This window comes from Emys orbicularis, chromosome 5 (assembly GCF_028017835.1).
Source record: "Emys orbicularis isolate rEmyOrb1 chromosome 5, rEmyOrb1.hap1, whole genome shotgun sequence".
NCBI lineage: Eukaryota > Metazoa > Chordata > Testudines > Emydidae > Emys > Emys orbicularis.
This window is the reverse complement of record NC_088687.1, coordinates 106879629-107456344: the sequence shown is the minus strand read 5'-3', so window position 1 is coordinate 107456344 and position 576716 is coordinate 106879629. Positions and strand designations below refer to the sequence as shown.

General features: G+C 40.8%; 1 protein-coding gene across 3 annotated transcripts; it reads left to right on the top strand.

The window, feature by feature from the left end:
* The first annotated feature begins 165106 nt into the window (after positions 1-165106).
* On the top strand, positions 165107-550155 carry PCDH7 (protocadherin 7). Of its 3 annotated transcripts, none has more exons than XM_065405318.1 (4): positions 165107-168271; positions 229737-229796; positions 340864-341080; positions 549776-550155. In XM_065405318.1, exons 1-4 carry the CDS (start codon positions 165107-165109, stop codon positions 550153-550155), a joined length of 3822 nt encoding a protein of 1273 aa, XP_065261390.1. The 3 variants fall into 3 exon arrangements, with proteins under 3 accessions (XP_065261390.1, XP_065261392.1, XP_065261391.1); XM_065405320.1 differs by lacking the exon at positions 549776-550155 and adding an exon at positions 470358-470479; XM_065405319.1 differs by lacking the exon at positions 229737-229796.
* Positions 550156-576716: the final 26561 nt, after the last annotated feature.

Below are 576716 nucleotides of genomic sequence, written 5' to 3'. Positions count from 1 at the left end.
ATTTCAATAAAACCCTGATAACCTTAAAAAGTCAACACAACAGCTTTCCATAGACTGACCACTGTTTCCATATTTAAAAGAAGAAAATAAACATTTAATAAATCATTGGGAAAAGAAAAATTGAAATAATCATCACAAAAACCAACTGGCAATGGCATTTTTCTTTATAAAGTGCATAATTATGACTGCACTTAGTTGGGACAAAGTGCATTATGCAGGATTCCAGCAGTTCTGTTATATGTACTTGTCCAAGTTCCATTCTCAGATCACAGTAGGTAAAATATTAGGGGGAAATGTTTAAACATTTAACACTTAAACTGTAGGGAAAGATTTTGTTTGGGGGAGGAGGCATATTCTTTATAAACTGTAGACATCCTCCTTGGTGATGAAGAATATTTTTCTAGCAAATAAAATATGCAATGGCTCTCATCAGAAAAAACAAATATATCATTTGAATTTGTTTGTATTGCACCAATATTAGGACAAGAAGCAATGGGCTTAAATTGCAGCAAGGGAGGTTTACGTTGGACATTAGGAAAACTTCCTAACTGTCAGGGTGGTTAAGCACTGGAATAAATTGCCTAGGGAAGTTGTGGAAACTCCATCATTGGAGATTTTTAAAAGCAAATTAGACAAAAACCTGTCAGGGATGGTCTAGATAATATTTAGTCCTGCCATAAGTGCAGGGGACTGGACTAGATGACCTGTTGAGGTCCCTTCCAGTCCTATGATTCTATATTGCAAAGGTTTAGAACTTAAATGACCTGATTGTTATGAGGCTTGATCTAGATAGACAATATATATGCACATATGTGCATGCATACATATGTGCATCCATCTGAAAATGCTGGCACTTATTTGTAACAACCTGCATAATTCATTAATGACTTTGCCATGTCTGAGTAATGCAGCTGTACCAAGCTCACGTTGATAAAAGCCTTCTACTACATCATAATATACTCTGCATATGCCACATAGATATCAGGAAACACATTTTAAGAATAATATAAAGAATTGTAACCATTCTTAAAGGTTTTGCATCCCTCCTCCTGTAAATCCAGACACCTTGATTACCATGAGTCTAAATGTAGCTTACATAGCTTTTCTATACTTAAAAATGTCATGATTTTAAAGTTCAAAATCTTACACCCTTTCTGGGTCAGAAGTGAGTGCTGGAATCCATTGAGAAGCTGGCAATTTTCCATTTCCAGTCCTCTGATGACACAAGATAACTGACTTTAAAATCATGATAATTTTATGTATAGAAAAGATGTCTTTGATACAGGATATTCTAGGCCTAGGGCACATGCAATTTTCATACAATTATAGAATCGTAGGACAGGAAGGGACCTCAAGAGATCATCTAGTCCAGTCCCCTGCACTCATGGCAGGACTAAGTATTATCTAGACCAGGGATTGGCAACCTTTGGCACGCGGCCCACCAGAGTAAGCCCCCTGGCGGGCCAGGCCAGTTTGTTTACCTGCCGCTTCCGCAGGTTCGGCCGATTGCAGCTCCCTCTTGTCCCGGTTCGCCGCTCCAGGCCAATGGGGGCTGCGGGAAGCGGCACGGGCCGAGGGATGTGCTGGCTGCTGCTTTCCGCAGCCCCCATTGGCCTGGAGCAGCGAACCGCGGACAGTGGGAGCCGCGATTGGTCAAACCTTCAGATGCGGCAGGCAAACAAACTGGCCCAGCCCACCAGGGGGCTTACCCTGGTGGGCTGCGTGCCAAAGGTTTCTGATCCCTGATCTAGACCATCCCTGACAGGTGTTTGTTTAACCTGATCTTAAAAATCTCCAACAATGTAGATTTTACAACCTCCCTAGGCAATTTATTCCAGTGCTTAAACCACCCTGACAGTCAGGAAGCTTTTCCTAATGTCCAGTCTAAACCACCCTTGCTGCAGTTTAAGCCCATTGCTTCTTGTCCTGTCCTCAGAGGTTAAGGAGAACAATTTTTCTCTCTTCTCCTTGTAACAATCTTTTATGTACCTGAAAACTTATCATGTCCCCTCTCAGTCTTCTCTTCTCCAGACTAAACAAACCCAATTTTTTCAATCTTCCCTCACAGGTCATGTTTTCTTGACCTCTAATCAGTTTTGTTGTTCTTCTCTGGACTTTCTCAAATTTGTCCACATCTTTCCTAATATGTGTCATCCAGAACTGGACAAAATACTCCAGTTGAAGCATAATCAGTGCAGAGAACAGCTAGGGTGACCAGACAGCAAATGTGAAAAATCGGGGGTGGAGGGTAATAGGAGCCTATATACGGAAAAGACCCAAAAATCAGAGCTGTCACTATAAAATTGGGACATCTGGTCACCCTAAGTACAGTGGAAGAATTACTTCTCATGTTTTGCTTACAACACTCCTGTTAATTAATATATCCCAGAATGATGTGTGCCTTTTTTGAAACAGTGTTACACTGTTGACTCATATTTAGCTTGTGATCCACTATGACCCCCAGATCCCTTTCCACAGTACTCCTTCCTATGCATTTTGGGGGAAGGAGGAGGAAACATTTCTCTTGCCGGCTTATTTAACAAAATGGTCTGTGCCATTTGATCAGGGATTCTGAGCCAGCAGCACAGGGGGTGTCAATGTCACTGTGCCAAGGTATTGGTACTTTCATGGCTCCCCCAGCACTGCTTCCTCAGCTCGTCTGTTCCCCCAGACAATCTGGGAATATTCCTTACACTATATTTTCTATTGTTCTTTTCCAGTCCAGTTTTAAATGTTCCACCACCTCTTCCTCGGAATATTATTCAAAAATCTACAGATCTGACCATTTGGGATTTTTTTATTTGTAATTAACCTAAATTTTCCAGCTTTAAACTTAATCCAAGTCATTTCTTTCCTAGTTTTAAATTTGTACCAGGGGCTAAGGAGAAGGGAGGATAAGAAATTCCTCTTCATCCTTGGTGCACACAGCCTCCTCTGGGTAAACTGAATCTTTTCCCACACTCTACAATTAAGCATGTTAATTACCTCCTTTACTGATATAAAAATTGTGTTCTGAATGTTTTGGGTTAATGGGTCAGTGGAGTGTTGGGGAGGTGGGGAGAAAAGAAGGGGAAGCACAGAGGACATAGAAAGCCTCTTCCTGTCATGTAAGCATCCAGGCAGCATATCTTCCTGGTTTACAAAAATATCCTCAGTGGAATGCAAAACGAATGTGCTAGAGTGTATAGTTCACACCCAGGGGCATGGGGAAAGTGAAAAAAAGTTGAATCCAGCCCCAAAGCCTGCATAAGAAGTATCACCAATAAGTGCTGATGACAACAAGCTAGTATGATCAGAGGAGCTGCAAAGGGAGGCCTGTTCTGCATCCTTGCAGTGACTTGCTGCACAGAATCCTGCTGGGCACCAGCGTTTCTTTGACAGAGGATGCACCTGGCAGTGGCTTTGCTCATCTCTGCTGCACTGGCAAGATCTGACCCATAATCCTGTAATGTTATTCATTGAAGGAACATATTCAGTACATGATGCTTTTTAAGCTGCTTTAATTATATTGATTTTTTAAAGAATGTTTCTCTTCTAAACATTTACAATTATATGATGCCCTTTATGATCCATAGAGAATTTGTTTGCTAAGCAGATAATTTTGTATTGTTATCATGTATTTCATATACGAACTCCATGTATAAATACCACAGGAGACAGCTATTATCAGTTAGAAGAGATCCTACTCAGGATGGCATTTCTGATCAAAGCTACAGTATTAGCAGTGCTCTGCTGGCACAAGGGAACCCCTCATATTGAATATCAGCGTGGCTATAATCACAACACATATTCAGAAGGCTGGAAGTTAACATCAAATGCTGGCTATGTATTTGATTGGGGATGTCACTGAGTCTCATGAGTTTCTAAGAGGTGCACCAGTGCATTAAATCTTAGTCACTTCAACGGCGCTGGCACATGCAGAACAAACTCCTGCTAGCACTGAACAGGGTGCTAGCTTGCATAAACCCTTGAGGTATGAATGTAAGAATCTGATACGAAAAACATATTCCCTATCATTCTCTTTCTGTAATTTTCTTCCTTACACAGAGAAACTGCCCTTACTGAGGCCCAGAACAGATAAGGAAGAGAACCTAGTGAAAAGGAAAAAAGTCCAAAGAAGCAATTAATTCCTGGAAGAAGCTTTCTTATTTTTCAGCAGGGGAGGAAGCATTTTCTGTGCCTAAAGCATAAGAAAACTGAATTCTTTTCCTCACTCATCTATAGACTCCCTATGTGACCTTGAGAGAGTTACTCAAGGATTCTGTGCCTCAATTTCCCCATCTATAAAAGCAGTGATAATATATGCCTACATCTTAGGAGTGTTGCAAGGCTTAATTAATTACTATTGGTATCGTGTTTTGAAACATTCAGATGGGAAATATTATAGAAGTGCAATTTACTATTTCAAAATTATCATCTCAGATGCTATGTTATGATTAAAAAACAAAAGCAAAAAAACAGAAGGTATTTAATGGTAACCCCTCCATTTTCCACATAGCAGAAGAAATGCAGAAAATGGACAAAATGCTTATTTAAGACTTTCAATCTAGTTTCAATATTCTGCTCTCCCTGCATGTGTGAACATCTCCTATGCTGCCCTGCATGGATAGTTTGTCCTTAATTTGGAAGGCCAGGTTGTATGTAATGGAGAAACCGTCACCTAGATGCAAGACTTCAGGGTAATTATGTACAGGCTAACAAAATTCCTGACAAATCTTAAGTAATGTTCATCAACATACATAAAGGTATGAGATCCTTCTCATATGGGGTAACATTTGGAGTTTTTTGAAAAATTCAAAGGGCAAAAATATAATGAAATGCTTAAACATGCGGTGGCTCATACATTACTCTCACCAACCCCTCCAAGGCCTGATCCTGCTAGCAATAAGCGGTCTGATTCATCATTGCTCTGCGGAATGGTAGTATTTGAAACCCACTTTGCACTGTTGTAAATGTCTATACAAGGTGCAGGACAATGATAAATCAGGCCCAGAGTGAGTAGGAGTTATTTACTCCAATGGCAGCAAGACTGTGGTCATCATGACAACATTATTAGAAATGCACAGGGAATCAAACGCTCCTATGGGAGTTATAGGACAGAGAGCCAATGGGATTACACAGATGTACCTCCGAGTTTTAGGCTAACATCCAAATAAGGCTATGTCTATGCAGGTGTACAGACCTGAGTACTAGAACATGCACAGCTTCCCATTCCTGCACTGAGTGTCCACATTATGCTGTGCTGGACACAGGTATAATGCTGGGTACAGGTGTGCACCCACATCCACATTGCTGCTGTTGTTATAAGATGTTAGTGCTTCAGGGTGGTATCCCAGGGTTTTCTACGGACAGGGAGACAGCCTAGGAATGACTTGGCTGCATGTTGTTGGTACTGTCCCCCATACATTTGCTGATGGCAGTTCCTGATCATGTTGACCCTCACTGCTATTCCCTGCAAAAGTGGATGGAACACATGGAGTGATGGGATGATGAACTGGTTCTGCTCCTGCTCTTTATTGCAGGACAAATGTTTATTCAGTTGAGTAGGTGATCAGTGAGATGCTGGATGGAATTTGGGCAGAACTTTGACACATCAAAGATATCTGACCTTGAGAGTCAATAACAATTCATTCAGCTCACATGGTACAGAGATGGTGAATGTCAGTATTGACATGGTATGTCCCTGGGTGGACTATTGCTTCTGGTACAGGAGAACCAGCATGGTTTGCTGGGATCACAATGTTTTGGAAACCTGGAATGACCACCCATGGCTTCAGAACTTTCAAATGAGGCAACCAACCTTCATGGAGTTGCATGAGGAGTTTGTACCAAACCTCTAGTGCCAGAACATTCAATTCAGGGAAGCCCGACCAGTTCAGAAGTGGATGGCTATTGCTCTATGGAAGCTAGCTACACCAGACAGCTATCGGTGCATTGCACACCACTGTGAGGTTAGAAAGGCTACTGTCAGCATCATGGTCGTGCAGGTTTGTGAGGCAATTAACACTGATCTACCCATAGGAAAAGTTCCAGAAATAATAGCTAGATTTGAGAGGATGCAGTTGCCAAACTGAGTGGGCCATCACTGGTTCTTAAATACCAATATTTTGCCCACCAAAAGGGGCAAGTGAGTATGTGAACCAAAAATGTTACTAAACCTTTGTTCTGAAAGGCTTGGTGGACGACAGAGGTAGATTCATGAATACAAATGTGGGAAACACTGGAAAGGTTCATGATGGTAGTGTGCCGAGGAGATCAAGATTGTACTTGAAGGCAACAGAAAATGATATTGTTCTGTATAGTGGTCTGTAACAACTGGTATTTTGGGGGACCCCACCTAGCTGCTCCTAGTTTGACTCATGAAACTGTACCCAGACAACACTGACCCTCAAAAAAGGGAATTAAATTACAAGCTCTGTAACTGCAGAATGGTCGTGGAGTGGGCATTTGGCAATCTCATTGTTGCTACCTACACACTCATCTGGATGTCAGTGTGCCAAACACTGTTTGTACAGTTGTCGCCTGCTGTGCACTTCATAGCATTTCTGAGTGTAATGGGGAGCGCTTCCATCCCAAATGGGCTCAGGACAAGTCTGTTTTACAAACTTTGAACTGGCAATCAGATCCAACCCATGTGCACCTGGTCCTGGTTCCCAGAGGGCAAGGGAAATAAGGGAAGCCATATCTGCATACATCTTGGCACTGTAGGGATGCAGCAGATGACACCTGCCTGTACAGCTGCTGGAAATGCACATGAAGACACATCAGCCCCACAAGTATGTGCCACATAGCTTTGTGAGGGTTTTGTTAAACTGTTCATTGTCACCCATGCTAACCCCACTTCACAGTTGTTATACAGCCCTAATCCCTACTATGGTTGAAAATGATTATGGTTCAGTAAGCCTCTCCATTAGGGAATGCTCCTGATCACTATGATGTGCCTGCTGCTCCAGGAACCGGATCAATATCTCTTTCTGATGAAGAGACCACTGCTCCCGTGTCCTGAGAAATTCAAACTGCTCTGAGTTTCTCCTGTCCATCCCTGTGAGCAGCTAGTCCTGGGTCCTTCTCCATCTGCCTCTGGTGTGTTGCTGCACCCCTCCTGGCAGAATGGTTTCCCTCTTGGGAGCTGAAGGTCCTGCCAGTTCAAAGGGAAGAGTAGCATTATATATTTTTTCCTGTGGAAGAAACATAACTTCGCTGAAGATGGCCACAATTTTGATACTTGTCAGCATTCCAGGAATGGGACTGTTTATCTTTGGTTCTCAGACAACTTTTGCAGCCCATGAAGAAGGAGCAGGGGCTACTAATAGTAAGATACATTAATTGATATTTTTAAAAATTCAAAATGCAGTTTTCAAGGTACAAAAATGGAAAAGAAAAGTGGCTTTCCAGTCCTGTGTAGGAGATCTAGCAGAAACATCTCTCTGGCATAGATTGCTGATGCTCACCCTTCCACATACTGCTGAACGGAGGGTTTTGATCAGTTATGAAGGTGGACAAAACAGCTTTGCACTGCCACTCAACCTCAAGTCCCAGTGGGAGTTTCTACTACACCTGAAATTTGCTGAAATATGCTTACAGGACTGGGAAGCAATTTGACTGGAAATTGACTACACTGTCAGCTAGTATACAGAGCTTCTGTGAAAAGGGATACATGAATCATGAACACCGCCCACCCAACCTGACCCCTGGTATTACCAGAAAATCTTGCTCTGTGCCTGCTTAATACCAGTGAAATAGACAGAAAAAGAAAGACGCTGCAGCTTTATTTTGTTCCCTGAAGTTTCAGATTGGCACCACAAGCCCCCATCTGTCCATTGTAAAGGGACACTGCACTGTGTTTATTGAACCACCAGACTGGATCTTCCCCAGGCCCATTCCCCCCAGAATATGCAGCATGGCTCAGTACAGGGAATGGCCAGATACCAGGGTCAGAAATAATTTTGTAATCTTCCAAGGGAGAAAGGACTGCTGTGATTAACTTTTTCTCACACAACCAAAATGGTCTACAACTCTGTTGTGTTCCCTTCCCCATTCCACACTTATTCACCCCACTCCACCTGCAACATTCATCCCCATTCCGTGCAGCTCCTGTTTGTAAGAGGACAGGAAGATTTGGAATAGGGAGTGTGAGAAGCACTGAAACCGTGAAATCTTCCATGGGACAACAGACAGCTGTTACTAAGGGTATGTCTACACTACGAAATTAGGTCGAATTAATAGAAGCCGGTTTTATAGAAATCGGTTGTATACAGCCGATTGTGTGTGTCCCCACATAAAATGCTCTAAGTGCTCTAGTCAGCGGACCGTGTCCACAGTACCGAGGCTAGCGTCAACTTCCGGAGCATTGCACTATGGGTAGCTATCCCACAGTTCCCGCAGTCTCCGCCGCCCATTGGAATTCTGGGTTGAGATCCCAATGCCCAAATGATGCAAAACAGTGTCGCGGGGGGTTCTGGGTACATGTCGTCAGGCCCCTCCCCCTCCGTCAGAGCAACGGCAGACAATAGATTCGCGCCTTTTTACCTGGGTTACCTGTGCAGACAACATACCACAGCAAGCATGGAGCCCGCTCAGCTCAGCTCACCGTCACCATATGTCATCTGGGTGCCGGCAGACGTGGGACTGCATTGCTACACAGCAGCAGCAGCTAACTGCCTTTTGGCGGTAGACGGTGCAGCATGACTGGTAGCCTTCATCGGCGATCTGGGTGCTGGCAGCTGTGGGGCTGGCAGCCGTAGGGCTGCATTGCACCAGCCCTTGCCTTTTGCCTTTTGGCAGTAAATGGTTTATTACGACTGGTAACCGTCCTCGTCGTACAGCAGTGGCTGGAACTCCGTATGTCCCCCATCCCCCCAGTCATATTCTGCTGCCTTCACAATGACGATGATGGCTATCAGTCGTAGTATGACATTTTCTGCCAAGCGCCCTGTTGGAACATTGCACATTAGCAGAGTCTTCCCTGAGCAGCAGAACGTGCAATAGGCCTGAAGGCCATCGTCATCATAACTGCCAAGCGCCCAGTATTAGCTGCCAAGCACCCAGAAGATGCCGAGGGCTATCAGTCATGCTGCACCGTCGTCTTAAGATGTAAAAAATAGATTTGTTCTGTATTCATTTGCTTCCCCCCTCCCTCCGTCAAATCAACGGCCTGCTAAACCCAGGCTTTTGAGTTCAATCTTTGGGGGGGGCCATTCTGTGTGACATTTGTTTGTGTTTCTCCCTGATGCACAGCCACCTTTCTTGATTTTAATTCCCTGTACCTGTACGCCATGTCGTCACTCACCCCTCCCTCCCTCCCTTCTTCCCCTGGTCCGTCAGATACTAGTTTCACGCCTTTTTTCAGACCAGACGCCATAGCTAGCACTGGGATCATGGAGCCCGCTCAGATCACCGCGGCAATTATGAGCACTATGAACACCACGCGTATTGTCCTGGAGTATATGCAGAGCCAGGACATGCCAAAGCAAAACCAGGACCAGCCGAGGAGGCAATTGCAGCGCGGCCACGAGAGTGATGAGGAAATGGACATGGACATAGACCTCTCACAAGGCACAGGCCCCAGCAATTTGGAAATCATGGTGTTCCTGGGGCAGGTTGATGCCGTGGAACACCGATTCTGGGCCCGGGAAACAAGCACAGACTGGTGGGACCGCATCGTGCTGCAGGTGTGGGACGATTCCCAGTGGCTGCGAAACTTTCGCATGCGTAAGGGCACTTTCATGGAACTTTGTGACTTGCTTTCCCCTGCCCTGAAGCGCCAGAATACCAGGATGGGAGCAGCCCTCACAGTTGAGAAGCGAGTGGCGATAGCCCTGTGGAAGCTTGCAACGCCAGACAGCTACCGGTCAGTCGGGAATCAATTTGGAGTGGGCAAATCTACTGTGGGAGCTGCTGTGATCCAAGTTGCCAGGGCAATGAGAGACCTGGTGATATCAAGGGTAGTGACTCTGGGAAACGTGCAGGCCATAGTGGATGGCTTTGCTGCAATGGGATTCCCAGACTGTGGTGGGGCCATAGACGGAACCCATATCCCTATCTTGGCACCGGAGCACCAAGCCACCGAGTACATAAACCGCAAGGGGTACTTTTCAATGCTGCTGCAAGCCCTGGTGGATCACAAGGGACGTTTCACCAACATCAACGTGGGCTGGCCGGGAAGGGTACATGATGCTTGCGTCTTCAGGCACTCTGCTCTGTTTCGAAAGCTGGAGGAAGGGACTTTCTTCCCGGACCAGAAAATAACCGTTGGGGATGTTGAAATGCCTATCGTGATCCTAGGGGACCCAGCCTACCCCTTAATGCCACGGCTCATGAAGCCGTACACAGGCAGCCTGGACAGTAGTCAGGACCTGTTCAACTACAGGCTGAGCAAGTGCCGAATGGTGGTGAAATGTGCATTTGGGCGTTTAAAAGCGCGCTGGCGCAGCTTACTGACTCGCTCAGACCTTAGCGAAAAGAATATCCCCATTGTTATTGCTGCTTGCTGTGCGCTCCACAATATCTGTGAGAGTAAGGGGGAGACATTTATGGCGGGGTGGGAGGTTGAGGCAAATCGCCTGGCCGCTGATTACGCGCAGCCAGACACCAGGGCGGTTAGAGGAGCACAGCATGGCGCGGTGCGCATCAGAGAAGCTTTGAAAACGAGTTTTGTGACTGGCCAGGCTATGGTGTGAAACTTCTGTTTGTTTCTCCTTGAAGAACCCTCCGCCCCTCCCCCCCCCCGGTTAACTCTACTTCCCTGTAAACCAACCACCTCTCCCTCCCCTACCCTCCCCCCTTCGAGCACCACTTGCAGAGGCAATAAAGTCATTGTTACTTCACATTCATGCATTCTTTATTAATTCATCACACAACTAGGGGGATAATTGCAAAGGTAGCCCGGGATGGGTGGGGGAGGAGGGAAGGAAAAGGACACACTGCAGTTTAAAACTTTAACTCTTATTGAAGGCAAGCCTTCTGATGCTAGGGCAATCATCTGGGGTGGAGTGACTGGGTGGCCGGAGGCCCCCCCACCGTGTTCTTGGGCGTCTGGGTGAGGAGGCTATGGAACTTGGGGAGGAGGGCTGTTGGTTACACAGGGGCTGTAGTGGCGGTCTCTGCTCCTGCTGCCTTTCCTGCAGCTCAACCATACGCTGGAGCATATCAGTTTGATGCTCCAGCAGCCGGAGCATCGACTCTTGTCTTCTGTCTGCAAGCTGACGCCACCTATCATCTTCAGCCCGCAACTTGCTCTGTTCATCCCGCAATTCAGCACGCCACCTCTCCTCTCGTTCATATTGGGCTTTTCTATAATCAGTCATTAACTGCCTCCACGCATTCTGCTGTGCTCTGTCAGCGTGGGAGGACATCTGTAGTTCTGTAAACATGTCATCATGTGTCCTTCACTTTCTCTTTCTAATCTTCACTAGCCTCTGTGAAGGAGAAACATTTGCAGCTGGTGGAGGAGAAGGGAGAGGTGGTTAAAAAAGACACATTTTAGAGAATAGGTACACTCTTTCATGTTAAATTTTGCTGTTCACATTACACAGCACATGTGCTTTCATTACAAGGTCGCATTTTTCCTGTTATATTGAGGGCCTGCCCGTTTGGTGTGAGAGATCACTCACGCAGTGCCAGGCCACAGATTTCAGCTTGCAGGCAGCCATGGTAAGACACAGTCTTTTGGCTTTTTTAACCTTCTTAACATGTGGGAATGGTTTCAAACAGTAGTGCTCTCATTTCCCATACCAAGCACCCGTTGGGTTGGCCATTTAAAATGGGTTTGCAATGTAAAAGGAGGGGCTGTGGTTTCAGGGTTAACATGCAGCACAAACCCAACTAATTCCCCTCCTCCACACCCAATTCTCTGGGATGATCACTTCACCCCTCCCCCCACCGCGTGGCTAACAGCGGGGAATATTTCTGTTCAGCAGAGCAGGAACGGGCACCTCTGAATGTCCCCTTAATAAAATTGCCCCATTTCAACCAGGTGAACGTGAATGATATCAGTCTCTTGAGGATAACAAAGAGCGATCAGGAATGGATGTTGTCTGCATGCCAGCAAACACCGGGACCATACGCTGCCATGCTTTGTTATGCAATGATTCCAGACTACGTGCTACTGGCCTGGCGTGGTAAAGTGTCCTACCATGGCGGATGGGATAAGGCAGCCCTCCCCAGAAACCTTTTGCAAAGACTTTGGGAGTACATGAAGGAGAGCTTTCTGGAGATGTCCCTGGAGGATTTCCGCTCCATCCCCATACACATTAACAGACTTTTCCAGTAGCTGTACTGGCCGCGATTGCCAGGGCAAATTAATCATTAATCATTAAACACGCTTGCTTTTAAACCATGTGTAATATTTACAAAGGTACACTCACCAGAGGTCCCCTGTGTGCCCTCAGGGTCTTCGGTGAGTTCGGGGGTTACTGGTTCCAGGTCCAGGGTGACAAACATATCCTGGCTGTTGGGGAAACCGGTTTCTCCGCTTCCTTGCGGCTGTGAGCTATCTACATTTCCTCCATCCTCCTCTTCCGAACCCTCTTCCCTGTGTGTTTCTCCAGTGAGGGAGTCATAGCACACGGTTGGGGTAGTGGTAGCTGCACCTCCTAGAATGGCATGCAGCTCCGCGTAGAAGCGGCATGTTTGCGGCTCAGCCCCGGACCTTCCGTTTGCTTCTCTGGCTTTGTGGTAGGCTTGCCTTAGCTCCTTAATTTTCACGCGGCACTGCTGTGCGTCCCTGTTATGGCCTCTTTCCTTCATGGCCTTGGAGACCTTTTCTAATATATTGCCATTTCGTTTACTGCTTCGGAGTTCGGCCAGCACTGATTCATCTCCCCATATGGCGAGCAGATCCCGTACCTCCCGTTCTGTCCATGCTGGAGCTCTTTTGCGATCCTGGGACTCCATCAGGGTTACCTGTGCTGATGAGCTCTGCGTGGTCACCTGTTCTCTCTACGCTGAGCAAACAGGAAATGAAATTCAAACGTTCGCGGGGCTTTTCCTGTCTACCTGGCCAGTGCATCTGAGTTGAGAGTGCTGTCCAGAGCGGTCACAATGAAGCACTGTGGGATAGCTCCCGGAGGCCAATAACGTCGAATTCCGTCCACACTACCCGAATTCCGACCCCCTAAGGCCGATTTTATCGCTAATCCCCTCATCGGAGGTGGAGTACAGAAACCGGTTTAAAGGGCCCTTTAAGTCGAAAGAAAGGGCTTCATCGTGTGAACGTGTCCAGGCTTAATTCGATTTAACGCGGCTAAAGTCGACCTAAACTCGTAGTGTAGACCAGGCCTAAGATTAGACAACCAACTATAAGTTTTTTACAACCGTCCCAACCCAACAGGAAACTTTCTAACCCTCCCCATCCCTAAATCTATGTGGTGCTGGGAGCATCGCTTTTCTTGACTGCTGGCCAAGAAATGCACAGACGCTGGGGCATAATGGTTTTTCATAAATTATTTGTTTCAAAGACATAGCTTTAGCCTTATGCACAACAGTGATTCATCAGAAATCAAATAGTTGATTTATAACTTTGTCTTGCTTAGGAACCATTTCAGGGTGAAGCGGAGTCGGAGCTGGATGGAAGTAGGAAAGTTGGATGGGTTTGGCAAGGGGATGATACATGAAAATGCCGTGACTTCAGCACTGCAGTTCAAACTCCCAGAGACATTGCAATGCATGGAATGTTATCCAGGGAGGAAAAGTCAGTGCACAGTACTCCAATCAATCTTAAAATCAGGAATTTAGCATGAGAGCAAGATGGGATTCTGGTGGGGAGTCCACTGTAACTTACTAGCCTCAGGTTCTGGTTGGTGCCGCAGCATAGCTTCCTCCTTGGGTTTGTTGGCGGAGCTTCCTCACCTGGTTTCTCCACACAGAGGTACAGAATCACATGCTCTTTGTCCAGGATCGGCTCAAGGTTTTTTGCCGCCCCAAGCCAAAAAAAATTTGGCCGCCCCCCCCCCCTTTTTTTTTGGCTTTTACACATGTTTGCACAGCACCTGATTTGCATTGTTTTCCACTCCGCTCAGCAATGGCTGATGATGGCTCTTTAACCTCCCCAAGGGCATCTCTTAGATTCAAAAGAAAGATAGGGCTTGTATTCGTTACTTGGTTTATTGGGAGCAACTTGTCTTATTAAAGGAGAATCTCTTTTGCATTTGCTCTTCTTTCAGCGCATGCCCCTCCAACTTCACTTTCCACCCAGACTTGAAGAGAGATCAGAGAGTTTCACTCCTTAAAGTCTAAAAACCATGAGTGTTTCTTTCCCCCACTTCTCCCTCCTTTTGGTAAAAGGCTCCTGGTGTCTTTCCCTTTCACCTTAATTGGAAGGAATGTCCCCTGACCCCCCAGTTCCCACTTTCCCATCATCACCATCCTTCTAGTGACCTGCTCCTGTAGCAAATGCCTCACATGTCTAGGGTTGGAAAATATCCTACAAATCAAAAGGGAAGGGGGGGGGGTTAGGACAACGGGGTCTGGGGGTGCCACTCAGTCTGTCCCAGAGCCATGAAAAAACCTCACCTGGACAGTTCAGCTCCTAAATCTCTCTCTCTCCTCTTCCCCAACACTAGCAGGGTTTGCATCCAAGCAGCTGTGAATTACACTTAATGCTGGGGATGTTTTTTTGTTTATTGTTTTACTGCAGCTAGACAATAATCCGCACGAGTTACTGGATGCTCTTTTGCTAGCAGGGCTGCACTTTAAGGCGCTTGGGTTTGGGTATCCCCTCCCCCTTTTGCAGCTCTGATCGCTCTGCAAAAAGATCAAAGGAAAGCAGCGGCCGATCCTCAGCCGGTGTGGATTGACATTGACTTCAGCTCTGACCATTCCCACCGTCTGAGGAGCTGCCCCCAAAGGTGTTTCTCAGCTACACCTAGCAAGAGTGACACGGGTCCGGGACTCTCTCCGCCACCCGAGGCCCCAATCCTGCTCTCATGAGAGAGAAGTCAGCACAGATCCTTGTCGATCCCTGCATGACACTATCTGATTGGGCTCCTGAGCATTGGCTGGGGGAGTCCCAACAGGTATAAACAGCAGCCAGCCCCACACCGAGACTGAGTTTTCTCTCCTTTGACATCCAATGAGCTCTTCCACATGGTGACATCCCCGCTGGGTGAGCTGCGGTTGCTTCGCATACCGCTTCCATAGCCGTTAACAGGGCGATTGTTTGCAGGACCAAGTGACCCGCTCTTAAAACCCCCATAGACCACATCCAACTACACAACCTGCCTTCCCTAGACTCTGCCCTGCTAGATGGACAGGGGAGGACAAAACCCTGCATTAGTGGGGTCCTTTTCCTCTCTCTCCTGATCTAGCACCCGCAATGAAGATGTGACTACAAAGTGCAACAGCCCAGTGGACGCTGATGCGCTGAGCGGAACCACAGGCCCATTCCTGAGCTTGGATCCCCTCCATGACCAGAAAGGTGCCAGCTCTGGAGGAACATTGTCAGCAAGGACCCTGTCCTGGTATTGAACTGATCCGGATCCAGATCCCTGCCAATCCGCCGTAGATTCCTTCCCCAGGAGTTTATAAGAATGTCTGGACAGGATCTATACATCTGTTGTGGCCCCCCACTGTCAGCTACACCCTGCCACGGGGGAGCTCTCCCAGGGCTCATGTTGTGCGGGGTCTCACCGCCCGTTGTGAGCTCGGGGAAGAGCAAGGCTGGAAATAGGATGGTGGAGTCCTCACTCTCCAACCCTTCCTGGGGCAAAACTCCCATTGACTGCGGGGGGGGAGGTGTAGGCTCCAGCCCTGTGCCTTTCCATGCAGCCCTGCAAAGCAAGTGCCCCTGGCAGATCTTGTATTCGTGTGGATGTGTCTGCACAGGAGAGGGAGAGAAAGCCAATTGTCAGGCAACCCAACGCCTCGCGTCTTTCCTGTGACACGGGCAGCACCTGCCTGTCTCTCTGGACCGCTGCTTGGCAGAGGGGCTGTGTTCAGGTGGGAGCACGTGTGGGTCCGTGATTGCAAACCAGTGCCATGGGCAGCAGCTCAGGAAAGCGCTTGGTTCTCAGACAAGCAAAGAACATGCAGGGGGAGTTAGCCTGGCCTTGACTCGCCTCGTCGTTTCCAGAGTAGCGCGGAATTAGCCCGGGATGGCGGCCTGGTGTCGCCTTTTTTAGGAGTGTGTTTGAGTCTGACAGTTACGTTCATGTGAGTCTTTGCTTCCCCCAAAGCCACCCGGGTGGAAGCATCAGGGTGCTGAAGAAATACAGAGACACAGGGAGAGAGGAAATTGCTTCTCCTGGAAAAGTGTCCTTATGCCCTGTCCCTCTGGCCAGTCATTGTTTCTTTAGAGTCATGTCTTCTTTTGACACTGCTCTGTCAGATCAGGTGCCTTTGGCTAGGGCAGCCTGCTGCAGCCATACAGAGCAATTGGGGGAATTGGGCTCCAGCAGTGATGGTGGGGCAGAAATGGGGCTGGCTGCATCAGGCTGACCCTCTGTGTACGCTGCCTATTTGTACGGACAGGTCCCCCTAGGTTTCCCTAGGAGCGCCCGGTCTGGAATCTCTCTCTCCAACCAGACACACGAGTGTGAAATATCCTGAACTCTGTGTTAGCCTTGCCAAGTTCCAGGCCATGTTTGCTTAGAGGACAGGGTCGATGCATGTGGGATCTAGCTGTCACGCTGAACTTCACTCTGGAGATCCATAAACAAGCTATTTGATCTCTCCCCTCAGGTGCCTTACTGCGTTCTTACATTATAAACCATTGCGGTTACAAGGTATCCCAGTGAAGGGACCCTGCATTGGCTGACATGTCTGTGCCAGCCCCTATGTGCTCTTCTCTTTCCAGATGTGCTGGCCCCTTGCACACCTCCAAAATTCAGGACTGAGGGCTTCTGAGTTTGATGCAAACTAGTTAGCTTGGAAACGGTACCAATTTCTGTTTAAACCCTACATGGATTCGAGCCCAGAGAGGCAAACCTGATTGGAAACAGTGAGGTCTGCGCTCGGAGATGTTCTTGATTTCAGCTCTATTGGGATTTTGAGAGTGGCCCTGCAAACCCTTCCTAGCCTGAATAATCCTTATCCCACAAATTGTTCCACTGGAGCCAGTGGGGTCAGTCCCATTAGTAATGATGGCAAGATATTAAAGAGAACTAGATCCTGCAGACGTTTGTCTGGTCCAGCCCCAGGCTCCGTTCCCAGCACCTGAGCTCCTTCTAGCTTTCCATGTGCCCAGCTTCTCTTTTCTAGTGGGCAATTACACAGTAAACCCCATGAATCTCGAGTAAGCACACGGGCCGGTGCTCTTTTCCTTACAACACCCGAAAGCCTCAACTCCTTGGAAGCGGATGGCCGGAATGCCACCCCTGGAAACATGCCGCCCCAAGCACGTGCTTGCTTTGCTGGTGCCTAGAGCCGGTCCTGTCTTTGTCCTCTGGGAATCCCCTACCATCACTTTTGCCTCCTTGCCCTGGACCTCATCAGCATCCCATTGGAAAACAAAGCTGGTAGGGTTAAGGAGGGGCTTCTGAGCCAGTTCAAGGCTCTGTGCTGGGAGTCCTTGACAGCAACTGGTCAAGCTCCTTGTAGAAAGGACAGTTACAAAAAGCTCTCTCAGAGCAACTCTTGGAGCATTTTGTCCTCCTGTATTGTGTGTTCCTGGCACTGGGCTGATGTCCACTCAATCCTAGCCTGCTCCAGCATCCAGGAAATTTTCTGATACAGGTGAAAATTCCTGCTATTCCAGGTGAAGTTCTGGAGGACAGTATACCTTGATCAGCACCCTGGTGTGATCAAGCGGGCCAGATAGCTGCTTTGGAGCAGGATTCAGGTTCACCTGTATTGATGCATAAAGAGTGCAGTAGAAAGTTGTTCTGATGTGGGCAGCACAGGTCACTATTACCAATGTAAATGAGGGGAAAGAAACATTTATAGATCAGGTATGTCCACACTTCAAATTGGCACAGGCATGGGGCCATGCCATAACCTAAGACGTATTTATCCAGATCCCTCTGGTGTGCTAGCTTACTCACCTCTACTCATCTTCAGACACATGCTTCTGGGGTTTAGGTGTGAAAAATAGAAGCCTTATGGCACAAGAATGTGCATAGACACATGTTTAGTCGCTAGTGTAGACGTATCCTAAGGAAAGTGTTAGAAGCTGGCACTCCTATATTATTTGCTTGTTACTGATTGTTAACTAAAGTGGACCATCCTCATTGGTGTTTAAAATAATGAAGGGCCAGATTGCAGCAATACTGATATGTATGCCACTCCAGCCATTTTTGCAGTATCTCTGTCTAAAAACAAGGGTGATTTTCTGGACCAAGGGATGTCAATGACAAAGCTCCCCTTGACTTTAAAGGGACCAAGATTTTACCAGTGATTTGTTTGGTTGGATTTTTAAAAAATTAAAATAAGTATTTTCCTCCCCACCAACTCCAACTCAAAAACAGTTTAAGGAACTTTGCCAAAACATTCTTTTAAAAAAAATCTTCAAAAAATAATAAGTATGGAAAAAATTCAGACTCCAAAATCAATGTTTGAGAACGTTATGAGCATATGAAAATTGGAGTTCCTATTGAAAATATTTTGCAGACTTAACTACTGAGAATGCTACCATGAACCTTCTATAGTCTTAGCCATTTTATGCTTGTTGTTAGTAGGTCTGTTTCAAATCAGAGCTTATTTACCATTGCAAGCAACTCTGGTGGTGTGAAACAACCCTCACCTCATAATAGAATACCAGAAAAGAACATTGAATTCTTTTGGGAAATGTACGAAACATATATTTAAAGAAAAAAGATATAGACATGTGTGTGTGTGTGTGTGTGTGTGTGTATGCTTCTCTACCCAATAGATTGCAACTTTGCCTCAGGTTTAAAAAAAAAAAAAGGACATGTATTACCTTCCATATAAGAATGGTTTTCTAGCTTCTGTCAGTTTCTTGTGACTTTTACTAAAGGCAAGAAATTCAAGATGATCACTGCACAGATTCGTCTTTTTTTCCTTTCCAGCAGTGTGAGTGTTAAGAATGGATTTTCACTTTTAAGGCTTTTGTCAGTTTGTGTCACAGCTTCTAACCATAGTTTGTTTTTTCTTTTATTTAATTATTTGGAGGAAGGCAGTAACTCAGAAATTGTAGCTTCTCCTTGAAAGCATCACTCTTTCAATTCCTAGCAAGCAATCACAGGGTAGCCATTTATTTTCTGAGTGCTACAGGTCAATTCTTAAGCCCCCAGAGTACTAAAGAAAAAATAAAAAGCACAGTTGGTTCTTGTACAGCAAAAATTGAACATTTTCTTTTTTGACAGCAAGGTTTTTAAATGGATCTAAAGTTTTTGGTGTTTCAGTATTAAACTGTTTGGGCCTGATTCTCAGGCTATGTCTACACTTAAAATGCTACAGCTGCAAGGCCACAGAGCTTCAGTGTATACACTCACTACAGTGAATGGATGGTTCTCTCATTGCTGTAGTTAATTCACCTCCCCTAGAGGTGGTAACTAGGTCAACATAAGAAGTCTTCCATTCACCTAGTGCTGTCCAGGCCGGAGGTGGGTCAGTATAACTACGTCTCTCAGATGGGTGGATTTTTCACAACCCTGAGAGATGCAGCTATTTTGATGTAAATGTGCAGGGTGGATCAACCCTGACCCCTTGTCTACACTAGGGTGGGGGATCGATCTAAGTTACGCAACTTCAGCTACGTGAATAACGTACTGACGTACTTAGATCGACTCAGATCGACTTACTGTGGTGTCTTCACCATAGTGAGTCGAATGCTGCCACTCCCCCATCAACTCTGCCTGCGCCTCTTGCGGCACTGGAGTACAGGAGTCGACGAGAGAGGGCTCGGGGGTGGACTAGATAAATCGATCCCCGCTGGATCAATTGCTGCCCGCTGATCTGGCAGGCAGTGTAGACATACCCTAAGTTACACTAAGGTCCCTATGCTCTGCAGGCAAGCCTACACACTATAAAGAGGTGGGGGAGCTTTAAAATGGGAAGAAATGGCTCCCTTAGAATAATCCCTGCCAGCTGGTGTGAAATATCCTGCATCAGCCTTACTCCTATCCCCCAAAGACAGCTCAAGGATGCAGCCAGAATGCACTACACTACAGCTATTCTGTGTTTCCCATGTCCCTATGGCCCTATGAAACAGAGCACAGGTTAGGGGAACACTGAGGCTGCTCTTACTTACATGAGGTGCTGGGTAGTCCCAAAGTTCCACAGTCCTAGAAGATAGAGAGCAAACCCGTGATTTAAAGCCACATTTGCTTTCTCCACACCCATGCCCCACACACAGGAATGGAGTAACTGAGAATCAGATCCTTGATATCTCATCTGGGGGCGGGGGGGTAGTATTAGGACCTCTTCTTCACTCTTTCCTGTGCCCGGGGGGGTGGAGGGGTAGGGGGATGAATGCAGAGAGGAGCCAACTAGAAACTCCAGCTAGTAGGAAAAGGAGCAGCCAGCTCAGGGATTTTTTCACCTTTAGATTTTCCAGTCAAAACTGCAAAAAGTTCTCTGACTTTCTCTGCTCCTTACTGATTGTGAGGGAGAGGTTGGAGCAGTCAATTACTTCACCTTAGCTTCACTCCACACCTGCCCCTCCTTACTCTGTTCTCCCCTGCCCTGACTCTCTCACCCCCCTTACTATGGAGGAGATAAGGGAAAAGAACACACCCACACACAAATAAAACCCAAAACAAACCATGGAACTATCATGCTATTTGCAGTCATCACATTGTTCACTCTGCTTGTATGTTCTCCCTCTTCTCCTCCGCTGTGAGTGTTTTGTCTGTTTAGATAGCTCTTTGGGGAAGGGACCTTCGACTACTCTGTGTTTGCACAGTACCTAGCACAATGGGGGTCCATTCTTGGTTGGCCCTTAAGCACCACCATTAATCAACATGATTAATAATTTAATTCTCCATTGTCTTGCATCTGGCTTAGTCATTTACCACTGTGCAAAGGGGAATTAAAATGCTACCATTCTGATTTGGTATTCTTTGATGCCCACTTGGCACAGGTGTAAATGCCTAAATCAGGTGCAAGGTAGTGGTGACTCAGGCCAAGAGCCTCAAATGCCGTAGCTTTGCCATGTAGGATGAAGAGGAAGCTGAATTCTAGATTCATTTTAAAAAGTAGATAGCAAAGAGGATACCCCAAAAGGTTGCAGAAGTTTTTTAAATGATTATTTTCTTCAAGAACAAGACCCAGAATTCAAAGATCCAGCCCTAACTAACTCATTCATCCCCCTATTCTCTTTTTGTCTGCTCTGTTTGAAAAAAAGTTGGTATCACTGACCACTTACACTATAAGGTCTGCAGGAGACCAGTTTTTAACCAGAGGTGGAGAAGAATGCTCCTGAAGCCACCCTGCAAACCCAGAACATCCTTCTACCCCCCCCCTTTCTTCAAGCTTAATTTGGACTATCCTGTCTTCCAGTTTCTCCGTTCCCCTCTCCTCCTCAGAGGATTGTAGTAAAATATATGAAAATAAAAAAAATACTTTAAAGGTGCACGTTCTTATTCTTTTTCTCCTTCCAGTTCTCTATTCATATATTTTATTCTCTGCTAAGGTAGTATTTTCCCTTTATTTCACTCCTTCCATCTCTTACTTTTATTTTCCTATCACGCTCTCTCTCTCTCTCTCTCTCTCTCTCATTGTTCTGCTTCCCCATGTTATTCTTCCTCTGCCCCTCTTCTGTCTAGTTATTTCAAACATGTCTATTAACATGGTTTCTGAGGCCTGGTCTACACTAGGAGTTTATGTCGAATTTAGCACCGTTACATCGGATTAACTCTGCACCCGTCCACACCACGAAGCTATTTAGTTCGACATAGAGGTCTCTTAAATTCGACTTCTGTACTCCTCCCCAACGAGGGGAGTAGCATTAAATTCGACATGGCCATGTCGAATTAGGCTAGGTGTGGATGGAAATCAACGGTAATAGCTCCGGGAGCTATCCCACAGTGCACCACTCTGTTGACGCTCTGGACAGCAGTCCAAGCTCGGATGCTCTGACCTGCCACACAGGAAAAGCCCCGGGAAAATTTGAATTCCTTTTCCTGTCTGGGCAGTTTGAATCTCATTTCCTGTTTGGACATCGTGGCGAGCTCAGCAGCACTGGCAACGATGCAGAGCTCTCCAGCAGAGATGGCCGTGCAATCTCAGAATAGAAAGAGGGCCCCAGCATGGACTGATCGGGAAGTCTTGGATCTGATCGCTGTGTGGGGCGATGAGTCCGTGCTTTCCGAGCTGCGATCGAAAAGACGGAATGCAAAGATCTATGAGAGGATCTCTAAAGCCATGGCAGAGAGAGGATACAGCCGGGATGCAACGCAGTGCCGCGTGAAAATCAAGGAGCTGAGACAAGACTACCAGAAGACCAAAGAGGCAAACGGACGCTCCGGATCCCAGCCCCAGACATGCCGTTTCTACGAGGCACTGCATTCCATTCTAGGTGCGGCCGCCACCGCTACCCCACCACTGACCGTGGACTCTGAGGATGGGATATTGTCGACGGCCGGTTCCTCGGACATGTTAGCGGACGGGGAAGATGAGGAAGGAGATAAGGAGGACGAGGCAGTCGACAGCGCTTACAACGCTGATTTCCCCGACAGCCAGGATCTCTTCATCACCCTTACAGAGCTCCCCTACCAACCGTCCCCAGGCGTTAACCCGGACACAGAATCAGGGGAAGGATCAGTCGGTAAGTGTTTTAAACATGTAAACATTTATTTTTAACAGAACAGGAATATTAACAATATTAACAATGGGTTTTGCATGATTACTTTGCCCTAGGCGCTTAACGTTTCAGTCCTTGGCAGTGCAACTACTGAAAAAAAATCTAACAATGTCTGGATTAGCATGATTGTTTTGCCCTAGGCGCTCTACTGTGTAGTCCCTGCCAGTGCAGCTACAGTAAAATCCGGTCTATATGTCCGGGGATAGAGCAGAAATCCTCCTGGGACATCTCCACGAAGCTCTCCTGGAGGTAATTGGAAAGCCTTTGCATCAGGTTCCTGGGGAGAGCGGCCTTATTGGGTCCTCCGTGGTAGGAAACGTTTCCGCGCCAGGAGACAATCAAGTACTCGGGTACCATGGCGGCATATGGCCCTGGTCTTTGCAGGGTTTCCCGAAGCATCCGTTCTTTCTCCGTCTCTGAAATCCTCATCAGAGTGATGTCGCTCATGGTAACCTGCTTTGAATTAGGTAGGGTAATGTTAGTATTGGGACTGCTTGCCTGTTCCTTTACAGAACTGTAACCGGCGGTTTAGAGCCACGCGGTGGAGGCGGGAGAGGAGCAGCATACAGGGATCTTTCCCTGGGACAGCCGCAAGGGGGTGGGACAGGGGCAGAGTTCATGCTTGCCGGATTGCTGGCAGCAGGGACTGGCATTGCTTTGAACGTGAAAGGAGGCCAGTGCTATTATTAAAGTTTTAAGCAGCCAAAAGTCTACGGCTTACCATGTCAGCCTGTTACCCAAATTCCGCTGTCCTGTCCCGCTTGTCTGATCTGCACTGCAAGACCCCAGGCACTGAATGTGAAGGCCGAAAATTCGACCTTGTCCTGAGTGCGCATGTGATAGGTGCTGTGCATGGTCTTGTTCACAGAGAAAGACTATGTTCTTTGTTCACCCAAAAATTTATCTTTCTGAGGAATTCACTCCCTTTTTCCCATCCCACAGCTGCGACTGTCTCCCGAACTACCCTGGCATCACACTCCCAGAGGCTAGCGCAGATTAGGCGTAGGAAGAAGAGGACACGGGACGACATGTTCTCGGAACTTATGGGCTGCTCCCGAGCCCAGGCAGACCAGCAGACCCAGTGGAGGGAGAACTTGTCCCAAATGCACCGATCACACATGGAACGGGAGGAGAGGTGGCGGCAGGAAGACCAGCAGGCGACTCAAACGCTGCTTGGAGTAATGAGGGAGCAAACGGACAAGCTCTGGCGCCTTGTGGATGTTCCGCAGGACCGGAGGCAGGAGGACAGAGCCCCGCTGCAGTCTATCTCTAACCGCCCTCCCCCGCCACAAAGTCCCATACCCCCCTCACCCAAAGTCCCAAGAAGGAGGGGCGGCAGAGTCCGTGAAAACTCTCACTCCACTCCTGCAGACTGCTCAAGTACCAGAAGGCTCTCATTCCCCAAAATTTGATAAGTCCTTTCCTTCCCGCCTCACCCAAGCCCCCGTCCCAGTTTCATCCCCCAGTTTCATGTGTAGTTGCTAATAAAAAATACGTTTCTGTTAATTACTGTTTCCATTATGTTCTTTTAGAGGAGAGTCTGTTTGAAGGGGGGGAAGGGGGTTGGTAATTGGACAGGACAGTCACCTTTACCAGGGTACAGACGCGGGGGCAGGTTCAGCAGCAGGGCACACACACATTGCATTCACTAGTTACCCTGGTCAGTCTGGGAGGTGGTTTTCATGTTCTGTGTGTGTGTGTGGGGGGGGCTATGTGCCTTTGTGGCGGGGGAGGGCGGTTAGAGATCTTATGCAGCGGTCCTTATCCTGGATCACAGAGCCACGCAGCAGGGGATCTGTAACCGTCCTCCCCCTGCCACAAAGTCACATAGCCCCCACACACAGAGTCCCGAACAGGAGGGGTGGCAGGCTCCGTTGAAACAACCAGTCCACCAGTGCGGAGCCTGTCATTCCTGGAGTTTAGAAGCATCCTTTGCATCACTACACTACACCCGCTCCCCACCACAGTCTGCGTCCCAGGTTCAACACTTTCCCGCGAAAACAGTAATAAAGAAAACGGTGTTCATTAACAAATTTCAAGTGATTTTATTTTTAAACGTGTGTTGGAAGGGGGGAACGGGGTGAACAGGGTATGTAACTGGAGAGGATTTTGAACATTTACTGGGTAAAGAAACGGGGGCAGGTTCAGCTTCTCTGTAAACAAACTTAATAGTCACAGGTTACCCTGCTCACTCAGGAACCTAGCTTTCAAAGCCTCCCGGATGCACAGCGCGTCCCGCTGGGCTCTTCTAATCGCCCAGCTGTCTGGCTGGGCGTAATCAGCAGCCAGGCTATTTGCCTCAACCTCCCACCCCACCATAAAGGTCTCCCCCTTGCTCTCACACAGATTGTGGAGCACACAGCAAGCTGCAATAACAATGGGGATATTGGTTTTGCTGAGATCAGAGTGAGTCAGTAAGGTTCTCCATCTCCCCTTGAGACGTCCAAAAGCACACTCCACCACCATTCTGCACTTGCTCAGCCGGTAGTTGAAGAGTTCTTTGTCAGTGTTCAGGGCGCCTGTATAGGGCTTCATGAGCCAGGGCATTAGCGGGTAGGCTGGGTCCCCGAGGATGACTATAGGCATCTCCACATCCCCAAGAGTTATTTTGTGGTCCGGGAAGTAAATAACTTCCTGCAGCCGTCTAAACAGACCAGAGTTCCTGAAAACACGAGCGTCATGAACCTTGCCCGGCCACCCGACGTTGATGTTTGTAAAACGTCCCCTATGGTCCACCAGTGCTTGCAGCACCATTGAAAAGTAGCCCTTTCGGTTAATGTACTGGCTGGCCTGGTGGTCCGGTCCCAGGATAGGGATGTGAGTTCCATCTATAGCCCCACCGCAGTTTGGGAATCCCATCGCGGCGAAGCCATCTATGATGACCTGCGCGTTTCCCAGGGTCACTACCTTTGAGAGCAGTAGCTCAACGATTGCGTTGGCTACTTGCATCACAACAACCCCCACGGTAGATTTGCCCACGCCAAAGTGGTTCGCGACTGACCGGTAGCTGTCTGGCGTTGCAAGCTTCCAGAGGGCTATGGCCACTCGCTTCTGGACACTCAAGGCTGCTCGCATCCGGGTGTCCTTGCGCTTCAGGGCAGGGGACAGCAACTCACAAAGTTCCATGAAAGTCCCCTTCCGCATGCGAAAGTTTCTCAGCCACTGTGATTCATCCCAGACCTGAAGCACTATGCGGTCCCACCAGTCCGTGCTTGTTTCCCGGGCCCAGAATCGCCGTTCCACAACATCAACATGACCCATTGCCACCATGATGTCCTCGGCGCAGGGTCCTGTGCTTTGTGACAGGTCTGTGCCACTCTCAGACTTCAGGTCCTCACCGCGCTGCCGTAGCCTCCTCGCCCGATTTCTCAGCATCTGTCTCTGGGAAAGGTGGATGATAAGGTGCGAGGTGTTGATAACGGCCATAACTGCAGCGATGGTCGCTGCGGGCTCCATGCTCGCAGTGCTGTGGCGTCCGCGCTGTCACTGACCAGAAAAGTGCGCGAACTGATTTCCCGCCAGCGCTTTCAGGGAGGGAGGGCGGGAGTGACGGACGGATGACGACAATTACCCAAAAGCACCCTCGACCCTTTTTTTTTACCCAGAAGGCATTGGCGGCTCGACCCAGAATTCCAATGGGCAGCGGGGACTGCGGGAACTGTGGGATAGCTGCCCACAGTGCACCGCTTCCAATGTCGACGCTTGCCCCGTTAGTGTGGACTCACAAAGTCGAATTACTGTCCTTAGTGTGGACATATACGTTCGACTTTGTAATATCGATTCCACATATTCGATTTAAGTAAAATCGAACTACTCGTAGTGTAGACATACCCTGAGTTACAAAAATCTCAATCTTTCTCCTCCTCTCTCCCCTTCAGTAGCTTTATTTCCCCAATCATCTCTCTTTTTTCAGCCATGTGTGTGTATGTTTTCCCCTCCTTTTCTGCCTTCTCCCACACCTTTTTCAGGTTGCGTACATTCCTCTTTTCTTTTCCCCAGCCCCTGTGTACATGTGCTTTTCCTTTCTTGTCACTCACCATTCATGTGATTCTCTCTCTGCTCTCCCACCTCTCTTTGTCAGTCTGACCAGCACCTTTCACAAGACACCTTTTTTTAAAAAAATGCACTTAAGCATCACAACTCCCACCAGTTGCCATGGTTGCTGCCTGCAGCCTTAATAAACTTTTTAAAGTGTTTTGAAAAGTGCACTAAAAAGCTGTCCGGGGCAAGTTGCCAGCTGGAAGGATATTGTAAGATACTGCACTTGCTCACCAGGTGTTTCCCATAATATCTATCCAGCTGGCTGCTTGCCCTGCTAGACAGGGGCCTCTAGAAGGGCACAGCAGTACCTGTTTCTGACAAATTTAACAGCACCCTAGGGGCATGCGAACCCCAGGGGAAGTATTTTACACAATTTCTTCAAGCCTGGAACGCCAAAGTTTGGCAGAAAAACTACACACTAGCCAAACACAAGGATGTTGTGAGTGCAGAATCTTGCCATTTTTCTACAAAAATCTTGCAAAGTGAGTCACGATTTTCTCACATCCCTAGTACCACAGCAGAACATTATCCCATCTGCAGGTGCAGCACACCAGACACTTAAATATAAACCTGATGTTGCTTGCCTGAGTTAGGAACATTGGACCTCAACAATGGTCCTTAACAGACCCCAGCCAGCCTACAAAGTTCTAACTGGGATGCATGTCCATGGAGTAAGGCAAATATTTGGCTTAAAGTGTTCTGTGTTTAAACACAAAAGGAAGAGATTTTCAAAATTGTCCAAGTTACATAGGAGCACAAGTCCTGTTGAAAATAAGTGGGACTTACGCTTGTAAGTCACTTAGCAACTTTTCAAAATCTCACTCCAAAACTAAAAGGAGGATTGACATTGGCTGGCTTCTCTGTGCATTCTCACAGCTCTTGATTATCTTCAGAGTAGAATTCATGACACAAGAGATAGCTTCTTAGGGTAAGACTTTTCATAGGTTCCAATTCAGGACTGGTCCTATTCTATAAGTAGAACATATGACTGGGGGCTTGTCTACACTACAAAATTAGGTCGGATTTATAGAAGCCGGTTTTATAGAAACCGGTTTTATGCAGCCGACTGTGTGTGTCCCCACATAAAATGCTCTAAGTGCATGAAGTCGGCGGACCGCGTCCACAGTACCGAGGCTAGCGTCGACTTCCGGCGCATAGCACTATGGGTGCCTATGGGTACCTATCCCACAGTTCCCGGAGTCTCCGGCGCCCATTGGAATTATGGGTTGAGATCGCAATGCCCGAATGATGCAAAGCAGTGCCGCGGGGGGTTCTGGGTACATTGCGTCACGCACCTCCCCCGCCGTCACAGCAACGGCAGACAATAGATTCGCGCCTTTTTACCTGGGTTACCTGTGCAGACAACATACCACGCCAAGCATGGAGCCCGCTCAGCTCAGCTCACCGTCACCATATGTCTTCCGGGTGCCGGCAAACGTGGGACTGCATTGCTAAACAGCAGCAGCAGATTACTGCCTTTTGGCGGTAGACGGTGCAGCATGAGTAGTAGCCTTCATCGGCGCTCGGGATGCTGGTAGCTGTGGGGCTGGCAGCCATAGGGCTGCATTGCACCAGCCCCTTGCCTTTTGGCAGTAGATGGTTTATTACGACTGGTAACCGTCCTGTCAGTATTGTCTGCTGAGCATCCAGAAGAGGCCGAGGGCAATCTGGGTGCTCAGCTGATCTGAAAGAAGAGCTTTCCTCAGGTCTGAAAGCAAGTAAATTTAGAGGTTGCCTGAAATGCTCATAGATTATTGTAGCCTGAGCGCCTTTACCGATCCTTCTGGCTACTGTACAGCAGCAACCCCTTGCCTTTAACCGTCCTCGTTGGACAATGATGGTTACCAGTCGTAGTATACTATTTGCTGCCAAGTATTGTCTGCTAAGCACCCAGAAAAGGCCGAGGGCGATCTGGGTGCTGGCAGACATGTGGCTGGCACACGTGGGGCTACATTGCTACACAGCAGCAACCCCTTCCCTTTAACCGTCCTCGTTGGACAATGATGGTTACCAGTCGTAGTATACTATTTGCTGCCAAGTATTGGCTGCCAAGCACCCAGAAAATGCCGAGGGCTATCAGTCATGCTGCACTGTCGTCTTAAGATGTAAAAAATAGATTTGTGTTTTATTCATTTCCTTCCCCCCTCCCTCCGTCAAATCAACGGCCCGCTAAACCCAGGCTTAGGAGTTCAATCTCTGGGGGGGGGGGGGGCATTCTGTGTGACAGTTGTTTGTATTTCTCCCTGATGCACAGCCACCTTTCTTGATTTTAATTCCCTGTACCTGTACGCCATGTCGTCACTCGCCCGCCCCTCCCTCCCTCCCTCCCTCCCTTCTTCCCCTGGTCTTTAGATACTAGTTTCGCGCCTTTTTTCAGACCAGACGCCATAGCTAGCACTGGGATCATGGAGCCCGCTCAGATCACCGCGGCAATTATGAGCACTATGAACACCACGCGCATTGTCCTGGAGTATATGCAGAGCCTGGACATGCCAAAGCAAAACCAGGAGGACCAGCTGAGGAGGAGGAGGCGATTGCAGCGCGGCGACGATAGTGATGAGGAAATTGACATGGACCTCTCACAAGGCACAGGCCCCAGCAATGTGGAAATCATGGTGTTACTGGGGCAGGTTCATGCCATGGAACGCTGATTCTGGGCCCGGGAAACAAGCACAGACTGGTGGGACCGCATCGTGTTGCAGGTCTGGGACGATTCCCAGTGGCTGCGAAACTTTCGCATGCGTAAGGGCACTTTCATGGAACTTTGTGACTTGCTTTCCCCTGCCCTGAAGCGCCAGAATACCAAGATGAGAGCAGCCCTCACAGTTGAGAAGCGAGTGGCAATAGCCCTGTGGAAGCTTGCAACGCCAGACAGCTACCGGTCAGTCGGGAATCAATTTGGAGTGGGCAAATCTACTGTGGGGGCTGCTGTGATCCAAGTTGCCAGGGCAATGAGAGGCCTGGTGATATCAAGGGTAGTGACTCTGGGAAACGTGCAGGACATAGTGGATGGCTTTGCTGCAATGGGATTCCCAAACTGTGGTGGGGCGATAGACGGAACCCATATCCCTATCTTGGCACCGGCGCACCAAGCCACCGAGTACATAAACCGCAAGGGGTACTTTTCAATGCTGCTGCAAGCCCTGGTGGATCACAAGGGACGTTTCACCGACATCAACGTGGGCTGGCCGGGAAGGGTACATGATGCTCGCGTCTTCAGGCACTCTCTTCTGTTTCGAAAGCTGGAGGAAGGGACTTTCTTCCCGGACCAGAAAATAACCATTGGGGATGTTGAAATGCCTATCGTGATCCTTGGGGACCCAGCCTACCCCTTAATGCCATGGCTCATGAAGCCATACACAGGCAGCCTGGACAGGAGTCAGGACCTGTTCAACTACAGGCTGAGCAAGTGCCGAATGGTGGTGGAATGTGCATGTGGGCGTTTAAAAGCGCGCTGGCGCAGCTTACTGACTCGCTGTGACCTCAGCGAAAAGAATATCCCCATTGTTATTGCTACTTGCTGTGCGCTCCACAATATCTGTGAGAGTAAGGGGGAGACATTTATGGCAGGGTGGGAGGTAGAGGCAAATCGCCTGGCCGCTGATTACGCGCAGCCAGACACCAGGTCGGTTAGAGCAGCACAGCAGGGCGCGGTGCGCATCAGAGAGGCTTTGAAAACTAGTTTTGTGACTGGGCAGGATTTGGTGTGAAACTTCTGTTTGTTTCTCCTTGATGAAATCGCAGCCCCCCCCCCCCCCCACGCACCCGGTTAACTCTACTACCCTGTAAACCAAGCACCCCAACCTCCCCTACCCTCCCCTCTTCAAGCACCACTTGCAGAGGCAATAAAGTCATTGTTACTTCACATTCATGCATTCTTTATTAATTGAGCACACAACTAGGGGGATAATTGCAAAGGTAGCCCGGGATGGGTGGGGGAGGAGGGAAGGAAAAGGACACACTGCACTTTAAAACTTTAAAACTTATTGCTGTGGAAATCATCTAGGGTGGAGTGATTGGGTGGCCGGAGGCCCCCCCACCGTGTTCTTGGGCGTCTGGGTGAGGAGGCAATGGGACTTGGGGAGGAGGGCTGGTGGTTACAGAGGGGCTGTAGCGGCGGTCTCTGCTCCTGCTGTTGGTTACAGAGGGGCTGTAGCGGCGGTCTCTGCTCCTGCTGTTGGTTACAGAGGGGCTGTAGCGGCGGTCTCTGCTCCTGCTGCCTTTCCTGCAGCTCAACCATACGCAGGAGCATATCACTTTGATGCTCCAGCAGCCGGAGCATCGACTCTTGCTTTCTGAGTACAAGCTGACGCCACTTCTCCTCTTCAGCCCGCGTTTCAGCACGCAACTTCTCCTCTTCAGCCCGCGATTCAGCACGCCACCTCTCCTCTCACTCATATTGGGCTTTTTTAAAATCAGTCATTGACTGCCTCCACGCATTCTGCTGTGCTCTGTCAGCGTGGGAGGCAGTCTGTAGTTCAGTGAACATTTCGTCACGTGTCCTTCGCTTCCTTCTTCGAATATTCACTAGCCTCTGTGAAGGTGAAACATTTGCAGCTGGTGGAGGAGAAGGGAGAGTTGTTTAAAAAAGATACATTTTTGAGAACAATGGGTACACTCTTTCACGTTAGATTTTGCTGTTCACATCACACAGCACATGTGCTTTCGTTACAAGGTCGCATTTTTCCTCTTATATTGAGGGACTGCCGGTTTGGTGTGAGAGATCACTCACGCAGTGCCAGGCCACAGATTTCAGCTTGCAGGCAGCCATGGTAAGACACAGTCTTTGGGCTTTTTTAACCTTGTTAACAAGTGGGGATGGTTTAAAACAGTACTGCTCTCATTAACCATACCAAGCACCCGTTGGGTTGGCCATTTAAAATGGGTTTGCAATGTAAAAGGAGGGGCTGAGGTTTAAGGTTTAACATGCAGCACAAACCCAACTAACTCCCCTCCCCCACACACCCAATTCTCTGGGTTGGTCACTTCACCCCTCCCCCCCACCGCGTGGTTAACAGCGGGGAATATTTCTGTTCAGCAGAGCAGGAAGGGGCACCTCTGAATGTCCCCTTAATAAAATCGCCCCATTTCAACCAGGTGACCGTGAATGATATCACTCTCCTGAGGATAACAAAGAGCGATAAGGAATGGATGTTGTCTGCATGCCAGCAAACACCGGGACCATACGCTGCCATGCTTTGTTATGCAATGATTCCAGACTACGTGCTACTGGCCTGGCGTGGTAAAGTGTCCTACCATGGCGGACGGGATAAGGCAGCCCTCCCCAGAAACCTTTTGCAAAGGCTTTGGGAGTACATGAAGGAGAGCTTTCTGGAGATGTCCCTGGAGGATTTCCGCTCCATCCCCATACACGTTAACAGACTTTTCCAGTAGCTGTACTGGCCGCGATTGCCAGGGCAAATTAATCATTAATCATTAAACACGCTTGTTTTTAAACCATGTGTAATATTTACAAAGGTACACTCACCAGAGGTCCCCTGTGTGCCCACAGGGTCTTGGGTGAGTTCGGGGGTTACTGGTTCCAGGTCCAGGGTGACAAACATATCCTGGCTGTTGGGGAAACTGGTTTCTCCGCTTCCTTGCTGCTGTGAGCTATCTATGATGTTCTCTCCATCCTCATCTTCCTCGTCCGCCGAACCCGCTTCCCTGTCTCCAGAGAGGGACTGATAGCACACGCTTGGGCTACTGGTGGCTGCACCCCCTAGAATGGCATGCAGCTCCTCGTAGTAGCGGCATGTTTGCGGCTCAGCCCCGGACCTTCCGTTTGCGTCTCTGGCTTTGTGGTAGGCTTGCCTTAGCTCCTTAATTTTCACGCGGCACTGCTGTGCGTCCCTGTTATGGCCTCTGTCCTTCATGGCCTTGGAGATCTTTTCTAATGTTTTGCCATTTCTTTTACTGTTTCGGAGTTCGGCCAGCACTGCTTCATCTCCCCAGATGGCGATCAGATCCCGTACCTCCCGTTCGGTCCAGGCTGGAGCTCTTTTGCGATCCTGAGACTGGGACTGGGACTCCATCACGGTTACCTGTGCTGATGAGCTCTGCATGGTCACCTGTGCTCTCCACGCTGAGCAAACAGGAAATGAAATTCAAACGTTCGCGGGGCTTTTCCTGTCTACCTGGCCAGTGCATCTGAGATGAGAGTGCTGTCCAGAGCGGTCACAATGAAGCACTGTGGGATAGCTCCCGGAGGCCACTAATGTCGAATTCCGTCCTCACTACCCAATTCCGACCCCCATAAGGCCGATTTTATCGCTAATCCCCTCGTCGAGGTGGTGTAAAGAAACCGGTTTAAAGGGCCCTTTAAGTCGAAAGAAAGGGCTTCGTCGTGTAAACGTGTCCAGGCTTAAGTCGACTTAACGCAGCTAAAGTCGACCTAAACTCGTAGTGTAGACCAGGCCTGGCTGGAGCAGTAGAAGGCAATCGGCCTCCTACTGAGTGCCTCCCTCCTACAGGCTGGTGGAGGCAGAAGTCTTGGTCCTGACTGGTTGTGAAGCTGGCTGGTCTAGGAGTAAGGAGCTCATGGATGGGCCAACCCACCAAAACCTGAAGTGTAAATTATTGAATGCTTACAACAAAGTGCTTGTATATGGTATTTATAGTGTAAAACAATTCACTGACTAGTTCTGAATAGCTAATAAACTCAACAAAGTTACCAATTCAACTAGATTTAGGACTCAAAACCTTCAATAAATTAATATCCTCCCCCTTTACATTTGCTCCTCATAATGATTCCATTCTGAATTAGATGTACAGCCAGAAAACTTTTTTGCTTTTTTTAATGCTTATTTCCATCACTGATTCTTTACGTCAGAGCCAGTCTTAGCTCCCCCTCCCCCAAGTATAAACAATTTCTGTCCACCATGCACTGGTCTAAGGTTTCTAAGGAGAGGTAGAGAGAGATTATTTGTGAGGAGGATATACTCTGAATTTAACACCATTATTTATATGTACATGTAGGTTCTCTGTGGCCTTGATCATGCAATGCATTGCACATAGGCAAAACCTTGCACCTGCCAGAATCCAGAAAAAATCACGTGGGGTTCGGTTCATGTGACTGGGAGGTTCACCTGTGCAAAACACCTTGCAAACTTGGTGCCTAAGTGTTCCCAAGGCACTGACTGCAGAAAGTGCAGTACATCTATTTGCTCTTTTCTACCTTAACATCTTCAAGGGTATGTTCTCAAGGGAAAGGGAACTAGAAACTTACATCAGAAAGGAGGGGGAAAACAATCAAAAGCTGAGAATTTATATACATTCAGGGCCAGATCCTGCAACTGGACTAGTGCAGGTATAGCAGGGTCACCTGATTAGATCTAGTTGCAGGATCAGGTTCCCCAAATCAGGATGCCTGTAGCTGCCAGCCCAAAGGTGCCCAAAGCCTGCCTCTGTGTGATGTATTATGACATCTTAATTTTATTTCAAAAAAGCTTTTTTCCTGCTTGTTACTATTGGACGGTCACATACTTTGTAGCTTCTGTAGAGCAAGGGCAAGCAGGGAGCCTGCCTTAGCCCCACTGCACCACAGATCAGACTTTTAACGGCCTGGTCAGCAGTGCTGACCAGAGCTACCAGAGTCCCTTTTCAACCGGGCGTTCTGGTTGAAAACCAGATGCCTGGCAACCCTGACCCGGATAGCTCTCCCTTCAGTGTCTGTTGAATGAAGATTGGGTGTTACTTTTATTCTGGCTGGTAACCTGCCCACTTTTCAGTGAGAATGCATGCTAAACCATCCAAGTACTGGTAGTCCTCCAGTGCCTTCCCACAATTTCCCTCTTTGTGCCCAGAAAACAGACAGATTCTCCCACAATTCACTGTGAAAGAATCACAGAGCAGCTCAGCTTGCTGCAGCACAAAGAACCAAGGGATCTGCCCACAGAAGTCCTAATGACGCACACATGTGAGTGCAGCACCAGTAAGCACACAGTACCCAGGGTATAACTATGCAGTATGGCTGCTCACAAACCTGGGCTAAGCTAACCTGGCTGTCAGTCACCTATGTTAACCCTGCAGCAAAGACATACCCATACTTATTTATTTATAAATATGAAACAATGTCTTAGAAACATCAGGACATGTACACTGTTAGTCTATGTGACCACCTATCCTTACCACTGTTACCCTTGTCCTCCCTCCAGCATTCTCCCTCCTGTTTGTTGCACTCATCTTGTTTTATATTAGATTTTAAACTCTGTGGAGCAGGGACTGTGCCCTGATCCTGACTGGAGCCTCTGGGCACCACTGAAGCCCACTAGTCAGTGCATGTTACTCATGCCCCTCTGTGCCCAGTCCACAGAGGATATACATTATAGCTCTGAGCTTCAGCTAAAGACCTGGGCTTGAAAGTCTGGCTCTTCAGCTCAGGATTCAGAAGGCTTTTAACTCAGGAGGTTCCCCGGTTCAATCCTTGGCATATTAACCAAAATGATGGTCATCACACTACCACAATACAAATAGTAATAAGTGCTATGGGGAGGTTTCAGATATCTGGTGATTCTCTTTCAAGGTGCAGGTAGATGCCTCTCACATTATGGGATTTCTCTCTCTCTCTCTCCCTGCTGTATGGATACTGTATGGATCCACTGAGTGGATTGTGTATGGGGAAGAGAGGAGGAGGGAAAATGCATGTGAATAGGATGTTAACAGACTGTCACATTTCCAAGGAGTGACCCAATTAGTCAGCCTCTCTAAGAACTTATTTTGTACCAAACTGTGAGAAAGGACACCACTGGTGCAAGTCTTCTCCTAGTCCTGAGTACTGCAGGGTGAGGTAGAAAGATCATAGGCCAACAAGAGTCCTCCTCCTTACCTGACTGTTTTGTGTCACAGCATTACCCTGGGGACAGGGGACAGGGTTGCCAAACATGGGGACAGGCATTGCATCTGTGTGCAGAATCCGAAAAAAGCAATCTTTAATATGTATCAAACTCCTGAGTCAATTCTCTGATGAGCTCTGTGTTTATAATTCTTAAATATAAAATAAAAGAAGAAAGGACTCTTTCCTAAAACCAACAGAGCCAGAAATGCTTTACTAGCAGAATGTGCTACAAAGAATAATGATTGTATATATCAGCTTCCTTTAAAAACACATCTGAAGCTGTTAGAGTCTAAAATGATGAACAAATCAAAGAATAATGTTATAAATCATGCAGACTAAGCAACAAATTATGTCTAATAACCAATACCAAAATAATTCTCTCACTCATATCATCAGGCAGAAGGGAGAACATGTCTGTCAGTGTCAGAATATAGATTCTGTATCAATAGAGCTTATTGAGGCGATCTGTATGGGTACTTTTCATCTTCACTATGTTGCATAGTTTTACACTAATTAGAGGCAGATTAACTTAAAACAAGTCAGTTAAGGTTTAATAAATTATTAATGATGGTTCTTTCAGGCAGTCTCTTTTGATTATCATCTTATATCCACATTTCTATTTATTCAACCATTAAAATGATATATTTAATTTACTTTAATCTCTTTGCTTATTAATCTGCATGTCCTCACACCTAAACATTCATTTAATGTTGACTCTATTTTATTCATTTCAGAAGAATTTTTGAGTAGATATTTTCAGAGAGTTGATAATATTGCTACAGTACATCTATTATAGATATAAATCTATATAATTATATTTTTCTTACATAGCAAATACTGTAAAATTGAGAAGGGGTTTCATACTAATTCCCCTTTTTCAGTTGTTTATAACTTACTCAAAACATTTTTTTTTGTTTAAATATTTCCATGCTTGTTTTTAACTTTAAGATTCGTGAGGGAGTTAATGGGAAAGGAGGGAAGAGGGTGAGCTAAATCTGTGTAGCTATTTTGGAGTTATGGGAGGGTGATCTAAAAAAAAGTCTCACTTTTTGTTTTAACTTCTTATAACTGAAAAATGGCAGATGCCAGTTATCAACATCAAACTAGGCATAGTTATAGGAAGGAAAGATGGATTTAGTATTTTTAAAGTAATGATGATTTTAAAAATGTTTGCTGTGCACTGAATGAGATATGGGTCCTGTGTGGGAAAAACACTACAAGTCATATGATCATGTAATTAAAGACTATGATTAGTGCATATGCACAGGCATTAAGGCTGGCATTTTCTAACTTTTGATTTTTGAACCTGTATGTTAAAAGAATGTTAAGGTTGCAAAGTCAAGCACTCAATAGTTAAGAAATAGTTCAACCTAAATTCTGCACTGTTGTGTGCATACATTATAGTATGGCACCTGTCTGTCTCAAAAGGTGATTGTGTAAGTGCCAAAACAGTTCAGTTACCACATGTCCTGCTGCAGCATCACAAGTGGCTAAAAGTCCAATTCTCAAGCAACAGTCCTTGCCATGGTTAACGCAGGTGAAAAGCACAGGGACAGAAGATGAAGCTGCATACTATTAGCACTCGAGACCTGCTGCTCCTCTTTCCTCTTTGCTCTCTTCACTTTCCTGTCTCTCACCCACATCTCTTCAGCCTCTTTGAATCCCTGGTCCAGTGAAGCTCTCCAGTTTGTCTGATGCTAGCTGCATCATCCCAGTTTGTGGTGTTGATGTTGCAAGTTTTCAAGTCCCTCTTCCAAACATCCTTGAAGGTTGGTCCAGTAACCTCAGAGCATCCACAAGTTCTCCATACAGGAGATCTTTTGGAACATGTCCATAGTCCATCCAGTGCAGGTGACCAAGCCAACAAAGACATCTGTGTTTGAGAAATAGTGATTAGATTTGGTAATTTCGTTTTCTCAAGTACTTTGATGTCAAGGACTTTGGTTTCTCACTTGGGTTTTAGATTACAGTGAAGATAGTAGATGTGGAAGGTGTTTAGCTTTATATCATGACTGCTATAGGCAGTCTCGGTCTTGCCATCATACACCAGTGTGCTCAAAACACACGTCTGATAAACCTGTATACTGGTGTTCAGTGTCAGTTTCCTGTTATCCCACACACACTTGGTCAGTTAGCCAAATGCGGTGGCTGCCTTTCCAATGCAAGAATTATCATCCAGAGATATGTTATCCAATGCAGTTGGTCCTAGATAGCAGAACTTGCACACAACTTCTAGTGTGGTGATAGCTATTAAAACTTCTGGTGCAATGTACACACCATGTTTTATAATCATTACCTTCTTTAAACTGATGGTTAGTCCAAATTCAGTAATACTGATCATAATATAATGAAATTTGACATCCTTGTAGCTGGAGAAATGCCAACAAAACTCACCACCATAGCATTTCACTTCAAAAAGGGGAACTGCACAAAAATGAGGAAGCTAATAAAATGGAAATTAAAAGGAACAGTCGGGGGGGGGGGGTGAAATGCCTGCAAGCTGCATGGAAACTATTAAAAAAAAACCATACTAGAGACTCAAACCCTATTTACCCCAAATTAAAAAAACAGCTGAAAGAATAACAATAATAGTAACCATAAAAATGACACCATAGCTGAACAATAAAAGAGTAAAAGAGGCAGTTAGAGGCAAAAAGGCATTCTTTAAATCTGAAAGTCAAATCCTAATGAGGAAAATAGAAGGAGCATAAATGCTGGCAAGTCTAATGTAAAAGTATAATAAGGAAGACTAAGAAATAATTGAAGAGCAACTAAATAAAGACACAAAAACTAACAGCAAAAAAATTAAATCCATCAGAAGCAGGAAAACTGCCAGTCAGTGGGGCCACTGGACAACTGATGAGCTAAAGGAGCACCAAGGGATGTTGCAAAGACCAAAAGTATAACTGGGTTCAAAAAAGAATTAGATGAGTTTATGGAGGATAGATCCATCAATGGCTATAAGCCAAGATGGTCAGGGATGCAACCCCATATTCCACATATCCCTAAACCTCCAACTGTCTGAAGCTGGTTCTGGACAACAGGAGATGGATCACAGAAAATTGCCCTGTGCTGTTCGTTCCCTCTGAAGCATCTGGCACTGGCCACTATTGGAAAGACAGTATACAGGGCCAGATGTACCATTGGTCTGAGCCAGCATGGCCATTCTTATGCCCAGATAAATGAACTGATCTAATTTATTGATGTTTTTTCCGTCTAAGATGATGTCACTCCTCCTCACTTTTGGTTTAATTATTTATTTAGGTGTAATTGATTTTCAGCCCTGTTTGGCCTGCTGTTTTTGCAAATCACGCAGTTGTGCAATATTATCAGCAAAGTGTAGGTATTCTAGGCATTTGCCATCCAGCCATGCTATCTTGCTAATGCGCCTCTTCATTATCTAGTCTATTGCAATGCCAAACAACAGCAGAGAGAGATTTCAGCCCTATTTCACACTAGTGTCCACACTGAATCACTCTGTTACCTGGTTGTTCACTCTTACAGTGCACTTTGCATCACTGTACACAACCTTGATGATGTTCATAACTTCAGCTGTAATTCCATAATGCTGAAAACTTTTTAACAATGTATGCCTATGCAGTCTATCAAATGCATTTTGGAAAATCAACAAAATTGATAAAGGGAGGCTGCCATTCTATACATTCTTCTATGATGGTCCTTAGTATGAATGTTTTATCTACATAGGATCTCTTGGCCTTGAATTCAGCCTGTTCTTTCCTAAGCTTTGCATCTACTGCCTCTTTAATCCCATGCAGTATCACACTGTGACAGGACCCCTGGGTATAACCTGGAACTGGGATACCACTGTGCCCCCTTAACTCTCCAGCCTGGGCTGTCTCTCATGATGCTTTGCTAGTGTCAAGCAGCACTCCAGATGCTATCACTCAGCCACCAGCATACAGAGACACACCCAGCTAAATTGCTTGAATGCTCTCTAAGCCACTCATGAACTACACAGAGGGAGACACCAGATAATTCCCCCAGCCCCTACCATTGCGCCCCAGAAATGTATCATCTTACACTGATCAAGATCTTCTTTTGAACATTGCAAGCTCATTAATTAGTTCACCACTACACCAAAGGATAGTGGATATGTACCAGCCTTTGTAATCTGAGCAGGTTCCCCAAGCACTTTATAGACAAACTCGCTGGTAAGGATAAACCATTAAAATAAGTTTATTAACTACAGAAAGATAGATTTAAGTGATTATAAGTGGTGGGCATAAAGGTCAGAGATAGTTACCTAAGAAATAAAAAATAAACACAGATTCTAAATCCTAAATTTTATCAGACACAGTAAGATTTGAATCAAACAGCTTTTCTCACTCCACTGGATGATGTAGGTAGGTTACAGTTCTTAATACATAGGCTGAATTCCCTTCTCAGCCTGGAACCAATCTCCTCAGTTCAAAGTCTTTGTCTTCCCGGTGTTCTTGTTGCCTTTGTAGTAGGTGAGAGAGGAGATAGGTGGCCTCATCATGCCACTGTCCCTTATTTTATACTCTCAATTAATGTGCCAGGAAAGATACTGGCCCAGACATGTCCTGGTGGGCCTTGCTGAGTCATAGAGTTGAACAATCCCCTTTGTGTGGTGGATGTGCAACTGAGTCATAGAGTTGAAGTGTGTCTTGCATTTTCCTGTACTGGTACTGATGGAGGCTGAACATTGCACTAAATGAACCACTGCGCTGATACAATACAACATTTTCTATGTTCTTATATGGGACAGCGGTTAAAGTGTCAGTTGCTGTTATCCTATTCCAAGACCAATAGATTGCAGCACAGAGAAATTTTGAAGTCAGGTAGTACAGTTTTCATGCAGGAGAAAAAGGGACTTCTTTGTCTCCACTGTTTAGTCTTTCCCTGTGGAACTGATCAATGTAATAGTTATCTGTGGTTAATTGGAATTATCAGGCTGTGGTCAATTGGAATTATTAGTGAACTTTCACTTTTAGTCGCTAGATTTGAATGTCCAGGGACAGGGCTGTTTCATTGGAGGGACTTAAACTCTGGAATTTACTTCCCCTTTTGGTCCAACAGTGCCTGAATTTACTGATCACAGGGTCATGATGTGCACTTTCTCTGTTGACTTGAGGCTGCACGGTATAAAGTGTTGATGGTGTGTTATATTTATGTCTACAGCTGGAGATTTGGATCTGAGTTCATTAATATTTGACATTTGCAAACTATTTTTGTATATTCGTCAAAGAAATTGTGCACTTATTTCAAGAGGTGGTGATTTTTTAAAAAAATAAAAAAGAAATGCTAAACTAACATGAGTTTTTGCATTTAATACACTGTAAATCCACATTCTGCATTTACTAGCAATCTCAGCAGAGAGGCTAAGGCCTTGGCTACACTTGCAGCTGTACAGCTCTGTGAGTTAAACCTGTCTTCGTACAGCTGAGTAGGGAAAGCGCTGCAGTCTGTCCACATTGCCAGCTGCCAGCGCACTGTCGTGGCCACATTTGAGGCAATTGCAGCGCCATGGGGAGCGGTGCATTATGGGCAGCTATCCCACAGACCACCTCTTCCTATTCTGGCGCCATGGGTTGTGGGAAGGGAGCATGGGTGTGGGGGATTCTGGGTCCTGTCCCAACGCCCCATGATGCATAGCTTCACATCCCAGAAATCCCTTTGTTTCCATCCACCTTTGGCGCCGTCTTTCAACGGTTTCTGTGCAGTGTGATCTGTCTGCAGGAAATGGAGTCCGAACTGCTGAGGCGTATGCTGACGAGTCTCACCAGCATGTCACGTTTGGCTGTCGAACAATTCCTTAAGATCCAAAGTGACAGTGAGAGTGAGGAGTCCGACGATGATATCGAGCCGCGTAACACGTACGACGCGAAATTGCTTGTGGCATTCACGGACATGCTCAGCACCATGGAACGCTGCTTTTGGGCTCGGGAAACAAGCACTGAGTGGTGGGATCACATCGTCATGGAAGTCTGGGATGATGAGCAGTGGCTGCAGAACTTTCGGATGAGAAAAGCCACTTTCATGGGACTGTGTGAGGAGCTCGCCCCCACCCTGCGGCGCAAGCACACGAGATTGAGAGCTGCCCAGCCAGTGGAGAAGTGGGTGGCTATTGCAATCTGGAAGCTGGCAACTCCAAACAGCTACCGGTCGGTCACAAACCAGTTTGGAGTGGGAAAGTCGACCGTTGGAATCGTGTTGATGCATGTTTGCAAGGCCATTAATCGCATCCTACTCAGAAGAACCGTGACTCTGGGTAACGTGCAGAACATAGTGGATGGCTTTGCACAAATGGGTTTCCCTAACTGTCGAGGGGCGAGAGATGGGACGCACATTCCTATTCTGGCACCACCCCACCTAGCATCCGAGTACGTTAATCGGAAGGGGTATTTCTCTATGGTTCTCCAGGCGCTTGTGGATCACCATGGGCGTTTCATTGACATTAACACAGGCTGGCCAGGAAAGGTGCATGACGCACGCATCATTTCATTGACATTAACACTTGGCTGTTCAGGAAGCTGCAGGCCGGGACTTTTTTCCCAGAGCGGAAGATCACAGTAGGGGAAGTTGAAATGCCCATTGTGATCCTTGGAGACCCCGCTTACCCGTTAATGGCGTGGCTCATGAAACCCTACACAGGGAGCCTTGACAGCAGCAAGGAACGGTTCAACTACAGGCTGAGCCAGTGCCGAATGACTGTGGAGTGTGCCTTTGGCCATTTAAAGGGCCGCTAGCGATCTCTGTATGTGAAGCTGGACTTGGCTGAACACAGCATCCCCGCGGTTATATCCGCGTGCTGTGCCCTCCATAATATTTGTGAAGGGAAGGGTGAAAGCTTCACTCAGGCATGGACCTCCGAGGTTGAACACCTGGAGGCTGAATTTGCACAGCCAGAGAGCAGGGCTATGACAGGGGCCCAGCGCGGGGCTGCAAGGATTAGGGATGCCTTGAGGGAGCAATTTGAGGCTGAAAACCAGCAGTGATATTTGGTGCCCTGCACAGGAGTGAAGTGCAGTAGTTCCAATCTTTAGGAATCAGTGTTTGCTAAGCAGACTTGCAGTGCCTGTTTATTTCCTGGGCTAAGGAATCTTTTACTTTATGCATTAATAAAGAATGTTTTCAAAGCCAAAAAATCCATTTATTGAAAAGAAAATTTATTTATTGAAAAGAAACACAACTGCTTGGGAATCAGAAAGGGCAAGGGGGTGGAGTGGGGAATGGTACAATCACAGATTCGGGTATTTCCTGTCTGGTGTGCTGTGCAGTGAGTGCTGCACTTCAGGATAGCTCTACTGCATGGTGATGGGGGTTGAGTGCAGAGGGTAAGGGTCGTGGTTTTCAGGGCTGGATGGTGAAGATACTGGTGTTGGAGGCAGCTGGTGACGTGAAGAACCTGGAAGTTGGGGAAAGTGGGTAGGAGGTAACAGTGGGGCACAAGGGAAAGAGTTTTGGGACAAGGGCTGGGGGGGGCGCGTTTGCGGTACTGCTCCTTCTGCATGGCTACGAGCTCCTGGATAGCGTCTGCTTGGCGCTCCAGGATGCTTATGAGCCGATCCGTGCTTTGCTGCCGGTGCTCCGTGCTTTGCCGCCGGTGCACTGCGTTTTCCTGGCGGATCCTGCTTTCTCTCTCTTTAATAGATTGCCGCATCACTTCTTGCAGCATGTCTTCTTTGTTTTTTCGCGGTCTCTTCCTGAGTCCTTGCAGTCTCTGAGCAGGCGATAAGAGGGACGGCTGAGGTCTCAAGGTTGTTGCAGCTGTATAGGCAAAATGCAACATTTAACAGAGGCAGCATTGTTTATAGCAGACAGAGTAATGATTTCCCCCGCACTTAAGGAGGGCACACACAGGGTCTACACAATAGCATAATTTTCCCGTCCCAAACAGTGCACACATAACCCACGGGAGCCTCAAAATGGTGAGTAAGGGGGACTGATTGTTTCAGGGCTGTACTGTCCTCTGGGTTTCTGTGCCTTGGGGAGAGCCAACAGCTGCAGGGGGCACCTACACTGAACACTGTCCCAACATTTTCCACAGGAGTTCGTCCTGGATGATATCTCGCTGCTGAGGGTGACCTGGGAAGCAAGGGAGGGTCTTCTACTGCAATGCGGCTTCCGCCCTGGCCCATATGCAGCTTGCCTGTGTGCAGCAATGGTCCCCCCGCCCCTCGCGGCACAGTGGCGTGGACACGTTAGCCTGGCTGGGACAAGGACCACGGTGGCTCTACCAATAAACCTGCACAAGCATTGCACACGTTCTGGATGAGACATTCGAAGAGATTACCGAGGCCGATTACCGCGATGTGATAAACCACATCAATGCACTATTCCGCATCTAGGCATGCATGCCTAACCCTCCTCTCCCAAAGAGCCCGCACCAAAAAAATTCCTTCCCGAAAAAAGTGTCCATGGTGGTGCTCGGAGTGGAGGTGGGGTTAACCCCAAGTATCGCATCCAGCTCTTTGTAGAATCGGCAGGTCGCGGAGGGAGCACCCGAGCGGCCGTTTGCATCGCGGGCTTTGCGGTAGGCACTCTGCAGCTCCTTCACTTTAATCCTGCACTGTCATGGCCCCTTTCCATCATGTCCTTTGATACCTTCCAGAAGGTATCGTAATTCCTATGGTTGGAGCGCAGCTGGGACTGGACAGCTTCCTCCCCCCAAACACTGATGAGGTCCAGCAACTCGCCATTGCTCCATGCTGGGGCTCGCTTGGCACGTGGAGGCATGGTCACCTGGAAAGATTCGCTGATAGCACTCCACGCCACGCGTGGCTGAGCAGACAGGAAGGGGATTTTTAAAATTCCCGGGGAATTTTAAGGGAGGGTCACATGGTTGGTTACCTGTGGCCAGGGCAGTAGAGTTTGAACTGATGACCAGAGTGGCTAGAACAGGCATTGTGGGATACTGCCGAATACTTCTGGAGGCCAGTCACAGCGCATTGGGCGGCCACACTGGCGCGGCAGCGCAATACACGCTATTCCTCTCGGGGAGGTGGAGTACATGCAGCGCTGCAGCCACGGAGATACAGCGCTGCAAATGCCTTGCCAGTGTGGACAGGGAGTGAATTACAGTGCTGGAGGCGGCTTTACAGCACTGTAACTCGCAAGTGTAGCCAAGGCCTAAGAACTTTAGGGCACTGAAACTAAACTCATTCAACCACGGAAACAGAAGTGATGTCACATTGGGAGGAAGACTAAGGAATCTTGCACTGCCTCAATGCATATTGTACCTGTTTTGTTGGGAAAACAAAAGTCCTCACTCTTTAGGGCCAGCAGTTCAAGACTCTTTGGGCAGCACAGCCATCACATAAATAGTTCAAAGTGCATTCATAAAGTAATTTTGGTGTCAAATGAAACATTGTTGCTTACATAAAAATCATGAATCCTTTTTCACCTCAGGCACTTTCAGTACTTTTATAACTAGCTCAAACAAATAAAATAAGAAGCTGGAAAACCATAAAATGGGTATCTTGTGAGATAAAATGGATGAACCTGGTAATTAATGTGCACAAATCTGGAGGATGTTGGGAAATCTGTTGCAATGTGGACCTAATCCAAAGCCTACTGAAGTCTACGGGAAGATTTAATTGATTTCAGTGGGCTTTGGAGCACGCATCAAATGATCAAACTATATCTAAATTTAAAAAAAAAAACCTATTTCCCTATTCTACAGTCATAGATGCTTTCCATTTATTTTTTTATTATAGTATATAATGTATTTATGTGATTTATTGATATGGTACTTTTGGTGTACATAGTGTTGTGTAACAGGAGGAATGTGCCAAACAAATAACAGGTCACTGCCCCAATAAGCTTATAGGCTAAACATGCACAAGGAAAACACAAACCAACAAACAGTTGACATTTGCTAACTATTAACACCTTATCACCATGGATATCTCCCCTTCTAAGGAAAGGGAAAACTGTATTAACTGTTGGTTTGAGTCTTCACATTTTTAATGGCAGCCACTTTACAGTACAAACCATCGGCATTGGAAGGAACAAAAAAGTGTATGTATGTGGGGTGAGTGCCAAACAATCAAATCTGAGTGGCGTTGTGACCCCATGCATCAGCTCACAATGCCACTCACACAAATTTGGCCTATCCAACCATCTATTATGCCAGCAGGGAAAATGCTCTACCGTTACACACACACACACACACACACACACACACACACACACACACACACACACATCCTGCTCTGTCCTTACACCCCTTGTCTCTGAGCTTTCAATAGTCCTTACTCCTTAAATAGATGGTTTCATGCCACCTTCCATGGTGGTCAGTAGGAGAACCCAGGCCCTCCCTCTACTCAGGGTTCCAATCCAGAGACCCTGTAGAGAACTACAGTCTGCTTCCTCAGAGTCTTGTTGGCTGTTTCTCCTCATAACATTTCATACCTTAGCCTGTTTCTAGGCTTTCTTCTGAAGCCTTTCCAACTCTGGCAGAAAGCAATGTCTCCAAGGAGCAGGGCTGGATTAACTATTCTGTGGGCCTGGGGCTATTAGATTTTGTGGGGACCCTGTATACAAGTCTTTTTCCTAATTTAAACAAAATGATCACAATTATAGCATCAAGGCTATTGATGCTATACTAAACTTGCCTTTTAATTAACATAAATCCATTCTGTGGTTACATTTGAGTCTTAAAACATGTAGAATATAGTTAAGAATTCAAAATAGCCTACTTCTTACCTTAGAACAGCTGTTATATTAGTTTCTGTGAGGGAGTTTGGGTGCAGGAGGGGGCTGCAAGCTGGGGCAGAGTGTTAGGGTGCAGGAGAGGGTGAGGGGTGCGGGCTCTGGGAGGGATTTTGGTGCAGGAGGGGATTCTGACCTGGGGTAGGGGGTTGGGGTGCAGGAGGGGGTCCGAGGTGCAGGCTCCGGCCAGGAGGAACTTACCACAGATGGCTCCTGGCCGGGGCACAGCAGGACTCAGGCAGACTGCCTGCATGCCGCCATAGCCACATGCCACTCCCGGAAGTGGCCGGCTGCTGGCATGTCTCTGTGTGCCCTGCAGGGAGGGGGACAGTGTGCCCGCGCCCACAAGCGCTGCCCCCTCAGCTCCCATTGGCCGGTTCCTGGCCAATGGGAGCTATGGGGATGATGCTGGGGTTGGGGGCAGTGTGCGGAGCCTCCTCTCCAGCCCCCTGACAGGGACTGAAGAGACATGCTAGCAGCCGGCCACTTCCGGGAGCAGCATGGGGTCATGGCATGCAGGCAGCCTGCCTGAGTCCTGCTGTGCCGCTGGACTCTTAGCGGCCCAGAGATCGCAATCAACTGGCAGAGGCTCCAGGATCGACCAGTCAATCGCGATCAACGGGTTGGTGACCACTGATTGTATATAATTATGGATTTATTTTTGTGGGGGCCCCCTTAGCCTGAGGCCCTGGGCTGCAGCCCCTAAAGCCCCTGCATTAATCCAGCCCTGCCAAGGAGGTCCAGTCCCTGCCCTTTAATCAAGACTCATCATAGGATATCATTCCCCCTGTGTGCCTTCTCAGGGTCTTGCCTGGCCTTTTGCCAGTGTGCCTCTCTTGGGAGATGATCCCAAGACCTACTCTTCCTCTCCCCACTCTCAAGGCTTCCAACCCTCCATCTGTCCTGAAGCCCAGATCCTCCCAGGCTGGGTCTCATCCATTAGCCTTATACACACACACACTACAGTTGCCACCACGTGTCCTAATTGAGCTCTCCAGCTCCCTTTAGCCCTATCAGTGTCAGTGTGAGGTATTTAAACTCCATCACAGCATTTTATTTACTTTAAATTAGTGTTATACCACTGTTGTATTGGATAACTGCTCTAATAGTTGACATTCTTTTAAAGTCCCTCAATGACATCATAGGTGTGAAAAATGTGACTATAGTATTTCACTGGCTGGCAAAGGGATTGGTTTTAGTAATGTGAATATAAATATATATATAACATATGTTTCAGACACAATACCTGTGAGATATAACTTTATAGATAGTCACACAAACAATTCTTGCTTTATCTAGAGTTTGATTTAGTTGCTAGAAAAAGTGTGTCTTTCCAGCAATAAAATCAGTTCTAATGTGGCACAATAGCACAATATAAAAAATAAAATTGGAGTAAAGTGTGTCTCAGGGCACCATATTCATTCAAATTTAGTTAAGATACATTCCTAGCCTGTGGTAACATAGGGCTTGTTTGCAAGGAATGTAACTCATAAACAGCTGTATCAAAACTATCACATACAATGCATTTCAGTAATATACAGTGAGTTTGTTTTAAACAGTTTCAGAATATGTTAGAGGAATATTTCTTTATATTTATATATATTTGATGGAATATCTCTTTTAGTGCTGTATCAATAGAAAGCGCTTCTGGTAATACTCTAAATGATTCACAGTACAGCGTATTTATTGGTTGTAAAAGTATGTTCAAGGGATTAACTTTACGACCTTAATGGAACAATAATTTAGAGGCTGCTCAAACCTAGGAAATAATTCATAGCTTGAGCCAGATTAAAGCAACAATTGATATGGAGAACCCCTGGCAAAATCCCAGAACAGTTACTGATTGTAGATATCTGGAAGAGAACATGCCAATGTTTGTGGGAACAAACATAAAACAATGGTTGTTTTCTTTTCTACATCTACTAAAATGTACAAATGTTTGAGTCCACAAAACCCTGTAGTGATTTTAACTTTATCAAGTGTATAGTGAATATATAAACCTATATAACTGAGTTAGAAATAACACTCAGTTTGTCATAGATACAGACGGCAAGATCCTTATCTGGTGTAAATATTTGTAGTACAATAGATTTCATTGGAGTTATACTAATTTATGCTAGCTGGGGACCTGGCCCATTCAATATCTAATATTTATATTGTTTCTAACCTGTGGCTATTCCAAAGTGTTTTCACTTAATATTGGTTTATTTTTACTGATGTGTTAGGATTTCTTTAGGGATAGATCTGATGTTCACCATCATCCATGACTATTTGCTCTTGCATTTTAGCCTTCTGTAGTCAATATTGAAAAGATATGCAGACACTTTCTAATCTTTCCTTTTTCTGTATTTTCAAATGAAAATGCATGAAATATTAACATCTGATGAAAAGAACTGGGGAAGAGTTATTCAGTATTTAGGGATACATGTATATTCTAATCTCAGACATAAGGATTTAGATGGAAATAGTGTTACCACTCAGAACTTCATGGTATAGAAAATGCACATTGAAAAAGTGTAACAAAACAGCAGAGTGTATTCGAATATAATGCGCGTCTTTTAGATTAATCCACTGATCCAAGGAGTCCCACCTTCTCCCCTCCACATGCCTATAGGAAGAGGAGGGAAAATGGAGAGGCAATCATTACAGGGACCTGAGGATTTTCTTTCTCCTGCTGGCCCAGAAAAAGCCTCTCTACTCTGAGTCTAGGATGGGGTGGGCATTAAATTAAAAATGCTGGAAAATTTGGGGTCTTTGCAACTGCAGAGAACTAGACATTCCTATAATGATAAAATAATTCACACACAACCCCCCCCCCCCCCCCCCCCGTCATGAGGCTATTATAATACTAAGAAGTTTCATATATAGAACCTTTCATACAATCTTTGAAGTCAGAGGTGGAAAGGATCAGTTAGATCATCAAACCCATCCTCTGCCCATGAAGAATTGTTCCTTGTATTCTTAAACTGTATTTAAAAGGTGGGGAATCCCTAAAAAGATAGACAAATTAGACTGACCTATCTATTCTATTCTCTATCAAGGTACTTACACCATTCTCATCACCACTGCATCTGACAGATTCACCATTTATTAATGAACGTATCCTCTAAACGCCTCTCTGTGTTAGAGAGCTGCTATTATCTCTGTTTTACAGATGGAAAATTGAGGCATGGAGAGATTAAGGTCCTGATCCTGCAAATGGATCCCTGCAGGCACATTCCCCTTCATTGAAGTCACACAGCATGTTGGCACAAAGGGCTGCCCTCCAGGAGGCAGGTGTAGACTTAGGCCCTAACAATGGGATTTTCAAAAGCACATAGGCACCTAACACCCACTGAAAGGTCATACAAGAAGTGTGTGGCAGAGCAGGGAACCAAACCCAGATCTCTGGGTGTGTCTACACAAGGGCTCGACGGTTAATGTCCAGATCAAGCAGATATACTCCTCACACTTGTTCTGATCAAGCCAGTGCACTAAAAATAGCAGTGGAGCAGCAGCACAAGTAGTGGGATGGGCTAGCAACCTCGAGTACATGGCTAGGATCTCAGACAGGATCATACTCAGGGTCAGCCAGCCCACCTGCCGCTTGTGCTGCCACAGCTACACGTCAATTTTTAGAACATTAGCTTGATCAGCGCTAGCACAGGTATGTTTCCTCAAACAGGTAATTACAATGTCCAGCTCCAGTGTAGACATACCCTAAGTCTTACTCCAGTGCCTTAAACACAAGATATTTCACTGCCAAGAAGGATTTACTGATATTCAGCTTATATTTTCTTTTTCTTAATTTCATTCCATTACTCTTTCTTCTACCTCAGTGTACTACAGTAAATCATTCCTTTCCTTGATATTTACATCTTTCAAATATTTGTAGCCTGTTACCTTATCCTGCCCTGAATCGATCTGAGCCAAGCTATATATATTTAGCTCTTTTAATCTTTCAACTCCTTGATCATTTGAACTCTTTCCAGTTTGTAAATATATTTCCAGTTTGTTAATATAACACCACACAGTGGTGTCCAACACTGAATGCAATATTTCAGGTACAGTCATACCAGGGCATAACAAAAAAGGACACTTACCTCCCTGATTATTAACATGAGAACAAATTCTTTGGTGTCTTCCTGCCCCTTTGCACGGGCAATGTCACATATATGAAAGCTGTAAGGACCCTCCAGGGGAATTCCTCTCATTGTAGAGGGCCCTCCAGACAAGTGTATAGCTGGCTACAGGCCATCCCCATCCTACTAGGAGTCTATACAGGTCCCTGTACATGGAGTGCACGTTAGGGGAGACCTCAGAACTACTTTCATCTGCACCAGAGAATGAAACAGATAGCAACACCACCATAGCTCATTGTCTGCCCTCTCAGTCCCTTTGTCAATCTCAGCTCCAGAGCAAGGATGAATCAGGACCATGATGCCTTTGCACATACAGGCCAAAATTCCATGGGCTTTTTGCAGCTCTTTCACGCTGCAAATACTTTCTCCTCAAAGCACTTTATAAACACTAACTAATTCGTCTTAACGGCATTCCTGTGAGATAGGCAAATTATCTCCATGTAACAGACAAACTGAGGCAGAGAGGAATGCCACAAAGGAAGTCAGTAGAAGAGTTTGGATTGACACTCCAGAGTTCCTGGCTCCATGTTCTGCATGTAGACTTCCGAAGCACATCTCTCTCTGATTTATTATGTAAAAAAAATTCAATAAAAATTGAATTACGATAAATACATAAATAACATGCTTTTATTTTCTGACACTAATTCACCACCTGTTGTAAAACAGAAAGAAAACCTTGATGCAATTGAGTAAGTGCTGGGAAGCACTGATTTATTCAGTGATATTAACAAGGTAATTCAAAAGTTAACCTATGTTATCGCTTTTAGCAGTAATACAAAGTATTAATCATGGTAAAGGCTCCTCCTGTTGCGTGAGCTGCCCAAGGACACTAGGAAATGAACTCTTATTTGTCTGCTAAGTAGACTTAGAATATTCTGCATGCTTCTGCCTCGGTGGGGTAGGCACTCTGCCTCAGCCCCCAATCAGGATAGGGAGTGTGATGGAGGTAGCAATTCCCTGCCTGAATTTCTACATCTCTGAGACTGATGTAAAGAGAAAATCTCCCTCTCTGAATTGTCTATCAAACATCCATGTGCATGGAGATGCCAGACACACCTGGACAGCCCAGGGCCATTAGGGGTTTGTGGAACTCAGTTGGAGCCCCAATAGAGGAGCACCCACATACAGCTGGTCAGAACTTTTTATTTTTTTCTTTTGAAAAATGCTTAATTAAAATGCTGGTTTTTTACTAGCTGATAAAGTGGTTAAGATATTTTGAAATTTAAAAATGTGCCCAAAAATTTTTCATGAAAAAAGTTTGAAAATGTTCCATGAACATTTTTTGACTAGCTCTAGCACATCTCAGCCTGTCTCTCTAATGTCCTCTCCTGGATGCCTTGTTTCCCACTTAAACTTGAAATGACCAAAAATCAAAATCATAGTTTTTCCTCCTATCCCTTCTCCACATTTCTCATGCTGCCACTTTTGAACCATCCCCATATTCTTTGTTACCTGGTGACTACCTTTCACTGCTTTCTTTCTTTTGTCCTACATATCTAGACTGTGTTCAAAACTTGCTGCTTCCTAGACATTTCTATGACCTTTTCTATGTCCGTGCAGTCTGGATCCACCCCATGAGGTAGGAGGTTGAAATTTCTGTATCAGTGTGTCAAGATAAAGAGCAACCCCATATTCTGAATTATTTGTTGGATGTATATGCCATTCCTAGTCTAGATATGTGGATCTGTGGAGTTTAATCTCAATTATGAATTTACAGTAAACATAGATGGACGTTTGGAGATGAACTACATCTATTTCAGAGAGATGACTGTTGCATTTATTGTTGTTGCTTTTAATAGTTGCTGACTTTGCTGTAATGTATCTCCTGCAACTAGAAATAGGTTACAAAGATAGATAAGCTTTGGAACAATGGGATATATGCTTTAAATATACATCACTACTACGTTATTTCACATTACATTCTGTTGAGGAAAATAAAAACATTAAAAATAGAGCCACTTCCTTCTCTCTCTGTACTTAGTCTGCTTCCAATTTGGATTTGTGTGTGTTTAATGATAGTATGACAGAAAAGAATTTGCTGTGGACTCAGTGGAAATGCCTTACCCTTAGCTTGTATTACTTCTTTGCTACTACTTTACTAAAGCCCCGTGTTTCTTTATTTCCCACCTGGAATCAGCCTCAGTATGTGCATATACATCAAATACAACGACAAAGAGGTATTCCTCTTGGGCTAAACAAACACTACGAATTTAAATTTGTCCTTGCTCTCAGATACATTTGTTTCCAACAAAACTTAAGTACAGTAGAAACCCAGAGTTATGAACATCTTGGGAATGGAGGTTATTCGTAATTCTGAAATGTTCATAACTCTGAAAAAAATGTTATGGTTGTTCTTTCAAAAGTTTACAACTTAATATTGACTTAATACAGCTTTAACACTTTACTATGCAGAAGAAAAATGCTGCTTTTAACTATCTTAATTTAAATGAAACAAGTACAGAAACAATTTCCTTACCTGGTCAAATATTTTTTTTAAACTTTCCCTTTATGTTTAAGTAGTTTACACTTAACACAGTAGTATACTGTATTTTTTTTTGTCTCTCCTGCTGCCTGATTACGTATTTCCTGTTCCAAATGAGGTGTGTGGTTGACCAGTCTGTGCGTAACTCTGGTATTCATAAGTCTGAGGTTCTACTGCAATATTAGGATAGTAGGAATCTGTCACAGTATCCTTTTGTACTAAAACAGAAACACAAATGTACTAAAAAAACCTGTTTACAATTGCAAGGAATATGTAACAAAGAGAAATAGCAGAGAACATTAGCTACAGACCAATAGGGCTGCAGGACAGCAAGAATAAAAACATACCTGGATCAGCTTTACAAACCATACACCCATGTGGGATTTTAATTAGGAAGATAATTACTGGTTAACAACTACAGACAAATCTGATAAAATAGGATTTTTGCATGCTACATGAAAGTCAACATTTTGCTTTATGATTTAGACAAAAGATTCTTAAGCCAGAATAGAAGCCATCCTTGATCTATGGAAGAACTCTTTGACAATATTCATGAATCTTGGAATCACTGACCACAAATAACTTAATTTGATTCACAGAACACAGTAGCACAAGTGTACAGGTTTAACAGGGAGGAGGAGAGAAGAGACTCTAGAGATAGGAGATGATTTCCAGTAATAATAGAGAAGGTGGTAATAGAGAAGGGCCTTGCTAACTTGTCTGAATAAGGTTATTTGAATAGGAGAGACTATGCAAATTTGGTTATATAATGTTATTAAGGGAGTAATTTGCATATTAGTATGACAATGCTTGTGTTAAGTCTCTGAGCATACTCAGTGTGAACTAGATATTTTCAGACACTGACCAGACGTAGACTGAGCGATGTTCTCATGCTGCTAATAAAAAGCTGATTTTTCTTTTCTGCCAAACCCCAGACTTCTGAGGCATTACAAGTACCTTTCTCCTCTTCACCCTCTTAATCGTGTGGAAATAAAATTGATAACCTCAGCAAAGGAGGTTTGCCTACACCAGCAAAAAGCTCTACAAATTGACCATGGGCTTTGCATTTTCTCTTCCGGAAATATACCATATGCAGCTGATGCTAAAAGGAATTGGAAGTGCTACAAGCAGTTTCTTGAGTGTTCCAGACTCTTGTGATGGCACAAGGGTGGCACTCAGATGCCCTGGTAATATGTGTGTTGTGAGCACCTGAAGAGTACATGCTAATTTTCCAGACTGTTCCACCACTCTTTTTTTGCTTAATAATTCCACTTTCATTCTCTCCATGTGTACACATGAGAAAAATCTCAATACTGGAATCAAAGGGGTTAAAAATTGAGCTTCTTTTTGTCCTAATCTAGAAGTAATCCTACTCAGGTGTTCTAAAAGAACAACTCCTGCCAAGGCATACATACTGATAGGTATAATGAAAGCAACATTACATTGAAGCAGGCTAGGGTATGGAGCATAGGCTGTTGAAATAATAGTGCAGGGAGCATGATAATCAGCTGAAGATAAAGTAGCTTAAACGGAAAGCACTGCATTAAGACTCCTGCAACTATGAAGCAAGGGGATGCGGTCAGAATATATTGCCTTTTTAAAAAGTCATTTGGAGAGAAAGCTGCTTCTATAGTTTCACTTTAAGATACTTAAATGGAAGCAAACAGGTAAAGGTTAAAGTGCTACAAAAATTGGAAAAGGGGAAAAGAAAATGGTGTGGCATCTTTTTCTCCTTCCCTCCCTTTCCTGATGTAAATTGTCGAATTGTTTTGTAAGGCTTTCAGGTCAAGGACCTATGTCTGTAAAGCAGCAATCACACTTTCAGGAATCCTATGCAAATCTCCCACAAAATGACTTTGTTAAGGTTGCTAGACTGTATATCCCAAACTGTAAAGATGAAATCTGGCCCCACTGAAGTTAATGGTAAAGGTCTGATTTCAATGAGACCAGGATTTCACTTCAACTATATAAGCCTTATTTAAATAAGGGATTCATTACATATTTTCCCTGCAGATGTTAGTAAGTAATTTTTCCATAAAAGTTCATTTGTCCTCTGAAGAGTTTTGCATAATTTGGAGACTAAATTCAAATATGCTTTAAGTGCAACCTTAACTATTGACACTCATAATGATAATAAATGCAAACCTTTGTATCATTAGTTTCAGCCTATCACTGATCGAGTGTGCAAAGGTCAGAAAGCTACTTTGCCTCAGCATTTCCATCTATAAAATGGGGCTGATAAGTTATGTAGCATGTAGTAGTGTTGTGAAAATTAATGTTTGCCCTGTACTTTGAACATACAAGTTGTTGATAAAGGGTTATTGCTCATTTCGCTCCTGCTGCTTAAGAACCATAACTATGTTTATTTCAGATTTGAGGTTGGTTCTTAATCTCTATAGCTGAGCTATCCTACAATTTAGCTATCCCCAATGTCTCTATTTTCAGTTTCTCAGTCTTCCCAGGCAGGCCTTCCTGCAATCAACTGGAATGAAAAGTTCAACTAGCCTGATCCTGCAAACTGCTGAGTGCTCTTAACTCCCATTAATTAGAATGATCTTTAGAAGAAGCACGAGTTACAAGGCTGCTACTCTTCCCAGCCACAAAATCTTAGGAGGAATATAAGAAGGGCCATACTTTGTCAGACCAATGGTCCATCTTGCCCAATATCCTGTCTTCCAGCAGTGACAGGTGTCAGATGCTTCATAGGGAATAAACAAAACAGGGCAATTATGGAGTGATTCATCCTCTGTTGTCCAGTCCCAGCTTTGGCCAGTTAGAGGTTTAGGGACACCCAAGCATAGGGTTGCATCTCTGACCATCTAATCTAATAGTCATTGATGGACCTATCCTCTATGAACTTATCTAATTCTTTTTTGAACCCAGTTATGTTTTTGGCCTTTACAACAACCCCCACCAATGAGTACCACAGGCTGATTGTGTACAGTGTGAAGAAGTAGTTCCTTATGTTTGTTTTAAATTTGCTGTCCATTAATTGCATCAGGTGACCCCTGGTTCTTGTGGTATGTGAGGGGTAAATAACACTTCCTTATTCACTTTCTCAACACAATGCATGATTTTATAGACGTCTATTATACCCTCCAAAAAACAACGCGGTTTATTTGGGTATAAGCTTTCGTGGGTTAAAAAAACCCCACTTCTTCAGATGCATCCCTCCCTTACTTTTCTCTTTTCTAAGGTGAACAGTGTTTTTAATATCTCCTCATATGAATTCTGTACTATAGCCCTAATCACTATGGTGCCCTTTCCTGTACTTTTTCCAATTCTAGTATATCTCTTTTGAGATGAAGTGACCAGAACTGCATGCAGGTGTGGGCATACTGTGGATTTATATAGTGGCATTATGATATTTTCTGTCTTATTATCTATCCCTTTCTTAATGATCCCTAGCATTTTGTTAGCTTTTTTCACTGCTTCTGCACATTGAGTGGATGTTTTCAGAGAACTGTCCACGATGATTCCAAGATCTCTATCTTCAGTGGCAACCACCATTTTAGGTGCATCATTTCATATGTATGGTTGGGATTATGTTTTCCAATGTGCATTACTTTGCTTTTATCAACACTGAATTCCATCTGCTATTTTGTTGCCAGTCACCCAGTTTTGTGAGATACCTTTGGGAACTCTTCACAGTCAGCTTTGGACTAACTATTTTGTGTAATTTTGTATCATCTGAAAATGTTGCCACCTCACTGTTTTGCCATTATCCAGGTCATTTATGAATATGTTGAACAACACTGGTCCCAGTACAGATCCTTGAGGGACCCTGTTATTCACCTCTTTGCACTGTGAAAACTGACTGTTTATTCCTAATCTTTGTTTCCAACCTGTTAACCAGTTACTGATCCGTGAGAGGACTGTCCCTCTTATCCCATGTTTGCTTAGTTTGCTGAAGAGCCTTTGGTGGGATCTTGTCAAGGGCTCTCTGAAAATCCAGGTACACTATATTGACTGGATCATCCTTGTCCACATGCTAGTTGACTCCCTCAGAGAATTCGAATAGGTTGTTGAGACATGATTTCCTTTTACAAAAGTTGTGTTGACTCTTTCCCAAAATATAGTATTCATCTCTGTATCTGATAGTTCTGTTCTTTGCTATAGTTTCAACCAATGGGCCTGGTACTGAAGTTAAGCTTACTGACCCGTAACTGCCAGTATTGCCTCTGGAGTTTTTTTAAAAAATTGGCATTACTTTAGCTACCCTCCAGCCATCTGGTATGGAGGCTGATTTAAGCAATAGGTTACATACCACAGTTAGTATTTCCGCAATTTCATATTTGATTTCTGTCAGAACTCTTGGGTGAATACCATCTAGTCCTGGTGACCTACTAGTCTTTAATTTATCAGTTTGTTCCAAAACCTCTTCTATTGACACCTCAATATGGGACAGTTCTTCAGATTTGTCACCTAAAAAGATAGGCTCAGATGTGGGGATCTTCCTCACATCCTCTGCAGTGAAGACCAATGCAAATAAGTAATTTAGCTTCTCCGCAATAACCTTGTCTTCTTTGAGAGCTCCTTGAGCATCTCAATCATCCCATACCCGCACTGATTGTTTGGAAGACTTCCTGCTTCTGATGTACTTTAAAAAATGCTCTTAGTTTTTGTGTCTTTTGCTAGTTACTCTTCTAATTCTTTTTTGGCTTGCCTAATTATAATTTTACACTCAACTTTCCAGAGATTATGCTCCTATTTTCCTCACTAGGATTTGACTTCCAATTTTAAAGGACATCCTTTTGCCCCTAAGTATCTCTTTTATTCTTTTGGTTAGGTAATGTGGTAATGTAATAAATTTTATTACATTATGGTCACTGTTACTGAGTGGTTCAACTACATTCACCTCATAGACCACATCCAGTGCTTCATTTAGGACTAAATCAAGAATTGCCTCCTCCCATTTGGATTCCAGGAATAGCTGCTCCAAGAAGCAATCATTAATAGTGCCTAGAAATTTTCTCTCTTCATACCATCCTCAGGTGACATGTACCCAGTAAATATGGGAAGAGTTGAAATTCCCCATTATTACTGGGTTTTCTGTTTTTGTAGTCTCTCTAATCTCCCTGAACATTTCACAGTCACCATCACCATCCTGGTCAGGTGGTCGATAGTATATTCCTACTGCTATACTCTTATTATTCAAGCATGGAATTTGAATAGGAGTAGGAGAGTTGAAGAGAAGACTGTTTGACTGCCATTCCACACCCAACTGACTAAACTAGGGCTCCTGTCCAAAAATTAGATGTGGCAAGAGACAATAGGAGATAGGTGCACAGGAACCTTGTACAGGGATGACCAAAGTTTGGGCCTAGGAGCCTGGATTAATCTTAATCCATCACTGATCTCCTGGACAGCCTTTTCTGGCATTACAACTATATAGACCTAGTAGAAGTTTAAAGCTGCTCCCCCTGACAGAAGTTGGAAGGAAGGAAGGAAGGAAGGCAGGCTATGGTTCCCCTATCTTCCTTCTCTGAGGTGAATCTCCTCTCTGGCACATGTACCATCAGGTATAAGTAGTGTGATATACAACCCTTGTGACTGTAGGCCAATACATGCTTTGATGTGTACATACATTATACTTTCCAAAGAGAAAACTACCAGACATTGAACAGGCCAACTTCATTATATTTCACTAGATCTGAGATTCTCAAGCCTGGGTCTGGACCCTTCTTTGTGGTCCATAGTATGAAATATTTTTATACCCATGCAATGGTGAAGGCTGGGTATTGAGAAGGGAAGGGGAATCACAAGAAGACCTTTCTCTTATGAACTAGTCCACATAGTGAAAAGACTGCAGAGTTCCTGTAGTCAATCATTTTTCCACTGAGACTTGGAAATAACCATGGCCATTTGCAGTATGGTGTTTGATGACAGAACATTATCTTTTTCTGAGGCAGCTTGAAAACTTCAAATCCTAATACTTTATTTTCATCTCTTCATATCTGAATGCACCCTTTTTCAGCTTCACTGCGCCAAACTCACAAGCTTCATTAGGATATAACAACCTTCATAAAAAACTTTTCCTCCTCACAGCCTTCTGTCAATTAAATTGCAAGCAAGGCAAAGGAGAATTAGATTGAATATGTGTTCGGCAATCAAATGCTGTCTCACAGATATATAAAGAATGAATGAAATCACTGAGATCTCATGACATGATAGCCCCTGTGCCAAGTGGGAGCAGATTTGTGGGCTTTGCAAGTGGGTTGATTTCTGGGTGGAAGAGAAATGGTGAATTGTGACAAAGCTCAAGGTTATTCCTAGTGTAATTTATTCACTTACAAGTTGTACAGAAGTACTGTTTATCTTCAGTAAGTGTTCAAAAGTGCATACAGACAATTCCACTTCTAGAAACACCATCTAAAATACCACTTGGTCAAGTCCTATTATATAGAAAAAAATGTCTTTTTCCATTTCCCTTGCTTTTAATCTCTTTACTTTTAGCACACTGTCTGTTTCTTTTTCCTATTTTTGCCTGGTGCTTCTCACTTTGACCACATAGAGCATGTGTTCCATAAATTAAGCATGAACTAATTCAGGCAGGCCTGATCATTAAGTCTCCTTTTGTGCAAGTGCTGTGCAATGCAAAAGATCCTCAGACAGGTTAGACTACACTCAGCGTCTACTACAGTTAATTCTTCTTTAAATCCCCATCCAGACAAATGAGACACACACCCCACCTCCCCAGAATTTCCTTAATAACTATCTGGATTCATAGATTCCAAGACCAGAAGGGACCATTTTGATAATCTAGTCTGATGTCTTGGATAAGCACAGGCTATAGAATTTCCCCAAAATAATTGCTAGAGCATATTTTTAGAAAAAACATCCAATCTTAATTTAAAAAATTGTCAGTGATGGAGAATACACCATGACTGCTGGTAAAATGTCCAAGTGGTTAATTACCCTCACTGTCAAATATTTATAATTTATTTGCAGTCTGAATTTATGTAGTTTCAGCTTCCTGCCACTAGATTATGTTACACCTTTCTCTTCTAGATTGAAAACCCATTCTTAAATATTTGTTGCACATGTACCCCTTAACCTGCTCTTTGTTAAACTAAATAGATAAACTTAAAGGATCTCAAACATTATAAGGCAGGTTTACTAATCATTTGATCATTCTTGTGGCTCTTCTCAAAATCCTGTCCAATTTAATAACATTCTTCTTGAATTGTGGACACCAGAACTGGACACAGCATTTCAGCAGCAGTTATGCCAGTGCCATAGAGGTAAAATAATCTTTCTACTGCTACTCAAGAATCCCCTATTTATGCATCCAAGGATCTCATTAGCCCTTTTGGCTACAGCATTACATTGGGTGCTCATGTTCAGCTTATTATCCACCATCTCCACCAAATCTTTTTCAGCATCACTGCTTCCCAAGATAGAGGTCCCCATCGTGTCATGCCTACATTCTTTGTTCCTAAATGCGAACATTTACATTTAGCTGTATTAAAATGCATATTGTTTGCTTGTGCCCAATTTACCAAATGATCCAGATTGCTCTGAATCAATTACCTGTCCTTTTCATTATTTACTCCCCCCAATTTTTGTGTAATCTGCAAACTTTGTCAGTGACGATTTTATGTTTTCTTCCAAGTCACTGATAAAAGAAAAGTTATATAGCATAGTGCCAATCCCTGCAGGACCAAACACACCTGCTCGATGATTCCCCATTTACAGTTATGTTTTGAGATGTGTCAGTTAGATAGTTTTTAATCCATTTAATAATGTGCCGTATTAACTTTGTACTGTTCTAGTTTTCTTTTTTAATCAAAATGTCAGGCAATACCAAATCAAATACATTACAGTTGTCTAAGTATATTACATCAATATTATTACCTCTATGAAACTTCTTGTAATGGAGCACTGTGACTGGGTGTATCTACCCCACACTGACCCAGCGGGGGTTAACTGTACATTGTGCAAGAGACTACGCCCTCTCAGCCCTGCTGGGCATGCTCAACCTGGAGACAGGATATAAAAGGGAGTGGCCCAACTCATATTGGGCTGGTGGAGGAGAGCAGATGCAACTTGCAGGCTCCTGTCAAGGAGTTTCTGGTGTCACAGACCATAGAGGCCAAGCCAGTGGGATCAACAATGGAACTCCCACTGACCCTGGAGGATGAGAGTGAGCTGGAAGGCTGAAACACCAGGAGAACTGACAGAACAGGAACCAAGGGTACGAAGCGACCCAGGGAACATAACTGTTAAAAAGGAAACCAAGCCAAACCACAGACTATCAGTTTCATAGGCCCTGGATCGGGACCCGGCAGAAAAGAGTGTGGGCCTGGGTCCCCCTACCCTGCCCCACACCCACTGCAGGGTGTGGACACTGCTCAAGGACTCTGGCCATTAAGCCATACTGCCCTGAGAGCCAGGGCAACCCCAGGGACTCTGGCAGCTAAGCCAAACTGTCCTGAGAAGAAGGACAGTTCCAAGAACTCTGGCTGCTAGGCCAGGCTTCTCTGCTTTATAAGCTAGGAAAGCCACATCTACTCTAGCTGCTTAAACTGTACCCCCTTATTTGTCACATGTAACATGACACCCCATAATGAGATGCATCTACCCTGTGACAGGTACTCACCTCATGCTAACCATGGAAGGGTGAATAGAAGCAAGGGAGGCCAGTTAGCCATAAGCTGCACCTGGAGGGGAGCTAGTATAAAATGAGCTTTAACTGAAGATCAAGCTCACCTGGGCAGAAACAACCAGAGCTTCTATAAAGCCAGGGAGTTGGCAATGGAGAGACAGCTGCAGTGAGGAAGCTGTAGTCTCGCTCCCTGATACAAGCTGGGTGTGGGGGGAGTAGGAGCCTGTAACAGAAGTGTAGGAAGCAGTCCAGGGAAGGAGCAGAAAGGGCTGAGAGAACACATATGAACTGCTAGTTCAATAGCCCTTGAATTGGAACCCAGTGGGGAGGGCATTAAACGTTAAGCATTAGTGCCCAGTTGTCATTATCCTTTTCTAAGTGGACATTAAACTCACCTCCAGGTTCGGTATGTTTGCATCATGATGGTGATTTTACTGAAGCTGACCACTACAATTGTCCTTGTAGCTGAAACAGCCATGAGTTTCTCAGCCACTAAGGTGAAACCAACCGATAAAACCTTGTAACAGGGCCATTCCACTATTCTGGTGGCAAATGTAAAATTCATTTCTGGAACATTTAAATAGTGTCCGCAAAAGCTAAAGCCATCCTCCTCATTAGGCAGTTGAAAAGACTGAACATTGATTTCTGTGCTTTATTTGAAGTGTGCTAGCCAAGAAATGGTGAAATAGTTGGGGATCATATATTTTTATTCTCAGGCCAGCCCAAAGGGTTGCTCCAGCAAGGAGTGGCCATTGTACTTTCACCTAGTGCCCAACAGGCATTGCATAGTTGGCTGGTGATTAATGAATGACTTATCACTGTCCGATTCTGTACTGGCTATGGACATCTTATCACTGTTGGCCTTACACTATGGTGGGGCCATGCACTATGTGGCTGAAGATAGAAAGACTGCAGTTGCTGGTAAAAATTGTAATGAAACTCTAAAAAGACAAGTCGTCATGATCTACTATTTACCCTGCACATTAAAGAAAACTTGTATGAAAATATGGCTGAAAGAATATTGAGTAGACCTTGAGTAAGTCTTGTATTCTGAAATAGGTGAGTCAACAACTCATGGAATCATAGGCTTCACAGGCAAATCCTCAGCTGGTGTAAACTGGCATAAATCCCACTCTTACACTGGAGCTATGCAGATTTGCTGAGGATCTGACCCACATGTGTTTGGGTTTTTTACATCTATTCTAGATATTTCTAGGACACCCCTCCCCATTGCATGGGAGTGTTATGTGTAGTAATTAAGATTTACATAGTGTCTGTAATGGACTCTGTGGTGGATTTCATGACACCAACGTTAATCAGTTTTTGCTTACTGTGGGCCTAATTCTGCCACCCAACCCTTGGGCACAAGGAGCAGTACCCAATTATGTAAGTAGTCCCACAGTGTGAATAATGGTTGCAAAATTGAAATCTGTGTCTATGTTGCTGTTGTAATTCCCTCTCATCAGCTATTCCAATGTCTTTTGCAAAAGTCTTGCAGCATTCACTGAAAATAGTCTCAGGTAGAATAGCTGCACATTTTCTACAAAGCAGAATTGTCCCCATTTGTACAATTGATAGCATTTTATCTAGTCCAGTTGGGAAATATATTGAATTGGGAATATTCCCAGGATGTTTGACTTACCATTCAGCCAGTTTCCCCTTTTTAATATCCTTAATTCTAATTATAATCCATTTTATTATGCTAAATAATTCCTCTCCCTCCTTGGTGTTTGTCTTAAAATATTTGTAGAATGTTATCATATATATCCCCTTCGCTGTTGTTTAGCTAAGCTATGCATATGTAACTCAATTAATCTTTACACACAAGTCAACCCCTCCAGCTACCTAACCATTTCTGCTGCTCTTCTCTGAATTCCTTTCAAATTGTTGCTCTCTTTATAGAAAAGAGGGGCCCAGAATGAAACATTATTCCCAAGTGCAGTTGCAGCAGATCTCTATATATTGGACTATAACCTCTAACCTCCTTGTCCTGTGATGCTCTTTGCATAGCTTTTTTTGCTACCATATCACACTGAAAACTGGAAAGGTGCCCTGGGTATAGGAAAGACCCAAGCATAGCCAATGGGGGACGGGATCACCTGAGCCATGGCCCAACCACGTTTTGGCCAGGCCAAACCTGAGTGATGCTGTGACCCTGCACACCATATTTGGCCCAGATGCCCTGCAGCCATGATGGAGAGGTGGCTACGAAAGATTTGAGTGAGTGACATTGCAACCAGATGCATGGGGTGCACCACCATTCAGGATTGCGTTGACCATGCCATTCACTGAAATTTGGACGGGGTGGGGGTCAGGCAGGAGGTGGGTATAGCCCATATTTGGCTAGGTGAAATATAGGTATAAGTCAATAATGCAATGATTCTACAAGCCTCAAGGACTGAAAGAGAATAGCTTAGCCAAACTAATTAAGGCATAAGGCCCAAAAAGCCTTAAGCATAAGTAGCTAACCTAGTGTAACCCTAAGTCATAAGCTATCACAAGATAGAATGCTGTAATAAAGCAACTGTGAACAAGTAACCATGAGATGCTAGTTTATAGAAGCTTGGTATATTTTTAGTTAGAGACATCAGCAGATGTCTGACCACAAGGATGCCATGGTAACTAATTGACGTATATGCTAATAAACTTGAGGTAAACAATTAACTATTTATGGGAGAAAGGCACCCCATGGGTGAGGAACTACAAATAAGGAAGAGGGGCTGAAACCTCTACTGAATATGCATTTGCATAGTGACATCAGCATAACACATTATAAAAGTTGTACCCAGCCTGCGTGCTTTGAGAGGGAGAGATATAACTCTTGGGAGAGGCCAGGATGATGACCAATGGTGATGGGAATGATGAGGAAGATAACTAAAACTTCAGGTTGTTTTGGAAGGGATGGGGTAAGTATATGGATATTCTGCTCATTCTGTATTATCCTTGCCTGCCTTGCTGCGTTGGAGTGTTTATGAATTTGCTAACTGTATTAATGAAATAATTATAAATAGATTTCCTAAGTGTCAGTGTTGCAACCGTGCTCACTGGGGCTCCAAACTGAACAGTAATTCTGATAATACTGGGCCTGATCTTGGGATAAAAACCTACCACACTTCAGAATGCTAAATTGGGGAAATTAAATCAGTATACAATCAAGAGATCAGGCATCATGGGCAAATCTATGCTTCCCTTAAAATGATTCTCCTGAGCCCCAGGACCCAAGACTAATATGAGAATGTAGTCACATTCAATACATGGCAAATCCCCGGGGATGTGGAAGTTTCAAATAACCATGATCAGTGCAGTTTCTATCTATTTTACATACTTCATGGCCCTCCATTACCCTAGTATCTGAGTACCTCACATACTATTGTACTTATCCTCACAACATCCTTGTGAGGTAGAAATACTATTTTCTCCATTTTGCACATGGGGAACTGAGGGACAAAAGGCTAACGCCCAGATCTTTTCCTCAAAAATATTTAGGCACCTAACCCCATTGTTTTCAATAGGAATTAAGCACCTTAATACCATTCAGGAGTCAGGCCAAGTTCACATACTAAGACTATATTAGAACAGGGACTTGAATATGGATCTCACAAGCCCTAAACGAGTGTTTTAACCACAGGGCAATCCTTCCTCTATGTAAATCCACAGAAGGAAGGAGGAGTCAATATACAGAGGCTGTGTGTGTGTGGGGGGGTGTTGATGGTTATGGGAACATGGCAGGTGCATGGCCCATGGCTCTGTGACAGAGTTTTTAAATTTTATAAGAGTTATAAAACAACTAGTTGAGCATGATATGATGGGGCGGAGACCCACAAACAGCTTGGGTCAAGGAAGCTGATGCTTTCTCCATTCTATTGGGATTCTGTGAGAGACAATAAAATAGTAAATAAAGAAAATTTGTAGTTATAATTCATTTGAGAAAACCTGTTATAGTGGATCTCACCAGATAATGTTTGGGGGTGGGGGGAAGAGGTGTAGTTCCCTTATTGATGAGAAACTCATTATGAGATGTAAAACAAAGAATAGGTATACCCAGTCAACTTTGAGCATGGAAAGAGGTTAATATTGGGTGGCACAAGGATACAGACTAGGGTCAGTATGTTAATAAGTTAACACAGGGCTCAACCATGACATTTTGGCAGAGCTCTGCACTGGGGGCAGTGTGGAGCTGCAATATCCCAGAGGAAATCACAATGCCTCCCTGTACTCTGTGACATGCAGGCCTAGGTGCACCATAGCGAGTATTGCCTGGGTGTTAACAGGTCATGAACTGCACCCAGATAACAGCTAGGAAAGTGGTGAGTTGTGTTTACAGATCCTGATGTGAAATTTCCTTAAATTTTTGTATCTGTATTGCCTGCCCCACACTCTGCCCCACTTTCTCTCTCTCTCTCTCTCTCTCATATTTTAGACCTGTAAAATATTTGGGGCAGCAACTGTTGTTTTTCTATGTTTGTACAGGGCCTGGCACAAGGGGGTCCCAATCTGGTTGACCTCTAGGTGTTATTGCAATTTGAATGCTAAATAATAATAAAGACAATAATACACCTTTGTATAAACTCCAGCCTGCTCTATCCTGAATGAAGTAGAGGGGCATCTACCAATTTTTTCTCTGGCTCCCTGGGGGTGTGCTGTGTACACTTAGGGGAGAAGATAGTGAACACCCATGTAAAGACCAGACACATCATTAGGCCAGACTGTGCCCTCTCCCTTGCCATTGTACATGCAACCTGAGGAATGCTGTGGGTCACAGAAACATGGTCCTTCTTCCTGTTCTCCTATGTAAAACATTAAATCACTTGATACTTAAGTACTTCATCCATGATTCCTGTATATATTAAATTTATGTTCAAGTGCAATAGCATTTGTTACTGTTTCAATAAACGTAAAGTGATTTTAGGAACATTACACATCTCCAGTTGAGCACCCACCAGCAACACATCCTTGGAATGCAAATTTCAGTGTGAAAGAGCAGATGAGGTATTTTTGAAATCATAATTTTTAAAATTATTCATCACAATACTACAGACTAACCGAGTTGCAAAGAGTGCTCAGAGCAGCGTGTAGAACTGAGTCGGTCAGCCTATATCATTACATTACTGTTTTGCATGATGCTTCTTTGGCCACAGCTCTCATTGAAAAGCAGAGCACAGAGAAGAGACTTTAAACTAGCAGTGGGAGAAATTGAAAGAGTTCAAGTTAGGATTTTGGTTTCTGTTCTTCACCATAAAATTCAGCAAAACTGAGGGAAGAGGAACCCACACTTGAGGGAGGCTAGAAATGAAGGTTTTAAGATATAACATTACAAGCAAGGTTAAATGTGAGGGGACAGTGGTGGGAAAAGCCACTCTTCAACTGTGATTTTTCAAAAAAGCTTTGTACTCAACTTCCTTTGAATTACATTAGAAGTTGGATGCCTAGCCAGAAACTCCAGCTGGTAGGAACTGGAGCAGCCAAGAGCAGGGATTGCTGCACTGGGGGGGGGGAGCAGGTAAAACGGAGCCCCGCTGGGCCCACCACTTTCCCCAGCACCCTTCTGGACCAGAACTGTGCAGAGAATACCCCACACACACTTGGAGCACTAGGACCCAGATGGTCTCTCCCATCCCCACTATGTGGTCTTGGAGGAAGAAGTGCAGAGGATCTACCCAGAGACTCCAGAAGGCAGGAGTAAATGCATCCAAAGCAGAGTTGTCCAGATATTCCAGTAGAAATTCTGACTTTCTCTGCCCTGTGCCAACTGGCTGTTTGTTCCAACCCTCTCTCTTCACCTCAGCCTCACTCCACATTTTACTCTCTTCTCTCCCGGCCCTGTCCTACTCCCCCCAGTCCTTTCCATTTAGTTGATCTCCTAACTAATCCCTCCCCAAACAAATGATTGTTGAACTAACATGTGGTTTGCCACCATCACATTGTTCACTCTGCTTGTGTGTTAGACACCTTTTCTGATTCTGTCTGTTACGTCTATTTAGACAATATTGTCTTATTGTTTCCTTGTACTCCCCCATCTGTCTGTATCCATCTGTTATCTTGTGTTTTATACTTGGATTAAGTTGTTTGGGACAAGGGTTGTCTGTTTATTCTGTGTTTGTATAGCATCTAACACAGGGGTCCTTGTCCATGACTGGGACTTCTAGGCACTATGGTAATATAAATAAATAATATGTCCCTGTGGCTCCTTTGCAAAGCCAAGCCTCCATACATATCACTGTACAGAAGATGTATAGTTCCACCAAACTTATTTCTATTTTTCAGTGCTACTACCCAGAAACATCTGTCATGTACTTCCAATATAAATACATTACATAAAAGCTACAGGGGTGTCCTGTGCTATGAAATGAGTATCTCCTGCTCACAGATGGTGGGTTTGTTGTTGTGGTGGGTTTAGTGAACTCTGAAGACTGTCACACACCATCTACAATCCTACAAAGCTGGCTACTAGGGCTGTCAAGTGATTAAAAAAAATAATTAATTGTGATTAGTCACATGATAAATCACACCGTTAAATAATAATAGAATATCATTTATTTAAATATTTTTGGATGTTTTCTACATTTTCAAATACAGAGATCAATTACAACACAGAATATAAAGTGTATTCTTGTATTTTTCAATTCACCTAATACAAGTACTGTAGTGCTATCTCTTTATCATGAAAGTTGAACTTACAAATGTAGAATTATATAAAAAAAACTGCATTCAAAAACAAAACAATGTAAAACTGTAGAGCCTACAAGTCCACTCAGTCCTACTTCTTGTTCAGCCAATCGCTAAGACAAACAAGTTTGTTTACATTTGCGGGAGATAATGCTGCCCACTTCTTTTTTACAATCTCACCGGAAAGTGAGAACAGGCATTTGCATGGCACTGTTGTATCTGGCATCGCAAGATATTTATGTGCCATATGCACTAAAGATTTATATGTCACTTCATGCTTCAACCACTATTCCAGATGACATATGTCCATGCTGATGACGGGTTCAAAGCAAAGTGGACTGATGCATGTTCATTTTCATAATCTGAGTCAGATCACACCAGCAGAAGGTTGATTTTCTTTTTTGGTGGTTCAGGTTCTGTAGTTTTCGCATCGGAGTGTTGCTCTTCTAAGACTTGAAAGCATGCTTCACACCTCATCCCTCTCAGATTTTGGAAGGCACTTCAAATTCTTAAACCTTGGGTCAAGTGCTGTAGTTATCTTTAGAAATCTCACATTGGTACCTTCTTTGCATTTTGCCAAATCTGCAGTGCAAGTATTCTTAAAACGAACAATATGTGCTGGGTTATCATCCGAGACTGCTATAACATGAAATATATGGCAGAATGCAGATAAAACAGAGAAGGAGACATACAATTCTCCCCCAAGGAGTTCAGTCACAAGTTATTTAACACATTTTTTTAACGAGCATCATCAGTGTGGAAGTATGACCTCTGGAATGGTGGCCGAAGCATGAAGGGGCATACGAATGTTTAGCATATCTGACATGTAAATACCCTACAATTCTGGCTACAAAAGTGCCATGTGAATGCCTGTTCTCAGTTTCAGGTCACATTGTAAAAGTAGGGGTAGCATATCTCCCATAAATTTAAACAAACTTGTTTCTCTTAGTGATTGGCTGAACAAGAAGTAGGACTGAATGGACTTTTCACTCTAAAGTTTTAGATTGTTTTAGTTTTGAGTGCAATAAGGAACAAACAAAAAAAAACACCTACATTTGTAAGTTGCACTTTCACAAAAAAGATTGCACTACAGTACTTGTATGGGGTGAATTGAAAAATACTATTTCTTTTGGTTATCATTTTTACAGTGCAAATATTTATAATAAAAATAGAAAGTGAGCACTTTACACTTTGTATTCTATGTTGTAACTGAAATCAATATATTTGAAAATGTTGAAAACAGCCAAAAATATTTAATAAAATTCAATTGGTATTCTATTGTGTAACAGTGTGATTAAAACTTCAATTAATTGCAATTAATTTTTTTAATCACAATCCATTTGAGTTAATCATGTGAGTTAACTACAATTAATCAACAGCCCTACTGTCTACATAGGTATGAACTGGCCTACAATAGGTAACTATGCACTTGGGATGGGATTCCATAAGGCTCTTATCTTTCCACTTCCCCCATGGCCAATCTTCTGTTTCTGCCGGCACTTAAGAGATAGCATACCAGTTTTATCAAAGTGAATACTTTTGAATGCATGTTACTTGCCTTATTGAGGGGGTCACTTACCACTTGATCACTGAGAGGCTTTTGTAATTGGGAGATGGTCAGGATGGGGTGGGTTGCTGTCAATGAAGGACAGTAGAAAGGTTCTCGAGGATGGGCAGCTTGTCAGTGGGGAAGACTAGCAAATAGACAGCTGGGACTATCATAGCTCTTGTCCATGAGGAGATGATTTGGCAACTGGGAAACACAGTCTAGGCCATTTGTCATAAGTGAAAGACTCTAAGCCAGCTATTATTTTGTGTTTGTCCTTCTCCCGAAGCCCACATTAGAGTTTCTGTCAAAAACATGACGATCATTTAGATAAGTGCAACCAATTGTAGTGACCCCTCCACCAATTCCTTCCTATTCTGCTTGTCCTTTTAATTGTAGAGGTAGGACTAATACATTCTCAATCATAGCCAGCATTCCAACATATTAAAGTAGTTGCACCAGTATATAGGTAGATTGTTCCACAACTAGCTCAGTCATCCTTTCATCTATTTACAGGATGTGGTCCCAGTGCAGGGCTCTTTGCCTTCAGCTTCTTCAGGTGGTCAACCTTCTTTCATAGATTCATAGATGCTAGGACTGGAAGGGACCTCGAGAGGTCATCGAGTCCAGTCCCCTGCCCTCATGGCAGGACCAAATATGGTCTAGACCATCCCTGATAGACATTTATCTAACCTACTCTTAAATATCTCCAGAGATGAAGATTCCACAACCTCCCTAGGCAATTTATTCCAGTGTTTAACCACCCTGACAGTTAGGAACTTTTTCCTAATGTCCAACCTAAAAAAAATTAAAGGTCATTGAGTCCACCCGCCTGCCTTCACTAGCAGGACCAAGTACTGATTTTTGCCCCAGATCCCTAAGTGGCCCCCTCGAGGAGTGAACTCACAACCCTGGTTTTAGCAGGCTAATGCTCAAACCACTGAGCTATCCCTCCTTTCTCTTCTGCATATCTTTTATCAGTGTGACATTGCCATTTTTCATGCACAAACATGTACCCTCTTTACTCACACAAGCCTCAAACTTGAATTAAATAGTATGTTTGCCATAAGTGAGTAGTGTCTGATATGCTCACAACATCATGCCTATCAGAGATTAAAATTAATATGAGCATTAAGGCTCATGCAAAGGTTCTTATTTTCTTGGAGGAGAAAAAAAAAGAAGCAGCACTTAAATAAAGGACTATTTGAAAAGGGCATGATTTGTATAATAATGTAAGTATTCTCAAGTGGCTGATTTGACTGGAAGAAAGATTATAGAATAGTTCATTTGTTATAATACAAACCTCTTCCTTATCGTATAGTCTAGTTTAAAAAAAAAAAAATCTAGTTTCTGATCAGCAATATCCTGGCTTTCATGTTTAAAATAAATTGCAATTGTGCTAGTTCCTAAGGGTTCAGATTCCATCATGCTTAATAGTTTTGTGGGTTTTTTTCTAAATCTAGCTAACCAAAATCCTGAAGAACTGTTTTCAGAAAAGTTTGTGGTAGCTTTAGTCAAACAACTAAAGCTTGTTTATAGTCCAGCCTCCTGATAGCATTATTCTCAAAGGATATTCAGTATGAATCAATATAGTATGGCAGAGGTTCTCAGCTTATGGGTATGACCCTGAAGTTTTTGTGGGCTTGTGAGGGTGCTCCCTATTACCTGATGTCACCTTTCAGGATGCTACTAAACTGCATTCTTAGACCTCTGTATGCTATTAGACTGTGTAAGTGGAAAGCCAATTGCAGGAGGTAATCACAGTACAAACTACCACAGGCTGGCCCAGCACCTTCATGGTACTGCAGAACTGTCCCCAACATAATAACACATTACACACATAAGAAACAGACACATGGAGTTCCACCACCATCATAGCAGCGAGGAAGTGCTAGAAAGTGGAACAAACCTGTCCAATTTAGACAGAAAGAAGAAAGATGGAGGACAGAGAATAAACCTCTCCCTGCTAGCAGCCAAAAAGGAAGGACAGAAAGAGTGTGTGTGTGTGCGTGCGTGAATAGAGCTCCACTCCAAACAGGAGTCCTTTAAAGTCATTGCAACTAACACAGAAAGTCTTGGGACATGGTGTCAGAAGTAGAAAGAAAAGTGACTAAATCTTGGGTCAAGGGGGGGGAAAGTGTTAAGACATGATGTAAAGAGTTGCAGAAGAAGCCAGTTGTAGGCACAAGTTAGTACACAAGTTAGTAGTCCTTCAGAACCCAGGAACTATGCTACACATTCCTAGGCAACATCTTCTGGCATCTTATCTATTAGCTAATTACATACAAAGACAAAAGATTTGAGAAAAACTGCAATACGTAACTGTCATGGGGTCCCACCCCAGAGTGACACCCCCACATCAACAGAAGCAACTCACCAGCCAGCACACAGTTGTGGCTGGGTGTGGGGTTGCTGGACCTTCCCCTTCGTCACCTCCTCCTTTTGGCTGCCTCCATCTGGGTCTTCTGAGGCCTAGCCCTACAAACAGGTTATTTAAAAGTCCAGTCCCAATCTGGGGTGTTCAAGTCCAGCTGTAATTTGTCAGGCCCCAGGTTGGCTTCCCTTACTGGCCTCTTCCAAGTCCCTTTAGCCAACTTCCTACACACCAGCAGCAAAGTCCTTCTAAATCAAACAGAATCACACACTCATTTTGCAGCGCTGCAGGTCTCAGAGTCCTTCAGTAGATTCCAAAATTACAAACAACCTTAACCACTACTAAAACTTCTTTCTCCCCTCTCTGATTTTGAGTTTCTCAGCCTCTTGGGCTCGGTCAGCTTTCTTCCCAGTTCAGGCGACTCTCCCAGCCCCCTTCCTGGAGCTAGGCTTGCACTTCAAATAGTTTCATCTTTAACAGGAATAACCAGCTCTCCTCCCTCAGAGGTGAATTGTGAATTATCCAGCTGCAGGATCTTAGCCAGATTCTCCCTCAGCTAGCCCCTCTTCCCAGTTAATCCTCTGGCTCACTGCTCTCAGCTGACCAGCATTATACTGCTGATGTCTGCCTTGCTATGAGGGAAAAGGCAATATTTATGCTAGTCCCCCTTTCCCAGCTCATCCCCAATTGGTTGAGTGAGAGGGGATCCTTGCCCCAACCCTCTCTGAAAGGCTCCTGGCTCCAGAGCCTTAGAGCTACAGTGATTGGATTTTTCTCCCTAGCACCACTTATTCCCATAACCACTTTCTGTCTATCAGTATCCCCTATATCAGGGGTCGGCAACCTCTGGCACGCAGCTCGCCAGTGTAAGCGTCCTGGTGGGCCGGGCCAGATTGTTTACCTGCCGCGTCAGCAGGTTCAGCCGATCGCGGCTCCCACTGGCCGCGGTTCGCCGGTCCAGGCCAATGGGGGTGGCGGGAAGCCATGGCCAGCACATCCCTTGCTCACGCCGCTTCCCGCAGCCCCCATTGGCCTGGGACAGCGAACCGCAGCCAGTGGGAGCTGCGATCGGCCGAACCTGCCGATGCGGCAGGTAAACAAACTGGCCCAGCCCACCAGGGTGCTTACCCTGGCGAGCAGTGTGCCAGAGGTTGCCGACCCCTGCCCTATATTATTGAAAGGGTGTATATAATCTTATATGACCTTTCAAAACATTAAAGGGCCATGCTGATCAAGGAGTTGGCTGATCACTAGGCACCAAGTATCCTTAAGGGGATGATCCTTAAGACTACTGGAGTTGGGGGATGATTTTGCTATGCTTTAACATTACATTTTAAACAAAAGTTTGATTTTGTTACTTGGTAGACATAGTTAGTGTGAGGCAGGTCGATTATTAACATGCTCAGTAGAAACAAGTGGCCAGTTTCTGAACTCCATTATCCTGGGTTAAGTTCAAATTAACCTCACTAACACCTATAGCATTACTCTGGTGCGACTTCATCTGGTGTAAATCAATGTATCCAGTTTATACCATCTGAGGATCTGGTCTAGAATATGGTCCAAAGGATCAGATTTAAATGAGACCACAATAGTTGCAGCAAGAGTGTATATTCAGTCTATGGAGATACGTATTCAGTGTATTAGGCCTCTATGTTCTTTGCTGTCATACTCATAGATTCATAGATTTCAAGGCCAGAAGGGATCACTGTGATCGAGTCTGACCTCCTTTATAACACAGGCAATAGAACTTCCCCACAATAATTCCTAGAGCAGATCTTTTTAGAAAAACATCCAACCTTGATTTAAAAATTGTCAATGGTGCCAAATTCACCATGACCCTTGGAAAATTTATCTTTGGTAAATTATTCCACTGTTAAACATTTTCATCATATTACCATTCTGAATTTGTCTAGCTTATACTTCAAGCCATTGGATAGTATTAACTTTCTCTGCTAAATTGAAAATTCCATTCTTAAATATTTGTTCCCCATGTAGGTACTAAGAGACTGAAATCAAGTCACCCCTTGACCTGCACTTTAAAATAAATAGATTAAGCTCCTTGAATCTATCCCTATAAGGCAGGTTTTCTAATCCTTTAATCATTCTCATGATCTTCTCTGAACCCTCTCCAGTTTGTCCACATCCTTCTTGAATTGTGGACACCAGCAGTCTAACAGGGGTCACATTAGTGCCAAATACAGAGGAAAAATAACCTCTCTACTCCTACTTGAGATTCTCCTATTTATGTATCCCGGGATTGCATTAGGTCTTTTGGACACAGCATCACACTAGGAGCTCATGGTCAGCTGATTCTCCACCATGACCTCCAAATGTTTTTCAGTCACTGCTTAAAAGGATTGAGATCCCCGACCTTGTAAGTATGGCCTGCATTCTTTGTTCCTAGATATATAGTTTTTCATTTACACATAATTTTTACTTGCACCAATCTTACCAAGTGACTCAGCTTGCTCAGTATTAGTGACCCTATCCTCTTCATCATTTATCATTACCCCAGTTTTAGGATCATCTGCAAACATTATCAGTGATGTTTTTGTGTTTTCTTCCAGGTCATTGATAAAATTATTAAATTGCATAGGTTTAAGAACAGAGACCTGTGGGATCCCACTAGAAACACACTCACTCAGTGATGATTTCCCATTTACAATTACATTTTGAGACCTATCAGTTAGCCAGCTTTTAATCCATTTAATATGTGCCATGTTAATTTTATATTGGTTTAGGCTTTTTTTAATCAAAATGTTGTATGGTTCCAAATCAAACTCTTCACAGAAGTCTCAGTATATTACATAAACACTATCACTTTTATCAACCAATCTTGTAATTTCAGCAAAAAGAGTCATCAAGTTAAATTATATTAAATTACAGCAGGTTGTTCAACTGCTTTTTCAAATGGTTATAACACATCCAGTGCCAGAAGTAAAGGGGGAAGGAACAGAATGAAAACAAAATATTCACAGGTATTTTAAAATGATCTTATGAAAAGCAAAATAAATTGTGGTTCATGCACTAAGTGATTCACTAGTAACTTGAGTACAGCGGTTTTTCATTCACTAGACTGCAAATCAGTGTCTGCAATTAAAAATATGTGATCTGTGCTGAATAATTCCCTTTCATCCCCTTGTTCTTCAAACAATGTTCTTCATGTTCATTGTTATACAAATTAAACAATATCCCTGCTGGCAAATTCTTTTATTTTCTAATCGTCTCTCTTGTTCTAACTTTTTTCTTTTAAATAACCAGGCATTTCTCAGTAATGTAAGTGGGGAAAAGCTTCATCTTTGACTTTGGGTATTGAAAGGGCTTCTGCTCAGTACAGGAAAGTGAGAAACAGATACTCAGCAAGGTGTCAGTCTTCTGCTGATCGGCACAAGGAATGAGATTCTGTTACCCTCCCTTTTACGCCAAAACTTTTACTCCAAACATTGATGCAATGAAACCACACATAAAGTAAGGGACAACTTAGCATGAGTAAGGGTGGAAGAATTGAGCTTTTAGTAAAGAGCCATCTCTTCCTAATGGTGAAATTTGCTCCAGAACAAAGCCTGAGTAACTGGATTTTGTGGGGCTTCTCTGGGTTTTGATGAGACCATGAAACCAACATGCGTCAAGCTGTGGTCAAGGAGCAGGGCTGTATACTGGGCTGGAATAGCAACCACAATCCCTCTGTGACCCTATCCAGGAGTTTAGGGCCATTGGATCTGCACAAGTGATGATGCAGTAGTCCCTTCCCTAATGGCCTCCTTTGATCCAGCCTCTTTAGGTCTAATTAACAGGACCCCTCTTTGGTATGGAAGTTATACACAGGCTTCTCTCCAGTTCTGTTCTGGTTATTCTGCTGCCTGCATGGAGAATTGATGATTAGTTTAATGATGCAGAGAGCTTTGCAAGGGTTCAGAGAATCCTTCTAGTATGACCTCCAGCATAACACAGGACACTGGATTGCAGTCAGTAATTCCTACTCAAACAGAAGTTGTGCACTTGAGGCAACAACATACATTTTAGAAACACAGCCATCTTGATTAAAGACTTCATGTGATGGAGAACACTATGTCTCTTGGTAAGTTGTTCCAATGGTCAATTACAGCCACTGCAAAATATTTGCACCTTACTTCTATTTTGAATTTGTCTAACTGCAGCTTCCAACTATTGGATTTTGTTGTGCCTCTGTCCGCTAGATTAGCAAACCCTATCTTCTCCCAGTTCTTCTTCTTCATATGGCTGATGTAGATGTACAGCAGTGGTCACCAACCGGTTGATCACGATCTCCGGGGGCGCAGTGTGGCTGTTGCTAAGACAGGCTCCCTGCCTAACTCGGCTCCACACACCACTCCCGGAAGTGGCCAGTGCGACCCAGCAGCCACGGGGGTAGGGGGTCTCCTTACGCACATTGCTCCTTCCTGCACGCACCACCCCTGCAGCTCCCATTGGCCAGGAATGGGGACCTGTGGCCAATGGGAGCTGCAGGGGTGGTGCTTGCAGAGAGGGGCAGCACGTGGAGCCGCATGCCTGCTGCTCCCCACTAGGGACCGCAGGGGTGCGTTGGCCCCTTCTGGGAACAGCGTAGGGCCGGGGTAGACAGGGAGCCTGCATTAGCGGCAGCCACACTCCATCACCATCCAGGAGCTGCCAGAGGTAAGTGCTGCCTGGTGGGAGGCCGCACCCCAGCCCTGAGCCCCCTCCCGGAGCCAGCACCCCATACCCCCTCCTGCACCCTGAACCTCCTCCTACACCCCAAGCCCCAGCCCTGACTCCCCTCCCACAGCCAGCATCCTGTACCCCCTCCTACACCCCAAAACTCTGCCCCAGCCCAAAACCCTGTCCTGGACCCAAAATCCCTCCCAGAGACCACACCCCGTCCTGACCCAAACTCCCTCACAGAGCTTGCACCCCTCACCCCTCCTGCACACCAACTCCCTGCCCCAGGCCCAGCCCAGAGCCCGCACCCCAGCATTCCTGTTATCAGGATGGAATGCAGTGACTGTTTTGTGGGGGTTTGTCTTGAGCCTCCATTTCCTTAAATTTCCTTCATGGTGTTTAGGTTCCCATTCAAGGTGGACTCGATGTTGTTGAAGGTGGCTGCTTGTGTTGCCAGGGCAAAGTCATCTGCATATGCAAATTTGCACAACTTCATTGGTGGCATATCGCTCACGTAGACTTTGAAAACTGTTGGTGCGAGTACTTAGCCTTGTGACAATCAGTTGTTGAGGAGTCAGGATGAGCTGACTTTGTCACCCAAATGGACACATAGCCAACTATTGCTTAGCATCATCCATAGCAGGCGTAGTGTTTTGAGGAAAAGGATGATTATTTCAAGCTTCATCATCAGGCCTTTAATCCAGACTGTGTCATAGGCCAATGACAGATCTACAAAGGCTGTGCTGGTCTTGGATTTCCTCTTGAATCCAGCCTCAATGTGCACTGCAAGGGCCAAAATGTTGTCACAGCAACTGTGTTTAGGCCAAAATCCCACTTGTTGTTAGGCACTCAATGAGAGAGCTGATTCTCCAGAGGATGACACATTCCAAGAGTTGGTAGGTTGTACACAGGAGTCATATCGGCCTATAGCTTCCCAGGTTGTCAGTCGGTTTGCCCAGTTTGAGTATGGCAATGACAATCACCTCCTGCCATGCTTTTGGAATGCATCTGGATTCCATAGTTTTGGTGTACAGTTTCACCAGCCACTGGAGTCCCTTAGGGCCTAGCTGATGAAGAAATTCCGGGGGGATTCCATCTCCACCAGCAACCTTCCCTTTCTTCATTATGGCTAAATCCTCCTTTACTTCATCAGTGCTGATGGCAGTGGGGTCTTGTGGGGGGACTGAGGTCATTGTCCAGTGTAATTGATGATGGGTCTCTTGCTTGGTGTTTTTATCAAGCGGTCCTTTTGTGCTCTCCACCAATTAGATTAGAATACGCTACTGAAAGAGGAAGAGATGAAACGTGTACTTAAATTACACAAGGCAAAATTCAATTCTTTTTGTGAAATACCTTCTGTTTTTTGGCTTAGGCTCATAGCAGAAGAAGTCTTTTCTTTGTTGCAGCAGGGAAGGAAAGGGAGTCTCAGTCCAATCTCTAATCAAACTCCACTTACCACATATTTATATGAAAAAAACCTCGTCTCACTGACATAACAGAGATTTACCAGAGGGTGAATGTTCAGTGAATCTGTCAATGTGGTTAAAGAAATTTGACTAGGGAGGCTAGAATATCAAAAGGTCCCTAATATTAATATCAATAGTTTGACAGGTCTTGTTTTTATATAAGAACTGTGAAAGACAAAAGTGCACAAAAAATATTTGAAACTCTTGCTGGATTTTTTACCAGGGAAGCAAACAGTAGAAATGCCAAATACACTTCTGCTCTTCGTTACTCATGCAATAAATGTACTGAACAAGAATTTGTCCGCTTTATATAGTGTTTCTCTTTTTGCTCACAGATCTGCAAAGCACTGAGGATACTGATAAGTGGTAATGATATGTAGGGTAATGAAATGTAGGGCCAAATGCCGATGTACATATGTGACTGTATAAACCATCAATGAACTATGGGACTGTCTCTTGTTGAAGCCATTTCACCTTAATTACATAATTGAATAATTGGGCCAAAGAAAGAGTGAGAATAACTTTATACTCCAGTAGTTAGGGCACTTTCCTGAGAGGTGGGAAATCCCTGTTCAAATCCCTTTTTCTCATGAATCAGTGTCTCCCACATCCTAGGTGAGTACCTTTTCAGTGTTATAACGGAAGCTTCCTCCTGCTTAGGATGACCAGATGTCCCGATTTTATAGGGACAGTCCCGATTTTGGGGTCTATTTCTTATATAGGCTCCTATTACCCTCCACCCCCCTTTCCCAATTTTTCACATTTACTGTCTGGTCACCCTACTTCGGCTGCTGTTTTGTGTGGAATTAGGTGCCTGCTGCCCTCCTTCCCACAAAAAACAACTTAGGTGCCTAAGATATCTCATTCCAGGAGAGGGGTTCCTGGCTGTGTATCACAAGCAGAAATAGGCACCCCCTGCAGCCTGACTTAGGCACTGAACTCTATGGTAGGAGCAAGGCTTAGGACATAGCCTGTTTGTCAGCATCCGCCACAGGCTAGCTTAGGCAACTGCCCACCTAAGATATGTCTACACAGCAATTAAACACCCATAGCTGGCCCAGGTCAGCTGACTCAGTCTCACGGGTCTCAGACTGCAGGTCTGTGAAATTCCTGGGTAAACATGGGACCCACTGAGGGGGAAGGGTCCGAGAGCTTGTACTCCACCCCGGCCCAAACATTTACACAGCAATTTTTAGCCCTGCAGCCCAAGCCACGTGAGCCTGAATCAGCTGAATTGGGCCAGCCATGGCCATGCTGCAGGTCTTTTATTCCAGCATAGAAGTACACCTAGAGTGCTGACTTTTGTGGATCCTATTCACAGGCACCTATATCTCCCCATTCATTGCACAGGGAGTCTAAGTGTCTAACTCAGACTCCATGGATCCCATTATTGTTCAAGTGATTTTTTATGTGCCTAAAAGTTAGGCATTGCAATGTCTAAGTCCCTTCATAGGTCTCCACCTCTGATCTTAACACACTAATTAGCTCCCTGCATGTCCTTGTCTACATTTAGGAGTCAGGACTATAGAAATTACAATGATTGTCAGCCACTAACTGCTGATTTGGGGAAATCTTCAAATGCATACAAGGCCTGGGACTACTGCATTGACCTTAATGGAGTCATTACAGATTTACACCAGTGTAACTGAAATCAGAATTGTCTCTTTCTTTGGAATTTGTACTAAATTAAAGAATTACAGAATTAAAGTGTATATAATAGAAATAATTTTTATTTACTGGATTCTATTCAAGTATGTGTGCATTATCATTATTTATTAAAAGGAGAAAGTATCCAAAATTCTAGGCACCCAGGCAATAATTTCAAAAACAAAAATTAAATTACTCACAACAGAAATGGACCCAGTACTTCCCCATTGTTTTTTGTCAACCAGGAATGACATTGATCCAAATTTCCCACAGGTAGTGGGACAAAGCACACTCAATATTTGTAGAACCTCTGTCAATGTCACTGGACTAAAATGAACAAGGGAAGACCTAGCATTTGTCCTCTCAAGATTTCTTTCCACAACTAGGGGGATCTTATATTATGCTTATTATATAAGGCATTTTCATTTTCATATAATCTGGAATCTGTGAATCAGATTTTATTTATGTGCTTAATAATCTATAATAATAATAATATAGAGATTATATTATACAAGTTGGAAAGACCAGCCAACTTGTATATGATGCATAACAATTTAAGAGGCATTACAATTGTATCAAGACAATTCACTTGTATGTGAACTTCAGAGATGTACTAGACCAGCAATCATTAAACCATTCATTTGTAGTGATAGAAATCAAGGATTGATAGTAAGTATATTTGTCTGTGTTTACATATATTCTGTTAGAAGTTTATCAATTTAACCAAATTAGCTTTTAGATGCTAAATGTTTTTCATGTCTTAATTGGCCCTGTTTGCCTAGATGGGATCTAAGGGCTGGAATGCCTAAAGGGGACTGTGTTTGGCTTCTGGGTTAACCAGAGTGGTATTACAGAATCTCTTTTGTTACTAGCATGGTGAATCTAATTATAGAATCAACCACCAGTTTGGGGGATTGTCTGCCCTCTTACAGTCTGCCCTGAATGTGGCATTTTCAGTGTGGCCCATCCAGGCAGCCAGTCACAATCTATATGGTACATTGCCAGGAAGTAGATGCCATATACTTCATCTAAACATTAAATTCCTTTTACTCAGAGTTTTGAGTATTGCTAACTTATTAAAAAATAATATCCAGTTCTTCAGTAGTCAGATAAGTAACAGAAACAATTTTCCCCCATCCAATATTAATGAATAGTAAAATAATGCAAACTGCTACAGTTTGGTTGAAAAGTATTTTTTTTAAATCCATGCCAAGGCAAACCACTAGAAGCAATTATTTTCTAGGTCTTATAAGTATCTGATTGCTTGCAGCCTCATATCTCCAGATGCCTGTAATTATCCATAATAATTTGTTAGTTCATTTGATTAATTCAGAAAGAGCTTCTGCTTCTCCTCGTATGAAATATATAATGGTATGGACCTCTATTACCTACCACATTGTACTAATTGCTAAATTTCATTTTATTTAACAGTGTAAAGACATTTGAAGGTTCAGTAAAGAGATTAACTCTCACAGTCCAAAGACAGAATAATTAGTCTTGCAAATTAACTCCCCCCCCTCCCATGAGCAAAGAATCCTTATAATTTATGGTCAGTTTATATACAAAAGTTGACAGACTCTTCCATCCCAACCTGAGGATGTTTGCAGCAGCTAATACCATTTATCTGAATTTTAAATACAAAATGATTTCACGGAGACCACAGAACCTATTAAACATTCCATTCAAAAAATAACTATGATTTATGGGAGGTCCTGTTAGGAGTATAATTCATAGTGAGAAATATATACACACAATATAGCACATGGTGAAATTATATACATGATATAATTAAATACATATCCATCATACTGAAATATTTATGGCTACAAACACATCAGTAGAAGGTGTTTTAGATGCTGATGCCAGGGTTATAAGCAACCTGATGGACTCTGTAATAAGGGACTCTGTATACATTATTTATAAATGGTATCTTAATATCAAGAAATTGTTGTAGACTTGTGGGAATCACAAATAGAGCTGGGTGGGTAAATTCTGATGAAGCATTTTTTCCTCGGAATCTGACAATTTGTAAAAATCTATACATATGTCAGAAATTGTTTGATTTTGAAAACTTCTGACAGAACCCTGCCTACCAGGTTCCTGACTCCCCTTGAGCCTGCCAGGCAGGCAGTCTAGGATCCAGTGCTTCCCAGCTTCCAGCCTCCCTGTGTCCCTGTCAGCCATTAGGCTGGCCGCCATGGAGGTGGTGACCCTGGAGGCTGCACAGAGAAATGGCATGATTGTTGTCAATTTCACTGTTGCCCACCACTGAATAGCAGTGATTAAACTGGACAGACTCTTGTTAACTTGACAACTCCATTAGGTCCCTTGGTAAACCCCAGCATTAATTATCTGTTAAATGTTGGCCCAGCTTTGCAGGGAGCTTCCCCACTTAGCTAGCTGTCTCCTAAATATCTCAACTGAGGATGCATTGGATGGGGAAAAAAGTCATCCAGCCACAAGCTGATACCAGCAGAAAAAAGAGAGAACATTTGCCAAGGTTTGGATAGAAAAGAGAGACGGTGCCCCAGGAATTCATATAAAAATTTCAAAGTGGTTTGCAAATGTAGATAAATATTATCCTAATTTTACAGATGGGGGAATGGAGGCACAGAGAGTAAGGCCATAATTCAGCAATGCACTTAAGTATGTGGTCAAACTTTACTGCTGTGCTAAAGCAGGGCCTAAATAACTTGCCCAAGACCAAAAAAAGAAATCATGAATAAATCTCAACAATTCTGATTCCAAGTTCTCTGCACTAGCCACTAAACTCCTTGTCTTCCAAGTATCAAAGGGGTAGCCGTGTTAGTCTGGATCTGTAAAAGCAGCAAAGAGTCCTGTGGCACCTTATAGACTAACAGACGTATAGGAGCATGAGCTTTTGTGGGTGAATACCCACTTCTTCGGATGCATGCGACATTCATGGTATGCATGCGACATCATGGTACTACGAAAGCTCATGCTCCTATACGCCTGTTAGTCTATAAGGTGCCACAGGACTCTTTGCTGCTCTTGCCTTCCAAGGTTTCTCCAAGCTTATAGTATTAGCTCTATTCTTGTCTTTAAAGGATATGCATTTCTTTTCTGAAGAAATCACATCTGATTGCACTTTGTTCATTCATTACACAATTTATACTGTTTCTGAAAGCAAGTCTTAGCCAGTGACGCTTTCAGTTCTTACCTTTGTAAACAACACTCTGGTTGTAATGCATGTCAGAAGGTTCAAACCACTTCAGTACTCAAACTACTTCGGATAAAATGATCTAATAATTGAATGTCATCCAGGGCTATGATTTCTAAAGTGATTTGTAAAAATGATTTTTGATGAGTTAGGGGGTATTTAGAGAAACCATATTCAGAAGGAAGTTTTTCAGGTGAGATGTTAACAACTTAGATTTTGACCTGGCTTTTTCTGATCTCATGAATTCCATGTGTGAGTAATAAGCACATTTGTGTTATTTGGGGGGAGAGGGGCAATGGTTTTGAATGCTTGATGCTTAACACTTTCTAAAGACAGTGAAAATTATCATTTTTTAAATTTATTTATTTTTGAATTAAAAGAAGATGATTTTATTTGCTAGGCTAAGAACTCTTTCTAAGCCTAAATGCTGATAGTTCTTGCAAACATAAAACAGATTTTATATGCCACCACATCTAGATTAACATGGTAGCAAACATGTTTCTAAACTAATCCTTCTTTACAGCAGGCAGTATAGTCCAATAGATAGGGCAGTGGCTTTATCACTGGCTTACTGGATGAGGTTGGGCAAATCACTTCACCTCTGTGTGCATTGGTTCCTCCATCTGGAAAATGGGGGAGCAATTCAAGTGATTTTCCAAAAGTAAATGTCCTGTTAAATTAAAACAAAGAAAAAAAATTGAAAGAGGTCCAGCAGCTATGCATTACTTTCTTCAAACAGATTTAATAATGTAGCAGTGAGCTTTGCTATGGAAAAATCTGCCTAGGTATGTAAATATGGCTGTCTTTTTGTAAAGCATGCTGCTTATTTTATGCATGACTTACAACCCTTATTTTATAATAATTGTTCCTCCTCTGAATCCTTTGCATCACTTTCTTTCTACAATGATGAAAACTACTACAAATACTAGTGATGAAATGCAATGCTTCTAATCATATACAATTTTTCCCATGTGATGACAATGACGTGTAAACACGTAAACATAGAAATAGCTCACTAGGAACTAAATTGCCAATGTATACGTATAGCATATTCAAGTCAAGCAAAGTGGGTCTGTGATAGTTTTCCTTTACTGGAGATGATTATTAGCTAAACAAAGAGTTACCCAACACTCTGTTTAATTTCCAAGAGAGCCTTCTTTCAGAACCATTTGTGTTTCAAAGCCAAATTTCTGGCTGGCCCAGCAATCTAAAGGCAATATAATATACTGGAAGGAAAGAAAGCTGCTATCTTGTTTGCTATCAGATTTGGAGGCCGAGTTTAAGCTCTCTCTTGTTGGCAAACTGGTGCTGAGAAAACTACTGTATAAAGTCACATCCTGGTGGAGAAGAGTGACGATTCTTGCTCTCCAGAAAACAGTCTGATGGATGAAAGGACAGAAATTGAAATGTTCTGAAAGCAACCAGATCCAGCCCTCCTCCTTTGTAGAGAGGATCCCAGCAATATGGTGCCTTTAGGAAGGGTAAAGCAAACAGAGGGGGTGGAGGGTGTTGTCCATCACTCTCTGAGAGGTGCCAAGAGAAATATCAGCTGAGTGGAGGTGGCACAATATCCCTAGCCTAATCACCCAGACTAACTACTGTACTTTAGGTGACAGCAATAAGCTATGATGGGGTATACATTAGGATGTTATTGGCATACACCGTTGTTGCACTGGGAGTACCAAGGTGAAACACCAATAGCTGACAATGCACTTCTCATGGCTTATTGTCATTGAGTAATAGTGCCTTAAAAAATTAGAATTTTCATTTCAATTATAAAAAAATTCAATTTTTTTTTTTAGAGATTAGTTTTGTGGGGCCTGTGACATATCCTTCCACTATGAAAAGTAATCCCTGAGTCAGGATCTTGACTGATATGCAAGAAGAACCAAACACTAGCCCAGAAGAGATGGTATATGACTAGGACTCCCCAGACATGTGTCCTGGGCCTGGACAAACACACAGTAAATCAGAGAATAGGTATTTATAAAATGTTCCTCTTATGTTTTGAATATATTCCTCTGCTTACTTTTTTTCTGGCCTTTCCTCTCTTGTTTTAAGGTTTCATTTACTATACAGACCCTGTCCCATTGCTTCTCTAAATCGCAGCAGCCTGATTCCCCTTGTGACCCAGCAGGCAATTTCTCTTATAAATATCAAATTTGGAATATTGAATGAATTCCTTGATTTTATAGATAGACAGAGATATAAAAATTAAAATTTGGTACTATAATGGAAGATTGTATCTCTCCTTTAAGAAGGTACCAGGGATGAACCTGGGCATAAGACCAATGAGCTTTACTTTATTCCTAGATAAAAGGCGTTGAAACCATCATTAAAAATTAAATTATAAACCACCTACATTAACTTGATCTGAAAGGGACAAACCCACATGGCTTCTGTAAAGTCATTCACCAGAGGCTTTTAAGGAAATTAAGTGGTCATGGCGTGAGAACTAAAGTACTGTAATGGATTAGAAACTTGCTAAAAGATAGAAAACAAAGAGTAGGAATAAATGATCAATTTTCAGCATGAGAAAAAGTTAACAGGGTGCCCCAAGGTTCTGCACTAGGACTGTGTTTGTTTAATATATTCACTAATGATCTTGAAAAGAAGGTAAAGAGCTAGGTAGCAACATTTGTCAATGGCACCAAATTATTTAGGTTAGTTAAGTCTAGAGAAAGTTGTGAGAAACTTCAGAGAAAACTAATAAAGGTTGGTGGCTAGTATGATGACATGAAATTCAGCATTGACAAATGCTGGGTTCTAATTTCATCAAGAGAAAAAGATGTAGCTATCACTATGGACTCTTCAATGAAAATTTCCGCTCAATGTGCAACAGTGGTTAAACAAACAAAATGATAGTAGGATGTATAAAGATGGAGTAACCAGAAGTATTTCAGGTGAGGACATGCCAGATAGATAGATATGGCATGTCCTCACCTGAAATACTTCCGGTTACTCCATCTCAAAAAAAGATATCACAGAAAAAAAGGGGTTCAATTTTCTGACTAAGATTTGGGTGAGTCTCTGTGAGAAACAGAGTTTAGAAATCAGGAAGCTGGATTAGGCAGGGTTGGGAAATGGAAGTTGATGATGGGTATTGACAAATCCACTGGCTTTTCATAGCATATGACAGACAAGGGTACATGTATGTTTTCTGTTCAACTATAAGACTTTCAAAGTTGCCTGTGTCCAGTCTATGATGATGTGTTTAGTTTTGAATTTGCGGTACCTGTAGTTGTTTACCTAAGGGCAGGGAAATAAAAATGAGAGTTGCAGGGTCAAGTTCAAAAAGTGCATGATTTTTAATTATTTTATCTGGAAAAATTAGTAGCTATGAAAACAAAAACAAAAAATGTCAAAAAATACTGAAGAGTGATTGTGTAAAATTTGGAGATTAAATTCAGCATAGTGTGAAATAGAGGGATATTAATCTTGCTGTAAATAAAATGCTGGACACACCTTAACTTTGCTGCAGTTGCTACTGATGTTCCCTTTTTAATATAAATACATATAACATAATGTATATATAAGTGTGCAGTTATGAGTTTTGTAGCATGATATTCTCCTGCACTTTATCCTCTGAAGGTATTAGCCTACAGGTGTCTGTTTATCTGCTCCAATTAATTGGTTATTACATAAGTGTGAGTGAAGTGAATTATTAATCGTATTGATTGCTGATTGGCTTTTTGATCTGGCTATTGTTCTTAAGTGGAAGCAATTAAACTACAGTCAGCTATAACCTTTCATGTTTTAAAGCTTCTGCTATCGCTAGCCATTGCTAGAGTCTATTGGTATAGTTCATCCAATGGGAGATATGCATTGTGCATTATTAGGTTATCCTAAACAACACTGTGGAAAATTGCATTAATGAGAAGCATGTATGAATGATAAAGAACATCACTATAGACTTCAAATAGGACAGGTTAAAAAAGTCTTTTATTAGTAAATAAAGGAACATTGCACATGTTTTGCTCAGATCAAGAGTCTGAAAGTTCACATGAGGAAAAGTGTTTCTCAGCATGAATAAATTGCAAAATTTATATTTTTTGAAATTTTTAATTACCAGTGGTATCGGTGAGCTTGTTGATCATTTGTCAAACTCCCCTATTTCTGGAAGAATACTCCACATTTGGGCCACTATCTCCTAGATCACTTCTCAATCATGAATCACACAGTATTCATCATCTATGTCCTCTGCTCACTGCATTGACTCCCCATAGAATATAGGGTCAAGATCATGGTCTAATTGACCATGGTCTATTTTCAATGTTTCTAATAACCTCCTTTCACTCCTCTGGAATAGAATAGTCTCTAGCTAGTGTGAAATCCATTTGCATAGGAGAGAGAATATTTTCTGGTCCAAGATTGTGGAACTCATATACACAGAAACTAAGAACTACCTCAAATTTCACTACTTTCTCTTCCTAGTGCAAAGCTCAATACTTTAATTCATCCTTCACAAAGCTCATAAAACATCATTTAAACTCCCTCTATATTTTCCCATGGAGGAAAGGAATGGAGAAGAAACCACATATGAGAGATGCTAGTCACACTGCTTTATGCATCCCTGGAAAGAATTCAGATAACATGATGTGACAGTGCCCACTCACCTCTTGTGAGTGCCGCCTGTCGGGTGGGTGTGAACCTGCACTCTCTTTCTTTCTTCACAGTGCCCCCTGTTGGCTGTTGCCCTCATCAGGTGAATCTTCAGTGACTCAGCTCTCTGGCTAAGTCAAACAAAATCTAAAATGGATGAACCCCTTCTGGGGTAACACAGTCCAACAAATGGTTGGCCATTTCCAGGGTCTTCAGCCCCATCTCTGGGCCTATTTAAATTCTAGCCCCTTTCTTGAACTTTTAGTGCTGAGTTTTATCCCCTTCTTGGGGCTTAGGCCACTTCTCCAGTGGCCAGTGGAGGGGCCTGGGCCTGCCCACTACTCCAAGTCTCAACCCAGGGACCCTATAGAGAGCAGTCACATATTACTTCCTCTACTTGGTTGTTGCTGCTATTCCATGGGCCCCTTCCCACTCAGACCTATCACCTTCACCCTGACCTCAGGCCTGAAGTTCTCAAATTTTCTCCCTCCTTGATGCATGCAAGGTACCTCCAGAATCTTCCTTCTGGTTCTCTTCTTGAGCACCTGTGACCAGCCACAAGCACTGATCCTTGCTCCTCTGGTCCCAGCCAGAAACTGCCCAGCTTGCTCCCTACAGATCCTTTTATCTGAGCCGACTGTGCTGTGATTAGCTGCTTCCCTACAGTCTTTCTAGGCAAGGCTGGAGAACCAACCCTCACTGCTCCTTTTCTGGGGCAGGGTGTGATAGGACCGCGAGGCCTCCAGCAGGGGGCCTCAAAAGGCCTGGTACATCCCATCCCACATAGTGAAGGGTGTGGTATAAGAATCTGAATAGAACATTATTCACTAGAATGCTAGCCAGTTTCCCTTTGTGGCCTGCTGCATGTGTAAAGAACCTGATGTAGACAGAAACCTGTCAGTGAGTGTAATGTCTGTAGAATAAATATTTGTTCCAAACACATAAATAAATAGCTGGCAACTTGGCTGGAAAGCAGGGCACTTTCTGTAACTGGGCTATACCTATGTCTTATTTTCATAAATTCATAGTTTCCAAGGCCAGAAGAGATCATTGTAATAATCTAATCTGACGTCCTGTACAACATGGGCATAGAACTTCCCAAAAATAATTCCTAGAACACATTTTTTAGAAAAACATCCAATCTTGATTTAAAATTTGCCAGTGATGGAGAATCCACCATGACTCCTAGTAATTTTTTCCAATGGTTAATTACCCTCAGTGTTAAACATTTTCCATATTAAAGAAAACCCTTTCCTTATGGCTTAGAATTATGCTACTACTTCTCACCTTCCTGGTCGGTTCTTTTCAATTTTTTGTGGAATGTGAATGAGCCAGTCTTGCCAATTATTTCTTTTTTTTTTTTTTCAAAAATTTAATTTACTAACATGTATCCAATTAGAAAGTGCTACCCTTCCCTTGCTGTTAATGTTATCTTTATACTGGGTTCATTCTTTTTTTTTTCATTAAAAGGTATTGACGTCCACTGCGTGACAGCACCTGACTTAAGCATGCAGTGTTGGTAATGATTTCCTTAGAGACCATGTTAGATAGGTAGAGAGGGGAAAACCAAACCAGCTATCAGATTCTAATGAACACAGGTTAGTGTAACATCTACCTTGTCTATTTTTTACTTGTTTCTGTATTCATGCATAACATTCCTCTGGCCCCAAAGTTGCTCAAGCATACAAGTACAGTTCCAATAAGCTGAATCTTCTTTCTGCAGCTGATGTTGTGGCAAATTGTTCTCCTGTTGCTGCAGCCACTTACACAGGACTTTTCTTAGTTTTCTTAGAGTGACTAAAGTAGCCAGAGATTGTGTGCACCATTTCTAGCATTACAATCCTCAGGTTAAGGTGCAGGATGTCAGTGATAATAAGCAAGTTTATGCCATTTGCGGAGCATGATACCTCTGGCCTACTATCAAAAATGATATTATCTAACAGATCTTTCAATTTGTACAGCAGGTTCTTTGCTCTTGTTTCACTTTTACTTTGCTGTTGGCACTGAATTTTTAAGATACCTTTTTTTTAATCCTCTTTTATAATAGGCATCAACTAGAATTCAACTTGTACATGTACTAAACCCTATTCCCATAGGAGAACTTTTGAGAGACTTCAGGAACGCCAGACTCCACAAAAGCACCTGTCTATGTACCTGCAGGCTGCAGCAATATCAGTTCATATTTCACCTTCAGTACTACAGAGACTGGTAGAAGTTTTGAGCAAAGTGGAAGCAAAATTGGAAATTATGTTGCTACAGTGAATGATATTTGATATCTAGTCACACTAACAGCTTTTTATTATTCACATTGCATTTGTTTAGTTTTGTATTTTTCATTTGTTTTAATGATCTGCACAAGGAAATAGGCAGAGTTAGAGTTAAAGGATAGGCAGAGAAGTAATTTAGGTATGTCAGAGAAGAAGTCAGTACTAAGAGCCAGTAACAGACACAGAGCAACACTAAGCACACTTGTGAAATATGTATTGGTATGACAAGAATTGGTTGGATGAGATGCTTAGTACGTAGCCAGAAAGGGTTTTTGGTCTGTGGTTCAAATCCAGCTCAGGTTGGTGATCAAACTCATTATTATCTGATGGTTTATATGAAAGGAGTCGGTTGTTTCAGTCTTCTTCTTACTAGGCAGGTATCCACACTACTAAAACCATCACCACAGTGTGGCACTAATAGACACTATTGGCACTCTGATCAATGAAGCCAAGGACTGAATGAGCTTGGAGACTGAATTACCTAAGGTTGACCATTTCAAGTTAGGGATAAACCATATAAGTGGGGGAAAGTTAAGAAACTTAGAAAAGTATTATATGATTCTGAACCATCTAGCTATGCATATTCCTACCCTGTTCTTATTACTATAACTCTCATCCTCTCTCCTCCTTCTTCATTATATGCACTTTTTTGTCTTATCTTGAATGAAATGATAAGCTATTCAGAGCCAGGACCTTCTCCGATGTCCCGATTGGGGCTTCTAGGTATTATTGCTATACAAATGTTAACTAATAGTTATTTCTACATACAATTTACAAATTATCTAACTAATCATAATAAATACTAAGAATAATGCTATTGCACTGCTTTGTAGACATTGTCCATCAGTTTCATATTGGCACCTCCCAAAAGTATCTTAAAAATCCTAACATGATCAGACAACAGCCTCATAGATAGAAAATAACCAAACGTGATGTAAAAAGGTAATAAGGTTCAATGTATATAGTGACTACAACAAGGAAATGAGGAGAAATATTTACTTTGTTTCAGGATACTTTGATGGTAACAGCTTGGTGGTGCATCTGACACAGTTTTGGACTCTGACGTCAAAGGCAAATACCAAAACAAAACCATAGTTGGCAAGACTTTGACACTTGATAATAATGGTCTCTTGTTGGAGAGGCAGAAAGGACAGTAACAAAATAGGCTTGGAAAGTGAATTGACCTCATCCCTATGGGTGGTTGCTTCCAGGGTGAGCTGAGGCACATTGCCTCCATTAATGTATCTGCTGCTTAAGAAATAAAGACAAAACTATTTCCCCCCAGTAAAAAAAAATATTTTTTCTATCTCTGTTTCCTTTCCATGCTTCTCTGCAACACTAGATAAACAGAATATGTATAAATCAGTGGTATGCCTTTACCTGGAATACTTGCTGGCATTCTGGTCATCCTGTGTAAAAGAAGGATATAGAAGAAACAGAAAGGGTTCATAAATGTGTGATAAGAATGGAGAGATATTGAAAGAATTGGGATTATGTACCCCAGAGAGGCAATAAATAATAGAGGACATAATAAGAGTATACAAAATAATTTATGGCATAGAAAAGGTTGGTCAGGAATTTCTGTTCACTATCTATAATAATACAATATTAAAAGGACATTCAATACAATGGAAAGGTGGCAAATTTAATAATTAACCTGTGGAACTCATTGCCACAAGATATAGTTGAGGTCAAAGATTTAACGCATTTTAAAAAAAATGGACTTTTATATGGATAACAAGACAACACAGAATTATAATAGCAAGAGTGCAATAAACAAGAGTGTTAGAAGGGAAATGAACCCTCATGCTTCAGGGCATAAACCAGCCTCTAATTAATAGAAATTAAGAAAATACTGTGACACGTTGGACCCCCCCCCCCCCCTTCCAGGGTGCCACTGGATGTGCTGGGGTCCCACTGAGCTCACCTGCCTAACCAGCCTGGGCTCCCCCTACTCCATGCTGGTGGGAAAAGCTCTCAAGCCCCTTTCCAGCACACACACAAGTAGGGACACACCGTCCTGTAGAATTACACAGAGTCTGCTATCAGTTCTGTGTGGGAGGAATCAGCTATGGTATTGCCCAGCACTCCTGTCACACACCCTCTGGAGTGTAAACTCAAATTATATTGTCTTTGGCCATGTAGAGATCTACATAGTGTAAGCTCATGAAAATTGCTCCCTCCCTCAATGTGGAGGAAGATATGCACAACTTTTTACCCCCCTGCCCCATTTATGAATTGCATAAACTGCATTTTGGAATAAACAAAGAACAAGTTTATTAACTACAAAAGGTAAATTTTAAGTGACTATAAGAGATAGCAAACAGAACAAAGCAGATTACTGAGCAAATAAAACAAAATACACAAACTAAGCTTAATACACTAAGGGATACTGGCTACAAATAATAATTTCTCACTCTAAATGTTGTTTCAAGGAGGTTGCAGAGTTTCTTGAAGGTAAACTGCACTGCTTACAGCTTGGACCTCCAGAGATTCCTTTAACAGGCTGATCTGTCTCACCTGGTCTCAGCCCCCTGCCTCCTTCCCCATCTTAGTTTCTTTGTTTCTTCAGGTGTTTTCAGCAGTCTTCCTTCTTGGGCAGGGAGGCAGTGGAGAAGAGGCTCAATTAATTCACTCCCCAGCCTTAAATAGGATTTACATATGGCAGGAACCTTTTGTTTCCCAGTCTGACCCCCCACTCCCTCTTTTAATGGAAAAACACTGGAAGCCCAAGCTGGGGGTCTAGTACCAGGTGACACAATCATACGATTATGCAGTGTCAAAGCAGCAACCTAGGAAACTTATCAGGAAGGCGGAGATAAGTATCTTCAAGCTCTTATTGTTCTTCCTAATGGCCCATTCAGGCTGATTGCCTACTGTCTGGAGGGCATTTCCCAGATGCAAATACTTTTGTAATTGTTACATAGTCATTATTCCTAACTTCAGATACAGAAATGATACATGCATACAACTTGGATAATTACATTCAGTAAATCATAAGCTTTCCACTGGCACCCCACACGACCCATCTTCCTTAAAATATATCATAGTTATGCCATATTCATATCATAACAACATTTCTATAAAGAATATGGGGTGCAGCATCACAGATAATTCCTTTGTAGGCAGATTATTCAATAGCTGCCTTCTGCAAGGTTTTTTGTGCCTTCCTCTCAAGCAGCTGGGAACAGGCCCTGTCAGTGACAGGATACTGGGCTAAATGGGCCACTGGGCTGATCCAGTTTGGTAATTCCTATGTTCCTAAAGCCAACATTCATTATCACTTGGGCTTGGAGTGCTTTTTGGTCCTTTCCCATTCCCTAATTACTGTATTCCATCAGTTCATCTATGAAATTCTTTTGAAGCCAACAATTAAAGAAAATTCCTAGAAGACAATCTTAGTTTTATGATTATGAAAATTGCCAAATAAAATTTGAAATCTTCTGTATCTTAAATAAGCTATGAACCCTGGAGTATTTCTTTTCTGAGATCTCCTGTTCTGTCTCTTAAGTGAGGGAGGACAATCAGATGGAAATGTGTCAGCATGTGGTGCGCCAAAAGAGTTTTCGGCTCTTTGTGAAGGAACCTATTTTTTTTCTTCAAGAGGGTCACTGTGTTTCAGCAAACAGCTAAACAATCCAACTCCACTGGATGTGAAGAACCTGTTAGTTTGGACTGATGCTGGAGTACTAAAGACTGGGAGTCATTGATTCATAAAGGGCAAGATTGTGCCTGGCCCTTTTTTGTGATGTGCAGGGAATGAGGAGAATGCAAGAATACTCTCCCATCTCCTTACAAGAGTTAGGCAATCCCTGTGCTCCCTACAGTGTAGAAATTGCTCCCTCCCAGCTCCAAGGAAGCACAAACCACCATGAAGGAGGTACATGGGGGAAGGGTAGAACTGTCAGAGAGCAGAGGGGGAGAAGGCATGTGACTTCCCCTTCCATGCCCGGGAGCTGCAGCAGGGAGTATCTCCTTTCTTAGTCAGTGTAGCTAAGTAACATCCCATAGCAGGTAGAAACTGGTCAGGAACTTGTTCTGAGGTAAAGTTCATAGGGGCCTGAAGAAGAGATTGGATGAGGCCTTTGAAATCCCTTTTTGACAGTGGGATATGTAGAAATGGAGGGGATGAGGAAAGAATGTTGTCATGGAGGAAAGAAGGCACTATTTATTTCTTTACTTATTCTTTACTGGCCTCCATAATGGCTGTGGCCGAAAGTTATCTCTTTTCAGGTAAAAAAAAAAAAAAAAGTTATCTTCTCAAATCATTAAATGACTACTTCTTGAAAGGTCTGCTCCTGACAGACTAGCCAGGCCAACAGCGTGAAAAAGAATACTAAAAACCACAAATACTACCCGATGTGAAAACCAATGCTCTATACCACTTCTGGAAACTGAATGGAGACTTCGGAGCCAAGAAATTTGACATATTGATTTTTGTGATGTTATTGAAATAAACTGTGACCGTATAGATCAGTGTTTCCCAAACTCGGGACGCCGCTTGTGTAGGGAAAGCCCCTGGCAGGCCGGGCCAGTTTGTTTACCTGCCGCGTCCACAGGTCCGGGCGATCGCGGGTCCCACTGGCCGCAGTTCGCTGCTCCAAGCCAATGGGAGCTGCTGGAACCGATGCAAGCTGAGGAACATACTGGCCACTGCTTCCAGCAGCTCCCATTGGCCTGGAGCAGTGAACCGTGGCCAGTGGGACCCGCGATTGGCCGGACCTGTGGACGCAGCAGGTAAACAAACCGGCCTGGCCCGCCAGGAGCTTTCCCTACACAAGCGGCGTCCCAAGTTTGGGAAACACTGGTATAGATCATTGTTGCAACCAGGGTCCTATGGTTGCACCAGGTCTTGTACAGAAGAGGTCAAATGGGGTGTCTATGGAAAGGGTGTAGTTTGCTGGTTATGATTGTGCTGTCTATATGTGTGTATCAGTTTTGTATTTGAAGTTATGAATATTGGCTATGTACTTGTATCTCAATGTGTTTGATTCTAAGTAGCCTCAGTGAAGCATTTGGTCATCTTCTTGAGAAAGGACTATTCTGAGTAAGTGCCCAATCAAGAAACACTTAAATGACAATGGACTTTGGGAGACGCCAATCCACATCTGAGCTTTCCTGGGAACATTCACTTGCAAAAAGCTGAATCATTCATGGACATGTGACTTGCCTGGTGGCTACAAACTCCATCTTGTTGCTGTGACTTTTCACAGAAGAACAAAGGGGTTTCTGCCCACAAGAGAGAGAATATAAAAGGCCCTGGAAGCCTCTCCATTTTGTCTTCAGCTGGCTTAAGAGATGGCCTTTCCACCCCAAAGAGATACCTGAAAGGAAGTGGAACAAAGGACAATAACTACAGGGGTATGAGTGATTGCTGGACCCAGACTAGGAAGGAGTCCAGTCTGTGAAAGAAGTTTATTGAAATGTCTCTGGGGGTGAGATGTCATCTGTAATCAGTTTCTTAATGTATTAGGCTTGCATGTTTTGTTTTGTTTTGCTTGGTAACTTACTTTGTTCTGTCTGTTATTACTTGGAACCACTTAAATACTACTTTTTATGTTTAATAAAATCACTTTTTGCTTATTAATTAACCCAGTGTAAGTAATCAATACCTTAAAGAGCAAACAGCTGTGCATCTCTCTCTATCAGTGTTATAGAGGGCGGACAATTTATGAGTTTACCCTGTATAAGCTTTATACAGAGTAAAATGGATTTATTTGGGGTTTGGCTCCCATTGGGAACTGAGTATCTGGGTGCTGGAGACAGGAACACCTGCTAAGTGGTTTTCAGTTAAAGCCTGCAGCTTTGGGGGACATGGTTCAGACCTGGGTCTGTGTTTGCAGCAGGCTAGCATGTCTGGCTTAGCAAGACAGGGTTCTGAAATCCCAAGCTGTCAGGGAAAACAGGCTTAGAGGTAGTCTCAGCACATCAGATGTAAGTCCCAAGGGGGTCTCTGTGACCCAACCCATCACAATTTTATTTCTCCTCTGCTAGTTAAGTCCCCCAGTAAGCAGGTTGGTGCAGGGAATGCTAAAGATCACAGCTGGATAGAAAGCTAAATTATATTACTTTTTTACAACAAATTAATGAATGATTACATGGGGTTACATAGTAACAAGTTATATACATATTTGTTGTTTTATCATAGATGGGCCTTCCTCTATTCCTGTGAAAATCTGCCCATATTTACCTAAGTTATAAACCTTTGAAAAATTATTGTTTGCACATGCTCAGTACAGATTTTCTAGAAATTAGTTGCTAAAAACTTCATAGACTGAACAGGACTTTCCCTCTAATTGTACCTGTGGCTTCTGTTGGGCGGGCTGGAGCCTCACACTGTAACTGAGGACAGGTAGCATGTCTATCCTGTGCTCTCAATGCTCCCTTACTTAGCGTGAAAGGGGAAACTACCTGATTCAACTGCAGAGGGGACAAGAGCTGGACCTAAGGGAGATGGGGAATAGATTGGGAAAGAAGCGTGGGGATAGGAGCAGGAGACTGGGACTGGAGGCAATAGAGGCCTGAAGAGATTAAACAGGAAACATAAGGAAGGGAGAGATTGGGACAGGGGAGGGAATCCAGAAAATAAGACTAGGATTGGCCAGGGAGACTGGGACTGGGATGAGAAGCTTGAGGAGTCAAGACTGGACTGGCAAGGGAGAAGAATGGGAGTGAGCCGAGTAGGGTGACCAGACAGCAAGTGTGAAAAATTGGGACGGGGGTGGGGATAATAGGCTTCTATATAAGAAAAAGCCTCAAATTTTGGGACTGTCCCTATAAAATCAGGACATCTGGTCACCCTAGAGCCAAGAAGCCAGGGGAGGGGAAGAGACAAGACTGAGACAGGGACAGGTTAGAGGGATTGGGGCAGAGAGGTCAAGCTTGAGGGGGAAAAAGGAAGAAGAGTCTGTACTCATAAGAACACACGAACATAAGAACGGCCGTACCGGGTCAGACCAAAGGTCCATCTAGCCCAGTATCCTGTCTACCGACAGTGGCCAATGCCAGGTGCCCCAGAGGGAGTGGACCTAACGGGCAATGATCAAGTGATCTCTCTCCTGCCATCCATCTCCATCCTCTGACAAACAGAGGCTAGGGACACCATTCCTTACCCATCCTGGCTAATAGCCATTAATGGACTTAACCACCATGAATTTATCCAGTTCTCTTTTAAACGCTGTTATAGTCCTAGCCTTCACAACCTCCTCAGGTAAGGAGTTCCACAAGTTGACTGTGCGCTGTGTGAAGAAGAACTTCCTTGTATTTGTTTTAAACCTGCTGCCTATTAATTTCATTTGGTGACCCCTAGTTCTTGTATTATGGGAATAAGTAAATAACTTATCCACTTTCTCCACATCACTCATGATTTTATATACCTCTATCATATCCCCCCTTAGTCTCCTCTTTTCCAAGCTGAAGAGTCCTAGCCTCTTTAATCTCTCCTCATATGGGACCCGTTCCAAACCCCTAATCATTTTAGTTGCCTCACTAGACTAGAGCACACATGCCTACAGAGTCTGGAATGGAACCCAAGATTCCTGAGCATCACCATTCCTCTGCTTTCAGAAGCCTACTGGTAAAGTACTTCATCCCTCCCTAGTGCTGGCCCACAAAGAGAATGATAACTTACTACTGCTATCAGTTACTCCATTAGCTCAAGTGATGGAGGTCTGTGTGGTGGATCTAAAGGTTCCAAACATGCTGATGACCCATGTGAGTGTCAATATAATGACACATGATGGAATTTCTGTTTTTTTTTTTTCAATATGCTTTTTTTAAAAAATCAGGAAATTACACACACATAACTACACTGAAAGATCATTCTCAAGGTTGCAAAGTCAAGCATAATAGTATGTGATCAAGCAAAATAGTTTGATTACGGGGGAGGGATAGCTCAGTGGTTTGCGCATTGGCCTGCTAAACCCAGCATTGTGAGTTCAATCCTTGAGGGGGCCATTTAGGGAACTGGGGTAAAAATCTGTCTGGGGATTGGTCCTGCTTTGAGCAGGGGGTCGGACTAGATGACCTCCTGAGGTCCCTTCCAACCCTGATATTCTATGATTATCTCATAATACATACACACAAGGGAGTGGAATTAGGGTTGCTCAGGCAACTTTTCTGGCATTTCTTGACTTCTGAGTGCTTGATTTTGCAACCTTAGTAATGTTCTTTTAACATAGTTGTTTGTTTTATTTGTGTAACTGAAAAAGAAGCTTAGTGTAAAGGAGAAAATTTCTATACAGTTATAGAGTGCCTTCAGTATTTAAAAATACTGTAGCAATAAAGAGAGCTAAAGAAAACTGCATATATAAAAAGTTGCTTTACATTTAAATATTATCTTTTTCAAAGTTTGCCTGAGTGGAAAAGTTCCTTTTTTAGCATGAAAGCCATTAATATAATTAGCATTAACCTCTTAAAGGTATTTTCAAGTTGTTTACAAATGTCAGAACTAATGCCACATTCTTACTTATTTAATGTCACTTTCCTGAAGTATCACTCTGGTTTAATTCTTTTCACTTTGGAGTTTTCTTCTTTCCAGAAGGTTATTAGAATTGTTCTTGCTACATTAAGCCCAGATCATCGACATTATTTAGGCACCTATCTGCCTCTTTAGACACCTAAGACCACCATTTAGATGCCACTGACATTTTCCAAGCTTCCACACAGCTGTCACCTAACCCTGTAGATCCTAAGTCCTCCAGATGCCCAAGTTTCCACTGGTCAGCATTTGCAAAGCTGCCTAATACACTGATGCCACCCCACAGCTAACAGGTCACTCAGAGCCCTCACTCAAGTGGAAGCCCTGGATGCTCTGAAGTGAGATTCTCAAACTAAGCAGGGAAATGCCTATCTCATTAGTGATGCCTGATCCCTCAGCATGCTCTGACCACACCTAACACCTAATACCTACCACACCCCCTAGCAGGCCACTGATAAGTGGGGTAAGAGCACAGCACCTGCACAAAATACAGCTGGGAGCACAGGAAAATATAGAGCAAGAGAGAGGTACTGAGCAGGAGAGATGGGTTTGACTGATCTGGCTTAGCTGTCTAACTCCAGAAGAGGATTCATGGCTAAGGATCCTGAGTGGAGGGATGTTCCTATCTCTGGTCCATCAGACAGGTGCACCTGGGCAGCCAGGTAGGTACCTGGGGCCCTCTCCTCCCCTCTCTCTGCTCTTGTCCTTAGCATTTCACCCCTGGCTAGCTTAACTGGATATCCTCGGTTTGCTGGTTTCTGAGGATCACTTTCTTCAGGAGTTTCTTTCCCTAACTCTCCCTATGTGTTGGATGGGGAGCCTGGGCACATAGTTCAGGGCTGAGGACACCACTAGGTGGCAGGCCACGTCAGGGCTAGACATTGCAACACTGAGCAGAACAACACCTAAGTACCTTTGAGGACCTGGGCCCTAGTATCTCTCAATTAAATTCCTTAATTAAAATTAAATTAAATTTGATAACAAAATTCACTGCAATTTTGCAGACCTCAGTGCTTGTTGTGAGATAGAGGGGTTTGGAGAAGCAAGGAGTTATTCACCCTGGGGGCTAGAGAAGATAGGGCTAAGTGCTCAGCTTAAAAACCTATTGGCTTAGAAGGGCTATCGCCATCATAATATTGGATTTATTTCCACACACCAGCTGATAAACATTATATTATCAACAACCTTGCATTTTAGCTCTGCTCAGCTTTTGTTCCTTCCCTTGCTTCTGCCCAAGTGTTTCTGAGCATAGTACAGAGTTATTTATTAACAGTGCTCTCAGACACTGTGGCAAGGCAGCTCACAATAATATGTTAAAATCTGGTAAGCACCAACATACTATTGTGTAAGAAGCAATGGACACATTTCATTTGGACTAAGGGTGATTAATTTACAAGACAAAAATGTCAACATCTTTGCAGATATATGCTCTCCCTTCTTTTTGTAGCAATGGGAAGAGTGAGTGAGAGAGCTAAAGAGGCAATATCTGGCACTGTGGGTCAAATTCACAGCCAATACCTATGCCTCAATATACTAAAGGACAGATTCCTCCCTACCCACCCACCCGCCCCCGCTGCAAGAAGGTGAAAATTGCATGTCCCTGAACTAGTGCAGGCTGTTGCACCCAGGGGGAGTCACTTTCAAGGTAAGATGCATTTCATTTAGGGGCGCGCGGCATTAATCTTCACCAGAGGTTCCACAGGAGCAGCCCAACTTGAGGCTGCAGCGGTGATGCACTGATTCAGCATCTTTCTTGGCCATGTCCTTTTCCCCAGCTTGTACTCACCCTGGTAGAGGGAAGATCACAGGTCTTTGGAGGCATTTTCTCCTTCTTCTGCTGCGTGGGTCATGGGTCACTGGATACATCTCACCAAATCAGTTCCCTCCCACTGCAAGGGCCTAGGTGCACCTCAGTCCTTCCTGTTCTCTGCCTGTGGCACCAATAGTTTAGCCTCCAAAGGGCTGTAATACTTTGGTCTAATTCTAGTTGTTGGCCTTGCAGGGGTGGCTGGGTGGGGCTAGGTGGCATGTAATGTACAGGAGGTCAGACTAGATGATCTGCTGGTACCTTTTGGGCTTAAACTCTTTGTTGTAACCTTGTACCTGCTGTTAACAGGGGCCCGCTCTCCCTGCGCAGGCATGGAATGAATCTCGTCCTAAGTCTTTATGTGAAATGTTACCCATTATTGAATTTCTATCTTTGCTCATAATTATTTGTGTTCAATAATGTTAACAGAAGAGATATTTCTACATGCATTAAGAAAATCCTGGCTTATTCTTGGCTGTAAACAGCAGGCCCGCTGACAGGGAGGGGCAAAAGGGGCAATTGCCCAGGGGGCCAGGCAATTTAAAATGGCCCAGGGCCCCCAGCTGCCACTGCTGCCACAGTAGCAGCAGGGGTGGCCGGGAGCCCTGGGCCCTTTTAAATCGCCCAGGCAGGCTACAGGGCTCCTGGGCATAAGCACTAAGTGGGTGGTGCTGAGCACCCACCAGCAGGCCCCTCCTCCCCCACAGTGCCTCCTGCCAGCGTTGGGCCCCACCAGTCAGCTCGTCCCCATCCCCCCCAGTGCCTCCCACCCGCCACTATCAGCTGTTTGGCAGTGTGCCGGAGGCGCTGGGGAGAGGGGGAGGAGTGGGGAGTGGGAAGAGGTGGGGCGGGGGCAGGCCTGGGCGATGCATGGCCCAGATGCCAGAAGTGGAAGGGGCAGGACCAGTCTCTTCCAGCCACTGAGACCCTGCTGTGCAGCCCTGCCCAGCACCTGCCTGAGAGATCCTGGCTGGGGAAGTGACTTCCGCTCCCTGCCCCAGCTTGGGTACCAGGGTCTCTGGCAGCCAAGCTGGGTGGAGAGCACAAGCCGCCTCCTCCCCAGCCAGTCTCTCTCAGGCAGCTGCTGGGCAGGGCTGCAGAGCAGCGACCGGGAGAGGCCAGCGTTAAAAGCGGCTCCCTCCTACTCCCCACTAGGACTCCTGCCCGCCAGAGAGAGCGGCAGCACATGCCGGGGTGGGGGGGCAGGTGCAGTGGGAGGACAAAGTGCCCCACCCCGCCGCAGGTAACATAGGGCGGGGAGAGCGTGGTGGCCCTGGGCTGGGCACGGGTGTGGGGGACACCTGACCTGCCTTTTAGATCATGCCTCCCCACACTATGGGGAGGCACCAGTTGTATATGGGGCACCCTTGGGGGAGGGGGCAGAACAGGGGTGGGAAGAGGTGGGGTGGGAGTGGGGAATTGGGGGAAAGGGCCTAGGAGAGAGCGGGTGATTGAGCACCCCCCGGGAAATCTGGAAGTCGGCACCTATGCTCCTAGGCAGTTGCGAGGTGGTACTGGCGGCAGCAAAGGCAGCCGGGCGGGCATGTGGCAGCCCTGACCATGCCAGAAGAGCGCGCCCTGCAATGCAGCCGGCAGCTCTCTGGGTACCAGCAGGGTCCTGTTGACTATTTTGCCCTGGATCCCGGAATTGCTGTTGGCGAGCCTGGTAAACAGTGATGCAGTGAGTCAGTATGTTTCCATTATTTATCTGCTCGTAGGTGAACAGTACCAAGGTCTGAAACATTTTTATCTGATTTAGGCTGCAGTTGAAAATAAGGGTGTCATGGCTGACTGTAGATGAATTCAGCAACACTTACCCCCTCAGGTTAAAAAATCTTGTCATTCAACTCAAGAGACATCAATATTTGCTTATTATAACCTTCTTAACTTTAAAGTATTTAAATCTGAACTGGAGTTGATGGGTGCTTTACGACAACATATATCAGAAAACAACCAAAACAAAAGAAAAAAGGTAAAAATAAAATAATTTTCTTGGCTGTAGGGCGGGTAATGGAAGTCATACGATGTATGGACTGTATTTCATTAGAGTTCATGTCTGTGCAGGAGATCTGTGTGGTTAAGACACTGGACTTTAAATCAGAAATTTTGGGATCTAGTCCTGGCTCTGCCACAGACTTCCTTTGTGACTTTGGGAACCTCATAAAACCTTTTATGGGTCTGGATCAGTTTCACTACTATAGAAGGTGAGGATAAAGTAATGTAATGTTGGTGAGACTCTGATATTATAATAGGAAGACCAATAAATAAATATAAATACAAATCTGAGATGGCCCAAACCAAGTCTCAAGACTTTAGGAAAGTTCCCATCTGAATCCAGAACCAGGGCCAAAATCACTTTCTTAACTGCTAACATTGCTCTTAGAAACCATTAGTAGTTGTTGCCCTTCATTTGGGAGGCATAATCTAGTATGGCACACCCCAGTCTATTTGTATATACTATAGAGCAACATCCACTTTACAAGGTGCTGCCCAGAAAGGATGTACCTTAGGACATTGTAATAGTAAAGGCATAAGCAGTTTTCTTGTGCATTTCCCAAATTCATCCAAAGATGAGAGATTCCGTATTTTTTTTTTTGTCTTGACACATTCAGTTTAATATCTTCAGGTGTGGAAGTGTCTGGTGCCTTATTATTTAGTATTATAATCATTGTTGTTTATTATTGTATTACAATAGTATCCACAGACCCCAATCAAGATTATTGCCCCTTGAACTGGCACTGTACAAACACACCCGTAAGCAGTCTAAGGCCCAGATACCGCTAGCTTCTCAGAGTGAACAAACCCTTGCCCTTGTGCTCAGCCCTTTGACAGATTACATAGAAGTCCACCTGTACAGAGCAGCTTTAGACTGGATTCTACATCAAGACAAGATGCAACAAGTAGGTGTATCAGACAATTGGAGACCATGCACAGTGGGAAGAACAAAGATACAAGAGATAGGAACCCATGGCTACGTTAGTTTGTGATAGCAGGTTTTATGACAAAATAATATTTTGTCAAATATGAATAAACCAGAAATATTCATGACATCAGTAATCCCTACTGGCCTCTTGCCTAACCTCTATCAGCTGGCAATTTGACGTGGCAATCACAATTAAATTGTCTTAATATTTTCATTAAGAACCCAGACTTCAGATGGATTTTTTTTACCTTTCTGTCATGTTTCTAGCCTATTTTCAAGCCTGTATTAGAAACATTTTACTTATTTGGGATATTAGCTAATTTAGATGAAGTATGTTGGATTTTTGCAGTGCTTTCTTAGTCTAATTTCTGCCTGATTTCCCCTAAACAGCTCCTTATTTGTCAGTATTTATCAAATTTATGGCAATCTATGTTATAATTGCAGTTTTTGGAAAGTTTGTGTTGCTCTATTTGCTAACATGACTCATACCCTTAAGTCTCAACTAGTTGTAGCATATGAAGAGAACCTGTACTGCCCACAACCTGCAAAGATCCAAAAACGGTCAAAAGAAAAAAGAAAGGTGGGTTTGGAATATTTTTGTAGCCAAACTTCATATGTTAGAATCATAGAATCATAGAATATTAGGATTGGAAGAGACCTCAGAAGGTCATCTAGTCTAATCTCCTGCTCAAAGCAGGACAAACACCAACTAAATCATCCCACCCAGGGCTTTGTCAAGCCAAGCCTTAAAAACCTCTAAGGTTATCACCTCCCTAGGTAACCCATTCCAGTGCTTCACCACCCTCCTAGTGAAATAGTGTTTCCTAACATCCAACCTAGACCTCCCCCACTGCAACTTGAGATCATTGCTCCTTGTTCTGTCATCTGCCACCACTGAGAACAGCCGAGCTCTATCCTCTTTTGAACCCCCCTTCAGGTAGTTGAAAGCTACTATCAAATCCCCCCTCACTCTTCTCTTCTGCAGACTAAATAAACCCAGTTCCCTCAGCCTCTCCTAAGTCATGTGCCCCAGCCCTCTAATCATTTTTATTGCCCTCTGCTGGACTCTTTCCAATTTGTCCACATCCCTTCTTTAGTGGGGGGACCAAAACTGGACACAATACTCCAGGTGTGGCCTCACCAGTGCTGAATAGAGGGGAATAATCACTTCCCTCAATCTGCTGAGAATGCTCCTACTAATACAGCCCAATATGCCATGGGCCTTCTTTGGCAACAAGGGCACACTGCTAACTCATATCCAGCTTCTCGTCCACTGTAATCCCCAGGTCCTTTTCTGTAGAACTGCTGCTTAGTCAGTCGGTCCCCAGCCTGTAGCAGTGCATGGGGTTCTTCCTTCCTAAGTGCAGGACTCTGCACTTGTCCTTGTTGAACCTCATCAGATTTCTTTTGGCCCAATCCTCCAATTTGTCTAGGTCACTCTGGACCCTAACCCTACCCTCCAGCTTATCTACCTCTCCCCACAGTTTAGTGTCATCTGCAAACTTGCTGAGGGTGCAATTCATCCCATCATCTTGCTGAGGGTGCAATTCATCCCATTAGGCCCTGATCTTGCAGATAAATATGTTCTTAACTTTACGCATGTGAGTAATCCTGTTGACTTCAGTGAAACTACTCAAATGAGTAAAGGTTAGCATATGTGGTATGATATGTAGTATTGGGACCTTACTGTTCACCCTAGTGGAATTAAAATCATCCCTCTTTGTGGGTAGAGCAATCATGACAACTTTCTGGGCTTTAGGAGATATGCATCTTGCTTCTTCTTCTGATCATTCTGCTTTTCTTCAGTCATTTATGAATTGTCATATCATTGTTTGACACAGGAAGCATAGGCATAGAGTTTAGGAAGATCCATATCTTCCTATTTAAAAGGAACTTGACTTTCCGAGAAATCCTAGGTTACTCACTGTCTGTATAAAGTTTAGTTCATTTGAAGATAAAATCAGGATCATCTAGTGGGTTCATGGGTGTTGATGCTATTTTCATTCAGTCTGTTCACCTTTCAACACAGTGTAAGAATTCTGTATGTTTCCATCAATCTATAGGCTTCCATGAAGTTTCTAAATAAGCAAATTATTCTTATGTGATTCAGATGTTAAAATTAGTAACAAACTTTCATGCAGATATACTTCCTAATAACATTAATTTGCTATCATAAGTGTATAATGAGATACATCAGCATGGTCATAACAATCGTAACTTTCCAAGCATGGAAAACAATTTGTAAGAAGATGTATCATTAACTAATTCATTTTACAGTTGGTAATGTGAATGTTATGGAAGACTTTTAGTTGTACAGTATCAGAAAAATATTTTATAAGGGATAAAAGAATATATAAGCAAAGTTTTTCAGGCCTTAGTAGTGAAAGTAACTGATTACTAAGAATGATTACTTAAATATAAATGTGTATTTTTTTTAGTTTACCAGTTTGCCTTGATAAATATTAAACCACATAAATGAAGTTCTTGAGGTTGACCTAAGCCCACAAAAACAATAAAATTCAGAGCTGAGACATTTGGGTGCGTAATGCATATAAACACAATATTTTAAAGGACTGTTTAAAAGTTCCAAAGGTGCCACTTTTAAAATGCACCTTTAAAAATGTTCCTAAGCAAAGCATATAAAATAAAATAACATTTTTAAAGGTGCATTTTAAAAGTGGCACCTTTGGAACTTTTAAACAGACCTTTTCTACAATGAAGCTATTACAGTATTAATGAGAATAGGTATGTACAAATGTTGTTTTGGAAGTTACTTTAAAAAAAATAGACATTTTTAAAAAGTAATAATTCAGCCATTTTTTAATACTAAAAGGGCCTACAACCAGAGATATTTAGGTGCTTCTCTCCATAGCGCATAAATATCTTTGAGGAGCAGGAATCTAGTCTGCAACATGGGATAGGACCAGTGAATATTCATTAAAGAAAATATTTGGCTTTCAGTTATGGGACTCTGCAACTATATTGAATATAACTAATCAACTGTTGAAATAGCCAGATTTTTATTTGTTTTTAAAATTATTTTACTTTTTTTTTTTGAGTTCATACTTTGGAATATGTTACCAAGTTTAAATCAGGAGTGAAATTTGTAGTTTCCTGACATTAAAGAGTCTCTAAAGGAATGGCTAGCACAGCCATAACTATAATGGTACTAACATGCTCCACTGTCAAGTGTTAATTATTTTTATTCACACCTGGTTCATAACTGATTTAAAAAAAACCCTATTAAGGCCTGCCTTTGAAGACCTTATTATTGACATGTTTGCAGCTGTTGTTGGTTTTTTTATTTTTTTTTTATTTTTTTTCAAATTAGCACATTTTGTGTGAAAACCAAAAGGAAAAAAGAAAAACAGCTGCCATGTCTTTGCCTTGTGTTCCTCAAAACACCATCTAACTTTATTACCGAATGAAAGCAGAATGAAATTCAGCATTAACTCAGCACTACTTGGCTAGCTTGGTCATCTGTCAGTAGCAAGATGCACTGCTAGATTGGAGAATCTCAAATTCAGTGTTCAAACTCAGCCTTTTCATGCTGGGTCAGCACATACCATGGGCAAACATCACATCACTTGATAGTGACTCCCCAGCCTGGTTCAGGAATAGTGTTTAGAGATTTCACGGGGACCTGACTTCAGTCTGCTTGCCTGGATGGATAGTCATCTCTACATTAGGTCCTTAAGTGTGGGAGTTGAGAATAGAATGAAAATAGGAGGCTCCCTAAGGCTTGGCATGGGGTGTCTGGAAAAAAACAACACTATTGTATATCCCTCATATTGGTATACTAGCTTAATAGCTGATATGTACTGTTGCCCCATTTCTACCTGAACAGCTATTCAAATTTTGGGACTCTGGGGATGCTACAGCTAGAAACAGAAGTTGATGAAGTCAGATATATTCTTTGGTGCAATCTTGTTTATTTGCAAGAAATGTACAAAGTCCTGCTTCTTTGAATGCAGGAGGAACCAAGAACAAAAGGAGCAATTTCTTAGCTTACAGCCCCAGGCCTTTTTAGCCAACACCAGCTGGCTAAAAGAGCTTTCTCTCTTGCTTTTCCCAGGGTTACGCTGCACTCACAGACTATTGCTTGACTTTCTTGCTTTCTGCCTCTCAGTCTCTCCCTGTTCTTTTCTGTTCTCAGTTTCTCTGTGCTCTCCCACATACCCCACTCACAGTTTGTCACAATACCCAGTGGAACCCTCCACCCACATGGTGCTAGTTTCTGGATAGGATCTAGTAGGCTTTGTTTTAGGCTATGTCTACACTACACACTTTTTAGCGACACAGGTGTGCCACTAGAGCCGTGCCACTAAAAAGACGCACAGTGTAGCCACTGTTTGTCGGCAGGAGAGAGCTCCGACAGACAAAAAATTTCCATCCCCAGTGAGCTCTCCTGCCGACAAAGCGCTGTTCACACCAGCACTTTTCATCGGCAAAACTTTTGTCATTCAGGGTATCTTTTTTTCACACCTCTGAATGACAAAAGTTTTGTCGTCCAGTGTAGACAAAACCTTAGGTGTGGCCCCTTAACTGTCTCTTACAACTATCTTAAATGAAGGTTGCATTCAGACATCAGTTTGAATGAGGTTTTAATTCTACCCACAACAGGGTTTAATAAAAATATTATATGATATAGTACTAGCAGACTTTGCAATACAGAATATTAATTAGGTGGTCACTGCAACCCTGTGACCATAATTTGTGACCATTTGACCAATATTATGAACATCACTGTTGCTAGATAAAGTTAATATGCCAGCTTGACACAAAGTTAGCATAAAGTTTATGTGTAACCTTCTGTGATGACTGTCATGTACCAATAAGAGCATGGTAGATCATAGTGCTTGATCAATGGTCATTCATATGTGTCCCATGCTGTCACCATCAGGTCTATCTCTGGTAATACTAGCTGTATTGTGGTTTAATCAGGAGCAAATTCAGGGAGGGAGGTATATATGGTTACAATCGAGATAATTGCTTTATAAGTAATAACTAGGGCTCTCGATTAATCGCAGTTAACTCACACGATTAACTCAAAAAATTAATTGTGATTAAAAAATTAATTATGATTAATCGCAGTTTTAATTGCACTGTTAAATAATAGAATACCAATTGAAATTTATTAAATATTTTGGATGTTTTTCAACATTTTCAAATATATTGATTTCAATTACAACACAGAATACAAAGTGTACAGTGTTCACTTTATATTATTTTTATTACAAATATTTGCACTGTAAAAATGATAAACAAAAGAAATAGTATTTTTCAGTTCACCTCATACAAGTACCTTAATGCAATCTCTTTATCATGAAAGTGCAACTTACAAATGTAGATTTTTTTGTCACATAACTGCACTCAGAAACAAAACAATGTAAAATTTTAGAGCCTACAAGTCCACTCAGTCCTACTTCTTGTTCAGCTAATCGCTAAGACAAACAAGTTTGTTGACATTTATGGGAGATAATGATGCTGGCTTTTCATTTACATGAAAGTGAGAACAGGCGTTTACATGGCACTTTTGTAGCTGGCATTGCAAGGTATTTACGTGCCAGATATGCTAAACAATCGTATGCCCCTCCATGCTTCTGTCACCATTCCAGAGGTCATGCTTCTATGCTAATGACACTCATTAAAAAAATAATGTGTTAATTACATTTTTGACTAAACTCCTTGGGGGAGAATAGTATGTCTCCTGCTCTGTTTTTTTTCACATTCTGCCATATATTTCATGTTATAGCAGTCTCGGATGATGACCCAGTACATGTTCATTTTAAGAAAATTTTCACTGTAGATTTGACAAAACACAAAGAAGGTACCAATGTGAGATTTCTAAGGATAGCTACAGCACTGGACCCAAGGTTTAAGAATCTGAAATGCCTTCCAAATTATGAGAGGGACGAGGTGTGGAGCATGCTTTCAGAAGTCTTAAAAGAGCAACACTCCGATGTGGAAACTACAGAAACCGAACCACCAAAATAGAAAATCAACCTTCTGCTGGTAGCATCTGACTCAGATTATGAAAATGAACATGTTGTTCCGCACTGCTTTGGATCGTTATCAAGCAGAACCCATCATCACCATGGACGTATGTCCTCTGGAATGGTGGTTGAAGCATGAAGGGACATCTGAATCTTTAGTGCATCTGGCATGTAAATATCTTGCAACGCTGGCTCCAACAGTGCCATGCAAATGTCTGTTCTCACTTCCAGGTGACATTGTAAACAAGAAGTGGGCAGCATTATCTCCTGGAAATGTAAAGAAACTTGTTTGTCTGAGCAACTGGCTGAACAAGAAGTAGGACTGAGTGGACTTGTAGGCTCTACAGTTTTACATTGTTTTATTTTTGAATGCAGTTAATTTTTGTACATAATTCTACATTTGAAAGTTCAACTTTCATGATAAAGAGATTGCATTACAGTACTTGTATGAGGTGAGTTGAAAAATACTATTTCTTTTGTTTTTTACAGCACAAATATTTGTAATAAAAATAAAGTGAAAACCGTACACTTTGTGTACTGTGTTGTAATTGAAATAAATATATTTGAAAATATAGAAAACACCCAAAAATATTTAAATAAATGGTATTCTATTATTGTTTAACAGTGCGATTAATCACACGATTAATTGCGATTAACTTTTTTAAATCACACGATTAATCGCGATTAATTTTTTTAATCACTTGACTTCCCTAATAATAACCTGGAATGTGGCGAGATATATGGGTCTAACTCCTTAATTACTTTCCAGAACACCTCGCTTCCTCAAATACAGAAATACCCTTCCTGGATTAGACCAGGTTCTAATATGTATTATATTGAAAAGCAAAATATGGCCAAGCTGTAACCTTTAAGTAAAAGCAGAGCCCTGTACAGGAATTTAAATTTAACCCCTTTTGTAGGGGCACATTCTGTGCACTCGCCGTGGCCCCAGGGCTGGAGAAGCTCACTTTTCCCCATCCCCACCATTGTCCCAGAGTTAGGAGGAGCTCGCTTTCTTCACCCCCACCCTCCCCACCATTGGCCCAGGAAGAATTTGCTCTCCCTCCCCCTGCCACTAATGATTATTGGTGAGGTGTGCCTGTGCTTGCCCCCTTTGGCCCTGAGTGAATAAAATGGTAGATTATTTCTGAAGAGATATGTTGGTAGTAGATTATAATTTAGACTCTCTCTCATAAGGGACAGTATTATGAACATAGGAATTTGGAGATATGCACTGAATGTGGTGGTTGGGAACACCGCACTGCTGTGTGCAGCAGTTCACCAGAAATGCTCCCCAGTTTGTTTTATTGAAGTTTTATTTCTTTCTCATTCACTGGTTAGTTATTTCATGAACCCCAAGATTGTTACATGGTGTCAGAAGTGCTGAATAAGAAAGAAAGTGCAGTCATTTTGAAGTTAACTCCTCTGTATGCAACTGAAAGCAGAGACAAAGGGAGGCACCCCAGAGAAGCACATGGAATACCAGGCACAAAGGCTTTTCAGTGTATCTGGTGAGCACAATAGTAGCTTGACTAGCATAAAAAGGGGGAGGAGGAGCAAAAAAATTGATGTGTTGCAACCTCCTTCCAGTCTGCAATTGTCAGGCAATGTTGCAGAGAACTGGAAAACATTCAGACAGGGATTTGAATTGTATTTAGCAGCCATAGGGGCAGAGGAAAAAAATGATAAAATGAAATCCTCAATCTTTTTGCATGTTGTTGGGGAGGAAGCATTGGATATTTAATAGAGAGACTGCTCCGTGAAGGAGACTTAACTTTAGAAAAAAACTCTCCAAATATGCTGGGCAGAAGAAACTGTGAAAGCACAAGCCAACCAAAAAGCTGAATTCACCAGAAGGGTTTATCCATGTACTAAGTACAAAAGAATATCGCCAGAATAGGTCAAATCAAAGAGTGGAATCACTTGCATTGAAAACCACTGCTAGGGGGAAGACTGGGTACAGACAATCATGTGGAAGGTGTGGATCACAGCATGGTCACAAACAGTGGGTTGCCTTTGGGAAACTCTGTCGTCAATGTGGGGGAAATAATCATTTTGCAAAATGCTTCAGATCCCAAATACAGAAAATCCAAGTGTTGGAAATCATTAAGAAAGGATAGATAATAAGACAGAAAATATCATATTGCCTCTATATAAATCCATGGTACGCCCACATCTTGAATACTGTGTGCAGATGTGGTCACCCCATCTCAAAAAAAATATATTAGAATTGGAAAGTGTTCAGAAAAGGGCAACAAAAAATGATTAGGGGTATGGAATGGCTTCCGTATGAGGCGAGATTAATAAGACTGGGACTTTTCAGCTTGGAAAAGAGATGACTAAGGGGGGATATGATTGCAGTCTATTAAATCATGACTGGTGTAGAGAAAATAAATAAGGAAATGCTATTTACTCATTCTCATAACACAAGAACTAGGGGTCACCAAATGAAATTAATAGGCAGCAGGTTTAAAACAAACAAAAGAAAGTATTTCTTCACCCAACACACAGTCAACCTGTGGAACTCTTTGCCAGAGTATGTTGTAAAGGCCAAGACCATAACAGGGTTCAAAAAAGAACTAGATAAATTCATGGACGATAGGTCCATCAATGGCTATTAGCTAGGATGGGCAGGGATGGTGTCCCTAGCCTCTGTTTGCCAGAAGTTGGGAATGAGAGACAGGGAATGGATTCTGTTCATTCCCTCTGGGGCACCTGGCATTGGCCACTGTCGGAATACAGGATACTGGGCTTGATGGACCTTTGATCTGACCTAGTATGGCTGTTCTTATGTTCTTATGTCCTTATTCAGTTAAAGACAATCTGGTTGAGGAGTTTTTCATAGATGTGGACATACTAGGATCTAGCAACCCTGATGAGAGGGACTGTTTACTGCCTATGACAGTGAATGGAACAATTATTCCACTGAAACTGGACATAGGAGATCAGGTTAATATTTTGTATGAATAAGATTATGAGAGACTAAAAACAAGACCAAAACTGGGACCAACAAAAGTAAAAGTTACTGGTTATTCTGGAACAAATGTACCAGTGAAGGGGAGGTGCATTGCTAGCATTAGCACTAAAAACACTATGTACAGGCTCCTGTTCCTGTAGTGCCAAAAGAGGTGACACAATTCTAGGCTTGGCTGAATATGAGAAACTCAGTCTGGTAAAACGGGTGCTCTCACTACAAGATCCTACTCAACCTGGATATGAGGCACCCCTTTGGGAATATCATGACCTGTTTCACAGGTTGGGTTTCTTGCAGGGTGAACATAGAATCCAGATAACTAGCAGGTTCCTCCAATTATCCATCCATGTAGAAAGGTGCTATTTGCACTCCATGATAAACTCAAGGCTGAGTTGCAAGGATGGAAGTAATGCGAGTAATACAAAAAATCGAGGAGCCAACAGAATGGGTGAGCTCTCTCTAGTTATCAGAAAAGTAGCGGCCAGCTATGCATATGCTTAGATCCCAGAGACCTCAACAAGGCTATAAAAATAGAACATTTCAAACTACCAATCAGAAAAGAGATTATGGCTCAGATTGCAAATGCTCAATATTTCATTAATTTGGATGCATCCTCCATTTTTTGGCAGCTAAAATTAACTGTAGAAAGCTCAAAGCTATGTACATTTAATACCCCCATTTGGAAGATATAGGTTCTTACACTTACCCTTCAGCATAGCTTCAGCCCCAGAAGTGTACCACAAAACCATACATATGATCTATAAATATATCAATGGTGTTGACACCTCAATGGATGACACCATCATCTGGGACTCAATGAAAGTGGAGCATGATCATAGATATCAGGAAGTCCTGGATGCAACTAGAGCTGCAAACGTCAAACTAAATAGGGAGAACTGTGTTTTAGGGGTTATAGAACTGACTTTTGTTGGGGACATTATTTCCAACAAAGGTGTAAAAACTGATAAGAGGAAGATTTCAGCCACTGAAATGATGCAATCAAAGAAAGATGTTCAACCATTCCTGGGAATGGTTAATTATCTTGGAAAATTCATACCTAATTTATCTGGCAAAGCAGCAGCTTTGAGAAAACTCCTAGAGAATAAAAATGAATGGTATTGGGGTGCAGAACTGGAGAAATCATGGTAAGGTTTAAAACAACAACTGATACAAGAACCAATGTTGAAGTTCTATGCACTAGGAAGACTTATTAAAATCTCAGCAGATGTTTCACAGTCTGGGTTAGGTGCAGTGATTTTTACATAAGCATGAAGATTGTTGGCAACCAGTGGCATTTGCATCCAAATCACTGATGCACAGAAACCAGATGTGCACAGATCGAAAAGGAGCTTTTAGGAATGTTGTTTGCCCATGAGAGATTCAATCAGTATATTTATGGACAGACAGTGGAAGTTCAAACAGACCACAAGCCCTTCATAGCATTATTTAGCAAACCGCTAAATGACTGTACCTTAAAGATTCAAAAAATGATGCTAAAGATGCAAAAGTATGATTTGTTTGTGACTTACACGCCCAGTAAATTCATGTGCACTGCAGATGCACTTTCCAGAGCAGTGGCTCCCACGAAACCAGAGAAGACTTTAGAAACAGAGATACAAGCCTATGTAGATCTGATTGTGAAGTCAATTCCCATAGCTAACAGGAAACTGCAACAAATAAGAGAGGAAATGGACAACGATGAATCGTTGGGAATCCTTAAAGAACTGATAATTAAAGAGTGGCCTAAAGAAATAAGACGTTTCTGTCCAAGTATAAGAGACAATTGGAACTGCAAACATGAACTTACTGTGATAGATGGGGTGATTTTCAAGGACAGTAAGGTTGTAATTCCAATGAACCTCCGAAAAGAAATGCTACAGAAGATCTACGAGGGTCATTTAGGAATTGAGAAGTGCAAACAACGAGCACAAGAGCTGCTGTATTGGCTGCAGATCTATCACAACATTACTAATGTGGTACGAAACTGCTTTTCATGCTTGAAATACAAACCATGCCAACAGACAGAGCCACTGAGATCTCATCCAGTTCCACAAAAGCCTTATGAGAAAGTAGGCACTGTCTTATTTACCTGGCAATCAAAAGATTAGTTAATAGTCACAGATTATTCTCTGCATCCAAAAATTTGCACACTGCACAGTACTAATAGCAAGTCAATGATACATCAAGATACATCATAAGACTGATGCATCACAAAACTTCAAGTCCAGATTACTCCCAATCAAATGGACTTGTGGAAAGGTCTGTACAGACAGTAAAGAACCTCATGAAAAAGACTTTTTACAGTGGGGGTAATTTGTAAAAACATTATTGGTTTACCGAAGTACAGCCCCAGAGAATGGCTTTTCTCCAGCTCAGCCGTTAATGGGTTGAGAATTTAATGCATGTGTTATTAGATAGGTGTTAGCTGTTTTATGTATGTGTATATGAGTTAATTTGTTTTTCTTTTAAGAGGGAATTTGTAGAGATTAACATTTAGAGATGCTCCCTCATGAGGGACATTATTATGAACATAGGAATTTGGAGATGTGCCCTGAATGCAGGGATTGGGAACACTACATGGCTGCACACATGTTTTATTGAATTTTTATTCCTTTCTCATTCACTGATTTGTTATTTAATGAGCCCCAATATCATTACAATCTCTACCTCTGCGTCTGACTCATATTCTTCAACTGACATTGTATTAATGTACTTTGCTGCTTTCATTTCTTGGACTTTAGGCCTGGCCTTTTCTACCTTTTTCTTTTTGACTCTCTCTTTACTTGGCTTTCCATGTTCTCTAGCCCTAGGTTCTTTTACATGTCTATCTGCTTTGAAGATCTGCATTATGTCCCATTTTCTGACATTTCTGACCATTAGTTTCTCAGACTATGCAGAGAGGCCTTTGTTATGCTTTAATGATAATATTCTGGAAGTAACACAGCAAAGTCAGTGCTGCTTCTGGTCAGCAGTACCTACAATATTATCTCTGAAAGCATAGTATCAATGGTCATATGCTCAGATGCCTGTACATGTATATACTGTACCATAAGGTGGAAAAAGGAAATATGACAAACTCAAACCTCCAAGGGAATATCCTGCCCTTTCATTCTCAGGCCTTGTCTATACTACAGAGTTTTGTTGATAAAAATCAGCTTTTGTCAACTAAACAGTGGAGGTGTACACACTACAATTCTCCTCCAGCTGACAAAACTCCCCTGTTTTGCTGACAAAATAAAACCATCTCAAAGAGAGGCATAGAGTTTTTGTAGTAAAGTTAGATCAACACAGTGTCCATGTGACACTGTGCTTGGTTATGTCACCATAAATAACTTCCAAGAGGTGTCCAACAATGTCCATTGTGACTCTGGTCAGCAGTTCGAACACTGCTACACAGACATCTGCCCCTTCCTCCTTAAAGGACCAGAAATTTTTGAAATTCCACTTCCTGTTTGCTCAGTGTGGAGCGCTCACATCTCATCTTCCTAGTGACCAGGGTAGCTCCATGCAGCAAACACTCTCCCACTTTGAGTACACCAGAGTTATTGGATTCATGGGGTCTGTGGGGAGAGGAAGCTGTGCAGTCCCAGCTCTACTCCAGCTGTAGGAACTTCAATACATACAGTGAGATTTCTCATGGCATGTTGGATAAGGGCTACGAACAGGACATGTGTCAGTGCTTTGAGAAGATAAAGGAGCTGAAACAGGTGTACCAGAAGGTAAGGGAGTCATACCATCGCTCTGGTGCTGTACTGAAGACCTGCCACTTCTATAAGAAGTTGGATGCCATCCTCCGCAGCAACGCCACCTCCACCGACAAGAGACCCGTGGATACTTTGGGGGGCTGAAGACAGTGGTCAGTGGACTCAACCCCGAGGATGAAGTGGTGAGCGAGGAAGTGGAGTTGGAGGATGAGATGGGAAAGGCAATGAGGTCATCTGGTACCATGAGCCAGGACCTCTTCTCGACTCTTGAGGGTTCAAGCCAACACGCCATCTCTGGCATGCATGATGCAGGACAGGGGAGCTCTGGTAAGTGCTCATTTTGAGTTTGTGCTGCTTGGTTACATGAGGCAGAACTCTCCTTTGCTTTGTTATATGCTAGAAGTGGGTTAAGGGATAGAAATGTACAAGACTAACTCTGCTTCATATTCCCCTGTGCAGCTATGCAGTGGGGGCCCTGCAGAACAGAGTGTTAATGCACACTGAGATTTCACGGGAATCCTCCAGAGAGATCTCTAGGAAACTTTCCTGGAGGTACTTGCCAATCCTCTGCCAAAGGTTGCTTGGCAGAGCTGCTTTGTTCCTTCCCCCATTGTAGAAAACTTTCCTATGCTAGTCGGTAATCATTTGTGCAGGGACCAAGCGGCACACAGGTGAGCAGCATAGGGACCCTGTCCCACCCCTTCCACCCTCCACCCCCTGGCCGAATTCACCACGTTTAAGGCATTCGTCAATCTGTGTGCTTGCCACGAGACAGTGAGAAAGAGGTGTATTTTACTATTATGATTTGATGCTGTGAGTGCACTAACAATCATGCTACTATTTATTGTTTATTGTGCTTCTGCAGATGTGGCCTTCAGGGGAACCCCCTTCACACCAGCAGAGCACCTCCACCAGATAAGGAAGTGACTGAAGAGGAGCAAGGAGGACCTGTTAGTCTCTAAGGTGCCACAAGTACTCCTGTTCTTTATGTTTCCAGAGGTGTTCCAATCCTCTGATGCTGCAGAACAAGAACACAGAGCATGCAGAGAGACAGTTAACAAAAATTTTAAAATAACTAGGCAGGAGAGGAAACAGGGTCAAGAGCAAATTTTAGTGGGCCAGGAGCAGATGATAAAAGTGATGGAGGAGCAACCAGATATGCTGAAGTCCGTAATCATGTTGCAGGCAGAATACATGCATGCTCACCTCCCCCACCCCCTGCAGCCCATACAGAACTGTTTGCCATGCCCCCTCAAACTCCTCCCATGCCCCTCTAATAGCCCTGCTATCTCGCTGCTCAAATTCAGCCACCAGGTGATCCGCCTCCACATGCCACCCTCTGGGGAAACTTTTCACCCTTAAACTCACAAATACTGTGCAGTGCACAGCAGGCTGCTATGACCATGGGAATATTTTCCTCATTTAGGTCTAACCTACCATAAAGGAGCACCAGCGAGCTTTTAATCTGCCAAATGCACATGCAATGGTCATTTTTCACCTGCTCAGCCTGTTGAAGTGCTCTTTGCTGCTGTCAGGTTTCATGTGTAAGGCTTTAGCCATGGGAGTAAGGGGTACGCTGGGACTCCCAGAATCACTATGGGCATTTCAACATCCCCCACTGGAATCTTCTAGTCTGGAAAGAAAGTCCCTGCTTGTGGCTTTCTGTACAGGCCAGTGTTCCTGAAGATGCGTGTGTCATGCATCTTCCCGGACCACCCCAAGTTGATATCAGTGAAACGACCTTGGTGACCTGCAATACCATAGAGAAGTACCCCTTTTCTATTGATTTATTCCATCGCAAGTCTTAACTCTGTAGTGTAGACACAGCTTCAGTCACAGATACAGACACATACCAGAAACACACACACGCAGCAGTGAAACCTTCTCTCTCCCATTGCATTCCTCTGCATTAAGTCATAGGAGCTGCTAATGCTTTGTGACAATGATACAGAATCACAGAAAGTCACATTCTTCCAATACTGAACAAGAAGTCTTATTAGAATAAGGAAAAAAAAATACTGTCTCTAATGCTACTCTGTCTCTCTGCTTCAATGCAGAGATTCTGCACAGAATGTTCCCCAGCTCCTCCTGCCTCATTTCCTGCTACAGCTTTAAAGAAACTTACCTTACAGGTAGCAACACAGAAGGGTAATTCTGGTAGCTAGCTCACCCTCCGGTGTTGTCTTTATGCTCTTCTTCTCCCCACTTTTCCACCTAAATGAGTTGTTTGTACATGTATTCTCCAAAGAAGACTTTCTAAGCACACTGTCACACTCAAAGGAGATCGGAGGTCTCTCTACCCCCTTGACCTCTAGAATTTTTTTCTTTTGCATTCCCAGTCTCTCCTAAGGATCAAGAATATGGAGGATGGGCGCATAGCTCCTTTTTTTCTAACTATACATATTAGAACTTAATGTCACAGGGTACCTAGAAGATCACCTGAAGTTCTGTGATGAGGACCCTGGTGGACAACTCCACTTCTCTAGTCCAATGAAACTTTTTACAACAAGAAAGTGTGTTTGTGTGGGAAAGCTTTCTATGGGACCAGACTAAAACTGGAACAAACTTCTGTACAGTCTAAGAACCATCACAAACATCACCAGTTTCCATTACAAGCACAAGGCATACTTCTTCAAATAAACACAAACAAATGAAATCCATATGCAATCTCATCCCAGGGGACAGGAAGATAGAAAGAAGGAACCACAAATGGCAGATGCTAATCACATAACATAATGCACTACTGGAAGGCACTCTGATACCAATGAGTCTGAATGCAGCCACTCATGTGTTTAAAGTTATACATGTGCTTAATTACCTTGCTGAACCAAGACCATAATAAATCACTGTCTTTCACATTGACCTTTACAAAAATACTTTCAAAAGATGAACTACCAAATTAGAATTTCCTGCACTGAAAGCACATACTGCTGCTTAACAATCAAAGCTATTTCCTCCTTTTTGTTTTGCATTCAATGGTTATATGATTTCTAAAAGAAAGCTCATTTTTAAACGTCATGGCTTTTAACACAAGAATGATATTTGAAATCACCAAAGATTGAACTGGAAGCTAGAATGTCTGCATTACAGTAAACATCTTTGTTTATTATTAAATAAAATGGAAAATATAGCTTTTCTAATGCTGAAAACTTTATTCATGATATTAGACTACAAAATAAACCCAACCAAATCCTGTGTTTCTGTTCTTCAGTCTAGATTAGGTTTCAGGCAAGAACAAAGAAATATAGTCCAATTTCTAGGTATCATCAGGCCATGAGCACCATGAGATTAAGCATTTTTTGTGGTTCAAAATTGTACTGAGGTAGTGGGTTTTCTGTAAATGATTTTTTTTTTTGCTGTCTATAGCCAAATGCCAGTAGCCTTGCACAGCCTTAGAGCCAAGAAATGATGCACAGCTTGCATAATACTGTAAGTGCTATCTCTACTTCAGGATGTCCCTCCTGTGATATTTAAGTGCCAAAAAAAGATGATCTGCAAAGTGAAGACAAGTACATAAGAGTTCCTGAGTATCTGAGACTGCCAAGAAGACAAATTGTTTTGTAGTAGGTGCCTAGGAAACCCATTAATACCACTTCCACTTGGAAATCAAAATGAATGCAACATGAGAATGCAGTCTGCTTGTAAGGCAAGCCTATGGCAGACAATGGCATTGTTGGCAACTGAAGCACAAAGGAGTAAATTGTGTAAAGCCCTCCTGGTTGTGAAGATAACTGATTCAGTGTTATTAAAGAGAGCTGCATCCATAGCTGGATTAAGTTTTACAAATACATAGACACACACACAAGTACTTCAAAGTGCACAGCAATAGTCCAATCCTTATAACACAGCACTTTTACCCACATTTTTAAAAGCAGGCATCTCAGTTATTGGCATTCACAATAGAAGGCAGAAGTAGATGTCTCCATTATTGGCATTCAGGACAGTAACTGAAAATCAAATCTGTTACTTACATATTCAGAACTTGTAGCTTTTTTCTTGCGCAACATCCTTTCAAATAAATGGAATGTCAGGATGCAACAAGTACATCCTGCTCGAATGGATAACTGCCTCAGCTTGATGTGTCTGATACAAGGGTCAGCTGTGAAATGGTTAATGTGGAATGTAAAAACTTCATATTCCTCTTAGAATTTTATGTCATTTATGATTTTTTACTGATTTTGTTAAATGTTAATCACAACATTCGTGCCTATTTAATAGTGATTAAGATCCAAACCCTGCAGTCTTTACTCAAACGTCTTTGGGAGTTTTGCCTGAATGAGGCCTGCACAAATCATCCCCTTTCTCTCTTATTTGTTTTGTTGTAAGGAGCCCAGATTACTTTATATAAATTGCATTAGCATTGCTGTGGTTTCAACTGGTCTGGCTGCAACTGGGAAAGGATTCTATACAGCCACTGTTTACATTCAGAAGTTATCTTCACAACCAGGAGGGCTAGAAATTTCAAGTTTGATCCTGTAGATTTTCCTAATGCCAAACTCCCTATTCAAGGATCAGATCATTTGTTTTTTATTTTAAATTGCAAGCTTATCCTCAGCTGTGGTTGTTCACCGTCGCTGAAAATCAGGCTGTTTATTTAGACGCCCAAGTTTGAAATTTTTGGCCTTGCATTTGGGAAGTAGGGGACCAATAAAATCTATAAAAAGACCCTGACCCCACAAAATTTGCAAATTTTTGACATACAGGGTTGCTTTTGTCCCTACTTATAATTTCTTCAGTTGCTTCCATTTCTATTCCCAAAAATAGCAATAATAATAATATTCTCTTCTTCAGTGCCTAGGATCTCAAAGCACTTGAGAAACTTTAATTAGCTAAATCTGTATACATGCCTGGGAGGAGGGTATGTGTGTGACATCCTGTAACCCATCTGTACCCCATGTTCACCACTTTTGTATAGTTATGATATATTTTGTATAAATATGCCTTGTGGCGTATCAACTGAAAACACGAGATCTACTGAACATTGTTGTCCTGTTAATATGTGTGTATCATCATTGAATAGGGAGTTATGAGATTTTGCTATATGTTTGTCACTGAAACATGTTGTGAGTCTGGGGAACACCCACAGACTAGGTATTTAGAAATAACAAAATGTCTGTAAAACAAAGGCTTTGCATGTCATCCCCGAAGACGCTTCAAATATCACGTACACAGAAGGTGTGAGAAAGAAATTTACAGTTGACCTGAAAGATGCTTTGAATCTCCCGTATACCATAGATTGATTGTCTGCACACCGGCGAGAGGAAGGGGGTATTCCTCAAGGAGAGGAGGAGGGTATAAAATAAGAGACAATGGTTTTCTCATGACCTCTCCTCCCCCCGATTTCTACATATGTCTGGAAGAGCATTTGGAAGACAAAAGGAACCATCATTGAACAGTGGGAGGGGTGGTCCTAGGCTGAAAGGAGACAGCCTGTGAAATGTATTGCAGATTATGGTGAGACAACGTATTTTGCTTTTAGAATTATTAGCCATGGTAAAGTTTAGGAATTGGATTGTGATTTTATCATTTTATTTCTTTTTGTAACTAATTCTGATTTCTATTCTTTTATCACTTATAAACACTTAAAATCTATCTTTCTCTAGTTAATAAACTTGTTTTAATATTTTATCTAAACCAGTGTGTTTTGACTGAAGTGTCTTGGAGAATCTCTACTCAGGTTAACAAAGGCTGTAGCATGATCATTTCCTTTGATGAAATGATGAACTAATTGATCTGTTTACTCCGATCAAGGGGGTCTTGAGCAATGTAAAACACACATTTCTGGGATGCAGGGCTGGGCTGAAGGATTTGCAGGTGTTACCCTGCATACAGTTCCTGAGTAGCTGGGAGAGCATTCATGTAACTTTGCTGGGTGTTTCTTTACATGCTAATGGTTGTGTGAGCAAAACCTGAAAAGGCTGCTTTTCACTAGCAGAGCAGTGTAAGAGACACACTGGGCTGGGAATTAAGGGGATACCTCTGTTCAAAAGTCCAGCAAGTACCCTGAGGGATGTCACAACGTGTATTTTCTCCATTTCACAGATGATAACATTTAAGCAGAGGCAATAACTGACTTGCCCAAAGTCATAGAGCAAATTTGCAGTACAGTAAGATAGAACCCAGCCCTCTGATTTTCAGTCCTGTATTTTAACAACTAGCATTACATAGTAAACCTTGGTGTGGCATAAATGATACAACAAATACACAAAAATAGTGCGCTGTTGCTTTATACAGATTAGAATGTGCCTTTCCTGAGTGGTTTTCTGAGCCTTGAAGCGAAACACCATTTTCTCTTTGTTTCTAATGGGTAAATGTCTGAGAAGCCAGAGAGGAGGCTGTTGTAGTAGTTGAGAGAAGAAATAATCAAGGCTAAGACAAAGATCTTCATACTGGGGATGGACAACATAGCTTGTGCTAAGAAGGAAAGAGAGAAACTGGGTTTAAATTAAAATTACAGGACACATCTTTGTCATCAACTATCCCACTACATCCCTGCTGAAATAAATAGAGTTAAATATCTGTAAATTAGATTAGAATATGTGGTCCTTAAAATCACATCTTAGTGTTTGATCTCCAGACAGGCTTGGTAAAATCATCGGCCAGGATTTCACTGTTTTTCTATTATATTTTCTTGAATTTCCAGTAAGTTCAGCAGAAGTAGTGTTACAGTAGAGGCGGAGGGAGGAACGTGAGAGAACCAGACACTCACGTCACCTTCAGGAAAAAAACCCTGTACATCCTCCTCCTTGAAAGAAAGTCCAGCTGTAACTTCATATTGCTGCATACTCAGTAGCTAGAATTACACAGTCAACACAATGCTATGTTTTAATTTCAAGTACATGACTGCATGGCCTCCCACAGTAGCTCAGTTCTTGGGGGGAAAATGTCAGAAATAAGAGATATGGATGAGTCAATATTAGAAGAGTGGATGGAGGAGGCCTTAGCAGCAACTTCATCAGTGACACCATAACTTCCAACATTTAAGAGTAAAAAAAAAATTAATTATGCTAAGAGGTGAGTATAGCAAATGTGTGATTCCAAGGGTGCTAAGTTAGCAACCAATCTCCTCTTTTAAAATGAGAGACAAAGCCCTCACTGGAAAACATATTAAAAATTCAACTCAACATATGCAATTTCCTAGAATACAAGATTTAAATTTAGAGAGTTATTGGAATCTGTGGCATTGTCTAAACTAGGATTTAAAGGTATGTAGTTAGAATGTGTTACCTAACCAGTTCTAACTAACATACCAGTAAACTCTGACTCTCTCTTAATATACCTTTCTATTCTTAGAAGCAATAGCCTCATTCGTACATGCTCAGTATTAACCATTACTTCAGAATTATCATTGACAGTTCTGACCTTTAGAACAAGTTGTGACCGGTATGAGTGGGCTATAACCAGCTAGATGGTCAGTTAACTGGCCTCTCTGTCACCCCTTACTGCACATGCTCAGTAGCCACCGATCTTGCACATGCTCACTGCTGTCATTTACCTCAGAGCTGTGATTTTGCCGATCCACACACACATATACTTGGCTCTTTGCCAGGGTACCATTTTTAGAAATCCTGGGTTTTCACTGAGCATTCTCAGGGTCTGGAATGTTCATCTCAAGGTGGACTGACTTTTGCTTATTCAGAATAAAGATTAGAAAAGCAAAATGGAGACTGGAGAATTTCTCTAGTAATAGTAATTGCCCACTTGTGAATTACGTCATTCTGATAAGCCTTAGAAATAATGTGTTTATGTCATGTATCATGGTGCCCGGGTAAACTGCTCCTTCTGAGACCCTGTTCCAGTTCTCCACGTGCACCCCTTTCAAGTGTCAGGCCTATGTCTTCACTTATCATTGGGTGAGACCCTGCTATTTAACCGCTCTCTGACTGGGTCTCCAGGTTATACCCCTGCCTGTCTGCCAAATGTGATACCTAGCAGCATGGGCGGTGGTTATATTAGGCCAGAGTAGGCTAAGCCTGCCCTGGCACAGCTGTGGCCGCAGGACGCTGGTTGCAGGTTTGGTGGGGGAAGTTTTTGGTTATTATTATGCCCCATGCAGGTTCTGGAGTGGCTGAGGAGGCAGTATCTGCTATTCAACTTCCTGGGTTCATCAGTAATCTCCCTGGACTCCAGGTTCTCAGCCTTGGCAAAACAGCTATGTAACTATGGGTGGGACCAAGGCATTGCCTCTTCACAGCTATTAACTTGGCCATTGTGTTTGTTAGGATGCTCCTTATATAGGCTATTATGTTAGGATGCTCCTTATCTAGGCTATTTCCCCTGCTTGGTTCCCTTAACAGCCCCATTTTCATCTAACTCCATAAAAAGCAACCCATCATAAACACACAAAGGCAAGCACAATATTTATAAAAATAAATCAGTTATTTCCCAGTTCTTCACATCCTGGAAATGGGGAAATGTTCTAGGTATAATAAAGCATTTACTAATGTTAATAATAACTTCTTTAATTTATGCCAGTGATAATTACAATTAACTGAAAACAAATAACCATCCAAAGGTAAAATATTACATAATTTATTCTATCACATTAAAAAGATTTTCTCAAGAAAAAAGACTCATACAAACAATTATTAGTGCAATGAATAGGTCTCCGTTTTAATTAAACAGTGATGATCCAGTATAACTGGAAGATAATTACATATCTTGATTAATATAGCACAATTAAATATAGTTAAGCTCATATGGCAGGGAAATATTTTATTGTGCATACCTCTAAGCATAAAACATTGTGCTTACTCACAGGATAACATATGTATTTTGTACCTGGACTGTAGTCCATGTAAAAGAAGGCAAACTATCTTTAGAAGTTTTAGTAATGTTTTAAAAAAAAACTATTAAAAAATTTAAATCATCAACAGCATGTACATCCATATTTCCAGGGTAGAAGTAAATATTATAATACTAACAACTACAGATAATGTTATTCTGTTAAGCTCTGAATTCAGGAATCTTTGTTTCCTGGTAATGACTGGTATCAGTTAAATAAAAGCCAGGCAAGGGATGACAAAAGAAAACTTTCTTGTTCAGTTTTCTGTTTTTCAAAGATATGCAAAGCAATTGTCATGTGCTGTTTTAAAACTGGACATAACTAGACACAATACATTTTGGGCCAAACTCTGCCACCTTTGCTTATGTTGAGTAGGACTTTACTCCACAAGTAGGCCCATTGACTTCAGCTAAACTACACATGGAAAAAGGTACTAATGAATGTAAGAATGGCAGAAACGATCTATCGATGTCATACTCACCACCTAATATCTGAATGCCTTTTCCCATTCCAAGTACTTCACTGTACAGATTCCACATCCAATTTCTCCTGAATTTTCTATTTAGGGATCGATATAGATCCCTGGTGAGGACCTACAGAATAGATTTTTAAAGGCTCTTCCTATGAGCTCTTTTTTCCTTTTAACTACCATTAATAAAAGGAAATTAGTATAGAAAAAATACATTAATGTTGTTTTAATGGTTTGACTTTAACCCAAGAAAGTAAGAAAATTCAGTGATAAGGCTTCCAATTAATCTTTAACTCATAACATAAAAGCATTGATCTCTAGCCTTTGCAACTCTGCAATTACTGAGGCACAGGGGAATGTGCTGTGGACAGAACTAAAGTCTTAATCCTAAATGTGTTTGGCTTTGTTGAGTTTATCAGAGCCTTACAATTTAACATAATTTCTGTATGTGTTATAAACATATGTGTTCTTGACCCACTTTGGAAAACAACCATCAATGAAATACTGGTTGCATAAATCATTCAAGAGCTCTGTAAAAATTGCTTCTCACGAGAACTGTTTTCTATTGAAGTTCACACCATTTGGTTTAGTTTCTCCATTACTTTTTACGTGCATTGCATTACAGATACTTGTTTGTCTGAGCATTAACTTTAGAACTGTTCCCATTATTTCATACTGAAAGTGTGTATTGTAATCCTGAAAAGCAAAATATATTTGTATTTATATATACACTTTTAATCACACTTACTATATGAAAATACCATAAGAACTGACTCTTTATACTGTGTACAAATAGTAAAGTAAATCAAATAACAACTGAACACAGGTAATCCCCCTACAGAGTCGACAGAATTTTATCTGGGAACAAAAGTCCACACTAGTGGCTCTCCTTGAAGGATCAGAGCCTAATATAGTTTTATATGTGTACAGCTTAATTAGATTTTCTTTATGAACGTGTATTAGAAAAATGCAAAGACTTGTTGATACTGAAGCCTCATTTTACTACACTCTGTAAAAAACATAGTGAGAGACAGTCCTTGCCTCTAAGGCCTGCTCTACACTGGTGGTGTCTGTGGTGGGGTATCGATCTAAGTTACACAACTTCAGCTATGTGAATAATGTAGCTGAAGTTGATGTACTTAGATCTACTTACCGTGGTGTCTTCACTGCGGTAGGTTGACAACTGATGCTCCCCCGTCAACTCCGCCTACGCTTCTCGCTACAGTAGAGTACCAGAATTGACGGGAAAGCGCTCGGCAGTCGATTTATCACTTCTTCACTAGACGCGATAAATCGACCCCCTCTGGATTGATCACTCCAGAGGTAAGTGTAGACATGCCCTAAGAGTTTACAATCTAAATAGACATGACAAAGGGTCGGAGTTGAAAAAAGGAACAAAAAGGTTAAGTAAGTTGTCTGAGGTTGCACAACAGGTTAGGGGCTAAGCAGGGAATCAAGCCTATGTCTTTTGGCACACTTGCCTGTGCCCTAGACCACACTGCCTTTTATGGCCATATGCTATTATAGAAGTTTATTTGATATATGTGAAATATTACACACACACGCACGCAGGCACGCAGAGCGAGCTTTGGCTACTTGACGGCTAGTCTAGTATTTGTATACAGCATAAAGATTTTCTTTGTATGTAATCTGCGTCCAGTAGTTAAGGTGGAAAAGAGAACTCCACTCTGGAGTAAAAGTCCATGCTTGAGAAACCTTTTCAAGACTGGGGCCTGAAAATAGACTGTCTCATTTACCTTTTCTTTTATGTGGATAGAAAAATAATTTTTAGGAATTCACCTACTCCTTGTTTATAGCCTTTGGAGATCCATGTAAAAAGAATGTGTTCTCCACTCTATGTCTGTCTATGTGGATTAGGCTATGTCTAAGCCATAGTGATAGTACCTCAGGGCCTTAGGACTCATGAGCTAAAGGAGTGTCATTTAGTATAACTTTGTAATGTTTCTATTTTATTTTGTAGGAATGCTACCTTCACTGCTATACAGATTTGTTTATTATGCCTTCAACTTGATATATAGATCTGATGCTCAATCTTCCAGGGCATCAATGTTTGATTAATTAGAGCTCCTTAGTTCAGCACTGCTTTCTAGAAGGTTCTAAAGCATACCCCAAAAGTACGAATACGCAGAGACAATACATTTGAACTAAGTTACTAGGGTATAACCTTCATTTGTCACAAACTATAATTCACAAATACACACACATACATACACACACATCAATATAAATATAATTGTTCTAATTTTTCTAAAATATCACATCTTGAGATTTTCTTTAGAAAAGCACTTACCACTCAATGCCTGATTTATGTCACATGCCTTGCAAATAAATATACATGGGGAAAAATGTAATAATTGCTAATTATATGATACATAATATTTGTTCATAAAAGCCAGCTGTGCTTTTATGTCAGACAAATGCTATGTCTTTAAAATTCGACTCAAACTTTTAGGATTACATGTATTCTGGGGTAATAAACATTAAACCCAAGCTGGTTAACTGATTTTTCCTCTACAGAGATACAGCAATGCAAACAGAGTGTACTGAAGTCATAAGGTAGCTAGGTGCGATTTTCAAAAGTACTCAGTGTTGGCCAAACTCTTCTCCCATTGAATCAATACTATTAAAGTCAATAACATTGACTTCAATGTTAGAATTAGACCAATGCTGAGCATTTTTGAAATCCACTCTCTGTGTTTTGCTGCCTATTTGTGCAACAAAGGGTATAATCAGGCTGACACCTCGACATTTGTGTTAGATAAGAACATGATGCTTGATCTTTGGAACTAAATATTAGAAGTTCATGCTGTTCACTTAATAGAAAATCAGGTAAATAAGCCAGAAAGGGTAGATGGTGCAGAAAAATTTAAATTAAATATAAGAAGTTAAAATTGTCAGGCATAAGACTTTGCTATTAACCTTGATTTAATGAAGCTGTGCCTTGAGAAGGGCCTCTAACATGCATCAATTATTTCTATATTAGTTGAGTATGTTTCATAGAAGAAGTTGCCCTTTTTTAGAGGGTTTTTTTTCAGTGCTCAGTAGAATCCAAAATGTATTTGCTACCCAAGCTATGGAAAATTACTACTGATGGGGCTCAATACTTCCCATTATACAACCCTGTTTTCAATTGTTTATAACTTTTCCAAACTCTAACCATTTGCGATGAAATTTCCCGTGCTAGGTATCAGCCTTAGGCTGAATTTTGTCAGAAAATTTCAGAAACATTGGTTCAGTTGTTTCCAGGAATAAGGTGAGGGAAAAGGCATGTTAAAAAAAAATCTTTAGACCTTTTCTTTTAAATGCTTTTGGTCCCCATCCTTTGGAACAGGGACCTAAAATTTGGCAGGGGTTGGCCTTTGTGTCAGGGAGGTGTCTTTTGCTGTCCCTGTGAAAATCTGCCCTAATTTGGCCAAATCAGGCAGGGATCCCACAGATAATAGGCTCCTTTATTAAACAACCCTAATTCATCTCCAGAGCAGATCCATCCTGTGCACTGAAAGAAGAAGGGGGCCTGTGGAAGAAACAGTATGTGATCATGCAATGAAGGACTGTATCATAATGCATACACACAAGTTGTCTAATTAAGGTTTCATTGGCAATCTCAATTCTGGCATTTCCTAATTATAGAGTGCTTGACTTCGCAACCTTAATAATGTTCTTACACCATATTTGTGTGTGCAATTTAAATATGGAGAGAGGCCATATTAAGATACATTATGATCAAGTATTAACAATAAAAAACATTTTGTTCTATTTTTGACATGCTCTATTATAAAGCAAATTTTGTAGTGAAATCATGCAGCTTTGTTATAAATTATGACATACGAGACATCCAATGTAAACCATTATAAACTAATTGGCTCAAATTCATCTCCAGCGTAACTCCCTGGGTTTCAGTGGACATAAGAACATAAGAACGGCCATACTGGGTCAGACCAAAGGTTCAGTTAGCCCAGTATCCAGTCTTCCAACAGTGACCAATCCAGGTGCCCCAGAGGGAATGAACAGAGCAGGTAATCATCAAGTGACCCATCCCCTGTCGCTCATTCCCAGCTTCTAGAAAACGGGGTAGGGCATGGACGGGCAAACTTTTTGGCCTGAGAGCTGCATCGGGTTTCGGAAATTGTATGGAGGGCTGGTTAGGGGAGGCTGTGCCTCCCCAAACAGCCAGGCATGGCCCGGCACCCTCCCCCCTATTCTCGCCCCCTAATGCCCCCCCCCGGGACTCCTGCCTCAGCCAACCCCCCTGTTCCCTGATGGTCCCCCCGGGATCCCTGCCCCATCCACCCCCCCCCTGCTCCCTGTCCCCTGACCACCCCCGGATGCCCCACCCCTGACTGACCCCCGACGCTCCATCCAACCCCTCCTCTCATTCCTGACTGCCCCCCCGGGACCCCTGCCCCATTCAACCTTTCTGTCCCCTGACTGCCTCCAGAACCCCTACCCCTGACTGCCCCCTGCCACCCCCCTCCAACCCTCCTCTCCTTCCTGACTGGCCCCATTCAACCCCCCTGTTCCCCGTCCTCTGACCGCCCCTTCTGCCCTCTATCCAACCTCCCCTGCTCCCTGCCCCCTTACCGCACTGCCTGGAGCACCAGTGGCTGGTGGTGCTACAGCTGCGCCACCCAGAGCACCAGGACAGGCAGCCGCGCCGCCCAGCTGGAGCCAGCCATGCCACCGTGCAGCACGGAGCACCGGGTAAGGCCAAGGCTCTGCAGCTGCGCTGCCCGGCAAGAGTGCGCAGCCCCGCCGCCCACAGCATTGCGCCAGCGGCGGAGCGAGCGAGCTGAGGCTGCAGGGGAACAGCAGGGGAGGGTCCGGTAGCTAGCCTCCCAGGCCAGGAGCTCAGGGGCTGGGCAGGAGGGTCCCGTGGGCCAGATGTGGCCCACGGGCTGTAGTTTGCCCCCCTCTAGGCTAGGGACACCCATCCCTGCCTGTCCTGGCTAACAGCCATTGATCAGCCTATCCTCCATGAATTTATCTAGTTCTTTTTTGAACCCTGTTATAGTCTTGGCCTTGACAACATCCTCTGGCAAAGAGTTCCACAGGTTGACTATGTGTTATGTGAAGAAATACTTCCTTTTGTTTGTTTGTTTGTTTTAAACCAGCTGCCTATTAATTTCATTTGGTGACCCCTAGTTCTTGTGTTATGAGAAGGAGTAAATAACACTTCCTTACTTACTTTCTCCACACCAGTCATGGTTTTATAGACCTCTGTCATATCCCCCCTTAATCATCTCTTTTCCAAGCTGAAAAGTCCCAGTCTTATAAATCTCTCTTCAGACGGAAGCTGTTCCATACCCTAATCATTTTTGTTACTCTTTTCTGAACCTTTTCCAACTCCAATATATCTTTTTTGAGATGGGGCGACCACATCTGCATACAGTATTCAAGATGTGGGTGTACCATGGATTTATAAAGAGGCAATATGATATTTGATATGCTATGATATTTTCAGGAGAATAACTAGGAATGGTATCTGACCTTACATGTTTAAATGAAAACTGCATAACTAACTCATTTAGGCCAAAAGTTGCTCTTGTACCCCCATGACATGAATTGAGGTGAAGCAGAGTGTTAGAAGTTAAGTGATGGGGTCCTGAGCCATGCTGCTTGTGCAGGGTAACATGGCTCAGGAGTTTAGGGGAGCTCACTCTACAATGTCCCATATTGCTGCTTGATAAAATGTGCAGAGTGCACCGCCCCAACATTTGTTGAACGGTGGCAGCATGTGTGCAGGAGGGTCAGTGGTCTTGTCAAGAGGTATATGTCCCCTCAGCATTGCAAAGTACCTTAGTCAGGCATAGAGCCTCGTACTCAAGGGGTAGCACTAAATCATGCCTAGTCCTGTTCTCTTAGAGGTGAATTGAAAGGAAGACGTTCTCTGCACCATCTTCTCCAGACAGGGCCGAATTTTGCTATTATTTGCTAATTCTGTCATCAGTGAGTGCCAACACTTTTGCCCTAGAGTTATATTCATCTTAAAGAAAAAATAGTGGCCATTGTGAATGCCATTTTAGTCCTGGTTTTGAGCTTCATGCCATTAAAAAGAGAGAGGTCTTGAGTAACAAGAATTAGCAGTGCTGGCACCAGAATTCACTTCACCTGATGTCATCCCTCAGTACCTAAGTGAGCAGAGTTAGTAGCACTTTTACTTTAAACTGCAGTGATAAAACAGAAAAGGCTCTTGCCCAAGATAATGACCCCCCAAAAAAGATAACCTCACAATAAAACCAGCAACATTTGTTTGCCTACTCTGCCAGTTGTAATCAAATATGCCATTAGTACCTGATTTTAGATTATGAAGAATACTGTTTAGGTAATATTTACTTTTTTTGGAAAGCTTCTTAGGTACATAATGAGACAAACAAGATGCTTGTCTTTTGTGACTGCTGCAAACTTCCTGCATGCAACAAATTCCTTTTTGTCTTTTTCAAAGTCAAATACTAAGGAAAATACTACTTTCTGACTCCATTAGAGTGTGAGCATATGAGTCAACTTCCAAAGCTGAAGCCATAAATCCAGGGTTCATTTAGTATTAAGAAAAGAAAGAAAGAAAGAAAGAAAGAAAGAAAGAAAGAAAGAAAGAAAGAAAGAAAGAAAGAAAGAAAGAAAGAAATTGCATAGGGTTACCAACTCTAAAGCAGTGAAAAATAGGACAAATGTAAGGTGTACACGTCATAATATATACCAGCACAATTACTGGAGGATATAGAACACAGAAGGAAAATTATGTTGCCTCCCTCCAAGCAAAACCCTGATTTTTCATAACACATAAGAAAAAGAATTGAATCGGTGATCCCTTCCTTTCTCTGCTTCTCAGAGAACTGGTCATCAGAAATGTTGCAGCAATTTTCTATTTGCAAGCTATATATTAGTGCCATGTGAAATATTCACTGCTAAAGGGAAAAGATTCAAATGTTCCTCCTTTTTAATTTCATGGAGCTTCCAACATTAGAGTTAGTCAAAGATTTCTTTTGTCCACTGAAATGCACAGAAGAAGAATATATTTCTTATACACACTGAGAATTTTCTTTTGACCTTAGAGAAGTTTTGAACATAGACCTAGATTCCTTTCAGAAAACTACCTTTTCCCTCTCCCAGATAAGAATTGATTTTGACTTTCAGGAAGGAAGACAGATTGCTGAACTAACTGGACAGAACACAGATGTTATTTTTCAAAATCAGAAAACCCTCTGGGGAACCCTGGGATGAATTTTGCATTAAATTCAGGGGTTTTTTTTAAAGAAAACTAAGAAAAGAAACATGATATTAGCATTAAAGGCCTGATCCAAAGCCTGTTGAAGTCAATGAGATCAAGCCCTAATCACTTTGAAAAGGAAATAAAAGAAGAACAGAAGAAAATGAAAGAAAACAAAAAAATAAAGTTTAACAGTTGGTTGTAAAGATATTTGGGACCAAAAAACTAGCTCATTGGTGGAGAGGGGTTTGTCTCTATAAAACAAGGACAGTCAAATAATCCATTAACGTGAAAGAAGGAGGATAGGGGTAACAGAGAGAGTGAGGATGAAAGACAGAATGAAGGATTCTAGAATAGACTTGGGGAAAAACAGGCGAATTTCAATGCATATTGTAATAGCTTCTGGCCATCTACTTGCTCACCTGCCTATGACTCCCCTCTGTGCATACATATTTCCATGCTTTCACTTTGATGCAGTATCTGGTCCTCTGTTTGATAAGGAAATACATTAGAGATCCAATTAAAAAGGGAGGCATATTCCTCTGTCATTCCTATACCATTGAGTCAGCAAAGAAAATGAATGAATGACAAAAGTGTCAGCAGTAAACCATATTTTATTTAATATTTCTCCTTGATGGTAATTTAAATATGCACCTTTTAAAATAAAAATGAAACCTGCAGAGTTCTAATTTATCATGCAGTTAGTTCCAAACTTAATAGATAAATAAAAGTTGTGTACCTGAGTTATATATAAATTTAAATTAAATATTATATATATATGTATTAGTGCTCCAAAGTGACCTAAATGCTTTTGAAAATCTCACCTACTATTTTATTGTTGTTGTTAACAACAAATGTGAGGTTGAAAGTGTGTTTCACTGGAGTACAGCCAACTCTGATAATAGATATTACACTTTCTTTGAAAAAAATCTACTCCTGTTAAAAAAAAATGCCAAATGTTAGCATGTCTGACAATGAAGAGCTACAGGATACAGCCAGTTCCCTGCTGCCATATAAACCTTCATCACCTTCCATCACATGCCTGACTTATGCCCCTAAAAAGTGTAAAAATGTACACAAAAGTCACAATAACAACTTACTAGGAGATTGATTGCTTGAAATGTAAGGTGAGAATGGGAAATGGCTTTTTATTATCCCGCAGGGCTAGATATTAACCTTAAAATCAAGCCTGAGGAGGGGACAATACTTCCCCAAGAGCAGGGCAGGAATCAGACTGACTCTGCCTGTAAGGCTACACTTCAGTTAAACACCTGTGGATGGCCCATATCAGCTGATTCAGGCTCGAGCTGGGGGGCTGTAAAATTGTAGTGACTGTACATGTTTGGGCTTTGGGCCGGAGCCCAGGCTCTATGACCCCACGAGAAGGGAGGGTACCGGAGCCCGAATGTTTACACTGCAATGTTACTGCCCCACAGCCCAGGCTCCGCAAGCCTGAGTTAGCAGGTGTTTAACTGAAGTATAGACATACCCTCAGGGTATCACAATCAGCTTCCTGCTTCCCTATTGCTCCCTTTTGCTAGTTCAGTTTACTTTACCCTATGCTCTGGTGAACATGTTGGGTGGGAGGCAGAGCCAAGGCCCCTGCCTTCCCCCTTCCTCCTTAAGGCTCTGGTGTTGTGGGCAGCCTGTTCCGAGGAGTAGGGGGATCCCTATATTCCCTTACCCATTGTATGGGCACAAAGACAGGCTCACAACTGAGCAGGAACTAATTTATTATTTTGACATTTGGGTATGTGACCCTGTCTTCCATATGCACAGCAGTAGCCGTTACTACAAGATGACACAAATGTGTATCAAATATTTTTTTTGGGGGGAGGGAGGAGATATTATACTGGATTACCTGAGAATACCTGTAATTGATCACTAACAGCCAGACTGTAGCTGAGGCTGTGTACCTGTACAGGGGGATAATGTCCTCTCATGGCCTCCACTGACCTTAGGTTTGGGTCTGTAGTGATAAGCTGGTGGTGCATGCCCATTACTGTCCTCCCTTTCCCAAAACAGTGGATAAGAGGGGTGGGGATGATAATGTTGGCTAGCAGCAAATTATTATGCTTCTGTGGTAAGTGGCGTGGCACACAATATGATGTCCCATACCCAGGGCTTATGGTAAAACCACAATTTAGCCCTAAATCATACTAGATACACAAAGGAGGGCAGAGTTAACATTTTGCAATCCTAACTTCTGAGTGCAATCGTAACATTCTTTTAATGTTATATTATGTATGAAATTTCCTGTTATTGTTTTAAAGAAAATTAAACCACAAATTCCATCAGGTACAACTGTTTGTAATCAATGGAGCAGAACCCCTGTTTCTTTCCCTATTTACTTTTGCTCTTTCAATAAAAAGAGACAGGACTTGAAGTCCTGTCTCCTGCCCAGTGCATATTTACTTATGGTATGAACTACTTCTCTACATATGTTCAGCCTTCCCTACACATCTTCACATTTTGTATAGAAATTGGAAACACGCCCTATAAACACTCTCTATAAACTTCCCTAACATGTCCATGAATGTGCATTGTCTGTGGAACATTGACAAACAGATACTTTATCATAGTTAAAAAGACAATGTGCATATATAAAATATGTGTTTGGAACCTTTTTTTTTTTTTAACTTTCACAGATCACAATTAGTTCTTACGAAACCCCAGAAAAGCACATTACCACCTAGAGACTACATACCTGCAGTGCTTCAGGATTCACAGAGACAAATGCTGAGACACTATTTTGTTCAAAATACGTATATTCGGGAGAAATGCATTTTCTCTCTCTCTCTCTTCATTTTTTAAAATGGCTGAACTAATTTTGCTCAAACTTTTATTTAAAAAAAATCTCCTGGACTGAAAACAAATGTGCTCAGTTTCAACATTGAAAAGTAAACAGTTGAGAAAGCTTCAGAGTTGGCAATACTTTCTTTCTTTCTGTTAGAACAGAAACACCCATGAAAACTTAACTCCTTAACTATAGGTGCCACAATGTGCCATGAAATTATTTTACTCTTTTACTGGCTCTATTTTTTCTCTATTTTTTTTTTAAATATTTAGCTTTTTTCTTACTGAGTCAATAGCCTCATATCTAATGGGAACTTTATACTTTTTCTAGCCACAGTGCTAGTTACTAATCAAGATGATATTTGACTAACAATAGAATTTTGATTAGTGGTTAGTAAGAGTTACTCTACCAAAGTTCTGTTTTCACTTTCCAAAATACTGTTTTTCATGTACTTTTATGTTTGCTTGTATGCATGTAAGTAGCATACTGTACTTTGCAATCAAGAGAACAAAAGAAAATCAAAGAAATGCCCACCTTACTCAGTGTGGCTTTTTCAATTTTTATGTTACACATATCTCCCACTATGGTTCTGATTGATAGATTTTGAACCTAAGATTGACAGCATGTAGGATGTAATCAGTAGGAAGAAGAGTGGAGTGTTCAGCTTACAGAAGAGTAGCCTGCCTGCACAATAGCACTAGGAGTTGTCACAGTTGCCTGCCTGTTAGTGCACTTGAAGGAGAAAATGATAAACAATGGCTGTGAAACAGACCCAAAAAAGTGATGTAAGTGCTGCCTTTTTAAAATTATGATTTGCAATGTGGGTTCCTGCCTTCAGGAGCTTGATTTATTAGCTTTAATGTTGCATTAAATGCTAGTTTCTTACATGAGATGGGTGGGCAGATAGGGATGGAGAGACAACATTGTTATGGCTTCTGAGCAGGCAGGAAGTTTAGGCCCCAAGAATGGATTTTTTCCTTGCTGGGAGAGAAACAAGTTAGGGCTAAATTGTTCTTGCTCAATTCCTAAGCAAGGGACAACATATACTTAAGCTGCTCTCAGAATACACCAACAGCTTGCCTACACACACAGTGGCACTGAAAGACGTACATATGTAAACCAATTGTATTTAAATTGAAATAGAACACTCTGATTCCCGGGTAAGGAGTGTCCATGCACAGATTTGCACCAAAATAACTAAAGATGTGCATTGCAACCAGTTTAGTTATTTTAATTCCTCTGTGTATAGACAAGCCCCAGAAAACAGATTGTGATTCAAGCCACATTTTGCTCCCCAGTACTCTCCCTTGCTCCATGTGAGGAAGTATTCTGTACCAGCTCTGTACCTAAAGCCAATTATTTCTCCTGTTGCACCTGTTCAGCTGGAGAGAAAGCAAAAACTCCATCCATTCCCTGCTCCTGCCTGTCTACCCTCCACCCACCTGTGCCGGAGTGGGAGTGACAGTCCCAAGAAGCTGTTCTCTTTCCATTCTACTCATTGCAATACAAGTACAAGAAATAAAGGTGCAACCCCTGACTTCCTGGAGTGGGTGCACAGCCAGGATCACAATCTGTCCCTGAATGAAGTGCCACATTGTAATATAATGTAGTTTATGTATAGACATATGTACAGGTTTGAACAGGGATATCATAGAATAAAACCAGAAGGCATCTACCCTAATCCACAAATGAGGCGTGCCACTTTCAGAACTCCAGCAACCTGTACTACATACAGTATCTGTAAGACCCCAGTGCCAAAGCCACACCTCCTATTCACATGGGTTTTGCTGCTTTCAAACACAAAAGGAAGTGCACCTGAATTCAGATTATTAGTTATCATTTTTATTATTATATTTTATTTTTATCTTTACAGCTCCCCAAAATGTCCCTAGGCACTTTACAGAATAAATAGTCTAGATCCCTGTCCCAAAGAATTTACAATCTGATTTTAGATATGATATGGCAAGTCCAAATTAAAAAAAAACAAAAACAATAAAAAAAACAATAAATAAGGGTGTGATACCAGGCTGCCAAAATAAGATTAAGGTTAGGCATGTGCATGGATATCAGGAATTCAGGGGTAAACCTCTGCACTTAAAACAAGGCTCCAGTGTCTGCTTTGATAGCATATCAAGTTTGAAGGCACCATTTGTTGTCTATGGATAAGTGAATTTATTACGGAGAGATCATTCAGTCCAGTCTCCTGCACCCATGGCACAACTAAGGGTACGTCTATACTTACCTCCGGGTCCGGCGGTAAGCAATCGATCTTCTGGGATTGATTTATCGCGTCTTGTCTAGACACGATAAATCAATCCCGGATCGATCCCGGAAGTGCTCGCCGTCGACGCCGGTACTCCTGCTCCGCGAGAGGAGTACGCGGAGTCGACGGGGGAGCCTGCCTGCCGCGTGTGGACCCGCGGTAAGTTCGAACTAAGATCGTTTGTCTTCAGCTACGTGAATAACGGTAGCTGAAGTTGCGTATCTTAGTTCGAAGTGGGGGGTTAGTGTGGACCAGCCCTAAGTATTATCTAGAGTAGACCATCCTTGACAGGTGTGTTTGTTTAACCTACTCTTACAAATCTGCAATGATGGAGATTCCACAACCTCCTTAGGCAATTTATTTCAGTGCTTAACTACCCTCGCAGTCAGAAAGTTTTCCCTAATGTCCAACCTAAACCTCTCTTTCTGCTCATTTATGCCTATTGCTTCTTGTCCAATTGTCAGAGGTTCACAAGTACAATTTTTCTCCGTCCTCCTCATAACAACCTTTTATGTGCTTGAAAACTGTTATCATGTCCCCTCTCAGTCTTCTCTTCTCTAGACTAAACAAACCCAATGTTTTCAATCTTCCCTCAAAGTCATGTTTTCTAGATCTTTAATTATTTGTGTTGCTCTTCTCTGGACTTTCTCCAATTTGTCCAAGTCTTTCCTGAAATGTAGCACTCAGAAATGGACACAATACTCCAGTTGAGGCCTAATCAGTGTGGAGTAGATTGGAAGAATTACTTCTTGTTTCTTGCTTACAGCACTCCTGCTAATACATCCCAGAATGATGTTTGCTTTTTTTTTTGCAACAGTATTACACTGTTCACTCATATTTAGCTTGTGATCCACTATGACCCCCAGATCCCTTTCCACAGTACTCCTTCTTAAGCAGTCATTTCCCATTTTGTATGTGTGCAACTAATTGTTCCTTCCTAAGTGGAATACTTTGCATTTGTCCTTAATTAATTTCATCCTATAATGAGGATAAGGCTCTTCCTCATCTTATGGAGCATACTCCAGTGCATTGCCATTACTATTGAAAGGCCTAACTTTCATCAGGCTTCTTCTGTTGATACCTGGGTTGTATTACAGAGACAATGCACTGCATGATCTTAGTTGTCATGGTGGTTCTCTGGAGGAGAGGTGGACCTTGAAATAGTAGTTCCCCTCTTAATAGGTTATTAGGCATTTAATGAGCTGAAGCAGATTCTTAGCAGTTGTTAAAATTCTTCCCTCAAAATGAGAGGAGGGCAGGAGAGTTGATAAGGTTGGAGAATCTCATGGAGTTCATGCTCATCCTTCTTCTCTCTTTCAGCACATAGGGTCAATCAGGGGTTGATGGGGTCACATTTTATATTCATCACACTGTCTTCTTAAGGATGTTATGATTATATTTTGTCCATCTGCAGTGTGGAGATGCTTATCTCTGACATGAAATTCTATGTTAGTCAGTAGTATGAATCTGATATGATAGCAATATTGATATCACTTTTTAAAAGTATAGTTGATTTTAAACATTGACAGTTGAGCCATTCCATTATTATTACTAATATTTTATAAGTGGCCATGGCAGGTTACTTCACATTATGAACTAAGGGCAAATTTCTTCTCTCTGATTTGCAAGATGGATTTCAACTCTGTTATTGACCACTGACAGAAGATCCATGTATGAAGTTTGTGTGGGAACTCCTTGTTAAAATATTTGCAGTGCATCATTACTGCCAATAACCTCATGTAGTCTCAACAAGTTTGTCTACTGTCAATAAATCTTGAGCAATCTGGAGCACTTAGAAAAATCCCAGAAGGCACTGTGTTCTTCTGATTCTAGAAAACCTTTGATTGCATGAAATTTAAAGTCTACCAGACCTGCTAAACTGTTTTGCCCCATATGCACTAAGAACTGACCTCAGTGAATTGTTGCTTGACTCTTGTTGGAACCAGTTTAGCTGCCAGTGTACACAGGACAATTCAACAAATTTATTGAAAATGTGAATTATACCGCAAAACCAATCACCCTTGCTATAATGGTGTCAAAAAACATTTTCTGCTGTCTTCTCTAGCAGCTAAACCCTGATTCAGGAGGACTAGTTGCTGACAGTTGTTGTCAGTAACAGGACAATTTCCAAGCAAAGATAGGATTTCAGATGGATTTTGTGGGATATTAGAGAAGATAAGTACTGATGTGATGATTTATTTTTTCCACATTGCTTTGCCCATTCAATTTGAAACAGCTGAGTTCCAAATGTCTGATAAATGTTGATTGTAATGAAAATATGTACAGACTTGTAAAGTTGAACTATAGTGTGACTGTTGGATGCTGCTATATTATCAATGTTACTCAGCACTACAGGCAACATTGGTAAATTCTCAGCTACAAGCGAAATAGGTTCTGTGTTTCAAAAAACTCCTTATCTGGTATAGCAGCTCACATCTCTAAAACTTCCTTCTTCAGGAAGTTCTTTCCAATGGTTTCAAAAGCACTGACTTTGTTCAATGGGGTGTTATCAGTTCCCTTCCAATCCTGTCACAGAGGGTGCCTAGAGAATAGACTAATTTCCTACTTATCTGACTACTGTTTTTCGCAAAGACTCTGAACTGTAATCTATTTTGTGGCTAATCCTTTAGTTTAATTCTCTATTTATGGGCATAGCCAATGAGGGAGACGTAGCAAAATAGCAATCTAACCTCCTCGCACCATAGAGGGACAGAGGAAGAGACATGCCCAGAGCATGCAGATTTCATCTACATTCTCTTTGATACTTAGATTCTTCTGACACTGTTGTTAGGAGTTTGTCAGCATTTTCATCAGAAACTTTGATTTTCAAGACTTTTTTATTGCATAGGCTGGTGACAAAGCTTTTGACTTCAATGGGAAGTTGATCCCTATTCCCTGCTCCAGTCTGGCAGATTTAAAAAATCTCTTGCCTCTGCCTTTGTGCTACCTATCTTCACTGTTATGAAATGCCATGAGTCAAAACACAGCTCATGTCTGTCAATGCGAATTCGGTATGAAAGTGCGCTAGCAGCCCCATCAGCTGCTGCAATGTGCAATATGGGAGAGATGGGTTAAACAAGACTTCTAAGCAACAGCCCAGAGGAGAACACCTTTTGGGTTTTGAAGCACTGCTTCAACATTTGCTTGCCTTGGCTTTATTCATACTTTCCAGCCTTGATAAAGCACTTGGAGATCTTTGGAATAAATGCACTTCATAAGGGTTAGAGTGAGACTTGGGTGACATGCATGGGCAGGAGAGAAAGGGTGAGTAGGAACCAAACTACCAACACCACACATTGATAAAACAGTGAGCAGGAGTAAGTAAATGCTACACACCATCTGACTCTCTCACCAAAGCCGATGGGTGGGGAGGAGTAGAGATGGATAGGGTCTTGGTTACATCCCCGTTCACTGTCCAGCATGGCTGAGCCAGTGCAAGAGTGGGATGGAGGGTTGCAATCTGCTGCTGGCATAGTCCAGTAGGAAATTTCTATCTCCTTTTAAGCAAAGGGCAAACAGAGTATTGACTGAGGCTTCCTAGAGCCACAATTCCTTCCCTGGGATGCCCCTGGTGGGGAGGAGATACTCACCTTCCTTTTCTAGGGGTGTGTCCAAGAGAGACAATGTACAGTAGAACCTCAAAGTTATGAACACCAGAGTTACGAACTGAAGGGTTAACTACGGACCTCATTTGGAACCAGAAGTATGCAATCAGGCAGCAGAGACCAAAAAAGAAGAAGAAGAAGAAGAAGAAGAACAAATATAGTACAGTATTGTGTTAAACATAAACTACTAAGCAAATAAAGGGAAAGTTTTAAAAAAAAGATCTGACAAGGTAAGGAAACTGTTTCTGTGCTTGTTTCATTTGAATTAAGATGGTTAAAAGCAGCATTTTCCTTCTGCACAGTAAAGTTGCAAAGCTATATTAAGTCAATGTTCAGTTCTAAACTTTTGAAAGAATAACCATAATGTTTTGTTAAGAGTTACGAACATTTCAGAGTTAGGAACAAACTCCATCCTTGAGGTGTTCGTAATTCTGAAGTTCTACTGTAGCCCTAAATGAGCAGTTATTTATGTTTTTGAAATGACACTGTTTCTCTAGAGGAGGAATTACTAAAATGTATATAGAATGAATAGAAATGCTTCAGAGTATTTTTTGAATCAATAAAAAGTATTTTTTAATTATTAAAACATTTCCCTGCAAAGCTGAATTGCCAGATGCAAGCAAAATTGAACATGAACAAAAGGGGTAATTTACCAGACTTGTTTCACTGTCTGAATGAAAAGATGCAAAAAGTAAACAGTGTGTGTGCATATAAATATATATATATTGTGACAGACCCAGACCAGTGGGGTACAGGAGTCTGGTAGAGGGCAAATATACTGGTCACTGGATGAGTAGTTTTTTGTTCCCTGAGTGACCAGAGCAGGGGCTGCACTAGAGTAATCAGGAACCTGCTAGAACCAGTTAAGGCAGGCAGGCTAATTAGGATACCTGGAGCCAATTAAGAAGAAGTGTCTAGAATCAATTAAGGCAGGCTAATCAGGGCACCTGGGTTTTAAAAAGGAGCTCACTTCAGTTTGTGGTGGGAGTGTGAGGAGCTGGGAGCAAGAGGTGCAAGGAGCTGAGAGAGAGAGGGTGTGCTGCTGGAGGACTGAGGAGCACAAGCGTTATCAGACACCAGGAGGAAGGTCCTGTGGTGAGAATAAGGAAGGTGTTTGGAGGAGGCCATGGGGAAGTAGCCCAGGGAGTTGTAGCTGTCATGCAGCTGTTACAGGAGGCACTATAGACAGCTGCAGTCCACAGGGCCCTGGGCTGGAACCCGGAGTAGAGGGCGGGCCTGGGTTCCCCCCAAACCTCCCAATTGACCTGGACTGTGGGTTCTCCCAGAGGGGAAGGTCTCTGGGCTGTTCCCCAACCCACATGGCAAATCTTTGAGGCAAGAAAATCTGCCAATAAGCGCAGGACCCACCAAGATAGATGAGGAACTTTGTCACGATATATATATATATATATGTCTTAATCTAAAGAATCCTTAGTAACACAGGTAAGGATTATCTTTAAATGTGATTTTTATCTTTAGTGCTCCTTTTTATTTGCATCTTTATAATGTGCTTCCACTTTGCAGTAATACATAAAACAGCTGTTTAAAGGTGTAATTTATTTCATATATCTTAATTCTAGGGATGTTTTGTTTCTACAATTTGTATGTATATTTTATAGTCCAAATTGTCAAATCTGGGTCTCTAAAGTTAGGCTACTACATTTATATGTAGGCACCTAAACAAAAATGGCCTGATTTTCAGAAGGTCTGAGCACTGTAGAGTTAAGAGGAGAGGCAATGGTAAAGACATTTTTAAATCGTAATAATCGATTAGAAAACATGTAGTTGGACACTGATCAAATCATGCAAGCAACAAGATGGATTTAGCAATTCTTTAAAATTTCATATTTATAGCATAAGCCTTCAGTGCAAACAACTTAAAATCCTTGCCAAATCATTCTTTTAGCAGCTGAATAGACTATGAGAAAGGTGTCTCATTAATGCAGAACGTATGATTCTCAACATTTATTGTTCACTATGACAAAAGTACCAAAGTAAAAGAAGATCCCCAAGTAATACATGGTAGTCTGTGATACAAAAATAGGCAAAGTGGTGAAATAGGTACGTGCCAGATGGCTATGTTTGTCAAGTACCGATGAGAGTATGTCATAATTCCATTCTTCATTTCACTCTTTATTACATGACAGAGAGGCACCAAAACAGAATGCATGGGAACTTGGTACCTTACTGAAGAAATCTGAAGGTTCATATGATATTAACAAGCAAGGCTGCTCCAATAATACTATGAAGAATATAGTATAAAAAGATAAACAGAGAAGCCCTTCTAGAATATTTAATATTTCAAATCAAGTTCTTCAAAGACAAGAGCCAATGATCCTTCTGTTATACTCAGAAAATGCTTTCTTCTGTATAAGAAAAAGAGAGAGAGAATTCATAATGGCATGTTCACCAATTCCTACTACAAGACTTGCTTTTTTCCCAGTAGCACTAGTTAATTTCTACAAAGCTAATATCTCAAATGCTGTTTCTTACAAGGTAGTTATGATTCAGACCACAGAAGATGAATAGCCATGCCAATCAGCTGCTATTTTCTGTTATTTTTGATGGAGATAAACTTTCTGAGGAGAATTTTTGGAAGAGGTGGTGATGACTGGACAAAACAAGAAACAAGCTAGAGGTTTTGGCAAAAGTATGGGAAAAGACAACGTCAAAAACGTATGTTGGAAATTATCAGATGTGTAATCACAAAGCCAACACTGAGGTTCTTACTGTATCAGAGGGCATACAAATCGGAGGCTTTGAAAACAATACCCACCTCTTTGAAGAACAAGCTTCAGTAGAAGAGGGTCTCCTGGTGTTATATTTGATTTTCTCTGTAGTAACAGAGAAACATTTCAAAATGGAAAAGTCAGAACTATTCTGAACCTAAAGGGCTGAACAAATATTTGAGAAGTGATAGATTTTTGCCACTCAGATTGTCTTCAACAAAACACAAGGTATATGACAGGGTTGGACTAGGGGGGAGAGGCTGTGTGTGAGAGAGTTCAGGGGTGGCAGTGGAGATTTTGTGCATCCACATGAAGTGGTAGAAATTTGAAGTTTGGCAGGGACATAGTTCCTGGATCACAGATGTGCTTTTTGATGGTCCTGTGAAAAATGGCTCTGAACAAGTTATAAAAGGTTCAGAACTGACGATTGTGCATATACATGGCTTTTTTTCACATAACACACTAATGATTTGCTAGTGTTCCATTGGCAATGCAAATGCTACCTATGTAAGAGGAGTAAAAATTCCCTTTTAAGCTGTCACCATTCTATTGCAGTTGCACTGCACTCCTAAGCAAGTGGAATGGAATTTAATTTTTAATTTGTAGGTGCATGTGAAATATGATCTGATGTGTGTGGAATGAAGGGGCTGCAAAGGAACTCTGCTTTCTTTCATATAATATACAAAGGTTCTTATGGAATGAGACAAAGTAGTAGAGGGAATGAAGCTATAGCGCTCCTGCTTTATTCATTCCAGAAGTTGAACTATGTGTAATAAACAAAGCACATGTTCACAGGAGCCTTCTCATTTCATCTAGGGTTTATGTACTGCACAGTGTACAAAGCATAAGGTCACAAACTTAGCAGTAAGGATAAATATATTGAACAGCTGTCTCATTCACTCACTGAGCACTGTCTCTCAAAGTTAAGAATGTGCATTGAATTAGCAGGCATCCTGTGGAAGAAATAGTATGTAATCATTTAATTAAAGACTGTATCAAAAGGCAAACACACAAGGGGCTGAATTAAAATCGTGGGGCATTTCTTGACCTATGAGTGCTTCACTTGGAAACCTTGATGTTTTCATGTTGTGGGATTTTTGAATTGTTTGGTTTTTTTAAATGGATACATTAGACTTTCTGCCAATAGAAATGAAAATCCTGATACCTATCTGAACTGGGGACTCTTATTTTTATAATAAGTATTGTATACAGTATTCATAAGGATAAGGTGGCATTACAGAAAACAACATTATTTATGTCTAAGGTCCAAGAATTAGTTTTCCTTTCATTTTACCAAAATCCCTCACATAAAAAGGAGAACTTGAAACTCGTTAGATGTTTAAAGAGCTGCCAACATTTACCTCAAAGGAACCAAAAATCAACAGCAATATTCATCTCTCTTCATCCATGCTGTAGGGAAAGAAAGCCTATACGATCTAGAGAGCAAAGCAGATCAGGAGACACATATAAATCAAGAGAAGTTGCTCCACCTCATGGGAATAAAACCTTTTCTACTAGGGTAACAGCATCTTTATGCTGTGCTTGACATGAAGGGCATGTGAGTTGGATATAGAAAAATATCAGGCAATATGTTTGACAACCGCTATAAACTGGACATATTGCCTTCTTTGGGTAGAAATATTCTCTGAACTCTCTTAGAAGGCTGAAAGCTAGCTCCCCTCCAAAAATTGTGTTTTAATAGTATTTAAAGAAATAGTTTTATTTCCTCCATGGAATTACTGTAATTCTCACTGCTAGTATTAGCCCTCTAGTGATGATTTGCAGACATGTTTTGGAAAGAGAAAATTTATCTGTGCTTGTTAATTTATTTTCTTGGAGAAAGCATTGTCCACTAATTTACCCCACCTGGAGAATTAGTTTGGGGTCATTGGATGTTTCATATAAAAAATTCCCAATTATATTCAGGTTAGACCTTCTGTCATAACTATAAAGGGAAGGGTGACAGCTCTCCTGTGTACAGTGCTATGGAATCCCTCCTAGCCAGAGACTCCAAATCCTTTTACCTGTAAAGGGTTAAGAAGCTCGGGTAACCTGGCTGACACCTGACCCCAAGGACCAATAAGGGGACAAGATACTTTCAAATCTTGGGGGGGGAAAGGCTTTTGTGTGTGTCCTTTGTTTAAGGGGTTGTTCGCTCTTGGGACTGAGAGGGACCAGACATCAATCCAGGTTCTCCCCATCTTTCTAAACAAGTCTCTCTTATTTCAAAATTGTAAGTAAAAGCCAGGCAAGGCGTCTTAGATTTACTTTGTTTTCTCAACTTGTAAATGTACCTTTTACTCGAGTGGTTATCTTTGTTTGCTACACTCTGAACCTAAGACAGAGGGGAGTCCTCTGAGCTCTTTAAGTTTGTAACCCTGTAAAGTTATTTTCCATACTGATTTTACAAAGATGATTTTTACCTTTTTCTTTAATTAAAAGCCTTCTTTTTAAGAACCTGATTGATTTCTCCTTGTTTTAAGATCCAAAGGGGGTTTGGATCTGTATTCACCAGGAGTTGGTGAAAGGAAGGAGGGGGGAAGGGTCAATTTCTCCTTATTTAAGATCCAAGGAGTTTGGATCTGTATTCACCAGGGAATTGGTGAAGGTCTCTCAAGGCTACCCAGGAAAGGGAATTAGCTTTGGGATGGTGGCAGCGGACCAGAACTAAGCTGGTAGTTAAGCTTAGAAGTCTTCATGCAGGCCCCTACATTTGTACCCTAAAGTTCAAAGTAGGGATACAGCCTTGACACCTTCTGATTCAGTTTACCAATACATACTAACCTACAGTAGTAATGAATTACATCTCAGAGAAAAGTGAAAGTTCTGGGGAAAGTTATCAATTTCTAAAAATACAAATGCAGGTAAATTGAGAACTGGACATTTCAAAACCTTGACATAAAAATGGTTTGTTTCCAGGTGCTATTTAAGTGTATTAAATAGTGACAGTGTGTTTGCATTAAGATGTACTCATGAAGCACAGCTAATAGTGATGTAGGTTTTGAAAGGGTTAATGTACTAACGCTGTATGCCAAAACATTTTCACTTGTTTCAATTATTCTATGTTGTTCACTGTCATTATGATTTCCAAGTATGGTTTGTCTATAGTGTGTGTATTTTCAGATAAATGACTTTTCTTGATTTTGTCTGAAATACATGGAGTAATATTAATGAATGCTATATATGTATCTAAGTGGTAGAAAAAAGTATGATATATGGTATTTGAGAAATGGTATGTGATTGATTATGTAATTAAAGAATGGGTCCAAATGCATCCACATGAGGGTCAGAGTTAAGGCTGTGCATAAATTTTGGTGTTTGTGGCATTTTAGTGTATTTAGCCTTGCAGCTTTAACATTGCATGAATGTAGATCTTTTGCATTTCATATTCTAGGGTTTTCTTAATGAAAAAAGAGGGATGAGAGTGGGAAGGGACATAAACCTCCAAAGAAGTCCTCATGGCTTTGAATTTCTATTGGTTTGTACTCAGGATGCTGCATAACGGTGTGAGGAAGGGAATTTTTATACGACACCAGCGCAAGCCTCTGCTCTTCAGAAGTGCCTCAGGGCTTTGTGACAATGGCTAGGCACAATTTTTCAACCAAAATTTTTTCAGCCAAAAATGCAGATTTGGGTTGACCAAAATATTTTGTGAATTTGGGTTGAATTTGCTGAATTGTTTTGGTCAGAAACCAAACCAAAACAAAAAATTCTGAAAAAAAAATTAAAACATTTCATTTGAACAATTTTGAAATGAAATATTTTGACTTTTTATTCAAAATGATTTTGCTCTTTGAACTTCATTTCAATTTTATTTTTTTTAAAGGTTAAAAATATTCAAACAAAACAAACATTTTGTTTCAGGTTGAACTAAATGTTTTATGTGACCAAAAATTAATTAATTAATTTATGTATTTATTTATTTATTTCACTTTTTCAGTTTACTGAATCATTTCCATTCCAGATCAACCCCAAACTATTTTTGTTAATGTTTTGGTTCAGCCACTGAACCAAAAAAATCAGTTATTCACATAGCTCTATTTGTGATGTCTTCACACAGCCAATGCAGCTTCAGTTTTTGAGGTCTGATCTGAAAAATCCACACATAAAACTACAGTGATATCCGTGCTTCCATCTTGTTGAAGCTATGAGCCAACTCTGCCTTGATTTAAATCACTGACTCAGGGAAAGTAAACATTTCCACTATGTTTAGATTAGTAAACCACTCCCTCCAGCAGAGCCTGAAAGCTCCATTCCTGCTGTGGGTACCTTCTTTTTCAATTTCCTTTGAAATCAGCTTCTCCCTCTATAGAAAATATGCAGCCAAATATTCCTCCCCGCTAAATAAGAATGGTAAAGTGCAAATAATTATTAAGATCAGTTAGTGGAAGAAATGGGAATAGAATTTAGAGACTCTAGACTTCAAGCCTAATTCACATTCCCTGAGGCTAAGGGAGAATTATGGAAAACAAGGTTTCTTCTTCCAGGCACCCACTATAATAATTACACAAGAAGGGTTCCTTTCAGGAATATTTATGATAATACTATTTCTTTGTTTGGCAATGCCAAGATCGAAGCATCTATATTTTTAAAATGGAAGAAATAAGAAACTAGTTTATATTTTATGCATCTTAAGGTCTAGATCCATATAAAAAATTCACCACATTTACTGTACCATCTGGTTGATTTGAAGGGGGAAGGGGAATTACTGAAACTAAGAAATCCAGTGAGACAACCTGTCTCAAAAACTAGCACAACTACTTTCTGAATTACTTGTGTTGTCACTCTAATGATGAGATTTGAAAGAAGCTCTATTGTGATCAGAAATCTGATTTTTTTTATCTCAATCAGTGGGGAGTGTAAGAGGTTTGCTATATTCTGTATTCAATACAATCTTTCCCAACAAAAATTGTTACAACTTTAGTGCATCAGGAATAAAAAGAAAAAGAAAGTGACAGAGGAAACTCTCGCCAAAGCAGCAGCTGCTTCTGATCATTCATACTTAGCACACAAAGCTACTCATCTTCAAGAGGTTTTGGCACAACCTAGAAAACATTATAAAGCATTAGATACAGAAGCAGTTTAATGACTGTGTCATATTTTAGATTTTCTTCCTTTTTCATTATCAGAGATATTTGTATTAATATGTAAACTATGTGGCCTGAAGCTATAAAGGGTAAGCAGCTCACCATCTGTTGGTGAACAGGGGAAGGAATGGATCAGAACTCTAGAGGGAAAAGATCTTTCTGCCACCAACTACTGGTGAACACGAATAAGAATGGCCAAGAGCTTGCTAAGCTGATTACCTACAATGCCAGATAAATGGAAGCTCAATAGGAAAGGAACTCTCTAGCACCACCTACTGGAGAACAGCGGGAAATATGACTACAGAGCGTGTTCGTGTGCATGAGTTTTCCACTCAAAGACTCCAAGTGACACTTTTGGGACTCAACAGAACTGTACATGATCTCCAAATTGGTGAGGTAATGGAACTGAACTAATAGAGAAGAGAGAGAAAAAGAACTGTTACCCTGTGCCAAAGACTCTGCTTGAGAGTTCTGTATATTACTGATTCTTCTTTACTGAAGACTTTGTGAAGGGATTATGCAGAAGAGATGACAGAGGGGCAGCTTTCTGGTGAGAGGGCAGCAGCTGTGTTAGGTGGTGGAACCTCAGGACCAGGCCAAGCAACCCTTTCCCTATGGGCTGGTGGCAAGTCTGCTTGAGCACACTTCAAGACTCTGGGACTACGCTGTCCACTGACACCACACTCTGAGCGGTGTTAGTGGAAGGGATGGGGAATAATGTAAAAGGAACATTTGCTTGTGAGACAGTCACACAGCTGATGGGGAACTAAGTTTAAGGACTTTTGCCAAAAACACTTTAGTGTACGGGGTTACTTATTATTTATATAAACATATTCCTGATTTCTTGTGGTGATGTTTATCCCATATTGATGCTGTGTTCCTTTGCCCCTAATGAAGATTTCCCTCCATGTTATACACAGACTCATTGCTTATGAATGGGTAAATATTGTCTGTTTAGGGCACCCAGGGAAGGTATTTACTTTTTCCCAGGTTATTTGGTCAGGGCTCAAGCTGGTGGCATTTGTTGGTTTTAAGAGCCTTTGCTGCTACCACCAACACCAAGCAAAAGGGTTATAAATACAAACTCTTGGTACCCAAAATAAACTCACATACAAAATCCCCATTAAAATTAAGCTATTCACTTTCCTTCAGCTCTTTTTCCGATGGGTCTTTCTCTCCCCATGCCCTTTTCATTTCAGGTCTATCAAGCTCAATGTTATCAGAGCTACTTATTCTTGCACTGGTTCAGGGTGGCAACACTAAATAGCTTGGGTTTGTTAGAGTGGTGCAGTGAGTCCATACACATCACTCCTTCTGATTTTTAATGAAGTCTAGTTGTTTTGTATTTCCCAGATGGCAGAACCATCATTCTCACAGGGTCCATCTGAAAGTTCTCTTCTGTTAAAATATATTTTAAAATTACTGTATTGTATTCAATGTGCTCTGCCTATTTTAAGAGCATTGTTGAAACTGAACTGAGAGTTAGCTTAGGTGGTGTTAGACGTACTTTCTTTGGGGAAGGGAAATGAAAGGTGCTGCAGGGGGTGAACGCAGCATTGTGGGATGGAGTTGGGAGGACCAGGTGCAATTCTGCAGCTGTAATGCCTGTTGTTCCTATATTGCATGAGTGTGCAGTGAACCAGTACAGGCTCCAGGAAGATGATCTCACAGTGGTACTGCCAATGCCTGTGGAGTGTCAACAGCATTTTTGTGTGTGGACATGTGTGTCAGTCCTCAGCTGCAGTCAAAATACACTTAGCTTAACTGGGTGGAAAGGCTCAAAGGAGGATTCATCTCACCTTTGCATATCAGTGATCCTGGGGCTGGCAGGGTACCATCCTGACCACCATCATAATTTAGGACACCCTCAAGGATGCTGCAAATTATATCCAACAGCCAGGGATGTTCCAACAGCCAGGGATAGCTGGAGCACAGTGGTATTCTGGATGTAGCTCCTTTCTCTCACCTATACTCCTGCGCCGGGGGCTCTGAGGGCAGTTCTGGGCTACCTAGCTACCTCTGGGGAGTTCTAGGGGATCTAGATCCACTAGGTTACTAGCTTCCTTGTGCTACCATGCAGCATAAAGCAGATGGAATGGTGCCAAGGACCTGGTACAAAGATTCACTGCAGGTGTTGAAACCTGCAATGACTTTTATTTCTAGTGTAAATAGTCTACTGGTGTATTCCTCTTCTCCTACTCCAATACCCACCCTCTGTCGTATTCCTCTTCTCCTACTCCAATACCCACCCTCTGCCAGCCTCTTTCAATGTGCTGTACCTTTTGCCTCCTCCTCTTTGTTTCAGTCTCTTTCATTTTTTTGTTTGAGCCCCCCACCCTTCTTTTTGTGTATGTGTGTGTGTGGGGGGCTGTCTTTGAGGATCCTCATTTAGTTCCTCCCCCACTTCTACATCCCACAACACTGTAAGCCTCCCACTGACAGAGAATGGCTAGATCTGGCTCCTTTCATAGATTGTCAATTACTAGTAGTTCAGTTGGCCAGAAGGGGTGTCTAGAGAACAATACTTCCCCTTACTGGGTAAGTGTACCCCACAGAGTTCCTAGCCCCTGCTCATTCAGGGAATGAGGGACTGAAACAAGTTGTGCAGTTTCACCTCCTTTTGTCACTCTTCTTTTTCCCCTGCTCTTTTGCTTCCTCCTACTCCCCCAGGATTGCATCTGTGCTGCTATTTCTGAGCATAGCCCTTCCCAGATCCTAGTAGGAGTAGCTACAGATTGAAACTGATGCAATTCTTGTCGATCTCAGTATAATCCTTTGCTGGGAAAGTGCTAGGTGGTATAGGCCAGACACATGTGATGCTTTGCCAGCTACAGTGTGCGGTGAGAATTTAAAAACCACCACAGTACTCTCCCATCAGCAGTGGGGGATTGTACTGTGTATTTCCCCAGGAACATCAGCAGAGTGAAATTGCTGAACCATCAGTTGCTTTCTGCTCTTACTGATTCTGGCTAAGCACTAAGAGCGGGAGCTGAGGTGTAATTCTCCAAGAGAAGTATTAATAAGACAATATGAGGGTAGGTAATGAGGAAAATATGAGATGTAAACCCCTTTATAAACTGCACTGTCTTTAAATAGAATATTCTTCAAGTCTACTGCAAGGCACCAGAGGGTTTTAAAGTCTTGCAACCATATTCATTAACCACATTAAAGTGCAAGAAGGTCTCATGATTTTATAAGACATTTTTAACATTTATAACCAGTTGGCTCTAGAATGCCTTTAAAATAGTATTTGGGAGTTTTTCAAAAGACTGGAGGGCTCTACTTAGAGACAGAAGAGAGGGAACAAGGCCTTCTCAAGAGGGAGCAGGATATCATAATCCAGCGGGCTTCTTGCCTTACTATAAATGTACAGCAAATCTGACAGGTTGGTATCTCCCACATCCTTATTTAAAATGGAAATGTGTCCTGTTTTAGGCATCTATGCTTTTTCAATGTACAGACGTCTCAATTCTTGGTAAACCAACTGTGAGAGCAGGGTGTTTTTAGAAACTGTAGTTTTCAGTCAGCAACTGGAATCTGAACATTTTACAGGGGGGTCAAGAGTAGCAATTGAAAAGCTTTTTTTCCTCAGAAAGAAGAAAGGATTGTTTTAAAGCAGTGTTTTCTGACTGGTTAGTCCCAGGTCTAATCTAGAAGTCAGAGTTTTTCTAGTCAGCGACTTAGGTCTCACAGAGAACCCGAGTTATGATTTTAATGGGACTACTTGCATGGTCAATAAGCACTACTCACATGAGAAAAGGTTTGCAGGTTCAGAACTTTAACTTTCAACTTGCCCGAAGAAAACTAAAGATGCTGGCACCCTTGAGTGGGCTCAAAATGGAGGGTAGAAGCAGATTACCCCTACTTACTAGTTAAAAACAAAGTTGTTTATAATGAGTTACTGAGCATATATTAAAAGTATATATTCTAGTCAGATTCCAGTTGCTGAATGACTACAAACTGGAGAGCTCTAAAAGAAGATAATGAAGGAAGGCAAATGTATAGTCTAGACCCAGCTACCCAGTCCCCACATTTGTAGTACCCAGGCCTCATCCCTCACCCTACTAAACAATCCTTAAAACCTGCAGCAAACTCTAGTACCCTACTATTTAATCTCCCATACAGCACTCCCTCAACCTTCCACCCAGCATCTCTCCACCTTCAGCATTGCTCACCCCTCAGCATGGAGTACATTCCCAACAGCATCACCTAGGTCCCCATGACTTAGTATAGTATACCAAATCCAGCAGTTGCTACCCACCACCCTCCATCCATCAGCACCACAGTGTTGTTTCTTGCTGTTACCACATCCAGCAAAGGATTGTTGGGTGCAGCCACAAAGAACAGTGACAGTGGAGTCATGGCCAAAACAATAGCTCATTTTGGGAGAAGATTGAACATCCCTGGGCCAGAGTGAAAAGTGCAATAGCTCTTCCATTCCAGTGTTCTCAGTGTTCCTCTCCCACTCTTGTCTTTGTGCCTTTCTCTATACAGTACCCTTTGCTTGAAATTCACTTCATGCTCTGGTCTTCATCTTCACACTCCCTCCTCCAAATCACACTTCTTCTGTGAAGCCTATAAACCGTAGGCATTCCCCTTAAGAAACTGTATCGTACATTTAGTTAAAAGTGTATAAAACACCAAAATCCTTGGAAACCTCTACCACCTGTACGTCACCTATTAAAGCTCATTGGATTTCCTCTATTTACCCCTCCTCCAGTCCTTGTATCCACAATTGCATCTCAGTTTAGATTTTATACCCTTTAGGGCAGGGATCCTGTCTTTCATCTGTCTATTAAGCACTATGGACTGTAAGCTACATAAATAATTACAAACACAAAAATACATTAAAAGATGCCCAGTCATCCTTAATTCTGGTATATCTTTTGAGTGATTGACTTTGCAATAATAATGTTCTTTTAACATAGTTTTATGTGGAAGCGCCTAGGTTATTTTTAAAAACATACTGAAAAAAACAAATTCTATCATATGTCATCATACTGATATCCATGTTTATCATCAACAGTGCTGGAAACTTTAGATCCACCACACAGATCTCTGCTATTTGAACTAATGGTGTACCTGACAGCAATAGTGGGTCATCATCCAAATGGAGAGTAGCACTTTTCCAGTGGGTTTCACAAATGTTTGCTGACAGACAAGAAATGGTAAAATTAAGGAATTGTTAGTTTCATTCCAGACTGTGGAGGTCAGTGAGCTCTAGTGGGCAGAGTCTTCTGTCCATTCCTCCCACCATAACCTCTTCTGCCCCCTCCCTCCCAAACTGTCCTTGTCCCAGTCTCTCTTCCCCTGATGTCTGGTCCCAGAACTATTCTTGAACCCTACCTGGTCCCAGTCACCACCTCACAGGTTTCTCATCCCAGTTTCTCATGCCCAGTAAGTCCTAGTCTCTCATCACATTCCCATTTCCTATTTCCATGCCCAGCCATCCCCAATTTTCCCCCTCCTGGCTTCAATATATCTCTTTCCCCCTCCGTGGCCTCCAGACATCTCCCCTCACCTGTTTCCCTCCCTCCACTGGCTTTCAGTCCCAACCTTCCTCACTGGGCTCCTTGTTTTCCCCTTCCCCAGCTACTTCACCCTTTATCCAATCACTCCCAGTTCTTTCCCTGCACACTGGCTCCTCAAGTTCTTCCCCTGCCCCCTAGTTCTTATTCAGTCTCCTCACCCAGACAGTCTCAATCTCCCCCCAGGCTCCACGTCCAACCTGTCTCCCCCCACATGTGACTTCCAATCCCCCCTATTCCCAGTTCCCAGTCTTAGTGTCCTTGTCCAACCAGTCTCAGTCTCCTCACCCACAACTCCCAGCTCCAGTTTCCCTATCCCCCACAGCCAGCCTCTGTCCTAGTCTCATCCCCCAGACTCCTTGTCCCAACCTACTCTTCCCATTTCCTCCTCCTCATCTTTTGTCCCCTCTTCATTCAGATCAGGAAATTAGGCAGCTTCCTCCTCTGTGCTGCCTGAGCCCAGCTGAGGGAGGGAATGGGGGGGTGTCATTGAGTGTACAGGAGAGACAGACTCTCTTCTCACAGTTTAGGTCCCTGAACCCAACCCCGCCTGCAACATGTCAGAACTACAATTGCAGAGAAAGTCCTTATCAGCTCCAGAATGGGCTGACCCACTGTGGATAGAATCTTTGGGGAATATAGCTACTAAAATCTAAGACTTCTCTACAGAGCATGTGTAAACTGAGATTTTTTCAAAGACTTATAAATTTGTCACATTTGGATGGATTTTCAAGACACACCCTTTTATGCTAAATAATTGAGAATGGAACCTCCTTCTTTCACTCACACAATCATGTCTTGGACTAATTTCCATCTTGGTTCTTCTCTTGCCTTAGCATGAAAACCTGTGCATCTTCTCTGTGCATTCAGCCTCATCCTTTCTGCTAGTGACCCCTCCCTCCTTGTTTTAGTTGATCTTTGCCATTTTGGATAATTCTGTCCTCCTGAAATGCCACAGCTATGCATCTTTCTCTCCTCCCTTCCCTTCTATTTCAACCTACCTAATCATTGACATTCTCTAGAGGTATTACTTCCCTTTTGCCAAGACCCCTCTTCTTTTGATCCTGAAGTTGCCCTCTGTCTACCTACCATCTCTCTCACACTCCTTCTCTGCTTGTGAAGCACTTAGTTGTGAAAGTAATGGATACTGCATACAGTAGGTAGATACTCTCAGCGAATGCACATCTTGGGTCTTAGTCAATGGACAATGATGCTACCAGGGCAATGGGCTGGCTTTATAAAGGCATGCTTTAAGCAAATAAATGCCATCCCTATGGAAAAATCATAAAGTAATGTTTATACGCCAAATGATTTAATTTTATTTATTTTATTAAAATTAACTTCATTTATTGTTTTCAGGCTTGTGATTGTGATCGTCCTGCAAGCTTTGTCTATCGTTCACTCACTGTGGGCCTGGTGCAAAGCCCTTTGAAGTCAATGGAAAGACTCCCACTGACTTGCATAGGCTTTGAATCAGACCCCAAATCCTTATATATCAACTAGCTGCTGCGATCTTCCTATTTTATTACATTGCATTTCTCCTTTCTTCATGATCTTACAAGGCAAAGAGAGGTGTACACCTTTGGTTGCTCTGTGTGTTCTTGAAAGCACATAGATTGCAGTTATGTCCTGCCTGGTCCTGGTCGATTTTTAATTTGTTGAAGAGCAGCTCACACAATGAACACACAGGAAGATATGTCAGCCTTCTATCACAAAAAGAAAAATGTGTAAACTTATCAGTAAGTATCTCTCTTCCTCGAGATATATTGTAGGTCATAAACATTATGTATAGTATTTATTACTGTTAAAGTGCACTATAAATGTAACTGCGGGATGAGTCCCAGAAAATTTGGAAATAAGTTAACAGAGAGTTAAACCAGACGTTTTAAAGTGGGTGCACCTGTGCAGGGGAAAGAGGGAAGGAGGAATGGAGATAGTAGGGGACTCATTCAAGGATTTTTTTGTACATTTACAATCCATCCAGCATAGGGGCAATGTATAACTCCCCCATGGGCCCACCCTTTTGGCTTTGACCCATAATGATCCCATAATTGGAGTTTTGGTAGCAGGGGGAACACCTCCCAGAGCTGCAGGGGCAGCAGCCTTCGGCCTCCTTCTTTCCCAAGAGCAGCAGCAGTGACCCTCTCACACTCATGGAGAGGCAAAAGTGGCAGTTGGGGGGCCCAGTACTTACCTCTGTAGCCAGAGTGTATCTATTTGGGTGAGTGAGATGGGCCTGCTGCACTTTTTTCTTGACATACACAGAATCCTATTTCAGGGTGCTATTAGCAGGGCCCTTCACTACTTCTGGGTGTAGTTTATACCCCACTGAGATAAATGGGGAAGTTCACCCCTCAGAGCTATTGTATCTATTGTCTGCAGACTTGGGCAGATGTCACTACATCATTTACACTGAGATCATTTTTTCAAACTTTTCTTCTTAACCACAATGGCTAGAAATTTACTTCATTTCAAATTAAAGCTGAGGTTCTGATCAAATCACTTGACTCCAGGAACTTTGGGTCCCAGGCATAGGTCTATAGTGCTTTATGCTTTAATCAGGCCTTGAATAGGGGCAGAACCAGGGTCCCTCCCACTCCCTGCCTCCCTCTCTCTCTCTCTCTCCTGTCCTTGCATACCTGTTAATAGCCAGTGCCATCAGGTGAGTTGCCCTTGCTCTCCCTATTGTATGCAGTCACATTCTGATTAGGGCCAAACACAGGAGTAAGGTCAGGACCTTACTCTCCCTTATTCCACTGCATGGCTAAACAAGGGCTGTGACAATCTAGTCCTTAATGGTTCTAATATTGGAGTTCCCATATGAACAGGGAAGCAGAATATAGGGTTGTAAGACACATAGTAAAGTAGTTTTGATCACTGAAGACTGCAGCCAAGCTGTCTAAGAAGCAATTAACAATTTGGCCTTACTTTAACTTTTTTCTCTTGTTGTCATATTTGCTTTCTTAATTTACAGCAAGAAAAGTGTTTATATTTCCCTTATTTCAGCAGGAGAGCAATAATTACTTTTGACAGGCGAACTACAATATTTTTGTAAAGAGAAAGCGAAGGGAGACCCCTAAAGTTCCCAAATAAGTAAGGGAAAATATGTGTAGGCCTAAAAATAACTTATTAAGAGCACAGACAATAATACATATTGAAGAGACCATTCACGGGAGAGTGGAGCTCCAGCAAACATAGTATATAAACTGGTTGTCTGTAACAGCATTAGAATTTTAAAATCAAAGCCCCCCTCCCCTCCACCCAACCTCCCCCACTCCTGCAGAGATGCTATATTTTTTTGGATATTTTTTCTTCTATCCAACAGGCAACAGACACAGTGGATTCAGGCAGACATGCCAAATCTTTTGCTGCCATCCTGAATTATATTGATCATAAATATCATGGGATGCAACAGGACATCAGACAAGAAGTTTTATGATATGCTAGTCTAATTGGAAACAAACAAAACAAAAACTTTAACTCACAGCAAAACTATTTGCAGCCTCTCAAGAAGACAATAAAATTATGGAATACAAAACTGAAAGCTTTGGACATACATTAGGCTGAAAAGCCCTGCAGCGGGAGTGGAGAAGTAAGGATCACATCCTTACTCCTGCACTACTGCTGGCGGTGGCTCTGCCTTCACAGCTGGACTCTAGGCCAGCAGCCGCCACTCTCTAGCTGCCCAGCTGCCCAGCCAGCAGCAGCACAGACGTAAGGGTACCAGTACCTCAACCCCCCCCGCCCCAATAACTTTGTGACCCCCACACAACTCCTTTTTGGGTCAGGACCCCTACAATTACAACACCATGACATTTCAGATTTAAATAGCTGAAATCATGAAATTTACTATTTTTTAAAATCCTATAAAATCCACGTTAAATTGACCAAAATGGACCGTGAATTTGGTAAGGCCCTATTAATGGGACTACATATGTGGGTCAGTCAAGCAATATTTTGCCCATAATATACCTTTTGTATTTGGCATCATTTGTTAGGGAAACATGGAATCCTAAACTCAAGCCTCAATGAGCAAGTGGAAGAAGTGAATTGATTTTTAAACATTTGAAAATGCATTTGTAATTGATATGTTTGCACCTGTAGTATGTTTACAATTTGTGATCTTACACAATTATTTATTTTGTCATTTACAAAAGCTTTGTTAGATAATCCTGGATTCTGAAACAGCAGGGGAAAATCATCAGAGTGTATCTGACTTAAATTCACGGAGTGCTCAGCTGTTGTTTTACTCAAATATGTTTAGGATAGTGATGCACATTTCTGTCACCTACTTAAAAAAATATTCCAAATGTTGAATAGTGCTAGTAAATTGAATGGTTATTAGTTCTTGTGAAAATCCACATTCTAAAAAAATTGACAATGTAAAGCATAATATATCTACTTACAAATAAGGAAACTCCTTTGACTATAAATGCCATGCAAATCATTACATGATCAAGTAATTTTGAAACTTTAATATTCATTTCTGACTGATAAGATCACTATCATAGCAACATAGGACAGATTATATCATCAAAGGACCTACATTATCTAAGTTCTTTCCAAAAATGACAGCAACACTATGAAGTATTCCTATGGAAGTGGTATTAGCATATATGCAAACTGTTCCCATTTATTATTTTTATGAAAAAATTACCTTTTTTCATTCTGTTTCTCCAAAACTATATTTTAGTCTCCGGTATTTTATTTAAATCCTACCCTCTTTATCTCCTTGATATGTCCTTATGATCTATTTCATATGTAGAGTACTAATAATTCTGAAATCTCTTCCAGTTTTGACATGGAGATACTTATAGGTTTGCATCTCTCTAATTTGTCCTCTTCAATGCCCTTTTCCTATAACTTATTTTGGATTTCCAGGAATGGAAATGTAGTTTAATTAAAAATAAGAATATAAAATTATGGGCCAAATTCAGCCCTTGCAACTCCAGTGAAGTCAGTGGGTTGCATATGAAGTGTAAATCAAGGCAAAATCTGGTCCACTATGTAAACCCATTTACAGTAAAAAAAAAAAAAAAAAAAAAAAGCTTTTATGAATGGCCTTGAGATTTTAAAGAAAATCTACCTATATTTCTTGCAGCCTAGCTAAACAAATTAGACTTCCTTTTTTTTTTCAAATAATAGGCAAATTTCACTGTCTCTCTATGGATGGCATTTTAAAACCAATACTATATGGAAAGATTTTTATTTAGAAAAATTATCTTCAGGCTAAATCACTGTGATTTGTAAAGAATAATATGAACTGTCAAAATCTTGCTAAACACAAATAGACTGGGAAACCACTTTTTGCTAAATGTTATTCTAAATCTCAAAGCAACCTCTATAAATCTGAAATTCAGAAAGGGCAATGGGATCATCCCTGGATGAAAACCATTTTTTATTCCTTTTAATGAGACGAGTTCAAATTTTGTCCTAGGGATGTAAAGTTTTAATTAAACACTTACACAGTTTAACTACAGCTACCCATTCCCTGTTGCAAACAGCCAACTATTATTGTTCTATCTAGTAATATTTTTTTTAGCCCTAGTCTTCCAGAGTATTAGAAACAACGGTAGAGAATTGTCTGATTTAAACAAGCTGCTTTATGTTTGGCTAGTGCCCAATTAAATAACCAAGAAAGCAAGCAATTATAAACTGTTTAAAAGGAAATCGCTGGTTTCCTTATTTAAATTCTTAAGTTTTTACTGTCCATCACAAAGGCTATTATTGCAATGAATAATTTAATCACTTCGGTCTATTACATGTCATTATACTGAAAACATGGTTTCAAGGCTGTGAAAGACACTGGCAAGTGTCAGCACTTGTCCCAGCCCAGCCCAACTATGCTCCTAGTATATTCACTTTAACAAACTAAGGAAGCTTTGGAAGGGGGAGAGGGTTTTGCAGGAAGGGAGGTGGGAGATCAGGACAAAAAGGAAAAAAAAATCAGCAAGACACTTTTAAAAGTCGAAAGGTCAACACAGATTTGGTGCTGTTGTGGTGTCATTTCATCTGTTTGTCCCTTGGTGGAGTTCTTGAGTCAGTTTCTCCTTTCCCGTCAAACTGCTTTAACTGCTTTATATTTTTTCCCTAGAATTGGCTATCATGTTTACTGTATTTAACCTTTTCCTTATATTATTGTGAATATGCCACCTCCTTTCAGTGAAAACCCATCTGAGATTCTGCCTTCAGGACCTACTTTATTTTCCGGGTACTGCTCCCCCTCCCCCCACCTTTTTTTTTTTTTGGTCACTCTTTTCTTCGAGACTGGACTCCATTGCTGATCCTAAACGCTATTTTGCAGTGTGACATCAACATTCCCGAACTGCAAAAAATAAATTGTGCTGGGGCGGGGGAGGAGGAGAATAGCCAACTCCAGCGGAGAGTTGGTAGGCACAAAAGATGAAATCGGGGTCCGCCGAGAAATTGAAATAAGCTAAAGATTCATTATATTTGCATATTTACCAAAGGACTTTAACTATTCTAATCAACAGATACAATTACACAGTCTGTAAGCTACCGAACAGGGAATCCTGGAGCTGCAGGGGAGAGGAGAGAAAAACCCAGTGATGGCTTTAAAAGGATTTCCCGTGCATAATAAAGGCTAGAAATGTCAGATGGACGTTAGTCCCCACACAAGCTGCCATCTCGCCAGTATGATAAGATGTTCCCTTTAAAGACAAGCTCTCATTTGCTTCTTTTAGTGCTGGTCCCCAGCAGCTTGGGCTATTTTATTAATTGCCGCCCATGACACGTGCGATCCCACTTCCCTAGACTCAACCTCCAAATGTGTCGCGGCGGGGGGCTCCCTCGCTCATCAGTCTTGGCCAAAGGGGCAAATCTCCACCGCCTGAACTAACCGAGCTTGGTCCTGCTGAGAGTGAAGCAGTGGCCAGAGGTGGTGGGGACCTAACGCTACCGAGCTGGGGGTACGAGGCGGGGAGCGGAAGCAAGGGGCTCCGATTTCCCTCTCCCCCCAGACAAACGGGCAGCACACACAACGTGGACCCGACTTCCTTCTCCTCCCCCCGTAGCCAGGGCACGAGGCCCAAAGGCAGCGCTGCCCATCCACCATGCAGAGCACGTCAGATCCATTTCCCACGCCGGCCGCCCGCCTAGGGGAGAGGGGGGGGGGGGCTGTTACCTCTGCTCCGAAAGAGGAACCAATCCGCTGTGAAGGACGCTGCGCTCCCGAGCAGGCAGGCATTGCACACTCAGAGACATTGCACATGAAGAGGGAGGAGAGAGCAGGGGGGGGGGGGGGGGATAATACACTCTGTGTGTGTGCGCGCGCGCGCCCGCGCGCTCATGGGGCAGGTTGCACAGGGCAAGAGAAAGAACCCGCTTATTCGTTTGAAACAGGCTCCCCAGCAAACCAGACCGCGGGAGCAGTGTGCCCATGAGACAGGGGAGCTCTGAAAAAGACACGATGCGGGGGGAGGGAGGGGCTGTGCTGTGCAAATGTTTCCACACACAGGAAGCCGAGTAAAGTTTATGGCGGGGAGGTTAAAAGCTTTTTCGCCTCACCCCTCCCACAAGGGAACGCATTAAGTTTTCCGGGTGCGTTGAAAAGCAGGGAGGGAGGCAGCGGCGGGAGCGAGGGATGGAAATGTGTAGCATGTGCAGGGACCAGTGCAATGCAGCAGCATGCCGCCGGTATTCCTATTGGCATGGCGGGATTAGTGCGGACAAGATTCCTCCTCCCGGACAGCGAGGGGGAATTTCGAGACAGTCAAATTGTTTGGCAAATATAATGGGGATTTCGTATTAATCCCACTTAACCCTATGCGAAGATGCCGAGCTCCTGGAGCCCCCCTCCTGCAGCCCGGACTGCGGCGGTGAGCACTGAGCCTGCGCCAAGCTGGGCTTTCTAGCTGATGCTGCAGATATAAAGCTGAGCGGCTCCGGGCATCAGCACAGCAGGAGGAGGAGTCCCAGAGCTGGGCCAGCCAGTGAGCGACGCAGGATCTGTAGCATCCACCTACACAGGAGAAAGAGTCCTCTCCAGCCCTGGCACGGCAGGGAGTGGGGAACACTCAGGCACTCATTCCCCAGCTCACACTCCGCAGATACACATACTGCCTCTGTGGGTGCCTACAGTTCGCACAGACAAGAGGTGGAAACCTCACTTTCTCCTCCCCACATGAAATAGACAGCAAGCTAGACTCATTGTGACCATTGCTCTGAATCATCTGAGCACATCCGGCTGCTTTAGCACAAATGTGTCATCAGTATAAAGAAAGACGTTTGGGCATATTTGTCTTCATGTTTTTATTTAAAAATAAATACCTCTGGAGTTTGTTCTCCTGAACGTGTGTGCAGGTGAGTGACTGGGAAAGCGGGATTCCCCACTGCCTGCCCCATGCATGCCCTGGTCCGTCCTCTCCCACCAGCCTGAGTCTCCCTCGCTGCTCTGTTGAATGCGAATGGAAGGGACAGGTCTGAGAGCCAGATACCAACCAAAAGAGCAGAGGCATGCAAATGCCATGGGCAATTAAGTGGCACAAAGTCAAAAGAAGGAGAAAGTGAACTAGGGACGCAAGAAAAAGCAAAGTTGTGTCGAGGTCTTTCACATTAAAGTTGATTTCGTACTTACCCAGGTAGGTGACACTACGTTTTAGCAATCACTGAAGCAGCAAGTCCCTATTCAGAAATAAATCTATTACTTCTACTTACATGTGTTTATTCTCCTGACCCTCCCCCACCCTTCCCACACACATTCTCTCTTTCTCTGGGGGTCCATTTTCCCAAGAAACACACAGATGCCGTTGAAGATGTGCATTCAAATCATTGAAAGAGGCACAATAAAGACAAAACCCCCAGCACTGGGGAACAGACCAGCGAAAGCCTGAGATCTCTAACGCACTCCCCATTCCTCCCTGGAGTTTGATCCTGTTACAGTCACTGCAGCTCATCATCTGTCTAGAAAAGCACCAGCGGACAGAAAAGGTGCGAATCTATGCAAAATGAGCTGTTTGACCAACATGATGCCACAAAATGCCGTCACCAGCGCACTGAGGGGCTCTAAAATAAGAGGAAGAACAACAATTTGCTTAACAATAATTGATCACTGAAGAGTCAGAAGGTGGTGGTGGTGGCTTGAGGGGGAGGAAATCACGGGAGACCATGGGTTAGAGAGAGCAACAGCAGGAGCACTGTGGTGTGTACCAAGGATGGGTTTGAAGACTGGGCTGGTGTTTTGCGATCAGCAGCTATCCCACTTGCAGCAGCAGAGGGTAAGGCTGGGCTTTCTGGAGTGCAGCGCTTGGCTCGTCCTCCCTCCCTCCCTCTCTCGGCGTGTGTAGCGCAGGCGGCTCTGCTGCTGCAGCGTCAGGGAAGAGCCGCCGAGAGAGGCTCCAGCAGCTCCCACCACTTTGGGCAAACTTGCTGGTTTACTGCTTTTTTCCGAGTGGGAAGCGGCGCCTCAGTTGCCATTCAACATTTTAAAGCACAAGCCGTTTTGCTGTGAAAGCGCCTGAACCACACTTCTCTGAAAGGCACAAGAGGGGAGGCACAACTGCAGATTTCACCCGCCGAGGCGGTGGGGTTCAGAGGAAACAATTGACTGGTATTATTTTCTTTGCAAAGAGGACTGCATTTTTATAAATCGCATCGCGGTTCTTCCCCCCTCCCCTTTGCCATTCCGCTTATATGGATGTAATTCAGAATCTGTTAATTCACGTGGGGGATCCAGTTACATCTCGTTCCGCTTCGGGGATATTAACAAGAGAGCAAAGCAATAATCGCCTTTGGACACATAGCCTTGTTGCTAACCTTTGAACTGAAAGGATCAAGTTCAGATCTGGTTACCTGCATTGGGACGGAAAGGAAGAGAGAGAGAGAGAGACTGCAATCTCATTTGTGAATCGCTCTCACAGTGCTGCAGATCTAGATTGCTATAACACATGCAGTGCAAATGCAGGTAAGGCACACACACAAACTGCGGATGCAAAAACAAACTTGGGACTGTTTTTTGTGTGTGTATGTGCATTGCTCCAGCTTTGGAAATTCTGGGCAAACGGCTTCTGCAGTTTTTGTATCGTTGCTTTGTGACTAATGACCTTGCGCAGAGTTATTAAAAAAAAATCCTCTACGGAGAAAGAACTGAACATTTTAGGAGATCTGTGAAGATGGATTTGGGTGCTTTTCTGCTAACCGAAGCGGATTTTCTGTGGACTGCTCTGTGATATAAGGGGTTCTCGCCTACCCACTGTACAGCTACCGATATTATTGGGGATTTTTTTGGTATTTTTCTTTATTTTTTATTTTATTTTTAATCAGTTATTTAATTGTATTTTTTGCCCATTGCTAAGAGGATTGGGAGTTTTCCGGACACAACCCCTTTGAATGAGGCGATTCACATTTTTTTTCCGTGTGCGTGCAGAGTGGGGAAAGAAAAGAGCTAATGCCCTAGTCGTAAACGGCTGAGAGAGACAGAGGGAGAAGAGTGTGAATTGTACTTAACTCTAGGAGCAAAGAAGACGACCTGGGAAGAGGGGGGGGGGGCTTCGAATAGCACCGTGCTGCTCCTGCTTTTATTACAAACCTTGCAAAGTGATTACAGTAAAACCAGAGGAGGAGGAGGAGGAAAATCCCGTCCTATCTGTTGAGATGAATCTTTAAAAAGCAAAATACACTGTCCCATGAACTGTAAGCATATTGCAACTGGAAGGAAGGGAGGAGAGAGCCAACACCAGGGTTTTGATCACCGATTGCACCAGTTATGAGACAATAAGTTTCCCGGAAGAGAAGGATTTTATAATTGATCATCCGCACGCTGAGCATTTCTGTTGGCTTGTCAGGGGAGTTGGTGGGAGAGAGGAGGGGGTTTTTGGTGCGAAGAAGATGAGGAAGATGCGGACTCTCTTTGGCTTTGTGCATTGCTGCTGCTGCTGCTTCTTGCTCCTGCTGCCTCCTCCACTCTGGGTCAGCCTGGCCGCGGCCAAGCAGCTGCTGAGGTACCGGCTGGCCGAGGAAGGACCTGCCGACATCCGCATAGGCAACGTGGCTTCAGACCTGGGCATCGTAACGGGCTCTGGAGAGGTGACATTCAGCCTGGAGTCGGGCTCCGACTACCTGAAGATCGATAACATGACCGGGGAGCTGAGCACCACTGAGCGGCGCATAGACCGCGAGAAGCTGCCGCAGTGCCAGATGATCTTCGATGAGAACGAGTGCTTCCTGGACTTCGAGGTCTCGGTAATCGGCCCTTCGCAGAGCTGGGTGGACCTCTTCGAGGGCCGGGTCATCATCCTGGACATCAACGACAACACCCCCACTTTCCCCTCGCCTGTCCTCACCCTTACCGTGGAGGAGAACCGGCCCGTAGGGACCCTCTATCTGCTCCCCACTGCCACCGACAGAGACTTCGGTCGCAACGGCATCGAGCGCTACGAGCTGCTGCAGGAGCCCGGCGGCGACGGGGGCAGACGCGGAGGAGGGGGGTCGGCTTCTGCAGCTGAGAGCGCCCTCTACCCCGGCGGCAGTAAGAGGAGGCAGGAGCCGGACGGGGCGGCCCGCAGCAGCGTGTTCGAGCTACAGGTGGCCGACACCCCTGATGGGGAGAAGCAGCCGCAGCTGATTGTCAAAGGGGCGCTGGACCGAGAGCAGAGGGACTCCTATGAACTGAGCCTGAGGGTGCGGGACGGCGGCGACCCGGCCCGCTCCTCCCAGGCCATCCTGAGGGTACTGATCACCGACGTGAACGACAACAGCCCCCGCTTTGAGAAGAGCGTCTACGAGGCGGACCTGGCGGAGAACAGCAGCCCCGGGACCCCCATCCTGCAGCTGCGGGCCGCCGACCTGGACGTGGGGGTGAACGGGCAGATCGAGTACGTCTTCGGGGCGGCCACCGAGTCGGTGCGGCGCCTGCTGCGGCTGGACGAGACCTCGGGCTGGCTCAGCGTCTTGCACCGCATCGACCGGGAGGAGGTGAACCAGCTCCGCTTCACCGTCATGGCCCGGGACCGGGGCCAGCCGCCCAAGACCGACAAGGCCACGGTGGTGCTGAACATCCGCGACGAGAACGACAACGTGCCCACCATCGACATCCGCAAGATCGGCCGCATCCCGCTGAGGGACGGGGTGGCCAGCGTGGCCGAGGACGTGCTGGTGGACACCCCCATCGCCCTGGTGCAGGTGTCCGACCGCGACCAGGGCGAGAACGGCGTGGTGACCTGCACGGTGGTAGGGGACGTGCCCTTCCAGCTCAAGCCGGCCAGCGAGGGCGAGGGGGAGCCTCAGAACAAGCGCAAGTACTTCCTGCACACCTCGGCCCCGCTCGACTACGAAGCCGTCCGTGACTACAACGTGGTGATCGTGGCCGTGGACTCGGGCAGCCCCAGCCTGTCCAGCAACAACTCGCTGCTGGTGCGGGTGGCGGACACCAACGACAACCCGCCGCTGTTCGGCCAGGCCGTGCTGGAGGTCTCCTTCCCGGAGAACAACTCGCCTGGGGAGAGGGTGGCCACGGTGGCGGCCACGGACGCGGACAGCGGCAAGAACGCCGAGATCTTCTACTCGCTGGAGCCCTCTCCCCTCTCCTCGGAGGCGCCCGGCGGCATCTTCAGCATCGACCCGGACTCCGGGGACGTGCTGGTGCAGGCGGTGCTGGACCGCGAGCAGTGCGACACCTACGAGTTCCAGGTGACGGCCCGGGACAAGGGGGTGCCGGCCCTGCAGGGCTCCACCACAGTGGTGGTGCGGGTGGCCGACCGCAACGACAACGAGCCGCGCTTCATGCAGGACGTGTTCACCTTCTACGTGAAGGAGAACCTGCAGCCCAACAGCCCCGTGGGCATGGTGACCGTGATGGACGCCGACCGGGGCCGCAACGCCGAGCTCAGCCTCTCCATCCAGCCCGGGGAGCAGGACCAGGCCGCCGGCATCTTCTCCATCGAGAACGACACCGGCACCATCTACTCCACTGTCTCCTTCGACCGGGAGCAGCAGACCAGTTACACCTTCAAGGTCAAGGCGGTGGACGGAGGGGAGCCGCCCCGCTCGGCCACCGCCACAGTCTCCCTCTTTGTGATGGACGAGAACGACAACCCGCCCGCCGTCACTTTCCCCAGCAACAGCTCCTACACCGTGCTGCCCCCCTCCAGCAACCTGCGCACTGTGGTGGCCACCGTGCTGGCCACCGACGCGGACACGGGCCTCAACGCCGACCTCAACTTCAGCATCGTCGGGGGCAACCCCTTCAAGCTTTTCGAGATCGACCCGGCCAGCGGCGTGGTGTCGCTGGTGGGCAAGCTGGCCCCCAAGCACTATGGCCTGCACCGCCTGGTGGTGCAGGTGAACGACAGCGGCCAGCCGCCCCAGTCCACCACCGCCTTGCTCCACGTCTTCGTCAACGAGAGCCTCTCCAACGCCACCGTGGTGGAGAGCCAGGTGGCCCGCAGCCTGCACACGCCCCTGGCCCAGGACATCGCCGGCGACCCCAGCTACGAGCTGAGCAAGCAGCGGCTCAGCATCGTCATCGGGGTGGTGGCCGGAATCATGACGGTGATCCTGCTCATCCTGGTGGTGGTCATGGCCCGGTACTGCCGCTCCAAGAGCAAGCACGGCTACGAGGCGGGCAAGAAAGACCACGAGGACTTCTTCACCCCGCAGCAGCACGATAAGGCCAAGAAGCCCAAGAAGGACAAGAAAGGCAAGAAGGGCAAGCAGCCCCTCTACAGCAGCATCGTCACCGTGGAGGCCTCCAAGCCCAACGGGCAGCGCTACGACAGCGTCAACGAGAAGCTCTCCGACAGCCCCAGCATGGGCCGATACCGCTCGGTCAACGGCGGCCCGGGCAGCCCGGACCTGGCCAGGCATTACAAATCCAGCTCGCCGCTGCCCACTGTCCAGCTTCACCCGCAGTCCCCCACCGCCGGGAAAAAGCACCAGGCCGTGCAGGAACTGCCCCCGGCCAATACTTTTGTGGGGGCAGGAGACAACATCTCCATTGGATCGGACCACTGCTCCGAGTACAGCTGTCAGGCCAGCAGCAAGTACAGCAAGCAGGTAAGGGTGCTGGGCTCACCCCCTAACTACTTCCAACCGCACTTCCATACAGCTAGCCCTCCCATCCCCAGCAAGTAGGTGTGGAAGCTGGGGACCCTCCCTGTTACACACAGACAGAGGCAGCCCTCTAGCCAGCACCAAGTATTGTAAGCGAGGGAGAGAGTCAGGGGATCCCCTTTGTACTCTTCCCTACTCCTCCCTGCAGGCAGCCAGTGTAGCCAGCCGCAAGTACAGCTGGCAAGTAAGGAAACCAAAGACACCCCATCTCCTTCCTCACGCCACACAGCCTGCCAGCTAACTGGCAGTAAGTAATGAGCAGATAGAGGAGTCGGGGACTCTCCACTAAAATTATTCCTCCTCCCATGCCTCACAAACACAGGAGGCAGCCTGTAGCAAATACTGTATAGGTTATGAGAGTGAGGGCAGAGGGCTCCCTCCCTCCAAGCCAGCAATCGAGTAAACCCCTAGAAGGGAATCCGAGACTTCCTTATCAGCCCCCAGCACATACATGCAGCCAGCAACCAGCACAACGTGGGAGCTGCAGACATCCTCCCCCTCACCACACAGTCTTCAAGCCACAGATAACCAGCCAGTAGTAAGCACAACAAGCAGGTAAGGGAAACAGACATCCCCATTACCCACTGCCACCACCACCCACATATACCCAGCCAGCCACCAGAGTCCCTTTGAAACAGGCAGCCATCAGTAAAAAGAACAGGAGTACTTGTGGCACCTTAGAGACTAACAAATTTATTAGAGCATAAGCTTTCGTGGGCTACAGCCCACTTCTTCGGATGCATATGCACAAAAGCTTATGCTCTAATAAATTTGTTAGTCTCTAAGGTGCCACAAGTACTCCTGTTCTTTTTGCGGATACAGACTAACACGGCTGCTACTCTGAAAGCAGCCATCAGTGTCTTTCTTTCAGAGGGAGGTGCATCCACTAGACAACAAGGTTCCATTGAGAGAGAGAATTCTTTCCTGCCACCCAGGCAGCAGGGTCCTACTGAGAGAGGGAGCTGTCCTCTGCCTTCATTCACACGCTCTATGGCTTTGTGTATACATGTGTGTGAATTTGCAGCCACGATGTTAAAAGGTTGGGGGATCTAATTATGGGTAATTCATTAAGATTCAGATCTCTCTATAATATATGTGCCTGATTGTGATTCCACTTATATCTTTTTCTTTATACCACTAATACCATTGATTTCAGAAGACTGACTCTTGATAAGTGCAAGTGAGCTCAGAATTGGCCCCTACTTCTGTAGTAGTTTAACTGGTTTGGAGGATATTATGTTAAATTCATAAGGCCCCAATTGTGCCACCCTCAATCACACTGAGTAGTATCAGAATGTCAGTAGTGGTGGTACTGACTTCTGTGGTATCACCAACTCAGTAAAATATTTCTGAACTTACAAGTGATACAAGTGACTGATTCTGATCTTACTTACATTGATGTAAGTCAGTCATTGAAGTCAATGGAGTTCTGCCAGTATAAAAGGAAGATGCCAGTGTAATACCTGGCACCAATTTGGTGTAACAGAGTGGAGAATCAGTCCATTATTATAATTCAAACCTATATTTTTATTTTATAAAGCTGAATTTTGAGCTGAGATCATTTTCCTTGACTTACTTTGTTGGGAGGTTATATGCTGAGAAAAATGTTTTGCAGTTGGTACTGTCATGGGGGGGGGGGGAAGGGGAGAGGAGGATCTGCATAAGATGAACGTTCTGAAAGTTTTCTCAACTACTATGCACATTATGCAAGATACTATAGATAAATGAATGTAGATTCATGCAAATATGGTGCCAAGTCTGGAACATGGAAAATCTGACAAATTTGACAAAAATGCTTTCTTTCCCACTTATTAACATGCAGATATGGTACACAACTGCATGTTTATACTTTGAGATGTCTGTTTGTGTACTAAAATTGACTTTTATAATATGCAACCAGTATTTGCATTCTGCATGGTGGAATAATATATTGTAAGTAGAAGTGAATTTCATGAGCCATTCATTCTTTCAGCTGAGCTACAAAACTGGTATGATTGATGTAATATTTGCTAATATTTTTTGTGTATGTTGTTTTACTAGTCATACTAATGTTTTACAGAACATTTGACATAGTAGTTTTTTGGCAAAACATTTCATTAACTTTCTCCCAGGGAGACCATTATAAATTTACTTTTGAAAATATTGCTTATATAAAATGTAAAATAGTAGAAAAGTTCACAAGCTTCCATCCACTAAGGTTTATTAAACACATAGTAGATGATGCCTTTTTAGTGATCATTATACCAACACATGAGGTATAATCCATGCTAATCAGATACTAAATCTTTCTTGCTGCCAGAATTCATCTCAAAATATGAATTAAAGACTGTCAAAAGTATAATTTGTTTTTGGTGAAAAAATGGCTTGTGTGTTAAATGTAGGAATTGGTAAGAGATTAGACTATACAAATGACTACTTGTGCTGATACGTGCTTTCTTTGAGGTTTTTGTGCAAAAATATATTGATTGTATCTTGTTTATTAAATTATTTAGAATATTTTCCCAGGAAATATTTTTGATGTACAATACATTATGAGATGTCCTGGGAGAAGAAAATAGCTTACTACACTTTTACATACAACAATCAAAGTGGAAGGAACACATCAAGAAAAACTCTTAATTTATCTAGTTTAAAACAGCTCCCTTCCCCCCATACCTGTGTCTCAGTTAATGTCTGACAGCTTTTTGTGAAAGTAGTTTGGTTATAAAGATCAATATAATTGAGTAATTTATGGCTGATATTTTAATGTCTTAACACAGGAGTTATTTTAAAATATACTAAAAAGTTGACATTACTCAACATTTTGGTTTAATATCTTTATAAGTATTGTAACTGAAGTTTTCTTTGGATAAAATAAATAGCTTCTCAGAATGGTCAGCATACACACACACACAAACATGCATATAAATTAAAGACAGGACAGTGGGTATTGACTCAGAGGACAGCAAGAATAATGTTAAATAAAAGCTTACAGGATAGATTTTTTTTGGCAGACTGTTTCTGTTACAGCTATCCTATGGGCACTTGCTAACTTACTGCTGAGTGACACTTATGTGCTCTTGTGCTTTAATTTTTTTTTAAATTTTATTTTAACATAATAATGAGTGTATCAGGTGGAGGTTTATATAAATAACCTGAACTTTTCATATCTCAAACATTACCATTTGAGCATTGACTGACTCACCAGAGTAGGTATTCATATTCTTGAACACTTAAACCAGATGCTCAGTATCTTGTTTAGAAGGAAAGGTGACGCATTTAGAAATCAGCTACTATCAAATAGTATTAATTTTATCATAGTTTAATTGTACATACAAGGTAAAACAACTGGAACATTCACATGCATATTACAGCAAGAGATTAGCTGAAACTTGCATGTCTTTCCTCATTTACTCATTGACAGTTGCCTTTATTCCATGGAGAGATTAGAAAGTGCATGCAGTTTTAAAGACAAGTAAATAGACAAACCAGGAAGTGCCCATCCTGAAGTAGATGAGGGTGATATCCATTATCCATTAATGTAATTAAATACCATGTATCAATGGTAATTGATACATCTTCATACCCACAATATTGTTGCCAGGGGAAAGGTCTCCATTTACAGGACCAAATGGTGTGCTCAAGTGAGTACACAGGTAATGTCTTTCCATTCTGATTTTGTGTTGTGCTGTACTTTTTTTCTTCAAGGCAACATATATTTAGTTTTAGAGTTTAGTACCTCATACTTAGTTCTTCAGGGTATTTTTTGTGGTGCAGTACCATATGAAACACTATAAACCACAAAAATCAACAACAACAAAAACACCTCTTGGCATAAGTATTAAAAATAATAGATTTTAAAACTAAATTTTGTATTGGATACACTACTTACTTTTAATAAAGTTTAGTTAGATAGTATAGCATTATGACACATCATATTTAACTTTCACTTTACAACAAATTTCTATTCCCACCCCCCCCCCCCCAAATTACCTTAAAGGAGCCTCTTTCAAGGCTGTTCTTGTCTTATTAATATGAAGTTTCTGTCCGAAATAGTATATTATTTTAGACCCTGATTTAGCAGTCCATCCCTATTCAGCAAAACACTTAACCATATGCTTAACTTTAAGCAAATGCTTAAATCCCATTATCTTCAGTGGGATTTAAACATTTGCCTAAAATTAAGCATATGCATAAGTGCTTTGCTGAACAGGCATGGATTTAGGCAAGTGCTTTGCTCAATCGGGACCTGATGACCTGATCTTCGAGGTGCTAAACACTGCCTGTGAGATGATGAACACGCTTAACTTCCAGTAAAGACAATACAAGTTAAGGAAGTTCAGCACATCACAGAAGCAATCAGCAGCTTGGAGGATTGGCTCCCTAATCATAATTGTAAACTAGAAGTAATAATTTTCTATTATGCAGTATTGCTTGTCAATTAATCTTTGTATGTTATATTCCACTTTGCTTTATAATGCTAAATAATAGGAAACACATGAAAAGATATTAGGGCAGATTTCATCCACTGAAACTTTTAGGCATGCATGTGAGATTTTTATGTTAACCTCTGCTAGAGGCCCCTTAGAGGGTTTTTTTTTTCTTTCTTTTTTTTTGTCTGTTGATGTCCACTGGTTTCTCTTTTATTTGCTATGCAAAGATGATGTCTGAAGAATGGGATCTTTAAAATATTCTGGATGCTTTTTCAAAGAAATATATGTCACCTTCAGTGTGATTAGAAAGAGCTATGTAAGAATCTGTGAATGTCATTATCTCTTTGCTTGAGGTACAGTGTTGCTTATCCAATTCTATAATTCTTTATGAATTACCCTCATGCTTTTGCTATTTGGAAAATGTGCTGCTTAGTGAAGAAAACTGTTATCACACCTAAGTGTGGTGACAAGCCTACCCAGTTGCATCTCTATAACAATACAATTTGTAGAAATTAATTTTAAAAAAATCTTCTTAGTATGCTATTCAGTTAATCGGTTTACACAGGTATTGTACATTAACAGTCTCTTGGATTGTGGAAACATTGTATATGGCTGGTTATCATATATGTGAGTTGTAACTATAAATTAAAGTATCCATTCTCCCATCAGTATGCACATGTAACTCCTGTTGAAGTTAATGAGAGGTTATGCCTGGTGCATCAAGGAGCAGTCAATCTTAAATGTACAGTTTAACCAGCCAAGCAAACATCCTCTTTCTTCATGATAATGTATGTAAAACTGTTTATAAAAATTACAGACTAATCCCCGAGAGTAAAGTTGGTCATGACTTGTGCCTTGACTAATTTTCTTGAGCCTAATCAATGTTTTTTAAAAAATCTTACTTTAGCACTAGCTCAATGTAGAAAAGAAGTGTGGAGCTTTGGGATGAGGTGTAACATTTTAACATTTAACATGGATACAGTTTGGAGAGAAGTTTCTAAAAGCATAGCTAGATGTTCTATCTTCAGTTTGCAAAACAGTAAATATTCTACAGTTGGTTTTAGAAATGGCCCATATTTGTCACTTAGTAACAGATCACTTTGGAAACAGGGACTAATTAAACATGGTGATACATCTTTTGAAGTTTTATTAGCTCTACTTAACACACTGTCTTCAATTAACAAGTAAAGGCTTTATTTTCCTGTTCAGTGAAACCCTCATGTCCTGCGTGCAAAAAGCTAACTTGCTATGACAATCATCCCTCACTCCAAAGGGATGGAATCTGAGTAGAGGAGGAGTGTCAAGCTTTGAAGGACTAAAGAATGCCTATTGTTGAGGTCAGATGGGAAAGCAGGCATCTTCAAAGGGATAGAGTGTGATTTACTATCTTTGATAGCTCCCTGACTGTATGTATGGATATTTTCCAACCTGAGCATATTAAAATACTCCAAAAATTAAATATCTGAATTAAAGAAATATATATTTAAAAACAAACTAAGTGTGGAATGATTGGGTTGGAGAATATTGGTCCTTATACACCTGTGATACTGAAGCATATATTTATATAAATGCTTCTTCATTTCTGCCTGCTTAAATACCTTGTTCCCCAATATTTATTGCAAGTTTGACTGACTAGTATTTTTGCAGACTAACTTCTGCCCTGAAATGACAGGCAAATTGCCTTGTAAATTTGATCCATGGAAGTTTTTGAATGTTTGTGCAGTTAACTTTTCAGAGCATTACCCTTAAATAGAAAACTTGGCCATGATTAGGTTTTGCAGTAAAACATAATAATAAATCATCAGACTTCAGAGTTCAAATCTTGTTGGTATTTTTCTTGTAGCTAATTACCTAAGTCCTTTAGAAGCACTCTAAATTCTATACTATAATTAGTTTAAACATGTCATGTTATTTTCTTTTACTTATGGAAATACTTAAAGTACATCTTTGTTACACATATTTGAGAAATACAGTTCAGCATCTTACAGCCAGGCTTCTAAAGCATGTTTTCAGCATTTCTGTTTATAGTAAATGTTAAGGAACTGTTAAAGCTACAAAATGAATTCCCGGTATTCATTCTTAGAATGGGTAAAATATATTGCATATAAATTACAACATAACCTTCTCCATATCTTTTTACTGTTTCATACTCTAACAAAGGAGTTTGTATGTCATATGTCTGGGAGATGTGCTCAGTATCCTTCTTATTTGGCTTGATTTCTCTTATCTAAATGAGAGATTCGGTTGTCCCTAGTTATATCATGTTTTGGACATTTGTAGTGTTACTCTAAATGTTGCATTCTGCAAATATTTTGAAATGACATTATTAAACTTATTATTATTAATTATCACCCACATTAATGAATTAATATCTAAACGGAAACAAAGATTTACATTGCATAATATCTCTTTTGAACCAAAAGATAGTAAGAGAACAATTCCAACTTTTACACAGAATATAAGTGACACCTTAATATTTATTGACCATGCCACGCCAGGTGACTTGCAAAAGTAAATTACCGAATTCATATAACTTTACCAATATGTGCTGAATGCCCCCAATAACCAGCATAAGAAGGGCATTCAGAGTATTATTATGCAAAAATATCTTTATATTTCCTCTTTCAGATTGATCCCACAATGCCCATTCCTATGTTGCTTTGTTAACTTCCACTCTGACCTGATACCTTAACATGTACTATGTTGGTATGTCACATATATCAGAGAACCAGTCTTGGGGTTTGTTACTGTCAAGGCTCCTTCCCCACTCTGAACTTTAGGGTACAGATGTGGGGGCCTGCATAAAAACTTCTAAGCTTAACTACCAGCTTAGATCTGGTCCGCTGCCACCACTCCCAATGGGCTAACTTCCTTCCCTGGGTAGCCTTGAGAGACTCTTCCACCAACTCCCTGGTGAACACAGATCCAACCCCTTGGATCTCAAAACAAGGAGAAATTAACCATCCCCCCTCCTTTCTCCCACCAACTCCTGGTGGATCCAGACCCAATCCCCTTGGATCTAAAAACAAGGAAAAATCAATCAGGTTATTAAAAAAGGCTTTTAATTAAAGAAAAAGGTCAACATCATCTCTGTAAAATCAGGATGGAAAATAACTTTACAGGGTAATCAAACTTAAAGAGCCCAGAGGACCCCCCCTAGCCTTAGGTTCAAAGTTACAGCAAACAGAGGTAAACACTCTAGCAAAAGGTACATTTACAAGTTGAGAAAACAAAGATAAAATTAACACACCTTGCCTGGCTGTACTTACAAGTTTGAAATATGAGAGCCTTGTTCAGAAAGATTTGGAGAGCATGGATTGATGTCTGGTCCCTCTTAGTCCCAAGAGCGAACTCCCACCAAAACAAAGAGCACAAACAAAAGCCTTCCCCCCACCAAGATTTGAAAGTATCTTGTCCCCTTATTGGTCCTTTGGGTCAGGTGTCAGCCAGGTTACCTGAGCTTCTTAACCCTTTACAGGTAAAAGGATTTTGGAGTCTCTGGCCAGGAGGGATTTTATAGTAGTGTACACAGGAGGGCTGTTACCCTTCCCTTTATAGTTATGACAGTTACTATTTTGTATGATTTTTGAAATTTGCAAAATTATTTAAAACCAAATTCCATAATATGTAAATATACAGTCTGTGTCATGCTGGAGGTCAGATAAAATTATCAAAATGAGCCCTTCTGACCTTAACAATCTGAATAGAAAAGAAATTTGGAAAAACACTCTACATATGAAAAAAAATCACAATACTTACTTACACATCCCTACTGTGATGGGGCAGCTGCAGGAACCAGTGTGTTTCCGAGGTCGCTATTGTATCAGTGTGATGGCATATCAGACTGGAGGGGAGCCAACTGAGAGTGGTGGGGATGGATATAATGAGAATTGCATGAATGAAAGAAGATAAAGTAAGCTTTAAGGTATTTTGTGTTCTTGGTTCCTCTCTCAGCTTGGGGGAAATTCAGCAAATACTGATAACGGAATTTTGTACTTTACTTTTTTAGGCCACTTACAAGTATCAAAAATTCAAAACCACATTCAATACCAAAGCGCCAGTTCAGCAGGCTACTTAAACATGTCCCTAACTTTAAGTATGTGAGTAGTCCCAAGTACTTTACTGAATCAGGGACCAAATTCTTTCTTGTGTTACACCAGTGCTAGTTCAGTGAAGCTGACTGATTGCATAGTTGTATTTGAGAGTAGAGTTTGTCCCACACTTTTCAGAAAACAGGAGACATAATTTAATACAAAATGTGAACACTGAATAACCAGAGTTCCTTAAAAAGTCAGTATTTTTCCCCTAAGGGGGAAAAAACCAACCAACCAACCAACCAACCAACCAACCAACCAACGAACCAACCAACCAACCAAACACTTGAAACCAGTAAAATCTTATGGATTCTTGACATAGGCTATGCAATCTTGTTTGAAAGAACTGTGCTTTTCAGTCAGATTCAGAACAGAGAGGTTTAGAAAATTATCTGATTTCTTTTTCATTGTTTACATCCTTTAAACCGGTCATTTCCCCACTCAGAAACTTGTTCTACTGCCATCCCTACATTAGCTTGTACAGATATTGTTGTAGCATGACTTCCAATGCATACTTTTCTTATTCTCACAAAGGATCACAAATAATACACTAATTATTATCTTATAAATGACAATTAGGAGCTCAAAAAAAGTATTTTATACTTATTTTTTTCTAAAACTTAGCTTGGTCTATCCTGACAGTGGCAAGCATAATCTATTATGTAGTAAGATTTTATTTTATTGGCACTTATTCAACAACTCAAAAAGAAATACCTCAAAACCTCACCTTTTACATTATTAATGGTTTAGAACCTTGACTGTGTTGTTCAATATTACTTGCCTGAGTATAGTGAGCAGGATTTGGCCCTATATCAAATGCAAAATGCAGAACCATTGTTGTAACAATATTCCCAGAGTTATGTTTCTTGGATATAAGGTTCAAGAGAGTATAACTCCATTCTTAAGTATGTTCTTGATCATACTAATGGGCAGTGCTTGGCTAAATATGCACAGACATCTTTGTTAAATCTACTGGGCAGTCCATTGTGCGTATTTGATCATGCAATTGTGTGCTGTCCCCTAGTGTGCATACAATTGAGACAGATTTGACCTAAAATGCTTGCCTACTTTTGAAATTAAAACTTTGCCACCCAGTTGAGGTCATGCACGTTGATTGACCAAATCTGGCCTGGGCAAATCTATGTAATTTACTAAGTTTAAAACTCTAATTCTGTATGCTAAGTTTAACCCACAACAAATGTTCTCATTGAAATCTATGTCTCCTAAAATCAAGATTAAAAACAAAAATGGAAACATGACTAATGAAGCAATAGCAGGTGCAAATATAATAGACATTGAATTAAATTGTTCTTTTTTCAGTGATTTCATTACAACAGTGTCAGTTAATATTTTATTATTTTTACCTCCCCCAACTTTATTTTTTGCTGCTTTTAACATGCATTTGGCTTGATTCTCTAGACGGTTACTCCAGTTTTATGCTAGTGCAGTTTCATTACTTTCAGTGGCATTACATGGACATAAAATTTGAATAATACAGTGGTGAATAAAGCTCCTGATCTCCCTCCATGTGCACTAAATAGGTTGTAGTGACATTATGTCTGTGTACTTCATTATATCAGAAAGGGAGATTTTAGTTGATGTGAAAACAAAATCATTCATACTTTATGAATATATAATTATGTTACAGTTGCCTTATGAGTTTACCAAAAGGCAATAATTGATTCCTTTGAAATAAAAGTTATTTTTTCTCCAAGTAATTTTGTGAATCCTTGTTCAGTGGGAATAATTGTACTGGAAATTGCAAGACCTCTATTTAATTACAGGTCACTACATGCTCAACCAGTGACCTTCCATTCTGATCTTGGGATATAACTGTTTTACAGATTTAGAAAACTCATTCATAAGACTAATTTAAATATGTACTTGCAATTTCATTCTGCTGCCTGCCATCTAAGGGACTGAATCTGCCACCTTTACTCACTTTGAGTAATGTTTTACTTCACAAGTAGTTCTATTGAAATAAACTAGATTATTCATAGAACAGGTAATGCTTAGCGTATATAAGGATGACAAAACTGGGTCCGAAATTAAGCAGCATCCATTTTCCTTGTGGCTTTGAACCATCAGCAATTTTTTCCAGCAATTATAAAACATACTTTGCATCTTGTAACTTAACAATTAATACACATTTACAAAATGGAATTTTCAACTAGAATAGCTAAAGAAATATACAGATAAGAGTGCTAAATAAGTGCTAAATAACATATTATATATTTTAGCAGAATATGTGTTGATTTACTGTATGAATTCTTTCAAAAGAGACAAAGGGGATGATTCTGATCTCACATACATCAATAACTCACTTGAACAGGTGTAAAACAAGGAGAAGTGAGATCAGAACCATTCCTATTTATTCTTCTTTATACTTCTTGGCCTTTTATGAGAGCTATGAGTTGGGGATCCTACTCACATTTCAGTTAATAACAAAACTCTCAATGACTGATGAGAGCAGGATCAGATACCCCTGGTTTATTTCACTGCTATGAAACACCAAAATATACTCTTGTTACTCTTTGACTTATGGGGAGTTATTAGCATATAAAGCTGTGGTATATCAGGTCCCAAATTTATAATTTGTTTGCATTTTTGTAAACAGAAAAGAGTATATTATTTGAATGGTTATATGATATGTTTGTCCTTTACTATATTGAATTTAGAAAAAGATGACTTGGAGGAACTCATATTTAGTCTACTAATAAGGAAAACAAATAAGATTAACTGTGTTTGCAAAACTATGATCATTCTAAATATATATTTATTAAATATGATTTAAAAGTATGCTTTTTCTAGCATTATTTTTTCTTTTGTGTGGAGGAAAAGATAAAGAGCAATATGAAATTCTCTACATGTAAAACAGATTGAACAGATTTACTTAGCCTGCTTATTCAGAGTATTGCAAAATAGATTTTGACTTGTGTGGTATTCAACAGGGAATGGGTTTTGCTATATTCCCTTGGCTGTGCAGATTTTGCTGAATGTACTGATAATTCATCTTGAACATTCTAACACTGAAATTCAGGGTACTTCCATAGAAATCTAGTGTGCTGAATTTAGAGTGTATGTTTTTACTTGTTCTTCATTAAGTATAGAAAGTGACTGGAATCTTCAAGTTAAATGGTAACCTTCCTGGAGAATTAATGTTACATAAATATAAAAGGGCTAGTTAAAGCTCCCCGCTACCAAATGTTTCTAAAAAGCTTTATGTATTTATAAGACTTCATGATCTACTATTGATGCAAATTACTAAGGATAGAAGAAAATCCATCTGTTATCAAAGAAAAAAAATAAATGAAATAAGTCCAAGGATTTGAAAGACTTAGCATTAAGAACTAGGAATTCATACTTTGTGATGGGTTTATAGTAATTGACAGAAGAAAAGACTTCTTTTTAGCATTCACAAAGGTTTTTTTTTTTTTCAACTAAGGGAAAATGACTTTGCTATAAAAGCTTCTCTTGTAACATATCCTGTTTCATTTTATAATTTTGTATGCTCTACTAAAAATCTCAATTAAAATATGACCTAACACCATTTCGTGTAGCGTTGGGAATTATTAGTTTTATTATTACTACCCTTACATCTAATCAAATTGTCCGTAGCTAAATAAATAGCATTTCATCAAGAGACACTGGTTTCCAATCTACTAGGATTCAGATTACTAGCATGAGAATGTATCTAAAGCTAGTGTCTTCAATCTGCAACTAATTGTGCACTGATATGGTATTGCCCACAGGCAGTTCTCTTTTGCTGTCTTGATAAATGATAGATTTTTCTATGAGTTAATGTTAAAATCAGATGGAGACATATTATAGTGTAGTTACTACTCTTAACCTTTCTTCTTTGCTAATTTGAAATATGCACCATTTGGAGAGAACTATGCATTTAATTTCCTTAAGAATAATCTCAGGAAAAATAATAATAATTTAAAAAAGAATCCTACTCACCCTAAAATAGAGCTAGTTTTATGGAAAACTTGTATTGTTAAAAAATCTGACATGTATGCAGAGTCCCCTGCCAAGATTTCTGGGAACTGAAGTGGGTAGCCAACAGATGAGCTCAAATTGAACCATAAAGCTTTGCATGCTGTTAGCCTATAGTAACACATATTTGTTACTGATTCCCTCTTTCTTCCTTCCTTTTCTCTCCTATTAATTGTCAGTCACTTGTTGAGTTTTGACTGTATTATAAACTGTACAGGGCAGGGACTATATATAACATTTTTACTCATGAATCTCAAAGCACTTTACAAAAGAGGGTTTGTGTAAGTCCTAGCACAAAGGTAATATTAATAGTAATCTGCAAAATGAGGACAATTTTCATGTTTTAAAAATTATTAGTATATTTGTATTATCGTACCACCTTGGATCCCTAGTAATGGACCAGGACCCCATTGGGCTAGGTGCTGTACAAACATAGAACATGTTAAATATGAATGTTAGATATGAGAGAAGCTTTTAAAGAAGGGAATGAATAAAGGTTAAAAAGACTAGTGGGGCAACCACTGTTTTGGGCATTGAAAGAAGGCTTTGTTATGATCCATGTAATTTTGTTCCTGCAAAATGATTCCAACAGTTTGAAATCTGTTCTTCACCTTACTGGTTACATGTGAACAGCTCTTCGCTTTTGCACTAAAGCAAGTGGGAATTGTTCGCTGTCACAAATAATAAATAACAAGAGTACCCAATCTGCACAGCATGGAAGTGATAAAAACACATGCTTATGAGTGCTTGAGATTTCACAGCTATTAATTTTGAACTTTTTGATTGCAGTTCTGTTTTACAAGAATAGATGCTGTTAGGGCTGCAGTACACCGTGACAGTGAGAAATTATGACAACATGCATTTATCATTATGAACCTGATCTATTCTGTCTAAGAGGTGATAAGATAGTGTCCCTAGAGCCAAACTCATAAAATGTTTCTCACCTTTATTGCATGTTTAACTCTTTTTAATACTAATAGTTGTTAAAATATTTCATAGCACTGGCTAATATTAAGTACTAATGTATTCTAAGGAGGATTACTTTGTACATGATGAACACGTGTAACTCATCAATGTTAATGGGAGCTGTATGTACACATTGAGGGCCCCCAAGTATAAGTGTCCTGTATGCTACTGCATATACAACTTGTTCGCTCATTCACATATACATAGAAGACACTCTGTCTCCTGGTTAAAACCCCTCATAATGCATTTTTGGGAAGAAAAAATAATGGACCTAAAAGGACTGTGTTCAAGCAGAAAAAAGTGTTACATTGTAACTTTGGTAAAAGACACCTTAAAATTTTAAACAGTACAATACATGATGTCTCTAAAAAGTGTAATTTCCAAATACAGAGGTATTATTAAAGTGTTGTAGCTAATTTTATTTTCCAGTCTATGAATGCAGTATTTACTTCGCAATATAGAGCATGAATTTAGCAATCCAATTTTTATTTTATGGACCCATTGTGGACAATGCTATTAAATATGAGTAAGGCTATGTTTCTTTCATGGAGGTCATGGAAATCATGGATTCCGTGACCTCTGTGACTTCCACAGTGGCTGTGTGGCTGACTTCAGGGCCACCCAATCAGCTGGCCCCGAGCAGTGGTCCTGGGGGCGTCTCTGGGGAGTGCCCGAGCAGCGGTCCTGGGGGCCGCCCCGGAGCCAGCTGTACCGGCCTCTGCTCTGGCGGCCCCGGGCAGCTGGCTCCAAGGACCGCGCAAGCAGCGGCCAGTGTGGCTGGTCCCAGGGACGGCCCAAACAGCAGTCCTGGGGGGGCAGACCCTCTGAGCAGCAGCCCGGAGTCACCCGCACCAGCCACTGCTCAGGCGGCCCCAGGCAGCTGGCTCCAGGGACCACTGGAACAGTGGCTGATGTGGTTGGCTCCAAGGAGCGCCAGAGCAGGGGTCCTGGGGGTACCCTGGGGACTGCCGGAGCCGTGGCGGTCCGAGTGCAGCTGGAGCAGCAGTCATGGGGCAGTTGGAGTAGTGGTCCCAGGGCGGTTGGAGCCACGGTCCCGGGATGCCTGGAGGCGGTCCGGAGAGTGGTCCTGGGAGCAGCAGCGGGGGGGCACTCAACCCTCACTACTGGAGCAGTGGCCCCCAGCGGGGCCCCAGAAGTAGAGATTTTGGATGAAAGTCATGGGCAGGTCACCAGCCATGAATTTTTATTTATTGCACGTGACCTGCCCATGACTTTTACAAAAAATACCTGTGACTAAATCTTAGCCTTAAATATGAGTAATTCCTGAAGCTTTCCCTGTACTGTGAAACATCAGGAATCTGAATTCTGATCATATATGGTATTTTCATACAGGGTATGATAGCACAGTCTTTACACAGACAAAACTGCCAGTGACTTCAATAAGAAATTATCCAAAGTAAATATAATTGGCTTGGGCCACTAGAAAATGTCAGCGGTAAGTTGAGGGAATAATGAAATGGATAAGAGAACAGCAGCCATTTCTTTTCAACTTATTACAATACAAAAAAAGTTAATTATTTTACCTAAAATAATTTTATTGTTTATTTTCAATTTAAATACCAAAAAATAAAATAATACCTGTGAATCTTAGTTACATTACAACAATTACAGTTGGAATCACAATAGATCCCTAACAGCATTAAAATAATCATTCAGATAGGTACTCAGTCAGCTAGCCACCTACACGAAGCTCCTTTCCTCCCTTTCATTGTTCCAGGAAGCATACCCTCTGCCTCCTCCAAAACCCCTATCAAGCTGTGGTATCTTTTTCAGCATGCCCAGAATGTCATCAAATTCAGATTCCTCTGGACTAAGAGTAACAAATTCAAGAGTCCTTGAGCCCTCACAGACAACAATCTCCCAGCAGTTCCCTCTCTTTTATAATGAGGGGGATTCACCTGGAGCTCCTCTGCTCCTGTGGCAGCGTGGTACTCGGGGAGAGAGGTAATCCCTCAAATAGGCCATCCTCAAGCCATTTAGGGCCTTAAATGGCCAACACCTTAAATCCTACCAGAGACCAATAGAAACACAGTGCAGATCCTGGAGCGGTGGTTTCACATACTCTCAGTGAGATGTCCTGCTCAACATGTGAGCTGCTGTGCTCTGCATCAGTTTCAGTTTCTGAATGGTTTTAAGGTGTAGCCTCTTGTAGAACATATTGCGATAATCTGATCTTGAGGTTAAAAAGGAACAATGTCATAGAAAAAGAGAAGTCCAAGTTATATTAGTCACATTTTTGTTCCTAATAGATTTTTCTATGGTAGAAAATTGAAGATATTTATTTTCTCTTCCAGAGGAAAAATCTAGCATTTTAGCAAGAATTTTCTTAGAGATAAAAAGGAGAGCAGTTAGAGAGAGTTCAGGTTCCCCCCCCCAATAATTTTGCTACAAACTCCAAAGGAAAGGTGGGGTTTGCTTTTTAAAAAAAAGATAATTCTAGCATTGTAATTTTTGGCCAGGTCTTTTATTAAAAATTTGGGGAAAATATTTTTAGGGAGGTGGGGTGACTTAGGAGAAAATGATTTTTCTTTACCTTCCTTTTCTTCAAAAGAAATACATACAAAACACGCCGGGGGATATAGATAGGAAATTTGCATCTTTTGGTGCTTTCATGATTGCCTGAATTTTTGTAAGCTTATATTTGGAAAGATTTTGAAAGAATTCTTATACAAGGCATAGACTAGCAACTAGTATGAAGAAATGAAGACAATATAACATAAAGAAAACCTAAGATGGAAACAATTGTATCCAAAGATTTTTCTCATTCTCAGTTTCTTTATTTAAACACAAAGATTCTGATGAAATAAATCCATCTGGTGAGCCTTAAAAGAATCACTGTATGTTGTTTTTATGGAAAGCTGTTTCAAGAACCAGATAAATTGAACATTGCTATAAGGTTTGTGTTTGGAGGGAGATATTTTTCTAGTGATGCAGTATATCAGAGATCCAAAGCAGAGTACTCATATATAGGGGAATCTTGACCTCTTGTGGCATTTCCAATGTACCCTTGGATTCTTCAGTATTTATGTATGTCAGTCCCAGGTCTTCATGGCCTGAATTTGTGGTCTTTCTTTCCCCAGTGACATCCTGAAGGTTTTTACACTTTAACTCCAGACTTCATTCTTCCCACCAAACAGGTTTACTTAGTTTTCGCACTGTCTCACTGGGATGCAGATGTCAGTGAGCACCAAGCAACCAAGCGATAAGAAAATTTTGAACACTGAACGTTTTTCAAACTTCATTCTCTCTGCTGGATTATGGAAAATGTTGGAAGCTCAGCAGTACTGGACTCATTTTTTTTTTAACCCGAGGCTTCTTTGAAACACTAGGTATTTGAAGCTTCATGAGCAAAAGATAAGACAGGGAGAGCAGAAAAATGCTTCAGTTGCAGAGTTTCCCTAATATGTAACACTGCAATGTCCTTATGTCTTTATGCCCTTTTGGACCTTGATTTCCTATAGAGGAATCCATCCTTTGTCATAATAATGGCAGAAAGATTCTCAAATTCAAGCTGATTCTGTGACTGTGGATCCACATCAGGAGTTAAAATGAGAATCAATCTAGCACGCACCTGTGTCTGACCTAACTTGTAGAAAGTAAACAATGGAAATGTCAGTATTATGACTAATCCTCTGGTTTTCATAAACCTTTTTCTTCCAAAAAAGACTTAAGCATTTCAGACCTAAATGAAATAGTACCCCTCTTCTGTACCCAGCCATAATGCAAGTGCAAGGAGTCCTTTTTTATGAGAGGCTTAGACAGAGAGTTTCTGTATAACTGGCAGTGAAGGGGGAAAATGAGGCAAAGAAGACCTCTGCATGCTCTTTCTAAGGAAAGCAAAATATCTCTTTATGCATTAATGACCCCCAGCTATATTTAGACTCAGGTTTCTGGCATAATTTTAAAGAGGGGAGGGGAAAGTAGAAGATATTTAGGATATAGTAGGAGCTCAAGTTGAAATATTTAGAAAGTTAATTGCTTGGGAAGTCCTGTATAAATATCTGGCATATCTCGGCTTCAATAGGAGTTGTAGATGCACATCATATTACAAGATTTGTATGACAGAGTTAAATTTTGTAGTATAGAATTACTTGATGCCAAGTTGAAGGTATAAGGAGGATTTTGAGGATAAGGAATATATGGAGGAAGGAAAGAAAGCAGAGTAGGATCATCAGCCTTAAGAGTTTAATGGGAAATAAAAGAAGTACTAGCTAATATATTGAACACAGCTGGTCAAACAACTGAGAGAGCCTGTGTCTTTCCCATATTTCAATTCCAGCTGCTGTGATGTAATACTATTGTGCCTGTCCCTGCATTCTATATACCTTTTGAAAGATCATTTGAACCAATTCCCAAAATATGGTTGCTTTAACATGGTGTTGGAAAGGAATTAATTAACATTATTGTTGAAACCACATTAAACTGTTGTTAAAATATATTGTGATTTGTGTTGAGCATGAACAAACCACATGGGAAAGGAAGCATGGTCCAGTGATTAGGGCACTAGCCTAGGATCTAGAGGATTTACATTCAAGTCCCTTCTCCAGCAATCCCCAGTTTGACCTTGGGAAAATTACTTAGCCTCTCTGTAAAACAAGGATCTGTAAAAACTTCCGTACCTCATCGGGGTGTTGTGATGTTCTCTAGTACTACAGTGATGTAATACTCTGTGAGTACCTAAGATAGGCAGATATTCCTTTGTCGTCATTATCTTTTAAGGAAAGTTAAATAGCTTTAAGTAGTCTAATTTGGAAGCAAACTGAAAATAAATTGGAGTTAATGGAAGTCTGCCTTTCCCAAGTCTGTTTCCTAAGAACACTGAAGAGAAAAGTGATATTAAAATCTTAGAGCTCCATAATGGTGCCTTGTATGTTGTAGATCACCCAGCCAGAACAACAAGCATCTCTGTGTGGTCCAAAACAAATATTTTTAATATGCAGCATAATCTACATTTCATAACCAAAAGCTATCTACTTCTTTTACATTTTTCTTGTCTACTGAAGTAAGTAGTAACTGATGAGTCTTAGAATAGGAGTTTTCTTTATAGTATTTCTGTTTATTATAGTGGGTTGATAGTGCCACGATAGTTAAGTTTGTACTTCCATTTTAACATGGGTGGAAAATGCCTATACAAAATCCTGTGGCTTCTGTCCCAGGGGACCAGCTGGGCTCTGCTCTTTGCTGCAGGCATTGGGATATCTGGGGTTGCAGAACTGCTCCAGTTTGGCCTGGCCCCCCGATGAGGGGACTGGACAGGCCAAATTCATGTGAGTGGCGTTGTGACCTGCTGCAGGGGGGTTGCAGTACCACTCACTCAAATTTGGTCTGGCCAGCCCCCTGTCACCATGATGAAATGGTGGCTGGGCCAAACCTGAGTGGTGTGGCAACCCTGTGCACCGTGTCTCAACTCCCAGAGCAGGGAGCTGAGCCCAGCTACCTCATGGGACTGGAACCGCAGAAGCTGCCATTGCTGGGTGAGTGGAGGAGAGGCTCTGCAACCCCCCCCCATAAAACTTCCTACCACCCCTAAGTGCAGGATCCAATCTCCTTCTGTCCCTTATGGGGGAGTGTCTCCAAATCACAATCTTTCATAAACACATCTCTACATCTTGCCTCTTAAAGAAAAATGAATTACTCTTAAATACATATATATAAACTGTTAATAAGTGTTTAGTAACACATACATTAAATTTGCAACCCATCTAGTACATTTCCATAAACCCAGTGTGTCACTACCTAGAGAGGAGAGGTTTCTAGAGCATCACTCTCAATGGAGCCTTTACCACTGACTTTCCTCAAATATCCCTTCTCCAGGTAGGTTAGCAAGTCTCTATGAGTCTTTCAGGACATTTAATCTCCCACTTTGATCTTCTCAGTATTAGCCTTTCACTAGAGTCTGAGTTGTTCTCTTGTTCCTTGACAGTTTCTCCTTTGTGCATTGATGATAAAGAATCAGCCAGATGTGAAATGCTATAGTCCACCTCAGCTGTCAATGTTTTGGAACTTTCTGGGATTATTTGTAGATCCCCTCGATCATGTTGAAATGTGTTCCCCTGGTTTGTCTGGACTACATAAGACCTTGGATACAGCTGTTCTTTAATGGTACCCCTTTGGTCCCAAGTATTAGAAGTGAGATTCATCAGGCACACTCTATAATCTGGGTTAAGAGATGGGAGATCACAGGTCTTTTGTCAAAATAATATTTCTGTTTCTGATTTTCTTTCATCTTCCATATGATTGCATTATTATAAGTTTGCAGTAGGTTACCAGTAATTGGTAAATTAGATCTGATCCTTCTTCCCATTAACAGTTGAAAAGCCATTCTCCATGGGTGTACTTCGGTAAACCAATAAAGGTTTATACAAATCACCCCCACTATCAAAAGTTTTTTTTCATAAAGGTTATTTACTGTCTGTATAGACCTTTCCACAATTACATTTGATTGGGGGTAATTTGGACTTTGTTTTGTGATGAAAATCCCAATCTATGGCTAATTGCCTGAAATCTGCATTGGAAAAATCCAGCCCATTATCGCTAAAGACTTCATCTGGAATTCCATGTCTGGAGAAGATTCCCTTCATGCCGGCTATCAGTGACTTACTGTTAGTACTGTGCAGTGTGCAAATTTCTGGATACAGAATATAATAATCTGTGACTATTAAATAATCCTTTGATTGCCAGGTAAATAAATCAGTACCTACCTTCTCATAAGGCCTTTGTGGAACTGGATTAGGTCTCAGTGGCTCTGCCTGTTGGCATGGCTTGTATTGCAAGTATGAAAACCTGTTTCCTACCACATTAGTGATGTCTTGATTGATCCGCGGCAAATACAGCACCTCTCGTGCTCGTTGTTTGCACTTCTCAATTCCTAAATGACCCTCATGGATCTTCTGTAGCATTTCTTTTTGGAGGCTCATTGGAATTGCAACCTTACTGCACTTGAAAATTGCCCCATCAATCACAGTAAGTTCATGTCTGCAGTTCCAATTGTCTTATACTTGGACAGCAACTGCTTATTTCTTCAGGCCACCTTTTAATTATCAGTTCCTTAAGGATTCCCAACAATTCATCTTTCTCCATTTCCTCTCTTATTTGTTGCAGTTTCCTGTTAGCTATGGGAATTGACTTTACAATCAGATGTCCATAGACTTGCATCTCTGTCTTTAAAGTCTTCTCTGGTTCCATAGGAGCCACTGCTCTGAAAAGTGCATCTGCAGTGAACATGAATTTTCTGGGTGTGTAGGTCACAACCAAATCATACTTGTACAGCTTTTAGCATCATTCTTTGAAACCTGAAGGTGCAGTCATTTAGCGGTTTGCTACATAACATTATCCGGGGTTTGTGGTCCATTTCAGCTTCCACTGTCTGTCCATAAATATAATGATTGAATCTCACACAGGCAAACAATATTCCTAAAAGCTCCTTCTCGATCTGTGCATATCTGGTTTCTACCTCAGTCAGTAATTTGGATGCATATGCCACTGGTTTCCAACAATCCTCATGCTTCTGTAAAATCACTGCACCTAACCCAGACTGTGAAGCATTTGCTGAAATTTTAATAGGCTTTCCTGGTGCATAAAACTTCAACACTGGCTCTTGTATCAATTGTTGTTTTAAACCTTCCCATGATTCCTCCTGTTCTGCACCTCACTACTTAAGGCTAAAATTTTGTCACAGTTATTTTTTAGTAAAAGTCACGGACAAGTCATGGATAATAAACAAAAATGCACGGAAGCCCCTATCCCTGACTTTTACTAAAAATAACTGTGACAAAATGGTTTTTGGGGGGGATCCAGCACCCACTGCTACTGCGGCTCTGAGGTGCCCCAGGCGCCTGTGGTGGCTCAGAGATCCAGGGTCCTCCCACTGACCGTGGCGTCTGAGTGTGCTGGGGTTCCCACCACCACCTGTGGCATCTGGGAGCTGCAGGGTCTCCCTGCTGTCTGTGGTGTCTGGGAACTGCAGGTTCCCCTTGCTGTCTGTGGTGTCTCAGAGCTGTGTGAGGCCCCCACTGCAGATTGGAGCTCTGGGGCTGGCGGCTGAGACCTGTAGGGGGCCCACACCGTTCATGGCTGCTGAGAGCTCCATGGTCCCCCTGCCACCCTCAGTAGCTGGGAGCTCTGGGGCTGGCAGCTGGGAGCTCCTAGGACCCCACTGCCTGTGGCAGCTGAGAGCTCCGGGCCCCACTGGCTGACAGCTCCAGCCCCGCCACCCCTGGGCTGAAGTTGAAAACGTCACTGAGGTCTCTGGAAGTCATGGCACTTTTCTACATGGATGGATAACTTGAGGGACCTGCTTGTTTATACAGATTATATGTTTACCTTGCAAGCAACCTAACCCTGGAAAAAGGTCATGTTATTCCCAAAAGAGTGCCTTATAGCGAGGTTCAGTATGATATTGTAGTGAGAGCACCAGTTTTAGTTTCTCACATGCAGCTAGGCCTAGAGTTGGGATTACCTCCTTTGGCTCTAAAATGGACAGGAGCCTGTACATGGTGTTTTTATGGTTGATGCTAGCAATGCGTCTCCCCTTCACTGGTATATTTGTTCCAGAATAACTCGTAACCTTTATTTTTGTTGGTCCTAGTTTTGGTTTTATTTTCAGTCTCTCGTAATCTTGTTCAGGCAGAATATTAGCCTGAGCTCCTGTGTCCAGTTTCAGTGGAGTAATTGTTCCTTTCACTGTCATAGGCAGTATCCAGTCCTTCTCATCCGGCTTGGTAGATCCCAATAAATCTGTGAAAAACTCAACCATGTTATTTTTAACTGAATGTACTTGAATTTTCTGTATTTGTGATCTGCAGCATTTTGCAAAATGATTATTTCGCCCATATTTATGATAGAGTTTCCCAAAGGCCACACATTGTTTGGGGCCATGCTGTGCTGCACACCTACCACGTGACCGTCTGTACCCAGTCTTCCCCCAGCAGTGGTTTTTATAGCGAGTGTTTCCACTTTTCGATGTGGCCTATTCTGGGGGGGAAAAAATAATAATAAAAAACTTGTACTTAGTACATGAATAACCCCTTCTGGTTAATTCAGCAATTTGCCGGCTTCTGTTTTTACAGTTTCTGTTCCCCTGCATATTTGGAGAGCTTTTTTTAAAGTTAAATCTCCTTCACAAAGAACTCTCTCACTTAACACATTGTCTTTAATGCCACAAATGATTCTCTGCCAGCTCACCAAAGTCACAGGTTTTACTGAGTTTCCTTAATTCTGTGACATATTGCTCTATAGTTTCATTAGTTTTTTGCATGCATGTAAAAAAAAAATGTCTCTCAAAGATCTCATTCATTTTTGGCATGCAATGTTACTCAAATTTAGTTAGTATTTTATTTAACTTCATGCTTTCACCTTCTTCAAACTTAAAGTAGTTATAAATATCCAATGCTTCCTCCCCAACAATATGCAAAAAAGATTGATGATTTCACTTTATCATTTATCTCCTCTGCCCCTATGGCTGCTAAATACAATTCAAATCTGTCTGAATATTTTCCAGTTCTCTGCAACATTGCCTGATAAATGCAGACTGGAAGGAGGTTGCAACACATTCATTTTTGGCATCACTCCCCTCTTCCCCCCTTAAGCTAGTCAAGCTACTATTGTGCTCACCAAACATGCAAAAGCCTCTGTGACTGGTGCTCCATGTGCTTCGCTGGTGCCTCTCTTTGTCTCCGCTTTCAGTTGCAAACAGAGGAGTTAACTTCAAAATCACTGCAATTTCCTTCTCATTCAGCCCTTCTCACACTATGTAATAATCTTGGGGTTCATTAAATAACAAACCAGTGAATGAGAAAGGAATAAAACTTTAATAAAACAAATTGGAAAGCTTCTATGGTGACCGTGACCGGCTGCACACGTCCATGTGGTGTTCCCAACCCAGGCCTCCAGGGCACATCTCCAAATTCCCACACTCACAATGTTGTCCCTTATGAGGGAGCATCTCCAAATCACAATCTTTCATAAACATATCTCTACAATATCCATGCTGTTAAATTCAGTGAGTGGAATTGCTTAGATACCATACAGATGTCAAAAGAAACCTATAAAAGGTCTTTACCCTATTTCTGTGGTAAGTAATACGAAGTGAAAAGTTGTCTGTGTGTAACTGACTCTGTTGTGTGGTAGCACAATATAACCTTTGTTATGATTCCAGCAGATCTCTATATATTCTGTGACTTTTTTAAGGACTGTGTTGAAGTTTCACCATCTTTTAAAATAAGTTAATTTGTTTGAGAAAATATTAAGTTAACTGAAACCACAAATCTAGTTAATCACAATATTCAAAGCTTTCATTTGGGAAATGGAACATATAAAATAATACTGTTTTTTACATCAAAATTTTATTCCTTTGGAAAGCTTGTATCTGTTAAAATCAGAATCAGGTCAGTCTCCTAATTGGTGAATAACCACCAAATCTTTTTGGGGTGGCAGAAATCAAGGGGTGAATCAGAGGAAATGAGCAGCACAAATAAGTGGATTTTTCATCAGAGTGGAAATACATTGGGCATATTTGCAGTGTGCATGAATACGCTGGGCTGCCTCAATGGGGACAAAGAGGCATGTCAGGAGTTTTAACGGAAGGGGTGCAGGAACCTTTTTATAAAGCCTCATTGGAGCCTTTAGATCTAATGCGAGTGCTGATGGGTTTCGATAAAGGGAGCGTGGGAGTTGTTAGGTGGTTAGGGCAGGGTGGGAGAGCACTGAGTACAGCTGCATAAAAATGAGATTCCATATCAGGAGGGTCCCTACAGGGCAATGTAGTAGCATATGGAGTTTCTACAGTTCCAACAGTCCTTACAAGGGTGCTAGACAGATCTTCTTCTTCAACGCTTATCCAGACAGTCAGCCATCGTGATTGTTCGCCATTTGGTCCATTCCTGGGCAACCACAAAGGCTTGACGGCCTGAGAGTCCAACATCCGAACAGACTTGATGAACCCATGTAAAAGGGGGTAAGCCTCTGGGCCGCCTCCACCCCTTGGTTGGTGGAATTTTATCCCGTATGTTACAAGCCACCCAGAGAACGGCATTCGCTGGAACGTCTTGTAGCATCCTTGCGACATGTCAGAAAACTGTAAGGCGCCACCTACAGACAATGGCCCCGGTATTCTGTAGACCCGAACGACCATAAACATCCGCATTACAGATGAAGTCATCGCACAGAGGCACAAAGCATCTGTAAGAGGAATGGCTGAATTGCATAGAGCCAGTTAGTAACTCTACACCTTCTTAGCCTGTGGGTTGGCTTAACTGATGAGGCCAGGGAAAAAGTGGTTCAACTGGACTAGTTCCCAGAGAAAGTTAGAGTAGCCTCATACTGCTCTAATCTACACCTGGCTGCCTGTTACCGTAAGGTTCATTTTGGTTGTTGTGGGTCACTGAAGCATAGCTGTTGCTGTAACAAACGGGGGCCTGGACACATGCAGCCACAAAATCAGAAGAATTTAAAGGTGGTTAAAAGCCACTTTGCCCCCCCCACTGGTCCTGTTGTGTGCTCATTTTGGACAGGGTAGAAAATCTCGGTCTGAATATTTTTATCTCCCTTTTAGCAAAATATTTAAAACAAATGAACTGAGTTCATCTGTAAACTAGTTGATATAGAGTCTTTAGTCTACTACAAATAAAAGGCATGAACATAGTACACCTCTACCTCGATATAACGCTGTCCTCAGGAGCCAAAAAATCTTACCGCGTTATAGGTGAAACTGCGTTATATCGAACTTGCTTTGGTCTGCAGGAGTGCGCAGCCCCCTCCCCCCCTGGAGCACTGCTTTACTGCGTTATAGTTGAATTCGTGTTATATCAGGTCGTATTATATCGGGGTAGAGGTGTAAGTGTTTGCAGGATTGAGCTCTAATACCGTTTATAAAGACCAAGTATCGCACGATATATTATAAAACTGTGAAAGTTGGCTTTTTCAGTGCTTGAAAAACTGCTTTTCCAGTGACTGACAGTTGTTTCCCATGCTAAGGTGATTTCCGTGTACAATCACTAATTTATTTTGAGTCTTTTTAATTTTCTTTTTAAATGTATGGTAATTTTGTAAAACTGTATTACAATAAGTTTTATATTTAATTCGTTTAAAGGTAAAAAAAAACAACAACAGGGCTTTGGAGCAGAGCCCGGAGCTGGAGCGCGGAACAGCTCCGGAGCAGTGGAGCTGAAGGTTTTTGCCTGGAGCTGGAGCGGAGACGGAGCACAGCTCCAAAGCCCTGAAAAAAAAGATGCCAGGTATTTGTCTGTGAGAGCATAATATCACATAACAAGAGAATATATTATTGTGAGATTTAGTAACCTCTCATTCAAATAAAGTACATTTGCATATGTTATTATCCACTTAGAGCAGTAAGAAAAATAGCTGTCATGGGATAAGCTACTCACTGATGTTGTGCCTCCTTATGGCCATGTCTGGAGATTAGCTCTCAACCAGTCTGACACATCCTCCTTTGATTACTCATCCCTTCTCATCCTCTCCCCTCCCCCGGTCTCTCTCTCTGGACTTGAGTGTTCTGTTTTTGTGACTCAAGGTACTCGCTCTTTGTGGCTTGGTCTTCTGGCCACGTCACTATAGCTTTCCCAAGGTTACAAAGTCCTTCTGGACAAACTGTCTAAGTCAGTCTTCTGCTCCACTGCCCAGACTGTGCCACTTCCCCAGTAGCTGGTAGGGAAAACTAGTCTTGCCCACTACTTCAGGTTCCATCCCAGAGACCCTATTTCTTGCAAACATGGTCTGCTTGCCTGTCACTATCTCCCTGGACTTCTTCCTACCTTTCTTCATTATCTTCTGGCCCAATCCTGGGTGGAACCTCCTTTGTTCCCTGTGCCTACTTCACCCTGTCTTGGGTTCTTGCCAGAGTCTGTGTATATTCTGCAACAGTGTATTATTTTCACTCACATGTTTTCATATTTTGCAAAGCTTATATTTTTCATGAGGGACTACGACATGTCAAATGTGAAAGCTTTGAAGAAAACAGTCTTTAAGCTTCCTTTAAATAAAAAAAAAAATCCAAACAAAAACAAAATAAGAACAAAACCCAAAACTTTGTAAATTGAGAACAAGCATGAGAAATTTAAACCCAAGAAGTATTTTAGAGGGAAAAGTGTGTAGCTGAAAAGTGGTTCAAGTACCGTATCAACTATAGCTCTTAGTATCACTATCATTGGTGCAATAGTATATTACATAGCATATTCAGAAACTGTTTAATAATACAGCTGTGAAAGTGAAACTTGCCTGGTTTCATAATTCCAGAGAAAGGATATGACATACAATTTTTTCCTGTAATTTTGTAAAGAAACTTGGGAAGGCTGGGTGTGTGTGCACACATATGTGCACACAGGCATGCTTTTTAAAACTAGAGGGCCCATAAACTCATGTTCCCCACATATATATTTTGGTTGACCCAAGGTATGTTTGTGGCCAATGGAAATTTTTCCAGATGTGTAATCTGCCAGGGGACTACAAATTCTGTAATTCGGTGCATATAACGTTCATCGTGACAACTGCATAGTGATTTTTTCCATTGGTTACTAGTAGCGTAATCTTAATACAATACATTAAAATAATTCATTACATTACTCGCAGCTATTGAGAGATGACATTCTTTGATGTTACTTCCTTGATTTAAATTTTTGGAGAGCAGAACTCTTGCTGACCTACATAAAGAGAGTTTTCAGTGTAAGCTAGATAGCTATATTAGCCATTTCATTCACCTATTGTGAAAAGATCGGAGGAATTTCATAGCTACATTATTTAAGTATCACTCTGTTGGCTATCAAAAGTGATCAGTATTCATGTGATATACTCAGGAGTATCCCATTCTTCTCCAGGAATCTCAGCAGACAGAGCCCAGTAGCAGAGAATAGCAAATACAGTATCTGTGATAAGGCATTACAAATGTCAGCAGAGTCTCCTTGTAAGTTATCTCATCCCCAGAGGAAGTGAGACAAGTTAGTATATTACTTGTTGCATCTCCAGCATTTATCATCTGATGAGACCTACTTGAGGATAATCTTCTTTATACATTCTGTGTGGTGTTCTATAATACAATGTCTATTTAGAATTTTATTCTGATACTATCTAGGTAGAAGAGAACTATACATTTTCTTAATGTTTATTTCAAGTATCCTTGTGACAGTGTACCCCATAAGGCTTTATGGGGAGGGGGTGCTTATAAATGTATGTATGACATAACTGGAATATGTTTTGTGCTGCCTGTGCCAGGTAACATATCTCCGTAAAGGTTATGGTCTACTATATCTATTCATCCTATTTTTACATATATATATCATTTTCTACTTGAGGTTAAGAATATGGGCTGTATGCTTGCTTGGTTTCTAAGTAAGCTTTGGGAGGCATTTGGTCAGCTTCTTTAGGAAGGAATTCGCCAGGTTAAGTACCTGATCAGGAAACACTTGGGGAACAATGCATCTTGGAATGCTCCAATCCACATAAGAAGTCTTCCTGGAGACATGCAAGATACCATGTGGACAATGGCTTCAGCCTGTAAAGACTGAGTCATGCAGGGACATGTGACTTGCCCAGGTGACTCCAGAACTCCATCTTGGAGCTGGACTTTGCATAGGAGGGAGGAGGGGGGGTCTCCACCCACAAGAGAGAGTCTATTTAAACCTGGGGGAGACCCCTCCATTTTGTCTTCAGCTGGCTAAAGAAGGAACCTCTCCACCCCCCGAGGATACTTGAAGGAGTCTAAAACAAAGGACAGTAACTACAGGGGGTGTGAGTGATTACTGGACCCAGGCTAAAAGGAGATTAGCCTGTAAAAGGGAGTGCTCTGGAACTGGTGAGGAAATCATCTGTATTTAGTTTGATTAGACATAGATTTGCGCATTTTATTTTATTTTGCTTGTGACTTACTTTGTTCTGTCTGTTACTACTTGGAACCACTTAAATCCTACTGTCTGTATTTAATAAAATCACTTTTTATTTAGCAATTTACTCAGAGTATGTATTAATACCTGGGGGAGCAAACAGCTGTGCATATCTCTCTATCAGTGTTATAGAGGGCGAACAATTTATGAGTTTGCCCAGCATAAGCTTTATGCAGGGTAAAACAGATTTATCTGGGTTTAGACCCCATAGGGAGTTGGGCATCTGAGTGCTAAAGACAAGCACACTTCTATGAGCTGTTTTCAGGTAAACTTGCAGCTTTGGGATAAGTGATTCAGACCCTGGGTCTGTGTTGAAGTGGACTGGAGTGTCTAATTCAGCAAGACAGGGTGCTGGAGTCCTGAGCTGGCAGGGAAAACAGAAGCAGGAGTAGTCTTGGTACATTGGGTGGCAGCTCCCAAGGGGGTTTCTGTGATCCAACCCGTCACAATCCTAAATCAGTGAGATCTGAAACTGTTTCCATTTCATCTGAAATTTCTGTTCCTATAGATTAGAGCCATGTCCTTAATCTATTTATAGGATTATGAAAAACTATGTTTGTTTTAATAAAAATAAGAGAATATGCATATATTTGATACAAAAACATATGTAAATGTATGTGAAATATATGTAAATGAGGAGTATTCACTGTGTATGCAAATTAGGTGTGGTCCTTAGGCTACTGGCAAGTATGTAGCAAATGCAGCCTTTATTGCTGCAAAGTTTGGCATCCATTTCTTTTATTGGAGGAAAGGAAATAAATTATTTTTCATTTTGTGTTTGCTTGTAATGTTCTTTTTTTCAAAGGAGATTTATACTTCTTTTTTGAGGCAAAAAGACAGTTTGGTAGATATTTAAATTAATTTATTCACCTAACATAAGAAGGTCCATACTGAGTCAGACCAATGGTCTGTCTAGCTCAGTTTCCTGTCTTTCTATAGTCACCAGTACCAGATGTTTCAGAGGGAATGAACAGAACAGGGTAATTAGTGAGGGATCCATCCCGTTGTCCAGTCCCAGCTTCTGGCAGAGGGAAGTATAGGTACACCCAGAGCATGCGATTGTGTTCCTGGCCAGCTTGGCTAATAGCCATTGATGGACCTGTCCTCCATGAATTTATCAATTTTTTTTTCTGAACCCAGTTATACATTTCGCCTTCACAACCTCCCATGGAACGGGGACATAAGTTGACTGTGCACTGTGTGAAGAAGTACTTCCTTTTGTTTCCTTTAAACGTGCTGCCCATTAATTTCATACTAACTTTGGATATACATACATGAGCTTATTAAGCATACATTTAACCTGAAGCCCATTGACTACAGGACTAATCACATGCTTAAAATTAGGGATATGCTAAGTATCTTACTGATTTGTGACCTAAATTTCATAATATATAATTAAAAAAATAGTGACTGAAATGTGTAAAAAAAAAAAAAAAGTTTCTAAAAATAAGCCCCACAAACCCTTATCTATAGTTTTAAGTCTGTTGGAGTCCATTCTGAATGTTGTTAATGTATTAAAGAACCTCTCTTTTAAAAAGGAGGAAGATTTAAGGCTGCATGCAAAAATGTGCATGTACACACATACCTTATTTCTATATAGAATTAATGCAATTGCACATGCACATCAGGTATCTGCATGTTCAGTTGGTTGTTTGCATGCACAAATATCTGATTTGTGCACACATTTGTGGTAATAATGTTTGCAAATTAGGCATGCGGTTGTGTGCATACTATTACATGTGGCCCTAGGCTTCTGCTCATTTTAATTTCAGACCTCACATATTTAAAAAAACCCACCACGCCAACTTGGTATACTGTAGGAACAGTTATTTTTATCTGAAGTGAGGTTGACTTTCTGATACTCTAAGAACTAAAAAAATCTGGTTGTATTTAAAATCTTTCTAATACAAGTTTCTTCATGCTGTTTGCTATACTTCTCTGATAACCATGTTATACACCATCAAGGATTTCCCCCTATTACTGCTACACAAATATTAAACAAAATCTCATGGGAAGAATAATTCCCAGAGCATTTCCGCTAAACATTTGAAAGCACTTTTGTGGGGATAGTATAAATAGAATTATGGGCTCAAACTCTACTCTCAGTTACATATATGTAAACTTCATTTCAGCATGTTACCCTAGGTTTATGCCTTTGTAAACTGAAGCAGTAGTTGCACCATTATGTCTTCACCATATATCGCTTCGGATTGGTAACTCAAACATTTTTTGATTTAACTGTGAAACTTAAACTCCTTACAATAGTTGTTGGAACTACCCTGGCTCAGAATGATCATGGGTTCCACAATTACCTAAAACCACCCCTCAATAAAGTATTGATATCTAGCTATCAGCAGGCACAGACTATGTTCGGTGAACCCCAGAAAATTCTGGCATTGTACAATTCTGAAAGACCATTGTTCACTTCTTGAGGCAAGGATTGCAATTTCCCATTGCAATAAGCTACTAAAAATGTATTAGGGCTAACAGTGGGAACTCTGGAAAGGTTTTTGTTAACCTCCTGGTGCTAGGGATCCTCATTAAAATGTGCTAATGCAGATACAGAAACTCTGGAGTGGTCAGTATCAAGGGATAAAATACCACGACTGTGAACATCACAGTTTGGTGCATGCTTAAATGATGGAGAGGAAAGTACTGCACATTTTCTTAAGTGCAAAAAAGCACCTAAACACCATTCTCACATGCATGGATAACTCCCAGATGGTTGAAGGAATATTATTGCAATTTTCTAAATAAAATAATCTTAAGGGACAAGTTCAAGTATGAGAAGTTTTAGCACCAAAAATAAATTATTTTAGAATTTAATAAGAAGTAGATATTTAGAAAGGAAGTGCCATTTCAACCTTAACTATAACTTACTAAACTCGTATATATATACACACATATATGAATGATGTGGATTATTCCATCTATAAAAAATGGCACAGTGAAACTACTGTAGCATGTTATTCCCAGGCCTATGTTACTGAAATTCAAATTCTTCTGGTATCAATCAGTCCTTATTATCAATTTAAATGATTAGGATTGATCAAAACATCTTGTAATGCTTGAAAAAATGCATCAGGTGTGAGTTGCTATTAGCTTTTAATATGGTTAATTAGAATAAGTCCTGAAATGAGTTTAGCTTCCTACAAGACGTGGTGCTGAACAGATAAGTCATCTATCAAATGGCTTGGAAGATGGTTGCCATATTGCAACTGTAGTACTGATGTGAGCAGAAATGCATCACTTCATTCTTTTTTCTAAGTGGAAAATATGATGTATTGATTAATTTCAAATTGTTTGGGATCTGTGGTGTTTTGTGCTTGTAAAAGTTATGAATTAAAGGCCATAAAATATAAGCTTTGAATATGAATGAAATTCTTATACAGTGTAGGAACTATTAGTCTGAAACAATAAATCTTGTCAAGCTCAAGGTACTCTTGTGGCTATAAAAAATGAAGGTCACACGATAATACTGTCCTGGGAAGTGTGTAAGACATTTAAAAAGATTGATTGTAGTGAGTACTGCACCTATATATCTCTTCAGGAATCCTAATATTTTTGAGATTTTCAGTCTTAACTCCATTTTGTCTTTAATTAAAGTAGATTATTTTTGCCACCTGATTATTTCATTAATCGATTTGGAAGGTTGTTTCCAATTAGATTGGTTTGCTAGGTGGATTATCATGTTTCCCCCCCTAATTATTAAGTTTATATTTTTGGAAACTAATGTTAATGGCAATACTTAATAATTATACAGGACTTCACAGCTTCAAAGCAGGGTAAAAAAACTGGACCAAATTAAGTGTTATGGCTGCTTTGAATCACAGGAATCTGCCTCAAAAATGAATAGAGGGCCTAATCTTATGCTCAGTGAAGTCATTGGGCATTTTATCATTGAGTTTATAGGCAGTGGGATCAACCCATAATTAACAATTCAGCATGAGCTCAAAGAAAGTTGTCTATGGCTGCATCCACCTAATCAGGACCATAAAAGATGAACCAGATGTTTCCTTTTTGTAATGCTCACTAGATTAACCTCCAGTGCATTTCTCTTTTCAGTTTGCTCAACTAGTGCGGATAGCTGCTACAGCATGGGATGATATCATCTACAAGCAAATAGTTGTTTCTGAAATTATATGAAATCTCTTTTTGTCTGTCTCTTTTGTAACAGAATTCTTGGAAGATTCTGAAAGAGACGCAGTTAGTCAGAGAAACATATAGCAATCATATGCAATTTAGCTAGAAGACAAAGAGAAACGTTTTGTACCTTATTTGGAACAGCCAGTATGATGATACCTTAGAATGTCAACTTGCTCTCTGCATCCTTGGAAGAGTCTACTCTAGAGTCAGGCAGCTAGATCATTTACTACTAGATGTGAATATTTGACCTTTCAGAGAATGGACTATTCAGTCATCCTAGAATGAGCACTGTTTTAGCCATTGTGCACGCAATGGTCTAATTTGAAGAACCTGAAATGGTTGTTGTTACTTGCCATTTTAAACAGCAGCTTCTAGTTCACAGCACTAAAGATATATTGTATTTTATGGTAGATATTTCTAGGTGTCTTTAATCTTAGCAGTTATGCTCTTCTCTAGAAAAATGTGTTGTAACATTAAACATTGGGTGTCATACCAAAGGGCTATTTTTTGTGTGGTTCTGATCAATTGAAAAGCATTGAAGTTTGCTCTATGTCTTTGTGGATAGCACTGCCTACTAGCCTATGTGATAATGTTGGGAGTCAACACATACTCCTTTTGGGTTACTGGAAATATTATAAAGCCAATAATAGATTGGATAATAGATGCAGCGTTCCATGCTCTTTTGCATCTCCTTCATGATTTATTATGGACAGTAGTTAAGGTTGTGAGTCAAATCAGCTGGCTGCAGATTGTATTGGTGGCAGTAGTTCATGGAATAGATAGGGGGGAATGGAGATATCTGGTGAAAGAGTAGTGAAAGCCAAAGGATGCCCAATTGGTCTGGCTTTCTCTATGTTATAATCACTACCTTGGGGAGATATATAACCTCATGGCAGACATGCTTGTTAGAATTGATGACTTAAGGTAAAAACCAACACTAAGATATCAAAGGCCCTTTTAAAATAACAATACTACTACTAATATTAATAATATTATTAATAATAAAGAAAATAATAATTAATAAACAGATACAAATGGTACTGATCTTTGTTAAGAGCTGAGTGGTGAACCTTTTCATCATACATTGATTTCTTATGTTCTGGTTATATGGTACAATAGTATCTTTAGCTTTCCCCATTAGTGTTTCCAATTCAGAGTTTTCACCTTTATTTACCGGTAAGTCTCTATCTGACAGTAATACAACTATTGTTAAAAAATCCCTTTAAATGAATGGATCTGCTTACAGATAATGGCTGTTAACCAAAGCAGACTAGGTTAGTGAAGCAATTAAATAAAAAAGAGAGCAGATTGGGTTGTGTGGATGGCAACTTGGGTGAGTTGCCCAACTAAAATACTGTCTGGGGTCCTAAGTGTGTACGTGGAAAGCTAGCTCCCCTTTATAGCCTCCTGTCTCTTGTAGATGAAGGGTGTCCATTAATCTGCAACTCCCCTAGACTTCTGCTACTATCAGGAAGGGAGAAGGAAAAGGGTTTCACTACTCTGTCTTTCCACCAGCCTAATTGGAGCCTATGGATAACCTCAGTGCCTGCCTGCCTGCCTTTGCTGCTGTTCAAGCAGGGAATGGCAGCATAGCAGAGTATAACTTCTGATATGATTTTAGCAATGCTATTTGTAGCAGCAGAGGCACTGGATCTGTGTCTGCAACACTGCGTTATATATTCAGGCCCCAATCCTGCAAACCCTTACACATGTGATTGACTCTAAAACTTCAGTGGAGCTATGTAGATGCTTGAAGTGAAGCACATACAATTTTTTTTTTTTTTTTTTTTTTGCCGGAATGAGGCCCTAATTCAAATTTACATTTGGAAAGTAATCTTTACAGCCACATTGGCTAGAAATGTAAGTTTTTATTTTGCTTTTTAAATAAGTGCTTAACAGCTGCAGAAATTGATGCCTTAGTCTTCCAAACTTACCAGGAAAAGCTTCCCACTGAATGTTGTTGCGTGCGTGGGTGGATTTTTCAAGTCCTATGTATAAGATTTACAAAACAGCTTTATTTTTACAAATAAAACCCAAACATATAAATGTTACATTTCTGTACCTTCTTTGTTATTTCCTTAGGATAAATACAGCCAGTAATATTATAACTCTTTTACTTTTTTGTAGTTCATTATCTGCTGAAATAACATAGCTGTGATTTGTTTAAGAAAACATGAAAATATCTGCTTTGTTTCTTCAGGGGAAATGCTTACAATTTTCTGAATAATGGTCATTTTCAAAGTTATTTACTCTTTTAGCCTTGCTACGTGATATGACTGCTTATATTGATTGTTTTTATTTTTATTCCAGTTGATTGCACAAAGCCCCCTGCTTTTATTATAATGGAATATTTGCAAATCAATGGAAGCTATTAAATTAAAATGACTTACCCCCAGAGGACATTCTAAGACCAAAGAAAATATAATTTTGCAGGGACAAAACTTTAGTCTTTGGCTTATTGCTATCATAGTACTGATATCATGTACTATGACTTGTTCGAGGGTCATAGTAAAAGCCACTTTGCTCTGGAAATATAAGTCAAACTGAAATTAGACGTCACAAAGAATAAAATAATAAAATAAAATAAAATAATAATAAACAACAACAATATAATAACAACAATATAATGAATTAATAATAATATCTGCAAAATAAGCTTTGCTCTGCCTAATAATTAAGAGCTTGATTTTCAGGGGAGCCACATACTGACAACTCCCATTGAAATCAATGAAAACAGTGGCTATTCAATGCCCCTGAAGATGTGGCCCTAAGGGTCAATCCTGGTCCATGGTCACTGCCTGAGCAAGTGGCCTGTGGAGAAAGGGAGAATAAATATTTCCTTCCATGGCTGCAGTAGCCCTCACAGCTACTGTGCATTCCCTGTGTATAGGGGAGTTTGGCCAGTGGATCTGCACAGACACAAATATTGCCTGAGGAAGGTATTTCAAAGTGCCCTGAGGGATAATTTGTTATCACAATCTAATGAGAAGTAGGGAGGAGAACCTAGACTTATTCCACAGTCATCAGATTTTGGAATCAATTTCACATTAATCCTGTGATGCCAAAATCCTTCCTTTCTATTGGTTGAAGAAGGAGTTGAATGTGCCGGAGCGGCTTCTTAGTATGCCAGTGTTGTTGCTTGGGGAGGAGAAGAAGGTGAGTGCAGATTCCTGGCCACAGACCAGCTGTCTGTCAAAGTTCCAGGGCATGTTCCTTTTCACTGCTGTTTGCTCTCTTCACACTTGTTAGTTCACAAAATCATGAAACAAGCAATGGTAAAATTTTGGGATCTGGTGATTTAAATATACTTGGGAATCCCTGGCTGGTATTCCCGAGTTGGAAATGATTGTCTCAGTATTTGTAATGACACACTTCATGAAGTTTTTTTTTTTTATTAATTTATACAGCAAAAGCTGTTTTTCTCCAGACACTTGAATTCACCATATAAAGCAGAAAAACTCCTCCAAAATTCCTGTTAGGTAGATAAATTTTATTTATAAAGTAAAAGCTTGAAATGAAAACAAGATATACATTTCAGTTGAAATCCAGAACATAGTGCTTGGCCTAAGTAACCAAATAGGCAGAATAACTTCTATAGGCTTCTAGCCAGCCCCATTCCCTATGTTGATGATGGGGGTGATGAAGGATCTTCAAAGAACCAACTCCTCTGATCCTACCTTTGCCTTCTCTCTGGTCATGCCTCTCTGCTCACCACCAGCTGCTTAGGGTACTCCCACAGAACTGAGTTCCATGCCTGATGGGAATTGCACAGCCTTGCATGGACTCCCTACATCCAGATCCCTCACTAGCTGCAAATAGAGGAAACTGCATTTGTCCATGTTTGAATAAACACAGTAAGTCAAATCCTATGGTCTGTACTTAGTTCTTTCTGATTTAACTGGGAAATTAGACCACAGGATTTGACTCAGTGCTAGGTCTGAAGCATTGATGGATGAACTTGGGGAAGCTTGGGTGCAACTGAATCATAATACCCACTCAAGATTCTGACAAAATTCTAGTATTTAACACCTGAAATTCAACACTTTCTGAATCAGCAAATACATCTTTGAAATGGTAAAATATAGGAGAAAAATAGTGTTATTCATCTGGTTAGAGTGCAAATGTGAGTGAATATGGAGGCCTGAGAATAAGAAAATAGAAGGAGGATCAAGTCCAGGTTTTACAAGGTGTACAAGATCCAGTCCATACATTGCATTTTTTTTTCAGGAGGTTATTTTCTTGGCTTTTCTGAACTTGTAGAAACAAATCCAAAAGTGACTTATGAAATCTAAACCTAAATTAAAGTGGTGTAACATAGAGCTTCTTCCTGTCTCAGAATACTCAGTCTACTTTTCTTAGGCTAGGTCTACACTACCCGCCTGAATCGGCGGGTAGAAATCGACCTCTCGGGGATCGAATTATCACGTCTCGTCGGGACGCGACAATCGATCCCCGAATCGACGCTCTTACTCCACCAGCGGAGGTGGGAGTAAGCGCCGTCGACGGGAAGCCGCGGAGGTCGATTTTGCCGCCGTCCTTACAGCGGGGTAAGTCGGCTGCGATATGTCGAATTCAGCTACGCTATTCGCGTAGCTGAATTTGCGTATCTTAAATCGACCCCCCCCGTAGTGAAGACCTGCCCTTAGATACAGACTTACACCCTCTTAACATCCCTTTATACATCAAGATCACTTCTGAATTTGGCTGATTGAGTCTAAGGGAGTGGAATTTGGTGTAACACACACTGATGACCTGGAAGAAAGAAGCATATCAGGAAAAACAGTAAGGTATAAGTTGGTGTAAGTGAAGATAGGACAGCCCTTAATTAAATTTACTTACACCTTTTGTTGGCTTCTTGGTGTGTAAGTCCCTCTCAGTTAAATTCCCATAAAAGTATTAACACCCAGTTACTAATGTGTAACATACATCATCTTGCATATCATCTTGAATTCAACCTTTAATATTTCTGTTTCATTCAGATCATATAAAAACACAGTAATCTGATGGGTTCTAGTTTTAGTTATAACTGTTTGGCCAAATGTAGTTTTAAATTCATGTTGTTGTACAACCCAGAAACTGTTATATTTTAATTTGTCTCAATTTAGAATTTTTAAAAAGGTATCTTATATCCAAACTTAAAATTATTCAGGGCTCTCCAAAGCTTTAGTCTTTAAAATCCAGGACTCTTTCCCTAAATAAACGAGGAATCTATAAAAAATTCTAAATGTTTTTATAATAGAGGCCTTGTTGAAGAGTTCAAAGAATCCCATGGGTGTTTAAAGAAATGATCCTTTTACAATCTTCAGTCTGTTTAATTAGAACCTCTTTGTTCATGTTTTGTGAGAAAGTCTCTCTGTCAGCTTAGGGTTAAACTATTAATGAAAAGGGTATGTTAATTAAACAACTTGTATATTTCTAATTGGCAAAAAATATCCTAACTCTCCTGAGACTTACAACAGAGCAGAGCGACGTCTGCTAAGAGACACCAGTGGATTGGAAAGAGACGTCATAGAAAATATTAGAGTGTCTTGGGGAAATAGCAGTAATGAAAATCTTGTGTACTGAATGTTGCAAAGAGGGTAAACGACGTGGATATCCACATTCTCAAGAGCCCTCACATTATTTACACAAAGCAAGAGTGATATCAGAGTTACAACTGAAGTCCAATATTTGGAAACTATGACGCAAACAGTAAGAAATTGGCTGTGATGCTTGAAACTTTCAGTTTGCATTGCAGCATGTGGAAACAATAGCTATCTCTCCTTCTCTTTTCCTTCCTTCTTGTTTGCTGTGGCGAAAGATTGATTGAAAGAAAAACAGACCTGGACTATGAAAAAAGCTTCTGGATATGATGCATTGATTCACATTGTAAAGTGACAACATTACAACTGTTCTGCGAGTTTTCTTCATTGACTACTTCTTTAATGTATTAATAGAAGGCCTGCTGATTTTCCACTCAATTTAGGTAATGATACATGAGTGTAAAGTTGAAGTTTCATCACGATATTGTGCTGCAAGAAGTGCTAGCATTGAAAATTCTGTTATGTTGATGAACTTCTGTGAAATCCAGTTATCATATTACTTAGTATAGTAGGAGTCTAAAGGAAAGAAAAATAATTACAAAATTCTACATGTGTCCCCATAAGGTTGTAGAAAAAAAATAATATAAGAACATAGATAATGTTAACGTTACACATGCTTCTTTTTAATCTTTCAGTGGTTATCATGAAATATCAAAGCTAACCTGTTTCTTTACTGAAATATTAAAGGGCCCATTTAGGAAGTCCCTTTTATAAATACTTAAAATTATGCTGAAGAGTCAGCTTTCTTCTGTATAATTTTGCTATTTATTAGCAGACGTCGTAGTAAACTAATACAAGCTGAAATTCTTAGAAACCTAGTTTTGATATTCAGTTTGGTTATCACTTCTTTATAAATGTTAGTCCACAACATTCAATTGCCACTGAAATAAATAACATACAATATAATTTCATATACGTTTGTGACGGGTGCTCAGCACCTCCTAGGATTTGGCCTCTATACACTTATTTCTCTTGCCAGGTCACATGATAAATGCCATTTTTTCTAGCACAGCTTGCTAGATACTTTGCTATGCTTTGCTATATTGCTAAAGGTATATTTTTTATTATTAACTGGGAATAAATTAAACTGATCTAGGGTAATATCCTTTAAATGTGAACTTTTACATAACAGACTCCTTTGGTTTGGCATTTTAGGTTTTATGTCCCAGACCTGCTATTAACATGTTAGCTGGATACATTTTGATAACAACTTGGGATATCTTTAGTTTACATGCTTCTTGCCCAGTTTCAGTAAATTCTGTCTTTAAATGAGTGCCAACTTGCATGTAATCTAGCTATTAGTAATTCCCAAAGTACTAGCTATGTGCTTGTAAGAGTCTGCAGTAAGTGTCTGAACAGCATTGTTTAGCCTTAGGGGTTATACTAGGGATCTAATCCTGCTCTCTTTACTAACATGAGTAGTTCCACTGACTTTAGTATCACTAACTGTGTGAATAAGGGGAACAACATTTTGACAAATCACTATTAAGATGCAAGGGAGAAAATGAATCTAAAAATACATGATATTACCAGAAAATGTGGCTAGCAATCAGGGCTGAATTAAGTCTCTTACAAAGCCAAGCTAGGCTGTGGAGGGAGAACGGCACATTTTGTTTCCTGGAAATGTCAGGGTGGGGAGTGTGTTCGGTTTATGGACTTGCTACGCTTTAGAAAAGAGATAGTCAGAGCCCCCATGTTGGCATATAAGAAGTGCTGAATCAATATTGATGCACTTCCCTATTTGTGTTTCAATATCATTGACAATCTCAGGAATCAGGTTGGTTCATTAATATCCAGCCATTGGTGGCTGGTTGGTTCTGTGGCAACAGAACACAAAATATTGTGAAGGTCCATCAACTGAACAATATGAGATACACTAGACACTCTGAGGAGAAGGAATGGAAGAAATTAGTTTCTTACTTGAAATTTTTGTTTCTTATAGTAGGCTTCTGGTGTTCTGCTAGAGTAAATCCTTTGGATGCAAATACTGTGTGCAGTGAAAGGATGCTTGGGCTTTTGACAAAACAATAGGAGAAAAATTGGCTGATTCAAATGTAAATCTGTATTTTTCTTGGACACACAATCACAGGGAGACCTGAAAGCAGTCTGGTCTGGGAAAATGTGCAAATGTTCATGGCTGGAAAGAACTCTGGGTTTGCTGACTCTCCTTGAAGAAGTAATAGTTCAGGGAAAGGTGAGCTTTGGGGAACATAGTGAAAAGAGAAACCTCAGACATGGGCTTGAAGGGGAATTGTTCCACTGTCTGTCTGACGGCAGGCCTTTCCTGAGCAACTGCTTTAAGTTACTGATAAATGTATGGATGCAAACATTGATTGGTGTTTGAAGCCTTAGATGTTACACCTTTGAGGGCTGAGGGTTGAGGGCTTAACTTTCAGGAAACTAAGGTTTAAACCTTAATGAAAACCATCTAATAAGAATTACAGGATATGGGGATGTGGTCTGGTGACAGCACCAAGAAAAACAAGTTTTCCAAATGAACAAGTATGAACAAGTAATCAAAACTCTTCTTGATTTCAGGAGAAACTTCACTAAATCATGATAATACCCATGCCAAGGTAGATTTGTCCTCTCAGGTTCCAGGTTTCTTTTGGTTTTTGGGAAGATTAAGGCAAAAATATGAACCTTAGTGAAGAAAGTTTTTGGTCAAAGGACCTATTTGTACATTGCAAATTGACATCTGAATCATTCTGGGAAACCAGGGTCTCAAAGAGCCAGTAAGAATGATCAGTTTGACTTGTCCAGATTTATTTTTTTGGACACATTGGTTATCAATGGGAACCCAAAAAGGGTGTATCCTCAAGGCAGGTCTGTAAAAATGAGAAAGTATCCACCTTTGTCTTTCCAGTTGTGAATGCCAAGAGCAAAAACATCAGACTTTCTTACTGGTCTATATAACAATCAGGTCCACCTAGGGCACAAATTGTATCATGCAGTCTGTTCAGAGATCTCATTCTTTGTTCCAATTTTCCTGGTCTACATCAGACAATTTAGGGTCAGTGTTTAAGATTCATCACATGTTCTCTTGGTGACAATGAAGAGTTTTGAATACTATCCCCTAACTTATTTTTTGGAAGGCACACAAATAATAATCTTTGAACACAGAATTGAACGTACTGAGTCTAGTATTGTTTAGTTCTTCTCCAGATCTTGAGATGCAGGGGATTCAAGGAGAGCTACAGGGGAACAGTTGTGAAACTCTGACAGGCAGACTTATATTATGATTTTAGAACTCTTCTGTCAGTTGTGGTACTAGCCCAGTAAGATTAAAAAAAAAAGTAAGCTTTTCCCCTTAGACATTGGGAATCCTGTGCTGGCGGGGGGGTGGGGATCTTACATGACATTCTGTCTTATGTTCGGGAAATATTTCGAAGTACCCATACACTAAAATAGGTCAAAAGAGTGATGATTTTGTCTAGTGTTGGGGAAACTTACTAGTGTTGTGTCAGAAAAGTCAATAGCTACCTCCTAAATCCTTTAGAATATGTTGCAGCATTGTTTCATTGAGGTCTGAGGCAGGGCTGGATTTCCAATTAGGCACAGTAGGCATGTGCAATGGGGCACTGGCATTTTAGGGGTGCCTAAAATTTAAAAGTGGGTTATAAGTTTCATTTTTTATGGAAAACACAAAGGTCAGCTGTAGGCGGGGGGAGGAGGGGAAGATGGGGCTGAAGATGCTGTGCCCAGGGGAGCGTAAGTTGTAAATCTGGCCCTGGTCTTAGGAATGCTTCAGAGTTTTCTCTTGGCATGCCTAAATGCAGTAGCTAAATGATATCACATGTTGCCTGGATGAGGTCACCTTTGGAAGGTTCACTGTTCAGGTTTTGGGGCAATATGTTTCTTTGTGCTAGAGTAATTTGTTTGCTTGTTTGTTTGGTTTACTTTTGTATTTATAGATTCCTTCTTGGGGGAAGAATTGGCCTTTTTGAGGTGCTTTTGTGATGGATGACTGGGCGTGGGGGGAGGAACTATCAAAGGAAGTTACTGAGAGAATGCTGGCCCAGGGGTTGCCTAGAAGTCATGGGTGTGCAGCTGCATGTGGTAGGTAGTGGACCTAGTGGTCAGTATCTATATAATCTAATGACTGGTGCTTTATAAATACCGAAAATATATAGAGTTGGAAACGAGTGTGAACACTTCTGAGGTGCCCTTCTTGCTGTCCTAGTGTGAAATAATGCGTCTGAATTTTATTTTAGTTCCTATGCTTCATTGAATGTAACTTGAACTAAATCTTTTATTTGTCTAAGGCTATTCCCTGCTTAGTAAGGAACTTGAAATTGATTTTAACTTGACACTTTTCTTCTCTGAAGTAATATAAAATCTTTGTCTAATAAATGTATACCGAGGCTTTGTGGGCCATCAGAGTATCATGACATTCCAGTGTATTGATTTTGCAGTGTTAAAGGGTGACGGATTTGGTGTTAACGGGCCATCAGAGAATTGGGATTCAAATTGTACCCCATAAGCTGAACTGTTTCCTGTAACATGACAGGCTTTCTAAAGCAGTGGAAGTAATTGTAGTCTTATGTAATTCCTTGTGTGTAAACTTGGAAGATTAATTTGAACAAGTTTCTGTGTAATCATGCACAAAAATAAAAAAAAAGTAGAATGGTTAGAAAACTATTAAGAAATCTTTGAAAAAATTTATATTGACCCGAAACAAGGACATTTGAAAAACTGCTTTAAAACTGTTGTTTGTACACACTCCTAAAATAGTTTAATTTTCTTCTTAAATATGATACATTGTTTCTATTATCCATTAAAAGCTAAAATAAGATACATTTATTTTATCTGAAAAATATAGCTAGTGTTGTGGTAAGAGCTCCTGACTTTTGGACAATGTAGTTCACTTTAACATACTGGGATTTCTTTATTTTTTCTTAGTTTTTGCTCCTTTTCATTCTTACTGTATTTTTTGAGTTCTGATACATGCAGCAAAGCATGGCCAAAGGTCTACAAGTGTAATACTGTAGCAATTTTATGTTACCCTACAAAGCATCATCAGTTGACAAATAAAGTATAATAACAACCTCACATGTGGACTAGAGAGAAGTACTAATGGTCATATTTCATTGTACTCTTCTTCCATTGAACTGTTATTTTTCAGTTTAATGACCTTATAGTGGATGCATTGAAAATAACATTTTGATTATATGATTATTATGTAGAAAAATTCAAGGAGCTAAGTCCAACTGTATCTTTGGAAACTAATCATAGGGGTACTAGATTTATGGACTTATAACCAATCTATCATAGTCAGCTTTTAATTTATTTTTGAACGTTCTTGCTATTTTGTGTGCTTGAATAAGAGTCTGACCTGTAAAGGAGTATAGAAAGCATTTTATAATATATGTTTGCTCTGTTTTCTAACAACATAAGTATTTTGCTTAAGTAGATTTGCTAGGAAGTGACAGCTCTGAAAAATTGGACACAGTGGTTGCTGGAAGCATTTCAGTTCTAAGCAATCTAAATAGTGCAGAAGGGGAAAATGAAATATCACCGTATTTTAAAGATGACAGTTTTGTCAAAGATTTCTTTCTACTCTTCGGCTTAAAACAAATGGAGTAAATCAAGTATATCTATTTAAAATGTGTGTGCACTCATTGGGGAGAGCGCCACCTTTTAGATGCTTTCCTGCAGAGAACACCAATGATAAAGTTGACTTAATAAATGTAAAACAGAGTGTGAAGAAATATAATTCTCCCAGTTTAATTACTAGTTCAAAACAGTTTCAGATCATAACAAGATTTCATAGAACATAGGTATATCCTGAGGACCTAAGTAAAGTTGGAGAGATTAGACTACAGCTCACTATATTATTTTGCACACACCTATATAGCTGCTCAGAAGTTAGGATTTTTTTGTCTAATAAATGTTCAATTAAATTTCCATAACCTAGAAATAACTACATGATATTAATGAACAAAAACAGGAACACACTTCATTTTTTTATTCTGGGATTTCTATGCCAGGACCCCCTTCCATTTAGCAATGTGAGAAGATTAGGATAGTTATGACTCCATGACACCTGTTCATGGCCCTCCATGGGATTGAAAACCTCCAGATCAATAGATTTTTCTAGAGTATATTGTGTATGCCATTTTCATGTCTAGAAAATTTTTATTCAATGACTTGGCCTGCTTTGCACAGGCTGCAGTTTTCCTCTCACTGGTAGCAATAGGCAGGGGGAAGCCAGCCAGCCAAATTGAAATACCTCCATATGTCTCAGTGGCTCTTCTTATTTCACTCTTTCTCAGCTCCACAGTTTGACTCCTGCCTCACAGTAGTATAGAAGTGGGAAGGTGACCTGTAAGGCCACTTGTATCCATCATCTTGAATTTTACCATGCAGCATGGATTCAGGCTCAAAGGCCTTAGAAAAGCCTAGCCTTAAAAATAAAAACAACAACACATTATTCATCCTGCAACATCTATCTTCCCTCTTTTACTGCAGATAATGTTTGCTCATACTGTAATTCTTGCCATTCTCACCATCAAAAGGGGCAGCAGTGGCCTCAGCTGCTCTTGAAATAATGTCTGTCATGCCTGCTGCAGACCCCAGCCTTTTGTGATAGATGGTAAATGGGCAACTGCCATAGTAAATGTGGATTCAGATAGGGGAGAGGCCAATGGAAGTGTCCATCTTTCTGCCCTCTTCCTTGCAGTACTTGCCTGAATAAATCAATCCTACTTGGCAGCAGAGTCTAAAGCCAAGAGTTTTTCATTCTCCCCTCCCTAAACACATCACTAAAATATAGTCAAGGATACTCTCATTGCCTTCCTCCTGTTTCCAGATATTTGTTTGTTCATCTTAAACCCAGTAGCCTTGACTTTTTAAAGTCCTTCTCATTTTTGTCTATACATTTAGTTTCTCAGATTTGTCTTTGGAAGAAGGAGAGGTTTCCTCAGAGTCTGAGATTGAGATCTGTCCCTTGGATCCAGCCAGGAGTGTGCCTCAGGAAAACTGGACGTATCTGTTCAGAAATGTTCTTCTGCTATGCAACTTGCAGCCTCTTAGGAAAAGGGAGAATACAAAGGTCTTCCTCAGTTCCTAGGATTTGGGAACTGAGAGAGATGCTGTTGTAGGGCGTGCCTGTCCTGTAGTGCTCCCTGCTGAGCAATACAGGCACTCCTGCCTCAGTTTCCCTTCTCTTAGGGCCCTTGAAGAACTCCACACAGTCAATATAGCTATTGACAAAATTCCCATGCTGGCTTCTACTTTTTAAATACAAATAAACTGGAACTTAAGTCTCTCTCCTGGGGTTCAGGGGTTACACAGCTCTACTCTTTTGGGCCTGCAGTTCTCAGTCCTGGCCTTCCAGGCCTGTAGTTACACAGCCTTCCTCCTTAGGGCTTGTGGTTCTTAATTCTGTGCGCTCCTCTACCTTAGAAGAGCTTCTTTCTGTGAGCACCCGCTTCTACTGACACTTGATGGTCTTTTGTCAGGCCCAGGTGCTTGTTATCCAATTAACTGCCTAGATGGACTGCTTAAATTAGGTGGCCATGGGTAGCCTGAGTTCAGACTCACCTTAAATGGGCCAGCAACCCAGTGACAGAAGCCATCCTGTCCATCCCACATTGTTGAAAATAATGAAACAGCCTGTACCTTGCCTGATGCCAAACTGGCCTCCTATAACTTCACAGCCGCTAAACAAGCTTTCAAAGGATTTTTCTGAGAAATGGCTTAATTGCCCTAAAGAGGATTCTGTTATGTCTGACTCTGAAAAAAGGGGACTTGGAACTCCATTCTAAAAACGACCAGTGGTCACCTCCCAGATAGGAAGAGTGGAAGCTACACTAGCAGAACTGTGTATGGTCTTCATTACATGTCTTTGCCAAGCTTACGGTTTGTGCTACCTGCAGATAATGGGTTGTTTAGAGCAGAAGCAGTGGTATAATAGAGCCCTCCTTTTATGGTGAAGGTTCTCAAGTAATTTTATTTAACTGAGGAATATCTAGCTATCATTCAGACTCAAAATGATGCGCTGGTCATGCAGGAATGGAAATTCTTACATGTTATTTCTTTTTTCAGTATTCCAATTTGTGATGACCCACTCTCGGAGGGCTCAGTTCAGAATTGTTAGTTCAGATTTTCAGTAAGTTTGCTCCAATTGGTTAGTTGGATTTGGAGGGGAGGGGATATTTATTTATTTGTTTGTTTATTCCTTTTCCCTGTTGATGCACTAGTCCACAAAGTTAAACCTCTAAAACTGGCATGTTGGTGTTTCCGGAATAAATACAAAATATGCTTCGGCTCTGGAAAGATCAATTGGGAGGAAGTTGCAGCTGAAGAGAGATCAGAAAAAGGGTTCTTAAGATACTACTATAGCAACTGCTTACCAGTTAGTAAGGAAAGGAGGAGTACCTTTTCAGTTGCAAAATGATGTACTATGATGCAGAAAACCAGTCAAAGGGCTCAAGTATCTAAATTTTGTACCCATGATTATTTTCTGTGGCATTTTACAGTTGGAAAGAGAGGAGTTAAATAAATATTTAGAATTAAGTCACCTAGCAAACTTGGTTATTGAGTCAACGTGCCCAGTCAGCATATAGCATATGCTTAGTGTGCATGTGTCTCTGACAAGGCTTTCCTTTTATTCTGAAAACAAGCAATAAAAACATACTTTAATTATTGTATTTTATTCATCAAAATATCTAGCAACATATTCTTAAGCTAGTGTAGTACTGAGTATCGCTAGTGATAAGCGTACTGAATATGGATACAAGTATACAAATAAAACTGATTTTGCCTCCTTGGCCTAGATAGAAATAGGCATTTCCATAGTAGATGAATATTTCTGGTATTTATAAATCTGAAACACTGTCAAAGGAGCTGGAAATGTCTGGTGATATATATAAGGAGTTACCTCCGCACACTTAACTCTCCTATACATTTAAAATTGATTATTGATTCCAAACTAAATATTATGCTATTCTGTCAGAAAGAAAGATGCTTTTCTTTCATGTGTCAATAGAGATTGTAAACTTAAGTCGTCATTCCCCTGCAGAAAATCTGTACGTAATTTAACTTTTTATGAAGGTGATGAGTATCTTAGGTGAGATGCTAAGCATCTACAATATGTAGCATATAATGTGTTAGATGTTTGGTCATAATTGTACATATACCAAGGGGTGACCAGATGTCCCGATTTTATAGGGACAGTTCTAATTTTGGGGGGCTTTGTCTTATATAGGTGCCTATTACTTCCTCACCCCCATCCCGATTTTTCACACTTGCTTTTGTCTGGTCACCCTACATATACCATAACTGTTAGCAAGCATCATTATTTAATCACATCAGGGTTAATCTAAATGGATGTCCAAGAAACCAAAGGTGAATTCATTAACTACACTTGTTTTCCTTTCCTTCTTGTTTTTTATTTATTCTGGATCATAACATTTGCTCTGTTTCCATTAACAAAAAAGTGAGTAGAGAACAATTATTTGCAGCACATAACATCCATGTGCTAATTTGAAAGACTTTAATTAAACCAATATATATCAGTGGGCTTATAAGACAAACAGTATCCAGTAAACTTTTATTTGTTAAGAAACACCATATCACTTATTGATTAAGAACTTCAAAACCTGCAACTTATTTTAAAGCACAAGATTTATAGTTTCTTTGATCAATGAGACATATATTCAAAATCCCTTTTGTATTGAACATAATTTTCGAGAAAATTATTAATTGTAAAATGTAAAGGTCAAACTGGTTTGCCTTGCGAATACAATAATTTCTCTGTTAAACTTCCTGCATATTACTTCACAAATATATAGCAAGGATATAAGGAACAAAACATGCATTGGGAAAGTTAATTAATTCATCCTCACAACACCTCTGTGTGAGAGGCAAATTTAAGGATACTCACTCAGATGAATACACTGAGTCACAGAGAAGTTATGACTTCCTTATAATGCCTTCGACTGCAAATCAGTGGTAGATTTAGGAGGAACTTAAAAGCCTAGATCCAGTTCCTTGGTCTACACACTAGACTGTATTGATCTTTAAGAAAACATCATTTCTTGAATCTTTAGTTACTTATGACCATATTGTTCTTGATCTATGCACACAGTGAGAATCTGCTTATATCAGGGGACACATATAGCTGTTAATTCTTGCACATCCTTTAAAAATTGGCATTTCCATTTGTGAGACAGTTATCCGTTCAATGCATTGCTGTGTCTCCTATGCCCGTGAAATGAGAAGTAATGCTTTATAGTATATCGAAAACAACAGCTGTATCATCCTTGTCTTGGCACTTCACACTAGCCTATTTGCAAATAAATTTACAGAACATTTAGTTTCATGAATAATGTCTTTCTCACAAAATCACTTCTCTAGCAATCTCTGGTGACCTTGAGTGTGTAGATGAAGATTGTAGTGAGCAAAGAATTTAATTGACAGACAAAATTCCTTGGAGTTTTAAGTTATCCAGTTAGCAATAAGTTCCATGAAAAATGACAGAACACATGTTTTGGCAGTTCCAATGCCTTTTAAAAATACAGTTGCATTCCCAAATATATGAGTTTCGGTTCCATCTTAGTTTTTGCACACTTTAGATTTGGAAATCTTGTCTTGTTTCAGGTTCTTTTGTTTCAGTCTCATTTAGGGATAGACAATGGCTTGATAAACCACTGGTATGCTAGTGGGATATTAGGAGTGGCATAGAACAATTGGCACTTCCTCCAGAGAATACAGACAGGCAGGACATGGGGGAACATACTCCCTTTAACAGCATATAGTGAATATTCACCCAGCAGTGACCCTGGTGGGCTGGTGTGAAAAGGTCGGGGGACTATGGTCATATTTCATACTCTTGGGTGGAACTGTAATTCCCCCATTGTACTTCCAGAGCATAAGAGGTAGGATTTTGCATTCCTTGGAATCTGCTACAGCAGGTATGACAAGGGGGAATGGCTCCTTTCACCATTCCCTTGTACATCCACACAAGAGAAGCCAAAAATATGGTCTGATTATCCTACTTAGGGTATGTCTACACTACGAGAGTAGTTCGATTTTACTTAAATCGAATATGTGGAATCGATATTGCAAAGTCGAATGTGTGTATCCACACTAAGGACAGTAATTCGACTTTGTGAGTCCACACTAACGGGGAAAGCATCGACATAGGAAGCGGTGCACTGTGGGCAGCTATCCCACAGTTCCCGCAGTCCCCGCTGCCCATTGGAATTCTGGGTCGAGCCGCCAATGCTTTCTGGGTAAAAAAATGTGTCGAGGGTGCTTTTGGGTAACTGTCGTCATCCGTCCGTCACTACCGCCCTCCCTCCCTGAAAGCGCTGGCGGGAAATCAGTTTGCGCACTTTTCTGGGCAGTGACAGCGCGGACGCCACAGCACTGCGAGCATGGAGCCCGCTGCGACCATCGCTGCAGTTGTGGCCGTTGTCAACACCTCGCAGCTTATCATCCACCTTTCCCAGAGGCAGATGCAGAGAAATCAGGCGAGGAGGCTACGGCACCGCGGTGAGGACCTGAAGTCTGAGAGTAGCACAGACTTGTCAGAAAGCACGGGACCCAGCGCCGAGGACATCACGGTGGCAATGGGTCATGTTGATGTTGTGGAACGGTGATTCTGGGCCCGGGAAACAAGCACGGACTGGTGGGACCGCATAGTGCTGCAGGTCTGGGATGAATCACAGTGGCTGCGAAACTTTCGCATGCGGAAGGGGACTTTCATGGAACTTTGTGAGTTGCTGTCCCCTGCCCTGAAGCGCAATGACACCCGGATGCGAGCAGCCCTGACTGTCCAGAAGCGAGTAGCCATAGCCCTCTGGAAGCTTGCAATGCCAGACAGCTACCGGTCAGTCGCGAACCACTTTGGCATGCGCAAATCTACCGTGGGGGTTGTTGTGATGCAAGTAGCCAACGCAATCGTTGAGGTACTGCTCTCAAAGGTAGTGACCCTGGGAAACGCGCAGGTCATCATAGATGGCTTCGCCGAGATGGGATTCCCAAACTGCGGTGGGGCTATAGATGGAACTCACATCCCTATCCTGGGACCGGACCACCAGGCCAGCCAGTACATCAACCGAAAGGGCTACTTTTCAATGGTGCTGCAAGCACTGGTGGACCATAGGGGACGTTTTACAAACATCAACGTCGGATGGCCGGGCAAGGTTCATGATGCTCGTGTTTTCAGGAACTCAGGTCTGTTTAGACGGCTGCAGGAAGGTATTTACTTCCCGGACCACAAAATAACTCTTGGGGATGTGGAGATGCCTATAGTCATCCTCGGGGACCCAGCCTACCCGCTAATGCCCTGGCTCATGAAGCCCTATACTGGCGCCCTGGACACTGAAAAAGAACTCTTCAACTACCGGCTGAGCAAGTGCAGAATGGTGGTGGAGTGTGCTTTTGGCCGTCTCAAGGGGAGATGGAGAAGCTTACTGACTCGCTGTGATCTCAGCGAAACCAATATCCCCATTGTTATTGCAGCTTGCTGTGTGCTCCACAATCTCTGTGAGAGCAAGGGGGAGACCTTTATGGCGGGGTGGGAGGTTGAGGCAAATAGCCTGGCTGCTGATTACGCCCAGCCAGACAGCCGGGCAATTAGAAGAGCCCAGCGGGATGCGCTGTGCATCCGGGAGGCTTTGAAAGCTAGGTTCCTGAGTGAGCAGGGTAACCTGTGACTTTTCAGTTTGTGTACAGAGAAGCTGAACCTGCCCCCGTTTCTTTACCCACTAAATGTTCAGTATCCTCTCCAGTTACATACCCCGTTCCCCCCCTTACAACCCACGCTTAAAAATAAAATCACTTGAATTTTGTTAATGAACACCGTTTTCTTTATTACTGTTTTCGTGGGAAAGTGTTGAAACTGGGATGCAGACTGTGGTGGGGAGCGGGTGTAGTGTAGTGATGCAAATGACGCTTCTAAACTCCAGGAATGACAGGCTCCGCGGTGGTGGACTGGTGGTTTCAACGGAGCCTGCCACCCCTCCTGTTCGGGACTCTGTGTGTGGGGGGGCTATGTGACTTTGTGGCAGGGGGAGGACGGTTACAGATCCCCTGCTGCGTGGCTCTGTGATCCAGGATAAGGACCGCTGCATAAGATCAGTAACTGCCCTCCCCCGCCACAAAGTCACAGAGCAACCCTCCCCCCACAGAACATGAAAACCACCTCCCAGACTTACCAGGGTAACTAGTGACTGCACTGTGTGTGTGCCCTGCTGCTGAACCTGCCCCCGCCTCTGTACCCTGGTAAAGGTGACTGTCCTGTCCAATTACCAACCCCCTTCCCCCCCTTCAGACAGACTCTCCTCTAAAAGAACATGATGGAAACAGTAATTAACAGAAACGTATTTTTTATTAGCAACTACATATGAAACTGGGGGGTGAAACTTGGACGGGGGCTTGGGTGAGGCGGGAAGGAAAGGACTTGTCAAATTTTGGGGAATGAGAGCCTTCTAGTAGTAGAGCAGTCTGCAGGGGTGGAGTGAGAGTTTTCATGGACTCTGCCGCCCCTCCTTCTTTGGACTTTGGGTGAGGGGGGTATGGGACTTGGTGGCGGGGGAGGGCGGTTACAGATAGACTGCAGCGGGGCTCTGTCCTCCTGCCTCCGGTCCTGCAGAACATCCACAAGGCACCGGAGCGTGTCTGTTTGCTCCCTCATTAGTCCAAGCAGCGTTTGAGTCGCCTGCTGGTCTTCCTGCCGCCACCTCTCCTCCCGTTCCATGTGTGATCAGTGCATTTGGGACAAGTTCTCCCTCCACTGGGTCTGCTGGGCTGCCTGGGCTCGGGAGCAGCCCATAAGTTCCGAGAACATGTCCTCCCGTGTCCTCTTCTTCCTACGCCTAATCTGCGCTAGCCTCTGGGAGTGTGATGCCAGGCTGGGTTGGGAGACAGTCGCAGCAGTGGGAATGGCAAAAAGGGAGTGAATTCCTCAGAAAGATAAATTTCGTTGTGAACAAAGAACATAGTCTTTCTCTGTGAACAAGACCATGCACAGCACCTATCACATGCGCACTCAGGACAAAGTCGAATTTTCGGCCTTCGCATTCAGTGCCTGGGGTCTTGCAGTGCACATCAGAGAAGCGGGGCAGGACACCGGAATTTGTGTAGCAGGCCGACATGGTAAGCCGTAGACTTGTGGCTGCTTAAAACTTTAATAGTAGCACTGGCCTCCTTTCACATTGAAAGCAATGCCAGTCCCTGCTGCCAGCAATCCGGCAAGCATGAACTCTGCCCCTGTCCCACCCCCTCGCGGCTGTCCCAGGGAAAGATCCCTGTATGCTGCCCCTCTCCCGCCTCCACCGCGTGGCTGTAAACCGCCGGTTACAGTTCTGTAAAGGAACAGGCAAGCAGTCCCAATACTAACATTCCCCTACCTAATTCAAAGCAGGTCACCATGAGCGACATCACTCTGATGAGGATTTCAGAGACGGAAAAAGAAAGGATGCTTCGGGAAAGCCTGCAAAGACCAGGGCCGTATGCCGCCATGCTCTGCAGGGCAATGATCCCGGAGTACTTACTTGTCTTCTAGCGCGGAAATGTTTGCTACTACGGAGGACCCAATAAGGCCGCTCTCCCCAGGAACCTGATGCAAAGGCTTTCCAATTACCTCCAGGAGAGCTTCGTGGAGATGTCCATGGAGGATTTCTGCTCTATCCCCGGACATATAGACCGGATTTTACTGTAGCTGCACTGGCAGGGACTAAACAGTAGAGCGGCTTGGGCAGAACAATCATGCTAAACCGGACATTGTTAGATTTTTTTTAGTAGTTGCACTGCCAGAGACTGAACCGTTAAGCGCCTAGGGCAAAGTAATCATGCAAAAGCCATTGTTAATATTGTTAATATTCCTGTTCTCTAAAAATAAATGTTTAGATGTTTTAAACACTTACTGACTGATCCGTCCCCTGATTCCGTGTCCGGGTTAACGGCTGGGGACGGTTGCTAGGGGATCTCTGTAAGGGTGATGAAGAGATCCTGGCTGTCGGGGAAATCAGCCTTGTAAGCGCTGTCGACTGCCTCATCCTCCTCATCTTCTTTCTCATCTTCCCCGTCCGCTAACATGTCCGAGGAAGCGGCCGTCGACAATATCCCATCCTCAGAGTCCACGGTCAGTGGTGGGGTAGTGGTGGCGGCCGCACCTAGGATGGAATGCAGTGCCTCGTAGAAACGGGATGTCTGGGGCTGGGATCCGGAGCGTCCGTTTGCCTCTTTGGTCTTCTAGTAGCCTTGTCTCAGCTCCTTGATTTTCACGTGGCACTGCGTTGCATCCCGGCTGTATCCTCTCTCTGCCATGGCTTTAGAGATCTTCTCATAGATCTTTGCATTCCGTCTTTTGGAGCGCAGCTCGGAAAGCACGGACTCGTCGCCCCACACAGCGATCAGATCCAACACTTCCCGATCAGTCCATGCTGGGGCCCTCTTTCTATTCTGAGATTGCACGGCCATCTCTGCTGGAGAGTTCTGCATCGTTGCCAGTGCTGCTGAGCTCGCCACGATGTCCAAACAGGAAATGAGATTCAAACTGCCCAGACAGGAAAAGGAATTCAAATTTTCCCGGGGCTTTTCCTGTATGGCTGGTCAGAGCATCCGAGCTCGGACTGCTGTCCAGAGCGTCAACAGAGTGGTGCACTGTGGGATAGCTCCCGGAGCTATTAGCGTCGATTTCGATCCACACCTAGCCTAATTCGACATGGCCATGTCGAATTTAGCGCTACTCCCCTCGTTGGGGAGGATTACAGAAGTCGAATTTAAGAGACCTCTATGTCGAACTAAATAGCTTCGTGGTGTGGACGGGTGCAGAGTTAATTCGATGTAACGGCACTAAATTCGACATAAACTCCTAGTGTAGACCAGGCCTTAGATCACTCTTTTATTTCTTGTGGCATTGGCTTTCGTCACCTGCAGGTAGTTCAAACAATTAGTTGCTTTAGCTGTACCTAGAGCCATCTTGGTTCTATATGTTGTTTACAGAGAAGCACAAACCTCTCAGTATGGATGATTACAGTTTCAGAGGCATATAAGGCCATCGGTGCTTGTTGTTCATTTCCCCTTGTTCTTGTCAGGCATTTTATTTCACTGGGATATGAATGCTGGCCAGTATTGTTACAGTTTTCAACAAAGACCATTTGGAGTCTGAAGAATATAAGGAAGATGTGTTAAATTTGTAGCATTTTTTATTCTTATTATATTCTTTATGAGACACGATTAATGTTTGTACTGTTTCCTACTACAGTTTTTGTCACCAGGGAGGAGTGACAGAATTTTAAGGTACATATTATGTAAGCATAAATATATCAGTGAGCTCTATTCTCACCTTTCCAGTAGAGTCTAGTTTGGTTAGTGTTTTATTCCACTCCGACTTGCATTGGAGAAATTATAACAAGATAAATTGCTTACAATAAATCACTGTATATAAAATGAAAACAGAGAACAATGCTATGATAATTCTCTCTTGTCATACAGATAGTTCTTGTAATTGATTCTTATTACATTTTAAAGTTTGTGATGTTTACATACTTTATAAATGTTTCACTTTGCCTTCTCTGTTTTCAAATTACAGATTCCGTCTCCATTCCCACCCCTAAGCCCCTGCTGGAGGCAACTTTCTAAGTGAGAATACTTTGTAAAGTTGTTAATTACAACCTAAGGTTAATGAGTTTATTTACCTTATAATCTGGAATGTTGTCTTAGTCAACTAACAACTTGAACATCAAGGCCTAAGTACTGTGATCGGTTACTGATTTTCATGTAGAGTAATTAGGGATTCTGTTTGTTTGTTTGTTGGGTAGTGTTTGATTGTTTTGTTTCTGTAGGCATGTAGAAACTGGTTTCTGTAGACATGCTTAATTTTTGACTACAAAATTTTGACCTGTAATGTTAGGGTGGCCGGGTGCCTGGCTTTCCACTGGAAAGTGTGATAGAAAAGAGGATCTGACAGTATCTGGTCAGATCTACTGACTGGACATCCAAAGTCAAGTTACTGTGGGAGGGGGAGGAGGGAGGTGCCAGGTCATCACCCGTGCCAGCCCTTACTCAGCCAGGGCTGCCTCCTATCTGTGTCAGATGGCTGCAGCTCACAGCCCCGGCTCCACAGGCGAGGTTCTCCCGACCTTGAGGGGGATAAGGGGGAAAGCAATGAGCGATGTGGGGAAATAGGAGCAAATGGGGACAGGGCCTTGGGGAAGGGGTGGGCCTCAAAGGCAGGGGCAGGGCAGGGCCTCGGGGAAGAGGCAGGACAGGGGTGGGGCCCTTGGGAAGAAGTGGGGCAGGGGCAGGATCTCAGAGGGGGAAGAGGTGGGATCGGGGAGGTTCTGGCACTCTTCCTGGAGTGTCCAGGTTTGAAATACGAAATTGGCAACCCTAAATGGATTATTTCATTATCCCATGAGGATGACAAAAGTTCACTTCAGAGCAATGTCCCTCAGGTTCTAGCCAATCTCTTTAGAATATATGCATACCATGAAGAATGTGTCCTGTTTCACTCCACACTATTGCAAAGTGTGACTCAAGGTGAATGACAGCAGATAGTGAACCTGTCCTGTGAGATGCTGAGTGCCTCCTCAGAGGTGCTAAGCATTTGAAACTTGTATAGAGTTCACAGGGTGTGGATGGTGCTCAGAACCTTCTGTTGGACACTTGGAATTAGGCCTAGTGTGATCAGGAAGTGAATAATAAAGGAGAGCATGAACAGGGAGTGAATGATATTTAAATGTCCCTTTCAAGGAATATTATTCTTTCCATTTTTATGCTCTCATTTTAAGTTGGAATCTTAGAGATAATTAACTTGATTATCTTTCACTTAACCAGTGTAAATCAGGAATAACTACATCGAAGTCAATTAGCCAGATACTCATTGGTGTAAATCAGCATTAAGTATAAAATGCTGATTTAAACCAGCTGGGAATAGAATCATAGAATCATAGAATATCAGGTTAGAAGGGACCTCAGGAGGTCATCTAGTCCAACCCCCTGCTCAAAGCAGGACCAATTCCCAACTAAATCATCCCAGCCAGGGCTTTGTCAAGCCTGACCTTAAAAACCTCTAAGGAAGGAGATTCCACCACCTCCCTAGGTAACCCATTCCAGTGCTTCACCACCCTCCTAGTGAAAAAGTTTTTCCTAATATCCAATCTAAACCTCCCCCACTGTACCTTGAGACCATTATTCCTTGTTCTGTTATCTGGTACCACTGAGAACAGTCTAGATCCATCCTCTTTGGAACCCCCTTTCAGGTAGTTGAAAGCAGCTAGCAAATCCCCCCTCACTCTTCTCTTCTGCAGACTAAATAATCCCAGTTCCCTCAGCCTCTCCTCATAAGTCATGTGCTCCAGCCCCCTAATAATTTTTGTTGCCCTCTGCTGTACTCTTTCCAATTTTTCCACATCCTTCATGTAGTGTGGGGCCCAAAACTGGACACAGTACTCCAGATGAGGCCTCACCAATGTCGAATAGAGGGGAATGATCACGTCTCTTGATCTGCTGGCAATGACCCTACTTATACAGCACAAAATGCCGTTAGCCTTCTTGGCAACAAGGGCACACTGTTGACTCATATCCAGCTTCTCGTCCACTGTAACCCCTAGGTCCTTTTCTGATGAACTGCTGCCTAGCCATTCAGTCCCTAGTCTGTGGCAGTGCATGGGATTCTTCCGTCCTAAGTGCAGGACTCTGCACTTGTCCTTGTTGAACCTCATCAGATTTCTTTTGGCCCAATCCTCTAATTTGTCTAGGTCCCTCTGTATCCTATTCCTACCCTCCAGCGTATCTACCACTCCTCCCAGTTTAGTGTCATCTGCAAACTTGCTGAGAGTGCAGTCCACACCATCCTCCAGATCATTAATGAAAATATGGAACAAAACTGGCCCCAGGACAGATCCTTGGGGCACTCCACTTGATACCGCTGCCAACTAGACATGGAGCCGTTGATCACTACTCGTTGAGCCCGATGATCTAGCCAGCTTTCTATCCACCTTATAGCCCATTCATCCAGCCCATACTTCTTTAACTTGCCAGCAAGAATACTGTGGGAAACCCTATCAAAAGCTTTGCTAAAGTCAAGGAATAACACATCCACTGCTTTCCCCTCATCCACAGAGCCAGTGATCTCCTCATAGAAGGCAATTAGGTTAGTCAGGCATGACTTGCCCTTGTTGAATCCATGCTGACTGTTCCTGATCACTTTCCTCTCCTCTAAGTGCTTCAGAATTGATTCCTTGAGGACCTGCTCCATGATTTTTCCAGGACTGAGGTTTAAACAAGTTTAAATGAGAGGACAATCAACCCCAACTAATGTTGAAGCTCTGTACCATACTTATAGTATCTCACTCTTTTGTATTTTTCTTTAAAACAACAACAACAACATTTATTTCTTTATTTAAGGTGTTTTAACAAGTTTACAAATCTTTGACATGTAAATATCAGAAACAAAATATTCATTACAACAGTTAGTTTTTGTTTAAATAGACATTATACAGGAATGCAGTCTTCAGATCTTTCTGTATAACAGGGTGTTACCATATAGCAAAGTGAGCATCATTACAACACGTATAATAAGTCATTTCTAATTATTTTATTAAATTGAGTGAAATCTCTATATACACGTATTTAGCTGATCAGGCATGTCTATCAAATGTTAATATTAAAAATCTTTAAGGTTTTTTAATCTTTTCGACATCATCAGTAAGAGGATTAATATATTTTATTATATAAAACTGGGCGGTTGGGGTCCAGCACCCGGAGCCCCACCACATGGGGCTGACAGCCTGAGCCCCACCGCCCGGGGCTGAAACATCAATTTCCCATATTCCTGTGTGTGTGCTGGTGGTTTGGTTAATCCGGAGAGCTGGAGGCTTGGATAAATGTTTTCTACTGTATATATCACCATTTTTCATAGCCTGTTTGCTCTTACTGTTGTAAACTGTATATGTAGTTGTATGCATTGCAGAATTTTATAAGTAAGCTTGCAGCATTTTGTGGCATATGACAGAACATACATCACAAGCTACATTTTTGTCTGATACTTGCTTTAGTGATCAACAATGAGTGTGCCATGACTTCAGCTTCACTTAGAGCCACCACCATGCATGCTACAAAATTCTGTAGTTCTTTTTTACATTTTAAATAATGTTTATAATTGTTAATAATCATTTTTGATAGTGCTTGAGCACCCCAATCAGAGGTCAGAGCCACATTGTACTAGGTGCTGAGCAAGCAAATTACACAAAGACAAACTGTCCCAAATTACTCACAAGGAATGATTTAGATAATACGCAACTTGTGAATAAAGTAACACAGGCAGGGTAGGTAGGTAGAGAGGACGAGGTAACAGTAAAGAGATGTGTGCTTGCATAAATTAATAGTTCCATGGATTTAGTAGTCATGTGTGGTTGCCAGCTATCTATAATCTATTTCTGTTAAATTGTGTTCTGTTACATATTCTGTTATGAAACAATTATATGAAATAGACTTATACATCTAACATATTCAAGGCGGTAGAAATGCTCACATGCCAATGGCAACCCATATTCCTGATAGAGTGAGTCCAGCCAGGGCCAGCTCTGGCTTTTTTGCCGCCCCAAGCAAAAAACAAACAAACAAAAAAATCAGGGCGGCCAGAATGGCAAAGCAAAAAAAAAAAACCTGTGGCGTGGCCGTAGCGGCAAAGCAGGAAAAAAAAAAAAACCTGCGGGGCGGTCGGAGCCAGGGTTCAGGGGGACTCCCTGCGCTGCAGATGTGCCCTGGCTAGCAGGGGGAGGGGGAGGGAGCGAGGGGAGAGAGAGAGAAGGGGGGTGGCTAGGGCTTCAGTGGGGTGCTCACCATTCGGCCCCGACCGCCGCGCCGCCTGCTGGGAGGGCTCCGCACTGCTCCGGTCAGCGGGGAGGGAAGGATGCAGGCTGCCCTGCCGGGCTTGCTACAGACCTGGCACCGGCTGGGGCAGATGGAGCGCAGCCCGCTCCCAGCAGGGCGCTCCCCTCCTCCGCGCTGCCGCCCCCTACAGGGTGGCCGGATCGGCGGGAAAAAAAAAAAAAAAAGCGGCCATGCCGCCCTAGGATTGGGCGGAATGCCGCCCCGTAGAATGTGCCGCCCAAGCACGAGCTTGCTCAGCTGGTGCCTGGAGCCAGCCCTGAGTCCAGCCTTTCAGAGAGCCATAAGGGTCTTGTTCTCACACTGAGCAGTCACTCTAATGGTTGCTTTGCATGCATCTTTCTGGTTGTAGACAGAGCTGATTGAACCTTGGGCACTCTTTGCCGTTCTCAATATATGTGCCCACCCATACTGAGAAATGTGGAAGATGGGGAGACAATAGCATTCACTTCCCAGAAAACATAAGAGAGGGAGACTCCCTATGCCATTGTGAGCAGAGGAGAGAGAGGAAGCGCACAGCTTCCCCCACTTCCATGAAGGAGGAGAAGAGAGAGAGAGAATGGAGTTTCCTAACCTTTCCTAGCAGTCATTAGAGGGCTGGAGGAGAGGGGTTGAACTCTCCACTATGGCTTTGTGCCTGGAACCTTTTGAAGGTCCGATGAGGACCCATCTTTACTCTCATTATTTGTTTCATGGGTTTGGCTAGTGGATTTATGGTAAAAAAAATAAGCCCTGCTTTTATTTTTATCTTGTACTGAATTATAGTTTGATGACTTTTTTTTTAAATTGAAGAATATCATTAACATAAAACACATCTGTCACAGATGAAAAACACTCTGCATGTGCAAGAGTGTAATCAGTTCATTTTTATGGATCTCCAGAGAATCTTACAAATGCACATGATACTCAATTTTGTGTTTGCATCTTGGAGTTAACTGAAAGGCTCTTAAACTCACAAGTAGGCAGAGAGATCCCTTCTGACTACACATTGGAGGAGGCTGAAATGCTTTGCTCAATCCAGCAGATACATGAAATAGCTTGTGCTCAATAAATGTAGCACAACTACATTTATTCCATGTGAATACATAAATAACTGATGGGTAAGGATGAAGCTTCCAACTTCTGGGGAAAACCATGCCCTTTTGATATATCTCGATTCCACTGTTTTGGAAAGTCCTGTATTTTTGCCCATGGATGACACCTCTGACATGGGGGAAACAGCACAAAGAAACATGCTTGATAACTGGACAAATGGCAGTGAAGAGTTTTACTGAGACATTGTAAATATATTGCTGCTGAAACCAAGGCAGAATGTTTTGCATGCTTGTCCCAGATGGCTTCCTGTGAGAAGATCACATTTAGATTGGGGAACAGACGTTACTTATTTGAGGACATTTGGCAGCTTTTTATGGATTATCCTCATAAAGCAAATGTTGCTTCTTAGACATACTTGATATTGTTGTCTTGTACTTGTGTAAATTGGGACTAACCTTGCATTATGTGATGGATCCGGAAGAGTTCCACAATCCATCAACATGATGGAGAATAAGGAACAAGCAGTGATGGGTGCAAATTAGGAAATAATGGTAATTAATAAAATAAACAAACATTCAGAAAATTACCTTATAAAACCTAACTGCCCTTTTTGTGTAACCATCTTGTACATGACAGCATTGCAGGGTTAGTATTTTCATGAAGATGCATTGTTCTTGAATAATATTTTAAGAGCTGTTCTTGAACAATGCATTGGAAAGCTGCTTTCTTTTAGCATTAGGCATGAATGTCTTTTTACTGCATCATTTATCTCATCAACATATTGATCACAGCACTTCAAGAAAACCATTAATGCTTCATTTTCTTTATGTCCATCCTGTAGTATAATAGTGATACTTAATAGCCAGCACTTTCACAGTGCTTTACATGTTCACAGCATTGTACAAACAGCATCCCAGGATATTGCTGCTTTTCAGACTTTGTCTTGTACTGCTGCTTTTACTTTCTGTAAGAGTCCCGTTCTAGATTTTCCTAATCTAAGACAACTGGTATTATTAAGTCCATCATTTGGGGAGAGAAAGCTGTGTTTGTCACTGATACTTGGAAGATTCATATTGTTTCTTGTTCCATGACGAAGCATGTTCAATAACAACAACAACTAAGGATATGAAGGAAACAGATTTTAGTATATTTCTCCTATCATACGCCATAAAACCAACCTAATACTGGACTTTGTGCACTTGATTTAAATTGCCAATATATTGGTAAATAGAATGCAAATTGTTATAACTGTTTTCATTGTGATATAGTTATCTTATGAAATATGCTTGGACCTAATGGAGAGAAGAGGATTCTCTCTGCTCAGGTGTAAAATCCGTGCTATAGGGTTAGGTTAGCTAAGCCCTGCTCACATCCCGGTAAGCAGACATATATTTTTGTATTTTTTGTAGGTGGATACAGTGCAGACTACGCAGCCCCCTGGCCACATTGAGGAATCGTGTAAAATGAATGTATGTGCTCGTAAGTGAAACATTTATAAATAAAGCTCCAACTGTAATGTATGTTGGATCATAAAACATGTAAAACCTGCTTACTGTCATATTAAGAAATCGATTCCCAGGGGGCAGGGTGACTGCAGAACTGAGAAGATGTGCAAAACAAAGTTCTTTTTTAAAAATAAAAATGAAAACCTGAGAACTTTAGAATTATTCAAAACAGATAAACAAACATTGTGCAAACAAGAGATTCAAATTACCTCTTGGATGTATCTGGGAAGGCACTGAGCTGATTCAAGATTCCAAAACAGAAAAAAAGAAGGGATGTGAGAAAGGTTTTGTAAGCTGAAATCATCATCCATCAAGGAACAGGATCAAATACCTTCTTACTTAGGAGTATGAAATGGAGGACACGACCTTTTCCCCTTCAATCTGTGTTTGAGAGGACAGAAATTTTGAAACTGAATTTGATCAGATTATTGCTTCAGTTAATAACTGGGAGAGGAGTGCGGATGGGATTGAATTTTCAATGCTTGACGTAAGCAATCAGTTATATGTAGAGAAAAAAAATTGAGCATGTGCTAGATGAACAAAGAACATGGAAAGTATACCTCAGAATTGAATTCTTGGAAAACCAGACACAGTCTCATCATTTAGAAACCTTGAGCTACTTGAGGAGTTGAGAAGACTCAGACTCTTTGGATTTTGCTGAAAAATTACTTCATCAGGCATTTAAAGTAGATATGCAGAAGAAACCAAAATGTGTTAAATGGTCCTATCACAGAACTTAGAAATCAGCCATCAACCTGCATATAGAAATTTTGTACTTTAATTGATAAACATAATCTAATCCAAATGGATAAGAAACTCTTAAGTATTGAATATGAAAGACCTCTCCTTGATTTGAATAAGTGTACAAAGAAAGGCTTTTCATTTTGATTAAATAAAAACTGCATGATAGGGAGATCCCCTTTGCATTTCTAGTCCCTATTAAGATAAATATATCAAATAAAAAAAGGCTATATTTTTTGTACCCAAGAGATTAAAAAAAATATTGGGACACCACCAACTTAGTGCATTGGTTTATGTCTTTTAGAGGATGAAGAGGCTGAATACTCTGTTCCTAAATAATATTTCATTCATATAACCCATCTTCATCATAAATAACAGAAAACAGGGATATTTAAGTATTAATGAATGTTTCAAAATGTTTGCTTAACTCTAAGGTGTAACTTTGACTTTTTCGAATGTCTGGTCTAAATTTGGTGCAGTTGTATGCGGAAACTATGTTGTATTCAATAATAAATGGTACATATATTCTATCTCTTGCTTTCACAATATGCCTTTTCTGATATTGAATTACAAAGCTAAAGATCACATTTTCCCTTTTGATTGCTATGCATTTAGATCCAAATTATATCACCCTTCATGTTTATCTTTTAGGAACTGGTGGTCTGCCTCTTTCTCCACCTGTAGTCAATTTCAAGTGGTAGAATTTATGATTTGGGAGAGGTTTTGACCTCTTTATTGTATTAAGAATGTATTATCAAACTTCAAAGTCTGTAAACTTCTACTGTATTGATTTTTTTCTGTGAGCAAAATCAATAGGCAAAATAAAAATAAAAAAATCAATTTCTTCATTTTTGAATTGCTTCATATTTTTATATACATATTTTGTTTATTTAACCTTGAAGGTTTTTTTGTGAACTCATTGATATGGAAACACAACAAAAGCTTCAAGTAATGCTGAATAAAACATACTGATGCAAATAAGTGAAACACAAAGGGAAATACATGGTTCTTTTAGCTTGGAAGAGGAAAGATAAATGCTGAGAACCTGTGATCAGATTCTGATTTCTGATAAGTCTGGAATAACTCTGATGATCCCACTGGAATTATGCTGGATTTACACCACTATATCTGAGATCAGAATTTGGTCTTTGGTGTTTAATGCTCTTCTGTTTTTCTAGTCTTAATTTTGTGCTCAGGAACAATTACCAGCAGAGGAGTTTTGAAGAAATATTGCACAACTACTGTAATTTTCAGATTCACAGTGTTTAGCAGCTAAGTGCCTCACAAGGAATAAAACCACTTTTATTTTTGCCTCCTGCTACCACTCCAATGGGGAAAGGTCAGCAAAACAGTGGGAGGCCAAATGAAGGAAGATTTTTTCCCTGTAAGACATCAACTTGCAAGACACTGTGAATTTCAGAATTACAAGTGATATAGCTTTTTTACAACTGCTCCTTTCCTTCTTGCCTCCTACTGCTGCTTCATTGTTGGATAATGTCTTTTTCCTGTCAGAATGAGCAAGCAAGAGCTTATTTGTGACAAGCGAAATTCCACTTTCTACCTAGTATTGTTGCAGATGGAGGAAAAAAGAGCTTGGTTCAAACCTATCTCATTTTCTAGCTTTTGAGGGTCTCAGTTAGGGCTTTTAAAGCCAAATCTAACCTACCTTGTACACATGAGTAATCCAGTTGATGCCAATGGGATTACTTGTATGAGTAAAGTGAACAGGATGTAGCTATACATACCATTTTATTTGTATATTTATTTTCCCCTCAGACCATACCATTGAGGAAAAATAAGTGTCACTAACAGGTTGCCAGAGAAGTTGGGATACACGATTGCTACAGGCATTCAAAAGTAGGTTAGATAAGCCACTAGTGGGAATGATGTAGGAAGTTGTGTTTGGTGGGGAAGTCAGGTTGGGTAGCAAAAGATTTCTTTCATGTACCTACTAGCTATCATTCTGTGGACCTTACTCTGCCCTCAGTCCACGTAGACAATCCCATTGATGCCAATGGCAATTCTTTGTGTGAATCAAGAAAAAAATATGGCCTTAAGTGTAATAGTCACTTTGCCAAGTCATCCATCAAACCTAAACTGAAGAGTTAAATGAGACAGAACACCACCAATTAGACTGCATTCTAGCCTAGGAATGAACAATATAATTTAATTCAAAAAAAATATTTTTGTGAAAGTTAATTAAATATCTGAAAAGCTCCTATTGAGATTTATCTGGTTTATTAAAAAGTCTCTGTCCCAAACCTTATTACAAGCTCCATTGTTGGATGGAGGAAGGCACAGAGGCTTGGTTCAGCCACTCATCACTTACCATGCTTCAACCCACCACTGATTTTACTTTGGGAATTATATGGTATACTACGTTTTGCTGAGCTAGTGAAGAATAGCTTTTCAATCTCTCATGCAGGAGCTACATTTATGCAAGACATACTTGTTATGCCTGCTTATGAGCTCAACATTATCTCTCTTCTCTAGAGGAGAATAACTTGAACCTATTGTGCCATGACACTGACATTATATTTGACTTTTGACATTGCATTTAGGGAACATTTTCATTACATGAATAACTATTTCCAGTTTCTACACAACTCTAAATGTTAAAGGGTAACTTGCAAATATGAAGAGTCCCTAAAATTACCACATTAATAGTATAGTGCTGTATATGATGGATGCCCCAAATTACCCTGTGCCAAACTGTCAACATGCCTACACAATTTCAGTGTTTAAAATTAAGCCATTTATTTCAGTTAGAACAGGTCAGAAAATATCTGAAATCACAATCAAATTACATCATACATTGGTTTATGATATCAGCATTGGGTTTTCCTTTGATCTGCAGCTCCCAGAGACAGAACCAGACCTATCAATCATAGGAAAGACATTTGGCTACCAGTTCTGCCTCCTGGCAATTTCAGCTCATGCTTTTTGGACCTTCTGCAGTCTTGAGCTGCCAAACATGAGGAAACAGTTAAGTTTTCAGATTTGGCTCAAAATTCATTTCCCTTACGCATTTTCTTCCCCTATCAGAGTACTCTCTTCTATGTTTAAAACACCCTCAGTTTAACCTAATAACACCATGATGAATGCCAAGTTTTAGCCAGCTAAAATTGAAACAAAAAGGGTGAAAAAAAGTTTTATGAAATTCATGTCATTAATTTTTTACCTGTAACCTCAAAGAATAAAAATCCTTAGAGGTTTTTAAGTCCCGGCTTGACAAAAACTTGGCTGGGATGATTTAGTTGGTGTTGGTCCTGCTTTGAGCAGGACTAGATGACCTCCTGAGGTCTCTTGCAACCCTAATATTCGATGATTCTATGATGTTGGGATACAGACCCTGCATGTTTGTTTTGTATTCTACTATTAATAATAACCAGTTACCATATAACTTTTTCATTTTTCAAAGTGCTTTAAAATATCTATTGTTTAATCCTCACAACAACTATTTGATGCAGATTTCAGATGGCGAAAATGAGACAGAGGTGTTAAGTATTTTTCTAAAGTTAGAGGGGAATCAATGTCAGATTTGAAATTAGTAGTTCCTGGGCACCACTCTTGTACACAGACCACGTCTCTTTCTTGCTGATAAAGCACAACATACTGGTAGTTACTAAAGGCCAAGGACACAACTGTTAATGAAATATAGCAATTCAAACTGAAAAAATACCAGGTACCAGTATAAACTGTGTTTTATGATAAAGCTGGATGGCATCCACCATGTGCCCTAGATGTAGATATGTTGCAACCTGAAACTGCAACCTCCAACCCCGAAACCATGTTTATTGGGGAACTTGTTTACTCGAAAGAGGCCTGGGGTTCCTGTGCACAATAGTAAGCTCCACCTGCATATCATGTCTGCCCACCACCATTCTTATCACATGTGTTCCTAAACCTGTGCAAATGTTGTAGGGAAGGATGTCATGGCAATCAGCTTCCACTGTAAGGAACTATACTCTATTTAGTTGCAACGTGAACAACAAATACCTGAGACTTAGTAGTCAATGTGCATTATAGAAGGAACATATTTTGAATTGAGCAGTAGCCCTTTAAAAACTTTAACTAGAAAGTAACCCTCCCTGTCATTCACCCATCAGATTCTTCTGGAACAAATGAGCAAGGATCAGTAAGAATAACCTCTAGATCATGAATCATGTGTATGTGATATATCTTGACTTTAGCAAAGCTTTTGATAAGGTCTCCCACAGTATTCTTGCCAGCAAGTTAAAAAAGTATGGATTGGATGAATGGACTATAAGGTGGATAGAAAGCTGGCTAGATTGTCGGGATCAACGGGTAGTGATCAACGGCTCGATGTCTAGTTGGCAGCAGGTATCAAGCGGAGTGCCCCAAGGGTTGGTCCTGGGGCCAGTTTTGTTCAACATCTTTATTAATGATCTGGATGATGGGATGGATTGCACTCTCAGCAAGTTCGCAGATGACACTAACCTGGGGGGAGAGGTAGATACGCTGGAGGATAGGGATAGGGTCCAGACTGACCTAGACAAATTAGAGGATTGGGCCAAAAGAAATCTGATGAGTTCAACAAGGACAAGTGTAGATTCCTGCAGTTAGGATGAAGGAATCCCATGCACTGCTACAGGCTGGGGATCGACTGGCTAAGCAGCAGTTCTGCAGAAAAGGACCTGGGGATTACAGTGGAAGGCTAATGGCATATTGGGCTGCATTAGTAGGAACATTGCCAGCAGATCGAGGGAAGTGATTATTCCCCTCTATTTGGCACCGGTGAGGCCACATCTGGAGTATTGCATCCAGTTTTGGGCCCCCCACTACAGAAAGGATGAGGAAAATTGGAGAGAGTCCAGCGGAGGGCAATGAAAATGATCAGGAGGCTGGGGCACATGATTTACGAGGAGAGGCTGAGGGAACTGGGATTGTTTAGTCTGCAGAAGAGAAGAATGAGGGGGGATTTGATAGCAGCCTTCAACTATCTGAAGTGGGGTCCCAAAGAGTATGGAGCTCGGCTGTTCTCAGTGGTGGCAGATGACAGAACAAGAAGCAATGGTCTCAAGTTGCAGTGTGGGAGGTCTAGGTTGGATATTAGGAAACACTATTTCACTAGGAGTGTGGTGAAGCACTGGAAAGGGTTACCTAGGGAGGTGGTGGAATCTCCATCCTTAGAGCTTTTTAAGGCCCGGCTTGACAAAGCCCTGGCTGGGATGTTTTAGTTGGTGTTGGTCCTGCTTTGAGCAGGGGGTTGGACTAGATGACCTCCTGAGGTCTCTTCCAACCCTAATCTTCTAAAATTCTATGATTCTATGTTAACAGAGAAATGATGTCCATTTTCAAATCAATCTTCAGGGGGTGGGTGTTAGGAACAACTCAGGGTATCAACAAGGAAACAGGAGTAGCCACAGATCACATTGGTAACCTCTTTTAAGGCCTGCCAGCATATGACTGTATGTGTGCATGATTTTCCTTCCATCCTGTTGGTGCAATCCATTCAGGGTACATGGAAAGGCAATCTGGTCACCATGGTCAACTTTCCACTCAAGGAAATATTGGAGAAGCGGGCAATGAGAGAAGGACAGGCCAGGTGCAAACAACCTTCTTAGACTTCCTGGAACCTTTCCTTAGGTTACAGCAGGGATCAGCAACCTTTGGCATGTGGCTGGCCAGGGTAAGCACCCTGGCGGGCCAGGCCGGTTTGTTTACCTGCCGCGTCCGCAGGTTCAGCCGATCGCGGCTCCCACTGGCCAGTCATAGTTAAGCATGTGTATCTATCTTTGCAGGGTTGGGGCCATAGACTGTAAACTTGTTGGGACGTTGATAACTGTCACTAAATAATGAATAATATATAAATAATAAAAAATATCAAGGTTCAATATCAATAACAGCTACATTATTAAAGCAGCAGGTTTTCACTTAAGGAATATAGTATGGTTTCAGAATATGATATTAGATTTTAACTACACTGAATTTTTAACTTTATGATGTTTTACGTTATGTGTGGAGTACTGCAATGCAGTCTTCCTTTGTTTGCTTTGTTTGAATCATTCTCACTGATAACCGCACAGATTTTGACTCCACTGAAAACGTGTGATCATAGTATGATGATTTTTGTCAAATTTGCACTATTTCTATATTTCTCAACATTGCAAGTTTTAGATGAAATGGCTCCTGAGTGCTCATGAGACTGAATTTTTGGCAATAATTATAACATCAGGATGAAGGATTGCTTTCCAAACACACGGCTTAGAACTGCAGGAAGTCAGGCATTAATGTCAAGGCCCCTATTTTATGGCATTCTGTGATCAAAGAAAGTGATAAATTAGCAAGGTTTAGAATAAGACTGAAAATTTTTGAAATGTATTGAGTGTAATAAAATTGTCTAAAGCTCCTTTAGTTATTTCTGATCTCTGCTATATAAATATCGATAGTTAGATTTCAGTGTTACCAGTTACCTCAGTAAAATAAATATTGTACTCTTGGCATCTTCAATTAACCTATGCTCTCTTTAAATATGTAATGTAAAATATTGTGGTTTAGTATATAGAGCAGGAGAATGGGAATCTGGAATCCTGTGTTACCTTTCTAATGATGACGTTGAATTGCTGTGTAATCTGGGACAAGTCACCTGAGCTTTTTGTGCCTCGATTAATCCAGTTATAAAATGTATATAAAATATTTTCGTACCTCCCAAGACATTGTGAGGATTAATTAAATAAGAACAATTCATGCTACTTTTGAGGTCAGTAGAAGTTTTGCCATTCAAGATTAGGCCCTTAATATATGCTAAGCTCTTAGACATTATTCTTCTAAAAATATGGAGTGCTTTTGCATTTCAGAGTTCAATAATGTGAATCTAAAGCTACAGCACAATAAATTCAGCTCTGCCTTTTTCCAAATAATAAATGCTGATTTGTCATTTATTAGGAAGAAGGGAAATGGCACAGCATGGCCAAAAAAATGGTAACCATTTCAGTTTTGTCTTACTTATCAGAAACCTGGTAAAACCCACCTCCGTTTTTGATTCATGTACTGAGTTCAATCCTATTGAATCTCCAACAAAGAGTCTGTATTAGACCATGCCAGAAAGTGATTAAAATAGCAACTGTAGTGTACATAGGATATATGTTTAGGGTGGGATTTTCAAAGAATGCTCAGCATTGGCCTAACTCTGAGTTAATACCATCCTTTTGAAAATACCATCCTTAAGTACCAGTACCATGCAGCAGATATACAGATGGTCATCTATGTCCGCTGATAACCACAGTCTGATTTGTGCAAGTGTGAATTCAGGCAGCAGGTGGGGAGGTTCTGGACATCTGTATCATCTCTCTTGCCTGTGCTTCAGTCCCTCAGGGTATGTCTACACTATGGGATTTTTCCCAATTTACAGAATTCGATTTTTGGCAACCGATTGTATAAAGTCGAGTGCATGCGGCCACACTAAGCACATTAATTCGGCGGTATGCATCCATGTACCGAGGCTAGCGTCGACTTCCGGAGCGTGGCACTGTGGGTAGCTATCCCATAGCTCCCGCAGTCTCCCCAGCCCATTGGAATTCTGGGTTGAGATCCCAATGCCTGATGGGGCAAAAAACATTGTCGCTGGTGGTTCTGGGTACAGCCTCACCCCTCCCTCCATGAAAGCAACGGCAGACAACTGTTTCGCACCTTTTTTCCTGAGTGAACTGTGCAGACGCCATACCATGCCAAGCATGGAGCCTGCTCAGCTCAAGACAGCAGTCATGAACATTGTAAACACCTTGCGCATTATCGTGCAGTTTATGTTGAACCAGGACCTGAAAAACCAGGCGAGGAGGAGGCGGTGACGGCAGCGTGGTGACGACAGTGATGAGGACATGGACGCAGAATTCTCTCAAACCGTGGGCCCCGGCGCTTTGGAGATCATGCTGTTAATGGGGCAGGTTATAGCCATGGAACGCTGATTCTGGGCCCGGGAAACAAGCACAGACTGGTGGGACCGCATAGTGTTGCAGGTCTGGGATGATTCCCAGCGGCTGCAAAACTTTCGCATGCGTAAGGGCACTTGCATGGAACTTTGTGACTTGCTTTCCGCTGCCCTGAAGCACCAGAATACCAAGATGAGAGCAGCCCTCACAGTTGAGAAGTGAGTGGTGATAGCCCTGTGGAAGCTTGCAACGCCAGACAGCTACCGGTCAGTCAGGAATCAATTTGGAGTGGGCATATCTACTGTGGGGGCTGCTGTGATACAAGTAGCCAAAGCAATCACTGAGCTGCTGCTACCAAAGGTAGTGACTCCAGGAAATGTGCAGGTCATAGTGGATGGCTTTACTGCAATGGGATTCCCTAACTGTGGTGGGGCGATAGATGGAACCCATATCCCTATCTTGGCACCGGAGCACCAGGGCAGCCAGTACATAAACTGCAAGGGGTACTTTTCAGTGGTGCTGCAAGCACTGGTGGATCACAAGGGATGTTTCACCAACATCAGTGTGGGATGGCCGGGAAGGGTTCATGATGCTCACATCTTCAGGAACACTAATCTGTGTAAATGGCTGCAGCAAGGGATTTACTTCCCAGACCAGAAAATAACTGTTGGGGAGGTTGAAATGCCTATAGTTATCCTTGGGGACCCAGCCTACTCCTTAATGCCATGGCTCATGAAGCCATACACAGGCAGCCTGGACAGTAGTCAGGAGCTGTTCAACTACAGGCTGAGCAAGTGCAGAATGGTGGTAGAATGTGCATTTGGACGTTTAAAGGGTCGCTGGCGCACGTTACTGACTCGCTCAGACCTCAGCCAAACCAATATTCCCATTGTTATTGCTGCTTGCTGTGTGCTCCACCATCTCTGTGAGAGTAAGGGGGAGACCTTTATGGCGGGGTGGGAAGCTTTGGCTACTTGTATCACAGCAGGATGAGGCAAATCGCCTGGCCGCTGATTACGCACAGCCAGACACCAGGGTGATTAGAAGAGCACACCAGGAAGCGCTGCGCATCAGAGAAGCTTTGAAAACCAGTTTCATGACTGGCCAGGCTATGGTGTGAAAGTTCTGTTTGTTTCTCCTTGATGAAAACCCACCCTCTTGATTGACTCATTCTCTGTAAGCAACCCACCCTCCCCCTTCGATCACAGCTTGCTTTCAAAGGAAATAAAGTCACTATCATTTAAAAATCATGTATTCTTTATTAATTGATTATAAAAAGAGGGAGAGAACTGACAAGGTAGCCCGGGTGGGGTTTGGGAGGAGGATAGGAGGGAAGGAAAAGGCCACTTCAAAAGTTCAAAATAATGACAGCCTTTTGCTTGGGCTGTCCACTGGGGTGGAGTGGGAGGGTGCACGGAGCCTCCTCCCCCCCGCGTTCTTACATGTCTGGGTGAGGAGGCTATGGATCACGGTGAGGGGGGAGGGCGGTTATACAGGGGCTGCAGCGGCACTCTGTGATCCTGCTGCCGTTCCTGAAGCTCCACCAGATGCCGGAGCATGTCCGTTTGCTCACGCAGCTGCCTAGCATTGCATCCTGCCTCCTCTGATCCTCCTGCCGCCACCTCTCATCTCGAGCGTCCTTCTCTCTTCACGTTCGTCCCTCCTGTCCTCACGTTGGTCCCTCCTGTCCTCACGTTCACTGGCAGCTTTCCTGTACTGGGATACCGTGTCCTTCCACTCATTCAGATGATCTCTTTCATTGCGGGTCGATTCCATGATTTCAGAGAACATTTAGTCTCGCAAGCGTTTTTTTCACTGCCTTATCTGAGATAGCCTTCGGGACGGAGGAGGGAGGCTTGAAAAATTTGCAGCTGCGAGAGGGAAAAAAAAGGGAGAGAAATATTTTAAAAGATACATTTTACAGAACAATGCTTATACTCTTTCACGGTGAACAACACTATTCACATTACATAGCACGTGATTTCAGTACAAGGTTGCATTTTGCATCTTAATATTGAGTGCCTGCGGCTTTGGTGTTAGAGATCACAGATGCAGGTCCGGGCAACAGAATTCGGCTTGCATGCGGCCATGGTAAGCCATTGTCTTTCGGCTTCTGCAACCTTCCTAAAAGCAGCGCCCTCCTTTCCCACATACTAAGCAAAGCCCATTGAGTGCTGCGGTTTTTCTGTTAACGTGCAGCAGCAGAAACCAAACTAACCCCCAACCCATCCAATTCTCTGGGATGATCGCTTTATCTCTCCCCCCACTGCGTGGCTGGTATCAGGGAAGATCCCTTCAGAAACCAAACTAACCCCCCCCCCCCCATACAATGCTCTGGGATGATCGCTTTACCTCTCCCCCCCACCGCGTGGCTGGTATCAGGGAGGATCCCTGCTAGCCAAACGCGAAAAGCTCAGCGCCAATGGGCCCCGCCCCCCACCGCTTGGCTAACTGCAGGGAAGGATTTCTTTTCAGCCATAGGCAAACATCCCAGTAGGAATGGCCACCTCTGTCCCCTTAATTAAATTCCCGTATTTCAACCAGGTTACCATGAACGGTATCACTCTCCTGAGGATAACACAGCAAGATAAAGAACGGATGTTGCTTGAATGCCAGCAAACACAGGGACCATACGCTGCCAGGCTTTGTCATGCAATGATACCAGATTACTTGCTACTAGCATGGCATGGTCAAGTGTCCTACCATGGAGGACGGAATAAGGCTGCACTGCCCAGAAACCTTCTGCAAAGGCTTTTGGAGTACCTCCAGGAGAGTTTCATGGAGATGTTCCTGGAGGATTTCCGCTCCATCCCCAGACACATTAACAGACTTTTCCAGTAGCTGTACTGGCCACGAATGCATCCCAAGTCCTCAGGGCAAATTAATCATTAAAAAACGCTTGCTTTTAAACCATGTTTTATATTTACAAAGGTACACTCACCAGAGGTCCCTTCCATGGCTTCATGGTCTGGGATACCGCCTTGGGAGGGTTGGGAGGGTACTTCAGTCAGGCTGAGAAAAAGATCCTGGCAGTTGGGGAGAACAGAGTGCTGTGTGCTCTCCGCAAGCTCGTCCTCCTCGTCCTCCTCCTCATCTTCCCCATCCGCAGAATCCTCAGGCATGGCTGAGAGTACCCCCTCCTCGGAATCCACGGCCCCCCCTAGAATTGCATCCAGCTCAGTTAGAAGCGGCATGTCTGCGGCTCTGCCCAGGATCTTCCATTTGCTTCTTTGGTTTTCTGGTAGGCTTGTCTGAGCTGCTTAACTTTCACGCAGCACTGATATGAGTCCCTGTTGTGGCCTCTCTCCATCATGCCCTTGGAGATTTTTTCAAATGTTTTGGCATTTCGTCTTTTGGAACATAGTTCTGCTAGCACGGAATCCTCTCCCCATATAGTGATCAGATCCAGTACCTCCCGTACGGTCCATGCTGGTGCTCTTTTTCGATTTTTGGACTGCATGGTTACCTGTGCTGATGAGCTCTGCGTGGTCACCTGTGCTCTCCATGCTGGGCAAACAAGAAATGAAATTCAAAAGTTTGCGGGGCTTTTCCTGTCTACCTGGCCAGGGCATCCGAGTTCAGATTGCTGTCCAGAGTGGTCACAATGGTGCACTGTGGGATAGCTCCCGGAGGCCAATACTGTGGAATTGTGGCCACACTAACCCTAATTCGAAATGGCAATGTCGGTTTCGGCGCTACTCCCCTCGTCGGGGAGGAGTACAGAAATCGATTTTAAGAGCCCTTTATGTCTAAATAAATGGCTTTGTTGTGTGGACAGGTGCAGGGTTAATTCGATTTAACGCTGCTAAATTCGACCTAAACTCGTAGTGTAGACCAGGCCTCAGAGTCTTTACAGCTGCCATGGCGGCTTCCTAGCATGGCATATCCAGGCAAGAAATGGCAATTGGAATTCTAGTCCCAGGCAGAGACATCAGTGGCTGGCACCTGATACTGAATTCCCCACTCACTGCGTGTATTTTATTTTTCTGTATATCAGCAGACTTTTTAATGTGCATGTACCTAAAAACTCAGTGTATGCTTTCAAAATTTCATTGCATCTTTATGTATTACTGGATTTTATTTTAGGCTTGAGAAGAGAGTAAAACTTATTCCAAATTTTAGGCTATCAGAAAAATGCATTTAATAATGATTGTTTTTTTAAAAAGAAAAACAACAGGAAAATCAATTTATCAGTGGATCTTTCATAAGAAATCTTTTTATATTCAATTTTAAAATGCATTAAATTCTGTTGAAGAAATTTGGAATTGGTATAACTGGGAGGCTGCCAATCAGCTTTCCCTCATCTATTATCTTATTCAAATTAGTACTGTGATATCAGATACCTGCAATATCATAAGTAGCTCTAGCCCTTCCATAAACTACTCTAAATAGGGGGGAAAAAATGTTGTCCATATGGTAACCTGGAGGAGCAATCCTGAATTATTTCTAGGCCAAGATCGATTATATAGCTGAGATTTACCTATAGCCTCAGTCATGAATTGTTTTAATATAAGAATAATATCTGTTTAAATCCACATTGTCTGAAGCCATCTGTTGGCTTCATAAATCCAAAACTGCAGTTCTTGAGCTGGGCCAACCTCCCATTCAGCAGTGTACACCTTGACCTATTTGGAGTTTAGAACATTTGAAACTTGTAATCATGAGGCAACCTTTTGGAGAATTATGGGTTAGAATAGGAGGTGATATGGATTAGGGCCTGATCCAAACCTCATTAAGTAAATAGAATGGCTCCCCATTGATTTCTGTGTGCTTTGGATTAGTCTAGTAAAGTCTTAGACTGGTAAACTAATTAGTAATGTAGCTGACACTATGTAAATATTAGATAGGGACATATTTTAAAAAAGGGTAACCACTGTTCTACTTATTTTCGGGAATGATGCTACAGACCCATTCTTTCATGTTTTGACATTAAACTATTAGGAGACAAACACAGTATATTCTGCATTTTTGACTGAATTTCAGGTTTTCACTAATTAAAAATTCAGCTAGTTTCTAGGAGACCTAAATGAAAAGTGTAATCATATTAAAAGGAAAATTCATTTAAATCTTTGGAGAGGTCAAATCAATGTCTGAAACCATCAGCATGATAAAATACCAAATCTGCTGCTGTCCCTGAGCGAGCCATGAGGAGTAATATGCCTTAGGGTACTCATAATTTTGAATCTACTTTGTGGCTATTGATATGTTACTATATTATGCTGTCAAGGGACTACTGTAGCTGCTGAAAAGGGAATGTACTTTTTGTTGCAACAAAAAAAAGCAAGTTACTCAGTAGATCTAATGACAGGAATGCAGAACTTCTAATAGCTTATTGCCAGGGTCAACTGTTGGGTCCTCTGTAACACAGAATTCCAATCAGGCTGTGTGCAGTCTTCTTTATTACAAAGAGAGGATGACATTGCTTGTCAGAAACTGCTATCTGCCAGCATGTTGAATGTACTTTTCTATAGCTGTATTAAAAAGTAATGACAATAGTCATGAAAATATTGTGCTATAAAAGACATAAAACCTCCTCATGTTACATTTCTTCTTTGTAGGCTGCTAGCAGTTGAAAACAACATGAAGAAGTGAAATGGTTTATACTATTTTGTTAATGTCAGTAGATTTCCCAAAGATATCTCTATATCTCACTTAAAATGGTTGATTTGACTATTTTTATTATTGTATAACAATTGCATTACTTTTCTTAGAGCAATATATTTGATTTGGATAATATAATGGACTTCCAGAGGACTTTCAGAAACACCATTATTTTTTGCTCATTTTGTATTAAATAAGTACTAGCCTGTATGTGGGGATTAATGTATGCATACCATTTGGAACTTACTTAGTGTCATTATGTAATTCACAGATGTTTTATTATTCATAGTACTGTGCATTCATAGCTTTCTGTTCACTGTTGTGCACAAGCTAATGAGGGAGAGTCTGTGTAAGTCTTTTGCTGGTCTTTTACCCTGGTCAAACTCTTATTCAGTTAATTTAAGCTGCAAACAGTGGGATATGGTAAACTTTACTGGATATTTCACTGTTTGACAGCTGGAGTAGAAAGAAAATAAATATACATATTTTGATAATTTTGATATTTATGTTTCATAGTTCTAAATTACACTTTTGTAGGATAAAAAGCCAAGAGCCAGACTTTGCACTGAATTCCAGCTTGTGTAGTAATTTGCCCCTATGTGAAGTGGGTGTAAAACACCATCAGATCAAAATGGTAATTTTTTTACACCCACTTTGCACAGGTTGAAATGACGGTAGTGGAGAATCAAGCTCCAAGAATTAGAACTTAACCAAGGTAGAGTGAGAGTTCCTTATAGGTCCTATTTTTGGTTTTGCATTAAGACAGATGAGAGAAATTTTCTGCATCCAGTTTACTGAGTCTGCAACAGATCAGTACTGGAGCATAATTCTGAAAGAAAGAGGAAAATAATGTTTGAGGCTGTAAATCGATTTATCATTTTCTATTAATATAAGAAATCTGGGGTCTTAGTAATGCTGTAATTCCACTGAGAGAATCATAAGGAGCAAAGCTAGAGTGATTTGTTAATGTCACCAGAATACAGATGGAATTGCATATATATGTAGATAGATAGATAGATAGATAGATAGATAGATAGATACAAACTGAATCTATTAACACAAGATGATTAAAACTCTTGCCCTCTTCATATTTTGCTTTCTTGCCTTTCTGTCTCTTCTCTCCCCCCCCCCACCCCAATTTCATTCTTCACCCCGTATGTTTCTGGTTCAACCTGTCACCTCACCACCACTCTGGCTTTGTCTTTTGGATTTTGGAATCATGCACATTCCAATATTTAATATTTATTACTTTCTTATCTGTTGCCACTCTCTTATATACTATTTTATACCACTTTGTTATTATGGCACCAAGTACTATATAATAGTAAGGATATTAAAAATGTGTATTATAAACTTCAGCGTCCAACACGTTAGAGATTTTGTGTTTGCTACACATCCTGGATAGTGAGTTCAGTGAATCACAGTTCAGTCTTTGGTCCCCCTTTTGCTCCAGGGGGGAAGTAACTTGCACCGGATCTTTGCCTAGTGGAGATTAATTCTCTCTGTATATTTGGCCATCTGTGCTGGCTCATGTCTTGGGGGCTCCTGGATTGAAGTCTCTGTCCACTGACCATCCCTGACCTGCAACGGAGGATGAGTCGGAGTCCCATAGAGGCTGCAATCCTATGCCAGGCTGAGACCTTTGATGAAGTAGCCCATGCAGGGGAGCGTCTCGTACCCCTTAATTAATCTGGTTCAAATGTGAACAAAAGATGGCCATAACAGTCTTTTAAATATAATACTTTTTCCACAGGAGTTTGTCAAAATATGTTTTCCAGTTAATCACATTCATATTGCCATTATGTTAATTGATATGTTGTTTTAGTAACTGTGCAAATCACTTTCAATTTAATCTTAATCTTTTTTTGAAATACTTGTGGGAGAGTGACAGAAAGCATAGGAAAGACTGACACTACTATGAATTCTGTCACATTTCTGGAAACTGAGATACCCATCAAATTGAAGAGGAGGAAGGGTTAGCAGCCTGTGGACCAGGTAGGGGTGAAGCCTTCCAGTTCTGATGGGTTCACAGAAAAAGGAGCCCCTGGTTCCAGGGAGGAGCTTTTCTGCCACTCAGGACTCCTCATAACACCAGCTGGAGCTGTGTTTTCATTGACAGCTCCCCATCAATTGCACAGAAGCAGCTGTAGTGTGGACCCAGAAGAAGTTAACACTTCTGACAAGCAACATTAATCTCTGGGTTGCTCGGAAATCAGCTGGGAATGATAGAGTAATGTGGGCAACTCCTCCCCCCTTTCCTCAAAATTTCCTAGAACACCAAACTCATGGAGCTTCAGCAGGGTCCCAAACACTAGGGAATGATACCCCTTCTGAGGCCACAAAGAGCTCTGCCAGAGTAGGGTTCCCTCTGCTCACAGAATAGCGACTTCTTTCTAACGATGTTTTGTGCATTTATATAGATATAAAATCATGAGTGCTGAGTGAGTCAAAATGCATAGTGAGCCGAGGGAATCACAATTTGGTCTTTAGTTCCCCCTTTGCTCCTGGCCTTTGTCTGGTGCAGATTAATTTCCCCTCTGTACTCGGTCATCTGTGCTCCCTGGTATGCTGGGGTTTACTACAGTGAAGTCTTGCCCACTTGACACACACAAATATGTGTGCTCAAACATGTACTCGAGGCCAGATTAGTATCTCAGAATGGAACTAGAGTACCAAAGAACAAGCGGGTGGGGCACCAGGGGCCATAGCCTGTGTGGGGTACAAGACTTTTTCATGTATGGCCCTTGCTCGCCATGAATCCCAGGGGATCTGGAGGGTGTAGGGGCAGACTTTCTAGCCTTTACTACAGGAACTCAAACTCTGCCCTCCCAATGGAATGCTCCAGGGTAGTCTCTTCATGGTAATCCTCATGGATATTTCTTCATAAAGACTTCCCCATGGTGGTCTATTAAGCAGGGGATGATTATTTAGCCCACGCTTGTTATTATTTGTTTTGGGTGACAGGAGATTTGGGTTGTTTGTTCCTTTTTTTTTTCCATTTATGTAACAAAGATTCACTGTAAAGGAATTTTAGGTTTTGGAGGGGCCCATGTCAAGGTAAGCAATGTCAGCTACCTTTCCATCTGTCTTATGTAGTATAGTCAGTGATATTTTTGGTGACATCATTGCTCGAGGATTGTGTGTTTGGTGGGTTCAGATACATGTGTACAGGATCCTATATGACTGCACAAATGGCCTCACTAAAGTCCTTACTGACAAAAGTTGTCCTAATCTATTGGCTGCATTTTGCCTGACAGAGGTTGAGGTGGTAGGTAAGTCATAAATACATATTAGTGGATATGGAACCACAAAATCCTAATTTTCTAGTAAGAAAATGCCCTTGTCCAAATTAGATTGTGGCCTTTCTATGTATAACAAGGTGGGAGTGCAATTAAACATCCTATTCAAGCTCTCGTTACAAATCTTCTTCTAAAAATAGTAAAACCACCATATGCTATCAGTCAAGCTTCACATGAATTCATTATTGGCTAAATATGTCAAGCTACCTTTGTGCTTACAAATCATCATTCATTCCATGGTGGCAATTTATGAAAAATTTTACATCAGTAATATATTCAATTAAGAGAACTCCTTGAAAGAAATTCTCCATGTGTATTAATATACTGCCAACCACAGAACAGCCTTGATTATCCAAATGTCATGGGGACATTGAATGAGTTTGGATAATCAAGCTTTTGCATAGTCAAGGGTATTTCCAGTGTAATGAATAGCTATGGGGGCCATGCCCCAGTTTTGGTAACAGGGAGATTGGGTATAATTGCAATTTTGCTATGTATAACATATAGTTTAGATGCACAGGGGGTCACACTGTCTTGTGTATGAGAAATGGAGGCTGGTGTTTAACAGTCCTACATCTAGATTTAAGGAGCAATGCATCATATTTGTTTGATTTTTATTACAAATTGAGATTACAAAATGAGACCAAGAGATTGCTGGGGAAAAGGCATTTTCCCCTAACGGGCCCCTGCACTTTCCCAGCTGTCAGTCCACTCTGGTTCTCTTGCTAGGGGGAAACTGGTTGACACTCTGTTACTGTTACTCAGCCAGAAATGCACCATCCTATCCCCAGGCAAGAACATCAGAAGAGGCTTGTCCATGATGACCACGCTGCCATCTACAGCATTGGTGGTGCAGTTATATATTAGGCCTCTAATTCTGTGCTCATGCAAGCAGCAAATTCAGGATTTGGCCCCAAATGAATAAAAATAAGAAACAGGACAGTAAGATAGACTCTATACCGTGTCCACAAGATAAATACTTAAAGCAAAATAGCTTTGACGTGGCTTTCTGTAAAATACAAATTTAAAAGCAGCAATCTGTCTTTCTCCAGCTCCTCCTTTAACAGACTGCGGGTGAGAACCTTGTTCTTGCTTCTTAATTAATTTATTGTCTCCTATTGTAGAGGATTAATGTGTGACAACTATCTTTCATTTTGGGTTCTTTCTTTCCCCTCATGTAGAGAGCATCCAGAGGCAGGAACGTAAGAGAAAGAACAGGTGGAGGTATGGGAAAGATGGCATGGAACTTGAGACAGGGCTGCTCACTCTCAAATTGGAAAAGGAAGTACGAAATAAAAAGTAGAAGTAAAGAATAGGCTGAGAGTTCTGTGGAACGGGGCATTTCAGGCATTACACAAATGAAGTCAGGTAGCTAGAAATCTAAATGACATCAGTAATAGCCCAAAATAATTGTGACAATAAAACCACGGATGTTAATAGGGATTGGTTGAGATTAAACTGAAAGTGAAGCCTGTAAAGTCAAGACTCCACTTACATTTAAGTTCCCAGAAGGAACTTTTTCTAGCCGAAAACAATCACTACAAGATGCAAACTACTTAGAAGCTAAGCTTCCTAGCACAAAAGATCTTTTGAAATTTGTGTTTTACACCTCACCTAGGAAGCATGTCACTATTTTGCTTCTGCGTAACACCATCTCTAATATGTGTTAAATTAAAAATATAGGATAATAGAGGCCCTGGAAGGAAGACAAAACTATAATTCACTTGAGCTCTGCTGATGACATAAGCTATAAGAGTATCACTCTGTTGTGTTTCTGAAATCACTGGAGTCATCTATTGTAGTTTTAAAACATTAACAGCTGCTGATGATGCTTGAATGGAATAATTACTGGGTGCTGACATTTAAGTATCATATTTATTTAGATATTACAAGGGAATGTCATCAGTTTTAAGAATGTTTATTGTTTTGATTCCCCAGAAGAGTCAATGTGATAATCTACTATATATATATATATATATTAGACTATAGTATATAGTACTATATATATATATATATATTAGAATAGAGTATATATATGGTAGAATGCTCCCTCCCCAACCAAAAATGCAATTCTGAAAACCTGCTGAAGTTTGAATTGTGTTTCCTCTATATCAGGAGTCAGCAACCTTTCAGAAGTAGTGTGTGCCGAGTCTTCATTTATTCACTCTAATTTAAGGTTTTGTGTGCCAGTAATACATTTTAACACTTTTAGAAGGTCTCTTTCTATAAGTCTATAATATATAACTAAACTATTGTTGTATGTAAAGTAAATAAGATTTTTAAAATGTGTAAGAAGCTTCATTTACAATTAAATTAAAATGCAGAGCTCCCCGGACTGGTGGCCAGGACCCGGGCAGTGTGAGTGCCACTGAAAATCAGCTCGCATGCCACCTTTGGCATGCATGCCATAGGTTGCCTACCCCTGCTCTGTATCTTACATATAATACAGGTCATTCTCTTAGTAATAATGTGGATTATTGCCCTGTGAAATAGCATGGAATGTCCTCCCTAAGCATGTTTGCCAAGCCACCTCCCTCTCCTTATTTAAGTCTCTTCTGGAAGGTCAGTCCTGCCACAGCACTTCTGGGAAGTGAGTTTCAACACCTCCAGGATGACTGAGATACAGTGTGATCGTCTTGTCCTTCATCCACTTTTAAAAATAAAAATCTTTTCCTGACCCTCACTTCTTGTCATAATTTATGGCCAAATGCACTGCCAGTATAAATGAGCTCCATAGAATTCACTTGTTTATGTCAGCAGAGAATTTGGCCCTTCATTGTTAAAGGCCTTTTGGGCATGGGATGTGTCTATTTCCTTCTTTGAAGTGCCTAGCACACTTTTAGGTGTTCAGATGATAGTAATAGCTGTATAATTTGAGTTGTGGCTGATTTTTTTCTGTTGAACATTGCCTGGTGCGGTACTGGATGAGAAAAATTGAAGCCAAGGGCTTACAACACTGGAGACAGTGTTTGGCTAAAATCAGAGATGTGATAGGTATATATTTTTATTACTATGGTATTTAAGTTTATCACAGGGGTAATTATAGTAATGGATTTAGTGATTTATAGTTTTGCTTTGGGACACGCACATGCCCTCTTTTGCTTTTTATTTCTTTTGGGATCCATACTAGAGCTGGTCTGGAATTTGTTGTCAAAACACTTTCTCGTTGGAAAATGCCAGTTTGTCAAAACCAGAATGGAATTTCCAGTCCAAACGAGATAGAAACTCTCTCCCAGAAGAGCCAATATCTCTTGGTTATGACAATCACTTGATGTAGGAGATAGAATCCAAGTCCCTACTCTGGACTTGACTCTCAGGTTCCCACATCCCAGGTGAGTGCCCCAACCACTCTACTATAGAGCCAGTTTCATGTTGTCTCTCGGTCTCTTCTGTTAGAGCTGTTCCACCTTGTATAAATAATTAAATATTCATTGGGCCAGGAAAAGAGAATGACTCTTCTGCCCAATGGGCACTTATTGGGGATATAGGAAACTCAGGGTCAAGTCTGAATCAAGAAGGCCAGGAATTTACCTCTTAGGTGAATGCCTTGAACACCAGGCTATTGGCTATTCTGGGATGGTTCTCCATGAAAAATTTGGAAAGGTCTCAGTTTGGTTCCAATGCAGAACAAAAACAAATCTTGAATTTTTTTGCAAAACAGAATTCTTGTTTTCTGGGCCAGCCCTGTCCACACAACTCCCGCAGCAGTTTTGAAGAGATTCTATCACAGCTCACCATTACATAGTGAATGAAAGCAGGGGAGATGGTGTCCCTTCAGCATGTCCCATGAGGGAGGCCAGCGGTAACAGACTAAGAGGAACTTGTTCCCCATGCAAGTTAGGTCTAGGAAGGGAAATGTAGGAAAACCATTGGAGGACTCACAAATGTTGATATCACCTTTCTTTTGTCAATACTGGCCATAATTCAGATGTATTTTTTTCACCCCCAAAATTTGCTGTGACAAAGTAACAGTCCTAAGTATTATGAATCATTTACGTTTTGAGACTCAAAGGAATTAATATTTGTAGTTTAGTTTAAAAAATTGATGTGCACTTTAAAAAAAAATGGTAAATAGAACATCCTCACAGTTCTTATGATGAAACATTCCTTGTTCACTACCTACATGACAGCTCTGGCAATGTTATAAATCTTTCTAACCTTCTCATCCCAATTTAGCTATACTTGTGAGGATATTTGTTAAGGGCATCTTAAGCATAATAGAAAACAACAATGCTAAGCAATAAAACAAATATGACAAGTACCAGTTTTTAACTACATGGATTTGGAAAGGATTTATACTGTATATCAAAGGGCACCCTTTCTGTGCCTGTTTGCTGATCAAGACAGTCACCTCTGACATCCTTAGGATGCCAGAATTGCTCAGCTTTGTTTCAGAGCTCTTAGATCCTAGAAATGTACCCAGCACTACTCTGGAATAGTTACAAAATGCAGAAGTTTAGCCATGTTGATATCTATAAGTGCTCAAAATGTTTGGCAATTGAACCAGTGCAGGAATCTAGTGATACAGAGGTGTACCAATCTCATTCTTTTTCTTCTTTTGTTTTGTTTTTTCTTTGTTTTTAAAGAAGTATGGACAGTAAAGGGAATTGATAGTTTGAAGGGGGGGGGAACCTTCTGCCCCATTGAGGAAAAAAAATAAAGTTTAGTAATGGAAGCATATTATTGTGAAAATGAGGAAGTGGTTTCTGATTTCTTATATAGTGATTATGTGCTTATGTAAAGGGAAAAAAAATCTCATTAACAGCTCAAGTGAGGGTGAAATGGAGCGAGCACGGACCTACTGTCTTTTCACAGTTTAGTCCACTTGCAGGTTTTGGTTTATTGCTTTGTTATTCAGGCCTTGTTTACTTTGAATTTTAAAATCCATCTATCTTCAAAAGAAAGGGTAAGAATTTAAACAGGCATTTAGAGAAGCTTGGACTAGTCTCCCCTCCTGGCATGGTGGCAAAGAAGCAGAAAACTAGTTCAAAGGGCCTGTAACTCCTGGGCCAGGGGAAGCGGAGCATTTGCAGCATGCTCCCCCTAAGTCTACAGAAGCCCCTCTGTGTGAACACCTCATAATTGAGGCTCCATGTGCCTGAGGGGAAGGTACACTGCCAGGGAGCAGCCTTTCTACACAGCATGCTACCCTAGCAACCTGACAGAGTTCCAGCAGAAATCTGTGTGGGAGTCAATGCTGATCTTTGCAGCATTAACTCTTTTTAAAGAGGGGATTGTGTGCAGCTACTGTGGGGCAGCTAATGCAGCATGGCTTCCGAGTGAGATACATAGGAAAAGTACCAGATTTCACCATATCTCCTTATATGCCACACGTTTGCAAGGCTGTGCTTCTGTTCCATCTACATAGATGCAAACCCCCTTGCCTTTGGGAAGAATGTGACAGCAGTACTACAAGTTTATATTCATTGATAGGGCCTTTGGCCTGTCAGTCATCTTTCACCTCAGTGGTATGTAGGCTCTGAATATGTGTTTTTTTCACAGGTGCACAGGATATGCCCTTTGCTCATGAATTTCCCCAATTACCATGTTAGCCCCTTTCCCCTGCAATGTCCATGTTTAAGCATATTTAGATATTGGTCATGGCCTGAAAAGTTTAGTGTTTCTTATCTTGTGCATATGCGAATCTCAGTCAGGATTTCACTTGTGCTAACCAGTTATTCAGGGCCAGAGTGCAAGGGAGAGTATACAAGGAGCCCATCCTGGTGGTCTGCACAAGGACTTGGCACAGTTGCTGAGAGCAGGCTCTGTTGCTTCAGTGAATCCCAGTGGGGATGAGTAGGGGTGATGAGGAGCAGAACCATGGCCCTAGTCCATCAATAGCCCTGTTACACTAAATGTGTAGGAGGGGAGAAAGGAGGAAAGAGGTAGGCTGCACCATTCTAAAGGAGGGCTGGTACAGCCTGTGCAGTCTTTCAGCACACTGAGCCACTTGGGGAGGGATTCATGGCACAATTTCTGCCTGAGGTCCCCAGGGAGTAGCATGGCTCCATGCACATTATAATTTGGCCCTTTGTAGTAAATTGATAGTTAATTAGGACATTTTCAGGAAGGACTCAAAGATAAAGATGTCTTGGAAATAAATAATGTATTGCCTCGGAACTATTTCATTATGTCAAAAACCACTCTGTCATAACTTTATTAATTAATGGAGAAAAGGCAGCTGGTATATGGCACATAGAGTGTTTGTACACAATCCTGATAAAATAAATCTGCAAATTCCTGATATTAATCATCAATTACATTAGTAAAATAAAGAAAACAATGGAATATGATTCTGGACTAAACCAATTTTTAAAGGAATAAGCTTCACAAACCCTAAAAGGGAGAAATTGCATTCAGTTAAGATTCTGGCTTTTGTACCTATTTAACATGGATTTGGTGGGAAGAAAAGTTGAGGGCATCTCAGTGAAAGGTGTTATCTTTCCCTCTGTTGGCATGTAATGGCTGAGAATTTTATCAATGGATCCCAATCAGAACCCTTCTGAATTCTTTCCTTAGCTTTACCAAGGGCTAATTCTTAAAGGAAAATATTTGGCTACTTTCCATTTGGCTCTTATCCTCCGTTAAGTTTTCTAGACTGTTTCTGCATAAAATTAAGCTTGTTTACAGTTCAACACCCTTCCTCCTTCTTTCTTCATTGTATATTGAGCAATTATCTACCACTACATAGCAAAGGGAAACTCAACAGTGAAAAGGGCTAGCATCAGCTGAATAGGGGGCTAACATTTGGGGTGCAATCAGAATTTTCCAGTGGAAGAGTGTAACATTTATGGCAATTTCCTGAAATGTTTTGGGGAGATCTTACTGTATTCATTTTATGTATCGTTGGGGAGCAGGTGTTGTATGTAATTCCATGGGGGAGGAATTAAGAACAGTGGGGGAGTGATTAGGAAATTTACAGAGCTTGTAACCCCTCTAGAGAGCTACCTGGAGAAAGGTGTGGAAATACTGTTTCATGCTGGATTCTTCAGAGACCAACAGACAAAGAAAGGAATTTTGGTTAAATAACCTGAGTTAAAACTGACTCAGGCTCTTCTTTCTGATATAGCAAATGGACTGGACCTTCTGTCCAATGAGGGGAGGGGGCAATTCTTAGGGAAGGGTTGGAAGGACTGACAGCTTCCATAGCCTGAGGTTGGAATTGAGATGACTTCTGGTAAGCTTTTCAGCATGCTTGTAGGTTCTTTTATTGATTACAATATGTTTCCTCTGGAATGCTTTCACCTAAAGAATAAACATGCTTCCTTAGAAAGGGCCGTATGTTAACTCATAACTATGGGCAACTACGTAGCCTCTGGAGAGAAAGCAAAGTGCAGAACCCTGGCTGTTTAGGCTGTCTGGCATGCTGGGAATATCACAGAGTAGGCAGGGAACAGTGCAGCCTGGGAAAACCCTGGTCATGAGGAAGACAGACCCTCAGTTGTCTCTCCCAATAGCAATGATGGCTAAGGAGCCAGGTGGGTGCAATTTCCCTGAACTGTGATTGGGACCCCTCCCTCCCCTGCCCATTGAAAAGCTGTCTCCCCTGCACTCCCCCCTGCACCCAGACTCCCTCGCTGTATCTGCACCGAGACCAGTGCTCTTCCCCCTGCACTCAGCTCCACACATACTCCCTTCCTGCTGCTCTAACCCCATTCTGTGCTCTTCCCCCCACATTGCCGTGCACCCAGTCTTGAGCTGTCCCCCCTGCACCTAGCCCTGCAGTCTCCTTGCCCCACCCCTAGTCTGAGCTCTTACTCAGAAGAGCACCATCTCCACCAGTGGCCAGGCAGTTCTGAGAGCAACAGACCCCATCCTCCTTCTGTGTCTTTGCTTCCTCAGGAAGCATCAAAAGCCCAGATCCAATCCTCTCATGCTCCTGGGTGTTGGGGGTTCCTGGTGCTCAGGGGTGCTGGAAGGACTACAAAGGTGGGGGGAGCAGGTGCACAGGGTTGTGAGAGGGGCAATTAGACCAAATATAGACTCATAGAATCATAGGACTGGAAGGGACCTTGAGGGGTCATCTAGTCCAGTCAGCTGCACTCATGGCAGGTCTAAGTATTGTCTAGACCATCCCTGACAGGTGTTTGTTTAACCTGCTCTTAAAAATCTCCAACAATGGAGATTTCACAGCCTCCCTTGGCAATTTATTCCAGTGCTTAACCATCTTGACAGGAAGTTTTTCCTAACGTCCAAATTAAAACACCCTTGCTGCAGTTTTATGCCCATTGCTTTTTGTCCAATCCTCAAGAGGTTAAGAAGAACAATTTTTCTTCCTCCTCTTTGTAAACTGTTGTCATGTACCTCCTCCATCTTCTCTTCTCCAGACTAAACAAACCCATTTTTTTCAATCTTCCCTCATAGGTCATGTTTTCTAGACCTGTAATCATTTTTGTTGCTCTTCTTTGTACTTTCTTTGGACTTTCTCCAATTTGTCCACATCTTTCCTGAAACGTGGCACCCAGAACTGGACACAATACTCCAGTTGAGGCCTAATCAGCGCGGAGTAGAGCAGAAAGAATTACTTCTCATGTCTTGCTTACAATATTCCTGCTTATACATCCCAGAATGATGTTTGCTTTTTTTTTTGCAACAGTATTACACTGTTGACTCATATTTAGCTTGTGATCCACTATGAACCGCAGATCCCTTTCCGCAGTACTCCTTCCTAGGCAGTCATTTCCTATTTTGTATGTGTGCAACTGATTGTTCCTTCCTAAGTGGAGTAATTTGCATTTGTCCTTATTGAATTTCACCCTATTTACTTCAGACCATTTCTCCAGTTTGTCCCGATAATTTTGAATTTTAATGCTGTCCTCCAAAGCACTTGCAACCCCTCCCAGCTTGGTATAATCCACAAACTTTGTAAGTGTACTCTCTATGCCATTATCTAAATCGTAGATGAAGATATTGAACAGATCCAGACCAAGAATGAGTGAGTGGCATCGTGATTTTGTGCACTGGGTCACAGCACATCTCAGGTTTGACCCTGCTTCTGTTATGACAGAGGGGCAGCCAAGCCAAACTTCTAGCTATGATCAGGGACCAACTGGGGGGCAGGGCCCCCCACCTTTATTGTACCCCCAGCTAACAGTAAGGAGCACATTGTGAGGGACCTTTGCCTCGGTGTGCTGGGGTGATGGAGTACACATGACTCCTTCCTGTCTTGTGCATCTGCATAAAATCCCCATCAAATAACAGTTCTTGTGCTCCCTCTACTGTGGGTGTATAGGGCTGCTTATTCCTGGTTGGAAGAGGTTTGGGAAGAGAAGGAGCTGTTCATATTGTGAATGTCACTTATGGTGGAATGGCTTTCTCAAAGCAGTCTTTGCAACATTTCCTAAAGAATGTCAGACTCTAGATTTGACTGATCTGCTCTGGAAGATAATTAATAGTATTATATAAACTTCTCTAGTGCTTTATATTTTCAAAGAACTGTACATGCATTAACTAATGAATCCACAAATCATCCCTGTGTTGTAGATGAGTATTATTTTTCTCATTTTACGCATCGATAAATTTATTGATTTGTCCAATGTCACAACAGCTAGTTAGAGGCAGAGCCCACTGTTGGAAATCACTAGTTCTTGGCATCCCATCCCTAGGACATTCAACAAGACCACCCAATGGCCTTCATTACCAATATAGAGTAATTACATAAATTAATAGAAATCCATGTAAACAACTGTCCTCACAACTAACTGTTTATTTTCACTATTTTGGTATTTAAAATTATCCACAACATTTTCTCTCTCAAATTTAAGATATCATGGATGGTGTCCAAATGAAATTTATACTAATGAGGTATTATGAAAGGACTTTTGATTATGTGGCATTCATCAGCAATTAATTGCCACTATTATTCACCCCATTTAAAGAATCTAAAGCAGTTAACTAGTAAAAACATCACTGATGCTGCTTAAAATGGTTGATGCCCCTCACAAATAAAAGATAAAATTAAGGAATTATTCATGTCACTCCTGGAACATGGAAGATATAATTTATCTCTTTTTCCTTCCCTGCTCCCTTTAGCCATACCATATGACTAGACTCATCAACTTGTCTGATGCATCTATAGTAGTATCCTGTTTTCAAAATTAATACAGCAGTTTAATATTAAAGGTATATTCTCTCTGTCTTTGGAATGGATAGCCATTTTGTCATTCATGATTGGAATCATGCCCTTAACCCCATGAACATATTTTTTTTCTTTGTTGTCTGAAATTAGGTCTATTTCTTTAACCAGGCATTGCCACTTTTATGTTTTGATACTCAAGGGAGTATAATGTTTTACACTCGTCTCTAGTCACTTTTTTTATACTGAGTGAATTGTTGTTTTTTCTGTTTCCTTCAGCCAAATATCTCAAAGAAAAAAAAGTGCTCCATTTGGATATGGTGAATGATCATCTGCAAACAAATTCCATCTCCCTTCTCAACTCAGACCTTGTGTTTGCAGCTACATACTAGAACAGTGGTTTTCAACCTGTGTCTAACATTTCCAAAGGCATCCACACCTCCATTCGAATTTTTTTAAGAGTCTGCAAATGAAAAAAGGTTGAACACTACTGTACTAGAACTTTGGTGTTCTCTTTGACTCTGAACTTATTCTTTCCATGTTTGCTGTATCAGAAAAAACTACCTGTAACCACATTTACCATTCCATTTCTCATAATATCTTCAACCTTGTCTTCATCTCCTCTCATCTGACCTATACATTCCCTTATGCCAGCCTGTATGGAATCTTGCTTCCCATCTGCTCACAAACATCAATAGTTACTGATATGTCAATATCCACTTTATCCTCAGACATATCCACTGGCTCCCCATTCCAACTTCCAAACATTGTCAAGACTTCCATAGATTTAGTTCAGCCTGCTTCACAGACCTTGACTCTCTTTATCCCCTTCCAGCTCCTCTAGAACCTACCCCTGTCCCTCCTACAATGTCATGCCAACTATGTATAGCTCTCTCTCTTGAAGCTCTGGCTGTGTGAAACTGCCTTTCTCTTTCAGGGAGGACACCAGACCTGATTTGTCAAACTTAATAATAAAAAAATTATCCTTTTGTTTATGTGTAACCCCGACAGACCCTGGTTGTCAGCGGGCAGGATTGAACCTGGGCCCTCTCGAGCTAAATGCATGACCCGCTACTGCATGAGCTAAAAACCATATCCATCTTAGTTAAGGCTGTAGAGCAGACTCATTAATCTCTCTCTAAGTGGTCTTGGTGCCACTAGATGGGATAGAATACCACACCCAGGAAGTGTGCGGGTTACATATGCCTTTTCACGTCTCACTCCCTCTTTCATAGGACTTGTTTTCTGTAATTTTACACTAAATACAGGGCAGTCTGCAATTTTATGTTATTAATTATTTTAATGCAGTTGGAGGTGCAGTTTTATGAAAGGTATACTGAAATTAAATTGGTATTGCTTTGTCCCCATCTCTATCTGTCTTGTATGGTGATAGGATGCACAAAAATATGTAGCAAATTTTTATTATAGCAGCAGACCCCCAAGCTGACTTCTAATATTTCCCAGGGGTGCTCAACCCCAGGCCACGCCCCCACTCCACCTCTTCCCCCAAGGCCGCACCCCCGCTCCACCTCTACCCCTTCTCTTCCCCGCCTCTTTCCGCCCCTCCCCCGAGTGTGTCCTGTCCCCTCTCCTTCTCAGCGGTTCCTGCACACTGCTGAACAGCTGTTCAGTGGCATGCAGGAGGCACTGGGAGGGAGGACTCGCAGACCACCTGTAGTGCCCTCATGGACCCCCCAGGGGGTTTGCGGACCCCAGTTTGAGAACCACTGTACTATATTACTTTTCAATCCAAAACAGATTTAGATGGGACATTTGTGTGACACCACAAATGTCATCTTTTTACAGTAGCCCCTCCACTTTGAAAGCCCTGCTACATGTATTTTTACATTTGTTCATGTCTCTCCATACCTATGTTTCAGAACAGAAAACTGAAGCAGGGAAAGGGACAGAGTTCAAGATAATTTTCTGTAGCAATGGGTACTAATACAACTTATCAGGAATATATGGTTAGCAAGTTATGGTGTGGTATGCCCACAGCACTCTTAGGAAGGCAAGCCAATGGCAAAAAAATAAATAAATAGCTTGAAATGGAGTCAAGGTGACTGAGTCAAAACACAAATTGTATATGTTAGTAAAGGCGTTAGTAAATAGGCTGGTGGTTTGTAATCTTGGCTGACTCTTTTACTGGGTGTAGGCTTTTCACAGGGTGTGGAAGAAAAAATAGGATAGCAAATATAGATTTAGAATAATATCCTTATTGTATCTGTAGCAGGGTTGTGTGGAGCACGGGACAAAAACAAAAGCCCATTAGAGAACCAGTTTGCAATTACAGTCACAGCAGCCAAGAACTAACAGAAGTTTGACAATGCATATTTGACCATCACGAGAGATTCAGAAATGTGTTTTTGGCAGATTCTTGACAGGCATTTACAGCAAACCTGTCACTTTTCCTGTAAGACTATAGCGGTGTTTATGACTCAATATCAGAGAGACTTTCCTTGACTTCTGACATCTCTGTTCTCTTTTCTCATGCTTATTTCAGTCCAGCTCATACCATCCATGTGGCCCACCTTACATACACTGGAAACCAGAGAAGCAAAAGACTTGTAGCAAGAGATTTGAGATTTTTCAGGCAATCTGCATTGTAATATATTGTGACCTACAGACACTACACTGTTGTGTATGTTTCAGTTAGTAGCACTCTTCTCTGTGGTTTGGAAGGTCGATTCTTTTTTTTTATACCTGGACTCAGCTGCCTAATGATGAAACTGTAGTGCAGAACTATAGGTGTGTTGCCCCATGAGAAGTGTAGCAGTTCATTATATGGTGACCTGCTACACTGAGAACCCTTCTAGTTTATCCCGGTTTAGGTGGAAGCCAAGGGTCCCATGTCACTTTTCAAGAAGATTTATGATTAATCCTGGTGCCTTAACAGTATTCCCTCTCTTAAAAGACATGCTTGTGCCCAGGGCTAACTATTGTTGAGCACCCATTTATTGAGTGTCATATATAATTTTCCCCTCCATTGTCACAGGCAGCTAATTCATTGCTTTTCACTGTACTTTAGGATATTTTGAGTGTTAAGAGGCTATTTAAAACAATTTTGTATTGTACTGTATTCTACTTTTCAATTGTTACTGGCTTGTTTGGATTGGGGCAGGGGAAGGTGGACTAAAGGTCCAATTACACACCTCAGAGATGGGTAATATTTCCACTGATATCAAAAAGTAAGCCAATCCCTCTCCAAGGTTCCTAGCACACAGGGGGAGTGAAGCAAATACTCACCAGCAACCACACACCACACAACAAAAACACCAACCCAGGAACCAAACCCAGCAACAAACCCCAGTGCCAACTCTGTCCACATATCTATTCAAGGGACACCATTATAGGACCTAATCACACCAGACACACCATCAGGGGCTTGTTCACCTGCACATCTACCAATGTGATATATGCCATCAAGTGCCAGAAATGCCCCTCTGCCATGTACATTGGCCAGACCGGACAGTCTCTATGCAAAAGAATAAATGGACATGAATCTGACATCAGGAATCATAACATTCAAAAACCAGTAGGAGAACACTTCAATCTCTCTGGTCACTCAATAACAGACCTAAAAGTGGCAATTCTTCAACAAAAAGACTTCAAAAACAGACTCCAACGTGAAACTGCAGAACTGGAATTAATTTGCAAACTGGACACCATCAGATTAGACTTGAATAAAGACTGCGAGTGGTTGGGTCATTACAAAACCTAAACCTATTTTCCCCAATACTAATTTCCCCCTTCTCACACCTTCTTGTCAACTGTCTGAAATGGACCACTCTCATTACCACTTCAAAAGTTATCTTTCCTCCCTTGGTATCCTACTGTTAAGTGAATTGTCTCGTTAGATTGACCTCACACTTGGTAAGGCAACTCCCATCCTTTCATGTATTTATACCTGCTCCTGTATTTTCCACTTCATGTATCTGATGAAGTGGGTTCTAGCCCACGAAAGCTTATGCCCAAATATATTTGTTAATCTCTAAGGTGCCACAAGGATTCCTCGTTGTTTTAGCACCATCTCTGTGGATAGTGCTGCCTGCTTTCCTGAGTTTGACCAGATACACAGGCCATTGCTAAGGGGAGGCAGGCCCATGCTGCACTTGTACTCCAGGAGACCCATGGAGGGAGTAGTCCCTGTGCTCCCTTATTTTTAATCATTGTGGACAGGGCAGAGGGGGAAGTTCCTTGCACTTTGTAGTTATCTCTATATAAACTCCATGCAAGGACCAGTTCTCTCCCTCCTTGCTGGTGAGTGATGGTAAACAAAATAAAGAATTAAGTCATTTAAGGGCAAGAACAAGGCTAATTATCTGGCTTGGCTAGAGGCTGAGTCGATCTAAAAGTTTGCTGAAAAAGGCCTGAATAATTAAATTTTAACAATTAAGAAATTGAACTTACTTTTATTCACAATAATAGATATTACATGCAAGTGGGTAGATATTTCCCATTTAACTTGAGGCCTGATTTGTAGCCTCCTATTGCCTTCCAAGGGCTTTGAATCAGACCCTGAATGTGCAGGAATTACATTAAAGATTGTGTTCTTTGGCTTTGATCTAGCAAAACACTTAATCTTGCATTTAACTTTAAGCATTGAGTAATCCCGTTGACTTCAGTGGAACAGTTCACTTGCTTAAATTCAGCACATTCTTAACTACTGGTGCCTTACTTATTTTTATAAACTGCTGAATTACAGGGAAATAAATGATCTTATTTCTTAAACTGAGTAAACATGCACATATTAAATTCTCTAATTGTCATAAATTTAATCAAAACTTTAATTAGAAAACAAAAATGTGGTAATGAAACAGCGAAGTTAATAAATACAGCATGAATGGTGAAGACTAATTGTAATATTGTGAAAATAAAATGCTGTTTTACATTGATAAATCTTTCCTCCACTGTACATAACTTAAATAAACATTGGGATAGGTGTGGAATGATTAGTTTTTGTTTATCCTCTGGGTTTAACACATTAAAATGTAAATTCCTTTAGAATAGTCTTTAGTCTGTAAAAAAAAGCTGATTTTTTGCAGTAAATTGTAGAATGAAAGTTTGACTCAAATCAAAAAGGAAGAGTGTAAAATGCTTCCTGTTTAAGTAAGGATATACATTTGAATACGATTTTGAGGATTCAGAATTGTAATAACAGATATGCAGATTTTACTAAAGAGACATAAACTACATTGTTAAAGGGGTAGTGACACAGATCTCAGTTTCAAGGAAAACATGAGCCATTGAAATTTGCAAGAAGATTAAGCAAGAAGAATTAATACTTAATTTAACATGTACTGAAAAGCTCCTTGCTTCATCAAGTCTACATTAATTTTCCTGCAGCTTTTCTTTCCTACATATCCTGAGAAAATATCTTCCAACCACACTGATTCCTACCACCTCCTCATTTAATCACAGTCTCCTTTAGTTCATTTTACCCTTCATTGCATTTTTGTGTGTGTGAAATACAGTAGTAGCTTCATCTACTCTCCCCCTTCTGCTCTGAAAATAATGGTGCTTCTGCTTTTTCGCACCTACGGTATCCTTTGCCTGATCAAGAAACTCTCCTTTTCTATGTTAGATTTTCACTTGAAATCAGACAGTTTGTAATTGCTGATGTTCAGCACAGTAGAGTTGGCTTCTCTTTTAGTTTTATGAGCTTAGAAACCATTTTGAAAATGAGTCATGGCTATTTTCAATATTTGAGGGATTTTTTTTAAAATTGAGTATATATATATATATATATATTTATACTTGCACTCATACATATAGTTGAGCACGTATGTGTGGGTCTGTGCATGTGTATACATCTAGAGGTCATCTTTTAGTAACATTATAGTTAAGGTTGTAAAACATTTTAAGTTATGATGACACATTCTCATGACTTTCCATTCTTGGTTTCTGTCCTAAGATTTTTTTTTTCAAGTTTGAGAATAAAATCCTTCAGCTGTTTTTATGACAGTGAGGAAAAAATACGTGGTATTTTTAGGTTTTTTTCAGCAGAAATGTTGAATGAAAAACTAATAGAACTCACTTGATATTCTTTTTTTTTTTTAAAGGAAAGTGTCATTTTTAATGTTTACTTTTGGAAACAATTTTACTTGATTTGCATGTAAATGGGAAACTCTATTTTCCACAAAATGTTCACCCAGAAGAAATCCTCAAATACATGACCTTAGTGAGGTCTGGCTAATTTTAGAGTTTAGATTTTGAATAGGAACATATTATATATCCTTCTTTGGATCATAAGGAGTTTGTGTGACATTAAGAGCAAAATTCACCCCTGTGCAGAGGGCTCACCAAAGGGCTATGTACAGTTTGAGTTCCACTTAAGCCCTTAAAATATGAATTATTTTAGTGTCCTTGGCCTACGCTCCCCACTCAGCCCTCTAAACAAGATGCAGAGGAAGAGTCAGGGGAAACTGTTAAATGTGAATAATAATTGATGGAGATGAGTGAAGCTGGAGTTTGTTGTGCTGATATATTTCCTATCACAGAAGCTTAAGAGTGGAATTTTCAAAAGTGCCCGGCTGAACTGCAATTGACATAAGTGGGAGTTTTACCATTGATTTCAGTGAGGATTTCAGTGCTTTTGAAAATCCTCAGTTAAGAACTTATTAAAATCAGATTTTGTCATATGAGGGAAGAAGTGATCATGGACAAGGAACAATGGCTCCATTCCTTTTCATGGCTGACCCTTACACCAGGAAAGTCAATGAGACTTTATCAATTGACTTCAATGGGCATAGGATATGGGCCCATGACAATATGAGTGTGGCACGTGTGTCTTGAGAGAGTTGTTGGACAAGTCATTATGTAAAGATGAGATTGTGATCTGGTAAAGTATCCCGTGTTGAAGACATATTTTTCTAGATTTCTGATTCTTCTGAAGGAAACACTGATGTTCTACTTAACTGTGCAAAGGGAATTTATTCAACAGTCAGGATGAGATCCTTGGATTCATTGCAGATAAAACAGAAAACCAACATTTTCTCTATCACCAAAGTCCAGAAAATAAAAGTGAATGGTCAAATCCTTAATTTTTTCCATACCTTAACATATCCCATATGAATATGAGTGTATTGTCTTAGCATTATCCACAATATTTAAAACAGGAAATAATAACTATCTGTATGCTTCCTGCTGAAAGAAAGCACACCTGTGCCTAGCAAAGAGATTGTTTAAAAACAAGAGGTCATTCTGAGATGTCATACTACTCCTAAAAGCTGCCATGATCAATGAGACATTTATTTATCTGTTCCATACATATGGAGTATGTAAGTTACACTAGTCAGGCGGATTTAGCAGCTTACACTCCCAACTTTATAAAACATTTTAAAGAATTGTTCGTATATCAGCTACTTTCTTATGCATGTTGGTTCTTCACACCTTTACTATTATTATTATCCCTCAGTGTTACATCATGGGGATTTTTTTTTTACACAAATAGCCTTCACAGCATAAGCATAAAATAGGGGAAAGCAACTGTCTAAAATTTATCCCCATTAGTCACTAATATATGCTTACCACAAATTGTTTTGGGTAGTCAAGAGTTCTGTTAAGCTCTCTGCAGATATCCTTCATTTTAGGTGCTCAAATGCACTTCTTCTCCTTTGACTTTCCTTAAAATTCTCACAATGCCTAAAAATGCTGTCTTCTGGACGTCACTGATTTTGATGTCTTCTTCTCCTCACATGCTCTTGATATGCTCATTCAAACCTTTAAGGATTGCTTCAACTGCTCCAATGATCAAAGGCATCATCATTGTTCTAGTTTTTCAAAATTGTTCCACTTTATGAGTTCTTCAGACTTCACCATTCTCTCTTCTTGTTTCTTTTTTATGTTTCTGTCTGCTGGCAATATTAATCAACATAGTCTTGCTTGTCTTCTTTTCTACAAGGACTATGTCAGGCCTGTTTGCCTGCACCCTTTGATCTGTGACAATTGCCAGAGTCCTTATAATCTTGGCCTCTTCATTCTCTAGGGTGCTTTCAGTTAGGTGATTATAATATTGTGTGGATCGTTTAAATCCGTACTTTTCACAGAGACTCCAGTGGAGATGCTTGGCAACTTCATTGTGTCTGTTCATATATTCTCCCCCAATTAGGCTTCTGCAGGTGCTCAACACATGCTCCACCATCTCTTCCTTTTCGGAACACATTCCTTTTCAGAACTGCAGTTCGAGGTGCAGATATTTAAGGACTGCTCCTTTGCATTCATAGTGAGGCATTCTTCTACAAGCCATGGGTTATGAATTGGTTCGGTCTCTCTCTACTGCTGTCCATGCAATGATTTCTGTGTAAATCTTTATCATCTGTCTTTAGTGGTGTACTTTCTCCTTTCTTTTATTCTTTCTGGGGCTGGGATACATTGCTTGGCCATCATTTGTTATTGTAGTCAGATGGACTTTTATTCTGGCTGACTCTTCATATATTTGATGTTATGTTCTTCACTGTCAATTGCATCCTCCACAGATAGAAAACTTTTCCCTCCATCACATTGTTAGATGTACGTCCTGTCTGTGTCTTGGTTGATATTCATTTTTTTATCCATCATCAGGAGATTCTTATTGGATATAATTTTTTCCTTCTCCTCTTGATTCTACATGATCACTCCAGCAGCGAACTGTTCTACTGGTATCGGCCTCATATTAATGGCTTGGTAGTTCTTCCTCTGTCATATTCTTTCCTCACTTCTTTGACTTTCTTATGTTGTACTCTGACAGTTCAGGGGCTTTGCTGAGAGTATTTTGGATAGTCCCTATGTTAACTTGTATGCCATCTGAGTGTTCCAGTTTGCCCCTTTACAGAGGTGGTTGCATATTTAGCAAAGCCAAACGATAGCTTTATATCTTTAGCAAAGCTTTTGATACGGTCTCCCACAGTATTCTTGCCAGCAAGTTAAAAAAGTATAAATTGGATGAATGGACTATAAGGTGAATAGAAAGCTGGCTAGATAGTCAGGCTCAACAGGTAGTGATCAATGGCTCGATGTCTAGGTGGCAGCTGGTATCAAGCAGAGTGCCCCAGGGGTCTGTCCTGGGGCCAGTTTTGTTCAACATCTTCATTAATGATCTGGATGATGGGATGGATTGCACTCTCAGCAAGTTTGCGGATGACACTAAATTGGGGGGAGAGGTAGATGTGCTGGAGGGTAGGGATAGGGTTCAGAGTGACCTAGACAAATTGGAGGATTGGATCAAAAGAAATCTGATGAGGTTCAGCAAGGACAAGTGCAGAGTCCTGCACTTAGGATGGAAGAATGCCATGCACTGTTACAGACTGGGGAACGACTGACTAAGCAGCAGTTCTGCAGAAAAGGACCTGGAGATTATTGTGGACAAGAAGCTGGATATGAGTTAACAGTGTGCCCTTGTTGCCAAGAAGCCTAATGGCATATTGGGCTGCATTAGTAGGAGCATTGCCAGCAGATTGAGGGAAGTGATTATTCCCATCTATTCGGCACTGGTGAGGCCACATCTGGACTTTTGTATCCAGTTTTGGGTCCCCCACAACAGAAAGGATGTGGACAATTTGGAGAGAGTCCAGCAGAGGGCAACGAAATGATTAGGGGGCTGGGGAACATGACTTATGAGGAGAAGCTGAGGGAACTGGGCATATTTAGTCTGCAGAAGAGAAGAGTGAGGGGGGATTTGATAGCAGCTTTCAACTACCTGAAGGGGGGTTCCAAAGAGGATGGAGCTAGGCTGTTCTCAGTGGTGGCAGATGACAGAACAATAAGCAATGGTCTCAAGTTGCAGTGGGGGAGGTCTAGGTTGGATATTAGGAAACACTATTTCACTAGGAGGGTGGTGAAGCACTGGAATGGGTTACCTAGGGAGGAGGTGGAATCTTTATTCTTAGAGGTTTTTAAGGCCCAGCTTGGCAAAGCCCTGGCTGGGATTGGTCCTGCTTTAAGCAGCGTGTTGGAGTAGATGACCTCCTGAGGTCTCTTACAACCCTAATCTTCGATGATCTTCACCAAACTTTGCAACAGGTGTGATAGGGTTCACTCACCACTGCGGTTCCTCCTGCTGGCTGTTCCAGGGATTAGCTCTGCTAGCCAGTGTGCCCTCTTCTGATGGTGTCTTGCTGCCATCACTGTGCCAGGACCCATGTTGCTCCCAGGACTGTGGTGTCCTCTTCATGACACAGCCCTCCGACCATATCACGCTCTGTTCTTCTCCCTTCTGGGGGAACTGCAGTCCACTGTCCAGCCATTTCCCTCATGTGGCAACTGCAGCCAATTGTCTGGCCACTCCTTTAGTGGTGAGAGGACGGGGGGAAGCCAAATGCACCCAATGGCCCCTTTAAGGATTGAACTCACAACGCTGGGTTTAGCAGGCCAATGCTCAAACCACTGAGCTATCCCTCCACCCCATAAAGATTTCATCTCAGCCTGCCTCTCAGAGTCCTTTCTGGGAAACCTCCAGTTCTTGTTTTAGATCATTTTTAGGTCATTCTTTAAATTCTGCTGGCCATTTTAACTTAACAAGCATCTCCCTATTTGTTCCATCATGTACCAACTTACAGTTTCTCTCCTTGGAAATTGGATCCCACTTATGATACCAATGTTGCCCCTTTTTGACCCAATAAGTTAGTGAAAGTTTGGGGGATGTTCCAGCTAGAGGTAGAAATTGATGGAATTTAGTGTTTTCTTTGATGCAGTTGAGTTTAATTACAAGGAATGTACGAAGTCCTGTGTCTCTGAATGCAGAAGGAACCAAAAATCGCAAGGAACCATTTCTTAGTGTACAGCCCCAAACCTCTTCAGTTAACACCAAACCCCAAAGCTCTCTCTATATATAGCTTTTTCCAGAGTCACACTATGCTCTCAGGCTCCTCTTTCTTGCCTTTTCTCGGCTTTGTCTACACTGCACTTTCGTCAGTAAAACTTTTGTTGTTCAGGGGTGTGAAAAAAATACACACCTCTAATGACAATAGTTTTACCGACAAAAAGCGCCGGTGTGGACAGCGTTTTGTCAGCAGGAGAGCTCTCCCACCAACAAAGAGCAGCTACTTTGCACACCTTTTAGTGGCATGGCTGTAGCCACATAGCTGTGTCGCTAAAAGGTGCGTAGTGTAGACATAGCCCTTCTCTCTCTCTCTCTCTTCTTGCCTGTTCTCAGTTGCTGTGTGTTCTCTCTTCCTCCACCCTCCGACACTCCCCTACCCCAAAACAATACTTAGCCAAAAGCTCATGGGTGGGTTCATGCAATTCTTTTGTTTTAGCTGGGAACTTTTGCTTACAGCTGTGTTAACTGAAGGGTGAGTTCACACCTATCAATCTCAATGGGGTTTTAACTCAATCCATAATAAGGTTTCACCCACCTACTATTATTAATCATTAATTAATTATTATTATTATTGTTACACCAAATCGTAGACCAGAGCCCCATTATGCTAAGCACTATACAAAGAAGCATCTTGTGGATGTGTATCCCAAAATTTGATCTGGAAAAACAAAGATCAGGCAGGTGAATTATGTTATGAATTGTAACATAAAATTTCTTACCATGTTATAGGTGATGTCATGGCTTAGTAAAGTAAGGGAACCAAAAACATAATAATAAACAAAACAAAACAAAAGACAATGAAGAGGCTGTTCGTTTAGTTTCTTCTGTAGTGCCCCTCTTGTAAAGCTTGTCCAAAAGAGATTTTATAAATGTGAGGCCATTTCTGGTAGTGGACATTGTTCTCTCGGTGGACTGAAATAAAGGTTAATTATTTTCAAAATGAATAGGTGATTCTTATCTATCTGGTTTAGATAATTCTGACAGTTAACTGATGGTGAATGCAAGTTTGTAAAAGGTAGGTAGCTGCTGTTTGTTTTGTCATATGTAAACTAAAGAAAATATGAATGAACAAAAGTAAATGATCTTTCCAAGTATTATGAAATTCCATAACTTGAAGTAGCTGTAATTCAATTACTTAAAGAAACCAGTTGAAGATTCTTTATTTTTGTCATGTCTTTTAACCCGTTAACTTAAAGAGTGGTTTGAGACAGGCAGATTAATAAAAATGACTATTTAAATTCATGCTAAATCCCCCAGTCTCTGTCTTTCACCCTAGCCATTGTACACCTCTTCTCTGGGAGCAGATTGTCTAGCCATACAGGGTTTAACAAGCAAAGTTGTTAATTAACCTTAAGTTACAGTAACACTTCGTTATCCAATAAAAAACAATTTCACTAATAAAGTTAACCTAACCCTTGTTAGCCCTAATATACGGCTTTATCGCAACAACTGAAACTAGTGGTTTGGTGGTAGCATCTTCTTGCAGAGAAGTAGTGGAGTTTGGGGGCAAAGACTGAACTGATGAATTCTTGCTTGAACTATGGCTCATTGCTAGTCCTTTAGGATGGCAATAACCTGAATAATATATACTGTATTTGAATCTTTTTTCTTTAATAATCATTTTTGCATCATATTTGAATGTTTCATCTTCACAGTTTTCCTGAATGGTCAGGGAAAATAAAAATGATTAATTTAATATTTACATGTTTTTACCCATCAAAAGATATGTATATGATTTTCCCAGACTGATCATTCTTTTCTAGAACTGGCTTGGGTGGAATGCTAAGTGACATATGAAGACAATCAAAATGCGGAATCAAGGCCTTGTGCTGTATTGTATAATTGAACAATTTTATATGCCAATGTTTTGTAACAGAATTTGGAAAGATAGACAATACACTGATTCATAATGCTAGCTCTATACTTTATTGTCTTTAGATGAAAAGAAAATAATCTCAGCTATTAAAATAATGTATAGCAAAATTCTCCCACTCAGGTCCATGCACCAAAACTTGGTTCTGTAATTCTGTCCTTTTTATATGAGCAGAAGTTTCCATGGGTGTGCAGAACATCCAGTCAACATATGCAATGCAGATCTGAGTGGCAAATGTTGCCAAATGCCATTTGTTATTAGTGCTTTTATAAAGAATGTTAAATTAAGTGTATTAGTTGAAGTAGTAACTCAGCAGTATATTTTTGGAATTCTCTTGGGGCTCTGATGATGTTGGGGTGGAGTATATGATTAATTAAGAGCAGATGACTTTGTGGCTGCATGATAGCTTCAGAACATTAGAGGAAATTGAAATAGGCAAAGTAAAAATAGAATTCTTTGACATTTTTTAAACTAAGGACTAGTGAAATGATTCATCTTCAAATTGTATGTCCCTACCATTAAGTGGATGAGGGTGTTATGTTATAATTGTTCCGTGTATAATTAGGTTAATGTTGGTTACAAACTCTTTTGCTTTGGTTAACACTGATCATTTAATTTTCAACACACAAAAAAGCCCCCTAACTAGTTACATAACTAGAAAAAGTCAGTTGTACAATACATTGTTTTAAAAATTCTGTACTATTAAGTAGCTTTTAAACCACCTTGAATGCATGTATTATGTGGCATGAAAAAGCAGATGCACAACTATTCTTAACTAACTCTTAACTATGACCGATGTGCTTATTTAGTCATATACTGTTGTAAAAAAGAATCCTTTGTGCGTTTGGTTTTACAGCTCTTGGTCAAAAGCATTTTTGTTCTTTCATGTACATATTGAGGTGAGCAGCTCTTGTCTGCAGCTCTTCAGCAACTGTGAGTGAAACATGATTTTACAGAAAAGCAGGAGAGATTCTCTTCCTATGAAATCAAAAGTGAAGTTTTTACATTTTAGCTGTCTTGAAGGACTATTTCCAGTTCTCTCTCGACCTTTGATTGTACTAACCATTTAATGTAGTTGTACTAACAATATACAGTGTGACAACAATATATTCTTTACAACAGGCTTCCTTGTGCCCAGTTCTGCTTGGTTGTGCAGTAGTGGAATGGGGCTAAGGGTGTGAGGATGCTTTTCCCATCTTGCAACTTTGCATGGAGGCTGGATACTCGTGCCTGGTTAATACACAGACTTAGTACCAATATATCTATTTTGGTTAGGGATGTGAATTTTTTTTAACTGATATAGGTATACTAAAACATATCCTAGTGTGCCTTCAGTTATACTAGTCTGAAGGGAGCCTATATCACTATAATTTATTCCCCATCACATGTGGGTATATGCTATACTGGTATTGCACTTGAATACCAGTATAACTGGACCTCCTGCTTTTACTAGCCTGGCATAGTGAAAGAGATACAACTTTTGTGTGTAGACAAGGCCAGAATCTTTATGATCAAGGAGCGGGAAAACCTTAATCTATATAGCACCCTGCTTCCCCTCCACACCAGCCAGCCGAGGCAGCAAGGGCTGGAGAGGCTGCTGCACCCTTAGAAAGTTGGCTTAGCAGCTTCATTCCCCCAAAAAAGTCCATTGGAGCAGTGGACCTTTTCACCACTCCTAAGGCAGGTGTGCGGCTGAAGAGCCACAATTGAACCCGTGATATTCAGTTTCTCAGAGACTGGTTTAAAATCATTATAAACCATCATCATAGCCAGGAGCCAGCCTCCGGTACTGCTTCCTCCCTGCCCGGGCTGCAGGAACATGGAGAGTGCTGCTGCCAGGGGGAGCTGCTGCCACCTCACTGCTAGGTGTCCCTGCCAGAGGCATCCCAAGAAATGTGGGAGGGGCTGTCACACAAACTTTTCATTTGTGTGTGTTTAAGGTGCTCTTCCAAAAATATTCAAATTTAAATTCCTGTGCATGCCCCTTCTCTCCATATTTAATTTCTGATTTTGCATAAGTGATAGCAAATTGACAGGAAAAGTGTTTGAAGCTTGACAACAGTTCCATGCATGGCGAATATCTCATCAATAGGCTCGCTCTGCAGTCCACACTCAAAAAAGGCAAAAAGAAGTGCATGGCAAGTTATTCTTCCCCTGCAGCCACATGCCACAGCCAGGGCCGGTGCAACCTATTAGGCGACCTAGACGGTCGCCTTGGGCGCTAGCATTTTCCTCGGCGGCGACCGCGTGGCTGGATCTTCGGCTGCCCCGGTCATCGTCGGCATTTAGGCGGAGGGAGCTGGGGTAGGGGCGCGCGGGGAGGGCCACCTGCAGCAAGTAAGGGGGGGGGCATCACGCAGGGGAACTCTGCTCTGCCTCCTCCCCTGAGCATGCTGCCCCGCTCTGCTTCTCTCCGTCCCAGGCTTGCGACGCCAAACAGCTGATTGGCACCGCAAGCCTGGGAGGCAGGAGAAGTGGAGCAGCGACGGCGTGCTTGGGGAGGAGGCGGAGCAGAGGTGAGCTGGGGCGGGGAGCTGCCGTACGGCTCCCCGGGCGGGGGGGAAGCTGCCACGGGGGGGTGCCTCAGGGCGGAGGGGGGGTGGGGAGCTGCCACAGGGCTCGGGGAGGGGGCGGAGCAGAGGTGAGCTCGGGTGGGGGGGGTGGGGAGGTGCCGCGGGGGGGGGGGGGGGGGGCGCCTCAAGGGCAGAGGCGGGGGGGAGCTGCCACGGGGGGGGGGCGCCTCAGGGCGGGGGGCGGGGAGCTGCCGCAGGGCTTGGGGAGGGGGGAGGGCGCAAGGTGGAAGTTTCGCCTAGGGCGCGAAACATCCTTGCACCTGGCCTGGCCACAGCACCAGTTCAGAAGCATATCTTCATACTGCACATTTTATGCAGATGGCAACAACAGGATTTACCCTTTATATACAATAGTATTTATATATTGAGATGCTTCAAATTAGCAGAAAATTGGAAGGACACATTAAGTCTTTGTAAAGCATGAGGTGCTAATAACTGTGATTCATACTTTCATAGATTCCAAGGCCAGAAGGGACCATTGTGATAATCTAGTCCGACTTCCTGTGTAACACAGACCCTAGAACTTTCCCAAAATAATTAATAGAACATATATTTTAGAAGAACGTGCAATCTTGAATTAAAAAGGACAATCCATCACAACCGTTGGCAAATTGTTCCAATGGTTAATTACCCTCACTGGTATCAATTTATGCCTTATTTCCATTTGAATTTATCTAGATTCAACTTCCAGCCATTGAATTGTGTTATACCTTTCTCTACTAGGTTGAAGATCCCACTGTTAAATAGTTTTTACCTATGTAGATGCTTATAGTCTGTAATCAAGTCACCCCCTTTACCTTCTCTTTGTTAAGCTAAATAGATTGAACTCCTTGACTCTGTCCCTAATAAGAAAATACTTTTGAATCCTTTATTTGTTCTCGTGGCTCTTCTTTGAACCCTCTCCACTTTATCAATATCCTTCTTGAATTGTGGGCACCAGAACTGAACGCAGTATTCCAGCAGCGGTCACACTGATTGTAGAGAGTTGGCCTGAGGGTAGGCTCAGCAGTGGGAGCATCAGCATTTCTCTCTGCAAAATTCCTAAGCTCCATTGAACTAAAATTCTCTGGCATCTCCATTTTCTGCTTAGCAGGCCAGCTTTGGGGAAGCCATAAGTTCATGTCATCCCCTTTCTCTCTGTCCCTGCGGGATCAGAACCTCACTCTTGCAAATCACAGGAGCAGATAAGTCACTCTAAAAAACACGAGGTAATTAACTGAATAACTGGTAGCATTGATTAACAGGAGTTAGGTAAATCTGGGTGACTTATGATCCTTCAGTAGAACACTTTATTTAACAAAATGATATACAAACCATATCTGTTGATACATCAGAGAAATGCAGACATCCCTGTAGTGAAAGGTGACCTTTATAAAACCATAAGATTACATAACTGTATGACACAAAAAGTGTATATCTCATCAATAAGACCACAGTTGAAACAACAGGTGGAATTTGGGCACACAGAATATAATTACCACATATTGGACTACACTGGAATACATCTTGTATATTCCACATATACCCTACGCAGACATACATATTCCCCTGTTTATCTTCCTATGTGACAGCATGCAAAACAAGGGCCTGATCCTGCAAGCCTTGCTGAGGAGAGTAGTTTTTCTTCACGTAAGTAGCTCCCTTGACTTCAATGAGTCTTTCTACATAGATTCATAGATTCTAGGACTGGAAGGGACCTCGAGAGGTCATTGAGTCCAGTCCCCTGCCCGCATGGCAGGACCAAATACTGTCTAGACCATCCCTGATAGACATTTATCTAACCTACTCTTAAATATCTCCAGAGATGGAGATTCCACAACCTCCCTAGGCAATTTATTCCAGTGTTTAACCACCCTGACAGTTAGGAACTTTTTCCTAATGTCCAACCTAGACCTCCCTTGCTGCAGTTTAAGCCCATTGCTTCTTGTTCTATCTTCAGAGGCTAAGGTGAACAAGTTTTCTCTCTCCTCCTTATGACACCCTTTTAGATACCTGAAAACTGCTATCATGTCCCCTCTCAGTCTTCTCTTTTCCAAACTAAACAAACCCAATTCTTTCAGCCTTCCTTCATAGGTCATGTTCTCAAGACCTTTAATCATTCTTGTTGCTCTTCTCTGGACCCTTTCCAATTTCTCCACATCTTTCTTGAAATGCGGTGCCCAGAACTGGACACAATACTCCAGCTGAGGCCTAACCAGAGCAGAGTAGAGCGGAAGAATGACTTCTCGTGTCTTGCTCACAACACACCTGTTAATACATCCCAGAATCATGTTTGCTTTTTTTGCAACAGCATCACACTGTTGACTCATATTTAGCTTGTGGTCCACTATAACCCCTAGATCCCTTTCTGCCGTACTCCTTCCTAGACAGTCTCTTCCCATTCTGTATGTGTGAAACTGATTTTTTCTTCCTAAATGGAGCACTTTGCATTTGTCTTTGTTAAACTTCATCCTGTTTAACTCAGACCATTTCTCCAATTTGTCCAGATCATTTTGAATTATGACCCTGTCCTCCAAAGCAATTGCAATCCCTCCCAGTTTGGTATCATCCGCAAACTTAATAAGCGTACTTTCTATGCCAGTATCTAAGTCGTTAATGAAGATATTGAACAGAGCCGGTCCCAAAACAGACCCCTGCGGAACCCCACTCGTTATGCCTTTCCAGCAGGATTGGGAACCATTAATAACAACTCTCTGAGTACGGTTATCCAGCCAGTTATGCACCCACCTTATAGTAGCCCCATCTAAATTGTATTTGCCTAGTTTGTCGATAAGAATATCATGCGAGACCGTATCAAATGCCTTACTAAAGTCTAGGTATACCACATCCACAGCTTCTCCCTTATCCACAAGACTCGTTATCCTATCAAAGAAAGCTATCAGATTGGTTTGACATGATTTGTTCTTTACAAATCCATGCTGGCTGTTCCCTATCACCTTACCACCTTCCAAGTGTTTGCAGATGATTTCCTTAATTACTTGCTCCATTATCTTCCCTGGCACAGAAGTTAAACTAACTGGTCTGTAGTTTCCTGGGTTGTTTTTATTTCCCTTTTTATAGATGGGCACTATATTTGCCCTTTTCCAGTCTTCTGGAATCTCTCCCGTCTCCCATGATTTTCCAAAGATAATAGCTAGAGGCTCAGATACCTCCTCTATTAGCTCCTTGAGTATTCTAGGATGCATTTCATCAGGCCCTGGTGACTTGCAGGCATCTAACTTTTCTAAGTGATTTTTAACTTGTTCTTTTTTTATTTTATCTGCTAAACCTACCCCCTTCCCATTAGCATTCACTATGTTAGGCATTCCTTCAGACTTCTCGGTGAAGACCGAAACAAAGAAGTCATTAAGCATCTCTGCCATTTCCAAGTTTCCTGTTACTGTTTCTCCCTCTTCACTAAGCAGTGGGCCTACCCTGTCTTTGGTCTTCCTCTTGCTTCTAATGTATTGATAAAAAGTCTTCTTGTTCCCCTTTATTCCTGTAGCTAGTTTGTTACTCACATGAGAAAAGATTTTTCATGTGAGTAACATGCCCCAAATTCTAAAGATCACTTTACAGTTCTACAGAGTGCTACTTAAAGGAAACACGTGTTGCCTTTGTTCAGGATGACTCAATTATCTGAACCAGGTTATAGCTCATTACTTGTCTGTAAAGCTAAAATAAAGAGGAGAGTATAAAAGGTAAAGAGGGTAAAGAGGAAGGCTCATGGATGTGCATGACCCAGCTCTTTGAAATATGCTTACTATTGCTGCTCTTTATGAATGTGGCTCATGTGGCAGTTTTTTCTTTATGTCATGAAACTTTCATGACAAATAATCCCCATTAATGGACATAGTGCAATCTGCGGTTGACTCACATGTTGTAATGATTGTGAACTTCTGGCAGGTGGCTAAAGAAGGGAAAAAATGTGTGCACAAAATTGCAATGTCTAGGGACATCCTGTTGAAATAGTTGCTGAATACTAATGTAACAAGAATAGGAAACCTGAGCAAGATGACATGTGTATCCCAGAGGCCTCATTCACAGACTTATGAGCCATTCTCTGATGTTCAGATTTTATTAATTGATAAATTAAGAAATAGATATGCTGATGATTTAAACAAAAATCACTTCAAAACATTTCATCAACTGTTGATAAGAATGGCTGAAATATCAAAATATTAGGAATATATAATACAGCTTGGATTACAGAATCAGCTTTATAAATCTGGTTCATAAATTTAGCTCCTCACCTAGGGCCTGATGCATTGCCCACTGAAGTCAGTTGAAATACTCCCAAAGATGTCAATGGGCAATGGATCAGGCCCTTGCTTTATGACCAGTTCTGATTAATTAAAGTCTTTGTAGTAAGGCCATAGTACCATCATAAGCATTACATTTGCAAAGAGCAGGAAGTTAGACATTTACTATGCTGGCATCTCATATTTCTTAGCTTCATTTGGTTGAAATTAATGACTCAAATCAGAGCTCTGCTAACTAAATGATGAAGTCACAAGTTCTGAATGTTTTCTGTTGTTATATTTTTCTGTGGTGCCACAGAACATGTAAGTGTAAAATTACATGGGGTATATCATTAAGTTATTTGTACAGCAGCAATTTTACATGGAAAAAATGTGTTCATAGAAAAAGGTCAGTTTGGATCCTGTTTCCCATTCTACCAGATAATGCAGTTCATCCTGAATGATTTAGGAATATAGGACTGGAAGGGACCTCCTGGGTCCCTGAGTCCAGTCCCCTGCTATCTCAGGCAACCATATCATATAATCCCATTCATAAATTTATCAAACTCCATCTTAAAATAGTTAGGTTTTTTGCCTCAAGGTAATGCACTAAAATGGCTAGAGTCCTTCCTGGAGGGAATCACCCAAAAGAGTAGTGATGGGAAACTGAATCTCCACCACACAATTGTGGAGTTCCATAAAAACCAATTATTTTTACATCTGCATGCAACCACTAGATGATCTTGTCAGACAAAATGGACTCAAGTGCCAGTGATATGCAGGTGATACACCGAACTACCTATCCTTCACCACATGCGACCACACCACTATCACCAAGATGGTCCCATGCTTGCATGTGTTCAGCTGTTGGATGAAGAACAGGTGGCTGAAGCTGAACCCAAGCAAGAAAGAGGTGATGCTGGTGGGTAGCGGTAAGTATTCTGAAGAGCTTGCAGACATGGTGATGTCTCTGCTGGTTGAAGATGCACACCCACAACTGGTCATTTTAATCCATGCTCTAGGAGTACTGTCATATAGTAGCATCTGAGAGCAAATCTCTCTACCATCTCATCTTGGCTAGGAAACTCTGTCCTGTTCTGGTGGATGAAGACCTGTCCTCAATTATTTGTGCCTTCATCACCTCTCGGAGAGCTGGATTACAACAATGCAACATACTTGGGCACGAAGCCTTCAGCACTTAGGAAACTCCAACTAGTACCAAAGTCCACAGCGCATCTCCTCAGCAACACAAGCTACTGTGAACATATCAGACTTGTCCTCTGCTCTCTACACAGACTTCCCATAGACTATCGAATCAAGCTCAAGGTTTCATTCCTTATCCTCAAAGAGCTCCATGGCCTGGACTCAGAAGCATAGTTGACAACTACTCTCCTCTGGCACAATGGAATGCTCTACATTAAGAGTACAGATCGTTTGTACAGGAGTCAGATTTTTTTTCTGAGGGTGTTCCAAGATGGTGGAATGAACTCCCTCAGGAACTAAGGGCTTCAAGTGTAAGGCACATTTCTGACCTGCATTTTCTAATATGATCACAGAACAAGAGGGGGTGTGTATGTGTGAGTATGTGTCTGTTACAGTACCAAAATAAGACACTTCACTGCACTAGCTTCTCCCCTGGGGATAGGATGAGAGAACAAACAGCACATGATAGATGTGTGTAGTCACGTGCCTTAACACACTACTGAAGGGCACTCAGATACTACTGTAATGAGCACGATATAAAAACCTATATAGAATAGAATAGAATAGAACTGCTTGTTAGCATAGCACAGGCATTCTTAGGAGATTTCAGATTCCCTGTGTTCCTGGACAGACTCCCAGTTTTAGAAAGAGACAAGTTGACCCTCACTTTGACAGTGGTAGCAAAAGCCTTTAATCATAGTGTGGAAAATTAATTCTCAGTAAAAGCATCTGGATGCTTTTCATGCCTTGTAGTCATCATGATGTGCAGTGCTTTGAATTTCACTTGCAGACTCTATCATATACTGAAGTTAAAAACCCCACAAACCTGCTGCCATCAGCAGAAGACAAGCAATGCCTCACTGGAAATTAGTTTCAAACTGAAAATTAATACAATGACTGGTAGGGCTACAGCATGTGGTATGTACAGAGAATTAAAAAGGGGAAATTGCTCTTTCTACTGAGCAAGCTTCTTGGCATATTTTTATTCATGCATTTGATAACTCTGTTACCCTTACTGTGTTCTGCCTCTAAAGCTTTTCCAGCTATAATATGCATGTACTCTGTTTTTTCTTTCATTGTGAAGACTCTGTCCTTTGGTATCTTTCATAGTTTGACATGTGGCAGTAATGGTTCTATTAGCTGCACTGTATCTGCTGAGCTTGCTGTTTTCAGTGAGCATGTCATCACCAGTGCCTTTCTTCAGTTTCCTTATTAGCATGTGCCCTTTACTGATTCTGCAGGAGCCTTCACCTAGAATTAAACATTTTCTGCTAGACCTGTCCTTACTCTGTGCAAAATGATTACAGTCCGTTTTGCCCCCCTCTTGCTGATAGCCAAATGCCACTGAGATTACAATAAAATTGCTTCAAGTCTAAAGATGATACTAGCTTGGTGCAATGAGTATTTGATAATAGGATATGTTGGAATAACTATCTTTCAATACTCAGAAACTGATGAAGATCTCTTGAAAAAAACTATGGGTATTTACTATACTGATCATATCACTGTGCTGTAATGGTCATAATAACCATAATAGTGGAAAATATAAAGCGTTTAAAGTACCTGATTGCACCATTAAGATTGTTAATATCATATACAGCATCATTGTTCTTTAGAAATTGCAAAAATAATGTAATAGAAGAGTAAATGATCTCAAATTCTTTATATTTAATTGTGCATATAATATATTTTGTATTTCAATTAATTGTCCTTCAATTTTTCCTAATGTAATGGCTTCTCTGTCCTTAAATATTATCAGATGCAAAACAAATACGCTAAATGTGGTAATAGGTGCCCACTTTTTAAAGCAGAACCTCCATGGATGGTTTTCATTGTGATAATGATGTGGCTCAAGTAAACATTTTCTTTCTTTTTGGGAGTAACTTCCCTTCCTCTCATCCATGTACCATCCAGTCCAACATTCAAAGGCATCACACTCAGGGGCGGCTCCAGGCACCAGCTCAGCAAGCGCGTGCCTGGGGCGGCATGCCGCGTGCGGCAGCGTGCTGGTCCCTGTGAGGGCGGCAGACAGGCCGCTTTCGGCGGCGTGCCTGCGGGCGGTCCAGCGGTCCCGCGGGTTCGGTGGCAATTCGGCGGCGGGTACGCCAAAGGCGCAGGACCGGAAGATCACCCACAGAAACGCCGCCGAATCCGTGCGACCAGTGGACCTCCCACGGGCGTACCGTCGAAGGCCGCCTGACTGCCGCGCTTGGGGCAGCAAAAAACATAGAGCCGCCCCTGCTCACACTACATTACCTTTCATGCTGCCGGTAAGAGCCAGATGTAGCTTTCAGCAGGGTAGTATAGACTCTTCAGCCTTAGCCTACTGTGTTTTCCATCACATACAAAACTTTCTTTTCCTACTGCTACAAATTGACTTTGAGCATATCTTTATATGCAAACTTTGCATTTTCAGGTATCATCTGTCCCTGTACAATGCCCTGAGTACTTCCATGTGTTTCTCATGACTTCTCTTCCTGGTTCTGCCACTGACCTCCTGTGTGACCCTGGACAAGTCATTTCCCCTCTATTTAGAGTACAAGTTCCTCAAAGAAGGAGGCACTATCTCTTATGTAAGGCCAGCACCTTGCACAATGGGGCTCTGATCTGGATTGGAGCCTCTAGGCAATGATGCAATACAAATAATAATAATAAGATTCATGCCACAAATGGGTGTACTGTAACAGCAAATGCATAACTTCTGTTTTCACTCAGTCATTTTGCATCAATTCTCTAGCTCTTCCCTGTACTGTCAGTAAAAAAAGAAAATAGACATTAATGTAGAGTAAAATATTTTTAAAAAACATTACCGTTGCCATTTAAAATTACATCTCTGCTTATTATACCTCCTGTTTTTCCTTTAAATATGCCAAAAATGAAAAAGTGCATATGATGAATTGGAGTGTGTACTTCTTTATAGCTTGCATACTTTATGATGTGACAGTTGCTCCATTGACTTTACCTTATTTATTGAATAGCAAAGTAAACAGGTTAATAAATCATTTTAGTACATCCACCCAATCAGAATTCCTCCTGGCTATGGGTGTGAGGGTCTCCTTTTTATAAAAAAACAACCATCCAAAAACCTTTGCACAGAGTGCCTAATGCATAAAAAATAATGGGAGGAAAATGTGTTCAATGTCATTTAAAAAAATAAACAAATGAAAACGAAACTGCAAATGATTTATAATACACCAATAGCTTTTGTGTCTGTTGGCTGTTAAAGAAGTTTATCTCACATATCTGCTACATGTGACTGAGTATACTAAGAATTATATCAAATTATTCCTGCCCTGGAGAAGGTTTATCCTTGTTTATTTATTTGATTCTTTAGTGTTGCTGTACTCCGTTAAACAGCAGCCACATACCAATCTAGCAGATTTGCATCCACAAAGATTTTCATCACTAACAAAATGTGCATGCAAATATTAGCATTTAGAAGGAACATCTTCAGTTTCTGTTTCTTAAGACTGGACAGGGCACTTTACAATATATTTAGAGACCTAAATAAAATTGTATGATTTTCAGAGGTGCTGACCACCCACATCTCCCACTGAATTGAATAGGAGCTGTGGGTGTTAAGCAGTCTGGAAAATCAGATAATGTATTTAGGTGCATTGACTTTAATGGCATGATGAATAAGCTCCTAAAACTAACAAAAATATTTTAAAAAGTTGTCTGCTATTTCGGTGAAATGTTAAAAAAATTCTATGGATGTCAGAATGGGATTGGGTAGACTGCAAAAAGAAAAAGAAAATTATTTTTTCATTTGGATAAAAATGATAAAAAATAGTGTTCCATTTCTCTATTTCTCTGGGAAAACACAAAATGTTTGGTCCAAATCCTGTTCTTACATATAGTAAAACTCAAAGAGGTTGCACTGTACAATTACCAGCATCATTTGGTTCATTTTGTGTGTGAATGTGCACGGGATGATGAATGAATGCAAGGTCATTCACAGTTCTCCCCTTCCCCCTTGGGCTGAGCTTGTCTTTTACCACATAGCTTCCGGCCTCCTCTGCCACACCAGTTTTATCCACCTATTTGTTAGCTTCTCCTGGCAACATCTCCATGTATTCTTCTGCACTGTCCTCAGTGCAAGGAATGTCCTACCTAAACTCCTTCAAATCCCTTCCTAACACCTACATCTGCTGCACTCACTATGACACGTCAACCAACAAATGAAGGCTTGAGGAACAGTTGGCACTTACTTTACCCATTTCTAATTATAAATAATAATACTAGCAAGTGGCAAATGTATACATGTATACCTTGATATCCATATATACAATTGTACATGTATACATGTATGTACAACTGTATATATTTGATTGCATAATTCTCTCCCACCCTTTGCATTTCACTTTTCATTTTAGGCCTCTATGATTCATAAGGGTGGACGGTTGCACCCTCCTGAGGCTCATTTGGCTTCAGTGGGACTCCACATGGATGGAAGAGCTCATCCAGGCAAATTGCAGATTGCAGAACTGGGTCCTGAGATTGTAAACTGGTTTGGGCAGGAACTGTGACTACATTTAAATTTGTAGAGTACCTAGCACAATGGGGTGCCAATCAAGATATGGGCTTCTGAGCATTGCCATGATATTAAATAATAATAGTCAGGGATCCTAGAAATCCATTTGCCTCGGAAAAATGCGGAAAAAACACTGAATTTTCATTTGTACAGGGACTCTTTAGTTTTTATATTTTGTGAAAAATAAGAACATACTCAGTAGAACCCCAATTATCCAATCTAATTGGGACTGGGGCCAGTTTGGATAATCAAAAATTCGGATAATCAGGAGAATGGGCGGGGCTCCTGCTGTCAGCCCCAGGTGGCTTGGCTTGGGCTGCCAGCTTAAAAATTGTAAATATATCAATACAACATTGTGTTCAACTGATACTTATATATATATTGTGGCTAGGGAAACTAAAGTTCAGTCTTTCATTTTAATTGCAGGAAAACGTGGATTAGGTAGTGATTATCTTTGCAAATCAGATACTCATACTTGTGAGTGATGTACATGGTGTTCACAGTTATTTGTAAAAATAACAGGAGTACTTGTGGCACCTTAGAGACTAACAAATTTATTAGAGCATAAGCTACAACCCACTTCTTCGGGTTGTAGCCCACGAAAGCTTATGCTCTAATAAATTTGTTAGTCTCTAAGGTGCCACAAGTACTCCTGTTATTTTTGCGGATACAGACTAACACGGCTGCTACTCTGAAACAGTTATTTGTGAGTGCGGAAAGAGAAGGCCAGATGGTAAAAATATAGCCCTTAGTGTCCATAGAGTAGAAGTCTGATTCTGCTTTCATTCACTCTGATAAAAGGCCCCAATCCTGCAAATGCTTATGTGTATGCTTAATTTTGTGCAGGTGGGGGATTCATTAAACTCAATGGGAGTATTCACCTGTATGTGGTTAGCATGTGTGCAGCACTGGGACCTAAGTAAGAAGTAACTCAGCTGAATTGCACTCGTGTAAAACTGGAGTGAGAATAGAATCAAGCTCTAAAGATTTAATTCTGACCTAAAATATGTGGTTGTTCCTCACAGTGGATCTTGAAAAATATATTATTTCATTTATGTTATTTGGAATGTTAAAATTTTGGTGCTATTATGTTATAATGTCCTTTTCTACCGCAAAACATGATAAACAAAAAGACATTTTATCATTTGAATTTTGTAGTTACCTAAACTCTGCAATGATCCATGTTCTTAACCACAGAAGATGGGATTTCCCCCTCTACATGATAAATTCAAGCTATTAAAAAGATGCAATAACATGTATACAGTATACAATCAGCATAATTGTATAAATTAACACACTAAGGAGTGGGTCACAAATTGGCCACTTGATATTAAATGTTATGAATAACATAGTTCTATCCGCTTTGTAATTGGCACAAATAACAAATAACGTTCAGTGGTATTCAAAAATCCATATTCTTATAATATTTTCTGTATATAAAGCACATTCTACATCCTGTAGTACTCTTTGGCATCATATTATAGGAAGTAAAATGCAGAGGGAAGGAAACGCTAATAGTGCTGAGCTATTAATACAAGAAATACCAGTGTATAAGTGGACATAATTAGCAGGTCTTTTCCATTAGACAGCTTGTTCAGCAGCAACGTAGCAGCTTGATGGCTACACTGTGTCTATGAGTGACAGTATTGGCACTAGTACGAACAAGTCTATATAAGAAGAAAAGATAATTTATTCATATATTTTTGTAGCTTCGATTTTAAAGTTGTTGTAAACCTGCAAAGAACATATAATTTTAATAGGTCTCATTTTGCCTATAAGGAAATAATAATAAATAAGATGCAGAAGGCAAAGATTAAAACCAAAGGATAAATTACCACAGAAAATCTGAATTGTCATTTCTGCTCTCAGCTCCACATTTCATTTTTGCTAGAATATCATTTTCACTGTGAAGGCAGCCATATTGCTTTGTAAATCTGCTGATTCATAAATAAAAGGACTTATTTCAACTGACTATTATTACAAGTGTTCAACTGCTCTGTACCTTAATATTTTGAAGTTACCCGAAGGGCCAAATTTTGCTCTTAATTACACTGGTATAAATGCAATATCATTCTATTGATTCTAGAGAAGAATTTGGCCCTAAGCTAACAATTTACAATATTTAGCATTATAAATGAAGTGACTTAATATGTGATGACTATTCAGATGCTGGCTAGCTTCCTGTTGCCTCAGTGTATGCAAACATATCAGTTTATATTCTCTTCTGTGTGCATAGCTCCTATTGGTGTATGTTAGTACAATTTATGAACATTGAGGGGAGAACGTACCTCCATTTACGTGTGGACTTTTTCGTAGTAACACCTTGCATAATTTATAGACACTGAAAATGTTCATTTTTTTCTACTATGTAAGTTGGAATTTGAATGGAAATTTGATAGAATCTGACTGGAAAGTTTCAAATATTAATGTCCAAAGGGATTTGAACCTTCTTTCTGCAGGTTGCAAGGATGCAGTAAATCACTTTGTTGTAACATGCTCACATCATCTCAAGATTGTATTATCTGCTTGCTTAAACCACTAGTGTTATAGTCAAACTGATTAATATGACCCATTTTTATTGTTGTGTCTTTGAATAACCATCAAAAGGGCTCAGTGTTTTACTTCAATATCTGAGCTTACTGTTTCTTGGAGCTGATTGTAGCTGACATGCTCTAGGCACACTGAGTTCATCTGCGTAAGCACAGTAGGACATACTTGGCTCCTTGACATAAATATAAAACCTTTAAACAATAGAAAACCAGTTTTCAGTTTAATCTGTATCATAGAGAGACAGACAGATCGAATGCATTGGAAATGTTGATAATGAATCTGCGGTGCTCTCACAAGAGAATGGACAATTGTGTGGTAGGTAAAGATGAGCAGAAAGCAAAGAGCATAAAAAGAAAACAAAAATGCCAGCGGGAACTTTACATTCATCTTGATTAGGTGGATTTAAAAATAATTGAAATGCTGTTGTTACTGGTGGCCACCTGCAATGTAAAGTAATGCCCTTATGGCTTCCTACCAAGGTCATTGGATGCACTGCTGGCCTGTCTGGTTTGACATCAGATAATATCAAGAAGAGACAGGCATGCAGAGCTGGAGAAAGCAATTAATGTAAGATATCAGAGGGGTAGCCGTGTTAGTCTGAATCTGTAAAAAGCAACAGAGGGTCCTGTGGCACCTTTAAGACTAACAGAAGTATTGGGAGCATAAGCTTTCGTGGGTAAGAACCTCACTTCTTCAGATGCAAGTCAATGTAAGATAGTTTATGATCAGTGGAAGGTTTTTAAGATTGACATTCAGTATATTTAAACAGGAGGGAGGAGTAGCTGGCTAACTTTTAAAATATGTGCTTTAACTATTCCATTTTATCTTTAAGTGTTTCATTCTTTAAAAGCTTTGGAAGTGTTGTAAACAAATATATTTAACATTTTTTAAACTTGAATAGTTGAATGGGCTAATAAAGAAGAGGATAAAGCAGAAAATAATTGGTAAACACTGTCAAAAGACTGTTTTTCAAAATTTGTTTATATTTTGTAAATAATTATTTAGAAAGTTTTCTCTTTTGTTTTGCTTAATTACATACTTAATGATTTCCTTTGTTTTTTTTTTTAATTCTACAAATTGTAAGATATTTCCAAAACACAGACTTTATTTCCAAATAGTTTTAGTGTATGTGACTTCTACCTATGACCTGATTCACTCAAAATTCTCCTCCTTGATCCATAGGCTCCTGGAATTGCAGCAACTTAGTTCAATTGAGAGTTGAATGTAAGTAATTATAGAGAAAATATAAAATTATTTAACTTTCACTTTCATCTGCCCATATCTCCAATATATATGATACACCAACTCATACTCCCAAAAACTTGCATCCATGTCCCAACTGGAAATTTGCAGTCTCTTTTATGTGTCATCTCTGAATTTGACCAGTTGAGTAAAGGAATCCAAGTGAGGGTAAATTGGCTTAAATAAACAAAAATTTATTTAATTTCTCTTTAAGAAAAATAAAATGTAGTCAGAACAGAGGAATGCAGCAAGAAATGGAAAAAAAAAAGAATTTCAGCTAAAATAAGTCACATCCTTTTACCTTAACTGACAACTTCTTATACTTTCTGGTTCCCAATGAAGTAGGTTACAACAGCTTAGTCTCCCTGGGGCAGATCCTCAGCTGCTATAAATTGGTGTAGCTTCGTTGACTTCAGCTGAGCTTTACCAATTTACACCAGCTGAGAATGTGAGTTTAAATTCTTCGCAATTACTTGAAAATAATTCAGTGCATCATCAATATCTTTTTTTTTAGAAATCAAAAGAGGAAGAGTTAAAATAGAAATATTAGAATCTCATGAAAAAAACAGGGCTTCCAAATAAAGAATTATTGTAAATGGTTTTTCACCGCTGGCTACTTTCCTTGGACCTACTGGCTGACTTCCTCCTGGGATATATTGAGAAGCTCTAGAAATTGCAGCTTTTTTTCCAATTCAGTCCTACCTAGTTGCAGAAGTATGTGGGGGGAGGACGGGGGGTGACTAACCCAATATTAAAATACAGTAAAAATGTTGGGCCTAATTCTGACACACTTCTTCATGTTTACTCATGAGATATGAGTGGTACCTTACTCCATATGAAATTCTATTGGTTTCATTAGGGAATGACTATTTGAAAAGTAACAGTCTGCAGCTCAGGTGATAGCAGATTTTTGACATATCAAAGATCAATAAGAGACTAAACATAAATGGAAAATCTAGGAACAAATATTTCACGTATTTATTTAGATTTTGGTCTTAAAGAAAACCATACCAAAGGGCACCTATGGCGTGTTCTGAGTAGCCTAGACATACATTTAAAAACACAGTGTCAGAGTCACAAGCCATAAAACTGCAAAAAGCAGTTCTCCTCCCTCCCAGCCTACCACACCCTAGTTGTGTGACCCATGCAACTTAAAAATTCCAGCACACTTTCCCATGAGGCAGAAAGGTTACCCTTTACTGTCTCAGCCTGCCACTAATACAGACTCAAACAGATGGACTCTGGGGCAGATTTGGGCTATTTCAGAGTTGGCAGAGTAGCACATTCCAGAGAAAAGCTCCCTCACAGAAAATGCTTTGCCAGCAGCCATCCCCACCCCTTTCTAAGTAGAGTAATCAAACTTGAGGGTATCTGCTGGTCTCAACTGTGGTCATATGAATTTTCTAGACAGATGCTGACCACAACTCATCAGCATTTGGCAAAAAGGTGTCTTCTGTATCACCGACTCAAGACATTGGTTTGTTAGGTACCTAGAAAAATGGGTTCATCCTTTGATAATGACCTCTCAGCCTCTATGCTTTAATTCCAACCAGCTGCTTTTTGATGAAAATTAATAAATTGTTCTTTTTTTTTTTTGCTCAGTATTATTTCATATTATTTCCATGTGTTATAATATTGAGCACAAATTAATGATTAATTGATTGTAACAATAAACATCTTTACAGTCATTTGTATTATTCACTAGAATACGGTTGATTAGCTGCATGCTTTCCAATTGTTTTTTCTACCCATTCTGCAATCTATATTCAATGGAAATTTGTCCTAATTCAGGTCCAGCAATTGACAAATATTTGCTACATGTTTGCTAATTAAATCCAACATTGTCTAACAAATTGAGACTCAGATCCTGCACAGACTTACATAGGTGATTAATACTGTGCATTTGTACGTAGCCATCCTGAACTTAATCAGCTGCTCACAGTGTAGAAAGTTTAGCATGTGTGTAAGTCTTTGAAGGATTGAGGCTTAAATCTATACCAATCTTCTTTTGACCTGATGCTTGCACAGGCTTATGTGTCTGACACTGGTAATTTGGGGAAAGTAATTGTAAAACCTTAGTGGAGTCCAATAGATATAGATATATAGATACACAGACACAAACACACACACACACACACACATATATTACACTTTTGGGTATCTCTGCCGTCCCATAATCATCAAAACAAACCATAAAACAACAGCATCAGATTGCCAAAATAATAAAGTTAGAAAGCCTGGAAGTGCCATTACACTAAAAGCCGTCCCATATCTTGGTCCACACACAACCCCCTGTTATTTGTAATGCCTTCAAAAGGTTTGACTAGAAAACTTAAACTCTTTAGCACTTTTTAAAGATATAGTTATTGTATTTCTGCCTTGCTGAATTAAGAATTATAAAGTAGATTTTGAGTTCAAAGGAGTAAAATGCCAATAATTTTGCTATTGCATGCTTTAAAGGCATAGGCTCACATTGTTGAAAATGGTGCTTTGAGCTTAGTTTAAAAAAAATCATTGATGGAGTGGTAATTAGGGTGATCAGATGTCCCGATTTTATAGGGACAGTCCTGATTTTTGGGTCTTTTTCTTATATAGGCTCCTATTACCCCCCACCCCCATCCTGATTTTTCACACTTGCTGTCTGGTCACCCTAGTGGTAATGTACTGTAAATTGTTGAGAAACAATCATTCTCAATGGTACTGTAACCCATGCCTGCTGAGTATGGCACTCTGCCCCACTCTAGTGCCTGCTAGACCAGCTAAAGCAGTGGTCCCCAAACTTTTTACCTGGTTCCCTCCCTTTACCCCATCCACACCACCCACCTGCCAGGGACAGGAGCAGGAGCAGGAGCAGGGCCGTGGCTCCTGCATGGATTGGTATAAGGAGGCCGAGGCTGGGGCCATAGCTGAGGGTGGGTGCTGAGCCCTGGGCATGGGGCTAGCAGACGAGAGCAGAGCCCTGGGCACAGGGCCAGGAGAAGAGCTCTGGGTGCAGAGCCAGCAGCTGGGGCCAGGAGCAGAGTCCCGGCTGCAGGGCTGGCAGCCAGGACCCCATGTGCGGGTTCAGAGGTGGAGCCCCTGGCGCAGGGCTGGGAGCCAGGTCCAGCATCTGGGACTGGGGCCAGGACAGGAGCAGAGCTGGGTGGCACTCCCTTTCTGCCCCCCATGGGGCCTGACCTGGGCCCCAGCTGCTCCCCCTGAATGGTCCTCCGTAGCCCTCTATGGGGCATACCCCACAGATTGCGGACCTCTGAGCTAGAGATTGATGAGTCTGCTGTCGCATTGGCTAAGAGAGAGGTGTTTTTAGCTCATGGAGTAGAAGCTCATGCGTTAAGCTCCAGAGGTCCCAGGTTTGATAGTAGCTGCCTACAAGTGGGAACTCATCTGGCATATCAACTGGGAAGTTTCTGAAGCTTAAGATGCACTTCCTCAGCTAGGAGAAGTATGTAATCCATGCCTGCTTGTTTTGGCACTCTGTCCCCCTCTAGTGGCAGCCAGACCATCTAGGGATTGTTGAGTCTGCTACAACCTTGGCTAAGAGAGCTCTGTATTTTAATTCACGCAGTAGAAGTTCATGCGTTAAGCTCCAGCGGTTCTAGGTTTGATCCCGGCTGACGAAGACCGGGGTCTGTTGGTGTTACGCTATCACAGTACAAAACTTAAAACACAGAACCCAATGTGAGAATTTTTATTAAATGTAGAATTAGAGTTCAGATAATGAAATGAACTGTCTGACATTCTCCTGGCAGTAGGCGGAAATAAAGGAAGCAAGCTAGGGACAAATCATGCCAGGGCTGGTGGACTGAAAGGTTGGAGAAACACTGGCCGGTACATCTTATGTTACAGAACCCTGCAGTACCGGTACTGATTATTCATGGCATGCCTAAGAGCTGCACTGTGCAGTCCACTTCACTCTCCTTCTGAGCAGGAGCAAAGTGCACACAGTTAGTGCTTCTTGTTCACTGCAGTATATGTGCTAGCTATCTGGACAGCTGCATATACCTCCTGAAATGTAGATCATGGGTGAGATTCTGAGCTGGTGTAAATTGGCATAGTTCTATTAAAGTCAATGAAAGTGCCCTGATTTACACCAGTTGAAAATCTAGCTCCATATTTCTTAACACAGGATTTTTGGGCCAGCACATTACCTAGTCCTTTTTCCTAGCATAGGCTAAGTGCTGTGGAGATATCCTGCCCTGCTGTTTGCGTGGGGAGGAGAGGTGTTATATGCCCCTACGTTCCCCTCCACCTCACACTCAGCACATTAGAAGGCAGGATTTCTCTCATACAATATCCATTAGCCTGTTGGTGCATTGTCTTGAACAAGTCTGGAATTTTCAAAGGAGGATATGAGAATTAGATGCTCAAATATCATTGAAATTCAATTCTCTTCTTCTTCTTTGAAATTCCCAGCTCAAATTCCACTGGCTTCAGTGGAAAAGAATTTGTTCCTCAGTGCCACAGGGTCAGATAATGAAATTTATTCATCTTATCCTCTTCTTTATTTTCCCCTCCCCCCATTTGATCTTGGCAGTAAATTTTTAATTTACTGCTATTATTGTTAAATCATATCCACTTGGGTGGTTGATTATATTCTCTCTCTTATGTGATTTGTTTGAGGAATCTTTTTTTTTTCCTTCGGCACGTCCCTTTTCTTGCACTTCTGTTATGGAGTCCATAAACACTGAAAGCAAAAATTCTAAGAGAAAGTGCTTCTACTTTGCTAGAAAATGTTTTTTGCCATATAAATTCCAATATCATGGAATTAGATTCCTCTACACCTCATGTTGACCTGGACTGGGGATAAGATTGGGAATTAAAATGTGGTGGCTCTCAAGTTATGCCTATTAGCCTAAAATCTACCTACTGTCTGAGCGTAACTAGATGTTTGTCCGAAAACCATCAACAGTTAAATAATTTTGACATATATGGCCATATTTTCATAAAGGAAATCAGGGATCCATATGCATTTTGTAAGCTTATTTTTGTGCGGACAATTACCACCGCTGGTAATTTGTGCATTTAATAGATATATTATATCCATTAGCTCAGGCAACTTTACAAATGCAGGCATGCCATTGTGTATGCAGAAATGTTCATGGAACTCAAATATCACTGTATGAAAATTAAATTGTATACATTAGGCTTCACAGTTAACACCACACTTAAAAGAATAGGCATAGTTCACACCTTTCTTACAGAACTGTTGCAGTCGGTGTGCCTACTCAGTTATAAGAAAAGCAGAATAAGAAGCATCTCTATGCTTGAAACATAATTAAAAATCAATAATAAATCCTGCAGAAACTGCTGCAGGTACTAGAAAAATGCTGGTACAATTTCATTTCAATCCCTGGAATAGCAGAATCTTCTGCTTCCTTCACAACAAAACAGGATGTACTTGCAGGCATCTTTACAGGTGGCAAAGAAGGAACAGAAACCAACCCTGTCACAAAGGAGCTCTTCTGTTTACATAAAAGGAGTAGAATTGTAAAAAGAGATCCAGTAGATCTAATACTCATTTTGTGTTCTCTTCCTTTAAAAGATCAAAAATGTCTAAGCTCTTGAACATATACATCAAGAAGGCTCTATGGCATGATATAGCCATTCGTCCTTGAATTCAGATGCTTAAACAAGGGAGCGTGAGGCATTTGTTATCTGGAAAGGAAGCAGAGCCATTTGACTTCCAGGTCCTAGAAGTCATCATGCTGATAAACAAGATGCAACTCAGAACTGCATTGCAATCATGAGAATGCTGAAGCAGAACGCACTGTATATAATGATTACTCAGAATGATTTTTTTTTAACTGGATGCGAAGTTGGAAGATAGACAAACTTGTTTTTCTTTAAGAATAATTTATGTCTGCTCAGTCCTCTAGGAATTCTGGAAGAACGTATTTTTGATACAATCAGCATCAGCACAGAACATAACATTTAGCCATGCAGCCAAAGAAAGTATATCAGCATGCTTATAGTCCATGAACAAGAAGTCCAAGGCTAGCAATTATCAGTCTGTGTGGTGACCCCCAAAGGGTTCCCTCACAGGTAAAAGGGTAGGTGGTTGCAATTTTACTCTCACTGTTGTTCTCAGTCTTCTGCTAATGTGTATTTGCCTAGTCACATCCAGTTTTTGTTAAATAGAAGTGCGTTTTAAACCATTATGCTGATTGCCACAGCTTCTCCTTTGAAATTCCTTAGGATGTAGCAGCTCATTTGAAACACATCAGGAATGAGCACATATGATTCTAGTGTGTATCTGAGGCAGATTAATTGAAATGAAAAAATCATGTCCAAAACAATTTACTTTCCATTCAGGGAAAACTTTTATTTGGGTAATTCTGTAGAAGGAAACAGAAACAAAAGTGACCATTGTATAGGACCCAGTTTTTTAAAATATTTTTTCTTCCTGTTCCTTTTTTTTTGTTGGTTAAGAAACAAAGGTTTTACGGGCTCCCATCCAGCTTCTTCCACACAAGTGAGGGAACCCCCTGCTCCCACCTCTGTGCACCCAGAATTCTTTCTGCTGCCTTTTGCCTGCTTGTGACAATGTCTCCACCACAACCCCAGGCTATGGTGAACGCTGTGTGTTTGCAGCAGTTAGTCCCTAGATGTGATCAGGTGTAAGTAGCAGGGGACCAATATCTATGTGGCCATGTGCGGCCTTTGCCTGACCCATACATTAGGATCGGTGTATGTAATGTGATGTGCTGATGGTACCTGATGTGACTTCCTGTTTGGACCCAAGCTATATCTTGAATGTTTTGAAAAATATGTTTTGGAAGAATGGTGTCAGAGATTTAGAGGCCACAGTTTCAGCTGGCTCTGTGTAGCAAGCTGATATGCTTCTTGATGATGAAGATAAAGTCAGTGTTGGTTGTAATAATGGCCTCCTCCAAAGTCTAAACACTGTACATACCAATTTTACTTGCATTCAGCATCTAATTTGGTCTCATCTCTACATCTACTCATTATCTCTTCTTTTTTTCTCCTTTTCCTAATTAAGTAAGTAAATCCATTTTTTTGTGTTTGAATATTGGTGACATCACAGCAGAATTTTCAGAGGCCTTCACGATTCAGAGCTAACTTTGAGTATTTAGCAGCTGATCTTCCAGTGATTGGCCACACACCATCCATCCATCTTCTTGCTGGTTGTCTGTTACTGTCATGACCCTCTACCATTCCTTCCATAATAACTTACTCAAGGTTATTTCCTATGCCTAATGTGACTAAAGTACATATGTTTGCATCTGTTGATTGCCAACATCATGGTCTGCTTTGCTCCAATAATATCTCTAACATAGGCATTTGTCTTTTTTTTTCCCATTGAGGAGATACACAAGAGTCTTGGCCAGTACCACATTTCCAAAGATTCAATTTTGTTCTTATCAGCAGCATTAACTTTCCACAATTTACATCTATAAATTACTATAGAAAATATTAGGCTTTGTGCATTTTGAGATGCCACAATTTACCACATTTCCTTAAGGGTGGCCATAGCTCAGCAAGCCATATCAAGTCTTCTTCTGATTTCTTTGGAATAGCTTCCTTGGTTGGATTTATATGATCCCAGATAATTAAATTAATCTACTGCCTCTACAGTTTATGCATTAATCATGATGCCCACTTTCATCCTGTTTTTGTTAGTCATGTCAATGTACATGCATTTTACTTTAGTTGCATTAAGGAATAATCCATATTCCTCACTAACTGTTTTTATAGTTTTTACAAACATGTGGACAAGGGTGATCCAGTGGATATAGTGTGTTTTTTTTCAGAAAGCCTTTGAAAAGGTCAGTCATCAAAGGCTCTTAAGCAAACTAAACAGTCATGAGATAAGAAGGAAGGTCCTCTCGTGGGTCACTAACTGGATAAAAGACAGGAAACAAAGGGTAGGAATGAATGGTCAGTTTTCATAATGGAGAGAGGTAAAAAGTGGTCTTCTCCAGGGATCTGAACTGGACCTAGTGCTGGTCCACATATTCATAAATGATCTGGAAAAAGGGATAAACCGTTATGTTTCAAAATTTTCAGATGATACAAAATTACTCAAAATAGTTAAATCTAAAGCAGACTGCGAAGAGTTAGAAAGGGATCTCACAAAACTGGGTGATGGGACAACAAAATGGCAGATGAAATTCACTGTTGATAAATACAAAGTAATGCACATTACTTTGGAAAACATAATCCCAACTATACATATAAAGTGACAGGATCTAAATTAGCTGTTACCACTCAGGAAGGAGATCTTAGAGTCATTGTGGATAGTTCTTTGAAAACATCCACTCAATGTGCAGTGGCAGTCAAAAAAAATAACTGAATGTTAGGAACTATAAAGAAAGGGATAGAGAATAAGATAGAAAATATCATAATGCCACTATATAAATCCATGGAATGCCCACACCTTGAATACAATATGTCCCTCCTCAAAAATATATATTAGAATTGGAAAAGATACAGGGAAGGGCAACACAAATGATTAAAGGTATGAAACAGTTTTCAGATGTGGAGAAATTAAAAAGACTGTGACTTTTCAGCTGGAAAAGAGATGACTAAGAGGGAATACGCTTGAGGTCTATAAGATCACGACTGATGTGGAGAAAGTAAATAAGGAAGTCTTATTTACTCCTTCACATAACACAAGAACCATGTGTCATCCAATGAAATTAATAGGTAGCGGGTTTAAAACAAACCAAAGGAAGTACTTCTTCACACTCAGTCAACCTGTGGAACTCATAGCCAGGTGATGTTGTGAAGGCCAAAACTATTCTCTAAGTGTCCCTAGCTTCTGATTTCCAGAAGTTGGGAGTGGACGACAGTTGGTGGATCACTCAACAATTGCCTGTTCCGTTCATTCCCTCTGAAGCACCTTGCATTGGTCACTGTCAGAAAACAGGATACTGGGCTAGATGGACCATTGGTCTGACCTAATATGGGCATTCTTAAGTTAGACTCCGGGATTTGTTGCATTGCATCAATGGTTGTAGCAAAGAGCACTGCATCATCAAAATATCTGAGGTCTTTTAAGAGGTGTCCATCCACCAATGGAAATCCCAGCCGCTTCCACTTTGTCAAAACCTTCCAAGGCTTGTCTTGTCATAAATTCTGTGTATAGTTAAAAGAGGCTTGGGGACAAAATAGCCCCTTTTCTCACACTGTGCAGTAGAAAACCACTCACTGTTGCCTACTGCTGTTTGCACCATGATCTGTTGGTGGTGGCAGACACCTGTGATTAGGTCAGTGAGATGCTTCAGAATCCCCATATCAGCTAGTGTTCTCCAAAGATGGTTGTCTCAGATATAAACAAACCATTTTGAGTAGTCAAAAAAGCACATGATGCACTCTGCATTTTTTCAATGATGTGGAAGATACTCACAATTTGGTCATGTATGCTTTGGATCTCTCTGATCAGGTGACAGTTTCTGTTAATAAAATAAAATTTTGAGTTTGCACTAATAAAACAACCCCAATAAAAATAATAAAATAAAATAAAATTGGTGTTTATCCAATAAACACTGGAAATGGTTACTGGTATCTAAGGGCTTGTCTATACGGAGTAGTAAAGCAGACTGGAGGGGTATGATTTCTAGAGCACGCTAATGTGTTGCACATTAATTGGTCCATGTTGACTCTAGTGTGCTTTAATATAGTGTTACATTAAAGTGCACTAGGGAACATTAAGAAGAGATTACTCATTACAGTATATACTACCGTATTGAATAATGTATATAACATACATTACTCATTACAGCATATACAAAGAGAAAGCCATGAAAACCACGGGGCTTTGAACATGGACATCAGACTCAAAATTTGCTAAAAATAACCCCCACAAAACAGACTCTCTAATCATATTGTTGGAGCTGGCTTTATTCAACTAACCTGCTTGAAGGATTGTTTGGGAAAACCTTATTCCATATTCAACTCATATATAAAGAGAACAGGGTTGCCATTTTCCAGTTCTTTCTATGTGTTACAGTCTTCTTTTTAAAGTTGTTAACAATAGTTTTGTTTGTTTGCTGGATAATATATGGCAATGTTTGAGTTATCAGACCTTTTCTTGTCTTTTTCTAGAGTAATAAAATAACCTTCCTTGTCTTAGCTCCCAGAATCCTGCATGTTTCTGATTCACTTATTGGACCAAACACAGACCCAGCTTTCCAAAATATATATTTTTTCTTTTTACATATCCCCCAGAGGCAGTGTAGGATCTCCCCACTGAGTTGGAACGTTGTTAGCATTTCTTGAAAGCAAGAAAATTTTCCATCTCTCTTGCTAATGTTCTCAACCCAAAGAAATCTTCAGCAACATATACTGGGCCTGATTATTCGGTTACACTAGTTTTGTGCAGTGTAACTCCATTGAAAACAAAAGCAAGATGATTATATGAAGTAAAACACGTATGCATTATTCTGAGACAGAATATTCAAGTCTTAATCAGGAGCTATAAATGATAAAATCTTAAAATTCAAATAAAAAGGTTTGCTAATTGTTAATTACTAGTGTAGGTGTTCAGTCAAACATTAAGATTAATAACTAATATAATTTAGTTACTCATTTACATATTAATTTGATCAGAAGTCATCTTTCCAGGCAGCTATTACTGTGATCAATATTACAGAGATGTTCATGCTCACACAACATTTCTTTACAAAGTATCCGAATTCCAAACTTCTGTGTTCATAATGAATGGTATAAACAGATATTGATGTATTAGTTAAATTTAACAATGGGTGTGGTTTTTTAAATTTTTTTGTAGTATCTTCAAATTTCAAATCATTATATGCATATACAGTACAGGGACTTTATCTTAAGGTTCCATGTGTAAAGAGTTTATAGATTCATATATTCATTAATAAATGAGTAATATATGTTATAAGTATATTACACATATGAGTAGTATGTGGCATATGATTGACACATCAGGTGTGTATAAATGGTTTATGCTTATTACCTATTGACCTGCTGGACTCTGTAACAATCAATTAACCATTTATTAAACCAGCTATTAATAATTTATTATCCCTAGTAAACTATTTATAAATAGATACTTAATTTAAAGTGGGACTATATAATCAAATATTTGACAGTACTTTCACCCTTCATTCCAGTAAAGTAACATATTCTTTTAGTATTTAGTACCATATCAACTTCATATAATGTCTCATTTGCCTCTCACATGGGAGCTTTCTGACATACATACCAGAGATAGGGTTGAGGAGAACCAGAATTCTGTCTTCAAGTAACTTCATAGACACATGACTTCTTAGGTTTCAGTTGTGCCGTTCAGGTGCTGCCTTGCATTAACAGTGATATGGAGCCTCATTCTTTCAAGAGGAATTTGGGAAGGGATTGTGTTTCATGGGTGCATGATCTTCCCCAGCTGCCCCATCTGTTTCTTTTCTTATCGGGTTGATGAGATTGTCTAGCCCAATCTGTGAATCAGTATCAAGAATTATCAGAGCCAGGGCTCCACTTCCACCTTTCTGCTTCCCACCCCACGAGGCATACAGGGTTGCTGAAATCTCCTAAGCATTTCATGGTGGTTCTGGCCTCCACGTAGGCTAAAAGATTGGGGGAGAGGTAGGCTGCTGGGACCTGTTATGCACAGGTGGCTCCTGTGTGGTCTTCTGGTGAACCTTGAACTCCACCCGCTGTTTTGCTGCTGCGTATGTTGCTCCTTTGAGGAACTCTCAGGAGGGGGCCCATCTGCATGGTTCTTTTCATGGTCTGAACAATGTATGCTAATATCCAGGACTCAGGAAATTTGCCTTTTTGCAACAAACTCAGTTGAAAACTTGTGTGCTATGTTATAGACAAATAGTCCACTTTGCGTAGCAAAGAAGTAGTGGATTTTTTAATGAAATCTAAAGACCATAGCTCAGCTTTTTACTAGTGAGGTGAAATGGCTTGTGGAAGAGAACGGTTTGAAAAATGAGATATATTTTTCCTGAAATTTCAAAATTTGATTTTTTTTTTTACCAGCTCAGTGTAAGTCAGATTTGGATGATTTAGTTTGGAGACTGTCATGAAAACAATCACAATGATCCTCTATTTTTGTAGAGTTGCACTAGTAACAAGAAGGCAGAAGTGGGGAGCGGGGCAGTGATGAGTTAGGGGTTGTGAAGTTTTTAGTGCTTTACTATGAGGATAGTAAGAAGTATATAAAGGGGGAAAATAATGAGAAAAGCAGTTGGCTCTATTTTATTAACACGTTTGACAAATTTGTTCATACTTGTCATTCTTATGGTTATGTTGATTTTCTCCTTATTTTCACATGTGCATAGTCATAAACCCCTCCAGTATTTAAAGAATTGTGCTACTTTATCTTTTTTACCTTGTAATTTCTCCTCAGTTGGCATAAGAAGAGTATAGAAAACAAATCAAAGTAAACAAAAGGAAAGAGTCTATTACAACTTGCTCAAAGTACAAGCAGTGGCTTTCAATGTAGTTGGAAATAAATGCTTTAGTTCAGGTCTTTCTTTTCAGAGCTATGTTAAGACATGTCTAAAAGCTGAGTGCATAATCCAGCGGCAGCATTCAAGACAGTAGAGATAAGGTCTGTCAGCAGTTCCATTTATAACCCACCTCTGTCCCTCCACACCCTTTTAAAAGCATTTTTGAATTGATTTTTAGATATTTTAACGGCAACAGCATATCCCTGGTTACACAGAACATAAAAATAAAATTAAAACTTAATATGGTAGGTGATAAGTGAACAGTCCTTTGAACTTTACAGAATAGTGCCTTTACTCATAAGGTTTTAATAAGAGTCTTCTTAAACAGCTCTACATTTACAAAACACCAGAGGCCTGGCAACTGCGTGGAAAACTTTATTCAGGGTTAAAACATTTCAGCTGAAACTGTGCATTTAATAACATGGCTATATATGCCTTGAGGTTTCTTTCTTTTCCTTTTTTTCCAACCATAGAGAGTTCAATCCTCCTGGGTAAAACTGAGGATGAGCTGTCTGAGGGTTGGTGTAGTTTAGAGCCGCCCCAGGGATGTTATAAACTATGCTGAGCTGTTTATAGCCTTCACTGAGCCATCTGCCAACCAGGATTTCCTGATGTGCATTGAAGCTTTGGCCACCCGCCCTAGGTCTAGAAAACATTTCCAGCATGCCCCTATGCCATGGGCTGGGAGGAGGGCAGTAGAGATTCTGCAGTGCAAAGGGGCTGGAGCTGGGATCAGGAATGAGCCCAAGAAGTTTTAAGGGAGGGGAAAATGATTAAGTTAAGAAAAAATCATAAAGATGAATATTTATTCTGATAGAGGTCAACATTGAGAGGTGTTGAAAATGCTCAATTCCTGTTGAGCTGGATTCTGGTCTTGTTTTCACTGGTGTAATTCAGGAGTAATTATTAAAGTGGATGAAGTTACACTGGTGTGAAAATAATGTAAATTAGGTCAAGATCATGTCCCCACATCATCAATAGGACATCGTTTTAAAATATGAGTTAGGCAAGCTAATAGTCTACAATATGATTGGATTGCTTTTAGTATCTTCCATGAAAAATAGTGGCTATACTAATTTGCTTTTTAGAAAATTCACTGATATTCTTTAGTCTTGTTGATGTGGGTTGTCACTGCACTAGGTATTTGAAGCTGGTTATAATAACGTTCAGATGTGCAGAAATTATAGATAATTTAAATTAGATGGCAATAAACTGAACACATATAACTGGTTTACCACTGAGAAGTCTATTATTTCCCATAGTCAAAAACTTAGTTTTCCTTGGAGGTAACACTGAAGTACCCATTATTCATACACAGCTGACATTATAACTATTGCCATAAACCTGAGTTGGAATGTGGAGTAGTAACCTTGTTAACTAAAGAGGTAATAAAAAATATCACTTGCAGGTGAAATATATATTTTATATGTATCACTTCTTGGTATTTAATGTTGCTTTGCTCATTGCAACAAAAATGCTAAAAATGGTATTTCTGTCTGAAGAAGGACTGTGGTAGTCTGCGTTTTTATTTTGACTTTCATGCCATTTATATTTTTTTAAATGCTACTAATAATATACTAAGTGTTTTCTGCTAATACATATAAGAATCTTTGGAGTTTTGATGAAGCTGCATGCTGTTGTTTTTAGCAGTACTTGAGAAATCGGAGATGAAGGTAAATGTTTACACAGGAGGCATTTGCATAAGATGGGTGAGAAAGTAATCATTCCAGATGTGGGGAGGAATTCCAAAGGATTAGCAGCCTCTGAATGGCAAAGGGAATATGTCTTCCATCATCACTGTTTCATCTAATCAGCTCCAATTCTGACATATTTCTGAGAGTATTTGAAGTACCAAACTTACTGTGAGTACACCAGATGCAGAATATATAGAAACAGTATCATGCTAGAAGAACTGAGGTGATCAGTTAGTTCAGTGTTACTGCAGAGAGCAAGAACAACACAGAAGGGCAAAGACTCTGCTTGTAGTCAAGACATTTGACTCAATATCTGGTATTTTTTCCTGCTCCTAGTTAAAAACAAAAAAACAACCAACCAACCACAAACCCACAATAACAACAAGAACTAACAAATCTTTGGTAATTCAGCCACATTGCAAGAGTACCCCTACATTTTTCTAAAGTTGAATCCCATGGGTTTTAACACCTATAAAATCAGATTGTTGTCATATTTCTAAATTTACGGTCTTTAACTTTTTAAATAGACAGTGGATAAAAGTGCTTCTAGAAGCACAGGTTTTAAAAGTCAGTAAAGTTGAGTTTTATTTTATTTCAATCGAGGAAAAAATCCTTCTTTCTTTGATATTCTTTGTGGGCCGATCCTTCAAGAATACACTGAGAACCCCCTATGATGTCCTAAATGTCCTTATCTCCTAGAGATTATTTTTATTTTAACTTACATGAAGTCATATATATGCATGACATTTTACTAAACAAATAGAGACAGAGGGAGAAATCCTAGAGCCGTTGAAGTCAATGGCAAGCCTCCTATTCTCTTCAGCAGACCCAAGATTTCACCAAGAGTTCCTGCCCCAAAGATCTTAGGCTACGTCTACACTCCGGGGGGGGGGGGGAGGGGGATCGATTTCAGATACGCAAATTCAGCTACAGGAATAGCGTAGCTGAATTCAATGTATCTGATCCGACTTACCCTGCTGTGAGGACGGCGGCAAATCGACCGCCGCAGCTCCCCCGTCGATGGTGATTACTCCTACCTGGGCTGGTGGAGTACGCGCGTCGATTCGGGGATCGATTATCGCATCCCGACGAGATGCGATAAATCGATCCCCGAGAGATCGATTTTCTACCGCCAATCCAGGCGGGTAGTGAAGACCAGCCCTTACAATCAAAGGCCCAGTTGTGCATGCAGATCCATAGAGGTGGACAGACTGCTGTGCCCTCCTGGAACTTCGTAGACTTCAGTCCAGCTCTGTGGGAGTGTAGCAGTGCACTGTGAAAATCACAATGCAGGATCAGAGTCAGAGTTAAGACAAGAATAACAGGAGAAGACAACAGAAGAGGGAAGTGGGGTTAAGAGCAATGATATTATGAGCACAGGATTGCTCGAGAGATTGATACAGGCATTCTGTGTCCAATGTAGATCTGGTTGGGAATTTTTTGACAAAACTTGTTTTCTCAGAAAATGCTGATTGGTCAAAAATGAAACTGTGGAAATGGGTCATTTTCAATGACTTTCCCAATTAAAAAAATTTGTGGAAGCAAACGATTCAAAATTGTCAGAATGTCCTGTTTTGACATTTTAGAAACAAGAAGTTTAATTTTTTAAAATAACTTTTTTTTTTTAGAAACTTTAGCTAATTTATTCTATTTTTTAAATTCAAAATTCAAAATCAAAACGAAGTATTTCAAAATTATTAAACAAAACATCTTGATTGACCCAATCTGATTTTTTTTTTCAGAATTATTGTTTGCAGAAGTTTTAGGATAAGAAAGTATTTTGATATCTCAAAAATTGTCATGGGACAAGAAAACTATTTCCCTCTCAATTGTTGGTCAATAAAATTTGAGGACATATAATACCTTAAAGGAAGCATTCAGTCTCAGCACCAAATGAGATCCTACCAGTAGGTCTATGGAGAAAAACACCAGAATCATACCATCTTTCATAAAAATAATCAAAACACATGCAGTTTATTGAGAAAGAAGCCTGTTCTTCCCCTTGCATATTTGAGGAAATAGATTCCTCAGTGACTAGTTTAATCACATTTAAAAGCAACTATACATTTAAATCAACCCTTTGACTTTGCTCTAATTAACATTTCAAGGTAAAAGAAAATGTGATAATTGTAAATAACAATCCCATGTAGATTTTCTATTTTCATGTTATATTCTTACAGAATTGTGTAAAGTAGTAGAATTTATTTAAAATGTGCTGACATTAGTAAAGACCCTGATATAGTGAACTGCAATTTACACCTGCCTTCAACTTATAATAAAATATTTAATAATGGTAAATGTCCACAAATCACTCAGCCACTTTGCCCTTTCCATATGTGCTGATGAAGTATTTTGCTTCGCTGCCTGTGCATATGCAGCAGTATTGCAGGGTAATGGAAACTCTAATTTAATCAACTTGTCTTAGTATAAGTACGACATAAATCAAAGAATATTGTTCAGATAATGCTTTCTAAAGATTTTTGATTTGTCATGGTCAGAGCAAAACCCCAAGCCTGGTTCATTTCCCCATGTATCCCTTTGTTTACTCTCATTATTTTTACAGTTGCCTTTTGTCCATTTCCTCTAGCCCAAAGTGCAGAGAGCAGTGTGACTAACATTTTTTTTCTGGCCAGTGCATAGTGCTTCTATTTCCATCCAACCAACAATACCTGTCTCCCGGAAGAGTGAGCACTTTCACTCTCCAGTATCCTTAATCGTCAGTGGAATGAGCCCTTCCTGGATGTTGATAATTTGTAACCTACAGCTACCACACCACTATGTGGGCACCAAATAGGACTATATATTAATACACTTTTAATTGCGTTTAATCCTCTAAATAGGATGATCTTTAGCTCCATAGTATTTGGATTATGTTGGTAAACTTGGGTATGCATCAAAGTGAGCTGCAGTGATAGGAGATCTTTAGAGCTAATCCTGCTGCCTTTCTAGTTAAAAACTAGGGAAAGGGTAATTTATTATTCACCATTCATCCTGAATAAGTCAGAAGCAAGAAACTTTAGAATCTTTCATTTGAGGCTATGAAGACAGTGAGGAGATTAAATCTACCCTGAGCTGTAATCATCTGGACAGCCCCTGCCATCAGTAGAATATCAGAACTGTCACCATTATTAATGTTAGGGACATAGGCCGGATAATCACCATCTGAAAACAGTGACAAGTAATTTTGTTTAAATGTGGAGTAAAAACTTTATATAGTTTTAAAATACTTTTGTGTGTGTGAATTTATTCTTTTAGTTCCCATGTTGCAGAACTCTAAATTATTATTATAAGTATAATTATTTAATTAATATTCCCATCTAGATTTGACATTTTTTAAAAAATTTTGTTATTATTATCAGTCATACTGGCACTTATATCATGGTAATGGGTACACTAGATAGATATTTTCATTATTTTAAAATCTTTTAATTTTTTTAAAATCTATAATAGCCCTTTGTAATTTTGAAACTGATATTTGTTTTCTTATTGAAATTGTTTTTCTTCTATATATGTGTCCCCTGGTTTTGTCATTGTGCTAGCTGGTTGCTTGTGAGCGTTAACATACTAGCTTGACTAGCAGCTACTTTTTAATACTAAAAAAAAAAATCACTGAAGGAAACAACAGCAGTGCACAAAATCAATTAAATGGACTTTGCAAGTAGGTCTGTGTAAAAAAAATAGAGATCAAGTTTTGTTCTTAGCAACTGTGACAACATTCCATTTCAAGCACCAGAAATTATATTGGTGTGAGGATCAAGACTTGCAGTTTTAATTCTTTGGTCGGTTCCAAAATACAATTGCTGGTTCAAGGAATTGGTAACTGTTTTAATGTCTGAGAGCTTAAGAGCCATCAGGGATATAAGCAGATTACCATTATGTATAAAATTGATTTCTATCCTGATGTTTCATGAAATGTCATTACATCTCATTATTCTGATTACCTTCAGACCCTTTCCCTTCATTTCTATTTTGAGTGGATTTTAGTGGCTATTTTGAGAGCTGTTATAATTGTATACCACCTGAAAAGTTAGAACTGGAGCTATCAAGTGGGTACGAGAAGAGAGGATTCCTATAATAATGCTGAGGTGGAGTGGGAAAGAATGAGTAAGACCACAATCAGAATAACTTGATTTCAGAACAGTTGTGTCACCAAATGTATCAGTTTTTATATCTTTTGATAATGAGTATATAAAACATTTGTTAATAATTTCACAAACACACAAAAAAGTGACTATTTGTACCACCACTGTGACTTGTGCCTGCAGCTGACAAACTGTTAAGTATCCCATGCTACTGATTTCATAATTCATGTTTCCATTAGGTAAAGTAGAGAAAATATTAGACTTGAACTTGGATGGGGGGAGGGCAAAGAGTCTAGTATTTTATGCATTTTAATTGTGCCATTTCAGCCCTTTTTGAACATGAAAAGAGAAACTGCTTATGATTTGAGCAGGTGTAGGGAACTCAACAACATTTCCTTAGTGAGGGAACCCCGGTGAAGATAAAAATATCCACTTCTTAAATGTTTGTGAACTGACTGAAGTTTTGCATTGCCGATACTCAATGACACAGCAAAAACCTGTGGGGGAAAATGGTTCATTAATGAACACCCACATTTTAAGCCTTTATATTTCATATCCTGCCAGAACTTAAAACAAATAAAAAAAATGGATAATTTGCACAAATATTTTTGGGAGAAGAAATTTTTTCCAAGTACTAATTCTGCATTAGTGACCAAAGAGAAACATTATTGGTCCCTGCTTTAATTTAAGAAAAACATATTTGGCATGTAGAATTAAGAATGTGGTAAATGCCTAGAGGAAATATTACTAAATTAATACGAGTAGTTCAGTCATGACTCTCCCTCAGGTCATAGAGCTGCATGGGAAAGATGCAACTCTATTGAAGAACAAAATAGGCTGGGTCTTAGTATAATTGAATCTTGGGATTCTTCTTTAATCCGGCCCCCGATGTGCCATACAAAACAAGAAATACTGAACATTAGCAGTGTTGCAGCTTCTTTTTATTGGTAAAGCTCAGTAGGGTATGTGATTATTTCTTAATAATCATGCGCCTAAGGTGCATGATGAGTCACAGGGTGAAGCTAAATGTTTTCAGACACGCTAATCATGCAGTTGTGTATAAAACAGGTGTTAAGATACCAAGGAGACTCTTATTGAAATTATTACATAAGTAATTAAAACACCCCCACAAAAATTCTGCTGTTTGTTAATCTTTAAAGCTTTATTAGACTCAAGGTGACATTCCAAACTGTAGTCTAATATCTGAGCAGATGTCATGTCAAAATAAGTGGTTTTGATTGATTCTTTTATTAAAGTCATTATAAAATCCTTCTTAAAAAATAAAATTAAGCAATTTCAATTTTTCACATCTCAATCAGTGGAGAACAGATGTGGTGTTGAGTAAAAGTGGTTGAAATTTTTCCAACAGAATATTTTTCCTTTCGTAAATACCATTTTGATGAAATCAAAATGCGCTGTGGAAAGGTGTCAATGTTGATTAAACTTTCTTTTGAAAAAACAAACTGAACCATTTTAATTATTATTGAAGGATTATTCATTTTGAAATACCTTTTTTCATTTCATTTAAAAATATATTTTTATTCTTTTTAAAGTTGAAATTAGAATGAAAAGTTTGGATTTTGTTTAAATAGAATGTTCTGACTGACCTAAAATGAAATAAAAACAAAACAAAAAAATGCACAGGAAATTTCAATATATTTTCTTTACCTTTGATTCAGAATTAAATCAAATTTTGAGTTTTGACCAGCTCTGTTGTTGAGTCAACATGTAGGTTGCAGAGTAGAAAGAATGTGGTTAATACTATAGACTGAAATAAGAAAACAAGAGTGATATTTCAGCAGAAGTCTCTTCTCTCTCATTGACAAAATAAACTTTTCCTGTCACAGTTTATTTTAATAGTCCAATGGCGTGCCCTTTTAACATTGTTTTCCTTAAGCCTGTAAATAGATAGTTACTTCGAATATTATAAACTGACTAATTTCAAAACATCAGTTTTATAAAGTGTTTTTCTGCTCCTCTGCAGATGTTAAGACAGGTGTCATGGGTTGGTCGGAGAGTAACATCACTTAACACTCTACGGCTTCCGGCTGTCAAGAAAAATTTGAGGCCCCAGTACATCATGTTTTCTGGGACCCCTCCCTTGTACATTTCACTTTATTTACATAGACATTATAGATGTTTTGGGGATGCCCCATGCTCGGGGCCTGGGTCCAATTCCCCCCCACCCCCCGACTCTTCCTGCCCTCTTATCTCATCAGCCAGTACCCCTGCTCTTCCTTTCTGTGCAAAAGCCTTCCTCCTGCTGTTCACTTTCAGCATTGCTGCAGCGGTCACTGATAAACATCCTGGTGCAGGCCGGAGAAAGAGCATGCCTGAGAGCACCCCCACAGAGTAATGCAAGAAAATGATGTCCTCACTGTAGTACATGAAGTAGAAAATACAACTGAGTATCAACTAAACAGTGAAACAGAGTATATATAAATTGCTCTATAAAGAAATGAAAATGCAGTGCTGTTTTTATTTACCAGTCTCAAGCGACAAATACAGCTAGGGGAAACAGTTCCAAAAGTATGCATAAAAACAGTTCAAATAGAGATTGTATTTCTTACTCCATATTCTCCAGCTATACTTACTTTGATGGTGAAGTACCTCTTATTCAGTGCTGGTACAAAGTACATTAGTAAATGCACCAATTTTTCAGTGCCCTCCGTCCTTCCCCCCAAGCTCCCTCCGGGACCCCACACAGAGGCTTTCTCACACATATACAGATATTTTCTGGTATCAGAATTTTAAAATGTACATTCAAGATTGCAGGGTATTGCATTGGCTGAGGTTAATAATTAACCATGCCCCCTAAACCCCTAAGAGGCACTCGCTTGTTCACTTAACAGAGGCGCCTCACCCCCTGGAAGCACCAATTGCTGTACTTACTCAGTGCTCACTACTTCACTCAGTGAAGTACGCTGCTCCTATTTCTCTCTTTCTCAGATGCTGGAGAATGTGTCACTGCAGATTCAGGCCACAGAGCTATGAGAGGTTTACATCCATTTTACAATGGCTTTAAGAGAGAACCGTCTCTGACTGGAAAGAGCATGTACTGCTATGAGCTTGCTACAGAACTGAATTGTAGGAATTTCCAACTCAGTTTTTTTTAAAATCCAGAGCTTAGAATCAGATTGATGCATAGGCATAGTTATGGACCAATCAAACCCCAGTCACACTGCCCAATTTGGGACAGTTTCAAAAGTGAATAAAGAACTTGTAAAAGAGATAGAGAAGCATGCACACAGACTGACAGCCACAGAGAGCTTTATTTTGACAGTATCTCCGTTTCATCAGTGGGAGTTGAGCATGCACAGCACCTCATCTTGCAAGACAGGGCCATATCTAACTCTGTGGACTAAAATGTGCCTGTTGGGTACAGCCCAGAGTAAGAAGTGGTCCCATTTACCTATGAGGCCAGCTCTGTGGAAGAAGATTGGTGAATTAAGGATGTGGATGGAACTGGAACCTTGCCATCTCCCCACTCCTTTGGAGCACCATATAACACCCTTGGAAGTAGGAGTGGAACAGTCCCTAAGCATCTTTTAGTCCATATAAGGGCCACACAAAGAGGTGTGGAGAGACATCTTTTGTCTGCCCCTCCTACACTGCATACACATGTTGGGACCAAGCAGAACATGTTTAACAAGATAGCCTCTAATCTCTTCCAAGGGAGACTATGTTTATGCAGCAGAGAAGAACCTTTTTCTAGATTAAGATCCTGATTTTGACCTCATTGTCACCATTTTCACACTACTGTAACTTGGAAATCAATGAAGTTACTCCTGATTTACACCAGTGTGAGATCAGAATCAGTCCCTAGATAGACTCTGGCACTATATTTTATTTCTGACAGCATCCTGAAACTACACCCACAAAGGGATAACTTTGTTTTTTTACTATAATTAACGGTGCCCCCAACAGAGCAGGAACAGCAATGTTCTTTAGCTTTCTAAGGAAGCCCACAATCAGCAGTGAAGCTAACCTAGTGATGTCAGTGCAACATGATGTCCTCTTATGGTGCATGAATTAAAGTGAATTGTAGCATCCCATGTCGTTATTAAGTTAGTTATAAAGAACAAAACTCAGTAATATATGGTACTTGATTCATTTATTTTGTAAAGTATTATTTTATGGCAAAGGAAATTCCAAACTATAGCATGCCCTTCAAAAACATCAGGTATTGCCCAGTGTGTGGATATGCAAATAAGATATCTGGCTTATTTACTGCAGCACAGCTAGGCTTAAAAAATGGCTACATCCTGAAACACTGGACAATAAACATGCTGCAGGGCATAAACCTTAAGAAAGATGTGTCCATGCTGCCTATTTAAATGATAGCAACAGAGTACTATCTGCTTACAAGGTAATAACTGTATGCTAGCAAAATGGGATCTGGTTATTACTGAGATAACAGGGAGCACCCTCAAGTTATTGGATAAAATATTCAGTGACTTTTCAGCCTAGATCCCATATAAATGGGACATAGGCTCCCAAGTCACGTAGGCTCTTTGAAAATGTTAGCACATTTCAATATAATAATGGGTATCTTCTCATTCTTACGCTCTGCTTGGCTCCTGGGAATCTGTCTTCTGTGATTGCTTATTGTCCTCAGAACTCCCCAGCATTCTGATGACAACAATCAATGTCTGAACTGCTAACCAACTTGTCCACCTAACCCCAATTTTCTCTTCTCACAATTCCTCTCTTTTCCTCTTGAGGGAAAAGTAATCTCTCCCTCCCCTATCAAATGTAATTCATTAAAAAAATTAAATGATATGTAATACCTGTGCTTAGGTGGAAGTTTCAGGCCCAGGATTGGGCCAAACATTGAGATGGCCATGTGGACAGATGGATGGGGTTTTCTGAGGGCAGTAGGCAGTCAGAGCAGAGGGATAATAGACTCATAGACTCATAGACTTTAAGGTCAGAAGGGACCATTGTGGTCATCTAGTCTGACCTCCCGCATGATGCAGGCCACAAAAGCTGACCCACCCACTTTCCCTTAACTCAGCTGTTGAAGTCTCCAGATCGTGATTTAAAGACTTCAAGTCGCAGAGAATCCTCCAGCTTGCGACCCCTGCCCTATGCTGTGGAGGAAGGCGAAAAACCTCCAGGGCCTCTGCCAATCTACCCTGGAGGAAAATTCCTTCCCGACCCCAAATATGGCGATCAGTAGAACCCCGAGCATACAGGCAAGAATCTCCAGCCGGACCCTCATTTTACCAGCGATGGCACGTTATTGCCTAATTGACTAAAATCACGTTATCCCATCAAACCATTCCCTCCATGAACTTATCTAGCCTAATCTTGAAGCCAGGGAGGTCTTTCGCCCCCACCGTTTCCCTCGGAAGGCTGTTCCAAAATTTCACCCCTCTGACGGTTAGAAACCTTCGTCTAATTTCAAGCCTAAACTTCCCCACGGCCAGTTTATATCCATTTGTTCTCGTGTCCACATTAGTACTGAACTGAAATAATTCCTCTCCCTCCCTGGTATTTATCCCTCTGATATATTTAAAGAGAGCAATCATATCCCCCCTCAGCCTTCTTTTGGTTAGGCTAAACAAACCGAGCTCCTCGAGTCTCCTTTCATAGGAAAGGTTTTCCATTCCTCGGATCATCCTAGTGGCCCTTCTCTGTACCCGTTCCAGTTTGAGTTCGTCCTTTTTAAACATAGGAGACCAGAACTGCACACAGTACTCCAAATGAGGTCTCATCAGCGCCTTGTATAACGGAAGCAGCACCTCCTTGTCCCTACTAGAAATACCTCGCCTAACGCATCCCAAGATCGTATTAGCTTTTTTCACAGCCACGTCACATTGCCGACTCATAGTCATCCTGCGATCAACCAGGACTCCGAGGTCCTTCTCCTCCTCCGTCACTTCCAACCTATGTGTCCCCAGCTTATAACTAACATTCTTGTTAGTCATCCCTAAATGCATCACCTTACACTTCTCACTATTAAATCTCATCCTATTATTATTACTCCAATTTACAAGGTCATCCAAGTCTCCCTGCAGAATATCCCGATCCTTCTCCGAATTGGCAATACCTCCCAACTTTGTGTCTCACTGTATGATTATTGAGAAATAGGAATACAGTCATTATTCAAATTATATGCCCTCAACCAACAGCAGTGCAGAGATTTGCATAAGTGAAAAATTAGTATACCCTTATGGGATAGTAACTACAGCAACCATTTGCTTTGACTAAGAGGATTCAGAATGAATATAATTCATTGAGCTTTGCCTGTTTGTGCTTTTTTCTTGAGCATGTTTAGATGTATGTATACAAAGACATTCTTGGGTATTTTAAAATACATTGTGTATCTGCTGTCTGCAGAATAAACGATTTGGTTACTCATTTATCACATCATTGGCAATGTTTTGTAAATATCTTGGATCTGGCATATTTATTAAGCATCCTCTAGCAAGACAAACAATATAATAAACATAAACAAAAGCCATAAACAGATGAGTGCTTGCTACTGGCTTGAGCCCTGATTTTTAGTTGCTATGATCCCCTCCCACAACTTCCCCAGGGAAAGAATACTGGCTTCACATTAACCTGGTTTTATTACTGTCCCAATCCGTCATGTTTTGTCTCCCTATCAATTACAGAGAGATAAGGGAGCAATATCTGCTTTACAGAGAGTGCAACCACCCTCTGTATCCCAGCTGTGCTCATTTTACTTTCCAGCCCAGGTTTCCTGAGCCCATGACACTCATTTGTCCATCTATTGGTCTAGATTTTTCTGTATCATTTTTTAAAAATATATTTAAATTCACATTTATTATATATTGGTAGTTCTTGTGGGAGATGGTGCAAAAGTGCCAACTCCCACTGACTTGCAATAGAAGTTGGATGCTTAATTTCCCTTTGTGCTTTTAAAAATCTTTCCCCATTAACTCTCATCACATGGCTTTGGTAACAATGTTTTACCTGACTATCAAATTAAGAATTTCATTGTCCTTCAGAACTGGCAGGTATACTTTCTGACAGTAGTAAGAAAATGAAAACTCCAAAATTATTATATTACATTTGATCTCACTATGGTTATGAATATTTTCTACTAAAATGAGAGGCAGGTTCTCATCCGCACAGCAGGCTCATTTGTGGAATTCCACAAGATTCTGTCTTGTTGCCCCTCTTATTCTATGTGAGATGGTCAGGAATAAAACTACAAAATGATATCCAGTTATAGGTCTCCTTTTTAATCAAATCTGGATGGTAAGGCTCTCCCAGTGGATGATGGGGATAATGGAATGACATAGATTCAAACTGGCAAGGTAAGCTTCAGTTTTGATAAAATGGAGGAGGTGCTTGTTGTCAGAGGATGCATTTCAGTGAGCTCTGGTTCCAACTGTTGATTAGATAGCTGGTTCACTGTCTATGGTCCTTACCAGATTTACCTCTGCCCCTGCATTCAGAGGGCTAGACTTTCCTTCCTTTATTTTCATCAGGCCAACAATTTGCATTCTTAATTCTCAAACTCAGATCTCACCACATTCTGAATACATTTGTTTGTTACCTCTAGTCTAAACTATTGTAGTGGGCTGTATTGGGCTACTGTGCCTTTTTTTAAGATGGATATTTTGAGATTATACCCATGCTCTATAGTTTGCACTGGATGCCAGTTCACTTCCAGATACAATTTAAGGTCTTGATTATTATCTGTAACACTCTAAAGGGTTATCTTAGAGACTACTTGCCCCAACTACTAAAATCGTAGTTGGAAACGTTGGAGAGACTTTGGCTGTTATTTCCTGGAGATGAACTCATGGGAGCCATGCATATGATATCTTCAGAAGTAAAATCTTAGCTTTAGAATGTGCCCTTGAGTTCAAGCAGAGCCTGAATAGTGCCAACCATAGAGTGTGATGGAAGTCAAATACGGTTTTGTAATCCCCTTGGCAGATGGTGTCCTATTTGGTTGTCCCTCTAGGTCCGGTCTTTTTCAATTAATTGAATTCAATGAAGTGAATAGAGGCAGAGTGTTTTTTCCTCTTACTTTAGGAAAAAACTATCTGTTATCATTTTCATTATGTAAATGATACCCAGATGTTATGGTGATAGGCCCTTTGTAAGTAGATAGCAATCAGAGCAAGGGACTGAGATTTAGAACTCCTGGGGTCTTTAGAACTCCCAGCTGCATCATTGACTTGCTGTTTGATATTGAGCAGATCACCTTACCCTGTTTGAACTTGAGCAAATCATCATACCTTATTTTATTCCTCTGTAAAATGGATGTAAAAATAGTATTTTATCTGAAGAGATTGTGGTTTGGCTTAGTTCATTTGTGTCCGTAAAGCATTTTGAGATCCTCTGATAAAAGAGCTATGTATCAGTGCAAAATCTTATTATTAGGAAATAATTGACCTTGCTTTGGCTAAATGGCCTTTGTTTCAATATGTGTAAGCTTCTAATATGGCCTATTTCCTGATAAAACCCACAAAAAGTCATTTGCTTCAGTCCAAAAGATCCCCAACAAAATAAATTGAGTCCAATGTTATCGTTACAGATCCTAATTTTAGCAAAAGGGTTTCTTGACTTTTTTTAAATAAAATTTTTGACCATTTGCAGAACATATTCTTGACCACACAGATGTGATGTAGCAAGAGCACACAAAAGCAAAAGAAAATCAAACCTCTCTTAGTTTTGTCCTTGATGTAACAAGCTGACAAATCTGTCTGTCTATGGAGAGATGGACACCAGCTGGATTACCACCTTTGTAAATTCTGCCACTCCCCTATCAGCTGACCCAAAGTCTAGCATGTCAACTACACAGAGAGATGCTTATATGCTAGGGTAAGGTTTCATGTATAAGACAAGGGCTATAGAAAGAGGGAGAAGGGAAGCAGAAACAACAGTAAATGAGAAAAGGGAATTTTGTGTGTGTGCCAATTTAGGAAAAACTACAAAAAAACAGTTCCATCAGGTCTATCCAAATTCATATATGGACAGTATGGCCCACTGTGTTTCAACCTACACCTGTCAAAGCCAAATAATAGAATCCTAGTCTATCAATGATATATTTGTATAAATTCTAGAGACTGGATGATATATAAAAGTGTGAAATTTCAGACAAATGTAAATACTGTATAATAATATATTTAGAAATTTTAATGATAATGTTACCACAATATATAGATGTGTCTATCTAAATGCAGACACACACTCTAAAATGAAGATAAGGGAAATAAATTCATTGACTAGAAAGATATTAAGCATTCAGATCTAGGGAAACCAATAGGTTGGGATGAGGATTTGTGTTCCTACTAAATTAATTACTGCTTGCATGTGTTAAAGAGCAGGGGAGGGAAACTTAACTGTACATGGGCTGAACAGGATCTTATTAAATGTATTGTACATCAGGAGTAGTTGTCTGGACTCTGAAAAATGTAAACAAATAGAGTGGGATTTTCAAAAGCACTTAAATTCCATTAAAAGCAGCAAAGAGTCCTGTGGCACCTTATAGACTAACAGATGTATTGGAGCATGAGCTTTCGTGGGTGAATACCCACTTCGTCGGATGCATGACTTTCGTCGGATTCCATTGACTTTCCATGTGTCTTGTCCTCCTAACTCCCTCAGGTGCTTTCTGAAAATCCTACCCGTCATCTCTACCTGCTCTGTTGTTGTTAGATATACATTGGGGCCAACTTTAGATAACACTGTTCATGCTTAGTGCTATTTCAGGTAATGAAATGACTGTGAATCCATTATGCTTTTGAAAACCAGAATGAGACGTTGTGCCATGTAAGGTCATAATGTGGATTTTTGGTCTGGATGGAATAATATGCAGAACTAGAAACCATGTTCATATCCAGGTTCATAAGAAACTTGTCCAAAAATCCAAGAGATCAGTCAAGGTATAATTATCCTTGGGATACACACACATCCACCAGAAATTTCATCTGAATCAAGCATAGTCTCAGAATTTGGCCTTCACCATGCGAGTTTAGAGAAACTCTACTTGTAATGTCATAGTGATATGTCCTTCACCTTCAATTCTTATTTGTAATGTGTTGTTGGCATAGACTTCCATATGGCAAACAGTGAACAGATTATTTCAATGATGATATGCAGTATTGCAGAGATTATGTCAGTGTTGATTTTACATATTTATTGTACTGTCGCTGGCCAGATGTTTACATATGTTCTTGCTCCAACTTTCAAGAAGATAAATAGCAAATGAGAATCATGGAAATCAGTAATATCCCTTTTGTCTTGGGCTTTGAGGCTCATTGCAGGCTATACCAATTACTTGAGTTATCTAAAATACTAAAACATTGACCTTCCGGAGCATCTTCCATCTGAGCATCTCAAAGTTGTTTGCAAACATTAATAAACTCAGCTGTACCATACCATAGCAAGGTAAACATGTATTATCCCCATTTTGAATATGTAGAAATTGAGACACAGATAATTCAAAGATTTGCCCAAGGCAACACAATAAATTTATGGTGAGCCAGAAATACAAGCCAGATCTTCCAACCCACAGTTTTTTCTTTAAACCTCCTACTTTCTTATCAGAACAATACAATACTAATGGATATAATACTTTACATGCACTTTATAATACTTTATCAACTCAAATCTGAATTATGCATCTTCTTCATCTAGTACATTTTACAGAATAATTTTAAAATGTTGCAAAGATTCTGCTTCTTTGAATGGATGAAGTAAAGAATTCAATAAAATGTCTGTGTATCTCTAAACCTAGTCACTCACAGTTATGAATTAAGACTGAGAGATATACACAGAGTACATAAAAGTTCATAATATACAGTATGCACCATAGTTTTACAAATCAAATAACCAAGGAACATGCTATGAATAATGATATGTTAATATGTTAATATAAAATATAACAAATTGGATAAAACAGCATTGCTTAACCAATATGAAGGTAACAGGATAAAGTCATTGAACTTTAGTTGGACAGTTCACCCATATCTATTTAAAAGTCACTCCAATTGTTCAATCTTTTTTGTTCACTATAAAGTTCTTGAATTTTTCATATTTTGCAAAGAAAATTCTGTTTGCAGAAGCCTCTTTTCCCACATTTGCACAGACTTTCTGCTTCATTTGTCTTGAACTGAAAAGAGAGAGAGAGACATCTTTTCCCACCACTTCTCTTGCTTATCTTCAAGATTTTGGACACAGCTCAAATGTAAATATTTATCCTGTGAAAGTAACAGACACAAAACTGATTCAGTGCTAAATAATTTTGCTGGCCAGATGGCATAGTGGCAGCAAAGAAAGCAGTGAAATGGGAGAACTACATATAATTCTGGACTTTGCAATATGGGGTGGCTGATGGTGAGATTGATACTTCTTTATTTTCAGAGGGCATTGACCAGAAACTTCTCTTGCGAAGGCTGCTAAGACACACACTCTCTTATCCAACAACATTCAATATTCTCTGCGACCATCACAATGTTGTTCCCCATTATGTAGCCTGGTATGAGAGGAGAAAAACATCTTGGTCTAAGTAGAGTAAGAACAGAAGCTGAGAATCAGACCACAGGGCTACACTAATTGATACCAGTTGAGAATTTGGCCCATAATCTGTAACCTTATTTACTTAAAATATTTTTTCAAATGGTAACACTATATCTGTGAAAGTTACAAATGTGATAAGAGTGTAGACTTCAGACATCCATCTATCTGAAGGGACAGGACAGGTGCATTATAGGAGTAAGCATGTGCCATTCCCATCCTTATGTTCTCCCCAAAAGTTAACATACTTAGAGTAGGGTCAAAACCCACCCTTTCCTGGGGTTCAGTTGTTTTTTTTTAACGAAACAGCAACATAGGCTTCAGCCCAAGTCTTCTCCTCAGGCTTTGACTGTTCCTAGGGCCTTTCCCTGTGAGAAGTGCTCAGCCCCAGACATACGACTCCTCTGTCCAGAGTACCATTCTCATTTCCCTTCTATCTGCGGTGAAGATGAGAGAGATATACCTGCCATGGTGAATCAGAAGGAATCAATATGTCACAGTAGAACTCCAACACCTGCTAACAGGGTGATTCACCAGAAGATCCCAGCTCCCTGTCACACTGGGCAGTAATATCCGTCTCTAATAGTTATGTAGCTGGGTTTTTTGTTTTTTTTTTAAGATTGAGTCATTCTGTAATAGAGTTCAACAGCCTAAATGGTAACCCCATGAAAACAAGGATTTAGGATGAAAATGATGACACATCATATATCTGTGTAAATAGCACCACTCAACTATTATTATTTATTTGTATTGCCGTAATGTCTAGGAGCCCCAGGCATGGACCAGGATTGTGCTTTGCACTGAACACAGAGATAAAAGCCCCAAAGAGTTTACAATATGTCTTTTGGTACTTCTGTACATCAAAAATTAAAGTAAGTCCAGTAGAAGCCCTTCCATTAGAAATAATAAAGGAACGATCTGTTTGATTCTCAACTTTTAATCAGCATTGGTGGGTGGGGCAAAAGTATGTTACATGCCCTTGTGATATTTCTTAACAGTAGTGCAGATGCAGATTTATTATCACATGGATAGTTTTAAAGTCTAATAACTTACTACATCAAAATTCTTTGGCGCTTGATTATAAGCATGAGTAGTTACTCGAGGGAATTCTCTGCCAAAAAGTTAAAAATTTTGTGCCCAAAAATTAAAATTTCTGCTCAAAATATTTTAAAATTCTGCAAAATTATGGAAATTTTATTTGTGAATAAATAAGTGAGGAGGCTCCAGCATGGCAGTGTGGAGCACAGGTCACTGGCTGCATAGAAGTGGGAGATCACCCTGCAGCTCCCCCCCACCCAGGATACAGACTCAGCGGTGAAGCTGCACCCAACTCTAACATAGCACAAAGGTTGGGCCTTCCCCAGAAACACCCTGTGGCCCTGTCCTTCGGTGCCAGGTGCACCAGGTGTGGGCAGGCAGGCTCAGCCCAGAAGGATCCAAGAGTAGAGGGCCTTAGTGTGGGGGATCCAGATGTAGGGTAAAAGGGTTCTGTGTGGGGAAATCTGGGTGTGGGCAACTCAGTGGGGGATCTGGATGCACAGGGAGCTCATTGGGGGACTCTAGGGTCGGGGCAATGGGACTCTGCAGGGGGGTCCAGGTGAAGATGGTTGAGGCTCAGCAGGAGGGGTCTGGATGTGGTGAGATGGGGCTTGCGGGGAGTCTGGGTGTGGGGGGCTTAGTGGGGAGAGTCCAGGTGCTGAGGGAGTGGGGGGTGGAGGTTTGGGAACAGGGGGCTCATTAGAGTGGTCCAGATGCAGGGGGTGGGGTGTTGGAGTGGCGGTTTCATGGGCCTGCTGCTGCTCAGGGGACCCCACATGCCGGGATCCCACTACCCCCCCATTCCCATTTGCTCTTCTCTTCCCTATCCCCTCCCCCTTCCTCTCCTCACTGTCCCTTCCCACTATCCTCTCCCCTCACTCCCACATCCCCCTCCCCTGCCCTATTCTACCCCCTTCCCTCCCTTTCCCTCTCTCACCCTGCCTTGCCCTGACCCATCCCTTCCCTTTGCTTCCCCATCATTTTCTGTGTGGAAGTAAAGAAATCTGCAGGGGGACATGAATTCTGTGTGCGCAAAGTGTCGCAGAATTCCCCCAGGAGTGATTAGTGAGTCCACTGAATCACACTCAGAGCATTAATCCTCTAAACATATATTAAATGAATATTTTAAAGATTGCATAAAAAGGATGGAATCACTTGTCAGTGCTGACTACTATGCATCACATATCAATCACTGTATACTTCTGTAGGCCTGTGTTTTTTTTCCAGGAAACGCATCAGGCTTCAGGTTTTCTTTCCCCCGTGACCTTGAAACTTACCCATCTGATCTGTTGCTATAGAACTGAGGAATGTGTATTAAAGTTTATGGATGTGTCTGAAAAGTTTCTCAAATGTGTTCATGAGCAAAGTTGATAATGTGTTTATGGTCAAAATGTCTACAAACATTTGATTGACAGTGATGGTTGCTGAATGGTTTATGATCATGGAAATATAGTCTTTGATTAACAATAATGTGAATACATCCTTCAACAGACACATAACGCCAACTGAATCATAAATCATTCACTATCTATGGTATTCGTTTGAGGCATGCAATCAAAACCAAACTATATTAAGCTTAGAATATTTTTTTCTACTACTTTATTTTCAGAATGTTTCAAAGAGATTAAAGGAACATGAGCTGTAGCCAATGAAAAGCCACTTATTCTTGACAACCAAATTACAGCTACCTTTCTTACAAAACAGTGCCTAAGAAGTCACCATAAATACTGGTCATCATTTATCTATATGTTTAAAGGGTCTATTTTCCCATCCTTGTGCAGGAACTTTTGCATCAGACTGTAATTAACATCAATGAGATGTGATCCATAAATCTTTCATTCATCAATAGGAGAACAAACCCTACCTATAGTTCAACATTGTCAAGAGCAACATTGCTATGTATTGGTGGGTATTTAATACTAAAGTTTTCCTTTTTAAAATGTATGCATTGTATGATGATGTTTATACTGCATGTGCTGTCATATTTCTTGTTTGAGCCAGGGCAATTTTTCATTCTTATCAATTTTAGAGTATTTCAATTATCCTCATTAGTTGGTTGTCAGCATTAACCTTCTACTTGTGGAAAATATCCTACCAGGTTTTGATTATGAAGACTTTTGTTTTCTACAGTAATTTTAGATCATCCTACTTATTCCCCATAAACCATTCTTGGTGGTTTAAATACAAAAATACATGTACACTGACATTCTTTTTTCTTTATCATTTGCCTTTAGATACATAATATCTTCATTAATTAAATGTTGTTTATGCCACATTTGTAGGGTCAGATTTTCAGAATGGTGGCCTCCCTCTTACAGGCACAAGACATGTAGTAAGAGATACAAGTTCTCTCTGATTTGAACTGTAAAAATGAAGGTGAAGCTGCACCTACTAAAAATAGAAGCTCAAGTTGGGCCTCAGGGCTTTACACATTAGGGGTTTGCAAAGCCCCCGCTGTTTATTTTTGTATCAAGTTAACAACCTGCCTAAGAAGTCCAGTTTATATTATGGCAAGTTGAAGCATGATAAGGTTGAAACATTAATGGGCAAACATACAGGAATGCTTTTAGTATAAAATATAAGCAAATGAAACTTTACCTTTATACACTATTATCATTAGCCTCTTGTAAACAGAAAATGTGATGCTATTCTGTTACTTTGGGAAATCCTCCAACTCAGTTACAAATTTACAAGTTAAGGATTTCAGCCAGTCAGATTCATATAGATTTTGATAAACAATCCTGAAATCATTATTGACACAGTATGTCTCCTGTCAGTCATATTTTACTTGTGTTGTACAGGCTACTTCCTTAAGCAATTATTCGTCTTTTAACCCAGTTCTGAAATAAGGGTTTGCTTTCTTAGCAGCCCTCAAACAGTTATTCAGCTAAGCAATTCCTCTCAAAGCGACATCAGTGGAAAGTGCAAGAAAAACAGAACTTTGAAATCTTCATGAGAAAAGGGAAAAAAACAACATGAAGTCACCAGGACTTGCATGTGACTGGCACCTTGGAAAATGAGGCCATAGTTGCCTAAATATGAAGTTAGGTCTCTAATTTAGGTGCTCATATTTTAAAAAAATTGGTCTTAATTGTTTATAGATTTGGAAAGTACATGAAATTGGCCTCTTTTGAGATTTTGGAAACTGTCCATCAAAAGTATATATTGTCTTGTACACTCATTCACCATGAACATTCTCCCATAAAGACACTGTAATTTATAATAAGTTTACGATTATATTTTAAGGGCTTTTCATCATTGTAAATCAATGTGAGAAATCAAGTTAGGAAAACAAAAATGACACTTTTTTGGGGGGTGTCTTTTTCTCCAAAGGATTGTCTGTCTAGATAGGGATCCTGAGAATCCAGTGTCTAGACTCAGAACCAAATCCATGATTTTTTCTATAGCTACTCCTCAATCATCTCCTCCTTTAAGTGCCTCCTCAAAACACATTTCTTCCAATAAAGCTATACTTCCTAGTTCTCAGGGAAATGTTCACAACCCCTATTCTAAAGAAATACAATTATGGAACATTACATAAGCTATACTTTTATGTTCATTCAAGCTTTTTTTCATGATCATAATGATCATGATTATTATCATAATACCTTATGTTTCAGAAGAAAATGAAAACAAGCCATAACTGGCTAATGTTTAGGGTGTACATGTAGAATTTTTTTTTTTTGTTCCTGGCATGTTCTGAAGACTGAGATATGACTACTTTTACTATTTTAGCTCAGATAGCTACAGATGTTATCGATGCTCATAAAATGATGTTTCCTCTTTAAAAAAAACTGTTTAACTTGATATATTTAAGTTTTGAATATTTGAGAAACATTTTCATAATTAAAAGTAAACAAACATGGAAGACTAGATGATTCAGAAAACTAGTAGCCTTTCACCTCTTGTTCCTCAGCCTAGGTTGATAGTGAAAAAATCATCACTGCTATCTAAGGATTGTTCATGAAATTGTTTGGTATTGCTAGACCACCAGAGAGTAGAATCTATTTATCTGTCTATCTAACTATCTATCTGTATACCTGCTTCAACAGATCCTGCTCTACAGACTGTGTAAACACTGAGGCCCAGATTTTTGAAGGTATTTAGGCATTGCACAATGCATAAGTGATTTAGGAGCCTAATCTAATTTTCAAATGGAATGTAGGCACTTGGGACTCTAAGTTCTATAGACTGTTGATGGAGTTTAGACTTCTAAGTTCCTAGAGCTCTTTTGAAAATGAGAAAATGAGATTTAGGCTCCTAAATCAGTTAGGTGTTTCAACACTGAGAACAGCAGTGCTTAAATACCTTAACAAATCTGACTGTATAGTACCTGTCTTTTATTGAGAATAATTACTAAAACAAAACAAACAAAAAACAAAAAAAGTCAGTGTAGAAAGTGAAATCAAGCATAAGGTGAGACTGAAGAATCAAACATATCAGCTTTGTTGCAATGTACATATCAATAATTCAATTCTTTATCGATGCTTTATTTTTTTTCCAGTTCATCTAATGCATCCTACATTGAACACTGTGATCTAATGGCAAGGGTATTCAAAATGTCTCATTTAATCTCAGCAGCAAGAATGTTTTTCATTACAGAGAAGATGAGGTGCTCCATAGGTCATTACTTCTTGCCCTTGATAACATGTTTAACAAGTTAATTGCAAGCTTTTGTTGTTGTGGAGATTTTGGGGGTGTGTGGGGGTGCTTTTTCTTTTCTTTTCTTTTCTTTTCTTTTCTTTTCTTTTCTTTTCTTTTCTTTTCTTTTCTTTTCTGTGATAACTGAGAGCCAGTAAAAACTAGCTATATTTCAGGTAACTTTTTGGCAGAAATATGTGTGTCTATGAGTATTTGGTTTACACTTCAGCTGTACACTTTTAGCAATACTAAGTTTCGATCTTGTAAAGAGCTCGTGCAAACTTACACCTTCCAGAGACCTATTGATTTCAGTGGGACTCTGTACAGAGGTAAGGATATGCATTGATATATCCCTTTACAGAACCAGAGCCTAAATGTGTCCTGTGAACTAATGCTACACAAAATATAAAAGAAGTAAGTTTTACATATGTGTATGCCAAATTCTATCTACTGGGTGGTGTTCTACAACACTACTCAGAGCAATCTCATATTTTCTATAGATATATGACAGAATAATGGTCAGATGGTGTAAACTGATGTAGCTCCATTGAGTTCATTGTAATTAATTAATTGCTATATCCCCACACCCTATTCTAAAGAGAAGCTGTGTGTGTCTCCTTATGTTATTTAGAGCCTCGGAGTTACAACTAGACCCCTGTGGCCCACTGTGGCAGTCAGGGATCATCAAAAAACAAAACTCTCCATCCACACCACCTTCCCCCCAGGAATTAGCTGTGATAAATTGTGGTGGCCTTGAGCCAGATGTGCCAGTTCCAATCTACCTGGGGATTCCTCTTCACAAAGGGAATCCCCAGCTAGGCACTTAGGCCAGACCTAACTCTGCTGGGTACCTCCAGGATGGCACTCATCTTACTTATCAGGGCTTCTCTGTCTCTGAGACCTGAAACACGGTATCCCATAAAACACTCTTCTACAACTGTCTGTGACTGCTTTTAATGCTAACTACTAACATATGGTTAGGTGATGATGAAGAATGAGTGACTTAGCATGACGATTCAGCAGTATTTTTAATAAATTCATATTTTCTGTACAATGGTGGACTATAATTCAGACTATTTGTTTATGCAGCTTTTCATTATGATATTTCTAAGATACAAGAGATACAACTCTTCATTCAGGACTGCATGTGATTTAATTTGGAGTCACTGGCCCGATTCTTCTGCCAGTACTCACCTTGAGCCATGGTCAGGAATTTTAATTTCAAATCCATTTTCTCCTTACCGTGTCTTTTGTCCACTATATACCTTGTGGCTTTAATATCGTTCTGACCAGTTTTTACAGACCAACTTCCCTATTAGTATATGCCAGCTCCCTCCCAGTCTTTCAGAAAACTCTTTAAAATCATTATAGATCTAGCTAGGTGGGTTTCAGCTATAGTGATTATTCAGCATACTGCCTGTTTGTTAGTGAACTAACTGTATTGAATCCATTGTGCCTTTAGGCTATGGATTCTTTGGGTCAGGGAACTCTGCTACTTGTTCAGTTCATTTCAACTGATGTCCAGTGCTGTTTCATTATATAAAAGTTAATAATTGAAAACACAGGAAAAATATTCTGCTGGCCAAATGGAAGAGAACAAAATTGTTCTCATGTTCTCAAAATTCACATTTCCAGACTTTTACAAGTGTATAATATAAACCATTTATATATAATATTATACACTTGTATATATATGTTTTGAGAGTATATAATCTGCACAAAATTAAGAACACAATACAAGCATTAAACCATTTTCACATGCAGATAATTTATATATATATATATATATATATATATATATTCTCTCACATCATTACTCTGCAAAAAACAAAAAACACTTTTGCTCAAGATCAGTGGTTAGTAAACTTCCAACAGAATTTGACCAGTTCTGGACCATTGTGTCAGTGCACTCTTGTATGTTTTCTTTCTTGTACAAAACACAACAGTAAATACAATTTTAAAATTAATTGATAAAACAACTTTGAAAATTACAGCAACATAAGTAGGTGGAGTTCCCTGCCCTATTTTGAATAGAAACTATACACTCTGAGCTTCTAAATGGCTGAACAGCCTCTGCACAAGCCAGGAAGGCTACACACGGATGACAAACTAAAAAACAGTTCCTGTGGTCTGGGGAGCACAAAGATTGATCACCCCTACAAACTATCTTGGAAAACAGGACTCAAAAAGTGGGGGGAAGTAGACAGGGACATGGCTTTGCCCCCAGTTCCACACTGCAGAGTGAGACTGGGATATGCAAGCTACTGCATCTTAATGATTGCACAAAGATCAGCATTAGGAGATATTGTGCTTAGCTGAGGCAAAATGTGTGTAGTGGCTACATACATCCAGTTGTGGTTTAAAAGCCACAATCTAGCTCACTGTATTTAGTCCAGATTTACCTCCTTCTTGGGATTTGGCTTTATTGGTAATTCAATTAATAAAAATAAAAACATAAATGTCAACCTACTGGTAAGCCTTTCCGTAAGCTAAATGGTTCCCTTCAGAGATCCTTTCTGTAGTAGACATAAGGGGTGAGATCTTCACCCTTGCTCCAGCCCTTTTACACTGGTTAAAAGAGCCAGAGCAGCATAAAGAGATACTAAAAGCCCATGTCTGGCCAGGGGAGGGTTGCATTATGGAAAGCTGTCTTCTTAGGATCCCTTCACAAGCCCCAGTGTAGGGGGTGTGCTGGTTGCAGGACTAAGGGGTGGGACTGGCTTATCAGGAGCAGGGTTTGCACTACACATTGCAGCATAACAGCACACAGGGCAGCCTGGGAAGTGGCTACCATAAATTAAACAGGTCACCTGGGTTGCTCCTTTTAGAGGCACAGCCCAGAATCCCACCCTAGTTCCTTCAGCTGAAAGATCCACTCCCACCTGCTTTATTCCCAAGGTGGAGTTAATAAGCAACTTCTGCCAAAATGAATCAGTAGCAATATATCAGCATCTCGCTGCAGGGCGACAGGGTGAGTCAACTTAACAAAAGAGCATTGCCACTTTGTTACATGCATCTTGTCAGAATTTATTTTTTGGGTTATTTTATTTTCCAGCTGCAATGCATAAACCTTAATGTATGATTTTCTTTCTTGGGAGGGGGGGGGGTTAATATATGTTGCTATTAATGTGATGCTGTGGGAAGTTACTAATTCAGAGTATGCAGAGCAGGTTTTCCTGTCTTAATAGTGAGTTCAATTAAAATAAATACAGATGTAGAGTGGAAAATTGGATGAAGTAGTATAAATTAGCAGAGGGGAACATATCCAGCATAAAGCACTGGAATGGGTTACCTAGGGAGGTGGTGGATTCCTTAGAGGATTTTAAGGTCAGGATTGATGAAGCCCTGGCTGGGATGATTTAGTTGGGGATTGGTCCTGCTTTGAGCAGGGGGTTGGACTAGATGACCTCCTGAGGTCCCTTCCAACCCCGATATTCTATGATTCTATGATCCGTAGAAAATGCCAATGTTCATGCAAAATCATTAAGGGCAGAATTATTGAGTATGATATGATTAGGACAAACCAACTGGCCAAGTTGTGTCTGTCCAGCCCGATGCAGCTTAGTGGACTGTATTGTGACGTGGAGGTTAAAAGTGTGTATCTTGCTCCCCACTGCCATGTGACATCCTCCAGCTCCTACCAGGTTTGGACCAGAAGGGGTCCACACTGCCATCCTTCCCACCACTCCCCTTTGAAGTTTCTAGCATTGCTGTCATTTACTGACACTTTTTTGTTCCTTATATTTGGTGAATGCAGAAAACAGAATTCTGTGGGACTGGGTTACAAGTATACAAAGGAGATGCAAGGGCGATTGATGTCTTTCAGCCCCTTCCCACCTGCTTCTACACTCTTGCACAAGCAACTAGAATTTGGCTGCATGAAGGAGCTAAAATAGTAGCTATGGCAGAACTGGTGCTTATGATTTATTCACAGCCATATTGACCCTCTTCATGGAAATATGAGTGGAAAGGATAAAATAATCCATGAGGCAGAATACAGAAAACTCATCTTATTTTTCTTTCACAATCACAGGTGTGTGTCTCAGAAAACTCTAGGGTGAAACTGTAGATCTCAATCTAATGTATATGAAGAGAGGCAGTCTGTAAACCTCCTAGCTCCCTCCCAGCTCAATCATTTGCTGTATTGCCACTAGCTTTCAGTCAGCAGCTGCACACTACCCCTTTTACAAGGGAGTTAGAAGCCACAGCGCAGAGTTTAATGCTGTTTTGAGCAGCATTAACCCTCACTGCATTTCCCACTTACTGCATAATTCACCAGTTTATTAGGGGAGCATCCCAGTCTCAGCTCAATCCAGTTTCTGTCTGTCTATGCCCGTGAGTTTGTTTGGAGCTCCCAAAGGCAGCAGATCTTCTGTATGTGTCCAGCCCTATCTGAAAGTGATGACCATATTTTTCTCCTTTTCACACAATGGAGTGGAAAAGCACAAGGCCCTAGACTTTGAAATGATTTTTGTTATGAAAAATCAGAAAAGGCTACTAAGGATTGGTTAACACACAGTGAGGGGGAAAGTCCTATTATGAATTGAAAACTGGTAAGGAGTTAGAGCAGGACTAAATGGCCAGATGTCAGCACGGAAAGAGGTCAAGACTAATACATTGATTAGTACTAGGATCAGTGTTTAATATAATTATTAAATTATATAATGGATCAAGGATGGAAGTGAAGTAGAATTTTTTCCCAAGAACACATAATGTAGGCTACACTATTAGAGATAGGAACTCCAGAAGACCTAGACACATATAGCCCATTAGACAAGACAATGGTTGCATACAAGTGCAAGGTAATCAACACTGAAAAGAGAAATTTAAACTACCCATATGCATTGATGGTTTCTCAACTAGTTGTAACCACTCAGGAAAAATGATGTAGGCATAACTGAGGAAAGTCCAAAAGTAAAGTTTTAGTCTCTATGATAAAGGGAATAGTGACTAATATGGAAAATATTGTAGTGCCATTTACATAAATGAATGCATCCTCATCACCTGGGATGCTACATTTGGTCACCTCATCTAAAAAAGACAGGAAAGAAATTTAAAAAAAAATGTTCAGATGAATTCAATGAAAATGATTGGAAGGATGTGTGGGGAGTGGGAGTGGATTCTGTACAAGGAGCTGAAGAAAATACTCGATTCGGTGAAATTGCACTTCCCTACACAAAAACCTTAGCACAGCTTCATCTGGAAAGGAAAAGGAGAAATATGATAAAGCTGCATGATATAAAAATGTTATAGAATTGATATAAAAATGGTTGGGAAGACCAAGGGATTACTACTCATGTTCCCTTTCCATTAGACATGAAAAAGAGGACACTCCAGGTGCCTGGTTCTTGTAACAGCCCAAATGGTGAGCCGCTGAAACAACAATTTGGAAGCAGGCAAAAAGAACACAAACAGTCATTTCAACCACCTCTACCACAGCTCCTCATATAGCTGTAATTGCTGTAATGGAATGTCTCATATGCCCTCTGCTTCTTTGTGTGTCTCTTTTCTGCTGCCGCTGTCATAGGACTGTCACAAAACAAGAAGTTGCTTGAGCTGGAGACAGATCTACTTAACATCCATCTTGTGGTTCTTTTTCTTCTCCCCAGCTTCCCTCATGTGTCTCTTGCTTTTCTAGCCAGCTGTCAGAACTTTTTAAAAGTGTTTGTCTCTCATCTGTTCCTGGAGACCACCCTCCTGGCTGTGTCTAGGCACGTCTGGCAGCTGAGAGTCCTCTCTTTGCTCACTCAGCATGCTCTCTGTTTCCCAGTTCTTCTCCTGGCACCAACTCAATCTCTGCATCTCACTACAAAGCTGGGAAAATTGAGGGGGTGCCATGAGCAGAGAGCATATTTAGTGGTTAGGTGATAGTGATGCCAAATGGCAGCAATAAGCCCCCTACTCATCTGTAATTGGTTGCAGGAGTGAGGGAAAAGAAAGTTGTAAGGCCTAAGAAAAGAGAGAGGGAGAGAGAAAGGGGCTACAGGTCCTCCAGGCTGAGGGAAAAACATGTCGAATAACGGGAAAGAGAAAGGTGATTCTCAGGAACTTGTATGGGGCAAAAGGAGGAGGAATGAGGAGACAAGGAGGGCTTTGTGGTTAGACAACATGGGTAGGGACCCTGCTGGCTAGGATGGCTGCAGAGTGCATGGTTTGGATTCCCTTCTGGTGATATTTCAGCAAAGTGAAAGCTCACTAACCTATTCTCCACTAATCCTCAACCTTTGTAATTCTCATAAAATACCGGCCATGGCTACACCATATGAGCACAGATTTAATAGCAGGGACTGTAGCGAGTTGCTGGATTACTAAGACTTCTTCTACTTCTTCTTCTTCTTTTTTTTTTTTTTTTTTACAAAATATACTACATTATGTTTACTAGTACATTATGAAGTATGAGCATAAATAATTAAAATAGAATCGTCGTTGTCAACATCAATGAACAAATGTACCAGCTTTGCTTTTATTGTGCTTATTCACTTAGGAGCAGTCCAGCTACCAGAGTCTGCACTGCAGGGCCATATAGACATAGTATCTTTATAGGGTCTTTATTACCATTTTATTCAACCATTGTATGCAATCTTCATTTGTTAATGATTGTAGCTAATAATCAAGGACTTTATTCTTGTCAAAGTATTTCTCTTCTCTTTTTTTCTGTTGAAGTACTTCTCTAAGGTGTTACAGGCTTCTCATTGAAAAATAATGCCTGTTTAATTTACCAGTTGTACATTAAACACAACAATAGGAATTTAGAATGATAGAAATGTGTGACTGTAAGGGGAAACAAAGAGTTGTGTGGGTTGAATGCATTCACACAGAATAGTAATTGTTCATTAATATTTTGTTTGTTAGTCTTTTAACAAGCTGCTAGCAATTAAGATAGAATACAAAGAAAAGTATAATGGCATGTTTTGTCAAAAATCCAGTGCTTAAAGAAACACCTTGAATTTGCGTGATTAGTTGATGTTACTGTTCTTCCACTCTTCAGATCTGTCCCATACACATATCAATGTCATTATATTTATCTCACTAGCATTTGACATTGATTGACTCTCTGAGACTAGTGGTGATTGTCTCATAATATCTTCATCTAGCTTTAGAGCATCATTTTCAAATATCTGTGGTTGGATAAACACCAACAGCGGTGGAAGTAATGAAGATAAGTAAAACACCAAGGAAAGTGAGCAATAATCATTTTAGTACTGTGATGGTAATGGCTGCTGTTGTCACTGCATTTAAGTCATACTAAATTTCAGTGTCAGTATCACTGTGGTTGTCTGAATTCCTACCCCTCCTTGTTAGGTCTTATGGAAAAGCAAGGAGAGTAAAAGTTGCTGTGATGTCAACCAGTGTTGCTGCATGAGTGCAGTTCTGATGCTGCAGACTTCATGGGCCTGATTCTTGACTGCCTCATACCTTGGGCCCAAATGTATTTGTGTAAATAAGGAGTAATGCTGGTGTAAAACTGGTGTAAGTTAGGGAATAATCAGAGCTCTTGTGTAGTCTGATACACCTTGGCAAAATGGGCTACATCCCTGGCTGCATCCTAATTGTGCTTGGGAATTTGAGGAGTGTGAGCAAAGGTGCCTTAAACCTCTTTAGTGCCCCTCTTCCCAATCTTGGGATTGTCCAGCCGCCAGATTGGTCCACAGGGTAAAGTTGAGAAGTGATTTTATTTGACGAAGTTCCTCCAGAAACCAGACAGGCTTCCAATAATCAGGCTTCCAATAGCCTGCCAGCCACATTATCTATATCTATGTCTATCATATATACATATAAAGATTATTCCCTGACTTACACCAGTTTTACACCAGCATTACTCCATATTTACACAAATACATTAAGGCCCAAGATATATATATATATAATCCCTCCTCCCCCGGATTCTGGTGTACAGTTGCAGTTGAGAGATAGGTTCTGTAACAGCAAAGGGTTGGTGATTCATCTCTGAATTACCTGGATCTCAATTAAATATAGAAAGGACTCATTCATCCACCCTTCCATTACAGTACAGGTACAGCTGAACAGGAACTTGAATCACATTGGAGTAAAAACAGTTAGTAATAATTGCTGTGCAGAGACTAGGAAAGTGGCTGAAAGGGCACAGTCCATAAATAATGTAGAGATACCAGGAAACACAATATTTTTCTCTGCTACAAATAATAAGGAGGTACCAATTAGTCCATCCTTTCCGAAAATACAATAGTGTTAAAAAAAAAAGGAGAATACTGGGTTTACTCCATTAAAACTTAAAGAAAGTGCACTCTGCGCACTCCAGATTGAGACCCATCTATATATCCAGAGTGTTCTGAAGACCTAACTAGTGAGGAACCCGAGGCACAGAAACAATTCTTGATCTTACTCACAACACAGAATTAAAATGGAAAAGGGAGTTTTCAAAAACAGTCTCCAATCCAGATTGAAAGACTAGTTGGCAGACCTCTTTGTGCAAGGGAATCTTGCAATAGAAGGAAAACTGGGGAGAAAAAATATACTGGGGATTTTAGAGGACAATCTGTCTTATAATGGAAAGCATGTGTCAAGTTTAAGTATGACGCAGCTACTACTGTTGCTTTAACTTTCTGCCTAATCTGCCTGTATATACATCCAAGATGCTGGTAACTGAAATTAGGGTTGGCCATCCCTCGGAAGATAAAAGTATTAATGTGATTTAATTTTCTTGGTCATATAGGGAATAATTTATCTCAGTCAGTGATGGAGTGGGGGAGAGAGGAGAAGCATGGTTCATGAGACTAAGGAGTAACATGAAAGAATTCATTATCTACCTTGTGGGCAAATTTGAAGGAGGGTTGCAGGGGTTCCCCTTGTGGGCAGATACAGTCGATGGCAGAGTTATCAATATCCATGCCCTGTTAGCAGAGCATGTGGGGGACAGCAATGTGTGAGCCAAGGGTGAGGAGGACCATTAGCAGACACAACTGCATTCCATTTACTGAGTTGCAGTAGCAGCAAGAATTTTTTGGGTATGGAAGAAATGCTGAGCAGCAACCAGTGGGTTTGGGTGGGTCTGGAGCAGCTTTATCATGTTGATTCACAATGCTAGCAGAATCACTGGGCATTGGAAATGGTACAGCTAAAACATAAAAGCCCTTAATGATATGTTGCCATGTTGCCAAGCATTTGGAGACCTCTTGTGTCAACTTGCCTTTGTAATTTCATTATGAATGTATCAGGAGCAACTCCATAGTTAAGGATATATTTATTTTTTTCCAGGTATAAATCCCCTTGGTAGGCATTGTAATAAAAATTGGTGATCAAAATTTCACTGCTGACATCTAGGACAAAGTTTTAGTTTTTACAGGGTTAAAAGTGACTCTTTTATGTGATATTTCAACAATATGTTAACTGTTCCCCCCCCCCCCAGTCACCTTAATTTACAAATGGTTTTGTTTTAAAACTTCAAAGTTTAGGTAGATCTAGATCTAAGCAAGGACTCATGCTTAAATTAATGTATATGAAATGAAGTTATGAGCTTTATTTGTCATAAATATCCTTATCTGCTCCACTGCAGCTGATGCATAAATACTGTTCTTCAAGGATGTGTCAATGTGGATGCCACAGTTGGAGCTGGCACTGGTGCCCCAACAGAAGGTTGAGGCTAAAAGGAAGGTTGAGGCAAGAGGAAGTCAAACATGGCTCCTAGCATAGAGGCACCACCCCATAGAGAGAAAAAATATCACTTCTCCAGGGATAGGCAGTCTAAGTCCTTTGCTAAGAGAGTAGTGCTAGGTAAATAGACACAACCAGCATTGACACCAATGAAGGCACCTGCACTGACCATGGTGCTGATTACCAGACCAAAGTATGCTCTCACAGAACCATTGAGATCCTCTCTGGGGACATCATCTGTACCAATGCAACATTAGGCTTGGAATCACATAAAGACATCCTTCCTTGGCAGTGCCATTTAGAGAATACTACACCTCACCACTCGTCCTATTCCACTGTCACTGGACTACTCCAAACAGAGATGCCTTACTGTTACCATCTGAGCGTGATCCTAGAGATCCCTCTTGTATAGTGTCACTACGAAAGATGCAGGAATAGCACTGGGCTGACCAGTTGCAACCAAGCTAGTACTTGCATATGCTGACACCCTGCTCATAGTGGCTCTACTAGGAACTATCATTTCAAATGTCCTGCAGATCCTTCTCCTTTACATTGAGGAAGAAGAGGAGATTGGGCTCTACAATGATATCAGTACCCAGACCACCAATTCCTGAGCCAATGGTCAGCGCTCAAAAACTGGGTGGAACAACAGCACCTTCATTCTCCGCCAAAGGAGTTATCATTGTCACCTGAGGAGATGGTGACACCAGCCTTGGCACCAGCATTTCATAACTTCAAAGCATTCCAGGATCTCCTAACTGACATAGCAGAGACCCTGGATATCCAAACAATGGTCATACAAGGGAAATCACTCAAACTCTTTGACATCCTGACAGCACCAGTCCGGCCAGAATTGTAATTCTGATAAATGAAGGCATACTGGAAACAGCCAAGGGGCTCTGGCAAACCCCAGCTGCCATCCAGCCTACATCTTAAAGGGTAGAGAAGCAGTATCAGGTACCTTCATAAAACTTTGAGCACTTTTATTCCCACCCAAACCCAGGATCATTAATAGTTTCAACATTCCCATTCAGTGCCAAGAGAAAAGATGCTTCACACACTCAGTTTTTCCAGGATAATGCTTTATATATATATTGTCAGGACCAAATCTTTCAGACTGTCACCATGTCTGTTTGCTTACTTAGCCAATAGTCTTAAAGGTCTTAAAGGCTTCAGAAATGTGCCTGTATAAGAAATCTTTACATTGGCCACGTAGAGTAACTCATTGACCTTTGTCAAACACTATGTCTTGGACTTACCTGCCTGATCAGATGCCAAGTTCAGGAGAGTAGTAGTACAATCACTGTTTGACTGATGCAGCTGGAACTCCTCATTCCCACCATCCTGAGGGGCTACTGCTTGCCAGTCACTTACAGTGGAATCCACATTGACACATACTCAAAGAAGAAAGAACACTTATTTACCCAACAGCAACTGTGATTCTTTGAGGTGTTGTAGTCAGTGTGGACCTCATGACATGCCCTTCATCCCTACTTCCCAGAGCCCTCAGCTACCATGGGCTTCAAATTATGAGGGAACTGAGGAAGGCTTGGGGCCATTCTGCCCTTTATGCCCTCGCAGAAAAGCATGAGGAGAATAGGGTGCAAGTGCAGCACTGACAGATAGTGCTATTAAAAAAATATCTGATCTCACATGCACGAGGCACATATGTACCTACAATGGATGCCACACGGACTACATCTCAAAGGATCGCAGTTACTGTTGTAGGATAAGTAACCATTCTTTCATCATATGTTGACATCTGAGAGCTTATAAATTGATATTGTTGATCAGAGTTTAAGGAATCTGTAAAGTGAATTTTCATGTCAGTAATATCATTAATCAAATATATTTACTGAAAGGGTCATAATATATGTAAGTCAACATACATTCCTGGTCATTTCCAGTACTCTTTAAAAAAAAATTATGGACACTCTACAGTTTTGTGTTTTGCATGAAGGTGAACTATAATGACAGTCAGGTTTTTTCAAAGTAAGTAAAAATGTAATACTTTGGGGTTTTTTAGGATTAGTAGTGTCCTGATCCAGTAGTATACAGACTATACTATCGCAGTTATATGGTGCTTGGCATCTTGTTGTTGATTATCATAAGGGCCATGGTGAACAACATATATCTGTCCAGAATTTTCTGTTTTTAACATGTATTGAATTAATCAACATCAATGCTCCTTAATTGTTCTGATAGCAAACATATTGCCATCAGTGTCTGTTTCTTTTTATCAGGGAAGCACAGGCCATACTCTTACTCCATGAGGCAAGATACATTGAACTTTTTTAATACATTTGACTGTGAAGATCTGATTCTTAGAAGTCATGCAATATAGAGTTCAGAATTCTAATGTCTGCATTGTCTCTAAACGTGTAATAAATGCTGCAAAATACCAATTAACTTGCACATCATTCTTGGAGAAAGGATTTTGCCAGAATTATATCACATTCATTTAAAGTCAGTGGAATGGGCTAAATGGGCTGTACTGAACTGAATATTATGTGTGTTAATTTTGTGTCAGATAATTCCTACTCAGACTAGTACTAGAGAAAAATGGCAACATTAAAACCTGAATGTGTTTTAAAATGTTAATTTTTAATAATTCACAGAAGTTCCATCACATTTTTAAATGTAGAGAATAAATAGTAATAACCATGCTCAGGGCTTTCAACCTTTTCCATACCACATTCCTCTTTTTCATCTCCCCTTGGATCTCCTCTCTGTCTGTCGGGACCTACCTGGGAAGTTTATTCCTTTAACAATATGGGAAGGGCAGGGAGGTCTCAAATCCCTGACATCTATTCACATCTTCTAGGTGGAGAATGCCTCACATCTCATTAAAGGCATCACTCCACAAGACCCCAAAACCGATAAGCAATAATTTAAATGAAAAAAGGAATTTTCATTTTTTGCAGGGTTTTTTTTAGTAATAATCGGATTATTCTGGATCTTGTGATAGGGCAAAATCAGCATGGGTGGGATTTAATTGACACAACCTGACTCCAAAGAGGTGGTGCTAGCTGGAAAGGGAGGATACACTGATTCATCATACCCCTGAGTAGGCCTCCACATTTTAAAGCAGAACCTCTAGGAGTGGGTGGCAATGCAAACATTTGGGATTGAATGCCCAATGGGGAAATTGCAAAGAAGTTGCCTCAAACTGATATTTCAGTGACTTCTTCTCCCTAGTGGTAAACAGAAAAAGTATGTGTGGCAAGGAGTTTGGGGGAAGGGGGCAAAAATCACAAAGCACACCTCTTGCACTACATTCTTGATTTACCATAACCTTATTCATACCCTCCAATTATCGATGGTCAGAGCTGTGGCTGACTCAGGGCCAGCTCCAGGCACCAGCTAAGGAAGCAGGTGCTTGGGGCGGCCAATACAAAGGGCCGGCACTCCAGCCGTTATTGGGACGGCACGTCCGGGTCTTCGGCAGGAATTCGACGGTGGGTCCCTCAGTCCCTCTCTACCTCTTTGAGCTGCTGCCGAAGAGGAAGAGAGGGAGTGAAGGACCCGCCGCCGAACTGCTGCCAAAGAGTGGAGCGGCACGACTGAGCTGCCGCCGAAGTGCTGCCGATCGGCTTTTTTTTTTTTTTCCCGTCGCTTGGGGCGGCAGAAAACCTGGAGCCAGCCCTAGGCTGAGTGGTTCCATGGTGGAACCTGGGATGGGATGAGGGGAATGGTCTTTGCGTTTTAGGGCCAGATCCTGCAAAGTGGTGAGCATCTCTGTGAGGTTCAGAACACCACCAACTTCAACTAACTTGTAATTGTATTTAGCACCTTGTAGGAAGGATCAGACCTTTAGTGTATTTCTAAACTGCAGCGGAGAGCGTACTTCCTAGTACGAGAGGACAGATGCACTCTAGCTAGCATGCTAAAAATATCAGTGTAGCTGGGGTAGCATGGGCAGTGGCTCAGGCTAACTGCATGAGTATGTACCATGGGCATCTGGGCAAAGTTGTACTCATGCATTAGACCAAGCTGATGCCTGTGCTACCCCTGGCTACACTGCCATGTTTAGCGTGCTAGCTACAGCAGAGCTAGCATATGTCTGTTTACTCATGCTGCCACCTGCAGTTAGGGTGACCAGATGTCCCGATTTTATAGGGACAGTCCTGATTATTGGGTCTTTTTCTTATATAGACTCCTATTACACCCCACCCCAGTCCCGATTTTTCACACTTGCTCTCTGGTCATCCTACCTGCCGTGCAGATGTACCCTTATTTGTTATGGGCCCTGATCTGATCACCCAGTCTCGCTTGCAGATAACTCCTGGTTTGATAGATTATATCCATTTTTGCAGAACAGCATCTAAGTCTGGATCCAGATTTTTTTTTTTTTTTGGGTAGCGATATGTAGTTGGGTCACAATGTAGGCATACTTTTCTGCATAGTGCCAGAATTTATTATTATTTATTTGTATTGTGGTAGCACCTAGGAGCCTCAGACTTGGACCAGGACCCCACTGTAATAGGTACGGTACAGACACAGAACAAAAAGATGATCCCTGCCTCAAAGACCTTCTAGTCTAAGTAATGAGCTGAGAAGACATCTAAGGAAATTCGTAAAACAGTTGTGCAGTCAGGGAGAATTTAGCTAATACATGCTACTATCACTCCTTGAACTCTACTCCAGACAAAGCCTTTAACAGAACAGTAAGACCTATCCTCACATCTCTGTATGCTAACTATCATGCACAAAATAAAGGGCCAGTTTATCAGCTGGTGCAAATCAGCAAAGCTCCATGGAGTTGCACCAGTTTATGTCATCTGGAGTTCTCCCCACCCTTTGCAGTTTTCTGTACCTGTATATATGTATCTTGTCTGTACTTGTTAGTGTGTTGTCTTTAATATGTTTCACTGTTTACTGTGGGAGTGAATATGAGTTATCCCTGCTTGTCTGGTATCTCACATTATAGGATGCTTTCACTGCAGCATGTTACAATACACATTTTTCAAGGGAGGATGTAACCATCAGACGTGCATATTTATATATTATCTCAACTGGGAAGCAGAATGCATTCCTCTTGCCAAAAAACAGATGCATGTATATGTCTTATGTACACATGCCGTTTTGACTAAAAACAAAGCTTCTTCCCTTCCTGTCTTAAATGTCGGGGTATTTTTTAGAATACTATGTACTATAGTTTCAGGCATTCACTTTTATAGCATATTCTGCCACATGAACATGAGGTTAAGGGGAGTGTTGGCTAGGACAGACACACTGCACCTCAGCCACACAGCTGCAGGCAAGATAACGGAATGTCTTCCTTTTTCTATGTTCATGTAATATGGATGCTATCCTGCTTCCACTGAGCAGAGTTTTATCACTTATTTCAGCAGGAACAGGATTGCAACCTTTTTCTTCATTTGGGGAGTTAGGTAGGGAAAATACATTTCTCTTCAATCTTCCTCTGGTAAGTTTTCTGTATGAACTGGTGGATTTAGCCAATGTGAGGTCAATGCAGTGATCTGTGACTCAGACTGCAGAGCTCTCGAGTCATTGATCACACCAAATTGCTCACAGCTATTCTGTACCTTTAGTATTGTATTGTGTCACATTTCACCACTCTTCACCAGGATTGGAATTTAGAATGCCTCTTCTCCCCACCCACCCCGGCGGAAGCTCATTCAATGTCTCTCTGTGGGGGTGGCACTCATCCCAGGTTACATTTACTTACCTTGTGGAGGTTATACATATTCTACTCTAAAACGCTGCTATTTTGCTGCACTCCTCCTAAGGCAGAATGAAAGTCGCAATACAAAAGAAATGTGTTGAGCAGCACTGGTTCAGATGCTCTCCACTGCATTGCTCAGTTGCTCCTGCCATCCTCTCTAAACATAATAACTCACCTGTGTAAGTGTAATGTTGTCATTATAAATGAAAATATAAAAACCAGCTCAAGGGGGAAGGAGAAAAGTTAAGAAGTATCATGTTACAGAATATGTAAACACTGAGTGACTTCCTACTTTTCAGTTCAGTGTGTCAGCCCTGCTTCAAAGCTAGAAATGAGAGGAGTAGAGTTATTTAAAAATAACTGCAGTGGTATCATCTTATAACTAAGTTGCTTTTCCTGTCACAGAACAACCTCAGCATAAGCACAGGTTCACTATTACTGGATTTGCACTTTGTGCCTTGCAAAGCATTGAAAAATTCAAGCCTTTCACTTTAATTGATTATAAATGGAATGTCACTGTATGCAGGCTCCAGAGTACTATTAGGAGGCCAGTTCATTGAACCCCAAACCCAAGCCCAGGACCCAGCCTGAGTAGTAATGCTGGGCACTGGGTAGATGAATTGAGGGTGGGAGGGAAGGAATCCTTCTAGGCCTTGGAGCAACTGTGGAGGCTACTCCATAGAGGCTTCCACAGGACTTTATATGCCTCATCCCTTACTCTACATAGGGACAGTTCAAATAGTAGTAGTTTCTCTGGCTCTGTCTTCTAGTTGTCTACCCATTTCCACCTAGGACTCTGTGCTGCAAAGAGGGTGTGCAACACATACAACCAGCACTACTTCTGCTGCCAGGGGTCCCTTTGTAGCAGTAGGGGAGGTGCAGGATTTGTCCCTCTAAGCATAATGCTGTGTATTAAAATGAAAGAATATTGAAATTAGAGCTCAGGATACACTGACAGCTTTCACTTACACATCATATTTTAACCTTATTTTAAAAAAATAATGTCTTGATGTTTTAATTGTTTAGCTGGGAGCATCATTTTTTGTTGACATTCTCTTTTTGCTTTAGAGCCATAGGAAGTTTGCCAGTTGTGTATAAAACTAAAATAGGTAAATAGACTTATTTTAAGTACATTCTGCATTTTGTGTTTCTTGTTTTGAAAACCTTTATAACTGGCACAAACCTTTTCCTCCTACCCCCCTTTTAAGACAACTGAGTTGTTTTCTGGACCATAGTATATCACCAGTTTGGAATGTATTAGGAGCTTTTAACATTCCTGCTAAATAATATGCCCATATTTTCCAAAACAAAAAATATCTCATCTCCAATGTAATAAAGTCAGGCAACTGGTCAGCTTACATGGTCACAAAGTGAAGAAATGAATATAGCAACCATGTCAGAACAGTGGAAATAGCCTCTGACTTCTGTCAAGGTAATGAGAATAGTGAACTTTACTGGACTTACTTATCCTTAACTTTCCATATAGTGCATACTTGTGTTTGAGAGTATTCTTAAATTATCTGAAAAAAGTCATGGTAGAGAAAAATGGCAGATTATCAAAAACACATATCTGTGTTTGGCATCCATTTAAAATTCTTTAAAGTCCAATAGAGTAACAAAATGCAGTGAGTAGAAGTGGCTCTCTCCAGTACTAAAGAAAATATGATAGCTAGTTACTCAGCTCTAAAACTATAAGGACAAAGGACTTTACCATTACTTAAATACAAGGGTATATGTGAGCATATGCATATGTGTGTAAACTGTCAATAGCAAATAACACAGTATGTAATCTAACATATGACATGGAATACAAATGATCCATACATCTCACAGTTCAGAATATTAACGGCCTTATTCTACCCTGCTGTTTTAAAACACCTGGGAAGGGCTCTAAAATTCCTATGAGGTTCAACAAGCTGATTTGCTGCAGAATGTTCCATTTAAGGAGGAGGGGCTTCTGGTCTTGTGGTGTGGCAAGGGATATAACCATCAAAATCCACCTTGCTGAGGTTCCTTAGGGGAAAAGAAGCTTAGATCACACAGGGCCAGGGTCCCTGCACAGAAGCTCTAACTCTCTCTATTGTTGTCTGTCCCCTTTTCCCACTTTAGTAGCATTGGCTCTCCACATCTTTTGTGGTTTATTTGCCCCATTTTGCACTGTTTACATTTACCTCTCTTCTTCTCATAATGGGCGTACTGTAGAGCTATGAGTAAAACTGACATACCAACACTTTATAGCAACAAACATAAGCAAACTTTAAAGTTTGAAGATTTAGCATGATAATACCACAGGTCTGTTAACCTCATTTTTTTTCTTATATTAACAACAACAATCACATTTATAATCTGTGCTGATTTACTTGTTCCAGGAGTTCTTGTTCATTAGTTTATATCCATAATGCTACCTAGTTACCAACCTATTGAACATTAGCACTTAAATATTGCTTTACACCTTCAAAGCATACCTCAGTCAAACAAAGGGACCGATCTTTAAACCTGTGTGGAGTCTCATTCATTCCTTTGCAGGATTGTAGCTTTTGTTAGTATTCATGTTTGCACAGTGTTTTGAAAATCCAAAGTGATAATGTCAATATGATTGTTAAGATGACAGCAAGGTGAAATTATATATACATATTAGGTTGTAACAAAACCTAAAACACTAGAAAACTAGACTATATTTTAATCTCTAATCTATTTGCACATGCCACTTTTTTATTAGTGTAATATTACTAATATACACTAATAAACAAGTGTCATGTGCAAATAGATTAGAGATTAAAATATAGTCTAGTTTTCTAGTGTTATAGGTTTTGTTGCAACCTAAAAATACAGTTTATTAATAGTAAATTAAATGTGTTATTATTGTTTGTTATTACAGGTACAATATTTCAAAAACCTAATGTCTATTAACTTTCACTAAAATGAATTGAAATGTGTAATATGTTTCAATGGGAGGTAGACACCTAGCTTTTTTTTTTTTTAATTCCCAGTCTACATTTAAGTGTCTTCTAAATGTTGAGAGTAGAACTCACCCACTTCTTGGAATACTCTTGAGTGTCAGAGTTCAGTATGTAAACTTTCATAGTGACAATTATTTCTTCTGTAATCTCTGACATTTTGAATGAACACGAATCCATAATAATCAACATTTGAATGGTCCCAGTGGGAGCATCTGGTTTCAGCTGTGCCAGTGGTACTTTAAAGGCTTTATAAAGTCAGCTGGCAGCATACCCAATCTCCAGGCATTAAATTTTATGGCAAAAGAGCTAAGAGAGACTAAACATTTCTGTTTCCTGTTATCTTTCTTACGTGGATGGGCTTCCAAAACCACAGACAATGATTTTAAAAAGGTCTATGTGTGTGTTAGTGTTACCAGCAGCCACGACATAATTCAAATTTGAGCATTTATCTTGTAAATCTTGTATAGTTTTTCTCTTACCTGATATAGGTTTTTTGAAACAGATTTATTGCCAGACTGAATGAAGGTACTTGATAGTGTTGCAAACTGAAAAATCCATGACATTCCTAATGCAATGTCAAACACTTCAAATTGTTTATTTTAAATTAGACAAAACTTCAAAGTTTTATGTTCAGTTAGTCAACATTAAAATATTAGTATGTTTTAAGTCATGTTTTGAGAATCATTTGTTCAAAGACCTAACTTTTCAGTGACATTCAGAATCTTTTCTCTTGCAGCCATTTCGTAGAGTGACGTTTTCTGTTGTGAGTCAGCCTCAGGACCCACATCAAGGGTCATTGCAGAGTTGCTATGACAGCGGTCTGGAGGAGTCAGAAACACCAAGCAGTAAGAGTTCATCAGGGCCAAGACTGGGTGCCCTTCCACTCCCAGAGGACAACTACGAAAGGACTACGCCGGATGGCAGTGTTGGTGAGGCAGAGCATATGGAAAATGGTAGGGGCAAACACAACATTCACACACATAATCACACTAGTGAGCCATAATAAGTAGACTTGTGGAAAGGTCAGTCCAAAATAATAAAATAAAATAGCTTAAATTATAACTATTTTATTTTAAATGGTAAAATTTGTTAAAATGCAGCCATACAAAATAATGGAACATAACCATACAAATAAAATCAGCAGGATTTTTTTTTACATTATTTTAAAACTACATTGCTGAAACAGTTAAATAATTTAAAAAAATCAGTGCAGGGGCTGGGTTCAAGGAAATTAAATTGCATACACAATGTTTTTTTTTTTTTAACAAAAGGAACTGATAAGGGACATGTGTTCTATTTTCTACTTCCATTTTTTTTGTCATACAATCATTGCTTATGACGTTTTCCTGAAATTGAATTTGTGCAGCATCAGCATAAAGAAAATAGGAACTAAAAATCTCCTTCTAGAGTCTTCCCTTTCCCCCAATATTATGCAACGTGTTTTCAAAACAATATTGAGGTTTCTACTCCATGTTGAATTATTTAGAAAAGGAAAGCACGGTTTGATTTTTTCCTCCACGGTATATTGTGGAAAATACTTTTAGAACATATCATTTAAATCAAGGATTTTTTATATATATGGGGATGGGGTGGGGAATGCATCCTGATTTGCAGTATGAGTAATTCTTCAGCAATTACAAAATTATGGTAATTAAATACTTAATAGTTTGCAATTTTCTTTTTTGTCTACAATTAGAAAATAGTGGACTTTAAAATACTTTTCTATAATAGATCTTAAATAATTTACTGTTCCACACTTATTGACCCTTATCTAAAGCTCTTTGAAGTCAATGTGCATTGACTTCAGTGAGCTTTGGGTGATGCCCTTAAACTATATAGTAGATTACTTTATGTCAAAGATTACCGCATGTCAAAGAGTACATAGTGCTGACGTGTGAAATGAGGAGTTTGCTAATCAAGTTTGTATAGTTGTGTATGTGAGGAAGATGGAGTCTCATCAGCTCCTCAAACCCAGTATAGATTTTGTTTGGCTTTGTGCATGACTTTAGCTTCTTTCAAAGGCTTAGATCAGCAGTTAAAATTGTTCTTGTTTTATTGCTAAAATAGACATATTGACCCAATAAAAATAGATCATGCTCTGTGGTTAGGAAATTGACAAATCTAATGTATATGAGGGAGAAGGACTGCAGCAGTCTGCATTTGCTGAAGGTCTGCATTTCAGCAATGCATGACTATTTCAAGTCATACAGAATAATGGACACTCCCCGCCCCCAGTGGAAATAATAATTATCCTAAATTCAGTTATCATTTTCCCATTTATATATGTGTAAAGCTGTTGGGAGCCTGCTTCCTAAATTGTTATTTATTTTTATTCTTGTTAATTTAAGGGTGAAATTTAGTGCTTAGGAAAATGAGGCTAAAGCACTGGCTATATCCAGGTAGATACAGTGCAATGAAGGCAAGTATTTTTGAGATTTAACTGAATAAGTTCACAGTTCTTCTGAAACTGTCTGAAGCACAATATATATAACGCAATATATAAACACGGAATCTTGGATGAACTGTAAGACTATGATTTATCCTAACTTTTGATGTGCTCTTCAGTAGATAATAAAAGTGGTCTTATCCAAATTTATTCTCAGAAATTCCAACATACAGTGGACTCTAGTTTGCTTAAATTTTGGAAATTGTGGGGCAACTACCATTATACTATATTAATTATTAAACTTTAAAATGAAATTAAAAGGAGGACAAAGGTAACTTTTCTTTGTTAGGATTACATATTTACCCTTTGAAATTAGACAGATTTCAGAATAAGTAGAAGCACAACCAGATCAAACTACTAAATGTACTTATTATGCCATGAACACCTCCAAAACAAGAGTAGCATGATAGAAGTCTCAAATTGTATAATGCAAGGATTACAGACAGTAAGGGAGACTTTTTGTCATATTCACAAAATCTTGAACTGAACCCTGTGAAAAGTGGGTGACATTGCGATGAAAATTATACTCTACTGACTTTTGAATTCTGCTGTCACTTTTTAAAACAGGATTTAGACAGTGGCATGTCATCTGCCTCCAGTAATTTTTGTTAGCATTAGTCAATAGGTGATGACAGAACAAGATGCAATGCACTTTTGGTCCTCTATAAATGTAGCATTTGACATTTGAGTGAGTGCTTTCTCTGATCCAAATTTTAAGATGACTTGTCTAGCTATATAGAACAATTGTATTGCTCAAATTCTGGTAATTTAATCTTCAATATTAATGGATCATTCTGACATAAATAGAATTGGAATTGAAACCTGTCAAGTATTCATTTGTCATATTTAATTGGAATCTCGGTAATCTGCAGTGTTTTGGTTGGTTAGGTTTTAATCAGGATTTGTATTGGATTTTCATTTGGATTTTCCATGGAAACAGCACTTTGAAAGCTATCTTAGTTTTTAATTGTTATTACTTCAAATATTTACCATTTAATTTAAACCGGTGCAAAACAATGCAGTTATAACTAATTACTTTGGATTTACTTTCATTTTAAAGTTTGAGGAGATAATTTTCAGCACAGTAATGTAAAACCTTCTGATACCTTTGATGCATTCTCTGTGCAAGATAGGAACACTAATGAAAACAAGGCACCTTTCATGTTTCAGCAAGTGGAAGAAGGCTGAATCTACTGCAGCCAGAGTAAATACTGGTAATGAAATGCAACTTCCCAAATTTGTTGGTTAGATGTCTCTTTCTCCTTTTCGGGTTAGCATAAAACAGAGAATTGAAACAATAATGCAAGTAGGTTGGTTTTCTTTATAATAAACTGTACAGTGTATTACCAGCCTACATGAATGTCAGATGTAGATTGAAGTTTGGTTTGCATTATTAGCTGTGGTGTCAGCAGTGGTGAGTGGGGTGGGGTGGAAGAAATGTTAGCAGACGGGATGTGAAAATGCAGTATGAAAAGATTTGCTAATTCGTAAGATCTGGAGAACCAGAAATAACTTCTGAGTCTTTTTCCCCTGCCCTTGCAGCTTTCCTTACAAGGAAACCCTACTCATTTGTGCAATCTTGTCCAACACACATCAATTGTTTCTCTAATGTGGTCATTAAAAAGTCATTATTTTATCAGAAATTGCACACTTCTTTTCTCAAGAGGACATATTATTTTTCTTTACATCTTGATTTTTATATTGTAAATATAGGCATTGTCATACTGGATCAGATTCTTGGTCTATCAAGCACAGTATTCTGTTTCTGACAGTGACCAGTAAGTACCAGATACTTCATAGGCATGTACAAGAAACCACATAATAGAAAACTGTGGAATAACTTTCTCTCCTGACCTCTATTAGGCCTGGTCTACATTAGAAAATTAGATTGGTTTAAATACATCAGTCAGAGGTGTGAAAAATCTACACCCCCTGAGCAATGTAGTTAAGCTGACCTAACTCCCTGTGTTAGGTAAGTGCTAGGAAAATAGAAGATTTTTTCTGTCAACCTAGGCACCACCTCTCAGGGAGGTGTATTACCTGTGTGGATGGGAGAACCCCTTCCATCGGTTTAGGTAGTGTCTGCATTGTAGCTTTTTAAGTGAAGACAAACCCTTAGGTAGTGGTCTGCTTATGCTCTGAATCATGAAGGTTTATATTTTCTAAAAGATTATTCATCCTATCTCATTTAATTATAATTATTGTCACTGTGAATACATGCAATTTTATGAATTCTACTAAATTATTGGCCTCAGTGATCTCTTGTGGCAGTATGTTCCATGAGTTAATTATCAGTTCTGTAAAAAACTATTCATTTTTATCAATTTTATGTTTGTTTTCTTTAAACCACACTGAATATCCCATTGTTCTTGTATTATGAGAGAGAGTAAATAAAAGTGCTCAATTTACCTTTTCTATCCTTATTTTTATACCTTTATCATGTGGCTTCATATTTATTTCTTCTCTGAACTACATTCAAAGCCTTTCCAATCTTTCCTCATAGATAAAGTCTTGTTGTGCATCTAAAACGTTTGTTGCCTGTCTCTGAACTTTAATATCTGCTAGATGTTTTCTGAGATAGGGGTGACCAGAACTGAACACAGTATTCCAGGTGAGGGCATGACAATATTTTCAGTATTATTTTCTATCCCATTTTTTACACATGCTGTCATTAGGGCAATCCTTTTCAATGACATGTCTGTAATGATGCCCATGTCTTTTTCCATGGGGCTAATTTAGAACCTGACAGTGTGTATGATTAGTTCAAATAAATCCTTCTGATGTGCACAACTCTGATTTTGTCAACAAAACATTTCATCTTTCATCTTGTTGTCTATTCAAATAGCTTTGTTAGGCCCATCTGAAGTTCCTCACAGTCCTCTCTAGTTGCAATTAAACAAAATAATTTATATTTATATACATTTATAATGTACTTACCGGCATATATATATATATATATATATTTGTATTTTGTAGCACCTTTCATCCAAGGACAAGGAAGGAAAGTACAACCATTCATTAAGTCTCATGGCAAGCTTTTCAGAGGACAGCTGTGGCCCACTAGGTTGAGCATGGGACTGGGAGTCAAGAGTTCTGTTTCTGTCTCTACCACTGGCTTAGTCAAGTCACTCAAACTCCTTGTGTCTCATTGCCAAACCTGTAAAGGTTGGAGAATAGGGATCAGCTGCTTTTATAAAGGGCTTGGATATCTATAGATGAAAATACAAGAAATTATTTATATATCCATCATTTTAAAGAAGGGGGAAACCAAAGCAAAGGAAGTTTAAGTGACTAGCCTAGGATTCACAGGAAGTGAGTGGCAGAGCATGGAATAGAACTCAGAACTCCTGACCCTCATTGCTTATAGTCACTAGATAATTTTCTCCCTCCTAAAAGACAGCAGTAGTTAAATATGCTCCAATCAACAGAAAAATAGCTAAAGGACAAGAAAGAAAACTGGGATTGTCCAGTTCTAGCAATAGGATTTGATTACTGCATTATTTTACCTATGGCAGTTTCAACTTTAGTCCTTAGGTATCAAACGGGTTGTGCAAAATTAGAGATCCATGCTACCAGAGCAAGAGGAGTTAGTTGTGTATAAGATGAGCAGCCTTTTTTTCCCATATGAAGTGTTAGGGGATTTCAGGTTATTAGAAAATAAATACTAAGTGCAATCCAGCTTTGTTCATTTAGGGCCCAGTCTGCCATACTTTCTTTTGTAAAGCGTTAGTCAGCTTCATGGAGTAGGGTAATAAATATGAGTAAAGGTAGGAGAATGTAGCCACACACAGTTTTACAAAAAGAACAGGAGTACTTGTGGCACCTTAGAGACTAACAAATTTATTTGAGCATAAGCTTTCTTGGGCTACAGCCCACTTCATCGGATGCATAGAATGGAACATATAGTGAGGAGATATATATACATACAGAGAACATGAAAAGGTGGGAGTTGCCCAACTAACTCTAAGAGGCTTATTAATTAAGATGAACTGTTGTCAGCAGGAGAAAAAAAACGTTTGTAGTGATAATCAAGATAGCCCATTTAAGACAGTTTGAGAAGAAGCTGTGAGGATACTTAACATGGGGAAATAGATTCAATGTGTGTAATGGCTCAGCCATTCCCAGTCTCTATTTAAGCCTAAATTGATTGTATCTAATTTGCATATCAGTTCAAGTTCAGCAGTTTCTTGTTGGAGTCTGTTATTGAAGCTTTTCTGTTGCAAAATTGCCACCTTTAAATCTGTTACTGAATGGCCAGAGGGGATGAAGTGTTCTCCTACTGGTTTTTGAATGTTATGATTCCTGATGTCAGATTTGTGTCCATTTATTCTTTTGCGTAGAGAGTTTTTTTCTCCTGCTGACAATAGCTCATCTTAATTAATTAGCCTCTTAGATTTGGTTGGGCAACTCATGTTCTCTGTATGTATATATATATCCTCACGATATGTTCCATTCTATGTATCTGATGAAGTGGGCTGTAGCCCACGAAAGCTTATGCTCAAATAAATTTGTTAGTCTCTAAGGTGCCACAAGTACTCCTGTTTTTTTGCGGATACAGACTAACATGGCTGCTACTCTGAAACACAGTTTTACATTTTTCAGAGGATATTAGTGTAAAATTGCTTTTTAGGAACATTAACCCATTTCAGGCCCAAAGTTAAGTATATTTTATATAAACATTACCAAGCAGAAACTCATGGGGTTGTTCCTAAGAGCTGCTGTACATTTATACATTTTTTTGCACTTTTCTTCCCAGACTACTAACATATTTTTAAAAAACCAACCAACTAACCAAACAAACAAAAGCCTGCATAAATGATCATGTTGACATTTCATTTAATTGCTTGAGAAAGAATTTTCATTATTGCTTCTGAAATATGCTGCATGCAGTTATTCACATAAATGAACTCCTGACCCAGGTGATCCTATCATCCTGCCACAAGTGATATTTTGGATCACAATTACACTTTCTGCGATGGAATAAGCCTAGAGACAGTTAATTTTGAGAATGAGCTATTCTGAGACTTGTAAAAAGACAGCCAAATATCTGAGAGAAAGAGAAGAAGATAGTTCAGTTCACATTATAGAATACATAAAACCCTTTGGTGAAAAGGTCTCAAAGTGGCACCAGCCCCTGACAGAATAATAGATGCAAAACCTGCAGATGTATCTCCACATCTATAATGATCAATAGCCCCACAACCCACCCTTCAAGATATATGCACCCTACACATGCCTATCACAACATGTGGTGTACCTCATTCAATGCATTAAATGCCCAGATAACAACTGTGTGAGTGAAACCAGACAATCACTATGCTTTCAAATGAATTCACACAGAATAATAATAAAAGACAAAAACACTGAACACTTTTCACAAAATGATCACTCTTTATCTAACCTCTCAGTCTTCAGCCTCAAAGGAAACCTGCACAATACCTTCAAAAGATGAGCCTGGGAGCTTAAATTCATAACTTTGCTAGACACTAAAAATCATGATTTACAGTTTATTACAACCATCTACAATCCCCTAACCCCACTGTTTTGTCCTATGACTGCAGGGGTGTTAAGGTGCCAGATCTGAAGAAGAGCTCGGCATAGCTAAACTCATCTCTTTCACCAACAGCAGCTGGACCAATACAATATATTACCTCACTCACCTTGTCTCTCCATTATACTAGTGACATCCTACTCCCAATGGGTCTATTTGTGAGTAGATTTTTTGCCCTACTATCTCCTTTCCTTATTAAAAAAATCTTTAGAATTTTTCCCTTCTACAGCTGATGCTTCTGTGAGTTTCTCCACTGTATACTCGATAGTGATATATCACATGCTATCCAACCAACAGATAATATTTCATATATATGAATGGTAGCACCTTTTACATTCAAAGATATATAGTGATTGCTCTTAAACAGTTTATTGTTAGTATTTTGCACCAGAAATTAGGGAGGTATATCTTGCTTGCTTGCTGCTAATAGCTCTTGTTCAGGGATATTACAGGACAATAGTTTATTCCATGTACAGTATTGTATTAGTAGAGAAAAATGTCAACAAGATAAGATGGTTTTAGGACTTGTGTAACTCATACAGGATTATTATTATTTATTTTTATATCTAGTGCTATGTGTTTTCATTGTACTTTATATACATAGAATAAGATACGGGACTAAATACAGCCTTGCAGTGTGTGGTGATCACTCTCATTAAACCCACCTAGGGATGCTGGAACAATTTGTATAGTGGGGGTGCTGAAAGCCACTGAACCAAATAGTAAACACTATATATGATGGAAACCACTTCAAGCCAGCAGGTGCGTCAGTACCCCCAGGCAGGGCCGTAGCAACAAAGAACGTGGCCCCCTCCGAACGGTGGCCCCCTCCGAACATATGTCCGGGCGGGGCCCCTTACAATGCAGAAACTGGAATGCGGTATTTATTTTGCCACTTTTAGGGGCCCCCTTCCTTGCGGGGCCCCCTCCGGTTGGAGGGTACGGAGGGCGCTCGCTACGCCTCTGCCCCCAGGAACCCAAGTTCCAGAACCTATGAACCCACCAGGAGTGGACTGTACATGGCTTCCGCCCTGCTGAATAGTTATTTTTTAGTTAGGTCAGTCTCCAGAAATAGAAATATCGCTTGTGCACTGGCCATTGGTAGAATGTACTTCTGAGTGGCAAAATACCATGTAAAGTGCTTTTGGATCAGTCATGGTTTGGGGTTCTTATAGAATGCATGATGGGGTCTGCTATGATTTTAAAAAAAAAGATCAGTATTATTGAATTTTAAATCCACATTCATACCTATAGCATTGTTTTACCTGGAGGTAACACTGCTCTCTTTTTGCCACTTTCTATCTATTTCTGTCCCGTTTTATTTACATTAGCTCCCTTTTGTGCCTCACAAAGGAGCAGAACATTTGGCCTTTCCTTTTAAATTTAAATTATGAAAAAAAAAGTCTCGTTTCCCTGTAAGCCCCTACTCTCTCAAAAAGAAAAATATGTATAGCAATCACTGTACTGTGCTTATAAAAATAGTACTATAAATCTCAAGTATTTTTTAACTCCTGCTTCACTACTCTTTAGCCTTCTTTTTATCCTTTGAAGACAAAAGACAGCCCTTTTGCATCAGAGCTTCATATTATTACTGCATCCATTACAGGAAAAAGACAGAACAAAGCTATGTATTAGGGTGTCCAGACAGCAAATGTGAAAAATCGGGACAGGGGGTAAGGGGTAATAGGAGCCTATATAAGAAAAAGACCCAAAAATCGGGACTGTCCCTATAAACATCTGGTCACCCTACTATGTATCCTTTGTGTATTCCCATAATCTTTGTTAGAAAGAAGTAAGAGTGTGTGTGTGTGTGTGTGTGTGTACAACTATGAGATCTAGAAAGAGATCTTCTAAAATACTACTTATTTAGAATAATTTAAAATCTTTTGTCCTGCATAAAAGAGACAATATATAATCTGCATTATCCATGACTATCAAATCAGTTTAAAGAGGTAACTATTAATAGTCCAAATTGATAGATGCGGAAACTCAGTCACCAAAAGATTAAGTGACTTGTCTGGCATCATACAGCAAGTTGGTGGTTGAGCGAAGAATTGATCCTGAAGTGAAATCCGGGCCCTATTGAAGTCAATGAGAGTTTTGCAATTGACTTCATTCAGGGCTAGGATTTCACCTAATATCTCCTGAGTCCCAGTGTCCTGCACCAACAGCTAGTCCATGCTGCCTCTGACTAATGCAGATTTAGGGTGATCAGATGTCCTGATTTTATTGGGACAGTCCCGATTTTTGAGTCTTCTTCTTATATAGGCTCCTATTATGCCCTACCCCCTGTCCCAATTTTTCACACTTGCTGTCTGGTCACCCATGCAGATTGCATAATTCCCATTGATGTTATTCTGAGCTCTGAACATGGATTGAAGGCAGAACATGCTCCTAAATTTCCAGACTGAAGGGAGAAGGAACTTCCTATTTGTCTGAAGAATAATTAGCAAGCCTTGCATCTAGTCCAGGTTTTCTCCAGTGAAGAGCCTAATGCAGACAGTAAACAGAAATGTATTTTCCCTCAATTCATTGCACTCCATTCAGTATTGTCTATTTTATTGAGTCTTCCTCAGTTGTTTGAGTATTTGTATTTTATGACTGTTTTTGCAGTTTCCTGGACAACATTAGGTCTTTCAGCTCTTTCTAATCTACAAATATAATGAAGTTCCAAAAGAAATCCTTTACACTGGGCAAATCTTCTCCATTTCAGTCACAAACGAGTTTTGTTCTCCCCTGCTGGCTACCAATTCCCATTTTTACTTTTTCACAGCAGCCTGTACACCCCCTCCCCCATCTGAAATATGTAATTAGTTTTATCTCTTGCATATAGGTACAATGGCTTTGGTTTTGGGTACTTTATCAGCAGGATTTTTCTTTTTCCTCATGGAACAAAGGTGGATAAAAGTAATAGAAGAAACTATAATTTGTTTGTGTGGGTTCATTTGGTGATTATAAAGTACGATACATTGTACTGCATAGGGAAAAAAATCAAAGAGTACATTTTCAAAAAAGATGAACCTATTGAATGCCCCAAATTGACAGTTACATGCCTAACTGGTCAAGTAATTGAACCTGCATGTACTTTAACATTTCCAACAGATTGTGTTTAAGTGCATATAACTATTACACACATAAATTAGAACACCAAAACTATTAAGTACGATCACAGAAGTAGGCATCTATTTTTTGTAATCATTATTATTACTACTATTTGTAATTATCTCTAATCAAGATTAAGGCTCCTGTTTAGTTGGTGTGTACAAATATATAAGGTGATATAATTATTGACCTGAATTATTTACATGCAAATACATGTTCAGCTTAATTAGATGTTGTATTTGCATATACATTTTTTGTTTGTTTTTGCAAAGTGCTTTGTTTTTAACTCTTTGTTCTTAATTTCCTTCAAATAAATTTACTGGTTTTTTTTTTTAAAGAAAGTACTTTGTATTAAAGTTTTACAAAATTACAAGACAGTCACCAAAAACAACCGCTGTGACAAAGTACATAAAACATACAAGAAAACAACAGGGCCCAATCTAGCATTTCTGTCTCATCCCAAAATTCCATTGAGAATTGTAACTGTGAAACAAAGGCAGCATCAGACCTATTATGTGCAAAAAAAAAAAAAAAAAAAAGTAGAAGTTCCATTGCAGAACAATGGAACTCAGGCTTACCAAAAAACATAATTATAATAAACAGCTTCTTTCCTTTTTTGATTCACTAACAAATACTTATTCCAGTACAAACACATTGTTCTCTTAGAAAGAGAGATACTCAGATTCAAATTATAGTGTACAATCCAAAAAATTTGAAAAGACTGCCAAAAATGCCCATATAAATCCCAACAAACTTGTATGTTTTCATCATATATACTGAAAGAAATGAGAAAAGAAAAGACATTGTTATTGTGCTAACAAGTTATACATAGCCTCATGGGTTTAATTTTTTACTCTTTCTGAGGAACAAGTCTGAGGGATGTTTCACAAACAAGATACAATTAATGTATAAAGAGCTGTCTTTTGTGGATGGAAATCTTGCTAATTTTTTTACAGGTGATTAACATGTTGCTGTCATTAAACATAGGTTTTCTATTGCTTCTAATTTTACTTTTGGTGTATGTTATGATTACAGGGGTTTGTGCACTTTAGACCCTTTTTAGGCCTTCTCAAGTGCCCCTTCAAGGGACTGGTTTTGCTATCTTCACTCCTCTCTGAGTGGAACCAGATGGCCCTACCATTCAGATTGGGTCTCTGGGCTACAGCACCCCTGTTTACCAACTGTGATAACATAACAGCTCCAGCTGTGTTTGGCACTTGTATGCCCTTTTCATAGAATCATAGAATATTAGGGTTGTAAGAGACCTCAGGAAGTCATCTAGTCCAATCCCCTGCTCAAAGTAGGACCAACACCAACTAAAACATCCCAGCCAAGGCTTTGTCAGGCTGGGCCCTTAAACCTCTAAGGATGGAGATTCCACCACCTCCCTTCCATTTCCATTTCCCATTCCATTTCCTCTGACCAGTGGCTGAATAAAGTGGCTCAAAAACAATTTATTCAAAATAAAGTATTATTCAAAATAAAATATTATTTATTCACTCAAAGGCACACAACATTCAGAGAAGTGAGTTAAACAACAATAGGCCTATGTGCTTGGGTCTTACTTAAACTTTATTCTTTCCTTTCACCCTTTCCCCCTCAGGTCAGACATCCTTATAATTGGCCTGGGAGATACAGACATCCCCCACAGCATACAGGGACTCATCTCCGGCCACAACTGCCCACTCAGCCCTCTTTCCTCTCTAGGCAAGGGTCTTTAGTGCTTTAGTGTTTTAGTGTTCCTTTGATCCTGGGCTTGGACTGGGAAAAATAAACCTGCTAGCCTGGCTGGAGACCAGGAGGTAGGTATTTCCCAATTAATAGCTCCCCCATTTTTCCCTTAAGAATCCTTGGTGTTCTCTCTGGAGGTACCTCATCTCTGTTATTGTTTCATTTACTGTTTGTTCCCTCCTCTCTCCCCCCACCCCAACAGCCTCCTTTGATTTAACTCCATACAGTCAGGCAGGATGATTCGCCATAGTATTAAAGGCCTATTTTCCATGAGGAAAGGCAAGACTGAGTTTATAGAAAGAAATTTGCATACTAATGAGTTTTTGAGGTTGATCAGTGTACAGTTATGAACACATCTTTCTCTTGTGACTTCTGAAACTCTGTTTATATTTTGAAATACAACTGGGCATCTCTGTTATCTATATAATGTATCTGTCTGATTATATGGACCACTTCACTCTAAGAGTATGTCTACCCTGCCATAAAAACCCCAGGGCTGTGAGTCTCAGAGCCCCGATCAACTGACTCAGAGTGACAGGGCTTACACTATAAACAGCAGTCTAGACATACCTGCTCAGGATGGAGCCCAGACTCTGAGACCCACCTCTGTGACTGGGTTTCAGACCTCAGGCTCCAGCCCAAGCAGGAATGTTTACACTGTTATTTTTAGCCCTGTTCTGTGAGATCCTCAGTTACCCAGGCTCTGAGACTTGCTGCTGTGGGTCTTGTTTTACAGTGAAGGTATACCTTAACTATCTGAATACATTTCTAAAATTAAAATAAATAATAAGTAATAAGTAAAAACAATTCCCCTCTCTTTCTTCACCACCTATGGATGTAAAACCTTGAAGAATTATATTTTTTTAGGCATTTTATGGCTGTGGTAGGTATGCAATAATCACCTATATACACTGATTGCACAAGGCCTGTACTAGATTCCATAAGATTTGCTAGGAATTATACTAAATATCTGAGAGTAGGATCAAGTCCCCCATAGGTAAAGTTTAAATGAAATTACCCAAACAAAGTCAACTTTGTTTAATCAAAATGAATTAAAAAAATTGATTGTAGGCCAAACCCGTTAGTCCTTCTCTGTGTACAGTTCTCAGCAAAATCAAAGGCTGTTCTTTGGAAAGACAAAACATACTATGGGGTAAGAGATTATTCTTATATTCCAATAGTACCACAATATGCCTTCAGAAGTCAAATTCTATTATGAAATAAACAGTTACAGCTCATTCAACTTAGAACATGCTATTAGAATTAAATTTGTATCAATAAGTGAATTAATTCATGTCCTAAAAGAGCTGGTCATTCTTAAATGGATTCTTAGAGTTATGAAAAACCCACTGACAGTTCTCAGTGAACACCAGAAAATAGGCACTTAGATACATAATGTAGGTCGATGCCCTTTACCCCATGGAAAATAATTGAAACTAGGTCATATCATTGAATATGTTGCAAAATAAAAACAAACAAACAAACAGAAGAAGAAATAGAAGACCATGAAGAAGAAAAATGTGAAGCCAGTGGAGGAGGAGCAATAATTAAGGAGTTACCTTATTTTAATAGTTGCCTGGTCTTTCAAAACCAAACATACCAAAACCATACTGGTTTTCCCAACTAGCTTGTCTTAACCTGTTTTTTGCTATATCCCGGAACAAATCAACCCTAAAGAGCCCTGCAGGGGCACTTGTTCTTTTACTGAGCAATCTGTTTTATTTCATCAGCAAGGGAAGTGAAATCAAAGTGAATCATATCTAAACTTTCATGTAAACAAGCCATAAGACAAGCTTGTATTGAAGCATTTTTTTTCCTATGAGGTAATGGCTGATTTGTTTTCTTGATCAAACGACTCTCCTTTCGTTTTTTTTTTAGATTTGTAACAGTTTTATAAAGACGAATGGTGTCCATGGAGAACACCTTGTAGAGCCTCTTTTTTAAAATTAAGTCTCCAGAAAGCAAAAGTACACAGTACTTGTATAGTGTTGTATTATTCAGGAATGTCTTTAAAATGCTCCAGCTGCACTGTGGTTCGTTGTATGACAGAGGGTTAATTGGTTTCACAATTAGGGGTATTTTCCCCTTCCATGAGTGCATATTGCTCCTATTTCCCTTTTTGTTAGAGTGAAATGACATTTATATGCTCATGAAATGTTAATGTAATGTTTGCATGTGGAGTTTAACAGCACAAGCTTGCTTTAAGATGGGATGGCAATGAGATCTGATGCAATTTCCCACTCACTGTTGTTAGCTAATAGCACACCTGACCCTTCTGTTCCCTCATCATGCAGATTATTTTATTAAGCTACTTAAAAATAACATTTATGGTATATCATATGAAATATTAATTGTACTTATATATGTTGCTTTTTATCTTCTTGCTGGTTGACCCCTAGCATATCTGCTGCATTCCATCATTTGTGATGGGGTTCCTTTTATGTTCTCATGTTCTGATATACCTGGTACATGTGACAGCTCTGGAAATTTGTTTTGCCTGGTGTAACTGATAGGCATCTTCCGTGTGGGAGCATGAGTTAGTGGTGAAGAGATTAATGATATATCTGATTTATTTTGGGATGGGAGGATGGAAAATGGACATGCAGACGTTTTTTTATGCATAAGTGTTGTAAGAAGGTGATCAATAAAAGGCTCCAAGTATTAAATTTTTATGGTGGTGACTAAATGCATGCTTAAGATGCTGTACTTGGTTCGATTTTAAAAGTGTGGTCACTGACAGTTTCGATAGCATGATAGCAGAAATAACGTAAGGACTTGTAAAGCAAGTATAAGAAGGAAACTGTTGTCTCTCTCAAGGGCAGGATTGTGACCAACCCATTTGGCAGTTGGGTAGGCTGCCCTTTTACTCACCTGCATGAACTACTGACATTGTGGGTCACAATGCTGAGTGGGAAAGGAGCCTCAGTGGGGCCCTGATTTCTTCCCATCAGTCCTGTGTGCAGGTAGATGGGGAGTGAGCAGGCAGGGGAGGAGGATGGGCTGAGTTTTGGTTCCACCTGCACAAAGCACTAGCCAGTACAGCTTAGCTGGCATGGAGAAGATGCTAGGAATGGGCCAGATTATTTTTTTATCCTGAAACAAGAGGGAAACTAGGAGGGGCACTGGGATTCTACAACTGTGACATTCCTACCAACCCTTATGCAGGACAGATTGAAAAATTACAATCTATCTCGCAGATAGGACATGGCCTGTTCTCAGTTCTTTATGTAGATATCACCAAAAAGACAAAAAAAAAAAAAAGTCCAGATTCTCTCCTGTGCCAGGATACCCTGTATGTGTGTTTTGGGAGGCAGGGGGTGAGGGCACATTATGCCTTTCCCCAGCATAGGTGTGTAAAGGGAGAAAGCAAAATGGGTTTTCATCACCCCCTTTTGCCTATTCACAATTGCAGACCTTGAACATAGAGAACTAAAGGACAGCATAAAGGAGCAGGAATGGGACCGGGCCATGGCCAAGCTCAATGGGGAGCAGAGTGGGTTGGGAACAAAGGGGAGCAAATACTAGACCTTTATAAATGGCAATTTACAGGACTCCAGACTCCATCCTGCAACTGTGTGCCATGCCATCCCCAGTGAGGGCTGTTCCTTAAAGGCAGAGCTTACTTGCCAGAAGCAGAGATATAGAAACCTTTCACACAGCCAGCTCTAAGCACCCAGTTATAAATGGGATAATACAATAAAACTCATGTTGCCCCATAGGTGCATATAAGTGAATATTTTTTCTTACTCGCTTTTCTCTTCAAAGAGCAAAATTTTGCCTTTAGCTTTTACAGGTAAAATCCCATGAATTATTTCTCGTGCTATGAATTATAAGTAGCAACATTTAGTTGTAAGCATAAAAGACCTTATCCTAAAGTTTCTAGATAAATGTTATGTTATTGGACTGTCTCAACAAATATGCTAAAACTATTTTATAGACAGTTTGTCTCTAGCCAGTGTTTTTGTTTTTCCTGCAGTTTTCTAACAGGGCTTTTGGAATATGCTTTGTTATAGAGGAGCTATATAAGTGACCTGTACTGGCAAGATTTATTTATTACAGCAAAGATAAATTTTAAGAAAATTGAATATAGTCCAGATAAGAAGTGATCAAAAGTCATTACTTTGTGTTGGCTGCTGAGCAGTCTGTGTAAAATAAGTTAGTGATCTGAGTGCAGTATCTACTGGACCGGTGCTTACATCACCAATGGTGCTAACTAGCATCCTGGTTGAAAGTGTCATCAAAGAGGCCAAGGAATGAGGACCTGGTTGAAAGTCCATTAAGCCCTAAATGGGCATGATGACTGAGAGAGTCGCTCCAGGCAGGTTTAAGGCACTTTAACAGAGGAGAAACTTGCATTTCTGCTACTCATGCTGTTTAATCTGTGGATAGAGGAATTATATCTGCTCTCAATCTGGCACTATTCTTTGCTAAAAACATTAGAATGTTCATGTTGCATTGAATATGAACACTAAATGAAACAAGCTTTACTAAGAGAATCACAGTAATAAAAAGTGGAAAAGACCTATTAGATCATATTCTGGCCTTTTTCATAGAAAGATTGTTGCCTATAGGCATATAAGTGTATTTTCTACTGTTTTCACCACTGTAGTTTTAAACCTTTCAAGATCTACTTCAGATCTCTTCACAGATTCATCAGGTATGTCTACACTGCAATTAGATACCAGTGGCTGTCCCATGCCAGGTGACTTGGGCTTGCTGTGCTAACGTTAAGGGGCTGTTTAATGCGGTATAGAGGTTCCAGATCAGGCTGCAGCCCAAGCTGTGGGACCGTCCTACCTCGCAGGGTCTTAGAGTCCAGGTTCCAGCCCGAGTCAGAACATCTACACCACAATTAAACAGCCCCTTAGCCAAAGCCCCATGAGCCTGAGTCAGCTGGCATGGGCCAGCCATGGGTTTTTAATTGCAGTGTAGACATACCCATAAACTCATAGACTTTAAGGCCAGAAGGAACCATCATGATCATCTAGTCTGTCCTCTTGAACGTTGCAGGCCGCAGAACCTCACTACCCACTCTTGTAATAAACCCATAATCTCTGCCTGAGTTACTTTAGTCCTCCAATCATGATGTAAAGACTTCAAATTACAAAGAATCCACCATTTACTCTAGTTTAAATCTGCAACTGACCCATGGCTATGCTGCAGAGGAAGATAAATATCTCCCTGGTCTCTGCCAATCTGACCTAGTGAAAAATTCCTTCCCGACACCAAATATAATGATTGGTTGTACCCTTAGCATTTGGGCAAGACTGACCACCCAGACACCTGGGAAATAATTCTCTGTAGTAACTCAGAACCCTCCCCATCTAATGTCCAATCTCTGGCCGTTAGGGATATTTGGTACTAGCAGTCACTAGATGGGCCACTTGCCACTGTAGGCATCCCCTCCATAAACTTATCAAGCCCTGTCTTAAAGCCAGTTAGGTTTTTTTGCCTCCACTGCTCCCCTTAGAAGGCTGTTCTATAACTTCACTCCTCTGATGGCTAGAAACCTTAATGTAATTTCTAAACTTGCTGATGAACAGTTTATATCCATTTGTTGTTGTGTCAACATTGGCACTTAATTTAAATAACCCCACCCTGGTATTTATCCCTCTGATTTATTTCTAGAGAGCAAGTATATCTCCCCTAAGCCTTCATTTAGTTAGGTTAAACAAGCAAAGTTCCTTGAGCCTCCTCTTGTAAGGCAGGTTTTCCATTCTTCTGATTATCCTAGTAGCCCTTCTCAGCACCTGTTCCAGTTTGAATTAATCTTTCTTAAACATCAGGCAGCACTTCATACAAATGGAGCTCTTTGTGGGTACTCGCTCAAGGATAATATACATCCCGCAGCTTCCATATCCAGTCATCTTCATTGTCTCTTCCATTTCTTAGGTCACTACTACTGCTGCCTGTGTAGATTTCATAGCCTGCCCTCCTAAGCTACTGTTAACGGGAAACACACACACACTAAACAAAAACAAAATACCACCTGCTCCCTCCCCCAAATTCCTCAAACTCAAACTCTCCTGTGTTCAGCCCTGTTTGCTGGCTCCATTTTTCCTTTGGGGAAAAGTGTTGCGATATGGAAAATATTGATATTTCATAACAGTTGAGCTTAGGGGTGTTTGCATGCTGCTCCTGAAAATGAATAAAATTGTTCTCTACCAATGCAGAATTGCAACATGGAACCAAAAGAAGAAAAGGAAGAAAATGAAAACAGTTTTTCTCTCTTTCTCCTTGTAGATAAGCTCTTAGTCCTGCAATATAGTCACTATTTTTCTGTCCTAGATTTGAAGTTAGATGTCCTTTGATATCTGCATAGTTGCTGTTTAATCATTCAGACAACTCAGTGTTACATAGTGCAGGGCATTTCCACCTACCTTGACTAAGTGTTCTATCATGTATAGACCTTTTCTGCCCTGGAAATAAGAGCATGAGAATGGAAATATTAATTTTAAGTTAAAAAAATAAAATAAAAAGAAATGAGGATTCTGTATGAAAAGCAGTTCTTCAGTAGGAACAAGATGGAGAATTGCAGAAATAGAATAAAATCATGTCTTAATTTAAAATGGTCAGCAAACAATTAATCAATGATTTATCATCAACTTTGGTTGCCAAATATGAATCTTTATAAGAAACTCTAAGGGGGGGTCATCATGCTGACACATCACTTCCACCTTAGAGTCCAGCTTCTGTAACTTTAATATGTGTTCATTTCAATATTTAGTCTGAATAAGTAAACATTAGAAATCAGATAGAGATTATCTGGATCTCCAATTCTTTAGGAAGTGGATTACTTGGCATCGTCCTGAGGGAAATGATTGAGGACAGTTCTTTTTGAAAAGAGGAAAGTACATATATTGGACCAAACCCCACCTGCAGAGTTCTATTGAGAACTTCAGTGAGACTACTTATTCAGTAGATCAAGCAGGATTGCGTCCATGCTAAGCCATAGTTTTGCCAGGAGATCCCTTTTCTTCTAACAAGTTTTAGGTTAGCACTTGTGCAACAAATTTACAAAAGTTTCAGGCTACTCAGTGAGATCAGCAGCCTAACTGAAAAACCAATCTCCTGCCCTCTGCTGAGTTTAACCCTGCCCTGGACCGCCAGGAGGCTCAGTGATTTTCAAGACACTCTGAATAAGCATGTGGATTTCAGAGCACTTAATAAAACTTGCTGTTAAACAGTAAGCTAGTCTCAACCTTAACTATCGTGGTGCCATCACCCCATTAAAATACAGGTCATTTTGCTGGATGATTTGATCGCTTAAGGGGTGTAATTAGACTTTTTGTTATGCAAGAAGAAATAGCTAAGGCTGTGATTAAGACAATGGTGACTCATCCTTGTAGGTGTTTTCACAATATATATATTTTTGCAGCCTTCAGATAAAAATGGCAGTCTGTTCTGTTAGAGTACTGGGTGTGATTTTAAATCAAGAAGAAGGACATCATATAATGTTTTAGTGAAGATGCATGCAAGTGCTCCTGAAAACTAGCCTTCCATTTCAGTTTGGGTTTTAATAAGTCTAAAAATCCCAGGTCTGCTGCAGGCATTTCAGAAATGTATATTAACCAACACAGCTGCAGGGTTTTTTAAATTATTTTTTTAATTGTTACATAAAATAAAAGAAACTGCTAATGATAATTATATGACAACAGTATAATTACCAATGTGAAAATGACAAACAATGAAACTTTATGGCATTAATTATAATAAATGAGAATCTTTAGCTGAAAAAAAGGACATTTTATATTTATACTGGAATTGTAGCTAACATTTTTTCCCCTACAATAATGTTTTAAAGTGTCATAAATCTAGCATTTTAAATTATTTACATGCTACATCCAATTAAAGGTTAAGTTCAGCCAGCAAAAAGTAATCACAGTTTACAACTGAAAAAAATCATGTTTAATTAATTGCTTCATTATGCAAACTTTTTTTTTTCAAGAGAGTAACTTTCAACAGTTTTAAATAAGTGGGTATTTTCATGGTGGTAATATATCAAAAATTAGGTTTTCGCTCTCTGATGATTTTTGTGTCACATTGAATTAAATGGGCTAAATTCAGTTCTCCTTTACATGAGTACACTCTAGGCCCTGAACTTACAAACACTTGCATACATGCTTAACTTTATATTGATGTCACTGTAACTGTTCACAGTACTATAGTTAAGCGTGTGGGTAAGTGTTTGTAGGAATGGGACCTAATAAAGAAAGTGGGGCTGCACATGTATAACTGAAAGAAAATGTGGACTTAAATGTATATTTTTACCTGAAAATATTGGCTCTTGGAATTTTGCTGTCCCCAATAAGATCATCCAGGTTGATATTCTGCTTTTGGCATGTGCCAGCTCGTGGCTCTTTATTTCTGGTAAAAAATGCAGAATATTTTTTGTAAAGATTAAATTTTTTGAAAAAGTCTGGCCACTATGTAAGTTGCTCATAACTAGCAACAATTCTTTGTGAAAAACTTCAGGCAAAATTTACGATATTTTTGGACCAGTTCAACACTGCATATAGGGTTGCCAACCCTCCAGGATTGTCTGGGAGTCTACCGGAATTGGCATCAATCTCCCAGTGACTATTGAAAGCAATTCGGGAGGTTTTAATAGGTACAGTGCAATTAATTACATTATGTCATGTTGGGGGAAAAGATCTCCCGGAATAGCTTCAGTCAGAGTTGGCAACCCTAGCTGCAAAACAAGACATGGAGAAATAAAATAAAATAAATAAATACGTAAGATCGGACCACATCTCTCCAACAGTGCATTCTGTACATGAAGCAGAGAAAATATTCCTTCCTGTTGCACTTGGGATTTGGGGTTTGTTTGATTTTTAGCCTTATGTAAGAAGGTTTTATAGTCAACATTTGCTCACATGACGTTAAAGGAAATTACTTGGCTTGAAGCGTAATAAATGGCAAAATATTCAGGTATTCAATCTCTTGTGAATGTTTTCATAATCTTATGATGATAATGTATTGTACAGTTTATTAACCTGGCAAGGATACAAAAAGCAGAGCTGCAGCCTCACTCTGTAGGATAAATAGTTATATATCAGGGCTAGGTAACTGAATTGTCCTACTTTGTATAGAACATATAAAAAGTAAAACCTCAAACCTGTAACTAATGAGCATGGTGGTGGCTTTAGTCGGTTATGCTTTAGATGGAGGGGAGGGATAGCTCAGTGGTTTGAGCATTGGCCTGCTAAATCCAGGGTTATGAGCTCAATCCTTGAGATGGGCCATTTAAGGATCTGGGGCAAAAATCTGTATGGGGATTGGTCCTGCTTTGAGCAGAGGGTTGGACTAGATAACCTCCTGAGGTCCCTTCCAACCCTGATATTCTATGATTTTTCTCTTAATAAGTACAGAAATCAGAACTACTGCTTATAAATTAGAGGCAGAAAAAACCTATTAGGTCATCTGGTCCATTCCTATGCTATTGCCGGATTGTTCCCTATTGTATAATAACTAATCCACTAAGTAACATATGTTCATTTTCTGATTTTACAGGTCTCATGTTTATATTGTTAAACTATAGGGCCACTTATATTAGCAAATTATAGGGCTATTTATACTATTGATTTACAGATTATTGCCTGTGTAAATCTTTTATCTCATCCCTCCATCCTCCCCCAAAAGAAGTGAGAATTCTTCCCATATGTTTTAGCTTTTGGTTTGCCTATTAAATTTTTATTTGGAGTTTCTACAGGCTATTTAAACTCCCATTCTTACTTTTTGTGGGCATGTATGTTTTATGCCTGAATTTGGCCCTTACTGGGAAAAGGCAGGAGAAGGAGATTCAAACACTACCAAATCTTTAAAGTATTTTAAATCCAAAATACCGGACCTGCATCTGCTCCCTACTTTTATTATGAGCTGCATCCAAGCCCCCTGTGAAATCTAGATCCAAATTTAGCAGACTGAGCTGATCTCTGTGTTAATATTCATAGGCCAGGTTTTCAGAATCAGTGTAGCTCTAGTGAAGTAAAAGTTTGGTAACATTAAATATTCATATCTTTAAAATTATTAAACTTATCTTCAACTTAGCTTTATTCTTTTAATATCTTAAATCAGAGCTGCAAAACAAACTAAGATTTTAGCTCCAGTCTGAGTTACAGTAACCCAAATATGACCTGAGTCTCAGATAGGCAAGCCATTGCAGTCCTACCTCTTTCCCAAACTCAGAGTGATCCAAAACATTGTTTCCAAGTAGTCTGAAATCAAGACTTCTCAAAACTCTGAAAGTCACACCATCACAAACCAACCCTTTTCAAAAGTGAAGTTGTCCATAGCATAAATAAATCTATCATGAACTATTGGAGTACAGGATTTATATGTTGTATATGTGTACATTTATATGGCAGTGGAAATAATTTATATCAAATGGGTAGAAATTAAAAAAGAACCAAATAGAACATATGTTTTCCAAGTCTAGAAGTAACAATCTTTTGAGTTAACAATGTAGAAATAACTAACAATGACTAAAGAAGTCAGAAGAACATTACTTCCACCCCTTAGATTTGAGATCTAACTGAATCAGCAGGCAACATTCTTCTGTGGTTCGTGTAATGCAGCACTAGCTGTAAATCTTTGTAATTACAAAAACAGAAAGTGATCAGGAAAAAGAGAATCTTTAATCAGTGTTTAATTTGTAAGATTTTATCATATTTTAAGTATTTATTTTGTTACAATTAAGTGCCATTCTTGCAACAAGTGTTGTCATCACGACACAACCATTACAATGATCACTAGCTGACGCTGAAAGTCTCTGCAGAGTGACAAATACAGGAATAGACAGGATAACCCTTGAGGTTGTACATCCAAAACAAAGCGTAGGCCTAATAGCCATAATAATGGGTCAAGGTGCAGTCTTTCATTGAATCTGGTTCTGCTTTTTCTTGAAGGTAGGTGGTTGTAGTGTTGTCTACTGATTTTCCCCATTACATATTTTTTTCCTTCATTTCCAGCAGTTGCCACCTACACACTTGATGCCACCATTCCTGGGGTCTGGTTTAATTAATAAAATAAAGTAATCCCAAAATAACACTATATGAACCCTCACAGCCCAAGCCTGGGCATGGTGGGTGCCGCTGCTGGTTCTCATGCCTCAGAATCTATCCCAGACCTTGGGCCCTATCAGAAAGTTACTCTCACTTCTCTTACATTCAATATGGAGTATAATAATCCATAATTGTCCCAAAGAGTCATCAATAGTTAACCTGAAGTCCTCTGCAGGGTTCCAGAACCTACTAACAGGGAAAGAAAATGAGAGAAACCTGCTGCTATCTTAGATCTCTCTGTCCCTAGTTTTTGTCCTGAATAATGGATGAAAAATCCCTTTCCTTTCACAGGTGTGTGTGTGGGGGGGAGGGGCAGTGTCTCTCAGAGTAACGTAGGTAGCCTTTCCCTCTACTTCCTTAAGACCAAGCACACCACCCAGCTCCCAAGCACATTTAATTATGACAAGTCCAGGAGCAAGTTTCACACTGTTGCTCCTGAACCAGGGCTTCCTGCACAAAAACAAATTGTACTGTTAGCGCAACCCAAGGCCTCATTCAAAAATGACAACAAGCAGGGTGAAGCTTCAGACTAGAAAGAATGAAAATTAATCTTTAGCAAATTGCCTTGTAAAGATACACATGACTTTTCAGCATACATGGATAATGCAGCCTGTACATTTGGTCTATTACTTGACTATTTATATCTTACCCTTTTTAGAATTTCTCATTGTATTAATTATTATTATTATTATTGTCATTAATAGTAGTGGTATTAATAAAAGCAGTTATCACAGTCCAGGGCAACTGCATCTGTGTTCCCTGTATGTGGTACCTCAAGGGCATGCACTCTAAGCTCCTGGCCACTCAGCCATCTTCTCTGTTGGGCAGAGACCCACGTTTCTCTCCCTCCTGATCAGGGTTTTTACAGGCTGCACCATTCCCCGTCTACACTTAGATATTCCCAATAAGCCAGGCTGCCTAAACAGGCCAGCGCCTGTGCTTTGCTTCCTCTCTGAAGGCTGGGAATGGCTGTAGTTGCCAGCAGTTACAAGTTATCACACAGTTTTTTCTAAGCAAGTGCATTTATCCTTAAGGTGAAAGCATGACAGAGAAAACATATTAAAAACAATAAAAACCTACACACATACTAAAGAGCTTACCAGAGATCATCCCAACTGGAACTTCTGGCTCTGGTAAGAGTCAGTCCTTTAAAACCCATAACTGGGTTTTCCCCATGGTTACAATTTCATAACTGCCTCATATTCCGAACCAGAACAACCATGAATTGTTCAGTCTTTCCTTTATACAGCTTGGGCCTTTGATGTCCAGTGACCAGGAAATGTAATCAGCAGATAAAGAACCTCTCCTCAGGACATAGCTTCAAAAGGCTTGGTTTCTGCATTACTAGAGGTGAGGAATTTGCGTTAACTTCTCCCTAGGTATTTCCCAGGAAATCCACTTCACATATATTGCCCCAAAAGTCCATTTTTGTATCGCATAATGTTCAATATAGTCCGTTGATGATCCAGGCCTTATCTCACATTTCTTCTGTTAGAGAGGTTATATATAATCCAAGATCACAGTAATACATAATGTTTGCATTTCATACTATGAACACCCAAAGATATTTAATCTTAATTCAATGAGGTTTTTGAAGGATATTGCAGGAAACTGTCATATCTGTCTCAGTACTTCAATGTGAAAGAGAGCCAAATGCAAAGATATACATTTAGCTACAAGGAATATAGGCCATATCTACAGAATAGGGGATTGTATCCTGGACGACAGTGACTGCAAAGAATTTAGGGATCATAGTGGACAAGCAACTCAACATGAGTTCTCAGTGCATTGCTGTGACAAAAAGGGCTAATGGGATCATTGGATGTATAAACTGTGGAATAGTGAGGAGGAGTGGGCAGGTGATTTTACCCCAGTATATGTCATTGGTGGGACTAATATTAGAATACTTCATCCAGTTCTAGTGTCCACATTTTTAAAAAGCTGTTGAAAAATTGGAGAAGGTGCAGAAAAGAACCACAAAATGATTCAAAGGCTGGAGAAAATGCGTTATAGTGAGAGACTTAAAGAGCTCAATCTGCTTAGCATATAAAAAAGAGGACTGAAAGTTACTTTATTACAGAGCACAAGGAAAAAAGACAAGGTACTAAAGAATTCCTTAATCTGTAGAAAGGCATAACAGAAACCAATGGTTGGAAGCTGAAACCAGACAGTTTCAAATTAGAAACAGATTTGAACAATGAGGGTGATTAAGCATTGGAACAAACTTCCAGGAGAAGTGGTGGATAAACCTCTTCAGATCATCACATCATGACTGGATGCCTTTCTGGAAGACATGCTTTAGTCAAACACAAGTTAGTGGGCTCAATACAGGCGTAACTCAGTGAAATTTAGTGGCCTGTGATATACAGTTGGTCAGAGTAGATGAACTAGTGGTCCTTTCTGGCCTTAAACTCTATGAAGCTATAGATCCATACTTAGGTCCCCATTGTGCGTGGAGCTATATGCACATATTTATGTCAATATCTGACAAATAGTGTTTCCATTACACTTTTTATTGAGATATGTAATAATTTCTCTACAGTAATTAAAGTTAAGATCATCCCCATTACTTCCATGAGCAGATCTAGTGCATCACCGCTACAAAGGCTAGAAGGAAGTTTGATGTGGTTCAATGGCATCATCCAGCCCCTCCTCTGATCCTGTGGATGCCACTCCCCAGTTGATCTGTGGGAATGAGTGCCATGTGTGGACGGTACTCTTATATGTTTCAAGGATTAATTTTCAGTTCAAACAGCATTTTTGAGCATTGCTATAATCAAATATGCTGTTTGAATAGAAAATATAGCCTTTAAACATTAAAATATAGCTGCAGAGGCTTACTCCACCTAAGGAGTAAATCCAAAATGGCAACTAGAAACCCTACTATCACTCTTAATGCTTAAATTTTTTGTGTTTAGATCAAACAGGATACACAATGGTCATATTTAAATGCTAGCCTTTTAACAACAGTAATTATACTTTGGCATCTGAAATACCTCATATTGATGACTACTGGTAAATGCTGACTAATAATGACCACAGCATAGTTTAAGTAACACTGCAATGCAACCAGTGCTCTCTAAGCTATGATCCAGTATGCTATTCAAACTGGAGATAAACCTTGTAAATACTGCAGAGCTACATTTTGGATTCTTTCTGGCCCTGGGGCACATCCAAAATGGACATATGTTGTTCTCTAACACTTGGTGTGGTAATCTCACCATGTGAATGTTTTGCACTGATGTTTGTGAACCTGTGCATTAGAAGAGCATATTCAAAACTCCTTCAACAGGCTGCATCTAGAGCCCTCTCCCAGTGGGTGCATCTCAATACTGGTCACACAGACGTAATTTTAAAGAGAAAGACTGTACACAGCAAACTACATGCCCGTTTTTACATTAAGTTCCACTTAATACAATAAAAACGACTTCAAAAAACAACCTTTTGCCCAGGCTTAAAACATGATATCTGGTTCAGCCTTCTTCATTATTTGCAGCTTGTTCTTTACTTGTGGGGGTGAAAGGTTACCAGCACACAGGCCATTAGATTTTACTCTTGGCTTTCAGACTGTGCCTGAATCTAAGTAATATATATAATTTTCATACAAGTTCCCATACCCACCTGCTTTGTGCACATAAGGCTTCTGGTGAATTTCTGTAGGCTGTGAAATGTCTGGCATATAACGTGGATATGTTGTGAAACTTAGAGTTTCAAAGATCAGAGGTTCTGACTGGTAGCAAGACATCTACTGGTTGACTATGATTGAAGTGATTGGTTGGATAGTTGGTACATGTGTCTGCTTTGCGTCCCTGGTTGGTGTTGTACAATCAGATATTAGGTGTCTTCTAGTTTACTTGGACCATTGTGAGTTTCATTGTGATATAAGCAAGGCCTTGGGTCTGTTGGTATTACTTTTGTAATTTGCCTGGGCATTGCAATGAAAAACAGGTTGTCTGGATGTCTGATCTCAACATCTTTTTCTGTCTTTTCTGTAACTGCTTTAGCCTGAAGTGGATGAAGTTGGTTGGACATTTTTGAAAAATTCAAAATTTTGATGTTGACAATTCCCTTTGCCCCCGCTCCGTTTTTTGACCACCTCTAGCCATTAACTTGATTGAGTATATGAGGCTTTATCACCTCATGTGAAGATGAAAGAGGCGGTCTCATCACCCGATCCTTTTAATTGGAATGTAGAGTACTCCATTTCTGTTTCTCAACACAAGAGGAGATAGACATATTTTAGATCTTTGAAGCACATGTTTTGTGGAATAGTAACTTTACGGTTTGAATGGCTCTTTCTGATATTCTGTCTGATTGATGGAGTAACCTTTGATTTATCTGTTCCCAATTAAATGGTTAAAATAAAGAATAAAACCAAAGTGAATTCTTTAAGGTTTGAGCCTCCAGGGCAGATACGGATAATTTAATTTAGCGGAGGACTGTGAATGACATAATGAATGATAAAAATTAAAGACTTTACTTAATATAAAAGAGTTAGTTAAGCAAACAGGCATTACACTATGACCTTACACCACACTGATACTTACATTTGAAGATGAAATGATACATTTAAGGATGATTGGTCCCTAAATGAGGAGAATGGATATAATCTTTTCTCTAACACAGTGGTTTTCAACCTTTTTTCATTTGCAGACCTCTAAAAAAATTTGAATGGAGGTGTGGACTCCTTTGGAAATCTTAGACATAGTATATGGGCCCCCTACTGGTCCACGGATCAGAGGTTGAAAACCACTATTCTATGGTAATGACAACCTTTCATGGAACCCTGAGACATAGTCTGTGTACCCCCAGACGTCCACAGACCACTGGTTGAAAACCACTGTTGTAATAGTACCTTGGCAGTGGATGGGTGCACCTAATCTAAAATTAACATGCTACTTTTTTTATAATCAATTACAATAATGTTCCTTCATTAATTAACATTAAATCCACCTTTTTACCATAATTTAAAAATGTCTACTTATTGACTATTTAACAGGAAGCATCATCTTAATTAGTATCTGTGTAAATGCCATACCTATAACTATCAATATAAGTAGCATTTTCCAAAACATTAACATTTTATCTAAAACACTTGTAAAAACCTGTTAGGACAAAAACATGTTTACAGCACGACCTGGGGTTATGTCCTAATTTATCTTAAACTTGCCTCTGCATTATCTCACTTCACTTTATTCATATTTTACCAGGCCCTGCTTGACTATTGTCAAACCTATTTTTAAGAAATAGATTTTTGGTCCTACTTACATTTCAGCATTTCTTTATAAACATAAATACATCATTTCTATAAGCTACAACAGTATCCTATACTGCAATGGGTGAGTTCCACTCCCAAAGATTTTTACAGTTACCCATTTCTCTGCTTCCAAATGGAACATGGTCACTCAAAGTCATATCACACACATGCAATTTTAATTTGGCAATCACTGCATTTTCTGTTTTGTTTGGCAAATGTAAAAATTCAAGATACTTTGAAAAGAAGTCTACCAAGAGAAGACATGAATATATACTAAAGTTTAGAAAAAACACACCTACTCTCTTGGGTCTTGTAGCTAAGTAATCTGGTGGGGACAGATTATGGTTCTTTCTGATTATTAGAACAATATATTTGATATATCTCCTGCTTTCCAGTATGTTGCTTTAGATCTTGGCCATGCTGCCCCACTACATTAAAGCTCAAATTTTCAAAGGTGGACTGAGATTTGGGGCTCTTCAGTAGGTGGGTGTGAAACTTTCTATCCTTAGAGCATAGTTTATAAAGGTGCAGAACATCAACGCACCTTTCCTTTCACTTGGGATTGTGAAAATAATCAATTTTGAAATTCAGACCCTAGCTTTCTAAAGATAAGCACCAAGGGGGGAAAAAAAGAAATAACCAGTTTAGAGCCCACTTTTGGAAATGTATCTCTTTCTGGTTCATCCTTTTTCTCCTTCTTGAATGCCCTGATATAATATAAATATGCATTTCACCACATCTTCACTGTCCTATCACCTGTCCTTAACATTCCTTATTGTGAGGAGAGCGTGTCTGTAACAAGCCCATTATGTCTGCTCCTTTGGGATTGACTTGTATACTTCTACATTGTTTCTTGGTAGGTATAAGCTCTGTAGAGCTTGCATTTCAGTTTCATTTAATATGTCCTCTCCTACAGCCTGTGAAGCAAATCTCTGCAAATTCTGAGGTGGTGTCAATGGCATAAACAACCTTCTCATCAATGAATTAATAATTTGGTTCTCTAGGGTGTTGTGCTACCTCTCTGCAGACAATGTCTGCAGTTACCATGTCTCTAACAATCATATGTTTAACTGAGTTTCCTAAATTTTCTTGTGTATCTAGGTTTATTTATACTATTGTGTTTCGTTAAAAGGATGTATGGTACATTCTGCGTGAACCATTCAAGGGCCAGGCACAATTTGGCCCATAGTAAATACAAAATGTCTTCTTTTTTTTTTATTCTGGTTACGCTCTTAATAATCAGTGATATCATTGTCTTTTAACACAAAGCAATGTTGGCTGCAGTGAATCAGGATTTTAGTGAGTCAATTGCCAATGGATTATGACAAAAGATTGTCCAGTTAGTTATACAAGTTCCCTCTGAGTGAAGTTTATTGTTGGAGGCATTCACCGATGTTTGGAAGCTGAGTAATTTCCACAGAGCGCGTGTCAGTTTTGTTGGGTTTCCACTGATAAAAACAATAAGACAATGCCAAGGTTGCTGTTACCAGTAATTATTCCTACTGAGAGACTTCTTCCTTAAAAGTATCATTTCTTCTTATTCCTATTTAGTATATATAATTATTACTGAAAGACTAAAGATAACTAAAAAGCTGGTTATTTTACTAAAGATACTAATCTAGTGGAAGTCTCAGAGTTCAGCATTATACTGTGGCTCTTAAGTAACAATAATAAATAAATAAATAATAATAATAAAACCCTTCTGCTGATGTAAGAATAATCAGATTGATGCTATTCAGAGTGACTTACCATTTCCTCTGGCCTCATGCCTAAATCTAGTCACTCAAGACTAAGACATCTGAGTATAGAACATCATGCCAGATGTTGACTAAGCTTATCTTGTAAGGCTAGAAGTCATTAGAGATTTCATATCCCTAGTTAAAGTAGCCAAGTTCTATTTTCTTTTTCTTCTACAATCTTTTAGTACCTACAGTTGATGGGGTGTATGTTTCTAACTGTTTTCTAATTAACAATATATAATCAAGTCAATTATATAGACTTCATAAGGTACATACTGTTGTTTTTACCCCTCATATCACACAAATTTGCTTAATTTGTTTGATAAATAGTGCTAGACATTTCTCTCATAAATCAAGCAAATATGTTTATACCAGTGTGTACTCTTATGTTAAAATTTATAAAATGTATCAGATTTGAGGGGGTGAAAATAGAAAAAGAAGAAATTACACAAATTAAGAATCTATACTTATTCTCATTTCTATTTAAAAAAAAAATCTAGAAAAATTGGGCACATGTTAAAGTTGCCTTCAGGCAGCTTTAACTTGTACGACCTGCACTTCCTCAGCAGGTCTCATTGACCTTGGCAGCATTACAGCCGTCAGATTTTTACATGGATGAACTGTTTTTGAACAATTTCTCCAGTGTATTAGGCACAATATGCTTTTCTTCAACATCAGACATGCATGTCTTGTCTTTCTGTCTAGTTCAGGGGTGGGCAAACTTTTTGGCCCAAGGGCCACATTGGGGTTGCAAAACTGTATGGAAGGCCGGGTAAGGAAGGCTGTGCCTCCCCAAACAGCCCCCTCCCACTTCCCGCTCCCTGACTGCCCCCCTCAGAACCTCCGACCCATCCAACCCCCCCTGCTCCTTGTCCCCTAACTGCCCCCTACCGGGACTCCCACCCCTAACTGACCCCCGGGAACCCACCCCCATCCAACCCCCATGCTCTCAGCAACACGACCCCTATCCACACTCCCACCCCCTGACAGCCCCCCCCACACCTATCCAACCCCCCCTGTTCTCCGTCCCCTGACCGCCCCCCCCCCCACAGAACCTCCGCCTCATCCAACCATCCCCTGTTCCCTGTCCCCTAACTGCCCCCTGGGACTCCCCGCCCCTTATCCAACCCCCCGGCCCCAGCCCCCTACCATGCTTCTCAGAGCAGCATGTCTGGCAGACATGCCGCCAGGCGGAGCTAGACACGCTGCCGTTCTGCTCGCAGGAGCTCACAGCCCTGCTGCCCAGAGCACTGCCCACACGGCGGCGTGGCTGCAGGGGAGGGGCCGGGGGCTAGCCTCCCCAGCCGGGAGCTCAAGGGCCGGGCAGGACGGTCCCACGGGCTGGATGTGGCCTGCGGGCTGTAATTTGCTCACCTCTGGTCTAGTTGCTTCTTCAGCAAACAAATTTATTTTGGCTTTTGCAATGAATTTCCAATTTTTCATTAATGTTTGAATTGCCTGTATATTATCTCAGGGTAATGATGAAGTACAAGATCATGCTCCACACTTTTCTAATTGTTGCTATTTTTTAAACCATCTCATTCAAAACTTTAGTCTAACAGGGTTATTGATAGTGTACTTTACTCCTGAAATAACTATGTTGATTTTGAAGGATTGATTTTCATTATTCACAACTCTGTAAGTAAAAACAAAACAAAACAAACAACCCTCCTGCCTCAACCCTAGAGAGTGTTTCCTCTTGGTCTCTCTCCCTAATGACAATTGGAAGAGACAATTCAGGGAAAGCATCTTTTAGGCACCCAAAGTGGCAACATCAGGACAACCAAGTCATTGAATTCTTACCATCATTTTTCCCTACCTTTTGATAATAACAGAATTTATATGTTCCACATTAAAGGACTAATTCTGCCATGCTTTCATACAGTGCACACACATCTAAACATGGCTGGTGTGAGGGCCAGACAAAAATGCAAGGACCGCTCCATCCTAATTTCCCTGGGGATGCCTAGTGCCCCAAAGGGGGTGGGAATTGGAGGACAGGCAGGCCATGTCTCTGCATCCTCATTCACTGGTCTGCATAGATTTCTGTATATGTACAAAGCTGCACCTCATAAAGGGGTGTAGCAGTGGTTTCACTACTTCTCCCAGGAGGTCAGGAAGCTTTATGCATACACTGGTGCTCCTCCTGGGATCGGGTGACTCTGCTCTGCTCCAAATGCAGGTTGGATAGGATTCTCCAATGTGCAGTCCAGACCATAGGTACAGTGCATTAAAAAGAGAAACATAAAAAAAGGGAGAAAATCCTACCAACATTGTCTAAACAAAGCACTGTCACTATGCTTTATTACATAGACAATATTAAGTCTTGGCAACAGCTTTCCAAGTGTACTTAAAGTTCATAGACTTTGTAAAATTCCATACAGAAGCCTATTTGCTGGAACACAAGGAGTTAGTACATTCTAATCTTCATCTAATCCATCAGTTTGTTCCACATATGCCAATAAAACCTCTTTTGAAGATTAAAACAACACAAAACTTTCAGAGTTGTAGCCAGTAAAACATATTGTTTATCCTCCCAAGTTGTTAAAAATTTGGCAGGGAAAAATTGCTGAACCACTACCAATTTTTGCAAATCCTTCCTTAAGAAGTCTGAGTGTCTATCTCCTAGCCTTATTTCCCTAGCCATCCCAGGAAACATTAACACTTGATGACCTGAAAAAACTAAACTTTTCTGTGTGTTTTAAAAATCTGTTTCAAGCCCGAGAATGATCATTTACAAATACTGATGTTAATAATAATAAAAACAAAACAAAACCACCCAACAAAAAATCCCAGAAAGCATGAATAAACCAGTCTATTTTCTGATCCCTCTTGCACTGATAGTTTTCAGATGCCTTGCTACCGGTTAGAAACAAGGATTCAAATGTCACATTTAAATGCTCTTCTTGTGAAATAGGCAGAGTAATATTTCACTGATCTTCTTCAAACACCTTCTTTCAACCTAACACACTAGAGTTTGAGGACCTAGATTTATTTTCCAGAACATCCAGCCTCCAATGTGTAACATTATCTTGAATTACTGTTTTTTCCCATGTAACAGAGTGGGCCTTTAATGACATTGGGCCAGCCCTCCTATTCCAGTCCAGTTGCACCCTAGTTTGTTGTAATGAGGAGGGCAGGGCTGCCCCTAGGGCTTATAAATGAGAGAGCTACAGGCAAGAGTGATTTCAGAATTAAGAGAGAAAGTTCAGAACCAAGAACCCAGTGAGAAAGCTCAGAAGAGCAGAGCTGATTTGATTGCTTCAGGGGTTTGATTTGAAAGCCCCTGAAGAAGGAAGCAGTGAGAGTTGCCTAGTGAGTAGTGAAGTCAAATCAGGCTAATAAAAGTGGAAGGCAGTTGGGTGATCACCTGCAAACCTCCCCAGGCCAGAGATCCATGGCCAGAGAGGGCCAAAGGATGAAAACAATAGAGGGAGATGTTGTTTGGTTCTCTGCGCTAGAAAGCTAAAGCTGGAGGGTCAGAGAGGGCTGGGGAATGATGGAAGGGTGAACTTGCTGTTGTCTCTGGGTAGGAGCTAGAACCAGACCTGAGGAGGAAAGAGGGGGGAAAACCACCCCAGCTAGAGAGGCTGGGGTGAGGAGTGGAGAGTGATGCCAGAGCCTTACTGAAGAGCTGGAGTTTAGCAAGATCTGCCAGAGCTGTGCTGGACCATGGTGAGCAACACTGGAGCTGTACCTGGTGTTGTTGGAATTTGGGGAATTGAAAGAGTGAATGTACTGTTTGGACTGTGTTGGGGAACAATGGATTATGGTCATGGGATTTTTGTTATGACTTTTGTGCATGGGATTTTTGTAATAAATTAACCCTCTGGAAATTAACCAGGGTTTCTGGAAGAAAAGGGAAACCGAGGCAGACACCCCAGGCATGCCGTGGCCTGCCACAGGAGGGTGCCACCATATCACATATGGTGGAGAAAGGGAAAGGTAATTGGCCTCTGAGAAGAGGGGAACAGGGAGTTTCGAGAAAGAGTTTGGAAGGGGAGTGGGAAGGGGGCGAGATACACTTGCCATTCTTTAAAACCTTTAAATTAAACAATAATTAAAACTTCTTGATCTAAACAAAAACCCTACCATTAACCTAGGTAGCTGTAGGAGAGAATGCAGACAGAAGCCCAGCAGCAGAGTGGGGGCTGTCCTGTTTATTGCGCTCAGTGTAGCATGTATGATTACCTGCCCTGTGGGAGGGTGGCCTATGTGTGCATTCGGTGCAAGGAGTTCCGGGCCCTCAGAGACTGCGTACAGGCTTTGGAGGCCAGGGTGGCAGAAGTGGAGGAGCTAAGGGAGGCAGAGAGGTATGTTGATGAGGCTTTCCGGGACACTGTAGATTTGTCCCACTTCTGGTCAGACAGCCCCTGCGCTGTTAAGGAGGATGAACGGCTCAGGGAAGGAGAGCAGTCAACGGGAACAGAGGGAAACCTTCCCATAGTTGGGACCCTCCTTCCAGATGATGTTGGAATATCCTCTCGCACCGAGGTTACCTCTCCAGAGGAGGGAACTCCAGTCATTAGGAAAAGGCAGGTGTTAGTAATGGGAGATTCGATCATTAGAAACATAGATAGCTGGGTTTGTGATGACTGGGAGAACTGTATGGTGACTTGCCTGCCTGGGGCGAAGGTTGCGGATCTCTCGAGGCATTTAGATAGACTTATGTATAGTGCTGGGGAGGAGCCGTGGTACATGTAGGTACCAATGACATAGGGAAGGGTAGGAGAGACGTCCTGGAGGCCAAATTTAGGCTGCTAGGGAAGAGATTGAAATCCAGGACCTCTATGGTGGCGTTCTCAGAAATACTTCCAGTTCCACACACAAGGCCAGGTAGGCAAGCAGAGCTTCAGAGTCTCAAAGCATGGATGAGACGATGGTATAGGGAGGAGGGGTTTAGATTTATTAGGAACTGGGGAGACTTTTGGGATGGGGGAGCCTATACAGGAAGGATGGGCTCCACCTAAACCAAAGTGGATCCAGACTGCTGGCTCTTAACATTGAAAAGGTTGCAGAGCAGTTTTTAAACTAAGAGTTGGGGGAAAGCCGATTGCTGCAGAGGAGCACGTGGATCGGACAGAGACTTCTCCTACGGGAGAGTCTATTGATTGATATCCTCTTCCATCCTCTTCTCCTGACTAAAACCTAGAGAATCAAGTATGGGCAAGATCAGATGAGAAACATTCACATAAAAAAGAATCTGACATATCAGAAAAGGGCAGACAAATAAACAGTGACAAGTTTTTAAAGTGCTTGTACACAAATGCTAGAAGTCTATAATAAGATGGGTGAACTAGAGTGCCTCGTGTTTAAGGAGGATATTGATATAATAGACATCACAGAAACCTGGTGGAGTGGGGACAATCAATGGGACACAATCATTCCGGGGTAAAAAATATATCGGAAGGAAAGAACAGGTCATGCGGGGGAGTGGGGGGGGAGTGGCACTATATGTGAAAGAAAATGTAGAATCAAATGAAGTAAAAATCTTAAATGAATTCACATGTTCCACAAAATCTCTACGGATAGTAATTCCATACTCTAATAAGAATATAACAGTAGGGATCTATTATCGACCACCTGACCAGGACAGTGATAGTGACGATGAAATGCTAAGGGAGATTAGAGAGGCTATCAAAATAAAGAACTCAATAATAGTGGGGGATTTCAATTATCCCCATATTGATTGGGTACATGTCACTTCAGGATGAAATGCAGAGACAAAATTTCTCGATACTTTAAATGATTGCTTCTTGGAGCAGCTGGTATAGGAACCCACAAGGGGAGAGGTAATTCTCGATTTAGTCCTCAGTGGAGCGCAGGATCTGGTCCAAGAGGTAACTCTAACAGGACTGCTTGGAAATAGTGACCATAATATAATAACATTTAACATTCCTGTGGTGGGAAGAACACCTCAACAGCCCAACACTGTGGCATTTAATTTCAGAAAGGGGAACTATGCAAAAATGAAGAGGTCAGTTCAACAGAAATTAAAAGGTACAGTGACTAGAGTGAAATCCCTGCAAGCTGCATGGACACATTTCAAAGACACCATAATAGAGGCCCAAATTAAATGTATACCCCAAATTAAAAAAACACAGTAAAAGAACTAAAAAAGAGCCAGCGTGGCTTAACAACCATGTAAAAGAAGCAGTGAGAGATAAAAAGGCATCTTTTAAAAAGTGGAAGTCAAATCTTAGTGAGGTAAATAGAAAGGAGCATAAACACTGCCAAATTAAGTGTAAAAAATGTAATAAGAAAAGCCAAAAAGGAGTTTGAAGAACAGCTAGCCAAAAACTCAAAAGGTAATAACAAAATGTTTTTTAAGTACATCAGAAGCAGGAAGCCTGCTAAACAACCAGTGGAGCCCCTGGACAATCGAGATACAAAAGGAGCACTTAAAGACGCTAAAGACATTGAGGAGAAACTAAATAAATTCTTTGCTTCAGTCTTCACAGCTGAGGATGTTAGGGAGATTCCCAAACCTGGGCCATCCTTTGTAGGTGACAAATCTGAAGAATTGTCATAGATTGAAGTGTCATTAGAGGAGGTTTTGGAATTAATTGTTAAACTTAACAGTAACAAGTCACCGGGACCAGATGGCATTCACCCAAGAGTTCTGAAAGAATTCAAATGTGAAATTGCGGAATTAATAACTATGGTTTGTAACCTGTCCTTAAAATCAGCTTCTGTACCCAATGACTGGACGATAGCTAATGTAACGCCAATATTTTAAAAAGGGCTGTAGAGGTGATCCCGGCAATTACAGACTGGTAAGTCTAACGCAGGGGTCGGCAATGTTTGGCACGCAGCTCACCAGGGTAAGCACCCTAGCGGGCCGGGCCAGTTTTATTTACCTGCTGACGCGGCAGGTTCGGCCGATCGCGGCCCCCACTGGCCGCGATTCGCCATCCCGGGCCAATGGGGGCGGTGAGAAGCCGTGGCCGGCACATCGCTCGCCCGCGCTGCTTCTCGCCGCCCCCATTGGCCCGGGACGGCGAACCGCGGCCAGTGGGGGCCGCGATCGGCTGAACCTGCCACGTCAGCAGGTAAATAAAACTGGCCCGGCCCGCCAGGGTGCTTACCCTGGCGAGCCGCGTGCCAAACGTTGCCGACCCCTGGTCTAACGTCAGTACCAGGCAAATTAGTTGAAACAATAGTAAAGAAAAAAAATATCAGACACATGACTTTCATGACAGGGAACAAAGGGTAGGAATAAATGGTAAATTTTCAGAATGGAGAGGGGTAACTAGTGGTGTTCCCCAAGGGTCAGTCCTAGGACCAATCCTATTCAACTTATTCATAAATGATCTGGAGAAAGGGGTAAACAGTGAGGTGGCAAAGTTTGCAGTTGATACTAAACTGCTCAAGATCGTTCAGACCAAAGCAGACTGTGAAGAACTTCAAAAATATCTCACAAAACTAAGTGATTGGGGAGCAAAATGGCAAATGAAATTTAATGTGGATAAATGTAAAGTACTGCACATTGGAAAAAATAACCTCAACTATACATACAATATGATGGGGGCTAATTTAGCTACAATTAATCAGGAAAGAGATCTTGAAGTCATTGTGGATAGTTCTCTGAAGACATCCACGCAGTGTGCAGCGGCAGTCAAAAAGCAAACAGGATGTTAGGAATCATTAAAAAAGGGATAGAGAATAAGACAGAGAATATCTTATTGCCCTTATATAAATCCATGATATGCCCACATATTGAATACTGCATACAGATGTGGTCTCCTCATCTCAAAAAAAGATTTACTGGCATTAGAAAAGGTTCAGAGAAGGGCAACTAAAATGATTAGGGGTTTGGAACGGATCCCATATGAAGAGAGATTAAAGACACTAGAACTTTTCAGCTTGGAAGAGAGGAGACTAAGGGGGGATATGATAGAGCAGGGGTCGGCAACCTTTCAGAAGTGGTGTGCCGAGTCTTCATTTATTCACTCTGATTTAAGGTTTTGCATGCCAGTAATACATTTTAACGTTTTTAGAAGGTCTCTTTCTATAAGTCTATAATATATAACTAAACTATTGTATGTAAAGTATATAAGGTTTTTAAATGTTTAAGAAGCTTCATTTAAAATTAAATTAAAATGCAGAGCCTCCTGGACCGGTGGCCAGGACATGGGCAGTGGGAGTGCCACTGAAAATCAGCTCGTGTGCCACCTTCAGTATGCGTGCCATAGGTTGCCTACCCCTGTGACAGAGGTATATAAAATCATGAGTGGTGTGGAGAAAGTAAATAAGGAAAAGTTATTTACTTGTTCCCATAATATAAGAACTAGGGGCCACCAAATGAAATTAATGGGCAGCAGGTTTAAAACAAATAAAAGGAAGTTCTTCTTCACAAAGCACACAGTCAACCTGTGGAACTCCTTGCCTAAGGAGGTTGTGAAGGCTAGGACTATAACAGGGTTTAAAAGAGAACTAGATAAATTCATGGAGGTTAAGTCCATTAATGGCAATTAGCCAGGATGTGTAAGGAATGGTGTCCCTAGCCTCTGTTTGTCAGAGGGTGGAGATGGATGGCAGGAGAGAGATCATGTGATCATTACCTGTTACATTCACTCCCTCTGGGGCACCTGGCATTGTCCCCTGTCGGTAGACAGGATACTGGGCTGGATGGACCTTTGGTCTGACCCAGTATGGCTATTCTTATGTTCTTAACTCTGAGTGCCTGAAAGAGGGAAATTGAGGCAGGGAGCTGACTGCAGAGCCACCCCTGAGGCCACAAGGGGGCACATTGGAAGTGGTCCCGCTGACATCCTGCAACTCTACAAATCAGTTTTAGCATGATCTTGTACTTTGAAGAGGCTGTATGACCAATCTCAACTAATGCAGAATTTAATCTAAATAGCATAGATAAACGAATGAGTTAGAGTCTTAGGTTTCAAACGGTAATATAGGCTTCTATAATTAGCAAGCTCTATTTGTCCTTTAAGGCTAATTCAGGCTAAGCAGCTGGGGGCGGGGGGGGTCTCTTCATTATGCCTAGATACACCTTGCCTCCCAGAGTCCAAGCAGCATAGAGATCTGTTGTTCCTTTGGTTTGGGGTTTTTAATCTTCCTCCTGCCAGTGGGGGAGCTCCCTACAGAAGCCCTGTCTCTAAATACACACATTCTGGGACCAACATCTCCAGTGGGCTGGGTGAGACTCACTAACAGAAAGGACTTCAGCAGAGCCTTTACCATTAATTTTATTATAGCTAAGCAACGCCAGTGCAATCTGAAAAGGATTCTTTTGTTTGTTTTTACTCTAGAATAGTGTGCAGTGTGCATATTTCACAGAGAGGCTCTCATAGAGTGGGAGATGAGAGGCCAGTGCATATTGATTACCCAGTACTCAAGTCCTTCCTACACTGAGAGTGTGGAGGAAAAAGCTCAAATAGTATGCTAATATCTACAGAACACAAAGAAAGCAAATAAACATCCTGAATGTGCTTTTAGATTTACTGACAATAAAATGGGAGAAAAAATATTCTATCATTTCTTTTTTCATTACTCTGTTAGTTGTAATGGTTAATTTTAAAAGAAACATATTTGAGTGCAATCCTTCAGAACAGAGAAATGAATTTTACAATCACATTGCAAAAAATCAAAAATCAAAAAATCACAGGAACGCTAGATGAAATATCATCTGATTTTACTAAGGAATAATTAGAATATTTTTCAGAACCCTTCTGTTTTTGAAGCTATACAATATGTACTGTATTATTAAACAATTAAATTAATCATTCCAAACACAGAACAAGACATACTAATATTTTAAGCAATTCTTATTTTCCCTAAAGAGAGATTTTGTGGAAAATTCACTTGCAAATGTAATGTACATGCAATTAAAAAAACTCTGCAAAGATTTTCAATGGCAGCCAATAGCTGTTAAACAAACATCTTTACAGAACACCAATTAGGTGGTGTAGGGTAAAAAAAAAAGATGTTAAAAAATAATTTGTCTGAATTTGGCTATTCCACTTCATTTCAGCAACCCATACTTTTTAGCATTGCAGAAATCACAGCTTTTTATTTTTTTTAAGTAATCTAGGGAGAGAGTTTTCAAAGTCACAAAAAGGAATTAGACACCCATCTCTCACTAAAATTTTAAAAGTACTTAGAAGCCTTACTCCTATTTATTTAAATGGGAATTAGGCACCTAATACCTTTAAAAATCTGGTCCTTTATGCCCTGAGTATCTTCTTCCAAAGTGCCATATTGCCACACCCTTCCTCTCACTGAGAAGTAGTTAAGGTCCAGATCCACAAAGGGATCAGGCACCTAAAGCCTAATTTTAGGCATCACTGTGATCCATAAAATCCTGTTCGGCTGCTGCCTAACTCTGTCAGCACTTAAACTCACTTGGTGCCTACATTTCTGTTGTAAAAGTTCCCTACTTACCTAACTTCCTGCCTCTGAAAAGGAGCACTGCTGTCCTTAGGCAGGTGACTGGGTGCCTGTCTCACACCCTGAGCCTCACTGCAATCTACAAACCAGGGGAAGATCTGTTAGCCATGCTTTGAGTATGCCCAATTCCTCACAAAATGACCTGTGGGAAAGGAAAAGGTGCTTCCCTGTAGGCCTGGTCTACACTACCCGCCTGAATCGGCAGGTAGAAATCGACCTCTCGGGGATCGATTTATCGCGTCCCGTCAGGACGCGACAATCGATCCCCGAATCAACGCTCTTACTCCACCAGCGAAGGTGGGAGTAAGAGCCGTCGACGGGAAGCCGCGGAGGTCGATTTTGCCGCCGTCCTCACAGCGGGGTAAGTCGGCTGTGATACGTCGAATTCAGCTACGCTATTCGCGTAGCTGAATTTGCATATCTTAAATCGACCCCCCCCTGTAGTGTAGATGTAGCCTTAGCCTAGTTGTTAGGGTACCTGAGATGAGGGAGACCCTGGTTTAGCTCAGCCCTTTTCCTGATGAGGAGAAGGGATCTGAACATGGATTTCACATCTCTCTATTGAAGATCCTAACCACTAGAGTATGGATTAGTCTGATATGGAGCTCTTGTAATTATTTATTTAAGGTGGAAGGCATTCAACATCTTCAATTAGACCAGCCACAGACTAAGAATCACTTTATAGTCCAGTGGTTAGGGCATGCACCTAAGAGGTAGGAAACAAAAGTTCAAATCCTTTCTCCTCATCAGTTAGAGAGGGGGAATTTAACCTGGGATTTATGCATCTCAGCTGAGTAGTCTAATCACTGGGATAAATGTTCCTAGAGAGGCTGCCTTCCCACACCTTCTATGGATTTAGGCAGATACCTAACATGTTCTTTTAAAAAATGGTTTAGTGCCTAAGCTGCCTGACTCCAGCAGCAGAGTTGCCACTTGTAGATCCGAAGCAGAGAGAAGCACCTTTCTACAGCCCAGACTTAGGCACTGAACTCTGTCAAAGGGGCAAGGCTTTAGACACAACCCTCTGGGTGGTATCTCCTATTAGCTAGTTTAGGCAGCAAACTGCCTACCATGCTGGCTTGTGTAGACACCATTCTCAGGTTGCCTATCTCTCCCCATTCATTGTATAGGGAGCATAGGCAGCTAACTCAGACTTTGTGGATCCCATTCTTGATCCAGTGACTTTCTAGGCACACAAAAGTTAGGCATGGTGATGCTCAGCATTGCAATGCTTAAGTCTTTTTGCAGATCCAGGTCTTACTCTATAAGTGGCTACTATGAAACACAGATAAAGGTACCCAGCCAGCTCTAAATGATTATAAGGAGCACTAATTATTTAGTAACTTTTAAAAAAAATATTATTTTTTTATTTGACAGGGTTCTTTTTACATACAGTATTGTTTCATTAATGTTCCATACTACATATTTAATATCTTTCCACCAGAAATTTAAAATAATTGACAAATATTTAGAACAATTAAATAATCCATCTAAAATACTTTCTCTGTGTCAGTGATATAGCAGTGGCTGAAAGACCATCAAATTCAGAAAACCACAAAATGGTGTTTTGGTATATAAGATTTAACCATATAAGACTTCCTGGAAGTTCCCTGACCCCCTACTCTTTGAATCGCCACAAAAATAAATGTGCTTTGAAATTTTGTCTCTATATTTAACATATGATAAGAGCTCACCAGCCTGTTTCTTTTTTTGTAAAGTGTTCTCATTAGCTGTTTAAACAATGTCAAGAACTGTTCACTTGTCCTTTACAATGCCTACTCTTACTCATCGAGCTCAGGAGCAATGTTTATAATGTCAGAAAGAGATAAAGCAAGAAACAGGAGCATTGTTTAATTCTTTTTTAACATGACACTTAAAAGTCTTAGGTTTAAACTTTAAATCCTCTTCAGAATTTTAGAGGCTTCAATAATGTCTACAATTTTGCACAACCAAAATTGTGCACTCAGGTATTTCCATTTAAAAACAAGTCAAATTACATCCACAAATGGCACTTTAACAAAAAAAAAAGTCAATCTCCACTTTGTTAGTAATGTGACTCCCATTCCATTGTTTATTGTTTCCAGCAGATCCAAGTTGTGTTCTGTACAGAAACCCTTTTACTCATCTGGCACACTGATTGCTGTTTACATGTATAGTTAGTAATGTGAAATTCAGGAGAGGAAAATGAAGGACTTTCATTAGTGACTCTATCATCCTTATCTTCTTCAGTCACATCACCTGCTGATTTTTCAGTAATGTGGATTGAAGCTCAGATGAGTGGCTCTTCTTCACTGTCTACTCCTAGCTCCTCACAAACTGTTAAAGCATCATCAGCTGCAGCATATTAAGCAGCAGGTGGTGCATCAGCTTTGCACTGAAGAAAGTCATCTGGTTGCTGCAGTGCAGATTCTTCGTCATCAAAAGGAATTTTCATAGATGTCAGCATTGCTTACTGAAAACCCACACACAGAGTTAATGAACCAGGTTTCAATTGTCAGGGCCTCTACTACATTGCAATTTGCTTCTGTCCATTGATGCTGTCCAGCATCAATCAGGTTATGTTTTACCAGAAGAGTTGCTCTCTTAACAGTGTCCATATTGGCTACCAGTAAGGTCAATAGACTTTGAGAAAGAAATATTTTAAGTAGGGCTGTCAATTAATTGCAGTTAATTCACGCAATTAAAAAAAATGTAATTAATCGCACTGTTAAACAATAGAATACCAATTGAAATTTATTAAGTATTTTCAGATGTTTTTCTACATATTTTCAAATATATTGATTTCTATTACAATGCAGAGTACAAAGTGTACAGTGCTCACTTCATATTTTTACTACAAATATTTGTGCTGTAAAAATGATAAACAAAAGAAATAGTATGTTTCAGTTCACCTCATACAAGTACTATAGTGCAATCTCTTTATCATGAAAGTGCAACTTACAAATGTAGATTTTTTTTTGCTACAAAACTGCTCTCAAAAACAAAACAATGTAAAACTTTAGAGCCTACAAGTCCACTCAGTCCTACTTCTTGTTCAGCCAATCGCTAAGACAAACAAGTTTGTTTACACGTTTTGGAGATAATGCTGCCTGCTTCTTATTTACAATATCACCTGAAAGTGACATGGAACTTTTGTAGTCGGTATTGCAAGGTATTTATGTACCAGATATGCTAAACGTTTGTATGCCCCTTCATGCTTTGGCCACCATTCCAGAGGATATGCTTCCATGCAGATGATGCTTGTTAAAAAATAATGTGTTAATTAAATTTTTGACTGAAGTCCTTGGGGGAGAACTGTATGTGTCTTCGGCTCTGTTTTACCCATATTCTGCCATATATTTCATGTTATAGCAATCTTGGATGATGACCCAACACATTTGTTTTAAGAACACTTTCATAGCAGATTTGACAAAATGCGAAGAAGATACCAATGTGAGATTTCTAAAAATAGCCACAGCACTCAACCCAAGGTTTAAGTATCAGAAGTGCCTTCCAAAATCTGAGAGGGAGGAGGTGTGGAGCATGCTTTCACAGTAGCGTAGCTAGTGGGGTGCAGGGGAAGCTGCCGCTTCCCCTCAGCAAATTTGCCCAAAGTGGCGCCTTTTCAACTGCGGCTGGAGGAGCGAGGAGGGGCGCAGGCTGGCCACCCGCAGCGCGGCCGGCAGCCATGGGTGGGTGGTGGGCATGCGGCCAGAGGAGGGGGGAGAGGCGCAGCATGCGGCCGGCTGCCGCGGCCGGGGGAGCAGGGGGGGCGCAGGCTGGCGGCCGGCAGCCACGGGGGTTGGCGGGCTCGGCCAGAGGAGCGAGGGCGGGGCGCAGTGGTGGCCCGGCAGGGCCGGAGGAGCCATGGGGGGGGTGGGGAAGAGGGCAGTGCGGCCGGAGGAGCCAGTCAAGGGGGGGGGGGGCGCAGAGTGGCCAGAGGAGGAGCCAGCCAAGGGGGGCGTCGCCAGAGGAGGAGCCAAGGGGGGCACCTTATTTAGGTTTGCTCCCCCTCCTCTTAGAAGCTGGCTACGCCACTGTGCTTTCAGAAGTGTTAAAAGAGCAACACTCAGATGCGGAAACTATAAAACCCGAACCACCAAAAAAGAAAATCAACCTTCTGCTGGTGGCATCTTACTCAGATGATGAAAATGAACATGCATCGGTCCGCTCTGCTTTGGATCGTTATTGAGCAGAACCCATCATCAGCATGGACGCATGTCCTATGGAATGGTGGTTGAAGATGAAGGAACATAGGAATCTTTAGCACATCTGGCAAGTAAATATCTTACGATGCCGGCTACAACAGTGCCATGCAAATGCCTGTTCTCACTTTCAGGTGACGTAAACAAGAAGCGGGCAGCATTATCTCCTGCAAAGTGTAATCAAGTTTGTTTGTCTGAGCGATTGGCTGAAGTAGGATTCAGTGGACTTGTAGACACTAGAGTTTTACGTTGTTTTATTTTTCACTTCCATTAGTTTTTGTACATAATTCTACATTTGTATGTTCAACTTTCATGATAAAGAGATTGCACTACAGTACTTGTATTAGGCAAATTGAAAAATATTATTTCTTTTTTTGTTTTTTACAGTGAAAATATTTGTAATCAAAAATAAATATAAAGTGAGCACTATACACATTGTATTCTGTGTTGTAATTTAAATCAATGTATTTGAAAATGTAGAAAATATCCAAAAATATTTAAATAAATGGTATTCCATTATTGTTTAACACCGCAATTAATCATGATTAATTTTTTTAATCGCACGATCAATCACAATTAATTTTTTTAGTCACTTGACAGCCCTAATTTTAAGTATCTTTATTATCTCAGCATCCATTGGTTAAGAATAGGAAAAACAGCTTACTAGTAGCCTCTCCAGTTTCACATTTGAAGAAGATACATCGGCGTGAGTGGAGAACTGTCATAAGCAGGTTCACATACTTTGTGTAGAGTAATTAATGATTTAGCCAAATTAAGGTTTCCCCCAATTTTTTAACATGCAATTCTAGTTTTCTTACTGTATTTTCACATAACTAGTAGATTTTGAAGTACTGCAGAAAACTCAACAATTCATGATCTTTCTAATGACCAACATCTTTCCCTACTGCTCAATCTTGCTACCACATGGTAGCATAGTTATATACATCCTTTGGTCAAGTTTCTATTCTTGGCTTTGTTTTTGTTTCCCAAAAGCAAGTTTTGACTCACCCATGGTATAGAGTCCTGTAACATCATATTCCATACGTTCTCAGGCTGATATCCAAACAGAATCAGGAAGTCTTTCCTTTCAATAGGTGATGGTCTCTTCAAATATATTTTGAGCCTCACTTGACAGTTTTGGTACGATAGTAGGGTATAATTTTCAAGAGAACTCCACATTGACCTTAGTCTGCTCCTATTGAGGGCAGTATGAGTTTTTACCATTAACTTCACTGGGGAGCAGTGTTAGGCCAAGAATGAGTGTTTCTGAAAAGCTCATATATACCTCTTCACCCAGTTATCAGTCTTGATGACTGAAAACATGACTGGGAAATCTATGAGGAATTCTGATAATAATCAGGAATAATGGGAGGAAATTTAGAAAAGGATAGTTCAGGGTGACTCAGGGCCAGCCATATGGGTGGACGACATGGGCAACAGCCTAGGGTGCCGTGGTTGGGCGGGGGGTGCACCATAGTCAAGATGCTGCAGAAGAGCCGTGCCCACCCAGGAGGTGGAGATAAAGGGAACTGTGGGACAGGAGCCAGGCACTCACACACATCCCCTCTCTGTAGTCCCGGCAGCATGACACCTGCAGTACTTAAAGGGCACCAAAGAAAGTTGCCCAGGGTGCCATTTTCCATAAGGCTGGCCCTGGGATAACTACTGGTGAGATTTCTTTGCCACTCAACTTATCCAGAGCACCTCGTCCAGTTCTGGGAAAACACTTCATCCAGTTCTCTGGAATCTAAGAAACCAGTTCAACTCTGGACTCATTACTGAGGTTTCTTTAGAACATAAGAACGGCCATAGTGGGTCAGAACAAAGGTCCATTTAGCCCAGTATCCTGTCTTCTGACAGTGGCGAATGCCAGGTGCCCCAGAGGGAATGAACAGAAAGGTAATCATCAAGTGATCCATCCCCTGTTACCCATTCCCAGCTTCTGGCAAACAGATGCTAGGGACACCATCCCTGCCCATCCTGGCTAACAGCCATTGATGGACCTATCCTCCATGAACTTATCTAGTTCTTTTTTGAACCCTGTTAAACTATACTTGAGTTGATCAGACTTAGGTGTAGGCAGTGTGTACAGGGTATACCAGACATCCAACGTACATAATCATGAATCAGCTTATATACACATTTACACTTAATATTATTGGTTAATATATCATGATTGGTTACTATTTTCTGTAACCCATCGCAGTTCAGATTATGAAATGTCCACAAGCTACAAAGTATGCTAGTAAGCAAGCTTATCATACATTACTCTTCTATTTCTATCTATTAACTATGTTATTTACAAGTTTACTTCTGTCCATTGTTAACCTCTGTTTCCCTACTTCTGTTTTCTTTTATGCAAGGCCTATTGCTACCAGGACATTTTTCTTATTAGTGAAAACACATGAAATAGTTTTCTGACAGAAGAGGTGGAAGCTTCATAGTTTGTCATATTTCAGTCTAGATGTGACAAAGCACTACTGAGTGTGTATACAGTAAGGCACAATTTTCTACTGATAGGGAGATGGATTATCATACTTTAGAAATAGGTCCTTTCCACAGCTATGTTATGATATTTTGAAAACTACACAGTAATATTCTTCATCTGAATATTTAAAACCTACAAAGCAATCCAACTTTTAAGTTTCTAGCTACAGTTGCTTGTGTTGCTAGAACACTACATATCAGGGAAAACCTGTTAGGTTTTTTTGTTCCATATCTGTAGGTCTAGCTTAAAAAAATCATATTTGGGCTGCAAGCACAAGTAAAAGCTGCAGGTTTGTCGTCTAGGCACCTAGGTTTCTCCTGCTGGGCATGTGCACTATGCCTCACTCTAGGTGTCCAGACACCTAAGCCTCAGCAGGATCCTCAAACCAGGTAGAAATATGTATTTTCTTGCCTATCTGACATATGGGGCCTGATTTGGCAACTGGATAAGGGCCCATATGAAATATGGCCAAAGGAGGAGATGGTGGTGGTGACTCCCTTATAACTTTTAGCCTAGTGGTCAAAGCACTCACCTGAGATGTGTGAGATCCAGATTCAGGCCCCTGCTATGCCTGATAGGGAAAAAGGATCTTCTGAGCAGTGGGACATGCATATTCAAATCCTAACCACTTAAACAGTCATTGAGCCAGAGAGAGGAAGAATGAATGATTCTATAGGGTGGTGTCATAGCACTCATTTGGGAGGTAGAAAATCCAGGGTCCCCACCCCACTGCTCCACTGACTATTTAAGTATTTATACATCAGGATTTCTCTAATTATTACCATATTAAGCATACTTTTCAATTTAAGCATTAGATTTCTTGTTTTATGGAAATGGCAGATGTTCAGTTTTCCTTTAATCTGAGCACCAATCCTTCCCTCAGTTACATGAACTTTTAGGACATTAAATCTTGTTGCTAATGGATCTGCCAGCTGACTAGCTGTATTTTTGGTAATTTGATTACTTCTAATGTAAGTCATAGGCTCATATGGGTTTATTCTTAAAAGACACAGTTCTGAATTAAAGAAAAGAAGCCATATATGAAAATTATATTTCTATATTCTGCTATATAAAAACAATCAAGTATGGAATTTGAGTTTACCTTCCCATTAACCTTTAGCTGGAATAGAAACAGAGCTAAAAGTGATCAGCTTAATATACAACTAGTTTCAAATATCTGTATAATTAATCTTAAATTTACCATAACATGAAAAAAAGCTCAAAAATGTTCATACAGATTCCCTCTAATATAGTTCATTGACTTCAAATGGGTGAAGATCAGACTGTTTTCCCAGGTGACTGAGTATGGATTTAGATGTTTAACTTTAGAAAAACAACCTCTAAAATGTTGGCCCTGATAAACCAATTCTGATAATAAGGAAAGGCCAAAGTCAAAAAACCTGAGCTAGCATTCACCTGCTAATCACAGCCACCTGTTCTAACACCCAGTAAAAGCTCAGTCCCTGGGAGAATTCCTTCCTATTAATCACATGGCATTATCTGGCCATCTGTTATAGCTGCCAGAAAAGCAGCACTCCCTTTGGTGGCCATTATTAACAGATTTTGCACTTTATATTTTACTTGCTGACATGTTCCACCCACCTCTCATCCTCAAAAAAATCAGGAAAATAAGTCCTAATAACCCAGCAGTTAGTCTGAGATGGCTGGTCTGCTTGACTAGAACATACCAGGTGGGTGTTTGCTACATGGGGGAAACCCTAATTTTTTCTTCAATTTTGCCTAGTGTTTCCAAACTTCTAAGTTAGTAAAGAGAATGGGGTTGATTCATGCCCACTGGGAGAGAAGGGTGAAAACTGTGCACATAGGCTATATTTCTGCTGGCTCAACTTCCAGACAAAGTGTTCAGTCAATATATCCCCCCAGCTGGCTTGACAGTACCCCATTGTGCTTGGGAAGCACCACTTCTTTTGTGTCTGCCTGGATGTTGGCAAACTCAAAGAAAGTGGGGGTTATATAGGTAACTTGCACAATCATAATGCTTTATTGGATGAACTTCCTATCACTCAGCAACCTATACTGTGGTATATGTTGGAATATCCCAAGGCAGATCTGGCCTAATATATAAACATTGGCCCATATTAATCCTTGGTGCAACCATGTGTTTTTTTTAGTGCTATTGTAAGGCTGGCTGAAAAAATAACAAATTCATGCTTGTTGCAAGTGTCTGTGCCTCTAACCAGCACTACAACAATAGGGTCCTTATCTGCATATTTGTTACCCCAGAATAACTTTCTAGTATTCGGACTGTTAATAGCTTCAACTGCACTGTCATATTGTGACATACAAAAGTGAAGTAAATGGACAACATCAGGGGAAGAAAAAAGTTATATAATTGTGCTACATGTTTTGTCCGTCTAATGGATTTTCACTCCCAGCACACCCTAAATTAAGCAACTGGAATTTGGTTGTGCTGGAAATGAATCATCAGTGGCATGCATACAGCTGTACTGTAGTTGTCTTACACACACTAGTCTGTATTTGTCAGCTGGACAGTCAGCAGATAGACTTTGGGGCAGACCACCCACAATGGTTGCACAGATAGAGAGAATCCAGAAATATGCTAATCCTTTTTTTATAATACAACTGTTCACTCTCATCTTTTGAGCTCTGAGGTGGAGAAACAAATCAGGAATGTTTTACACAGTAATTATTTTTAAAATGTACATTCTTAACAGTGGATGTGTTAGCCAGGATTCTTCAGTATCTCACAGTATCTTTGCAACAGCACTGAGTATGGGAAATTCAAGTGGAGAACTGCTTGTTTGTTTTTTGTCTTAGCGCATCACAGCTGACTTCTCAGTTAGTAATGCACTAAAAGGAGCCTTTCGGATGCTTTGAGATCATATTGAAACTTTTTATTACTAATATAAAGAGAGAGAGAGGCACATTACATCTGATTTTAGTTACAACACTTGAAGTAATTTGACTGACTTCAGTAATTACTTTAGAGTAATGTCCATAACTGAGATGAGAATCCAGCTCACTGCGTTTGTCTGGTCTCCTCCCACTAAACTTATCATAAAGCCCAAGCAATAATAATTATAAACAATTTTGCACTTAAGTAATTCCTTTCCTTCTATTTGGAGATCATGTAGCACTTTATAAATTTCAATGAGTTGAACCCCGTGTCACCACTGTATGAGGTAGGTATCATTTTCCCCTTTCACAGTATGATGAAACTGAGGCAGAAAATTATTGTGACAGACCAAAGTGTATACACATTATTTTTTTCACATGCTCATGTTGATTAGTATCTTTAATCCATGAGTACATATTTATTTGGGGGTAAGCAATAGATAGGTTGAGCTCTGCATGCCCTGGAAATTATTTATTCTGTTCTACTGAAAGCAGTGGAACTAGTTGTATGTTACTCAACACGAACAAGAATGACAGAATTGGAAACTCAGACATTTTGACCTTTTCCAAAGCTTACTGAAGTCAATGGAAAGACACCCAATGTCTTCAATGGACTTTGGATCAGACTCTTATTGATGGGAAAGGAGCTTTTAGAGTCATCTAGTCCATCTCCTTGCTGGGAAATATTATCCCCCTACAAATGTTTTCTATTTTTCCATCCAATCTACTTTTAAATATCTCCAGTGGAATTTAGTATCTTCTCATTGGAAACAATTCAGTCTTATTCACTTTATTTTTAGGAAGCCTTTTCTGATATTGAGGCAGATCTTTAGCTGATGTAGTTATGTCAGTTTACTCCAGCTGATTATCTGATCCATTTGTCTTCATTTTATTGTCTTAGTTTTGAACCCATTGTTTTTATTTTCATTGTTCCATGCTAAATAATTCTTGTCCTTCCTTGGTATTCACATAGTTTAAATATTGGTACACAGTTATATTGTGTCCCTTTAGCCACCATCTATATGTTTATATATGTTTAGTTCTTTTAAACCCTTGCTATAAATCATTCCTTCTAGCCCTGAAATCATTTCTGGTGCTCTTGCCTGCACTCTCTCTACAGACATTTGTCTATGTCTTTGTGCTAGTGAGAGTCATAAGTGAATGCAGTGTTCCTGATTGCAAATTGGGCAGTCAGATAAAGAAGTACTAGTCTCACCTGGCTCTGTGACATCATATCTTTGTATATCTACCCCCAAATCACACTGACCATTTTCCCCTGCCATAATGCATTGCAAGTTCATACTAATTTGCTCCCCATTGTTACCCCAGGTGTTTTATGGCATAATTTCTTTCCAGATTTTTCCTTTCTATTGAATATCTTTCTTTGATTTCTTTTTCCCTCAGATGTATTACTTTGCATTTTTTTTCAAGCTGGATCTTATTTTGCTATTTCCTGCCCATATGTCTAATCATTCTAAATCCCTATGAATTACTTCACCTGTCCTCATTGGCCCTCTCAGCACCTCTCAATTTAGTATCATTTGTGATGGCTATTAATATGTGGTCTTCTGCTTTGTTCAGATCTTATACAAAGATATTAAGAACTGACCTAACACTAGTTCTTGTAGCACCCCACTGGACACTTCACTTTAACTCAAAACAGGACAGGTAACAATATCCTCTTTGTACAATGGCTCCACATTTGGATAAGGAGGAGATACAGAGAGATGCCTGCATCATGTTCTTGTCATTTTGGAAACTTTCAAAAAAAGGTCACTTAATGGTTTGTTAAAGAAAGACTCATTATTGGAACTACTGAATCTAGATCAAATGTCAGATCAGGAGACATCATTAAAGGTCATTTGTGCTAATAATTTTTTTTGTAAATTCCAGATGGTACCTTGTAGTTGTTACAAATCAGGGATGAAGAATATTCTAAATCCAAGCAGAGATTTGTCATAATACATGCTAAAAATCCTTGTTTATAAATAAGTTTTCTATGTACTTTCTCTGGCAGTTGGTGGATAATTCCATACAACTGTGCCAATGCCAGATATTTAGCAATCAGCAAATTAACCTCATCACACCATCTACTGCCCATTAATTGATTATTTGTGGTGAAGAGCAGTGGTGTCCAATCTATTTCACTCTGCTCTTTTTGAACGCTGTATAACACATGACCATGGGCATAGTTAAAATTCAAACAGCCACATTAATCAGAGAATGTTGAGATGACACCTTATTTCAGCTGTTGGGTTAGTGATGGTCAGTTGTTAGGTTAATACTAAGTGGTGTTGGTGGCCTGTGCTATACTGGAGGTCAGACTAGATCAGGGGTCGGCAACGTTCGGCACGCGGCTCGCCAGGGTAAGCACCCTAGCGGGCCGGGCCAGTTTATTTACCTGCTGATGCGGCAGGTTCGGCCGATCGCGGCCCCCACTCGCCGCTGTTCGCCATCCCAGGCCAATGGGGGCGGCGGGAAGCCGTGGCCAGCACATCCCTCGGCCCGCGCCGCTTCCCGCCGCCCCCATTGGCCCGGGACGGTGAACCGCGGCGAGTGGGGGCTGCGATCGGCTGAACCTGCTACGTCAGCAGGTAAATAAACTGGCCCGGCCTGCTAGGGTGCTTACCCTGGCGAGCCGCGTGCCGAACGTTGCCGACCCCTGGACTAGATGATCTTGTGGGTCCCATCTAGCCTTAAACTCTGACTCTTGTTTAAATAGAATAATTCATGTAACACTTTGTACAGGATTGTGGCCAAATCCTATAAATTCTTACTCATTCAAACAGGTCTCCATTGTGCCAGGTACTCTATTTCTCTTATTCCTAATTTACATACGAACCCAACATCTGAAATGAGACCCAAGTGTTATAATCCACAGGAGATTAGGCTACTATGTGCCACAGGCAAAGACTAGAAGGGACCAAGGTGCACCAAATGCCCAAGGCCCCTGCACTAGACGGGAAATGATTAAGTGACAGACACTCAGATAATCATGGCAAGTGGGCTGCACCCACATAATCTAGAGCAGGGGTCCCCAACGCGGTGCCTGCGGGCGCCATGGTGCCCGCCGGGGTGTCTAAGTGCACCTGCGTACTGGCCGGCGGACCACCATCCGCCGAAATGCCGCCGACAAGCAGCGTCATCCAGAGGCGTTGCCTCTGGATGAAGCTGCTTGTTGGTGGCATTTTGGCGGCAACACCTATTGACGTTGCCGCTTGTCGGCGGCATTTCGGCGGATGCTTGTCTGCCGCCACGGTCCTCCGTGGCTCGTCGTCTGGCGCCCACCAGATGAAAAAGGTTGGGGACCACTGATCTAGATGAAGGTGATCACCCCCCCCCCAACCCTACCTGGGGGGAAAATTCCTTCCTGACCCCACATATCGTGATCTTCTAAAATTCAGTAAGAAGGTGAAAACTGGATGGCACACAGTGTAGTGAGTCATTGTTAAGCAGAAAGCTGTGGACATTATCATTCTATGAATATTCTAGTAAGGCCAGAAGTGGAATCCAAGCAGCTGAATGGCCATTTTTTATCTTTTGTCAAATAAGAAAATACAAGAATGATTATATCAAGTCGGTCAGTATTACAAGTTTCAATACTGGAAAATATAGCAATGAGGTTGCATACCACAGGGTTTTGCTGATCTGAATTCAAGCTGAAGATCTGATAGTGGCAGACCCAAACATTCATAAATCATGCCATGATTCTTCTGTCACACTTTGAAACCTTATATAATTTGCATATGAGCAGCAATAAATAAAGATGTGATATAGCATTTCAGCAGCTGATCGATGAGGTCACACCACACATTGTTGCAATAGTCTTTTTTATACGAATTACATGGTAGTGAACTAGAGTATGCTATTCCTATCACATAGGAATGCACAACTCTTTTATCTTACAATGATTCATTTTCACCTTCAGCATTAGCTAACCAAACCTATAGCAGTGCATCTTTGCTCAGAGATGGGATAATATTAGCAGCTTAGAGGAAGTGATGCGAGCCCAATAAGTATAGCAGGTTAAACAGCTAGCATAGAACAAAGAATATGGTTTCATTAATCTATTGAAAATTATGTAAAGGAGTTTCCTCTACATCTTTCCACAAGAGTGGGATTCCTTAGATTATAATCAATTTTCTACTGAAGTACTTAGTTCCAGAGTATACATTAAACTTGCTTTGTTTGCAAAACATAGCACCAACAGAAAACCATTCATCCCTACTTTCAGAAGTATGATAAAGTCAAAAGAATTGACACTCCAATTTCTAAAAAGCAGATTTTCTATGGAATGGAACGTTATAGGTTTTACCTGATATAATATAGGAATCAGCATATAACAATGACATCAGACTTTTCCAAAAGGTAAATATCAAAGCAGTTTTACAATTGTTAAATAACACTGATGGTCCTGTATGGGAAAGAAGCCATGAGATTTGTCCATGAGGATGGTTTTTTCAGGGTAATTGGCTCATGTAGGTAAGTCTTTGAAAAATACAAATGTTGCCTTCATTATCAGATTTGTAAAGGACATTGCATAACAATCAGCACTGGCAACACCACATTATTTCTCTTTTCCCAAAGCCTGCACAGCTAATGGTATTTTGCCAACCACTGAAAATGCTTCATTCCTGCAGGGAAGAAGTGTGATTCTGCAAAGTGAGGAACACATTCTGGCCTCCTGCTGCTAAGGGTTCCATCAAGAGTCTTAACAAACTGGTCATTCACAACAAGTGTGAGTGAGACACGTACCAGATCATTTCCATGGCGTAGTAGGCAGTGGATTGGGGGTTACTAGCAAGTGTTTGACAATTATTGATTTACATGACTAGGGCCAAGTACGCAATGTGGAACTATCAGGTGAGAATTTATAGGGGCTGAATAAAGTTTTAATATAAAGTTCCTTCAAATTATTTATTACAGTATTTTTAAAATTATTATTCATACTTAAACACACAATATTTCTCAATCCTAATGAAACCAGAAAAAGGATTCCATATTCACATGGATGTAATGACGGTTACATATGTATATTAAAGACTAGATTTGTAAAGGTATTTAGGTGCCTGTAGATATGGATAGGTTACTAGCTGCTTTTGAAAAGTGCCCTAAGCACCTAACTTACTGCGTGCCTTGGAAGTTTTGGCACCTAGGGGAATTTTCAATCTCTATCTTTAGGCACCTAAAAACCCTTAAATCTGGATCTAAACCCATCAAGAGGGAGAACTTTCCCAGCGTCCTTATAAGTCCCATTTCCAACTAGCCATTTTGTCATAAATAACTGCCCCTCTCACACACACATTTCCTAGATTAGTTGTGCAGCTGAGGCTATGTAACACTATCAGCTTGTGATGTTCTAGTGAAATGAAATCAATTGTATCTATAAAAATGTGCTCCGTTGCTGAGTTAGGTAACTACTCTTCTTGAATCCTCAATATGTCATTAATAGACCTATTTCATGAACCCTAGAGACTAGTATTTGATTCTTAATTCTACAGTGGAATACCAACAGCTTTGTGCGTATGTATGTGCGTGTGTATGCTCGCACTTTCTGCAAGTGCCCAGATGCAGGGATTCCAATAGAAAAGTCTCTTCTATGTAGGAGTAACATCAAATGTAAGGAATTCAGGTAATCCTGAGCAAGATCAATTATGTTAGGTGTTAAAAGTTTGGTTTTCACAAGACAATAATGTTTTTTTTTGTTGTTGTTTTTTTTTAATTACATTGCAGTTGTAATAGATACTGATATGAAAGAGTTATGGCAAGGAAATATTGAAACACAACTGAAAGTATTCATTACCTTCGATCAACCAATTATATTTGTTTAGCATTCTGAATGTTCTGAACCTATATTGCCATAACATCTTCTTATATCATGCAAATTGGATTTGGCCATGTCCAGTATTTAATTTAATATTCTTAAGAACTTCATTTCTGAAAAAGAGTCAATGTTACATTTAGTATGTGTGTGTATACGCACACACACACACACACTCTCTCACACCTAGAACAGGTGTAGCCTTTTTGTTTCTGAAGACTGAAGTTCAAACATGACTGATGAGCATTGATAAACAATAGAATATATAGCATTTATATCAGCATTTGCATTTTCAAAATGCTATATAAATTTTCTTGTTTTCACACATGAAGTGAGTTTGGGCATAAATATTTCTCGGTGGACACAGGGCCAGTGCAAGGATGTTTTGCGCCCTAGGCGAAACTTCCACCTTGCACCCTCCCCCGTCTCCGAGCCCTGCGGCAGCTCCCCATCCCCCCTCCGCCCTGAGGAGCCCCCCCGCGGCAGCTCCCCCCCCCCCAGCCCGGGGAGCCGTGCGGCAGCTCCCCACCCCAGCTCACCTCTGCTCCACCCCCTCCCCGAGCCCTGCGGCAGCTCCCCACCCCCTCCCTCCGCCCTGAGGCGCCCCCTCCCCCCTTGGCAGGTCCCACCCCGCCCGGGGAGCCCTGCGGCAGCTCCCCACCCCCCTCTCCACCCTGAGGCGCCCCCTCCCTCCATGGCAGCTCCCCCCCCCCCCCCCGCCCGGGGAGCCGTGCGGCAGCTCCCCACCCCAGCTCACTTCTGCTCCGCCTCCTCCCCGAGCACGCCGTCGCTGCTCCACTTCTCCCGCCTCCCAGGCTTGCGGTGCCAATCAGCTGTTTGGCGCCGCAAGCCTGGGAGGGAGAGAAGCAGAGCGGGGCGGCATGCTCAGGGGAGGAGGCGGAGCAGAGGTGAGCTGGAGCGGGGAGTTCCCCTTACTTGCTGCAGGCGGCCCTCCCCACGCCCCCCTGCCCCAGCTCCCTCCGCCTAAATGCCGCCGATGACTGGGGCGGCCGAAGATCCGGCCGCTGCGGTCGCCGCCGAAGAAAATGCTGCCCCCCAAATGCTAGCGCCCTAGGTGACCACCTAGGTCGCCTAATAGGTTGCACCGGCCCTGGGTGGACATATCCACCTCTTCTACCCACCATGCAATTTGACACCAACTCCTCCTAACAACCATGCAGTTTGATATAATTTTGCAGTCTTTGCTCAGGAGAGGTACCAATATAGACAGTGACTTTTGTGTAGACCAGGACAGAGTAATATTAACAGAATTCTATGGGATTTTACAGTGTACTTTCCCTTGATCTAGCCAGTGTTGTCTCATTTTCATGAGTATTTAAAATCCCCAAATTAGCTCTAAATATGTGTGGGGTTTTTTTTTTGTTTTTTTTTTTAAAAGGGCCTAAAATATATGTTGGAAAACACTCCCAGTAACCCTTTACATTACCTCTAGAGCAAATTACCAGTGAATTTTAGTTCAAAAGTTAAAGCAGCATAAATTGTGTTCAAACTAGAGATGGTTGAAATGCTTTTTTTTAAAAAAATAGTTTCTTTAAACAATATTTTTAATTTCTTTAGAAAATTTCCAGATTTTGAAAATAAATAAATAATATTGTGGTTCTTGAATTTTTTTTTCCAGTTTTTATTAAAAGAATTTTGGATTTGTTTTTATCTTTTTCATTTCTTTTGAACTTTTTTTATAGAAATACTTATTTTCTAACCAGCTCTAACTCATACTATTACCAGATAATATACACTAGTTGTTCTTCCTCCCTCCCCAGATATGTAGAAGTGCATATAGTGAAAGGCATGACTGAACCCTCAAATGCTTATATTCTGGCACAAGCTGCCTTTACAGCTATTGCTACTAATATTTCTAGCTTTATTCCCAGTCCTTGAGAACAAAAGATTTAAAATACCTTAATGGTACAATGCACAGAAGCCTTACACATTTAGAGAAGTTTTTTGCAGTCTATATACACAATTAAGTAGGTCGATAGTTTGTATATTATATGTTTACACTTTTATTTATTGTTCTATTTGACAGGTCATAACCTCCAGTAACTGTAGATGATTCTGTTTATAAATATAAATGGTCTAATAAAATCAAGTAGTTGTAATCAGTATGCATTCCATGTGGAACTATAGCAAAACTGACATTTTGAAATATTTAATTGCGTATTCAAAAGTGCTAGTGGATATGCCATAGCTTGAATAAGATCCTGAAACCAATTAATGTGGCTTCATTTATCAAACATGGTAGAGCTGTTATAAATACTACTAATAACTTCATAACAATATATTTCCATTTGTCTGTAGGTACAAAATGCTGCAGTGTTACATTATAGTCCTCAAGTACAAAAAATGTTTCTTAGGCTTGATTCAACAAAAATGCAGCCATTTTCCATACTCGGGAAGCTGCCAGGAAGCCGCAAAAGCCTCCAAAATACTTTCCTTATCTTTACATGGCCTACCAAAGAAAATAAGCATACTCTTATCTGATATTACTAGTGTATCTTTTTTTCCACTTGATACTGAACTTTTATAACATTGAAATGGAGGATAAAGTCAGGCATTGATGTTGAAGTTCTAAAATATATAAAATCTAGACCTTTGATAGTGCTTTATTTTTGTTACTAGAAAGCACAAAAAGACAGTTGGACAAATTCTGCTCTCATTTTAGCAGTTTAAGGGCCTGATTAAACACTCAAAGTCAAAGGAAAGGCTACCATTGACTTCTTTAGGCAGGTACTAAATCTGGGATAATTCCACTGATCTGAATGCTTTGGCCAAGAACCTCTAGTACATTTTAGAATTGCACATAGAGTTATAGATTTGCTGCAATATTTTAATTGCTGCATCCTGAAATGTAAATCATAGACCCTTTTTAGTCACTTAAGGCCTGATTGTGCCTCCCTTACACTGCACAGGTTGTTACTACACAAATAGACCCAGTGATTTCAGGGGAACTATTTGTGTTTAAGATATTGTTCAAATGAGAAAAGGTGTTAGGATCTGTCCCTCTATTACTATGCATTGTAAAGGAGGAATCCAGTTTTATCATTTGCCTCTCAGGACATATGCAATACAAAATGTCCCAAAATTTCCAAAGCAGCCTCTAATTTAGATGTCCTCCATTAGTGGAGGCCTCCATTTTTGGCCAATTTAAGGCTCCCTGGATCTGACTTTCAGAAGTGCTAAGCACTCCCAATTCCAGCTGAAATCAATGGTGACTGAGAGAGGTGATTTTTTTGTTGTTTTTTTGTTTTTTTAAATCAGGCCAAGATGTCTCAAGCTGGCCAAAAATGTAGGCCCTAAAAATCAGAGGCCTTAAAATGTTGGCTCCTAAATGGGTAGGGATCTGATGGTACCATTCTAAAACCCTTAAGTGTTGCCAATTTACTTTAAATCCATACCATGTGGGAAAAGAACATTTAAAACAATCCTTACCGGTGGATGAAAGTGGGAAGTCAGATAGAAACATGTAATAAGACTTGTGAACAAAATATAAATATAAAAAGGTGAGATTATATCAACCACTGTGTATTGTTCAAAACCATACAGCATTCAGACTGCTTACAACGACACCATAGATAATAAAAATATATATTTACCTTCAATAACGTTTCAGCTTTAGGTAATATTAAACACTCAAGTCTGAACTAGATTGAAACAGTGTTCCCAGTGAAAGGGAAACCTAACATTTTCCATATGCACTGTCATATTCCATCCCTTTTCTAATATTCATGTTTCATTAACATTCAGTATTTGATTAACCTAGACATGAGTTTAAAAAAAAATGAACAAAAATAAAATATTTCTAATTTGTTTCAATATTTGCTATCTATTTAATACTTGATAAACCTAGGCCATCTTGGTTTAAAAAAAAAAAAAAAAAAAAAAGCAAATTCAAAGAGGCAAATAATAAACCAAAAATTTTGATGATTTGTTCTAATATTTGATATAGAATTGTCATGAAGGGTTACTTACTTACTGACATGGGGAGTTGGGAATTTGCAACACTAACAACTAGTGCAGCTTTGATGATTACAATACTAGAATTTAGTGTTGGGAAATCCTACCCTTGTTGCCAGGCATTTAAGATAACAGATGAGACTGGGAATGGAAGAACTCAGTTTATCCAAAGGCTATCGACTGCAGCGGTAGTGTTAATGCATGCATATCTGCAATACTCATGAACTAATTCAGCCAAGCCATGGCCTTTCCCGGGAAAACTTTTTTCAGGAAGTTACACTGATACTTTTCTTGAAAAACAATTGCTGCTGTTGGTTTTTTTTAATGATGTTTTATTGGACAGTTTTAGCTTTTTCCTATTTTTTTTTAAACTTAGCAAAGCTGAAGTATGAGAGGTTAACATACTGTATGACTAGCAAATATATTCTCTAGTAGCTAGTTGACAAGATTGTTGCAAATGACAATATATATTGTTTTATGAAGTCCTTTTTATTAAATGCTTAGAGACATAATGACTCCTATGGAAATCAAGCATGCATCTATTACAAAAACTTGAACATGGGTGCTGTTTCAGTAAATTTGTTTGAAGTACTGAACCACAAACTTTTGACATCTCACTAAATCAGAATGTTATACTACTATTTGGCAGGGAATTGAGTGTTTGATAGTCACTAATGAAATATTTACTCCCTTTTCTTCATCCCTGTAGACTTTTGCTTATTGTGGTTGAATTTTCACTTTATTAGCATGTAGTCCAGAACAGGTCAATGTATTATAACTGCAGCTATAACTAAGGAATATCTTTCACTTCTAGCAGTGGCTCTCAACCTTTCCAGATTACTGTACCTCTTTCAGGAGTCAGATTTGTCTTGTGTATCCCAAGTTTCATCTCACTTAAAAACTACTTGCTTACAAAATCAGACATAAAAATAGTGTGTCAGCACACTATTACTAAAAATTGACTGACTTTCTCATTTTCCCATATAATTATAAAATAAATCAATTGGAATATAAATATTGTACTTACGTTTCAGTTTATAGACTATAGAGCAATAGAAACAAGTCATTGTCTGAAATTTTAGTTTGTACTGACTTTGCTAGTGCTTTTTATGTAGCCTGTTGTAAAACATGGCAAATATCTAGATGAGTTGATGTACCCCCTGGGAGACCTCTGTGTAACCCCAGGGGTACGCGTACCCCCGGTTGAGAACCACTGACTTATAGTATACCTTCAGCAATTCATGCCCTTAGTCTGAATTATACAGAAATATTGTATGTTTGTAATATGCTTGTAAATGTGAATGCTAACTAAATTTTACAGGTGCTGCTACCAGACTTGCCAACTCTCCTGATTTTATCACGAGTCTCTCAGTATTTGGTGTGTGCACTTTTTGTGTTTGTTTTTTTCTTTTTAGTTGTCTTTTCAGTTCATTGTCAAGATTGTTGGCATTAAATGTGCACATTTTCCCTAAGGAATCCATCTCCTGTTACTTTAAAAGGGGCAGAAGCCATGCTGCTTTTGTCAAGATGGGTTACATTTCATTACAGTCTTTACATGAGGAGGTGAGGCTGCCCTGAGTCATTATGCCCACCATCTCCCATTATTTCCAGTGAGACTGAAGCCAGGATGCCTTCAGGAAAATGGCCCTAGTATCCAAAAAGGTGTGGGACAGGAAACTCTGAGGAAACAGGGGTATATGGGGAGAAGAGCCTGACAGGGTTAGGGGAATTAGAATGGAAACTACGGTGAGTTCAGAGAAAGAGTGGATGCTGGGAAGAGACTGTGGGATACAGAAGAAATTGAAGGATCAGGGAAAAGCGGGATGCAAGAGAGACTGAAGGGTTTAAAAAAAGACTGAGATGGGGTGGGAGTAGACAGTAGCATAGGGATAGGAAACTATAAGAGAAATGCTGGAAAAATGTGGGATCAGATAAGGGTTGAATTGGGGACAGGAGAACATGTAGGAGAATCTGAATGGGATGAGCAGTAGACTGTATTGGGTACAGAGAGAGATGTGAGGGGGCCAGATTCTGCCCTCCATGGCCCCCTTACGTTGTTTCTACATCATATAAGGCCTGTAAAGAGGCAACAGTGATCCACAGGGGAATATTCTCACCCCCACCTCCCCTCCCCCAGCAAGGGGATGTAGGACCAATAAAGGAAGCCTTATTCGGCCCCTGACATAGGATGGCAAAAATTTTCATGTGCATAACTTTTAAATGTCTAGAAAATCACAGGAACAACACTATGATGCACAAAGCCTGAATTAAGGTCCTAGGCGCCTTATACAATTAATGGGGGGAGATATTGCCTGAGAATGGGATCCACAAATGTAAGGAGAGCTGCCTATGCTAGCCAATGGGAGACACCAGCCAGAGGGGTGTGTGCTAAGCCCCAAACCTATCTCATAAATAAGAGCCTACTTCCAGGCTGCCGAGTGGTGTGATCAGTGAATGGAAACCGACAACTTAGAGTTAGGTGCCTACATTGCTCCCCACAAAAGGGGCAGAGTGGGGAGGAGGTGGTGGTGTTGCCCACTTTATAACATTTAGCCCAGTGGTTATAGCACTCACCTGGGATGTTGGTGACCCAGGTTCAACTCCCCCATCTCTGCTAGAGTGGGAGAAGGAAGTTCCCCTGTTCAAATCCTAACTCTCAGGAGAGTGTATGCTAATCTCTGAGTTATGGGATATTCTGATGAGAGGCTCTCTCAATCTTCTATTGAAGCTGTTTCACTATGGATTAATAATGCAAATGAGATTGGAGCAAGGGGGTCACATCCTGGATTCCCACCTGCCAGGTGGGTGCCCTAACCACTGGGATACAGAGTCATGAGTTCTCTCTCTCTCTCTCACCCAGTGATGGTGCCACTGTAGATTGTCATTGGGCTGGGGTGGGGCGGGGGGAATGATTCTGTAGTCCAGTGGTTAGGGCGTCCACATGGTGTGTGTGTGTGGAGGGGTCTCCATTCTCCCCCTTTGGCAGACATGGGGGGGGAGGAGATTGAACTTGGGTCTCCTATATCTGAGGTGAGTGCTCTAACCACCAAGCAAAAAGTGACAAGGTGGGCACCACCGTCTCCTCCTTCTCTATTTGGATTTTGAATGAGACCCAATCCAGTTAGTGGCCTCTGAGCACACCTGCTGGATCAGGGCCCATACACAAGGTGGGTGACCAAATGCCTAAGTTTCCCTAGTTCATGAATTGCTCCGGGGATTAAGCAGGAGAGAGGCATCCAGATACCTACAGAAAAGCAGCCATGTGCAAGCCCCAGGGACTAAAATGAAGCACGTCAGAACTTTTACAGTGGAAAGTTAGCCACTGAATGAGTTTAGGCACCTACAGGATTTGGTGGCGGCCGGGCAGGAGTTTCGTGAATCACAGTGGTATTATGCATGGGGACATAGGTACCTGTATCTGGAGTTTAGATCCATAAGTTTCTTTGTGGCTCATACCCTTAGCCAAAAGGAGCATGATCAGTGATAGTTAGCATGGGTTCATAAACATATTATGCCATAAAAGTCTAAGTGCATTCTTCGCCAGTGACTGGTTGGTGGACAAAGTCAATGTAGTGAGTTTAATTTATCTAGACTTTAGTAACATTTCAGCCAGACCAACATGGAAACAACCTAGAAATTAGAAAGAAGTTGGCTGCTTAAGAATTCTGCACTGTGGATACCGAATTAGCTGATGTGCTGTAAGTAAAGAATTATTATAATTTGACTTTGGATGTGAGTTAACAGGTTGGACTCTTATATTAATACGTTTCTGATCATTATATCAGATATTCTGTAATTCGAGTAAAGAAAACAGTGATGGTGAAAAATCTGTTTTCCTATAAAGTCTTCAGTTAAAACAGGAAAAAAAAAAAAGAAATCTCTCTTCAGAGAGGGGGAATGGGTAGTATATATCTATAGCAGAAGCTTCTTAAATATGATAGACAGGTGTATTAGCCAAGGAATTCTCCTCTAGGGCCCCACTATCCACTGCCGCAGACTGTTTCCCGAGCTCTAGTAATCAAGCATAAAAGGAAAGAGAAAGATGCTGAGTCTTCTTTTTCAGCATCTCTCCTCCCTTGGGTAACAACCTTCTTAGATAGAAATAAAATTTCCAGTGTACACGCCCGCCCCTTTTTTGTACATTCTTGGGACCCTCTAGAAGGCACAAAAAAGATGACTACCATCTCTATCTGCAGCTGGCATTAAGAAAGGAAAAGAAATTAAAGTGATTTAAAAACAGCTTCAAACTAAAAACTTTAAACATTCAGCATCATAGCTGCAGAGCAATCTGCTATGCTTGTATGCTTTGCAGACAACAGGCTGCATTAAAAGCTTTGTTGCTTAAGAAAAGGAATTAGTAACTCTGTCTCCCAATTCAGCTTTTGAAATAAAATAAAATTTTCAAAGCTACCCAAACCTTTTCTGGAGAGCAATTGAGTGCCATGGCTGATCTGAAGGAGCAAGACTGCCTCTATTAGGTATTTCATTACTTAGAAGAGTTTTAGCAACCAAAATAAAATGTGATAACCCTGTATCAACCTCTGCCAGGCTGGCAACCAAGATATACAGGGGCCTGGGTTGCTGTTAAGTTTTATTTTTGCCTAAACAGTTACATTGAGTAGTGATTAAGTTTCAGCTGTTCCCTGAAAATGACAGTAAAAAATGCCATTGCGAGCTTGCAAATTTACTGTCAATGATTCCCGAATTGAATAGCCTCAGTTTACAATTAGAATATTTTTTTTATTCCTAACTGCCCGGCCTGAAAACTTAGTCTGGGCTCTTTTGTTCTTATTCTACAGGATGAATTATATGCACCTGTGCAACCCATTAGTTTTGAAACTATGTCTTTGCTAACACATGTTCAACATCTGTGACTCAATGGGTTTACCCAGGTGCAACTGATTGTAATACATAGTTCTGTTGATAATGCTTAAAAAAACCCACATAATCCAGCTAATTCTCTCTTAACTGTGCTTGCACTGTAGGGCTAATAGGAGTAAATAATAATGAAAACTTATTTTTGTCATATAGGGTATGTCTTCACTGCACAGTTAAACATGGATGATTGGGCTAGGCTAACTCAGGTGCCAGGTATGAGCATTTCCACAGCAAAGCCATAGGCATGTTACCCCGTCCTTACTCTTTCTGCATTTGCCTGTGTATGTGGGGGAGGGCATATCGCAGGGTACTTTGAGCTGAGACACTTGAGGATTCTTTCCCAGTAAATTATTCAATTGCATGGGAAGTTGTCTGTCCTTCAGAGGGAATTGTGAGAAGGTCATTAGAGGACTGCCAGAAGTATTTCCTTGAATTATCTCTGCAAAGTGGGTACATTCCAGCCCAAGTGAAAGCAGCACCCAAACTCAAATCCATACCACTCGATGAGGAAACCAGCCTGGACTTAAAGCATCTTCAAACCTGGGTCAGGGGTTTTTCTTTGGAGGATTGGGTGGCTGGGAATACAGCAAAAGCCTGGGCAAGAGCCCAGGTTAACTCTGCAGTGAAGACATACCTAAAGTAAATTAGACACTGGGTATGTCTACACTGCATTTAAAACCTGTGGCTGGCTTGTGCCAGCTGATTCAGGCTAAGAGGCCGCTTAATTCCCATGTAGACATTTTGGGCTCAGGCTACAGCTTGAGCTCTGGACACTCCTACCTGGCAGGGTCCCAGAGCCTGGGCCACAGCTCCAACCTAAACGTTTACACCACAGTTAAACAGCCCCAAAGCCGAAGCTCCATGAGCCTGAGTCATTTGGCATGGGCTAGTCAATGTTTAATTGCAGTGTAGACATACCCTCAGATCCTGGATACACAGAAGTAGCAGATTTGTTCAATAAAATGGTGCTATTTTTATTTAATAGCTTTTCAGAATAGAGCTGCATTTTAAAATATATTAAAGCAAGCCAGCCAGCTGTCTGCAGAACAAAAAATCTCAGTTGAAGGAGGAGTATGTATAAATCTGTTTAAAGGGCCATGAAGGGAAAAAAGGAACAGTCTTAAACTGTCCCCTGAATTGCTCAGAACTGCCCTTTCAGCAGTAGTGTATGGATCTGAAGTCTCGTGTAACCCTCACTTTCTATTATAAAAAATCAAGGGCTTTTTTGTAGTAGTAGTAGAAAAAAAGTAGACATCCTTAAACACTTCAGTTTCTGCTATCACTGCATAAGACAAGAGTGTACATCTGAAAGAAGAGGTAGGGTGCACATTTGTACTGCAAATATTAGAAAGGACCTTGAGCATTACAGTTTTGAGGGGGTTCAGTTCTGTTGCTTCAGCCCCTTCCATCGTTACAGGTTAGCTGTAAAATTCAGATCTGTGTCCAGATTCTGAAACCACCTATCCCACACAGGATCTAAGGGTATGTCCACACTGCAAAGCAAAACCTGTAGCACCATCACTCAGAGCCCGGGTCAATTGACTTGTGCTCGTGGGATTGGGGTTGCAAGGCTAAAAATAGCAGCGTAAATGTTTGGGCTTGGGCTGGAGCAACCCAAGCCCTGCGAGTCTGAGTCAATTTACCCGGGCTCTGAGATGTTGATTTGTCTTCACAGTATAGATATACCCAAAACTGTCAAGGATTTTTAAACATGAGATTTTTGGTTCAGATCCACCTTTAGTTGCATTAATGTGCAAATTGGATGCATTAATGGCAGATCTTTTCAATATAATTAGTGGTTTTGAGTGCCCAGCTTAGGACCTCTTGAAGTGTTTCTAAAGATTGTAGAATGTGTTGGGTACCATCCTTTTTAAAGCCAGCCCTCTTTAAGTTGCCTCAGGTTGGGCAACCAAAAGCAGAGGCACTCAAATCACTAGTCACTCTTGAAAATCCTAGCCTGTATCTAGTTTGTATTCTGGATTACAGATTTGTTTTAGCAAAAGAGTTTTCAAAAATGTTTAAGACCGTTAATTAAAATTCTTCTAAAGGGAAAAAAATCACGAAAGATAAAAGGAGGGCGAAAAGAGTGAAAGATTCCAGGAATCAATAAGTGGGGGTGGTGGATGGGAGGGAGGGAGGAACAGAAGTAAACGAAAATAATTTAAATGTGTATACAAAATTGTAGAACTGAAGTACCGTTAACATTTCATTTACTATTTTATTTTTACTGTTTAGCCGAATGGATATGTTGTATAGAGTTAATCCTCTTCTACAAAAATGTTTGAAAAAACAAACAAAACACTTGATGTTTAAAATGAAGGTCTGTAGTACCCTACCATCCACCTCTGCATGGGCATTCCTTAGCTATCGATGTACTCCACAAGTGGTTGAAACCATTCAATTCACTTGAACTGCATATTAAGGACTCTAGAATGTCCTGTTTACATGATACTGTGTGTAGATAATGAATTACATGTTAGTGTTGAGACTGACACTATATAACAACTATTAATGATTTACAGATACGAGTATTTTGTACACTGATCAAACTGCAGGTAACAGACACCAGTGTATCTATACCAGCAAATCCTCCTAATATAGACTTAGCCTATGTGGGCAAAAGAATACTTTTGGCAGTGTCATTTACACCAGTTCTCCAAATGAAATAAGCTATACTGTCAATGCATTTCATTAACTGCAATGAAACTAGGGCTGTAAAATGAATTGGGCACATTTTAATGATTGTGAAAGTTGAAACAATGGTAGAGTTAACCACGCAGGAGTGGTATCTTCTCTTTTAGTGAACCTTATTTTTAACCTATAATATCCACACTCTTTACAATTCTCTGAAATTGAAAATAAGGGGCTTTGTATGGTAACATTGTGATATGAATACATGTATATCAAGTGATAGTTTGAAACTACCAAACTCAATGTCGTATGCCTCCTAAGCCAAATTTGAACCCTGGAGAAGAAAGGCTTCCTGTTAATTCAAGAAGTGGCTTTGCACCTTTATCTCAAAAGTATGTAACTTCAAAAAACAAATATTGTCAATCCTTAATGGTTGTGTTTTGTTTTAGATTTATTTTTGTTAGGGAGTCGTGTTAAGTAATTTTTATCTCTAGCATCTGTGTTCGATTTTCACATCATGATTGTGTAAGAAATAGCCCAGGCTAGGCCATGGGGTTGTGAGATAATTGCTTCTTAATGCTTGAATATGCATAGTAAGAGCTTTTAGTAGTTTATTTTAAATTGTATTATTTCAGTGTTGTTTTTTCATTTTCCAACTCATTCATATTTTTTAAAAAAAAAAAATCCTTGAACTTCAAGACTATATAATTTTAGAGCTTTTAGTGAAACTGGCATCTTCAGACTGAGCTTGATGTGGTTCTGCATACAGTAAATGCTTATTTAAAAATGAAAATGTCTTGTGTAAAAAAGAGATTCAGTGGAACTACAACATCTATTCTTTTTGCACAAGACATTCCAGGGTACCAAGAGTCTTCAGGCTCAGAGGGAAGTGGGAACACACAGACAAAAACTAGGGAGTCAAACCATTAAAAATTTTAATTCAGTTACAGTTTGGGTTCATCAGTGTTCCCTAATGTCTGAACCAGGACTAAACTGGGGAGTTAACTCACAATGATGGTTCGATAAATGGTTCAACCTGTTTGAATTGGTTCAGATACATTTCCTTCAGATTAATACCACACAGTAATATGCTTGCGTTGTAACTCCCTAGCAAAAGAATACAATGATAAATATTTCTTTCACTGTAGAAAAATTTATTTTTTAAACAAGTTATTTACATGCACTAGTAGAACATGTTTCTGAACTCTATCAGTCATATCTGACTGCTGAGTTGGAGCAATTACTCAGCAGGCAGAGAGGGAATGGAGGTGTTCTGGGAGTTGTAGTTCCCTTCCATGGGCAGTCCTCTACCTGGGCATAACAGTCAGAAGAACTAGCAAGAAACCTTCTCTCCCCCTCTTCCCTGTCTTCTCATGTCCTCCAATGGCTTACTGGGAATTGTAGTCTCTTCTCCTCTCTCTAGGGTTGGAGCAGAAAGGCCATTCCTCAGCACCCTCAAAAGACCTTCCTTCAGCACCTGATTATTGAATGTGTTATTTTGAACCGATTACTTGTTTTTGTTTTTTTGGGTTCAGTTCAGACTCAGTGCTACTGAGAGGCTTTTGGTTTGGGTTCAATTGCAGTTCACTCAAAAAACCCTCTCAGAACTGATTTTCTAGGTTCAGTTCGACTCCCTGACTTACACCCAAGGTCATAAGTAAGGCTATGATGTAGTCACTGTTACTTTTAGTAAAAATCATGGACAGGTCAGGGGCAATAAACAAAAATTCACAGCCTGTGACCTGTCTGACTTTTACTAAAAATACCTGTGACTAAATCGGGGGTGGGGGGCCGCTTCCAGGGGGCCACTGCTGAGGGAGAGGCATCCGGGACCTGTGGCCCCTGCTCCCTGGGGCCAGTGGACTGTAGCTGCTCTGGCTGCCCTCCTGGGGACCCCTGCCAGGGGCTGCCCGAATAGTGGCTGCTGTGGCTGTCCCAGGGGCCATCTGAGCAGTGGCCCTGGGCACCCCTGGAATCAGCCACACTGGCCACTGCAGAAGTCACACGGTCACAGAAAGTCTCGGAATCCGTGACTACTACAACCTCCGTGACAGAAACAAAGCCCTAGGCATAAGATGTTAAGATGGGTGGAAGATTATGGTGCACCATAGCAGAGCAGTTTCATCTTCCATCACCCTAAACAAAAGTATTTATTTTTACATGAAAGCCTTGCATCTAGGATTAGTCTGGCTCTAAGCATGCCTTTTATTTTTATTTTTGTCTTTTCGTTAATAAGAGATGCTGACGTATGAAAATGGGTTTGTAAACAGTGGAAGATAGGTGGTGGTTTAATTGCTTTAAACCTAGCCATACCCTTATTTATATAGAAAGATAATGAAAGCACTCAAGGGTCCTTATAATGCATTGATGTCTGTACCGTACCTGACAGTATCTATTACAGTTACAGTATTGTTATGGGTAGGGTTGAACCTTATTGTGGGTTGACTCAAAACCTCATTGAAACTGATGAGTGAGTGTGCTCTTCTCTTAAGGTTGTTGTAAGAGACAGTTAAGGGGCCAAATCTAAAACAAGGTCTAGTAGTGTCTGTGTGGAGGATTTGACAGGGTATGTGTCTCACCAAATGGATGGGTGTGTGAGAGAAACAGTCTGGGATGCAGACTGGAAACAGAGAAACCGAGAACACGGAAAGAAAGTGAAGCAGCAGCCTGTAAGCACAGTGTGAGCTTGGGAGAAGCCTAGAGAGAAGTTGTGGGTGCTGGATGAAAGAAGCTTGGGCCTGTAAGCTAAGAAACAATCAGTTTTTACTTTCCTCCCGAGTTCAGAGAAACAAAACTTTGATGAAATCTTGTTTATTTATAAGGCACGTACAAAGAAAATACCAGACTACATCAGTTTCTGTCCCAACTGGAACATCCGTAGAGCCCTGAACTTTGACCAGCCGCTCAGGTTAAAAAAGGGTAACAGTATTGCTTGTTCTCTGTGTGAGTGAGCAAAAAACTCTCAATACTAGGAGAAGTTATATACCATATAATAAAATAAGTTGAGACAAAACATGGATGCTGTCCAGGTATAGCAGTCTTTAATTAAATAAGAAAGTTTAATTTCTTCTTTGAACTGTATGGTCTGCTTTGTACAGGCAGATTGCAGGGGTTAGAAGCACTATTAAAGTGGCATCTCTTCACCTGTTCAGGTGCTCAACAGGTGTGTTTTTCACATGAAAGTAGGCAGTCAACAGGGAAAGTATGCACACGCTTTTGCTGGAGATAGTGGTTCTCTGGCTCCTTTCAATCTTTTAGTGTGATACTTTTTGTCAACGAAGATGGGTTACTTCCAGAAAGTTGAAAACTGTGTCTGTAAATATAAATCTCAGTTGAATAATGCAATTCACTTGCTTTCACTTTTAATAACTGTATATTTAGATGTAGAATAATCTTAATATTGAAAGATGTTTTTAAAATATAAATATTTTTCAATAAAATATAGAATAAGTTCCATGTATAAATATCTTCATCATATTGTTTACATGATTGTCTGTCTATATTTTTACTATGAATATGACTTAACCAGAGTGGGAAAAACAATTCAATTATTGTATACTCTTTGACATAACTATATGGGCTATTAATTGCTGGAGAGGCCCAAAGTAATCATATTGGTAATCCCTAAATGCACTGATATAAATACTGGCATAGTATTTATCTAATTTATGCACATTTATACATAATCAGCTTCATTTTTTAAAGTGTTTGATTTATCTTTTCTTCTCTGTAATATTTCATGGGAATGCTTTAGAGTTTATTGCCATGAAAAATATCTACAAATATGAAATCTGGGAAAAGAGATGTCTTCCAATATTTTCCAGTCTTCTTCTTTTTTTTTTTTTTAATTCTTTGACATGATTGCTTCTATAACAATGTGTAGCAGTAGGTTGTAGTGGTAGAATTCTACAAATTGTTTTTGGGGAGAGAAACACAGCTTAAAAATACCCTCAGTGAATTGTTCTTTCATTATTACATTTCTTAGTGCTATTATCACAGAAAATGATGTGCCAACATCAGGACATAGCACACCTTACCTCATTGGGCAAGCTGCAGTGATATCTTGTATGTTCCACTATACAATAGGCACAGGTGAACAATTCTGGCTCCTAGAAGGGAACCACGAGGTGGAATAGTTTATGACCAAAGCTTAGGCCTTGGCTACACTTGTGAGTTACAGCGCTGTAATGCCGCCCACAGCGCTGTAACTCACTGACCGGCTACACTGGCAAGGCACGTACAGCACTCTATCTCCCTGAGTACACCGCAGCAGTTACTCCATCTCCCCGAGAAGCATACAGCGGAGTGGCTACGACTCTCCCCTGTGAGTGTGTAGCAGGAATCAACCTGCAGCGCTGTACTGATCACCTTGTCAAGTGGCCAATCCTCTCCACTGTTGTGACTGGCTGCAGGAATGCAGAAGTGCCGGTTTCAAGCTCGTACCACAGAGAAAAAGCAAACAGTTTACTGTTTGCTTTGAGTGAGTGAATGAATGAGCAGGGGGCCGGGAGTTCGGAACTTGCAAAATAGAGTGCTGACACGCTCCAAAAAGCACTCTCTCTCCCCCCACACTCTCTGTCACACTCCACCCTCCCCCCCCCCCACGTTATGAAAAGCACGTTGCAGCCACATGAATGCTGGGATAGCTGCCCATAATGCACCGCTCCCAACACAGCTGCAAATGTTGCAAGTGTGGCCACACCACTGCGCTGGCAGCTGTCAGTGTGGACAGACTGCAGCGCTTTCCCTACTCAGCTGTACGAAGACAGGTTTACCTCACAGCGCTGTACAGCTGCAAGTGTAGCCAAGGCCTCAGCTTCCACTATTCCAATAGAATTGACGCTGCAAAAGCTGCCCTCTTGTCCTCTCTGACTGAGGTGCCAACAGATTTGCTGAATTGTCCAGGACCGCATTTAAGCTTAATGTTAAACATGTTCTTAACTACTTTGCTGAGTTGGGGCTTTAGAGCATGAATCTTAACATAGGTGAGATTCATTGCTTTACCTGAGATCACACAATAGACCTACAGCTACTATATTCACTCCCCCAAACTCCTCTTGCTTTTACATACAGAAATAATCTGGATGGGCAGTTGTGTAGATGTCAACCACTACCTAGAATACAAAGGCAAAATTACTCTGTATAAAAGAACATATTGATTTGTGCCGTTTTACTCCAAACAGAATAAGCATTTGGTCCATAAACAAACTTGTATTATATTACTATGCACAGTATAGGTTTTCAAACAATAATACCGACTCATTTCTATAAAAAAATCCTGCTTTGACTGAGTTTAAGGTGATATAAGTAGAAGCTTAAAATGGTTATTACATCTCAAAATACAATATCATTATAAATATTTTGCTGCTTATTTATCAGCTGTGACACTTAATGCAGATAATACTAATTAAAGCTAGATGTAGGCAGTGATTTTGTTTTCTCATTGTTAGAGAATTGATTCTTTTGAAGATCTGATATAGTAAGGTAAGAAGTTAATGATATTGATGCATTTTAAAGCATCTAATTTAAATTGCAATTCCAAGTACAATTGTGATAGTATTGAATGTTATGGGGAAAAGACTTTCCTGAAGAACTAACACAATGCACAAAACCGTAGAGACAAACAGTGTTGCCATTTTATAATTCCTTTTGAAATAATTTGTGTCTAAATAATTTCAGCTACAGGGTCTGATACTGCTCCTATTGATGTCAATAGCAAAACTCCCATTGGCTTCAATGGGGAATGATCAAAACCGCAGGCAAGAATTCTCCCTTTTGGTCCACACTCTTGATATCCTATTCACAGAGCAGGCTTATGTACTTGTTTGCCACATGGAACTCCCATTGACTCAATACAAGTTCTGTGCAGTGAATAAGTGCAATATTTGTGAGAGACCTGTGTTGTAGATTATAGATCAGAAGTGTGGATTAGAGAGGAGAAATTTGTCTCCTAATAAGATACAAATTTGAATTGTATATAGCATTATGTGTCTGCATCTGGCATGATGTCTTAAATACATCAGAATTAGCAGCAGCATTTTCATAATTCTGTTTGGACTAGATTAGATAATTGAGAAGTGACTATAGATTTCTCGAGTTAAGGAAGCCACCTAGAGTCTCCTGCTAACATGAAACTAAATAACTCATCAATAACAACCAGTACTTTAAAATTTTAATTTTATATATAAAAGGGATGATGATGGAACATACATAGCACATCTTATAAATATGTTTTGTAACCCACCTCCACCTCCTTTAACCCTATGTAGTGTTTGCTGTCATTCATTGTATTATGTTCAAATTTAGATTGTTAACTCTTCAGGGCAGGGATCATGCCTTTTGTAAGTACTGGAAAGTGCACTTTGGGTGCTATATGAACCATTAACACGGTCTTGGGTGCTATAGAATCTTGTTTTCTTTCAATTGGAATTGGATGTTGAAATAGAAATGCCATTATAGAGGAAAAAGACTGGTTAGAAAGTATTAGAGTTATGAGTGTACTTACTTTTTCTTGATATCAGACACTACTTCTCAAGAATAGAACTTATTACAGTAATAAATATTCCCTTTAGCTGTGAGATTCCTCTCCGTCCTGCTTATAACGGAACAGTGCTGGTTTGCTTACACTCAGAGAGGGTTCAATTTTCATTGTACCCTTTAACGTGACTGATGTTATGGGGCAGTTATGAAAGTGTAAATGTGATGTGCCCTAGGATCAAATTAGGGAATAGGTCATTTTTCTGGTTACTCTTGGAGCTTTAATTCTAGCAAAGCTATAGTTCAGAACCATGATGTGATTTGATGATTTCAAACTGTATGTCATAAAAATACTTTCATTAAGAATATGGAGTCAGCTGGCCTGAGAGGGAGAAGTTGGCATAGATTTGGGAATACCATTTGATCATGCTGATTGCTTAACAAAGTAAACAAAGTAGAGAATTGTGATATATGTGACAGGTGTTGTGTTTCTATGGCAAGCCATTTTGTATATCTGTGATATTTCCAAATTCAGTATACACTGTCTGTGAAACAACTGGGGAATGGTATAAACAACTACAAACTGCGAACGTGTCTGGACAAGGACCCCTTTAACACCATGTGTATTAAACTGCTCCCTGGGAACAACAGACTAGCTTAAAAGCTTGATAGTAAAGTCATTAAACTGATGGCTAAGGATGCTAGCTTCAAGAAGGTGAGATAGTGCTTAATGGCACCTAGAGGAATGTGGGAAGAATGCTAAATCTCCCCCTCAATACTTAAGCAAGTTGGTAGATGACTCACCTAAAGGCAGAGACAGTCTCTATGTTGCAGGCCTGGTTGCTAGATAAGGGAACTCAGACACATTATCTGGAGGCAGAGTGAAACGAGACAGGTTAGCTGAGAGAGTGGAACAGTCTTGGTTGAACCAAACATTTTATGATTTATTATTTCTACACAAACTTTATCAGGATCAGTAGAGAACTTCAAATCTGTGTGCTGAGATGTGTGGGAGCTTTAGACTGTGCTTAAAGTTTTGTGCTTTACATTCATTTTCATTGATTATCTCTAGTTTCTCTTTTGAACACACTACTTTTTATTTAAGATAATTTGGAATTATTTAATAACTTCAGCTTAATAGCTATGAGATGTTGGAGGAAATGTAAACAATCCTTGGATTTCATCCTGGGTTTTCAGTCTCACACTCAGACCAGAGGATCTCATCTCACAAGGTTAGGGTTACCATACGTCCGGATTTTCCCGGACATGTCCGGCTTTTTGGTCCTCAAATCCCCGTCCGGGGGGAATTGCCAAAAAGCTGAACATGTCCAGGGAAATGCTTTGCCGGCATCCCTGTCCCCTGCTTACCTTAGAGTGGCTCCGGCGGCGGCTGCCGCTGCTCCCCCCAGACACCTCAGCTCTATGTAGCCTAAGAGCCGAGCTGCCCGAGCGCTACCGGCTTCACGGTTTGCTGGGCAGCCCCCAGACCTCCAGACCCTGCGCCCCCGGCCGGGCGCTTCACCAGTGCAGCCAGAGCCCGGGAGGGGAAGTGCCCGGCCGGGGGCGCAGGGTCTGGAGGTCTGGGGGCTGCCCAGCAAACCGTGAAGCTGGTAGCGCTCGGGCAGCTCGGCTCTTCAGCTGCACAGAGCTGAGGTGTCTGGGGGGAGCTGCAGCCGCCGCCGCCACGGGGGAATCCACCTGCAGCTCCCCCCAGACACCTCAGCTCTGTGCAGCTGAAGAGCCGAGCTGCCCGAGCGCTACCGGCTTCATAGTTTGCCGGGCAGCCCCCAGACCCTGCGCCCCTGGCTGGGCGCTTCCCCTCCTGGGCTCCGGCTGCGCTGGGGAAGCGCCCGGCCGGGGGCGCAGGGTCTGGGGGCTGCCCGGCAAACCGTGAAGCCGGTAGCGCTCGGGCAGCTCGGCTCTTCAGCTGCACAGAGCTGAGGTGTCTGGGGGGAGCTGCAGCCGCCGCCGCCACGGGGGAATCCACCTGCAGCTCCCCCCAGACACCTCAGCTCTGTGCAGCTGAAGAGCCGAGCTGCCCGAGCGCTACCGGCTTCATAGTTTGCCGGGCAGCCCCCAGACCCTGCGCCCCTGGCTGGGCGCTTCCCCTCCTGGGCTCCGGCTGCGCTGGGGAAGCGCCCGGCCGGGGGCGCAGGGTCTGGGGGCTGCCCGGCAAACCGTGAAGCCGGTAGCGCTCGGGCAGCTGTTTCGCGTGGCTGGGAGGGAGGAGGAGGGGGAATGCGGGGCGCTCGGGGGGGGGCAGAGTTGGGGCAGGGACTTTGGGGAAGGGGTTGGAATGGGGGCGGAGTTGGGGCGAGGGCGGGGAAGGGGCGGAGTTGGGCCAGGGGTGGGGCCCTGTGGAGTGTCCTCTTTTTTTAAATGTTTTAATATGGTAACCCTACACAAGGTGCTGTCGTCATTCTTGCTGCAGTCAGACAGAAACACAGAAAAGCCTAACTAAAAAGGAGGAAAGCCAGGCTGAGAGAGAACAGGTGACAGAAATCATCTTTATAAAAGTGGTTGCTGATATTCTGGGAGCACATGAGACTGAGAGGGAGATCAGAGAAACTGGCATCTAATGTCTTTCTCTTCACCTTGACTTCTGATGTCACATTATTCACAAAGTTATCAGTTATTGAGAACCCAGCTAAAATGTTGCATGCTCTGACATACAGGGGAGTCCACATCCCATACTGAGCCAGACTAGGATATGGATATGGATATGGATGTCACATTCTGGAGTGTAATCCATACCATTGAGGGGTTGTCACCACCAGCTCTGCAACCCTGTGTGTCTTATAGTGCTTTGCTGTTGTAGCTTCCAACCAGGGCTGCTCACAAACAGCCTCATGGCATGCAGGTCACACATGGATTGTGTGTGTGTACAGCTACAGCCCTGGTTCAGCAGCGCTGACCCTAGCAACATGGCAGCAACATTCCAGTCACCATATGGCTTCCACCAGCCTTAGTTACTACTCACAGAGTGACCCTGAAACGCTCCTAGTCCCAAATTTTCCCAAAATATGTGTTCTGTATATCCAGCCCTGTCCTGGCCAGTTCAGATATTAAAGGTCTGTTGTCCCTGTATTGCAGGGGTCGGCAACCTTTCAGAAGTGGTGTGCTGAGTCTTCATTTATTCACTCTAATTTAAGGTTTCACGTGCCAGTAATGCATTTTAACGTTTTTAGAAGGTCTCTTTCTATAAGTCTATAATATATAACTAAACTATTGTTATATGTAAAGTAATAAGGTTTTTAAAACGTTTAAGAAGCTTCATTTAAAATTAAATTAAAATGCAGAGCCCCCTGGACTGGTGGCCAGGACCCGGGCAGTGTGAGTGCCACTGAAAATCAGCTCGCGTGCCGCCTTCGGCACGCGTGCCATAGGTTGCCTACCCCTGCTGTAACGGGTCAGTATTCAACAGTTTGCTACTTTAACTGGAGTTACCAAACAGTTCAGTTTAAACACAACACTGGATTAGTTTAGATTAAAAATAAAACAAGTTTCTCTCCAAAGAGAGAGGTTTTAAGTGAGTACAAGTATAAGGTATTAAAGTGAGAAATAGTTACAAGAGAAATAAAGATCAAATGCTTTCTAGCAACTAAAACTTAACAGGCTAGACTTGATTCAAAATAAAATCCTTACCACAGGTTCCCAGCAACATGGCTGACCAAATTCTCAGGTCAGGACCTTTCCCCAAATCAAAGGATGAGACACACGCACAGAGACACACACACACACACACACACACCTCAACCTTGGGATTTTCTTCCCTGTTTTTGTTTTATAGTCCCGTTAACTTTTGAAGTGAATTCTTTTACGGATTACCCCAAAGCAAAGTTTTCTTCAAACAGTAAAGGAGGCAACATGGAGTCTAGAGGTGAAGGAGTCTCCTAGATCTTCTCACCTGTGTTTGCTGAAATGCAAACTTGCTTTGTCTCCTACCATCTCCTTTTCCTTCTGTCCCGAGGACCCTCTTTACTACTTATATGTAAAATGAGGTAAACACACTTCTTTATTCAGGATACTTCTGCTTGGGCAGAGCTATATGGTTTTGAACCTGTGCTAAGAACATCATATGGGGGATTTCATACATTGACATATAATGTTGCTACGTACATTTCACCATGATATTACTGACCAGCAAAATATTAGTTTTCAAATGATACCTCACAAGGCATATTTTGTATGAAGATTATTGGTGTGAATACAGGGGTGTGTCTGAACAATGGAATTTCCTGGAGTGTGAGCTTTTGAAACTGTTAGTGATAAGGTGCTCCCAGGGCCCAGCACAGCTAGAATCTGAACCCTGAATTAATCTACATGTCATCTGCCCATAATGTACCAATCATGGTAGTATCTAGACATGATATACAACAGTGCTTCTCAAAGCTGGTCCGCCGCTTGTTCAGGGAAAGCCCCTGGTGGTCCGGGCTGGTTTGTTTACCTGCCACGTTCACAGGTTCGGCCGATCACGGCTCCCACTGGCTGCGGTTCGCCGCTCCAGGCCAATGGGGGCTGCGGGAAGGGCAGCCAGCACATCCCTCGGCCCGTGCCACTTCCCGCAGCCGCCATTGGCCTGGAGCGGCAAACTACGGCCAGTGGGAGCTGCGATTGGCTGAACCTGCGGACACGGCAGGTAAACAAACCGGCCCAGACTGCTAGGGGCTTTCCCTGAACAAGCGGCAGCCCAACTTTGAGAAGCACTGATCTACAACACAAACGCTAATATTTTTTATATTAAAATATATAATCTCCATTTCCCCCCTCCCCCCCCCCGAGATGTTGCCGAGCCATTCAGCAGTCATGGTTATTCTTAAATAAGAAAAGGTACTCGTGACATGAGTGCTATTTAATACTCTTCACTTTACTCCTCCATCTCTAGAAAGGCTGAACAAATATTTTATAAGCCTTTTGGCCTTTTATTTGAAAGGAGGTGTGCTACAATAGTAACACTTACACAGGCCATTAGGCCAATAAACGGGATTCAAAAACGCAAAGGATTTCCATTTCTATCAAACGATCCCTTTAGCAATCAGTATTGCTCTTAACAGGAATTGATACATAAACTAATTGTTCCTGTCGTATTCTCCAGTCGCTGTAGAAATCTAAGGGTATGTTTGTCTAGTACGTCAATTTTGTCTAGAAAGTCATCTCAAAATATTTTGATGTATGCATTCTTCCAATCAGTGAAGCAGTCTTCTGTTTGTACCATTGCATATGAATTTCCTACATATCTTTTTAAAATTCCAACTTTTTTTCCATTCTTCTTGAGGTGTACTATAATCTAAATAGTACTTGTTGAGTTAGTCTCTCTTAGATCCACAGTAGACTTATTCATGTTGAAACAATTTTAAAATCTCATCTAGGGACAAAGGTTTTTGCTTTTGTCTACTAGATTTGGATCAACTTTTGAATACGCAAGCACAAGTCTGCTTTTGACTTAATTGATTTCGTTGAGATGACAATATTCTCATGACATACCAGAAAAAGAGCACAAAAACTTGTGCTTGTGTGTAATAAAATTATGCTGGGGCAAATGTGGTCTTGTTCTTATGATGACTAGCTTTGAGTAGCTTGAGTTTTAATTTCCTTCAGTGTATTGCCTCTTCCAGCAATCTGAAGCTGTTCTTTTGATATGTTATTTATGGAGTTAATTGTTTGGCAGACTCTCCCACCAATGGAATTTAGCTTGTGGTGACAGTGATATGAACACCTGCTCCAGTAAAGCATAAACGCTAGAGTTTTCCCTTTAGGTAACTTCCTTTCCCTATGGGGCAAGCTTTCCAGAAAGGGACCACTAACCTATTTCAGCTCACCAGAGAAATTTTAGTTTTTGTGGTGGAAATTATAATATAATTACAATAATACCAAACCTTGGTATTTGGACCTTGTAGCAGTGTATTTGAAGTATGCTGAGCCAACTTAAACAAAATAATTTAGACTGCCATGCTAAAAAGATGTTGTGTTTTTGTGCCTGAACTTTAGATATAAGCAGCATTCAATTCATGAGCATTATGCTGCTGGTATTGTGTATTTCTATATAGCTCAAGATGAAACAAAGTTTAGATTAGAGATATTGTTTGCTATGGGCTCAATTGTGCCTTAAAGACAAAGGCCTGCATTGGGTTGATGGTGTTACTTCCACCATGGAATCTGCAGGTAGCTTGTGACTGAGACAGACATGATGACTCCTGAAGCTGTATGGAAGGGCACTTACTGTGTTTCCTTTTAGCCAGGGCACGATTTCCTCCCTGCTCCCTTTGGGGTGACTAGTGGTATTAATCAGAGGCAGTCCTTGTACTTAAGGGAGCTGAAGAACTACAATTGTGTTCAGATATTGCAATTCCATGCAGTATCTTTGGGGACTGTTGTATTAAATCTATGAATGGTTTGTTTATTACTGGGTTCTACTCCATGGGGAGGGGTTACCACAGCTAATGGGTTACCTCTGGGAAGCTTTTTAGCATATTAATAATATATTTTTGTTTTTATATCTTTTCTGTAGTGCTTTAACTTTAAGAATAAATGTGATTGCTTAGAAGGAACTGTGTGGTAACTTCACTGTTGGCAATCCACTGTCCATAGCCCTCTGAGAGAAAGCCAAGCACAGGCCTTAGGCAGATTAGCTTGCTGGGGATATCAGTGTAAAGCAGGGTGCTGTGCAGGTTTAAACCCTACAGTCAGGAGGGAGTGGGACAATTATCCCTGCCCAGAGACAGGTGATGGCAGGAGACCTGAGGTCTGACAGCGAACTCCTGTAGTGGACCATGGCGGAGGTACAGGTGCAATTACCCTGAAAGTATGACCATGCCTCCAAAAACCTGCAAGATTGTGTAACCCACCCACCTCATGGGTGTGCTGCTCTGTCCCCCTCTAGTGGCACTGAGACCACTTAGAGATTAATGAGTCTGCTACAGCCTTATCTAAGAGCCATGAAACTTTTAGCTCATACAGTAGAGACTCATGCATTTAGCTCCAGAGGTCCCAGGTTTGATCCTGCCCGCCGACGACTGGGGCTGTCAGTGTTAGAATTGCAGCTCCTTGTGCCCCCTCCACAGGGCCAGACACAATCTGGCCCTATCAGTGTTTTAAGGCACAATTAACTACTTACTGATCATTCATAATGTGTCAGATTGTCAGCTGATGAAATTTCATCATCATTTGACTTCAGTAATGCTATTAAGATTTACACCAGTTGAGAATCTGGCTCTCTGTATTTCTAAAAATCCTTAAAACCACACTAGTTGGTTGGTGGAAAGGTGAAGCCCTGAGTAGTTTTTGGAGAGGCATTCCTTTCACTATCTCAGTATTAGTTTGCAAAGATATCATTGAACCTATTGGTTCATAAGCAGCCTCTCTCTTTTCGATCCCAACTATTAATGAATGAAACGTGAACATAACAAACTATATTCATTTATACTTTTTTGTCTATATTAAATAATAAAATAATGATGCAAATCAGCATTCATTATATTTAGATTTGATATAGCTTATGCTGTAACATGGGAAACTGCCATCAGTTGTGATTACATAACTTTTTATTTCCAACCCATCTCCCACTATCCCTCTCATCTTTCTACAGCACCAATCACCTTGGTATCTAATCTGTGTACAGGTCCACCATTTTAGTTTAACTCCTCAAGCCTTCCAAAATTCACTTGGTGTCCTAGGCTGATCTGAACAATATCAGTTAATCTCATAACTCCGGACAGGGGATTGGCAGCAAACTCTAGCAGTTGCATAAACTCTAACGGTCAGAGCAATACAACTGTATATTACAGTGGGTGGTTCTTGGGTTTTCCAGCTATGTTACATGGCACAGGGAAGGGCTGGACATAAACACTAACAGTGAGCAAAGAGCTTGTGGGAGGTAGCAGAAGGAGAAGTTTATTAAAGCAGAATACAGAAACTCTGCATAGGAGTGAGGATAAAAAAAGTGCATTAGATGACTGAATTATTTAAAACAAAACCCTAAGATGTTTACACAGTTCTGTGTTTAAAGTTTCATTTCTGATTTTGTAGCTTTAGAATTTTTCCTTTTTGCTGTTTTTTCTCCCTCTTCTGTGCTGTGTATTTAAAGCATTTTTGTTATGCCCTAATTTATTATACAGCACATTGGCAGCATGGTTCCTTTAGGAAACACAGATACAATTGCACCATATTTTATAAGCACTTTTCAAACTGGTGAGCTTTTCAAATGACCAGCAGTGGATGAAAGCCCAGAAAATGCTGAACATTTACACCAATTTTAGCCCTTCTTAATATATTGGGGGGGGGAGGGGCAGTGCACATGTTTCTAGAAAACGAAGTAAAAATCTTATTATGACTAAGATTTGTGTCAGAATATTGTCGCATTCTCTTCTGTTCCCTACTTCCCCGTCACTCCAGACATTTTTCTCTCAGGCTGTGGCACTGTTACACTGTGTCTGACCTTGTTCCTGATCATGTTACTCTCTGCGATAATTCTCAGTAAATAAACTGGCACGGTTTTACTAATCTTACCTCCACACTCTGCAGAGGTGCTGCCTCCTGATCAATTCAGTTTTGCACAGTCCACTGCAGCTAATGCCACTCGACAAAAATCGCTTTATTTTTTTAATTCCTCCTAGCTGATGTCTCTTCTCACAATTTCAAATTCTTCTGTCTTTTTTCCCCCTCTTGTCTCTGAGTTTTTAGCTTTATTCATTTAGTCTTTATTCCGGCTGAGTTTATTGCTGTAACGTGCTTCTGTCATGCAGATAATATCCTGTACTGGTTAACACACACTGCCATTATCATTAGCATGTGTCACACTGCAGCCCTCTTGCATTCATTTACTAACTGTATTAATCAATTCATAATCAAGTGATTGCTAGAAATGATAAAACAAATTAACAACAAAAATAAATTACATAGTCATGTCTCTTAAGCATATATTAGAACAATACATTATGTAGTTACTACAAAAATATGTAATTATAAATTGAAGGAAAAGCACTATCCTATTTGGTGTACCTTTCTTTGATTATTCAAGAGATTCCCAGAGATAGAATATAAAAGTTTGATTTTTTTCAGAAAGTTGCAGCTTAAGGTCAATTCATAATTTGTGTGCACAGACACAGCAGTAAGAGCATGCAAACTGGCCATTTGTTTGTACTCATAAATGCCCAGTTTGTGTGGGCAATTGTGGTAATTATTTGTGCAAATGTATTCAGAGCTGGGCCTTGATCTTATGAACATGAGACCCAAAATAACCAAATTGTGTTAATAAATGGAAAAGTTATGTAATCCAAATGACACACTGTCTGATCTAGTTCAGATGCCGTCTACTGAGGAATCCTGGATCAATTCAGAAAATAAGTTTCCCATTTCATAGCAGAGGTTTTTTTCTGTCATCTTTCTCAGAATTACATTTTATATCTGTATACTAGATGCAAATAAATATATATATATAAATAAAAACACATACGCTGGTGATATTCATGGGAAAAAATGCATTTATCATACTCCTTGACCTGCTTCACCTTCATTCTGACCAATAATTCATCTGTACTGGGACTGACTAATGCTCCAAACTGTATCTAATAGCTGCCAATAAAAAACCAAACAAACAACCAAATCCTGAGGATTGCCTCTGCATTATTACTGTGACAGAAGGTCCAGCAGCTATCAATAATGTGTATTTCATGGCAAGGGAGAATTGAAACCAAAGACTTTAAACAAAGACCTGGATAAACTGGTTCCAGCCAGACACCAGGAACTGTGGATGGCTGGTACTAGTTTGGTAGCTAGGCATCAAAAGGCAGCTACTAATAATTGTTAATGGGCTATCTTTTCCTCATTGGACCATTTCCTGATGGGTAAAGAGTGTACCTGCTCCCAGACCCCTATTGTGTGTGTGTGTGTGTGTGTGTGTGTACGTGTGAGAAAAGAACCATATTTGGAAAAATGGGATGTGCTGAGCTTGATTGATGGGAAATAATAAACAGGTTTAGGAGAGAAGCTAGAGATCAATCTGGATGCAGTGGCGAGAGGCTTTCACTCTGACTAGGGTAGGTCTAGGGTGACCAGACAGCAAGTGTGAAAAATCGGGACTGGGATGGGGGGTAATAAGCACTTATATAAGACAAAGCCCCAAATATTGAGACTGTCCGTATAAAATCGGGACATCAGGTCACCCTAGGTATGTCAGAGACTAGACTTGCTTTTTAGAAATATTAGATTTTCCTTTGTTCTCTGTTTCTAAGCTAAGGCAAAGCAAAAACTGAACTTTGCCAAGTATTTGATTAGATATGTTATGGGAGCAATTCATTTTATTTTGATACGATTCCCTCTATACTTTTTAGTAAATACTATTGCATGACTGTTTCACACACACTTCCTCTAAAAAGAACAAAATCCTGCAGCAAAAAGGAGAGAGACAGAGAGCAAAAAGAGTTTCTGGAGCCTACTCCCACCACATGCCAACACACACGGTAGAGGTTTCCTCTCCCAGTGATGTGTGTTGCATAGGGCTATGGCTGGTGCACATAAGGGGAGAAGTCGAACAACCCAAGGAAGAGACATGAATACAAAGGGGTGAAGGTGGTAATTTCCCCATGGCCCTGGGACACATATGCCAGAGAAATGAGCTTCAGGAACCTTTACAAAAGCAGTGCTTCTTGGGAGCCCTCATGAGCGCCCTCTCATAGATATGATTATCTGTCACTAAAATTAAAAAATGACAGTGCTGCCCCTTTTCACCCTTAGTTCCTTACTTTCTGTGGTTAGCTGCTAGCTTTGGGACCTTCTCTCCATACCCAGGTTGCGTGTTTGTTTATTTTTGAACCCATTTATATTCATTTGCTGTGGTTTAGTCTACTTCATTTTCAGGCATATTTTCTGGAACATAAATTCTAGGACTGGCTTGAATATCAGGTCTACAGTGGCTGATCCAGTCTCAAACCCCAGAGAAAAAGGCTGGATATAAATGATGTGTTGCATATCTCTACAATTCCTGGTATCAGATCCATATAACCGCTGTTTGATGTGTCTCAGGAAAAGCAAGTGAGGGATTAGTGTTAGATATTCCAAGACTTTACATTTCAAATCCAAATGGACAGGTGTGTATGGCCTTCCTCATCATGTTGTCCTTGTGAACCACAACTGCAGATCCACTGCCAAGTGAGGCTCATTCTCCTGAAAGGAGAGGAGATCTTCAAAGCCTCCCAAACCAGGGAAACAAAAGGTCTCGGTGCCAGAGCTCCAGTTACTAACAGTTCCAACTATGCTGGACTTCAATCTGTTACTGGATCAGAAACCTTTTCTTATTGAGACAATACAGTAAATCCTCACTTAAAGTCGTCCCACTTAACGTTGTTACGTTGCTGATCAATTAGGGAACATACTCATTTAAAGTTGTGCAATGCTCCACTCTTATGTTGTTTGGCTGCCTGCTTTCTCCACAGCTGGCAGCCTCCCTACGCCCCCCCCCCCCCCCCCCCAGCATCTCCCGCCCACTGGCAGACCCCGCAGATCAGCGCCTTCCCCCTTCTCCCCCCGCCTCCTGCCCGAGGCAATCAGCTGGCTTGCGGTGTTTTGGACGTGGGGGGGAGGAGCGAGGACTCGGGGCGCAGGCTCTCCCTCCCTCCCCTGCCTCCCGAACATGGCAAGCCAGCTGATTGCCCTGGGCAGGAGGGAGGGGAGAGGAGCAAGGACTCGGTGTGCCTCCCCTGCCTCCAGAACGTGGCAATCAGCTGGCTTGCAGCGTTTAGAAGGGAGGGGAAGAAGGGAGGGGGAGGAGCCAGGATGCAGCGTCCGAAATAAAGGGGGAGGAAGGGGGGGAGAAGAGGCAGGTCAAGGGTGGGGGCTTGGGGGAAGGGGTGGAGTGGGCAGGCTGAGGGTTGAGCCCCCCGCCCCTGGTGCTTGCAGAGTAGGGGAAGCTGCCCTGGAACCTAAGCCCCCCTATTTACATTAATTCTTATGGAGAAATTGGATTCGCTTAACATCATTTCACTTAGTCACATTTTTCAGGAACATAACTACAACGTTAAGTGAGGAGTTACTGTACCAGTGAATTAATCTTTTTCTCCCTAAAATCATAATGGCCTGGCAATATTCACCCCAGTACTATTCATAGATTTGAGGTCCCATATATTATGTACCATCAGAGTTAGGCAGGAGGTTCTTCCTCTCCTTCCCCTCCAATGAAGAGATGGTAATATCCCTTTGCAATGAGATACAAAACTTGTTTGTGGTCACAGCGCATCACAAAACATTAAATGGTTTTTAAATGTATTAATTTATATTTTTTCTCTTCTTAGACTAGTTCTAAGACAACCTGGCTTTACAAGTAAAATGAAAAATATTACTAATAAATACTTTTAAAAGTATCAAAAGCATTTCCAAAATAGATTTTCTATAAAAGTAGGTGGCATAAATAGAATATATGATAGTGTGGTGTTGTATAAAGGTGTCATTAACACTCATTTGTGTTGACCTGCATAACTCACTTGTGGCTTCATGACTAGCAAATAATGCAGCCTTCCCATACTTATGCCAATAAAACATTATTGCTCACCAGGCTATCATTCATTCGCCTCCATCTGTTGAGATGGACATAAGGATTTTCAAAGGGAGTCTGGGGGAGGGCTCTTGCGGAAGAAAAGGAAGATGATGTTGGAAGAGAAATTAAGGAAATGCCACAAATTTGGGGAGGGAGGTAGAGAACATTTACCAAAATGCCTTCTACAGAACTCAAGTGATCTTCCTCTAGAATTTTTGAACCATTTTGTAAAATTTATCAGATTTTTTTTGTTTTGGTCTTTTTTAAGCTATGTAGGCATGGACTTCCGTGCTTAAAGTTAAACTTGCTTAAGTGCTGTTCTGAATAAGGGGTGGTTTAAACATTCTGTAAAAATATACTCCATTAATTTTTTTTTTAATAATTGCCATAATACTCCATCAGTTCCAATCACATTAAATTCTGTAAGACTATAAGAAAAAGTGCAGGAGTGAGGAAGGAGCCTTTGGGGAGGGAAAGGAAGCAGAATTACATCTGAAAAAAATGTTCTGTGAGTTCAAGCATTATATCCCAACTTAAGGTCACTTTTTCAGCCATGAAACAGGTCATGGTGATGGAACAATGAGTCAATTCAAATGACAGTTTTCCATTATGAAGCTCAACTGCAGGGTTGTATGTGTATACAGATGCATAGAGAGACAAAATATTCAATGTAAGAAATTAATCAAGAAGGCATTAGGAGAAATGTGCCATGCTTCTGAAAAGCAGTACCATATTTAGCTGGTATTCTTTGATTCAATGTGCCCTTTTAAACTTGCACTTTGTTTGGAACTTTGGTAGCTAATTTTACCATCAGTACTGTATTCTTCTGACAACTGGACCATTGGCATGCTTGTAAATGACAAGAAAAATACCTTGGGCAAGAAACTGTGTGGTGCATAACCTTTCTGCTAAGTGCAGCTGATTTTCCCCCACCCTTCTCATTAAGAACTCCGTAATAACATTTAGGACACACCTGCATGGGGAGGATGATGCAGAGAAATGAGGGAGCTGAAGTTCTGCACAGATAGGGTGACCAAATGACAAGAACAAAATATTGGGACACATAGGGGGGCCACAGCCAAAGCAAAAAAAAAAAAAAAATCTGGAGTGCCGGCGCCGAAGAGAGGAGAAAAAAAAATCTGGAGTGCTGCCGCCGAAGCACCAAAAAAAAGAAAAAGAAAAAAGAAAAGGCGTGCACAATATCGGGACCAATGGCGTCCCAACCATACATCGGTCGGGGACGCAGGACAAACACCTAAATATCGGGACAGTCCCGATTTTATCGGGACGTCTGGTCATCCTATGCACAGATCTTGTGCAGAACATTATCTCTAAGGCAGGCTCCTTAATGGCTGTTCCCATCCCATGATGCACTTCGTCATTTGATCAGGGCCAGGCAGAATCTGGCCCTAAATTACTTAGATATCTCCATAGCTAGCCATGTGTTGAATGAGTAAGAATAAAATAATCAGGACAATGTGTCAATCGATGGGACACCTTGCAGAATATATTACTCACTCATCATGTGTAAAGGTGGTAAAAACTACCCTGTTTTAAATAGGCAGACCTGAATAAAGAATTTAGCCCCTGGGGGTGGGGTGGGGAATTGGTGTGTTGGTTTTTGGCAGCAAGTGTCTGAAACACATAGAAAACAATGATATGTAACTTACTATTTCCTCTTTCATCTGTTTCCCAATAACTATACACATCTCACCACTGCATATCCAACTCTGCGTACATTTCCGAGGCCTGAAGAAGAGCTCTGTGTCAGCTCAAAAGCTGGTCTCCCTCACCAACAGAAGTTGGTCCAATAAAAGATATTACTTCACCCACCCTGTCTCTTTAACATCCCAGAAGAATCAGAGTTAGTTCCCATATTCTTGATCTAACTTTTATGACTAAGGTTAACATGCTGATCTCTAATGGATATAGTTCTTAGTTTGGTCCACTTTACTGACTGCTGAAGAACGCAGGCGAACTGGCCTATACCCCGATCTCTTATCACTTACATTGGTGAAGGTAGTGATGTTTTTCCCCAATGTGAGACTAGTATGAGTTGAGACTTGAACCCCTGGTCTCCATTTAACTGAAAAAGGGCCATAACCTCATTTGCATTGGTGTATATCCAGAGTAGCACCTTTTATCACTGAAGTTTCCCCAGGTAGGATCACCTGCACTTCCTACATTGGAGCATAAGCATCCATTGGGTTGTGTGGAGGCAGTGAGGACTCCTGCCATATAGTACTTATCAGTGTTACTTGCAATGTATTTTGTACTATCCTCCTTTCAAGCTAACAACAATTACAGTAAAGCAACAAGACTAAAGCATGATTATTGTAACTAGAGGGGCCCACTTTGAGGGTGTGTGTGTGTATTGATTTCCTTTTCTGGGTATTTTGTTACTGCTCTGGGAGAAAATATTAAATGTACACAAATGCTGACTTGAATAATGCCTTGCACAAATCGCAGATGTTGACCATGTGCATTAGAGATGCCAAGAGTGGAATTTTACACTTCAAGCCATCCAGAGGACTTTCCAAGGTTGGGGATAAGAGTATAAGGGGAAACTTCCTCTTCCATCCCTTCTACCATGATAAATTCCACCATGTTCTAGGGCATGGCACTTGTGATGAAGAACTGTGTTCTCTGTATACCTCAGTTATACTGTAGAAACATAGGTTACTTCACAAAAATGGATTTCAGACCTTGTGTGGTCCTTAAAAGATCAAACAATATTCCTCAGCAAAAATTGATACTCAGCAAAGGTGTTGAGCACCTTCTGTGAAGTATTCAGCACTTTTGTCTCTAGTTTCAGCTTAATGGGAACTAAACATGCTATGCACCCTTTAGGAAATTATCATCTCACTGTAACAGGTCCTTAAATCTCATCTTCATGAAGCAGAATGTTTTGGTTCAGATCCCCATCTGTTGAAAATCAGTGGTTATCTATTAACATCAAGGTCTGTTTTTTATAAAATATGAATAATAAAAATAGGATTTTTAAAATGTATCTCCTTCTGAGCATTAAAATGTCACTCAGTCCTTTTCCCTTGCCACTTTTGGGCCCTAGTTTAAGAGACTAGCCATGGATGGACTGCTTTCATGTCTCAGGAACTGTTGAAGTTAATAGGGTTTTCAGAATTGTTAGTGAGATCAGAATTTAGCCTCGCTGTGCACAGATGAAAAGAAAACTCAAAATATTAAAGCACAAAAATTGGAACCTAGCAAATACCTGCTGCCCCCCTCCCTCCGAAAGATATCTGCAGCCCGTGTATATTTTCTATAAGAAAGTAAATCAGTTACTTTGTGTTTTCAAGTATGTTGTTGTTTCTTAAGCTAGACTATATAGCAGAATAATTTGTTTTAACCCAATGGGCTTTGAGTAGAAAAGAGGAGCTCTAAAAGAAGCATTGCTTAAAAATGTTTCTGGAAGCATTATTTAATAACATTTCTTCTGCTACTAAGCTCTTTGGAGCAAAAACATTGCCACCTTTGGTGTTTGTAAAGTGGGCACAACTAGAAAATAATATTAATTAAATGCAGTAGTATTTCTTATTTGAATTACAGTTGCACTTACAGGCTGCAGGAGTTCAGGGCCCAAGTGGGCAAGGGACTGGAAAAATATACAGTAAAAGATATTCTCTGAATTAAAGAGATTTCAATCTAAGTCATCTTCATTCATAATGAGTATTGCATTACTCTATGATGTTACTGGTAGTAAGGCGTCATTCAGTGAGAGTAAGAGGATCAAAATCTGGCCCCCCAAAAACCCTGTGCCTAAGAAACTAAAGAAAATTAAACTTTATCTAGAAATTTCTTAACTACATGTAGAAATCTGTAAAATATGGAATGTTATATGCTCCAAATGTGTATAAATATAAAAATATTGTATATTCTGTACATGTACACTCTTAGCAATATATAAAATATTAGCATTGGAAGGATCATAAATCAGAAAAAAATGCCATACTTTTTTTTTTTCTTACTTGGGAAAGAGCCTCCCTCAGCATAATGAACAACTTTATATTCATTCTATATGTGGGTGTTCATATGTTTCTGTATATGTATGTGCAACTGGTAAATGACAATAGTACTGAACAAAATCTTTTATAAATAATAGCTCTAACCTCATGCCCCGTCTCTTGTTGTCAGCAAATTGGAATGCATAAACTCTCTATAAAACTACCGTTTGCTTTGTCACGCAAATGAGTAAAGCCTAGCTGTTCTGGATTCTGGTCTGCACGTCGTGATAAGACGGTGCACAGGGCAGTTGTTGTGCAATAGCCCCAAAACAAAAACCTTACTGTGGCTCAATTGCACATACCACAACCATAAAAAGTCAGCTAATCACTGAAGTCTGCACCCAACCCTTTTAGTAATTATTTCCTTTCTCCATATTATTTGGCACACACACGACGTGCACAAGACATAATGTGTCTCCTTCCTCCACCATCCTGTTCAGCTTTAAACCGTGATCAACATAAACATGGATATGTGTAATATTAGAAATCAGATGTGTATCATAGCTTAAATTTGGAATGTGGTAAGTAGGGGGACCTGGTAGGGACTGAGGATATGAATGTGAGAAATATGATGAGAAGAAGGACTGTGAGGGAACAAGAGGGAGAAAAGGGGTATTGTTTGGTGGAAAGAGAAGGGTGGAAAGTCTTGGGGGCAGGGACAGTTGTGAGGAGTTGGGAAATTGTGTAGGGGTATAAGAGGCATAATCAGGGAACTCCTGTTCTCTGATGTGAGGGGTTATGACCAGGAAGAGGGTGCTGGTTAAGAAAGCCTGGAGTCAAAGTTTTGGTCTGGAATGGGTGGGAGAGCCCAGTGGTTCTGCAACAGATCAGTGCTTGGGAGACCCTCCCAGTATTGGAGCCTCTGTTCCCTGACACAACATGAAGTGCTGCTCCCTTGGTGGAGAGAGACTTGATATATCTGGTGCTGCTACTTGAAACACCAGGGAGCTAAAGCTACAGCGCTGCAGGTGCTTTGTATATCCACAGACACCCTCTGACCTAGCTTGCTGTATAAAAGTCTTTGCTTTTCTTTAGCCCTTTTCCCACATGCACATCATTGCTCAACCCCTTATGCTCTGCAAGTCCCATTCACTTGGTCTGTGTCTCAATATTTGCTCATGCCCGATAAGCCTCCCAGATCCACATATCTTCCCCACAGCATTCTTCCAACTGCCCTGTTGCCCTGTCTGCATACTTAGCTCCCATGTTTTATGTTAAAAGCAAAAAGGCTGAGTCTCGGACGCTGGCTGCAGTGCTGGAAAATGGAAGTTGTTGTTGGAACAGAGCTGCTTTTTTAAAACTAATATTAGCATATTTTAAAAAGGAATCAGGAATAAGTGAAAGATATCTTGGGTTTTTTTTGTTTGTTTCAAATCTGGCTAATATCTGAGGAGTTAGCAGAATGGGTGTAAAGTTTGGAGATTGGGTTCCCTAACTGTTAGGCAACATCTCGCGGCACACTAGTGTGCCGCGGAACAGTGGTTGAAAAACACTGGTCTAAAGTAAGTGGCCTGTGTTATCAGTGGTGCTAGATATCTCTGTTTCAGGGTTAGCTGCACTTTTATTCCACCTCCATCCCCTTTTGGGCATCTTTTGAGGGCACCCATTTAAGAATTCGGGCTCACAGCTGTCACCTCTCTTGGGCAAAGACCCAAGTCTCTCTCCCTCCAGGCCAGGGATTCAGGCTTGCAGTCCTTCTGCACCTCACTGTGATTTTCCCCAGCAGGTCTGTTCTGGGTCCATCACCTCTAGGAAGTATCACTGATACTGATATGAGAAACAACAAATAAAAGTAACCACTTGCAAAGACTACCACCCTCACCCCTTACTGTCAAACTGGTATAAGTGTCACTAGTATAAGGATTACAGTTAAACTGTGGGGGCCTTTGAGTAAAATCATTATGTTGTTAACATTTAACCAGTTACTGAAAAAGAATGTGAAGTGTAATTTCTTTGTCTTCAAATGATTGGAAACAAATTGGAAACATTATTTATACTGCTTTAGTCAAAGTGAGCTGGAGATATTTCAGCACAGTAACCATAATATTTCATGTTAATATGCTGGATATAAACTCTCACTTTTAGAACAAAAGATTACAGCCCAGGACCATTTTTGAGACAAAAAAACACAGCTTGTTTTTGTTGCTTTAGGATTTAATTTTTTTAACATAAAACAAAGCCCTTTTGTTAAGTCATCTCTTTCAGAGAGCAACTGTGTGGTGATGCAGAATTCTGTTTGTCAGTAGGAGGGATGGTTAAAAGAGAAGAAAACAGGCTTAGGTTTAGTTCCTGGATGTTAACACTTCTGACCACATTAGACACTTGGAAAGACACTTGGAGTAAGCCACATGTACCATAGTAGATGTATAGCAATTATAAAGTCTTCTGAATTTTGTGATGAATGAAAATTAAAAGAAAAAAAATATTCTGTAAGCAAATAAACAGCCCATTATATAATGCATCTTTGTACTTTTTTTTTTCTTTCCTTACAGTCTGGGATAGATACAATAGAAGTTGCCAAAATACTGAATTTCAAAACAATATGACTAGTTTTTTCACAGTAACTTTTTTCCAAATCTCTTCGTACTGTTATTTTATTATTCTATAATATATACCTTGGTGGTTATATAAATAAAGTTATATGCCATACAAATGAATAAAGGGGAACTTCCTGCCCCAGAGAGTTTGCATTGTATGTTTATGTATGGCACAATGATGCAGACAAAGTGAATAGGAAAATATTGGGAGGACAATGAATAAAATAAATCATATGGGCCCTGAATCAACAAGGTACTTGGGCACATGTCTAAGTTTAAATATAAGAATATTCCCATTGGCTTTTATAGGCACTTATACTACTCATAAATATATTATTTACTCTGTTACTTATATATTTTTAAAAACACATTCCTTAAAGGTTGCTTGTGTGGGCATGTTGCTTTATTTGTTGATTATGAGTAGTTAAGGAGAACAGTTGTGTTCTATTGGAGAAATCACACGGCTTTCTTCACCTTCCATTAAATTGTTGAGTACTGGTCTCTCAGTTCTGCTGATCTGCCTCTGTGACTTGAACTTTGCTCCTAGAGCCTGTGGGGCAGAGCAGCAGTCAGAAGGATCACCCTCTGATTGGTATTCAGCTCTAGGTCCTGCCCAGGTGCTTCTGACAGAATGGGGAGTGGTGATCAAAGGGACAGCGGGAGTGGGTCCTAGATGAAGCTCACTCAGCAGTAATCCAGCTCCACAGAAAGTCTTGTTTAACTGCTGGACTGTCACAAATGGTGCAGAGCAGCAATAATTCATGCAGTGCCAAGTGAATTTGACTGATTCCAAGCGCTTTTCCTGTGCTGCTGATAGCTTTTCAATACAAGGGGGTGTCTTTATTTTTCTTACTAATATCATGAAACAAAGTTTTGTGTCTGACTGATGAAAAAAACCACTAATACAGTTTAAAAATTACAAATTTCAGCCTGGATTTATGTTACTTATGAATCAGAAAGCTGATTTTACAAAAAATCGGAAGCAATATCTATGATCTGAGCCTGTTCAGTGAAAATGGTTATTTCTGAAATAATTGTTGAACAAAATATTTGCTGTTTCAGATCTGATGGCTTATGTTGTACTAAGCGTTCACCTTTGTATTTTAGTGCCATATGCTGCTGCCCTTACTAGAAGAAAATTTCTAATGACTTTAATGAGAGTTTTCCTCCTGTAAGTACAATAGAAATTGGCTCTCAGATTTAGACGTCTAACGTTTTGCAGCTGATTCTGCAAATTGTAGTTCATTATACACAAAAATGTGCTCAACATGAAGAGACAGGTATTTAAAGAAAAAATAAACTAAAACTTATTCCATAACAACATGAAACGTATCAAAGATTATTTTAGTTTGCTTAGATTTCATCTCTGTACCATCTGATATCGGAAACCTAATCCAGATCAGATAGAATTTCATCAGAGAAAAATATACCTATATTGTTCAGGATACATTCAGTGGCATATAGGATTTATTTAAAATGTTATACAAACTCTTTGTAAAAGCAGACAGTGGGTTTGCACTTCGAGCTGCATCACCTCAATAGCAGCAACACCTCAATTTCTACAAAATTGTACTGGAGGACTAGCTTTAGCCAGCTTATGATCTGCTGAGGCATAAATATTTTGCATAGCAAATTAGTAGTTGTAGTTCAGTGAACACATTGTCACCCAAAGGAAGTTGTCTAATACAGTGTAAATATTTGGTGCTCTTTCCATATAGCTCAGATAGTCGTTACTACTGAACTAAGCATGACTTAATATCATTGTAAATTGCTGATATGTATGAAAAATAGGATTTTCCACAGGGTCTTTGTAGTTGATGTTCAACATATTTGGCAGCTCTATTTTGGCCAAGTGGCATCCTGACAATTGAGAAGTCTTAGTATCATTGCACATTTAATATGTATTTATTGTAAGTCAATTTCATGCCAGCCGCCGCAGGCTGCTTGTGATTTATTTTGGAGAGATCTGTTACATTTTTATACAGTATCTTGCATAGATGTAGGTACACAGATAAATATATGGTCTCCTAAGCATATACAGTCCTTGCTTTCCAAAAGGAAACATCATTGTCTTCATTCCATATTTCCTGTTACTGCTCAAATACTAACCTGGTAACTGCAATAGCTGACTAAGGAGAATCAGAAAAGCTTGAGAATGACTGCAACAGTTTTGATCTCATTTTACTGTTGAGGAATGTCATTCCTCATTATTGCTTCTCTCTGACTGAGCCTCTGTTGCTGTTGTATTGATGCGGCTTTGAATTGTTTGTGCAACATTACTGTGCTTAAAGGCACTGCTGAAGTGGTATAAAGGACCTTGAAGAAGCATCTAATCAGTAACATCACAACACCCCTTTTTATTTTGTACTTATCACAATAATTACAAAGCACAGTCACTTTGGAATTGCTGCTGATGTTCTTAAAGCATTCATCCCCCAGTCATTCTCCTTGCTCCTCAGAGCAGAGTTGAAGAGCAATGTTACAGGGAAGCTCTTTGAAGCAGCAAAGTTGAAGCATAGTGAAATGTTGCACTGTAATGTAGCGGTACACAGGCAAGAAGCCTTTGCTTTAGGAATGGGCAATGGAATTCTGGATACTCTTTTAACTGGGCAATATATCTAATTGTTGGAAACACTGACTGTGTCCTTGAGCAGAGCAAGCCTGGATGTTTTTCCCCATAGCATGATCTGTGTCTCAATCAAGAAAACATGAAGATTGATTTCCACAGGCCAATTATAAATTGAGATTAAAAAATTCTCAATTTGAGTATACATTTGGTATCCCATTAGCATTTCTGAACTGATGCAGATGGGTGAAAATATATAATAGGGTCCCTGAAGCCCAAACATTAAGGGCTCCATTACCCCTTTAATATGTGTGACTCTGATTTTCAAACCCAGGGTGTGATGGATATTTGCTTCAGAGAGCAAAATAAGAATACAAATTTCATCTTTGTACAAACAGAGTTAAAATTTAAGAGAAAAAAATCCTGGAATTAAAATAATAATAATACAAAAGTGGAATAATAGGGGTAGGGGGCAGTCTTACCATCAAGATTCATGTACATGGATCTGTCCTGCATTGCATGCGTGTGCCCATGCGCACAGACCTTGCAAATGTCATCTGACCCTTTGTCACCTCCAGATTAGACTATTGCAGTATGCTCTATATGGGGCTACATCTTGCAGCTATGAGAAACTGAAGTGGGTGCAGAATTTGGCAGCTTGTTCGTTACAGGGTATATCTTGCTGGAAGCATATTGTACTCTTTCTTTTGGATCAGCGCTGGCTACCTATCAAGTACCAGGTAGAATATAAGGCAGTAGTCTTGGCCTATAAATCCTTAAATCACAGAGGACCTATTTACCTGATAGGCCGTCTGTCTCCTCCTGCCATAGTGTCACATCTGAGATTAGCAGGGCATCTGAGCTTTAACACCATTCATATAAGAAAGAAAGGTAGCTGATGTGATGTTCTCCATGACAGTCCAGGAGCTTTGAAATTCACTCCCTACCTTGGTGCAAAACAGTCCTGCTCTAGCAACCTTCAGGACATGCTAAAATAAACCTTTTCTGTCCTAAATTGGAGAGAGACTGAGAGGACTGTGGTGGGAGATCATAAAAATCAGTTATATGGTTTTAGCCCAGGGGATAAGATTTATATTAATTGTTAGGTTAAGGGAGTTTCCTGGTATGGTCTATTTGGTATTTCTAAAATGTATTAAGGAGCACCTACAACAATGGACAGGTTCTCCTTTACATGGACTTATGAAATGTTGAATGTGCCTTTGTTGTTCAAAGCAGTAATGCTGTCACTGAATATTCATTTATACTTAAAATTATCATTTCTAATTTAATCAGAATATTCCTCTCCCCTCAGCACTAGTACTTTGGTGATGCCAAAAATATGAAAAACTGTTTGGAAATATTATTATTCCTAAAACACACATATTCTTCCTAAAATGTGTGTGTGCACGTGTGTGCAAATTTATTTATATATAAAGGTAGTCGTGTTGAAATTATTTTTTCCTTTTTGCACATTTGCATGTACCCAGATGCTTCAGAAAACAACAAACAGGAAAACAGAAACCTTAAACTGACAATGATAAAAATAGCTAATATAAATGCATAAGGAAAAAAGTTAAATTTTAGGATAGTCATCATGCATATTTACATTATGTAGCAAACATTACTTCATTAATGTTTCTGAGAATTGCTATTTTTCAGATGATCTCCTAAACAACTGTAATACCAAATACAGGTAGCTGTCAAATGACCTGATATAACGTATGTTGCACTACTGTTACATTTCTATCCAGAGTTCAGGAAATTTTATTCCCACTGGAAAACAATGCCAGTGGTGGACACTGTGAGCCAAATTCATCTCTGGTGTAAGCCTTTTGATGTCAATGGAGTTAAATCAGTAATAGAGTTGGCCCTATGCCTTGAAGATGTTTCTTAATGAAATATATTTTGTGGGTAGCCTTGTTTGCACAGTAAAAAGGAAGGAAAAAGTGCTTACATGTTAATCCTTTTGGAACCATCATATATGTGCCTTGCAATTAGATAGAAAAGATTCGTTAATTCTTCCTAGAGCAATATTTTTTTCATATATAGATATCTCCGAAGCACTGCTGATCAAGTCAGTATTCAGATTACATCAAAATTTAATAATTGTAGTGATCGTAAGTATCAATGAATATTCCATGATAGCATTATTGCTTTGAACAACAAAGGTGCACTCATAACTGTGTGCTGTAGCCAGTACTGATTAGCCATTCAAATTCACCTAGATACACTTGCTGTTTGTAGCAGCTTTTTATTCAGGTGTCCTTGAGGGATTAGTTGAAATATTTCAATTTTGTCTTTGTTGCATGAAGAAAACAACTCCCCAACTATGTTTACTGTATATAACCAAATTATGCTTTTGATAACATGAATTTTCAAATGAGATCCTGTAGTATCTGTTCTGTAAAACTACAATAGGTATTAAATTAAAAGAATGTAAGTGCTAAAATATATTGTGCACTTATTCAATTTTTATCATGTGTGAATGTGCTAACAAACTGACAGTGAATTTTTTTCAGTAAGAAGATATAAAAGTATGATGTGTCAGTTTCACACTTACGGAAGAAACAGACGCTAACATAACCACTAGAAGTCTACTTTTGTGTTGCAAATTAATCTGGCTAAGTAAAGTTTGATGGAATTCACTCTTTATCACAATGTGATATTGTTATAAAAAGCAAAGCTTTTTCTGAAGAGATGGTATTAAATATGTTTATAGAATTGCAGAAATTTAGGGCTGGAGGGGACCTTGAGAGGTCATCTAGTCCAGTCCCCTGCACTTAGGGAGGGCCAAATATACCTAAACCATCCCTGACAGTTTGTCTAACCTGTTCTTACAAACCTCCAATGATGGGGATTCCACAACCCCCCACCCCGTGAAAACTTATTCCAGTGCTTAACTATACTTGTAGTTTGAAAGTTTTTTTTTCCCCCTAATATCTAACCTAAATCTTCCTTGCTGCAGATTAAGCTGATTACTACTTGACCTACCTTCAGTGGGAATAGAAAATAATTTATAAAATCCTTTGTCTGGAGGCTGTTACCGGTTCACTCTTCAGTCATCTTTTCTCAGTACTAACTGTAAGGTTTTTTTTTTTTTTTTTTTTTTTAACTTTTCCTAATAGGTAATGTTTTCTAGATCTTTAAGATAAATCTTGTACTCTCTCCAATTTACCCACATCTTTTTTTGAAGTGTGGTGCCCCAAATTTGACACACTACGGCAGCTGAGGCCTCACCAGTGCCCAGTAAAATGAAACAATTACTTCTACATACACCATTCCTGTTAATATACCCAGAATATTAACCTCTTTTGCAACTGCATTATGTTGACTCTCATTCAAATTGTGAGCAATTATATCCCTCAGATCCTTTTCAGAAGCACTACTGCCTAGAAACCGATTTCCCATTTTATAGTTGTGTATTTGATTTTTCCTGCGTAGGTGTAATTCTTTGCACCTGTCTTTACTGAATTCCATTTTGCTGATTTCAGACCAGTTCTCCAATTTCTCAAGGGCATTTTGAATGCTAATCCTGTCCCCCAAGGTGCTTGCAACCCCTCCCAGCTTGGTGTTGTCTGCAAATTTTATAAGCATACTGTCTACTTCATTATCCAAGACATTAGTGAAAATATTGAATAGTACTGTACACAAGACAGACCCCTGCAGTACCCCACTGAATACATCTCCCTCCTGCCCCCCCACCCCAGTTTGCCAGCAAACCATTGATAACTGCTTTTTGAGTACGGTCTATCAAGCAGTTGTGCACCCCACCTGATAGTAATTTCATCTAGACCACATTTCTTTAGCTTCATTAAGAGAAAGGTATGTGAGACTGTCAACAGCCTTACTAAAATCCAGATATATCACATCTACAGTTTCTCCCCATCCACGACACCAGCAACCCTGTCAATGAAGGAACATAGGTTATATGTGAAAGCCTTGTATAGTGTGGGCGGAAAACACCTTTTCCCCTTAATCAAATTAGCTCAATTGAACTAGTTAAATGGTGTTTTCAAAACAAGTTTATATCAACGCCAGTGTAGATACAGTTTAATGCTGTAAACTCAATCTAGCAGGTTGAGAGACCATATTTTCCTTTGTTCTTATGTATTGAAATGTTACTTGAAAGTTAACTGAGACCTTTAAACAAAAGAATGAGACCATAGACAAATAACAATGCAACCAAACAGAAGCTTCAGTTAACTTTTTTTTTTCTACTTGGGACCTTTTTGTGATTGTGACAGAGTTTATAGGACAAAGTAAAACATACCAAAGCAAAAATGATTTCTTCTTTGCATTGAGTCAACAGTGTTGGTTAAGGGGAAAAGGACATTCCTATAACTAATACATTTATACACAAGTATTAGTAGACTCGTTCTATTGTCTAGAGGATAAAAAGTAGCAATGTTGTATTTATTCATGTATTTTGTGAAATAAGGTTCATTCCAGGACTTAACTGCAGGAGGACAATAGGCAGGTCAGGATAATTCTATTTTTCCATTTTAACCATTTCAGTTTCTTCTGCGATCCTTTTCCAGTTGCTTTTGAGTTTTGTTTCCTGAAATGTGTTGAAAACCTCTTGCATAATTTAATTATGCCAAACAATGCTGTTAAGGGGATATTAGTAGACCAATACTTACAAAAGAGAATACCAAATAAGAGCAGCTAAATGTCAGGGGCAAGATTATTATTTTTACAATCTGTCCTATGCATGGAGCACCATGTAGTTGTACTCCTCTGGAAACAGACCAGAAAGCAGGATTCAAAGTCATGACCTGCCTCACACATTCCCCCTGCTCTTTGGGAGCATACCTTGTGCCAGCCCTATGCCTAGCACAGTGAACATAAGAACGGCCAGACTGGGTCAGACCAGAGGTCTGTCTAGCCCAGTGGCTCTCAAACTTTTTTACTGGTGACCCCTCCCACACAGCAAGCCTCTGAGTGCGATCCCCCCTTATAAATTAAAAACACTTTTTTATATATTTAACACCATTATAAATGCTGGAGGGAAAGCAGGGTTTGGGGTGGAGGTTGACCGCTCACGACCCCCCATGTAATAACCTCACGACCCCCTGAGGGGTCACAACCCCCAGTTTGAGAACCACTGATCTTGCCCAGTATCCTGTTTTCTGACAGCAGCCAATACCAGGTGCCCCAGAGGGAATGAACAGAACAGATAATCATCAAGTGATCCATCCCCTGTCGCCCATTCCTAGCTTCTGGCCAATAGAAGCTAAGGACATCATCCCTGCCCATCCTGGCCATGGATGGACCTATCCTGCATGAATGTATTTAGTTCTCTTTTGAACCCTGTTATAGACTTGGCCTTCACGAGTTCCTGCTGCGCCAGTGAAGTTACACTGGCTGGTGTGTTGGAAGATATCTGTTCCCTGTCCTTTTCTACCTACTCCCCTCCCATCTGCATGGGAGATGTTGAGGCTATACTCCCTTCTGTGCTTCAACCTATATACAGTAAAAGCTGTTTTATCCAGCACTTCACCAACTAGAAAGCACTATAAACTGGCATTTCTCATCTTCATTGAAAGTTGGTTTATAGTCCGGTTGGTGCGGGGCCGGCAAAGGGATGGGGCACTGGAGGGGATGCGGAGTGTGGGCTCTGGGAGGAAGTTTGGGTGTGGAAGGGGGCTCAGGGCAGCGGGTTGGGGCGCAGGAGAGGGTGTGAAGTTCCAGATCTGGGATTGCTGACTTCAGGCGGCTCCCTGCAAGCGGCAACCTGTCCCAGCTGCTCCTGGGCGGAGGAACGGCAGGCGGCTCTGCACACTGCCTCTGCCTACAGGCGCTGTCCCCACAGCAACCATTCGCTGTGGTTCCCGGCCAATGGGAGCTGGGGAGCTAGTGCTCTGGACAGGGCGGGGGCAGCGCGCAGAGCAGTCTGTCGTGCCTCTGCCTAGGAGCAGCTGGGACAGGTCGCTGCTTGCAGGGGAGCAGCCCGAGGTGAGCGCCCCTGGATTTGACACCTCGAGTCCCCTCCCATGCCCCAACCATGAGCCCCACACCCAAACTCCCTCCCTCTTAGTTAACTGGCATTTTTCACTTACTTGCATCCCCCTCCCCATTCCCCCAACATGCTGGATAAAACAGCTTTTACTATAGTATGTAAAGCTAGCATAGGGGGAGTGAAAGGACTCCTTACACCGATTTATTACTCTAAATGGGCATGCCATAGTCTAGTCCTGTGATGCAAGTGAAATATACAAGAGAAAAGATGATTTAATCCTATCCTCTTTGAAAACAATAATGCTAGAATACCTTTTAAAGAGAGAGTTGTTTTGAAAGATATTGGATTTTCTATCATTCTGCTTTTTGTATTTTTTAACATCTACCTTGAAACATAATTATACATAAGTACTATTATTTAACTCAGCCTACCCAAACATCCGTACTGATAAAGTACCAATGTATTTGATATGTGGTAAGGGAAACACTAATTCCTGCCATTTCTTTTAAACCGCATGTACAGTACAAAGCAGTGGGGGTTAGTGAAAAATAGCAAGGCACTCATTAAAATATGGAATTCAGGAAGCAGAAGGTAAATATTTCATACAAACGGAGTCACAAAAGTAGGATCAACACCATCATGTATCTAACAAGATTTAGTTTTTCTGAAAAAATATACTCTGTGTAATTTATTCTGTACTACTTTGCAGTAAAAGGCATTTTATCATTTGAGTTTTGTATGCTAGTTTTACTGCAGAGAAATGGAATACGGTTTATTCTAGCATAGCATGAAACAGTGGGAAACTGAACAGATGTACAGAAAATTGAGCAAATTCCTATGTCACCTGCATTACTGTCCCTGTGGTTGGATCTGAAGCTTGAACAGCCTCTTGTAGATTTAATTTACTTTGAAAGCTGCTTCTTCCCAGAACAGCTAATTAGAGAGGATGGCAGAAGTTTAGTTCTTTGTCACAGGTGCTGCTGCTTTCCATAAGTAGTTTAATGGGATGCATCCCTTCTTTTATCACTGCATGTGACTAAGATCTGATGTAACAACATTAGAGCACCTTGTTTTTTAAACATGTACTATAAAAGCTAACAAGTGATTTTTATATAGCACAACCTTTCAGCCAGAAGGATCCCAAAGTACTTCTCATACTCAACAAACTCACTTCCAGCTGTGGACTAGATCCTGCCCTCTGATGCATTCATGTGCTATGGGGGCAGGAGACAGCAAGCTAGTCTGTGTGTCACAATCAGCAGTATATGAAGTGGAGAATATAGTACAAGGAAAACTGCAGAGGGAGTTTTAAATGAGTGGAATGTAAATTACGCACCGGAAGTTTTTCAGAACACCAGGTTTTAACAAACTTGGTCTTCTGGAAAGTGTTGTTACATTTTTAATGCCCACAATTGGTCAGCATCATGTTTTTACACCATGTGAGAAATATGAAATGTACAGCAGCATTGTGACTGCTAGAAACATGTTGGGGCGCTTGTTCAGTCATCACTCAGTGAGAAGAGTGCCAGTTACTGAATCACTAGCACCACTTCATGAAACACAGTCTTTCTTTGGAAGTCTCCCACACTGGGACTAACAAAGCCTTACCTGGTTCTTAATTTATAAGATCAGATGGGATTACAGCTCAAGGTTGTATAACTGCTGGCATCCAGTAGGAAAACACGGGGGGAAAAAACAAAAATGTTCCTTGAGTTATATAACTTCTTTCCATTTGAAGTGGCTAGCACATTAAAAAGAACAATTGAAAAATATCTGTGAACATTTCACTTTATTCCAATTACTTATGGCTCAGCATCAGTAATTTAGAAGCTAATTTGATTAGTAATGAACTTTATCTGTTGCTAAAAGAGACAACAAACAGTATTATAATATTACTACTAGTTTCAGTGCCTCAAACGCAGGGGCTGAATAGCGCTTATCCCTGACATTATTCAGACTGATGAATATTAAACATCTATTGATCTTAGAGCGATGGAACACAAGATCTAATAGGTTAAAATGCAGTGCCATGCAGTTAAGGACTAACAGCTTAAAGGTGTTTGGGTGTTGCATTTTTCTTCATACGAACTGTAATGGGTTGCCAGGATGCAAATAGTATGCCTGCTAAACGAAATTGCTATTGTAGGTGGGTTTGGGGTCGCATGCAAATCGGACGTATGGGAAACACCCCCACCCCCCTTTTTTTTTCTGTGCGTCTAACTGGTGGCACAGAGGACTGAACACGATCAGAACTGCACAACTTTTTAATGGCAAATCTATTATTTAAATAGATGAACTATGAATTCTCTTTACTGCAGAATTACATGCAGATATTTCCTCCCAGAAAACTAAAGCTTCTTGCAGTAGGTTTCCTGCTGGTGTTGATCTCACCTTTGTGACTAAGTGTGTATTAAATTTTTAGCTGCTGCTGCTATAATTTCACACTTTAATGACTTCCTTGCTACTGTACTTTTTAATAACCACCACTGTTGTGTATATGCAATTTAACAGGAGTATCTAGTTCTATGGCTCCAGCTACTAAGGGTCAAGCTACAGTTTACTAGTATATAGTATATATACATATTTTTTTAATCTTTAGGAATATTATTTGTTTATAAGTGTGGGTCAGATTCACACCTAACTTCCATGTTAGGCACTTAAGGCCCACAATTAAGCATCACTGGCATTCACAAAACCCATACTCAACCGTTGCCCAACTCTGAAGGTGCTTAAATTTCCTAGTGCCTATTTTTTTGCTGTGAAGGTCCAAAAGGCCCCTAAATTTCTGCCAGTGGCCATGTGCACTGCTGCCTCAGGCAAGCACTCAGATTGCTATCTCTTGCCTAAGAACCAGCAGAAGTCTAAAACTAAGCGTTCTACCACCTGTCTCACCTGAGGGGTCCAAAATAGCTGATGTGTGTGAGTAGGGCAGAAGGAGGACCTCCCTTATAACCTTTAGCCTAGTAGCTCTCACCTGGAATGGGTAGACCCCAGTTCAATTTCCCCTGCTACCTGTTGAGAAGGGATATTTCCCCTCCGAGGTGAGACCAATGTGGGTTTCTCTCAATCTCTCTTGTTGAAGTTGTTCAACTATGTATAAATAATTAAATATACAGTGGATGAGTGAGAGAGACTGACTCTACAGTCCAGTAGTAATAAGGGAGCTGCTTCTCCTCCTCCTCCTCCTCCTCCTCCTCCTGGGTTTTGTGAATCCCATTCTTAGAACTCTCTCCATGTATTGTGTAAAGGGCCTACGTACCTGACTCAGGCTTTGTGAATTCCACTGGGTGGCTAGGTCAGGTGTTGTAACACTGACCATTGCAATTCCCTAAGTCCCCTTTGTGAATCTATCCCTACATATCTAGTAATACTGCAATACTAGCTATATCACAGTAGAGTTGTCACACAGTATGACACACCCTTCTCTTTAATGTAAATCCTATAATTATCATGTTTAATATGTCTTGCTTTTATCTAAGTATTCCTTGCAGCCACCACTCCTGCGGCTCAGATTCAGCCCTTAACTTTCCCTTCTTCTCAATAACAATATAATTTTTTTAAAGTGAAGTGCAAGGAAAAATCACAGTGACATTAAAATGAATGTGGAACAGTATATCATCTTGAAAACCACTATTATCCTCCAGTAACATTAAAGACAAAAAAACCCCACAAGATTTGAACTCCGATCTGACCTCTGTGTCCCTTTCAAAGGTCTTTGTTGTGTAACTCCTGTCCTCTTCTCTGATGTGGTCGTCTTTTGCACCATCCCCATAAAGCCATCAATCCTCTGCTAATGATGCCAGACTTGATAATAACTTTCATTTCTTTTCACAAGTATCTTCATATCTTCTTTCAAGTGGCCCCTTATGCTTGGAACATTCTTCTATAAACTGTATGCCAAGCAGATGCCTTCGCAATATTCAAATTTACCCTAAACATTTATTTCTGCTTTGCCGTCTATGAGAACTAAAGAGGAGAAAAGGTAACACAACATCTGCAGCAGTAAAATCCAAACTTTATGGAATCAGCAAGACGTGTACATACTTTTCTGTGTATTTGTATCACCTTGCTGTTGCCACTCTTGTCTTTCTTCTTTTTGTCTATTTCTGAACTTCACTTTATTGTCTTTTACTGAATATACATTATAAACTCTTCATGGAAGGAATGATGGCCAAATTTTCAAAAGTAATTAGTGATTTTTGGGTGCATAACTCTAAAAATCAAGCCCTTTTGAAGTTGTCTTGAGTGTGGATGCTCAGCACTTTTTGAAAATGAGGCCTTCTTTAGGTGTCTCAAGTTGAGCATCCAAAAACTGAGGCAGAATCACTGATCACTTTGAAAATATTAAGGCCTGATCTAAACTTAGAACTCAGTTCAACATAACCATGGCACTTAGAGGTGAAAAATCCACACTCCTGAGCACTGTAGCTAGGATGACCTAACCCAGCTCGGTTGATGGAAGAATGTTTCTCCACTAGTAGTGGTGGAGTTTATATAGCAACAGGAAAATCCCTTCAGTCATTGTAGTCTGCATCTATACTATGGGGTTGCAGCAGCTTGACTATGGTGCGGTAGATATGCCCCTTTAGTGCCAGCAGTGTAGACATGATTTCAGTCTAAATCCTTACTTTTTTTTTTTTTTTTTGACATTTAAAGTTCTTAAAACAAACAAAAGGGTACTTGCTGCATTTCTGACATAGCATGTGAGAATACATGGGATTGTCATGGTGGTGGTTTTTTTCTTAAAAACAGTGGATGTTCAAAATGCAATAAGACCATATCCTTGTCCCCCTGGTTGAATATAAACTAGTAGAACCCAATCCTACAATTTACAATATGCAGGTAGACTTCACTGGGCCTCCATAGGGCTTCCGTTTTTCTCTTGTACTGAGCAGAATTCGGAGTTGGTGTGTGGAATTCCCCCCACTCACTTGGGAGTACCCCTGGCAGTCCTGAGGTGTGTAGAAGGAGGGTTTATGTTGCAATGGAGAACTTTCTTGTGATTTGTTTTCCATTTCTTTAGAGTAAATTTTAATTAAAATATGCAGCTCAAAATATAGATCTCTGCAGCACCATTCACCCTCTTCCCCCACCCACAAATCCTTGTTGCCATTGCACACGCAGGAGCATGATATGATAGTGCTGGGGACTCTCTACCCCTGCCATTTCCAAAAAGTGTAGTCTAGGGCTGCATTAATAGCAGGTGTGAGGAGTCCCCTCTGTGCTGGTCAGCACCTTCTTGAGAGGGATCCCAGGGTCCTGTCAATTCAGGGCTATTAGAAACTCCTGTGTTAGGAAGCTTGGAAAGTTCAGAGGGCCCTGGAGCCCATGCTGTGCAGCAGAGCCTCCATAGGGATTTGTAGGCATTAGTAGATCTTCCCGGTTACTCGGTATCCAGGGGGCAAACTCCTTACTCATTTGCAGAACAAATCCTTGCACATCCATTCTGTCAAAACCCTATGTTTGCAAAATGTGGACCTGATATTCTCCACCTGTGGAGCTCTGTCACTGGTAGTAATATTGGAGATTGTAGACAGAGCTGTCTCTTGTTTTGTATGTACAACATTTAGCACAATGGGGCCCCACTCTTGGCATGGGCCTCTAGGTGCTACTTTAATACAAATAATACTAACTACAGTGGTAAGATTAGTGATGCTTATAACTTCCTCATGAGCAGGATTTAAAGAGGATTTAAGTTAGTATTTCAGTGTTCTTTTTCTTCACTCAGACTTCTCCGACTTGGAGCAATTTAAGGAGCACACTCCTTGTTTAGCGTGTCGAAATCTAGTCACTACTAATTACTGTGGTTGCAATTTCCAACCTGACAAGTGAAAATCAAACCACAGTCTCTTGAGTGCTGTAGGTTGTACAACAAGCCCTTATTGTGGAGAATCCAAAGGCAGAGAAAGAATATTTTGTCAGTTAAAGCAAGTATTAACTTGGAAAAAAGTTTTTTTTAACATGGCTAATAGCCCCAAAATACGTTTCTTTAGCTCACGTTCGCTTGGTGTATTATAAGTAGCCCTCTTCCCCCACCCCCCAAAAAGACCAAATAATCTGTTAGTGTTTTTATTTGTCTTTTGTATGTGATCAGTATGCTCAGTCATATTTAAGAAACAGACATGTCAAGCTTCAATTTTATGATATTTTTAAAGTTATGATGTGGCCTTATATGACTTGTCACTTTTAACTGAAATATGTTTGAACATGAATAAACAAATATCTAGTAACACCCCCTCACCCCCCAAAAAAAGGCAGAGCAACTGCCCTTCCATTCATGGAATAGGGATTGTGTGTGTGAGAGAGAGTGAGAGTTGTGGCTCAACAGGGGACAAAAAGCAACAATGGGAATAGGAAAATTAATCAAAAAGGTAATCATGTGCATCCAGGCTGTGTTCCCTCTGCAGTCAGACTCTAGTTTTCCTGATCAACAGAGCAACACATACATATGGGGCACTGATGATCCAATCAGCTGTGTAGGCCTCTGCATTCTGAATTCTTGAGGAGTCTTGCAGCTTTTGCTTTTTAAAGGAAGTGCAGGTTATTTTCTTTTTTCTTTTATTTTCTCTCTTTTTTGTCTATAGATGATGATGATGATGATGTGAGACAGGAGATGGAAACTGCTGGTAATGTCTGTTCTTGTTAATCAGAAGGTGATTAATTAAAATAATAGCTGTCAAAAGTAGACATTACAAAGCTGACTACACCCGTACTAAGATAAAAGGATCTAGTCTTCTCTTGGCATGCTACTATTAATGTTAATAGAAGGTATGCACATGTCAGATTCCCCCCCATTCCTCAAGCATGTCTGATAAATAGCAACAGCAAACAATATACCCACATTTCAATGGGGGGGGGGAGGGAAACCAGTGCCGCTTTGTCTGTTTTGGGAGACTGGGGGAGAGACCCCTCATTCCTTTTAGCGGGGATTGGAGAATTCTCACCTTGCATGGTGGTTGTGCCTATAATAAACAGGAGGGAGAGGGGGGGAGAGAGAGAGAGAGATCTCATCTGGATATTTGTGTGATACTAAAACCCAGTTTCTGGTCTCATTTACTCTATTGATTTTACTGACCTGACTCCGAAGTTACAACAGTGTAATTGAGAATAGAACTTTATATCTTGATCACTTTAGTAGTTGCAAATTAATGAACTATTCCCGGAAGTGGACTAGCAGTGACATACTGAGATTAAAGACCATTTTTTCAAATATGAAAATTTGCTGCTGTAAATGGACAGTTACTATTACAAAAACATCTGAAGAAGTGAGGATTTTACCCACAAAAGCTTATGCCCAAATAAATCTGTTAGTCTTTAAGGTGCCACCAGACTCCTTGTTGTTTTTGTAGATACAGACTAACATGGCTACCCCCGATACTAGTTACTATTACTGAATTGTAAAGACATTCCTCAGAACGTTTTATAGAAACTGTTTTCATCACTAATTACCAAAAAAAGTTTATGCATCAGGATAGAGCATAGACTAGTGCATTGATAAGAGCAGTGATCCACCTCTTAAACTCTGTTATGTGTACCCCTCACTCATCCTTCAAAACTAGCCAGCCACCACCATAATCTGTCTACCCTCTTGACAATAAAATTTGTTTCCTGTTTCAAACTGACTTTCTCCTTTTGGTAAACTGTACTTACCCTGAGCAATCCTTGCCCGTATTCCTAATAACATGGCTGCCTTTTATCTTCTGTCTCTTCATCCTCTTTTATGTTAGGTGCATATTTCTGGCATTGTTATTGTTAGTTAATTGCAGGTAATGTAGTACTCTTAGTGACTATGCTGAAAATGGTGATTGCACCATTGTATAGGGGGTTTATGACCTATTACTGAGCTGCTATTCTTTACTTTGGGGTCAAAGTAAGTCAGCTAGCCTTCTTGGCCAGCTGTAACACAAGATCCTGCTACAGATAGGCAGCAGTTCTGCAGAAAAGGACCTAGGGGTTACAGTGGACAAGAAGCTGGATATGAGTTGACAGTGTGCCCTTGTTGCCAAGAAGGCTAACAGCCTTTTGGGCTGTATAAGTAGGGGCATTGCCATTAGATCGAGGGATGTGATCGTTCCCATCTATTCAACATTGGTTAGACCTCATCTGGAGTATTGTGTCCAGTTTTGGGCCCCACACTACAAGAAGGATGTGGAAAAATTGGAAAGAGTCCAGCAGAGGGCAACAAAAATGATTAGGGGGCTGGAGCACATGACTTATGAGGAGAGGATGAGGGAACTGGGATTGTTTAGTCTGCAGAAGAGAAGAATGAGGGGGGATTTGCTAGCTGCTTTCAACTACTTGAAAGGGGGTTCCAAAGAGGATGGATCTAGACTGTTCTCAGTGGTAGCAGATGACACAACAAGGAGTAATGGTCTCAAGTTGCAGTGGGGGAGGTTTAGGTTGGATATTAGGAAAAACTTTTTCACTAGGAGGGCTGTGAAGCACTGGAATGGGTTACCTAGGGAGGTGGTGGAATCTCCTTCCTTAGAGGTTTTAAAGTCAGGCTTGACAAAGCCCTGGCTGGGATGATTGGGAATTGGTCCTGCTTTGAGCAGGGGGTTGGACTAGATGACCTCCTGAGGTTCCTTCCAACCCTGATATTCTATGATTCTAAGAGTTTGCATATTAATTATGGTATTGAGGACATACTGTAAATGCTCTCTTGATTAGGCTATTGGCATATTGTGCCAGATTTTCAAAGGTATTTAGGTACTGAAGGATGCAGATAAGCACTTAAGTGCTTTCAGAAACTTAACTAGATGCTTAACTCCCATAGATTTCAATGGGAGTTAGGTGTCTGGGCAATTTTGAAGGAAAACGTTCCTAAAACCCCCATTTAAATCAATGTTAGTTAAGCATCTAAGTACTCTTGAAAATCTCACTGGGTGCCTATTTGCATCCTTAGGCACTTCAATACCTTTGGAAATCTGGCCCACTGTCTGTACTACCGTGTTGATAGGATGAAGGTAAAAGCTTTATAGAATCTTTGGATATACTTACCAGTGTCCACAGGGTTAATACTCTAACTTGAAGGTAATCAAATTTCTGGCTTTCCAGCTTTTTGTAATAGTGGAGTATGAAACTTAAATTGAAGAAGGAAAAGTGCATACACATTGATGAAGTACTTGGGCTGCTAGGTCTCTTCTTATTCCATAAAATATCTACATAATGAGGAAGTGAGCTTCCTCTATAGACATGTTTCTCCTTTTCTGGAGATGATAAAACGGGTAATCTTGAATGATAAAGTCACTTTGTGTATTTTTGCAATTTGTGGTCACTAAGGCTTGGTCTACACTTACCCCCCAATTCGAACTAAGGTACGCAACTTCAGCTACGTGAATAACGTAGCTGAAGTTCGAAGTACCTTAGTTCGAACTTACCTCGGTCCACACGCGGCAGGCAGGCTCCCCCGTCGACGCCGCGGTTCCCCCGTCGACGCCGCGGTACTCCTCTCGTCTAGCTGGAGTACCGCAGTCGACGGCGATCACTTCCTGGTTCGACTTATCGCATCCAGACAAGACGCGATAAGTCGAACCCAGAACTTCGATTCCCAGCCGCCGAACTAGAGGCTGGGTGTAGACATACCCTTAGGGTATAATTATTATAAAATAATTATTTCTCAGTGTAAAAAAGACAAACCTATTATAGTACTAATCTATAGGAGGCAGTGTGGTTGTATGGATCAGGCAGTGGACTGGGAGTCAGGAGACTTCAGATCTCTTCCTGGCTGTGCTGTGTGATCTTAGTCAAAAGGAGACAGGAGAAACACAGGCATGAAAAGGTGAAAGGACTTACCTATCTTCTCTATTGTTTGTGAGCTTTTCAAGGCACAGGCTGACTCTCATTGTTTGTGCTAGGCATTGTACAATCTGACTTCAGTCTTGTTTAGGGTGCGTAGGTGTTACCATAGTATAAGTCAGTAATCAGAAATATATGTTGAGTTCTCTACGCCTTTGGATATCATAATTTGCCCATGTGCCCAGGTCAATGTGCAACTGACTTGAATATTTCCTATCCCCAAGCCTTTATAAATTGTTTCCATAATCATCACTACCCACCTTCATAAAATAACTTTGATTACAAAGACCAAAGAAAGGCTTTCTGTATTTTATGAGAGAGATTATAATCTCTTTGAATGTTTGCTGACTGTTGCAGTACAAAGGTAGCAAATATTCTAATACCTGGAAAACTGAATCCATACTTAATTTTGCCACTTGAGTAGATAAGTTGTATTGGAAAAATGCATGACAAACAGTGAACTTCTGAATTACTAAACAATTGTCTTCATTTTATTATAGATATTTCTGTAAGAATTTAAAATTAGTTTCCTTTTTCAAATAAACTCCTGAAAGTAAGATTATTAATACCAGCTGTAAAACAGAGTATCCCCACTAGCATTGTTTGTTGTGAATAAAATACCTGTCAATAAAATTCAGTTTTTCAGTATAGCTAATAGAAACAATAGCAAATATTTGAAAAATCCTGGATTTGTATATAGTGGAGGGGAATTTCATGCTACTATAATATAGCATAACTCTTTTTCTTTTCTGATCTCCTGTGCTTGCTGTTGAGGTGCCAACACAGCTTTAATATTATTTAGCATTTATTGGAAATGAGGGGATGTTCATAAAAGAATTAATCTTCATTTGGACCTCTTTGTTACAAATTCCTTTACACAGATCTGTTAACAGCTTTCATTGCTGCTTTATATCTACAATCTTAACAGGTCTACACAAGTAGAGTGACTATCCTCTTACATGTACATACAGATACACTGAGTGACTACATCTAAGAACAGTTGCACAATTTTAAAACTCACTGGAACATGCACACACTAGTAATATCGACTTGGCATGCCTGTCTCTTTATCTAATTCTTGCTCCTCCAGCAGTTGAGTCAATTCATTGTCATCACACCCTACTGTGAGATTGACAGCTTCAAGACCCATGTGCAAAATGCTGGAATGTTAGATTCTATTTGCAGCACTATTGGTTTGCTTAGCTCTATTTTTCCTGCCTAGTTTTTGTGGGGGCCTTTTTTCAGATTCTATTGCTCTCTGTATCTTTGGGGCTGATGTAAGTTCAGCCTGTTGCAGGAGTAACTTGTCACTTTTTGGATGATGTTTCCTTTTGACTCACATAAGATAGTGAGGAAAATGTGATTCTTGTTATATACTTCAGAGTAAAATGCAAAACTTCTGTGTTTTCTTCAGGTCTGCTGTGTGTGTGTGTGTGTGTGTGTACGCGCGCATGCTCCTCTCCATTCACTGCTCCTTGAGATTTCTTAAAATGATACAGGTGTTATGTTCCAATTGTGATAACATAAGAAACATACCTCCGACAAATATATTTACTCTTCTTTTAGCATCCACAAATGCACATAATTTCTAGGAAACTGGGGCCCTAAATCAGGAAATATTATCACACTATAGTTCACCTTAGTTAAGATAAAGAATTCCTAATGAATGTAACTAATAGCACTCACTATTTTACAAAAAGGGATAAATGACTCGTCCTCAGGCTTGATGCCAGTAAGAATCTTTCCATGCCAGTACACTACAAGACTAATTTGCTGTGATTATCCGGGAATTACTTTGTCAGACTTTATGTTCACTTATGCAAGGACAGACCTGTTAATTCCAATTCATTTACTTTATGTGGAATGAAAGGTGAATTCAACGAAAGTGGTCAGAAGCCTCAAGCTTTTCATAGTAACAGTTGATGTCGGTTGTACGCTCAGGAGGGTAAAGCACCACATCTACACTTCAAAAAAATGTCAGAGTGCTTAATACATCAAGCCAAGACATTAGTGCACTTTGGCAAAGGAAACACACGTAGCCAAGTGCACGCTGAGCTCCTCAGCCAAAGGACGTAGCAAAAACATTAAATCAGAAGGTTGTCTTAACAAAGTATCTTCTACAATCATCAGTGCAAGAGGACGGAGTATTTCCTGAGAATTTTAAAAACGTAGGTACAGAGAAAAGACAACTGAATGCATGATGTAAGATTCAGAACAAAGCCATGTGTTTACAGAAGAAAGAAAACATGAATAAATTAAAAGGGGACAGTTAAAATATCTGCTAAGTTTACAATTCTGGATGTCAGTAGATGAATTTCAGCTGAAGCGATGATGGGTTATTAGTAGGTGATATTGGAGTTTTCAATATTGATCTATCTAGCCCATTTCTTTTTGAAATATTGCCTAACATCCATGTCCAGTATAATCTAACTATTCAATTTCCTGTATTTTATACCTGATCTCTTTCAAACCATCCTATTTTTAAAACATGCAGTCTTCTGAACCAAGTAGAAAAGTCAAATTAGAATTATATCCTGCTGAAGCCTCACAATCAACACAATTATTTATATGATGCAGAAAATTTTTATGGTCTTCAACTTTAATTAGCACTCCACCATGGGAACATATTTTTCTTCAAGTACTTGGGACAAATAGAACTCAAATTCATCCTTTTTTTAAGTTATAAGTTTTAAGTTAGATTCCAGTGTTTAATAGAAGCTCGGTAAACAGCAATATCCTCTGTGTTCACTGGAGATTTAACACCAGACTACAGTTTACAAATAGGGATCCATGTTTTACGATTAATTCTTACCCCCAGTTTACTAATCAAGTAGGCACCTGGATTTTAACAAGCAAATCAAAGAAGAGAACCTCACCAGAATTTCTGAAGTCTGTACTTTTTTTTTTTAATCACATTAAAATATAAAAGGAAATTTAACACCCCCTGCAATACCACCGCATATCTTAATATGTAATAATTTACTTTTATTCTTCTGGCATATTGCATTCTGCTGTCCAGAAATGCAAACTGAAGATCATGTACATATAAGCAGGATCTTTGGTTTCTGGGTGAGCTTGTCATATGCAGGTGTTGATCTGAGGATGAAGTCCGGATCAGAGTAGAACTGCTCCTTGCTTTCTTCTGTGCTGGTCAGTGTAGGCGCATAAGCACTGATGACAGTGACATGCTATAAAGGATTCAGGGAGGAATTGGCATTTCATGAGCCATTCATTCAGGCCAAGAGGGAAGTCAGGAAGTTCTTTCAGGAAAGATGTTCTAATTTCAAATCCAACTCCATGGATTCTGTCTTCATCCTCTACTTTTCCTTTCCAAAAGAAAGTGTAGTTGCCTCCTACCTCATTGATGGAACCCTCTCCTATGAGTCTAGTCTCACTCAGTGCTGCAATATCGATAATACAATAATATTGTAGCAGGTGAGTTCTCTGGAGACAAAAGCTGTTCTTTTCTCAGGCCTTTGTGCATCACCTCCGTCCGTAGGGGTGCGGACTTTCCATGCTCCTAAAAGGAGTCTCTTCTTCTTCATCCACTGTAGAATGATCTGCCAGCTGTGGTAATCTGGCCAGATGTTATGGGGCAGGCAATGTTTTTAGGGCACCTTTTCTAGCCCCCTCTCTTAAAAAGTGAGCAGTGCTATCCAGAAAAGGGCTGGTGAGTCGCCTAATATGCTGCCAAACTTCTCCACTGCCCCAGGGATGGAACTGAACAGCCACTAGTCCCAAGGCCACCTATGTGCAGGATTGTGGCTATGACGGCCAGTGGTCACCTCCACCTGTCATTTTACCATGCCCCCATCACTGCAGGACTTGGATTAATGATGTTATGAATGGTGAGATTTGATAAGATGTTAATGGGAGGAGATTTGTGAGGAAAACCTGCATGGAAAACTATTGAGTGAGAAAATTGCACAGGGACAGTCCCACTGTCTCGGCAATAGAAGCCTGATTCCAGCGGCATGAAGAATCGTTATGTCGGGGGGTGACCAGGACATCTTCAGTGCCTTGTTATGCTCTCCGCAGCACACTGCTGAACCACCTTCATGGCTGTTGAATCACAAATTGATTTCCTCCACCCACTCTGCCGGAACAGTCTTTGCATGCTAGGGAAAGGCAATTTCCCTATCTCACTGAGGGTAAAAGACCCATCAGCCTCCCTCACCTGGTTTAGCCTGCTCATCAAAGTGGTTTGACCGCTGTCACATGCAAACAGCTACTTGGAACCACAGGTGAGAGATGGGTGTAGGTGGGGACCAAAGCGAACTACTCCCTAAGGAGCATGATGTGTTCCTCCAACAGAGATACTATCTCTCCCTAAATCCCTCCATACACATGTAGAGAGCCAATATAACATGAGAAATATGAGTCCTCATACTGAAAACAGTAGGGTTGAGCTACAGATATTTGAAGGGTGTAAACACTAAGGATGGACAGGAATTGTGTATATAGGACAGTACAGATGTACTATGTGAGTATATCTTCTAAAAATGAGATGAAATTAAGATGGAGAAAATTTAGTCAAGTGAATCACATATAACTTCTTACTGAGACAGAAGTGGAGGAAGAAGGGAGTTTACAGCACAAAAGCGAAAGTTCCTATGATGGAAAACCATGAGAAAAAAGAGGTTTTTGAGAAGGTATTTGAAGGAGGACAGTGAAGATTCCTGGCACAGAGGAAGAGGGATGCAGGGAGAAGCATAAAAAAGGTACATGGGCAAAGAGAGGAAGGAGGAGTCAAAAGCAGCAGCTGGTAAGAAGAAGGGTTCAGGAAGTTTGAGGGGTGAAAGGAGCTGAGATGAGGGAATTGTTGGACAGGGTTTTAAAGGTAATGAAAAGTGTGAATTTATTGGTTTATTTTGTTAATGGGAAGAGATGAACTAGGGAAAGGATTTGCAAAGAGGTGAGTGAATGATGGGTAAGAGGCTAGCACTGGATGTTCTAGTGTTAACTTGACAAACCTGTTTTAAAATGTTACCATGAACCCAGTCAGTTACTTTATAGCTTGACTTTCTTGATATTGTGAAAAAGCCATGGTGTGTAACAAGATCTTGTACTGAATCAATAGCCTATAATATTACATGAATGGCATAAAGAAATTCTGAAAAGTGAAGACTAGTAGCATTGAGTATCTAAAGATATTTAAAAACAAAACAACAACAACAAAAACCCCACCCACAACCTGGTAAACACAAAGATGTACTTAAAATTGAAAGAAACATGTTTGTTCCCAATATATTGCACACAGTTCAGAATCATTTCCTCTGGAATGGTGTCAAGGACAATGACTGCATAGATTGTTTGCTTTGTAATGGCCACTTATATAAATTGATGTTTTAATTTAAATGTAGACAATTTTCTTTCAAAATGTATGTGAAAAGCCTTTTTTTCTACCTCTTTCCCTTTGTTACCTGTCTTCTGTTAATCTTGCATTTCACAACCCTTTACTGCAGTGGTGGACAACCTTTGGCCCATGGCCCACACGCAGCCCATCAGGGTAATCCGCTGGCAGGCCGCCAGGCAGTTTTACGTTTGCATGCCCACCCACAGCTCCCAGTGGCTGTGGTTCGCTCTTCCCGGCCAATGGGAGCTGCAGGAAGCGGCATGGGCCGCAGGGACATGATGGCTGCTGCTTCCCATAGCTCCCATGGAGAACCATGGCCACCGGGAGCTGCGGGCAGCCATGCAAAGGTAAACAAACTGTCTGGAGGCCCACCAGCAGATTAACCTGACGGGCTGCATGTGGCCTGCGGGCCACAGATTGCCCACCAGTGCTTTATTGGCTTTAACATATACATAATAAGCACTTTCTTTTTTTTTTGTTAGTCAGTCATCTTTACTCAATAGCCTGTTACGTTAATTATCTTTTACCATTAGGTGGCAGAATGGTGACATATATACTTAATCCTAACACATTTGTATATTACATTGACATTAGAAGGAACAGCTTTGTAATATGTAGATAACTTTTTTTTTTTACATTTTTTTTTTCCTTTTACAGGGTGTCTTTCACTTGTAATAGAAATACAAGTGAGCACCAAACATTGTAATACTATACGTTTTAAAATTTTTGTGGCAAATATTCTGCCATAACAATTGGTTTAACAGACATAAAACTAGTTAGTTTAATTTCTATTGTTTAGCTACTGTGATATCAATAATAGGAAATTGAGTGCATACTGACTGGCTGCATCTATGTTCTGTGAATACCATTATTTATCTATCTGTGAGCCAATCAGATGGTATATGCAAATCTTAGCTTCCTGATTGGATTATCAGAGTAATATACTTTAGCAATAAACAACAACAGTACATTCTTGGTGTATGGTTTGGGTGTTTTTATAAGTCCCTGTTTAAAAAATGTTCATCTCTTGTTTCAAGAGATTCTTCATGTTTATCTCAGTGGAAGTTACTATCTATTCATTGCTGCCTTATATTAGCATTTAAACCAGAACATCTCTGAACAAAGAGAACACAATTTTGTTTTTAGTCTCAGGACTTTGTATCAAATATCTGTCTTCCTTAGCAAATAGTATTTCCATGACATTTGGATTTACTTGAATTTAGTTCACTTAGATTTAGGGGTCATAGTCTATTATAGTCTATAATTTACTAGAATAAGCACATGTATTAGATTCGGGTAATACTTCTATTGTCTTATTGATTTAGTCTATTTTGTGATCTTCAATTTCAGATTAGAGATTGTGATTTAGATGCAATTGCATTCAAATCACAGTTTTGGGTTCTCCTTCTGTATCTCATATTCTATGTTCTAGTCCCTAACGTCTTGTAAATTGTTTTTGCCTTTTTCCTGTTTATTAGATGTCATCTATATTGTGTCTGTCTTTTACGTTCAGATGTTTCAATTATATAGGAACAAGCTGCATTTGCTCTGTGCTTTGCTGTAGCTGGTTTCCATTTGCCATCTCAGCTTTGTGCACAGTCACCTATTTTTAACTTCAAAAGTACTTTTGCTGATTTGTCATAATGTAGCTTTCGATTTTATCTGCCTGCTTTTACTTGATCCGTGGCTGCTACCTGTGTAGCATTAGCAGCTGTTTTGGACCACAGTGACTTGATTTTCAGTTGCTTGTTTTATTAGTACTTAAAATGGTGAGCTACATTCTATTACTGTAGGAGTATATCTGTGTTCTTTGATTCTGAAATACAGAACATCTTTCACATTTCCTTCTTCTGTTTCTCCTTTAAGCAGTTTGTACTCCTGGTTTGTTTTCTAAATCATTTCCTTGCCATTTGATACAGTATATTTCAATTCCCACTCTCATGCAAACCTTAGGAATTCTTTTAAGTCAAAATCCTCCCATCTGATCCTTATTTTGGATCAGAGATAAGAAGTTGAATTGACTGCTTATCTCCATTGCAGCAGGAAGATGTAGCTTCTCAAGATGCTTCCATGGTAGAAATAAAGAACTCTACAGTCCTTATATCATCTGTGTATACTAAAGGAAGGTGCCTAGCCAATAGAAGAGCTTATTTTAGCGTCCTTAAGGACGAAAAAGATGGATTAAACTATCTTGAAATCTGTTCAAATGAAGACAAATTCTGTCCCAATTGATAGGTTAACTAACATTAAGTAGCAGTCTCTTCAGATGCAGCTATGTAAATACATATACATCTACTAATGTACAGCTCCCCAAACAAAAATTAACAAAGTAGTTGGTTGTAGACCTTATCTGGAGCATGTGGTTTCCAGCAACTCAAAATATAAAAGTTGTATGAAAATTATAATCTTGCTGTCGTGTTACCCATGCAAAACTAGAGGAAGGTACAGATCATTAAGAAATTACCAAACACTTGCCTAACTTATTTGACTCTGCTTTTCAATATTGTTATCTATTTAAAATATAATTCTCACTGAGGTGTCAAATAGGACAATAGTCTGGTAGCACATATGAAAGTAAATCTTATTTTAAACAAAATAAGAATATTTTACAGTAATAACCAAAATACACTTCATCTTAAAAATAAAGTTACTACCAGGTTTTGCACCCTAGGATAGTGTAGTATCTTTATTTTAAATGAGTGAAATTACATAACCATTGATGTTAATTCCGCCACACATCTGGTAAATGTTACATACGTATCTGTGTAATAAACAGTATGGTGATGTTTGCATACATTACATTAACCAGGTTGTACTTTATCATAGTTATCAGTGACATGAAACTACCATAAACTGTGTGTAATTATCCTTTCACTTTCCTCGTGTGCATGTTAATATCACATGCAACCTATCCATTACCTTTTCATGCTACAACACACTTGAAACATTTTAGGGGTTCTTAGGTTTGTACTCATGTGGTATAGCCTGGTTGGTATTTCAAGAGTGCAACTGCATGTTTACACAATTTGCTTTGGAATTGAACCTCTTGGCAACATCTACCATGACTTCAGCTGAGGAGTTATGGCACACAATATTTGGCATCTCCATTGCAGACCATATCTGGAAAACAATTTTTAGGTTAATTTGTCATGGAACAATCTGTTAAATTCAATTAACAGTTGTGGCCCTAATTTTCCAGGACAAATATAAATAATCTTAAGAAAATATTAGCCTCAAGATGTCAGTTTGTCTGTGAGTGAGAGGGTAACTAAGGGGCACATCCTCAGCTGGTGTAAACTGTCATGACTCTATTGAAGCCAATGGAACTATGACAGTTTGCACCAGCTGAAGATATGCTCCTAAAGGAAGACTTTGTTGTACACAAGCCAGAGTAAATCACCCTCAGAACCAAGAATGTGTGTAAATTGAGCTCCGGGTGTGGGACTAGTTAGAGGTTAATCACAAACCATGTACGTAGAGGGTAGCTAAGGACACTCTTTAATCTGAAGAGAAGGCAAAGGAGGCCTGACATCTGCTGCCCTGCTCATGTACAAGGAGCTGCAGACAGCTGTGCAATTCGCCTTTAGATGCCCCAGTTCAGGAAAGTCTTGATCTTAAAATTTATGGTGTATTTTCTGATCTGGTCTCTCATCATGAACTATGGTTTTTTCCACTGCTCTGATGGTCTGGATTTTTATGTCGGACATATTACACTGTTGTTCTTGATATTAATGAGTTTTATGCTATTTCAATATTCCAATTCCTATTCCATGTAAACAAGTCTGTTCACAGAATTTGACATGGTTCATCTGGTATTTCTTTGTCAGTTTCTGGCTTAATCTCATGTAGTTTGTGGTTCCTCCCTTTAAGATTTTTAACTAGCATGTGTAATTCCTCATAAGTTTTTAACATTTGGTATCTGTGGGATTTTCATTAATGTTCATTATGTGTTCTCCTAGTTCCAGATTTACAGTCTTTTAGTTGTGGTGTTGGCTCTGAGTGTACATTTATGCTTTCTAAAATTCAGTTTTGTGTGTCTGTAGTAGCATAGAATCATAGAATATCAGGGTTGGAAGGGACCTCAGGAGGTCATCTAGTCCAACCCCCTGCTCAAAGCAGGACCAATTCCCAACTAAATCATCCCAGCCAGGGCTTTGTCAAGCCGGGCCTTAAAAACCTCCAAGGAAGGAGATTCCACCACCTCCCTAGGTAAAGCATTCCAGTGCTTCACCACCCTCCTAGTGAAATAGTGTTTCCTAATATCCAACCTAGACCTCCCCCACTGCAACTTGAGACCATTGCTCCTTGTTCTGTCATCTGCCACCACTGAGAACAGCCGAGCTCCATCCTCTTTGGAACCCCCCCTCAGGTAGTTGAAAGCAGCTATCAAATCCCCCCTCATTCTTCTCTTCTGGAGACTAAACAATCCCAGTTCCCTCAGCCTCTCCTCATAAGTCATGTGCTCCAGACCCCTAATCATTTTTGTTGCCCTCCGCTGGACTCTTTCCAATATTTCCACATCCTTCTTGTAGTGTGGGGCCCAAAACCGGACACAGTAGTCCAGATGAGGCCTCACCAATGTCGCATAAAGGGGAACGATCACGTCCCTCGATCTGCTGGCAATGCCCCTACTTATACAGCCCAAAATGCCATTAGACTTCTTGGCAACAAGAGCACACTGTTGACTCATATCCAGCTTCTCGTCCACTGTGACCCCTAGGTCCTTTTCTGCAGAACTGCTACCTAGCCATTCGGTCCCTAGTCTGTAGCAGTGCATAGGATTCTTCCGTCCTAAGTGCAGGACTCTGCACTTGTCCTTGTTGAACCTCATCAGGTTTCTTTTGACCCAATCCTCCAATTTGTCTAGGTCCCTCTGTATCTGATCCCTACCCTCCAGCGTATCTACCACGCCTCCTAGTTTAGTGTCATCTGCAAACTTGCTGAGAGTGCAGTCCACACCATCCTCCAGATCATTAATAAAGATATTAAACAAAACCGGCCCCAGGACCGACCCTTGGGGCACTCCGCTTGAAACCAGCTGCCAACTAGACATGGAGCCATTGATCACTACCCTTTGAGCCCGACGATCTAGCCAGCTTTCTATCCACCTTACAGTCCATTCATCCAGCCCATACTTCTTTAACTTGGCGGCAAGAATACTGTGGGAGACCGTATCAAAAGCTTTGCTAAAGTCAAGGAATAACACATCCTCTGCTTTCCCCTCATCCAAAGCCTAAGGCTTTGTCTTCACTACCCGCCGATCCGGCGGGTAGCAATCGGTTTTTCGGGGATCGACTTACCGCGTCTAGTCAGGACGCGGTAAAATCGATCCCTGATCGCTCTGCCGTCGACTCCGGAAATCCACCTCGGCAGGAGGCGGCAGCGGAGTCGGCGGCAGCGCGGCAGCGGTCGACTTTCCCGCGTCCTCACCGCTAGGTAAGCTGACCTAAAATACGCAACTTCAGCTACGGTATTCACGTAGCTGAAGTTGCGTATCTTAGGTCGGAACCCCGCTGCAGTGTAGACCTAGCCTAAGTGTTTCATAATTGATTCCTTGAGGACCTGCTCCATGATTTTTCCAGGGACTGAGGTGAGGCTGACTGGCCTGTAGTTCCCCGGATCCTCCTTCTTCCCTTTTTTAAAGATGGGCACTACATTAGCCTTTTTCCAGTCATCCGGGACCTCCCCCGATCGCCATGAGTTTTCAAAGATGATGGCCAATGGCTCCGCAATCACATCCGCCAACTCCTTTAGCACCCTCGGATGCAGCGCATCCGGCCCCATGGATTTGTGCTCCTCCAGTTTTTCTAAAAAGTCCCGAACCACTTCTTTCTCCACGGAGAGCTGGTCACCTCCTCCCCATATTGTGCTGCACACGCTTTCCTTTCATATTACAGGTATGTGTCCACTTTAGGCAGAAATTACTTTTCCCTCATGGAAGCCTGTGGACATTTCTGTCATGCATTAAAACAGTCTTCTGAAATAACATTTTTCATATAGTCTTAGAAATCAGAGATAGAATGACTGTTTTTAAGTAAATTGGGGACTTGATCTTGTGAGGCTTCAAGTTCTCCTGTGGAGTGTTGAGTACACAAAGCTGCAGCTGAACTCAGATGAGTTGCTCATAACTTCACAATATGAGCCGTCAAGTCTTTCCTTCTTGTGCAGTATTTTCCGTATAGTACTTTTTCTACTCCTTTGTCCGTCCGGTTGTAAATGTCCCAAACAGTGGTCTTCCACAGATGTCTTAGTCAGCTTTCCTGCATTCTGTGTCTGCTATCAGCTTTGCTATGTTTATCGTTGCATCTAGTTTCACAGGGCAGGGATTACATGACTAAACCATATTGCAATACAATAAATATTTCTTTTTTTAATTTTGTATCAATAATATCTTTCAAATATTGTACCATGGCATGCATGCTCGACTTCTTAATAGCACAGGACTGCACCTACATGACATTAGAAGCATTTTCTAGCAGCTCATACTACCTGGCTCAGTTTTGGATTCTGACTAGAGCTTATTCACTTACTTACAATATACAGTTTCAATATTTGTTTTTATTTATCTGCTCTGGATTATGATCTCTTTTCAATAGAGCTTGCTGTATAATTTACTAGTTAGTTTTCAAAGGTTGTTTTTCAGTATCGGCTGCCCTGCACAGGAGAGCTATATATTGTGCTCCTGTAACATTCATGGTCTTGTCTTATCAATTATTTGTCCCTCTAGAATTGTATTATGAACTGTGCCCTCTGCAAGATGTTCATGCTTGGAGGCGTTAGAGATTAATAGCTAGTTTGTTATAAACTGATCAGCTGTTTAATCAGCATTTTGTCTGGAGGTGCTCAACATAAATGGCTTTTTGGAGAGAGGGCAGGGGAGAGTGGAGGAGAGCAATAATACTCAACCAACTTGATTTAAAAAAAAAAACAAAAAAAAACCTTGATTTAACTTTTCTAATATCAGATGGAAATGAACCTATAAACCAAAGCCAGTGCTCAGAATTCAGACAGTGCAAATCTATGCAAACCAGAAATGTTTTTTTGTTTTTTAAATAAATACTCAACAAAGCTCTAAATTAAGGCTTCTTCATATAGTGGCTGGTTGCTCATCAGTAGACGGCAAAATACTAGTTAAATGTCTTATCAGGTGGCATAACTATCTGTTTTGATTACTATCAGTTTTGTTGTATTTGCATGTATGTTATGCAACTTTCAGTGTAATTTGCAAGAAAGTCATCTTCAATAGAAGAGACAAATGAGTAACGTTTAGAGTTCTAAAGTAGTAGGGTGACCAGATGTCCTGTTTTTAAAGGGACAGTCCTGTTTTGGGGGATTTTTTTATTACCCTCCACCCTGTCCCGTTTTTTTTCACAGTTGCTATCTGGTAATCCTAAAAGTAACAAATTTGGGTTTATCAAATTTAGTTAATATTTTTTGCCACCAGTGGCAGGTAAATATTATGAATGTGATCTGAGAATTAGTTACAATTTGTTTGATGGTAGAACATTCCAAACATTGCTAAAGGGGGAACTTAAGTATCCTTGGTTTTTAGTCTATATTGATATGGGGCAGACAAGAGATTCATCAGTGACTAATGTGAATTTAAGTTCTTATTTGTTACCATAGGCGCCAACTTTCTCCAGCGCCGGTGGGTGCCCGCGCACCCCCGCCCCTTTCCTCGACCCTGGCCAGGCTTGGACTCCACCCTTTCCCCGCCCTTGGCCCCGCCCCCATTCCAGCCCCATCCCCAAAGTCCCCACCCTAACTCTGCCCCCTCTCTGCCCCTATTGGATCCCTTCCCCAAATCCCCTCCCCAGCCCCGCCTCTTCCCCCAGCACACCGCATTCTCCCTCTTCCCCCCTCCCTCCCTGCCCCTCGAATCAGCTATTTCGGGGCGCAAACACTGGGAGGGAGGGGGGGAGAAGCAGGACGTGGTGGCGCTCTAGTGGAGGAGGCGGAGGTAAGCTGGAGCAGGGGGGCGGGGCGCTGCCGGTGGGTGCTGAGCACCCACCAATTTTTTCCCATGGGTATTCCCAGAACACCCACGGAGTCGGCACCTATGCTTGTGACTGTTAAGATGTATAATCTTTTGTGGGACAGTCCTGGTTTTGAAGGACTTCCTGGGCATTAGTGTGTCAAATATATTTGAAATCAATGCATCATGTTTGAATGACAATATGATGATGCAGAGGCCAAGTGTTGAGAATAATTTGTTCTGATCTTTTCAAGGTATCATCCCAGATCTTACTTCTCAAACATGCACTAATTTTTTCCTCCCACTACATTCATTGCAGTTTGCCTGTCTGCTAAGGGTCACAATATAATGAGTACTTTCTAATAACCAACAGAGAATGCTTCCCTTGAATATATAGACTACATCTGTACACGGGCCATGTCTATACTTGAAGCTGGGAGTGTGAATATCAGCTTGAGTAGAAATATGCTAGTGCACTAAAAATAGTACAGTAGCTGTGGTAGCATGGGCAGCAGCATGGGCTAGCTGCCCCAAGTATGTACCCACAAGGTCTGGGTGGGTGTTTACTTGGGGCATCTAGGCTGTGCTGCTGCTTGCTGCTACTCATGCTACCATGGCTACCCTACTATTATTAGTGCTACAGCTTAATGAGAGCTAGCATAAGTATTTCTGCACGAGTTGAGAATCACACCCCAGATCCAGGATTGGGACCCATCCTAGTCTAGACAAGGCCATAGTCATTTGGCTTTCACCACTGCCACCTTCTCCTTTCCTCATATCCTGCTTTCTGAGGCAAAGGAAGAAAAGAAAAAATTGTCAACATTTAATGAAGGGAAGGGAATGGAAATTGAACTTTGAAGACAGCAGCGGGGAGGTAACACTGAAACACAGTACTGATTTAACTACAAAATAAATTATACTTATTGTTATAAATTGTTCACATTCCTCATGTAGCTCTTGGGATTGAGACCATTCATTATATTAAAACTGTGAGCCTGGTTCTCCACTTACTTACCCCAGATTTAGACCAATGTGCCTCCACTGGCTTTTATAGTCACTCTCAGGGGTGAAAGTAACTTAAAGGACTTACTGGTACACCGGAGTCCTGAGCGGGGGCATGGCCTCAACCGGAAGAGGCGGGGCCTTTCAAAATTAAAAGGCCCTGGGGCTCCGGTTGTGGCTGGGAGCCCCAGGGCCTTTAAATCACCCCGGAGCTCCCAGCTGCAGAGGCGGCTGGGAGCCCCGGGGCTCAGGGGTGAATTAAAGCGCCTGGGACTCTGGCCGCTGCGGAGCTCCGGGCCCTTTAAATCCCCGCGGGAGCCCTGTCGCCGCTACCCTGGGGCGGCAGGGCTCGGGCGGGGATTTAAAGGGCCTGGTGCTCCAGCCACTGCGGAGCACCGCAGCCCTTTAAATCGCCTCCAGAGCCCTGCCACCCCGGGGTAGCGGCAGCAGGGCTCCGGTGGTGATTTAAAGGGCCCAGGGCTCCCCGCAGTGGCAGGAGCACTCGGCCCTTTAAATCCCTGCCGGAGCTCCGGCAGCGGGGCTCGGGTGGTGATTTAAAGGGCCCGGGGCTCCCCGCAGCGGCTGGAGCCCTGGGCCCTTTAAATCACCGCCGGAGAAGCCGGTCCAGTCCAGCACGGCATACTGGCTCTTGCCGGTACGCCGTACCATACCGTACCGGCTTACTTTCACCTCTGGTCACTCTTATTATTCATCACTGTAAGTGAGATGGGAATCAGGCCTTGGGTCTGCAAATCTGGTTTTGTAAAGTGAAGTTATGAGCAAACTCAAGACCATGGAGGGAATAATAATTTCTTATGACTGCATAATTTTGTAATATCTCAGTTTTAAATTGAAGTGGTTAAAACAAAGTCATCATGCTGCAGTCTAATAAAGCCAAAGGCACAGAGGTTATTGCATTCTTAGCAGTGTGATCCCAAATCAAGCAGTTCTTTTAGAAAGGTCTCTCTCCCCATTCACTAGAAAAGATAACTGTATAAAATAAACATTAGAGATTCTATCATCTTCTTCTGTGAAGATCCTTTTAATAGTGATTGTAATAAGTCCGATTATTAATCTACAGTTTTGTTTATTCACTTAACGGGCCTCATCTGCTCACCGTCTCTTATTCTGTGTTTTGTGTAACACCTAGAACAATTGGACCCTATCCAGATTGAAGACAGATACTCCCATAACACGGATGATAATAACTAAATAAATGTTGCCGTTGACTTCAGTGGCAAAAGGATCATCCAAAATATTTTCAAACATCTTCTCAGTTTTCTTTTTGCCATAAATGTAGAAACTAGCAAAATAATAACTAAAAGATGAGAGCCAAACTTTGCTGGGACTCTCGAATGCCTGTCCCTTAGTGCTGTATCAACAACTGCTTTTTATAAATGTAGTCCTCATATTATGAGCTTCACTGCCAATGAAAATCAATAAAAACAATTTCCATCGACATTCATGATCTGCTCTTCACACTGGTCTCCCATTATTTTCTGGAGCTGTTTTATGAAAATGCCGAAGGACCCAGACTATATGGGATTTTATTTGTCCTCTGGCTTAAACATATGACACCTAATTTCTTTTACATTTTAAATGTCCCTGATATCAGGCTTTGAGTGTATACCATATAGGAAACACTCATATTCAGTCTTTTATGGTAAAGATTTCAGGACACCAACAGCTGGTGCTGATCTTTGTGACATAGATATAAGGCTATTGAGCTCTGGGTCAGAGGAGCCAAAAATGAGGTTAAATCAGGGCCCACATGCTTCCTAGGCTTTTAGAGTTCATTTGTGTGACTTTCTGAAGGGAGACAGATGTACCATTATAAGAGAAAAATAGAGGCGGCAGCCTGTATTAGCTGCAGTCATTTGCTAGTCTGCACAGCAGAAAAGCATGTTGAAAAGTATTTATTGGAGGTGAACCCATAAAACACCATCAAGGTGTTTTCCATAATTGTAAAACACATTTTCTTTATTATTATTCATGATAAATCTTTGGAAGTCTGATGCTGAAATCTGTTACTGATGATTTTTCCCTCGTGTCATGTGCACACTTCGGTTATCATGGTGGTTTCCCCTTGTTCTTCCACAACCAAGGTACTAGAATCATTGAATTCAAGGAATTTAATAGAAAAATCAGCAGTGGAATACTTTGGGGGCGGCAGAAAAGGGAATTAACTGTTTTTTGCAATAAAATAAAATGAGAGCTTACATGTTAAGTCTACCAACTGGAGTCTCTCTTTTAAAGCAGTCCGTATGTCAGAGAAGCTAGAAATTTGACTTTTGCCTCTTCCTGTAATCTTATACTTGTACAGTAAGCATGCTGTATATTGGTCATAAATGTTAGTTCTGCATACCAGATTCAAGCTATTGTGTTTTGTGGTTAGTCGTCATACCATCCAGAAGAGCTGTCTTATAAAGCAGGATAAACACAACTTAGTGATATGCCTGGGGTGAGGGTCAGGAAAGAGTTTGAACTAGACAGAGGTTGACGAGAATGTGAAGGAATGTACCGTCAGCTTGGGAGAAGAATTCATTCATTGAGCTCACTCAGTCACATGAAACACGTCTTGCTGAGCAGCTGTGTTTGCTCTAACATGCAGGATTGCTCAATAAGGAAGATTGAACAGTAAAAGAAAGAACTGACATTGTATAAAGAGATTCCGAGAATGTATTGGGCCAAATTTTGTGATATTTCCTGTAGGGAACAGGAAATTTAAAACACAGCAACATTTGGTCTTATTAAAGTTGTTACAGAAACCTTATGTTAACTGGGAGTTTGTCTTATAATAAAACTCAAGTAATTGCCTAAAGCTCATACAAAATCTGGATATTATGAAAAGTGGTATAACTTTAAAAAATATTCTATATAATACAGGTGCTTTTACTGTTAATTCATTCCATTTTTAGAAAGGTACAAATTGGCCTTCTTTTCTCAAAGAAAATATTGCAATATTAATTACCCAAGGTTTCAAAACTTTACTTGAACTAGTGGAGTTCTCTTTTGAATAGTTGGAAAGAAGTGAAAAGTAAATATTAAGGAGAAGCCACCAGATACTCCCTATGTAAGGTTGTAGTTAATTCTTTTTGTTTAAAACGTGTGTGTGTGTGTGCGCGCGCGTGTGTGGGTGAATACATACATGCATATAGTGTTTTAATTCAGCATATCTTTAAAATGAATAAACAATGAGTTGTATTGTATCTAGTAAGAGAAAATAATTCCTGCAGATTACAAAAGTCACACTTCCTAGTGTTGGTAGAAGTACTAATTTACGGAGGTTCCATCCTCTGGTGCTGTGCAGTGAGAACAGTAAGTCAAAAGCAGATTTCATTGACACCTTAGTGGGAAACATTACACAGGCTATGAAAATTTTCAAGATTTCTATGGGGATTCTTTACAGTAAATGTCATCTTTTTCTTGACAGTTACATCAAACGTGTAATAGAAGCGTAAGCCTACAAGAAGAGAAATGAAGCTGCCATTGAGGGTAGTGCTATTTGATATAAGAAAAGAATGCTAGAACACAGCTCGCAGGTGGAAGGGAAGATTAAATTAAATTAATGGAGATATCCTATCTCCTAGAACTGGAAGGGACCTTGAAAGGTCATCAAGTCCAGCCCCCTGCCTTCACTAGCAGGACCAAGTACTGATTTTGGCCCAAATCCCTAAGTGGCCCCCTCAAGGATTGAACTCACAACCCTGGGTTTAGCAGGCCAATGCTCAAACCACTGAGCTATCCCTCCCCAAGATGGCTACATGCTTATCATAATTTAATATTCCTGGCCACAACGGCTCCAGGATGTTTCTTTTCCCTCCCATATTATACATGACGATTCTTTTCTTTCCCCCCCCAGATCTGGGAAAGCCACATGAATGGAGGAGGAGGAGTTCCTTAGTGAGGTTTGGGAATGGGGCTGTCATGAATCTGCCCATGGTAGTGCCTCTTTCTGGCTATATGGGAAGTGTAAGTACATGAGTCCAATTACCCCCTCACACTAGCAGCTGTTCATGGGTGTCTTTTTAGCAGGCCACCATTCAGCCCAAGGCTTTTCAACTGTCTCAACCCTCTCAGGGTCCCAGATGAAACCATAAAATAGCCTGCAATCAGCAAATGGGGTTACACAAAAGAAAGGTAAAGAGAAACTTGTAGGCTGCTCCCACCAGGATATGGGTGTCTCTTACATCAGAGGAGCCCTGAGAGTATCTCGGTCCCCTTCAGTGCCCCTACTCCCCAGGATTCCGGTGCAGGTCTGAGTCCTTTTTTCCCATTCAGCTCTGGGGTTCTGCGCCCTCCACCTGGGAGGGTAGGAGTTCTACAGGCTGTCAGTCTTCTCTTGAGCGCTGGATAAGCTCAACAGTCTGTTCCCTTCCCAGGATTTCCCTCATGTGAGTGGAGTTCCTCCTTTTACCTCCTCCTCTAGTCCCGGCATGAGTTGCAGATGCAGTGGAGTGGAGCCACTCCAGTCCAAAGAAGATCCTTAATCTCTTCCATGTTAGTGTGGGGTTAATGAGCCCCATGACAGGCTGGGTGGGCCACAGCAGGGTTGTGCTGGGAGCAGGATCAGAGGATCTGCCTCTACATGAATCTCCCATTCTTTCCCTCTCCTTTCCCCTGATATGGGGGAGAGCCTGCTTGGCAGGAGAGTCAACTTCTGTTGTTGGGCTGAAGTAACTTCAACAGAACTGCTTTGTTTCTGCTGTGCAGCAAATGGTAGAGAATACCTCCCCATTTTCCCCTTCTGGAGATCCCCAATGTCCCGCCAATATGGCACCAAAACACTGTTATGTACTTGGCTCACCTTCTGCCCCATAGTCAATTAGTGCAGGAGCAAGTAGTGTTACCCAGGGTTCTTTCAACCCCAAGCTCTTGGTAACTTTTACTCTGTGCGAGGTGGTGTCAGGAAATAAATCAGGGGAGACACGGCCATCCGACCAATAGATGGCCGGCACAAACAGGATGACACAAGAGTGCTTTCACTTAAAGCTAAACTTTACTTAGTCTCAAGCACTTACACACATCTGCAACGGGTTAATAAAACACCCCCAACCCTTGATAATTACCAAAGGTGAGTGTGGCTCTCAAGTGACACAGCGGCAGGCTTCCGGGGGCCAAATCTTCCGTCTGCCGGTGGGGACCGCAAGATGTATCCAGAGGGAGAGTCCAAAAAGAGTCCAACTACCTCAAACTTCCCCCTTATTTATACATTAGTAATAGAATGATGTGTCCCTTAAAGAAAACTTGTTAAGCAAGCAGTTCCAATGGGCAAGCAAGGGGCTCCTTCTGATTATTGATTAACCAGGTGTGGGTTTTTCCAGAGTTTGCAGCCTTGAGACCCCAATAGACATTCCTGGGGCACATCCTGCTCTTTTAAAATGCATGTATCAGCAACTTCAACACAATCCTTATCAGGAAGGACGTGGGGTCAAGCTGCCCTTTCTGTGGCACCTCAAAACTCCCCCCCCCCCCCCCCCCCGCCTTGGTCAAGCTGAGACTGCTGAATGGCCAATTTACAGCTTGCTGACTAGGCTGCCTTTAACAATAAGCCATAGTGGTTTCAGGCACTTTACTGGTTTGCCAAAATCTCCCTGTACAGTAGAAACAGGCGATTGATGACATTCTGCACCCATACCATCTGCTATGCACACAGTCACACGTGTGAATTTATTACTGCAGTGATAAAGGGCCGACTTCCAGAAGGCAAGAGTAGTAGAAAAGAAAATGAAAGAACAATAATCTGAGGGGATCCCAGCTTCACAGAGGAACTCTTCCTTGTTGTTCCTTGCCTCCCACATTTCAGCCATGACCGCATAGTAGGATTACTAATTTTGCTGCTGTTTTCTCAGTGCCTGCAACTGTGCTCTGTAACTGTTGGGGAGTTACAGACTGAGGCAGCACTAAGTCTGTCCTGTTGATTTTACCTACGTATGCATTTGAGGGGATGGGAGAGGTCAAAATGCTTAAACTTGTTCTTCCCTTCTCCCCTAATTCTGTTACTTTTCCTACACTGTCATTGAGATGTGCAGACAGATGCACAAAGTAAGGTTGAAGGCTTTGCAAAGGAAGTGAGGGCAGCATTCTGCTTTGCCATATTCCCTTTCATAGGCACCCACCGAAGTTTGTTTGGTTTTTATTTTGTTTTAATGAATTTGTTCCTTTCTTCATTGTACAACATGGGGGAGAAAACAGATCTTTGTTGTTTTTACTCCACCCAGGCAATCCTCAAGGGTCTGGATCTGCTGCTTTTAGCAGAATAATGCGAAGCAGCCAGAGCAGGAGCCAGGATCTGACCGACTTTACCTAACAGAGTGTAAATGACTACACAAAAATACAAGGCAGTGTAAGAGAGGGACTGCAAGAGGCTGTAACAGTCTATTATACAGAACTCCCTCCAGTTGTGCAGTTGTTTGTTCCTTGTTGCTACACGTAGCACTTGCTGTATTTATAGACTTCATTGTTTCTTAAACGTTTTTTTATGGTTTGCCTGCCATATTTAATTGTGAAATTAACACACTATTTTTAAATCATAAGGGTACTAATATTTACATAGTTCTGATGCAACATGAAAAACATGGTGCTTAAGCATAAATACTTTATTGAAAATAAATAATTTACTGAACAAAATCCACCTTGTCCCCTAGATAAAGTACGAGGAGAGCAAAATATTAAGGGCGGAATTCTCAGAAGGGCCTAGCACATATGCTCAGGACTAGATTTTCAGAAGAACTTAACTTCAATCCAGATACCAGAATAAGTGGCTAATAAGTAGGTTGGGTACTGAGCTCTTTAGAAAATCTGTCCATAAGTGTCCCAATGGAAACTGCAGTGTGCTGAGCACTTCTGAAGTGGCCCCATAAGTGTAATCTGCATCTTTGAATGAGAGAGACTTATAAATTGTGTGTGTTTAAAGCTTCTATATGCGGGAAGGTCAGAGAGGAAAGTTATGATTAGAGCTGGCTGGAAAATGGTATTTTCCATGAATATTTTTGAAAAATGATTTTGTTTGTTTAAAAATATCATTTTCAAAACCCAGAAAGCTTTCGGTTTTAAGATAGAAAATTTTGAAAGAAACAAAAATGCACTGCAAAATTTTTTGTTTTGAGAACAGATTTTTTTAAAAAAGCAGAAACTAGCTGTTGTGATAATGGATAGCTCATGTGACAAGCTCTTCTAAAATTTGCTTTCCATTGCTCTTGGCTATATTAGTTTATAAATCTGTATCTTTTGCTAATTTCATATGATGCATTCTATTAAAGCAATGGTTTAGCAAGCCCCTGCCTTTAACTAGTTTGCTTGCATTTGTATTTCTGCTACCTGATTGATAGAAAAAGTCAAATCTGCATTGGTTGATGTTCAGCTTTAGCTCATGAGGTTCCATGGTCTTTGCCAAACAACAAAAATAAGATAATATGGAAAGAAGGATTCAAAAATATGTAAGGAGTGGTGTTTGTGTGGCGTATGCTTTCTGATGATACAAATCATGAATTATATGCCGGGTAAGTGATGTAGCCACTATCATGGCAGCAGCATCTGGAGACCTCAAGTGCATCCATCCACCAGCAAGATGATGAAGAGAGCAGTCTGTGAGTGGTGGTGTTGTGGTTATTTAATTAGAGGCTTTCTTCCCTCTGACAGTACTGATCTACTGTGATCTTAGAGAATACCAGGCATTGGAGTTGCAATCTTTCATATGAAAATCCTGAGAACTTTGGGTCATTCAGGACCCTGACACCTGGTTCACCACTCTGTTATTTGACTCTACCACTAACTTCAAAGTAGCAAATTGATGTTAATGGCACAAGCATAAAAATCAAGTATTACAGTGGGGAATCAGGCCCCTGGTTACACTTTATGCAAAATAGGAGTGTTAGTTTCAGCATCTTGGTCTAATTCTAATTGTACTTTACTTTACCTACTTAGTGTCCCTCTACAATTTCTGTTGGATATTTCAGGTAAATGGTGTATTTAATTGGTTATTCTACAATACTCTTCACTCTTGTGTAGATGGTTGTGCTTCACTGGTGAGAAAATCTTTATATAAATCCCATCTATAGTGCAGAATGGGAAGCAGTATTTGTTCACATGAGTAGTCGTGTGTCCAGTGAAGGCAACAATCCATCTTTGCAGGCCAGGGTGGCATATTGAAAATAGGGTTGGCATATTGTGTTGCAGGTCACTTTTTTCAGCAGAAGCATCATACTCTCTGCTGTTGCTGTTGCTTGCTGTTGATGGCAGTCTCTAAATTCACCAGATTGCATGTCAGCCATGCCTTTCATCCAATAAGCATATCTTGGCAATTTCGCAAACCACCTTTTGTAAGGCAGACGTAGCTGCCAGCTCACCTAGTGCTTGAAGTCAGGATGTTGGCTGCCCACCGCCCACCTACTCTATGCGCAATGTCACTTGCATTCAGAATATTTGCTTCTTTTTTCTGTCTGACATGTCTGTGCAAAGGTGGGAGTTAGCTTATGGTTTTTAAAGCACTCTAGGTTCCTTTAGGCTGAGAAGTGCTATGTACATATAAGATAGTATTAGAAAAATACGTAGCTAGATTCAAAAAGCATGTGAGTATTTACTGTACAGCAAATGTGTAAAATCTGAAACCAAACATTAAACTACTTTGAAATATGGTTACAAAATAGACCAAAAAAATGGAGAGGTTGCTACTGCCTTTTGCCCAAAAAAAAAAAAAAAAAAGGGGGGGGGGGATGGATTTTTCTCTTACTATAGCCTCTAAAACAAACATATATTTGGTTAAAACATAGCCTATGCATGTACTGACTGAATGAGCTACAACCACATCAAATGTCCAGTCTGACTCTCTGATTCTAGGTATTCTTTAGTATTAATTTAGCTGGTAGGGTGAATGATTGTTCTGTCACACTAACCAAATCAGTCACCAATTTAATATTTCAGCTGTTTCATTAAAGTAAAATGACCGTAAGTATTTAGATGGACACCTGGCATTTAACGCTTTTCAAACAGGTTGTGGAATGTTCATAGTATTCATTGATCTGGCAAGATCCAATACCCAGGGTGCCTTTCTGTGTAAATTAGGAGTCAATGCAGAATGTTCTGCTCCATTAATAGAAAGGAATTGTTTGAGTTTCACACTGATGTTTTCAAGGGCATTGTCCACCTAGTTGTTTCTAATACAGTTATAGCATGTGTACACACATCTGCCATAGTATATTTTGCAGGGTATTTTATTGCATTGACATGCTAATATATATTCCTGATTCATGGTTTGCTCTTCCTTTTTTTTTTATTTTTGTTTTTATATATTCTAGAGAACCTTCAGCAATAGCTAAGGTATATTAAAGCATTTATATTATTGGCTGGAAAATATTGTAATAATGTATCCTCAGCATATTAATTCAAATGCCACAATATTTAAGCTAGTTGATACCAGGGGATGACAATTTTGGGGGGAAATATGCAAATATGTTTTTTTTTTTCTTCATCTGTGTCCTGAATTCAAAGGTCCTGTAGGTGTTACTCAATAAGCAAAGAAAGACGCACCAAACAGTATTCCTTCCATATGATTGCAAACGTGACTTACATAATTTCCTTTTTTTAGGTTTCTTTTAACGTTTAGCTGAGTCTCTGTTAAATGCTACAGCTGTCTCCTAGTCTGCCTTTCCTCTCTGAAAGAGAAACCTACTTTTATTGAAGCAAGAGAGCAGAAGCCTTTTTTGCCCTTATTTGCTTTTAGAGACTTGCTTGTCAGGTTGATAAATGTACTTTGACAGAAGCAAAGGTAATTCAAAGCCTGTTCCCAGGTAGAATGGTTTTTAACAAATTCCCACAGAACCCTCTTCCTCCACGCCCCCTATTTCCTGCTGGAAAAATTACAGAAAATGTTTAGCATTAATCCACTCTGAGTCAGTTATTCAGCCAACATTGGAGACACACTCAGCTCTCTGTGGAATTGTATTTTAATTATATCAACTAGGTGTAAGTGTTTTTTGTTAGTTACTAACTAGATGATGTATTGATTATCTGAAATTAAATTTGCATAGGTGTGAAGGAAAATCAATTATTCAGTATGACAAGAGATGAATTTTATAGCACAAAGTACTATACAGTATTTGTAAATAACCACTGATCAATTATAAGTCTCGCACTGTGCACATCCTTGACAACACGATTCCATAATTACTTTTTAGAGCCAGAGAAAACAGCCCAGAGATTTCAAGAGTCTGAGTAAATCATGCTCCTTTATGCTCTGTAATTGACAGTCTACCATCAGTTTATTAGGAATTAAAGAATATGATAGACCTCCAGGGTTAATTCAATTTATTGTCATTGTCACACTTACTAGTTCATTCTGAGGTCAGAGTTAGTCCATTTGTATGTGTGCATTGTTTCCTGTTACCCTTCCTAGTTCTAAGACTCTGTCTCAGTTTGCAATAGCAGGTAATTTTTTAAAATTGCATTTCATGCTTATGAATGTTTCCACTTGTCAGACAGTCTTTGCAGTTCAAAACCAAATAGCATTAATGAGGAAATAATCAACACTGTTAATTTTGAAAACGTCAATGCAGAGTTAGTTATGCTTAGTATTATGACTTCTTTTACATTAGCTCATGCAAATAAAAACCAATTTTTTCTAAACTTCTCTGGTATTTATTGCCTAATTTACTCTTCCTGTCATAATCAGCAAAGTCAGTTTGCTTTATCTGGGAGTCTTTGCTGTAAATAGATGTTTTATTCTTTAAAAAATAGGGGGGTTTATTTTATTTTTAGGGCCCAATTGTACTTACTGAAGTCAGTGGCGAAACTCCTATATACTTAAATGGGAGCGGGATTAAATATGAAATATTTTAAATATAGAAAATTGACTTTGGACATAAGTATCTGCATTCTCATTCTGAGAGAGTTATGTCTAAAGTCTATTTTATATATTTAAAGATTGCAATTCCTAAAATCTTTGCTGTGAATAGATGTTGAACTCTTAAATATTTGTTTTGACAGCACTGGTATTTGATGCTGACAATGAGTGATTACGGTCTGACAGAAATAACACATATCAGAAATGTTAAAAAGGAGGAAATAGGATTTGCTTTTATGAATCTATGCAATTAATTTTTTTTGTTAGCTTCCTTGTGTATAGCACTCAGATACTATGGTGAAAAGAACCGCATAAGTGCATAGATAAACTATATTAGATTAAGTAGATGCAAGTGGTTACCATAAATATAGCCCAGTTAGCCTGACATTAATCCCAAGACAAATCATTAGAATAACTATAGTAGAATCTCAGTCTTACGAAAAACCAGAGTTACAAACTAACCAATCAACCATACACCTTATTTGGAACCAGAAGTATGCAATCAGGCAGCAGAGACCCAACCCCTCCCCCCCCCCACACCCATACAAATACTGTACAGTAAATTACTGTGTTAAATGTAAACTACTAAAAAAATAAAAGGAAGTTTAAAAAAATTGACAAGGAAACTGTTTCTGTGTTTGTTTCATTTAAATTAAGATGCTGTTTTTAACCATTTTTCTTCTGCAAAGTAAAGTTTCAAAGCTGTATTAAGTCAATTTTCAGTTGTAAACTTTTGAAAGAACAGTCATAACATTTTGTTCAGAGTTGCAAACATTTCAGAGTTATGAACAACCTCCATTCCTGAGGAGCTCATAACTCTCAGGTTCTACCGTACCTAGAAACATGGTGAAAACTCCATCACTTGAAGTCTTTAAATCGATACTATGCCATAGCTCAAACAGAAATTATGGACTTGATGCAGACATTAGTGACTGAGGTTCTTTGGTTTGTGTTACATAGGAAGTCACACTATGTTATCACCACGGTCCCTTATGGACTTAAAATCTGTGAATTTGGAGGCAAATGCAAAAGAGAGCTACATAGTTTTGTGAGGTAGGCAAGCACTTGAAAAACCAGAGATCCTGGCTCTGCAGGAAAAGAGTGGTCAAGCTTACTTTAAAACTCCCTTCCACTTTCTCTTGTTCACCAGCATCCAGAATACTGTGAAGGAATTTCTAACCTCCCACTCTTCATTATTCCCTTTCCTGGAATGGTACTTGTACTGTATGTCTCAATGTGTGTCTGATTTCCACACACACCCTTCCATCTGCCCCCATACACACTGGCTTTGCTGGTGCTGCACTGCATAGAAGAGTACTTAGTAGAAGGGATCAGATGTGGTATGCAGGAGGAGGACAGCCACCATTCCGATGCCCTATATGGGAGAAGCAGCAAATCCTCCAGGTTCCCAGGAATTGCAATATAAGATCTCCACTGAGTCCAGTCTGAGGCATGGAGTATACCCTCAACCTGCTCACCATATTCTATATGGGGGAGGCTTGGAAAATAACCCCTATTTTTGTTAATTGCAGATGTTTGGAAGGTATGGTAGCCACCCATATCTTCTTTAGACAATACCATGGCTTTAAAATTCTTTGTCTGACTAAAAGTCAGAAAACTAAGGAAGAACACACACACACCGAGCATCAAACATTTCATATAGCCTGATCGCAGCTACCACTGTCTGTGGAATATGCCCTATATTATGTACTCTATGATTTGGCATCTGGAAGTCAATAGGTTAGTCTCTGACTAATTGATGACTGTGTCTTATACCTGGATTTCTGAGTTCTTGTCTTAAATATTAGGAAAGGGAAAATATTTATGTTGATTAGAAGCATGGTAATACTTGTAAACATTTGATATTCCATTAACTTTTCATAAGGCAATATACATATAATAAAATGTGGAGGTCATGGTGGATAATCAGCTGAACATGAGCTCCCACTGTGACACTGCTGCCAAAAGTGCAAATGCAATCCTGGGATGCATAAACAGGGGAATCTCAAGTAAGAGTAGAGAAATTTTTACCTCTATATTCTGTGTTCGTGTGGCCACTTTTGGAACACTGTGTCCAGTTTTGGTGCCCACAGTTCAATTTATCAACATCCTTCTTGGAAAGGGTTCAGAGAAGAGCCACAAGAATGCTTAAAGGATTACAAAGCATGCCTTCTAGGGATAGAGTCAAAGAGCTCAATCTTATCTAGCTTAAAAAAGAGAAGGTAAAAAGGTGCCTTGATTACAGTCTGAGTATCTACATGGCGGAACAGATATTTAATAATGGGCTCTTCAGTCTAGCAGAAAAAGCTATAGACTTTAAGGTCAGAAGGGACCATTATGATCATCTAGTCTGACCTCCCGCATGATGCAGGCCACAAAAGCTGACCCACCCACTCCTGGAATAATTCTCTCCCTTGACTCAGCTGTTGAAGTCCCCAAATCATGATTTAAAGACTTCAAGTCGCAGAGAATCCTCCAGCAAACGACCCCTGCCCCATGCAGTGGAGGAAGGCGAAAAACCTCCAGGGCCTCTGCCAATCTACCCTGGAGGAAAATTCCTTCCCGACCCCAAATATGGCGATCAGATGAACCCCGAGCATGCGAGCAAGTTTCTCCAGCCAGACCCTCCGGAAAAAAGTTCTCTGTAGTAACTTTTAATATCTCATCATTGACCATTGTTACTAATTACCAGCGATGGCACGTTATTGGCCTATTGACTAAAATCACGTTATCCACGCTATAACAGTATCCAATGGAAGTAAGTAGAAGCTAGACAAATTCAGATTGGAAATGAAGCACAAATTTTTAACAGTGAAAGTAATTACCCATTAGAACAATATATCAAGGGTCATGGTGGATTCTCCATCGCTGGCTATTTTAAAATCAAGATTGGATGCTGTTCTAAAAGATATGCTCTAGGAATTATTTTTGGTAATTTCTATGGTTAGGTCAGATTAGGTGTTCACAATGGTCCCTTCTGGCCTTGGAATCTATGAATAGACATAGTGAAGGGTGGCAGAACCATATTCTTTGGAACATGGCGGATCACAACTAACTGTTGCAGAGGACTGTTTATTTGATCTCTTATCAAAATCATTTCAAATGACTACTGTTAATCTTGCTTTCCAAAGCAATCTTTCCAAAGCAATTCTGATGTTTCAGAAGAAATAATTATGTAAACAGGTAAAGAATTTGTGAATCACATTATTCATAGTAACATTTCCTTTATTGACTCTTTTAAAAAAATATTCCCTAAAATAAGTAAACAAATGGTAACATATGAATTCATGCTTCATCTAGCAAGATTAAATTTTGTGTCGAGGATTCATTTTTTGATCACTTAATATACCATTGGAATTTGATCGGATTCCCATTATAGTACAATGTATAAAAATGCACTTGGAAAAAAGAGGAAAATATATTGTTTTTTCTTTTTTTATAGTGCATTTTTATGCATTGTGCACCTTTTTTTATATATATATATATATATATATATATATATAAAAATATAAAATCCTACACACTTGTTGGCTGTCTTTGGATGGTTGATTCGTTTTCTAAATGATCAAAAAATAACTAACTATAAAAATTATGGGGTTATTGCAACGGGAGACAAGGAATAAACAATTGTCTCCCAGAAATATATAGTCTCCAAGGGAAATGCAAAATGAATAGTCATTCTCTTCAAGCAGTTTTTGTTGTGATTCAGTTGTGAAAGTAAACAATCTGCATCTAAGTATAGGGGCTTGCTATTGATCTTGTTCTTGTCAAGAGATGTTTTTTCACACTTAGGAGTATTTACTTCTCTCCCTCGGAATTTGATGTGCTTTTATTGAGAAAAACAGTAAAGTCAATCCTGATCTTTCTGATTCTGCTAAATATTTTTATTTCAATATGAAGTTTAAGAAAGAAGCACTTACTGCCATAAAATATTTTATTTTTGGAGGGGATGAATTAGCCTTTTGATTCTTCTGTGGTGCAATATGCCATAAAATCAGTTGAAAGTGGGAGGCAATGGGGATTTCAAGAGTATTACAATTGAGTATTTTCCTTGCAAGAATGGATTTGTAACTAGCTTTTGAGTCTTGCTATGATGTAGGTCTGTGATATTCAGGCTTAATATCACTTTGTTTTGTTAATGACAATCAGTACTTTACTAGTGACTCTGTGCTTTCCTAGACAGAGTTGACCGTGTGTAACCTTTGAAGAAGGGGCTCATTGACTGTGATCTTGATAGCCATAGAATCTATATCCATACATAGCTTAGCTGTATTAAAGGAGGATAGGAAACAAAGCAGTAGAAGCAATGAAAACTACATTCTACATCAGTTAATAAATGTAGGGTTGCTTTGAGAGCCAAGAGATTGCAAAAGGAGGAGAATGCCTTCAATGCTTGAGTGCTGTGGAGCGGGGAGAGGCTGTGTACCTTTGTAAATATCCTAATGCTGCCTCAGTGCTAGAGAAAATGCCTTGGGCAGTGTCACTTGCTGCATCTGTGTTACAGGTGTAGGGTGACTGGCTGATGTATGGAGAGGAGACCCTTCTGTTGAATACAGTGCCAGTTGCAGGGTGAACTTTGAAGGGTGATTTATGTGTGACTTCTCATTCCTCCCCTTTGAAAAAACCTGCTCCTGCAATCCTGACACAGGCAAAACTTCTACTGAAGCCAGTTCACCAAACGGCACTGAATGTTTTCCATACATCTAAAAGGGAATTGCTTGCCTTACTCTCCAGGTGTCCAGAAAGTAGATTTGGTCTAAAATGGCGCTCTCTTCCAATAATTGAGTTCACTACTCATTTTCATTCACACTTTATGATCAGGGCCGGCTCCAGGCACCAGCTCAGCAAGCAGGTGCTTGGGTCGGCCAAGGGGAGGGGGCGGCACGTCGGGCTCTTCGGCGGCAATTCGGTGGCGGGTCCCTCGGTCCCTCCTGGAGGGAAGGACCTGCCACTGAATTGCTGCTGAAGAAGAAAGCGGCGCGGTACAGCTACCACCAAATTGCCGCCAATCGCGATAGCGGCTTTTTTTTTCTTTTCTTTTTTTTTCTGCCTCTTGGGGCGGCAAAAACCCTGGAGCCGGCCCTGTTTATGATGATCTATAGATCTGTGTCAGCCTTCTACTATTTCTTATATTCATGCTTTTCCAATTAGTGCACGTGACATGGACATAACTCTTCTCTATAAACTATTTTATTCTAACTCTGTTTCCCTGTGATCCCAATAAAAGAGAGAGAACTTATGCATTAAATATATGTATCTCTAAGTATGAATATGTTTGCACAGAAGAGCTATGTATCTGAATGCATTTGGTTTGTCTTTAAATATATAGCTCTGTACTGTTTATCTGTTTGCCTCTCTGTATCTCACAGCATATTCTCACCTCTCTATCTCACCCTCACCATTTAAATTTTCTGTCTGGTATTTGCATCCTGTTTATAAAAGTGATTCACTGTCCCCTCACGATAACTTGCAGTTTACTCATGCAGAGATTTAAATTAGAGTCACTGTAAAATGTTCTGACAAATATATAGGCAATTACTAGATGTGTGTGTTAATTATGCAATAACCCCAAAGTAGATTGAAGGAATAAACAAGGTGAAAAAAACAAATTATCTGTGTCAAAGGATAAAAATTATTCAGTATGGAGTTCCTTTCTGAGCCTATTTTGCCTGTTTTTTAGTTGTTTAGAGCAGTATGTTGAAGACCTTGTCTGCATAGGGATTAGAATGTCTACTGTACTGTTATTAGTACCTAGAAGGGGAATAACCATAAAGCTTATCCACGTTCTGATAGCTTGAGATCTCCTTGTTGTACAGTTGTTAACATCACTGTTGTAGATTCCCTTGATATGTGTTTAAATTACAGTAATTAACCTTGTGTCCAGGATATCAGATTTTAACTTCTTGCGGGGAAAATTGTTCCCCAAAAGGGATTATTTTTATACGTTGTTTAATTGGCTTTTGTGGCTTCTCAGTGTAAGGAAGGGGAACAGATGAACAGGGAGTGTGTCATGCTTTCGAAAATAGGAAAAAAATTAACCCTGAAAATACCTTTTTTAAATTTTTTTTTAAAAAGGTAACAGTAACTCTCTGCTCTCCCTGGTGTCAGATTTGATAAAAGGTGGGGTCTGTGTTTTAAATTATGTTGTGTTCATATTCGGCATTTCTAAAATACAGATATTGTTAGTAATGAGTCAACAATTTTACCTGAGGAAGGAATGAGGAAGGACTTTAGAATGTGGCTCAGTACTAAGTGACTACACTTTGCACTCACAAAGACCTTTTAAATCCTCAGCTGGGGAGGACTAATGAAGTTGGAGTAAATTAATTGTCAGTTTTACAGATGGGGAAACTGAGGCAATGATCAATGATGTGACCAACTGGAGTTCATGCAGAAAGTTAGTGACAGTCAGCAATAGAGCCTGGATGTTTTGACTCTTCATTCACTGCTATACCACACAAGAATTATACAGGGTACTTTTCAATATGATGGATAGAAATTAGGCTTATATATTCAGCTATTACTCTCCCTGCCCTAAATCACCGTATCCTGAGAGGATTTAGTGCAATGAACCATTTAGGCTAAGGTTTTCAAAGCCACCAAAGGGATCGGGATGTCCAATTCCCATTAAAATTAACAGGGATTCGGCATCCAAATCCCCTAGGTGGCTTTGAAAATCTCAGCCTTGAATTAAACCACCTTTTTATCTAAAGAATGAATCTATCCACTTTAACACTTAGTTGGGAAAAGCTGCAGCTATTCCTGAAAATCAGACACGATCAGGGCCGGCTCTGGCTTTTTTGCCACCACAAGCAAAAAAAAAAAAAAAAAAAAAAAACTGCGGAGGGCTGCAGCGGCAAAGCACACACACATACACACACACACACACCCCTGCAGGGCGGCTGGAGCGGCAAAGCAAAGCAAAGCAAAAAAAAAAAAAAAAACTGCAGGGCGGCCGGAGCCAGGGTGCACGAGGGGGACTCCCTGTGCTGCAGATGTGCAGCGGAGTGCATGGCCGGTCTAGCGGGGGGAGAGAGAGAAGGGGGCGGCCAGGGCTTCAGCGGGGCGCTTGCTACGCGGCCCCTCACGCCGCGCCGCGCCGCTTGCCAGGAGGGCTCTGCGCTGCTCCGGTCGGCTGGGAGGGAGGGACGCGGGCTGCCCTGCCAAGTTTGCTGCAAGGCGCTCCCCTCCTCCGTGCCGCTGCCCCCTACAGGGCGAATGGAGCGGCAAACCAAAAAGGAAAAGGAAAAAAAAAAGGGCAGCCGGAATGCCGCCTCTTGGAATCTGCCGCCCCAAGCACAAGCTTGTCCGGCTGGTGCCTGGAGCCGGCCCTGGACACGATATATCTATAAAATCTACATATGGTGGTGACAAATGTCATCTACGGTGCACAATGCGTGGTATAATGAATAAAGTCCTTAAGAAAGGAAATACATCTCCCCCCTCTCTCTTTTGTTGTTGAAATAACTTGCACCAGGAAAGGTAAGGCTGGAATCAGTTTGGAGAAGTGTCCGTGAACCTAGTGAACTTCAGCCACTTCAGAGAGAGTGTCATTTATTGTGTTAAAAGCTGTGGTTGTATTCTAAACTAATTTAATAACAATAAATTATTATTTAGGGTGGTTATTCCACTGTCTAGGAGATCTTAGGAAAAATATTCCATCTGTAATACTGTATTAGTACTACACCGTGCAGTGGATTAAAACCTACAGAAATTCATGTCACAAATATAGCTAAGTGTAATAAGCCAATATGTTTCTTCCAAAGAATAAGTACTGGAATCCTTTAGCAAATGTAAGCCTATTTATTATTTTAAATAGCACAACAGCATAATGTCATGGACTAAGAAAGTGTTAGGGATCTGGCATGAAATGTTAATGTAAAAAATATGAACTCATGATTATATATGAAGCTTATATATCTTTGACTGTCTCCAAAATTGGTTACACAACTGTAATTTTCTAGTTTGACATGTTCCTGATACAGTATGAATTTCATTGAAATCTATTGCTTATATTTACTGAAAAAGTATAGGTATAAAGAGGTGTTCTTTAACTTGCCCACTTCTTAAAATGTTGCCCTGTGTAATATGGTCTAATGCAATGGTTTTCAAACTGTGGGTCGCGACCCAGTACTGGGTCGCGGAATGGAAGGCATTGGATCGTGGCGGCTCTGGTCAGCACCAACGACTGGGCTGTTAAAGTCCCATTGGCGGTGCTGCCCGGCTAAGGCAGGCTAGTTGCTACCTGTTCCAACACCGCGCTGTGCCCTGGAAGCAGCCAGCAGCAGGTCCGGCTTCTAGATGGGGGGCCACAGGGTACCTTGTGCTGCCCCCACCCCGAGCACTGGCTCCGCAATCTGCCAGCTCCCTGGATTACCCTGACAGGCCACATATTGCCCACTACTGTTCTAAAATATATGCTCTAGGAATTTTTTTGAGGACGTGCTATCACCTGTCATACAGGAGGTCAGACTAGATGATCACAATGGTCCCTTCTTGCCTTGGAATCTATGAATCTGTTGGTGGGCGTTGATTAAGGGCAGCACCTTGCAGGATCTTATGGTCGTATAGTACATAGTTAAGGTGCAGTATGTTCTACCATATTAATATAGTCATAGAGGTTGCTGACATGATGATTTATTACTACTATATTACTGTAAAAACATTACATTTTAGAATGAATGAATGAACTATGCCAAATAAATAAGTCCCTGATATGAGGATTTACAGTGCCAGATCCTCCTCTGCAAGGAGATTAGTGGCAGTGGCATAAAACCTGCCTTAAAAGGAATACTGGAAAATCCTTGGGTAAAATAGAGATGTCATAGCAACTCTTATGTTACTCTTCTCCTTGCAGGTGGTGCTAGGAGAATTGTGGGAGGAAATGAGTGTAGTTAAACATAAGAACATAAGAACATAAGAAAGGCCGTACTGGGTCAGACCAAAGGTCCATCTAGCCCAGTATCTGTCTACCGACAGTGGCCAATGCCAGGTGCCCCAGAGGGAGTGAACCTAACAGGCAATGATCAAGTGATCTCTCTCCTGCCATCCATCTCCATCCTCTGACGAACAGAGGCTAGGGACACCATTCTTACCCATCCTGGCTAATAGCCATTTATGGACTTAGCCACCATGAATTTATCCAGTCCCCTTTTAAACATTGTTATAGTCCTAGCCTTCACAACCTCCTCAGGTAAGGAGTTCCACAAGTTGACTGTGCGCTGCGTGAAGAAGAACTTCCTTTTATTTGTTTTAAACCTGCTGCCTATTAATTTCTTTTGGTGACCCCTAGTTCTTGTATTATGGGAATAAGTAAATAACTTTTCCTTATCCACTTTCTCAACATCACTCATGATTTTATACACCTCTATCATGTCCCCCCTTAGTCTTCTCTTTTCCAAACTGAAGAGTCCTAGCCTCTTTAATCTTTCCTCATATGGGACCCTCTCTAAACCCTTAATCATTTTAGTTGCTCTTTTCTGAACCTTTTCTAGTGCTAGAATATCTTTTTTGAGGTGAGGAGACCACATCTGTACACAGTATTCGAGATGTGGGCGAACCATGGATTTATATAAGGGCAATAATATATTCTCAGTCTTATTCTCTATCCCCTTTTTAATGATTCCTAACATCCTGTTTGCTTTTTTGACCGCCTCTGCACACTGCGTGGACATCTTTAGAGAACTATCCACGATGACGCCAAGATCTTTTTCCTGACTCGTTGTAGCTAAATTAGCCCCCATCATGTTGTATGTATAGTTGGGGTTATTTTTTCCAATGTGCATTACTTTACATTTATCCACATTAAATTTCATTTGCCATTTTGTTGCCCAATCACTTAGTTTTGTGAGATCTTTTTGAAGTTCTTCGCAATCTGCTTTGGTCTTAACTATCTTGAGTAGTTTAGTATCATCTGCAAACTTTGCCACCTCACTGTTTACCCCTTTCTCCAGATCATTTATGAATAAATTGAATAGGATAGGTCCTAGGACTGACCCTTGGGGAACACCACTAGTTACCCCTCTCCATTCTGAGAATTTACCATTAATTCCTACCCTTTGTTCCCTGTCCTTTAACCAGTTCTCAATCCATGAAAGGACCTTCCCTTTTATCCCATGACAGCTTAATTTACGTAAGAGCCTTTGGTGAGGGACCTTGTCAAAGGCTTTCTGGAAATCTAAGTACACTATGTCCACCGGATCCCCCTTGTCCACATGTTTGTTGACCCCTTCAAAGAACTCTAATAGATTAGTAAGACACGATTTCCCTTTACAGAAACCATGTTGACTATTGCTCAAGAGTTTATGTTTTTCTATGTGTCTGACAATTTTGTTCTTTACTATTGTTTCAACTAATTTGCCCGGTACCGACGTTAGACTTACCGGTCTGTAATTGCCGGGATCACCCCTAGAGCCCTTTTTAAATATTGGCGTTACATTAGCTAACTTCCAGTCATTGGGTACCGAAGCCGATTTAAAGGACAGGTTACAAACCTTAGTTAATAGTTCCGCAACTTCACATTTGAGTTCTTTCAGAACTCTTGGGTGAATGCCATCTGGTCCCGGTGACTTGTTAATGTTGAGTTTATCAATTAATTCCAAAACCTCCTCTAGTGATACTTCAATCTGTGACAGTTCCTCAGATTTGTCACCTACAAAAGCCAGCTCAGGTTTGGGAATCTCCCTAACATCCTCAGCCGTGAAGACTGAAGCAAAGAATCCATTTAGTTTCTCCGCAATGACTTTATCATCTTTAAGCGCTCCTTTTGTATTTTCATCGTCAAGGGGCCCCACTGGTTGTTTAGCAGGCTTCCTGCTTCTGATGTACTTAAAAAACATTTTGTTATTACCTTTGGAGTTTTTGGCTAGCCGTTCTTCAAACTCCTCTTTGGCTTTTCTTATTACACTCTTGCACTTAAGTTGGCAGTGTTTGTGCTCCTTTCTATTTGCCTCACTAGGATTTGACTTCCACTTTTTAAAGGAAGTCTTTTTATCTCTCACTGCTTCTTTTACATGGTTGTTAAGCCACGGTGGCTCTTTTTTAGTTCTTTTACTGTTTTTCTTAATTTGGGGTATACATTGAAGTTGAGCCTCTATTATGGTGTCTTTAAAAAGGGCCCACGCAACTTGCAGGGATTTCACTTTAGTCACTGAACCTTTTAACTTTTGTCTAACTAACCCCCTCATTTTTGTATAGTTCCCCCTTTTGAAATTAAAGGCCACAGTGTTGGGCAGTTGAGGTGTTCTTCCCACCACAGGCATGTTGAATGCTATTGTATTATGGTCACTATTTCCAAGCGGTCCCGCTATAGTTACCTCTTGGACCAGCTCCTGCGCTCCACTCAGGATTAAATCTAGAGTCACCTCTCCCCTTGTGGGTTCCCGTACCAGCTGCTCCATGAAGCAGTCATTTAAAGTATCGAGAAATTTTATCTCTGCATTTCGTCCTGAAGTGAAATGTTCCCAGTCAATATGGGGATAATTGAAATCCCCCACTATTATTGGGTTCTTAATTTTGATAGCCTCTCTAATTTCCCTTAGCATTTCATCATCACTATTACTGTCCTGGTCAGGTGGTCGATAATAGATCCCTAATGTTATATTTTTACTAGAGCATGAAATTTCTATCCATAGAGACTCTATGGAACCTGTGGATTCGCTTAAGATTTTTACTTCATTTGAATCTACACTTTCTTTAACATATAGTGCCACTCCTCCCCCTGCACGGCCTGTTCTGTCCTTCCGATATATTTTGTACCCCGGAATGATTGTGTCCCATTGATTGCTCTCAGTCCACCAGGTTTCTGTGATGCCTATTATATCTATATCCTCCTTTATCACAAGGCACTCTAGTTCACCCATCTTATTATTTAGACTTCTGGCATTTGTGTACAAGCACTTTAAAAACTTGTCCCTGTTTATTAGCCTGTCTTTTTCTGATGTGCCAGATTCTTTTTTATGTGGCTGTTTATCATCTGATCCGGCCCTTACATTATACTTTTCAGTCCTCTGCTCCTGACTATAACCTGGAGATTCTCTATCATCAGACTCTCCCCTAAGGGAAGTCTGTGTCCGATCCACACGCTCCTCTGCAGCAGTCGGCTTTCCCCCATCTCCTAGTTTAAAAACTGCTCTACAACCTTTTTAATGTTTAGTGCCAGCAGTCTGGTTCCACTTTGGTTTAGGTGGAGCCCATCTCTCCTGTATAGGCTCCTCCCATCCCAGAAGTTTCCCCAGTTCCTAATGAACGTGAACCCCTCCTCTCTACACCATCGTCTCATCCACGCATTGAGACTCTGAAGCTCTGCCTGCCTACCTGGCCCTGCGCGTGGAACTGGGAGCATTTCTGAAAATGCCACCATAGAGGTCCTGGATTTCAGTCTCTTCCCTAGCAGCCTAAATTTGGCTTCCAGGACATCTCTCCTACCCTTCCCTATGTCATTGGTACCTACATGTACCACGACCACCGGCTCCTCCCCAGCACTACACATAAGTCTATCTAGATGCCTCGAGAGATCCGCAACCTTCGCACCAGGCAGGCAAGTCACCATACGGTTCTCCCGGTCATCACAGACCCAGCTATCTACATTTCTAATAATTGAATCTCCCATTACTAACACCTGCCTTTTCCTAGAAACTGGAGTTCCCTCCCCCGGAGAGGCAACCTCAGTGCGAGAGGCAACCCCAGAACCATCTGGAAGGAGGGTCCCAACTATGGGAAAGTTTCCCTCTGCTTCCATTGACTGCTCTACTTCCCTGGGCCCTTCTTCCTCCTTAACAGCACAGGTGCTGTCTAAGCGGAGGTGGGACAATTCTACAGTGTCCCGGAAAGCCTCATCAACATACCTCTCTGCCTCTCTCAGCTCCTCCAGTTCCGCCACCCTGGCCTCCAAAGTCCGTACATGGTCTCTGAGGGCCAGGAGCTCCTTGCACCGACTGCACACATACGCCACCCGCCCACAGGGCAGGTAATCATACATGCAACAGTCGGTGCAATAAACTGGATAGCCCCCACTCTGCTGCTGGGCTTCTGCCTGCATTTTATCCTAGTTAGTGAAAGGGTGGTTTACAGAAGGAAGTTTTGGAATGTGGTTTGGTTTATAGGTTTTAGGGGGGGGCCACGGGGATGGGGTTACGGCTGGCGAGGGACTCCCACTCCCTTCCCACTCCCCTTCTAAACTCCCTTGCGAAACTCCCTGTTAGCAGCCCCTGGTCGCAAAGCTCCCTGGTCGCTTGTGCGCGGCTTTATAAAGCCCTGGCCTGAGTGAATGCCCCGCCCACTGAGTAAGGCTCAGCCAATTACCAGAGGCTTCGAGCTTTCAAACCTGCCTCCAACTGCCAGCCAGAGCACACGGTCCCTCAAACAACCAACCAAACAAACACAAGCTCAGCACACAGCAAGTAACCCCCAAACTCAAACAAACACACACTACAGACAGTCACTTACCCCACAGATGCTGTATTAGCTCCTCCTTCACCTGGAGAACTCCCTTGCGAAACTCCCTGTTAGCAGCCCCTGTTCGCAAAGCTCCCTGGTCGCTTGTGCGCGGCTTTATAAAGCCCTGGCCTGAGTGAATGCCCCGCCCACTGAGTAAGGCTCAGCCAATTACCAGAGGCTTCGAGCTTTCAAACCTGCCTCCAACTGCCAGCCAGAGCACACGGTCCCTCAAACAACCAACCAAACAAACACAAGCTCAGCACACAGCAAGTAACCCCCAAACTCAAACAAACACACACTACAGACAGTCACTTACCCCACAGATGCTGTATTAGCTCCTCCTTCACCTGGAGAACTCCCTTGCGAAACTCCCTGTTAGCAGCCCCTGTTCGCAAAGCTCCCTGGTCGCTTGTGCGCGGCTTTATAAAGCCCTGGCCTGAGTGAATGCCCCGCCCACTGAGTAAGGCTCAGCCAATTACCAGAGGCTTCGAGCTTTCAAACCTGCCTCCAACTGCCAGCCAGAGCACACGGTCCCTCAAACAACCAACCAAACAAACACAAGCTCAGCACACAGCAAGTAACCCCCAAACTCAAACAAACACACACTACAGACAGTCACTTACCCCACAGATGCTGTATTAGCTCCTCCTTCACCTGGAGAACTCCCTTGCGAAACTCCCTGTTAGCAGCCCCTGTTCGCAAAGCTCCCTGGTCGCTTGTGCGCGGCTTTATAAAGCCCTGGCCTGAGTGAATGCCCCGCCCACTGAGTAAGGCTCAGCCAATTACCAGAGGCTTCGAGCTTTCAAACCTGCCTCCAACTGCCAGCCAGAGCACACGGTCCCTCAAACAACCAACCAAACAAACACAAGCTCAGCACACAGCAAGTAACCCCCAAACTCAAACAAACACACACTACAGACAGTCACTTACCCCACAGATGCTGTATTAGCTCCTCCTTCACCTGGAGAACTCCCTTGCGAAACTCCCTGTTAGCAGCCCCTGTTCGCAAAGCTCCCTGGTCGCTTGTGCGCGGCTTTATAAAGCCCTGGCCTGAGTGAATGCCCCGCCCACTGAGTAAGGCTCAGCCAATTACCAGAGGCTTCGAGCTTTCAAACCTGCCTCCAACTGCCAGCCAGAGCACACGGTCCCCCACAGATGCTGTATTAGCTCCTCCTTCACCTGGAGAACTCCCTTGCGAAACTCCCTGTTAGCAGCCCCTGTTCGCTTCGTTGTGACAACTATAGTGACTATGATGCCCATAGTCATCCAATGCAAATAACAGAAGTCTTAAGGTTGCTCTAATTTGCGCAACAGGGCTATCCTGATGCAGAATGGCACAGGACTGGGGAAGTACAAAGGTAGTTTGTTTGTCTCCTCCTCAGCTGCTTCAAGCTCTTCTCAGCCTTAGATGTCACATCTGTAGTTTTGAGCAGGAACAACAGAGCACAGAAAAAGAAAGTGGTTGGTAATCAGGGCCAATCGGGGGGCAGGAGGGGGCGCAGGAGGGCCATTTGTCCTGGGACTCAAGCTCAAAGGAGGCCTCAAATTTAGACACTAATTTTTTGGCATTTGATAAGTTTTGAAACTTGTTTTTATGTGCATCCCATTGGACCAAAATGTGACACATTCTCTCAGCTTAGAGCTGCAGATTTAAGCAAATAAGAGATGTGATTTTTGTAAAAGACATTTTTTTTTTTTTGGTCACTTCTTTTATTATGGCTAGGGGCCTCAAAATCTGGAAGTGGTCCGGGCCTTTTTGGAGCTCTGAGAGGGCCTGTTGGTAGTAATTATAGTTGGAATGCTTCACAATGCAGGAAGGTCTTCACTGAATAGGTGAGTCCTGTTATAACATACATGAGCTAATACAATATATGACAGTATAAGAAGTTTCCTGATATTCTTCAGTAATTGTCAGTGTTTCAGGAGTCTATTCATCTTCTACATAATGCAGAAAGAGGACATTTCCCTATGTTTGATGCTATTTATTTGATACTTTCCCTCAAATACATACACTCTTTCAGCATCAACAGAATCACTTGATGTCAGTTACCACTACAAGTTTTCTTTGAAATTTGAAAGCGAAAAGTCTGGCTCTTGCTGTAAAAGCAAAACAAAACAAACAACAACAAAAAAGAGGCAATCATAAATTTATCTGTGTGCTGGCCAAAATTTAGAGGATTACATTTTTAATCTTGACATTCAAAGAAGACATCTTGTGACACTCTAAATGTTTCAACAGGATTAAACAGAGACTGGAGAGTCTAAGAGCACTCCAACCTGCCTCCAACATGTTCATTGGAATCACAAAAGTAGTTTCAAGTCAAAGTTCTAGACCTCATCAGACAAGACATCTCTGTCAAAGTTGGATTCAGATTGTAAATTATACAACAAAAATAGTATTCTTGTGTTCTCTCCCATCCCCCACCCCCACTTTTTTTTTTTTTTTTTTACAATTTAACCAGTGGGGAGATGCCAAAAGAATCTAGCTGTAATGAAATCGTGACTAGGGTTACACTGAATTTCATAGAAAGCAAACTGGAGGACTCCAGATTCAGAGCTGCAAAGTCTACTCTGCTTTGAAATACTTATTTGATAGGAGAACTGTAATAAAATTATGACGCTACAAATTACAAGTGAAGGGCCAGATTCTCCTTTGTCTTGCACTGTGTATAGCCTTTTACACCTGTACAAAATGGATGTAAAAGGTTACCAAATCAAAGTGGGAGTAAAATGTTACCATTTTGAACTGCACAATGTGCAAGACAGTGGAGACGCAGGCCTAAGAGTTTTAAATATCTCCATTACTCTGTGTCCACAGGACAGAGAGCTGGAATGGGAAATTAGAGATGTAAGCAATACCCGATCTTAAAATGGTCAGCATTTCTAACTTTCAGTGGGAGAACTGAAAGGGAATGATGTGATCATTGTAGGAATTTAATTTGTCTTTTTCTAATAGACTCAGAAGGCGAAATTTAAAATATAGTCCAGATTTGTGAGAATTGTAATATGATCTTGGAGAGACCGTTTTCTCCTAATGGAATGGATGTCTTCAAAAACTTCAAGTCTGCAACACCCAACATTAAATATAAGTCTTTATTTAGGTTATAAGCTCTTTAGGACATTGACTCTTTGTTCTGTGTTTGTACAGCACCTAGCACTGTGGAGTTCTGATCCATGACTGGGGTTCTCAGGCACTACTGCATTATAAAGAATAGTACTTGTGCCTCTGAAGTGATCAGTGGCTGAAGTCATAATAGCAACATTTCATGACACTTAGTTATTTTAGTTATTATTTGTATTGCAGGAGTGCCTCGGAGCCCCAAATTTAAATGAAGACCTGACAGTGCTAGACACGTACAAACATATAACAAAAATACAATCCTCACCCTAAAGAGCCAGTGTATGATCCTGGCCTTTATTTCCTGTCTGATTTGGGGGATTAAAAATTCAGTTGGTGCAAATGCCTATTCTGTGACATACAGAAGTGCAAGTGTTTGGGTGTTTTCTGTTGAGGAGCCCACATGTGTTAATTCTATAAAAGTTCTCCATTTTTACCACTGTTTCACAGTGTTATTGGTGATTTAAATAATTAATAGGTTTATGCCTTCATCTCTGAAAGATCCAGCAACTGTGCATAGCCTTCAAACCTTGTTCTGAGTTTCAGCATTCACAAAAGGTGAGAGAGAACAAAAGGAAGAATATATATATTTGATCAACATTAACTTGTTGGCTAGGAGGTGATTGACAGAGAGAAAGATTAAATGCTCAGATATGCTCTGAGAAACCAAAATAAGTGTACAGCCAAGACTGCCATCTGTTGAATATGAAATCTTAGATCAAGACATTACAGATACACTTCCCCAAACAGCAGGGACAGTCTTTCTGGAAACAGAATCGCAACAGAGTAGAGAAGCACTAAGGCAGAAAGAAGTGAAAGACTTTTCATTGAATTGTAGGGAACAAGTGAGTTTATCGGTATTCTGGACCTTGATGAACTATATTGTTTATACACTGCAAGACCTGAATAGGATTTGTAAGCAGGCTGTGAATTACTCTGTTAGATTTATAAACTAAATAAGCGTCAACATCTTGTATGATTTTTCATTCCCTATTCAGGGCCCAATCCTGAGCTGGACTCTACATAGCTTGAGCGAAGGCAAACATGGCTTTTCACCATCTTTATGCCCCCAGCCTCAGAGATTGTTTCATTTCTATTTGATCCCATGTTGCTCTTAAACTAGAGGATATTTGTTTGGTATAGAGACACCCCAGCCACATTATCTTTCTTCAGGCACCTCCCTAAACTGTACAGTAGGAAATAAAGTGGTGTGGGAGCCAATACAGAGGGCCTTTACCACCTACATTGGAAGATTCAGAAGCTGGGATAGCAGTACAACTGCTTTGCAATGCCAGAAGGAACTGAGGATCTGCCTCTCACTTTGGCCCCTTGTAGTAGGGTCTACTGCCACTTTCTACCTCAGAAGCTTCCCCCTTATGACTGGGGGAGGGGACCTGCCATGCCCTGCTACTGTTTTTTGCTTCTGCAGGCCTTGTTATACTCCACACAGTCTAAATGAAATTAAATATTACCCACATGGGGTCCAGTTTATTCAGTTCTCAGGTCCCCTGGCCCCTCAGCACCAGTTCCATGTCTTTCTCCTGATGATCCAGAATAACACAAAGCCTTTGTTCAAAACAGAACATAAGCTCTGAGTCCTTATCCCAGTTTCAGCTGAGCACAGCCCTTCCCCCCGAGTGTCTGTCTTTCTGCATCTAAACACCTCCCGCCTGAAGTTTGTCCTTCTATACAGGCTTTACTACTGGTGCTTTCTCTGCTGCTGACTCGGGAGCCTTTTTACTCTGCCAGGCATATCCACTGTTCCCTGGACTTCTCCCTTTCCTGCAGCATCCCGCTGCTTTTATACTGGAATCACCAGATCCCTCTCAGGTAAAGCTCATTCTGTAATCAGGGTTGGGTAGCCCCAACCTTCCAGTCATTAAGGGGTAAGCCATACTGTTACATCCCTATCTAAGAAAGAACTTAAGAATATAAGGAGGAAGAATTTAATCAGAATTTAAATGTGAATGATAATTGGGAATTAGTTTAAGAAAACATTACTAGATGCCAAAAAAGCCATCATCAAGAAAGAGATCTGCTTCAAACATCAGCTTAGTTTAGAGTGAAAGTGAAGACTGGTATTTTAAAAAAAGGGGAAATAAATAGTAATGAATATAAATCAGAAGCTAGGAATTGTAGAAAATTGATAAAGGAAATAAAGAACCGAGGGAGAAATCTATAGTCCCTAGACTTAAGGACAATAAAAAGGCGGGTTTAATTTTTAAAGTATAATAGGAACAAAAAGTATCCTAACTATATGGTATTGGTCTGTTACTAGGTGGAAATGGAACACTTACCAATAACAATGCAGAAAAGGCAGAAGTGTTCAATAAATATTTCTGTTCTGTATTTGAGGGAAAAACAGATGTTTAGTCATATTATACGATACCATTCTTTCCACTCCATTACTATCTCAGGAAGATGTTAAATAGAGCTATTACAGTTAGATGTTTTGAACCAAGCACATTCAAATAACTTGCATTCAAGAGTTATAAAAGAACTGGCTGAGGGGCCCACTGAACCAGTAGGGGGTGTGGATGGGTGTGGGTGTGTATTTTTTCAATGAGTCTAGGAACACTGGGGAAATTGCAAAAAAAAGTGGAGAAAACTAATGTTGTGCCAATACTTACAGAGCGACCGAGGTACTTTTAGGCCTGTCAGCCTGACTTCCCTTCCGGGCGAGATAATGGAGTGGCTGATATGGGACTCAATTAATAAAGAGTTAGGGGAGGATAATATAATTAATTCCAATCTACATGGGTTTATGAAAAATTGATTCTTTCAGACTAACTTGAGATCCGTTTCTGATGAGATTAAAGTTTGGTTGATTAAGGTAATAGTGTTGATGTAATGTACTTAGACTTCTATAAGGCACTTGACTTGGTAATGCATGACATTTTGATTAAAGAACTAGAAAGATATAAAATTAACGTGGCACACATTAAAAACTGGCTAGGCTAAAAACTGATAGGACTAAAAATGTAATTTTAAATAGGGAATCATCATCAAACAGGTGGGTTTCTAGTGGGGTCCTGCAGGGATCTGTTCTTGGCCCTATGCTATTTAACACTTTTAATTACCTAGAAGAAAACATAAAATCACCATTGATAAAGTTTGCAAATGATGCAAAAATTGGGGAGAGTAGTAAATAATGAAGAAGACAGGTCACCAATAAAGTGAACTGGATTGCTTTGCAAGCTCGGTGCAAGATAACAATATGCATTTTAATACAGCTAAGTGTAAATATATAAATCTAGGAATGAAGAATATAGGCCATACTTATAGGATAAGAACATAAGAACGGCCATACTGGGTCAAACCAGAGGTCCATCAAGCCCAGTATCCTGTCTTTCGACAGTGGCCAATGCCAGGTGCCCCAGCGGAAGTGAACAGAACAGGTAATCATCAAGTGATCCATCCCCTGTCGCCCATTCCCAGCTTCTGGCAAACAGAGGCTAGGGACACCATCCCTGGCAATCTTGGCTAATAGCCATTGATGGATCTATCCTCCATGAACGTATATAGTTCTTTTTTGAACCCTGTTATAGTCTTGGCCTTCACAACATTCTCTGGCAAAGAGTTCTACAGGGTGACTATGCGTTGTGTGAAAAAATATTTCCTTTTGTGTGTTTTAAACCTGATTTCCCCCCCCCCCCCCTTAGTTGTCTCTTTTCCAAGCTGAGAAGTCCAAGTTTTATTAATCTCTCCTCATACGGAAGCCATTCCATACCCCTAATCATTTTTGCTGTTCTTTTCTGAACCTTTTCCAATTCCAATATATCTGTTTTGAGATGGGGCGACCACATCTGCATGCAGTATTCAAGATGTGGGCGAACCATGGATTTATATAGAGGCAATATGATATTTTCTGCCTTATCTATCCCTTTCTTAATGATTCCCAACTTTATTAGCTTTTTTTTGATTGCCTCTGCACATTGAGAGGATGTTTTCAGAGAACTATCCACAATGACTCCAAGATCTTTCTTGAGTGGTAAAAGCTAATTTAGACCCTGTTATTTTATATCTATAGTAAGGATTATGTTTTCCAATGTGCATTACTTTGCATTTATCAACATAATTTTCATCTGCCATTTTGTTGCCAGGTCACCGAGTTTTGAGAGATCCTTTTGTAGCTCTTTACAGCCTGCCTGGGACTTAACTATCTTGAGTAGTTTTGTATCATCTGCAAATTTTGCCACCTCACTGTTTACCCCTTTTTCCAGGTCATTTATGAATATGTTGAATTGGACTGGTCCCAGTACAGACTCTTGGGGGACACCACTATTTCTCCATTCTGATAACTGATCATTTATTCCAACCCTTTGTTTCCTATCTATGGGAGAACCTTTCCTCTTATCCCATGACTGCTTACTTTGCTTAAGAGCCTTTGAGGGACCTTGTCTAAGGATTTCTGAAAATCTAAATACACTATATCCACTGGCTCCCTCTTGTCCACATGCTTGTTGACGCCCTCAAAGAATTCTAGATTGGTGAGGCATGATTTCCCTTTACAAAAACCATTTTGACTATTCCCCAACAAATTAAGTTCATCTATGTGTCTGACAGATTTGTTCTTTACTATAGTTTCAACCTGTTTGCCCGGTTCTGAAGTGATGCTTACTGACCTATAATTGCCAGGGTCACCTCTGGAGCCCTTTTTAAAAATTGACATCACATTAGCTATCCTCCAGTCATTTGATACAGAAACTGATTTAAATGGCAGGTTACAGATGACTTTATCGTCTTTAAGTGCTCCTTTTGTATCTCGATCGTCCAGGGGCCCCACTGGTTGTTTAGCAAGCTTCCTGCTTCTGATGTACTTAAAAACAATTTTGCTATTACTTTTTGAGTTTTTGGCTAGCTGTTCTTCAAATTCTTTTGTGGCCTTCCTAATTATATTTTTTACTCTTCATTTGCCAGAGTTTATGCTTCTTTATATTTTCCTCATTAGGATTTAACTTCCACTTTTTAAATGATGCCTTTTTGCCTCTCACTGCTTCTTTTACTTTGTTGTTTAGCCACAGTGGCTCTTTTTTGGTTCTCTTACTATGTTTTTTTTTTTTTTTTAATTTGCAGTATACATTTAAGTTCAGTCTCTATTACGGTGTCTTTTAAAAGTTTCCATGCAGCTTGCAGGGATTTTACTTTTGGTGCTGTACCTTTTAATTTCTGTTTAACTAACCTGCTCATTTTTGTGTATTTCCCCTTTCTGGAATTAAATGCTACAGTGTTGGGCTGCTGTAGTGTTTTCTCCACCACAGGGATGTTAACTTTAATTAAATTATGGTCACCATTACCAAGCAGTCCAGCTATGTTCACCTCTTGGACCTGATCCTGTGCTCCACTTAGGACTAAATCAAGAATTGCCTCGCCTCCTGTGGGTTCCAGGACTAGCTGCTCCAAGAAGCAGTCATTTAAGGTGTCAATAAAGTTTATCTGCATTCCTTTCTGAGGTGATATGTACCCGGTTTATATGGGGATAATTGAAATCCTTGATTATTATTGTTTTTTTATTTTATTTTAATAGCCTCTCTAATCTCCCTGAGCATTTCACAGTCACTATCATCATCCTGGTCAGGTGTTCTGTAATACATCACTACTGCTATATTCTTATTATTCAAGGGGGGGATTTATCCTGTGAAGTAGTGACTGAAAAAGATTTTGGGGTAGTTGTTGTGGATAATCAGCTGAGCATGAGCTCTTGGTGCAACTCTGTGGTCAAAAGAACTAGTGTGATTCCTGGATACATAAAGAGGGGTATTCTGAGTAGGAGTAGAATTATTTTACCTCTGTATTTGGCACTGGTGCAACTGCTGCTGGAATACTGTTTCCGGTTCTTGAATTGTGGACACGAGAAGAATGTTGATAAATTGGAAAGGGTTCAGGGAAGAGCCACAAGAATGATTTAAAGACTAGAAAACCTGCTTTATAATGATAGATTGGAAGAGCTCAATATGTTTTGCTTCACAAAGAGAAGGTGTTAAGGGGTGACTTGATTGCAATCTATAAGTACCTACATGGTGAATAAATATTTGATAATGGGCTCTTCAGAAAGGTATAATGTAATCCAATGGTTTGAAATTAAAACTGGACAAATTCTTACTGGAAATAATGTGTAAATTAACAGTGGGGTTAATTAACAATTTGAACTATTTACCAAGGATCATAGTGGAGTCCCATCACTGGCAACTTGTAAATCAAAATTGGATGATTTTTTTTTTTCCTGAAAGATCTGCTCTAGAAATTATTTTGGAGAAGTTTTATGACGTGTTATACAGAAAATCAGACTAATTGGTCCCTTTTGGCGCTGGAATCTATTATTCACTTTTAAGCATGAGTAGTCCCACTGACGTCAGTAGGATCAGCATGTGCTTTATCTGACCAGGACCTATATTTCCTTATTAGATTAGGAATTGATAGTGAATTAAAGGGACACTCTCTCAATTTAATTTGGTCCAAAATATATTTTTTTGTAAAAACAAGCTTCTGCAAAACCAAAAACCAATAGAAATGTGCCCCCCCCCTCCCCATGTTCTTATATCCTGGTGAATGCAGTTAGTTTTTAAAAATTAATTGTTGTCTGAAATTTTTGAAACTGTGAAAATGAAACAGCTCAGAAACAAAAGTGAAACTGACTGCACTGATTTTCATTTTCCAAGATGAGAGAAATCAGTAGTGCCAAATCCAGGCATATTAAATGTGTGTGTTTACAATGTATATATTTTTTTCTCACCATGCCTGACAATAAGCCTGGGTGGTGGTGGTGGTGGTGGTGGTTGTTGTTGTTTTTAAAGATCAAAAATGGATGAGTTAGGTTCTGCACTTCATATAGTCCTATGAAGTATTTTTCATTTAGTTGTAGTGCTGCATCTGAAGGGAATCAAGGACTGTTTTCCCACTTCCTCTTAGCTACCAAGTTTCCTCTTCTTCTCTTGGTCTTCACCCCCTTTACTTTTTGCTATTTTTATAGTTTTCTAAAGTTTTCTTATTTGCTACTGTAAAGCTTCTTTCTGTAGGGTCTGCTAGTACCTGTACTATAGAATCACCCTCTGTGTTTTGTGTCAAGTGATTGATAGCTGGAGATGCTGCTTGCAGTGCTGCCAATTCTGGAGAATCGAAGATGAGTGGAGTAGAAGTTGCTGGAGCAGAAACTGCAGAAAGACTCTATTTTTAAACAATAGCACTAGAAAATTAGACAGAAATTTGGGGAATGGATAATTTATCCCCATATCTTTGTGGCTGATGGTAGTTGTTGTAAGAAATATGCTCCATTGTAGTCAGTTCTGCTGCTTCATACAGGTAAAGCTCAGGTCAGGCCAAAAGCCAACAGTTTTTATATTTGGGGCTCTCCATAAATTACGTAACACATCTTCTGGTGATTTTTTTTTTCAAGACTTACCAACCCCTTTGTAATACTGAAACAAACACACAAAATTAAGGACCTCCCCACCCCCTAATACATAATTTATGGACCACCCCTTTGAAATAAAAATTCTGCAAAAGAAGTTTTACTGTTTTATCATGATAAAAGGTTTCTCTATTTCCAGTTGTGTTTTTGTCGCATTTTCGGCAACCTAGAAACACAGTAGCATGGATGCTGTCTGCTTTATTTGAAACATAATTCTAGTGGCAGGTTTCAGACTAACGTTAATGGGCTCTGAAGTCCTCTGTTTATCCACAGAACAGATACAGAGACAATGACCGCACGGCATCTTTAGCGGGGGTTGCGGAGGCATGTGGCTGGGGTATACTGCTGGATGGGCGGGGGACTAGAGAGGCATGGAAATTGCTGCAGAAGCAGAATGGGGTCAGCATGATGGTGCTGTCTTATCCCCCAGAGACCAAAAGAGAAGCGAGTTGATAAAGTACAAGCTTGGCAGGAGCAGTTCCTTTTTCCCCAGAGCAGCAAAGAGATGTTGGGGAACCCAGCTGGAGGGGAGGGGGAAGCCAAGCTAACTGCTGGTCCCTCCATGTGGTCTATGTCCAGTGCAGGTACTCCCTAAGGAGAGGATATAGTGATCAGACAAATGGTTTGGTAAAGGACTTAAAGAATGTGTCTGTTAAAGGAGCAGAACAGGGGGGAGAGGGGTGCCTATGACTGGGAGCCAACCCACTTGCTTTATAGCCCACCCTAACCCTCATTCCAGGGGAGATGGGATGACAAGATCCCACCTGTAGGTTGGCTGGGGACCAAGATGGCAAAGGCAGGGCAGTGGCTGATGGAAGCCCTGAGGTAGATATTGAAATGATCATGAGTTGCCTGCACTGTACACTTTTTTTTAATCTACTAGGTACTCCTAGAAATCTAATAATAAAGTTGTGGCCTATTTAAACCATATCCAGCATCTCCTGTCCTTCTTCCAATATAGCCGGTTAATGCAAAGTTCTCCAAATGCTGTCATAGACCGTTTCTAGGGGCAAAACAAGAAAGCCAATGGAGCTCTGCCTACACTGCAGCAGTGAGCAAGCCTCCCAGCCCAGGTAGACAGACTCTCACCAGTGGGGCTGGAGCTAGCAAACTAAAAATAGCAATGTAGATATTGGCTATGGTAGCTTGGGCTGCTTTTGAGGCTGTCAAGCAAGCTATGGGAGCTAGGAGACTTGCTTTCAGCTGCAGCATAGACCTACCCTGAGTGCCAACTGTAGTTTTGGTGTTTGTGATGCAAGTATTTAATTTGGTTCCCTCTGAAGCCAAAGAAAACTAATTCATTTCATATAGGTCACCAAGTGGCCATCTAGGAGTGTGCTTTGTGGAGAACTGTGCAACTCTCTTAAAACTTGCAAAAAGCAAAATTTATCTGCTATATTTTTAGTGAATCAGCCACTTACTAAGAATTTTGAAACATAAATCATAGTGGACAATATGACCTGAAGGGGCAGAAATTATGGTGTTAACTAAAGGTTTTTGTGTGTTGGTGTTAGGTGGTTTTTTGTTGTTGTTGTTGTTGTTGTTGTTGTTGGGTGGTGTGTTTTTTATTTTTTTTATTTTATTTTATTTTTTTACGTTTACTCTCTCAAGTTATACACTTTTCTTCTTTGTAGAGTCAACTGAAGCAGGTTTGCAGTTTATTCCAGGTTTTTTGTCATGGAAAATTAGTCAGAAATATCCATGACTGCTACTTGTTTACTTTTGTTAAATGAATTCCAATAATCCATTGCCCTTCTGTGTTTGAAAAGCTTACTTTACAATAGCATTCATTTTACTTTATTGACCAGGAAGTGGACAACTCACAGTATATAATTAGAATAATTTCCCTTACCTGGGACTTTTTTCATATTTTAAGACACACAATCCAATCCAGGATTAAACATAGTGCTGATTGTCATGAATAAGGGGACAGTAGAGTAGTTACAGCTGGAGTAGAAATTGCACTAAGATGCATTTTTAAACAATAGCATAGTAAGCTAGATGGAAATGTGGGGAGGGGATATTTAGGGCCTCTGAAATCACTGAGTACTCAGCTTAAGTGCTACCATTGGTTGTAGTTGCAGGATTATCCTCTGGGCATGAGATTCGGGCTGTCAGTTTACAACCTATGCTTCTTTGGCAAAATCCTCAACTGGCATAAATTAATGAAACTCTGTCAACTTTAATGGAGCTAGGTCAATTTATGCCAGCTGAGGTTTGGGCCCCTTGTGCCAAAAAGGGTACTCGAGTGTAATTTTCCTGTAAAAGACTCTTCTGATCTTATTTTTAACAGTGTAAAGCTACAGTTACTCTACTGAATTCAATGGAGCTGGAATTTATACTTTGTGTAACTGAGATCTGTTCCTAAATGATGTCTTATCTTTTTATTCAAAAATATATATTAAAACTGTTATAATGTATTTTGATTCATCATTGCACTTTATTATACATTATATTCTGTAACACAATTTAGGGCAAAGTGAGCAAATTCTGTTTTGCAAGAAGAAAAGACCTTATTTCCTTGAGAGAGGCTTAACTGGTAGGTCAAATTACTTCTGATATTACAAATATCTGAGTATGACACAGCTGACTCAAAGTTTTGTATATTTCACAACATCATAACTGCACTGCTTCTTCCCCCTGCCTAAAAAATCCTTTAAGGTATTTATGTGGCCAGATCAGTGCAATGTGAAGTCTGGCAGAAGACCTAGGTTTACGAATGATTACTCAACTCCAACCCGCGGGTCAGTGGTAGTGCTACAAACTCTAAAATGTACACAGCCCTTAACAACCTGGAAAACATTTTAATCTACAAGGGAAAAATAACCCTGTTTGGATACAACATATTGTACCATAGTAGTATGTCTATTAATTAGTTGTATAATCCTGGTACTGGGAAAATATAAAACAATCTCTAGTTCTCATCTTCCATTTTGGCATGCATTGCTCAATTACTGCCAGAGCAGCAATAATTGAAATAAACTCAATATAAAAGGATCAAACTTTCCCTCTGTGAATGACTCGAAAATTAGAACAATATGGAGACTAGCTCAACAAGAGGAGGCTAATAAGAGACAGTGGGCCATATCATTCCATCCCCACTTTTTAGTGCAGAAGGGAGCCCAACATAACATAAGATCCCAAGGAACATTGCATACACCCTCCTCATACCATGGAAGCTCCTTATTTGCATTGTATTAGGGCACTAGAGGACTGGAAAAATGGAGTGTCAGGTGTTGAGGTAGTGCTACAGGATGGGCATCTATGCATTAGCATTGCACTCACAACTCTTTGACATGTTCTGGCTGTGCACCAGGGGACAGGTGGGCAAAAGAAGGGTACAACACATAACAAAGGAGCATATTTCCTGAGACCGTAGCAGGCGATCTACCCTTCTGTACTGAGACCCCTAGATTTCTGGGGCATCAGAACATATGGAGGGCCGTATTTCCTGACCCCACTCCAATATCAGGAAAGCAATGGACTTACTTTACTTTTTCCTTGTGCTTGTTTTACAATGGTGCTACTCTGTTGATTGCATTGTAGCGTCTCTTGATTGACACTGTGATGGGTTTGGGCCCTTTGGGGTGTCACCTGATGTGCTGGGATGCCACTGAATTAGCCTATTCTGCCAGCCAGGTCCCATTTACCTGGCCTTGCTGGGCTAGGCTCACAAGCCTCTTCCAGTCAAGCACATAGGCAGGGCAACACCCAGCTGCACAGAGAGACAGAGATCCGCTCTGGAAAGATTCAACCTTAGGGGCTTGCCCCAACACTCTGGTGGCAACTCCCTTTTAGGGGTACAAACCCAAAGGTTTTATGAAATTTGCCCCCTCCCTCAATGTGGAGGGAGCTATGCACAACTCCTCTCCCCTCCCCATTAGAAATCACAGCAAAGTGGGTAATATTATAAACAAGAAATAAGTTTATTAACTACAAAAGGTGAATTTTAACTGAATATAAGGGATAAGAGACCGAACAAAGCAGATTTTGAGCAAAGAAAGCAAAATACACAAGCTAAGCTCAATATACTTAAGAAACAGGTTACACAATGTAATTTCTTACTCTACATGTTAATTTTAGGCAGTGTGACAGACCCAGACCAGTGGGGTACAGGAGTCTGGTAGAGGGCAAATATACTGGTCACTGGATGAGTAGTTTTCTGTTCCCTGAGTGACCAGAGCAGGGACTGCACTAGAGTAATCAGGAACCTGCTAGAACCAGTTAAGGCAGGCAGGCTAATTAGGGCACCTGGAGCCAATTAAGAAGAAGCTGCTAGAATCAATTAAGGCAGGCTAATCAGGGCACCTGGGTTTTAAAAGGAGCTCACTTCAGTTTGTAGTGCGAGAGTATGAGGAGCTGGGAGCAAGAGGCGCAAGGAGCTGAGAGTGAGAGGGTGTGCTGCTGGAGGTCTGAGGAGCACAAGCGTTATCAGACACCAGGAGGAAGGTCCTGTGGTGAGAATAAGGAAGGTGTTTGGAGGAGGCCATGGGGAAGTAGCCCAGGGAATTGTAGCTGTCATGCAGCTGTTACAGGAGGCACTATAGACAGCTGCAGTCCACAGGGCCCTGGGCTGGAACCCGGAGTAGAGGGCGGGCCCGGGTTCCCCCCAAACCTCCCAATTGGCCTGGACTGTGGGTTCTTCCAGAGGGGAAGGTCTCTGGGCTGTTCCCCAACCCACATGGTGAATCTCTGAGGCAAGAAAATCCGCCAATAAGCGCAGGACCCACCAAGATAGAGGAGGAACTTCGTCACAGCAGGTTGCAAATTTTCCGTGATTCAGAGTTCCAGTTATATTTCTTTTCAGACTGGGCCCCTGTCTGTCTGGCTCCCTCCCCCCTACCTTTCCTTTGGGTGGCTTTAGCAGTCTTTCTTCTTGGGCAGACAGGCCATGGAAAGCAGAAGTCCCATTTGCCTTCCTCCCAACCCTTAAATAGGATTTAGATAGGGCAGGAATCTTTTGTTTCCCAAACTTGACCCCACTTCCCTTCCTGTAGAAAGTTACAAGAACTTCCAGGTAATGTTTAGTATCCGGTGACAAGACCACCTGACCTAGTAGTGTAACAGTTTCCTCCCCGGATGCCTCCCAGGAGGGAGAGAGATAAGTATCTTCATGGTTTTGTTGTTCCTTCCTGATGGTTCATCAAATTTGATGGTCTTTCGTCTGATGGGTGTCTTCCCAATACACACCGAGTTGTAATGGTTACATAGTCCATATTTCTAACTTCAGATACAGAAATGATACATGTGTACAAATTGGATAATCACATTCAGTAAATTATAACCTTTCCAATAATATCTTATAAGACCCATCTTGCATAAAGTACATCTCAGTTATGTCATATCCATATCATAAGCATATTTCCATAAAGAATATGGAATGCAATGTCACAAGCACCAACAAAAGTGAGAGGAGAGTCTGGCTCTAATGGGTCAGATCCTTGTGTAAAACAGCATAGACCTATTGGGATCCTTGGAACTACACCAATTTACCCCAGCTTCAGATCTGACTGTTAATTTAAACGTGCAGTTTAAACGGTCCCAGCATAGACCTATTGGGATCCTTGGAACTACACCAATTTACCCCAGCTTCAGATCTGACTATTAATTTAAACGTGCAGTTTCCTATGTATGTTATCCTCTCCCTTGGTAAGGAGTTCATCTGGACCAATGTTAATCATTTTATTCATTTTTGTGCATTGTTCCAGGGTGTCGTTTCCCCCTAGAATCTGTCTGTACATGGCCTTATTACATCATGTCACTGAGGCCTGCAGGCATTCATCTTAAGCCTGCAGATGGTTTGTGACCCACTAGCAGAAGTATTCTGTACCAGCCTCAGTAACAGTTACATGTAAACAAATGCATAAAAAAATCAATTGAGAATGCATAATGCCCTGCTTAGCTTATTTTCAATATGTTTTTTCTTATAATAAATATTTTAATTCTGCATTCCTAGTAGCTTGATTTTGGGAGGAGTGTGCAGGAGTGATTCTTAATTCATTGTTTGAATGCTGGCTGGTACCCTTGGCTTAACTAGCAGATGTTACTACAGCCTCCCTAGCTCATACTGGAGAGAAGGGACTAAAAAGCCATGTGAATACAAGACTAAAATAGGATTTAAAAAATTAAACCATGAGCATGAAAAAGTTAATTATCATTTAGAATAATCTGATATCCTGTTTGGGCTCTGTATAAACATTATTTTTCAGAATCTTATTAAATTTTGTTCATTGCCTTCCCCATTTTATGAAAACTGCAGAACAGAAATCAAGATTAAGCTTTTCTGTATATGGAATAGATGTTCTTTATTTTAATTATTCTGGGCCTCATTCATTCATTCCCACAAGTATTTTTACAAGAATGTTTTGGTGCTATAAGAGATGTTGAAGTTTTTTGTTTTGTTTTTTTGTAAATAAAATGTATTTTTTGTTTTGTTTTGTTTTTTGTCTCTCCACTCTGCCCCTCTAGGAGGGGTAATAAAAACCTCAGTTAGTCACATGGCCTCCCCTAGACAAAAATAGACACTGGAACAAGGTATAGGTTTTCTCTACACAATGCCCAGTTCACAACACAGAATATCTTTATTCAGTAGTTTGTTCCATAGGAGCCATGGTACATAACATTCTGTCAAATGAATCACTCTTCTAGAACAAGGAGACTGCGCTTGGTAAAGTTAATTGTTTAGTATATCAGCCTCAAGATTTGTCATCTTAAGACAGAAACACAATAAATCTGTTAAAATAGTGATATCATATTTTGATAAATTAAAGGAAGTGGGGGAGGGGGGGAACAATGGGATTTCCACAGGTGGTTTAAGTAAAATTTTCTACCAATATTGTTTTCACATAAGTTTGAAATTCTTGATAGCAATATCCTTTGGGGCTGCCTATGTATCTTTCCTATCCCCTCAGTGTCCCACACCAGAAGCTATTTCTGAGGTCTATAGGCAGAGAGCAGGCAGACAATGGTGTCCATTGCCATGCTCATGATACCCTTTCCAGGAAACTTTTTTTATATATTTTAACTTTTTTTAAATTTAAATGACTGTTAGGCAAGGTTTGACAAGTTGTTGTCCACACGGAGTTTTTCCCACATTGAGGTGGATTTCACTCCTTTGGCTTCAGGAAGGCAGAACTCAAGGTTAGCTTTTAGCTATGTCCTTCCTCTGATGGCATCATGTTTGTGACGGACAAGTACAATTGTGCCTATTCAGGCCACAACCCAGAGGTTGCAGCTCTGTGTTCTGCATCTTCTCCAGGTTGGGTGAGCCATCTCCAGCACTGTGTGTTGTCCATCAGTCTACAGTCTCATATGGCCCTCAGCATATCATCATCATGTTGATCACTTGATGATTATCTGTTCTGTTCATTCCCTCTGAAGCACCTGGCATTGGCCACTGTTGGAAGACAGGATACTGGACCAGATGGTCTCATTTTGAGGTCTCTCTGTCCATTGAGTCTAGGCTCAACATATAGGTTCTGAAGCTTCTCCTCCCTAGACTCAATGCCTAGGGACTCCACAATGTCAAAGCATAAGGCAGACTCTTAACTTGAAGGGTGGCTTAGAATGACCTAAAGTTGTTTGACTGTTTAGTCTCGCTCCCTTAAGTCTGGCACTGAAGGTAAGGAGGAGTAGGCTTCACTATCAAATGGCTCATCATCTGAGGTGCCTTTGAGTGATTCTGCTCTCTGGTACCACAATTCTTCATCAAAGCTGAGGAAGGAGAAGCAGAGACATAAATTCTATCCTACCCAAGACTGTGCCTAGCATGATAGTATCACAACTTCAGTGTTGTCTATTGAAGTCTATCTAGTTTCTTATACTGCACCTATTAGCACAGTATTTGATTCCTAGGCATACTTTATAAACAGCATTGCTTCAGACTTTGTGTGGTGGAACACAAATCAGCACTCCTGTAACTGTTAGTCAGGTGAGACTGTTCAAGTCTGTATCCTTTGTGTATAACATTTGCTTATTAATCACCTAAAGTGGCACCTTGAAGGGGAAAAACAGTACATGCCATAGTAACAGTGATTCTTGAAGATGATTGCTGGTCTGAAGCCACACTCACCTTCCTTCCACACTATTTCAGAATCCTATTTTATGCTCTTGATTTAGTAGAGAAAACCCAGTGGCAGCTGGAAAGCTGAGCCCCCTTATGTATCACCAGGAAGGCAGGGGGCATGAGGTGACAGGTGGGATATATGTGTAGCCCCAATAGACGCTGCTATTAGGGTTGCCAGGTGTCTGTTTTTTCACCGGAACACCCAGTCAAAAAGGGACCCTGGCGGCTCTTAGCAGCCCGGTCAATGGTGCTGACCAAAGTCCGATTGTTCCTGCCTGCTCTGGCTCTGTGAGGCTCCCAGAAGCAGACAGCACATCCAACTCCTAGGTGCAGGGGCGGCCACAGAGGCTCCACGTGCTGCCTCCACTCCAAGCGCTGGCTCCGCAGCTCCCATTGGCTGGGAACCACAGCATCCATGGAGCCAGGATTTCACTCAGAGTAAAAGAAGCTCACAGTCCCAAAGACGTTACCATCTATAATCAATAAACAAATAACTTTTTTAAAAGCCAAATTTAGGAACAAATTCTCTTTATCAACACAAAAGTTTGAGTAATTAGGTTTTCTGTGTGTGCAGTGCATAAAGCCTGCAGAAGAAAAATCCAATTTCCCAACCAAGGCACAAGGCTGAAATATGGTCTTTCCTGCTTTGCAATATTATTCCCTATGATCTGAACCATTGACATATGGTTTTGGAATGTCTCAATCAACATATTCAGTTCCACCAAGACCATCACTTTGCAAGTGGTTAAATGATAGAGGGACCTTCTATGGGCCCTGTGCACCTGAATGAATTTTATTCACTATATCCTGGTGCTCAGACAAAGCACAATTGTAAAGAATGTGTGTGAGGGCTGAGCCACAAAATCAAAACATCTTCTTTTCCCCAGGGTATCATTTGCTTTCTGAGTTCTTATTCTCTAAGATGGTGATAGAAACATGTGTACAGTCCTATAATTATCATTATATTCAACAACTTGGGAGCAGAGCATACTGAAGTTTCTATGTTTTGATGTTAAGGATAGAAATTATTACTACTAAAAGCTTAAAAAATAGAGCAATCTGTGCCTTTTCTTCATTTACCTATACATATGCTTGGCTGAATTGGACTGCTTTGTCTTAATGGGAGCTTGAACCTACATGTGTCTGCAAAATAAAATAAATAAAATTTGCCTTCCCTTTTTGAGATGCACAGTGCAGTATTTTTAATTCCCAAAGATATCACTGAGCCATCAGAAAGGCTATTCCTTTTTTTAAAACCATGAAGATTATATTTAAATGTTTCAAGTAAAAGCTTTTGTAACCATCAAAACTTGCACCTCCTTAAACTAGAGGAAGAAAGGAAAGGTGAGTGAAAGGGTCCCAAATGAAAAGTGGCAGAAGGGGAAGGTTATTTTTCAGGTAGGAGTTAGGTAGGTTTCAGGATTCGAACTCGCTTGATTAGTAGACACTCAGTAGTGATATCTTGATTCCCTTTCCAGTTCAGGAAGTTTTGTGGGAGAGGGGAATCTGCAGCCATTCTTCATTTCCTTCACTATCTGATCATCCATAAAAAGGTGGGGAGGGGAATCGTAAGAGCAAGTCCCTAGAGAAGGTGGAGTGCTTCACTAAACCTGGGTTCTAGCTGTAATGAGAGAAAAGTGACAAGATCTCTCCAGAGATTTTCAGTGAAGTAGGAGATGTACAGACAGTGATGCTTATGGTAAAGACACAGCCAGACTTAAAAAATAAATAAAAACATATCAACTGTAGACTGTCCTAGCCTTTACTTTGTACCATTCCTGACCATTGTTGTCAAGGGACTGGATAGGAAAAGTAGAGTATGGGACTAATAGAAATGTGTGTTTTGAAATATGCTTTATTGGCATCTGCTATTCAGAATGTGAAGGTTGAGAATACTAGATTGTTACATAGCTGCCACAAGTCCTTAAACAGACACATCAGAGGAAGCTGCTTTATCCAGTAGGGAAGAACAGCGGGTCAGGTAAATGATTAAAGGCTTTGTAAGCTTACAGCTAGTGGAGAAGAGCTGAGAATCATCGGTGTTCTTTATTTCAAGGATGTGCAATTGCACAACTAAGCAGTAGGCAAAGAGATGGTCAGAAAGGGTGGCACACAGGCAAAGTCAGCCTGATCATCCAGGTCAAAATTTTCTAACCTGCAAACCCCACATATTCAATTTAACATTTCACAAGAAAAAAAGGTTTCAACCTGAAGAAGATAATTGTAGTGGCTCAATACTGAAGGATGAATTATCAAAGGAGCAAAGAGAAGCCACAAGATGAATTAGTCTGCAAATAATTTGGGAGACAAGGTAAACAGAACACTTGCAGGACTGAAAAGCACCTATGTCTATTTGATGACTGGGGAATGAGTTACTTTTGCTACATGAAGTTTTTAGGAGTAATTCATTCTTTTTGTGATATGTAGTTTAAGATGAACTAAAGGATACACTGCAGTCCACTAGCTACCAAAGTCCTGCATTAAATCCTCTTCAGTTCCTTTTAAAGGCATCTGTAGAGCTGAACAGTAAATTAGCTAAGAATCCTACCATGGACCTCGAAATCACAGCTGGAAAACAATGCATTCCAGAGCTTGGCAGCTGGATCCTGTCCTGACAAAATATAGCCTATAAATGGTCAGTCAGAGATGCTGGCTTTAATGCTGAAATGCATTAAGTATAAGGACAAAATAGAGTAAGATCAATACCACCAGTAGCGGAAGAATGCAGTGCCAAGTTGGGATCAGAATTAAAGTCAACTGCCAATTTGCATTGTAATTGTGTTGCTGTTTTGAAAAGACAAAGATGGAAGTTTGTACAGTAGCTGCATAGTTGGGTAAATCAGATCACCGAGGAGTGGTGTGATTTCTAACATACACTAATGTGCTGCACCTTAATTTGTCCACATAGACTCTGCTGATGCACACTAAAGGCTTCCTAGTGTGCTTTTGCATAGTGCTAACACTAGGGACACTGTAGTGAACACCAGCACAGTCTACACGGACCAATTAATGCGCAGCACAATTGTGCGCATTACAGATCACACCCCTGTAGTCTGCATTACTCCACCATGTGACAAACCCTCAGTTTCAGCTGGAGGGATGCATGTGTAACAAAAGAACAAGTGTTTGTTTTCTGAGGCTTTTTGTTTTAGGACATTGCAGTAACTTGTCAACCTAGAGTATTCAACATTCATAGGGCAGTTGGATGGTGTGTTCTCCTGGATTATGTATTTGAATCAGCAATATTAACATGTTTTTCTTTGAAAGATTGTATAGTGATTACACTAAGTTTGATAGTAAAGACCCTAATTCTCATCTTTATAAGTCAATGTAACTAGGATCTAATAACTCTGGTAAGGTAAATACAAATAATAAAGTGCATGTGTAAGAACACTGAGGCTTTGGCAGAGACAATAAATTATGTAGATTTCAGCCAAAGCTTCTGCAATAAAGCAGCTCTGTTAAGCAGCCTCATTGTTCTTCCCTTTTTTTTTTTATGATTTAAGCTCAATTTTTCCCATTCCATGCAGTGCAGGATTCAAGTTGCACAACACACAAACTATTTTGAGGTACTATGGATTTAGTGGGGTGGGAAAGGAGGGTTTGCCCATCTACTCAGAAATCGACAGTTCCCTAAGCATGCTATACATTTTCACTTCCCTCAGTAGGGGTGCACTGGAGGGTATCTAATTTTTTCAGTCATCTCATTAGATTTCAGTAGCTTTTTTGTACTATGTTTTGTGTCCTGTAATCAACAAAGAACTAAAATATAGTACAGTAACTCCTCGCTTAACAGTTCCTGAAAAATGCTACTTTAAGTGAAATGATGTTAAGCAAATCCAATTTCCCCATAAAAATTAATGTAAGTGTAGGTTCCAGGGAATTTTTTTCACCAGACAAAAGACATTATATACATATACAGTATAAGTTTTTTAAATTTTAAACAAACATTTTAATACTGTACTCACCAATGATGATTGTGAAGCTTTGTTGAGGCAGGGGTGTAGTGGGGTCGGGGCATGGGGTCTTGCCCCGCTCCACCTGCCCAGTGTTGCAGCCGGGGAGCGGGTTCGGGGCGCAGGGGCTTGGCCTGCTTCACCCGCCCGGCGTTCGAGACAGAGGCGCAGGCGCTTGTCCCACCCGGCATGCCCGGCATTCCAGCCGGGAAGCGGGCAAGCACCGGGTGGGAGGAATGGGGCGAGCTAAACAACCTTATAACGGAACTTTGTGCAACTTTAAATGAGTATGTTCTCTAATAGATCAGCAACCTAATAACGAAACAATGTTAACCAGGGCGACTTTAAGTGATGAGTTACTGTATTAGAAAAAAAATAATTATTTAAAAGTCCTTTAGAAATAAAGCCCGGTACTGCTAGAGTTTGAGGCCCTTTGAGTCCCACTGAAGGACAGCAGTCCACACAAACTAATACGTAGTTGACAGTGCTTTAAAAAATGTCAAAGGACACTTCACTAAGTAAGCTGGGGTAGGGCAAAGGGAGGGAGTTTGAAACAACTGGACCACTGCCCCCAGCCACTGGAGAGTAATTTCAGTGGGAGTTGAGGGTTCTCGGTGCCTCCCAGGAGGCCTCAGCACCTCACAAGATTGGTACTGCAAAGATCTATGTTAATAAAAATCATTGCTTGCACTGAAGAGAGTAAGGAAGGAGTGGGCTTGCCTGTATTGATTAAGCTCATCCCCCTTTCTAGCTGTTGTCTGCTATACCATCTTTTGCCAGGAACTATTTTTATCTTGGCTCATAAAGATATTTATGAAAAACAAATACTTTATCTTAGAATTTACCATGTATCTGTCATGTCAGATAGTTTAAAAAAAAAAAAATTGGGAACCTGCTTTGCATTGCATCACTATTTCATTGGATTTCCCTAGTGTAAGGGAGATCCTCTGGTAATACAGATATTGGTGTAGGCTCTTAAACCACACCCCAGTAGCTGCTTCTGTGTGGGCATGGCTATGACACCCTTGACTGCTGTTTAATTATCTTGGGGCTGTTAGCAGCCAGTGCATATTTAAAAAAAAAAAAAAAAAACCAGTTAGGCAGCAATTATGCCTGGGGACCAGCTCTGTACTCAGTAACCCCAGGACTGAGGGAGTGCAAAAGTGAGTTTCATGCCAACTTTGCCCTACTCAGGACTTGCAGCATGTGCTACTCAGCCATGTCCAAAGGTCTGACCCTTTATCTCTGTTCTCTCATGCAAATTATTCATTATACACTGGATAAAGTAGTAGATAATGGTGGCTCAGGCATAATTTAACTCGAATATTGAAAGCTCTTAATTAGGGCCATCATAATGGACAGTTACAGAAAATAATAACCCTGGGGTAATGGGAAAATTTCTGATGTGGATTAAAATCTTGTAAAATGGTGTTTGAAAAGACAAACAAATAAATAAAAGGAAAGAAAACAATAGGGAATTTTTTTTCAAAGGGGAATGACTCATTCCTAAAAACTATTACTTTTACAATATACAGTTGAAGTGGGGGTGGGTGGTGTGACGTTGATGAAGTTTGCTGTTGACCCTAAATTGCTCCCATTATTAAAATCTCCAGATGAATTTAATTGCGTTGTAGATGGGTGGCTAGAGGAATAGTGGGATTTATTTATTCTGTCTTGTCACTCAATGCAAAACTGGAAGTACTTTACTATGATGATGAGGGCCATATAAGAGCATGAATAGAATAAGAGGGCAAAACCTAAGTATATTTTGTCAGAAGCTAGAACTGTTAGAATTAACTTGATTGATGGTCTTAGAATTATGGAGGGCAGAACAAAACATTATCTGTCTCTCATTTCACTTTGTCCCAATATATGAAAACCAAGATGACACCTGAAAAAAAAGAAGTAAATATAGATGATATATTTGTAACTACTTGTAACTTTCTAGACAAAAGTGTTGTTGGTTTTTTTTTCCTTTGTGTTCTCTATATTTACAAGAACAAATCAATCATTACAGTGTACATTCATGTAGTAATTTGAACTTCAGTAGTCAAACTACTTGGTATGTTTAGTGAAAAATGAGAAATAGAAATATGAATTCAGAGCTAGGATAAGAAATACACATCCACTGAAACAATGAAGCAGTGCTTGCTTCCACCAAGTCCGAATATGGCCTTCAGTCAGTAAAGTAAGATAATACAAATAGTTTTTGGTCAAATAAATGTGTCCTTTTCCTTTTCTGTCTATGTAGCTCCTGAATATAAGACTTTTTCCCCTTAATTCCATGATGGTAGAAAATGGGTATTTAATTTCCAGATGGAATGTTCGTTTCAACACAGATTGATCAGCACAGCTTCCTACCGGAATATTTGCATCAGTAAAATTAATTTTACTCACTATACCTGTGCTGGCAGTAATGAATTATAGTTTTAAGTCACAAATATCTATGCAAATGGCTACAGATGAGAGAAGGAAAAAAATGCATGTTCTGGTCTTCCCCAGATGTTTCAGTGTTCACTATCAGGTAGCACTAATTCCTTTTTTCCTGCCTAATTCTCATTTGTATGAAAATCCAGAAAGAAATGAAAGTACTGTATTAGCTGTATTGGAAAAAATGTTAAGTCAATTATACTACTGCAAGATTTATAAGAACTAAAGTGAGTTTAAATTTGAATTGTCAAAGGAAATTTTACATGCATTAACCACTCAGTAAAATCCATCATATGTATTTAATTATGTACTGGGTTTTGAACCACCATCTCCAAAGCAGCGTAAAAAAGAGTTTTTTCTTAAACTACTGTTCATAGGCATTGCTGTAAATTATACATGTAAAATACTCTGTTTTAAAGTTGAGGTCTCTCCAAAAAAAAAAAAAAACCCTACTGTGCATATACTTTTATTCCTCTCCTGGCAACGCTTAATGTAGTAAGATAAACTTTCCCCTGTTAATGTTCAGCTAGATGGGTGTTGCCAGTCATTTAAGGAAGTGTTTGATATTTTAAAATGTTTAATAGATGCAGAAAAGTATAATTTTGTTTCTAAAAATTAGATAAATCAGAAATGAGGTTTTTAACCCTCTTTTTGCAAGGAAAAATTAATATGGTCTGATTTTAATAACCTGAATATTAAACAACAATTAGTGTGAAGCAAGGAGAGTCTTATTAATGCTTCATAAGTATTATCTGTCAATCTAATCAATAACATTTGTTCTTAAATATACTTTTTATTTATCTTCAACTGTCTCCATTTGCATACATACTCCCTTGCAGGTTCCAGGAAATCTTTCTGGTCTCTAAAAATAATAAGCAACGTAAATAAAACTCAACCAGCATGTTAGATTCCTTCGTGTGCATGTATCTGATATGTCCCTCTATGTGCAGGTCTTATCCCACTGCTCTCTATAATGTGAATTCTTGTGAGCAGGCAGGCTACTGCAGTGTATGTGGATTCTGCTGTTTAGAGTCCTGTTCTCCTCCAATTGACGTCACGGCAAAACTCCCATTCAGTTGAAAGGGGAGGTAGATCATGTCCTTGCAGACTGGGCATCACTGTATGTTTCAAATTAATACTCTGCCTTCTCTGAGAAGTGGAACAGTAAGGCAGAGTAGTGAGACAGCCACAAAATAAAGCTGACAGACTAACTGTAGGCCTCCCAACGTTGATAGCAGTCCTTTAGACATTTTGAGATTAGTTGATTAAGATTCAGACAGTGAAACAGTAAATTAACGTTGATTTTGGGCCTCCCAAATCATAGGCAGGTACAATGCAAACTCATCCACAACAGATTAGACCCAAATATACACAGCTCACTTTCTGAACAAGCTGTTTTGTTTGCCCAGATTTCTTAGGGTAGAAATACTTAAATAAACATAGCTGACCATTATGGTACCTTTTTGTGTATGGGTTCACTGGGGATTAAGCTAAGAAAATTATGTCCAGTTGTATAGTTGGTTTTTTTCCCCCTGTGTTCTCTGAGGATTAAATTAAGAGAAGACAGGCTTGCTTTTTCTACTAAAGGCAAATGATTTATCATTAAACTTTTGTGGTGCCCAGTCCTTCTCCTTGCTGATCTCGTTTATCGTCCCAATGTTCCAATACAAGAAAACATTACTATCTGTGAATAAAAATATATTACTGTGCATTCTGTCTTTGCAAAGCATTTTAAGCAGCTATTATTATGATTTAATTTGCAGGACTTCTGTGCTTAATAAGCTTTCTGTTTAAAATCCAAGCTCTGAGCTTTCTAAGAGCTACGTGGTCTACATGTTAACTCTTTGCAAATAGCATCTGAATAACAGGCAGGAACACACATTAGGAGCTGCCAAAATTGTATTTGTTGTGGCTGCCCCGTTAGCTGATGCTTGAACAGCTTGAAGTAGAAGCGTATTGATCAATTAGTGCCAGCTCAAACAAGAAGTATGCCAACCTGAAGGGGAGTTAAGGATGAATGCAGAAATGGCTGTAAGAAGTGTGCATTTGTGGTGATGGAGGGGCAGGACAAAGCCATTTAATATGCAGTCATGAAACAAATGTTTGGTTGTGATTAATTTAGTTCACAAATACAGTGGTAGGTTGTTAGTTTCAGGGTGTGACAGTCAGATTATAGTACTCTGCTTTACATTATTTTATGGATCTTATACAAAGTTGTTGCTGTACAAAATAAATTGTTTTCATACATGCATTTGTAAAACATGGCATGTTTATAAAATGTTGATAAGATTAAAATATAAATGTTTCTTTTGCATTAGATTTTTCCCTCTGTAGAGCTAAAAATAGTGATGATGTATTGTGAACGCATTAGGCCAAATTCATCCCTGCTGTAAACTCTGTTGCTTGAAGTGGAGTTAGAGCAGTAGCAGTACTGAATGTGGACTATAGCCTCCAACATCCTTTATGTATGCGGAGAAAATCACTCTAATTAGGAAGAATGTTTAGATGCCAACTGTGGAGAACTTTTAATGGCATTTGTCTCCACAGTGCATTGTTGTGTTGGGAAACTACATGTCTTTCTTTTTTTTGTTCTTTTCATTCTGTCTTTCTTTGCCTCTAAAGCAAAACAACCAGTTACTTTTTACTCAGAGCACTTGAATTTAATCAAACATTATTCAGTAGAGAAGGCAAAACGTTGTATTGTTTAGAGCAGGAAAAAGAATTAAACAAGGAAATTGCCCCTCCCCCAAAAAAAGTTAGGATCTTTTGGGGCAATATCCTTGAATCTGTTTGTGCATCTACTAACATTACTTGGGTAGCATGCCTTTCATAACTAAACATTGGTAGTAAACAAGTAATGACATGAATGTAGAAATGGTATAATGTGGCTTGCAGGCTAAGTGGTTATTGAAATAAATCTCATATTTGTATTTTTCTTTTCCACATAAATTAGCAGGAAAAAAGTATTACAGAATATACGATGAAAGGTCGTATAGCTGGCATACAAACTGTTATAGCAGCATTGTTCAGCTCAGAGGGGGGAAATGGCATATAATGACACAGGGAAAGTTAGTTTTTATAATTAGAAGAATTTTTAAAAACAAACGCACACAACCAACAACCAGTAAGGAGCAATCTTCTGATTGCCTTTGATGGTATGGAGGGAAAAAATGTTAATTTCCCCCCCCCGCGCCCCCAGAGAGAATATCAGTCCTATTGATAAGAGATGCCAACAGATTCCTCAGGGTCAAGCGGTATTGAATTGCCCAACTCTGTTTCCTAACTTCACCTATATTCTTCAAGTCTTTGAAAGTATTTGAATGTCCTACGCAGTACTAGATCAATTTGTAAACCCTTCTGCTTGGTTAATGCAGTGTGGTGCTGTGGCAAAGTTGGAATTTTCTGTAATATTTATATGAATCCTAGGCATGCCGCTATACATTGCATTTCTACCCAGGGGGTGCCAAAGTATTAAAACTGCTCCTGGAGCCACACAAGAGGCATAAAGTGTGTGTGTGTGTGTGTGTGTGTGTGTGTGTGTGTGTGTGTGTGTGTGTGTATATATATATATATATATAATCTTGCTGTCTGGGAGGAATGAATACAGTCCTTTAAAGAACTGGCTCAAATCAACGGAGGGTCCAGCAAGTTGGAGAGATGCCCCAATGACTGAAAAATCAACACGTAACAGCAGGAAACCCTATCAGGCGGAGCTTGGGAACTGAGGTGGGGAACAAGATGTCAGGTGACTGAAAGAAAGGGCTTTTTGGAGGGACTCAGGAGACTGGGAGAGACAAGAGGGGACAAGTAGTAGTTGTGTGGCAGGAGTCTAGCTTGGCTGGATTCACTGCAGGGAGCCATGGAAAGAAAGGGATCGCTAGTGCCGAAGACCTTGTCTTAGCCTTGGAGGCCACAGGCCTGCCCCTGTGGAACTGTGTGGCTCCTTGGGGCCTGGTACACTAAAGGGGTCACTCCCAGGAGACTGGTTACAGGCTGGGGCATAGACTAGATTCTCTGACTCTGTGACAGGTGCAGTGCAGTCAGTTCTGTTTCAGCTATGGTTACCATTTTGGAAGGATAGAAACATGTTCCAGAAATGGTAAAATAGAGAAATTGCATTACTTGTAGACTCAATGTAGATGACATTTACAAAATACATATTGGGCTAACCTATATAATCTGTTAGTAATTTCTCATAGACAAGTTTTCAGTTGGCTTTGGTATCATAGTACACCTCTACCCTGATATAACGCGACCCGATATAACACGAATTCGGAGATAACACGGTAAAGCAGTGCTCCGGGGGGGTGGGGCTGCGCACTCCAGTGGATCAAAGCAAGTTCGATATAACGCGGTTTCACCTATAAGGCGGTATGATTTTTTTGGCTCCCAAGGACAGCATTATAGCGAGGTAGAGATGTATAGCAGAGGTGTGCCTCAAAATGCAGTAAAGAACATACAAAAATTCTCTGGTTCATGTTGCTTATGTCAAAAAGAAGTCTGACCTGGATTTCCCTTTGATCCTTTACCCAAAATGTAACTTTTAAATCAAAATTGATAACACTTTCAAAAACACTTAAGTGACTTTGATTTGTCCTGAAGTGTAAGATCCAATGGGCTTAGGCTCTGAAAGTCACTTTTACCCAATAATATTAAAAGGAAAAGCTTGTTAAAATGCTACATTAAGAGGCAAGTAAACTTTGTCATAAAATACCTTACTCTCCCAACTTGCCACACGTAGTGTTAATTATTATCACGATTAATTATTTTACAGCACTTGAAAGTGTGCTATACTATATATAAACCATAAAAAGATGCAATTCTGTCTCTAGAAGAATAGACAATCTAATGATTAAATGTGATATGAATCTGGGTAACATAGTAAGGGAGCAGGATAGAGTGACACAACACAAAGGTTACTTGGCTTACATGTGCACTTAGTGGTAAAGCTCTTTTTAATGTGTAAAAATAAAGGATAAAAGGAAATGTTCGCTGATTTAACTGCAGAGCTCCTGGAAGAAGTGAGTTTTCAGGAGTGATTTAAATGGGGTTAGGTGAGTGGTTTGATAGAATGGAATAGGAAAGGCATTGGATGTCTAGGGTCAACAAATATCCAAGCGGGATGAGGGTGTGAGAGACAAACAATGGCATTAAATTTAAATTAAAATTGTTGGAGAGGACAAGGTATGGACAACGAGGACAAATAGGGAGAGGGTAAAGTTTATGTGAAGCCTTGAATGTGAAGACAAAGGGTATTCTGTGTAACTTTTGTACCATATTTATATTGGATACAGGGGAGCTGTCCTCTTCTAATGTTGTTATTGTAAAGCAAGATTTTGGGTAATTGTCAGATCAGGGTTTTCTAGTGCTTTGATATTTTGGGGTTTTTGGCTACAGGGGATACTAAGCACAGGATTTATGATAGTCAGCACAGTTAATGGCTGCTATTTCTGAGACAGATGGGCTAGGCAAAATACTTGACCTTACTCACAAGTCTCTAAATGCTCCTGGGTACTTTAGCTTCACCGAATTGGCCTTGTCCCAATTCCCTGTAAGAGGACAAAATTAACAGTGAGCTGTTAGTAATTAACTCAACAAGAAATAGCTGTGGATTAAAGTAGAGGACTAATGGGGATAAGCAATGTGCCAGAATTTCTTTTCACAATACATTGCTGGAGTGTGGAACAAAGGTAGAAGATAGTATCTAAAGCAAGTAGCATCAATCCATTCATAAAGGAATTGGTCCTATTTCAGAATTCAAATGGGGTCCATCCCCTAGAGAGATTGCTGGAGTATGATTGGGCTGTGATTTCGCTTTACGTAACCCTGGTACAATAAGAAAAAGATCTGTTAATAGTTAGTTATTGAACCTTTTTTCAAAACCATGTAATATCATCCCCAGATGGCATGACATATTTGTTGTATTTCTGCTAAACCGCTTCTCATGTATTTAATAAAATACTGACATTATAATGAATTAGTTCAAGTAAATGAATTAGTGAAAGTTCTGGATGTTTAAATATGCATTCTGAAGGATATTACTACACTAATGCCTCAAAAAATTTGAAGAGTTAAAGCAAGTTATGATGCTTTGCCGTGTAATTTCTGTCTAGTGATTGAGCAGACTGATCTGAAATATAAAACTAAGATCCACCTATCCAGACTGCTTCTAATTGTCTTGTAACTCATGTTCAATCATGCTGGTTAGTGAGACATTGATTAGTGTTGAGACAAGTGAGGAGCATAATAAGAGGGGCATAAAAGTGAAAGGAATGGAGAATAGGCACTTTGCATGATGTGTATCAATCATGTTGGGGACTCATTCAGATTACCTTTTGGAGACTAGCAACAATTTCATGGGATTGGTACATCAAATAAAAGAGTTAGTCAATCAAATGGCTAGCATTTTGTGTTACTTGTATTTATAAGTGACTGACAGCCCTTATTTGCTTATAGCTATCACATCTTAGAAACCTGTGGAAGGGTTTCATTTGTGCAATTATGGAAACTAGTGGACTTGAAATGCAGCTAGAAACAAAATGGAGAGCCTTGCTGTTCAAGCTGACAGATCTATAATCAGTTGTCATCTCACACTTACTTTCAAAGACTTCATTAAAGTGTATTGAATATTTTGACAGAAAATTAGAAGGCTCTGGACATCATACTATTAATCTGGTGAGAACAAGGTGATAATGAGTGAAGCTTTAATCATTTAAGGAGCAAGGATATTTATTAATACTGTATTTTTTCAACCGTATATTTTTAAACCTTTCTTTATTGAAATGGTGGCAAAGATGTCACACCCCCAATATCTTTAGGTTCCCATCTCAGATATTTACTTAAATTTTCAGCTCAATATTTAGTAAGTGCTTTTGAACTTAATGTGTCATCAACATCATCAACAGAAAATCACCACCCTGCACTTTAAGTGGGGGGTGGGGGTCCTCTGGCTGGCCAGGAGAAGAGGCAATTCTTTCTGGCTTGGGGGAGGAAGGGAGATGTAAAACTGCTGGAAAAGCAGTCAGTGTGGTAGATGACTCACCACCTATGAATGAGGGGTTTAAAAAGCAGCAAAGAGTCCTGTGTCACCTTATAGACTAACAGACGTATTGGAGCATGAGCTTTCCTGGGTGAATACCCACTTTGTCGGATGCATGTTTAAAAAGGTCAGCCTGGGCCTGACCCCTCCCCTCATTCACTTGGAACAGTCATGAGACCTTGTATTTTAAAGGGAGCATCATTTCCCCAGGGGGTTGCCACTTGTGTCGTAAAGCATCTGTAGACCCTGCCGTGTCCCAAGTAAAACCAGGCATTTTGGCCTGAGCAGTGGTTTGATTTTTGACTGATACCAAAATAAGTGGCTGTGGGTAGTAATAGCAAGAGCCCTGGGCACATGGTAATAAGGGATCTAAAGTATTTGGGCAGGACCTAAAACTCTCATCACAGCATTTGAGGATGTGTTTGTGTGAGAAATAGTCACATTTGAACACAGAGCTCTTTGCCCTAATCCTAGTATGCTGTATGTGAGTTATTTTGCCATCTAATCTCCGTATTCAGGAGTGTAACTGTTGTAAGTAAATTACCCTAAAACACCATATCCTGTGTCTATGCAACTGCTTTCTCTCACAACAAGGGAATAACCCTTACCCTCTTACTGACTGTGCACAAGCTAGGACATTTTAATTGTACCTCTTGGTTTGATGTTACAATCCCAGATTAAAAAATAAACTATTTTTAAAAAGTCAATATTTAAGGTCAGGATTTTTGTTATAATAGAGACTTAATAATGGGAACTGTCATAAATACTCTGTTGCCTGAAATGCGCTTGTACAGGTATAAGAATATGAAAATTAAAAGTTCTGCCTGCCATTATTATCCTAGTAGAGTTTAAGAAAAATACACTTTGATTTTGAGAAGTTAAGTATTTATGATTCTAAATCACCATGACTATTCATATAAGCAGGTCTGAAAATGTTCTCTGTATCTAAATATTTCCACAGAAGTGTCTCTCTACTTTGGGTGTGCAGTATAAAGTCTGCTTCACCTACACTTGCCCCGTATTTTTCAGGCTCTATGTATTTTTGGCTGTGCCAGCAGACTGACAACTCAAAGTACATTTTAGTTATGAGTCAGGCATTAGAAATGTGCCCTGTATCCCAACAGGCATATCTTCCTCAAAGTTCAAATTGTAGTTTAAAAATGAATAGAAAAGAGTTCTGTTTTACCAATAAAAGATTAATATTTTCCTACCAAATTTAAGATTGTGACAGCTCAGTCCTCTGCAATTGCTAATTGAGAGCAATGAAGTTTTCATGACTTTCATAAAGAGCTGCGTTTTGAAATAGGTATTTTTTTACCTTCAGCAATGCTTTATGCACGGCTGCTACACTCTGTGAGGTCTCAATCCAAGATGTCTTCTAAAGCATATGAAGCAGTGCCCTTTGATGTTTATAGGGTTTAAAATAAATTGTTCAATTCTCTCTAGAATTGCTTCCTGTCGAGACGATCCTCATAATTAAAAGAGCAACTAGAATAGAATTGGAATACAAGTATTTTGATGCATTGAATACCTGGTGGATTGTCTTGAAATAAACTGACCTATAGTTATTACTGATATTTCCCTTTCTAACCAGGATTTGCATAACTACATAGAATTAGCTCATCTGTATTCCTTTTTTGAAAACAGAGAATATTTAGCATGAAGGGGGTAATTATATTATTTGGGATAATAGTCGGGTTTACTGTCTGGGATAGCTATTGAGAACACTACATAAATTTCATTATAATTGCTTAGATCCTGTTTAGATTAAAGCAGATTTCCTTTTAAACTTGTGTTAATGCTTTCTGTTATTATTTTTTTAATAAGTTGGCATAATTTTATAAGCATGAATGCCTCATTTATGTTCATTTTAACCTTCTGTTATCCTTTTTTTTTTTTTTTTAAAGAAGTAAAAAGTTTAATTGATAATATACAAGTTGGACAGAAGGAATATGTTCAGAGAGGAATAGCTTACTACGTGTAGTATAGGACTGAAAGTGACAATTTTGTTTTAATGTACTCTTACTGTTTTGGAGAAGGCAACTATTGAAGGTCAATAGTGATTACTGAAATAAAACTCCATATATAGGGAATTCCAACTGCACCTTCATTTTCTGTGTAGGCCCCATATATGATTTATATATGTTCCTTTATTTAGTTAATCCCTGTCCACATGCAGGTAGGCACATAACCTGCAACTTACATTTTGAATAGGATGTATATTTTGCAATCTGATTTTTGTGGGAAAGAGAAGGGAACCCAAAAGCCTGATCGAGTTGGCATTGATTCCATGGCATATTTTTCACGAGTAGAACATAAGTTGATAGGCATTTTATATCTGTAACATTGCTCCATGGTTAAGGTGGCCTCTGATTATAAGCTTCATTGTATCAGCTTTCAAAACTGAGAGGTTAGGCTTGTAGGCAAGGTCTGATGAACTTCCTTTGGTTCATCAGAATGGGAGTCAATGGTGGTGAACTAGATAGGGAAAGTGTCACGGGGCAGAGCTGGTATCTCCACTCCTCAGATAGCTTCAGCTCTTGGAGTACCACTCTTCCTGCTCTGTCCAGGTTCACTTGTCTCTGGTGTGAGTACCTCTACTTTCAGTCTGCATTCCATGGCTTTCTAATACACCTCTACCTCTATATAATGCTGTCCTCAGGAGCCAAAAAATCTTACCGCATTATAGGTGAAACCGCGTTCTATCGAACGTGCTTTGATCAACCGGAGTGCGCATCCCTGCCCCCTGTAGCACTGCTTTACCGCGTTATATCGGGTTGTGTTATATCGAGGTAGAGGTGTATTTGCTTGTTTTGTCTTTTGACTGTATCCTGGTAAAGCACATGTTGGGGAGTGAGTCAAATATGGTAACAACCTTAGCTCCAGTTTTAACACAGATTTTTGTCTCGTGAGGATATCTGTCATAATGTTGAAAATTGTGACCCTATGTATATGAATGTTGTTGTTGATCCATCACTTTGTTCAGGGAGTTTAGAATTTCAGCGTTTTATAAAGCTTCATCTCCCTTGTTCATAGTAGCCACAATTTAAATAAATAAATAAATAAAAATCCAAGAGACTCAGTCCTGTATTCTTTACATACCCCAAATTCCCAGTTGAAGACATTGGGGCCAATTCTGATCTCACATACACCAGTTTTAGTGTGTGAAACTCCCCATCGGCTTTACTGATGTTACTTCTGATTTCTACATCTTTACAGTGGTGAGATACAAATCAGACCTCAGTGAATGCATAAATAATGCAAGATCAGGCCCTGGGTAACCAAAATATTTGTACTTTTTAGAAATGTAAATGAAGTTTGAATTGACTAGACTTCTAAACCTTGAGCACTAATGAATTAGTGAATCTTATCAAAGCTGTGCCTTAGGTATGTATTTACTCTCCCAGAAAGACAGATTAGGTCACCCCTCCACCAGTGACAAAGTCTCTCAGACCTTTATAAATAGATTATTTGCTAAATTCTCTGATTATAGTTGGTCCATGGAGCTGAAGCCTTAAAAATGTCAGAATGCATTTAAAAAGCTGCTTTACCCACAGAATCAAAGCAGAGGTGCCTGCAGTTAAATTCATATAAAATAAGAAATGTTAATCTAGAACACCTATCAATAGAGAAAAATGATACTTAATTTTTGTAATGTCAACAAGCAATGTGATTTTTTTTTCAAAAACCTGAATGTTATATAAATCTTAATACAAATGATCACCCTTACATAATTAAAAAATGTGAGTAGAGAATGATTAGAATAGTTCTATCTACAGCATAAGGTTCCTAAGTAGTTTGAGACAGCTATTTTGTTGTTCTAACAGAAGATGTGATCATTATCCTAAAAACAATTTCAAATATAGCAAGGGTATTTTTTATATTGAGTTTTGAACAGATGGCAATGTAAAATACATTAAATCCATTGAATCACTGTTAGTGACAGACCAAAAATCCTTTTAATCTGTTGAAACTTAATTGGTGCAGTGTCTCTCCAATGACTTTTATATTTGTGTTTTTAGAACATTAGGCATCAGTCATAAAAGTGAAGAAGTCTTGTTTCATTAATCTGTCTTTGGACATAATATCCAGTGTTTTATAAGAGAAGCAATCATACATATTCCAGCAAATGATCTCAGTGTAGAGTTATGGATTTAAATAATTTAAAGATAAGAGTTGAGCAAATTTTTATTATCATTTGACAATTATTTGGCTGGTAGTTGCACTCTGCTAATGTTATCTGCAGGTAGATCGTGAATGTGCACTCAATACAACCAATCCAGGAGCTAAAACATTCATATTATGTATTATATGATATTATAAAGTGCTGAAATATGCCAAAGATGTGATAGCGGACTTTATCTGGGGATGATTGACATCAGAAAGAAATGCGTAGCAAACCAGAGTAAAATTCACCCTATTAAGTCTGATCCCTTAAAGGAAAATAAAGAAGATCTGTCTTTCATAGACTTTGCTTGAAGCATGAAAATTGTTAAAGGGCATCCTAATTTAGCCAGTTCACAAAGCTATCTGTGATGGCAGGAAAAGATTCTTCCTTGAAATGGATGCTTCATTTTCTTTCTCCCAGTAGCTATTCAGAGTCTTTTTTTCTATTTATATTCATTATTGTTGCTGTAAGAACAGTGCAGTTTTTCATTACTTCATTGGCATGAGATGTGCTGATTCAGCTTTACTGTCAGTTCTGACCTCTTTCTCTCCCTCCCCCATTTTCAATGACTAAAAACAGCGGTAAACAGAAAAAGGAATCATCATGACATGCTTATGCAGCAGTACAAAATAAGTTTAACAACACTCAAGGCACACAAAGTTGTGGTGTGTGGTATAAATTTGGTAGGGGACTGCATGAGATCATTTTGTTGTTTGACACTACCATGCAGCCTCTGAGTTTTCACATACCTGAAGTGTAAGTAAGGGATTTAAGAGTAAACAGAAATAATCCAATGAAAAATAAAGATTCTCAAGACACCATCTGAAACATTACCCTGAAGAGCAGAACCAAATGAATTTTACATCAAGAGTGACATGATCAATTTAGTGTTTCTAAATTGAAAAGGTTTTGATGGTGATATATGAAGCTTTCCCCTACCCCACAAAAATACATAGATATTTTCTAGGTATCTGATATTTTGCATTACCAAGCAGCATCTCTGGTTTCAAAAGTTTATACATTATCCATGAATACTTTTTTTCTGTGACTCCTCTGTGTGGCATTGGTCTGATGCTAATTGTGAGCTGTGATCTCAAGATAGGAAAATGAAGTATCTAATTATATTCATTATAATACACTACCAAATTATTCTGTAAAAATGCATTTAATTTTTCAAATGGTTTGCTTTTTAAATATTCATACTTAAGATCAAAAGTATTTTTAAAGCATCTCGTTGGGAGTCACTTGATTTAATTGGACTGGGAAAGCAGCTTGAAATACGAATTCCACCAACCCAAATCCAATCATCTGCCATCCACTACTATGGATTGTGATTTTATTCAACCTCACACTAAACAGATGAGTGATGAGATGGTTTTCTGGGTCTGACTTAGTAGATTGTTCTCTGAGGTGATTTGCTTACAAGGGGGCACTTAGTATGGTTAACAACTCTCACCGTTAGTTGTTACTATACATTGGTACTGATACCTCTGAGGACTGTGACCTATTTGTTACAGGCAGTTAAGGGAATTGTAAAAGAACTTCAAAACAACACGTTCCTGGAATATCAAATGGCTCAAGCGGTTGATAATTGGACATAGCCTCTTGTCTCTAGGTCACTGCTTCAAATCTGAAGTAGGTTGGTACAGACCAGCAGTTGTACCATCTGATGGCTATTCAGTGATTTATAGGAAATATATTGATCACTGTCCGATGCTTAATATACAAGTGTCTATAGGCACAAGAATTACTACCCCAACAGCCACCCTTAATGACTCTCTCTTAAAGGAGAACGAGAGACTGAAACAATGACTGCAGGAATTGAATTATCCTTTCCTTCCTCAATATGATCATTTTTAGAAGAGCTCATTTTGAGGTCTGGGAGGCTGGCCGAAGTGAGAGGACAGAAGAATGATTCCTGTTTTAAAATGTGTTTACTGTGAGGTGGGAGTTATGTGATGAGTGGATGAACAGAGATGAGTGACTAACAGATGAGGGTTTAAATTGTTGGATTTAATTAAAGATTATGTCCTTTGAAATTATGTGCAATATAGTGGAATTTAAAATGTGTATCATGCAATTTGAAGGTATGCTAATTGAGAATGTTAGTTAATAGGGAACTAGATAGCAAGTTAAAGATAGCTTGGACTCACTTGTGGACAAAATACCAATAAACCTAATTATATGAACTAAAATCTAATTATTTTCACAGGGTTTGTTTCAAATTGGAGGCAGTACTACCAATCAATCAGTATATTTTATCTGCTTCCATTAAAGATACTGCAGTTATGAGATTTGTCATACAATCAGGGAGGGGGGGGGAAGTGAAAATAGAAAAAGAAACGATCCAAAAATGTTTCTGTTGAGCCTGATTGTAAGCCCCCTGTATAAAAGATTATTAAAGACAGCTAGCGACATTGATAATCCAAAATTATATCCTGAATGGCTGTTAGACTTGTGTGCATAAATCATGCCCCAATATGCACAACTGGGACCAAGTTCATGTAAAATAATAAAAAAAGCCATAGAAGATTAAGGTTGAAGGGGACCTCAGGAGGTCATCTAGTCCAAACCCTTGCTCAAAGCAGGACCAACCCCAACTAAATCATCCCAGCCAGGGCTTTGTCAAGCCTGGCTTTAAAAACCTCTAAAGATGGAGATTCCACCACCTCCCTAGGTAACCCATTCCGGTGCTAAAATCCCTATGCCCTTCGTGCTAAGTATTTTAGTATTTTTTTCTTTCAATAAAGGGGGGGATATTTAATATGTTTTCTCTATTTCCCTTTTTAAAAACCTGTTTTAATCTACATTAGTAATGTTTTATTTTTCCAATAATTAGAAGTGTCAGGTTCAAAGCAAAGCAAACCAAAGCCTGTAATACCCACACTTCTGTCTGTCCCAGTCACAATCTTTTTCTTCCCTCTTTTGCTTCATTATGTCCCTATTCATGACCTAACCATGACCTCTTAGCCTTAATTCTTTGGATCTCCTAGTTCAGATATAGGCTCTTAAAAGAAACCCAGCTACCCCTCTAGCACTGCTGAACACTGCAGCTGAGCTATGGTGGATCAAGAGTGTTGAGATCCTGTGGGTTTACAGATTTGGCATAATCAAGAGAAGAATTTAATTTCTGATGTTTTACTTAAAACAAGTCACTAATATCTTTATTACCCCTTAACAGCTACAATTTAAAAACTATTTAAATATGTTAACATACAATATTTCAATCTTTTATGGTACACCTCTACCTCAATATAACGCTGTCCTTGGGAGCCAAAAAATCTTACCGCATTATGGGTGAAAGCACGTTATATCGAACTTGCTTTGATCTGCAGCCCCGCCCCCCCGGAGCACTGCTTTACCGCGTTATATCAGAATTCGTGTTCTATCGGGTCGTGTTATATCGGGGTAGAGGTGTATCCTAGTAGATATGGTTACTTCTCTTCCACATAGTATTTTTTCTTGCAATGCAAAGGGAGCCATCTTGAAAATTATGCAGTTGAAAATATTTCATGAACTGCACTGGAATCAGATTGACGCATAAATTAGTACTGGCAAGAGATTACTTGATCTTAAAATGAAGGGGAATATGCAAGACATGGGCCGATAACAACTTCTTGGGAGTGGAGAGCAATGGTCACTAAACTAGACAATAAAGCAGTCCAAAGTGTGTATGCTACACTTCTTGAGAAATCAGGGCAAGTCACCAATTGAAGCAGAATGGATTCCTCTGGGTGTCGGTGTGGGTTTTTTTGTGACCCATAAAGTAGAGGGCTTATGCCACCACTCTTCTGTGAAGTTCAAGATAAAACACATAAATTACTAACTATTTACATATTTTTTTAGTCTACATATAAGACAGAGGGGAGGTGCTCATTTTTTTTTTTTTTTCATTTTTATCAGTCCCAACTCTCTTTCTCCTTTTTGTGTAGGGAATATCTTTCTCACAGATAACTATAGATCTGGAAGGGACGTTGAGAGGTTTATTCTGCAATGAGGCAGGACCAAGTATACCTAGATCATTCCTGATAGGTGTTTGGAGGTTTTTAAGAAAAAGTGGACAATGACAGGGACTCCACAATCTCTGTTGGAAGCCTATTACAGTGATTAGCTATACTTATAGTTAGAAAGTTTTTCCTAAAATCTAACCTAAATCTCCATTGTTGCAGATTAAGCTGATTACTTCTTGTTCTATCTTCAGTGGACATGGAGTACAATTTATCACTAACTTCTTTATAATATCCCTTAACATATTTGGAAACTGTTACCAGATTTCCCTTCCCGCCCCAGTCTTCTTTTTTCAAGATTAAACTTGCCCAGTTTTTTTAACCCTTCCTCATAATCAGGTTTTGTAAACCTTTTATCATTTTTGTTGCTGTCCTATGAACTCTCTAATTTGTCCACCTATTTCCTAAATGTGGAGCCAAAAACTGGACACAGTATTTCATCTGAGGCCTCATCAGTGCCAAATAGAGTGGAACAATTCCTTCCATAGTCTTCCCCATGTTTCTTTCCTGTTAATATACCTGAGAATGACATTAGCCTTTTTCTGTTGAAAAAAGGCAAGAAACCTCCAAAATCCTTATGGTGTCCAGTCTACTTGGAGATGAGGGATGGCCCAAAGATTAGGATGTTAGCAAGAGAGTTGGGTTCTATTCCCATCTCTGCCACAGACTTCTAATATGCCTTTGGCAAGTTCCCTATCTGTACAATGAGGATAATAGCACTTTCCCTATTTCACAGGGTATTATGAGGATAAATACATTAAAGTTTGTGAGGCATTCAGATTCTGTAGCAAGGGGGATCATGTAAGTACCACAGCTAGACCCCATCAAAGTCCCACACTGTTCCTTGCAGTCACCAAAAGTTGCAGCCTGCTTTCTGTTTTTGTATTTGTTTGGGGTTTTTTTTCCTCCTGCCTTCTGTTTTTGTCTCAACAGATTAACCTATCTGCCCTATATTTTGAACCCAGCTTCTGTGACATTGTATCTTTTCCTTTTTCCTGGTATGTAACAATTAATACTCTTCCTCTTTCTTGGATATATTTTGTAGGTGGCAATATCCCTTTGAGCCATTTTTATGGGTATGCTACAGCCTGTCTACTGCAAATGAGTAAGGGGAATTAGTGTTGTGCTTAATACTTAATTACTAATGGACTGTAACCCAGATGAATCTGCCATAAGTCTGTAACCATGCTGAGTTGATGTTTGTAATTAATCCACATGCTGTAATCTGTACACACAGTTGAAAATCAATAAAAAGCTAATGACAAAAACCCCTTTCAATGGAGTATAAATCAAAGGAAGAGATTCATTATCTTTCTCTATTTGACTTTCCCATTTTGTGAGGTGTGAAGATTTTTCCACGTATTCACTACAAAAAAAAATCTGTCACTTTAGTAACAAAATAAAATTCTTAAATAATAAAACTACTGAGAGGCTCAAAACCCTTTCATGGATCTCTGTACTTTGGGACAGTAAATTTGGGGCTAGATTCCAGCTTTGGGAGGAAGAGGCATGCTAGAGGAGATGCAGTAGGGCTGAGCTTCGGCTTCAGTCCTCAGGAGGAATTCTGGCTATTCAGCAGAATTCCCTTTGGGGCCTCCAGGGAGTGCATGCCAGAGCAAAGATAACACTTGGAGATAATGAACTTGCCTGCACCTTATCACTTCTTTTCCCATTTCAAGCAGCTACATGCAGGGCACTAGCAGGGAGCAGGATCTGCACTCCACAGTCATATTGTGGTTTATCCTTTCATGGGTGCAAAAGAGAAAAGGGTCAACTTTGTGTCCTTCTCTTTGTGCATCCACACAAGGGTCAACCTTTAATAATCTATCTGGAGCCTTAGTTTCATCACCACACATAACATAATCACTGTTTCCCCAAACTTTGCCTACCTAAAGCCCTCTGTAATTTAAATGGCATATATAGCATTCTTCTCTTTCTGTCCAAACAAGTTGCTATCTACTACTAAGTATGTGTCGCATTCCATTTCTATTGACATCCTTTGGTGGTGGTGGTGGTATAATTATTATTTATTAGTTATCAACTTCTGACTAAGTTGTATAGAGAGGCAAGGTGGATGAGGTAATATCTTTTTTTGGACCAACTTCTGTTGGTGAGGGAGGGGCGGGGGGGGGGGCGGCTTTCAAGCTACACAGAGCTCTTCTTCCAGACTAGAAGAAGAGCCCTGTGTAGCTCAAGAGCTTGTCTCTCTCACCAAAATAAGTTGGTCCAATAAGATATTACTTCACCCACCTTGTCTCTCTAATATCCGGGGACCGATAAGGCTACAACAATGCATATACAAATTGTATAGACACAATTTTCCATATGGTGTAGCACTGAGAATGGGGATATTTCCATTTATGCATCAGTTTCATGACTTGTTTGTTTTTGTCTTGTCTGTCATGCTTAATAGTGATCAGTAACATCTTTTTATGTAATGTAATCAAATGCCTTTCGGACAGGCTTTTGTCAAATCATTACATTAAAACACCATTAAGCTTGAGAAATTGCTTTTTTGTATTACTTATCCTAATAGTATGTGCATAGCATAAGAGACATTATCTTTTACTGACCTCATAGGTAATGTATGGCTAGTATTCTTTTTCAGTTTACCAAATACCAGTGCTCTACCTGAAACCTGACTATAATTTTGAATACGTCTGATCATACTAAATCCCTATGTAAATTTTTGAGAGACACAGGTATATCATTGGCAGATAATTAGGCCTCTCTCTTACTGGACAGGATTTCACACAATTAAATGAAGCTTCTTAACATGGCATAAAGGCTAAATGAATCCCTTAGGTCATTGCTAGTTTTCATTCTGCAAGGCAACTTTTTCTTGACAGTTACTTACAAAGACAAGTAGTCTCAAGCTATTTGTTTTCCCCTTCAAATTCTCATGCTGAGCCCTGCATTATTTAGAGGATCATTAATTTGCAGAGCATGAAGAGGTTTATTAACCCACAACCCACCCCCATTTGAAGGTAATTTTAATGCACATTAACAGGGATTCAGCACACATTTTGTGCAAGATCATTTGGACTAAACTATGTCTGTAACAAAAATAAAATAAAATTTGACACAGCCCACCCAAGAGATGAATTAGAAATACTTCTGTTGGGAAATAATTGGTACTATTTTTAATATGTCTGTTGTATAATATTTCTTAGTCCTCACACACAAGAATAGCCTAGGATCTAAATAGTCCAGCAACAGGGAAATGAGTTGCTGTGCAATGTAAAATTATTTCAAATGTTTTACTTTTAGCAAAGAAGTGCTTGTGAGCAGATAAGTGGAATGAATGTCAGCTAGTAAGGGTAGAAACTATCTTCAGAAGATGTAGAAGATGCTGAAAGATGTAGAAGAAAGAATACAATATTCTCCCTCAAAGCCAATCTGTAATATTTTTAAATGATTTGACCATGATCTGTTGTTTTACTGTTGCAATCCTTATCCATAGTCATACAAGTATCAGGTCTCTTATGAAAGGGCACTTACATTATTTTATTCTTCATTGTAAAATCTACCTAAAGTGTATGTTATAGCATTTAACCATAGGTTAAACTTACAACATAGTTAGCATACAACTTTGTTGCTTTAACTATCTCCCTATCTATACAGCTGTCTCACATAGGAAATGCTTTAAAAATATTTTTAAATCTATATCTCCACCTTTAATCTACCTGCCGGTAGAGGCTTCATAACCAAACAAGATACACAGAGGGTCTAATTCTATGAAGTGCTGAGCATCTCCAAGCAAGAATTGAGGATGCTCAGCACCTTCCACGATTTGGCCTTCAATCTCTAAATGGAAATGCTGGCTTTGTTATTGTACATTATGTCTACTGGCTCTATCTATAGAGCATCACTGAGAGAAATTCCAAGAGAAAAGTTGCTTTCGTATGCAAAGAGCTTCAGAATAGCTGGCAGAACAAACAGGGTGTGGAATTTTTGTGCATGTGCACACATGCCCATGCCAAGAATGTGTTTTCCCTCCCAAGGTGCAGTGCTAGCAAAGAAAATTTTAAAGCATTAGTATGAAGACATTAAATGAACAGGAAGCATGTCCTGTAGTTGGGACAAGGTAACAATATCTGCTGGTCATACTCTATTCCCTTCAATTTGCTGAAGTCCCAACATTTTGATATGATGATCAATGAAATGATGTTGACTTTTGAGCCCTGATTGAGACTTTTCTTAAGCCTGCTTTAGGAAGGATGACATTCTAATTGCACCAATGAATTGTTTCAGCCCAGACTTTAAGCACAGACACATTTTACCGAATAATCTAAATGTATGTAATTTGACACAGTGACAGATTAATACTTAAGCATTAGACCAGCAGAACAATTAGATAGCTAAAACGTGTCCTACATCTTAATGTCTGTATGACTTCAGGAAGTCATGTTAAGTCCTACTTTTCTGAAAGATCGGTCGCCACTTTAGTGATAGAAATAAATCAGACTATCAAAGGATTTAACTGCATTGCAAATAGATTTAACAATTACACTTAATTCTAGAAAATTAAAATCTAGGGAATTACTTTAAATTCTAGATGCTATATTAAACCGAGTGTATTTAGTCCATTGTTATCACTGACGTTAGTACTTTTTAGTCTTTAACTCATTTTAAATTTGTGTTAACAAGAATGAAATACCAAAGTTTGAGCTACAGTGGAAATATTTAAGAAAAAACATGATATTGCTCTTCCACAGTGTTTATGTAGATATTGCTCTTCCACAGTGTTTAGGTTTCAGGTATGCACAATACTGTATACAAGTCGTATTAGGTTGTCTGCTGACCACAGATGTTCAGTTTGGCCTCAATAGTGCAGAAAGGGCCCTTTTTACCCTTTAGTTAAACAATAAACTGTACTGTGCTAATATAAATAATATTTAAGTTATTCTCTGTGGGGAACTATGGATACGATAGTAAGGGGCTAGTAAGAACACTAATTTAGAAAACACACATTTTCTGTATGCATCCCCTAATTAGATGAACAGCTGAAGAAGATGTTGCATAACATGGTAGGAGACGATTGTATCTGAATTTTTAAAAAATAGCTAAAGCCATGATTTTATTACTTTAGTAATGGTTCTTTGGTTACCTACCCAAAGGTACTTAGTTTACTTAGTCTAGTCTAGCTGATTAACTAAACTAAGAAGGAAGTACCTCTAAATCTAATGTCAAGTAGATGAATAAAGACTCTGATACTTCCTGTAATACAGAGAAAGCTGTGCTAAAATGCCGAATAAATAAAACTAGAACAAATGTATATTAAAAAGTACATATATTAAGGATTATCCACTCTGTTACACCAGTGGTACATCATGTAACTTTATGGACTTCAGTAGCATTACTCCTGATTTGAAGTAAGTGAGAGCAAAATCAGACCTTAGCTGATAGATGAGGCTGTTAAGTAGAGTAGAGTTGTTGGAACTCAGCTAGAGGGTAGTATCAATTATTAAGTTACCATGCTGGGCCCTGAGGACATTTTGCTTAACATTACTGGCCTTTTGTTTCTGTTGTTTCTCTATTTATTTATTTATTTGATTAACTCATGTCTTAAATGTTGGATACGAGGGGTTTTTAAACTGTATGTGTACTGGACTTTTTAGTGCAATATTTGGTAGGACAGAATTTTAACCTAAATGTCATTCTAAAATGCCCTTTTAGATTATTAAATGATAAGTGATCAGCAAAATAATCAGTAAATCTTTCTAATACTATTTACTTGAAAAAGAGGCTTTACTAATTTGCAGTAAGCATACACAATTGGCCAAATCAGATCAATTCTTATTGGCTGTTATCTGAAAGTTGTTTTATTGCAGGCCCAAATTATCATTTGCCCATAAAATGACTCTCTTATGCACCCCTGCCACATGAGAAGGGAGAGGGAATCAGCCTTGCAGAAACCCTTGGAAAGTGCATCATGGGGGCAAGGTCTGTGCTGGGGTAGAAAGTAGAGACTGGATGGGCTAAAAGAAAGCAGGGATGGGAGGGCATAAACATTGTCATCAGTCAGCACAGTGGAAATGTCCCAGAAAAGGTTATAAACTGTAATCTTATTCTTTACTGCAGAGAGAGCACCTATCCCCCAAAGGTCTTGGGTGAAACCATGAATAAGGGGAGATTTCCTTCCCAGAGTCTTCATCCCCAGCTTCCTTCCCACAGATATGACTGCAAAGACTAGGTCCACTATGTTTATTATTTTAGTAAAATATAGATATGACAGGTTGCCCCCCTCCCTTCCAGGGTGCCACCTGATGTACTGGGGTACCACTGAGCCCACCTATTCCACCAGTCTGAGCTCCCTCACCCTGTCCTGCTAAGCCAGACCATTAAGCCTTCTCTAGCACACACACAGGTAGGAAGACACCCAGTTGCAGAAAGACACAGACACTGACATCAGTACTGCATGGGAAGGAATTACCCAGCACTCAAGTACACCCCCCCCTGGAGTGTAAACCCAAAATTGTATTGTCTTGCACTGCACAGAGAACTGTACAGCGTAAGCTAATTTAAATTCACCCTCTCCCTCAATGTGGAGAGAGATGCACACCTTTTTGCCCCTCCCCCCAGTTATGAATTACACAAACTGGGTTTAAAACAAAAACAAGTTTATTAAATACAAGAGGTAGATCTTAAGTGATTAAGCCAACAGATCAAAGCAGATTACCTTAGTAAATAAACAAAAATGTTAAACTGAGCTTAACACACTAGATAGGTAGGATATAAATTAGCAAATTCTCACTCTGAGTGATAAATAGTCTGGCAGACTCTTAAGGCCTTGGTTTTCCCAGGTTTTCAGTCACAGGCTAAAGATCCTTTTAGCCTAGCACCATCACTTCCCACAGTTCAGTCCTTGCCCCTTAGGTGTTTCCAGGTGTGTTATTGCAGGGAGAGTGAGGAACCCCCATGATGTCATTGTCCCCCTTTTATATCTTCTTCTCACTTGCTGGAAAGCTCTTTTGCTAAGACCTGGGTCAAACAGTTCCCATTGTGTAGTGCTATCTCTGAGTGGCTTCTATTGTACACAGTTTCTAGGGTAATCCTTGTGCTTGTGTGCATTTCCTCAATAAGCCATTAACATGGTTTGGCCTTTTTACTGTTGTACTTGAAAGGCTGTTTGTGGGTGCTTTCAACCTCACAGCATGTTTCAGTAACCCATAAATAGCCAAACTTCATAACTTCACATATGACAATAACACATACAACGAGATATTGATGTCTAGCAGATCAAGACTTTTAGAATGATACCTCACAGGACATACTTTGTACGAAACATATCCTAATTACATGACAGTGGTGAATATTGGGGTGTCAGGGTGTCAAAATAGGCATTACTGTGTTGTAGCAGACCCACAATCTAGTTACTGGTACCAAACACTTTTTCCTAAAGTGCAAAAATCCTTGTATTGGACAATACGGGAAAGTGTCTTCCTAACCCTTTGTAGTTAATGATTGGTTTATGCTCATGTAAATGCTCATGCTTCTAACTGTGATGTTCTTATCCATATAAGGTGAGAGTTTTCAAAAGTACGTAAGAGAACTGGGTGCATAATTCCCATTGACTTTCAGTGAAAGATGGGTACCTAATTCCCTCAGAGGATTTTGAAAATCCCATACCTTATCCGTTTTTCAATCCTGCTAAGCTCTGGAACTCAGTTATACCTTGTGGCAATGAGTTTCCCAGGTTAATTATGCATTGGGTAAGAAATATTTTTTCATCACTTTTAAATGTGTTGCTTTTGATATGTTCCTTTCATCTTGTATTACAAGAAGGAAATAATTTGCTATCATATATTTTATGTCCTTCTCTCATACCTCCTTCCTGAACTACACAGTCTTAATCATTTCAATCTTTCTTCACATATAAGCCATGCCATGCTCCGAATCATTTCATTAATTTATTTATTAAACACTTAAAAGGACCTTGGGTTTTGGCACAATATGTATGAAATGATCTTAGTCCAAAAGCAATTAATGTATATTATTACTGTGGAGCAGTTTGCATGTCTCAAACAGCAGATTTGTGTTTGACTTTATTCAGCAAGTCTGCTTTAGAGATGGCATGCGCTATCTCTACAGTACATGAGAATGCCACATTCAGAATGACAGCAGTCCAAGCCTTGGGGCAGTAAATGCTTCTTGAGATATGTTCAATTGCTGTTTAACTGTGTTTAGCCTAAGGTGCAGAGAAAGAAGTCGCTGATGCTTTCAAAAGTGTTTAAGTATTTTAATAGTGTCTAGGCATGTCAGAAAATGCCACAGTACTGACTGGGGTGCAGTTCACTGGATTGCTGCAATTAGAAGGTAGGGATTTCCAAGGCAGTAATGCTGTGGCTACCATATATTTGCTCAGGTTTCTTAAGTGTATTAGTATACCATGCATCATCTCAGTTACATTCTGCATTGTTTTTTCTCTGATAATATACGGTAGTTGATTCTTGTTTCACAGTTTATACACCAGACTTTAATATGAAAACTATGTACCTGGGCAAGCTTGGTATACTCTCATTTATGATTATAATATGCATCTCAGGTTGCAATATATTTATGCAAGGAGGGTAAGGAACATATGTTGCAGGAAAGTGTAAGGTGGGGAAAGGGAATGGAGGTGGACAATCTATCTATCTATCTATCTATCTATCTATCTATCTATCTATCTATCTATCTATCTATCTATCTATCTATCTATATATATAATCTTGAGCCAAGCTCAAACTCACCATGCTGTCAATGAGAGAGAGCAAGGAAGAAATTGGCTGCTCTTTTTATGGCTTTCTGGAAACACTGCAAGGACATAATTTATAGGAGCTTGACAGTTGGAACTACAGAGTGGTGTAAAGGGATGTGCTCATGCAGGGGAGGCAGAATAATCTGCATGTTCATCTTCTGATATTCCCTTACTTGGCAACGACCACTGCTCATAACTCTGCATGATTACATGATTCCTGCTTTAGATATTAATGGTGTTATTTAGACAAGTCCTGTGTTGGCACTAGTGCAGAGCCAACTTCTCTCGGACAGGGCCGGCTCTGGCTTTTTGGCCGCCCCAAGCAAAAAAAAAACAAAACAAAAACAAACAAACAAAAAAAAAACCTGTGGCATGGCCGGAGCGCGGGTGCAGGGGGACCGGCTGGGGGGCGGGAGGGGGAGGGAGCGGGCGGGAGAGAGAGAGAGAGAGAGAGAGAAGGGGGCGGCCAGGGCTACAGCAGGGGCGCTGCCACGCGGTCCCTCCCGCTGCGCTACCGCCTGCCGCGAGGCCTCCGCTCCGGTCGGCGGGGAGGAAAGGAAGAGGACTGCCCTGCAGGGCGCTCTGGTTCTCCGCGCCGCTGCCCCCTACAGGGCGGCCGGAGCGGAACAACAACAAAAAAAACGACCTAGGATTGGGCAGAATGCCGCCTCGAACAATCTGCCGCCCCAAGCACCAGCTTGCTCAGCTAGTGCCTGGAGCCGGCCCTGCTCTCGGAAGAGCTCTGGGGTAAGAATTGCGCCTCAAGAAGCACAGTCTTTTCCCCAGCATCCCAACACACAGTGGGTGTGCGCAAGCTGTACTATACCTTTTGTGCAGATGTGAGGATAAGAAAGCAATGACTCCATGCATTTTTAGTTGATTTACACCGCCAGAAGTAGGTATAACTAGTGTATGTGGACCCTCGAGTCCAGGAACTGTGACTATCCCAGCCTTTGTGTGGTGTGTAAAAGAAGGGCAGGCTCCAAACATGTGCGTGAGCAAAAAACAATCTGGATTTATCTGGTGAGAAAACCGGACTATGGCTCAGAAGACCTGGGTTCTATTCCTACCTCTGTTGCTGGCCTTGAGCAGGTCATTTTGCCTGCCTTTATGCCTCTGTTTCCCCATCTGTAAAATGGGGATAATGAAATTGACTTCCTTTGTAAAGTGCTCTGAGATCTATTGATGAAAAGAGCTTTAAGAGCTAGGGATTATTAATATGGTGCTGTCTGTGAACAGAAAGCTGCATAGGAAGTGATTGTGTGGGAATGGTATGTCTATAGGGATGTCCACAGTCTGAGTAGGTGTACATATTAATGGTACTTTTGCAGTGTGCATATCTGTGTGTTTAAAAGGAGGGTGGGATTACAGTGTGAGCTACCTGATTGTAGTGTGTGGGGTTTATGCCACTTTGTTTATGCTTGCCAGAGTTTACTGCTCCATGCATGTTAACCTCCACACAAAAAAAAAACAGAACAAAACAAAAAACAATAAAATAAATGATGCAGTTCTATCTTAATGTGAATCACACTTTCTCTCTGGAGTGTTAGGTGCCTTGGTTTCCTGATAATAAGCAATCCTTCTAGCCCTAAAGCAACAGCCGTCCACAATCTCATAAACATACACATGCATATAAATAATCTCCCTTATTTGCATACTCTTATACAAAGGAATCACGGAAAACACAAGACATACATTTAAAAAAATAACTCATAAGTTCAACAAAATTTTTAAAATGTAATCAATAATTACATACATGATTATTATGCGTGTTGCTTTAGGGAGCACATCAGAGCCCTCACCTAATTTAGATTCTATAAATCAGTGTGCCCCATATTTTTCAGACCCTCCCTTTAATGAAAATAACACTAACTATGCCCCCCTTAATGCCCCAATATGTTGTTATATATCATCATTTTATGCATCGAATGTGGCATCTCCCTCCCCCAAATGGTCCTATGCACCCCTCCCCCCACCCGCTCACAGAGAAACTTTGGTGTAGCTTTCCACAATATATTTCATCTTTTTGCATATGCTTTGAGTAGTAAAATTATTTCTATTAGCATTTAATGTATTATCATTAACAGCTGAGCTATCACCTGCTGAAATGAAGGGGACAGTTCACAGCTCAAAGCTATTGTTTTAGGCTCTTGGAAAACTCAAGCAGATGACATTGTACATCATCTACACTGGCTTCCTGTTTTTAAGGTTTTCTTTACAATTATGACAGCTAGAGGCCCTCTCACAACCACTCTCTCCCTCCTCCCTCAAAGTGAGACTGCAAAACAATTGAGAGGCCTGTTTGTGCATGCCTGGCTAGTCCTACACACACACAACCCCTCAAATGGCAAACCTTACATTTCTGAAAACACTCCTGTAAAAGTATCAACAGCAGGTCATACAAAAAGCTGATATTTTAAAAATACAAACTATAGGAAAGATATGTGCTCCAGTGTTTCCTGTCCAAAGTGCTGGGGACCAGGATGATCCTAAGAAATTGGGGAAGAGAACCTACATTTTTATTAGGGTTACCATATTTTAATTTTAAAAAAGGAGGACACTCCACGGGGCCCCGCCTCCGCCCCTTCCCCGTCCCCAGCCCCGCCCCTTCCCCAAAGTCCCTGCCCCAACTCTGCCCCCTCCCCTGAACGCTCCGCCCCCTGCTTCTCCCCCTCCCCTGCTTCCCGCGAATCAAATGTTCGCGGGAAGCCTGAAACAGGGAGGCAGCAGGTAAGCTGGGGCAGGGCACGGCGCGGCCCAGTCCGCCCCCCCCCGGCCAAGCGGCTCCCTTTGGCGGCCGGCCGGCCCAGGCCAAGAGGCTCTGGTCCCGGCGTCTCCTGCCCAGCTTGGCTCGGGCCCTGGGGCACCGGGCGCTGGGCCCCGGCCGAGCACCGCCGGCCCCGCACTGCTGGCCCGGCCCCCAGCCCCCGGCCGAGCACCCCCAGCCCCGCACCGCCGGCCCCAGCCCCACACCGCTGGCCCCAGTGGCTCCGGCTCCTGGCCAAGCACGGCCGGTCCCTCCCTCCCTATTTTCCTGGACATGTCCGGCTTTTTGGGATTTCCTCCCAGACGGGGATTTGAGGCCCAAAAAGCCCGACATGTCCGGGAAAATCTGGACGTATGGTAACCCTATTTTTGTACTTTGTGTTATAGGCAAGGAGATAAGAGACAAAGAACAGCCACGTGGGCTAGAAACTGAGCCACAGGGTTATATATGTCCTGCACAATGCCTCATCTGTCTCACTTTTTGTAATGTATTGACGTGTTAGCTGCATCAGCAGATGCATGAGTTGGATAATCTCCTTTTTTTCAGTGCAGTTGTCTCTAGGTTGGAAAATAATAAGTAACAACATGCTGCAGTTTAGACTTGGGCACTAATGTTTCATGTTGTTAGAAGTGGACTATTTGGCATTTTCTGGTCTTTTGCATGCCCAGGTACTCACTCACTCATATTTCCAACCTCCATAAAGAAGAAAGCATAAGTGCTAGTATTATTTTATTTGTAACCTGGTAATTGCCACAACATATGCTAAATGCTTTGCAAACATTGCCCTAAAGAAGTTAGTTTCAGTCCAAGATTTTAAAATGTGGCTGCTAAATTTAGGCACTCAATTAAGTGATCTGGCTGTCTAAAAGTGCAAAATTTCCAGAAACTTCCACTGAAGTTAATGGGAACTGCTGAGCGCTCAAGGATTTTTTGAAATTTGTCTGCTTTTTTTAGATGCCTAAACCTGGACACAGTAGCCTAATTTAGGTATCTGGTTTTAAAAATTCTATGCTAAGAAGACAAGTGATATGTAAAGGTGAAAGACTATCGGCAGTGCATGGGAGGATATGGAATAGAGATATTATTCTTTTTTATTTTAGAAAAAGTGGGATTAAAATGAGTAGTGTATGCACAAAATAAAAACTATAAAAATAATAAGAAAATCTATACAAGGAGGAATACTGTCCCATAAGGATCATTCTCTTACTCATTAGCACAGTTTATATATATATATAATAATATTTATCTTTGACATTTTAAAGTATCTGTTTGAATCAAAGGATATGTCTGCAGTGCAAAAAAAGACCTTCAGCAGGAAGTCTTGGGGCCTGGCTCAGCTGATTCAGGCTGATTCTACAGGGCTAAAAATAACAATGTAGATGTTCAGGTTTGGGTTGGAGCCGGGGCTCTGAGGGAAGAGGATCTCTGAGCCTGGGCTCCAGCCTGAGCCTAAATGTCGACACTGCTAGCTTTGTTCCATAGTACAAGGCCAAGTTAATTGACACCGGCTTTGAGATTCACTGCTGCAGGTTTTTTATTTTTGGGAAGGGGGGTGGCTCAGTGTTAGATGTACCTATGGAATTTTAAGATATGGGACGATGATAGAAATCTGGTTTAGTCTTTCTTGATGATTTATCTACCAACTGTGATGACAAATACTGCAATATGTCTTATCCGATTAGGCTTGTCAGTTAGTAGTGTGGTCTCCACTGAAGGGTTTAATTTTAAAATGAGTTCTTTATTTAAAACATCATGTCTCATTGCTGCAGATGTGTTTGGATGTGGATTATGCTGCAGGTAAAAAGCAACTTTTAGTTAAATGTAAAAAGTAGAAATTAGTCTCATTTGGGAGCTAGCAGCTCTTGATTATGAAGAGATAAAAATGTAAGAGCACTGCATTTCAATCTGGACCCATAATCAGTAGGAATAATATTAATTACTTGGTAGGTGAAATAATTGTATGTGGTGGGTTATATGGAATATAAGATTAATGCACTTCATAAAGAAGAAAAATAGTCCTGAAGTACAACATAATGTTGGACACCTTTTATATGCCACATTACAGCAGTTAAATAAACAAGGCTCAATTTCAACAAAATACTTAAACAACTTTTAAACATATAACTAATCCTATCCCTATTTAGCAAGGGTGGGATTTTGATAAGCACTCAGCATTGTCCTAGCTCTACTGCCATTGACGCCTGCAGTGCTTTTGAAAATTCCACCCCAAAGTACTCAAGCAAATGCTTAACTTTTTAACGTAAGTATAGTTCCATCCACTGGGCGTACTTGTCTGCTTAAAGTTCAAGCACACGCTTGAATGCATTGCTGGTGAGGAAGCAATTGGAGGACAACCACAGTATCCTTATGCAATCAATTCTACTTGAAAGGAGAGCTAGCCAAAAGAGTAGTTTTCAAATTACTGTATCATATTTCACTGTAGCTTTCTGGATTTAGTGGCAAATATCATGGTTTCAGAATGAAGAAATTGAAAACAAACTTTGCATTTGTCTGAAAGGGAGGAAGGGTTGCAATGGAGTGCCAAACAAAATCCAATACTTTATCCAATGTCAGACTCTTTATGACTTCAGTGAGCATTGGATCAGGCCCTGTCTGATATATTAAGGAAAATACAATAACCTAAAATATGCCAGTTTACTCCTGGGGAAATGCCGCGCCACTGTGCATGTGCATAATTAATGAGCCATGCATATTTTTAATTTTTTGCACAGAAAAAAGCTTCGGCTGGAAAGTTTGTTGCAGTTCCACCTTTTGCCCACCAGAGGGTGCTAGGGAAGAGAGCGCCTGCCTTTTTCACAGCGCTCATCGGGCCAGGTCAGGAGACAGGGGCTACGGGCAGACAGACAGTGTGGGGCTGCTGGGAAGTTAGACAAGGACTCATTAGGGCTAGTGGGGGAGACAGACTGGGGCAGGGGCTGAGTGGGAGTGGAGGTGCAGGGCCACGGGGGTAGGAGGTGCTCGGCCACATGGTGATGGGGGAGCGGGTGCAGGGCCACATAGGGAGAGGAGGTGGCTGAGCTGGGGCACAGAGACACATGCGGACGGGGGGAGAATTTTCAATGTTTTGGCTCAGAATTCCCCAGGAGTAAGTAGTTGATTCAAAATAATTGAAACTATGCTTTTACTTATTTATACTGCCATGTTAAATGTAAACAGATCAAATACTGCCACTCAGTAGATATTTAAAACTGTTGTAATAGTAATTCAAATAATATGATTATTTTGAATGGTCATTGATTTTATAAATCATTTTCAAACAGAGACTTTATTAGGGGAAAAGATAGGTAGGAATGAGTTTTGCCTTGTTCTAAATAAAAAAATAAGATGATTTGCCTGCTTAAAAATCAGTATCATATGGGCGTCAGCAATACATTATTATGCTTGCTTCTTACCTTTAGGGAGTGAGAGAGTAATTCTACGCTAACCATGATGAACAGTGCAGTTTTCCTGTTATAGTCTCTGCATTCTGTGTACAACTCCCAGGCCACAGTAGTTTAAGAATTGATAGGCTGACAAATGACAATATTTCTGTTATCCATCACCAAAGAAGAAAACTGTGAGTCATAGCTGAGACTAAATTCAAAAGTCTTTGAAAAGCAAAAATAAAAAATAACCCTAACTCATTGTCAAGTACACATGAGTAACAACGGTTGACCAATATAGGATCCAATCCTGTTCTTATTGAAGTCAGTGGGATATTGAAACCTTAAACAGTATACAACATTATTTTAATTAGAGAATTGTACACAATATAAAATATTCATGAACTGAATTTATAGTGGGTCCCATGAAAATCTTGACACTTATGGCTAGATTCACAAGGGGACTTAAGTGTTGCAATTAGGGTGACCAGACAGCAAATGTGAAAAATCGGGACAGGGGGTGGGGGGTAATAGGAGCCTATATAAGAAAAAGACCCAAAAATCGGGACTGTCCCTATAAAATTGGGACATCTGGTCACCCTAGTTGCAATGTCTAACTTTTTGGCACTGAGAAAATCACTGGGATTCACAAACCTTAAGTGTTCAGGCTTCCTATACACTGAGTGGAGGGAGATAAGTGCCTAAGAATGGGATTCACAAAAGCCAGCATGCTAGGAACTCCTTGCCTCAGCTAACCACTGGGAGAAGGGTGTGTTCTTAGCCTTAACCCACTCAGGAGTTCAGTGCCTAAATCCAGGCTGGAGGGAGGTGCCTAGTGATGTTTCAGATTCTCACTGAGGCTTTAGCGAGGAAAACCACCATCAACCTTTAGCTTAGTGGTTAGGATAATCACTTGGGATGTGGGAGACCAAAGATTCAAATCCCCCCTTTGCCTGAGTGGGAGAGAGATTTGAACATCTCTCAGGTAAACACTCTTAACTACTGAGTTATGGGATATTCTGATGTGGAGCTCTCAATCTCGCCTGTTGAAGCTTTATATAGTCACTGGGACAGAGAGAACAAGAGAGAGCACAAGCATGAGAGTGACTTGAACATCGTGATTACAGCACTCATCCAGGATGTGGGCAACCCAGGATCCAGTCCCCCTGCTCCAAGGATTCTGTAATTATTTATACAATGTGGAACAGCTTCAACAGGAGAGACTGAGATTTACATCAGAATACCCTATAACTAGGTTTGGAAGAATTAGATTTTTATCAGTAAATCCAGGTAAACATCAATTTCATCATATACATACAAACCAACAACAATATTTCTATCAATAATTGAAATTTTCAGATAGGCCAAGTTAAAAAAAAATGATGCTGGAGTATTTTAGAGTTTGATTTAAGGATATTTACTTTGTATATTTTGACCTATGTTGACAATTTGTGGGTTGTTGATTCAAAAAATTACAGTTTTATAACCACTATCTACTCTCATTAAATAGTCTGACCCTCTTCTGTTGACTGACCCCCACATAATTTCCTGAACCTGGACATTTAAATAGATAAAAATCTAAAAAAAGCTGTAAAATAAACACCAATATTAGGTGTCTAAAAATAAAAATCAAATTCTGTCAAGCTAATGCATATCCCTGTGGTAAGGACACTCACCTGAGTTAGGAGACTCCTGTTCAACTCTCTTATTACGTATAAGGGGTATGTGAACCAGGGGTCTCCCACATCCCAGGTGAGTATCCAAACCACTGGGCTAAAGGTTATACGGGAGGTTTCTCCTCCTGAGCTATTTTGGGTGGAATTAGGTCGCCTCTGAGCCCACCTACAAAATCAAGCCCCACTGGCAAGTTAGGTGGAGGAACTCCTCTCTTTCCCCAGTTTGTGAATCACACTGGAGTGTAGGTGGGAGATTGGTATCCAGATGCCTAACGTAAGGCAGCAATGTGCATGTTCAGAGGCAGGAACATAGGCATCCAAGGAAGTTTTACTGCAAAAACATAGGTACCATGTGAGTTTAGGCACTTACAGGATCCAGGGGCAGTTTGGTGGAGGTTTTATGAATACATGTTGTACCTAAATCCCTCTGTGAATCTAGCCCTTAGTGCTCTATGATAGTTAATTGTAAGATGGTACAATCTTTTCAGTATTCCCTATGGGGAATTCCAGAGGTAATCTTCCTCAGGTAAGCGTCACGGTGGGATAAACATGAAGGGTGGGATTTCCAAAAGTATTGAGTGTTAGTATAACTCTGATTCCACTGAAATTGTGGACTGAGTAGAATTTTTTCCATTGAGTGATGAGTGCAGATTTAAGGCAACACTAAGCACCTGTGAAAATCCCACCCCAAGATCTTACCCACTGCAAATCTTTTCATACAACTGGGGGCGGGGGGGAGGGGGGGAGGGGAGAGGGGAATGGCTAGTTATGATAGAAATTAAAGTTAATTTATGTAGGGTGGTTTGTTTTTTTTTGATTCATTAAACTGCAAAGCAATAAATATTTCCCAGTGGGATTTGATAGTAATCAAAAAGATCATAGGGCAAACAAAACGTAAGAAGGTGAAATAGGGTAAAATGCAATTAATTTGAAACTATTAAATTGTATAATAATTAAGATTAAAAACTGTGTATAACCTACCTATTGTCATAAGGCCAGATTTTGCTACTCTTCCTTGTGCTGAGTAGTACCTTACTTGAATTAGACTAATAGTAACTGGGATTGCTCACAGAGTAGAGTACTATTCGATGTAAACCAGGGTATCAGAATTTGGCCCAATTTTTGGAACTCTGTGTGTGTGTATGTATGTATGTGTGTGTATGTGTGTGTGTGTATATGTATATATATATATATATATATATATATATATATATATATATATATATATATATATATATATATATATATAAACATACTTTTCTAATTTCAGTTGCAATTATGTAAATATCAAAATAATTTAACAACATCTGCCTCTAACAGGCTGCAGCACTGAGCCCTGTCTGAATCAAAAGCCCAGCTGATTTCAGTGAGTGGCCTACTTGTATAAGAGCTGAAAGATTTTTGCTTCAGAGGTCAGGAACCACAGCATTCTACACAGCACATCGTAGTCACAAAACATTTTCCTTTCAGCCAACACTTCAGCAGTCAGGTTCCTACATGAACACACACAACACCTTTGACTGTACATATTAGACTGGAAAGGGGGGTTGCATGCACTTATCCATTACTGTTTTTAATTTGCTTTTTACATGTCCATGTATTTACAGCTTAGGCCCTTATCCTCAAAGGTATTTAGGCACCTAAATGTCTTTGAGGATCTGGGTCCTAAGCCTCAATCCTGAGAAGATTTATGCACATGCTTAACTTTATATACACAAAACCCTGGGGATGACAACAGGACTTCTCGCACATAGCATGTGCATAAGTGTTCGGAGGATCAGGGCCTTAAATTCTATTAATAAGACACTGAAATGTGTTTTACAAAGAATCCAAAAGAAAGGTTTTGTATTTAAATCAGTTAAAGAAAATGGGCAGCACAAAATGAGGCATCTGGCTGATTATGGCAGTGTGAGTATCCAGTCAAGTTAAGATTCACAAGCTAATTGGTACCAAAAGTTGTTAAATATTATGCCTAAAATAATATCATATGTCAAGAAGTGCCTTTGTGCCCACACTTCTCATTAATTTGTGCTGCCAATGTCTGGAAGAATTGCATACATTGTTGTTGCATATGACATATGTATTATTAAAGTTAACATGCGGTTCAGTGATTTTTACCTTTAAAGATTTTGTCAATGCAAAAACTTTTAAAAATACTTTGTTTTAAAAGTTTGTTAATCACATTGATTAAGGGAAGACATTTTCAGTATATTTTTAAAAAGGAAATTCTCCTCTGTTTTCAGACTCGAGGCCTCTACCAGATGTAGCCCTGACAGGGAAATGTACTCGAGAGTGTGATGAATATGGTCACTCGGACTCCTGCTGGATGCCAGTTCGCACTTCGCCTGAAAGGAAGCAGAAGAGCCAGCCAAAACTCTCCACCTTCATGCCCGTTGATGAACGGGGCAGTCAGGAAAAGCTGGCCAATGGAGAAGCCTCCCTCATGGGTGATCGCAACAGAAACCTCCTGAACAAAAAGTTGACCTCATCCTATGAGACCTTCAACGCAGCTAGCTTCAGCAAAAATGAGGAAGCCAATCCAGAGGATATCCCCCTTACACAGACAGGGGAATACAAGCCATCTCCTGTCAATACTCTAACTAGAAGAGAAGTTTACCTGTAGGTTATAAAGAAGCCACAACAAGGTTCATTCATGTATAAGAAGGAAAAGGGGCAAAAAATCTTAAAATCAAAACAGTTTAGCACGAGAAAAAAAAAAAGAAAAAAAAAGAGGGGGCCACCAAAGAGACAAAAGCTTTGCCTGCCACTTCTGCCTCCATATCAGGCATTTAATTATATAGTCCGCCTGACTATACTGTACAATGTAGAAACCATTGTTGTTACTTGCATGTTTAATCCCCCTCACTGATTTTTATTTTCTTAAATTTCTGGTTGCAAATTGCTTTCATGGTAACAAGCCTGATTAAAAGAACACAACACATTGTTGTTACCCCTCTGCTGAAGCATGATTTAAGCCACTCTGATTTTGTTTGATTGTCACCTGGCTTGTTAAGGATAACAGGTCAGGGAAAATATACTCCAAGCATATCATCTGAATATTGCTGATCCCCATCAGGGATGATCCTTTAGAAACCGTACAAATATAGAGGTAAATATAAAGAGATGGCCATTAATAGGCACTTTGTGAAGATCACAGCTTTAATTTTCTCACCTGAGGCTTGAAGCAAGAGAATTATACTCAGCCTGAGACTGCAGTCCAAAAGGTGGCATATTTCCCTATGAATCATGAACTCTGGGTTCTGTTTTATCCATAGAATGAACTCTCTATCGGCTTACTTCAGCGTAACAAAATTAATGTCATATGTACCGTAGCATACTAATGATAAACTGTTAAACTCATGTTATTTTGGACAAGACGTACATCTAGTTGGGATGATCATAGTAACTAAAAAGGCCAAAGATCGCACTATGGATCAGGGGAATTGCTAAGTATTTGGTCTTGGCTTAGAAATTTAGTGTACCCACAAACCATATGCATGCACACATAAATACACATTCAATTACATTTTGCACAGCAGCATAGTCCACAATCCCAGATGACCTACTACTACTTCAATGGATTTTAGTAGAATGCCCAAAGGAACTGCTAAGATGTTTGCTGATAATGTTATAACAACATACAGCATCTACTGTATGATATGATACTACCAGTTCCAGGGAATATTTTCCAAAAGGTTACCTTTAAAATAAATAAATAAATAAATAAAAATCAGAGGCTGTGTTGATGTCACCCAGAACACTTTTGGGGGAAGATGGATGGCGGGGAAATGGTGTGATGCAGTGACAAGAGTATATTGCAAGTCAAGTACAATTTCTTCTCTTCACAGTGCAAGGTATGCTTGCTAAATCTTTTGTCATCAATGTTGCCAACTGTGTTTGTGAAAGGTACGATGCAGGTTTTCTTGAAACACAAGTGCATTAAAACAGTCCTGTGCAATATGAAACAATGTAAAGACTCAACACACTTAAGGAGGGTAACAAATGGTCAGATTGACTTGAACATTGATATGATACTTTACACGATAGATTGAGAGAAGTCACAAGGAATCCAAACTAATCATGATAGCAAAGAGCTATGGCCAGTGACGATTCTCACAGTATGCACTTCGTAAAGGGAATAGGAAACAAAACAGGTTTTTTGTGCAATAAAAGCAACAAAATGTATAAGAAGGACTTGAGCTAGTTGCTTCGTAGCTGATGATGTAGTAATTGAATACTGAATTCAGACATTCAGATGAAAATGACAATCAGTCAACACAGTGCGGACAGTTTGAGAAGGGTGCAAACATTCAAATCCCTGGGTGTTTAACCTGGCATTAGGGCATGGCTAGATGGCTGTCTAGTAGACCGTAGTCACAATGTAGCTTTGGGTAGTTTCTTCCTTTTGAAGAATTACATAGAAAATATAACATTAAACAGCCTGAAATATAGGTTGATAAATCAGTACAACTCATCACAACATTTACTTTTCAAATTCTCTTCTCTACATAGAGGGGTGCCCTTTTTGGCCATTACATTCCCCTCTTAAGTTTAGTTTTCATTTTGATGCTAGTTTGTGTGTAGAAGTTATGATGAATGGAGACATGTTATGAAGAAAAAATATTAAAACAAAGATTAATAATTGAACTTTTTTACATTTAATTATTTAAATTATGGAGAGATGCAAATTAGTACTTTATGATAAGACTGTAAAGAGCAGTTACTGCATTGTATAATCTGTAAGTACCTGTTAAGGGGAAAAAAAAAGATTCTAAAGATGCTTATGTAATGTATACACCGTTTTATTGCACGCTTCAACAGAATACAGAATTGCATAACAGATGTTCAACAAAACTTTTTTTCTTTAATAGGAACTTTTTATTGTAATACTACAGTTGAAAACCACTAGATGACTTGTTTAAATATATCTTTAAACCCTTTGTCTAAAAAGCTAATAATACAGGTCATACAAGACCTTCAGATAAATGGATCAGCAGTCACTCACCTGTTTTTGCACCACATAAGGCAGTCATGCCATTGTCATTTACTTGTGAGCAACTCCTTAGAACTAAAATGGGTGTGAAAAGAATAAAAAAAAAATCAATGTACTTTAAATATTCACAGTACTTCTAATAGAACTACCCGTCATAACATGTCAATTACTATTATGACCTGGCATGACACAGAAATACATTTTGTGTTTGTAGTTTTTTTCATTTGAAATAGGTTAATCTGGTGCCACTCCACATATAGAGTGCTTTTGTAAAAATAAACACATAAAACGAAATGAAGTAAAAAAAAAATTTAGAGCGAATGCAAAATATGCAACTGTGCCTTTTATACCTGTTGTTATAGTAGAAAGGTAATTGGGTTTGGGCACTGAGGGGTAATGGGCTATTCCCAACTTTTTTGAACCTGTATATTGATCCCTGTTTATTTTCTGATAAATTATAAATAATATATTTAAAAAAATGCCTTCTGCCAAACTCAGATATTGGACCAGTCTTAAGTATCTTTGATTATGAAAACCAGATTGTAGCTTAGGTATGTGCTGCTTTTTTGTTTTCCTTCCAATCTACTGCCTGGAAGGCTACAGTATAGATTATAATAGATAAATACCATATAGTTACTTAGGAAGGTGTCATAAGTTCATTTTGCCAGGAAAATTGATGATTTAGTGTCTCTTAATTGCTTTTAGCTGCCATTCCATTTTGGTTGTACAGTATAAAAATTGTCCTTTTTTTCCTTCCATGGGAAACTCAAATGAACTTTGCATGTATTTTACATTAGGACACATTTATAGATGACGCATAACTATATAACTTTTTATATGTATTAGAGAAGTCTGTAGCTTCAGTCTAAAATCTAATGCTCCCTCTGAACCTCCAGATCTACTATATTATTCAATATGGTTTCTGACTGGCCTGCTGCCTGAGTTTCAGGAAAAAAAAACCAAGGTAGATATTATTTTTATGTGAGGAAGAACTAAAACGGGATCGAAGATGCTTGGCTGAAAGGCTACCCTAGGAAGTTGTCAAGTAGGAAATGTAGAGCAAAGCCAAATGAATCTGCCATAAATACAGCTGTTGCTAAAAGGCTTTTAAGGAACTTGAACAACAAAGCAGTTTCTTATGTTATATCAGTTATAAATATACAGTGTTTCCTTAAGAAATGAAAGAGAGTAGAGGACAACAGTAGAAATGAATGTAGTCCAGCAATTAAACTGAGCTGCTGCCCGAAGAGCATAACACATGGAAGAAGGCATCATTTTCCAGCTACCTGGGGTACACTTTCAGACAACTTTTTCCTAAATTTTAAAGCACTTGCATTCAGTGTGGTACGATCTGTTTGTAATATTAATCATTGACTATTGTTCTGCAACTTGGATGTTGATAGTGAAGCAGAGAACAATTTATCATTGTTTATTATGAGTCACTATGCACGCACCTATGCTAAACATGGCAAAATGTATTAAACGCTAGTCCACCTCTATTTATGAAATATTTTACATAATTTAATTTGCTTTTGTACAGTTTTATGTAAATAAATTGCTTGTCATTTTTGTCTCTGCAAATTAAAAATATAACATGTTCAAATGGTTGCCTATTGGCCAGTGTACTTTCTCTGACAGGTTATTTCACTTTGGAAGACATTGAACAAATTCACAGGCTAGTTTGAGCAGAACATTTAGATCTATTTCATGCATGTAAAAAAAAAAAAAAATGCTGCTCTGGTAACTGGCCCCTTCAGCTGGCAATGTAACTGTGGCATTACTTTTCTCTGTAGTGAAGTGCACTATGGATTAGTTACATTCCACACTTCATGTTCTGACTATTACTTGGCCTGTTTTAACTGGAGAAATAAAATATTTGGCATGGTAGTACTTCTTTCCCATTAACGTTGAAAGTGACCTGTCTTTTTAAAGCATTTAGAAAATGTTTACATTAAAGTGAAAAAAAAAATCTAAGTGAAAGTACAGCTGTGTTTATTCACACAATAAAACAGGAATTTACTCCTTGGGGGTAAAAAGACATGTCTAGTTCTTTTTTTAAAAAAGTTCAGTAGTATTGACAATTAGGATGAAATGTCTGATCAGAAAGGGTGCAGTGCCAGGGCTCTCACAAGGTTTTGCAGAGCAGTATGCAATAGCGCATGCAGCTCCTTCCCATGTCTGAACCAGGTCCTCCCATTTCCGCATACCCACTTAGGATCACAAACAACACAGAGCAGAAAAGTGAGAAGAAGCTGATCTTGTACCTACCAGGATCAAACAATCTGTGGTTAAAACAAAGATATATAGGTCCCAACTCTCCTCTCTCCCGTTTTATTTTTGACCAATGCATCTCCCAACTATTTAACTAAAAAGTGCACTTATGTACCTGATTGAGAGGTGAATTAGTCCCTTACTATTTTTCCTCTTTTTGTTTTTCTGCCTTTGATCCTACCATACAGAAACATTGTGATTTTTTTTTTAAACCATGTGCTGAATTTTTCCTATAAATATAATATTGCAAGGGAGAGCTTGCTAAATGTTGCTGTGGAGTTCCACTGAACAATACAAAAAAAGTCAGATAAATCCCATTACCTTAGCTGCAGAATAGGCTTTGAGATTTTATAAGTCTAAATTGACTAGTACTCAAATTTTTATGGCTCGTGTGTGATTATCGACCTATGAGATGGTACTTTTCCCTAACCTTGCCTTATCTCTTCAAGTGCATATGTCAAGGAGGCGTCTTCCTTTTAGCAGAGATCTAAAATTTGTGTGTCTGTGGAAAGGTTTCAAACCTTAAACTGACCCTAAGTTTCCTGAGTGGCTAGTCATAACCCCCTCCAGAGGCATCATTTTAATGAGTAGCTTCAATCAGTCTTTCATGCTTACTTTATACTAATTCTATACACAAGGCATGACCTTCTGTTTGTTTGTTTTGTGTTTTATTTTCACTCTTCTCTAAAACTTGTTTACAAACTGCATCTAGGAAGGTGATTAAAGCAAGAAAAAATAAATTTCCTGATCTGCAAGGAATGGTAAGAGATAAGAATGTAAAATGGAGAAAGTAAACAATTTATACTCCCCTCTAACCCTGGCTTCATTTCTCCCTCTTGATTTGCAGTAAAATGTAAATCTTGTGCAGTGACTGAATTTAATATGAGTGACCTAGGCAGAAGTAATTTTATGTGTGTAGAAGATTCTTGATAGTTCATAAATGTGCAAGCTTGTACTGATAGATGAATCAACACCAAAATTATACCAAAGGCATGAAGGTTTAGTTTGTCTAGTGAAACACACTATGATCTCAGACAGACTGTTCATAAAAGGGGGAGAGAGAAGGTACACTTGATACTGAGGGAAAATTGCTTGCAATGGTATGGTAATATGCATCAAATAACCAGGAAAATTGTTAAAGCAAGATGTTCAGTACTTGTGCACACAGAGAGAGAGAAAAGTTTGAGGCTGAGCCAGTAATGTGGAAGGAATATGCAATCATGGGTTACAACTGGAAGAAATTTGCTGTTCATCATGGATACCTTAGCATCTCAAATTTATTTAAAAACCTTGCAACAAAATTGATAAACCTGTGCTATAAACTACTTATCTACTATGGACCTCCTTAATTACCAGTAGAAAACCCTTTCTAAACAGAATCCAAGGAATGGGGAAAGAAGTGGCTTTATCTTATCTTTGGTTGCCCTCATCATAGAGGCAGCCACAGGCTAATGTAGCCCCCAAAGTGCAAGTTGTAGTAATTTTAGTGCTACTGTAACTTGCACTGCCTGCAACTGTTTCTCTAGAACCCAAAGGTTTCCAGAGCAAAAGCAACTCCAGTGCTATTCTCCTGACCCTGGAATATCCTGTATAATAGGGAATGACCAAGAGCAGGTGCCATAAAACCCCCATGCGAGGGAAGTTCTCAATAGGCCATTTAACCCAGCTTTCCAGAAGGGACAGAGCGGGGCAAAAGATCCAATATTCGATGGACACTCCGTTTGATACCAGCTGCCAACTAGACATTGAGCTGTTGATCACTACGCGTTGAGCCCGACGATCTAGCCAGCTTTCTATCCACCTTATAGTCCATTCATCCAGCCCATACTTCTTTAACTTGCTGTCAAGAATACTGTGGGAGACCGTATCAAAAGCTTTGCTAAAGTCAAGTAATAACACGTCCACTGCTTTCCCCTCATCCACAGAACCAGTTATCTCATCATAGAAGGCAATTAGGTTAGTCAGGCATGACTTGCCCTTGGTGAATCCATGCTGACTGTTCTTGATCACTTTCCTCTCCTCAAAATGCTTCAAAATTGATTCCTTGAAGACCTGCTCCATGATTTTTCCAGGGACTGAGGGGAGGCTGACTGGCCTGTAGTTCCCCAGATCCTCCTCCTTCCCTTTTTTAAAGATGGGCATTCCATTAGCCTTTTTCCAGTCTTCCGGGACCTCCCCTGATCGCCATGAGTTTTTAAAGATAATGGTCAATGGTGCTGCAATCATATCTGCCAACTCCTTTAGCACCCTCGGATGCAGTGCATCCATCCCCTGGACTTGTGCTCGTCCAGCTTTTCTAAATAGTCCTGAACCATTTCTTTCTCCACAGAGGGCAGGTCACCTCCTCCCATACTATGCTGCCCAGTGCAGTAGTCTGGGAGATGACCTTGTTTGTGAAGACAGAGGCAAAAAAAGCATTAAGTACATTAGCTTTTTCCCCATCCTCTGTCACTAGGTTGCCTCCCCCATTCAGTAAGGGGCCCACACTTTCCTTGACCACCTTCTTGTTGCTAACATACCTGTAGAAACCCTTCTTGTTACTCTTAACACTGCTTGCTAGTTGCAACTCCAATTGTGATTTGGCCTTCCTGATTTCACTCCTGCATGCCTGAGCAATATTTGTATACTCCTCTCTGTCATTTGTCTAAGCTTCTTTTTTGTGTTTAAGATCAGCAAGGATTTCACTGTTAAGCCAAGCTGGTCGCCTGCCATATTTACTATTCTTTTTACACATCAGGATCGTTTGTTCCTGCAACCTCAATAAGGATTCTTTAAAATACAGCCAGTTCTCCTGGACTCCTTTCTCCCTTATGTTATTCTCCCAGGGGATCCTGCCCATCAGTTCCCTGAGGGAGTCAGTCTGCTTTTCTGAAGTCCAGGGTCTGTATTCTGCTGCTCTCACTTCTTCCTTTTGTTAGGATTCTGAACTTTACTATCTCGTGGTCACTTCCTCCCAGGTTCCCATCCACTTTTTCTTTCCCTACTAATTCTTCTCTTCTTGACCTGCTGGTCACAAACAGAGCACGGCCCCCTAGTTGGTTCCTCCAGCACTTGCACCAGGAAGTTGTCCCCTACACTTTCCAAAAACTTCCTGGATTGTCTGTGCACTGATGTATTGCTCTCCCGGCAGATATCGGGGTGATTGAAGCCCCCATGAGAACCAGGGCCTGTGATCTAGTAACTTCTGTTAGTTGCCTGAAGATAGCCTCATCCTCCTCATCCCCCTGGTCTGGTGGTCTATAACAGACTCCCACCACAACATCACGGTTGTTGCTCACACTTCTAAACTTAATCCAGAGACTCTCAGGTTTTTCTGCAGTTTCATACTGGAGCTCTGAGCAGTCATACTGCTCTCCTACATACAATGCAACTTCCCCACCTTTTCTGCCCTGTCTGTCCTTCCTGAACAGTTTTTATCCATCCATGACAGTACTCCAGTCATGTGAGTTATTCCACCAAGTCTCTGTTATTCCAATCACATCATAATTCCTTGACTGTGCCAGGACTTCGAGTTCTCCCTGCTTGTTTCCCAGACTTCTTGCGTTTGTATATAGGCACTTAATATAACTCACTGATTGTCCTGCTTTCTCAGTATGAGGCTGGAATCCTCCCCTCATGCGCTCTCCTGCTCATGCTTCCTCCTGATATCCCACTTCCCCACTTACTTCAGGGTTTTGGTCTCCTACCCCCGGTGAACCTAGTTTAAAGCCCTCCTCGCTAGGTTAGCCGGCCTGCTTGCGAAGATACTCTTCCCTCTCTTCATTAGGTGGAGCCCGTCTCTGCCTAGCAATCCTCCTTCTTGGAACAATGGTCAAAGAATCCATCTATACACTCCAAACAGGTACACTTTGGAGTACGTGTCCACCTTACTCACACACTACCTCCTCAGGAATGCACACACTTATACCCTCCCTGAAAACTCTACACACACACACAATGTCCCCAAGATAATTAAATGTATTTGCCCCCTCCCCCCGAGTAATCACAAACTGTCCCTCTATTCCAGCCCCATCCATATTTCTTCCTCTGACAGAGGAAAGTGCTGGTGGTCAGAAGTCCTTTACTCGATCTGTTTTTTTTTTTTTTAATCAATTGTTTAATTTTTGCAGCTCACTTAAATCTGGGCAGCTGCACAATCTTTCTGTTGTTTGAGGCTGGTCCTAAATATGAGCCAATGTTATGCTATGCGTTGAAAGTGGAACAACAGCTAATTTTGCATAGCTGACATCTCTGAACCTTCATCCTGCTCTTGAAATAACCCGGTCCTTTTCCAGCATCAGGAAGGCTGGAAGGAGCCAATTAGGGTGACCAGATGAGAAGAAGAAAATATCGGGACACCGGGGGGAGAGGGGTGGTTTCCGCTGGCGGAGCAAAAAAAAAAAAAAAAAGAGTGCTGCCAGCGGAACAAAAAAAAAACTGCCGGCGAAATATCAGGACAAATTGCGTCCCGACCAGACGCAGGCCAAACACCGAAAAATTGGGACGTCTGGTCACCCTAGAGCCAATGTTCAAGCTAAGGTGGTGCTTTTATACAAATTATCAAAAATGTTCTACAGATTTTAAGTGATTTGGTCAGAGTTAAATAATAAATTGTTGCACAGGGAGAGTAAATAAGAGGCAGAGGCATGGGAGGAAAGACATCTTTTAAGATGAGATTTTAAAAGGATGGTGAGTCAATGACGTGCATAGATACACGATGGCTCTTTCAGATGGCCAAAGATACAGCGGAATCCCACCCCACCACCAGTCGTAAGATTGTGTTAAGTAGAAAGAGAAGGTGTGTAAGGCTAGATGAGTGGAAGTAGCAGTGCCAGATGACCGGAGAGATTATATTTATCAAGTGTATTGGATCGAGTCTGTGGAGAGTTAAAAACCAAGCAAGAACTGCTCAGTGGTACTATAAACAGGTGCTTGCTCAAAGACAGTGTTCATGCTGCACTGAAGGCACAGTAAGGATGAATAAGTGGAGAGCTATGTAGACTGTACAAAAACAGCTTCAGTCTCAATACAGCCTCATTCTTCATTTCTCTTACTAATTCATTCCCATAAATAGCTGGAATGAATGTAAGAATATTTTAAACACCAGCTGACCTTTTTTTCCCCCACTTGACATCTGCTTTGCTTTCTCCCACCTCATTCTGAAGGAGACATGAGCACCAGAACATTAGGTGATTTCATATTCTTTCCCTGTCTGACCTTTGACTATCTGGCAGGCAACATGTTCCTATCCTTATTTTTAAGGAGCATTAAATCATCTGAGAAGCCCTCAACCACTGCTGTAAAAGTGAATCTGAATATTAAAGGGACACTTACAGGTGGGAAAACAAAAACTTGTCCTTAGATTTAAAATAATTTGATGCTGTGCTGATAAATTCAGGATATTTTTTATTCTGCAAAATCACTGTATGATAAAGAATAGACCACATGCTGCTTGCAACCCTCTAATAGCAAAACACTGTATTTTTCCTCTCTAATTCCTGCCCCAGTAAAGGAAAATATAGGAACATCTTGGGTTCCTGTAAAATTGATGCACAGCCCGTAAATACGAAAAAGAAATAAGTCCATCTTAACCTGCCTGCCCACACTTTTTATCTAACATTTTATGTGACGTGCTTTCCATCACTGAAAGTGTCCCTTTGACATGAAGTAACTTGATTATTCCTATATTTAACCCCCATTTTATGGCTAATATGGGCTCCCATGATGCATTGTAGCAGCTCAGACAGAGAGGAGGCTGTAGGACATCATGGAAGATGTAGTCTTGCCAAGGAGCCTGACTCAGGAGAGAATAAGGGAACAAGGTACCCAAATTACAACTCCCATGAGGCACCATAGCAGTTCAGGCAGATAAAGATTAATGGCAAACTGACCCAAAATGAAATGTCTTGATTTGGTTCAACAAACTGGAATGTTTTGATTCAGGTTGACTGACACAAAACTAAATGATTGGCTTAGATTTTTGGGATTGGAAAACATTTTTTTTTAAAACGCAGTGTAATCAACATTTCCATGTGGAAAACTCCAGTTTTGTGGAAGTCACATTTTCTGTTTAAAAATCTTTTCAGTGGAGAATTCCCAACCAGCTGCAGTTGTGCTGCGAAGGGCTATATTTCACGAACAGCCAATGGAATGATGGGGTTGTGAACACTGTACCACTAAACTCATTCAGGTTCCAGCATCATCAGTAGGACAAGCCAATATCCCTGGTACCTCCTAGTGACTGTAAAGATGTGGGATGAGAATAGCTGCAGGAGAGGTAGAAAAACTGAGCTGAGAAAAATGGCAGCTCAGAAAACTGGAGTAGTGAGCAAACCTCCATCTATTGTCTTAATTCTGTATTGTTTCAAGTTGCTCTTTGTTTGAACATGAACAGAAAAGGAAGGTGGGAGAAGTGATCTGATTAACACAGTAGGAAATCAAAATGTAGTCAGATGGCACTTTTCATGCAGTGAGGCTTCTCAGCTTTGAGGTTAGAGTCTCTGCAGCTATGTTGGGTGTCTTGCTCTGGATAATTCTGTATTTAAAAATCAGGGAGACTGTGTAAGCATTTTAACTAGAACTTCACTTTGCATTCTCTGGGAATAAGCAAGATTTTTTTTCCTGGAAGAAAAATGTTTTTGCTTTAGAGAAAGCAGTTTCTTATTAATAGTATTTAAATTTGGAAGAGATGAGGATCTTTCAGATTAATCTGCATTGTACACTAGTCAGATGCCACATGCTCAAACTATTTTTCTTTTAAAATCTGTTATTTTAAGAACTACTGCCAAATGGCTAATGTTACATGGACAAACTTTTTAGTGCCCAAGTCTGCTTTCACTAGTACAAATCAGGCTCAAACCACTGAAGTTCTTGGCATTATGACAGTGTACAACAGAGCAGAGAGGCAAGTACCGTGACATTTGTCAGGACACTTGATGACAAAGTCAGGGAAATGCAAAGCTAAAGCTGATAGCTCATTTTTAACTTGTCTTGGTATGCCAAGGTACTGTATTGTAGTACATTAGGAATACTAGACCAGTTGCTCAGCCCCTGTATATCAGCATATTCTATCTCTATCGATGTGAATTGGGGGCAGGGGCTCTGGTGAGCTGCCTGATGATCTGCTTATATAAACATGCTCTACTACCCAGACCTATTTAACCTGATGACTTAAAGGACACAGGATCACATTCTGTTCTCAGTCTAAATCCATCTTTACCCCCCAACACCCTCACCCACTCTCCTGTTTTGATCCACATGCATTTTGCAGGAATGTAGGAGCTGGGTCACTTTGAAAAGGTGCAGGTGACTGTGTAAGGTGCAAGGCAGTGAAGACTCAGGCCCAAGGACTTCAATGATTAAAAAACATCAAAATCAAATAGATTCGAAAAGAAAACAGAGGACTGACTCTGGCCACCTTAGTGGTATTGGAGCCACAGTTGTTTCTTTGAAATACAGTTGATTTCACTGGTGCCACTGTTCTGTTGAATTTTAGTTTAAAGGTGCAGGGAAAGACTTTTTCCTGTCAAGCCCTGAAGTCAGTTTGATTCTTGTTCTAAATTCCTCATGCTATCATTGATAATGCCACTAAGTGCCTATTCCTGTCCCCAGTTAAGTCAATGGGAGTTCTGACATTAACTGCAATAGGGAGAGGAGCAGTCCCTCTCGCCTTCACTCAAACAGCAGGGGGCGTTGCATTTGCTGCAGGGCTATAGCTGTTAGTTATGCAGGACAATCACAGGCTCCATTACTCAGGTCTTCAGAGGTAACTTGATTCCACTTCAGGAACCGCCCAACTGCTGTGGAGGCTGCTGTCCTTTCACTACATCCCTTTGTGGGGTGCAATTCACTCTCATTCTCAGGCCCCCCTATGAAGCACTGAAGCCATAGCCCTGTCTCCTCCAGTCCATGCAATGTGGTGAGGCTCCACCCCCTTGCTCCTATTAATTTCATTTGATGACCTCTTGTTCTTGTGTTATGAGAAGTAAATAACATTTCCTTATTTACTCTCTCCACACCAGTCATGATTTTATAGATCTCAATCATATCCCCCCTTAGTCGTCTCTTTTCCAAGATGAAAAGTCCCTGTCTTATTAATCTCTCCTCATACGGAAGCCGTTCCATACCCCTAATCATTTTTGTTGCTCTTTTCTTAACCTTTTCCAATTCCAATATATCTGTTTTGAGATGGGGCGACCACATCTACATGCAGTATTCAAGATGTGGGTGTACCATGGATTTATATAGAGACAATATGATATTGTCTGTCTTATTATCTATCCCTTTCTTAATGATTCCCAACATTGTTAGCTTTTTTGACTGCCACTGCACATTGAATGGATGTTTTCAGAGAATTATCCACAATGACTCCAAGATCTCGTTCGTCAGTGGTAACAGCTAATTTAGACCCCATCATTTTATATGTATAGTTGGAATTATGTTTTCCAATGTGCATTACTTTGCATTTATCAACAGTGAATTTCATCTGCCATTTTGTTGCCCAATCACCCAGTTTTGTGAGACCCTTTTGTAGGTCTTCGCAGTCTGCCTAGGACTTAACTATCTTGAGTAGTTTTTTATCATCTGCAAATTTTGCCACCTCACTGTTTATCCCTTTTTCCAGATCATTTATGAATACGTTGAATAGGACTGGTCCCAGTACAGACCCCTAGGGGACACCACTATTTACCTTTGTCTATTCTGAAAACTGACCATTTATTTCTAACCTTTGTTTCCTTTTAACCAATTACCAATCCATGAGAGGACCTTCCCTCTTATCCCAGGACGGCTACAGTTAGTAGTCCTGCAATTTCACATTTGAGTTCCTTCAGACCTCTTGGGTGAATATCATCTGGTCCTGGTGACTTATTACTGTTTAGTTTCAGAGGGGTAGCCGTGTTAGTCTGGATCTGTAAAAAGCAACAAAGAGTCCTGTGGCACCTTAAAGACTATTGGAGCATAAGCTTTCGTGGGTGAATGCCCACTTCATCAGACGCATAAGTAATCTTAAGTAATCATAAGTAAACTTATTACTGTTTAGTTTATCAATTTGTTCCAAAACCTCCTCTAATGACACCTCAATCTGGGATAGTTCCTCAGATTTGTCACCTAAAAAAAATGGCTCTGGTTTGGGAATCTCCCTCACATCCTCAGCCATAAAGACAGATGCAAAGAATTCATTTAGTTTCTCCACAATGGCCTTATTTTCCTTGAGTGTTCCTTTAACATCTCTATCATCCAGTGGCCTCACTGGTTGTTTAGCAGGCTTCCTGCTTCTGATATACTTAAAAATTTTTTTGCTATTACCTTTTGACTCTTTGGCTAGCTGTTCTTCAAATTCTTTTGTGGCCTTCCTAATTATGATTATGTTTTTACTCTTCATTCGCCAGAGTTTATGCTGCTTTCTATTTTCCTCGCTACGATTTAACTTCCACTTTTTAAAGGATGCCTTTTTGCCTCTCACTGCTTCTTCTACTTTGTTGTTGAGCCACGGTCACACTTTTTTGGATCTCTTACTAAGTTTTTTTAATTTGGGGTATATGTTTAAATTGAGCCTCTATTATGTTGTCTTTAAAAAGTTTCCATGCAGCTTGCAGGGATTTTACTTTTTGCACCGTACCTTTTAATTTCTGTTTAACTAGCTTCCTCATTTTTGTGTAGTTCTCCTTTCTGGAATTAAATGCTATAGTGCTGGGCGGCTGTGGTGTTTTCCCCACCACAGGGATGTTTAAATTTAATTATACTATGGTCACTATTAACAAGCGGTCCAGATATGTTCACCTCTTGGATCAGATCCTGTGCGCCACTTAGGACTAAATCAAGAATTGCCTCTCCTCTTGTGGGTTCCAGGACTAGCTGCTCCCAAAAGCAGTGATTTAAGGTGTCAAGAAACTTTATTTCTGCATCCTGTCCTGAGGTGACATGTACCCAGTCAGTTATTATTGAGTTTTTTATTTGTATAGCCTCTTTAATCTCCCTGAGCATTTCACAGTCACTATCACCATCCTGGTCAGGTGGTCAGTAATATACCCCTACTGCTATATTCTTATTATTAGTGCATGAAATTACTATCCATAAAGATTCTGTGGTACAGTTTCGTTCATTTAAGATTTTTACTTCATTTAATTCTATGCTTTCTTTCACATATTATGCCACTCCCCCACTGCACAACCTGTTATGTCCTTCCGATATATTTTGTACCCTGGTATTACTGTGTCCCACTGATTATCCTCATTCAGGCCTAATATATCAGTATCCTCATTTAATATGAGGCGCTCTCATTCACCCATCTTATTATTTAGACTTCTAGAATTTGTATATAAGCACTTTAAAAACTTGTCACTTTTTAGCTCTCTGCCATTACATAATGTAATTGAATAAGACTTTTTTCATTTGACTATTTCTCATCAGATCCTACCTGTATTTTATCATCTTCCATCCTCTCCTCCTTCTGAACCATCTTCCATCCTCATCCTCTATCTGAACCACTTGCTCCTCTGCACCTGTCATCTTTCCCCCACACCTTAGTTTAAAAACTGCTCTACAACCTTTTTAATTTTAAGTGCCAGGAATCTGGTTCCATTTTGGTTTACGTTTAGCCCATCCTGCCTGTATGGGTTCCCCCTTTCCCAAAAGTTTCCCCAGTTCCTAATTAATCTAAACCCCTCCTCCCTACACAATGTCATCCACGCATTTAAAATCTGCAGTTCTACCTGTCTGGCCCTGAGTGTGGAACTGAAAGCATCTCAGAGAATGCTACCATGGAGGTCCTGACTTCAATCTCTTACCTAGCAGCCTAAATGTGGCCTCCAGGACCCCTCTCCTATCTTTTCCTATGTCATTGGTACCTACATATACCACTACCACTGGCTCCTCCCCAGCAGAACACATAAGTCTATCTAGCAACAGAGGGTCCTGTGGCACCTTTAAGACTAACAGAAGTATTGGGAGCATAAGCTTTCGTGGGTAAGAACCTCACTTCTTCAGATGCACTTCTTCCCTTGCATCTGAAGAAGTGAGGTTCTTACCCACGAAAGCTTATGCTCCCAATACTTCTGTTAGTCTTAAAGGTGCCACAGGACCCTCTGTTGCTTTTTACAGATTCAGACTAACACGGCTACCCCTCTGATACAAGTCTATCTAGGTATCTCGAGAGATCAGCAACCTTCGCACCAGGCAGGCAAGTCACCATGCGGTTCTCCCAGTCATTGCAAACCCAGCTATCTATATTTCTAATAATCAAATTGCCCATTACTAATACCTGTCTCTTCCTAATAACTGGAGTTGCCTCCCCAGATAGGTATCCTCAGTGCGAGAGGATACTACATCATCATCTGGAAGGAGGGGATCATTTCCCTCTGGTCTAGTTGGATGTTCTCCTTCCCTGAGACTTTCATCCTCCTCAATAGCACAGAGGCTGTCAGACCCTGTCTACTGTGTCCTGGAAAGTCTCATCTATGTACCTCTCTGTCTCCCTGAGCTCCTCCAGTTCAGCCACTCTGGTCTCCAAAACCCATACACAGTCTCTGAGGGCCAGGAGTTCCTTACACCGAATGTACACATACATCACCTGCCCATAGGGTAGGTAATCATACATGCTGTATTGGGTGCAATAAACTGGATAGCCCACACTCTGTTGCAGGACTTCTGACTGCATTCTCTTTTTATTCCTGAAGCTCGTTCCTTTGCTGATGTTTTGTTTATATCAGACTTAACATTCTTTAAACTTAAAGCCAAAATCACCCCCTATCTCCCCCTCTAAACTCTCTTGAAAAACTCCCTTTTTGCCGCTCCTGTTCTCTAGCTCCTGTGGTTGCTTAGGAGTGGGCTTTTTAAAGCCCTGGTCTTCCTGAGTAGCCCGGTCCCCTGGTCAAGGATTGATGGGTGCTAAAGGGCTAAGGGGTCAAAGCCTTGTTAAGAAGCTCTCAGCTTTATTATTTATCAATATGCAGTGTTCAGGCACGACTGTATGTTACCAAGAGATGCCTCATACCAGTGGACTATGTTGACAAATGTTGACAGTTTCCTCTCTTGAACTTTTCCAGGACCTTCCTTGTTTTTGCTTGCTGGCTTTAAAGTCACTGCAGAGCTAGTTATCCTCTTGCTCTCAACAGCCCTTAAAAATACTTTAAAAAGTGCTTCCTGGGGAGAAGAAACAACAGAAGTCAGTGTTGGAGTAACGTTGGGAAGGTTGGAGACACACATGGCAGCAATAACTCTATAGCCTTTTTTCCCCTTTCTTGCAAAGAGATAAAAACACACAGCAAAGAAGTGGTATCAATTTACTTCAAAGAAAGAAGATACAGTCAGATTTAACACTGGTCCTGAGTATTCATAAGTGCTCACAATAGCTATTTTTAAAACATGCTATTTATGGACTTTTGAAAGTGTTGATTTGTAACCCAACAGAATGCAGTGAGTCTTATGAAGATCAGTTGGCCACATACTCAACTTGTACAAGTCAGCATAGCTCTGCTGAAGTCAGTGGAGTGATATGGATTTGCATCAACTGAGGATTTGACCGACAGTGTTCGGATGCTTTTTTGCATTACTGACAACTCCAACTAAATTCCTATTTAAGAACTATAGCAAACAATTGGTTTGTTAGTAGCTTTTTTTTTAAAGAAGAGTATGCTTTCCCTGTTATTATTCTTGAACATTGGTTTCTGGGCATGTACACCTTTTCCCATAATGTTTTCAGTACACACAGTCTTAAATGTGTGCCAGTAGCATGTGCTGTCACAACATTATCAGACAGGTTGCTATGGTCTCTCACATAAAAAATATATTTTTAAAAAATATATGAACATAGATATTAAACCCTGTGGGAAGGAATAGGAACCCTTTACACTCACAGCATCAGATCTTCAGCTGATATAAATTGGCACAGCTCCAGTGAAGTCAGTTTACCCCAGCTGAGGTTCTGGCCTATATTATGTTTTATAATCAAGGTGGAGACACGAGGCATTTTCCAGCATTGGCCCCAAAATCAGGGGTTTGCTTTTTTGGACATGCTGTGCACCTACAGCTCCCACTGAAATCCCTCCACAAGCAGCCAGTGCACAGGGGCATTTTTCACCATTAGAACAGTGCAGCTTGCTCTCCAACTTCCGCAGGGTGCAACCAACCTAATCCCCCCTGCCTCTGCCTCTCTCCTCCCCATTCCTTTTGCAGCACTGAGGGAGCAATCACTGCTCTCTGCCAGGTGTAAGATCTGCAACTATAGCAGGTCCTTTTGTGCTTCCCCTGCTCTGTACCTGAGCCAGAACTCATTAACAATCTAGCCCTAAATTAAACAGCTAGAATACAAGCAATTAAGGACCAAGCATAGCTGTAGTTGGAAGAGAGACCAGCAATTGAAATCTAAATAAAAGGTGCCATATCAGACACTAAGGATACTGGGCAATATTTCCATATGCGGGTGCCTAACATTAAGCACTTAAAACTATATTTCAGTACACAATTAAAAGTGACATAGCCTTTAGAAGTGCTGAACAGCAACAGCTCAGATTAAAGACAGTGGGCGCTGCAGAGGTTCAGCACCTCTGAAAATCTGATTTTTTAGATGGCATTTACAAAGGAAGGGAGAACTCGGATGCATGCAGAAACACAACCTGCATTTTCACCCACCTGTGGGTAACTGCATGTGCAAAATGAGCAATTAGGCCTGCAAATGGGAAATTGGGCATGCACACCAAATAAGCAGGTTCCTAGCACTATGACAATAGTGGTTACCTATAGGGAATACGGATTCTTGGCACCAGTTCTTTCCTGGGGCCCTTGAAGCACTGTAAAGTGGCAGCCAGCTATCATCTTTAATTGCGTCCTTTACATAGGCACTACATATAAGCCTTCTAGCCTGCTGTGGTGGGATTGCGGTTCTTTGAGTCCCACTGTTGTTTTGTTGCCACTGATTTTCATGTAGCTTCTGATCAGCATATTCTGTGGCAGGTTTTATAGTCTGCTGTGGCTGATATCTCTGGCCTTTCTGGAGTCTCAGAGTTGTCCATTAAATGATCTGTAAACCATTTTGTGGACACTCCAACTCAGAGAAATTTTAACAATCCAATTTCTTTTAATTGCTGTCACATCATTGCAATATTGTCATTTATAATTTCATTCAGGAAAGGTTGCTTTCCAGACTGCCCTGGATTTGCTTCCCAAGGTCAATTTCCTGTTTCTCATGAATTAAGAAATAGTACTACTATCCATCTAGCCAAATACTAGCAATTTTACTTAATTTTATTTTGTAAATTTTCTTATTCAGTAACATATCAGTATGTGATTATACATTCTAGGAGTCAGCTGAGCTCCAGCCTCTAATTTGCATCTCACCTTGACCAATTTGTATTCTCACTTGTCATGAAAACTGTGATTGGAGTTGGACTTTCATAGACCATTGTTCATGTTGTCAAATCATAAGCACACCACCGTCTGCATTACCGTGTTATTCATCAACATTTTGGAAACAGCCATTGTTCTCTGCCTTCCTGCAGTCCACCAGTAGGAGTGCAATGACATGTGAAACAAGGCAAGATGAACAGAGCAGGGGCATCACCATGAAGCCAGTAAGCACCAGACTCTCCAATACAGAGAAGACACACATTCCCTAGCTTTTAGTTTAATATAGAATTCACCTGAATCTGCGCAGTCTGACCTTTCTGATCCAGCATTACAGCTACTACGTGGTCATTAGTCGCTGGCCTTTATGAAGATCACTTGATTTTTTGTGTGCTACAGCACTGACAGATAGTTTAAAGGTAATTTTATTAGACCGCGGGCCAAAGTACATTGCTCCACTTAAACTTTCTTTGACAAAACAGGAATGGTATTTTTTGTCGAGGAAAGGATGTGATGTTACAATCTGTTTTTCTGTCGGGTGAGGCAAATATAGAATCCCCATATTACAGCAAATACTTGTCCTAAATATATGCAGTACATTGAAATATCAGCCAGTTTAAGAGTTATATAACTGGCCACGTTTCTGTAACAGGATCTGCCCAAGGAGTTTATAATAAAAAATTGGGGCACAGGAGATGAAATTAAATATGCTGTATTTTTGCTGATGAAAACTGCATATTTATTTTTAAAAACTCAGTCAATTTATGAAGAAGAAAGAATGCAAGATACAGTAAGGTTGCTTAGAGACTCAATTTCCTTATGTGTAATTGGTAATTTATATACTTTTGCTCAGATTTATCTATACAACACATGGAAACCTCTGCATAACTGGACACACATACATCTCTCACATATAAAATGTGTTACCTCCCTATACCACATCCATGTCATCACAGGACATGGATAACAATACACCATGGGCCAGATCCCAGCTACTGTTCTGCTCACAGTACAAAGCGGGCAGAAAATGGCCAGATTGTCCCAGCTGGGGAGCTCATCAATGTGGGCATAAAGCTAGCATAGATAGCTTCTGTGCCACCCACCACCTACCCTTGGGAGCCAATATCAGGTGATGCAATTCAGAGCAGCTCTTGGGATGTACCAGGGCCGGCGCTTCCACTAGGCGACCCTAGGCGGTCGCCTAGGGCGGCAGGATTTGGGGTGAGGCATTTTGCCATCCTCGGCGGCAATTCGGCGGTGGGGGTCCTTCACTCGCTCTGGGGCCCAACGCCGAAGCGCCCCGAAGACGCGGAGCGGAAGGACCCCCGCCGCCAAATGCTCTGAGGAGGAGCGCTGCTGCCTAGGGCGGCAAAAACCCTGGCGCCGCTCCTGGGATGCACTGATCTCCAGTGGATCTGGAGCTGGTCAAACTAGCTCCAGGATTATAGAGCTGAAACTGGCTGATTTTCACCTGCACTCTGAAGAGACTAGGAATAGCAAAGTATCTTAATTTATGCCTGAAAATTATTCACAATTTATGTAGTTTATAACTGCAAAATATTGTAGAGGGGTTTAGAAGAACTTTATCTATCAATTAAATATATTGGGCTTAACCATGTAGTCCATACATAGGGCCCTACCAAATTCACCGTCCATTTTGGTCAATTTCACAGTCATGGGATTTTAAAAACCGTAAATTTCTTCATTTCAGCTATTTAAGTCTGAAATTTCACAGTGAGTAATTGTAGGGGTCCTGACCCAAAAAGGAGTTGTGGGGGTGGTTGCGGTACTGCTATCTTTATTTCTGTGCTGCTGCTGGCTCTGGCGCTGCCTTCAGAGCTGGGCAGCTGGAGTGCAGCGGCTGCTGGCTGGGAGCCCAGCTCTGGAGGCAGAGCCACTGCCAGCAGCAGCGCAGCAGTAAGGATGGCATCGTATGGTATAGTCACCTTTACTTCTGTGCTGCTGCCTGCAGAGCTGGGCCCTCAAGTCAGCAGCCGCCACTCTAAGGCCACCCAACTCTGAAGGCAGCAGTGCAGAAGTAAGGATGGATGGCATTATATGGTATTTCCACCCTTCCTTCTGCACTGCTGCTGGCAGGGTGCTGCCTTCAGAGCTGGGCGCCTGGCCAACAGCCACCCATCTTCGGTCACCCAGTTCTGAAGGCAACGCAGAAGTAAAGGTGGCAATACTGCACCCCCCCCTAAAATTACTTGACGACCCCCCTGCAACTCCCTTTTGGGTCAGGACCCTGATTTGAGAAGTGCTGGCCTCCCCCCATGAAATCTGGTCTTTTGTGTGCTTTTATCCTATACTATACAGATTTCATGGGAGGGAGACCAGATTTCATGGACTTTGATGCATTTTTCATGGCTGTGAATTTGGTAGGGCCCTGTCCATACGTACCATCTTAATCCACTAGGAAATAACCAGTAGGCTATTTTTTTGTGTTTTAGGCACTGGGCTTCTTCACAGGGTGAAAGGATTGTACATGGTATCACTCAGTGCACCATGATCTGATATTTCACAATGTTTGTAGAGAATTGTCATGGGTTGTTTGGTTTCTACTCCATTATTCAAAGTATAATGATTCCTGTTGGAGGATTGCAGAGTATTATCAGACAGTGATATACAATATGTATGTTTTAAAGGACTTTTGCAAAATGAGAAAGTATGTAGGAATGAAAACACAATCACTTCACTATGAAATATTGGCATAGATAGAGTATGCAGACTTAACATTGGGAGGTACATTCAGACATTTTATGCCTCCGAAGAACAGAGTTCAGAAACAAATGACCACAAAAATGCTCATTGATCACAATTGCTGGAGGAACATCTCCAGAATCCACACTACACCCAATATTGTTATGTCCATGCCCCATAATCTGTTACATGTTCTACCACAACTAAGCAGGCATCATAAGACATATATTTCAATGCACGGACAGCTAGGAGCCCATAGGTTATTACTTAGTGCCAAGAAACACAGTCAGATAAAATTATACAACATTTCTGGATCTCTGTTTATAAAGTAAGATAAGAATTTGGAGCTATTTTCTGCTTTCTCAGACACTATTAGATAAATGTTCATTTGCATAAAATTATAGTAATCCTTTCCCTGACAACACATACAGTAAAAAAAAGGCAGATGACTGAGGTCATATGTGGTATTCTCAGTATTTCTCCTTAGTATAAAGTCTAAAGATGTGGATGAGTTGATGTACACTTTTCAATGTCATTGATCGAATATAAAGTTCTTAGTGAATTTCTAAGCTCTTAAGAGATGAGAGCTAGCTAGTGAGCATGGAAGATCATGGAACAGGATTGTAACCATTGTTCAAGGTATCAGATATAACAACAACTAGCTCTCATATAAAATTTGGTGGTAAATGTGTGGAACCTCAAATTATAAACTTTGATAAAAGTATAAAAGTGTATCCTCACTCTAGAGGAAGGATGGTTCAGTGATTAGGGAGCTAGCCGGAGGCTTGGGGAACATGGGTTTAACTCTCGATTTGGCCACAGACTGTGTGGGTAAACTTGGGTGAGTCACTTAAAAAAAATTACTTGAAATCTAGGTGCTTAGGTACTTGAAAATCTCACTATGTGCATCTATAGGCACTTACGTTCCTTTAAAAAAATCTGTCCACTAGGCCTCTATGCCTCAGTTCCACATCTGTAAAATGGGGCTAATAGCATTGCCCTCCCCCTCAAAAGTGTTGTGAGGATAAATAAATTGAAGATTGTGAGGCACTCAGATACTATTGTAATGGGGGTCAGACAATACCTACATAGTCAGTCAACAGAAAGTGATGAACACATAAGACAAGATTGTGTGTAACCCATCTTGCACATTGGTGGAAATGGAGCAGATGCAAGGTGCCTCCCCTCCCCTATATATTGCTTGATCAGGAGTCTGGCTGCACTCACAGTCCCCATGCATCTACCGCTTCTTGTGAGTGCCTGATGGGCTGTGAGACACCTCAAGAGGTGTAACATCAGGCACATGCTTTCCAGCATGACTGAGAATTCATACAGCACAAGGCCAGAAAGGACCACTGTGGTCATCTGTTCTGACCTCCTGTATAACACAGACCATAGAATTTACCCAAAATAATTCCTAGAGCACATCTTTTAGAACAACATGATTTCAAAATTGTCAGTGATGAAGAATAGTTGGTTACTCTCCCTGTTAAAAAGTTACAGCACTGCTTTTTTCATTGGTCCCACTGGGGCAGGGCTACTTCCACTGTAGGGGAGTAGCTTAAAAACATAACTGAGTTCCTACATAAAGAACATACAAGTTTATTTTATTTTTTCAAAGTCCTGGTCAATAACACCCCTAAGGGTGACTGAGAAAGAGGCTTAACCTGGGGAAACTTCTCAGCTGGCATAGACAGGCTCAGCTGCATTAGCTGAAGTGGAGCTCTGTGGATTTACAGGATCTGAAAATCTGACTCAATTTATTCTGTCTGAATTTCACTCCTGTACCTGAGTGATCCTTCAGGGCTGCCATACACATCACTCTTGATCTCAAAGTCAGCCAAAAACAGTGTTAAAATTGCATTTGCTTCTTAAATTTTCCTTTACCACACACAAACTGTCTTGAAAATATGCTAGGGCTGGTTTCCAGGTGGTTCAAGAAGGAGTCTTAGTACTTCTCATGCTGGGAGGTCAGATTAAAGAAAGAATTCAGCCTATCTCCCAGCTTTTGACAGCTGAAGCACAACATTGCATACATATCTCAAATCTTATCTCATTGGAGGGCTGCAGGAAAAAGGAAGATTCAAAATAACCATGTCTGGCTACTGAACCACTGAAAGAGCAGAGCCAGGTAAATCTTTTACACTTGTAAAGAACACAATTAGAAATTGTAAGAATAATGTAAGGGCAGGCAAAATATTTTCAAGTGAGAGACGATGAAGAAGATTGCTTCAGTGATTCTAAGCTGTAGATACATTTCTAAATAAAACCAGAGAGCTGCTGTGTTTGGTTTGTGTTATTATTATAATTATTTATCACAGTAGTGCCCAGAGGCACCTGTCAGGCTCACAGTGTGTTAAACACTGTACAAAGACACAGTTGTGTACTCTGCGTAGGCATGGAAGGATTAAATTTTTAATGGTAAGTGTTGCTTTCACCATGCACACACAAACAGACAAAAAATATTTCCCACAATAATAAACATAATAATAAACAGGGGACTCTCATGTAGGAATAAAGATGTTAGTTTTTTCTGTATTTGACACTGGTGTGACCACTGCTGGAATAGTGTGTCCAGTTCTGGTGCCCACAACTCAAGAAGGATGTCGATAATTGGAGAGGGTTCAGAGAAGAGCCATGCCAATGATTAAAAGATTAGAAAACCTGCCTTATAGTGATAGACTCAAGGAGCTCAACCTACCGGTATTTCGTTTCACAAAGAGAAGGATAAGGAGAGTCTTGGTCACAGTCTATAAGTATCTACATGGGGAACAAAATATGTAAGAATGGGCTCTTCAATCTAGCAAAGAAAGCACAATCAGTGGCTGGAAGATGCAGCTAGACAAATTCGGACTGGAAATATGAAGTACATTTTTGATAGTGACGGTAATTAACCATGTGGTGGATTCTCCATCACTGACAATTTTTAACTCAAGATTGGATATTTTTCTAAAAGATATGGCCTAGGAATTATTTTGGGGAACTTCTATGGCCTGTGTCATAAGGAGGTCAGACTGAATAATCACAAAGGTCCCTTCTGGCCTTGGAATCTATGACTCTGTTGTCTTACCCCCACCATCTGCATAATTTACCACAACTGTGAATGTTAAAATTAATAAAAATATGAAAAAAAAACTTAAAATCCATAATTGTGTACAATTGTGAAACTTTAAACTGAGGAAAAAATGCTTAAAATAAACATTGATGTGATCCATCAAAATTTGTACATATAAATTTTGCGAAGCCAAACTCTGAGGGAAAGGAGGTTGAGGAGTGTTGCACAGAAGCTTAGATGCCTAACCTTAATGCCTGTTAAAGATGCAGGTACATGCCTCATGACATTTTAAAAGGTATCTAGGCACCTACCTCCCATTGATTCTAAATATAGCTACAATGGGTTTGGTTTTTTATTATGATTAATTACTTTATTATATTCACTGAATACTGCAGATGCCCACATTGTTATATTAAAGGCATCATAATTTTGAGTTCCAGTGAACTAAATTGACATAGGAACAAGTGGACTTTGTTTTTACTTTAAGGCATCTCCAACAAAATTTTGATGCTGGTTTATACCCAAGTTAGCTTCATTGATATCAACAAGGTTTTATAAGATGAATCAGTGAGTCCAAAATTTGACCCATAGTATATTTTCAGCAGATACTTAAATAATGTACTCATAGAAGATACAAACCAATGACAGCTGAAGTCAGAGAACTAATATTTGTATGTGTTACTAGTTAAATGAGAAGCATTTTCAGTATGAATAAGAGGCACACTCTCACAGCTCAGTAAACTGAAGTTGTATGGAATGAAATATATTAATTACTAAAACTGAAAAATCATTGCTGAGATTAGCCAATCCAGTCTCCCCTCAGTTGAGTGGGGGTGGCATAAAGCCAAGACTAGCTCACTGAGAACTGGCTGGTGGCGACACCCTGTCCCTGTCTCTGACCTCAAGGGACCTTTTGCTCAAGTGGTATCTGTGACCAAAAGCATCCCTGTATTCACATCCTACACACTATTGTAATAATCTTTGTACAAAATATGCTTTGTGAGGTATCATCTGAAAACTAATAACTCACTGGTCAAGTATCAGAGGGGTGGCTGTGTTAGTCTGGATCTGTAAAAAGCAACAGAGAGTCCTGTGGCACCTTTAAGACTCACAGATATATTGGAGCATAAGCTTTCGTGGGTGAATGCCCACTTCGTCGGATGCATGTAATGGAAATTTCCAGGGGCAGGTATAAATATGCTGGCAAGAATCACTGGTCAATAATATCATGGTGAATATATGTGTAGCAACATTATATGTAAAGTTATGAAATCCCCCTTTCTGGTGTTCTTAGCACATGTTAAAAAACCACACAACCCTGCCCAGTCAGAAATATCCTGACTGAAGAAATGTTTACTTCAGTTTACATATAAGTAGTAAACAGGGTCCTCAAGCCAGCAGGAAGAAGATATGGTAGGAAACAAAGCAAATTTACATTTCAGCAAACACAGGTGAGAAGAAAGAACTGGAGCTTCCATCACCACCAGACTCCATGTTGCCTTCTTTATTGTTTGAATAAATTTTGCTTAAAGAAGTAATCCTCAGAAGACTCCACTTCAAAGGTTACTGGACTATAAAAAAGGGTACATGATTTGCCCAGAATTATGCAGCAAGTTAGTAACAGAGATGAGAATAGATAGGATTCTTCACTCACAATCCTCTACTCTAATCAGTAGATAGCACTCCCTTTCTAATCTACCTGAGGTCAGTTCTTTATTTATTCATGACCAAAATTCATTACTATATGACAGCTGTTCAGTGATCTATGGAAGTTAGTTGATAGTTTCCATCCAGTTTCTAGCATACAGAAATCCATATCACAAAACTGTTACCACTGGCATAA

Excerpts from the sequence above, each read along its gene's own strand:
- PCDH7 (XM_065405318.1), top strand. The coding sequence starts at position 165,107 with ATGAGGAAGATGCGGACTCTCTTTGGCTTTGTGCATTGCTGCTGCTGC. Across the intron at positions 168,272-229,736 it reads GCAGCAAGTACAGCAAGCAG|GTGGATACAGTGCAGACTAC; the intron begins GTAAGGGTGCTG and ends TATTTTTTGTAG. Across the intron at positions 229,797-340,863 it reads AGGAATCGTGTAAAATGAAT|CCATTTCGTAGAGTGACGTT; the intron begins GTATGTGCTCGT and ends TTTCTCTTGCAG.